The sequence below is a fragment of the Eublepharis macularius genome, chromosome 2, assembly GCF_028583425.1.
Source record: "Eublepharis macularius isolate TG4126 chromosome 2, MPM_Emac_v1.0, whole genome shotgun sequence".
In the NCBI taxonomy this organism is placed as follows: domain Eukaryota; kingdom Metazoa; phylum Chordata; class Lepidosauria; order Squamata; family Eublepharidae; genus Eublepharis; species Eublepharis macularius.
The window spans coordinates 106,303,212-106,879,927 of NC_072791.1; the positions used below are offsets into that span (position 1 = coordinate 106,303,212).

At 43.4% G+C, this 576,716-nt stretch overlaps 5 protein-coding genes and 1 long non-coding RNA gene across 11 annotated transcripts; 1 reads left to right on the forward strand and 5 right to left on the reverse strand.

Annotated features, from left to right (window-relative positions):
* Positions 1 to 21,546: 21,546 nt before the first annotated feature.
* Positions 21,547 to 63,688, reverse strand: CCDC34 (coiled-coil domain containing 34). Of its 4 annotated transcripts, none has more exons than XM_054973004.1 (7): positions 63,428 to 63,688; positions 57,699 to 57,828; positions 52,865 to 52,981; positions 36,849 to 37,007; positions 35,241 to 35,382; positions 24,081 to 24,168; positions 21,547 to 21,629 (listed from the first exon to the last, which is right to left on the reverse strand). In XM_054973004.1, exons 1-7 carry the CDS (start codon positions 63,649 to 63,651, stop codon positions 21,566 to 21,568), a joined length of 924 nt encoding a protein of 307 aa, XP_054828979.1. In that variant the 5' UTR covers positions 63,652 to 63,688; the 3' UTR covers positions 21,547 to 21,565. The 4 variants fall into 4 exon arrangements, with proteins under 4 accessions (XP_054828979.1, XP_054828980.1, XP_054828978.1 ...); XM_054973005.1 differs by lacking the exon at positions 21,547 to 21,629 and adding an exon at positions 23,088 to 23,170; XM_054973003.1 differs by lacking the exon at positions 21,547 to 21,629 and having other exon boundaries at positions 23,362 to 24,168; positions 52,874 to 52,981.
* Positions 63,689 to 68,876: 5,188 nt separating this feature from the next.
* Positions 68,877 to 239,358, reverse strand: LGR4 (leucine rich repeat containing G protein-coupled receptor 4). The gene is made up of 18 exons (XM_054972319.1): positions 237,727 to 239,358; positions 166,181 to 166,252; positions 127,706 to 127,777; positions 121,522 to 121,593; positions 109,998 to 110,213; positions 108,454 to 108,525; positions 107,153 to 107,221; positions 104,128 to 104,199; positions 103,960 to 104,031; positions 102,716 to 102,784; positions 102,241 to 102,312; positions 95,150 to 95,215; positions 92,409 to 92,480; positions 80,521 to 80,592; positions 78,543 to 78,668; positions 76,464 to 76,576; positions 75,791 to 75,871; positions 68,877 to 72,324 (listed from the first exon to the last, which is right to left on the reverse strand). The coding sequence occupies exons 1-18, from the start codon at positions 237,909 to 237,911 to the stop codon at positions 71,048 to 71,050; spliced, it is 2,850 nt and encodes a 949-aa protein (XP_054828294.1). The 5' UTR covers positions 237,912 to 239,358; the 3' UTR covers positions 68,877 to 71,047.
* A 23,605-nt stretch (positions 239,359 to 262,963) lies between these two features.
* Positions 262,964 to 284,999, reverse strand: LIN7C (lin-7 homolog C, crumbs cell polarity complex component). Of its 2 annotated transcripts, none has more exons than XM_054971028.1 (5): positions 284,930 to 284,999; positions 276,402 to 276,520; positions 272,632 to 272,703; positions 271,171 to 271,380; positions 262,964 to 269,126 (listed from the first exon to the last, which is right to left on the reverse strand). In XM_054971028.1, the coding sequence occupies exons 1-5, from the start codon at positions 284,964 to 284,966 to the stop codon at positions 268,971 to 268,973; spliced, it is 594 nt and encodes a 197-aa protein (XP_054827003.1). In that variant the 5' UTR covers positions 284,967 to 284,999; the 3' UTR covers positions 262,964 to 268,970. The 2 variants fall into 2 exon arrangements, with proteins under 2 accessions (XP_054827003.1, XP_054827002.1); XM_054971027.1 differs by having other exon boundaries at positions 284,897 to 284,992.
* A 32,382-nt stretch (positions 285,000 to 317,381) lies between these two features.
* On the forward strand, positions 317,382 to 318,350 carry LOC129325297 (uncharacterized). The gene is made up of 3 exons (XR_008596590.1): positions 317,382 to 317,550; positions 317,886 to 317,937; positions 318,306 to 318,350. It is a non-coding gene; the product is annotated as an uncharacterized LOC129325297 (long non-coding RNA).
* Positions 318,351 to 347,465: 29,115 nt separating this feature from the next.
* Positions 347,466 to 347,858, reverse strand: LOC129323439 (40S ribosomal protein S15a-like). Its single transcript, XM_054969970.1, has one exon. It carries the CDS (start codon positions 347,841 to 347,843, stop codon positions 347,466 to 347,468), a length of 378 nt encoding a protein of 125 aa, XP_054825945.1. The 5' UTR covers positions 347,844 to 347,858.
* A 65,772-nt stretch (positions 347,859 to 413,630) lies between these two features.
* On the reverse strand, positions 413,631 to 459,346 carry BDNF (brain derived neurotrophic factor). Of its 2 annotated transcripts, none has more exons than XM_054969856.1 (2): positions 459,182 to 459,346; positions 413,631 to 415,062 (listed from the first exon to the last, which is right to left on the reverse strand). In XM_054969856.1, exon 2 carries the CDS (start codon positions 415,039 to 415,041, stop codon positions 414,301 to 414,303), a length of 741 nt encoding a protein of 246 aa, XP_054825831.1. In that variant the 5' UTR covers positions 415,042 to 415,062; positions 459,182 to 459,346; the 3' UTR covers positions 413,631 to 414,300. The 2 variants fall into 2 exon arrangements, with proteins under 2 accessions (XP_054825831.1, XP_054825830.1); XM_054969855.1 differs by lacking the exon at positions 459,182 to 459,346 and adding an exon at positions 458,028 to 458,314.
* Positions 459,347 to 576,716: the final 117,370 nt, after the last annotated feature.

Consider the following 576,716-nt stretch of genomic DNA (forward strand, 5'->3'; position numbering starts at 1 on the left):
GACCTGTACCGCTAGTTAGGCCCTTGCCGTAGTTGAAGTTTGCTTGTTGTTAATTAATAAAGCGGCCCTATTTTATTACCCAAGATACTGTCTCTGTCTCTCATTCCCAATAGTGGGGCAAAGAACCACTTGGTTCGTGGTTCGTTCATTTTCACAGACACAGAACACGAACTTAATGAACTCAACTGATTTCTGAACCGGTTTGAGGTTTCAGGGGACCAGGACAGCCCCCTTCATGCTCAGAGAGCCCAAACTCACAGGGAGTTTTCAGTAGGCACTCCTCCAGCCACCCTCCAAGTTTCATGAAGATTGCAATTCGGATATCTGAGTTATAGAGCCCCAAAGCTGCAGTCCCCAGGAAAGTAGCATTCAATAGAATTGGAGCAATCAATGGCAATTGCCTTATGCCTCCATTTGAAGTGATGGCCCCCCAGACGTGGGTCATGTCTGTGGCCACCCCCTCCTTGCAGGTGGGCTTGGGGAGGCATCCAGCCACCTCCCAACTGGCCCTACAGGTGACTGCATGGCTGGCGTGTGGGACATGTTGGCGGCTGCCCCCTCCTTGTGGGCAGGCTCGGGGAGGCAACTGGCCACCTCCTAACTCGGTGGACAGGGGTCTTGCTGCTGCCTAGCGGCACCCACTGTGCCCACATACATGGCCCTATGGGTGACCGCATGACTGGCATGTGTGATATGTTGGCAGCTGCCCCCTCCTCATAGACGGGATTGGGGAGGCATCTGGCCACTTCCCAACTCCGGGGCAGGGGGGTCTTGAGGCTGCCTGGTGGCACCACCCTCTGCCCACCCGCACGGCCCTATGGGCAACCACACTGCTGGCATGTGGGTCATGTCAGTGGCGGCCCCTTCTCCCCATGGTTGGGGAGGTGAAAGTTACTTCCCCAAAAGGCACCCAAGTACCATGGATAGTGTGCAGGGTACCCTCCACGGACAGGAAACAAACTGATACCCATCTCTCGTACCAAGAAGCGGTGAGTGACTGGCTGCTGACAAAATTCACCTCCTGGACATGGTGGCACTGATGGAGACCTCCTCCTCCTTGGGATGAGGCTATTCTAAGTCCTGCTGGTGGGGTTTGGGGGGGTCCTTTTATCATCCTACGGCATGAGGCCCCTCTTCCTTAGAAGACGTGGCTGCTGACCAAACCAAACCAAGTCTGCATCACACATTAATCATAGCATTTCATATCATTTGTTGAATATTCGCACAGTATTTGATATCACATTGCTGCATATTCTCGCCTAATTACACATTAGAACACTTTCTGAGTACAAGAATGAGATTCTAAGACACCTCTGAGACAAGGAGGCAGTCACAGATGCCTTCCCCACCTTGGGAGGAGGCCATTCTAAGTCCCCGGGATAGGATGTGGCAGCCGCAGACTTCACCCACTGGCCAGCTGTGGTGGCAACAAGGGAACCCCTTCCTTCCATCGGGGAGTGAGAGCCGACCGGACACGTGCTCAACACAATTTCCCCAGGCAAGGTCTGCCCAGGAGAGTAGTGTGCAGCTGAACGGCAGTGTGCAAAAGTGGGGGCTGTTGCCAGCACCTGCCGGGTGCAGCGGATCCCTAGCCCTCCTCCAGTGGGAAAGCTGAGCGACACAGCAACATTGCGCGCTCCCCTCCCTTGCATGAAGGGGAAATGTCCCAGCTGTACAGGCAGCACCAAATAAGCGGCTCAGACACGGCCGGCCCAGGAAGAATAGTGAATGGCGTCACGCTGGCGTGGAAGAGTAGGGCAGTGACCGGCAGATCCCACCTGCCAGACATGGCAGAAAGTCCCTGGCCCCCCTGCCAGACGTGGCGAGTCATGGTCAGGGTGTGGGGAGACCTGGCAGCGAAGCAACATCGTGTGCTCCCTTCCTTTGCATGGAGGGAAAACGTCCTGGCTGTACAGGCAGCACAAAATAAGTGGCTCGGACAAGGCCGGCCCAGGAAGAACAGCGTATGGTGTCACGCTTGCATGAAAGAGTTGGGGCAATCACTGGCATGTCCCACCTACTGGACATGGCGGAAAGTCCCTGACCCACCCGCCAGACATAGCAGGTCGTGGTCAGAGAGGGGGACACAGGAACGTCTGGAATGTGTCCCTGCCCTGCATGGAGGCCCAACGGCCCGGCTGTACAGAGGAACTCTGGTGTGGAAGTGGAGGCAGTCACCAGCATGACCCACCCGCTGAATGTGGCGGGTCATGGTCAGGGAAGGGGGAGACATTGTGCGTTCACCTCCCTCACATGAAGGGACAATGACCCGGCTATAGTGGCTGCACAAACTAATCAGCCTGGACGAGGACGGACCCGGAAGAGCAGCGCACAGCATGACGCCTGCCCAAAACAGTGTGGAGGCAGTCACTAGAATGTCCCACTCGCTGGCTATGGCAGCACAGAAGGAACCCCTTCCCCGTGGCATGGAGGAGACAGCCTGTCCCATTGAACAGGATTCCTCCCACCATGCTCTACAACTATATGTGCAAAGCCGTCCTTCGTGCCGAGGAGCGTTGGACAGACATCACTGACCCATCTGCCAGCTGTGGAAAAGGAGACGGATGCCTCCTCCTCCTTGGGGAGAGGCTGTTCAAAGTCCCGCCACCCTTCCTGGTGAGCATCCCAGCATGAACAGGGGTAGCTTACAGGCAGCAGACAAACTGGGCCCTTGATACATGCCTCTTTCCAGGCTTCCAAGGGTAGAGGCCAGAATGCAGAACATGCTTACAAACGGTTCTGCCCCATCCCAGATAGTCAGTACTGTCATGTCCCACCCACTGGATGTGGCGGCACAGAAGGAACCCCTTCCCCCATGCATGGAGGAGACCGCAGGCCCATATGGGAAGCTTCCAAGGATGTAGCCACCGGCAGGTCCCACCTGCCAGCCGGCGGTGGCGGCACAGAAGGAACCCCTTCCCCCTGGCATGGAGGAGACAGCCTGTCCCGTTGAATGGGACTCCTCCCACTATCCTCTACAATGACATGTGCAAAGCCTTCCCCCGTGCCGCGGAGCATTGGACACAGACATCACCGACCCACCTGCCAGCCGTGGAAAAGGAGAAGGATGCCGCCTCCTCCTTGGGGGGAGGCTGTTCAAAGTCCCGCCACCCTTCCTGGTGAGCATCCCAGCATGAACAGGGGTAGCTTACAGGCAGCAGACAAACTGGGCCCTTGATACATGCCTCTATCCAGGCTTCCAAGGGTAAAGGCCAGAACGCAGAACACGCTCAGAAATGGAAGATTTGTATCCACTTACCGTGAATCTTCCTTTCTTGGTGGTCCAGGAGTGGGGCAGTCAGCACTAGTGGGTAGCTCCTCCTCCGTCTCTTGCACAGGGCCAGACAAACTTGCGATCCTTGGGGGAGGGGCTCCCAGGATGACTCAGTTCCTTTCCAAGCCCGTATCAACCCCTTTGAAGTCTCAGTCCAGCTCATTCCTGTTCTGGATCACAACTAACGACAACAGTCAATTAAAACAATCAATCCAACTGGCAAATTACAGGTGAACTCCAGGGACTCTCCACTGTCCATAGACCGTACTGGTTTCTTGTTCCCCAACTAAAACCCTTCAGCATGATTTATATATTTCCAGTCTACCTGTCCTTCCTAGTATGTGTGTGTCTTCTCCCCTGATATCCCTTTTTTTTTTTTGTAAGGGTGGGGTCTGACTGCCCCACTCCTGGACCACCAAGAAAGCAAGATTCACGGTAAGTGGATACAAATCTTCCATTCTCCTGTGGTCCGGAGTGGGGCAGTCAGCACTAGTGGGATATACTCCTAGCAGTGTACCCTTGGGCGGGTATTCTAGGAATCCAGGATGTGCTGTAGCACTCTCCTGCCGAAGGCTGCCTCAGAGGAGGCCATCCTGTCTATCCTATAGTGTTTCGTGAACGTGTGAACTGACCTCCATGTAGCTGCCTTGCATATCCTTTCCAGGGACGGGAAGGACCTGTACGCCGCCGAAGTGGCTGCCCCTCTTAGAGAACGAGCCGTGATCCCATCCAGGGGAGTAACATTCCTAGATTTGTATGCTAGTACAATGCACTCCCTGATCCACCTACTTAGTGTGGGCAGAGAGACTTTCATCCGCAGGGAACTATTCCTGAAGGATACAAACATGCTCTCCACCTTCCGTACCTGACTAGTCCTGTCTATGTAGAAACTTAGTGCTCTACGAACATCTAGCTTGTGCCATTCCCTTTCCTTCTCATGTTTGGGGTTAGCACAGAAGGAGGACAGGATGATATCTTCCCCCCTATGAAAGGACGTGTTGACCTTAGGGATAAAGGCAGGGTCTGTTCGTAGTACTACTTTATCCTGGTGGAAAATGCACAGCTCCTTACTTATGGATAGTGCCCCTAATTCTGAAACCCTCCTAGCCGAGGTCAGGCCCACTAGGAAGATAGTCTTAAGAGTCAGATTTTTGAGGGAACAGGTCGCCATCGGTTCAAACGGCTCTCTAGTAAGGGCCTTCAAGACTAGGTTCAGGTTCCATGTGGGAAAACGGTGCACTTGAGGTGGGTTCAGCAGCGTTGTTCCCCTCAGGAACCTCTTAATATGTGGATGCGAGGTAAACGACGCCCCTGACTGAGATCCCCTGATTGCAGAGATCGCCGCTACCTGCCTTTTAAGCATACTAGTGCTGAGCCCTTTGTCTAGACCATCCTGGAGGAAAACAAGGATCTGCTTCACCGATGCCAACATGGGATCCCGTCCTTTCTCCGCGCACCATTGTGAGAATCGCTGCCACGTCCTGTTGTAGCTCTTGTTGGTCGAGCCTTTCCGCGAGGCTAGCATTGTCTCCACCACCTTCTCAGGATATCCTAGTCCCTTGAGCTGTTCACGCTCAACCGCCAAGCCGTCAGATGCAGGGAGCCCGGGTTCGGATGTCGAATTTCCCCTTGTGTTAATAGGTCCTCCTTGCACGGAAGGGTCCACGGATTCGAGTGAGACAGTCTCTTGAGGTCTTGGAACCACGGCCTCCTGGGCCAAAATGGTGTAATTAGGACCACGTCCGCTTTCTGATCTATGATCCTCTGTATGACTCTGTGGATGATCTTCGTTGGGGGAAACGCATACAGTAGGCGGCGCGGCCACACCAGACTCAACGCATCCACCCCCATTGCCTCCGGTTCCCTGTACCTTGAAAAGAACTTGGGCACCTGCCTGTTCTTCAGAGATGCAAAAAGATCCACCTCCGGAGTGCCAAACCTCATGCACAACTCCCGAAAGGTTTGTCTGTCCAGTGCCCATTCCGAGTGGTCCACTTTGTTCCGACTCAGCCAATCCGCCAGGGTGTTCTGCTGTCCTGCTATATTGCTGGCCCTTATTGATTTCAAGTTCTGTTCCGCCCAGAGAAAGAGTTCCTCTGCTTCCTCGCTCAGTTGCTTGGATCTTGTGCCTCCTTGTCTGTTTATGTAGGCCTTGGCCGTCATGTTGTCTGTGTGTACCATGACGTGATTTCCTTGAAGGGCGTCTCTGAACTCCAAGAGCCCATTCCTGATGGCCTTGAGCTCTAGCAGGTTTATGCTGGCCTCCCGTTCTTCCGGGAGCCATTCCCCTTGTGTTATCCTGTCCTTCATGTGAGCTCCCCATCCGGACAGGCTGCCGTCCGTCGTCACCGCTAGTCGGACTGGCTCCCTGAGGGGAGACCCCTCCCCGAATCTGTTCGGTTTCAGCCACCAGCTCAGTTCCTTGTGCAGCGCCTCGGGAATCTCCACCAGTTTGTGCCACCTGTGTGTTATTACCCGCTGATATGGCCGCAGGAATCTCAGTAGGGGTCGGGTATGGAACCTGGCACATTGAAGGGTATCCTGGCAGGATACCATCATGCCTTGCAGTTTGGCCAGCTGCATGACCTCCACCACCCTTCTTGATTGAATGTTCTGAATGAGCGACCTGATTTTCTGCTGTCTCTCCAGAGACACAAAGGTCCTGTCTAGTGCTGTGTCCACGATCACTCCCAGGTGTACAATCCTCTGCGCTGGGGCCAACATGCTCTTCTGTCTGTTGACAATGAAACCGTGGCTCTCCAGGCATTGTATTGTCAGAGACACTGCTGTTTGTGCTGCCGGCAGGGAAGGTGCCTTTATAAGAATGTCGTCCAGATAGGGCGACAGCGCCACCCCCTGGATCCTGAGGAAAGCCACCAACGTGACCAGGACTTTGGTGAAGACCCTCGGGGCGGACTTCAGGCCGAAGGGGAGGGCTCTGTATTGATAGTGGCGCCCGTTGTAAGCGAAACGCAGGTATTTCCTGTGCGCTGGACGGATGGGGATATGTAAGTAGGCCTCCGATAGATCTATGGAGGCCAGAAAGTCCCCGTGTTGAATGGCTTCTGTGGTCGATTTCATCGTCTCCATCTTGAATTTCCTGGACCTGATGTGGAGATTTAACCATTTGAGGTCCAGAATGGCCCTGATCTCTCCGTTCTTCTTCGGTACAGTGAAGAAGTTTGAGTACACTCCCATCTTGCTGGAGTGATTGGGCACTGGCTCTATAGCCCTGATTTGCAACAGGTGCTTGATTGCCTTCATGAGTTGAAGATGTTTCAGCCGGGAGCAGTTCCGAGCCATCGGAATAAAGCGTCTCTTTGGGATTTTTTTGAACTCCAATGAGTAGCCCCTGGAGACTGTCTCCAGCACCCATTCGTCCGAAACTGTCTTTTTCCATTGGGGCACAAATTCCTGCAGGCGCCCCCCTATATGACGAGGTGTGCTGCAATAGTCATGCTTGGTTGGTCTTCTTCTGAGCCTTGGATTGGGAGGCTGGCTTTCTGTAGGCGAAGGGTCTACTGTTGGATCTGGTCTTGGACTGCCATCTACCCTTGAATGGCCTGTCTGAATTTTGTCTAGCTGATCTCTTGAAGTCACGAAAGGAGTGTTTTCCTTTGTACTTCATCTCTTTTTTCTTTGACAGTAGCACCCTCTTCTTGTCTGAGTTTTCTACGAGATACTTGTCCAGTGCTTCTCCAAAGAGTTTGCCTCCTGAGTATGGAATTGCCGCCACCTTACTGCGGGGGCTGGTTGAGTTTAGGCTTGGCCGGGTTATCCCATTCCACTCTCAGTATATCGTGGAAGATGGCTGGCAAGGGCACCCCTGTGTGCTTCTGGCCCACCTTGGGCAAGGCTCTCTCCAGACCTTGTGGGTAGGCAGATTCCGTCTCAGCTTTACTCGCTGAGGACTGGGAAATTTCCAGGGTTCTCAATACTTTTGCAAGCAACTTAGAGTACATTTCCTGTGGAAAGAGCCTGGACTGTGCCTGATCAGCCTCCATCTCCTCTTCCTCTGACAATTCCCCTTCCTCACTTCCTGAGGACTGCGAGGATGAGTCTGGATCTTCCTTAGACTCCTCAGAGGTGCTGGAGTCCACTTCTATCAACTTATCCAGCTTCCTTTTCTTTGGTTTGGACAGGGTGGAGGACCCAGCCTTCTTTTTTCCTTTGGAGGTACTTGGGGTTTTCCTCTTGGAGCCAGGCTGCTCCTTAAGCTCTTTGACTGCACTATCTATTCCTTTCCTAATTTCTTCCTGCAGCCAGGCCAATATATTGGCTTTAGCCTCTGGGCCTGTGAGATCGGGTTCACCGTTCCCTGAGCTCTTCCCTTGGCTAGAGTGGGAGTGACTTGACCTTTCTGATGCATCCATGCTTTTAGAGGCTTTTTGTTCTGAAGTGCTGGCCTGTGATGTCATTCCCGCCAAAAACGTGTTGCCGTTTTTTGGCGCACTCTCGGAGGCTTCTGCCGTTTGGAGCCTTTTTAAGCTTCCTCTCAGCTCGGCGGCCACCGAAGTTTCCCGCCGCTTTCCACGCCTCCTCTGCAACAGCCGGGTCCTAGACAGCTAGGAACGTCGGCTGTGCACTCGCCTCCACGGCTCCCGTGCCACTCAGAAAACACTCGGTCAGGAGTGAGGGGGGGGGTGGAGGAACACGTCCTTTCTTTCCCCGGCGAGTCAGCGCCTCTAGAAGTCTTTGAAGATCGCCGCTCTCTTAAGAGCTCCGAAATTGCGTCCGCTCTACTGAGTAGGGCCGGAAAAACTGAGTCATCCTGGGAGCCCCTCCCCCGAGGATCACAAGTTTGTCCGGCCCTGCGCAAGAGACGGAGGAGGAGCTACCCACTAGTGCTGACTGCCCCACTCCGGACCACAGGAGAAGGGTTCTGTTCCTGTCCTCAGTTACGGCCCTGCAGTGCCCGAACCCCCACACCCCTCCTCATTCTGGGCAGGCACTGTATGATAGAACATATTCTTTCCAGAAGAAGTAATTGAATGGCGGCGGATGGTCACCTTCCCATTTGAGAAAGGTGCTCAAAGAAAGATGGAAGGAGAAAGAAAAGGAAAACATGCTCCAAAGAGAAGCGGAAAGAAAATCCTAACATGCTCTACATTGAAAGGGAAAGAAAACCCGAAAATGTTTCAGCGAGGCCTCATCAGAAGTGCTCTGGACTGGGATCTTGGATGTGTTGGCTTGGCTTTCTGGGCTGGAGCCTGAGGGTGGGCGGACGGTGAAAGAGTGGCAGAGGCAGACTCAGGGCTCAGAACACTCAAGATCCAAGGAGGGGTAGCCAAGTAGGGGGAGGTTGACCTTGATGACAGCTGGTCCACCAGGTGGATCTAGACGTGAGCGTCGTGGATGGAGGAGGTCTCCCAGGTGTGAGAACACCCTCTTGCTTTGGACACTGGTGGGGGGGGGGTCGGAGAGGATGTTGGTGGCCACCATCGAGATGTCTGGACAAACGGCAGATTTTCTCACCCAATACACAAAGGGGTTGCAGTGGGAGAGCTGGGGGGGCTTGGCTAGGTACTCTCTGACCATGGCCTCCATCAAGTCCTCCAACGCAACGCAAATCCCAACCCCGCTGCTGCCGACTGTCCAGCCCACCACCGAGGACCAGAATGGGGGTGGGTCTTTGTGGGGAGGGCTCTCCTGCCTCCTGGTGGCACTGGGCACCACTACTGCCCTCTCCTCTCTCTTCGTCCCCCCACCCACACACTCTTCCCTCCCCTCTGCTGGCTGGGACTAGAGCTTGCGCACCGCTCAATGCAGGAGCTTCTCCCACTGGTGGAGCTCTCCCTGCCGCATGGCTATGCTGCACTTGATACAAGGGTAGCATATGCAGGCCAGTCTGTATGGGTCCTCCCTGCACAAAGAATGCAAGCGGTTGGCCAAACCTGCCTACAACCTCTCAACCAAGTCCCTGACCCTGTGGAGAAGCTGGTCCTGTTCTTCCATCTCTTAGTTCAGGACCTGGTCCAGGCCATGGATCAGGGGGATGACCTGCCCCAGAGAGGACTGGTAGCCACATAGGAGTTCAGTGGTCTCCTTGAATGACCTCAGGACATGGACCATCTGAGAGAGGGCTAGCCAGTTCATAGAGCTGAGGCTGAGCTCCTCTCTTCCCTGCAAGACTGGCACTGAGGACATTATGTCCTGAACAGGGTTCTTTTGCTCCACCAGGTGGCTCACCATGTCATAGGTGGAGTTCCAGCGGGTGGCCGTGTCCTGGAAAAGGTGGTGCTCAGGATTCCCCCTCCCCTTGCCTCTGGAGCAGCTTGCACGAAGACAATGCTGTGCAAGAAGTGGACTGACAGGCGCCCACAGCTATCCAGCAATGCGCACATGGACGTCGATTGGTCCCAGCTGGCCTTGATGTTGCTCCCTAGCACCAGAGCTTCCATCATGACTAGGTGCAGTTTGTGCACCAGGCAGACCAGGCTGTCTAGGGATGCCTCTCTCAGGGCCGCCAGCATGTTTCTTCCTGAGTCGGTGACCTGCCCCGCAGGAACCCATTCCCTCAGTGCAGCCCTGATCATGGCGGCGATGTTCTTGCCCGTATGAGCCTCGTCCATCCCCCTTGCCTGCAGAAGGAGCACTCTATAGCCCGGCACCAAGAGGACCACCTCCTCCAGGGGATCCAACCTCTCCCTGCGGCAGCAGAGATTCTCCAGTTGCCACCAGTGGGCTGTGATGGCAAGGTAGCCATGATGACGGCCGCTCCAGAGGTCTGCCGTGAAGTGGACAGTCCATCTTTGGGCATCCTTCAGTTCCCTCATGACCCTTGCTTTCACATCCTGGTAGAGGGCAGGCAAGACTCGCTGGCCAATGGTCCTCTGTGAAAGCATTGAGAATCAGGGAGCAAATCCCTGCATCAGTCTCCTAAAGCCCACACCCTTCACGACGGATAACGGGAGTCCGCTCCAGTGCATGCCGCCTGAGCCCTCTCCCTGACTCTTATGCTGAGTATTGTCAGAGACCCGGAGGGGACAACCTCCTGGAGGGTAGCCTGCCTGGCCATACCACTCCCACTCACAGCACCCTCACGGCCAGTCTTCTTGCGGGCCATCGACTCCCATCCCCCTCCCTTCTCTCTGCTCTGGACTCCTCACCTGCCTGCCAGGTGGTTCGCATAGCGGAGGAAGCGAGATGCTCGGGTGGTGCCTCTGCACATGCTTGCAGCGAGCAGAAGATGACAGGTGCTTAGGGTCAGTGCCCCTGCACACCAGCACCTCGCAGTGATGGCACCGCGCTGAGCAAGGGTCATGGGGAAGGACTTGAAAGTGCCTCCAAATTGAGTTGTCGAAATGGGCGCCAGCAGGTGGGGTTTCAGAAGATTGAAGGAATGACTGCCACAGTGTGGAGATAGACTGTGAAGAGGGAGTAGGGGGTGTGCTGCAGACAGGGAGAGTCCCTGGAGTTTCTGATGCAGAGGACTGGGATGATGCTCCAACCCCCGCCCATTCCTCCTCAGATCCCTCCTCCTCCGAAAACAGCTTCATCAGGTCCACTCCCGGCAGCATAGGAGAGACCACTTCTGCCTCCACCACAGGCTCTGTGGATGGATCAGAAGTGACTCTGCTAACAGACAGACAGACTCCCCCCCCCCCCAGAACTGCTGCTGCCAGCCTCCGATGGGCCACATACACTGCCCTTTTCCCCACCACAACCAGTCTTGCCTAGCAAGGAATGCTTCATAGTGGTGCAATAAAACAAAAGCCAAAACAGAGAGGAAGCACTGGGGACAATGGAGGACAAACTCAACAGTGAGGGAGTGAGGCAGCAAGAAGCAGCCCTGACACTGGGGTTGGGTGTGTTGAGCCCCAAAACCACCTCCACCCAGTCACTGTCCCCAGCTGGAAAGGGCTCCATGGGCGCTGATGGTGTGCGCAACGGAGACAGTGGAGCAACACTGTGCAGGTGTGTGAGTCTGTGAGCGGGCAAGAGCCCCTGGCCCCCAAACCCACCTCCACCCAGTCACTAGCCCCGACTACACAGGTGCTCACAAATAAAGCATAGTGTGGGCGCTGATGGTGTGTGCGCAAAGCTAAGGTGAGCTGCAGTAGAGAAGTGTGCAAGTGGGGAGCCTGCAATGCAGACAGTACAGCTACCTGTGTAGTTGTGAGTCAGTAGGCAGCCCCCAAAACCACCTCCACCCCGACACTGTCCCCAGCTGGACATAAGCTCAAAATAAAACAGAAGTGTGTGCACTGACTGTGTGCATGCGCACAGCAAGTGAGCTGCACTAGAGAAGCGTGCAAGTGGGGAGCCTGCAGACAGTAAAGCTACCCGTGCAGATGTGAGTCAGCAGGCAGCCCCCAAAACTACCTCCACCAGACACTGTCCCCAGCTGGAAAGGGGCTCAAAATAAAACAAAACAGTGTGTGCGCTGATGGTGTGCATGTACACAGCAAAAGTTAGCTGCACTAGAGAAGTGTGTAAGTGGGTAGCCTGCAGACAGAAAAGCTACCTGTGCAGTTGTGAGTCAGTGGGCAGCCCCCAAAACCACCTCCACCCAGTCACTGTCCCCAGCTGGACAGGGGCTCAAAATTAAAAAAAAAAAGTGTGGGCACTGATGGTGTGCACAGCGGAGACAGTGGAGCAACCTCGTGCAGGTGTGAGTCAGTGCACCAGAGGCACGAGCCCCCCATAACATCACCTAGTCTCTGGCACTGGCTGCAGAGGCGCACAAAAGAAAACTAAAGGGCACTAAAGGGGTGTGCAAAAAAAGGGCAAACTGCACTACACCACACAAGTGTACACAGAGGGCTAACAGAAAAGTCAAGCTCCCGGGGGGGGGGGGGGGACCACAAAACAAACCATACCCTCCAATAAGCAGAGAGAGAAAAAAGGGCAAATAAAAGTGACACTCCCTGGGGGGCGGGGGGGAGGCCACAAACCCCCAGAAACCGAAGCCTCCAAAAAGCAGAGGAGAAAAATAAAAGCAAATAAAAAACTTGGTCAAGCAAGACCACAATTCTACTCAAAGGCTGGGGGGGGGGGGGTTGAAAAGCTAAGATTAGGATGGATGGGGAGAAAGGAAAAAAGCACCCTTTTCCTAAACACCTCCCCCATCCCATCAGTAAGAAAAAGCAGCAAGCAAGAGAAAAGAGGCTTTTCAGCCCTTTTTCCAGCAGCCAGAAGTGCAGGCCAAAGATCCCTCCCAAGTTCCCAGCACTACAGCCAGCCAACAAGCTCTCCTCCCTCTACCACTCTAGAGAAACTGAAACCAGGAATCACACGGCTTCCATTATGTATGGAAAAAGCCAAGATTGAACAACACAGGAGCACTCTGGTTGGCAGAAAGACCTGCCTAACATGGTTTGGGAGGAAGAGATTGGTGTTACCATGGCTGCTGAAGGCCCATCTCCTCAGTTGCCTTAGAGATTCTAACCCTCCCTCCCCTTTTCCTGGCTGGATGGGCCAGAGTGGGAGCTCTCTAGTTGTCAGAGACAGCTGCCAATCAAGCCCGGAGGCCTCAGATTGGGGGCAACCTAAAGACTGCCACCATTGCCTAGGTGATGGAGTGTTTGGCGCCAAGTGTCCGAACTGGCCACGGGGCGGTAAGAAAAATTCGTTTGGTTCGGAAAAACGCAGTCCCACGGAACGTGTGATTCTTTGAATATGAACGGGCCGTTCCGTCCTGAATTTTGTTCCGTGGTTCATTTTGTGCCCATCTCTACCCAATAGGCTTATAACTTCATCTCTCATCACCTCAATTTGACTGTTTTTCAAACTCCATTCCTGAAAATAGGCTCTGACCTGGGCATATGCCCCAGACTCTCCACAGTAAACACAGTTGCAAAGAATTCATTTAGCTTCTCTACTATCTCCTTTTAGTAATCCTTTTATTCCTTGGTCATCCACCCCAAAACCCAAGTGCCTTGCTGGCCAGTTTCCTGCTTGGGATATATTTAAAGAAATGTTTGCTTTTCTTGATGTTTTTAGCAATCTACTTGTCAAATTCTCTTTTCACTTGCCTAATAGTTAACTTGCACTTCTTTTGCCAGACGCCGTGGTCCCTTTTGTTTACTTCATTGAGGCAGATTTCAATTTTTTAAAAGTATCTTTCCTGCCTTTTATGACTCCCTTGACTTGTCATTAACCTGAGGAATACATTCCATTAATTAGTGTGGTTTTAAATGGCCCCAAAACATCCTCTGGGATTTCGATCTCTTGAGTCTCCCTTTCAGCTTCCTTATAACTAATCTCATGTTTGCAAAGTTCCCTCTTTTGAAATCAAAATGTACTGTTTTGGACTTTAAGGGTAACTTTCAATTGACATGAATACTGGCCTTAATAGCATTGTGGTCACTTTTTCCAAATTCATGCAACATCTACCTGTTGCCCAGGGCTCAAGTCCAACTCAAAACCAAGTCCAAGATGACTACCCCTCTGGTTGGCTCTGACCATCTATTCCAGCTGGACTCCAGCTCCCCCAAAATCTGAAAGAAGTCACTTACTGCACCTGAATATGGAAGTTCCCAATATACTTAGGGGTAACTGTATCACACTGATTTTACCCCATTCCAGCATGTTTCTGAGAAACACCAAGCTCTCCAGCTTCCCTGGACTTTGTAAGAAGTAGCTTACTGTCTGTGAAAATGGAGGTTCCCTTTAGTCACCATAGCTAGTAGCCATTGATGGATCTATACCTCCATTAATCTGTCTAACCTCCTCTAATCTGGAGAACCGGGTTTGAGTCCCCACTCCTCCACTTGAAGCCAGCTGGATGACCTTGGGTCAGTCACAGCTTCTAGCTCTCTCAGTCCCACCCACCTCATCCTGAAGGGTGGTATACAAATTGATTATTATTATTATTATTTAAAGCCATCCACGCTTGTAGTAATCACTACACCCACTGGCAGTGAATTCCATAATTTAATTACTTGCTGAGTAAAGAGGTATTTCCTTTTGTCCATCCAGTATATTGCCCATCAATTTCATTTTTATAAAGTACTAAGTTCTATAAACCTGTATCATACCTCCCCTTTAGTTGTTTTCCTAAACAGATAAGTCCCAGATTTTTTACTCTTACTTCATTGGACAGGTGTCTGGTCCTTTAATCATCTTAGTTGCCCACTTCTGCAGTATTTCCAGCTCTAAAATATTTTTTCTGATATGGTGGCATTCCAAATGACAGCACACCATAGGGGCATATAGGGTTATTAAAATACTGACCATCTGATTTTCAGTCACTTTCTTAATACTCCCTAGCATGGATGTTATCTTTTAAAACTGTTGCTACTCACTAAATAGACTATTTCATTGAGCTATCCACTGTAACTCCAGGATCTCTTTCCCTCTCAGTCCACACCAGCTCCATGGCCCCGTGGTGCAGAGTGGTAAGCTGCAGTACTGCAGCTCAAGCTCTGTTCACAACCTGAGTTCGAGCCTAGCAGAAGCTGAGTTCAGGTAACTGGCTCAAGGTTGACTCAGCCTTCCATCCTTCCGAGGTCAGTAAAATGAGTACCCAGTTTCCTGGGGGTAAAGTGTAGACGACTGGGGAAGGTAATGGCAAACCACCCCGTATCAAAAAGTCTACCAAGGAAATGTGGTGATGTGACGTCCCCCCATGGGTCAGTAATGACTCAGTGCTTCACCTTTACCTTTACCTACCCCCACCCCCACCAGCTCAGACCTCATCAGTATATATTTAAACTTAGTTTTTTCCCCGCATTAAGTCACTATACATGACATCAACCTCCTATGAACTTCATTTGGCTCACTGTTGCCCAATCACCTAATTTAGAGCAGTATTCCTGTTAATTCTTCACAATCCATCTTGGTTTTCACCATCCCAAATAATTTCATACCATCCACAAACCTGGACACTACACTGTTCACCCCAATTCCACATTATTTATGAATTAATTTTAGTCCTGCTCCCAATCCCAATTACTACTTGCACTCTGCTGCTTATTTCCCTCCATTGAGAAAACAGTGTTTCACTCACCTGTAATTGTTGTTTGTGTAGTTTATTCTGTGCAGACACACATTGGGACTGCGCTTGCACAGGCCTGCCTCGGAGAGAGATTTATAGTTTTAAAACTCCAAGAAGTGGGCGTCCCCACCCATGGCGCATGCGCGGCTTTTCACGCTCAAACACGCGTATTAGGGCGGGGCGCCCATCTTGTCCCTCAGTTCTCCTATGCCACCGGAAGCAGCCCAAAAAGCATACCTCCTCACAGCGGGGCAGGAGGGAGGGAATGTGTGTCTGCACAGAATGAACTAGACGAACAACAGTTACAGGTGAGTGAAACACTGTTTTTGTCATCGTTCTTCTGTGCAGCCCCACATTGGGAGTATAACAAGCTACTCTCCAATGGGGGCGAGTGTGAGGAGTTCCATCTCCCTCGGGACCAATTAGTGTTACAAATCACTTCATACCCTGAATCATCTCACCTTTGTATCACTTCCTCTCCTTATACAAATAAAGATTGAAGCACTACGTTTCCCACAGTGGCGTCCGACCTGGAGCCTGCATTCACAGCATAGTGTCTGACGAACGTGTCCGACGATGACCAGGTCGCCGCTTGACAGATATCTTACAACGGCGTTCCCCGCAGGAAAGCTGCCGAGGAGGACTTGTGAACGAGTCGAATGAGCCCTGACTGTGCCTGGGCATGGTGTGTTGGCTGAAGCGTAGCATCTTCTGATTGTCGCCACAATCCACCAAGAGATGGATTGATTAGATGCTGGAGATCCCATACGAGGACCAACATAACAAATAAATAGGGATTTGGACCTTCGAAACGGCCGTCCTATCCAAATAATACAATAAAGCCCTCTTTACATCTAAACTGTGTAAGGCTCTTTCTGCCTCTGAGGTAGGATTGGGGAAGAATACCGAAAGTGAGAGTTTCTGATTCAAATGGAAAGTAGGCACCACCTTAGGCGTAAACCCCAGGCTAGGGTGAAACACCATCTTTAGGGGAAAAAATTGTAGAAATGGAGAATCCACCCATAGTGATGCTAATTCACCTACCCTCTTTAGGGATGTAATCGCAACCAGGAAGGCTACTTTCCAGGATAGAAGGGCAAACGGGCAACGTGCCAGAGGTTCAAAAGGGGAAAGCATCAATTGAGCCAGTACTAGAGACAAACTTCATTGAGGTGTCGGGGCTCTCCTAGGGGGAAACGTACGAAACACTCCCTTAAGGAATTGCTTCGATGCATGATGTGAAAAAGGGTCCTGTCATCCACTCTCTCGTGGAATGCCAATATGGCAGCCAAATGAACCTTAACTGACGTAGCTGCCAGGCCTCTATGTAAAAGGGAAAGTAAATAATCAAATACCCTAGGTAAAGGGCAGGAGAAAGGCAAAAAACTCTGCCGTGTTGCCCATCCTGCAAAAGCATCCCACTTATAGGCATACGATCTTCTGGTGGAGGGTTCTCTAGCATTCAGCAAGATCTTTGTTACCTCAGCAGAACCCCCCCCCCCCCGTTACGGGGATAGCAGCCATGCTGTTAGACTGAGCAAGCTGACATTGTGGTGTCGAATTTGCCCCTGGTAGAGTAGATCCGGGGTGTTTGGGAAGGGGTAGCACCTGCCCTTCACCAGCTGCCATAGGAGGGGAAACCACTCCCTGCGAGGCCAAAAAGGTGCTATACGAATGCAACGGGTCTTGTAGTGCCTGACCCTGCAAAGAACCTGAGGCAACATGGGTATTGGAGGGAACACATAAAACAGTGTGTTGACCCAGGGGATCTGGAACGCATCCCCTAGTGAGCGGTTGTCCCACCCTGCCCTGGAACAGAATAATCTTGCTTTGGCATTTTGGGAAGTTGCAAAGAGGTCCACCTCTGGGTGGCCCCAAAGCTCGAAAATTGGGCGAAGGAAAACGTCGTTGATCGCCCATTCGTGATGTGGTCTGAAGAACCTGCTCAACTTGTCCGCCCTGGAGTTTGAGAGGCCGGCTATGTGGAGTGCCTGCGGGCAGGTATTGTTGTGAATAGCCCAGAGCCACAGGTGTCTCGCTTCTCTGCAGAGGGTAAGGGAAGCTGTTCCGCCTTGTTTGTTGAGATAATAGAGAGCAGTGGTATTGTCTGTCTGCACCTGCACTACCTTGTCTCGTACGAGGTCTGCAAAGGAAGCAAGTGAATAACGTATGGCTCTCATTTCTAGAACATTAATATGCATGTGTGATTCAGACGGGGACCAAATGTCCTGCACCGAACAAGACCCCACATGTCCCCCCCATCCCTGAGGGAGGCATCTGTGGTCAAAACAACATTGGGAGTAGAAGTCCCAAAAGGAACCCCAAGGAGTAAATTGGAAGGGTCCCCCCACCACTTCAAGGATCTAACGATTGAACGTGGGATAGACAAATTTCGTAGTTCAGAATCCGTAACCGGGTTAAAGGCCCTAATGAACCAGTTCTGCAATGGTCTCATAAAGAGGCGTGCAAAAGGAACAACTCCTGTCGAAGAAGCCATAAGGCCCAACAACCTCTGAATGAGCTTTGCCAACTGGAACCGTTTGGACTCCACTCATCTCACTAGGGATTGAATTACCCGTAGCCTTTCCACAGGGAGGAAAGCTCTTCCTACGGTCGCATCCAGGGAGGCCCCTATAAACTGAATGGATTGTAGGGGTTCAAGGTTAGACTTTTTCCAGTTAACTAACAGACCCAACTTGGAAATAGTAGTGACCGTGAGGTGTACATGTTGCAACAGTTTCCCTAGAATGGTCCACCAGGAGCCAATCATCTAGGTATGGATAGATCGTGCAACCCCTCGATCTTAGGATGGCTACCACCACCGCCATGCACTTACTGAACACCCTGGGGGCTGATGATAACCCAAAAGGTAACACTGTATATTGAAACATCTCGTTCCCATAACAGAACCGTAGGTACTTCCTATGGGTATGATGGATCGATATGTGGAAATAAGCGTCCTTAAGGTCCAGGACCGCAAACCAGGATTTTTTCTCTAGATAATGAATGACGCTAGAGAGAGTTAGCATGCGAAACTTTTCAACTTTAAAAAACAAATTCAGTTGTCACAAGTCAAGGATCGGTCTAACTCCACCGTCCTTCTTCTCTACCAAAAAATATTGAGAGTAGAACCTAAACCTAGAGTCACCAATAGGGACCCTCTGTATTGCACCCTTCTGTAGGAGTTCTGCTATAGCGAGTTGCAGTTCTTGTGAGGGCAACGACGAACTCCCAGAAACAGACAACTGAGGTATATGCTCAAAACGTAAACGGTAGCCATTTCGAACGATGGCCAGAACCCAGGAATCAGAGGTAATTCTTTCCCATTCTTGAAGGAAGGGAGACAACCTGTCCAAGAACAGGGACGGCTGTTCCAAGGCTAGGTCGGTCAGTCAAAACCCAGGTTTTTGCGGCTGGGAAAACTTTGGCGATTGTGGTTGGTTCTGCTTGGTTCTATGGCGGGTAGAACGCCGAGAAGAGCCCCTTTGATAAGAAGGATATGACTTATACTGTTGGCAATGATGATAAGGTTGGTAATTGTACCTTGTGTTGCGTTGGTATTGTTGCCGGCCCCGGTATCTGTATTGTTGCTGGTATTGGGGTTGCTGCTGAGTAGAGATAACCCCTAACGAGCGGGTCGTCTGCCGGTTATTCTTCATTTGGTTCAAGGAATCGTCAGTTTTTTCAGAAAACAACGAAGTGCCCTCGAACAGGAAGTCTTCGATTTTACTTCTCTTGTATGGGGTCAATGCCGTCGACCTCAGCCAGGAGTGATGGAGGAGCACCACCGCCGAGGCCATGGTACGCACCGAACAATCAGCCTCGTGCTTGGCTGCGGTCATTTGCTGCTTGGCCAGTCTCGAGGCTTCTCCCTGAAGGATCCGAAATACCAACTTCTTGTCCTCCGGAAGGCCTGCGATGTATGAGGAGAGTCTATTCCAAAGGAACAGGTTGTATGATCCCATAATAGCCTGATAGTTTGAGATGCGGAAGTTTAGGGCCACTGATGAGTATATTTTTCGTCCCAGTTGGTCGAGTTTGCACCCCTCCTTATCATTGGGCGAAGGGTGCGAACCGTACTTGCTCTTTGGTTGTGTTTCCTCCGTTACAAGAGAGGAAGGTTTGGGATGGGTAAAAAGGAAGGCACAGTCTGATTGCTTCAGCTTGTAATAACCTTCCACCCTGTGCGAGGTCACCAGAATCGAGGCCAGTTTCTCCCACACTCCATGAGCAATGTCCAACAAAACTTTGACCGCTGGGAAGGCTACTGTTGAAGAGTCTGAATGGAGTGCCTGAAGCACCTTGCTCTTAGGTTTGGACGAAGAGCTGGAGAAGTCTAATTCAAGAGCTCTGGCCATCCTCAACATTTGTTCCGTGAACAGTCTGTAATCCTCCGAAGGCGAGGATGAAGGGGGCTCGCCCACGGTTTCCTCCGGGGGTGGATCCGAAGCAATGTCGGACACCTTCCCATAGTGAGAAACCGATTCAATGTCCTCCTCTGAGCTCTAAGTGGGTTCCATAATGGCGGTCAACTGGTTCCTGGATGTGTTCGGTTCCACAGACCAATGACTCTGATGTGAGACCGATCTAGGAGGAGGTTGTAAAGCAGATGTGGATTGGAGCCAGGATAAGAAATCCTGCCAGTTTGGCGGTTGTCCCTGGCACGTAGGCTGATATGCCCAGAAGGGTCCCGGAACCGGAGGTGCTGGAGGGGCCGGTGTCTGGGCTGGCCAAGCATAAGGATACTGCACTGGCTGAAACTGTGCATTTGTGGTGGAGCCAGTATGCCTGGGGCTGATGATGTCTGGGTCGCAGGTCTGAGATCCCCATAGTTCGGACTCGGATCCCTAGTGGAAAAGGTCGGTTCCGGCTCCTCTAAACATGTCTCCCCCTTGGTGTCCTGGTGGAAGACAGGAGTAGGAGGGGGGGAAGGTGTCAATGGTTGCTGCAATACCTCTTCCTCGATTATAAGGGAAGGGGTGGAGGCCATTGACCGATGTTTCCTCTTATGAGGAGACGAATGGGAGGACTTCTTAAGGTGCTTAGTCTTTGCCTTAGCCTTTTTTGGTACCGGTTCCACAGAGGTGCAGCTCTCAGCGGTCGGTTCCGGGGGGCGCTTGGCACCCGCTTTATCCTTCGGTTTCGACTCGGAACCGACAGACTCTGGAACGGTAGACGCCGGTTCCGGCTGCATCGCGGTCCGCTCGGCTGAAGAGTCTCCCTGGCCCATCTTGTCAGGCAAGGCTATCACTTTGGGCAATGGGTTCGAATCAACATTGGACGTTTGTACTGATGGTTTATTGGACCCTGAAAGGACCATCTCCCACAGAGCTACCTTAAGCCTGGCCGCCCTATCACTACGCACTTTTGGTGTGAACCGTTGGCAGTGGCGGCAAGCGGGGACGTTATGGGACTCACCCAGACAGAGGAGACACAGGGAATGTTCATCCGTTTGGGGCATCTTTGTGTCGCACATAGAGCACTTCTTAAACAATGCCTTGTGTGACATCTTGAAAAAGAAGAATAGGCTGAAGAACTATATACAACTAACTATCTACAACTATAACAACTGACTATCTAAGAAAAAACAAGTGTGCAATCAAGGAGCGGTAAAGCCAGCGCTCTCTCCCACCGGCGGCGAAAAGAGAACTGAGGGACAAGATGGGCGCCCCGCCCTAATACGTGTGTTTGAGCGCGAAAAGCCGCACATGCGCCATGGGCGGGGACACCCACTTCTCGGAGTTTTAAAGCTATAAATCTCTCTCCGAGGCAGGCCTGCGCAAGCGCAGTCCCAATGTGGGGCTGCACAGAAGAACGACGACCTGTCCATTTATTCCTAATCCATGATTCCTGTTGTTTAATCAATTATTAACCTGTACAAGGACTGTCCTGTTATCCCATGACTACTAAGTACTTGGGAGTCTTTGATAAGGTACCTTATTGAAAGTGTTTTGGAAATCTCCCCTCTACTTCCTGCAACCTCTTGAGTTCTCTTGCTCTATACAAAGGGAAAGAAAATGATGCTCAGATTCACAAGAATCCCATGAACCAAATGCACCAGGGCATGGGAAACTGCTTTGAAGGAACCGAATAAGATCTATTCCTCTGTTCCTTATGGAGCCCCTTGTAACAGTTGAAAGATCTGCCCTTGTACTGTTCATAGAATTCAGACAAGGTTTTACTGATTTCTACATAACAGTAGTATAATTTAAGTAACATTCATCTCTATGAAAAATATCCCATACCTACTTCCTCATCAATGCTACCACTCACAGTAATGCTTTGCTATGCCTTCTGTTTATTTCGTGCAAGTTACGGTATGGAAAGCAGAGGATTAGTAATTAACAGCCTTATGTCCACTTGCTGTTATCTTCATTGTCCCCAAACAGCCGAACTTGGGTTGAGACTGACACTCTGCAAATACAAAGACCAGAAAGTGAGCAAAGTGAACCAGCAGCACAATGATCCCTGCTTAACATATACAATAAAAGTAAGATTTCCAGAATGAATTAATCTCTGAAAAATTACCACACACTATCTACTTAGAAGCCTCTCTGAACCTCTGAAAACTGGGGTTCACATTACTACTTTTGCAGTGGTAATTTCCTCTTGAAGTCATCGGTGTACATATTCACATATTTCAGAAGAGTATTCAGATACTTGTGGAAAATTTGATAGTTTTTGAACTGCAGAACGAATTGTCAAGGAAGTTGAGCAGAGGAAGCAAAAGATAATGCACATAGAGGTAATGTACACACTTCTTTTCTTCTGCACATTGTTTTAAGAAATTACCTTGTTAGAACTATACAGAACAGAGTCTTGTAGAGAAGCCACTGTATTCCTGATAACATTCAAAGAGTAGGAGTGCTAGAAATATGGTTAGGAGCTAAAGATCCACATAGTACTATATTCTATATGGATGTCATCTTTAAGTGACAAAAAGACCCTCACAAAAGATAGCACATAGATAAGATCAGACTAAAGACTTGGTATAAATTGTATAATTGCATTGAACTTCTCTCCTCTTACTCAAAACATCACTAAACAAGGTGTTTTCCTGCTTATGATGACTGTAAAGTATTCAGCTGAGCTGAATATTCAGACATTTGTTGAGTTGTTTCTAGCATCTTAAAGTTAAATATACAAAAAGCACAGAGGGAAATGGCAAGTGTGCTATTGTATTGTTTCAGGTATGTATTATACTGTTGTATTTATTTTTTTTAAAAAAATGTAGTATGTCTTGATTTTCAGTTTGGTGAGAGCCAGTTTGGTGTAGTGGTTAAATGTGCGGGACTCTAATCTGGAGAGCTGGGTTTGATTCTCCACTCCTCCACTTGAAGCCAGCTGGGTGACCACAGAACTAGCCACAGTTCTCTGGAGCTCTCTCAGCCCCACCCACCTCACAGGATGATTACTGTTGCGGAGATAATAATGACATACTTTGTAAACCGCTCTGAGTGGGCATTAAGTTGTCCTGAAGGGCAGTATATAAATCAAATGTTATTATTCAATTAGAAAAACAGACTATAAATGAAGTAAATAAACAAAGAGCATACTGGGTATAACTGGGTATCGCTGGTTTAAATGTAATGTGATGTAATTTGAGACCTGTTTCTTTACTTTCTGGGTGCTACCCTTCCATATCTATTTCATGATCATGATTTCATGATCATGTGGAGTCATTTGAACCCAAAAATATTCTTTTGTATAACGATGGTCAAATCTGGGGTAAAAATACCAAGTTCTTGTATTCTATATATAGAAAGTTACATGTATCTGAATGTTTATCCTGAGAAGGATATAATTATATTTCAAATTGAAACTAATACTTGCTTTCAATTTGCACCAGTAAAGTGTTTTCTTTCTTTATTTTCTCCCTTAATGTTGGTATGAATCACCGGTATACATATACCCTCTTCTAAACCTCTTTCTTTGGAAAAAATGTTCCTAAGAAACTGCAATGCAGAAATGAAAGATTTACTTCTGATATATAATAATTTTAAGGCAGAAACATATTTGTACCCTGAAGTACATATATTTCTAAAACACGAGACAATTAATGTTAAAAGATGCTGTATTCTTGCTGTTTTATTCTATAAAGCATAAAAAACTAAGAAGCATAATATTCATAATTTATTTATGACCGGAAAATGTAATACAGTTAAGTTATAACACTGCTATATTACCTACTGTTTATTCTGCAGCGAGTCAAAGTACAGTAAAGGAAGATTTCACAAAAATTAAAAGAAGTGGTATCAGAAGCTTTCCTATTGTCACTCTGTTCAAATTTGTTAGGCAAGTGCACTTATATTCAAACCTACTGATTTTCACAGATGTTAACAGAACCAAATGGATTTTTTAAAAAAAATTCTCAACAGAATTGTGAAACATAGCTGCTCTAATTTTACTGAAGAAAAGAAACAGCTCTTTCTTTTCTATGACATTGTTTTAACCTTTTGAAGCAAAAGCTTCAAGAAGTTGTAATTAGGAAATTGCATTTACATATATGGTATCTAAAATACAGAGTACTGGGTAAAGATAATCATTTTATTAAGATATGATCACAATATAATACATACAAAACTACACTTGTCACTTATTTTGTCCTATTTTGTCTGATTTAACAATAACAAAATCAAAACATGCTAGTTAACATTAATAATTATGCTTACGAAACCTGGCCTTAAAATACATTTTAAATTACAGTATTGTGCTTAAAGTAAAAGAACTAACAGAACACTGTGCTATCTCTGATTTCTGCACAATGATCCAACATAAAGTTTATTCTTGGATTTATGAAAAAGCACTGGAGATCTATATATATGACTTGACAAAGGCCTCTTATTTTTCTTCATTGAAACATACTTCTCTTCCTTAGAAGGAGGCACGATTGGTTTCCAAGGGATGGGGTTGTAAAAGGCTGGCTCTGGATATGCGTTTCCATCTGGATATCCTGAAATGTTTAGAAAGCATACACAGTTAAGGATTGGAAGTTACCTGTACTAAATTTCTTTTAACTGAAATAGGTTACCTATAAGCATTTATTTGATAAGCTTCTCTTAGACGGTCTAAGTGAAATAATTGAAGCTTTAAAGAACTTTCATCATCATGAAATTTACATGATATACCATATAAATGTCATCAAGATGTCAGATTCTTCCAGCATAGGTCTATAATCTTCATAGCTGCTTTTATGTGTTAAATCAACTAGGATTTACTGGCACTTACCCAAGGCACACACGTGCATACATACTTTAGCAAATGAGGGACAACCTGTGGTCTATGTATTACCTACATCTGACTTCCTTTACCCGAAGGATAAACAACTGAGGGCTCTGTTTCATATTGCATGTGACATAAATGATAAAGCAAAATATAATGTATGCACTGAGAGAAAAAAAATTCTGAACTCATTTCACACAAGGCCAGTTCTCATACATGCAGCAACTTTCATATTTTTTCTACCAGCAGCCTAAATAGGACTTCCTCACTCCATGAATAAATGGATGCTGTGATTTGTATTATTTATAGTCCACCTTTCTCACTGAGACTTAAGGCAGATTATATAGTGTAAGTCTATATATGACCAATTGCTGAGATATTGTCAGTTCCTGGCAGGTAGATCCCTCAGCCCCTCTCCAGTGAACACACATTGGTTGCAGTAGAAAAGCTTTATTTAGGATTTGATAGTTCAGGTCTGCACTCTATCACGGAGCATGGTAGAAGTGATAAGACAAGGCAAGCAATTCTATATTATACTTGATTTTCCCGCGCTCAAATAACTGTTAAGGTTTTGGCGCACAGTATACACGGGTACTGTGAGAACCTTTTTAAAGTTATGGCTAAACATTCAGTATACAATCATACATTCCCAGAAAGAGCTGGGAAGTAGCAAGAGCTGGCATCTGGACGCTCCAAGATCAGTGCTAGCTTAGAGGAGCATATTTCTATAAGATAACAGGAGAGGTTCACTCAGTCTCAAAAGTAGCACTTGTACTAAGGAGAAAATACATCACGTTAATAATGAGCATTGTGGTTACAACATACAATCATGACATGACTGAACACAGACATGACATTCTGCCCCCCCAAAGATCTTTTTCTCCTCTAACAGGGGACCAGGTTTGTCAGGATACAATTCATGGAATTTCTTGATGAGTCTAGGAGCCTTCATGTCAGAGTTTTTAATCCATTCCTGGTAACTAAGGTCACAATATTTCCACCTTACCAGGTAATACAGTTGATTGTGCTTGAGCTTAGAGTCTAGAATAATTTCTATTTCATGATGAACTTGGCCATCCACCAGGATGGGGTGAGGGGCTCCCCATTCAGGGTGCCACTTGTCAGGAGGGGGAGCCTTTTTTAGAAGACTGAAGTGAAAGACTGGATGGGTTTGACGTAAATTCTTTGGTAATTCCACCTCTACTGTCACTTCATTGATAAGTCTATTCACAGGAAAGGGCCCTAAAAATTTCCACCCCAGTTTTTTACTAGGCTGCTCCACCCTGAGGTTTTTTGTGGAAATGTTCACAAAGTCTCCTGGTTGAAACTTCCAGGGGGTGGAGTGTTTTCTGTCAGCAATTTTTTTATAATCCTCTTTGGCTTTGGTTAGTTTTTTGAATAAGTTCCCATTGGGATGTTAGAGCAGTCCAACATTATCCGAGATCTCCTGGTTGTTGAGATTGTGGGGTTTAAGCAAAAGGCATCGCTGTTCCTTCATAGCCTTGTGCTATTTTGAAGGGGGATTCACCTGTGGAACTGTGTATTGAGTTATTATATGCATATTCAGCAAAAGCCAAAAAATTACTTCAATTATCTTGCTGATAATTAATGTAACATATTAAGAATTGTTCCAACAACTGGTTGATTTTTTCTGTTTGTCCATCAGTCTCTGGATGATGGACAGAGCTAAGTCCTTGTTCAATTCCTGTTAATTGAAGTAGCTCCCACCAGAAGTTGGCAACAAATTGTACTCCGTGGTCAGATATGACCTTATTAGGAAATGAGTGCAGCTGGACGACGTGCTGCATAAACAAAGCTGCAAGCTTCTTTGCTGTGGGGATGGTGGTGTAGGGTATGAAATGAGCTTGTTTGGAAAATAAATCCACCACCAATCAGATTACAAAATTCTTCTTTGAGGGGGGTAGGTTGGTGATAAAGTCCATCAACATTACTGACCAGGGTCTAGCAGGGGTTTCTAGTGGTTGCAATAATCCTGGGGGCTTTCCTTTCCTGGATTTCCCCATGATGCAGATTTGACAAGAAGATACATACTGGGAAATATCTTTCCTCATATTTGGCCACCAGAATTGCCTTTGTGCCAGGTGCAATGTTTACAAATATCCAAAATGCCCAGCCAAAGGGGGATTGTAACATTGTTTCAGTACTTCTCTTAGGCTGGCTGGGATGTATAGTTTGTTGTTTTTGTACCAGTTGCCATCTTCCCCTTCTTTCAGATTGGTTTTTGGTACATTCCCCCCCCCCTTCTCTACTTCCGTCTTAACTTCTTCTCCCCACTCAGAGAGGTCAGGCGTTTGAGGGGTATTTCTTTGTGCTTGGCTGTGGGTAGTTACTGCCCCTCCCAACTGAGTGGGTGAAAACATGGTGTCGATCACATCCTCCCCTTTGCTTTCATGTTGGGGCATGCATGAAAGCACGTCTACTAAGAAATCTGTTTTTCTGGGGAGCTGTTTCAACGTAAAGTTGAACTTGGAGAACTCTGCCCACCGCAGTTGCTTAGTACCCAGTCTGCAGGGTTTGCACAAAGCTTCTAAATTTTTATGATCAGTCCACACTTCAAACGGCACTTTCGCTCCTTCTAGCCAGTGCCTCTATGTAGACAGCACTAATTTAATAGCTCCCGCCTCTTTTATTCCAGACCGCCCAATGGCGTTCAGTTTCAGAGAACTTTTTGGATACAAACGCACAAGGGTGGAGTTTTCCTGCGTCATCTGCTTGTAACAAGACTTCTTCCATGTCTGGATCACTAGCGACCACTTGCATAATGAACTTGCGGTTCTCACTGGGGTACTGTAAAGCTGGTTCGGAAGTGAACGCTTTAGCTGGTCGAATATGTCCTGACATTCTTGTGACCAATTCAACGTTGCACTTGGTTTTGTCCCCTGTAGCCCTTTTCCTTTGGTTTTGAGCAAGTCATTAAGTGGCAGGGACATTTGGGCAAAGTTTTGAATAAAGAGGTGGTAGAAGTTTGCAAATCCCAGTAAGGATTGCAACTGTCTCCTGGTTTTGAGGGGTTCCCACCACAGTACTGCTTGAATTTTTTGCACGTCCATTTTCAACCCCTGCCCTGACACTCTGTAGCCTAAGAAGTCCAATTCCTCTTTATGGAATTCACACTTGGACAGCTTTACAGGCAAATGATTGTCTTTTAGGGCTTGTAACACTTTCCTGACCAGTTCGACATGTGATTTTTTTTATCGGGAGAATAGATCAACATGTCATCTAAGTAAACAACCACACCTTTGCACAGGTGTTCATGCAGTACTTCATTCATTACATTCATAAAAACACCAGGAGCCCCTTGAAGTCCGAACGGCATGACCCAGTACTCAAATTGCCCCAAAGGGTGTTGAAAGCAGTTTTCTATTCATCCACCTCCCGAATTCTTACCCAGAAGTAAGCATCTTTCAAGTATATTTTAGAGAAGATTTTCCCTTGGGCGACCATGCTTAGCAAATCTTTGATGAGGGGGAGGAGGTGTGCGTTTGACATGGAAACAGCATTTATTCCTCTGTAGTCCGTACAGAGTCTCAGTCCCCCTTCCTTTTTCTTGCGGATCAAGACTGGAGCAGCATGGGGGGAGCTGGCTGGGTGGATGAATCCTCGTGCCAGGTTTTTGTCAATGAACTCTCTGAGCTCTTTTCGCTCTTCTCTGTTCATTGAGTATAGTTTTCCTTTTGGAAGTTTTTCCTCTGGGATGAGTTCGATAGTGCAATCTGTTGCACGGTGGGAAGGGAGCTCATTGGCCTCTTTCTCCTCGAACACTTGTTTCAGATCCCGGTACTCTGTGGGGATTTATTCCATCTGTTCCTGTGTTAGCAACGCTGGTTATAACGGGGGGGGGGGGAGTGTTTCAGCCCCATTCTGGAGCCCATCCGTGTGCTCGACAGTCCCCTTTTTTGAACATTAACAATCCCATCTTCCAGTTGATTTGGGGATCATGATACCACAGCCATCTGATCCCTAGTACCAAAAGGTAGGTAGTGGCTGGGCCTACTATGAAAGTCCTGGATTCCCAGTGATTTCCCATGCCCATGGGAGTGGTTTCCGTTTGATAGTTAGCGGGCTCCCCTTTCATTTGGGACCCGTCTATTTGTTCAAACATAATAGGTTGCTCTAGTTGTTGTGTTTAGTCCCAGGCCTGTCACCAGAGCAGGAGCTATTAAATTTCGGCCGCAAACCAAGTCTATGAACGCTTGTTCCCCTTTGTAGGTTTACTAAAGTCACTAGCATAAATAGTAGGGCCCCTTCATGTCTCACCTTTGGTGTTAGTGGGGTCGGGATCTGCCGATGGGGCCTCTTTACGGCAGGCCATGGGCGTTTCCCAGTTGTAAGGTGGTTTGCCCTTCTTCCTCCTCGGAGGGTGCCTCGGTGCCCTCCTCTGCAACTTCCAGGCCCAGTTCTGGTTCGGCTTGCTTCTGGGTAGCCTTCTTTGGCGCCGGCTTAGTGGACGGCGTCGTCTTTCGCGGAAGTTGGGGCTTTCCAGGGGGGTGTCTCCTGCTTCAGTATTCCACGTCGAAATTTCCAAACCCCCCACATTGTACACATTGCCCTCTCTGCCAGTGCAGACTCCTTTCTCCAACTGGTGTTTTGGGAATTAGGCAGTGGTTTGTCTCTAACTCCCATGGTCAGGCATGCCAATTTAAGTCCTAATTGTTGTCATGATCTTAAGAGTTTCACTATCTGGTCCCGGTTTTTGACTTCACAGGCCAGTTGACTCTACCCCAGTAGTGTGTCGAGGTCATCTTGCACTAAGGCTTGTGCAACCAATTCGGCGCTTAGTCCATCCCGGAAAAACTCTTATCTTCATTTCTTTGGTCCATCCATGTACTTTGGAAGCGTACCGTCTGAATTCGGCCACATATTTGCTCACTGGCCTATGTCCTTGTCAGATCGTCTTGATTTTGGTTCTGGGCCCTCTCTTCCTCAACGGGGTCTTCAAATTGTGCTCTCAATGCTTGCACAAAGGCATAAAGAGTCTCTAATTTGGGCGCCTCGACTTCATAAAGGGTCACACACTAATCAGCCACGACCCAGTCAATCGTGAGCCCAAGTGACTTAAACAGCTGTATTCATTGGGGAATAGGCTCACACTGAGCAGTGTCAGCCTCATAGGGCCCCAAGGGCCAGCCACCGAGCAACCATGATGGGGCATCTGAGTGAGGGCAAAGCAGGTGGGGCATGGAGGTGTGGCCTCACCTGACCAGGGTGGTGGGTCTCACTTGAGGGTTGGTAATTGGGAAGTGGGGTGGGGCTGGCACTAACAAGGGTGGGGCTATAAGGAGGGCTCCATACCCAGGCTGGGGAGGAGAGGGTAAGGAGGTCCGTCCCTGATGGGGAGCAGCCTCCCCGGTGGAGTGAGGCAGAAAGGGGACAGCTACCCTATGAAGAGCCCACCCTTTCTGAGGCCCATAGGGGGAGGCCTCAGGCCACTGCTCATGGGGACTTGGCCTACCAGGTGGCCCATGGCAGCCGAAGGAGTACAGACCCACCGAGGGCAACCCCGCCAGGCCTCAACCCACCATCAGCCACCGGGGGCGCTGGGGAGCATGATAGGTAGACAATTTCCTTAAACCACATCACACTTCTAGTTTTTTTTCTGCATGGCCTGATTATATCTAACCATTATCTAAGGCCAATGAGCCTCCAAAACATTCAAGGCCTGTTGCTTACATTAATGGCGGATTTCCCTGCAAAATCATGCCTTCCCCCTTTCAAACATATATTTGTGCAGAAGTATACCAACATAAAGAGAGTGACTCAGTCTTAGGATTTGATCTGCTCTTCATGAATACTTATTCTGTCAGATATTTAAACACTTTAAATAAATTCCAATAATTACGACAGATTATAAAAGCTGTAGCTATCATTGCTTAATTATAAAGGAACAAAGTGATAGGTCTTTCAAATTACCTTAAAAATTGACCAAGCAAACCTTGAGCTGCCTGATATAAACTGCTGCTAAGAGATAAAATGTATACCAACACATTGTCTAGAAATGCCATAGTTTGAAATTGAATAGTTAGTGTAAAATTAAAATGTCTTTAAAACCAAGTATTTGTTTGACTTCCGAGGAGACCTGAGATTCTCAGCTACAGGCTAGCAGTTGAAAAAGAACTGGGAAGGAAAAGAGTATTCCTCAGAGTCTTCAAGAAAGGAATAGTCCTCTTCCTTGTCCCTAATTGATGTAGAAGTACTTTCCAATCTGAAGGGACGTTAGAAGGCAATGCTTCCCATATCAATGCACTTGAAAAATTAGATTCTTCCAGCTTTAAAAGAGCTGCTGTTTTAATATTTAGTATTTTATAATCCTTGTTTTGATATGAATTAAAAACTATTATTTATTAATGCTGTCAGATAATGTGCAACATCTGCATTTAAATTAAACACAGAATTCCAAAGAAATTATCCAAACTTAAAAAATCAGCAGTATAATTACAGCATTATGATGTCTACTGCCCAAAATCGCAGTGCTGAAAGCCAGTTTATTTTCATCATTGCATAATCATCACTCTTCCTCAGAGAAGGGGAAGCATTCCTTATGTTAAACTATGACAGCAGGAATGTGCTGCCCTTGTTGTAGCAATCCTCTTTGTCTGGAAAAAGAATCCAACAAATATTTCATCTGGGTGGTCAAAACAAAGTCTGGAATATGTTCCATTGTGTGAACAAAGTGGAAAGAATATTTTTAATAAATCACTTAGACAAGTGATGGCAGCTGTCAGCAAGTAAGAACATCTCAACACAAAGCATTAAAGAAATATGTATCACCATTTATAATCAGACCAAGTCAAAAGAGCAACTGGTTTTCTGTCTGGTGTGCTGTTTAGTGTCCACATGCTAGAAAGAACAACAGTCTCCTCCAACAAAACATTTTAAGTTAACATTTATACAACTGCAGTACATTTCAGAAGGAAAAGCTAAGAAGGAAATGCAGTGAAGATGACAATAAATTTATTATACACCTTTCAAGAAAAGAAATGAAGGCCAAACATCAACAAATCTTTTTTTAATTACACCAAAGCATTTCTGCCAGAAAAGAGACATGGGGGAGGAGAAAACTAAACCTGCATGTACTGAAACCCCACTGATTTCAACATGACTTAAGCATGCATAATTTTATTGCTAAAACCATAGATGACTTTTACATTTCAAAGTTCAGCTTAAATTAACATAAAGACCAATTTAATTTAATGACTGAAAAATTAATAGCCCTGGGCATGCTGGCCAGAACAGGGCATATCTGTCTTGACAGGAGTTAAAATCCAGCAGATTCAAATCCAGCAAAGATTCACATAAGAGGACATCTTTCTCTGTAAGATCTGGTAAAAAAACCCCATAATAATGTGGCCCACAGGTTCCAGTTTTCTTCCTGCTTTATCCATTGGTGTGGAAAGCACTCCATGCTGCTGTTTTGCCTGTATCTCCTCTGCGATCACAGAGGTTGGAGAGGGTTGGTTAGCTAGGAATGGACAGCTATCCTCTGTCAGCTTGTATATCCCTTCTACCTTCCTGGAGGTGGCTGATATGGAGAGAGGCTTCTCACAGAAGGGTGTAATGAGATCCACAAATCCCTCTATCATTTGGAAGGCAACTGTGCTGGATAGATGCTGTAGGAATTTATCTTTAGGATTTGCTTTTGAAGAAGAAACATCAATCTCTAAGGATTTGGCCATTCTCAACATCTGATCCACATAGAGCTTGAAGTTCTCCATCAGGGAAATGGTCTCTTTTTCACCCACAGTATCACCAGGAGATGGATCCAATGGTGTATGCTGATGCTGTACTCAGATCTGGCAATGCCCGGCTCTGAGTTCAACATCAGAACCAACGTGGATGGTGGTGAGCGTAATCAGCTCAGCTTGTCCTGTGCATTTGATCTTCTTGGAGATAAAGTCAGAGGCACGTTAGCTGGGAATGGGTGGTAGACATAATCCCAATTAGGAAAGTATAGTGAAAGCATATAATAAGAATATCATGCCTGTCCAGCTATTTGCTATGCTTCCTACTGGGTCAAATCCCATTGACTCTGTTGGATAGAATCCCTTCTGTGTCTCGGATCTGGTCCATCCTCTGATGGAGACAGGGAAGGTGAGTGGGAGCTGGCCGATCACATTTGGGGGATCTCAATTACCTCAGGTCTATTATTGACAGGTTCTGGTTCCTCCATGGGTCAAATGAACCTGTTTTTCCACGCCTGGTCTTGGGGTTAAGACTTCTTGGCAGAGGTTTGAATCTGCTCCTGTGAGTGGAGACCTGAGGTGGAATCTTCACAAGACACAGGTGATGGTCCAATCTGGAGCTGACAAGTGTTCAAGTCAAAACCAGCACAGTCACCAATTGTTCTGAATGATCTCTTGACTGAGACCAACCATGACTCCAATCTGGGGTCATTATCTGACAACTCCAACTGAGGAATTCGTGTCAGCTACACAGTCGGATCCAGTCACAACTCTGATGGATCCAATGGGGTCTGTTTCAGGTAGTCTGAGCACTCTGCCTAAGCAGATGACTTAGCAGCCAGCTGGTGATGTTGGTAAAGGCTCTCCCCCAGAGCATGGCCTTAAAGTAGGTTTGCTCTCTCACCTTTGGCCTTGGGGGTGAAAACCTGGCTACGTTTGCAGGCACCTACATTATGGCCGTCACCCCCACATAGAAGGCATAAAGAATAACAGTTGGTCTTGGCCATTTTAGTGCTGCATTCCAAGCATTTTTGGAAAGGGGCTTTCTCTGTCATACTGATATGGTGGAAAAGAGTCCATTGAGAACACAGGTGGGCTTGCTTCCCACTTGAAAGATTTTCCTTAGAACTTTGAATGACACTCTCAAAAATGATCTTTTCCTCACAGCAGCAAAGAAGGAAGTGAGGGAAATGGGGGCACCACCTCCTCAGAGCGTGTGAGTGTTTAGGTGTGAAAAGTAGCTGTGTGAGTGCACTCCAAGAGGGAGAAGCGCCCCCTCTAGTCTCTTAAAGCTAAAGAATTCCTTTTCAGATAGCAGGCCTGCACATTTCTAGTCCCAGTGTGGGACTGCACAGAAGACTGAAGATGAACTGTTGCATGTTTAATTTTTCTCAACACCTTACTAGATGTGTGTGGGGAGATCCATGATTTTCTCATTGGACTTTTTTGTTTTGCTTGTTACCATACACATCCCTCTAAAACTCCTTTGAAGGTTGGAAAGGGCAGCTTAATCTTAACTACCACAGTGCAGACCAGGCCAGATCCGACAGATGAGGTGCCTTCACTGGAACCGAGGGGCTCAAAGCTGGGGATGTGTATGGGTAAGTTAGGTATAAATCCCACTTGTGGGGATAGTTAGCCGGCAGGGTACAGAGGACACCCATGATGAACGCTGGTACAAATGATATGCCTGATCAAGACCCAGATAAAGTTCCCAGTGGCGCTCTGTCTCCATTCTGGCTTCACTGGACACTGGAGACACCAAGCTTGACCTCCTAGGAGTTGCGGTTGGTAATACCATCTCCATCATCAAATTTGAAGCACGTATTGGAACTGGGGAACCAACACCGCTCTGAGACTTGCGCTGAGGCTTCTCTGAGTGTTTGGATTTGTCCTCGTGCTTATGAAGAGGTGGATCCATGGGAACTTCCTCAGGTCCAGTTGGTGCCGGAGATCTTTAAGGGCTATTTTCAAGTGGTACCACACTTGCTGCTGAGCAAACCAACGCGGAGGTGAGTGTGGCTGAGGCTGACCTTGGTGGGGGACGACCCTCAGATCCGACAGTACAGCAGCAGACATCGAATCCGAGGCTGATGTTGAGATTCGGATACAGGATCAGATACAGACTGAGGTGAGCACTCTCCCAGGGCAGATAACTTTGCTGCCGGGCTACTGGTGCTGGACATGGCCTTTTCCCAAAGCATGTCTTTTCAGCAAGAGGCCTGATCCCCTCTTGGTTTTGGAGTGAATAACTGGCAGTGCTTGCATCGATCTACTATGTGTCCTTCTCCCAAACACGTCAAGCACAATGAGCGGCCATCAGTTTTCGCCATTTTGGTACCACATTTTCCACACTTTTTGAATAAGGGCTTATCTGCCATTGCATTGCTGTGTAAGAAGTGGACTGTAGGGGGGGGGGAGGCACAAGTCCAAGAAATTGCGACTCACCGCCCCTACACTTCATAGAAACTTCTACGATGAAATAACACTAATTATTAACTAACCAAATACTCTAACTACAAATCAACTAGACAAACTTAACTATTTAACAAACACCAGAACGAAGCGAATTGTCTGTTCATGCGGCAACAAAAAACAAACTGGGAAAAGAAGAGGGCAACTTCTCCATACCATGTGACCATTTTGGTGGGAGAAAAACATCTTGAAGAAGTTTGCAGGGGAGGTCGCCTCCCACTCCCCCCCCCCCCCACAATAGCCTAAAAGCTTTAAAAATCCTGTTCCGGGTGGCTGGCCTGTGCAAATGCAGTCCCAATGTGGGGCTGGCCTGAAGACTGTAGATGAACACACTCATCCATGGAAAATTCTTATCTTAGATCTTCCGCAGTCATGCCCTCAGTGACCTAGTTGAGCCCTCAGTGCAGAAATATATACTGAACTCTGTTGATCAAAATAAATAAATACTTTTGAAGATAAAAGTTCCTCAATGAGATAAAGTCATGGACAAACATAAATACACTCCTTATCACAGAGCACCATGCATCCTTTTCAGTCCATCTCTGTTGACATCTGCAAATACAATCCCTTATCAAACCCATTAACATTTTAAAATCAATATATTGCATCAATCAGTCCAGAAACAAACCGGTAAGTTTCCCATTGGTATAGGCATAGCTAGCTGATGCTGGACGGGGCTTGTTTCTGGTATTTTGCAGCCATTCTTTGAACATCTTCTCTGATTTTTCTTTTTTCTCCTGTAATTCTGCTTCCAGCTGCCTTTCTTTTTCCTTTAAAGAGAAAAGCCAACCATATTAAAATCATTGAAAAGATCTCTCCTCTCCCAGCAGCTTTGTTAACCCATTCCAAGCTTCTATAACACATCACTCTGAGCACAAGACAGTCTGAGTTAGTCTCACCAATCTGAATGGGGCAGATTTAAGTATGTTTAACTTACCCCACCAAAACCAATGGGATTATATAATTAGTATGACTGGATCATTCCACTACCATTTTAAAAGCACTGCATACGTTTTGATGTTCACTATGGTACAGGCCCAATATTGAAGAATGCTCCTTCACCACTGCAACAGAATAAGGTATAACCCTCCCCAGTCTGTTTTTTTATCACTTTGGAACTCTGACTCTGTGGTCACACTATAGGGATCTGATATTGTATGGACCCCAACTTTCTCCCACAACTCACTCACTCTCTGTCCTTCTCCTCTGTCAACAGCTTCTGTCCACATCCCCACCAGCACAACTCCCCCATGTCCCCTTATGGCTTGCTTATTTCCCTTTGCTCACCCAGAGCCCTGCTCTGGCAACTCCTACTTGCTCTCTCCTCTTCCCTTTACCAACAACCTATTTTCCCTCCCTTTTCTCCTTCCTACCTTATTTTTCATTCCATTATCTATGCTCAAAGATCCAATATAGATAAATTTAAAGTTGCTTTCTCTCTTCCTCACATTCATTTTCACCAGAAATACTGTCCCCAAGACTATGCCTGTGTATAAAGAGACTTTAAATCCCATACTAGGGTTGGGAGATGCATGTGTACAGACTACAGCTGTGTATTCCTGCTCCCCATGGTAACAAAGAGTTTGCAAGTGGACTAATTCACCCATCCAACTACATTCTGTTTTTTATATAAGCTATCATTTCACAGGTACTGATGGAAACCCCAGAACAAAATACACAGTAACACCCAGCATAAATGTATTCTGTGTGTGTGTCTTTTAAATGCTTTGGAAGCAGTGTACAACGCACTTGAATGGGTTCTTATATTTCTGTATTTCGATGTCCACTTCAGAATAGAAAATATAATGTGAGAAATTATTCCACATGAAAAGCATTAAACACTGGAAGAGTTGCTAAAACAAACAAAATGATTAATTTTTCCCAGGCTACCTGACTGATGAGAACATAATTGAATTCTCAATGTATTACAGGGTGTATTAAGAATTTAAAACCTTTTTACTTTCTTCTGAGGTAAGCTGGGTTCTGGTTCAATGTTACTATAATGGAGAATAATTATCAATTTATCAATTAAACATTTAAAAAGGAAAATAATTAAGGAAACAAAAATTGTGTAATTGATCGGCAGTCTCAATTTTTACCAATACTCATTTAACAATGGATGTCACTATCAACCCAGACATTGTCCCATCTTTCAATATGGGCCATTTTTCTGGAACACTAGGATATAGATGTTTTCAATTAATACATAAATACATTTGGGAAGAGGATAAAATACCTTCTCTTCCTTTTTCTTCAGAACTTCTTCTGCTTTCTTTTTCTTTAGCCATTCTTCATATACCTCCTTTGCTTTTTCCTTTGACTGTGCTTTTTCAAGTTCCTTAGTTGCCTTTTCTGCCATCTCTTTACTGAGCTTATGCTCTCTTGCTCTCTTTTCCTATATAAAATAGATTAAAAACATTTTAGGCAAAACATCCTTATTTGAGAATGCAGAAAAATCACAGTCACTGTGTTAAACTATTAAGTAAAACCAGAAATGTCTTAAAAACATGCTATTGCTAGAAGCTACATTCAAGGCAACAACAGTAAAAACAGTAACAGAAGAATGCTCCTTCGATTTCCTTATACATCTCTATCTAGACACAGCAGGCTATCAAGCATTTTAGAAGTAATTGCAAGGATTGAACTATAAGAATTCACCAAGTAACTTAAGGATCAAGGGGGAGAGGGAACACAGGAGGAAGTTATCTGTGAACAGGTGCATAAACAGACTACTTAAAAATTAAAGAGAACTAAATTCTGGTACCAGTGGCATTGAAAATCAGCAGACAGATAGCACTACACTTTTCAGCAGTGTAAAAAATTTGTATCTTTTAGTGCTAAGGAAGAGAAAGCCATCATGAAAGGAAGAGAGTCCATCATGCCAGACTGGTAGCATGGTGAGACTATAGAGCAATCCTAGCTTTTATTATTCCTGTCCATTCAGGAATCCTGATGATATAAATTGTCATGTTATAGCCATTAAATCCACAGTAACTCATTCAGAGTTACCTTAGCACAAAACAAAGCTAAAGTGGCAGAGAGCAACAGTCCAGTAGCACCTATAAGACTAACAAAATTTGTGATAGGGTATGAGCTTTTATGAGTCACAGCTCCTTCAGATACGTTCTTCATCTGAAGAAGTAAGCTGTGATTCACAAAAGCTCATACCCTATGACAAATTTTGTTAGTCTTACAGGTGCTTCTGGACTCTTGCTCTTTTCCATTGCTTCAAACAGACTAATATGGCTATACAGCTTGATCTAAAGTGGTAGAGTTTGGCCAAAGTGACACCATACCTAGATAGAGGACTGCTAAAAATCCTAGGCCAAGTTTTCAGCATTATTCAACTTCAGTAATAACAAATTATTCTAATATGATCAATTAAAAAGGGGGAAATTGAAAATCCTGTTTTCATTTTAAACATTTTAAGTGTCAATACATTTCATGACCATACCTGTGATGAATACAGACAACCATTTAAAGAGGTAACTTACCAGGCATGCACACAATGATTTGGTAAGCCAGTCATATTTAATTTTCTTGTCAAATAATGAAGAAAAAAAATCCCATATTTCTGCACAACTTCAGAAATCCAGGGAAACAGAAACTGGGTAGAGAAGCTGGGCAGGAAATATTCTTCATACAACTTGGCAGGACAAATACAGGATTATGAAGCCATCACTTGTGCTGAAATAACTGCCTACATTTTTCCTGCCCCCAACAATACATTGCAGTGGAAACTACTATAACGTTTTAGAAACGTATGGAATCAAGGTGAAGTGGGATGCCACAAACATCTGACAAACAAGTAATAGCTTATTTTCAATACCTCATCTGTAATGACATTTTCCTTGAGACCCATTTAGTTAATGATGTTCAAATAGGATTTTTTACATTCTTGTACCTCCACCCCATGTTTGATGGTCTTAGAAGAGAAATCAAGCATTAGGGTGTAGTAGGTACACATTATGGCTCTATGCTGTAAACCCATTACCATGATAAGATCTATTTATTCAGCTTAGAAATAAAATAGAAAATTATCTTTCATGACTCATGAGCTCGTATGCATGAGACAGTATCGTAGGAAGGAAAGGGTATGAGAATTTAGAACACTGAGTAGCTGCCACACCTGCAGCTGTTGTAATCCTTGGACTTTGTAGTAAATGCACCTAGCAGCAACTACAAATAGCAAATGCCTAGTTGATCATCAATTAGCTTCCTTCTATTACTAATAATTCACTTTGTTAAATCAGCATTTGCCAATAAGTATTGACTGCTTCACGAAAGAGATCACCTAGAATGCTTGGCTTCACACTTTCTTGGAAAGGGGGCTTGTCCTTAAATCAGTCAAGGGAAACCTAGAACTCAGGCTGGAACACAAAAGCAGTGTGTCAAGCCCTAACAAAGCTCTTCCTATCTCTCATGCTCATTTCAGAAGGCTGGTACTAAAACACTGGATCAAAGTTTGCATATGACAGTTATGATTAATCACATATATAACAGTTAAATGTTGTATTTGTTCCAAAAATTATAAAGAGCAAAGAGAAAAAAAGGTTTGCGTTGCATAATTAAAGATAGGCTGTTGGAGTTATGAACAAATAATCTGTGATCACAGTAAATTTCTGACCTATATAGATAGGCTAGGAATCCACATGATTAGTGTTTTCAGTCTGCTTTTCAGAAAATGTACTTTGATCCTTTCTTTGGAAGAGATAAGATCAATTCTTTAAATCACATGCAAGTTTACATACCCTTTGCTAACATTACTGACATCAATACAACCCTGCCATATATTAATTGATTCTAAAAATAGCAGTTACTCTTAAGATGAAAGGTTAGTTCCTTTTGCCACACCCAAGCACATTACAAAGGATAATGCAAGCAAATACAGTCTGCAGGCACCCCAATTCTTGGTTTTAATCCAATCAAAAATTCAGATGGTCAACACCTGACAGCTTCTTTTCTGACAAATATTCATCTCTGCAAACAGTGCCTGTAAACTGTAGCAGTACACATAGTGTTCTGTGGTAGTAAGTTGCAGATACTACATTTATACATGAGTATAGAGAACAGGAGTGATACATGCAGCCTGGTGATCTTATTGGCACAGAAAACTGGTTTACTAGAAAATGGAGCAAGAACTGACAACTACATAACAATTAATCAGGGGCATCTACATTTTGTGTGTGTTTACAGAGATATAACATTTTTGGAAATGTTGAAGCCATGGGAAAAAAATGGGAGCGGGGGCTTGGGAAAATGGAAAGGGGGGGGATGAGATATATTTAATACTTACCTTCTTATCAAACCAACACAGAATAATTTATAGCATACTTAGTATATAAACAATTTACTATCTGGCGTATATCTGGAATTTAAAATGTCTTCATTTTTCTAAAAGAAAAATGTAAGTACTCCCAATAGTCGATAAAGAGCTGCAAACTGCTGCACCCTATGCTACCACAGCATGTCTTTATAAATTTTGCCATATGTGAGGTAGGAAAAAATAAAAGTTGAAATTAGAAAACAAATACTATAGAAAACTAAAGACTCTCAGAATCACAACAGTTAAGATTACTAAGATATTAAGCTGAAAACTAGAGATGGGCACGAATCGCATAACGAGCATCAAAAACCCACGAAAATGGTGATCGCGACCCGGAGGATTGTGATCGTCCACGGCCAACGATCCAGCAGTCGGGAGAGGCCTGGATCGTGTCGTTTGGGCTCAGTTCGGGAATCCAGACACTCAGGCGCCAGCAATCTATTCCCCTGGCAATGGAGCCAGAGGAATGCCTGAGCTCTGTCTGCCCTCCTTCTATCGACCTGGAAACCCAAATGGAAGCCCAGCTTTCCTTGATCAGCAGGGCTTCCTTCCAACCACGGAGCTGCAAAGCAGTTACAAGTTGGGAGAAGACACCCAGGGGAGGGAGGGGGAATGGGGGTGTTCTGTAGCCATGGGCACTCCAATCTCATCCCTGCAAACCCTGATAGGCAGCTCTGACGCCGCCAGTGAGCGGGCAGACCCCCCGCCTCCTCCTCTGCCAGGGCCGCCGGCTTCAGCTACCATTCCTGTATCACTGGGAACAGCGGCGCACCCCGCTGCATTTTCCACGATCCGGGTTTGGGGACAGGAGATGGTCGTTGCTGTTCGGGAATTCGAGATCGTGGTCTGTACTGAACCATGATCCACTGGTTCAATAATTTTTTTTGGTTCGTGCCCATGTCTACTGAAAACACTGAACTCTTTACTAATGTATTTTCATTAAAAAACAATTGTTTAATGATAAATTAATTATTCTGAAACTGTTTGGAATACATGTAACCAGAAATATTCTTGAAAATGTTGGATATATGCCTAGAGTATATAAAGGAATTACCATTCTATAATGCTGTAGATTCTTACATAAAAATTTTCATACAACTCAATTTGAGTAAAACCTTTTATTTCACTTATTCCAGAAAGGAGTACCCCCAGCCCCATATTCCTTCAAATTTCTCTTCTTTATGCTATACATTTGGAATCACTGAAGATAAAATATTTCACAGGTATTTTCAGTGCTCCCCAACATTTTCCAGTTTTTTAACGGAAAAGTCCTCAGGCTTTTCATGTTATACTTTTTAAAAGGTCCAGTAGCACCTTTAAGACTAACCAACTTTATTGTAGCATAAGTGAGAAAACAGGGTTAACATACCTGTAACTTGTGTTCATCGAATTCTTCTGTGCTGACACACATGGGGACTGCGCAGGCGCAGGCCAGCCGCCGGAGAATTTTCTAGAGCTTCCATGGCTCCGAAGGGGCCGTTTGTCGCGCGCCTCAGCGACCGTTTTCCCGCCCAAACGGTCACGTGATCCTCCAGCGACCAACGGCCCCTTCCCTCAGTTCTCCCTTGCCGCCGCTTGACCAACACACTTCAGCCATAACACCTTAAAAACACCAATTTCCGTTACAGCCAACACAGTATTGTGCATTGGAGTTCACAGCGGGGTAGGAGGGAGGGTTGTGTGTCAGCACAGAAGAATTCGATGAACACAAGTTACAGGTATGTTAACCCTGTTTTCATCTTCGTTCTTCTGTGCCTCCACACATGGGAGTGTACCAAGCTTCACACAATAAGGAAGGCGGGGGTGAAGTCCAACACAATTTTATTAAGCAAACAAGATCAACAATAAATAGATATGCATATATACATCTATGTAAAAATACTGTGTAAGGACACATAAATACTCAATATTTACATATATACACACCCCCAGGTACATATATACACACTTTCACTCAAGGGTACCCAACAGGTACGTCAAGAAAGTCATACCAAAACTCCCTCAGGAAAAGAGGGAGTGTAAGACAGCCTTGGCCACAGATACATCCTGCTCCGCATTGACATCAACGGCGTAATGCCTGACAAAGGTGTCTGCAGAGGACCATGTGGCTGCTTTACAAATGTTAACCAGGGGCACCCCCCTGAGGAGTGCCGAAGAGGATGCTTGGGACCGCGTGGAGTGGGCTCTGACATGAAGCGGGCAAGCCACCCCTGCCAGGGAATAGGCCTTGCTAATGGCCGTCACAATCCACCTAGACAGGGTCTGTGAGGAAGCCCTGTTACCCTTGTCCTTGGCCCCAAAACATACAAACAGGTGAGGACTGGAGCGGAATCCCTTCGTCCTATCCAGGTAATAGGCTAGGGCCCTCTTCAAGTCTAGGGTATGGAGGGCCTTTTCCCCCTTAGAGGAGGGTTGAGGAAAGAATGCAGGCAGTGAGATATCCTGCGAGAGGTGGAAGGCGGACACCACCTTGGGCAGGAACTCAAGGCAGGGACGCAGGACCACCTTGTTGGGATGAAACACAAGAAAGGGAGGGTCAGACCGCAGTGCAGACAGCTCACTGACCCTTCTGGCCGACGTGACGGCCACCAAGAATGCTACCTTGTAGGATAGCATATCCAAGGGGCATGTAGCCATAGGTTCAAATGGAGGCAACATGAGATGTGAGAGCACCAAGGACAGTGACCATCGAGGCACTGGCGCAGACACAGGTGGGTAAAGATTGTACATGCCCTTAAGGAACTGGCGGGATTGTGGGTGAGAAAACACCGTAGCACCCTCAATTCGGGTGTGAGCAGCTGATATCGCTGCCAGGTGGACCTTGAGGGAGGAAACCTTCAAGCCCATACCACGCAAGTGGCACAAATACTCGAATACAACCCCCAAGGGACTGCTGTCAGGCACCACCCCTCTGGCAAGTGCCCAGAGCTCAAACCTGCGCCACTTGGCCGCATAAGCGCGCCTAGTGGATGGCCGACGAGCATTCAGGAGGACCCTCTGTACCTCGTCAGTAAAGCCTATCGGGGAGGAACGATCCGCCAAGCCGTTAGGTGCAGCTGCTTGGGATCGTGGTGGACTAGGCTCCCGTTTAGGAGAAGGTCTTGCCGAGGAGGCAGACTCACATACGTCCGTTTGGACATCCGCAGGAGCTTCGGGAACCAAACCTGCCGTGGCCAGAAGGGGGCCACTAGGATGCAGTCCGTCCCGTCCTCCTCTATCTTGCACAGGACCCTGGGAATCAAGGGGAACGGAGGAAACATGTAGTGCAAGCCCTGCGTCCACGTAAACTGGAAGGCATCCCCAATAGAGAGGGGGTCGCTCCCTGCCCTGGAACAGAACGTGTGGGCCTTGGTGGTTGCCGCAGTGGCGAACACATCTATCACTGGATGACCCCACATCTGGAAGATCGGCCCAACGTACTCTACGTTCAGTTCCCACTCGTGTTCCAGTAAAGGGACCCTGCTGAGGGCATCTGCCCGGGCATTGTCTGACCCAGCCACGTGTATAGCACGGAGCGACACGCCGTTCTTGATAGCCCACTGCCAAGTGAGTGTGGCTTCCCGGCACAGGGCCATGGACACTGTGCCCCCCTGCTGATTCACGTAGTACATGGCAGTCGTGTTGTCCGTCTGCACCAAGACATGACGATTTCTCAGCAGTGCTGTAAGAGACACAAGTGCGAAACGAATGGCCCTTAGTTCAAGCACATTGATATGGAGGGTCTTTTCCCTGTCAGACCAGACATCTTGCACAGCCACATCACCACAGTAAGCACCCCATCCCATCAGAGAGGCATCAGTGGTAACCGTGATGTCATGGTGTTGATACCCAAAAGGGGTCCCTCTAAACAAGTTGTCATCAGACAGCCACCAGTCCAAGGAGGAGAGGATGACCCTCGGGATAGAGAATTTGAGGGACGGAGGGTGCAGTAGAGCATCGTACCTCCGCACAAACCAGTTCTGGAGAGGGCGCATACGCAGCCTAGCGAAAGGCACCACAGAGGTGGCCGCTGCCATATGCCCTAGTAAGCACTGGATAGCGCGCACAGACTGGAACCGGTTCCTTTTAAACATGGACACTAGACCCCTTAGGGACCGAGCCCTCTCCAAGGGGAGCAGGGCCTTACCCTCCACAGAGTCCAAAAGTGCACCAATGTAGGACACCTTGCAGTTGGGCACCAGTTTGGATTTCTCCAAGTTCACCAGGAGCCCCAGGCGTTGGCACGTGCTAAGTACCAAGCCAATGTCCTGCACCAGCCTAGACTCTGAGTCAGCCACGATGAGCCAGTCATCGAGGTACGGAAAGATAGTACAACCTTCTTCCCGTAGGAAGGAAACCACAGGGGCCACACATTTAGTGAACACTCGTGGGGCAGTGGACAGGCCAAAGGGGAGCACCTTATACCGGAAAACCCTTTGCCGGTAAACAAAGCTCAGGTATTTCCTGTGCTCCTTCCGTATGCCCACGTGAAAGTATGCGTCTTTTAAGTCAAGAACCGCAAACCAATCCCCCTGTTTCAGCAAGGCGATCACAGCCGCCAACGTTACCATTTTGAATTTGGTCACCTTGAGGAAGGCATTAAGGCCCCTCAGATCTAAGATGGGACGTAAGCCCCCATCCTTCTTAGGGACCAGGAAGAACCTAGAGAAGAAACCCTTTACAGAGTCGTCATAGGGCAATTCTTCCACAGCACCCTTGGCCAAGAGCGACACGATCTCCGCATCCAGCTCGGCCATAGTGTTATTGACAGCTGTCAGGGGTGAACTGCATCTAGGCAGCTCAACAAACTCCAGCCCGTACCCCAGTTCAACAATAGTTAAGACCCATGAGTCAGATGTTATTGACTCCCACTCAAAGAGGAGTGGACTAAGTCTGTCCGAAAAGTTCAGGGATACGGCTGGCGTGACCTGTCAGTACTGCCTCCCGGCGCCCTGCTGTTCTTTCTGCAGGGCCGGTTGCTGTGCCTGACGAGGTTTGAAGGGCCGACGCCTCCTCTGCTGTTGTGCGGGAGGGTAGGGCCGCTGCTGGTAGGCAGGATACTGATGATAGCCCGGCCGCTGCTGTTGGTATCTGCCCTGGTAGTGGTAAGGGCCGGACCGGGGAGCGTACCGTGACCTGGAGGAGGGCTTGTCCGCTGGAGCCAGACCCAAGGACCGCGCTGTCTGCCTGTCCTCTTTTTTCTTTTTCAGGGTCTCGTCGGTCGATTTGGAGAACAGCGAGTCCCCTTCAAAGGGCATGCTCTCCACCCTGGAACGCACCTCCTGGGACAGGGCCGTAGACCGCAACCAGGAGTGGCGCCTGAGGACCACCGCCGACGCCATCCCTCTAGCAGCAGTGTCAGCAGCGTGGCTCCCAGCGTTCATCTGCTGCTTAGACAGCCTCACAGCCTCCGTCTGTAGCAGGGACACCACAGCCTTCTGCTCAGGAGGGAGGTCCCGGGTATAGGATGCCAACTTCTCCCAGAGGTACAGCTGGTACCCTGCCATGATGGTCTGGTAGTTGGCAATCCTCAGACCCAGCGAAGCGACGATGTATTGGCGCCTGCCCATGGCATCAAGCTTCTTGCCCTCTTTATCGGCAGGCACCGAGGAGTGACCCGATCGTCGGGGGTTGAACTCCTCTGTGACCAAGGAGGAAGGTGGAGGGTGTTTCACCAACGCCGGCCAGGTGCCCTGCTTGATCTTGTAAAGCTGCTCGATGCGCTTGGACGTTGGAGGTTGATCACAGGGCACCTGCCACACCTTCTCCACAATCTCCTCAATACCCTCGAGTTGATACCCAAAAGGGGTCCCCATGGGGAAGCCTACGTACGCCGGATTATCTCCATAGATACGTTTGAGGAGCTTGTCCTTGGTCTGGGGAAGTGCCGAAGAGATGTCCATCTCGAGAGCCTTGGCCATCCTTGCCATCTGATCGGCGTAGATGCGGAGGTCCTCGAATGGCGAGTCCGCAGATGGCACTAGCTCCTCAGCCGGCGATGGTTCGGACCAGGACTCCGACTGGTAGCCGCCAAAGCTCTCGACATCCTCCTCATCGGAACCGAGCTGGGATTCCGGAACCTGGAGCGGAGGGGGAGCCCACGCCGACCTCGACGTCGAAGGCCTCGGTTCCGACACGGAGAAGCCCGCAGGTGCCCCCTCCCATTGGCAACGGTATGGCGAGGGGAGGTAGGAAGCTTGCCGATGCCGGGACGCAGTGGACCGGACTGATCGGACACTGTCCCCGGAACCATGCCGCTCACGACCGACCAGAGGTGGAGACGGACGGACAGGCGACGGACGGCTCCGACGAGGAGATGGGCTCGGTTCCAGCCTCGGCGACCGAAGGGCAAGCGATGGTCGGCTCCGACGGTGCGGGCTCGGCTCCGGCCCCGACGAGAATTCCGCGGGCACCGTCTCGAAGGCCATCGGATCCGGCACCTGCACGGAGATGTCCTCTGGCTCCGGGGAGCCCAGATGAGGGGAAGGCGTGTGAGGAAGCACGATGACCTCCTCCTGAGGAGCGGGACGCGGCGACCGATGGTGCTTGGTCTTTTTCTTCTTCTTCGGTGGTTCCGAAGAAGAACTCGGAACCGACGCGCTCCTCGCCTTCGAAGGGGACCTCGGCTTCGACCTCTTAGGCTTCGTCGGAACCGATCCGGCCGTCGGTTCCGACCGGGGACTCGGTACCAGGATCCTCGGTTCCGAAGCTGGTCTCGGATCCGACCTGGTAGATGAAGCGCTACGGGGCGGCCGCACCGGTCCCTGCGCTGGAGAGGCCGCTCTCGACGCCGAGGTACTCGGGGGACGCGGTTTCGACCCCGACCTCGCGGAGGCCACTGAGCCAGCTCTGGAATGCCGTTCGGCAGAGGGGCTTGGGCCGGCCTTGGAGGAGGGCAACGGAGCGCCTCCGGACATGACCTTCTGCCACAGGGAGGAATTCAATCGGGCCTTGCGCTCCTGCCGGGCCTTGCTGGTGAAGCCCTGGCAAATTTTACAGGCCGTCACATTATGGGTCTCTCCCAAACAGAACAGGCACAGTTCATGGCCATCGGTTTTGGCCATTTTCGTGTGGCATTGGAGGCAATGCTTGAAGAGAGCCTTTGAGGCCATCTTCAGGGGCACGCGAAAGGAAGGTCAAAAACAGTCCGAGTCAAATTACCGAGTCCACAACAATGTCCAAAACGAGATCCGAAGAATAGTCGAGGTCACGAAGTCCGAAGTCAAAAGCCAAGCAATCAGTCAGAATAAAGCACGAAGCACAAAAAAGCACAGAGCAACGAAGCTCACGTTCTCTCCAAGCGGCGGCAAGAAGAGAACTGAGGGAAGGGGCCGTTGGTCGCTGGAGGATCACGTGACCGTTTGGGCGGGAAAACGGTCGCTGAGGCGCGCGACAAACGGCCCCTTCGGAGCCATGGAAGCTCTAGAAAATTCTCCGGCGGCTGGCCTGCGCCTGCGCAGTCCCCATGTGTGGAGGCACAGAAGAACGAAGATGAACTGTGATTCTCGAAAGCTTATGATACAATAAAGTTGGTTAGTCTTAAAGGTGCTACTGGACTCTTTTTGATTTTGCTACTACAGACTAACACGGCTAACTCCTCTGCATTTTTAAAAGTATGTCTCTCATTCTAAAAGAGAAAATATTTCATAGGAGGGGCTTTTTTCAGAGCTCCAACAAATATTGCAATTTTTCCATTGGAAATTTTTTTTCAAAAAGGCCTCAGGAAAAAACACATTTTCCCTGATTTTTTTCCCCTAGACTTTCATATCTCTGTGTGTAGGAAAGAGGGGGAGAGTTAAAGATTTTTAAAAATTCCCACAGTCTCACTATTCAATACATATGAAAATGCTGTAGTGTGCCTCAACTCCTTTGACTCAAGGAAATTTCCACATGAACGTTTTGCTCCCCCGTGATTTCCTTTCAGCAGTACTGTTTTTGGAAGCATCCACATGACAGTCATCCACTACTCATCCTGCTTCTGTGTCCTCCACCCCTACCTCCACTTTGCTGCCCAGGTTTGGCAGCATCAGTTTGGAAAGATTGCAATCAAAGCACTTTTCAACGCTGTGTAGACTGAAAACGGGCATTTTTGCTGTTTCTATCTACTTTGGTGCCATTTTCCTTGCCTTTGCCCCATTTACCTTGCCTCTGCTGCCATTTCCACCTCCCACAACCAAGGGGAGTTTTAAAAAGTATCATGAATGTCTAGATCATTATAGCTTTATAATGCACTGCCACAACCTCCCAGTTCTCAGCTTTCATTTTTAAAAACTTTGGGTCAGAATCTGCCAACAGATGGGCTATTGTCCACGAGTCCAGGGGGAGTAGATGTTTAAGAAATGCAGGAATATCCACTGGGACTTAGGAGCTTCTCATCAGTGGCAGAATAATATAAGGTGGTCCAGTGTTTCTATTGCACAGGTCACACAGTCACATAAACAATCTGAATATGAACTTTTGGCAAAACGCCCCTTCAGCTCTGTGGTCGAGGAGGAGTTTAGTCTAGTAAAAAGCATGCCTGTGATTAATGACTGGAAGAGAACTCGCGTACCAAGGAAGAGTCATAGGAGGGATCCCCAGTGCAAAGGTAGACCATATGCTTCTCATACGGGCTAAAGTACTGGCCCGGTGTAGATTGAACATCCTCAGCCTAATCAGTTTCATTGCTTCACTGGAGTTTATATCCTTGAGCATTGGTGGTGAAAGACCAAGCAGTGTAAGTTTATTATCCATTTATCTTCCCCATATGCTTCTATGGCTGTCTTTCTTTAGCAAGTATAAGAGACCTCCCTGAGCATTAGGTACCAAATAGTAGGTCTTCATTCTCAATTTGAAAGTAGCAAGCTAAGTCCAGGCCTTCAAGGAGTACTGTGCAAATTTTGCTCTAAGCACAGGTCCAGCAGCAGAGTTAGGCACTCGTGCCATCCAACGTAAAAACCAATGGAGTATATAGTCTAAGGATTCAGTAACTTCCCTTATCCATATACCAGTCCCAAACAAAATCTGAGGGATTATTTTAGCATTGAAGGCTGTGATAGGCACTGACCACCTTTTGAGTAGCGGAACCTTAGAAGAGCTTCTGAATTGGTTTTAGCAATTTTTGTTGCTATATTAATATGAGGTTTCCAGGACAGATTATGGATAAATACCACTCCCAAGAACTTAAACTGAGTTACCTGCTCTATATGTCCTCTCTTAAAAGTTCATATCCTACAACTTGAAGAGGGTTTTTTTTAAAAAGACCATAATTTTTGATTTACTATCATTTATAAGTCCCTCTTGGAAACAATAGTCGGCAAATACATTTAGTATCTTGCGTAGACCCACTTCAGTCCTGGATAGCAAGCAACACTATCATCTGCGTAGAGAAGGACTGGAATTTCATATCCAGCTAACGTAGGTGCATGGAGTGCTGATTTTTGTATGCAAGGGATCATATTACTGATATATAAATTAAAAAGCAGAAGGGCTAAAAGGCAACCTTGCTTAACACCCTTAGAAAACGGACATTACCAGTAAGTTGCCCGTTGGGGCCACAGCAAATTTGTGCAGTAGAGTTCTCATACAGCTTAAAAATTAGCCAAAGGAACCTTTTATCTGATGTTGTTCTGGCCAATTTAGTCTAGAGGCGGGATCTAGGGACAGGGTCAAAAGCTGCCTTTAGGTCAGTAAAAGCTGCATATATGCGACCTCCTGAGAATGAGAAATACTTTTCCACTAGATGGTACAATATAAGACAGTGATCAAGAACTGAGGCACCTCTCCTAAATCCAGCTTGTTCCAGACATCATATACCTTCAGATCCTATCCAATTCAGCAGTTTAGAATGAAGGAAGGCTGCATATACCTTACCAACTGTTGAAAGGAGACTCATGGGCCGGAAATTTGCAGGGTCAGTTTTAAGACCTTTTTTTATAAATAGGGGCTACTGTTGCATGTTTCCAGAACAATACCTGAAATGTTGATCTGGGTAAAGACCGGCGCCAAAAAATCACTCCATCAAGGCAGATTAGTTTTCAAGAGATCCACTGGTATCAGGTCTGACCCTGGTACTTTGCCTGAGCGCATTTGTTTAATTAAAGAGCTTACTGTCTCTGGGAGTACAGGCGGCCAGAAATCTGGCTGTTGTGGGTTTTCCAGGCTGTATTGCTGTGGTCTTGGCATTGTAGTTCCTGACGTTTCGCCAGCAGCTGTGGCTGGCATCTTCAGAGGTGTAGCACCAAAAGACAGAGATCTCTCAGTGTCACAGTGTGGAAAAGATCTAGATCTACATCTAGACACAAATGACCTACATCTTTTCCACACTGTGACACTGAGAGATCTCTGTCTTTTGGTGCTACACCTCTGAAGATGCCAGCCACAGCTGCTGGCGAAACGTCAGGAACTACAATGCCAAGACCACGGCAATACAGCCCGGAAAACCCACAACAGCCATCGTTCTCCAGCCGTGAAAGCCTTCGACAATACGGCCAGAAATCTGTTTACAGGGGTGGGGTGGGGGTGTTCCACATGTTCCTCTCTGATCTCGGATTCAGTGCAAAAATAGTGACAAAATATCATTCCCATATCTGAGAGGCAATATATAATAGAATGCTAACTACTACAGAGAGGCCTCTATTGACTATAATCCAATAGGTCTGTGACTCGTTATTAATAGCTGAGATGAGAATCTCCCAATTTTTACAAAGCGCAAGCCATTTTTTGATCTTTATCAAAATTCTAAACTCCTTCTTCAAGGATTTAAACTCCAATAGATGATCATGTGAATTAATGTGTTTAAATAAGTGGAGTTTGGTTCTAATTCTTCTGATATATCCTCTACACTCTTCATCGAAGCAAGCATTTTTCCGTTTGTGCTTAGAGGGGAGTAAGGGCTTTGAATAAACTGGCTTGAAAAGATCCAAGATAGTAGATAATAATTCTATTATTCTTACAATATTCCTGTTTCAAAAACTCCACTAAGAAAGATTTGCATTCATTAGAACAAATGATATTCATTACTATAGAAGCTAATTCAGGCGAACATCTAATAGGTCGTAACATTTTCCCACTTTACAAAGAGTCAGCTGAGAATCCAGAAGATATTAAACAGCATGGTGAAGCTAGAACAGTAAGCTGCAGAGAAAGATGGTCGCCTCCCTGATAATCACCCACCTTAAACTCATAAATCTGAGGGAGTAAGCCTGGTGAGACCAGCAAAGACTCAATTACATTAATACCTCTATTTGTCACACACGTAAAGTCACCTATAGGATGCAAGGTTCTGTGTCCATTCAGAATCACCAAACCATGACTTACTACACAGTTAAATAATTGTTTACCAGCAAAATCAATCTTGGGATCTCTAGATGTTCTCTCACACAAATTTGAAAGCTCAGAAATTCCATTTCCCCCTGAGCTACTAGCACATCATCATTTTGACCAATATGGGCATTAAAATCACCTGCCAGTAGCAGAAAAGCTATAGGGTACTGCTCCGTGATTGTATCCAGAAATACTCCCAGATTCCCCCAAAGAGATATAACTTCACATTGTAATGGTAAAGGAGGAAAATAAATCGTAACAATTATTAAAGAGAACACTGGGAGTTGCAGCATCAGTGCTAATACAAACTGCGAAGAAACAACTAGAGATATACTAGAACAGTTTAGTGATGGAGAAACAGCCAAACCTTAGACGCCCCTTCCTACAGCTGCATTGAACATTCACAGCATATACAATACAGCCAGGCAGATCAGTATCTTCCCTGGCCCGAGTTTCTTGCACCAGAATAATACGGAAATCTAATAAATAAGATTTAGTTCCAGGGTCCCATATCTGTATTGCCAGAGTTCAAAGAAGCCTTTGTTTCTGTCAGTAAAAGACAGTGGTAGGCAGGGCCCATTTCGCCGCACTGGGGTGAGGCTCCATAGCATCTACCAGGTAACTTACAACCACTAGACTTGCAAGACTCACCCAGGCCTGATTGCTTGCTAAGTGCTCAACAGCAGCCACTCCACAGACATCAGTGTTGTGTAGTGGTTAGAGTTTCAGACTATGATTTGGGAGACCCAAGTTCAAATCCCCACTCCCCACCAGTTACACATTCTTAGCCTAATTCACCTCATAGAGTTGTCTAGAGAATAAAATGGAACTGCTTTGGATCCCCCATTGCAGAGAAAAACAGAGTATAAATGAAATAATAAATATAGCTGAAGATGGAAGGCAGATAAAATGTTGGTAGATAGGTGGGAAGGAGAGAAGAAATCAAGAATATGAAATATAGGGGCCTTCAGGGAAGCGAAAGAAGAAATAGTGGGGAAGAAATTAGATGCTCCAGAAAGTCCTCCTCCTCCCCACCTGGTAACATTATAATGCTATAATATATACATTGCCATTTCCCCCCCAAAACCCCTCTGGTGCATAGGGGGCAATAATGGCCATGAAGGGCTGCAACAATGAAAGAAAACTGCTGCATGGACAGTGTTGCCACAGAGAATGCCTCTGTATTTACAGCAGCAACAAGAACTACAAAAAAGAATTGTTTCTGTGTGGAAACAGCCTAAGTTATAAACAAAACATTACTGTAAATCAGCAAAATAAAAACAGCACAGCCAGATCTGCCAAAATAGTTTACCACCACAAAATGTCATTTGAAATAAAACAATTTTACATGCCTTCCTGAATGCAGAAAGTGTAGGTGACTTCTGTTCCCATTGGTAAGCTATTCCAAAGGATCAGTTCAACTCCTCGATTGTTTCCGGATGGACAGTCCCAAGAAAGGGTGCCACAAGAAGGCTTACTTAAAGAATACACCATGAGAACACTAGGAGGTGTGGAATACAGGGGGATGCTATATATCAGGCAGTGCGTTTCTTAGCACCTCCACATAAACGGACATCACTGGTCTAGTTAAAAAAGTAGAATAAAATAGAATAAAATTTAAATATAGAAAAGTAATTCTTCACCCTTTTCACCTCTTCGTTTTTTTTCTGAACCCATTCCTTGTGTTTCACTTCAGCAATTATTTTTTTCCTTTCACGTTCTTGTTTTTCCTTTCTTTTCTCCATTTGCATATTTAGTTCCTAATTAAAGGGGAAAAAAACACTAATTGGTTCCAGAACACTTTGCTGAGTCAAAAGCTTAGATAACAGTTGATCAAGACTTCCTGGTAACCATGAACCCTAGTAACTTCCAGGCATTTCTCTATTGCTTTGTAAACGAATGTTTACCCACCCACCCCAAAAGGCATCAACATTAGACTAAGAGATTGTTTAGAAGAAAGGTAAGAGGTAACCAACAGAAAGGGAGTCAATTTGTGAGTTGGAATTCTGATCCCATGATTTATGTCTGGTATAAAGCAAAGAAACATTCATTTCTGAACATCTGTAGCCTATCTACCACCTAAAGAGTATGAGGCACATTCCTAAACATAGGGGCACCAGACCTTACACATTTTATTTTCCATTTTGGTCCTTTGTGTGTTGAATGTTACTCCAAGCAATCCCATGAATAGTTATTTGCACAGCACAGAATATACATGTGACTGATAGAGAAGGGCTTTCAGCATGCCCTCTTCAGCCATAGTAGTTACACATGTAGTCCAAAGCTTCCTTGCTGCTATTGTTCACAAGAGTCATGCCAAATATTAAGGAGCCAATAAATTGTAGCTGGACTTAGAATCCAACTGTATTTTCTACTAGCCACATGTAGTCAAATCTCAACACAAGATTAGCTGTTATATTTTTATTATTTTTTAAAGTTTTTGATTTTATTTATACACAATTGGACATTTGATAATTAACATTTCCTTGAATTGCTGTGGGAAAGGTGGTTTATAGAAATGTGTGCTTGGATATATCTGGTTCAAATATGAACCTGAAAAATCAGTATTTTGGGGTATATTTGGGTATCCAGAGTGGTATTCAGGATTCTCGGGAATACCAGCATCTGGGTCCTGTATATTTCCAGAAATATCCAAGAATAACCAAAGCTAACATTTTAAAGATCCCAGGCCTTCCCCCCTCCCCCCTTCAACAGATTTTCTGGCAACAAGATGGTAGCTCCCAGCTACCACAAGTGTCACTTGCTGCAACCCAGATGCAAGGCCTGGCAGAGCTGCAGGTCTGGCTGGTTCCTTCTTCTTCCCTCCCCAATTTGTGGGGGCAGGGCCCTTTCCCCTCCCAGCCTACACCCCTGCAAGTAGAACAGCTGGCAGCACCTTGTTCAGGAGATTGTAGAACTGAACCCGTTGGTTCAATTTCCTTGAAACTTGGAAAATCTTTAGTGCTAAGTCCCCAGCAATTTTGGTTTCATTTGGATGAAAAACAGGCACTCCAGCTCCACCATCATCCCATGAGAATAATGGAATCTGAATAATTCTGGAATCCCAGAAAACTCCAAGTCCAAACACCACTGAATACCAATATTTGTGCTCTTCCTGAAATCTGAAAAAACCATTGTTTCCAGGTTCACATCCCTAGTGGTTTATACATTTTGAATAAATAAAATAGACATGACTGGCAATGTCAAATCATCCCCTCTCCCTGTTCCCACTGAGTCCCTTTGGCCTACTCACAGGTAAATGGCATCCCCACACCCTTCAGAGCAAACATCATTGTTAGATTCCCCCTCTCCTCTGAAAACAAACTCTAGCAGGTAACTGTTTTAAACTCTTGCAGCAAAAACAAGAATCTTAAGTTACAACAAATTTCAGTATTTGACTCAAACAACATACCAGTTTCTGCTATTTCAATGTTTACTACAACACAAAACACAGTACAAAGCTGATTTTCACAAAAATCTCAGAGTTATCTTGGATCATGCAATGGCAGTCTGTTCCTTTATCTTTGACTTTATTGCTGAAATTTGAGCTGTATGTTAAAAGCTTCTTACAGATGTTCATCTTTTAAACAAAAGAAATAGTTCAATCTCAGGATGCCTCTGGAACGCAGTTTGGTCATAGTTGTATGGATGACTTTCAGCAGAAGCCTGATGTGGACAAGCTGCTCAGAAATGTGCAGACCACTACATCTAGACCTGACCCTTGCCCTTTGTAGCTGTTGGTATCAAGCCGGCCTGGATCCTCCCTGACCAAAATAACTACTGCCCAGTGGCCAACATTTCATTTTTGGGGCAAGGTGCTTAAGTAGCTGGTGACTATGGAGGTACAAGGGGTATAAGAGGGCCAATAACAATTATTGGGAGTAGATCAAACAGAAAAAAGTCTTCACCGGTTGGCAGAAGATAATAATAAAGGGAGACAGATGACTCTCTCGGGGGGGGGGGGCGGGGTGTTCAACATTTTGGTGCCATGACCAAGGTCCTTTCCCAGGTTGTCATCTCTCTAGCCTCAGATGGCCGGGACCTCTGAAGCAGGGCCTCCAAAGATGATCAGAGTGGATAGGTTCAAATGGGAGAAGGTATGCTGCCCCCATGTTGTATGATGCTTTAAATGTCTATACCAGCACCTTGAACTGAGGCCAGAAGCAAATCAGGAACCAGTGTAGATAGAATTAGTCTGGAGTGATATGGTCCCTACAACCTGCTCCAGTCAACAATCCAGGCACAGCATTGTGTATTAACTGTACCATCTGGACAGTCTCCAAGGGCTGTCCCAGGCAGATCACATTGTAGAAGTCTACAGATGTTACCAGGTCTTGCAGCAAAGTGGCAAGATCTTTCCTGCCCGAGAAGAGATGAAGTTGATGAAAGGTGCTCTGGCCACCACTACCTGTTTATTCAACAGGATACCAGCAGCACCCCCAAACTATATACCTGATCCGTTAGGGAGAGTGCAATCCCATCCAAAACAGGAGATATCTAATTTCCAATGTCAAACCTTCCCCGCACCAGTATCATCTTCATTTTGTCACGATCAAGGTTCAGTTTGTGAGCCCACATACATTCTAAAACTGCTTCCAGGCACCTGTTTATTATTTTCACAGTCTCCCTGGGATCTGCTGGAAGAGCAAGATAGAGCTGAGTGTCATCTGTACATTGGTGGCAACTCAGCCCAAATCACTGGATGACCTCTCCCAGTAGCTTTGTACAGATAGCTTATCTTGGAGTTAGGACTGAGCAGAGCAGTGCCTCCCAATCTCCAAACATAGTCCAGAAAGATACCATGATTGATGGTTTCAAAAGCTGCTAAAAGGTCCAGAATTAACAGGGTTACACTTACTCTGTCAATTTTCCAGCACAGGTCATTCACCAGGGTGACCAAAGCTATTTAAGTCCCATAACCAGGCCTAAAGACTGGCATTGATCTCAACAATATGCTTCATTCAGGGCATCTCTGAAGTTGCCTAATCTCCACTGTTCAATCACCTTGCGCAAGAATGCTGTATTTCAGCAATCTTCCAGGATACAGAGTAAGGGTTTTTTAGAAGTGGATATACCACTGCCCTCTTCAAGGCAGGGGTGACCACCACCAATGAGGGAGACATTTACTGTCTCCAAGACCCGTCTGCCAGCCCTCAGAAGATTTAAGCAGTTAGGAGGGGCAAGTGTCATTAAAGCATGTGGTCTCAAACTTTCAAGAATCCTGTCCACATCCTCAGACTGGAAAAGCTGAAAGGCATGCCACGAACTGGAAAAACCAGCACTCTGTGGCCATCCAATCCTGTCACTGCTAATGTAGATTCCAGATCAAATAGATGCAAGAAATTTTATTCACAAAGTGCTTCATGAAATAATTACAGAAGGCAGCAGAGCAGTTCACCTCTTCCTGTAGGCCACAGCCCAATAGGCACCAACCACCTGGAAGAGTTCCACAGGTCTACATTGTACAGATGCAAGGCTGGTGGAGAAATATTCTTTCTTCACCATCACTGCCATGATGTAGGCTTTAAAATGAACTCTAGTCCATGCCTTGTTAGATTCATCGCAAGTTTTTCTCTATTGTCATTCTAGCTATCTCCCTTGTTTTTATATCGTCCACAGCCCCTCAGTAACCAAGAGGCTGCCTGGGCTCTTAGACTTGAGAGAGGGCACCTAAGAGCAACTGTTGTCATTTGCTAGCGTTATTTCCTCATTCCAGAGGTCAATGGGAGAGCTGGTTATTTCTAGAGACACGCCCACGGTTGTAATGGAGACTGAGAAATTCTAAGACACTTTTGACAAGGGAGTCTTGGACATCTCATCCAGAATTAAATCCCAGATGGCCAATGTTTTGCATGTAACTGACCTAGCATTTAAAAGCAAGATACTATAGCCCAACAGGATTTTGATACGGTCACCAGCATCAACCTGCTGGAAGAAGAAAGAGAAGGACAACAACCTGCAAGTTTGCTGCCCCTTCCCCTTCCCTGGCTTATTTTTCCTCCCTCCACCATATCTCTCCCTACCCTACAGGGACGTAACTGTATCCATAAACCAAATGCCATGCAATATACCCAGTTTTCTTATAGCTACCAATATATTACATTCCACCATATCTTGGCTTGTCTATGTGCAGCACATACCCCATCATGTGTGAACATTTAAATATAGGCATATGCAATCATTAATTAAATTATACAAATGTACCCAATCCTTTGAACTTGGATCGTTGCCAGAAAGTTGAATAAGCAAAATGCATATAGTACACTTCCAATTAAGAATAAATTTGATATATATAATTCATATTCAACAAAATGAATGAATCACTTTACTGCAGCTACATAAAAAGTTAAGTACATCTAAAATCACTAAAATGTAAAGAACAACACCATCTGTTTTTTAAACGTATTAAGGAAAACATGTATTTTGATGATCAATAGCCTGCTGTCAAATCTAAAGAAAATAATCTGAAGTATTCACCTCCAAAGCTTGTGCTTGCAAGCGAGCACGTAACTCTTTTTCTTTGGAAAGGAACCATTCTTCCCAAGGTGAAAGACTACCTGCCACAGCTGATTGATTTTGCGGAGTCTTTTTTCTAATGCGTTCAACACTATGGAATAGCAGATAAGTAATTAGACACACAGTTCAGAGATATCGTTTTCAAACAAAACTTAAGAGAAATTACATAGTAATCTGCCTTGAATCTCAATGAGAAATGCAGACTACAACTAACATAAATAAAAAACAGACTTGCAATATGTAATAGAAATGCATTTAAAGCCGATAAGAGAACAATATGTAAAAAATATGCAAATTGGCCCAGTATGCATAATTCAAACAGACCACAGAAAGTAGGTTTTCCTCGCACAATATTTTAACTTTTTGTACAGATTACATAATTTGCTGTGCATAAAATATTTTAGTTGTGTCTTCTTCTCCATAGACGATAAGTTTATTTTACTTTCTAATTTTGTTGCTCACCTGGGTTCTTCTCAACATGCTCTATATTTTAAGTGTAGAACCAGTGTATTCAGAACCAAATGCTATATTTGCACAGAATTCACTTGTATTCTTTTGTACCACAAATTTATATTTGCAAAATCCCTGACTCTGAAAACCATAAAGACCCTAGCTCAGCCCCCTAAACCTATCAATATAGTAGTACATTTTTTTTTTAAAAAAAAAGAAAGGAATCATCTCAATCAAACAAATCGTATGGCTTTCTAGGCAGCATGTTTCGACAATTAAAGTTTTGCCTCATTGATATTAAAAGGCACTTCTTGTTGGTGACCTGAAGTTTGAAATTTGCCAAGATGTTCTCCCCATTTTCTCTCACTGATTAGTCTTAAGCAATTATACCTGTTTAAGACCAATACAGTCAGCAGGCTTTGAACAGTGGAACTTTGTTTAGGATTGCACTTTTGTCTTCATCCTTCTGGAATGTAGTATGTTTTGCAAGCAGCTTTGCAGTAATTACTCAGGGGTCTTTTGCTCATCCCCATCCATTGTTTAGTTTGGATTTCTCCTTCCCCACCTACTGCTACAACATACTTCAATGTTCTCTTAATAGTACCTACACGTCTCTCTTACAAAAACAAAGTGCAAAGGCACAAGAGTAAAGTAACATGAAAAATAATAAACGTTGTATTGCCCTACTCTTATTGATGTTTATTATTAATTTTTGTATTACCCTACTCCTGTGCCTTTGCACTTTGTTTTTGTGTTTGGAGTGGGTACCTCTTTATTTTGGAGTACACGTCTCTCTTAGCATACTGAATCATGTAATGAATAATTGCAATTTCCCTCTTCCTATTCTGATCTAAAGCAGCAGGAAACTTATTAAACATATTTCAGTTTTGCTGGTAAACAGCAAATCCTGTATGGAGGGTGAAAGATAACATGTTTTGTACACTGGAAACAATTAGATGGGACCATCCTAGCTGCCTCATCCTAGCCAGAGAAAAAACAGAAAGTGTAATTTGACACTTGATCATCCAAGGGAAGTGGAAAAGCCAGTCTTTATCATCTTTTGGCTATCCTCTGAACTTGTTTCTAGCTTGTGAATATTCATTTAACAAATTTTGTTTAACATAAAGAAAATTTATTATTTCAGCAAAGTGAAGAAGGGACTATAGCTCTTCTAGTTCTGGAACATTAAGAGATTTTTTTGTGAACCTCTTGATTTTTTCCCCTTTATTTAGCACCTTGGATCAATGTTACAGTCTCCTTACCCAGCATTTCTCCCAAGTTTTACAAAAGCAATGTACTAGAACAATCTTGTGCATTCCAGCAAGGCTTTCCTTTCTATGCTATTATAGGTTTTGGATATAATTCTGTTGGGCCTGGGACAAGCACTGAGCTAAAAATAAATGCAATTTAAAAAAAAAACACACAAAGTATCTATTAGAGGCCCTAAATAACCGACTAAGGTCTTTAAAACTACCACTCACTAGACAAGAATGATAGTGCTGAGAAGACTCCTAAATTGGTAAGATATGCCTCTAGTTTTAGAATCTCTAAAGGAAAAATTCTCCAAAATGTTAAGAATTGTACAGATTTTGTTCTTAGTCTTCAGTCATTAATTTCAGTATTAAAATACTTCTGACTGAAGACACTGTGTGTTCTACTTAGAAGGTTTCTACAATTCAGAAATAGCCAGTGTTGTATAGTGGTTACAGTGGATGAACTAGGATCTGGAAGACCCAGGTGTGAATCTCACTCAGCCATGGGAGCTTGTTGTGTGATCAGAGGTCAGTCACCTACGCTCAGCTTAATCTACCTCACAGGGTTGTGGTGAGGATAAAATGGAAGACAAAATGTTCTACACCACTTCAGGTCCCCATTTGCAAGAAAAGAAGGGTATAAATGAAATAAACAAGCAGAAACACATATTAGGAAAAGAAAATGCCAAAAGAAGGAAATGAAACATCAGCATTTCCAATGAACAAAAGTAGAATAATGGCTACTGATAAGACTACTTGCTATCCAATTGGAGTTACTAAAATCAGTAAATATAAATATGCTCTGGAAATTCCATCACTGCAACTTTGCACATGCAGAGTAATTTCTTCCTAGAACAGACTGGAAAATCCACAGAACTTTGGCTAGCCAATTGTTTAGAATTTAGAAAGTATTTTCTTCAGTTCCATGTAGGTCCACTGTTCAAATGTGGTTAGTGCCTAAGAATCTGAAATATTTTCCCATCTTTTTCAGGAAGTTATTATTTAACTAAAGGGATTAAAATATAACTCAATAATATTAAGATAGTTTTTACTACATAGCCATGGTCCAGATCCTTGTATGCATGTAACCTTTCTCCTTCTTGACAGTAGATTCTAAAAGTTGCTAAACCACTTTCAAACTCCTCAGAGTTTAAGGGCCAAAGCACAATAACAAACAAGTTCCATGACTCTATTAACTTTTGTTTTAAATGAGAAACAGATGCAAGAATGTGGAGTTGAGGTTGCTAGAAGTGGGGTGACGTGTTTAACTCTTTTCCTTCTACCTATGCATGCATCCATAAATGATCCTTCTCAAAATATTAAAATGTGTCTGTTTTGCACAGAGAAACGTGCATACATTTATACACAAGGTGAAAAACAACTGGGGAAGGGAGATTTTTGAGTGGGGAAAATGGCCAGAATGATTAAACAGCTCCTGACCCCACTCTATCCTGCTGAGACACAGTCTACTTTTGGTTTTAAAAAATCATGTTGGAAAAAGATTGTTTACAATTTCACTCCAAGTAGTAATTTTCCTATTTGTTACTTTGACTCAACTGGCTCTGCTAGGAGACAGTGTCAGAGAATTTGCAATCAAGATGATGTACAATTAAGGGCAGAATTTTTAAAATCATGTGCAGTGTGGTATGTTAAACACAATTCTGAAATTCACATATATAAGTATAAAATAAATGGCTTCACATAGAAAACTATGAGCACATAGCACTCAAAACTGCCCAAGTATAACATAATTGAGGGCTTTGTGACATAGCAAGATAGGCTGTGGTTTCATCATGTTGTGTTGCCATGCCTAGTATTAGTTCAACATCAAACAGTAACTGAAAATCACAATTTCTAAGTTTAAGGGGGAAAGTGTTAGCTTGTTTATTAATTAAATTACCACCCCTGCACAGTAACTGATATTGCAAAAGTACCTGAATAATGTGCTCAACACCAAATCTTGTAAGTTTACAAATAACTAACATTCTTGAAGCTATAAATTAACATTCTCAAATGGAACAGTCACTGGTGATCAGTTTAAAATATCAGCAGAATGACAGCCAACAAGTAAAGAATCTACCTTTACAAATTCTGTCAATAAAGCTTACTTCTGAGTAAATATCCTGATGTCATAAATAATATGTGTAGAGTTAGGATACAATTCTCAAATATCTTTCCAATTATAATAAAAGGGTTCTAGTTAAACTTAAAACACTTCAAAATGTTGTTTAGTTACTGACACTTTCTACATGTACATTTGATGGCAAATGGCACTCACTAAGTATTACTGCTTAAAGGCTATGTTGATTATGTGCTAAGCACACTGATTTTGTAGCCCAGGATCTAATATCTTATTTTATATTTATAACCCCACATTTCTCACCAATGGAGACTCAAAGCAGCTTACAACATCATTGTAAAGCAATATGGACTAAGACAGAGTGATGGGACCGAAGTCAATTAGCAACCTTCTCCCACATCCCAGTCTAACACTAGGCACTACACCATGCTGGCACAGTTCTAACCATTTTGCCAGTAATCCATGCGATTTAACAAATGTTGTTACTTACATAACTGATAGCTAAAAGAATAACATTACCCCATTACGTCCCCTGAAGGGTGTTGCGCTCTGCAGACAAGCAACTCCTGGTGGTCCCTGGCCCAAAGGACATCCATCTGGCCTCAACCAGGGCGAGGGCTTTTTCTGCCCTGGCCCCGGCCTGGTGGAACGCTCTCCCGCTGGAGATCCGGGCCCTGCGGAACCTGTTACAGTTTCACAGGGCCTGTAAAACGGAGATGTTCCACCAGGCCTTTGGCTGAGTGCCAGCGGGTGTCCTCCTTCTTCCATCTAAGACCACCACTTCTTCTGGGGCTGCCCTTGGCCATCTGCTATGCCTGTATACAGACTCCCAATATTTGTCTAAATAGCCTGCTCCTGGACTATTTTAATGATTTTTTAAAAAATTATTGTTGATTTTATGTTTTTGTGATTTTAATGTATTTTTTAATGTTGTTAGCTGCCCTGAGACCATTTGTGGGGAGGGCGGGGTATAAATCGAATAAAATAAATAAATAAGACATATAGAGAGAGCCACACAGTAGGCATCAGGATCAAAGCAGATTTTCGCATTACATTTTATATGTAGATACAAATAGGGGACCCATGAGTCATGACAAGGACTCTCCTTGCTGATTCTCTTCTTCATGCTATCCTCACATTTCTTCCCCCTCAAAGACATCACACCTATTTCTTTCCTTCTCACCTAACCTTTCCCAATTCCCCACTCTTTCCCTGCTGTCCTTCCTTCCCTTCACCTTGCAGCCCATGTGACTTTCCCCGTTCTCTTTTCCCACCTCCCACTGATCTTCTATCCTGCCTACTCACTCCCCACCCCGCCCCCTTCGTTTTTAATTTCAAAATGAAACTGGGGTAACAATTTTGGATTACCCAGGCAACTAGTCTACACCCAAATGCCTGCAGTTGCCTAGGCAATCAAAAATGGTCATCAAGGTTTTATGAGATAATCTCAGCACTTTATTTTATCCTCTCATTGTTTTTCTTAAGATTTCTCTTTTACAAATTTGTCCCAGGCTTTCTCGATCTTCACTATTTGTACATGACCTCATTTTCCAGAAAATTTTTATCTACTGAATTCAAGTGTAGAATTAGATGCATTAGATTGTTGACGTGTGAACTGCATGATAGCAGAGCTCAGTAATGAAAGGAAATCAGTAATTTTTCAGTTACCATGCTTGAGCAAACTCTACACTTTATAAGAACATGTAGTTTACTCCTGTCTAAGACAGGACATGCTCTCTTAGCATGGATCCCAACTCAAGCTGTATCGTATGAATTGCTCTCCATCTAGGAATTCAGAGAGGTCCCTTGATTTCAGTTGCTCCCCAACACACCTCCACAGCTAGCCAAGGGTAGCCTAAAAGGTGAAAGGAAGAACTGCGATTGAGGGGGCGGAGACGCCACATTACCTATGGTGTTTACTCCTTTGAGAGATGCTCATTCCCCTGCTAGCTGATGTTGCATCTTCCTCTTGCTCCTTGCGGTGGAATCTTGGGAAACTTTGATGGAAACTCGGGGAGAGCAGGGAGAAAGTGGAAGACTTCCCGGCCCCCTCATCTTCGGAGCTAGCAGGGGAGGATGGAATGGAACAAGCTGCTCCCCGCCTGCTCTTCGGGGGCACGGAAATGGGCATGGTGGCGACAAGGATCTGCGAAGAGTAACCAGAATGAACCGCTTCTCAAGACCCCCTCCCCACGCCTCGCTTTTCAAAGGGCGTCCTGCTGCCTTCGGACCTCCCCCGCCCTTCCAAGCAACAGGATTCTTTCCCTCAAGCGGCTGCCCTCCCCCGTAACGGCTCAAAGGAGGGGGAGCAACCGTTCTCTCTACCTGTGGCCGCCGCTTTAAAAACCGCAGCGCCTGCTCCGTTCCCAGCAGTCCCCGCGGCCCGGACGGATCCACCAATCACCAAGTGCAATAGGTGCCATGGCAACGAGGACGCCTCCGGCCTGGTCACCGAGGCTTGCCTTTGGCGCCTACTGCCTCACCCTGCAGTACGTGAGAGGAAGCCTTCCTCTTCTCCCTTTTGTGTTTTCCAGACCTCCCAGCCTTTTTGGTTTTCCGTTCTCGCTTCTTCCCCTCTGCCCGTATTTTCCTCCCCCCGCCCCCCAATCCCATCATCACGGATCAAATAACCTCACAATGAGGCCGACGCCACCGTCGTTACAGGCATTTTTTTTAAATTCCCCCAGAAAGGCTAGCAAGAAGTCACTTAGAGACAACTGAACTCATAAAGAAACAGTTCTTGCCAGGCCGGTAAGTGCTCTAGACCATATGCAGTGTCACTTTCACCACTCCACACACACACACAAAACGGTGGGGGGGGGGAGCTGAGCCACCCCCACCCCCACTACAGCAATGCTTCTAACAATCCATAGCGCACAGCGCTACTTGATGACATTGCAACTGGAAACCGAATGTCTGGAACAGATCATGGGGTAGGGAATGTGAAGGGACATTTTTTTTATTGGTTTAATAATGCAATTAAGTGCCAATGTCTGACTTGAATATGTATAGTGAAAAACGCCGCTAGGGCAAGAGGGAGAAAATAACCCTGTTTGGGGCGTGGGCTGATTGGTGGTGAGCACAGCTTTATAAGGTTCTTTTTCCACTTGTTGGTAGGTAAGTTGAAACTTGCAGCATAACAGTGAACCGTAGCCTAGCTGGAAAGTCAGTGACCCTAACACTACCTTCTAAGATGCATTACCACTGCACCTTTTGGGTTACTGCCAGGGTCTAGAACCGCCATTGTTTTTTTAAAGGAATATATGAAGTTCATGACTTTGGAAACGGTTTTAAACTTGGTCATAAATAAAAATGTGTTTTCATTACTTCAATATCACCTCTCAGCTACTACATGTACACTGTACATACAAAAATGGCTTGAGTCACAATTCCCTGCTGTAGGAATTATCTACTCAGTGCTGAGCCAATCCAACTTGAACAACAGAATTTTTATTTTATTTAGGTCATCAATGGTCCGCCTTTATCACTGAGACTCAAGGCGGATTACACTGTGTGAGAATAGCAGTCAGCATCAAGGACAATTTCATAAACAATGCTGTAGGGTAAATAAACATACGTTTACAAAGACATAGCATTAGTAAGAATCCAATAGTCGAAGAAATGCTGAAACAACATAAGCAATTCGAGGGCTGACATAGAAGCACATATTTAAAGCAACAGATAGTACATACGGCAAATTAGTGGTGAAGTCTATGGTCCCTAACCCATTAGCAGAGCATCTGAACCTTCCCCCCACCCCACCCCCCGCCATGCACACACAATGCAAAAACCTTTCTGAATAATTCGGTTTTGCATTGTTTATGGAAATCTAAGAGAGTGGGGGCTCTGCTGAGCTCAGGCAGGCTGTTCCCCAGGGGAGGGGCCACCACAGAGAAAGCCCATGTATATGCTGCTGTTGATTTTGCCAATATGCAGGGTGTCACCTGCAGGAGACCGTTCAGATGAGCAAAGTTGCTGTGGAGAAACAGGGAGGCAGTCCCGTAGGTATGTCCGACCAAGGCCATGAAGAGCTTTGTGTGTGATAACCAGTACCTTGAATTGAGCATAGTAACTGATAGGTAATCAATGGAGTAGCTGTACCATGGGGATGATGTACATGCTTCTACTTGCTCCTGGTAACAGATGCGCCACTGCATTTTGCACCAACTGGAATCTTCTACATAACTTAGATGTGGAATGATGCATGGAGAGACTTCTTGTACACCCAGCATACTGTTTGAATTGATCCTTAGCTTACAAAGAACCCCACAGAAGTGGAAAATTAAGCACTATGCAGGGGGGGGGAGTGTTAATACTATTTCAGGGTTTCCCCTGTCCAAAGTTGAAAGAAAAAAATAGCCTGAGCTATTTTGTTCCATACTTCATGTAAGATCTTCTACAGCCATTTCCTTAAGCTGTAAGAAAAGGGTTCAGTTTGCCTAGGCATGCTCAACATGCATTCTTAAGGACATCTAGATCAACTCTAGACAGAAAGTTTCTAGGTGATTACAGCAGTACATGGTAGGGTTGCCAGCCTCCAGGTAGTGGCTGGAGATCTCCCGGAATTACAACTGGTCTCCAGGCCACAGAGATCAGTTCACCTGGAGAAAATTGCTACTTTGGGGGGTAGACGCTATGGAATTATACCATACCAAGGTCTTTTCCCTCCCCAAACCCCACTTTCTCCAGGTTTCTCCAGGTTTCAACCCCCAGATCTCCAGGAATTTCCCAACTTGGAGCTGGCAACCCTAGTACATGGAGGGAAGGATGCAATGGAACTTGTACTTCTGCTCTTGCCCTCGTTCTGTCATAACACTTACGTAATCAGCAATCATTTCAACCTTAAAATCTGTTCAGAAACTAGGATAAAAGTTACAGAAGACTGTAATTAGCTGACCTTAGCTTTACCCTATTGCTCTGCATGTTCCATTTTCTTATTACATGTAGCTCAACTGATTAAAACAGATGTTTTGACTGGATTATGACATTATACACCATCGTATAATGGGAATCCTGAGAGATCTGCATCTTTACTGAATAGAACTTGTAATTCATTACCACACCAAGTACATGCCATGCTTGAGAGAAATATCTTAGCAGACAGTGGAGAGAAAAGACTATTATTAAGGATTTTATTAACAACATAGCTAGCAATCATTTATGCAAGAATGTGACTATGACTCATCAAACAAGTATCTCCATTTCATCAACCAGGCATCTGTTTTCCTCAACCCCAAATGTCACAAATAATTCCCAAGTGATCATTTTAATGGCAATGTGCAGATGTTATTTTATTCTTTTGAGACTATAATACAGTTGTGGAGTTTTGAGGTATGTTGACACAAGAGTCACTGCAGGAGAAGGAAAGATAATGAGCTCCAGCCAGAGAAGAGAGAATAACCTCTTTTTGTTGTTGTTTGGGTTCTATGGGGCTAATTTAGGAACTGAACTTGCAACACAAATGTAAGTTACAAAAACTTTTTAAAACCAAGCCTTTAACAATGAGAATACAACTTTTTTTTAAACCAAACTCATAGGTGCAATGAAGAGCAGAAAATTGCAGCCAGTAATGTCTTTAAGTTCAGCCAAGTGATGGTTGTCTTACTCAGGATAAGCAAGGTTCAACTTTTCAAGTCTTTTGCTACAGTCCTCTTGATTATGGAACAAACTAGAACCCAGGCTTCTGTCTTCAGCTTGGGAATTACAGCCCTTATTCAAGGCGATAAAGAGCATGTAATTTTATCAGGCCACTCAGCTCCAGACACTGACTCCACCCTACTGGGCTAAACCAGCTAGCTCATGGGGGTTAACAAGTAAGGATTAGAATGTTAGCATTGAGATCAAAGTTGTCTAGCAATTAAAAATTATAATTAAACTGAAAGTATAGTATAGATGGAGGTACTACTGAAGAAAGCTTTTATGATTTTGATAAAAAGCAGTAGTCTACAATTTAGGAGACAGCAGTAAAATTATTAACTATTTTCCTTGATTTAAAAGCTGATGGCAAAACAAGAACTCAAATTAAGTCACTGTAGCGACCACAAAATAAATTAGCTTTTTGCTATGTGTGCATATATTGCTTTACTAAGAAAGCCTATACATATTTGTTTAGAAGTAAGCTCCAATATTCCCAAGTGAGTTTAGCATTCCTGTTTGCAATCTTATGGGAGGGAACCATACAAAGTCAAACCATTGGTCCATCTAGCCTGCATTGTCCACTGTGACTGGCAGCACTCTCAAGCAAAAGGACTTTCCCAGCCCTCCTCATATTCTTTTGACTTGAGATACCAGGGGTTGATAATGGGAAAAAGCTTACAAACCATGTCCTCTATAAATGTCGTATGGCTCTTCTCTCAACTCAAAGTCCACTTAAATCAATGAGATTTCTTTTAAAATAGACAAAATTAAACTGTTGATTGTGGAAAAATAACCCTCTTCAGTAGCATGAGACTTCTCAACACATATGAGTTTTGTTTTATAGCCAGAGTCATGATCTAGTCCATGCCCCGCTCTCACAGTAAATTATTCACACAGCCCTCATACAAGCATGTATGTGTGGCAGCACTAGTGGAAAATTATAGCAGTGCCTTTAAACTGTAATTTATTTATTTTTGTGTAATTAAATAGTCGTTTCTCAAACTATACAGCAGTCCTATTGCAATCAAAATACATACAGAATGCAAAATAGTGTGGATAAAGAAACTAATTTTATATAGAAACTGTGCTGATATCAATGAAAGTTCCACAAAAGTCAAAATAGATGGCACAAAACCCTCTTATGGTGCAACTAATCTTTTTTTAAAAACTTATTTTCTTTAAACAAAAATTAAAACTAAAAACATCTCTATCTTTAACTTCAAGTGTCATTTTGTTTAAATTCTTTGTTTCAACCTTATGATCACTTGTATCTATGTAAAGAGGAACAAAAATATTTTGAACAAATCAAACTGAATTACCAATCCTAATTCTGCTGATCTAGCCTCTTTTCCTAAACCACATGTAGCGTAAACTATATTTCATACCATCACCAAGTTCAAAAATTTCTTGAACTTGCTGGAATATACATAAAACATTCGCTATGCAGGCATCACCATTTCCTTTGACTGACAGAGCAGATCCACATGCACAGAAAACAACTCTACAGAACTAAAAGGAAAACCAGAAGCTACATATGTGCACACCTGAATTAGGGTAAATATTTGAGTATTATTGCACTTGCTTATTTTCAGAAGATCTGTGACATTATAAAATCAGCACCATTCATACACAGAATATATTTACTATTCCCCACATACATTTTCATCTCATATATAACTTCAAGTTGAAGAAGCTTAAATATAACAAAAACACAAAATGTAGGATCCATTTCTTTCACTTTTACTACCTTTGACTTTACTATGAATTATTTTGGTTTACAAAAATTACAGTATGCAATATCCCATATTTTGTACAAGCTAAATAATTTTGATATACAAAGCTTCTGGGTTTTCTTACAACAACAATGTACAACCAATGTTTATTTACAATGCAAAAAGTATATAAACCACAATTAAAAACAATCTGCTACTGGCAGCTGCTATGTTTCAGGAGGTAGCTTTAATTAACAAAATGCACTGAAGCCACATTTCCCATCATGTATTCTACCAAATAATTTACAGTATGAAAATTATTTTTATGCACACTATATACAATTTAAATTTTCCTAACTGTAATCTAGCTTAAATCTTTTTTTGTAAAAGAGGTGCTAGAATGACTGGTATGGCAGTGGAACTGCTATTTAAAATACTTTTTTTCAAGAGATATAAGATCTAGCTTGATCATGCATATATAACTTTACGCTGTGAATTTTCACACTAAGGAGAGATGACAAAGATCAATTTAATTATCACACATCAGGGTCTCAAGTATCAAATTCAAATGTTTCCCCCCCTAAATTTTATAAAAGTCAGCTCATTTGCCCAGTCTATAAAATGGCAGGAAAGCAGAAATTCTTATGTTGCAATATAGATTTTCACATTTCTTTTAACATACCAGCCTTTTATTCCAAAGCAACTTTGTACCCAGATCTATTCTATTACAAAATTGTGGGTTGGTTCCAGTGCAAAATTTCCACTTGCAGTAGACCTTTGTGCAAGTAGAAATGCAAGAAAAAGAATGGTAGCTGTTTGCACTGCGTCAAACGTATTATATCCCATCTTGCATTTCTCCTAGTGAAAGATCTTGTGCAAACCGATTTCTGGGCACTATGATATATATAGAGAGGAAAGTACTAGGTGTAACACAAGTTCTTACACAAGTAGAAGTGCATTAAGTCCATTGATGTTTCTGCTTACACATTGCTGGTTCCAAACCACTATATAATGTGGTTTCACTCCAGACTATATTTCCTTTAGGAAGCGTCTTTCTACATCTTTGCAGCTTTCAGCATATTAACTGTATTTCTCAAGGTAGATTTCTATGACTTTTCCACTGACTTTTGCTGTCATCAACAAACCTGCAACTGAACCTACAAAACTCAGTGGCTCTCCAACATGCAAGAGGGGCTCAAGGGTGTGTGTGGGGTGTGGGGAGAAACAGTGAGTGGGAATAACTATTTATCTTTTGTGTTAAAAATGCTCTGTGTGTGCAGAAGAGAATCCCCATTATGTGTTGTGTATATATTCTCCATCTTCTTCATGAGAGCAACTAAGATCCAGTATACTCAAGAGTTCCATATGCACAATACTGCTCTCAGGGTACACAACAGTCACAGAAATGCAGTTGTGGTGAAATCTATATGGATCTAGGGAATGGAGTAATACACATTGGGACTACAGACAAATGTAAGTTTGGTAAACTTGATTTTGATGTTTGCTCACGAAAGCCCAAAGGATTCCAAACAATACTCAGCTTTTCCCCTCTATCTTGTCAACCTACCAGAACTAGATTATGAGAGGTGATACATATTTTACTGAAATAAACATTTTTATCCCAATCAAATTCAGCAACAGCTTGAAAAATGAAAAATATAACATGTTTTGCTAGTATTTGACTCACAGTTGTATATGAAGAGTACTCCCTTCTTTTGGCCCTGCAGTAAAGTGTCCTGAGATTCAGTCAGAAATGCTATACAAAAGTTAGCAACAATTTTTCTTTTAACTATATAAAGTCACATTTTAAAATAATTTCTTAATTATAGCTGTCTCTTGTAATGTGCTTAACTGGAAGAGTGGACTGAATTCATTTCACATCCGAAGCAGTAAATTACAGTCAGATAACAATATGAAAATACAGCCTAAGAACATAGACATTAATATATAATTGCTTGGAAAAAGTACAAAACTGGGTTATAAATTTTAGTTTTCCAATTATTTACAGTAAGAGCAACAGCTCTTGCTTTAAATGTATAGCTATTTACTGCCCACCTCCCTTGTCTACTATAAACATCAAAATATGATTATAAAAGTGCTTCCAGATAAAAGGACAGAACAGGCATAGTGTGTATGAAGTGTCCTCCTTTTTTAGCTCATGGTTTGCAACAAAGCTTTTCAGTCTTTAATCCTTGGGATATTGTAAGCATAACGAACCAAAGGAAAGCCTCTGCTCTGATAGAAACAAGCACGTCCACAGGCCTGTACTTGGTCTGAACTGTCTGATACAAAAGAGTCCTCTTCATCTGCATAATCAGAATGGGCAGATTGGGTACCACAATCAGACCAATAGCCATCTGGCCTTTGGCAAGGCACTACTGTCAGAGCTGGACAACTGTGGGACTTTATTAAGTGCTTACATGGTACAGGCTTGGATATAAGAAGAGATTCACAGCATTCACACATGGTAAGGTTACCCTGCAGATGGGTGTACATGCCACAGTCATAGTAGAAATCCTGTGTCCCACAGCCACCTTGTGTATTAACAGTGGCTGTTCCAGTTCCATTCTTCTTGGTAATATGCCACCTCAGTAATTTCCAGTCTTCCTTGAATTTGGGGTTGAAGAAGACGTACAAGACTGGATTCAGACAAGCAGGCAGTGGGAAAAATATCAGAGTGACAGACTTCATGATTTCAGGACTTACAGAGATTGCAGTGATGAGTGGAGCAAATGAGAAAAATGCAACAGGGCAGAAAAAGATGCAGTTAGTGAAGATTAGCCAAGCAACATGTTTAATCATGCTGGCTTGTGAGTTCTCAGACAAATCTTCCTTCTCCAAGGTGCAGTAAAGTTTAGTATAAATAACAGCCATTAGCAAAAAGGCTAATGAGTTTAGGAGTACTAGTGTAACTGTGAAACCCAAAGAGGGAGTTTCACCAGTAGGAAAGGGCAAGCAGAGAGGTGATGCAGAATATTCTCCTTTATGAAAAAGTGGCAAACATCCTGCTACCAGCGCGCAAAGGACAGCAAAAACGGCAGCAATTCGAAACTTTTTTTGATGATTACTTTTACCCATCTTAATTATTTCCTGGGCAGACAAGCTTCGTTCAATGGCAGCTAACATTAGGAAAAAAATGGCACTTTCCGAAGAGAAGATAGCTAAAAACCCAGCAACTTTGCAGCCACTGCCAGTCTCCCACCAAATGCCAAATTCAGCAAACCGTCCCCATGAGACTGCATCCAGGAAAGTCAATATGCCAGTATAAATCCCCATAAGTAAGTTAGATAGGGAAATCAAGCCTATGAATAGTTTGGAAGAAGGCAGTGAAATGCAAGAAGCAAATATAGTTAACATGACAAGAATGTTGAAGGATAAAGCAACCAAAAAAATAAACCAGACTGTAAGACGAATCATCCAGCTCCCTAGTAAGTATTCACAAGGCTTGAAAGCACCTAATTAAAAAAAAAAGAAAAATGTTTAATGCAGCTAGTAAAACTGTAATTTTGGAATTACTGTAAAATGTACACATTATATCTGGAAACAACACTCAAGAGCCCTACATAAGATATATACGTAACAGATCTGCAGCAGCAGCAATTTGCTAATTATACACAAAGTGATAATTATTCCAATGATGGACCACTTGGGGGCATTTGTATAAACAGAAGTGAAATAAATCAAACTTTAATGACTCTTCTACTAGTCAATTGATTGACATTAGATTGTGGTATATAAGCACAAGAAAATATATGCACATTCATCCTAAAAGCATCTCTTTTTTGATTGTCTCAGTATTATAAAAAGAACTCCTTCTATGTATTTAGTCTTTTCTTTATGACTGTTTTAAAGGTGAACTTCACATACATTCTGTTATATGCTTTGAACCTGTCAATGTGTTTCTTCAATCAACCCCGGATTGGTTACAGCCCAGAGAAGTGGGTCCATAAAGAGCCCTGATGCATGGTTACTGCAGAGGCATATAATGTCATTGTGTCAAAAGACCAGGGCCCTCACAGCTACACACTGAGGTACCAGGAAAAATCTAGTTTATCTGTTCTTTCTGGCAACAGGAGGCTACTTCTTGAAAAGACAATTTATACTGAGGTATGATATTACACCCTGCCATATCAGACCAGTGGTCCATCTAGTCCAGCGTGCTCTTTCACACAGTGGCCAACCAGCTTCCCTGTAGGACTAATGAACAGGGCACATAGAGGCCAGGATTTTTCCCTGATCTTGCTTCCTAGAATTGATATTCAAAGGGTTACTGCTTATACATGTGTAGGTTCCCTTTAGCCATTATGGCTAAGAGCTACTGTCAGACCATAGATCTATCAAGACTAGTACTGTATATTCTTTTTTAAAACATTTATTAAAATTGATTTTAACTTCTTATAAACAACGATAACATTAAAGATAAACAACAGTGACATTAAAGATAACAATAAAATCAGCTGCTGCAAGGTACAACATTGACATTCCTATATTATATGCCTGTTGAGTCAATAACTCAGATAGGTTATCTACGTGGATTCTTTCGATGTTACATGAGATTGAAAGCTTTATTTTGTTGTCGATTGTTCAGGAGGACAAGATAGTACTATATAATCTGACTGGCAAAGGCTCTGCAGGGTATCAGATGGAAGTAAGTCTTCTACATGACCAACTACCTAAGCCTTTTAACTGGCTATATTAGCTATTGAGCCTAGGACCTTCTGCATCAAAAGCAGATGCTATAACACCTAGCCTCCCTACACCCATTTTACAGTGCCACACTAATTCCATCAGTAATTAGAACAAGAGTATTTGAAAATAAGCATCATCAACAAGTCGTTTAAACAAGAGAAAGAATGGTAGGGTTGATTAAAAATAAACAAACTAGCATTTTCGAGATGCCATGGAGAATTAATTGGCTTCATTTCTTCAGAACTTTATCAACACCTCAGTTCCATGGGCTGAGCAACTAAACATGGACAATAAATATGCCGTGAGTCAGCACATAGAGAGGAGGTGGGATGGATCTTCAAGATTAGTTGACAATAAAGGTGAGTGACAAAACAAGGCAAGTGACAAGCTTGAAAAATACTAGTGATTGCATCCTGAGCTAAAGCCTGAACAATATTATTATCTTGAACAACCTCAGCTTCTGCTAAGGTGTATATACAGGAACTGAACCATGAAGAATCGGGAAGATTCTCCCTGACAAAGCTGCATGTGAAACATATAGGGGTTGTACAATTATTAAAGATTCCTATTATTCTGCACCATTTGTCTCTTCATCTTCATTTGGTCTGTAGAGCTGCATTCAGTACAGAGTTTTATAATAATAAAACCAGCTTTGGCTCTATTGCCATGTATGAGTGTTCCTTGACCTACATGGCATTTTATTTAAAAAATCAGGACACTACTTGCTTCTCAAGTTTTTATAACACTAAAGGTTTCACATCTCAGAGATGGAGGAGAGGAGATGACTCACATAACCCTCCATACCACAGGAGTTACCCTGCACTTGCCAGTAGACATGCTGAATGTAGCTCTCAGCTGGAATTCACAGAGACAGTAGGAACTAGGGTGGCCCAAACATGACAATGATGTAAAAAATTAAACACAGGGCTTGAGGCAGGAAACAAGTAAGTGGCTGCTAATATAGTTTAAGGTACAATAGCTGGGTCATACACTTTTTTTTTTTTGCCTGCAGGCAGCTGGGGTGATGCAGAAACTTGCACTCAATGACCAGCCAGCTGCAGGGACAGGAAAACGAAGGAAAACAGCTAACACAATGACGCCAACAGGAAGAAAGCAGGGAAGAGCCATCTAGGACATCTGTAAGCACTCTATAGTTGGAGCGACACCAATGCATCTTTAAACAATACTAATCTTACCACCTGCATTATCACTTTTGAAACAAACATTTTAACATACTCTCCTGTAATACTCTGTAGAAATGTCATGAGGAGTGCAATTCAGCATACCCAGTCTGAAAATAGATCTGAAAAATACTTTACTGGAATTTTTCAGATATATTCAGGAATCCCAATCAAATAAAGGCTTTTTGGTTAGACTTGTATTGACTTCCCAGTTAATTCCAAAAATATTCAGAATTAACTAAGTCCGTTATTCCCTTTTGAGGAATCTTTCTGGGGTGCTAGAGGGACTGTTTTTCAAGCAAACTACACCAATACTGCAGCAAAGTGAGGGCTGGCTAAAGTTCCAAGAAGACTGGGTAAAAGGGCCCAATTCTACAAGACCCTGAACTATGTCCCCCCAGCTACTCTCCACTGTATCCTATTGGGGCGAAGGGAGGAATGAGTCCCATGCTTTCTCCTGGACAAAGCAATGATAGCCAAACACACAAGAGCAACCACTGACCCAAAGCCTCCTAGAAAGAAATAATAAAGTGCAACAGAACCAGAGAATCCCAAAGGACACCTGGGAGCAGAAGACACGCACTCCTGAAGCTTGAAGCTTTGTTTTCCCCTCGGCTTTTGGAGGTTGGGGGGAAAGGAGAAAGGGGAGAGGAGGTCACTCTGAGGCAGCAAGTTAGGGAGAGCTGCAACTCACGACCATTCTCTCATAGACCATGGTCTATGAGAGAATCATCGTGATTGGACAGAGATTTCTCCCTGACTTGCTGCCTGAAAGTTGCCTCCCTTCCCTTCTTTTCCCACAAAAGTAAACTTCCAAAAGCCAAAGGAAAAGAAGCTTTTTCAAACAGCTGCAACTTCAAGACTGCAACTTCAGTACATGCTCGTGCTACCAGACTGGTTCTGCTGGGATTCTCTGGTTCTGTTTCATTAATTACTACATAATTAATGAAAACTGCTCTCTTCAGCAAATTTGTGGATTCTGTCACAATCCAAACAACACATAACACAAAAAAGTTAGCTACTCAGATCACTAATTCATGGGCCCATTTACCTGTTGCAGGGGTACAGTGTATTATTGTCTGACCAAGTTCTTCATTATCATCATTGATGAGGTCATCCGCATCTGCTTCTCCTAGATAAAAATGGCAGATCAGGCCTGGAGAAACACTAAAATATTAATCTAACATGCTTTTGTGTTGGTGGGAGGGTACAATTTTATTGGGATGTGTTCTAATTTGGTATGAGGAAAATGTTAACATTAGAAGCTATAGAGCTTGGCTGGGAAAGAGAGTGTGGCTCTGTGACCAATAGAAAATCAGTTGACAACATGGCAAAGCTTTCCTTTAGCTGGGTGCTGCAGCGCAAGCTGAGAAAAGAGCCAGGAAAAGAGAGAAAGGTTTGAAAGCAGGATTTGTGAAGGCAAACTAAGGTTGAGCAATCACCTGTGAACCAAATACTGGATTCACAAACTAGCCATGGGTAGAATAAGCATAGTTGTGCATTATTTCTGAAAGGAGTCCGTGAGTAAGTAACTTGTGGAAATATTCAAAATATGTTGTATGAAGTCATGTAATAGTATCCCCCCAGAATACAGCAGCTCATCCCTCCTAACAGAACAGTGGCAGCCACATTTCCAGATTCCAAGTTTGCCTGGAGGGAACTTAACATCTGTGTAATGGGCTTTGTGTATACTCAGAACACTTCTTTCTCAATAAAGCACTCACCACGGTCATGTGCAACTTGATCTTGGTGGTTGGACTCTTCAGTATTAAAGTTTAAATAAGAATCGCAACCCCAAAATGCACAGCACTGGTAGGCGTATGGAACAGACAGCGATCTGAAAATTCAAAAAGAAAGCAGGAAGTCATAACTGACAACTTTTTTTTTAAGCAGCAATTTGGAAAGTTAGAAAGTTTCCTTATGAAAGCCCTTCTAATAAAGAAATTAGCTATGAGATTTCCTAAAGAATAGGTTTTAAACTACCAAGAGAAGTTCTGAATTTCTCAACAGCTTCATTGTGAACCTGGTTTTCATGTAAGCTCTCAGATAAGAAAGAGTTCTTTGGTTGCAGTCCAAGTTTGTTAAAGCACTGCCATCTTAAGGCAAAAATGATGTTATGAGCAATCATGTTATTACCTGTGTATACTAAAATGAAAACCCATCAAGTTGCCTGGAGAGTAACACTGTTGCGCAAGTGAATTCCCATGCAAGTACTAAGTACACACCTGTCATTCTCATTGTTTGCTTTGTTTATATGAAATCTCTCATGCTTCAAGGCTGGATTTCCTGCTCTGCACCCTACCCTTAACTCACTTCAGGACATGCCAGAAAGTCTCATTCATCCAGAAGATGTGGCCAAGCATATTTTTATTCTATTTATTCCCCACCACATGGTCATAAAAAAGCCCTCAGGGTAGATTACCACTATAAATGTTTCTCTGCTCTGTGCTGATGTTGTGTGTGTGTGTGTGTGTGTGTGTGTGTGTGTGTGTGTGTGTGTGTGTGTGTGTGTGTTCTGCTCCCCACAGAACATCACTAGAAGGCAAGTTTCTGTTTGGTAAATATAATATTTTAGACATCCTTATTATACCCAGTATTTGTGCTTAAAGCCAAAAGCCTTTGGTGAACATATGTCAGGGCTGAATATTTTACATGCACTTTCCACCTGAAGTAACAAGGAAAAGCAGGAAGGAGAGAGATGCAAACATGAAAAATAATTTTAAATGTGAGGGGGAAAGCTGAAGAATTTTTTTTAAAAGATTACTTTTTAAAGCATTAATGAACAACAGATTTTGACAAAAGTCTGAGAAATCATAAAAGTAGCATTTGTGTCTAACACTGAGATACCCTCTCTCCAATCAACCTGTTTTCTAAATATCTGCCTCTCAAGAAGCATTCTTTCCCATTTCTACAAAATATAAATTAGAAAGTTATATATAGATATATCTAATATTATATTTAAAAGCTGCTGTATTGATGCTGCATAAAAACTATAATATGCTTGTGTCTTGTATAAACCTGTATTATTCTTGGGTTTACGTTTCGTCTCCCAGTGCAAAGAGATACAACTAATTGCTTGTTTGTGAAACCGTGATCCAACTTAATCCATTGAGATGTTTGAATCCTGGTTGAGAATCACAATTTCTCAGAAAGAAACAGGCCACAATTTGGTAAGGTGCCTATATCAAGACATCATAAGAAAGCTAGATTCTATATTATGTGGAATAGGCCATAGCCTAGATGGACCACTTTGGGTGATATTTTAAAGCATAAATATGTATACTTCTAATAGAAAAGTATAACTTCAGCTCAGTTTTAAAGATAAGGACAGGAGTGTTGGCTAGATCAATTGGAAGGTATGTTAGGTATATCAATATATCTAACTATCAATGTGGCCCTAACTGTGGATTCTTAAGTATCTGGATCGGGGCCATGAATGGCAGGAATAGGCTTTTCAGCACATAAATGTGCATTTTAATTTGAACTTATCCTCTCTCCCCTAACAAACCAGAAACCAAAACAAAAGCTGCATTATAGCTTCAGCAGAAAGATATGGCTAGATATGGCAAAGATAGATTTCTCTACTGCATAAGTAAAACCTAGAGGATTGCTTTAGCTGCCAGTTTTCAATATGACAGGTAAATTTTTTTTATTCAAACATTACAGCATGGCGTTACAAGCACTGCTTGGTACTGTAAGAACAAACTAATAGGAATGTGGCTATTTTAATTGAATTGACCTGATTTGGAATAAGTTTATCCACATGAATGCACTGTATATTTAAAGCATAGGCATTGACTTACCGAAGTTTCACAAAATCCTTTGCTGCTAGGGCTTCTCTCAGTTCAGTATTGCCTACAAGTTTAAGCTGGTTTAACCCACTCAGGCCTTCAGTTGGAAATGAAGTCAACGCATTGACACTTAAGTCTCTAAAAAGATTGGTGAAAAAAAACCCAAATGTAATAAATACTTGGGTGAGATTGCAGAATATTAAATACTTGAACATTCATATCTAAAATGAAAGGGATGGTCAGATATTCCACTTGTTGGATCAGTAGAATGCTCTGCTGTTCTAGAGGCAGCATTACACAATCAACTTCTTCACTGATCATACAATCTGGACTCCATCCTTCCTCCTAGCAGGGCCAGATGGAGGGGGGGCAGGGGGGGTAGCCTGCCCCTGGCGCCGCCAAAGAGGGGGTGCCAGGTGCGGCTGCCAGCCACCCAGGAGCGTGTCGCGGCTTGCCACGAGGCTGAGCGCAGGGTTGGGAGACTCTTGCCAGCCCCGCCAATGGGGTGGCTGGATTGTCGTGCACGCAGGACCTCCCAGCCCTGCGCTCAGCCACCAGCGCGGCAAGCCAGGTGCCCCAGCACATGCCCTCACCGCCACCGCCGCTGCCAGCTCCGCAGCTCACCGTGCACTGGGGCAGGTGGGTTGCCGCGTGGACGGCACAGGGCAGCGGGGCACGCAAACCACACGGAGGACCTCCTAGCCCTGCGCTCAGCCGGCCGCGCAGCAAGCCAGCTGCCCCAGCACCCGGTGAGCCACGGAGCTGGTAGCGGCAAGGGCGTCTGCTGGGGCAGCTGGCTTGCCACGCGGGTGGCTGAGTGCAGGGCTGGGAGGTCCTGCACGCGCAGCAAGCCAGCTGGCTGCCCCAGCGCACGCACGTGCCACCGCCAGCTTCACGGCTCACCGGGCTCTGGGGTGGCTGGCTTGCAACGTGGGCGGGCATGACTCCCGCCCTGCGTGATGGCGTCACGGAAGTGATGTCATCACGCAGCGCCAGGCGCATGCACATGCGGAGCGCCCGGACAAGATTTGCACCAGGCGCCCACGCCCCTAGATCCGGCACTGCCTCCTAGGAGACTAGGACAGCACATGATGTCCTTTCTATCCCCAAAACCATCTTGGTATGTAATTTAGATTGAGAGATGGTAAATTAGCAAACCTTTCCGTGAGTCTCATGGTTAAACAAAGACTGAGCTTGGGTAATCTCTGCCCCCAAATTCTGTCCACTACATTCTGCTGTCTTCTAGATGTTCCTACTGCCAGTGGAACTGTGTAACTCAGGGCCAATCACTATCTTTTACAAGAAAATCTGGAAGACAGCTGTTTACCATCTCATGCTTGCAAGCTCCCAGGGACATTGAAACCTAATTGCTAGTGGCAAAGTGTAGCTGCCCAACACAGTCGTTTAACTAATCAAGGCACACATTAAATGGTGGTGGAGGTGGTGGTGGTGAATACTAGAGAAGAACCAGAAGAATCCACTATGTATAGAGGTGACTATGAACATGAAAAGGTAAGATATAGTTTGCAAATTCTTCATCAGTATCCCATATGATGATGGCTTGGAAAGTTTTATGAAAGCAGCTACAAAATAAACAGGATTCAAAACTTCTGTCCTCTCATCTCCTTGTCCCATGCAAAGTTGGGAAATACACAACTTCTTTTGAAAAGTTATGCATTCTCCTAATCCATGGACCGAAACGTTCATCTCACTGTGCAGGGTTACACCCATCTCCTTTATCCTCTGCACATAATCTGGAAAGCAAGGTGTGGGAAAGAATATTTTGATTCACACTGCTTTAATTTTTCTCAACATCAGTTTTCCACTGAAATACAAAAAGCATGTGACAGGACCTGTGTTATTTTTTTCTTTCCCAATATGCAAGCTGGGTATTGCTTTAATAAAAACAGAATTGAAGGAAACAGGAATAGAGATTCTGAGAGGGGAAAATGCTATGATGGAAGAACCTGAAATCTTTTTTCCTACTTACAGATTGGTAATAGCTCCAAGTGAAGTAAATGCAGCTTTGTAGACCCGACGGATCAAATTTCTGCTGAGATCACTGCAATTTTAAGTACCACCATTGTTTTAGTGATTTACATTCACACTTCCAAGTGACCATTGTTTGCAGCTCAGTTATTACATTTCAGGTCACACTAACAGTGCAATCCTAAGCAGAGTTACACCAGTCTAAGCCCATTCATTTCAATGGGCTTAGACTGGTGTAACTCTTCTTAGGATTGCTCTGTAAGTTTCTGACAAACATGTAACTAACTTGCGACTTAACAGTATTTACAATGTCATCATGACAATTTTCTTACACAATTCACATCTATTGGAAAAATCAGAGTGAATGCCATTTGGCATGAGGCTGTTAGGCTCTGCTTGCTTTCTCCAGGACAGCACTTTGCCTGCATTGGACTGGAATTTACTTTTGAGACTTGTGTAGGGTAACAGCTTCCAGTAGAACACAGGAAGCTGCAACTTGACAAGGAAACTACACGAGACACCTGGGCACATGTTTGGTCCTGCAAGGTTCCCTGAGTAGTGAAGTCTTACAAAGACCAGCCACTCGATGGGATGCTCCATCAGGTGAAGAGTGATGGGAGGGATTGTCTCTACCTCTTGCAAAAAGCCCCCACTCAGGCTTTCCTCTGGGAGCTCAGGGGCAGGGAGGGGGTAGACATACCAGGAGGCAGGAAATCCAGGGTGTTTTTTTGCAAGAGAAAGAAGAGCAGTGTGGGGATTATCTCTCTCCCTCTCTCTCTTGCAAAAAGCCATCCTGGATTTCCTGCTTCCTGTTATGTCCACCACCCCCCTCCAAACCCCAAGCTCCCGGAGGAAAACCTGAGCGGAGGCTTTTTGCAAGAGACAGAGACAGAATCCCTCTCATTGCTCTTCCCCCAGCGAAGAATTGCATCAAGTAGCTATTTATTGTATGACTACACTACCAAGGGAACCTTGCGGGGCCCAACATGTGAAGAACATGTGACGGGCATCTTATGTAGTTTGGCTCTAAGAATTTAAAAAGTCCATTACACCTTGGTGCACATGCAGAGCTGGAATCTAAGTGGATTTGCCCCCAACCTTTGTGTTCAGCTACTTCTGCAAGACACATTAAATTAACAAAAGGCTGAGGGGCATGCTACGGCCTGATCTCATCAGCTTTCAAAGGTTAAGCAGGGTCAGTAGTTGGATGGGAGATCACCAAAGAAGACTCTGCAGAGGAAGGCAACGGCAAATCACCTCTGCTTCTCACTTGTCTTGAAAGCCCCTTAGTGGGGTTGCCATAAGTCGGTTGCAGCTTAGTAGCACATACGCATGTAAGGTTCTATTCTTTTCTATGGTATCTCAGGTAAAAACAAAGGTTCTCAAGGCCTATGCTACTGGTTTAGCAGGACTCCAACAGAGTAGCTTTAGCATGTTATGCTTAGTCCCACACAGTCTTATGCTGACAAATATAAGGTGTCTGATTAGTTATGCAAAACTCACTGCCTCAGCTACTATTTTAGAAAATATAGCGCATGTAGAAGCAGAATCAAACATTATGGGGAAATCTGGACTATGACTAGAATTACAAAATAAAGCAAGAGGGTAACTCAAAGGATACTGTGAAGCCAACAAAGAATATTGTGAAGTTAATAATTTGTTCATTGTAAAAACATGTTTCAGGCAACCCAATAGACAACTGCATACATGGCCATCACTGGATGGCCAATACAAGAAACAAATATATTATATAATCAGGGGCAGAAGATGGAAAAGCTCTGTTCTCTCTGCTAAAACAAGACTAAGAGCTGACTGTGACTTAGACCATGAACTGCTAGTATCAAAAATCAGAAAAAAGCTGAAAAGAACTACTAAAAGAATCAGAGTGCCAAAATATAATCTAAATAATATTCCTGAAGAATGTAAAGATCATGTGAAGAGCAGATTTGCATTACTAAGTTTAACTGATTGGGAACCAGAAGAACTGTGGGCTGAAACCAAACACATTATTCACGAAGAAAGCTGAAAGACAATTACTATAGCCCAAAAAAAGGAGAAGCCTAGATGGATGATTTGATGAAACTCTTAAAATTGCTAAAGAGAGACAAGAAGCAAAAGTAGAAGGTGGTAGAAATAGAATCAGAAGAACTGGAAGACCCACAAGGACCTGTAGGGGGTGATCTCATTTTCCCCACCCCCACCATGTCCTTTCCCCCTTCCCTCCCCCCATAGCCTCTCCCCTTTCCCCTGCTTCCATCTCTGCTTCCCACACATCTTGGTCTGCCCACCATTTTCATCTTCCTCCTCCCCCTACCAGCCTTTCCCCTAAGGCCCAGTTGTGTCATGCCAGCTGAGCTGGGCCCAGTTGCATGGTGGAGAGCCTGTGTCCTTCTCTCCTTCAGTCCCCCTATACATTTTATCTGCCACCCATCTTCACCTATATTTCTTAACTTACTTGATTTATATACTGCCTTCCTCCACAATGGGGACCCAAAGCAGCTTACATCATTCTCCTTGCCTTCATATTATCTTAACAACAATCCTCTAGAGTTGCCAGTCTTGTAATGGCACAAGATCTCCTGGAATTACTACTGGTCTCCAGGAGACAAAGAACAGTTCCTCTGGAGAAAATGACTGCTTTGAAAGGTGGACTCCATGGCATTATACCCTAGCAAAGCCCCTCTCCTCCCCTCCTTCTCCAGGCTCCACCCCGAAAATCTCCAGAATTTCACAACCTGGAGCAGGCAACCCTATCTGAGGCTAAGAACGTGTGACTGGATCAAAGTCACCCAGTGAACTTTTACAGCAGAGTGGTGATTTGAAACTGGGTCATCCACATCCTACTCTTAAACTCTAACCACTACACTACTGGCTTTTTGCGGGGAAGGAAGAGAAACTGTTGAACAGTAGCAAGCAGCTGGGCCTAGGTGGGCCATGCAAGTCATGTGGTATCAAGTCATCTGGTTGTTGCTTCTGGGCCTGATCCTCATGAGCCCTCCAAAGTCACAACATCCCTGGAAAGAGCCCTGCCCCCTGTCTTTTACTGACAGAAACCAAGTTTGGAACACTGACCTAGAAAAAGCCACTGACAATATCTGGTTAAAGCTACAGGTGCTCTTTCTATTATTTTGGGTCTTTAAAAAAAGTGTATTTTTCTGCAAACTTAGGGCATTTTTCAGTTGCATAGGAAGCTTTCTCCTGTCCATTCATGGCTTCAATCTGCAGATTTATGTATGCACAGATGAGAGCCTCTTGGCTATTAGTATATAAGATGAAAGTGGAATGAAATTTTTTGGAAGGAACATTAACAGTTTGAGATATGCAAATGATATCATATTACTGGCAAAAAATAGTAAAGATAACTAATGAACATTAAAAGAGAAAGTGTCAAAGCAGGATTTCATCTAAATGTCAAGAAAACAAAAGTAATGACTAGGGGTATGCGCTTCGGGTATCCAATTCAGGTTAAAAACCCGAATCAGGCCCGATTCAGAAATATTCGGTATTTCCGAACTGGGGCCAGCTTTGGAAATACCGATGCGGGTATTTCCAAAGTGATTCAGATCGCTTCAGAAATATTTGGAATAGCCAGTGGCAGCCATTTGCAAACAGCCAGCAAATTTCTGCAGGAAGCTAAAGCTTCCCGCTCTTTCTTGGAAGAGGGGAGGGGGAGAGAAGGAGTGAGTGACTCACTACCTCCTCTTCACCTCTCCCATCTAGCAAAAAAAGGTGGGAATCTTTGCTTTGCTGGCTGTTTGCATCGCATTGCATTGCATTGCACTGCATTGCAATGCAAGCAGCCAGAGATTCCTACCTAATTTTCAGGTTGGGAGGGGTGAGTGCTAGACTAGGAGTACAAGGGTGAGGAGGGAGGGGGATAAGGGAAGGGAGGGGGAGTTAGGAGTGTCCAATCCCACTGCTGCTTTCTCCTTCCAGGCAATGGAATCTCTTGTAGGAGATGCAGCAGGGGATTTAGATTAGAGGCTGGCCTTTGGGCCAGCTTCCCTTGTGTTCCTGCTGGCCTAGAGACAGCCTGTGAGAGACAGCCTGTTTCTCACCGTCTCTGTGTTGGCCTACCCTGCCTGGAGTGGACTTCTGCTGTGCCTGTGAGGATCATCTGACTGACTCAGCGCTGGACTTCAGGAGACTGGTAGGAGAGATTTTCTATTTAGGGGTGAGGTGGGGAGGAAGGGAAGGGAATTTAATTTGAAGCTTTTTTACTTTTAATTACTTTATTTTTTGTGGGGGTGGATCCTTGTGTGTGTGTGTGTGTGTGTGTGTGTGGTGGCCTTTTTTTGCTTTGAGTGGTTGCTGGTTGGGGCATTTGTTTTTTGTTTTGGGTTTATAGTTTAGTTGTAGCTTTTATTTTCCAGTGGGCCTGGGCTTTAAAGGTTTAAAGGGTTAGGGCTTGATTTTTTCCATTTGTTGGGGGAGAGTTAGTATTTGGATTACTAACCTGCTTCCATTCTGTTCATCATCTAGAGAGACTAGAGAGACTCTCGCTGCTGCTGCTGCCTGTAGAGGCTCTCCTTTCCAGTTCCGTTGCAACCTGCCACTGAGGAGGAGAGGACTTTACCCGGGGGATTCCTGCCTGCCTACCTGCCTGACCATCGCTGGACTGGTGAGTCAGTGACTCATTGGGTTTTGTATGGGGGGGGGACTTTTGCTTGTCTGGATGGGGGGAAGGGAAGGGAATTTAAAGTTACAGTTAGGGCTTATTTTTGCCGGGGGAGTTAAAGTTTTTAATTGTTACAGTTAGTGCTGTTAGTTTAGCTGTGTTAGGTTCTACTTTGGGTTTCCCAGAATAGTTTAAATAGTGTTTTTAGAAGGAAGGCTAGTTGTAGGCCACTAGGCCTTCACTGAATATTTGCCCTCTGAACTAAATTGACAGGGAACCAAGGATAGTTTCCCCAGTAAATAGGCTTCAGTAGGAAAGAATTAGTTAGACTTAGGGTTTGTTCAAATTTTATAATAACATTCGATTTATAATAACATTCGATTTATAATACCGCCCTTCAGGACAACTTAATGCCCACTCAGAGCGGTTTACAAAGTGTTATTATTACCCCACAACAATCACCCTGTGAGGTGGGTGGGGCTAAGAGAGCTCAAGAGAACTGTGACTCGCCCAAGGTCACCCAGCTGGCTTTGTGGAGGAGTGGGGAATCAAACCCGGCTCTCCAGATTAGAGTCCCGTGCTCTTAACCACTACACGATATCGTGGAATGAGTATTGGTTATTGACATTGGCAGGAAATTGTTACCGATGACCCCGCTTTCCCTCTGCCCCAGAAGTTGTCAGCTGTCAGTGAGCAACAAGTAACAAAATTTGGCGCATTGAAAAATGGATCCGTTATTGGGGAGCTGTCATCACATGACACAGGACATGTTTCTGCATAGACCTGTAAAAACGTTGCAACATTTTTTATATATATAAAAAAAAATTAAAAAGAGAGAAAAGAGGGAAAGGGAAAGGATAGTGGGTGTGGCTTGGAAAAGGTGATCAACCAATCAAATTTAGTTGGTTCGAAGGGCAGGAGAAAAGGGCAAGGGTGGGGAGAACATCGAAGAAAGTATTTCGCATGATTAAAATCCCTAATCTGCAGCAAATGGACAAATAAGTCGGGGAAAAGCAGGAAGGGAAAAAAACAGACAAAACCTGCAGTGACTTCGAAGTTGCTGCTAGGACCGCCTTCCTTCGTGTAAAAACGCAAAAAAAAAAATCGAGGTCATTTGGAAGCTGAACCACGGAAAACCACTAGTGGGGAATCACCCAACAGGTAGTTAGTGTAGGTTCGAGAAGGGGAGAGAATGGCTGATAGGAAAGCTGAGAGGGGCCCCGGGGGAAAGGCTAGGGGTAAGTTTAGAGGGGTGGAGGGGAGTGCTGTGGCTATCCCCCCATCTGAGCGGAGGAGGCCCTCCCCTGCACTGCTGCCATTCACCAGCCTGGCTTCTGGTGACAGGAAGAAGGTTTACAAGGCCCTCTTTCCTGAGGCAGCTGCTGGAGGGCCACCCCCAACCGAGGTGTCTGAGGCAGAGGCTGGCACTGGGCAGGGGCCTGCTGCTGAGGCTCCCCCTCCTCCAGTGGTTGAGACCCAGCTGCTGGAGGAGGGGCAGGATGTGGTATCTCCTGGGATGGACGTGGGACACATGACTTTTCCTGCGTTCCTACTCACCCCAGAGACCCATCGGTTGTTGGAGGAACTGCAGGAGGAACACCCTGATGGGCGGTCCTCCCGTTTTCTCTGAGGCCAGCAGCAGGTCTCTCACGGTTGTGCAGGAGGAGAGGGTGCTAGAGAAAGATACTGTAGTGGAAGAGCCCACATCTCAGCCCCTTCATCCTCAACCATATCCAACTGCCCAGCCGAGAGTGGGACACAGTGTGCCTGGCATGAGCACCTCACAGGTGGTGTCTGCTGAGGGGCCTGTAAGTGCCTCCCCTGTGCAGCGTGGGGCCCCCATTACCTCCGATATCTGGATTCACTTCCAGAGAACAGAGGACCCCCGGTTTGCCCAGTGGAGGCATTGTACGCAACGGATCAGTCGTCGTAGGGATGTGAACCATTTCTCCACGTCTGGAATGTGGAACCACCTGAAGAGGCAACACCAGAAGGTGCTTCTTCAGGGGGAGAGTTCAAGTGGCACCACACGGCTGCCAGCTAGCCAGAAGGAGGAAGCTCCTCTGGTGCTCTCCCCCCACGGGTTCTCATAGGGCAGGGATGCCAAGCTTGTCTGCCGGAGATGCTTGGTGCACTGGGCTCTAGTGTGCCCAGAGAGGGGATCCAGAAGGCGAGATGGAGAGTCACGCGTCACCTCGTCAATATGATAGCAGTAGATGATCAGCCTTTCTCCATAGGAGATGACTTCGGCTTCAGCAGGCTGCTCTGTGATGCCCTTCCCTGGTACACTATCCCTGCTTGCACGACGCTGAGCAGGGCCATGCTATCCTCGTTTTACAGGGCTGCCAGGGACCACATGAAGGCACAGTTGTCCTGCATTACCAGGCGAAATGTGCACTTCACGTCCGACATCTGGACCTGCCGAAGTGTGCAGCACGTGTACCTCTCGCTTACTGCACACTGATGGCAACCCGAAGACCTTCAGGGTGGGGTGAGGTGTCCAGAGTTAGGCAAGGAAGGATGTAAGACATGTCACATATGGCGGAGAACATCGTGGCCACCTTGAGGAGGGAATTGAATGGCTGAATCGGCGAGGGCATCGTCACCATGGGATGCATGGTGATGAATGGTGGCCAGAACATGGGGGCAGCAGCGTGGCAGGAGAACCACGAGCGCATTTACTGTGTGGCTCACAAACTTCACCTAGTGGTGAAAGCTGCACTTGGGGTGGGCTCCTCCCCAGAACCTCAGGACCCCGCAACTTGTGACTTCCAGTATCTCCTACAGAAATGTTGGAGGCACATGAGTCACTTCTCACGCAGTGTGAAATCCACTCACTAACTGTACCAGAAGCAGGCCAGGGCAGGTGTGCCAGAGCATGTCCTTATCTCTGACATAGTCACTTGCTGGAACTCCACCTGTGCCATGCTGGAGCACTTGGTGGAGCAGCAGGCTGCACTCGAGGTGTGGCTCTCAGAGAGCGACGCTGTGAGTCAGGTGGGTGAGTTCAGCCAGGAGGATTGGCTCACCATATCCCTGACAGTGGAGGTCCTGAAGTCCTTCAAGGACTTCACTGTAGCGGTCTCATCTGACACGGCGATCCTGGGTCTGGTCATTCCTCTGGTGCACACGCTCCAGAGTTCACTGGCCTCCTTTGTGGACCCAGACGCACCACGTGCAGACAGTGTTCCAGCAGTGTACACGCTTGTGAGAAGGCTGCAGCAGGGCATAGCTGTCAGGCTAAAGCCTCTCACACAGAAGGAATCATACATATTGGCGACCATGTGCAACCCGCGCTGCAGGTTGCTGCGGGTCCCTCTCGTGCCTCTTCTGGGCAGGCTCCCCCTGCAGCCACCACCGGAATGTCCATGGAGATGGAGATGCTCTGGTGGGCCCTCGGCCTCTCTGGGATCATGAGTCGTGTGAGAGAGGATTTGCTCTTCCCTACATTCAACTTTTAGAAGTAGAAAAAAGTCCAGCAGAAGGAGGGTGGAACTCAGTGGCAAAGGGAATGCACCCTGCAATTTGGCTCCCCACCACCACCACAACAAGAAAAAAAAATGACACAAAACTGTCACAGACCCCAAGGGCTCAAATTTATTCTGATAATTAATAACATGCCCCAGAAATGTTGATTGCCACTGGCGGGAGAGACAGGTTAGATAGGGACTGGTTAGGTTAGGGACTCCCAGCAAGAAACTCAGATGTGCCAAACTTAGCTATGCTGCCGTGCTGAGGGAGAATGTTCTTTAATGTTGTTTACACCACAGTTGTTTTTGATATAGTTAAAAAATGTTCATGTTGAAGAGGTGGGGGAGGAGTGGGGCAGGTAGGGATGGTGCGGGTGTGGGCCACTGCCAGCTGATGATGAAAGCTATATCCCAACACTAACTCACAGGTGTTTTCCAGTTCAGCCTGAAGCTGGCGGGGGGGGGCACCTCTGCAACCGTGCTCCGCAAATGCCATTCTGTTGTGCCTGTGGCTAGGTACTGTTCTGCTCTGTGGTGTTTCCCCACTGGCTGAACTGAGAGCCCAGCTGCAGGAAATGACAATGGTTCTGCTGGACTAAGTTGCAGGAGTTTCCCCCAGTTCAGTTTGGTTTGGGTGGAATGGATGTGTGACACTGTGGTTTGGCTTCCTTGGAGTCACTATAGTTATGTGGAGGGGGGTTGTAAATGTTGTGCTGGTGTTGTTGTATGCTGTCTCCCTCCCTCAGCCCAGTATCTCCAAGAAATAAAGTGGTTTTACAAGTACTTCTCTCTGTGTGTTTTTTATTTTCTGATGTGAGGACAGTTGTGGTGCTTCTGCCCTAGGAGACTGTTGTGATGGGGAGCATGTTCCCCATTGAAAACAATGGCCAAATCTTTAAGAAGCAAACCTGAATCTTTCCGAATCGGGTATTCCAAAGCGGCTTGCCACTTCAGAATTCCCTTTATTATGGATCTTTTTTCCGGTTCGGGTATTCCAAATCGGGAAATCCGAATCACCCTGGCCCTGCACACCCCTAGTAAAGACTATTATACAATTATTCAATTTTACAATTATACAATTATAAGGCTGACAATGAAGAAATAGAAATTGTTAAATATTTTCTATTCCTTCGCTCAGTCATCAACCAACAGAGAGACTGCAAGAAATCAGGAGACTGCAAATTGGAAGGGCAGCCATGAAGTAATTCCAAAAGATCCTAAAAGATAAGGAACTGTCACTGGGGACCAAGATCAAAATAATTCATACTATGGTATTCCCCAATCCCCACTACTGTGTATTGATGTGAAAGTTGGATAATGATGAAAAGTGCCTGTAAGAAATTTTATTTATTCAAAATGTCATGTTGGAGAAGTTTTACAGTTACTATGGACTGCCAAAAAGACAAATAAGTGGGTTTTAGATTAAATCAAGCCTGAATTCTCCCTAGAAACTAAAATGACGAAACTGAGGCTATTGTACTTTGGTCAAATCATAAGAAGACAAAACTCACAAAAAGACAATAATGGAAAAGCTGAAGGCAGTGGTAAAAGAGGAAGACGCAAAATGAGGTTGCTTGGCTCAATAAAGGACATCATGGCCTTCAGTTTGCAAGATCTGAACAAGGCAGTTAATGATAGGATGTTTTGGAAGCTGTTAATTCACAAGGTCGCCATAAGATAGAAGCGACTGGAGGACATATACTACACACAGTGCATGCAGTTTTTAAATATATTTCAAACCACCACTTGCATGTCCTGATTAAGGGTATAATTGGGTGGGTGTTGGCTCACAACGTGCATGCACTAACAACCTGCACACATGTCAAAGCCTACTGGCCCTTGTCAGCATGAATGCTGATAATCAACAATGTCTTTATTATTTTGACTGATAATTGATTTTTATTTTTAAATTTTGTAAGCTAAACTGAGTGCGCAAGCTGAAGGGTGGCAGCCAACCCTCCCCCCCTTACATAAATAGACATTTGTGCTTGTGTAGATTTTCAGATATGCATATAACACAATTCGGGACTCCTCCCACTGGTCAGTCAATGGTGGCTTTCTCCCATCGTCTGCAAGGCCCATCAATGGCAGAAACATCAGTGGTTTGCTCAGTGCAACTAAAGTTAAAATGTTTTAGGTGTTGCACCTCAATTTTCTTAGGTATTCAATTCAGCTACCTGATCAGATTCCATACTTCACTTTAAACCATTAGCTCCCTGTCTGGGCCAAACCATGGCCCAACAAGGATGCATTTAGAAAAAAATTCATCCATACATATACATGTTATATCAAAATATGGACCTTTTTCTACTGTGTATACCTGTATGAATAAACACTAGGGTTGCCAGGGCAAGTAGCATGGGGTGGGGCATTCACCTCATGCACAAATCTTCTTTGCACTCTGGAGCATCATTTCCAGCGCAATGCAAAAGTGACAGGTCATGCTGGGGGTCAGGAATGATGCCATTCCCAGGGTGGTGGGGAGGCCCTCTGGAACAGGTAGTTATGCGCTTCACCACCTCCCACTCCCACTGCCATGTTCCCGCACCTCTCCGCTCCCCCTCCACCAGCCAGGTGAGAGATAGAAAGGGGCGGAGGTAGGGGCAGGAAATCCCCAGCCCCCAAGACTTGCAAGCCTAATATACGTGCGCATGCACACATGCCTGCGTGTATAAAGTGCTGTCAAGTCACAACCAAATTATGGCAACCTCATATAGGGTTTTCAAGGCAAGAGATGAACAGAACTGTTTGCCATTGCCTGCCTCTGTGTAGAAACCCTGATTTCCTTGGTGGAATCCTATCCAAGTACTAACCAACCAGGGCTGACCCTGTTTCTGAGATCGGGCTAGCCTGGGCCATACACACAAGCTTATAATGGAGATATTTATACAAATAATACAGGTGTTTTCAGTGTATGGTTTCCAGGTAATAAAATGAGTAATATAAAACTGCACACTGAAGGGTGGATCCAGAACAATGACTCATGAAATGTATTAAACGCTGTTCTAAGAGATAGTGGAATCCATGCTGAAACTTGGCATCCTTTGTTCTCAATTAGAGCTCTTGCCAAAAAACTTACAGTACCTTATAAAAAAGTGCAAACTGTTTGAAGATATTACTCTCCTCTTGGTCATTATGCCGCCTCTATTCCTTCATCATCATAAATTATCTTTTTCTTTTCCTGCCTTTCTAGGATGAATTTGTACAAACTTCCCCAGTGTAACAATTCACACAGAAACCCATTTAACTGTAATAATTTACATACTGTTTTTCCAGTAAGTGGTCAGAGCAGCATATAAAAGAGATGAAATTAAAATCAAAATAGTGTATCATAATCATAGCCTCTTTGAAGATTTTTAAAAAAATAAAACAAGGTGGGACATAAGCTAAAAATACTAACTTGTTTTGTCTACCAGTTTTTAAGCAGAAGCAAACTTTGGCTCTTCATGAATTCAAAATCTTACTGCTCCACCCCATTTAGCATAAAATTTCAGTGGTCATCATCTAATTTATTGGTGTTTGAGTACACAATGTATCTACATTCAAGCTGGGAATGCCTATAGTGAGCAGGAAATACCTGAATGGGGTGCTAGAAAAAGGAGGGGGGAAATTAAAGGCAAAAAAGTGAGGTGTGCTGGTCTGGATATAGCCCAAGAAAGATAGTGAGAGCAAGAGAGAGAGGCATTTTATAGATGCCTGCTTTGCTTTGGTTCAGAGAACCTAAGCCATGAATATTGAACACAGCTGTTAGCTTTCAACTTGTCCCTTAAATTAACACATTTATAAGGAGAATATACTTACAGGGTACGCAGAGAAGTTAGACCCTGGAACACATCTTCTTTGATTTCCTCGATTTCATTATGCTGCAAAGATCTGAAATGTGACATGGAGGCTGATTTTCATTCTTATGGCAGAGTATTCTCTGTATGAAAACAAACCCTACATCAACTGTTAGCAACTGAGGGAGTTAGTGCCTTGTCATACTGGGACCCAGGCAAAACCAGCCCGAGAGAAAAAAGTTAAAGAGCAAAAAGTCTGAGCTAAAGTAGAAGTAAACCTGTCTGGTTTCTTCCCGAGCTAAAAAAAATGGCAAGAATAATCATAGAAAGCATGGAAACTTATCACTTATATAACTACTAGCAACAAAGCCCATTGTGGGGGAAAAATACAACGGGCTCTAGAAAGGGGGAGGTGGGCAGGTGAGCATTCCCTCCTCCTCCGTCACTGATAACAGCTGGATAAAGGCAGCGGGGATGGACATGGACACTTCCTCTGTGCCTGATCCTGGCCTAGTGAAGGGGCAGGCACTGCTGCCTGCTCTGCACCTGATCCCAGCTGGGTGAAGGCGGAGGGTGGGCATTGCCACTTGCTACCAGCAGGGTGAAGGCGGGGGTAGACATTGCCAGCTGCTCCGCTCCTGACTTCAGCAGTGTGAAGGCAGGGGTAGGCATTGTCACCTGCTCCGCTCCTGATCCCAAACCAAATAACTCGGTGAAGAAACCACACTGGAGGTTTGAAAACAAAATTATAAGTATTGATTTATGAATATATTAAAGTGAAAAGTGCATTTTATATAAATACTAATAAATATTTAAGAGCAATGCTCATAAATTGATAGCAATAAATATACAAATTTAGGATACAATTCTCAATGGAAGGCCGAAATCAAGGTAAGTAGTAGTCACAAAGAGTAGTCCATGCATAATATTTTCCTCCTTTCTTTGATGCAGATGTTGGTTCCAGAAGAGAATGCTCAGCCGAAGGCAGAAATTCAACAGGTATGTCAACCAATAAATGAGAACAAAGTTTAACTTTTCCTTTTTGTTCTTTTTATAGGTGGAACCAAACAGATGGGCAACCCTGCCCCCCATCTGTTTGGTTCCACCTGTAAAAAGGAAAAGTGAAACTTTGTTCTCATTTATTGATTGACTTACCTGTTGAATTTCTGCCTTCGGCTGAGCATTCTCTTCTGGAACTAACATCTGCATCAAAGAAATGAGGAAAATATTATGCATGGACTACTCTATTTTTTGTGACTACTACTTACTTTGATTTCGGCCTTCCATCAAGAATTGTATCTTAAATGTGTATATTTATTGCTATCTATTTATGAGCATTGCTCTTAAATATTTATTAGTATTTATATAAAATGCACTAGTCACTTTTCACTTTAATATATTCATAAATCAATACTTATAAAAAAATTTTTGACTTCCAGTGTGGTTTCTCCACCGATTTATTTGGTTTGAGGTTCTGGGGGTGCCTCTGTTATAATTGTGTCGCTCCTGATCCCAACTGGGTGAAGGTGGGGGGTGGGCATTGCCACCTGCTCTGCTCCTGATCCCAGCTGGGTGAAGGCAGTGGGTGGGAACTGCCACCTGCTCTGCTCCTGATCTCAGCGGGGTGAAGGCAGGGGGAAGGCATTGCCGCCTGCTCCGCACCTGATCCTGGCTTCAGGTTCCCACCGTGGTGCACTCTCTGGAGGTCTGGCTGCCTTATCTGTGCTTTCCTCCACAGTCGTGCTCTCTGGAGGCGCACGAGGGTAGCAAGTGAGTTGTCTTGAATACACTTAAGCCTTCTATATAATAGGATAACATCACTACTTAAATACTAAAAAGCACACACATTCAAATTACAGATAGCAGTAGAAAGGTTCATAATGAAGGACTAGTGAGTACAGAAATAGAAGACCAAGATCTAGATGTTCCATCAGGGCAGGTACCAAAAGGGGCAAAGATGACATGATGAGAATGAGATAAAAATTAGCAAGTGTATACAATAGGCATGATGATAAGACTGAAAAACAATAAACACACAAGAGGATTTAAAAGCCACCACCATGGAATCACATTTGTATACAAAACCCCAGGGTGGATTTGATTTAAATCGAATCGAATTGTGTAGATCTATTCTAATCCCAACAATCTTCTATTCATTGAATTTTTTGAAACTTAGCACTGAAGAGGTAAGGGGTTGGTTCTGTGTACAAAGATTTGCAAAGGAACAATGGGATTAAGGTCTTTTCCTCAACTGTGTATATTTATTTTATAACCTTTTTGCTGTGAAGAAGAGGCGTGTGATCTCTGCAGACACAAATTCACAGTTTTGAGAACTGTAAAACCAAGCATCTGTGATAATATCTTCTAGACAGAAAAATTGCCCAACCTCTGGAAAAGCATGACATTGTGAATGGATTAATAGCATTCGTTTACCAAAAAATTTAAACATTGAATAAATATACAGCCTCATGCTACATAATTAAAAACTAATTCTTATTTCATGATAACCTTTGGACTATAATGTATCTTAAATAGAAAACTATCTTTTGATAGATTTTTCCTCAAAAAACATTTTATTTAAAAAATCCAATTTAAATTTAAAAATCAGATTTTTTAAAAAAAATCATTGATTTTTATCCACCCTGCAAAATCCTCATTCTGAAATACCTGCTACAAGTTGTATACAAACTGTGATGTTTCTTAGTTTGTGGTGTAAACTTGGGGGTGGGGATCAGATTAATTTCTTGTGTATTTTTAACTTACATTTCTTCCAAGGAACTGCAGCCTTTAAAACTTGGAAGGTGTTTTATGTTGTTATAAGACAAGTCCCTGGAAAGGTAAGAAGAAAAAATATATTAATTTTACTCTTTTTATATGGGGATTATTGGTTCTAATTCATGTTTATAAATACAAGTGCACGCCCCCCCCCCAACTCACATGCATCTATCAGTGTTTTCCAAGAAGCAAAGTCATTTGCAGTGGGGCAAGAGAACATCCACATGGCAGTTTTCCTCACACTTGGCTCAGCCTCCCATGGTTGCCATTTCCCCTATCCCATGCCACTGTACGGCTTTCTGAGGCTTTCAAAAATAAAGAGTAAGAGAGGGGCTGTAGTTCAGTGGTCAAGCGTCTGCTTGTCATGCAGATGGTCCCAGATTTAATCCCCAGCATCTCCAGTTAAAAGGATCATATGATCGGTGATGTGAAAAATCTCTCTTTGAAACTCTGGGAAGCCACCGTCGGTCACAATAGACATTACTGACATTGATGGACCAATCATTGATCATGATGCTGTATTTTAATATTTTATACCCGCCAATTTTAATTGTTTTGATATGTTTTAATGTTTTTATAATGTTTTTACTGTTTTAAACTGTTGTTAAACTGCCCTGAGCCCGTCTGACGGGGAGGGCGGTCTAGAAATATGATTAAATAAATAAATAAATAAATAAATGAGTCTTCATTTTTAATCATATAATTATTTATCTGTTAGTTCTTCTGAATGTCCAGTTCTCAATGTCTAGCCTCTTTCATTGTAGAGATAAAAGGGGGAAAGCATATCTCCACAACAAGAAGGGCTACCTACTTTTTATTAAAAGCTCAAATTGGAAATTTAGGAGAACTAGAAGATAGATCATTATGACTATAATGCTACAGTGATACATAAACTGCCCTTAAAACCACCACCACCACCTTGCACTAGTGGGACACAGCAGCTGCAATATAGCTGAAGAGGGGAAATCGCACCAATGTGGCACAAAATGTGCACCTCCCTAACCACACAACATATAAACTTACTTTGACTGCAATCTTTCAAAAAAACATTGTTCCAAATCAGATTTGGGAAAGACAGCAACAAAGCATAGGAAAACATGGGAAATTAGGGGCTGCTATAATGTTGCTGCTACAAAAAACAGAAATACAAGGGTTGCGTAATTGCTGCAGACTAGGGAAAGAAGAAGGAAACGCTCACTGAAAAAGACATATTCCAGAGGTCATCAGCACATTAAACAGGTGTTTCCATTTCAAGTTTCCTGGCAAAAGGTAACGTCATTAGGATGAAGTTTCCTGCAGCCTAGAGCTATATGGACCAGTCCAAGAACACTCATTGAGAGGAAAAGCTGAAAATGATTGGTCTGTTTATTATTTTAAATTGACTTGACTTTTGAAACTAGGCTAATCAAGTTCAGCCAGCACAGCACAGAATATTGTGCTCTTTTAAAAAAAAAATATTGGATGGGTTTACAAACATACACATAAAAATCATTATCATTTTCCACTCCATTGCATTTTCCCCATCCTTCCCCCCCCCCTTTTCTGGTGACTCCCAGCAGTTTTCCATACCCAACTTAAGCTAAAAAGTATATCGTATAAATTCTTAAAGTCTATAATGTATATCTTTATTATACATACTAATCTAATCTATTTACTTATCTTAACTATCTACACTTAATATACTACTAATCTTAATTAAAAGTATAAAGATTATATAAGTATATAGTAAGTACCTATACTAACTAAAAAAAAGATACATATATATGTGTAATATACTATTCCTTAGGTACCTATTATCTATATTTCACATATACTCCCTATAACCTATTCAACATACTATCTCACTCTTTTTAATACTATGATACTATAACTCTATACTAATCCAATAAGAGACAGTAAAATATACCCCCTTTTGACCTTAAGTAAGTTTCTATCTCCCCTTTAATTATCCAAAGACCACAATTTCCCCTTCATGTCCCACTTTTTCTCCACATATTTCTTAAATTTTTTCCAGCTTGATGTATAGTCCAATTCTTCTTGTTCTTTCAATTTCCTTGTTAACTTGTCCATTTCTGCCATATTCAAAACTTTCAAAATCCAATCTTCCATAGATAGTATCTCCTGAGTCTTCCACAACTGTGCATAACACATTCTGGCCGCCATGATCATATAAAACACCATAACTCTATCCATTTTATCAAAATCTTCTAGGTTCATACATAATAACAGCAATTCCGGGGTTTTATTTATATTCCTTTGTAAAATATCCGAAATAACTTTTACTATATCCCCCCAGAACTGCTTTGCCTTATCACAAGTCCACCACATATGATAGAATGAACCTTCATGCCGTTCACATTTCCAACATTTATCAGACATCTGGCTATTACCATTGGCCAACTTCTTTGGTGTTAAATACCATCTATACATCATTTTATAAACATTTTCACGCACGGTGGTACATGCTGAGATTTTAACTACATTTTTCCATACCTTTTCCCAAGCTTCCATTGAAATTTCCCTATTACAATTTATTGCCCATTTGACCATCTGAACTTTAACGACCTCCTCCTCTGTAAACCATTTCAATAATATCTTATATATTTTAGAAATTATTTTCTTCCCCCCCTGAAGCAAACAGTTCTCAATCTCAGAGTTTTGTAATCTAAAACCATTTTTCCTTTTGTCTTTCTCATACAAGTCTTTTATCTGCATATATTGAAACCATCCATATTGGAATGGCAATTCATCATTGCCTTTAAGCAAATAATTGTTCTGCTTTATCTCAAGAATCTCTTTATATATCAACCAGTCTTCCCCAGCATATTCTGTTCTTGGGTTTACTACTTCCACAGGGATAATCCACATTGGTATAGTCTCTTCCATATATTTCTTGTATTTAGTCTATATAGCAAACAAGCTTCTTCTTATATAATGATGTAGAAACATAGAATCTGCTTTTACTTTGTCATACCATAGATATGCATGCCATCCAAATAGTTTATTATATCCTTCCAATGCTAATAACTTTAAATGCTTCAGTGACAACCATTCCCTTAACCAGTCCAAACATACCGCATCATGGTATAGTTTAAAATTTGGTAATTGTAAATCTCCTCTTTCTTTTGCATCATAAAGTACTTTCATTTAACTCTGGGTTTCTTTCCAGCCCAAACAAAGTTTAAGATCATTCTCTGCCACTTTTCAAATTGTTTACTATCCTTAACAACGGGTATTGTCTGTAGTAGAAACATCATTCTTGGAAGAACATTCATCTTGATTACTGCAATACGACCTAACCATGACAAGTTCATTTTGTTCCATCTAATCATATCTTTATCTATTTGTTGCCATAACTTGTCATAATTATTCTTGTATAAGTCAATATTTTTCGCTGTCACTTCCACTCCCAAGTATTTAACTTTGTTCACTACTTCACATTCCACCTTATCCATCAACTCCTTTTGTTGTTGTTTAGTCATATTTTTGCACAATATTTTGGACTTTACCTTATACCCGCTAAATCTCCAAAGTCTTTCATTTTCTTCATCAATTTTGGCATGCACTCTATTGGATCCTCCACTATCACCATTAAATCATCAGCAAAAGCTCTCACTTTATATTCAAATCCTTTTGTCCTCAGTCCTCTTATTGAATTATCTTCTCTTATTTGCCTAAGTAAAACCTCCACTACCATTACAAACAGAAGTGGGGAAAGCGGACACCCTTGTCTTGTTCCTTTTCTTATTTCCAACTTTTTTTGTCTCATCCGAATTGACGATTATATTTGCAGATTGGTAGCTTGTATTGCTTGTAGCACTTCCATTGTTGTTATCTCAGCACTAAGCTTCTCTTTCAATTTCTCCGGCACCTTAGGTAGATCAATCATGTTAAAATAGTCTCTTATCTTTTCATAGTCCATTTTTTTCTGATACAGTTTGGCATAATATTTATAGAATGCTCTCTCAATCAACCCTTGATCATATAATTCCTTCCCCTCTTCCATAATTCTACTTATTGTTCTTTTTTCTCTCTTTTTCTTTAATTGCCACGCCAAATATCTCCCTGGTTTATTAGCTCCTTCAAATGATTTTTGCTTCATTTTCTTCAACTCCCACTCCACTTCTTTATTTTCCATAACCCTGATTTGTTCTTGCAGTAACTTTATTTCATACAACAATTTCTTTTTACCTGGCCTCTTTTTCAGTTGCTGTTCTACTTGAATAATTTTTTCCTGAATCTCCTTTAACTTCGCTTCTTTTTTCTTCTTATCTCTACCATTTAAGTCCATCAACACACCTCTAATTACTGCTTTATATGTGTCCCAGACCATATGCATTGACACCCCTTAACCAACATTACACTGAATAAAGAACTTCGTTTCTTTTCTAAGCACCTCAACAAATTCTGGGTCACTCAAAAGATCCTCATTAATTCTCCATCTCCGTTTCTTATTTCTCATTCCAAATCTCCACATCACAGGATTATGATCCGAGCTAATTTTCGGTAAAATGTCAGTCTCTTTTGTAAACACTACCAGTTCTTTAGATGCCCAGATCATATCTATTCTGGAAAAAGCTTGATGGCTAGTTGAAAAGAACGTATACTGCTTCGCTTTAGAGTTATATTTTCTCCAGGTATCTTCTAAATTTTCTTGTTCCTGGATTTCAAAAAAAGACTTTGGTAATTTCCCCGTCCTTACTTTGCTTGTTGATGAACTTCTATCCAGTTGCAAATCTACCACTCCATTAAAGTCTCCAGCTAAGATTACCTGATCATAAGTCCATTGCTCCATTTGCTCTCGTAAATCTTTGAAAAATATCTCCTTAGAGCCATTTGGTGCATATAATCCAAGTATCAAGGGTTTTTTTGCATTACATAAAAATTCCACAGCCAGGTATCTTCCACTTTTATCAGACACTATTAATTTGGGTTGCAATTCTTCATTAATATATATAACAATTCCCCTCTTCTTTTGCTTGGTTGCCAAAACAAATTGCTTTCCTAACTTCTTATTAATTAAATATTTAACATCTTGATCTCTAACATGAGTCTCTTGCAAGCAAATCACATTACTTCTTTGTTTGGATAGCCAATGTAACACAGCTTTTCGTTTAGAGGGTGAATTGAGTCTGTTAATATTCCATGAAATTAATTTGTACTCCATAATTATAACCTGGATGAACTAGGAAAGTCTTTTCCATTCTCCATCAGAAATACATCCATTGCATATTTTGATTTAAACACTTGTCTCCCTGATTGAAATTCAAAAGTCACTCCTTCCGGCAGCTCCCATCTATATCTAATTTCAGCTGCCCTCAGCTTTTGTATCAAATCTCTATATTTTTTCCGATCCTGGAGTACTTTTCGTGGTACTTCTTTCATCATTCGAATCCGTGTCCCGGCTATTTCCAGTGGAGTTTCAAAGTGTCTAATTGGACAATAATATCTCTTGGTAAATTCTTTTGTTCTGCATATTTTGAATTGACTCTATACACGATATCCAAGTGAGTTATCATTTCCTCCTCTGTTTGCCCCCCAAATTTTGCCAATATTTCAGCTACTTGTTTCAGAGCGGATCCATCCATTTTTTCCGAGACCGCCCTCATATGAATTTGTCTGTCCATTGCTTTGCATTTCATCATCACAATTCTTTCGCCCATACCCACAGTCTGTCTGTATAGCCTCCGTTTTTTCCTCCCCATCCTGCACCATCTGTTGGGTTTCTTGCACCTTTTGTTGGGTGTTCTGTAAATCTGTTTTTATTGCCTCCATCTCTTTTTTAACTTCCGTTATTTTCGACTTAATCGCTTCTTTCATTTCCGTCATTAAATTTTGCTGTAATTGTTGTATCATCTCCCGAATCTCTTTATTTCCCTCTGTTATTTTCTTATCCAAATTCTCGATGGCAACCTGCCAATCCATTTCTTTTTTGGAGGCCATCGGACTTGCCTTGGGTCCCCACGAATCAGCTCTCTTTCTTAACTCCATCTTCTTTTTAATTCAAGTCTCTATTTTTATATAAAAAAAATTTTAAACGTTTGCCCTCTGTTAAAATGGCGATTGAGGCTTCCCTTACCCTTAAGATGTCGGGCGATGTTTCTCTATGATATAAAATGTCGGGCAATCTTTCTCTATGGTAATGCTGTCACTACGATGATCTTCCCTTACTTTCAATGGTAAGTCCTTTACTTCCATTTCCTTTCCCTTACTTTCGATGGTGGGTGCTTCACTTCCTCTTCCAACGTTGTTTTCCTTCCGGGTCCTCCTGATCTTCCTGACCTCCCTCGTCGCTCTCTCTCTCTCTCCTCTCCATCTATTATCCTCCACTTACTGTCTCGCGCCTCGTCTTCCGATTCCCACGATCCGCCCTCCACGTCGCTATCTCCCCAACTGCAGGTATGCAAAACAATATTCTTTCTTAGCTCTTTTTAACTTTTTCTCACTCTCAAACCTCAAATTAAACTGCTCAGTCCTTTAGTATACTCTTTCAGCTTGGTATCTCAGTCTTTTATTCTTTTAAAAACTCGGTCTTTGTTCAGTAAAACAGTCCATTGGGGGAGATAGTAATCTTAACTTAGCATAAACTTCTTGGGATGTACTCACTGCTTCAAATGTCCAATTCTGTTCAATTCCGTTCCTGAGGCTTGGGGAACAACGAGCCTATGTCAATTTAATGACTCCCAAAGCTGCTGCAGAGATTTTGGCCGCCCTTCTCCAAGGAGGATCTCAAGGCTTGGGAGGAAAGCCCTTTATTCAGAGCCTCCCACCCACCGAGACCCTTCACTCTCAGGGCTACAAGCGTTCCTGCCAGATTTCTAACTGAAATCAGGAGGCTGTGGGCAATCTGGGTGCCCCATCAGCCAGAAAAACAGCACCTCGGATGATCCAGAGCTCCGAATCATGTCGGTCTCGCCATTACCCCAAACCGGAAGTCCCAGAATATTGTGCTCTTTATATCCCAGGGTAAAGTAAAAACAAAGTATTGCCACAAACAGAGTTTTATCATCTATTACAATCATACTGTATGTTGTTGCAGATATTTATAATACAAAAAGAACTTGAAAGTTTCTACTTACAAAGTTCGAAGTATCTTTTGCACTTGGCATAGATCAATGGGGATGCTGTTTATTTTTGTGCCTGTAAAAGTCCTGTTTTATAAAACATAGTCATTCAAGTGAATATTGATAGAACTGCATTCGCAGAATCAGAATTTTATCAGTCCAAAACACTGGAAATCCCTTTCTAGTTTAAGTCTGCCTTTAAACAGATGCCCTAGGACTGCTGACTTGTCAAAATCTAAAACATGTCATAGTGTAATGATTTAAATGAATATTTGAACCAATTTCCCTCCTCAGCTCCAAATTCCTCCTCTTTTTATGGAATTCATTAAATTTTGGGGGACAAATTAAAGATAACTAAATCATATCTTGCAAGCTTGAAACAAACATGTTTTTCAGCTGTAGCAATACTTCTTTTAAAAGTGTCCGAAGAGGAAAGTATTTTTATTAGTTTATTATCTTTCAGTAGAAGAATTCAATACAAGATACTCACAGGCTCTCCAGATTAGTAGTCCCTGTTAAATTAGGAAATGACTGTACCATGCTAGCCCCACGAATGACGCTACAGAAGAAACAAAAAAATGAAACACAAATATGCATTACTGTTGAAAGGATGGACAAGTGTTAAGGAAGGGAGGTTTTCATTATAGGGCTATACTGATCTGATTCTTTTCTCCATTGAGATTTTTGTATGCCAGATTTTAAGGATATTTGGATCACACCTTGAAGTATAAACATTTTTAATAAAAATACTGTAAAATGTGATAGATTGCTCAACGTGTTTGTTATTTGCTCAGGATGTTTGGTATTGGATCCCTGCTAATATGCTGATACTCCACAGATGATAGTGTACTTCAGTTCCAGGACTGCTTTAACCCCCTGCCCATCCAAGTCAAGTCACTGATAGTTTTTGTAAGAAATATGCCAACGTAATATCTTCCAGTATAAACCATATATTTTACTCTTATGCAGGTCCTATTACACCCTTTGTGGGTAACTAATGATGGAATCAGAAAGATAAAATAACCTGTTATTTTTCAATACATGGAGAAGAGAACAACCTATGAAGAGTGCACAGTATTTCTACAGAACGATAATAGAATTTTTATACTGATTGCTTCCAAATAACATACCAAAATCTCTTACTCTAGGATTAAGTGAAACCAGTTTTATTCTAAGTTGGACTCACCCCGAGGTACAGATATCACATTTGTGGATGAAACACATTTCCTCAGTTCAGTTAAGATTTAAAAGAATCTTCAGTTAAGATTCAGAAGCATTTGTTTTATCAAATATCCCAGCCTTATGGTTTTAAAGGGTATGTGCACTTAGAGCAACTTATTAAAACATAGCAAAATATATGACCCATTAACTTCCTCTGGGTACTGCAAGAGAAAAGCCCACAATACGGGAAAGAAGACGTGTTCACAAGGAAACACAGAAGAAACAGGAGAGAGAGCACATAATTCTGCTGATATTTAAAAACAATGCTGTTATTATTCTGAGGCTGCTATGAAATGTACTTTTATCACACTTTAATTTTAACAATGTCTAGCCATAGTTATGGGAACCAGGGAACATAGCAAACCTGCAATCCTAAGCATATTTACTTAGAAAACAAGTATATATGTGTTTAGGATTAGGTGCCAGACCTGACTATACAATTAAAGTTTTATAGTTAATATTTCATGGATAGAGAATAAAAATATGTTAGACATCATTGTTAAAAATACTTACAGGGAATGTAAATCTGATAAGTTCTGAAAAGCTGAGTTCCCAACAAAGGATAAAGGGTTATCATACAGATGTCTGAAAAACAAAAATTAAGGACAAGTTGTTTCAGTCCACAGTATCACTTTTGGATCCATTAATACAAAAGTGTATCCATATTTCATAAAAACTTACATGGTTCTTAGAAGTGGGTTTCCAACAAATGCATTGTCAGGGATCATGGAGATGTAATTACTGTGAAATCCCCTTTAGGAAATGATAGGGAAAAAAATCACTGTTAATTGCAATATTTAATATAGTATCCGGGTCAGAGCGATTTTTGAGCCAGAATGCCCCAGAATGGCGTTCCGGAACCTCTTTAATATACCCACATGACTGGAGTCACGTGGGTATTTTTAAAATGGCCTGTTTGGGCTCCCCCGCCCGGCAGCAGCCCATTCCAGGCCAACTCAGGCCCAACCTGGGCCGTTTCGAGCCCATTTTAGCCATATGCAGCCCATTTAGGGCATGAAGCGGCCTGGATCGAGGCTGAAACTGCCCAGATCGGGGCCAAAACTGCCCAGCTTGGGCCACTGCCGGGTGGGGAAGGGTTCCCATGCCCGGCAGCACCCCATTGCAGGCTGACTTGGGCCTGATCCAGGCCGTTTTGGGTCTGTTTTGACCATTTTGGGCCCATTTAGGACCTGAAATAGCCAGGATCAGGGCCGAAATGGCCAGGATTGGGTTCCCCCACCTGGCAGCGGTCCGTTCCAGGGTGACTAGGACCCAATCCAGGGATTTGGGGGACTGCTTTGGCCATTTGGGGCCGATTTAGGGCCCGAAACGGCCAGGATTAGGGCCGAAACAGCTGGGATTGGGCCGCTGCCAGGCAGAGGAGGGTTCCCCCGCCCAGCAGCGGCCTGTTCCAGGCTAACTCGGGCCCAATCCAGGCCGTTTTGGGCCCATTTGGGGCCCGAAACGGCCTGGATCGGGGCCAAAATGGCCCGGTGGTTTCCCCACCCAGCAGTGGCCCATTCCAGGCTGACTCAGGCCTGATTTGGGACATTTCAGGCCTGTCTTGACCTTTTGGGGCCCATTTAGGTCCCAAAATGGTCAGGAGTGGGGCCGTTGCGAGGCGGGGGAGGTTTCCCTGCCCAGCAGTGGCCCATTCCAGGATGACTCAGGCCCAATCCAGGTCATTTCAGGCCTGTTTTGGCCATTTTGGGCCCATTAAGGCCCCAAACGTCCACGCTTGGGGCCGAAATGGCCAGGATCGGGCTGCTGCCGGGCAGAGGAGGATACCCCTGCCTGGCAGCAGCCCGTTGCAGGCTGACTCAGGCCCGATCTGGGCCATTTCAGGGCCTCTCCCCTTCACAGATCTTGGCTGTGGGCAGATGGAGGTCAGGCATATGTAATTCCTACATCCTCCTGGGAGTCTCTCTTAATCCTGCTTGTTTTTAGTTGCCTCAGGGCAACACAAGTTAGTCGGGTTCTGCGGGCACAGCATCACCCATTGGGCTTGTCACTATACTGTGGAATGCGGATGGGGAAAGGCATCTGGGACTTCAAGATGCAGTCATCGTGAAGTGGATCAGCCTGTGGGGGATGCACTGGGACTCCTTCGGCTCCATAGTGTTTTGTCACTTGTCTGAATCTGGTCCCCCAGATGCTCTGGTGATCCAGCTGGGGGGCAATGACATGGGCTTGCAGCCAGGCCTGGACTTGTCAAGGGCAATTGTGTTGGGCCTGGGGACATTGAGGGAGTTCTTTCCAGGGGGTGGCTTTGCTTTGGTACAACTGGCTGGAGAGACACTCACGGCACAGCGCTACTATGCCTGAGAAGGGGAGGGGAACTGTCGTGAGATTTGTAAAAGCGGCTGGGGGTCATGTGAGCTATCACCAGGACATTTCCTTTTGGCTTGGGACTTTGTATTATCCTGATGAGGTGTACTTGTCCAGCTGGGGACAGGACATTTGATTTACAGGACATTCGGAATGGTCTGGGGTGTTGGTTGCAGCTTTAGGAGCTTTGGCAGGAGCCATTTTTGGCTCTTGTGGTGAATTTGACATTAGGCATGGATCCTTTTGGGGGGAAGCATGGCCTCTGTGCACTGTTTCCCCATATCTGGGGATCCACTTAAGGGATCTTGGGGGCGATGCAGGAGAAGAACAAGCCCAGCTTAGGGGGCCGTTGGACATTCTCACTCCCAGGTGACAGGAGAACCACACAGAGGCATATGCCTAAGTGGAATCCCACTCACTGTCATCCCATTGGGCTCCCTTTCAGGTGGCAGACTGAGAGGGCGAGAGGGTTATCAGCTGGCAGGCAGGACAGCCAATTGAGGGATCTATGCCCCATGCAGTCTGAAGGTTCCTGTAAGCTGTAAGCAATAAACTTGTGGTCTTTTTAACTCTGTTGCCTCTGTGTTTTCTCAATTATGGCTCTGCTCTCTCCCCTTGAGCTAGCCTAGCCCAAGAAGTACAGCATCAAAAGTACTCAGTCTAGGCTAACAAAATCTAATTAGTTTGTTTACCTGTAAAAGACAATGCAATTTTTTCAAAAAGCAACTATGCCCTGTTTAATTAGGATTCTGCTCAAGATATCTGTCAATTTTAGACAAGAAAAAAAAGGCAGTCATGTTAATTCATTACCAAAAAGCCAAAATAGAAAAAGTACCTTCATATCTTTATCAAGACCAGGTAAAAATCATAAATCAAGCAAAATGACTCAAAAAGCTTGCCCATGATGCTATGTTTTAGAATTAGTCTTAATAAAGGATGCCATTCCTTTAAAAAAATTAATTTATTTTAGGTCACCAAATAATGCAGCATAATATTCCTAAATCTAGAGTTAATTTATTTTCACTAAATATAAAAAAGTGATAAAAGCAGGGCTCATTTGGAGGGGGAACGCGCCGGAACGGCGTTCCTGTAGAGCTGAAAAGAGGTCACGTGGGTTTTGGCTCCACCCACGTGATTCCTTTTCCTCCCTCTGCCTCCCCTCCAAAGGAGGGTAAGCTGCTTTGAATTCATTCTGCTTTATTTTCAGGAAATACCTGGAGATTTTGGGGGAAAGGGAACTGAGGGGTGGGTGTTGCCTTCTGACACACTTCCAGCGATGTAAGGGGGTGTGGCAAATGCTAATGAGTTATGCTAATGAGTTCCTGCAGTTCTTTTTCTACGAAATGACCCCTAGATAAAAACATCAAGTAGTACTTACAATTCCTTTAGGCTGGGAAGCGTTTTTATAGCTTTAGGAAACTCTACCATGCTGTTATAGTTTAAATCCCTGAAAATAACATCAATAGAGTTACGCACTGCTCAGTAATCATACTATTTTTCCAAACAAAAATGAGCCAAAATTAAATAAAGAATTTAAAAAATGAAATTACACAGGATTAAAAATAAAATTAGATTAACACCTGAGATTATTCCAGAATAAATAGATAACTATCTACATAAATGTAATCTTAAAAAAGATTTCCAGGCTTGGATACTGTGAACGTGGACAGAAGGTGCTCAGGGAGGCCAATTTTTCCTGCCTTCCTTTCACAGATGATACATCTGTGAGTGCAAAAACCTGCCCTTAAAAGCAGGAAGTTCTTCATGGAAAGCTTTGTTCCACTCAGTCTTCTCACCCCCCTCCCACCCCCAGTGGTCTCTTCCACGGTCATAGGAGGCAACCTGCTGGGAAAAGTGTAGGAAGGGAAGATCAATCACTGTGAGCTCCTTGTACTCACGGGTTGCAGGATCTCACTCACAATATTTAAACTATATTGTGCACCTCATGTTAAATTCCTCTTCTAGATACAAACATATAAGCCTCTTCAAGTATTTAGGTCCCATTCACACTTGCTTCTAAACCTAGGTACCACCATTCCTCCCCCCATCTCTGGATACCAATGCAAGTCTGAATCTCCCATTTCTGTGCTCCCTTTCTGACATACTGCCCAGGTACTTAGCAGGAATCTGTAGGCATAGTCAAGCCACTTCACAAGACTTTCAGTTGTGGGAAACAATGTATTTGTGGGTCAGAATTTCCCCCCTACATTTTATGTTTACATCCAATCTAGTCCCTCAATAGTCATTCTGATCTTACCCCTTACTGCAAAGGGATCCTTAATGTTTTCCCTTTTATATCCCCTCTTCCTGCCTTTTCTTTGTACTGTCACCAAACATCTCACCTTGTCTGTCACTTTTGTGTTAGAAGAAACAGAGAAAGGAACCAAAACCAGCACAGTCTAAGAATTGACAAGGATGGAGCCCTTTGAATCCAGGAATTCCCTCTACAAGTTCTACCCATACTCAATAATTTGGGAAAGGCAAATCATGCTATGACAGAGCATTTTACAGTAAAACAGAGCATTTTGCAATAAAATATATAAAATAATATAGCTAATCTCTATAACTATAAAGCTAAGTAAAACTTTTAAAGTTTTAATCTTAAATCAAATTTAACAGTATCAACTCTTTTGCAATATACTTTATCCAATTAGGTATCCCCAAAGGAAGAATACTTACAAAGTTTCTAGGTTGTTTAAGCCATCAAAACAATGATGTCCCAATGTTTTTATTTTATTGTTATGGAGATGACTGGAAAAAAATAAAAATCTATTTAGAAACAAACATACCCCTTTGCAAATAATAGATTTTACTCTCCAAACCCCTATGGTTTATTATGTACAAATTGAGTTTCCAAAACAAAGTTTTCCTTAGTGGTTAAAATGTATGGTACTCACAAGGCATATGCAGGCTAGTGATTTGCTAGGGCAAACCTCTAATATTACCACTGGACAAAAGAAGCAATTGTTCAGCACAGGAACTGGCAAACTAGTTGCGTTGGGCACCAACCTCCATTTCTTACATATAACAAAAGATCTTCCTAAGAACTGAAGCAGCTTGTCTTCAGATTATAGCCAAAGCAATGCAATTTTTTTTTTGTTTTATAAATGAACCTAACCAGATCCTTGTCCATCCCTCTCCCCTACCCAACCCAAAAAGGCAGAACAAATGTTTTCTTCCTTGGACCCAAGAAAGCCAAGCATCAGGTAACATGAGTGGAATATTATACCACACGTGGCCCATCTCAATAAAGTCTACTTTAACTGACAATGAGTGATTCCGCACATGTTGGATAATGCACTTCCAATCCTCTTTATAGATCATTTGGAACGGATTTTTCGTATGCGGAACAAAAAATCCACCTCAAACGATTGATAAAGTGCATTGAAAGTGCATTATCCAATGTGTGCGGAATCACTCAAAGGCTCTCAGGCAGAGACATTCTTTTCCCAAACCTGTTACTGATTCCAATTTAACTGATAATATTACACACTGAACTTGGAACGTCTGCTTGCAAAGAAGGTGCTGTCACTGAGCCATGGCCCTTCTTTAATCAATCTGAATTTTACATGAATTCATTCAGATCTTCTGTGCTCTGCAGTGCTCTGCTTCCAAGCTTATCATCACACCCCTCTTCCAACCTGACACTACTTGAAACAAAAACCACTAATGAGATTATAGAAAAGGCCCACATTTTACTACCCTGCTTCTGGAGGCCAGGACAAAAAGGCCTTGGTTGCTCTAACCCTTTGAATGCCATACAAACAAAGACCTATAATATGCCACATTGCAAACTTGGGCACCCAGTTTACAGATAGAAACATTATCATCATCTTTCTTGATACAATCTTCCACACACCAAAGTGTGTCAACACAAAGAAAAACAAGCATCCAGCTCCTGGGAGACTGCATGAATTGTTCCCACATCATGTATGTGCCAGCCTAATTGCCAATGCTGCTCAGTGGGAGTGGACGGGGGGAGCATATTTCAAGGCAGTCCTTTCATGCCAACAGGTGTTTGGAGCTGTCAAAGCTGATTTTGGCAGCCTCTGTGTCAGCAATAATATTCTCACATGTAGCAGTGTGAGAGCAATGAAGAGCACAATCTCACATTTTAACATTGCTTTGCAGCATTTTTTATTCTCAGTGAAAATCCTATGCAGACCATCTCTTCTTCAAATATGCTGAACTATCCAGTGAGATGACAAGCAGAAAAGACTTACAGGACAACAAGGCTTGAAAGGTTGGTAAATGCAAAGTCAGGGATGCTGGTAATTTTATTGAGAGCCAAGGTTAAGGCCTGCAGGGACGGAAGGTTGCTGAGTGGAACAACCGGGACTTCAGTTAAGCTGTTATCATCTAGCCACAAGTGGCGCAGTTGAACGAGGCCTTCAAAACTGTCTTCTGGGACAGTAGTAATGTGATTAGCATCTAAGCGCCTGGAAAAAAACCAATATGAAACACATTATTGGGTTTGGGGAGGGGGGGGCGAGGAATCAAACATTGGAAAGAAGTTAGCATTTTAAAGCTAAAGAAGGATCAGCAAGAACTGAGTAAACAAAAAGCTTTGCAACTCAGAAGAAAAACAATGAAATTATGTATACAACACATCAGCTGATACACATCCAGAAAATTCAAATCCAGTAGTGATTCACTTCTTCCCCACAGGAAGCAAAAGTCTAACAAGGGAGGTCAATACAGCCACGATCTCAAAAGCTGGTACAATATAGCAACAATCTCCTCCATTTAATTGTCACAACAACCCTGTGAGGAAACTCAGGCTGAAAATATGTAACTAGCCCAAGCCAATGAACTTCCACAGCATAGTGGTGATCCGAATCTAGGTCTCCCAAATCCTAGTCTGAAAATCTAATCACTACACCACATAGGCTTCCATGGGGTGGATGCTGTTGAACAGTAGCATGCAGCCAGACCTGGGTGAGTCATACACGTCATGTGGTATCAAGTCACTGACAGAAACCAAGAGTTCAAGGCTAGCAATGCTGTTGTGGTTGCCTAGCAACAGCTGGTAAAGACAACAAAAAGGGGAGGGAAAAACTACCCTGAAATGAATGATAACCAAGAAGGAAAGAGCAAAAGAAAAAGAAATAAAATATAACTATGATTGTAAGAGAAAAGATTAAAAACACCTATATAACATTTAATCAAGCAGAAAAAAATGTATAAATTAGATTTAAAATATCTACTATATACACAAACATAATAAAATCACTCATATACAGTTAAATTAGTACATTTCATTTCCATATGTATGAAATAAAAAACCAGACGTGTTTCAGCACAAAGGCCTTCCTCAGTGGTATATATATCTCATAAACAGCATTCTATCAATATAATAAATATATCACAAATGCATGACATAGCACAAAATAGAACAATGAATTCAATGAAATTCTCCCTCAGAACAGCATGAAATATAATGAGGGCAATGCATCAAAATAAGAATTGTTATTCCTTTGCCCATAAGTCTCTTATAGCTAGGTAAAGAGTATAAGGTTCAAGATAGAGTGCTGAATACCAACCAGAAATGAAACATTTCAATCTAGGTGTGTGTACGCCACAAATATTCAGGAAAAACTTATGGAAATAACCAAAACCCAAAGCGGCAAGCTGCTTCGTATTCGGGTATTTGAATAGTTTCGGAATGCTCTGTAATGATTCGGATTCAGGGGGCTGGGCTTTCTCCCAGCACACCCACCCACCCCCATCCCTTCACCCCCCACTTAGCCCACCATCCCCTCCAACCCACTTACCTGGCTGGGCAGGGAAGGCCAGAGCCACCGCCTCCTCCTCCAATGCCTCCTCCTCCGGGCATGCAGGGCTGTGGGGAGGGCTGGAGCCACCACCACTGCCGCGCTGCCTCCTCTGGGTCCGCAGCGGCCTACAGGGCAGCCGGGAAGGCCAGATCCGGCAACGCACACCACCGCAGGGTGGCAGGGAATGCCTTTTCGGCCTCCTCCTCCTCCGCCGCACGGGCTCACAGGGCTGCGGAGAGAGCCAGAGCCACCGCCACCATGCCAATTCCTCCAGGGGCGCAGTGGCCCACAGGGCCGCCATGAAGGCCAAATCTGGTGACACGCAGCCCTGCAGGGCAGTGGGGAAGGCCAGATTCGCCACTGCCACACTGCCCCTCTGCCTCCGCGGCTGCAGCAGCCTGCAGCAAGTGGCGGGCCAAGGTAAGTGGGGGGGGACTGGGGGGGGATGTTTAAAGGGCCCTTCCACTTGCAAGCAGCGGGTAAAGGGCCCTTTAACCTTGGGCCCTGAAGCTTCCCGAGCAACCCGAATGCGTCAGGGAAGCTTTGATTCAAGATTTCCGAATCGGGGCAAGCATGCTAGCCCCAATTTGGGAATGGAAGATTTGAATCTCACTTACCGTGAAGCTTCCTTTCTTGGTGATCCAGGAGTGGGGCAGTCCATACGTTTGGGAAGTAGCTCCTCCTCTTCAGTGCAGGGTCAGTCGACTAGATTGGTCCCGGAAGGGGAGGGGCTCATCCCATCGCACGCCAGTTTGTTTTCAAGCCATGTGTCTCTTTGTGAGCGACCACGTTGGAACAAGAAAATTTTTCCCCTCCCTATCAAAAACTGATCTAAAACACTAGCATAGTAACATTATTAACAGAACCTGGTCACTATATACATCCAAACTCCCAACTCTGTTGTTAATCTCTTGGATCTTTTACAACATGTACTACTAACACACTCTCTTCTGCGACTCAAAACAGGGCAGGTTGGACTGCCCCACTCCTGGACCACCAAGAAAGAAAGCTTCATGGTAAATGAGATTCAAATCTTCCATTCTCCGGTGGTCCAATAGGAGTGGGGCAGTCCATACGTTTGGGACATATACAAGCAGTTTGCCCCTTGGGTGGGTTACTTGTTACTGAGAATCAGAGGGTGTGATGTAGAAACCTTCTGCCAAGAAGCGGCCTTGGCTGACACTAACCTGTTTACCCTTGTAAAGGAGTGTACAGACGTCCATGTTGATGCTTTACCTATTGTATCCGTTGAAGGGAATGCTCTATAAGCCGTTGAAGCGGCTGCCCCCTCCAAGAGAGTGGGCTGTAATACCTTCTGGAACTGGAAGTCCCTTCACCCTGTATCCTACAATGATACATCCCCTGATCCCCCAACAGAGGATGGAGGTAGATACTCTTTGTCCCAATGTAGCTCTTCTAAAGGACATGAACATACTATCTGACTTGCGTATTAGTAACTCAGAGTTCTACATACTTCTAGCCTATGCCACTCTCCTTCTTCCCCATATTCAGGATTTTGACAAAATGAAGGAAAGAAAATTTCCTCACTTCTATGGAAAGTGGAGTTTACCTACAGAATAAATGGTGGGTCAGACCTCAATATCACGTTATCATTGTGGAAGATGCAAAGTTCCTTATGCACAGATAATGCTCCCAATTCTGATACCCTTTTTGAAGATGTTATTCCTACTAGAAAAAAAGTATAAGGGTTAATTCCCTCGGAGGACATGACTGCCTTGGTTTGAAGGGTTCCCTGGTTAGTGCCCTTAAAAACTAAATTGAGATTCCATGTAGGGAAGCTATGAATTGGAGGTGGACTTAATAATGTAGGTCCTCCCAGAAACCTCTTCACAGGAGGAGGATGTATGAAAAATTTTGCTTTGGCAAACTCCCCCTATGGAGGATATTGCTGACACTTGGCATTTGAGGGTGCTAGTACTGATACCCTTATCTAAACCTTCCTGTAAGAACAGGAGTATTTCCTTTACCCTAGCCCAATTAGAGGATTTAGAGGATCAATCCCCCTGTCCTTGCACGATTTATGGGAGATCTGCCTGGTGATGTTATAACTTCTGTCAGTGGAACCCTATCTAGAAGTTGGCATGGAGCAAATTACCCCCTCAACATAACCTGGCTTTTGTCATTGGTTTCACTCAACCTACATGCTGTAAGGTTTAGGAGTGCTGGTTGCTGATATCTTAAGGCCCTTTGTGTCAGTAAATCTTCTCTGAGCAGTAGATGCCCTGGTTGCGTAACTGAGAAAATCATTAGGTCTTGGAACCATGGCCTACTCGATCAAAAAAAGGTGGTTGCTATGATTATCAATTCCGCTTTTTGTTCCATCACCTTCTGTATCATCCTGTGAATTAATTGAATTGGAGGGAATGCATATAACCATTGTTGAGGCTACTCAGTGTTTAGATCATCCATCTCTATGGACTGAGGTTTCTTCCTTCCTGACATGAACTTTAGGACTTGGTGGTTCTGTCCGTTTGCAAACAGATCTACTTCTGCTTTGCCGAACCTCTCACATACCTGTTGGAAGACTTCTCTGTTTAACATCCATTCCGTCTGATCCAGAGTTTTCCTGCTTAGGAAGTTCGCAATTACATTTCCCTGTCCTGCAACATGGACTGCCTTCAAGGACCTTAAGAGTGCTCTTTGTCCAACTGAAGATTGTACTGACTTCCTTGTATAGATTCTTAAACCTGGTTTCCCCTTGCTTTATTACTTAGGCTTTCGCCATCATGTTGTTAGATTTTACCATTACATGCTGTCCTACCAGCACCTCTTAGAACCTTAGTAAGCTCATTTTTAAGGCCCTGAGATCCAGAAAGCTCATGCTGTAGGATCTGTCTTCCTTTTGGACCATGTCCCTTGACCATCCTGTCCTGTATGTGCACTCCAGGCCCTGAAACTGACATCTGTCATCATAATGACTTCCTTTGGTTCCTTGAGTGGTACTGCCTCTTGCAATCTCGCAGGTTCGATCCACCAGATCATCTCTTGTCTTAGGGATGCTGGTATTTGTATTACTTTGTGATATTTTTGTGCAATAATGTCCTGGAATGGCAGAGGAAAACCACTGAAGAGGCCATGTGTGGAACCTCACCCACTGCAAAGTGTCTTAACAGGATACCATCATTCCTAGGAGATGTACTAGGAGCATCACCTCCACCTTGTCTCTTCTCTGTACTTCCGTTACCGTAGAAAACTTTCTTGAGAGATAAACATTTTGTCTTCTGCTTGAGTATTAAGCTGCTCTTCCCTTTCAAATCCAGGAACAGCATCACTCCCTGAATCCTTAATGCAGTTATTAGGGTCACTAACACCTTTGTGAAAAACTCTGAGGGATAACTTTAGGCTGAAAGGGCGAGCTCTGTACCGGAGGTGTTCCCTGGCATATGCAAAGCATAGATACTTCTGATGAGATTCTGATATGAGTATGTATAATAGGCCTCCGATGGCTCTATGGGGGTCAAATAGTATCCTGGGGGGGCATGAATGCTATGAAGTACTTCAGTGTCCTGAAGGATTTGCTCAGTCATGCAGGTACAGAATGGCTCTGACCTCTCTGCTGGGGAGTCCGGGGGGCTTCCTCCAGGCGGGGGGAGGCCTGTCCCTGGACAAAGATAATTAGTTTTGCCTTTACCACAGTAAAGTGGTTGAGCATGGGGGGAGATTGGTGGAAGGGGTCACTTGATTCTTTCACTGCCCAACACTTCTCCTGTACAAGCCCCTCTTTATTTCCCAGATTCGTTGGAAAAAGCCATGATTGTCAGGGTGCTATAGAAACAACGTACCAAAACTTTCATCCATATTACACTAGGAGAGTGTGTGTCATCAGTTTTTGCATCTAGATATGAATTCCTTCAGTTTGAAAGATACAATCTGCTGGTGAGAAAACCAAACACCTGAAAATTGACTCTTTCCTGGCACATTAAGCCCAATAGGATATGATAATGGAAACAGAGCTCCTGTGCATGTGCTGAGCATAGTGCTTGTGCAAAGGAGGCATGAGATATGTCCCTCTGCACACTGGAGGAAATACTAATATAGATGTTAGTACAAATTCATGCATTTCCAATCTAGCACTGACCTCACTTCAAGGACAAAGAGAGAGCTGATTTGCCTCCCCTCAGCATCAGGACAACAGCTCCTGTGAAAGCAGCTTAAGCCTTCTCTTTTCCTAACATTTACAGCATTTTTGAGAGAATTCTATTTTTAAATTCTCTCTACATGAAACATGTATACAGCATGAAGCTGGGTGGAGTCTAGGTTAAATCTTCTTGCAGATTGATTTCAATGGGCTTAGACTGGAGTAACTCTTTTTAGGATTGCACAGTTAATGTATTTAGCATGCTTCGTAGCTTAATTAGTAACCACAACCCAGAGCCAGTAATGGCGTTTTGTGCTTTTATTAAACAAGCTCTGATTAATGGTAAGTTTTCAGTTAGTGGGACTTTGCATTGGCAGAGGTTTGTTCCAAGTGAAGTCAATGGTAGTTACACCCTTGCTTTTAAACAACCTGCTGGAACAGGTTGTTATATGAGTGCCACAAACAATACATTTTGTCTTGGAAAACAGCCAGAAACAGGACTGATAAGTGACTATGGTCAAGATATAGGTGGAGGACCAGGGAGCTTCTCCACAGACCAGCACCTCTCTAGTCCTTGAGATGTGGCAGGATCTGCACTGGCAAAAGATACATGACAGGCAGAAATGAAATATTACAGGTTTTCTTAGCAACTAGCAGCAGCAATGGAAATGCTGCCATTTTGTAGTTCAGCCAGTCAGAGACATGGGAAGCTTGCCAAAAAATGATGCCAACTGTAGTATGAATATTGGCCTAACCACCACCACCACCACAAAAAACTTTTACTGGGTCTCCAATTATGATTCTACCATCCAGTGTTTCCTCATGTACCCCACTTATCGCAGTTTGTCCCAAATTCCCCCGTTTCCTATGGGCTCACAGAATTTTCTTGGCTTTTCTGCTTCTGGTCCTTACTATTAACCCTAACAACACAATTTTAATTCTTCAATGTACAGGATATCTCAGGGTCTAATTAGACAATGTCCTTTGTGGCAATGATGAAGACTCTGCCTCCAGTTGGTTGAACTGATAGTCTGATTATGGTCTGATTAGATGGTACATTAAACACAAGTTGGGTTGGGGAAAACCAACTCGTGTTTAATATGTGACCCAGGACTCAACTCAAAAATAGTGCCCGGGGGGGGGGGGGGTTAAATAATCATCTGTGAGATCTGTGAGCAGTACAGCAACAAGAGGGGTTTCATCACTCCCTCCCTTCCACTTTGTGTTCCTTCGTTAGCAGAAAAGAAATATGGGGGCAGGTTGTTTGTCTCACTTCTAGTTTTGCTCTGCTAGCAAACAGAATTGGGATTTAATGTATCATCTAATTAGATGCTAAAATGTTAACAGGCATTCTATCAGTTCAGCCAACAGGAGGAAAAGACTTCATTACTGCCACCCCACCCCACCCACCCCAAAAAACCCTTGGTGCAATAAAATAGATTCATGTAACTGATAAATGATTTTATTTATTAAAATGGCAATAAAAAGCAGCAAAAAAGCTTATTTGCATAAAGTGAGTTTGCCTTGCACAGCCTTTACTCAAATTGTACATGGTTAGAAACTGGCCTGTGGCCAGTTCAGTAAGGGATAAGTGCATGGTCAAATTACTATCCAAACATTGCCAGCTTAAAAAAAAAAAAAGTAATGACATCTGCATATCTTTTGCCCTGTAGTCAGAGGTGTGTATATTCTCATTTGTTAATATCATTTAGCATATGTTTGTGTTGGAACATTAAGTTAAATTAAATCTTCAGTGATAACAGCCTGTTTGGCCCAAGGAAACCACCCACCTCCTCCTTAACCCACATGTTCATGTTTGCACATCACAGTGAGCAGTGACACAATAATTCTTCAAAGTAGCAAGAAGTTCTTACATAAATGTCATTTCAAAAAATCATAGTAGGCCTTTGCTATTCGCAGAGGATCCCGCTCCTGGGATCACCATAAATGGCAAATCCATGAACACTGGGAGGCAGTCGAACTGCACACAGCAAATAAGTAAAAAGGCCAAATAAGCAACATCTGTAAATGGCAAGGGTCTCCTGAATCTATTTATAACATTTTTGAACTACTCTTCTCTCTCAAACAGGACTCAAAAAGGAATATTTATCAATATGGCCAGACATTTTTGAATACCCTCCTAAACAATTAGAAAATTATTTGAAAATCAAAAAAGATATGTTCAGAAAGGACATTTTATGTTGTGAAAGCTGCTGTTTTTAAAGCCCAAGACCCAGAAATGGCAGTTATGACATCTCTGCAAGAAGGAATGGAAGAGGAGCACTGATGATCAAAGCTGCAGTATGGGTTATATTGGAAGAGACAGTCCATCAAGTATACAGTGAAAAGTTTTCAAGGTAAAAGCCAGCCAGCACCCTGAACTGCACTCAGAAACAAACCTGAACTAATGCAATGATTGGCATAATCTCATTCCAGACAGCAATCAAGCTTCTATATTTGGGTATTAATTAAACAACAGGACTCAATGCAGCTTCAAAGAGTCAGCAAAAGCCAAAAGCATATTAATTTGGTAAAGAAAGGAAAACATTCTAGTAGTGATAAAAGCCAACACTGTTAAATTTGGGGATGGAGGAAGTTTACTAATACCAAAGGCAGTGCTGCACAAATAATATTTTTTTCATAGTTGAGATGATAAATGAATAAATAAGTATCTGCTTTTATTATCCATTAAAGTATGGAGAGCAAGAGATGTTCCTTATGGCACACGTGAACTTGTCATACTTTCATTCTTGCTTTCATCATTCCCCAAGGCAATTGCATTACTTTAAAAAAAGCAACTTAAATTCTAATCTGTACATTCATACTTGCATAGCAAATTGCGATTTTCATTTATTTTCAAGTCCTACTCTCACATCAGGTCAAACACAAAAGTAAAAAAGGTAAAGGCAGCAAGAGTGAAAGCATGCATCACATTTCTTTAAAAAGCAAAAAGTTAATATTAAATCAGAAAGTAAGTAATATGAGTTTGCAAAATTGGTTGACTGATGCCTTAAATAAATACCCCCAAATCCGGGGGGGGGGGGAATCAGACATCATAGTCTGTAAACTGAAGTTTATGCTACCAGTCACAGTATTTTGGATAAAGTGAAGGATATATGAAGAAATTGACACCTTGACAAGGCATGTAGTGATGAACAAGGAAGAAGGGGTGCATGTAGCATTGAGGGGCATGAGAGTGTTCTCAGCTTCAAAGAGTATATTCTGTTCTTTGTTGTAGATTGCAATGAATAGTGCTATTCTATACCAAGGTACTCCACTCTAAAACAATTAATTTCAGTGGGGTTAGACTAGAGAGAATCTGTGCAAGATTGCATTATCAGTCTCTCTTGCTTCACCACTACTGTATTCATACTGTATTCATCTCAGGAAATCCAACAGCATTATTCTAGCAGTGAATTCTGGGTATTGACACAAGCATCATCTCAAAGTGGGCATTTGAGATAAACCACTTTGGGACAACTGAAGTCTGGAATGAATTTTATTCTTTTAAAGAGCTACTTCAGAACCCACCAGGAAATCACTTGAATGGTTGCAAAGTAGCTGTTAGATCTAAGAGGGGAGCACTGATAAGGCTGATAAAATATCAATCATTTTATGAAAATGACAACAAATGCACTCTGAGTTAACAAGCACTTTCCCAACAGTAGTAGTGTACTAATATCTTGGTCCACAGAGAACCAGAGTGGTGTAGGCCAGGACTGGGGAGAACTATGTAAAACTATTTAAAATGTTAAATAATGAAGCTTCCAAGAATTTACTACACCTGGAAGCCAATTGTCAGTTGAAGCAAACACAATGTGTGTGTTCCACTTAAAATACTAATATGAATTAAACCATATTTAAACCATATTAATTTATCCTTCTCCCCAAAATGTCTGAATAATAACTAATCTTGAATACACAGTGACTGTAAACTTTTTTGAAATATTAGAGATGTATATTAAGGCTTCATTTAATTTTCACTGAAATCAGAGATACTACTGGGGAATACAGGGGAAATGCCATCAATTTTTGAAAAAGAAAAGGAATGGAGAAGTGGGGGGTGGGTCCCCTGCAATAAAAGTACAGCGGGGTGAGGTGGTCTGGCAATGTAAATATTTTGAAGTAGGTAAATCTGGTTTATAACATTCCACAGATTATATTACAGATCATTAATGGGGCTTCCCTGTTTGTTAGGAGCTTGTTCTAAAACTAGATATTAAGTGGCTGAAAAAATGTATGCCATTGGTATAATAAAACTTGTTTTAACTAAAGTTTCAGGGGATCTGATTATGTGAATGCATCCTTTCAAGATAACTTGGTGCAGTACTATAAAACAGATTTCTAGACAACTGCACTTTTTCATTTTAGAAAGTTGCACTATTAACAAAACAATGGCTACATTATAGCCCCTTTCAGCAAAGAACCTGAAAATGAAAAGCTACAATTGCACTAGCCATCAACTGTGAAAACATCAAGAATTAAAGAACTTTAAAAAACTACTTATAAAAAGAGCTCGAAAAGGAATGAAAAGAGCCCCAACAATATTTACAATATTAACTAGCTTTCAGGCAAACTGCATCTAAGTCAAAGGCAACAAAAATACACACACAACGGCAGCAAACCCAATGATTATCAAGGTGTTCTGAACAAGAGAAATTTGTTTGGTCGTCAAGAAATAAATCCTCCTAAAACTTCCTTCACGTTAAGTTGGGAACGCTGCCAAACAACCAGCTAGGTAACATTTAAACTTGAAGATTTTGGACTGACATGACAACTACGTAAATTGTTTTTAAGGCAGATGCTATTTTCTAATATTTTACATGTAAGAATTTTCTGTTTTAGATAAAGATCACATATCTCATAGACCTTCAAAGCATTTTTCTCTGGAAGAAATTTATACTCAAAAGGTCAACTGCTATTAATATCATAGTACAGTTACATCAAACAGTTTTATGTTGTTTTTAGGTTGATACTTCAGGCTCTGTATATGATAACCTCTGAATTGTCTCCAAACAAAGTACACAAAATCAGATCGCTAAAACAACATTTGTTGCCAAAGGGACCTTCTTCTGACCAGCATTCATGTGTTGGAAAACACAAGGCTAGACTAATACACTTCGATGAGGCTGCTAAGTATCCTAACCTAGTACAGAATACATTTTCTTTTTACAAAGTGATAAGCTAGGTATATAAACTACTACCCAAACCACTTCAAAAAGTAATCTATGCACGTTAGGAAACATTTCGGAACAATACTGAATTGGCAGAAGGTGTGAATAGGGAACATCAACAGAACCCGCCCCCACCCCCACCCTCCGGCCTTATGCAGGTTCTTCCATGACTTGCATAAAGGGAGTATTTCTACAACTCCCCCTTCTGGCAGTAGCCCCCTATGACTTACTTTCCTGATGGGGCACCCAACTCTTTGGAACACGTTTTTGGAGGACCGGGGGCTAAATTAAGGGGGAGAAGGCAGCAAAATTCAGCTCCATTAACTCATTCCATATGTAGTCATTTAGGATCCAATCTAGGGTCTGTAAATTGGCCAAGCAATTCTGCCCATTTTATATTATGTATCAAAATCAATGGAGGAATTAGACCTGTAACAATTCCATTTTGGATTTCCTATATCTATGCTGTATGCACTGTGAAGTTTTCTGCTATTATGGTATGTGAAAAAAGTATGCACGTGCAAAGAGTAACAGTAATATCCTTCTAGACCTTTTAGAACAAATACATTTTAATTGCATATGCAGTGTTGTATGAATTGTTGTATCTGCAGTAGTTTCCTGAGGCAAACATATATCTGGACAAATAAAATCAGAAAGCAAACAGATGCTGGCACAGACAACTGACAATAGAACTTACAAGGATTGTAGCCCACTTAGTCCCCTGATGGCATCATTAGGAACAGTTTTCAGCTGGTTGTTCTGCAGAGTGCTGTAAAAGAACATCAACAAGCGTAAACAGATTTGGAAGACCCTCTTAACCACACACACTACACACCACCCATTTACTCCTGCACTCTTCAATTCTGAACAAAATGACTTAATTGACCATCCTGGAGAAACTGGGAGAGGACTGTGATGTTGAAGAATCCCCCTTGGAGAAGGGGGGAGGAGAGCGTAAACAGGATGAAGGGAAGGAGACCCCTGACCCCAGTGGCAGCACCGATATGCAGGAGTTATGAGAGGAGATGGAGGAGGTCAAGCATGCACTGATGGAGATCAAGGAGGGGCTGCAGGAGGTACTCCAAAATGCCCCACCTCAAGGAGCCCCGGTGGCTTACCTCCAGGGCCTCCAAACCAGGTCGTGCCCCCCCCCCAGCCTTGGGCCAGAGGCTACCATTGGGCGATAGTGGGTTGCTTGGCCCAGGGGTCCCAAGTCAGCCCCCTCTGGCCTGGCAGAAGTTTGAAGCATGATTCGACGGAGATCCCGACAAGCTGGCCTACTTCTTAGTGCAGGTGGGGGAGTTCCTGCGAGAGTGGGGCTACACTTTTCTGAATGACCTCAGCCACGTAAGCTACATTGGGTCCCAGCTGGGAGGCTCAGCTGCAAAGTGGTACATAACCCTGTATGCTGCCCGAGCTCCCAAACTGAGAAGCGTGGAAGCATTCGTACAAGCGCTCAAAAAGCAGTACAAGGACCCTCTAGAGGAAGACAGGGAGAGAACCCATTTGAAGCACCTGAGGCAAGGTAACCGTCCCATCTGCAACTATGCAGCCAAGCTCCGTGAGTATGCAGCCAAGTTGAGAGATTGGACAGAGGGTGTGAAGACTGAATTCTTCAGAGCCGGCCTGAATCCAGACCTTGTAGCCAAAGCCCTGGTGCAGGATGATCTGCAGGCCCTACTGGGATGGATCCAATTGGCCTGCGAGATCAAGAACCGGGAGCAGGTAATGAAGCTACTCCAGCAGCACCGTCAGACTAGGCAGCGAAGGAGTCCTGGAGACGTACGACCACAAGAGAAGGGAAGAGGATGGAGCAGCCTTCCCCTCCCCAGTGAGAAGGACTGGAGGATGAGACAAGGGCTGTGCCTGAGATGTGAAGAACTGGGTCACTTTGCTGCTGAGTGTTCCCCAATGGAACGAGCCCCCGTCAAGCTGAGGCAGAGGACAAAGAGACCATCGGAGGGGTAGCCGAAGCCTAAAGGCCATCTGAGTCTGAAGGAGGAGGTGGCAGCAGCGGCCACGAAGGCACAGGAGGAGACAGAGGCATCTAGTGGAGGGTTGTTGTAGGCCAGAGAGGGAGAGCTAGGACCACTGGTGGGAAACGACAGAGACCTGCTGTAAAAGGCACCAGCCAGCAGGTCACAGAGGATCGGGTTCCACAGAAGGTGAGACCAAAGGGAGCTTTATTCTTCATTGTCGTCACCCTGCTGAATCCCCAGAGAGGTACCAACATCCGAGTAAGAGCTTTAATTGACTCTGGGTGCAGTAGAGACTTAATTGCCCCTGCGTTAGTAAACGGGCTGGGATTGAGCGTAGCAAAACTACCTGAACCCCTTGTATTTGAACAGATGGATGGAACAGTAATGAAAGGAACTCCTCCCCTGGATACGAGACAGAGTTGACCCCATTGGGGATGGGAGGACATTAAGGAGAAAGGACTTTTGTAGTCAGCCCCATCACAAAGTTTCCCCTGGTCTTGGGCATGAGGTGGTTATATGACCACGATCCGTACATCAAGTGGAAGGCAAGTGAGTTATGCTTCCCCTCAGAAGGTTGCCAGAAGCATGTGTAGGATAGCTGATGGGGCCCCAGTCCCCCTCTCCCAGAGACTGTGTGTCTAACCATGGAAGAGAGGGGTAGGATCCCCCTGGAATATCAGGATCTGAGTCGGGTGTTTGAGGAGGAGGAGGCGGCAGATGAACTGCCCCTCCCCACAGACCCACTGATTGTGCAATTGAACTGATCCCAGGGAAGAAACTGCCTAAGAGGAAACTTACTCAATGAGCCCGGGGGAAAGAGCAGAGCTGCGCAAATTTATTGATAAAAATTTGGCAAGGGGTTTTATCCATCCAGCAAGCTCCCCCCCATGCTGCCCCTGTCCTATTTTGTAAAAAGAAAGATGGGGGGTTGAGACTGTGTACTGAGTATTAAGGGATCAATGCTGTCTCCATGTCTAATGCCTACACACTACCACCTATCAGAGATGTGTTAGGGGTGGCTGCTCAAGGGAAGATCTTCACAAAGCTGGACCTACAGGACACTTACTTCAGAGTATGGATAAGGGAGGGGGATGAATAGAAAACAGTCTTTAATACCCCGTTAGGGCAATTTGAATACAGGGTGATGCCTTTCAGGCTCCAAGGGGCTCCAGCGGTTTTTATTAATCTAATCAATGAAGTTTTACACAAATACCTCTGCAAGGGGGTGGTTGTTTACTTAGATGATGTTCTGGTGTATTCCCAGAACTACGCCTCACATGTAAAACTAATACGGGAAGTGTCGAAAACCTTGTATCGCCACAAGTTATTTGCCAAGCTCTCCAAATGTGAGTATCACAAAAAGGAGTTGGACTTTTTAGGCTATCGAGTGTCTGGCCAGGGCTTGGGAATGGACCCAGCCAAAATCAAGGCGGTACTGGGGTGGGAAGCCCTAAAACTAGGCTGCAACTGCAATCCTTTTGGGGATTTGCAAACTTCTGCTGTCCATTTATTAACAACTTTGCTCAAACTACCCTGCTGCTTACAGACTTATTGAAAACCAAGGGGAAAGACCCTAGTGGAACCAAGTCAAGCACTAAGTTGGCATGGACGGAGGAGCATCAAAAAGTTTTTGAGGAGTTAAAGACTCTGATTACATTTGAACCCATCCTCCACCATCCAGACAAGGGCCACAAATTTGTAATACAGGTGGATGCCAGTGACGTTGCCATGGGGGGAAGGGGTCTTCCTGCAAGAGGGGGAGGACAGGAAAATGCGCCCCTGTGCTTACATGTCAAAAATTTTTTCGGAGACTGGGTAGTCTGGGACAAAGAAGCAGCAACAGTTAAATTAGCCCTCTGCACTTGGAGGCATTGGTTAGAGGGGGCCAAAGTGCCTTTTGAAGTGTGGACTGATCATAGAAACCTGGAAGTGTTGCAAAAGCCTCATAAACTAGGAGCAAGCAGCTATGCTGGGCAGAGTTTTTCTCCTGCTTTAATGTTGTATTCAAACATTTCCCTGGGAAGTCCAATTTCCTGGCTGATGCTCTGTCTTACCTCCCCCAACATGACAGTCAAAGTGAGGAGGTGGTGGATACAATGTTCTCTCCTGCAGCTGGCAGGGGCTGTTGTCACCAGGAGCCAAGCTCAAAGTGCGGATCACCCTCCCTCATCCCCCTCAGAGTGGAAGGAAAGAGTTAAAGCTGAATTGGGGAAGGAAGAGGAAAGGGAGCCGCTGGAGCCACTAGAGAGGGGAGAGAATGGCTGCTAGTATAGGAGCGGAAAAATGTACATCCCGCAAGGGTTGCGAAGTGTTAAAAAACTGTCACGATGCCAAACTGGCCAGGCATTTTGGCTACCTAAAAACGTTGAACTTGGTGCAATGACAGTTTTGGTGGCCAAAAATGAGGAAAGATGTATCACACTATGTAGCTACCTGCCAAGTTTTCTTGATGGGGAAACGGGGGCGGGGGAGGGGGCATGGATTCCTACAACCCTTAGAAGCACACACACACACTCCCACGACCATGGTCAGTGATATCTATGAACTTTATCATGGACATCCCCCCCAGTAAAGGAAAAACGGTGATATGGGTAATGGTGGACCTAGCCCATTTCATCCTGTGCACCAAGTTACCCACAGCTAAGAAACCAGCCATGTTATTCATGCAGCGTGTAGTAAGGCTCCATTCATTTCTTGATAAGATAATTTCAGATCAGGGCCCACAATTTGTTGCCAAATTCTGGAGAGAACGAACGGAGGTGACTGGCATTACCCAGGGATTGTCATCTGTGCACCATCCAGACACAGATGGGCAATCAGAAAGAATTAATCAGATTTTGGAGCAATTTTTAAGATGTTACATCAATTACCAGCAGGATGATTGGACTGAGTATCTTACCTTTGCTGAGTATTGCTATAACAACAGCATCCACAACTCTACAGAAGCCTCCTCCTTTAAAATCACCCAAGGGTTTGAGGGCAAAGCACTGCCCTTCGTTAAAGACATTTCTCCAGAGAAAGAGAAAGGTGGGGGGGACCTTAGTAGCTGGTGGAAGGCAATAATAGAGCAATGGGAGGTGATTAAGAGGACTCTCGAGAAAGCCAAAGAGGATTATAAAAAACAGGCAGACAGAAAATGTTCTCCCCAATGGGATCTAAAACCTGGAAACCAAGTGTGTGTCAACAAAAAACCTAAGAGGAGAACAACTGAGCAAGAGGCTCAGATGGAAATTTGTTGGACCATTTAAAATATTAGAAGTGATTAATGGAGTAGCTATCAAACTAGAACTACCAAAGAATCTAAGGCATGTACATCCTGTTTTCCATTGTAGCCTCTTGAAGAAAGCTCCGGATCCGGACCAGTGGCACCCAGACCAGGGAGTCCCGCCCCCCGATGGTGGACGGACAGCCTCACCATGAAGTTGCAGCAATTTTGGACTCAAAATGGAAAAGGGGACATTTGTTTTACCTCATTCGGTGGAAGCACTCCAACCAGAGTCAACAAGAATGGGCCAAATGGAGGGATGTAAGGACTGATAGACTAGACAAGGCCTTTCATAGGCAGTATCCAGAGAAGCTGAGAAAGAATTGATTTTGGGGGTGGCAGAATGTCAGGCAGGCCTGTGACCTGCCTGCTATACTCAGTGATTTCTTTTACTGTGGGGGATGGGGGAACAGATTGTAGGTCTGCTGTTCTCTTACTATTTTCTCTGCTGTTGCTGTTCTGCACTCAGCTGTCTTATCTCAATGCGCTTGGAAACCAGCCGAATGACCTTGGTGCCTGCCCCTCTTTTCCTTTCAGCTTTCCTGCGAGAAACTGTATGCTAAGACTAATGAGCTTCTGCTTGAAAAAGGAGGAGGAGAAAGGAAGGCATAACTAGCCCACTGGGCCTTCCCCTGGTATTCCTGGCAATTACTTTGTACTGTGCTCTAATGGTGGTAATCTCTTAATAAAGACCTTTAACTCATCCAGACTGGTCTGATGAAGTGAAGCTGTGTAGGAGAATCCCCTAGCAGAACCTGACATTAATTCAATGCAATCTGACCACCACAACTAGTGAGATTTTAAAAAGTTCATATATTCCTTGAACCATACATTACCCTTCTCTCTGTAGTTATCCCATTCCAAGAATCCAAATCAAAAGGATTTTTTTTAAAGGGACAGGAGGTAAGTTCTGTTGTCACTCTAGGGAGTTGCACACTGATCCAAAAGCTATAGTGTGCAATCCAAAGATCTGAGGCACACACAGAAAATTCCTCTGTGTAATAGATGTTGAGACAGAACCATGTTGAGGCTGATCTGTACAGTAAACTCTTTGTGACCAGTGAACTGCCATACGAGTGTGGTAATGTTTAGTTTGCCATGAGAAATGCTGGTGGGACATGATTTTGGAGAGGCATGAGCAGAGGCTGGCTGGGAAATAAAAATGGTCCCGGAGCATTATTTCACCTCAGTGCTGACAGCACTATTGGGGGAGGGGGTGGCTCTGCCTAATCCTGGTGGCCAGTGGTCCACCAGGAACTTTCCCTGTAAGTTAAATAGCCAGTCAGCTCCTGGGCATGGCAAAAAAACAATCACAAGAACTATACGGGCTACTGCACATTGAATGTTTGCACACTGAGCAGCTCTCATTACATTCCAATTCAAATTGATACCACAATGCTTTATGCACAGCCTTTGGATCACGCATCTGAATTTCAACTAAATGCAGCAATAAGCATTTAAACACAACTGCAGCTAAATTCTACCTTTCCTAAAAGAGTAATTATCTATGGAAAGCATTTATAATAATAGTTAATAAAGTTTTTTAATCTTACTAAGAACAGACCAAAACCCCCATTTTTCAATCTGACTGGGCAGGAAAGTACTACCCAATGAAGCTCTGAAATGTGATTACTTACAGAACTTTGAGTTCCTTCAACCCAGACAAGGCCTTTGGATGAATAAACGCAAGGTCATTGCCAGCTAGTCGTCTGGAAAAGATTGTAACAACAGTAATAATGGACTGTAAAAATAAAGCATATTTCCAATTGTCTAATAGATTATATCATCAGTAGATCAAAAAGTTGAAGCAATTGACATGATCCAAATGAAAGTTTATGACATTTATGCTTCATATTTATTAGCGCTCACATGTTGCTAAGAAATGAACCAGGTTATCACAGTCTACATTTGCAAGCAAAGTTTAAACTACAAGCATCAAAACACATACGCATTAGGAGCTGTAACTGCCTAATTCCACACTAGATACACAACCTGAAATTCATGGTGTCCACAACTTTGCTCCCTGATTTCACATCTACTCCTGTATGAAGGCAGCTCACATTATACCTGAAAAGGTGCCTCCTTTTTTAAAATGTCATAACGTCCACGGCAGATTATTCACTTTTCCATTCCAACAACTATTTTAACTACTAGGGGGATTTCTTATCTTTTTCTGCTATGTAACTCCACTGCCTCATTCTTTTTCCAATATACTTGGGAAATTGCTGTGAATATAGGTGGCACTATATTTGAACATTATGCAAGTGACCTCAATTTTTGTAACACTTAGAACTATATCTGCATAACAGCTATTGCTTTCAGTAATACTGAGTATGCCTAAATATGAACTGCAAGGAAACTGGATATAAAATGGATATAAAAGACATTTCCAAGCAGGAAAGGCACACTGTCCTTCCACACCCAACTACCAGGACAGAAACAGCTTTGAAATGGAGTTACCATTTATCTTTTCCATGTACTCTGTTCAAACACTTATTTACTGTAAGTCATTGTTATGTGGCCTAACTTCAGTCAACTGCTAATGCTTTTGACACTTGATATTGTATTAAGCAAGAGATAAGAAAATTCTGAACACCTGGTAATCTGTAACTGCCAACAAGAAGAGCTCCTTTTCGTTAGTTGCCTCTTTGTTTGATTTCATACCTTAGCTATGATATGAAGATGTCAGTATGGATTACAGAATACATTAGAAAAAGATACAATGGGAATGTATATACAAAACAAGTTTTCAAAACAGAAAAAAAATTATGTTACAAGCATGTGAAGTGACAGTAAGGATACAAAAACCTAGGCTTCCAGACTAATCCCAGTGGTTGCAAAATTAGTTACCCTAAACCCCATATGAGGACAGGATGGAACTACGGCTACTTTATTTAATGCTGATCAACAACATAACTTATTTATACAAATCACTGTAAGTTTCCTTAATTTGGTTAGTTTTTGAGGCTCATTGTCTATCAGCATACTGTGTTCAGGCAAACCAACCATGGCTCATGCCTCATGGGCTTTGCTTTTCACTCTGTGTATCTTAAAAATGCTGAGAAAGTTTTGTATCACTATTCTCCCTGTGCCAGTTGAAAGTGGAATTAAATGAGGCTGGCTGGTCTCAAGGGAGTCCCCTCACCAAATACCTCAAGACAGTCATCTACAAGAAATTGTCTTGGGAAACCTCCCTAACACTTAGGAGGTTTAAGGATGCTTGTCAATTTAATCTACAATTTAAACAACAAATCCGTATTTCACTTGCTAAGAGCCCCAACTTGAACCTAAACCCAACCAAATAGCCAGGCTGAACGATTCAATCCCATGCCCACTTTGCAAACGGTGCAAAACAGATGTATTGGTGCAAAACAGGTTAAAAGGCCAGGTTTGTATCAAGATTCCCAAAATGGCTTGGCCAAGAAGCAGCCACCTAATTCTACGCAGTCCTCCTCAAAAGGTAGAAGGCTGAACAGCCTTTGTGGCAAAATCCTTAAAAGAGGAGGGGAGAGGAGGGCATAAGCACTTAAATAGTGTCCCTTGCCATTATTCCTCTGGCTATCTGGCAAAAAGCTACCCTATTACTACCTTCATTTTGATATAGGGGCAGGTAAAAACATTCCCCATACTAGGCTCAGGTGAGAATCACTACTGTACTCGTGAATTCTTTTAAGATTTCCTAGACATTTGTCAAGAATACAGGGGGAGGGAGTACCTTAAACGAAACAATAATGAACATAATAAAATTTTTACATATAGTATTTGTCAGACATAATGCATAACTTTGATATCAGGAAAATAATCATATCACTCTGAAGGAGGTCTAAACTATAAATTTAACATTGTGATTGCTCCTCCCCATCTTCCAACCTAAATTCAAACTATTTTGCAGACACTGTTTTTGTGGTAGAATTACAATGTACCATATCATGGCTATAACTTACTTCGTGGATTTTCCCATTTTTGTTACATTGAGATTTATTAAATGAAAGGTAAAACAGTTTAAGCACAACAAACAAATAGCTGTTTGTGGATGTCTCCAAGTATCTCCTGAGTTATATTATAGTATATGTAAAGCAGAAAAATAAGTTGAGAAATTTTCCATTATTTTATTTTCACTATTGGTAAGCTGCAGAACTGCAGCCCAAGCTCTGCTCACGACCTGAGTTCAATCCTGGCGGAAGCTGGGTTCAGGTAGTCCACTATCAAACAAAAGGAAGCTCCCTTAGCAACAACCTGAGTAATCAAAGTGGAAACCCACAACTAAGGGATACAGTCAGTCACGTTCTGAAATTCTAGTGTATTAAAGTGGTGCAGTGCAATGAATAAATAACAATACTGTTATAGGCATATCAAATCACATAAACAAACAGTGTGCAATAAACAGCTCAACATCGGCCAATTCAGAATCAAGTTCACATTAAAGTTCAAAGCAGAGATGAAACGTGAACAGCAAACCAGAGAAGCTGTGAGGACCCCTCGTTCCTGTTCACGGTAAGTTCTTAGATAGATGTACTCTTCTCATTTTCTTTCAACAGGTGGAACAAGGAGATGGAACACTCTGCAGGACCGAGACCCGACAAGGAACCGGTCATCAACAACGCTTGTTTCCAGACTGCATCAGGGGCCAACAGACCTCCTCACCAAACATCTCTGAGAACTGCAAATGTATAAGAATTTCTAATAAAACAACGTATCAGCTTGCTATGTCACAAAGTTATACATTAAAGGTGTTATACATTGAGAAAAGCTCACCACTACTGCCGCTGTTACAAACTTCAGCGGCAGTCCGTCACACCTCTTCTAGTTGGCCATGCGCAAAGATTAGCCCAACAAACTGACACTTATAAGACGCTCCCTGTGTAAATGTCCCTTATAAGGGACATTTACACAGGGAAAAACCTTAAAGGGCCATACAAGAAGCAGAAGCCCAGAAGCCGGTTGACCAGTTCCTTGTCGGGTATCGGTCCTGCAGAGTGTTCCAACTCCTTGTTCCACCTGTTGAAAGAAAATGAGAAGAGTACATCTATCTAAGAACTTACCTTGAACAGGAACGAGGGGTCCTCATAGCTTCTCTGGTTTGCTGTTCACGTTTCATCTCTGCTTTGAACTTTGATATGAACTTGATTGCACCATTGGATAATTCTGAATTGGCCGATGTTGAGCTGTTTATTGCACACTGTTTGTTTATGTGATTTGATATGCCTGTAACAGTATTGTTATTTATTCATTGCACTGCGCCACTTTAATACACTAGAATTTCAGAACGTGACTGACTGTATCCCTTAGTTGTGGGTTTCCACTTTGATTACTCGGGTTCAGGTAGTCGGCTCAAGGTTGACTGAGCCTTCCATCCTTCTAAGGCCTGTAAAATGAGTACCCAGTTTCCTGGGGGTAAAGTGTAGATGACTGGGGAAAACAATGGCAAACCACCCCGTAAAAAGTCTGCCATGAAATCGTCGTGATTCGACGTCTCCCATGGGTCAGTAATGACTCGATGCTTGCACAGGTGACTACCTTTACCTTTTTACCTATTGACAACATAACAATGTCCACTTACTCTATGTTACTATAATTTCAAGTAATAATATATGCACATCACATGAATCACAAAACCCTGAACAACAGATAGGTAAAAAGCTGATTTGCCTTGACAACAATACTCAGCATGTGCACCCCACACACATTTATAGTTTTTACTAGAAACAAAGCCCGTTGTGGGGAAAAATACAACGGGCTCTAGAAAGGGGAGAGCAGGCAGGCAGGCATTCCCTCCTCCTCGGTCACTGATCCAGGCCAGCGAAGGAGTGGGGTGGGCATTGCCACCTGCTCCACACCTGATCTCAGCAACATGAAGGGGTGGCAGGCTTTGCTACCTGCTGCACGTCTCATACAGGCCAGGTAAAGGGGGAAGGCATTGCCACTTGCTCCACTCCTGTTCCCAGCCAGGTGAAGGGGAAATGGGCATTGCCTTCTGCTCTGTGCCTGATTATGGCTAGGTGAAGGGGGGCAGGATTTGCTGCTTGCTCCGAGCCTGATCCTAGCTGGGTGAAGGGGGGTGGGCATTACCACCTGTTCCTTGCCGGGTGAAGGGAGGAGTGAGCACTACCTTCTGCTCCTTGCCTGATCCCAACGGGTGGGCATTTTCACCTGCTCCACTTCTTGTGGAGCACTACCTAACTGGAGAGCCAGTTTTGTGTAGTGGTTAAGAGTGAAAGACTCTAATCTGGAGAACCGGGTTTGATTCCTCACTCCTCTACTTGAAGCCAGCTGAGTGACCTTGGGCTAGTCATGGCACTCTGGAGCTCTCTCAACCCCACCCACCTCACAGGGTGTTTTGTTGTGGGGATAATAGTAACATACTTTGTAAACTGCTCTGAGTGGGTGTGAAGTCATCCTGAAGGGTGGTATATAATTTGAATGTTGTTGTTGTTGTTGTTGTTGTTGTTGTCCAGGTTGGGTGAATGGAAGAAGGGAATTGCTTCCTACGCTGCGCCTGAACCCCCCCCCCCCCAGGTGAAGGCACTGGGCAGGCATTGGCACCTACTCCACTCCTGATCCCAGCTGGGTGAAGGGGTGGGCATTGCTACCTGCTCTGCTCCTAATACCAGCTGGGTTAAGGCAGAGAGTGGGCATAGCCACCTGCTCCGCTCCTGATCCCAGCTGGGTGGAGGGGGGGCATTGCCACCTGCTCTGCTTCTGATCCCAACGTAAGAGAGTATCACGAGTAGATATAAGCCCAAAGAAATATCGTGAAACCTAACTAACAAAAATGACAATGATATACAAATATATGCCACAATCACTTATAATGTATCAAATATAACAACTTAGTAGCTGTTGTCTGCTAAATAATAACGAACCGCACAGAAACCGTTCAGCAGTGTCACAATTTTGCAGTACATTGATTTGTTGGAAGAGGTCACAGGAAAGTGCTATGTGCAATGCCTATAAATACTAATTCCTAAGACCTATACAATAATCCTCTTAAAGTGCGAAGTGCTAAGGCAAAGAATAATTCATTCAAGCACACTGTGCTTCACAAATAATTAGTCCATTAACAAACTTCTAAGGCGCTGCCGAAGACGCTGGAAAGGGAAGGAGTGATCCAACCATGAACAAGCCATCGACGGATGGACCGGTTCCTGAAAAAGCCGTTTCGGATCTTCTTCAAAGATGACTAGACGGTATCACAAAGGGTGCTGGTATTTTTCTTAATTATTTCTTGATAATATAACAAATCCATATATACATCAGCCCCACTCCTTCACAACAGTCAAATACATGAAGTGCTTCTGATCCCAGCTGGGTGAAGGGGGCGGGAATTGCCACCTGCTCCACTCCTAATACCAGCTGGGTTAAGGTGGAGAGTAGGCATATTTACCTGCTCTGCTCCTGATCCCAGCTGTGTGAAGGGGGGGGCATTGCCACCTTCTCCGCTCCTAATATCAACTGGGTTAAGGTGGGGGGCCAGCACTGCCACCTGCTCCGCTCCTAATAAAAGCTGGGTTAAGGCAGAGAGTGGGCATTGCCACCTGCTCTGCTCCTGATCCCAGCTGGCTGAAGGGGGGTGGGTATTTCCACCTGCTCTGCTCCTAATATCAGCTGGGTTAATGTATGGGACAGGCATTGCTACCTGCTCCACTCCTATCACCAGCTGGTTTAAGGCAGGGGGTGGACATTGCCACCAGCTCTGCTCCTAATACCAGCTGCCTGAAGGGGGTGGGCATTGCCATTTGCTATAGTACTAATACCAGCTGGGTTAAGGTGGTGGTGGATATTACCACCTGTTCCACTCCTAATACAAGCTGGCTGAAGGGGGGGTGGGCATTGCCACCTTCACTCCTAATATTATCTGGGTTAAGGTGGGGGTGGGCATTGCCACCTGCTCCACACCTAATACCAGCCGGGTTAAGGCACGGGGAGGGCATTGCCACTTGCTCTGTTCCTGTTCCCTGCCTGGGCTTTCTACCACAGCATGTTTTCTGGAGTGATATGGTATGTTACCCAGGCTTTCCACTGCAGCAGCACCTTCTGGTGGTGTACCAGGGTATAAAGTGAGTCGTCTGAAACATGCTTACTCAATTATATAGTAAGATAAGCCAAATGATAAACACAAGGCTCCCCTACTATCATACGGTGGAACCAAAATGCCCATGCTTCTCAAACTAAAGTTTTTCCTGGCAGTCAAACCTGATGCATCTACTTGCTACTGGTTCTAACACATCATAAACACTGGTAGATTCCCAGTCTCAGCTAGGGCTTCACATTAGAGATTCATTGGCCATGAAGCCTACTGTTTCTACCTGTGCCCTGCTTCTCTTCCATAGAAGCTGATCAGTATCAGCCAGCAATTTAAGAGTTTATAAGGTTCCCAGAAGTTTTAGGGTTAAGTGAATCATAGAGAGGATCTTGTTATGTTCAGAAGGGCAGGGAGGCAGCTCAGTAGTAGGGTAGTTGTATAAAGAACCAGGGTAAGGAAATGGATTCAAGCACATATGCAAGACAATTGAGAATTCTGTATTGGGGGAAAGGAACTCAAGATTTGAAGTTTTGTTTCCAGTAATGTATCCAAAGAAGAGCTCTCATATTATATATCTAATTCTGAAGTAGCCCTGATGCATGAGGATGATCATATCTGAAGATCAGGGCTACTTGAGATCACATCACAGGCTTCTACAACCTTGCGGGAAAGCTTCCCTCCCCACGTTGCTGAAAATCTTAAAACAGAAAAAAACAAAATGGAGGGAATCCCTCCCCCCCCAAATAATTTACCTGCCCTCTGCATGTGTGCAGTCCTTCAGTTGCCACTGAGCAGCCCCACAGGAACCATGTAACTGCTGGGTGCTCGAAACAACCTAGCCTAAATAAAACCCAGCTGGGTCAAAAGAGATGCACCACCAGATGAGTGGGGCCTGTCCTGTCCTACCCCTGGTGCAGTGGTAATCCACCTTAGACCCAGGTGGCAGCGTGGCCATGTGCTGCCCCAGGCTCTGTTGGCTATATGCCACCCTAGGTCCTGGTTTGTGGGCAGTGCCCCATACCACACCTGGCTACCCACGCCAGGATCACTAAGCAACAGATAAGGAACACAGAGGAAAGGGTCTTTGGGAGGAAAGAGGGAAGGAAGGGACCAAAGATGAAGGGTCCCTTCATCTTCTTCTTTGGCCCTTGTCCCTCCCACAGAACCTTCCCCTTTGCACATCCTCCAAAACACCTTTTCCCCTCCCTCCCAAAAAGCTTTCCCTATTGCATTCCCTCCAACACACCCTTCCCCTTTCCCCCCTCACTCCCTTGGCCCTCAGCAAACACCATTCCTCTTTGGTCCCCCCTCCTTCTGAAAGACTCTTCCCATTTGGAAAGAGTTGCAAGAGGGAAAAAGGTGGCAAAGGGGAAGGCTCTCTGCGAGGAAGAGTGGCCAGAAACAATTTTCACGGGGGGGGGGGGTGAAATTAAGAAGGCAGAGATAGAGTGATACAATGTTAGTTATGAAAACACAGAGAGAGAGAGAGTCTTGAATGCATAGTATAGTGCAGGGTATAATTTAAGAAAATTAAATCCTCACACACATACAAAATCCAGATTATTTTTGTAACTATCATTTTAAATGCTATAAAGCAAATCCCATTACATGATTCAGTGAAAAGGAGCATGTTTTGAACTTAGATTGATCAGGTGTTATCATTTAAGCAAACTTCTAGAAGATTTTGAAGCTGAATTGCTTTTAAAACAAGTTAAGCAGAACAGTTCCAGGCAATATCACTATGCACAGCTTAGTGCATGATGGAAACGAGAACCTATGTAAAAGAAAAGGCTTGTATGACTTTAGACAAGGAACATACAGCCTACCTCAGGGCTACCGCTGTTTATTCAGTTCAGCTCACTAAAACCAACTAACATAAAACTGCCATCCAGTACATTTCCGTTTTGCTTCAAACTGGCACTATTCCAGGAAACAGGATACAACTGGCCAAATGCGCAAAGGCTCTTCTAGTCAATTTGCCAAACATATAATCCTTATAACAGTAGCCTCTGAAAGGAGGCCTCCTCATTAGGGGACTTCACTTAGGCCTTCCAGCAGAATAAAACGCACACATATAACAGCATTCTAAAAGTGATCAATTATGCTACAGCACAATGCAGCAGTTTCCATGTGGTCAAGTTCACTTCTAAACCAGCCACACAATAAAGGCTTCTGAACAAGTCAAATGGCATTTTTTTCATCTTTACTTTTCTGTTATCTTATTTTTCTTCTTATTCAAAATAATTTTATTGTATCAAAGAAAAGCAAACATATGTTGTTTCCTAGAACTTCAGTGAAACGGTAGAGTGGCAATTTTAATTCATTTTAGTTATTGTGGTAGTTCAGACTTGGCCTCCAGGGCTTTAGTCTTCCGTATATCAAAGAAACTGATGTTATAAATATATTTTTTCCTTCACAATAGTAGCTCTTCATTATCCTGGAGCACACAGAGCCATGAACTTTTCTATAAGAGTTTAGAATGAAGGGTTTAAGGGTTTGAATATTTTTTTTTTAGCAAATATCCAAATTTGGGTGTGTGGGGGGGGGGGTACAAATCATAGAAAACCAGAGTGAAGCTGACCTGAGGCCTCTAGAGACAGTGCACAGCTCCTTAAATATTTATAGTCAACACCAGGGGGAATTACAAATTCTCTTGATTTGTTTCTGAATACTTCTAAAGCTGTACACATAGGCAACAACAAATAGGCTCCTTTCCTTTAAAACATTTCAAAGCATTTGTGAAAAGGCCAATTTATATGTTATTCAAGACTATATGGAAGCTGGTTGAGAAAGCTTCCACAACTACTGCATTATACTGAGAGCACAATGTGTAAAGTGAACTGAACGGTTGTCAGGAACCTTCAGGCCACCAATAGTGGCTGTCAGGAATTGCAGGTATCAACCATCCTTGTTAATTAAGCACATTAAACAAAATATTTGAAGCGTCTCTTGGTAACACTACCACCACAAATATATTTAAGTTCCGGTGTGAGTTCTGTTGACTGTCATCCCTTTTGAAGGCACGTTTTTGGTGCAATCTCTTCTCTTTGCCTCTCAGCTGTACTATTGTTCAATATTTCTCTATCACTATCTGCATGTGGCACCTGTCTTATTCCCTCCAGCCAATCTCCCAGCTGGTTGCTGGCATACCTCTTATCAGAGTCTGTGCTCTCATTGGCTGCCTTTGTTGTTCTCCTGAGGTAATTTCAGTTCCTTCTCAATACTCAGCCGCTAACAAATTACACCCAGTATGATCAATGATTTACTGGCTACACTACTGTTGCTTCGTGCCAAATCCTATTGTTATCCAAATAACAACAACAACATTTGATTTATATACTGCCCTTCAGGACAACTTAATGACCACTCAGAGAAGTTAGCAAAGTGTGTTATTATTATCCTCATGACAATCACCCTGTAAGGTGGGTAAAGCTGAGAGAGCTCCAAGAAGCTGTGACTAACCCAAGGTCACTCAGCTGGCTTCAAGCAGAGGAGTGGGGAAGAAAATCTGGTTCTCCAGATTACAGTCCAGTGGCTGGCCATTTCCACATGCTGTTAAAGAGACGGTCTACTTACTGAAGGCTAGTGTTTTTTTTCACAGATTCCAGAAGCCTCCAATTTCAAAGCGGAAGCAGGCCGTTTATCTTGCGTCTGATCAGAGTCCTTGACCCGGCACAGGAAAGAGCGGGAAATCCCCGTCTCAGAAAAGATGCTGATTAGACGCAAGACAAACTGCCTGCTTCCGCTTTGAAAGGCATCTGAGGCATCTGGAATCTGTGAAAAAAAACGCCAGCCTTCAGTAAGTAGACCATCTCTTTAACAGCATGTGGAAACGGCCGCTCTTAACCACTATACCAAATTAGTAGGCTTCTTGTGAATTGGGGGAATTAGCATACAAGGAGAAGCAGCGAGAGAGGATAACTAAGCGAGATTCCTTCACCTGTATATAAGAGGATCGTTCCTCTAGAGAACATTTAACAAAAGAAGCGGATGTTCAAGAAAAAAGCAAGCACAGAAAATCACACACAGCATATACAGAGAGCTAACTAGAAAACAAGCAGGAAAATGGAGAGGAGTACAGGGTCAGGTGATATTTAGCAATCTGGAAGGTAGGAGACGTCCGTGAGATAGTTGCTTTGAGTGACCAGTGCTTCACAGCAGGAAGAAAGATAATCAGACATATGTGCCAAAGGTAAGTGTTGGATCCAAGAACATGCACACACAACTATGGTAGAAGGTAGCCCAATTATACTGTGGAATGTACCCTTGGGCAGGATGGTGTCTTCTGCCCAAAACCAGTAACTTAATGGCTGTCTCCAGAGGTGAGACAATAAAACTCAGGAAGTTTTGATTAAACTTTCCTGGATGTTACTAAAGGTAGAAGGGTGCTTGATGACCCACAATAACTGGACAGGTGGAGCTTATCAGATCCCTGAATAGCCAATGTCTGCTTCTGGTAAATATGCTTGGCTTAGGGTATCAGCCAACCCTACGTCTCTACCTCAGTAGTAATTAATCTGTATACAGATACATCATCATGTGCTGTAGCCATTTTGGTGCACTTACAGGGCAATCCTAAACAGAGTTACTCCAGTCTAAGCACATTAATTTCAATGGGCTTAGACTGGAGTAACTTTTCTTAGGATTGCACCGTTTTATTAAGGGCTTCTATATATTTTCTAGAGGTTTATGGTCTGTGTGTATATCTACCTTGCATGCATACGTATACTGATGAAATTCTCCATTCCAAAAAGAACTGTGAGTAGATCTTTTTCAATTTGAGCATATCCTTCTGTTTCTGACAAGGCCCTGCTTTCAAATGCGACCTGCTTCCCTCTATGTAACACTGAAGTGCCTTGACCTGTCTCTGCTGCATCACACTGCAGCATCAGCGATTCTTCTGCGTTATAATACTTCAAAATAGGGACAATAGTAATATCTCCTTTACCTTTTGGAAACCTCTTTGTGTTGGCTCCCATATTGCTTTGCAATGTGTTAGCTGTTTCAGATTACTCTGAGAGGTGTTTACCTAATATAACTAGGAAGTTTGTAATTCCCAGAAACCTTTGGACTCCCTTGACATCTTGAGGTCTAGGCATATTTCAAGTAGCTCTCACTTTTTCTGGGTCAATTTTCAGCCTTTTAAGATCGATAAATGTCCAATGCATGGGACTTCCATGATCCTTACTTTGAGTTTTTCCCAATTCAATTTTATACTGTTTTCTGTGCACCTCTTAAAAATGCTATTAGTTTGCAGTCATGATCCTGCCTCACCTTCTCCCATTATCAGCACATCATCAGCAATTGTTCTAATTCTTGTCAGCTCTTCCAAAGCCTAAGCCAGTCTGTTCTGAAATACTTCAGGAACAGGACCGATGACCATGGCATCCTCAGCTAGTCGTATCTTTCAAAAGATCTGGCAAATGTCAAATAACTGGATTCTTCATCCAGTTGAAAATGATGGAACCCTTACACTACAAACCAAAAAAAGGTGTGTATTTGACAAATCCAGTAGGATGTTATCAATAGAGGGTAAAGGAAAGTGGCTTCTTTTAAGCACTTTGATCAAGGACTTTGGATCTATGCATATCCTTAATTTATCAGATGGTTGCCTCATCACACCATACACTTATCCACTCCATGCTTTTCTCAACTGGTTGTATGATTCCCCGCTTCTGTAAACTAAGTCATTCCTCCTTCAGTGTGTGTACCAGAGCTACTGTGGTACTTTTCGGTAACTTAACAGGCTTCATGGTGGTGTCAATTTCTATTTTATAAAGACCCTCAAGTTGTCCATCTCCCTTGAACACATCACTAAATTCCCTTCATATCTCTTCTAGACTTCATGTTCCTTGTTCTTCTGAATACTCTATCACTCCACTATCCACTTTCAATATATTGAGACGTTGTACCTTTATCAGATTCATAGGTTGCACAGCTGTACTGCCTAACAATGGGGTTGCTGTATGATCACGTGCAACCACAAACTCCAATCTGTATTTCTGCCCTGTTCTTTGGTTAGTAACTTTAAGTTTACATTTTCTCACTTATAGTGTGATTATACATTGTTAACATCTGGTTGGTTTCTTCTAGGGGAATGCTATGATCCACTAGGTACCTTGGGATAATGTTGCAACTGGTACCACAATCTTATTGGAGATGTATCCTCTTATCCCTCATTACCATGGCTGCATACACATGGTTCTGGTGCCTTGCAGGGTTTCCTGTACTGCATTTATCACTTGATCTGCTACCCAGAAAAGGTCTCCACATTCAGTATCTCTTCATGTTCACTCTATGAACTCTAGATTTGGGCTTGTTCTGTTTAGAGAGAGACACTTGGAAGTCAAGTAGTTACATTCGTCACATTTATGGCATTTTTCCCCATAAGGTGGGCATCTCCCCTTTTTGTTTTGGGTATTTTTACCCCCACAGTATTTACAATGCTCAGCGGCTTTCACTAGTGTTCTTGTGTTTAGTTTCCCTATTTGTGTTTAGTTTCTCCATTTCTCTCTGTTGGACTTTATGTACTAACTCCATCATCTGTCCCTCCAAGACTCTGGTCCTGTCTTTGGAGAACTTGGCAGCTCCAAACTTTAACGTCAAATCAGTTTTCCTCAGTAAACTCTCTCAACCTTGTATGTCGACAATTCCATACACCACCTTGTCTCTTCTCAGTGAGTCTTTAATATCTCCAGAGTTGCAGCTGATAGTAAGTATTTTCAGATTTGTGCAATACTTGTCAATGCCTTCCCCCATTGCTTCATTCTCGGTTAAAAAAATGTGCCTTTCTACTATTTTTACTGTTTCATTTTGTTTCTAGTGTTTCATTCTTTGTGAGGTTGCAGTGGGCATCAAAACAGGCCAATACTGTAATCAGATTACACTATGCATGGCTACTTAAAGGTCAACAACCATAATTGGCAACAATTAAACATGGGTTTTTTTTTATTAAATCACCTCTTCCTACAAAGGAAAAAAATCACTCTACATTCTAATTTCCAGCGGACAGTTTCAATAATCCCAGGGTCCTTCACCTTTTTGAGCCTGCAGGCACCTTTCGAATTCTGACTCAGAGTGGTGAGCACAACCACAAAATGGCTGCCACAGGAGCCAGGGCCAACCACAAAATGGCTACCACCGGGGGCAGAGCCTGCCACAAAATGTCAAGGAATGAAGTGACACATAACTCTAACAGTAATTCTTCTGCATTTCAGACAGAAGCTCTCTTTAAGAGGATGCTTTTCAAAATGAACATATTGTTTAAAAATATTTTCTTTCATACACACACAGTAATGCAGTGAAGATTTTCATGCTGTGGCTTCAACTAATACAGAAACGATTTCTTAAAAATCTGCACAGCCAATCAGATCTCCAATGGCCAATCAGAAGTCCTGGTAGGTAAAAGCTCCTTTTGGGTTCAGCAGCTTTCTAAATCTACTTGATGGGTGCCAGGAAAGGTGCAGGTTGGTGCTGTGGTGCCCATGGGTGATACATTGAGGAACCCTGCAATAATTAACAAGATCTATTTCTGTCCTCCCATTCTTAAATGATTTCTTTTAGTAAGTCTGTTCAATTCAACCATGTCCAGAATCTTGTTAAACCGCTCTTGAGTCGAAGGAACAGTAGTGTTTTTCTAGTATTTTTTATCTAATTTTTTTAGCAACTGTTAGTAGCTTTATTACCAAATGTAAATGGTAAAGTCATTCTTCAAAAACAAAAAATCCTAAATGTTACACTATGAACTGTGTATTAGACATGCTAAATACTAAGTATGGGTTTTATTTTATTTTTAAATGCCTAATTTATTTTCATTTCAAAGTTTGCATTGTTGCAGTCTTTGGAACAGTACACGGACTGGCAGAGGTCAAGGAAGGAGAGGCAACATAAACAGATTGTAGGGAGACAAAAAACTTGCAAGTGAGAGAAAGGGCACATATGCAAGGTTGGCTCCTTGGTGTATAAGTAGATATCTAAACTTTTCCATTCTTTTAAAATCTGAAACTTGCCTTTCTGAAAAGCTAATGTTTACTTCAGCTTTTGTGGAGAATACACACAACCTTGCATTGCCATGACCCTGGAGTGAAACAGCTAATGTACCACATACAGTTTTGACATTCACGCATGCTCTATTGTTACTCAATTTCTGCTGTCTTCTTTAAAAGAAACAGTACTTGTGCAAGTATATTTTCAAGATTATCATGAATAAAGATGAACCTTCTATATATCACAACTGTTTTTGAGAATTCTGGAACACTTGTTCTTAATTAAACATGTTGCACTGAAGTGTAAAAAATCACTTCCTCCTTTTTGTGAAGCGGGTCATTCAATACAGCCATTCACACCAATTTATCAACAGACCTAGAAAATTCAAGTCAGGATTTTATAATACAGAATTTAATGTTATACAGTATCATACAGTGCAACATTAGCTGAGCCACAGTTAGTCTTTTTTTAAAAAAACCTACTAAAAGTGTCAGCATGATGCCTGCAAGGGGGAAGGATCTATGGCTCAGAGGCATAGCGCTTGCTTTGCTTGCAGAAGATCCCAAGATCGATCTCTGGCACCTCTAGTTTAAAAAAGCATCATGTAGTAACTGATGTGGAAGACTGCACCTGACACCATGCAGAATCACTGTCAGTCCCAGCAGACCTGTCCAATGGTCTCATTAAGCAGAAGGCAGTTTCATGAGTTCATGCATTATTCAACTTTCCTCCTGATGACCTTATATTCATTTCTGATTTTTACTCGTAGCCTCCTCCTGATCCTCTGACTTTTCTGCTTGTCTTTGCTCTCTTAGGAGCAGAACTACTCTGAAGGCATCAAAATGTTGGGAAGAGGAAATGTTGGGGAAAGGAACATATTCTCTCACATCCATCTCCTAAAATCTGCAGCTAAAGTTCTCCTGTGTGTGCTAGGGCTGCTAGTCCCCTGATTGGGGGGGGGGGATTCTCCAATCCCAACCTCTGCCCCCTGCAACCATTCACCTGGCTGGTGTAGGGAAGGCCCAGGGGACAGGTCTGGGAGGCAAAAAACCTCTGGGGGCAGCACATAGAAGGTGTGCTCTCACTGGGCACAACGTCACTTCCAGAACAGATGTTATTGCACCTGGTGGCAGGCATGCTTCTGCACTTCACAGGGGCCCAAGTTGGTGTGTATGCTTTGCACATGAGAGAGAAGATCACCTGTCCCAAGTGCCAGATCCTCCCTCCAGGAGGGTAAGGGGACCTGGCAACCTTAGTGTGTGCCTTCTCATGAACAGGTAAGGAAAAGGTAAGGAACAGGTAAGGAAAATCCCAAACTTTTTGCTATTATTTTCTCTCAACTGCCTTGTTTATGCCCTCAGAATGCTTTTATGGTAGATGCAAATAAATAACATCAATTCGCTAAATCGTTTCTATTACGTTTGAGACCAAATTGGTTTTTAAACCAAATTAGTTTTATGCTGCTTTAAATTTTATTCCTTGCTTTAAACTTTTCTGTTAGTATTTTGAGTTTTAATGTCCAATTGTTGAAATGTGCCTTGGAGCGAAAGTTGAGAGGCAAAGTATAAATGTTTTTACACATATCGCTGCCATTGTAATAAAGTCAGCTTCCTGGAGCTAAATTTGCAAGCTCTTTTGTAGCAGAATAGCTGATACCAGAAATGTTCAATGATGCACGCTTCTGGCCCAGTCACTTTGCCAGCTATAATTAGCAGGGATTAATGTTCAATAAACAGTTCATTTATATTGGAACAGTTCATACAGATTTGATCAGGCAAAAAGATGGTCACACATGCACAATCACATCTAACTACTTTCCCTCCTACCCTGTCTCCCCACTTGCTGTTTGCCATGTTCTTTAAGTGCACAAAATGTCAATGGTTTATAGCTGTAAGCTACCTGCTCTGGCTCGTGACTGCTACCTGACTTAGCGAGATTTAATGGCAAAAGCTGGTCTGGATCCAGGGCCGGTACAACCATGGAGGCAGGTCCGGAAGCTGCCTTGAGCGCTGAGGAGCTGGAGGGGGCGCCGGGGCATGCGCCATGGAGCTGGCAGCAGCAGCTCTGGCGGCTGAGTGGGAGGGCTGGGAAGCCACCCGCGTACCACCCCGGCCACCTGCCGTGCCTGGCCTGCAGCTGCTGCGCCCAGCCAGGAGCGCGTGCTGGCGGCGGCAGCACAGGGCAATCTGAGTGGGCAGCCTCCCAGGGCTGTGGTCCAGGCGTGGCAGGTGGCCGGGGCAACGCCTTCCGCTGTGAGCCAACCCTATTGGCGCAGCAGGCAGCTGGGACAGCGTGTGGGTGGCCTCCCAGCCCTCCCACTCAGTTACTCCATGCTGCCGCTGCCTGCACAAAGCTGCGGGCCAGGTGGCCGGGGCAGCATGGGGCAACTGAGTGGGAGGGCTGGGAGGCAACCCGTGCACCGTCCCAGCTGCCTGCTGCGCCAATGGGGCCAGCTCGCAGTGGCATGCTATGTGATAATGTCACATGCAGTGATGTCATCACACAGTCCGGGTGCACGTGCACGCTTTGTGCATGCATGTGCGTGCATGCGTGGGGGCAGCAACAGCCCTGAAGCTGCCCCCGGCCTCAGGCAAAAGTAACTCTGGAACCAGCCCTGTCTGGATCAGGATCAATTAGCACATGAGAGGGGCCAACTTCTGTGTAAATGGATAATCTGATCACAGTGAGTTCCGTTATCAATCATGTTACTTTTGAAGACTGCTGATGTCACAGGGCCAAACTACACATTACAGCAGTCACGAGTTGTTTTGGCACATGAAAAGGCATGGGGGGAACAAGTTTGCATGGTGCCACCATGGCACAGGCATGAACTGGGCCTTTAAAACGATCTTCAGTCAGGACTGGGCCTTCAAAGCGATTTTGAAATGACTAAATTCTCCTCTAAAATGGCATTGACATCCACAGATTTCTGCTGTAACATGTACTTTGGCCCACAAACCCTGTTACTGCCACTAACTCTGGTTAGACAACAGCTTGTAAGCCTACCACCAAAAAGGCAGTTGCTATAGGAAAACCTTTGAAGCAGCTCCTTGGCTGAGGAGTTTCCAAGTGGGAACAAAACAGTCCAGCCAAGCCCTCCCCTTCATGTGCCACTTTTCTGTGTTTTGTTTTTTAAAAAGCACAGGAAGGGCATTTGCACTTGCTACCCAACTTACAATCTGAAGTGATACAACCCAGAAACATATCCTAATCCTAAAATGAGTCATTTGGTTTTCATTTACACCAATCTAGTTACTATCTAGTTCAGTTTCATCCCAATCAAGGATGTTTAACGCCATAAAACAGTTTTGATAGTGCTGTGTTCATCAACTGCCTTGCAGACAACAACGAAACATCTTTAGCCTCATACCCTGCTTTCTTTCGCCTCATTCTGATATGCTGCCAAACCTCCAAGATTCCCTTTGTATGTTCTGAATCACATGGTGACCTCTTACTTCAGCATACAGAGTTTGCGAGCTCTGCAGCTGTATAAATATCTTGTCTATAGGTAAAGGAAAGCTTACAAAAACATTTTTACTACACCCAGTATTTGAGTAGGTTCACCATACCTTATAGGAATGATAACATTAGAATTTTCCTTACTTTTATTTATAAGCCATGTGAAAACTATTTTAGATCGTGGGCAGGGGTGGCTCTGTAAATTTGGAGTACTATACAATACGACTGGTAGCTGCCTCCTGACTAAACCCTCCATGGTATCTACTGATTAAATGTTTTAGTCTGCCATGCTGAGCCTACACATACATAGAAGGAGGTTTGCAATATCTGCAGTATGTGTTCTCCAGTGATCAAGACCAGGAGATGAGAGCTTGAGCTAGACTAGTGGCTTTTATGCAGCAAATTTAAGGTTCTGCTTAAAGCAACAGCAAGGCTCCACATTCATACCTTCTATATTAAAATGGCAGTATCTTTTATGGAGCCGACATCTGTTAATGTAGTAATATGCTAGCAGAATTCTTATTCACATGCCTACATCAAAAAACCTAGTCCAATACCAGCAGTAATGACAGCTACTTTTTATCATTTAATTCTCTTTAGAAAAATACATCAACCATTGCTTGTACAGAACTATAAACACTTTGTAAAGGAGGTTAAGAAACTGTGGCCAAACACTCCCAGGATTTCTAGTTTTCATATCACATTAAAGACTGCTGTTGATTCTAACATTCTATAGAGAACACAACTCATTAAATGCTACGGCAAAGTAGTTGGTGGTCTGTCATTCCTTAAAAACTTTGAACAGTACCATTGCAGCCATTTGTAAATTACTTCCAGATGAAAATCTATCACAGAGGAAGAGAGAAAGAAGCTAAGAAATCTCTCTAGATTAATAAATATTTTAAGATTTCTAGGAAGACATTACAGAAAATCTAAAGTTACTGATTGCAAAATAAGGGTGAGCAATATGCACATTCTGATTTTCAGCCACGTGCAGGCTATATGACTGCTCTTGCAATAATTAGCAATCACTATCAAGTCTCTAAACTCTTATCCAAAACACCATAAAGAAAGGAATAAAATACCTTGTTACAATGAATGTAAAACAAGTAGATTTATATTAACATTATTACGATAAATGATCTACATCAGTGGACTCTGGCCAGACAAGACTTTTATTTAGTACTTTTGAATTCCATTCTTTCTCTAAAGTGCTCAGGACAGTCTCCATGTTTCCCCTCACAACGAACCTATGAGATTGGTTAGACTGTGTCAAAACAGTGTTACACTTACCAGTAACTATTGCTGCAGGCGAGTGCTGAGTGGGGGAGGAGAGCGGGGAGGGGGCACGGCGACAAAAACCACACAAACACAAAGCAGGAGGTAAAGAGGCCACAACTTTATTGAGATTACAGCTCAGGGAGCAAAGGCGTGCATAGGGCACGGATCCGAACATCGGCTGACCCGCCTGCCAAGCCGATGACTCACACACCCCCTCAGACCCCTGCTGAAGGGGGGAACCATGGGATGACAGTCAGTGGGATGCCACGTGGGTGTACACCCCTGCGTGAATCATCCCCTGCCACCTGGAAGTGAGGCGGACTGACAGCCCCTGACTGGGCATGTACCGGCCATTCCTCACTCCCCAGACCCCTTATGAGGATCCCCATAATAGGGAAACTGAGCCTGAGGGCCCTGTTTCCCCCAAACAGATCGGTGCCCAATGCCCCAATCCGCTATTTACTCACTCCAAAGTTGTGACAAAAGGGAGGGCTGGGTGGGATGCCGCCACGAGCCAAGTGCCAAGGGGCGTGGGCCAGCTTCTCAGACCAGGGGCCCGCATCGGATGTGCCTGGGCGTGCTCACCTGGCCCCTGGTCACTCCCCACCCCTCCACAACATGGCAGCCACCGTGCCGTGTCCCTGCTCACCTCTCCCGCATCACCCGCAACTCGAGCTCCCAGATGAGTCTGGAAGCTGTCATTTGCAGGCGAGTGCTGAGTGGGGAAGGAGGGCGGGGAGGGGGCACGGCGACAAAAACTACACGGACATGAAGCTGGAGGTAAAGAGGCCACAACTTTATTGAGATTACAGCTCAGGGAGCAAAGGCGCGCATAGGGCATGGATCCGAACATCGGCTGACCCGCCTGCCAAGCCGATGACCCACACACACCCTCAGACCCCTGCTGAGGGGGGGAACCATGGGATGACAGTCAGTGGGATGCCACATGGATGTACACCCCTGCGTGAATCATCCCCTGCCACCTGGAAGTGAGGCGGACTGACAGCCCCCGACTGGGCATGCACCGGCCGTTCCTCACTCCCCAGACCCCTTATGGGGATCCCCATAATAGGGAAACTGAGCCTGAGGGCCCTGTTTCCCCCAAACGGATTGGTGCCCAATGTCCCAATCCACCACAAGAGCCCCAAAATGGCTCACTGCCAACGCTCCAGAGCTGCAAAACCAACCAAGCAGGCACCTCAGTGTCCTATGACCACAGGCCCAGGCCGCAGCTGGACAGGCCTCACCCGGCGAGAACCATCACCATTCCACGAGAGCGGGGAAGAATCACCCTATGGGAATCCACTGGCCATCCCATATCCTCTGCCCTGCATCCTGTTTGATTGAGGTTGGGCACCGTGACCCAACCCATTGTCCAAGGAGGCACTTCTGCAGCTGGGACCCCGAGGAGCCCCCCGCTGATCCTGAAGGATTGCAGGAGGCCCACATGGCCACTGCTAGGATCCTCCATGCTGGCACATCCCCCCAAGTCCTGGCCACCTTGCCACCACCGGACCTGGCAGCCGCCATACACTCCAGTAAGGCTTCATTGGACCTGCAGCTAAAAGAGAGAATCAGTTGGCAGTTTGGGCTCCATCGATGTAGCTTGGCACCTGCGGCTGTTCAAATCCATCCGTCCCCTGCCGGGAAAATACCACATGCCATCTTGCCAGTGACCACCTTCCCCCGAGAAATGGGGGAAGGGGATGACACCAATAGCAAGGACAAGCCCTCTGAGAAGGGGGGGCTCCTGGGTGACACTCCCCCCCATCCACAGTGACCCCTGCTCTATGCCCAGAGGAAGCCAAAAAACCTCCAAGACCCCAGAGCCAATTGGGCCTGGAGGAAAATTCCTTCCTGACCCCAAATTGGCGATCGGTGTTACCCTGGGCACATGAGAAGGGGCCCCATGAGCTAGAACCTACACACACCCCAGAAAAATCAGCATATGCACAGCTACGGGTACAGACATTGGGTGACTAAGGCCAAATACTAAAGCCCCATCTAAGAGGGCTTTAGGGTGGAAGAAGCAAACAATCCCAGAACTCCTTTGAACCCATGAGTGGTCACAAATTTCTGCAGTTCGCTGGCAACAGGTCCAGCCTATAACTCCATCCAGGGTGCACTTGAAGAAACAGTCCCTTAGGGTTCCGCAGTGCAGCTTCCACATCCTGCAGCATACTGGGCTGAAGAAAAACTTGTTAGCTGACAAAGCAAGGTGAACATGTGTGTAGGGGTGCATGAAAAAGAATTCAGGGCCACCTCCTTAGAATGCTTGATACAGTATTTACACCACTGAATGGCATCAAATTGTTCCAGACCCAAGAACATTTCACAGCAGCAATATCCCATTTCAAAAGTAAATTATTTAATGCATGCTGCAACTGAATATCTATATCTACATGTCTCTATGACTATCTGCCTATCTTCCCATACAAATATATCTGACTGATCCTCAAAGGGGACTTGGAGGTGGGAGAAAAGAAAGCTGGAGAGTATTTACCTGTGCTCAGAGAATGATGAAAACTGGCACTGCAAGGAGGGGAGTGAATATAGCGGCAGAAAACTTCCCACCAATGTGTGATCTCCCATCCTTTATTTATTTATATGTATATTACAAACTATGTACCAAAGCAAGCGCCTTCCAGGAGTCTTGCTGGAACTGCAACCTGGTGTTCATGTTCTGAACATCAGATTAAAGTTTTGTGCCTGTTCTGCTGGGAATACATCCGCAAAACAGAATTAAGGCTTAGACATGAGCTCCCTACTAGTTTTTTATGCGCTCCTATGGAAAGCAGAGCACAGAAGCACCTAGCGACGAATCCCCAAAAAGAGAGGGGGGTATGGGACATACTATTCCATCTTTCCATTTTACACAGAGGCAAGAAAATGTTGCGTCCAATTATGAGGAAGAATCTGCCCTTCCAGCCATGGTCACAAGGATTTCAAACCCTACCAGCAGCCAATGCTGTGCCATTCCATACAGGAGCTTGCCATAATGCTCCTCACCAGTTTGGAGAGCTTCCAATGTGCCATCACTAGCCACCTTCACACACAAAGAAACCCACAATGCAAGCTGAGGATAACTGAGTTAATCAACATGCAGTAACTACACAGCACTGAACGTGTTCCACTTGTTCAGGGTATTATTCAGTGAAGTAAGGAACAGAGAGAGACTGTACCACCGTGAAATTTGTAAAGAAGTGACAGAAATGTGTGTTGGCGAAACTATAATCCCTTCCCGTGTGTGGGAATGTGGTAGTAGGTGCCCTAGAAAGAGATAGGTCCACCTTGCACAATGTCACCAAGCATGGGCTCATGCCTAGCCTAAGACACTGAAATGGTAGTTCTGCAATGAGTCCCCGACACAACAGTACAAGATAATCACTTGTGAACATAGCCACCTGCACCCATCCTGGCCGGCAGTTAGTGTAGCCAGGGAACAAAACAATAGCTCAAGATGCTTTAGGCTGATCCTGCACTGGGCAGGGGGTTGGATTAGATGGTCTGTATGGCCCCTTTCCAACTCTATGATTCTATGAAGATGTCTGTATTGAACATCTTAGGCAGCTATCCAACTTGGCATCTCTTTTCTAGCCAGTGACCTAAATCTGGTATCGAAACCATGCCAGAAATTTTAAGCGAACACCTCATAACAGAGGGACAGAGATACTAATCTGATACTGCAAATTTAAAACCTAAGTTCAGGAGCACCTTGGCCCTAACAAAATCATTCCAGGGTGCTCTGGGGTTTACCTGCTTGTTGTTTAACTTGGAACTCCCTCTACTGTGCAGCCTCTCCAACTCACATGCTGGAAGCTAAAGGTTTAAGTGCCCTGGCCATCTATTTCATCTTATCCGTGCAGTATGCCCACCGTTTATCTCTGCAGTTAAAACTGAAATCCCTGACCAGCAACCTACTTTAACAAAAATATTATGCTTATTTCAATTCCTGGTCAGCATGACTGCAAGTTAATTAATGCTGTATTGCTTGCCACCCAGTAGGTGAGCTTGAGAATTAAACCCCTTCAAAATGCTGGTTACAGTTTTAACTCACATCACTGAATCTGAAGAAGTGAACTGTGGCTTGCCCCAGCTCATACCTTACCACAAATTTTGCCAGTGGGTGCCACTGGACTCCTGCTCTTTCTTCGCTACAGAGACTAACACAGCCACGCATCTTGCCAAAGCAGTCTGAGTGCATCTATCCCCCCCGGGAACCACAGTTTTCCAGTCTCAATACTCTGGGACATAAAGCTCTCTTTCTGCCTGTGCATAAGTGCCTGATATCTCTAATGTGACTAGTGTCATAATTACTGCAACAATGTATATGAAATATGTGCGACACTGAGCTCTACAAGAGCTAGGGCTGGGCAAGGTACCATACCCTACAGCCAAGAAACAATGATTTTCCTAGGGAAGTGACCCTGCCCTCTGGAGATCAGTTGTAATACCAGGAGATCTTCATTTACTAACCAGTAACTGGCTGTACTATCATTAGGAAAGAGCCTTACTGCAATAAAGCCAATGGCTGCTACTCAGCAATGAATGACTCCTAAGTATTCAAATAGCCTTTCCTTTTGTTACTGCCCCCCCCCCACCGATAGGAGGCTGGGAAGAGTAGGAGGTGAAGAGGTGAGGCAGGCATACTAAACCCGTTATTAACCCTGTACTTGCCAGTGGAACCTAGCTCCAGATCAATTCTGAGATTGTTCCCAGCAGCTTATAACCAACTGTGATGTTCTCCTTATGGGACCAACTATTGCCAGGCAAATGGGAAGACACAGAATTGGTCTTCTGAGCTCAAAGCTGTGAATGTCCTCAAATCAGGAACAAAACCATGTCATTTATTTGCTTGTTTTGTTTCTGCAAGCTGATTTCTGACAAACTCACCTTCCCTGGGGCTTGCGCTGGTCTGAAACCAAGCCACCCCCATATGGCCATGCAGCCCAGCCTGTTCTTCCACCCCTACTCCTCATCCAGGGCCTGCACTTGCAGAGGCTCTCAAACTGCTACAGCCTACCTGCACAGCGCAGGCTGCAGTGGCCCATGCCCGAAGGCTACCCTGCCTGGCCTCAGCTTCCACACTCACCGCCAGTGCCCAACGCGAGGGCGAAGCGCCTGGCCCCACCTGAATCCCTCTGCTGATGCTGTAGCCTACACTGCCAACTCGCTGACGCACTGGGCTTCACACACTCTTCTCCCCACAGCAGCCCTGCTTCAGTCACCTCGTGTTGCCCTCTCTCTCTCTTGCCGCCGCCTTGCACATTCTTTCTGCTGCGCCTCAACATGGCCTCATGCAGTGTGCAGCCCTCTTGTTGTTGCCGTTGCCACTGCCGCCGCCTCGCACAGATTCCATGTGGCCACCTCCTGCCCGCGCAGGCTACTTGCCGCTGCCCCGCCATGTAGCCTCGTTCAGCCCTTGGCCCTCGCCGGCTCGCGCAGCCTCCATGTCACCGTCCTGCTTCCAGCGCAGGCCCCCTGCAGCTGCCTCATGACGGAGACTCGTGCTGCTGCGGCCGCTAAAGCCCCGCTCCCTGCTGGCACTACCTTCTGCAGCCCGCTCACCGCGGAGGCCTGCATGGCTCACTCGCCGGCAGCAGCGCTGCCTCGCGAGGTGCACTCACCGCCAAGGCTTGCCTGGCCTGCTCTCTGCTGCCGCAGCTTGCAGACAACTAGCTGTCCCTGTGCAGCTCACGAGTCCCATCTGCTCAGTCCTGGCGTGTCCTCCTTCCATGCCACCACGAGCCAAGTGCCGAGGGGCATGGGCCAGCTTCTCAGACCAGGGGCCTGTCAGGTCCAGTATGTATATAGACTGTACTGACTCCATTTTCTAATGCTTCTAGTGTTTAAGTGCTTTTTCCCCAGGTGCACCAGTTCCCAGGCAGCATTCCCACCAGAGGAGATTGTTGTGTCTAACACCGTTCCACCAAGCATTGGCCTTGAAGGAGAGCAGCTTCCCAGGACTGAAAGATGTTGTTTTGAGAACTGTGGGGGGAGGCTGTTCCAGATGGGTATTGTTACTCTGTATCCTATGCTTGCTCTTCATTGGTAACAATGATCATGTACCATCCTGAGTCTCCTATTCAGGACAGTGGACTATAATGGACCTTTTCTGCAATAAAACTTCCTTTGCCAGACACTGGACTTATTCTTGCTTCTAAAGGGAACCTTGCAGAGAGTGCCTTATCTAGCCACAGTCTGACATTTTGTTACCAATCATGCCTGAGTCGGGCCCAGCGGATTCCAAGGCAGTCCCGGACAGGGATCCTTTGTTTGATCCGTATGCGTCCCCCGACAGTCAAACAGTGCAACCCCAAGAATCGCAGGTGCCAGCCGGGGCTGGTGCTTCGACGCCTACACCGCCTCTCATCGACCTCAGCAGTGAGGGGACAAGGCCGAGGGCTACAGCTCTTCCCTTGCTCTCGCTACCCACCCCGTCGGAGTGGGGAGCCCGACCCCGAGAAACACGGGAGCGCCGGGCCGGAGGGCTACATCCAAGAGTTTCGATGGACGGGCGCCGAAGCCTAGAGACGGTCCCTGAGCTGGACAGCAGCCAACCGTGGCTGTTTTGGAACCGGACGACCGAACGGACGGATGGGAATACATCTCACCGCGGCGCCCTGAGTTGGGATTATTCGGAACTTGCCCCGTGGAAAGAGCCAACGGAAGTTCCTGAGCAAAGTTGGGTGCAAATACAAAGCCGTACCCATGCTGTAGACTCCGGCATCTCGGCCGTGACGGGCCTAGCCAAAGGAATTCTAGCAGCGAGATCGCGAGTCGATCAAGGTGATCCTCCACCCTGGGGGCCGTTTTCCCCGGTGAGTACAACTGAAGGAGGTTCCGTGATGGGGCAACCGGGTCCTAGCCGAATGCAACAGTTGGAAGCTAGGCTGATCGATATGGAGGAAAGTTTGGCTCATGCCATTCACCTAATCTCGTCAATGGGGGCAGGAGAGAGAATCTCGCCTGAAGAAATGGCGATACAAATTGCCACCCTTCAAAGTGTCATGTCCTATCCAGTGGAGGTCGACCTGCAGCAGCCGCTACCTTCGGGGGAGGAGGAATCCTACCCTGAAGAACCGGGAGAAACGCCCGCACACCCTGGACTAAACGAAACTCCGCCGAGCGGGGATACTCCAGCTAAGGTGCCCGGAGAGACTCCAACGGAAACCCCTAAATTGGACGGGGATCCGTCTCCCGAGGAGACTCCAGCGGAGGAGCCAAGAGAAGGAGAGGGACCAACCCGTCCAACCGAGACGACAGTGATACACCCTCCCGCCTCTCCAACAACAGTTCGGCCGGGTCAGACGGAAGAACTCCCGGCCCCTGCTGAGGAGGAATTACCGCAGCGACCGCTAGAAGTGGTTCCTAATCAGCAAACCCCGGGAGAAGATCTACCGGCGCCACAAGACCAGCCTGTGCGTCCCAGAGACACGACACCAAGAGGGGCAAGCCCGCGCGGCCTACTACCCATTAAGCCTTCGCCGCTGCGGCCCCTTCCGCTTCGACCACAACTAACCCCGCCGCTGCAGCCGATACGGTTGCCACTGGAGCAGCCCGTAAGACCACCTCCGAACCAACCGATGGGGCCTACACCACTACGACCCCACCAACCCACCCCTCAGCGGCCGATCATTACTCCGCCGCACCGACCTCAACTGCAAACACCTCAACCGCTACGGCCAGCACCTCCTGCATTGCCACCAGCCAGACCGAGATTGCAGCCGCCTGCTCGACCCCGACTGCCGCCACCAGCCCAGCCGAGAGCACCACCGCCAGCCCAGCCGAGAGCACCACCACCAGCCCAGCCGAGAGCACCACCGCCAGCCCAGCCGAGGCCGCTACCCCCGGCTCAACCGGTGATGCCGCCGCCAGCACAACCAGCACCGATAGCACAACCGGGTCCCCCCATACCTCAAATGCCATTAATGCTTCCGGCGGACTTCTACCCAGCACCGGCTCCGAGGCAAGACCTCCCAATGGGTTGGGTGAAACTGGAAGCCACTTTTGATGGGGACCCCTCCAAACTGGGCTTTTTTCTAGTGCAAGTCGTGCAATTCTTCAACCGGTGGGGACACCTCTTCGGCAGTGAGGCCAGCCAGATTGAACATCTCGGCTCCCGCTTACAAGGGAAAGCAGCGGACTGGTACGTAGGACTATATAATATCGGGGGCCCAGAACTCGATACTCTCCAGGGGTTGGTAGATGCTATTCGAGCACAATACGAAGACCCCTTAGAGGAAACCAGGGCCCGAACAGAATTGCAAGCCATTAAACAGGGCAGCATGTCAGCGAGAGACTATATCACGAAATTCCGACAATTGGCTGCCAAATGCCCTAGGTGTGAGGAGTCCACCAAAATCATCTTGTTCAAGCAAGGGCTAAACCCGAGACTTTTGGACAGAGCTCTCATGCAGGACAATCCCCCTACCTTGTTGGGTTGGATTCAACTTGCATGCGAAGTTGAGAATCGCATTTTGGAAGTCCGTTTGGTTGAACAACAACAACAAACGGGGCAAAGAAGACCCTTGACTTTGCAGAAGGGAGGACGGGGAGCTGGGTACGCCACCCGTGGAGCGAGAGATGCTAGATGGCAACAAGGGCTGTGTTTGCAATGCGGACAAGCCGGTCACTTTGCAGCACAATGCCCCTACCGGCCTGTGCAAAGACCTCCGCTTCAACTAAGGCGGCCAACCCTTGCTCCATTTCCTACTCTCCAACGCCCGATTCCCGCACCTCGAGCGAACAGAGGCCGCGGCGCTTCCCAAAGGCCCGCCTCAGAGAGGGGACTAGAAGCGGAAGAAGTTATGGAATACGACCCCGCTTCCCCAAACGCAGAAGTCAACCCAGAGAGCCCCCAGTCGGGAAACGAGATGGATCTGTCGTAAAAGGGCCCAAACGACAGATCCGCCCCAAGCCCGTTCCTGCACCGAACCGGCCACCTGGGTCCATTTTATTCATGCCCGTGACTCTGATCAACCCAGAGAGAAAAATGCACATTCGGGTGCAAGCTCTAATTGACTCGGGCTGCTCAAGAGACATCATAGCCCCTGCTCTAGTTAATGGACTGGTTTTACCAACCCGGGATTTACAAAATCCAGTAATCTTTGAACAAATGGATGGTACCAACATGAATCCTGTTACAACTGAAACCATCCCGGTGATCACAGGCATGGGACAACATTGGGAGAAGAGGTCCTTTGTCATCAGCTCTACTGCCAAGTACCCGTTGATCCTAGGCAGCAAATGGCTATGTGATCACAACCCCTACATAGACTGGGCACAGGGATGCATTACCTTCAGTCACGCCAACTGTGAAAATCACCGTTGGAATCAAAACTGGGGCGAAGACCCTACTCAGAAAGAAAAGGCCCTCCTTACCCAAGAAGAAGTCAACCAAATACCCGAACCTTACTGGCCTTTTCTAAACGCTTTCTCGGAGGAGGAAGCGGACACTCTACCCCCGCATCGACGAACGGACTGTGCGGTGGAAATCTTACCAGGAGCCTCGCTACCCAAAGGTCGACTCTACCCCATGAGTCTCCATGAACGCGAAGAGCTCCGGAAATTCATCGACACTAACCTTCAACGTGGGTTCATCCGCCCAGCCTCTAGCCCCCACGCCGCTCCGGTCCTCTTCGTAAAAAAGAAGGATGGGGGACTCAGACTCTGCACAGATTTCCGGGGACTGAACGCAGTGTCCACCAACAACGCCTATCCTCTACCGCTCATCCGAGACCTTCTCAACGTCGTGGCCCAAGGTAAGATCTTTACGAAATTAGATCTAAAAGATGCCTACTTCCACGTTCGTATCAAGGCAGGGGATGAGTGGAAAACCGCGTTTAATACGCCCCTCGGACAATATGAATACTTAGTTATGCCTTTTGGATTGACGGGAGCCCCGTCTGTATTCATGTCCATGATAAACGAAGTTCTACACGAATTTCTGTACAAAGGGGTGGTGGTGTACCTTGATGATGTTTTAATTTATTCGGACACCGAGGAAGAACATGTTCAAATGGTACAAAAGGTCCTAGCCACCTTGATGAGGAATAAACTGCCCATCAAATTGTCCAAATGTGAATTCCATAAAACAGAACTCACTTACCTTGGGTATTGTATCTCCCAAGAGGGTCTGAAAATGGATCCAGCCAAAATACAGGCGATACAAGATTGGCAAACGCCCACCACCCGCAAAGAACTGCAATCCTTCCTGGGTTTTGCCAACTTTTATAGAGACTTCATAGCAAATTTCGCCCAAATCACGCTCCCCTTAACAGAACTGCTGAAAACCAAAGATAAAGGGGACCAAGCTAAGAAGCCCTCTTCCAAATTACAATGGACCCCCGATTGCCAAACGGCTTTCGACTGCCTAAAAGAGCAATTTGTAACAGAACCCATCCTCTCCCACCCCAACGAACACTCCCCCTTCATAGTACAGGTCGACGCCAGCGATACGGCGATAGGGGGGGTTTTGCTACAGAAGGGGGAGGATGGAAAATTACGTCCTTGTGCGTTCTTGTCTAGAAAATTTTCTGCCGCGGAAAGGAATTGGAATGTGTGGGAGAAGGAGGCCTTTGCAGTAAAAGCAGCCCTTACTAACTGGAGACATTGGCTGGAGGGGGCGCGATACCCTTTTGAGGTCTGGACAGATCATAAAAATTTGGAGGCCCTCCGGAGCCCACGCAGACTGAATGCCAAGCAATTGCGGTGGGCGGAATTCTTTTCAAAATTCAACTTCACTCTAAATTATCTCCCGGGCAAAACTAACTTTTTGGCGGACGCCCTATCGCGCATGCCCCAACATAGGAGCAAACGGGCGGAGACGGTCGACACGGTCTTCTCGCCTAAGCAACTTGGGGGCGTGGTGACTACTCGCAGCCGCGCCAAGCAGCCCCTCCCAGCCAACCAGGAATGGAAATCGAAACTTAAAGCTGAAATAGAGAAGGAGGGGGATAGAGCTCCGCGGAGCAAACTGACCCAATCCCCACAAGGGGATTGGTTGTACGGGGGCAAGTTGTATGTCCCAGACAGCCTCAAACTGGAAATTTTGCAGCGCTGTCATGATGCTCCCACTGCTGGACATTATGGGTATCTAAAAACTTTGCATCTCGTCCAAAGACAATTCTGGTGGCCGGGCATGCGCAAAGACATTTCCCAATACGTTAGTTCCTGTCCCGTTTGCCTCAGCGCCAAAACCAGGAAAGGGAAGCCTCCGGGTCTCCTACAACCATTGGAAACGCCAAACAGACCCTGGGAAGTAATATCCATGGATTTTATTACTGATCTACCTATCTCAAAAGGACATAATTGTATTTTAGTGGTGGTAGATCTGTTCTCCAAACAAGCACATTTTATCCCCTGTACTGCTATACCCTCCGCGCGAAAGCTAGCGGATCTGTTTTTAAAACACATCGTGAAATTACATTCTTTTCCGTCCAAGGTGATTTCGGATCGCGGCGGACAGTTCGTTGCCAACTTCTGGCGGGAGCTTTTGAAAATGTTGAATATTGAACAAGGCATCAGTTCAAGCCACCACCCACAAACCGACGGACAATCCGAAAAAACTAACCAAATTTTAGAACAATTCCTTCGTTGCTACATTAATTTTCAACAAGATAATTGGGTGGACCTTCTCCCCCTAGCCGAATTCTCCTATAACAACAGTGTACACGCTTCAACGGGAGAGGCTCCATTCAAAATTGTGTACGGGACTCACTTCGATCCCTTCCCGTTAGACGCACCCCCTCTCCGTTCCTCTAAACTGCCAGATGTATCTTCATGGTGGGGGGAGGCGGCGCAGCAGTGGACTCTTATTAAGAAACACCTTGAAAAAGCCAAACTGGATTACAAAAAATACGCAGATCGCCATCGTGTGGCCGAATGGGAATTACAACCTGGAGATCATGTGTACATTTCCACAAAGAACCTAAAGCTAGCTCAAACCAGCCGCAAACTCGCTCTAAAATTCCTAGGACCTTTTCCTGTGCGCAAAATAATAAATAAAGTAACTGTTGCTGTAACTTTGCCCAAAAACCTGCGCCATGTGCATGATACGTTCCACGTCAGCCTTCTAAAGAGAGCTCCCACCGACAACAAATGGCACATCAAAGCTCCACCCATTCCAACTTTGATTGACGACCAAATACACTATGAGGTACAACAAATCTTGGACTCTAAGCTCAAGCGAAACCAGCTTTTTTACCTCATTCGCTGGAAGGACTTTGATTCTGGTTACGATGAATGGGTGAACTCTGCACATGTTCATGCTCCTAGATTAACCAAAGCTTTTCATACTCGCTATCCATATAAGCCAGGGGGGGATCTATTTTAAGGGGGGCAGAATGTCAGGTCCAGTATGTATATAGACTGTACTGACTCCATTTTCTAATGCTTCTAGTGTTTAAGTGCTTTTTCCCCAGGTGCACCAGTTCCCAGGCAGCATTCCCACCAGAGGAGATTGTTGTGTCTAACACCGTTCCACCAAGCATTGGCCTTGAAGGAGAGCAGCTTCCCAGGACTGAAAGATGTTGTTTTGAGAACTGTGGGGGGAGGCTGTTCCAGATGGGTATTGTTACTCTGTATCCTATGCTTGCTCTTCATTGGTAACAATGATCATGTACCATCCTGAGTCTCCTATTCAGGACAGTGGACTATAATGGACCTTTTCTGCAATAAAACTTCCTTTGCCAGACACTGGACTTATTCTTGCTTCTAAAGGGAACCTTGCAGAGAGTGCCTTATCTAGCCACAGTCTGACAGGGCCCACATCGGATGTGCCTGGGCATGCTCGCCTGGCCCCTGGTCACTCCCCGCCCCTCCACAACATGGCAGCCACCGTGCCATGTCCCTGCTCGCATCGCCCGCAACTCGAGCTCCCAGATGAGTCTGGGAGCTGTCATTTCATCTAGGTCTTCTGTGCAGGCACACATGGGACTGCGCACGCGCAGGCCTGCCGATTCCAGAGGTTTTTTATAGCTTAATACCACTAGGGGGCGCTCTCGCCTCTCTGCGCGCATGCACAGCTGTCTTCCCGCCAAAACGGCCCCAAAGAGGCGGAATGTCCCCGACATACCCTCAGTCCTCTTTCGCTGCCATACTGCAAGATAAGTTTCAAGAGTGTTTGCAGGGAAGGAGGGAGGGCATGTGTGCCTGCATGGAAGACCTAGATGAACAACAGTTACCGGTAAGTGTAACACTGTTTTTCATCAGCGGTCTTCCTGTACAGTCCCACATGGGAGATTGTGAAGCTTAAATGCCTAGGTGGAGGCAGAAGAATCATGAAAATATCAACTGCAAAACCGCTGTGCCGACTCCTTTCTGTCTAGGATGTCCAACGCATAGTGCTTGACAAACGTGTCAGCCGAGGCCCACATCGGAGCCCTGCAGATGTCCTGGAGTGGGACTCCTTTCAGAAGAGCTGCTGATGACACCTGGGACCTGGTAGAACTACGAGCGTGAACTCGTAGTGGACAAGGTAGGTTAGCAGTCTCATACATAGCACATCAGAATAGCCTGAACCACCCAACGAGCCAGGGTTTGGGGGGTCGCCCTCCTGCCCTTTTTTGGCCCGAAAAACATAAAAATAGGTGAGAATCTACCCTAAAAGATCTAACACGATCTAAGTAAAAAAGAAGTGCCCTATGCACATCCAATGAGTGCAGAGCCTTCTCAGCATCTGAATTTTGTGTATGAAAAAATACTGGCAAAGATATCTCCTGAGACAGATGAAAACTAGAAACTACCTTAGGTAGAAATTCAATCTTAGTTCGCAGACCTATCTTATCAGCATGGATCTTCAAAAAAGGGGGTTCGCAAGACAAAGCAGCTAATTCCCCCACCCACCCTTTGAAGGCTCTGCAATGTTTACACGTTTGCGTATTGTGGGTCTCGCCCAAACAGTAAAGGCAGCTCAAATGGCCATCCAATCTGGTCATCTTCCTGTCGCAAGACACACACCACTTGAAAAGAACTGTTTCTGACATCGTCGACAAACTTCGAATGAGCAGAAGAGCTATGGACCTCTTTCATTGGCGGCAAAAGAGGAACTGAGGGTATGTTGGGGCGCCCCGCCTCTTTGGGGCCGTTCTGGCGGGAAGACGGCTGCGCATGCTTAATACCCTAGTGGTATTAAGCTATAAAAAACCTCTGGAATCAGCAGGCCTGCATGTGCACAGTCCCATGTGGGACTGCACAGGAAGACAGCCAATGAACTAATAGTTACTGACCATGGCCATTTCCACACGGCTTACCTGAAGCCAGGCCATGGCGCAATGTTGCGGATCATGCCGGAGAAAACGCGAAATATCGTGTTTTCTCACATGAGTTTTGCACGACATCGCGCAAAACTCGCACGAGAAAACGCGATATTTCGCGTTTTCCCCGGCATGATCCGCAATGTTGCGCCATGGCCCGGCTTCAGGTAAGCCGTGTGGAAACGGCCCATATAAATTAAATGGAACTCCCTTAACAAATCTCTGATTTCCTGATCATGGGGACAGGCAACAGGAGATAACTCATCATACCCCAATAGTTTTCCTGTGTAGTTTCTACTGCCAAAAGCAAAGTTTTGAACTAGCAGGGTCTAATCCATCTGGGTAATTCTTATCCGTGAACAATTATTATTTCTAAACAGATTATGAAAGAGAAAACCTGGGAAATGGCATAGGACAAAGAATCCATACTAACAAAGACACCTACAGCAAAAAGGGGGTTGCCAACAAGTACATGAATACAAATGCATCTGAAGAAGAGAACTATGGTTCTCGAAAGCTTATGCTACAGTAAAGTTGGTTAGTCTTAAAGGTGCTACTGGACTCTTTTCTATTTTGCTACTACAGACTAACACGGCTAACTAGATCTATGAATACAAATCTGTTTCTAATTTTGCAGCTGGAAGATAGTCCAATCCAAAAATGGCGTAACTGTCAACAAAAGCAATGAGTGGGAGGGAAACAACCACATGGCAGTACCCATTGTAAATTCAGTTGCAGTAAGAGCTGTACAGTGTTCTAGCCTTTCTATCTGAGAAAGAGAGGCTTGTACCCATGCAAGCCTACACTGCAGTATGGACAGCACCCTGAAGCATCTATTCAACACCAGTTTGCTTCAGTTCTGAGGGCTAGATGTGAATGTTACAATTTACCCGTCTTTTGTGTAGGTGTTCTTACTTTTAATAAAGGCACCTTTCGCCATAATAAGTGGCATAGGATGGTTCAGGTTTGTCAACAAAGCCTTCTCTGTGATCTAACATTATTTCTAAGGTCAGCAAAACATCTTGGAAAATATGCCTACTATTTAGTGCAAATTTCCTTGAGGCTCTTGTCCTTGGGTGGAGCCTTTAAAAAAAAAAAGATACAGCTTGGACTGAGTAGGTTGGTGAGTTCTTAGTTTCTGTGCTTCTGGGGATTTCAGATTCTTCCCTCCCAATTCCCACGCTGGAGAACTACTACATACTAGGAAGAAGACAGCTGTATATTTGGTATGCATTCTCATTTCCTCTCTTGATTTCAATGAGCTGTAGTTTTGGAACTAGAGAAGACACACCTTAAATTCTTTATTTTGCAGCAAAAACTTGATAGAATATTACAGTTTTTTTTAAAAAAAAGAACTGGTGTAACAACTATCAAGCTTAAACAGCTTAAGAAATAAACATAAACAATATTTTTAGAGCCCATAGGCAAGACTAAAATTCTTCATTTTACCTTCCTTCCGCTATACTTTGCAGTAAGTTACTTTGAGTCTTTTGCAATAAAGTACATGATGGTTAAAGGTTCTGTTTATAACACACCCCGAATTTATAAAAGTTGCACAAAGACTACACTCCCACCTACTTTGGCTTTATTACTTCATTACTTATATGGAAAAATATGAATACCAGGTGCTTGAAACATTTTTATTGTAAACCTATAAAGTAACAAGGGAAAGAAGCAGGTATACTAGACAATAAACAGATATACTGAAAAAGCATACACACAATTCTCAGTCCATTTCAAAGCACCTGGATTTAAGCACTGAAACAGTCTTCCTAACCAATTAATATCATTATAAATATAATTATAATTATTAATTGATAATTAAATAATGATAACTTGGATTTAAATTGAGCTTTATACAAGACCTGATTCATTTACTTCATTTATATCCTGCCTCTCTCATTAGTGGGGAATCAAAACCGCTTATATCATTCTCCTCTCTTCCATTTTATCCTCACAAACTATCCTGCGAAGTAGGAGAGACCGAGAATGTGTGACTGACCTAAGGTCACCCAGCAAGCTTCCAAAGCAGAGTGGGGATTTGAACCAGGGTCTCCCAGGTCCTACTCTAACACACCACCCCACACAGGGTCCCTTAGCAATCTTAGTTTTTAAGGGAATGATAAGAGTTCTTAGTAATCCTTACAGCACCCTTGAAAATAGGCTAATACCTCTATATTAGTTGGGTTGAGACTAAGTGATGGTGGCTTGCCTAAGGACAACCTCCTCATCAGTTTATAGCTGAGGCAACATTTGAACCAGGAATGTCACAGCTTATACTCTCAGTTGCTACACTTCAGTAGACTAGGCCGTTGCTTAGTGGTAGAGCTCTCACTTCTAGTGCAAAACTCTAACCACTACTATACACATCAGCTCTCTCTCCACAAGTAGGACTGATTGAGATTTAAAGAAGAAGCTGGGTGGATTCAACCCAATTTATGCAAACAGAAGGTTTTAATAAGGCCATTATCACCTATTATGATATTTCTGTAAGTTCTGTAGTAAAAAAGCTTCTTGCCCCCATAACAGAATGGATTTGTGGGATTCAACCAATGATAAATGGAATATGGGGATTAAAATAATAATAAACACATAAATAAAAATAAGTAAAAAGCAGTTACCTGCCAAAGGGACTCCCAGATCTACTCAGTGAGCATAATGCAAGAAAGTTACACCCCTGGGATATGACTCATGGAGTGGTACTAGAACTGGCTATTGTGGGATGTGGGTACATGCACACATATGCATGCACACTTTTTTAAAAAAATACTTTGTCATGAAAGTTCCTAGTTGTTGCCACTCCTTTTATTAAATGTATGGTGTGTCTGATTTAGTCCTTGAAAGATATTTCTTTGATGTTCTAACAATCAACTGGGAACACTGGCAAAGCACTTCAGACACTGGCCCCAAACAGCTATACTACAGTATATTTTCCATTGTTCTAACATATTTTACTCTTCTTTGCTACAATACAAACCTTCACTATTTGCGTAGGGTTGACCTATTTCAATTTATTTCTAAGCAAATGCCACAGCCTTATTCTTAACCACCTTCAAATTAAGTGTTTCCCAAATATTTAAAACACACACACACTAATATAACTATTAAAGTTGCTGCCTGATCACACACACAAACACCCTCAAAGAAGACACTCCAACAAAATCTTCCTAGCCTTAAAAAAGAAATGCATTAGAGGCAGTGATTGCCGTTTCCTTCCCCATAAATCTTTTAAAGTTGGAGACCACATTTTAACCAGATTCCACCACAGACTTGCTCAAAATGAGTATGTTGTTGACTCAGTTTTCTGATATTTGGTAATATTATGTATGCTTTGTTTAAAAGTTATTGTAATGTTCATATTCTTCAAAACTTGTAAACTATTGTTGTTTAGTTGTGTTACAGCTAATATTCATTGTTGATTTCTATTTGTTGTATGTTATAAAATTTAATTTTTTAAAAAATGAGTATGTTAGATTGTCTTCCTCTACCCTTGAACCCAACATTCTGTTTTTAAGCAACAACTATCAGGTTTGTTTCTTTTTAAATTTCAGGACTGATAACACTGTCACCTTTGAAGGACGTCTGTCGTTAGTTATTTCATTAGATAAACTGGCCCAGAAGCAAGGGTGAAACCCCTGAAAGAAATTTCAATAAAATACATACAGCTGGTTTCGGAGAAATAAAAGTGAAAGCCACAGATGATATGCCGAGAAGGGAAAGGAAGAAGCTTGTCTCTCAAATCTATTATATACATTTAAGATATGGGAAGCCATAATAAATGGAGAACAGGCAAAACACAGCCCAGCATTTTCTGCTCCAAGTTCTCCTCCACTTCTTCTAGAACATAACTCCCTTTCATATAGATGTGTGCCATACACTGAGCAATGAAAACCACTAGTACTGAATATGAGGAAATAAAGATGCAGTTAATGAACAAGAGAGGAACAGGAGGCTGTGGCTTAGGGTTACACCACATGTTTTATTGTGATTTTATTGACTGTTATGTTTTTGTACTGGCTTTAGCTGTTGTGATTGTTGTGTACTGCTTTGAGATCTTGTTTAAAGAGAAGCAGTATAAAAACTGAATAAAAATATAAATATGTTAGCTGTTATATGAGCCAGGCTGGGTTGCACTGACTAAAGCATATGGAGCCCCACAGCAGGGTAAATATGCCTGCTATGTCCATTTAAGCTTAGAAAAATAATGCAGGAAGGAAGGCTGAAGCCCCTTATCTCTCCCACATCACACTCCAGAGCCAAATTGGGCCTCGGCATGCTTCAGAACACAGGTTCTCCAATGTCAGTCTGTTTTGAAAAAAGCATACAGTCAGGATGGGGGAACTCTGACCCAAGTCATAGCACAGGTAACATATAGTTTTGCTCTTGGTGGCAGAGTATCTGCTTTACATGCAGAAGGTCCCAGGTTCAGTCTCCAGCATGTGCTTTTGAAAGGATCAGGTGTTAAGTAATGAGAAAGACCTCCATCTGAGACTCTGATGTGTCATTGCCAGGCAGAAAACACTAATCTTTGATATAATGATCATCTCATTCAGTATAGGTCAGGTTCATGCGTTCATGAGAATATCTGATCCACCAGAAAAGCTTTATACTGATTGCCACGTGAGAGGGGAAACCCCAGCAAACCTTTCCCACAATGCCTCGCAATGCATTATGATCTCTCTGCCCCCTCCCCACACTCCCAATTTTATCTATCCCATCTAGGCAGAGAGAAGCAAAGTAACTAACATATTTATAGAACCTACGCAATCAGCCACTGGGAGCTCCATTCAAAGCAATGATAATTGCAGAGTCCCCATGTTACCTTTGGACAACACTATAATTAGACTATGTCATCGCTGCAATCATAATTAAAGTAATTACTATAAAAAAAGCCCCAAGTATGTGGCATTGTGGCTTAGAGGCACATACAGAATTTTTTTACTATGATTGAGTACAATGCTTTCTTTGTTTGCTATTTATTCTCACACCTATTTTTACATGCACATTTTTACATGCACATTTACATGCATACTAACATATTCATAGAACTTACGCATCTCCACTCATTCTTTGTATCACAAAGGTAGTTTAGATTTAATACTCACAACTCTTCAAGGTAAGGAAAATTCTTAAATGCATCCTCTGGCAATCTTGTGATATTGTTCATACTGATATCCCTAGAAAGAGGGAGAAAAAAAGCACACAGATGTGTAATCAGATATGCTTCTTAAGGTATTTGGCTCTTTATGAATAGAAGAAAACTCCAAACAGTCATAGGAAAAAGATGGTCTCAGTATAAAAGCTCACTCATCATACAAAAGATGTTTGTTGTACTTAAGTTGTCAAAGTATTGGAAAGATATCTACAACAGCACAAGGATGTGACTGAAAATACACCAGGTGTGTAGAATAAATAGAAGTGCACAAGAAACTAAGTGCTATATAAATTAAAGCAACACCTTCTGCCAGGATCAGCTTATGCTCCCCCCATACTGCTCCACCCTTCCAGTACCATCGAGATTACGCCAGCTGTCTGAAGTATCCAGTATGAGTTGTCCAGAGGTGGCACCATCCTGAACAAGGCAGCACAACCTTCAAAAGGTTACAGGGGCTCTTCCAAACAGTTGCTACTGCCTGGACTGCTCAAGCCCAATACATTTATCTAGCCAGGTGAAGTAGAAACACAGTGAGACAATGTGCTGTGATTCCCAATATCATCTGCTTGGGTATGACAATTGAGAGCACAATCAGGGAACAGCCAGTTCCTCAAATTCTGTTTGCATAGACAAAAATAAGTTAGAACCTACACATCCCAGGGTGAGTTCTTTAAACTTCAGTAGCCTTTTCACCATTCCCAGCCTGCCCTGTGGCAAGGACAATGCTATCACATTAACTGCACTTCAATGGTACAATGGATAGTTAAACAATTTCTAAAAATGTGCAATGCTCCATTTTCAGGTGAAACAGCAAACCACTGTACACCAGGATGTCAATGAGCCCTGAAGAAAGCTTCAAGTTTACTCATGGAATTTCCTCTTCCAATTACATAACAAAATCAATTACTTCCTGGTTTTCACTAAACTATCATTTGATACTGCGTCACAACTGTCAGACTGAGTTTGGAATTTTGCTTTGTTGGGTAAGCATAATGGAAAATTTGGATATAGTGGCAAACTATGGCTTGCCAAAAGGCAGGAAGAGTTACCTAAGTATATTCATGTAGCAGCTAACCATGATTTGCTATCACCTCAGCCTAAGGTCCCAAGGCATTTGCCTGTATGGATGCTCTGTCCATTTCCTGGGATGACCATCTTGGCAGACAGGCCTACACTCATACAAGACTTCAATGCATTCTACTAAAGCTGCTTTTGTATTTCTACGTGCTTTTCTTTTTTATGCCCTTCCCCCCCCACCGCCAGCACACTACCAGCTTCCCTCTTACCAAGTATATAAATGCATGCATTGAGACCAGATATTTAAAAGACCAGGCAAGTGAGGCTTCTGGGACAACTGATAAGAACAGTAGAAACATGCCTCAGCTCTACCACAGTAATCTTTTTTTCTTTTTTCTTTTTCTTTTTTGCAAAACCTATGAAAAGTCCTCAAGCTAAGACTTTTAAGAAGTTTCAGTTTTGGTCCACGAACAAATGTAGACAAGTGCTTACATGATAGGTATGTAGATTGATTTGTTTGGTTCCTCACAACTTGCAGCAAGTAACAAGCACAACTAACACAGTATTTTTCCTTATTATTTATCTGACAAAGAGCATCTTTAGAGCAGTTGTGAAGAGGCTTTTGACCCAAAATGTTGTAAACATGTTTGTTTGCTGGGATGAGGGAGAATCTCTTCTATTATGCTAATACCTGTAACTGCTGCAGGGGACTGGCAGCTTGCCGTCATTGCCAGTGAAAAGAATAACTGACTAAATAGTACTTCACAGGAGTCCTGCAAAGCGACTGTGCTGTCCCCAAGTACTTTTTCTTTTTAAAAAGATATAAAGGCTTTGACAGCAGCAAAAGGCAGCTTCCCCCTCTTTGGCAGCAACCATGTGCATTTTATAATGTAACTACACTACTCTGTAGTATCTTACCCCTCCTGCCCTCCCCCAACAGGACAAATCATGAAGGTTTGTAGAGGAGACATACCCACAGATTTCACAGAGGGTCAGAACAGCAGTAGAACACTGTTCTGCTCTAATATTATCTTGCAATTTTTTAAAAAAGATTTATTGGTACCAACAATGCCAGGCTGGTGAGAAGGGGTGATTTCCCAGCAACTACGGGACAATTCATCAACAAAATGTAGCAGTGGCTTGCTGGGGAAACACTGGTTTAAAATAACGCATGTTGTTTTCTGTTTGTTTTTGGAGAAAAGAATGGGCTGTTAATGATTTGCGCGCAAATACAGAAAGAGAGAAACAGGAAGGGAGAATAATACATGTGCACATGTCAGGTGGCTAAACCTTGGAAAACTCTCAGTAGGAAAGCAGCCCAGGATGAAATTTACACACAGTAAATTAGTTTGATTCTGTCTAGTATTTATAATTACCTATTTTCCTAATTGTTATTTTCAAAGAAGCAGTACACTGCTCAGCTTTAATTATTTTTTATTTATATTATTTATAGACCACCTTTCTCACTGAGACTCAAGATGGATTACATAATGTAAATCACTACACTAAGACAGAAGAGATGTTTAAGACCAGGGTATCTAAAGAATCATTTGAATTCCAAATAATTTAACAACCAAAGTGATAGGCTCGGTAGAGGTCTGGGCAGCAGAAAATAATAGCAAGATCATCAGTTTGGGTCATCTTTGTCATACATTGCGAACACTTTTTAAAGAGTGATTTCTGAGACATAATCCCAGAAATCCTTTAATCTTGAGATGAAAAGAAGAAAACACTAGATGAACCTTTCTCAATAGCAGCAAAAGAACTGAGGGAAAGGGGGTGCTCTGCCCCTCTAACCATGTTTTGAGCGGGAAAACCATTGTGCATAAGCAATGGAGACAGTGTGTCCCCAAACGGTTTATTAGCTAGAAAAAATCTCTCCGCAGCTGGCCTGCACGTGCACAGTTATCCAATGTGGGACTGCACAGAAGACCGACGATGAACATTCTAGTTCTAGTTAAAGCGAGGACTCAGAGGGAAAGCAGACACACAGCAGGACAGAGAAAAGAGGTAAGAGAGGTTAACTCAAAGCATCACTACAACCTTTGGGGACTATTTTTTTTGTACCATTCATACTTTCTTTTTTGTATTTGGATACAATTTATCCAAAAAGAAGTGCCAAACGCACAAGAGGTGCCGTCGAATTGTGATTGGTGCAGATGTGGTTTTACCACAGGGAAAACTGATCTTCTACACAGAGGAGGCCTGAGACTTTCCTAATTGTTGCTGTGCCTCACGTAAACCTCACCTTTACTTCCACCATTCTCAAGCTGCTAACATTATATGACTGACCATTCTGCCTCATGTCAGAATGAGCCCCGCCCAACACAAATTATAGCAATGCTGCCATTTTACAAACTCAGGACAGCTCAGGAACATGTGGGCAACAGCCAGACTTAGGCCTAATCTAAAGAACTGAATGCACTGATTAGGTTGTAGTATTAGAATATTTACTGTAAATAAAGCTTAGATACAGCAATTTGCCAATGTCAGGGCGGTCTTCTTGTGTAAATAAGCATAAAATATCAGGCACATGAAATATGAATAGATTGCAAATCTATGTCCTCCACTTTCCACATTTCTAGTGATTTCATTGAAAGAGAAAAGCACATTTTATTCCCATTATTGATTCAAAATGCTGCATTACTCACAGAGATATCCAGATTTGTAGGATAGAAAAGGTAAAAAGATTTTGGAGACCAGGCACAGCAGTGCATAACTGGGAGCTATAATGTATAATTAGAAGTTTATGGTTGGTTAGGTGGCCAGTGGAAGGATTAGTTGTTCATGTAGAAATAGAGACAGAGCTCAAACATGCTTGTTAAGTCATACTTGGTACTGGAAACCCAGACTCACAGTCCAAGATGTGTGTGGACTTATAAAAGATTATTGGTAAGAAAATGTATTTCAGGAATGCTCAGACTAATGTGTCATCCAGCCAGAGTTGAGTTCCAGCGCCCCTCTTCCCCTGCCCTCACTTCTTGCCTCTCAGCAAGCAAGCGCCAGTGGTCAGTGTGGTGTAACAGTTAGTGTCAAAACTGGGACCTGGAAGACGTAGGTTCAATCAAATGTCTGCTCTGTAGTGGAAGTTTACTGGAAGACCTTTAGGGCAGTAACAAACACTCAGCTTAACCTACCTCACATGGTTGTTGTGAAGATACAATGGAGGAGAGGGGAACAATATATGCCGCTCTGGGTCCCCACTGGGGCGAAACAGCGGGGTATAGAAGAAGTAAAATCAAACCTAAGTATTCAGTAATAAATGAAGTATGTCCTGCACATGGTCATCATGCACTTTCTAGGGCTGGTGCCATTTGGCCTGTGTTAGATACCATCATCCTATCAACACAGCATCGCTAGCCTTCAGTAATGATGGGGCAACTCTTGCAATAATATCATCATATATGTATGAGATCGATGACACTGAACATGCTGAGGATGGTATGGTCATCATGCACTTTCTATGGCTGGTGCCATTTGGTCTGTGTCAGATACCCAGTTCTGAGGATGATGTCTTGTACCTGGTATGGCTAACTCAATCATGAAATGAAACAGCGTGGAGTACCTCTGTTGTCATTCTTCATAAGATGGGCCATTAGGTAAAGTTGGCTATAAAGGAAAAAATGCTATCACCTTCTGTTATTTCTACTACTTTGAATATTTCATAGAAAACGCACACACTCAGAAGCTATTTTTATTCAGGCCAAAAAGAACAATTCAAGTTGCAGGATCTTTGATGTTTTCTAGTGAAAAGGATACGGGCATATGGAAAATGCAGATGGAAAATATGCCCCTCCAACTAATTTAAATTAAACAACTCTGTTTTATCATTTATTTATTATTTATTTGATCTGATTTATACCCTGCCCTCCCCACAGATGGGCTCAGGGTGGCTAACAATATTCAAAAAATACATTAAAAGTCACAAAACCATGATTCGGTTTCATTTTCTCGGCCATGTCGGACGCTCCTCTCCGCAGGTCCAGGAGGAAGCGCCCGAGCAGCCTGACCGGGCGGCTGATCTGCGAAGATTAGCCCCCAGGACTCCCAGTGAGGGAGGCAGGGTCCGGGACACGGCGGGAAGAGCCCCCTGAAATCAATGCGGGGGGTAAATTGCCTGTTTGTCCCTATGGAGGCCGGCAGACGTGCGCGGCACCTTGAGTGCTGCCGGGCCATGGAAAACGGCAAAGAGCAGAACTAGGCGGAAGCCTGTAAGCAAGCGAATCCCTTCTGTTATTACAAGCGCACGCGAAGGAGTGGTGGGATATGAAGCTAAGAAGGCTCGTTCTTCCCCCTCGCTGAGTTTCAGAATTTGGTTGGCGGTCCCCCCCCCCCCTAAAATGGCAGCGAAAAAGCAGAGTCCCGCTTTGGGCAAGTCAATTTCGGCTGCCCTGCAGGGGAAAGGAGAGTCGCTCCTTTCCCCTGCAGAGGTCGGTTATCGAAGCCATAAAGCCCTTTGTTGACAAGCTGAATGAAACAGATCAAAGGGTGGGCTTAATTGAGAGCAAAGTGAAAACCATTAAGGAAGCAGCGGGGGGAGCAGAGAAGTCTGCCCGGGAAAATGCGTCACTCGTGAGGGCAACGAATAAAGAGTTAAAGCTGGTGGAGAACCAGCTGATCGGGATACAAGTGGAACGAACACAGACAATTTTGCACCTCCAGAACGTGAAAGAGGAGGAAAATGAGGATTTATGGGGTCTGACCTCGGAACTATTGGCGACACCCGTGAAGGCAACTAAAGAAGAGGTAAAAAGCGCCATTTTGGAAGTCCGTCGGGCTTCTTCAAAATATGCAACGAAGCGTCAGCTGCCTCGCGAGATCATCATCGATTTTTCATCTAAAAGGATTCGAGACACTATCCTAAACAACTCATATAATACGGATCTGGACTTTCTGGGTAATAAAGTCAAGATACTGAAGGACGTCCCATTTTAGTTCGGAAAAGAAGATTTAAGTATAAAAAGCTCGCAGCTCTTCTGAGGGAACGTGGAATAAAGTACAAATGGCTATTTCCGGAAGGTATCTGGTTCAGTTACAAAGATCAAGCTTACAAGATAACATCAGAAGATCAACTAAGGGATTTTGAGGACAAAAATCAAGAATTTCAGCAAGACACCAAGCAAGAAGAAAAGGCGAAGTCTGAAGGGGGGGGAGGGAACGAGCACTGCGGCTGCAGTTGCTCAGAGAGAATTGCGTCCGAGGCCCGGGGTGGGGGGAGGAAGCCTTAATTTGAATTGTAATTTGTATTTTGCAAGGTCAACCACTCCATCAATATCATACAAAGTTTTAATTCTTTAATAATGGCAGTATGAAGGGAAAGCATTATGTGTAGTGTAGTGTTGTTATATGTTGCTGTTTTTTTTCTTTCCTTCCCCTGCCCCCTTTCTTTCCCTCTGTATTGTTAGTCAATGTAGCTAATAAAAAAAATAAAAAATCTTTAAAAAAAAAGTCACAAAACCATAAAATCAATAATAATTTTTAAAAAGTCATTAAAATAGTCCAGGAGCAGGCTATTTAAACAAATATTGGGAGTCTGTATATGGGCATAACAGACGGCCGAGGCAGCCCCAGAAAAGGGGGTGGTCTTAGATGGAAGAAGGAGGACACCCACTGGCACTCAGCCAAAGGCCCGGCGGAACATCTCCATTTTACAGGCCCTGCGGAACTGTAACAGGTCCTGCAGGGCCCAAATCTCCAGCGGGAAAGCGTTCCACCAGTCCGGGGCCAGGGCAGAAAAAGCGCTGGCCCTGGTTGAGGCCAGACGGATGTCCTTCATGCCTGGGACCACCAGGAGTTGCTTGTCTGATGAATGCAACACCCTGCAGGGGATGTAATGGAAGAGGTGGTCCTGCAGGTATGCAGGTCCCAGTCCATGAAGGGCTTTAAACACCAAGGTTAACACCTTGAACCAGATCCGGAACTCCACTGGGAGCCAGTACAGCTGGCACAGCACAGGATGAATATACGTTCGGATTGGCATTCTGGTAAGAACGCATGCCGCTGCATTCTGGACCAGCTGTAACTTCTGGGTCAGGCCTGAGGCAGCCCGGCATAGAGTGAGTTGCTGTAGTCTAGCCTGGAGGTGACTGTTGCATGGATTTCTGTGGCCAGGTCCTGGGGCGAAAGATAGGGCGCCAGTTGCCTGGCCTGTCGAAGATGAAAAAAGGCAGACCTGGCAACGATCATGACCTGGGCCTCCATTGGAAGTGTGACATCCAAGGTCACACCCAGGCTCCTCAACGTTGGTGAAGGTTTCAATTGTACCCCATCGAGGGCTGGGAGCTGGGTCCCCAGCTCGATCACCCCACGACCCAGACACAGAACCTCCATCTTCAGGGCATTCAATTTTAGGCGACTCTGATGTAACCATACCATCGCAGACTCAAGACCCTTGGCCAAGGAATCCAGAGCTGCATACCGGTGACAACCCAGCCCAAAGCTGCGGGCTAACCGGGCGAGGGGGCACATACAGATGTTAAATAGCATTGGGGAAAGAACTGCCCCCTGAGGGGCTCTGCATACCAAAGAATGGCGAGTGGACATCTGTTCCCCAAGTGCCACCCTCTGTCCCCAATTGCGAAGGAAGGAGTTCAGCCATTGCAGGGCTGTTCCATGGTCAGAAGATTATGATCGACCATGTCAAACGCTGCTGTAAGATCTAAAAGTATCAGCAGTGCCGACCCGCCCCGGTCCAGGTGTCGCCGCAGATCATCATATCAACTCAAGCAGCAACAGATTAGTTATATTGCAAGAGGAATGAAAAGAAGTTAGTGAATGCTAATATTCTAATTTTTCCATGAATCCAGTATCACTATTAGGGGTGTGCGCTTTGGGTTTATGATTCGGAAAAAATTCCTGAATCTGACCCAATCTGTAAATATTCGGGTTTTCGGAAAACCTGGATCAAAGCTTCCTGAAGCGATTCGGGTTGCTTCGGTAAGCTTCAGAGCCCTTTAAACTTCAACTGGCCCACCAGCCAGCTGAAGTTTAAAGGGCCTTCTAAGCATGCTGGAGGTGGGGAGTTTAAAGGGAAAAGCATTTGCAAACGGCGCACAGAGCCTTCTACGCGTTAAGCTGTTCCCCCGTCCCTCCAGCCGGCTGGAGAGGGGAAGGGCTTAAAGGGTAGAAGGCTCTCCACACCATTTGCAAATGGCATGCGAAGCCTTCTACCCATTAAGCTCTTCCCCCATCCCTCCAGCTGGCTGGAGAGGGGAAGGGGGAAAACTCGATTTTTTTGGCAGTGCACACTCCTAATCACTATAGATCTAATTTTGTACTATGTTACATTGACTCTTGGTAGAAGCAACTGGCACCATCTCATCTGAAGGAAAGAAAACAATGTTACCAAGTCTTGGTTTTAGCCACCTGACATATGTGATTCTGCCCCCCTACCCCAAATTTAATTTGACTGCAAACCTGGAAATTATTGTATGGTAAGACAGTTTCCCAAGAAATAAAAATATATCATAGAAGAGCTTAACAGTAACTTCTACATAATTGCTTTACTGAATGAGACACACTGGTGGCAAAAAAGAAACTCATCTTATCTTTTTAAGCATTTGTTGCTTTTATTAAACCAAGAACAATTAACTTGATAGCCAACCACCTAGAGCAAAGTGTTAGGGATCAGCCTCAACATTAATTCAGCCGTGCACTTGAGGCTTCCCCAGGGCAACAGTAGACAAGTAACTCATCTTATCCACAGAATAGATTTTTGTGAGAATAAGCCAATAAAACATCCAGAGATTCAAGCCAACTGGAACTACCTGCCCAACAAGTTGCACTTATTAGGAAGTATACCAAAAGCAGTCTCCACATACTCAGAGGCACTGTCATTTTGAGCTAGCTTGAAAGAGCAAAAAAAGTCTTCTGAACACATTACGAAAGACAATCTAATTCTAGTGCCAAGTCAGTACCTACAACAGATTTTTTAATTGATGAAACAGACTAAAGCACGTGAAAAACTAAAAAGAATGAACAATAACTCTCTCAGATTCATTCTGTTCATCCCAGAATTGTTTGGGGGAATAAATCAGGCAAGGATAGGAGGGCTGTATTATAGGGAGGGGGTCTCAGATGCTTCGCTAATAAGTTAGACTTCACCACTATGTTGCCTTACATCTTCACCACTATGTTGCCTTACATATTACCTGTTGTTTTAAATATGTACTCCTATATACTACCTGTGCTTCATGTTGTCTAATGTCAGTCCTAGAATTGGTTATGTTCTGTTTCAGCATTTCTTCAACTCTGTATTGAATCCTTGCTAATGCTATGACTTTGTAAACTTGCATTTATTTACCCAATGGCATTGTTTATGGAAATGTCCCTGATACTGTATGGAAATGTCCTTGATACTGAATGTACTAATCTCACACTGTATGATTCACCTTGAGTCTCAATGAGAAAGATGGACTATAAATGAGATAGACAGACAGACAGACATTTAAGTGTTATGTAAATGATTAAACAACCTAAAGCAAACTCTTCATTTTTTCTAGCAGAAAAGGTACTATAGACACTCTGCTTGAAATCGAGCTAGGTTTACTGTATGTTCTGGAACATCCCTGTAGAACAGGAAAATCTGTATGTTAAGAAAAGCACGAGTAGAGTCTGAAATTATTTTCTCTTTATTAGGATACATCTAGAGAGACATGTTTGCTTAAACTGGAATATTATGTTTTGCTATTCAGACCGGGCTCAAATTGCTTCCATAGGCACCCTAATACATCGCAGTCCTGAGGGTGACCTACTTCCTCTCCACCACTTCATCTTCTGTAAGTAGACAGAGTGTGTAATTGGAGCAGACCCGCAATGTAACTTCTTGTTGGAGGATGCTCCATATTCCCTTCCTTTGATAGCTTCTTTTGGCACTGCTCACCCTGCCTAGCTGTTACAAGCACTAACTGTGCCTTTCTTAAAATAGGAGTTTAAAAAGTTTAAACTATGTTGGGTCTATGAATGGGTAGTGAACATTGTAGCAAATAGCACCTTGAGGCAAGAAATCAGATTTTTGTAAAAGCTTTTTTTTAAAAAAAATGGTAAATTACCATCAAGTGCAACAATCACATTGGCAAGTAACTTATTTCAATAAAGGAAGTAAGTACTATTCGCCATCTGTTATATATCACAGTGCTGGGAATAACGTTCTACCCCCCACCCCCTACTGTTGCTGCCTTTCACCAAGCCATATTTATAGATGTTCACTAAGAACACTACTATGCACAAGATACATGCTTCAATTCAAGTGGGCAAGGATCCAGGTTATTTTCAATGGCATGAGGTGTGGTAGTGCAAGTTGTCCGCAATGCATGCAATCAAATACATCTACCTTGCAGGTTAGGATACAAGTGTAACCAAACAGCAATTAAAAGTAGGGCTGTGCTTCAGCAGATACTCCCTGAAACTATTCAGTAGATTTCTCTTAGAAACTAGAAATAGTAAGTTGTTTCTCACGATGAAGGACATTTCTCTCCTTTTCATCCTACAGCCTTTAAAAGCGCGAGCGCCCGACTTACCGGGCGCTCGGTTTGCTGCCGCGGGGCCGGAGGGCGGAGAAGGCGCGGTGGCTGGCTGCCGGCCGGCCCGGGCTGGGACGGCGGCAGCCAATCAGTTTGAATCCCCGCCGTCCAATCGCGGCCGTTGGGGGAGGGGCCGGGGCGAGGCCGGCTGCCGGACCACGGGGAGGGAGTCTTCCCTCTGGTCCGCCGGCTAGGTATTTAAGCAGGCAACTGCCTGGCCCCTCCTCACTCAGCGTCGGGCGGCGAAGACAGAAGGAGCTCCGAGAGAAGACACCGAGGAGGACGGAAGAGCGAGCGGCGTGGGGCAACGTGTTCGGAGGGAGGCTGCGGTGCAGAGAGGTTTAGCTGAGCCTCTCTTTCGTCACCCAGCTCCTCTGCCAGTTGACTCCCAGCCTGAAGAGGACGACGAGAGCGGCACGAGGAAGGCGGCGGCGGAGAAGCTCGTCAGAGCACAACCTACCCAGCGCCCAGCCCCACGCCAGTCGGCTCCCTGCCCTCGGCAGAGTCCAGGGGCAGGTGGGAGCACCGCGGCCGTTCGTCCCAGGGGCAAGCTGAGCCTGGGGCGCGGCGCGGAGAGGAGGAAGGCAACAGCGGAGCTTCAGCGCAGCAGGGGGAGGGGCAGGCTTTCGTTTTTCGTCTCCCACATTGCTGCGATTTTAGGCCATGGCACCCAACAAGAGGGCGGGGGTGGCCAGGTCGGGGGCAAAAGAGGGGGGGAATAAGAAAACTACCCCCAGAGCCCACGGGAGGGCAGGGCCACCCCAGAAGGGGGACAAGGGTAAGGCCAAAGCCAACGCCACTGATGGGGGAAAGGGGGCGCGGGCGAAAAGGGTCCCCCAGCAGGTAAGCGGGGGAGCTCCCCTCCCTTCACCCAGCCAGCTGCGGGCAGCAGCACAGGGCCATAGGCAGGCTGAGAGGCCTCGTCCCCGCCCCTCTCAGAAAAAGGCTGCAAAGGGAAAGGGGCCCTCGAACAGCAAGGGCACAGCAGGTTCCCTCCAGAGCATCAGCCGGGCATTGGAACTCCTCACGGCCCGTGTGGAGAGCTTGGGGAACTCCGAGCCTGGGGGGGCCGTGCCCCTCCCAGAGCCTGTTGAGGTCCCTGAAAAGAGGGGCAGCCGGAAGAGAGCGGGCAGCCCAGCCAGGGGCCGCCGGGCACAGAGGTCTTCAAGCTCCAGTTCCAGGAGCTCCAGCCACAGCCGGTTGCGGCCTGCCAAAAGGAGGAAGGGCTCCAAGAAGAACAGCAGAGGCCACAGGAGACGCGAGGAGTCAGACAGCGAGGGATCCACAGGTGAGTCCACCTCCTCTGGGGAAGAGACCCTCAGGGAGGATTACTGGGACGCCGCCGCTTCCATCCCAGGTCTCCCAGGGTGGGCCTTGCGTCGCAGGGGCGGGGGAACAGGAAAGGACGACCCCTCCGGGGTCTGGGGCGAGGACCGGACTGACGCCCCCCCCTCTGGTTCCTTTGGGGATGAGGAAGATCCCCCTGGGATCCACCTGTCCCGCAAGGTCCGAGAGCGCATTTTGGACGGGTATTATGTCGACCTCTTCTCCCTCCTCAGGCCGGAGGCAGAGGACGGGTGCTGTGGCCCGCCTTCTAAGCGGGACAAAAAGGGGCCCAAGAGGGATGTGGCAGAGCGCACCTTCAGCAACTGGTTAGAGGGATTCACCGTATATATGGGGGTCGTGCAGATTGCCTACCCGGAGCGGGGATGGCACCTGTCCAACCACTTGAGCAATGTCCTCCGGGCCCGGGCCTTGGCGGGGGAGGCGGCGGCATTGGACTATGATGAGGCCTTCCGTAAGAGGGCCTCTCACAACCCAAGGGCTAGGTGGGATCTCATCAGCCAGAAGCTCTGGCTTTGGCTGGTGGGGCCGCAAATGAGGGCCAAGGGCGAATCGTCGCGGGGTCCCCGTTGGTTCCCCCGGCGGGACAAGCAACGCGGCCTATGTTGGGAGTTCAATCTGGGCAGGTGCCAGCGGCCCAAGTGCCGCTATGAGCACAGCTGTGAGTCTTGCGGGGCCCCGCACGCCCGTCTCTCTTGCCCCCGTGGCACCCTTCCCTTTCGGGGGGGAAGGCCCTCCAGCAGCGGGTCCCATAGGGATGGGGGGTCCACCACCGCCGCAGCCCCACAGCCCAGCAGCAGCAGCAAGTAGGCCTGACCATGTCAAGTTAGGCCGGGCCCACACGCCGGTGCTGGTAGCAGCCCTCCGCTCCCTCCTGGAACGATACCCAAACAAATTGGCGGCCGCCTTCTTGCTCGATGGCTTCTCGGCAGGTTTCCGAATTCCATTCACGGGCGCCCGTGTGGCCACCACCTCAGGCAACCTAAAATCTGCTAGGGAATTGCCGGAGGTGGTCGCTGCCAAGATCGCCAAGGAGGTGGCGGCTGGTCGGGTCGCTGGCCCCTTCCCTTTCCCTCCGTTACCCAACCTTAGGATTTCCCTGCTGGGGGTGGTACCCAAGAAGGCCCCAGGGGAGTACAGGCTCATCCACCACTTATCCTACCCACGGGGCTCATCGGTCAATGACTGCATTCCGCAGGAGCTGTGCTCCGTTAAGTATGCCTCCTTTGATCAGGCGGTCCGCCTGGTGCGATCCTGCGGGCAAGGGGCCCTCATGGCCAAGTGCGATATCGAATCCGCGTTCAGGCTCCTCCCCGTGCACCCTCAGGACTTTTCCCTCCTGGGCTTCAAGTTCAGGGAGCAATGGTATGTAGACAGGTCCATGCCCATGGGGTGCTCAGTGGCCTGCGCGGCTTTTGAGGCATTTAGCACTTTCATCGAGTGGGCGGCCAAGGACCGCATGGGGTCCCCCCATATTACTAATTACCTCGATGACTTCCTCATTATGGCGCCCCCTGGTGGACACACTTGTGCCATCCGCCTCAGGATCTTCCAGGACCTGGCGGAGGAACTCGGAGTCCCGCTAGCCCGGGAGAAAACCGAAGGGCCCTCCCCCCGCCTTACTTACCTGGGGATAGAGCTCGATTCTGAGGCTGGCCTCTCCCGCCTCCCCCAAGAAAAATTGGGCCGCCTGCGGGAGATCATTGCCGCCACTCTCCTGCGGGAGAAGTGCACCCTGAGGGAGCTACAGTCTATCATCGGGCACCTCAATTTTGCTTGCAGGGTGGTTTCCCCGGGCCGGGCCTTCTGTGCCCGTCTCTCCAGTGCCTGCAAAGGGGCCTCGGCACCACACCATCACATACGTCTCTCTAAAGGTTTAAAGGAGGACCTCAGGGTGTGGCTTGATTTCCTGTCCAAATACAACGGGGTGTCCCTGTGGCAGGGGTCCCTCTCCCCGGATTCTGACTTGCAGGTTCAATCCGACGCAGCCGGCAGCTTGGGGTTCGGGGTGTACTTCAGGGGGAGATGGTGTGCGCAGCGCTGGCCCTCCTCCTGGGCTGCCTCTGGGATCCTCCGGGACCTGACCTTCCTCGAGCTCTTCCCCATTCTGGTGGCCGTAACAATTTGGCGGGAGGAGCTCCGGGATAAAAAGGTCCTGTTCTGGTGCGACAACCAGGCCTCCGTGCGGGTCATTAACAAGCAGTCCTCCCGATCCGACCGGGTCATGAGGCTGGTCCGCCGCTTCGTGTTGTGCTGTCTTGCTGCTAACATCTCTTTCTCAGCCCGTCACGTAGCAGGTGTGGATAACAGCATGGCAGATGCGCTGTCTCGCTTCCAGATGGAGAGGTTCTTCACGCTGGCACCCGGGGCCTCCCGCACACCCGAACCATTCCCACCGGACCTGTGGCGAGTTGGCGAGACACCGTGACGCAGGGGATCCTCTGCTCCGTGGCACCCGCCACCCTGCGGGCTTACTCCAAGGCGGTAGCGCGCTTCCTCCAGTTCGCGGCGAAGGATGAAGGGCAGGGCTCTTGGCCGGCGTCCAAAACATCGGTGCTACGATATCTTGCCCACCTGCGAGGAGCCGGTTTTGCCCCAGGAACCATGCAACGGGAGCTGTCCGCCATTTCCTTCTTCAGCAAGGCCGCGGGTCTCCCTGACCCCTGTGACTGCTTTGAGGCCCGGAGGGCCATAGAAGGGTGGGGCAGGGTCTCTCCACGGGTGCATCTGCTGGTCCCCCTACGAAGGGCGGCTCATCCGAGCGGCCTTCACCCTAGCATTTTTTGGAGCTTTCAGGGTCAGCGAGCTGGTGGCGGGGTCTCGCTGGGATTCCTCCGGCAGGGCCCTCGCAGCTGGTGATTTGGTCCTCTCCAGACGCACGGTTGCCATCTCAATACGTCAATCCAAAACCGATCAGTGAGGCCGGGGGGTCTCTGTCCTCCTGCGGGCCTCGCGGGATCGCGCAACCTGTCCCGTCGCGGCTGTCCGATCCTTCGTGGCAGGTCGGCCTCAGTGCTCCGGTCCCTTCCTGGTACACAAGGACGGTACCCCCCCTCACGCGCTACCAGTTCGCTGCCCTGCTGAGGGCATGCCTTCAAGCTGCCGGATTCCCACTGAGGGACTTTGCCTCCCACTCCTTTCGCATCGGTGCAGCCACGTCGGCAGCACAGCTGGGCCTTCCCCCCGACGCCATCCAGCGGGTGGGCCGCTGGCGGTCCGGGGCTTTTCGCACCTACATTCGCCCTTCTCGAGTGCTCTCCCACGGAGTTGTGTCTGTGCTTCAATTTGTTGCAGGTCAGCGGAGGACTGTTTGGATCTGCGGCCATAGCATCGTGTTTTGGGCCGGGAAATATGCTGCATCATCGGGATGGGGAAGACACCTCGGGCTGGACGGCCACATCGCGATTCGCTGGATCGGCACCCGGGGTATGCTATGGGAGATGCTGGCCCCCACCTTGGTCCGACAGGCCCGCCGGGAGGGCCCACCTGACGCGCTGATCATCCAGCTGGGCGAGAACGACCTGGGCAGACGGGAAGGCCCGGACCTGCAGCGGGCGATGTGCGCCAACCTGGACTATCTAAGGGGATTGTTCCCTCGGACCTTCCTTTTGTGGTCAGACTTGCTCCAGAGGCGCTGTTGGCGCTTTGCACGTAACCCAGAAAAAGTGGACGGGATCCGGCAGCGGGTGGCCCGCGCCATGGGGCGCTACATTTCTTCAGCTGGCGGCCTACTCATCCCACACCCGGACATTTCTTTCCGCTTGGAGGCGCTGTTCCGCCCGGACGGGGTGCACCTGTCCAGCTGGGGCCACGACATTTGGCTTCAGGACCTGAGAGATGGCCTGCTCGAGTGGTTGCGGCGGTAGGAGCTTTGGCGGGAGCCCCCCCCTCCTTGGGGGAGAGGGGGGGGCTCTGGTGGCGGTTGGTCATTGGATCGGATCTCATTTTGCGGGAGCCAGGGCCTCCGCCCTGGTTCCTGTTGAGGGGATTCCCATAAGGAATCTTGGGGTGAGTCACGGAGGTGCATGCCCAGCTCGGGGGCTGCCAGGTCGGACTCATCTCCAGGTGGCAGGGGAATCATGCAGGGGTGTACACCCAGGTGATCTCCTCCCTTAATGCCACTCCTCCGGTCCCCCCCTCAGCTGGGGTCTGAGGGGGGAGGGGTTCATCGGCTTGGCAGGCGGGCCCGCCGATGCTTGGGGATCCGATCCAGATGACTGCCTTCGCTCCTTACCTGCTGTGTTAATAAAGTTGTGGCCTGTTTTCTCTCCAGCCGTGTGTTTGGTCTCTGTTTGTCATCGCGCCCGCGGCCTCCGGCCATCAGCACTAGGCTGCAAGCGCGAGCGCCCGACTTACCGGGCGCTCGGTTTGCTGCCGCGGGGCCGGAGGGCGGAGAAGGCGCGGTGGCTGGCTGCCGGCCGGCCCGGGCTGGGACGGCGGCAGCCAATCAGTTTGAATCCCCGCCGTCCAATCGCGGCCGTTGGGGGAGGGGCCGGGGCGAGGCCGGCTGCCGGACCACGGGGAGGGAGTCTTCCCTCTGGTCCGCCGGCTAGGTATTTAAGCAGGCAACTGCCTGGCCCCTCCTCACTCGGCGTCGGGCGGCGAATCCCACCCACCACTCCCATTGTTCAGCGGACCGGGGGGGGGTCAGTGGTCCTTGTAATTTTCCTTGTCACAACTGTTGGCGGTTGGTCATTGGATCGGATCTCATTTTGCGGGAGCCAGGGCCTCCACCCTGGTTCCTGTTGAGGGGATTCCCATAAGGAATCTTGGGGTGAGTCACGGAGGTGCATGCCCAGCTCAGGGGCTGCCAGGTCGGACTCATCTCCAGGTGGCAGGGGAATCATGCAGGGGTGTACACCCAGATGATCTCCTCCCTTAATGCCACTCCTCCGGTCCCCCCCTCAGCTGGGGTCTGAGGGGGGAGGGGTTCATCGGCTTGGCAGGCGGGCCCGCCGATGCTTGGGGATCCGATCCAGATGACTGCCTTCGCTCCTTACCTGCTGTGTTAATAAAGTTGTGGCCTGTTTTCTCTCCAGCTGTGTGTTTGGTCTCTGTTTGTCATCGCGCCCGCGGCCTCCGGCCATCAGCACTAGGCTGCAAATAAGAATGCACTAGATGAGAGTACTCAATAATGTAATATTAGAATGTCGGATAAGGACGAGGGAAATTAAAGCTCAAGCCTTTGTTAAGCCATGAAGCTTACTGGGTGACTTTGGGCCACACTCTCTCTTATCCTAACCTACCTTAAACAATTGTTGTGAGGATAAATGCCAGGGGGAGAAAACATTATTATTCTGTTTTCTTGGAGGAAAGGCAGCATAGATTAAAAATGTGTGAGTGACAGAACTACCCAGCTCAACTCAGAATTTAAGCCTTCTGTCTTTTTAGGGAGTCATGTAGAACCCAAGTATTAATGATGCTTCAATTTTTGCTCAGATGAAGACATTAAATATCAACAAACTGAATCCTGTAATCCATCATGTTACAGCTTTTATTGATGTCATACCTCCTCGTTTCTTTATTCTATTTGTGTCACAATTTCAACTTCCATAGCTACAGTAAACTCTAACCATTTGCTATCCAAGTGAGGAATAAAAGTAGTGCAAAACAAATTAGAAGACAATTAAGAGGTAAAAGTCAGAGCTCTAGGGATAGCCTCATGTTGGTCTTCCTGACTGATGTTGACTGAGAGTTTGGGGTTCTAAAGACCTTTGCATTCAGGATGCTTACCCATCTTGGCTATTAAAATCATGCCAAAAAAAGAGCTAAAACATTTGGAAAGGATTATTAATGTGCTTCTTACAAGACATGTCTTTTTCACAGTTAAAAGATGCTGTGATCAGACCTTAAAAAGTCATCTTTGGATAAGAAGGACGCAGTCAATTACTGTCCTGTGTCTAATCTCCTCTTTGGGGGCATGATGATTTGAGGGGTTGTGGCAGAGCAATTTGCAGCCATTTCTAGAGGAAACACCTGCCCTTGACCTATTTCAATTTGGCTTTAGGCTGGGACTCTGTACTCTCCCTCTGTACTCTCCGCACATATATAATATGTGCACACATATTATATAAAGCATTTTCTAATAATACAAATTTAAAATAAATTATTTTCCACCAGCCCAATCCATCCTGGGGACCCCCTCCTCAAAAAAACACCCCAGCACTATTTTAGTGGTACATGGCATTAAGCATCATTGTATTCATATGTGTATTCACTATGAGAAACATGAAATATCAAAGAGACAGAAGGAAGAGATGTAAATATGGAACTAAACATGGAGAGATCCTTAATTTGTGGTTCAAGATAATTTAGAAATGACGTTCTGCTCCCTCATTCTTCCATGACCAAAGGAGTCCACACTCTGGATTGGGAAATAGTAAGGACAGTGCTTAATGAGTGCGAGTCCATTAAACGACACTAAGGTATCAAACAAACTGGTGTCTACCCTTAATAGCAGTGAGGGCATTACTAAAGGAACAGCTAAGCCTCTAAAAGAAATCCATTGATTCACCACTTCACAGCTTGTCCGGGTTGCTCTTCAAGCAGGCCAGGGTTCTTTGCTGGTGGCCAATAGCAGCCTGAAGTGGAGCTGTTGATCCCAAGATCACCCAGGCAGGACAGACTATTTATGAAGGAGTACATACAACTGTCACCAGGACCAGAATCTTGTAGCATCCTGCATTCAGCATCCTGCAAAATCTCATGACAGATCTCGATCATCACAAGCCTCATCGATCAAGAAGAGGTCCTGAGCAGCAACCAGATGCTCTATTGTCAGGGCTGAGCCTCTTCTCCATCTCCTCTGCTCCAGAGATGTCCCTGGGATCCCTGGTGAAGGGTAGGTTTCACTGATGGGCTCTTCTATGGCCCCCATGCCTGGCTCCTGTTCATAACCCCCTTGTTTTTCTGGTCCCGTGATCTCAGCAGGTGGTCTGAGTCTGAGGGCTGAGGATCGTATCTCCACAGGGTTAGCCATAACAATCCCATTGTCTTGTGAAGATCCATCAAGCTAAATATATCAATTCCATTTTTTTAAAAACAGAATGTTGTGCACAAGAAGACACTCCAGCAACCACCTCTGTAAGGCTGAGTTTGTATGGAGGTGCCATTCACACAGTTGACCCAATATCTGGGCTAGCGTCAGCTGAAAAACAATGGTCCATAGTATGCTGATCAAAATAGCCCATGGCTTCCATTTATACCAACAACTATATCAAAATTACACCACCAGTGAAAACAGTAGCACTCTAGTGCCATTTACAGAGACTTCAGGGAAAAGAGGTATACAATTTGCAGAAATGCTTGCCTGTCCTACAACTCCAAACACAGAGTTTACAAGAGTTCCAAAAGTCTGTAATGCAGGAAGGCAAGAGCAGCACTGTGACCACAGAAGAATTAAAGGGACTGTTCTTAAGGGGATTAAAAACTCTCTACATTAATTTTTTTCCCTTTTCACCATTTTAGTTTCTTTCCTGCTTGGTGAAGGTTAAAGAATTTTTTAAAAGTTTGCTGATAAATATAACATTTGAACAAATACTTTTAAAAGTCTGCACAATGCTTTCTAAGCAAGCTTAACCCAAATAATAAAATGTAATACTGTAGGCTCTATTCAATCATTTTTCCAAGTGCTGGGCACTATGCCATGAAATTATTGAATTATAACCTTTATAAAATGAATTCAGCAGTTGTCTGCATTCGAATGAATTCTTTTAATGGCACAAAAACCAATGGGCAAACACAATCCCCTTGGTGAGGTCACTGAACCTTGATACTTAAGCAGAAGCAACTTAATTGTTCTAATCACTTAGGGCAAGGGGGGGCAGAAAGCTTACCCAAACTGTTGACAACCAATTTGTGTAGCCACAAAGTCTTTCACAGCACAAAACCATCTCAGAACAACTCGGTTTTGAGTGAATTAAAGAAGAGCTGTGCTGAGCTGGGCCAAAACCAAAATTGTGGAAATTGCTGCACAGATTAGTCCATGTCTGTCAACAAATATTTTGGTATCATCTTGAAGAGTTAAAGAATAATTGATTCCTGAACACTGCCTAAGTGGACAGAGAAACCATAATAAGGATAGAGAAGCTATATCTTCTATGCCATGTATTTGGATCTTCTCAGGAACAACCAAAATATTTTTGCACAAGTGGCACACTGAAGCCTAAAGATATGACCAGAGTAACTTCTTATGATACTTTACCATAGCACATTAGAGACCATTTACAGAAAACTCAACACTGCAGTATACTTAAAGCAAGACTTTCAACTTAGTATTGTCTCCTCTCTGTAAGATTAGACATTGTCAGATGCTCGGATTAGATTCTAATACTGACATGGCCCTGTCCCACCAAGTGTATGCTGGGGACAGGTTCTCCATAGCTGTCTCAATTTTATCCTAGTATATGATACCGCTCATCCTACTATACTGCAATTCAAGTTCCAGGACTTTTTACACAACTGTCATATTGGATGCCAATTTTAAAGAAGATCTCCAAACAGTAATTGTTTCCAACATGTCTTGCCAAAGAACAAGAGGTTCTTTAGGATTTAATAGCAATAAGCACACCAGTGTGGAATCAAAACAATTTATTAAACAAAGCAAGTAAAATACAAGAGAGACATAAGTGCGTAATCAAGACAGAGCATACATACAAAGAAATAACAGGGAACACATCAGCACAATAACATAGCAGAACAAAGGAAGGATACATATACCACTTGATGATTTACACTGCCAACTTCAGTTGTTTGGGACCCCAAAAGACAATGGGCAGATTCCTATGGCCAATTTGTTCCCAGCACATTACTAGTCCGTCTGGGCTGAAGTCCAGTTTGAGAGGGACTTCACTAAGACTTATATAGGTTAAACTTACATATGCCTCCTAGTATATCAATCTTCTTCAAAAGAGGGATGATTAAAGAAAAGTTGACTGTCACTAAGGGAAGGTTCAAGACCAAAACATGCTGTGTCTCAGGCCAGCTGGCGCCAGTTCAAGAAATTATTGCCTGTCTATTCTTGGGGCCAGTTTGCTTGACCTCTTTGTGAATCCTTGTACCATTGTACTCGAACCACCAGCAAAGTCAGAGCTTACGTTAGCAGAGAACTGTATGGCTTAGCAAGGCATATTCAAGCAGGAAATCATATTTGGGCCCTTGCATGAGCAATCATATTCAGGCCCTGGTATGAACAGGGCAAGATGGCAGAACCTGTGATATACCAACTATCTCCTCGATATATAATATTCTTGCACAATTTCCATTACACAATATATCCTAGCAAAGTTTTCAACAAGGCAGCTGTAAAAGAATGCAAGCTGTCAATGTTTTGTATTATGCTCTGGATAGTAAGAGGTCAACAATTATCTTTTAAGAGACACATTACTTCATTTCCAAAGCTACTGTTTTATACCATAATTGTCTTGGCTGTGAAGCAACTTATATAGCAAAAACTAAAAGGTGTGCCCTAGCACAATGACGCCAACCCTGGGGGTGAACTCATAAACAGGAATCAAGCACAGATCCTAAAGCAGAAAATTCTTCAGCTTCATTTTTAAATATTGGAATATATATTTTAAATATCTTTACAGGGACAAGTTAAGGGCCCACACCTCATGACACACTTTAAGCCAGTGCTTCTGGGTATTCATGGGATTTTCTTATTCTGTACTGCATGACGCCAAAGCATTTTGGTGTCTGCATACATGTTAAGATGTGTCTGTTTAGAGCCGCCTTTTGTGGGGGCTACAGCTAACATCACTTTTCTTAAAAAATTCAGTGCATGCGTCTTAACGTTGCAATGTTGGAACCCTGTGCCATCCCCCTCCCTCTCCCAGTATTCACTGCTAAAAATAAAGAGGGTGTGTGTGGAGAGCTAGGGAGAGAGGAAGTGGTTTCCACAGCCATTTGAGTAATGATGCCACAGCATTACAACCCTTCCTTCGCTTAAAAAAATTAAAGAGTGCGTGGAAGCTGGGGAGGGAGGGAATGGTTTCCACCGCCTGGCCAATCAATCAGTGCCCAGGGAAAAGAAGAGAAACCATTTGGGACTATGATTTCTGCATAAAGGGCAACCCAACAGCAGCTTTAAAAATGTTGCCTTACGTGTTTACAGAAAAAATTGAGGAAAAGCCAAGGTAAGATCAATTCTGCATCTCATACGTTCTTTCTTTGTGTGGAAAACTTGAGATTAAGAGAAGCAGAATGGAATCTGAATTACCCTAAACTGACTGTGTGGAATGGGCCAAGCAATATTAAGTCTGCTTTGCATTTTGTGCATTTCCAATCTGGAGCAATCTCATACATATTAGTGAAACAACCCAGAATACGGAGTTTTGGAAATTACTAGCCATGTGATTTAGCTTAATAGTTAAGAACACAGTCCTCTTATGCCCTTAACTAGACCATGTGAATTCAGTATCAGAAGCACACAATGTCACCAATAGATGCCTTTTGTGATAAACATACGAGGAAAGCTAATGATTTCATAACTTATAAAGATATGATAAACTCTCAAGGAAAAATAAAAGCATGGCAATCAATTAATGAAGAAAGCTCCCTCTACCTCCCTCCCATTGGATGAAATAGCTGGCTTGGAGTTTTTCAAAGCGGTGAGCAGGGCTTTTCAGCACTGCTCTGAGCTTTGAAAGTATCCAGGCTGGCTATTTCATCCAATGGGAGGGAGGCAGAGGGAGCTCCCTCTTCCTCCTCCCCCTTGGGGGGAAAGCCAAGGGCATTTCCCTCCCCCCTTGGATCAGCTATTTGGTGGGGATTTCTCCACCAAACAGCTGATCCGGGGTTTAAATGCCCTTCCCTGCTGCTTTGCAGGGGCAAGGAAGGGCATTTTAAAACCTTGATCCGAAGCTTCCCGAAGCAATACCAATTGCTTCGGGAAGCTTTCATTCAGGGTTTCCAAATCGAGCCCAGCATGCTGAGCCCAATTCGGAAGTCCCAATCTTTGCAAATCGGGTCCCATTCAGGTATTTTACCCGAATTGGAAACCCGAATTGCACACCCTTGATAAGAAATACAGTGGGTTATGTTGGAAGTGTAAAGAAGTAGAAGGCACCTTTTATCAATGTGGTGGACATACAAAAAAAGACAAAAAACGGGAAAGAAATTCATGCAGAGATTCAGAAGATCTTAAAAACATACATTGCAATGAAACCAGGGACTATGCTGTTGGGAATAATGCCAGATAATATTGAGAAAATACTGTATGAATCTTTGAGCTATATGCTAACCATCATCTTTCTTTATTACAGTCAGCAACCAGAGAGGAATGAGATAAAAGCGACCAGAATATAGCATATATAAAATACAGCAAGAGTATAACACATGGATTATGTAGATACATAATTTCATAACAAATATTAACTTGTAAAATTAAAAGAAGTCCATCAGGACCAATCAAAAACTAAAACATACTAGTGCAATGCTACTAAAAGGCCAGAATATGCCAACTAACATCTAACAATTTAAATCAGGACTTCCTATAAGTGGAGATAAGGATTTGCACAACTCCAGACAAAGTATGGCTAAGATGACGTGTTAGATATTACAATTAATCCTTCATCAACATTGCCAACAATGGCAATCAACAATATAAGCAATATTTCAATAGCCCATGCAATTGTGGTGAGACAGAGACGATGGCCTATACGTTCTTTTGCTGTCCTTTCTATAATGTGACCCACGCTGTGCATATCCTTCCGTTACTGGAGCGTTCTGCAGACATTTCTGAGTTGGTCAACATAAATAGGCTTTTGTCTAATGAAAGTACGGAGACCACTCAGCAGGTAGCCAAGTTTTGCTCCCAACAAGCAATTAAACTTCCATCTTCTCACATCTTGCCTGGCAAAGGTACACCATTCTTTTATTAATTAGCTCCTTTGATGAAAGGTCTTGAGCATAAAACCAATACAATAAGATAAAATAAAACACAACAGAATAAAATATTATAATATTATCATACTCATATGCAATTTTCCTATATAACATCAGTATGCAATGACGTTTGGCTTTATAGGAGATTTAAGAGCCATGTGTGTGAAGCAACAGTAATTTAAGACTTCTTAAAGCAAAAACATAAAAAGTATTCTGAAAACAAAAAACTAGTAGCGGATACACAAACTGTACTAGTTCCTTATGTAAGATGAGACAGAGGATAGGAAATTTAGGTATGCCTCCCTCCCCTATCTCACAAGGGCATGTCTTTTATCCATCTTAACTACACAACTCTAACTATGTAATGCATCTTTTGCTTTCAACATGGCAAGATCTTTAAGAAAATGGTGTTTAATACAGTGCATCTAAACGGTGAGGGGAAGGAATGTGGCATGATATATCCAGTCTTGGAAGCTGAGCAGTGTTGGTACTTGGGTGGGAGATAACCAAAGAAAACTGGGCTTCTCTACAGAGGGACACAATGGCAAACCACCTTGGTTCCTCATTTGTCCTGAAAATCTCCTGCTGGGGTTGCTGTAAGTAAGTAGTGACATGATGGCACACACAGATATGTATAAAAATGGCTCTAGAATTAAATACCTGAAATTTTCCACTGTGAAATTAGACATCCAGTTTATGAGAACCCAGCATGGCAGATGTTAGATTCACACACAAACAAGTCTTCTCTTTTCTTGATCTAATAAATGTAATTGACATTCAATCCACGAATGGTCTGTCCACATTTTTATCCCTATCCCAGGGGAGGAAGGTTGTTTCACTAGATTTTTGGATGTCAATAAATAATCAATTCTAGTGTATACCTAATGCCAGGAAGAGAAGTATGTGTAGTCTCTCTCCTTTGGGTGGTGTTGCCTCCACACATCCACAAGATCAAAATTCTTAAAATTTCCCCCAATTTAGATTGTTTAGTTCTTTTAAGTTTATGGTTTTAGAATAAGTTGTTCAGTCTAGAATTGAGTTTACAATTAAATTCAAATCTCCACCAATTAATAGCTCTTCTTGAAATAATTTTAATTTGGTTAGGCTTTCTTCTATAAATTGTTGTTGGTTATTATTGGGGGCATATAAGGAGGCTAATGTCAGTTTTTTTTTATTCTATAGTCCCCTTGAGAACTTCGGGGTCTGTTTCCATATCTATAAACTGAAATCTTAGATTTTTAGATAATAATGTAGCCACTCCTCTTGATTTTGATGAACCACTTGTGTTGGTGCTCCCACCTGTCAGACTATGGAGGACAGGATATGGCAGGTAGATTCCTGGATCATTTCAGCAATACACAGGTCCTTGGTTAAATGACTTTTATTCAGAAAATCAGCCTTTTCCCACATACACAGGTTCATAGGAGTACATGGAAGTAAAATGCATATGAGCATGGCAACTTCTCTTTGAAAGGAATAAGTTTCAAAGCAGTTACTAAACTATATACTCCGACAACCCCCTCCCTCCTAAACCACAAGTTCAGGAACAGTCTGAGAAACATCACTGGAGTTCATACACTAGTCAGACAAGATACTGAGAACTGCAACATTTCAGACACCCAAGGTCAGTTCAAAGAACATCAAACGGAGATATTGTCTGCAGCCCTGCCAGCTGCAGGGTTATGCTGTGAGAGGGAGAAAACGAAAGTGATTCCAAAAGTTACCTATCAGTTACAACATTAGACCTGTTACAATACTGTGTTAACTCATGACCATAAACCTTTGACTTAACATTGGCATGGATGAATGGGTACAGTCAACCATGACACCACCATTTTGAGTTAAATACCGATTTTGAAGAGGTGGGGAGGTGGGTTTCTTGAAGGATTAATATATCTGGACATTGTTTTATTACCATTCTTTTGCATTTGATTTTATTGAGGTCCCTACAGTTCAAAGATAAAGCCTTAAATGACATAAATTAACATTAATATATTGCTTTGTGAGCTGAACCTTTTATATACATAACTGTATTTTTCTGAACCTGAACTATTCTTTACTGTCACCATAGCTGTGATATTTGTTACCACCTTTAATTTGTGCTGTTTGTCCGGGGTCTGAGTCCCAGCCCCCAGACTTGCCAGGAGGGAACAGTGGGAGGCAACCAGGAGGCAGCAACCCTGCCGCCCCAGCCAGCAACCAGGTCCAGAACCTGCCTACTCCAGGGGGAAGGGGCAAAAGGCCAGAGCCTCAGAGGGCTGGAGGGAGCAGGGAGAGACCAGCTAGTCCCACCCTCCAGGGGTAGGAGAGGGGGCTAAGCAGGCCAGAAGAAAAGGGCCAAGGCAGGGGGAATAGGGGCCCAGCAGCAGCCCAAACAGAGCTCATACCTGGCAGGGAAGAGAAGCAACCACAGCAGCTCAGAGCTATGCCCCAGCCTCCACCTCAGCTTGAAGTCAGCAGCCTGGCTCAGGAGATGCTCACAACCAAGCCCCTCCAGGTGGAGCTGCTGAAGGCATTCTGTGGGAAGAGCTCAGCCAGAGAGGCCTGGCAGCCAGCCAACCTAACGCAGCTGTTGCTGATCCAGGCAGCCCAGCCAGCTACCCCAGCTGCAGCACCTTGAGAGAGCCCAGGCCAATGCTGGGAGGCCAAGGAGGGGCGTGGCCTGGCAGGCAGGACCTGCAAGGAGGGCGGGGTGCTGAGAGAAGGCCCTATAAAAGCTGGCTGGGAAGAGCTCTGGGGTGGTTGGGTGTGAGTAAGGAGTGATGGTGTGGAGTGGAAGCAGAGCAGTGTGAGAGCAAAGGCCAGGAGGAGAGTGGGTGAAGGAGGAGGAGATGACAGAAACCAAAGTGGGTGAGTGGCACAGGTTGAGCAGGTCAGTGAGTGGACTGAGAGGGAGTCTGGGTGAGGTATGCCGCCCCTCCTTCCACAGAGCAGCGCCCTGCAGAATCCCTGGCCCCCCTTTGATGTCAGGAGCAGACTGCCCAGTGCCCTGCCCAGCGGTGGCCACTACTAGCCCTGACACTGTTGTCAACTCCCAAAGAAAGAAAAAAAATTGTAATTTTATCCATCACATCTAGTACCTCAGTTAAGATTTGCCTCTTTTCACATTCTTTCTGTCTCCTCTTAATTACTAGGGGATGACTTTAAGTAGAATTGAAAGGGATATGAGAGAAGAGCAAGAATGAAAGCTAAAGGAATATTAGACTTAACAAAGTCATGATCAAAGATTCTGGATCTAGTTGGTTTACCAGTAATATATTGTATAACAGAGGGCAATTAAAGAAAAAAAAGAGCCCTTTTCCCTGGTGTCCTTTAACAAGTTGGAGGCCTTAAGATCGTCCCGGTTCCCCCTCCCACAGGCCAAAAGAGCTTATTCAAATTAACACATTTTCTTTACAACACTATATTTTTATATAACCAGATCCTGGCTTTTAAACATAGTCTCTCGAGTATATGCAGGAAAAGAATTTTAGGAGTCCTTTTTTTCTAGGAATTCTGCTCCATTTCTTCCTAGGCACTTGATCTTTTAATGAAGGTTGTTTCATGGGGCTGCCTGTTTGAAGATGCAGCTGGAGTTCTTGTAGCGTCTGAGTTCCTGAATCTACATCTGAAATCAGGAAAGTCTTGCCCTGGTGGTGGGTCATGAGTCTTGCTGATGCAATCCATTGATATCTTATATTAGCTTTGTTTAATTTAGCTGTGATTAGTCTCAGTTCTCTTTTTTAGCTTTGGTTTCCCCGAAGAGGTCTTGAAACACCAGGATTTTTTTTGCTTTTGTATAAAAGGTGGCCTCTTAACCAAGCCTCCATTATTTTCTCTTTGGTTCTGGAGTCTTGAAATCTCACCACCATATCTCTTTGTAGCTTGGCATTTGGGGTTTTTGCTGGGCTTACTCTATAAGCTATTTTGATTAAGGGGGCAACTCCTTCTTCCAGATTTAGCTCTTGGGCCAGCCACTCTGCTAGAAAGGCTATTAGATCCATGGTGCCCTCCTTGTCTTCATCAAACCCTCTCAGTTTAATGTTATTATATCTGGTTTTATTTTCCAGATCCATTAGTTTGTTTTTTTATTTCTTTTTCGCTGGATTGAAAAGCACATACCTCTTCCTGGAGTATGACTCCCATCTCCATGGCAGTATCTGCTGCCTGTGCCACTTGCTAGAGGGAATCCTTGATCTCTTTAAGTTGCTCAATCACTGGTTTAAGCAAGATTTCAAGTCTGAACACAATTTTCTCTTCCATCTTCTCTAGGGCTTCTTTTAGCTTGTTCTCCAGGACTTGCAATTCCTCTGCATCATCTGTTGTTTTTGCAGAGGCCATTTTAGGTTGCACTGGCTGCTCAGCATCTTTGCTGTTTAAGGCTTCTGCTGGTGCTAAAAACGGCTTCATGAATGAGTAGGTGGGTTAGGAGTCTTGCTTATACCTCCACCAACTTTCTCCATTCTAGCGTTGGCTTGGCTCACCCCAGGGTGCTTGTTTTTGGCCTTGGAAGGGAATCAGGGTTCAGAGCTCTGATCCTAGGTGTCTGCCATTATCGTGCAATGCCTGGTGTCCCATTTCTGCACACATAATTTGATTTTTTCATTGAGATATCCAATATGAATCCAAGATATTTTCCCCCAGGTTAGTCCCTGCCAGTTCAGATCTCTAGGGCTGCCAGCCTCCATATGGGACCTAGAGTCCTCCCAGAATTACAACTGATCTCCAAACAACAGGGATCAGTTCCTCTGGAGGAAATGGCAGCTTCAGAGGGTACACTGTAGAAACACATCCAGACTGAGCTACCTCCTCTCCTCAAACTCTGCCCCCAAGGTTCCACCCCCCAATCTCCAGATGTTTCCCAAGTTGGAGTATGCAGTCCTAGATCTCAGAGTATATTTAAAATTGTGATTTCCCCCCATTCAATTTGTATAACTGTTTTGCCATGTTGTCACAGTTCAGAGAGATCCTTTTGGATCTCTCCACAATCTACTTTGGTTCTCATGTCCTGAATAATCGGGAGCCAGGTGTCATCTCTCAAGATTTTCACAGCTTCTCTCCTCCCCCTCCTCTTCTGTATTTGACCAGTTTGGATCATGCATCTGATGAAGAGAACTTGATTCTCGAAAGCTTATGCTACAATAAAATTGGTTAGTCTTAAAAGTGCTACTGGACTCTTTTTGATTTTGCTACTACAGACTAACACGGCTAACTCCTCTGGATCTCCTCCCTCAGCAACGCTAATTTTACTTCACCTTAAACTAAACTCCCATATAAGTAATCACAAGTAAACTATACCCTCAGCTTCAGTATAGCCATGTTCAAGTTCATTTTATTGAAAACATATTTCTATTTTTAACTTGATACAGAAAAACAGTTTTTTTAAAAAACCGCACGAACAATCCATTTTTGTGGAAGTTGAAAGTACACTACTTGATTATCAATTCTTGACTATTTTAATTTGTCATTCAAAAGAGGCTGGCTATGACAAAAAGGTCATTTGGACTGACATCAATAAGCAACAAACGTACATAGGAAAAAGAAAGTTATAGCATTAATCATAAGATCAGCATGCATGCACAAAGTTTCTTTTAAGCTAAAACCCTACTTGCCAACAGAGTTAAAATACTGGCTGTGACATCAGCTCCCTGGGACAAGTGTTGAAAACTTAAAACTGTCCCAGCCAAGGCTGAACTGTCAGCTAGCAGGTGTGCTAAGTTATCTGTATTTCCATTTAATTTGCGTGAAGAGTTGAGATTATTTAGAGGAAAGAAAGGTGCCAAAACTAAGTGGAAAATGTCTATCCATTGATTAGGCGTGGAAAAACCTTGAAATTAAGCCAGATCATTAGACAGGGAAAACAACACTTGCATTTATACATTTGAGGTTTGAGGGTTTGTGCCAATATGCCTGAAAAAAATCACTGGCATAGGCAGTCTTTATTCCCATTCTAAATTTGAAACTTGAGGCCTCATTCTTGAAAATACGCATATGCCCACAGGGACTTATGCAGACACCATAAAACAACCAACTAGAAAACAACGCAAGCAACAAACTACCTAAGATAAGGTATACTGTATGAAACTCAGAAAGTGGAATTTTCAGGGATAAGAAAATGTGGTAAAAGCAAGGCAATACCTACAATAATCAGTGCAGAAGACTACAATCTTATTCCATTATAATGTGTTCTTCTGGTAGACTTGTCTCTGGTTATGGCAGGAATTGAAAAATTGCTGGCATGTGAGTCATAGGTAGACATGCACACAAACTCAAAAAACCCTGAACCGCACAGTTTGTGGTTCGTTCATTTTAACAAACCATGAATTTTGCCGAACTTCCACCAATTCACGAACCAGTTCGTGGTTCGCTGCTCCCCAGAATGGACCCCCTTCATGTTTAGAGGGCCCATACTCGCAGGGAGTTTTCAGCAAGCCACCCTCCAAGTTTCAACAAGATTCCAATACGGATCTCCGAGTTATAGACCCCCCCAAAGCCAGTACGCTCAGGAAAGTCCCATTCAATACTATTGGAGACATCCATGCCAATTGACTATGGGACCTCCAAACCTGGGCAATGTCAGGGAGGTAGTTTGTCAGACAGCTACCTCCCTTCTAGGGGGCGGCGGGTTGGCTGCCACCTGGCAGCCCCTCCCCCTACTGGTGGACACCACGGAAGGACGACGAGTTTTCTCAGTAACCACCCTCTCCATGTGAGCTGGCCGCCAACTGGTGGCCCCTCCCACCCATCCACCCACTCCTACTGGCAGCCACTACAGAAGGACTACAGGTTATTTCGGTGACCGCTCACTCTGTGCGGGCTGGCTGCCACCTGGAAGCCCCTGCTTGCTCGCCAGCCCCTATAGGTGGCCACCATGGAAGGACCATGGGTTTTCTCGGTGGACGTCCTCTCCATGCAGGCTGGCCGCCACCTGGCAGTCCCTCTCTGCCCGCCTGCCCCTACGGGCAGCCACCACGGAAGGACCACAGGTTTTCTAGGTAGCCACCCTCTCTGTGAAGGCTGGCCGCCACCTGGCATCTCCTCACCACCCACTTGCCCGCCCACCCCTACGGACTGCCACCATGGAAGGACCATGGGTTTTCTTAGTGGCCTCCCTCTCTGTGTGGGCTGGCCACCACATGGCAGCCCCTCCCTGCCCGCCTGCCCAAGCAGCCACAAACAGAAGGATCATGGGTTTTCTCGGTAGCTGCCCTCTCTGTGGGGGCTGGCCGCCACCTGGCATCTCCTCACCACCCACTTGCCTGCCCACCCCTACAGGCAGCGACCACGGATGGACCACAGGTTTTCTCAGTGGCTGCCCTCTCCGTGCGGACACGAGAAGAGGGGCTGCTGAGGGACCCCTGGCCAGGCAGCACAGGGAAACAAAGGAAGGCCCCTCTCCACTCCCTTGGGGAGAGGGACTGCGGATGCACCCCTGGCCATGTGGCACAGAGTAAATAAGGGAGCCCCCCCCATTACCGAGACCAGCAGGAACCTCCAGAATCCACCCTCTGGCAGCCACAGAGAAAACCCATTGTCCTGCCATGGTGGACAGCAGGAAGCAAGGAAGAAGGCCCCTCTCCACCCCCTTGGGGAGAGGGGCCAAGGATGCACTATTGGCCGGGCAACACAGGGTCACTAAGGGAGGCCCCCCTTTTACCGAGACCACCAGGAGCCTACAAAATCCACCTTCCATGAGTGGTGGCCACAGAGAAAACCCATTGTCCTGCTGTGGTGGACAGCAGGAAGGAAGAAGACCCCTCTCCACCCCCTTGGGGAGAGGGGCTGATGCACCTGGGCACGGTAGGAAGGGTCACAAAAAAAGCCCCCTCGAGCCAATGGAGGACGCAGCCACTGGCAAAACCCACTGTCCTGGCGTGGTGGCTAACAGGAAGTGAGGAAGGAGGCCCGTCTCCACCCCCTTGGAGAGAGGGGCTGCAGATGCACCCCTAGACAAGCAGCACAGCAAAACAGGAAGTCCTTTCTCCTACTCCCTAGGGAGAGGAGCTGCTGATGGTCCCCTGTACAAGCAAAACTGAAGCACAAAATAAGGCCCCTCGGACCCATGGAGGATGCAGCCACTGGCAAAACCCATGGTCCTGCCATGGCGGTAGAGGCGGATGCCCTCCCCAACCATACTGAGAAGAGGCTGCCACTAGCATAACCCATGGGCCCTAGCTCAATGTGTTCCTTGGCTGAAGGCTCACAGCACCGTTGGCAAATCACTGGCAAAACCCATGGTCCTGCCGTGGCCTACCCAACCATTTAGAAGGTACAGGATTCAGCACCAGAAGGGGGGGATCCCTATGTTGCATGCACCAGCAGAACCTATGGGCTGACCATGGTGGAGTGGGAGGGCCATAAGTCCCACAGATACAGGGGCCCTCACACCATACTGTACAGCTTCCTCTGCAAACCCTCCCTCATGCTGAGAAGAGGCTGCCACTAACATAACCCATGGTCCTGCCATGGCAGAGAGCAGGAAGCGAGGAAGAAGGCCCCTCTGCAACCTGGTGGGGAGAGGTGCCATAACTATGAAGAAGGAAAGCTGGACAGGATCGCCCAACAAGTGCCCTCTCCACCCCGGTAGGTAGAAGGGATGGCAACTGCAAAGAAGGAAGGCTGGACAGGATCGCCCAAGGAATCCCCTTTCCACCTTGGTGGGTAGAGGGGCTGATGGACCCTGAGCAAGGCATGACAGGGTCACAAAACAAGGCCCCTCAGGCTCTTGGAGGACACGGTTACAGAGAAAACCCATTGTCCTGCCGTGGGGGACAGCAGGAAATGAGGAAGAAGGCCCCTCTCCACCCCCTTGGGGAGAGGGGCCGAGGATGCACCCCTGACCAGGCGGCACAGGGTCATTAAGGGAGGCCCCTTTTACCGAGACCAGTAGGAACCTACAAAAAGTGGTAGGCAGAGATCCAAAAGAAGGCCCGCCTCCACCCCTTGGGGAGAGTGGCCACGGACGCATCCCTAGCCAGGCAGCCAATTGTTGGACAGCTGCCGGCATGTGGCAGCTGCTGTGCTTCCTGGGTCTATTATATCAAGAACTACCCATCCCAGAGTTCCTTCTGCAATAGCAGGAAAACCTTGTGAGAAGAGAAAAGCAAAGCATCATAAGACAGTGGGAGCAAGGACTGTTTCTTCTGGTAGGATTTAGAGGCCCAAAATAATGTAAATGTCTAATTCATTATTCTGTAGCACCTTGAAGACCAACAAGATTTTCAGGGTATAAGCTTTCGAGAGATGCTTACATCTAATGAAGGGAGATTAGATTCTCAAAAGCTTATAGCCTGAAAATCTTGTTCGTCTCCAGGTGCTACTGGACTTGAATCTTGCTGTCCTACAGCAGACTAACACAGCTATGCATTTGCAACTCTCTCATTTATTCAGTCACAAACGCACACACTCAATTGTGGACAAAGTTAATCACCTTTAAACAACAAGCATATCTATGAAAATAATGTATGAAATATACACAGGAATTATATATCATCAATTTTAATGTTCAAATCTTCATACTACACTCTGAGCAAGTAAAATCTTACCATAAAGTATTTCACTCATTCCAAAATAATCTATTAGGTAGGTTATTTTCTTTTCCTTTCTTTTTCTTTTTTTTTGGGGGGGGGTGCTCTCTCAAACTTCTAATTGTTCTGTTGGAAAAACTGTCAAGTCCTCAAAGAAATGCTCAGATTCTTCCATTACTTTTCATCGTTTACCTCCCTGGGTCAAAACTAGACATGGACATGAACTCAAAAAAAATTAATGACTCTGCAGTTCGCGGTTCGGTGCTGATGACGATTCCAAGGTTGCGAACTGCAACGAACAAACCGGTTCGCGGTTCATGGGGTGCGGAACGCCACCTGTAGCACTTACACAGCCCATATACCCAGGGAGTGTTTTGCAGGCTCTCCTACAGCCATCACCCAAGTTTGGACAAGATTGCAAAAGGGATCTTGGAGTTATACCCAATCCAAGACCCCCAGGAAACTCCCACTCGATACAATTAGAGCCACCGGTTGATGCTGGCCCAGTGTACAGAAGTTGGGTTTTGACGGCAGCTGCCAGGCCTGGCGAGCACGGAGAGGCAGAGATGAGCCGACTCCCCTCAGGGGGCGGGGGTCTAGCCGCTCGCCGGCAGCACCCTCATGTGCCCGCCTGCCAGGAGGTAAGTGGGAAGATCCCCCTGCAACCGCCAGGCCAAAGAGGAGCACAATGGTATTCCCGGCGAGGAGGGTGGGTGATATCCCCTCGCTTTCTATTTCAATCTCTATCTCTACACACAGTTCTCCAACTATATACCATTCTCTGACTGTTAACATACATTATCTAATGTTTGTGCATACATTCTAGTGTCTTTTTCATTATATCTCTCTTCGTCAGATGCATCTGACGAAGAGAACTGTGATTCTCGAAAGCTTATGCTACAATAAAGTTGGTTAGTCTTAAAGGTGCTACTTTTTGATATTGCTACTACAGACTAACACGGCTAACTCCTCTGCATCTATTTTTCATTATACTGATACATTCTGTACTGTAGCACCTTTAAGACTAACCAACTTTATTGTAGCATAAGCTTTCGAGAATCACAGTTCTCTTCGTCAGATGCATGGAGGGCAAGAAGAAACTGGTCAGATATATAGGTGGAGAGGGGAGGGAGGAGTAGATGCAAACAGTACCTTTTGATATGGAGATCAGTTTGCTTCTGTTAAGGAAGTCAGTTACTTCTGATAATGAGATAACCATTCATAGTCTCTATTCAATCCCAGCCTGACTGAGTCAAATTCACATATGAATTCCAATTCAGCAGCTTCCCGTTGCATTTTGTTTTTGAAAGGTTTCTGTTGAACTGCTGAATTGGAATTCATAGTCTTAATGGTGCTACTGGACTCTTTTTGTTTTTGCTACTACAGACTAACACGGCTAACTCCTCTGCATCTATTCTGTACTTTCTCTGTTTTTGATTTGCAGTCCTTTTCTCCATGGATGTGGTGTGTTCTGTTCGATTCTATATCTCCTTGATGCATTTGCATTCTATTTCTACTTCTAGAACGGTTGATATCTGTGTACCCCTTTCTGTTTCTCCCTCTGTCTATTTGCAACTTTCTATCTCTCTCCGTCTCTTCCTATGTGATTCCACCATTATTTATCTGAATCTCTCTCTTTCTACGTATATCTGCCCTTTATTATTTCTTTCCATCTCTAGCTGTCTTTTTTTCTCTTTCTATAACTATATTGTTTTCTACATTCCTTTCTCTATCATCATCCATATGTAGGCTTGTGTGTCCATCTTTTTCCAATGATTTTGGTTTTTGTTTTTCAATACATCTTTCTATCTGTCTCTCTGTCTTGTTTTGTCTGACATGAGGAGGGGGAGGGGGAAGATCCCCCAGCAGCCGCGGATCCTCACCCAAAGGTCCCACTAAGGAACAGTGCGGCGGCAGCCGACAGTACCCACCTTCCTGCCTTGACAGAAAGGACGGGAGTTGCGGGACACATTCCCACCCAGCTGAAAGGGGTCCAGTCAGTCCCATTGACAGGGGAGCCGCCACGCTGTGCAACCAACTGTATCCCTATACAATACAATTGGCTGCGCGATAGCAACCAAGCTGTGTAACCAAGGAGGGAGCAGTAACAGGATAGTCCCTCATGAAGCAGTGGCTGATATGACTCACCGTCCTGCCTTTGCGGAAAGTCGTCTTGACTTTGCGGGGATGGGCAGGACAGGAGACATTGCTTGGACGGGTCAGAGTGGTTTCTGAGAGGGGGAGACAGAAATGGGACAGCAGCAGCAGCTGCCATCAGCCACCTTCCTGCCTTTGCGGGAAGGACATGAGTCGAGCGACCCATTCCCCCCTGCTCAGAGGGCTCAGCGTTTGCGATGGATGGGGGCACCGTGTGGCTAAAGTATATGTGAAACAGTTCCTGAGCTGCTGCACAAGTGCCCAAAGGAGGCTGCCTCCAGCGTCACCCACTTTCCTGCCTTTGCAGAAAGGAGGTGTCATGATGATCTGGCTGTGCCAGGAAGGCCTATCAGGGTCTCAGAAGCCTGTTAGCAGTGGGACTGGACCTGGCTAAACCTGATCCAAACGTGCCAGCCCTCATTCGAGATACCCACAGGACTCGACGGGCAAGGGTGCGTGGCGACAGCATGGAGAACCGAGGGGTGAAATGTTTTAGTAGCCTACAGAAGCCCACATAGTCCACGCTGGATAGGGGCAAGCCATGTAGGGCAATTGTCTCTGCCAAGATGCTAAGGCCTGCCTCCTGAGCCCATCAGCTTTGAGGTTCTAAGCGGCACTGTTCCAGACCCCAAGGGGATAACCTTCGCGAGCGCGGCCTGCCAGAGCGCTCTGCTCCCACCAGTGTCACCCTCAGGGCAAAGTGACCCTCCCACTGACACCCGCTCAGTAGAGCTGGTTGCCACCTTTCTCCCCCCAACGGATGTTTCACTGGGTGAAGAGGGAGACAGGCTTGGGTGGTGCTTCTTCAGGTGCCGAGTTAGGGCCATCGAAGACAGGTGCTTCGGGTTTTTGCCCCTGTGCACCAGGACATCACAGGCACTACACCATACCACACGGGGGTCATCAGGAAGGGGCCGGAAGTGCCTCCATACGGAGGTGTTGAAACGTCGACCGCTAACTATGCCAGGGGAAGGAGGACGAATGGTTACAGGCTGCGCTGTGGGGCTGGACACAGACGACAGGGTGAGGGGTGGACTGCAGGTGGGGACACCACCGAGAGTTTGGAACGGGGATGGGAGGGATCTTTCAAAACACACATACCATTCCTCCAGGGATCCATCACCCACCCACCCCTCCTCAAAATGTTAAGAGATTCTCTCCCTCCTGTGCAAAGACCTCTTTGGCCTCCTCCACAGCCCACACAGGTGAATTGGGGGGAGCTGAGGACTCTGCGGCCCCCGAGCCACAGCCAGTACTGCTTTCCACAACTGAACCAGAAGGACTGCCATCACACTTCACCCCACAACCACCCTTGGCGGCCAATGCAACAGGAAGACTCATTGTGCCACCAAACTAGAATTAAGGAGGCCAGGAAAGGAGATGACTCTGTGTGTCCTCCACCACAGTGCCCACCGAGCTTAGCCCCAGGGCCTGGCAGCAGCCCTGGAACCAGTGGCTGAGGCTAGAGCCCTAGCCCAGCAGCACACCCACAAGCCTGACCACCAGATCAGGCAGTGATGATACTGTGAGCCCTCAGCCGAGGTGCCCACTAAGCTTGGCCCCAGGGCCTGGCAGCAGCCCTGGAACCAGAGGAGATAGATCCCTATCCCCCAAATCCAAGCTGAATTATACTCTCAGTCTCTTTCCCCAAAGGCTAGCAAGTGCCAAGCAAGAGCTCTGTCCCACTCCACTGCTCGCTGAAAGTGAAATCCAGCCTGGGAGCCCATGGCTATTTATAAGCACAGGTCCCATTTAGCAACGCAGGAGGTCTGTGTTTGGCCGTCAGAGCTGCCTATCAGGGTTTACAGGGATGAGATTCGAGTGCCCATGGCTACAGGACACCCCCTTCCCCCTCCCTCGCCTGGGTGTCTTCTCCCAACTTGTAACCGCTTTGCAGCTCCGTGGTTGGAAGGAAACCTGCCGATCAAGGTAAGCTGGGCTTCCATTCGGGTTTCCAGGGCAACAGAAGGAGCGCAGACAGAGTTCAGGCATTCCCCCGGCTCCATTGCCAGGGGAACTGATTGATGGCGCCTGACTGTCTGGCTTCCCGAACCATGGCCAAACACACCAAACCAGGCCTCTTCCGAACACTGGTTCGTTTGCCGCGGACAATCATGAACCGCCGGATCGCGATCGCCAATTTTGTGGGTTTTTGAAGTTCGTAATGCGGTTCATGCCCATCTCTCGTCAAAACACACTAAAGAGAAACCAAATATAACCTCTTTTGTATGGATTCTATAGGGCTAATTAGGAAGCAAACTTCCAACACAAATGTCAATTAAGAAAATTTCTTTGCATCAACCTTTCAATAAATCAGAACAATACAATTATTTTTTTTCTAACCAAACTCTTAGTTGCAACAATAGCAGCAAAAAACAAACTTGCAGCCAACAATGTGTTTTCAGTCAAACAATTGGTTGTCTTTGAAACCACTCATGGTAAGCAACTTCAACTTTTTGGATCCCATCAAGTGCTTAGAGTCCTTTGCCATAATCCTCCTGATACGAAGCAACTGGAACTCAGGCTTCTGTCCTCTTCTTGGGAATTACAACCCTTATTCAAGGTAATAAGAGCACATTAATTGTTATCAAACTCCTCAGCAACCAGGTAATTCTTCAAGTGCTTGGCTCTAGATACTGGACTAAACCAATTAGCTCATGGAGTTTACACAAACAAAACAATGAACTTAAAACCTCTGCACCTTCTATTAGGCATTTGATCATAAGAATCCAAAGATCTTACAGCATCATATTTTTGAGATGTTCTTAACTGTTTTTGCTGACAAAACTAGACACCACTGGTAAGGTTGCATCCATGTATGAAGAAGGGTGCTTACACCCGTCTCTAAACATAGACAATTTGATTTCCACCAAAACCAGAAACTATAATCAACAGAACTAGTGAAGAGGTATGAGATGTAGTTAAGCTGTGTGTTATGTTCATTCAAAAGACCTCTGAAACATCCTAGCATTAATAGCTTTGCTCTGATCTTGCAAATTGGAGGACATGGCTTTCTTCACCAAGTCAAGCTTCTTCTGTGCAGTACTAAGGGGTTAACTGAAGTGTCACTGTCATTGTCTGTGAAAAATCCTCTGCCAGTGTCACCTTCCACTACTGCTGCTGCCAAATAGCTACCATTCAAGGATTCTTCTACCCCATCATTAGTAGAACTGTCAATAATACTTTTCTGATGATGTGACTATTGATTTTTAAAGTGGGTGGCTGCATGTTGGTCTGGTGTCTCACCTCTGACCATTCTACTTTGAGTGACTCTTCTATGAGTTAAGAATCTAAACTGCTGACAGTATTACTCTCAACCTCACTGAGACACTCAAAACCCACCATAAAGCCATAAAAGTGAAATATTCTGTTCTTTTCAAATATATTTTATAGCCTTCATTGTTATAAACTTCTTCTGAACACTAACTTTACATACAAAAAATAAGCCTATACCAAGGAAGGAACATTCTTCAGCAAACACTGAGAATTTATTGACATTCAGAATATGGTACCACAAGTTATATCATGTCTATGTGCTTACAGCCACAGCTCTTTCTACAGCACCTGCAATACAAATTATTGCCAATAATTTCCAGGGGAGAAAAGAAGATTTTACAGACCCACTCCTATTTCAGCTGACTAGTTAAGCAACTCCCAAGTATTTACATTTCCTTCAGTTTCATCCAGTTTATTTTGATTCTCTTCTTGGCCACACCCAATATTTAGAAAGCGATATAAGCCTTACAAGTTGGAGTAAATCTGGCATTTGGAAAACTATTTTTTTAAAAGTCCAACAAAACCCAAACAAAATTGGAATATAAATATAACCTTAAATGTAACTTAGCCAACAAGAAGAATACATTTAAAGCAGTTTAATCCTGGTAAAATAGTTTGGTAAAAAAAAAAATGTATGAGCAGCACCAAAAGTAATTTTTTAAGTTAATAAACATAAAACAAATGCTTCTGCTGAAGCTACAAATTATACGCAATAAAAATTCTAAGCATGCAACATGATAATATCAATACAGATTCTATAATATCAATACAGATTCTCAGCCGCCCTGAGCCCATCTGTGGGGAGGGCAGGGTATAAATAAAATAAAATGAATATTAAAAATAGTAAAAATTCAAGAGAGGAGAATACAACTTTTTAACATTGCTTTTAGCATATGTCAAAAGACTGAATGAGCTAATGAAGAAAATTCACAATGAAGTAGAGAACTGGGGCTGAGAATACATGAAAACTTGTCACCTTGATGATTCAACAGAACAAGCAGTACTCTTGATTCTGTAACTGTAGAGTAGGTGTGATAATTAAAGTTACAGAATTTAAAAACAAGGACACACCAAGCAGCACAAAAAGAAAAGAACCCAATCCATGGTTGCTCATGAGTGGTAGGGACAAAGACTACTGCTGGGATATCAAAGAGTCCTTTAAGAAGTATCAAACAGAGTGCATAGAGTAAACAAAAAAACTAGTATTTCAGCAAGAGAATTCAAAGATCACAGTGTTAGATATCACGAGAGCCATTTATATTTTGTTTTCTGATATAGTTCTACTTCCTAAATAAAATGTTTTAAGATGAGGAACTGGGTTGTGATTCTAGAAAGTTCAAGGGCTGGAGCCATCACACCCTGAGGTGGGACAACTGTCAAGGCCCAGATCTTCTAGTGGGGACTGTTTCCCACGCATTTGCCTCTCCTGCTGCCTATCTGCTTCTTCTAAGCCCTCCTACCTTCCATACTTCCAGCTGCATGCACTCCCCAGCACAGTCAGGGAAGGGTGGATAAGCAAGTGGGCAGGGGGAGATGCACAGGTTGGAAATGAGGTAGAAGAACACAGACAGATGGGCAGGAAGGTGTGAGCATGGGGCACAGAGGCAAGCAGAAGAGGGGAAGGGGCAGGCATTCTCTGCCCAGGGCCATAGCCTCCACTTTAAGAAGGCCAGATTCTAGATCCAAGCTTGTGTTAGAGACACAGCTAGGTAATTGGAATATTGCTCTTAAGAATTTTGACTGTACTTTCTCCAACAGTGCAAAACAAGAGGAAGGTGGACCCAATGTTGTCCCATACAAAAGTTGGGACAGTAATTTTACCTGGAATAACTTGAGGGCAGCCGGTAAGTAATATCCTCCTTTAGTGCGTAAAAATTTTACTATGCCCTGAGCGGATTTTTGACCAATTGTAGCTATATGTTCGCAATGCTCCCTCCTGGATCCAGACAAATGGATAACCATCCCCAAATACTTAAAACTTTGTACTTGCTGAACCCTATGACCATTAATACTCCATGACCTTGTTTTCTGACTCTTGCCAAAGGACATTATTTTAGTTTTTTGATCATTAATGTCTGGTTGATTTTCTTCACAATAGTGGCTAAACACCTTAAGCGCTCTTTTTAAACCCACTGGGGTTCTGAAGAGTATTATCATATCGTCAGCAAATCTTTCTATCAGCTAGCGTGGGGGGATGAGTATGAGGTTTGGGGGAGGGGAGGGTTCTGTGTTTACTTGAAGTAGCTTTCAACTTTATTTTTTATTTGTAGCCCTTCTAATTGGCGATTACACCAATAATCAGAATGAGAAGTTATTCTCACCTGTTTATAGAGGGCTTTAAAGCTGTTAGGTTCTACTCTTCATTCTGGTCATAACATTGCTTTTCTCTCTAAAAATGGTTCATGCTAATCTAGATAGAAAGATCTATAACCTAGGTGATTCCTTAATTAATAACATAATACTGGTATTCCTATAATAAATTATAACTTAAATAATTGTTCTGATAGATAAATATATAGATACAAATAGAGAGAAGGTGAGCTAATTTTAAATTGATTCTATATAAATCTATTTTTTATAATTGTTGTATTTTTAAGGGGGAAATTGGGGGAGAGAAATAAATTCATTATAACTGTATTAATTGATTGAGGGTGGGAAAAGGTGTGTTCTAACTGCTATTTTGATTCAAGAGAGGTGCAATCTGATTTAATAATCTGTGGAAGGGGGGATAAATGTTTGACTCAGCTAATTTGCTTATCTAATTGATTAGTAAATCTTTTTTACTGTTATTGTAAAAATTGACTGATATCTATAATTATTTAGAAGTTAATCATTACTACATATTGATTATTCAATATACATACTTAAACAAACATTTACAATTAACAGTTGGATATTGATAAATTATCCTGTATTAAGTTACTGTTGGTTATTTTTCACTACTGATACTGGATTGCTGTTCAAAACAAGGTTTGTAATATTTTTTTTTTTTGAAAAATTTTTATTGGGTTAGAACATTTTTATTTTTACATTACAGTCAATTTTCCCCTAATTTTTCGTTTCTAACCCCCTCCCTTTCCCCCCCTTTTGTTGACTTCCAACAGCTTTCCCACCCTCTGTCCCTTTTCCCTTACTTCTATTAAATTCCTCTGTCTAAAACAGATATACATTCTCCATTATATTAAGCAGTACATCTTTAACTCCTTTACTTATTATACACCCAAACTATACGTCTTTAGATAAACAATTTATCCCGTTTTCCAGTTTTGAATATTTCTATATAAACCTATATATCATAAACCATAAAAATTTCCCACATTTAAATCAAACAATTTGATTTGTTCTCTATATATTGCTCATTTCAACTTTTTATGGTAATTCTATATAACTCCTCGCATAGTCAATCAATTTAACTCTTCTGTACATTCAGTTTGGTGCATATAATTCTTATCAAAGAAAGAAAATATTATTATTTACTCAATCCTCATGTTTAAACCTTATCATTAATTATTCTCTATCAATGTTCTATCAGTTAACCTATACATATCTATATATATCTCAATCAGTTAATCTAACTGCTTATAAATTCACATTTCTCTTCCACCCCCGGTAAAGTCACCCCTCTCTTTTATACTTTTATTATACTTCAGTAGTTCTCAAACTGCCACAGTTTTCCTCCCACCTCCCATTTCTTCTCCAGATATTGTTTCAGCTTCTCCCAGTCTGTGTTAAACTGCCCTGAGTCCAGATCTCTCAGTTTTCTTGTCATCTTGTCCATTTCAGCCATATACAGCAATTTGTAAATCCAATCTTCAATAGTTGGCACTTCTTGTACTTTCCATTTCTGCGCGTACAAAAGTCTAGCTGCTGCAGTCATATAAAAAATCAACGTCCTATGATGGGCTGGAATTCCCTCCATTCCCAAGTTTAGCAGCAGGAGTTCTGGGTTCTTATTTATTTGAAACTGTAAAATTTCACTCATTTCTCTTATTATTTCCCCCCAGAACTGCCTAGCTACCTCACACGACCACCACATGTGATAGAGGGAGCCCTCATGTTTCTTACATTTCCAGCATTTATTAGAAGTATTCAAGTTCCCTAGCGCAATCTTCTTTGGTGTCATGTACCAACGATAGATCATTTTGAAAATGTTCTCTTTAATATTAATGCATGTCGTTGTCTTCATTGTAGTTTTCCACAAGTATTCCCATGCCTCCATTGTTATTTCTTTATTGAAATTTATAGCCCATTTCACCATCTGTGTTTTAACTATCTCATCCTCAGTATACCATTTCAACAGTACTTGGTATACCTTGGATATTCTTTTCTTGTCTTCTTTAAGAAGGGTCTGCTCTAGTTCCGAGTTCTCTGTTCGTATGCCCCCTTTTGCAAAGTCCGAGTTGTATAAGTCTCTGATCTGTCTATACTGGAACCAATCATAATTAGGTGATAGTTCCTCTTGCGTCTTTATTCTAAGTTTAGATACTTCAATCTTAGTTATTTCTTTGTACGTTAAACATTGTTGTTCATTATCCACAGCTCTCGGATCTATCACCTCATATGGAACCACCCACAAGGGGGTTCCCTCTTGTAGGTAAGTTCTGTACTTCTTCCAGATTGTATATAGACTTCTCCTTACAAAATGATGCAGGAACATCGAGTTGACCTTTACTTTGTCATGCCATAGGTATGCGTGCCATCCAAAAATTTTTTTATATCCCTCTAGGGCTAATAGTTTCTTATTCTTTAATGTCATCCAGTCTTTTAGCCAAACTAGGCAGATTGCATCATGGTAAAGTCTCAGATTGGGCAGTTGCATTCCGCCTCTCTCCTTTGCGTCTTGTAGAACTTTTACTTTCACTCGAGGCTTCTTGCCTGCCCAAACAAAATCTGATATTTTCCTCTGCCATTTTTCAAATTGTTTAGAGTCTCTGATGATTGGTATTGTCTGTAACAAAAACATTACTCTTGGTAACACATTCATCTTAACTGCTGCAATCCTGCCCAACCATGACAAATTCAGTCTATTCCATTTGATCAAATCTCTCTCTATCTGAGTCCATAATTTTTCATAGTTGTTCTTGAACAAATCTATATTTTTTGCAGTCAGCTCAACTCCCAAATATTTCACCTTACTAGTTACTTCACAGTCCGTTGTTTCCATTAACAATTGTTGTTTCTGCTTAGTCATGTTTTTACATAGTATCTTTGACTTCTTTTTATTAATGAAGAAACCTGCCAAGTCACCAAACTCCTTAATCTTATCTATCACTTTTGGCATGTTCTCCAATGGATCTTCTACAATTAACATTATGTCATCTGCAAATGCTCTGACCTTGTATGAATAGTCCTTTATTTTTATTCCTCGTATTTCCTCGTCTTGTCGTATTTGTATCATCAGAATCTCCAATACTAATATGAACAACAATGGAGATAACGGGCAACCTTGTCTTGTTCCTTTACTAATCGTCAATTTCTTGGTCAGTTCATCATTCACTACAATTGCTGCAGTCTGGTCCCTATATATTTCTTTAATTGCTCTGATGAATCTTTCTCCCAATTGTAGCTTTTCCATAGTGGCAAACAAAAAATCCCAGTTTAAATTGTCAAACGCTTTTTCAGCGTCTACAAAGAAGAAACCAACCTCTTTATCGCAACGCTTGTCATAGTATTCAATAGCATTAATCACTGTCCTTAAATTGTCTCTTATTTGTCTGTCCGGCAAAAAACCTGCTTGTTCTTCCTCTATAACTTCCGAGAGCCACCCCTTCAGTCTCTCCGCCAATATCTTTGCAAAAATTTTATAATCATTGTTAAGTAATGATATAGGCCTGTAATTTTTCACGCTAGTCAGATCTTGGCCCTCTTTTGGGATCAATGATATATTCGCTTCGCTCCAAGTGTCTGGAATTCTTTGATCCCTAAAAACTCCGTTCATCACCTCTTTTAGGAATGGTGCCAGTTCATTGGCCATTGTCTTATAAAATTTAGCCGTAAGTCCATCTGGCCCTGGCGCCTTTCCTAGATTTGCGGATTGTATTGCCATATTTATTTCCTCATCAGTTACTTCACTGTTCAGCTTATTTCTCCAAGCTTCCGAGATCTCTGGAAGTTTGGTTTTCTCCAAATATGATGCTATTGATTCTTTGTTTACTTCTTTTTTATTATACAGCTTAGCGTAAAATTTATAAAAGGCTCTGCTAATGGTAGTCTGCTCCAAATACGTTTTGTTTTCTTCACAAATTTTATTTATTATTTTCTTTTCCCTTTTCTTCTTTAATTGCCATGCCAAATATTTCCCAGGTTTATTAGCACCCTCAAAAGCTTTTTGATTCAGTCTTTTAAGGTTCCACTCCAATTCTTTATTACTCATTGCTGTTAACTGTTCTTGAAGAATTTTGATTTCCTGATGTATTTTCTTTTTCCCTGGTCTCTTTTTTAACTGTACTTCTTTGGCCTTTATTTTCTCCTCAATCTCTTGTCTTTTCTCCTCTTTCTTTTTCCTTGCTCTACCATTTAAGTCCATTAGTATGCCCCTTACAACCGCCTTATACGCGTCCCAAACTTTACTGGTTGGTACTTCTTTATTCACGTTGTATTGTATAAAAAACTTAGTCTCTCTTCTCAATGTTTCCATATTCTCACTTTCCTGTAACAAGTCCTCATTTATTCTCCAGGCTTTCCTTTTTCTCCTTTTTCCAAATTTCCACATAATTGGGTTGTGATCTGAGCCTACCATCGGCATTATTTCTACCTCCTTAGTCCATAACGCTAAGTCCTTTGAGGCCCAGATCATATCAATTCTTGATAATGTAAGATGCCTTGCAGAATAAAAAGTAAACTGTCTGGTTTTAGGATATTCTCTCCTCCATACGTCTTCGAGAGTCTCTTGTTGAATCAACTCAAAAAAAAGCTTTGGCAATAGTCCTCTTTTCTTTTGTGCTTTTGTAGTCTTTTTGTCTAGTTCCAAATCTGTCACTCCATTGAAATCTCCAGCAAGAATTATTTGGTCATATACAAGATCATCTAGGTGCTTCCTTAAGTCTTCAAAGAAGCTTTCCTTTGCACCGTTAGGTGCATAAAGTCCGACTACCAACACTCTCTTTAAGTTCCAATTACATTCCACTGCTACAAATCTAGCTTCCACATCTCTCATAACAAATTTTGGCTGCAGCTCCTCTTTTATATACAACACCACTCCTCTTTTTTTCTTGTTGGAAGCCGCTACAAATTCTTTGCCCAATTTTCCAGATTTTAAATATTTTACATCCTGTTTTCTAATATGGGTCTCCTGCAAACAAACAATATCACATTTTTGTTTTAGTAGCCAATGAAAAATATTTTTTCTCTTATTCGGTGAGTTTAGTCCATTTACATTCCAAGATAATACTTTACACTCCATATTCATGGTTTTGTTGGTAAGTCTTTTTCATTGTCCTTAATAAATCTCTCCATCTCCCGCTCAGATCTGATGCGTTTTTTTGCCCCTCCAAACTCAAAGGACACTCCTTCCGGTAACTCCCATCTGTATCTAATATTCATGTCCTTCAAAGTCTGAATTAGCACTCTATATTTTTTCCTGTCCAATAACACTGATCTGGGCAATTCCTTCATTATAATAATCGTCTTGCCATCAATCTCCAATGGATCTTGAAATTGTTTTGTCACAATCCTCTCTTTCATATTTCTAGTTGTAAACTGCACGATCACATCCCTTGGTAGTTTCCTCTGGGTTGCAATTCTCGAGTTCACACGATACGCCACATCTAGGATAGCCACAATTTCCTCCTCCTCCTTCCCCAGGTAATCAGCCAACACCTCAGTCATCTGTTCTTGCGCTGAGTTCCCTTCCACTTCTGGCAGACCACGAAAACGAAGCTGCTTCTCCATGTGTTTAGTTTCTGCAACTGACATCCTCCCCTTCACCAGCCTCATCTCTGTTTGTTGCGTGTCTATTAAATTCTCCATCGCGTCTTCTACTGTTTTAACTCTCTGCTGCGTTCCTTGTAATTCACTGCTAATCGTTTCCACACCTTTTTTCACTTCTGACAGCTCCGACTTTACTGTCTGTGTAACTTCCTTGACCTCTTTAATAAGCTCCAATTTCGTGTCCTTAAGTTCTTTCATCATGTCTATAAGTTTTTTGTCCAAATTTTCTATTGCCGATTGCCACTCTTTTTTCGACATCGTGGGGCTTGCTTTAGCTCGCTCCCACGAATCTGCTCTCTTCCTCAGCTCCGTGGCGTATAATTAAACGTTTTCCTTTTTTTTTTTAAATGTCCCAATCTTTGCCAAAATTAATTTTTTATATCCAAAATGTCGGGCGTCTTTTCTCTATGGTTTCTCTATGTTATTATAATCCAAGATGGCCTACTTCCTCTTCCGCTGAAGCCACGACCCTTCCACTTTCAAAGATGGCGATTCCCCACTTCCTGTCCTTTGGCAAGGGCCGCTTCCCTCCAGCCACTCTATTGTTGTTACGCACTTCCTGTCTCCCGTCTTCCCACAGCAGGTCTCGCGATGGTGTCTTTTTCCCACAGCTCCAAAACCACAGGTATTCAAAACAATAGTCCGATTTTTGTAATAACTTCTTTAAACTTAGTCTCTTTTAAAATACAACTCCTGCCGAGTCTTCACCTCCTTTTCACTAGTCTGTTGCAGTTTAAAAATCTACTTTCTTTCCTCTCTGTTTTTGTCAATCTGTCCCGTTTCAAGAGATAGCGATCTTTACCTTCTCTTCAGCTTTCTCGGGTTGTAATCGCTGTTTCGATCTTAAATTCTCCTCTCGACTTCCCTCCCCGATCGAAGCTTGGGTATGTAGGTCTTATGCCAGCCGAATTGGCCCCAAAATTGCCGCAGAGATTATAGCCGACCCGTCGCAAGGTGGGACCTCAAGGATCGGGGGGGAGACTCTTTGTGTAGAGCCCCCCCTCGTCCGAGATCTAGCTCACCCTAGGGTCTTGAGCGTTCTTTGCCTGCTCCCCGCCTGAGAGCAGTCGGCCGCGGGTTATTTTCACCCCTCCGGCCGGTTAAAACGGCAATCCGGTCAGCTCCACAAATGGAGCTGCGTTAGACCTCCATGAATCCCAAACCGGAAGTCACAAGGTTTGTAATATTAATGGTTGTTATTCTGCATCAAGTTATATAACCAAACAAGTTCTGTAATAATGCATTTGAAACTTAACATAACCTCTCTTAATGTGTGAAGTCTTAATAATCCAATTAGAAGAAAATGAATCTTAACAAATTTGGCTAAGCTAAAGCCAGATGTTACCCTTCTTCAAGAAACTCACTCTCCACAAATAGTGACAAACTGAAAACTAATTGGATTCAGTTTCAATACCATGCCAAAGCAACCTCGACAGCCCATGGTGTATCAATTCTAATCTCAAAACAAGTATGTTTTCAGCACAAAGCAACATTACAAGATCCACAAGGTCGATTTCTGTTCATAAAAGGATCAATAAAAGACCAAATTTTAACGTTTGCTGCAATATGCTCCTAATAACCATCAGCTCAAATTTATAGAGAACTGTGCAAACATTGACAAAATTCCAAGAAGGAAAAGTATTGTAGGAGGTGACTTTAACTTCATACTGAACCATGTTACTGACCGTACGTATTTGAACAAGCTGAAAGGGAAAGGGAAAAATCAATTTACTCGTTTAGCTGAAATAATCAACAACCATCAACTGGTAGACATATGGCATCTGATGCATACCTCCGGAAAAAAAATTCTTTGTGGCTAGATAGAGATGGTAAAGACTTGAGCTATCTAGATCGGAGACAGTTTTATAGGTGTGAAATGCAGAGAAAAGAGCTCTTCTAACTTCCTGGCAGTACTTGTACCATCACTGAAGAGGCCTTGTTTAGGTCTTCGTTTGTGGCCCTGGGTCATGTAATAAGGGCTTCAGTCTCTGAAAGAGGTTTTCATATGGGATCAAGGGATCTCCACCCTCAAGAAACTCCATAATGGAAGCTCGATTCATCAGGGAGTTCTCCTCTGCCAGAGTTTATTTCATCTTGTGCTCAAGTTGGAGCTTCCACTTGGCATGGCAGCTCACTTTTTCCTTCGGCAAAATATGTGCTCCAGATTCGATTTTAAGACAGATTTCTCAAGATGGTGGACTCAAATGCAGAAGGACAGGTAAGATGATCTTCTTCCAGGTCAGGTACAACCAGGAGGTTTTTTACAAATGGAGGCGAATTCCCACAGACTAACATATAGTTGATGGGGGTGTACCTTTTCCCTGCTATGAATGTAAATTCGCCTGGGGAATCCCCTTGTGTGGATCCATTCAAAATATACAAATTAAACCTACTGGTCATACTTGAGAGACAGGAACCAGCAATGATTGTCTCACCATCTTTGGAGGAATGCTGATAATGAGTGCAAATTTGATCCTCATCCAGGGCTACTATAGATACTTTATATTTTTGGTGAAGACAGTGATCATTGGGGCCTATTCTTGCATTAAAATCCCCTCTTATTAACACCTTGACCATTAGGTTGTCTAGTAAGAGGTCGGCAATATAATGTTCCAAATCCATCCAAATTGTTGAGATAATCGTATTTCTTTGTTGAGGGGGGGATATATATGTTGACCACTACCAGATCAAGGCCAATTTGAAGGAGTACAGCCATTGCCAGATGTTTTAAGGGGTGTAAGATTGTAGACCTTACTGTCAGGGAGATAGAGACTAGAATGCCTAAACCGCCCTTTAGCCTCCCTGGACCCTTGCCAGATATAGCCCCTAGTGTGAAGGATTTGTGGCCATCAATTATAAGGTTGTTGGTAGACCAAGTCTCTTGTAACAGAATTATATCGTAATTATGATGGGAAAAGGAAAGGTCCTGACTTCTACAACAATTCCAATCAGCAACATCCCATGTGACGATTTCCAAGGATTTAAGTAACTCCGACATGGGCTGGTCTGTAAACCGTCAATCTGCTTGCTCTCCATTCCGAAGATGTTTCAAGTTACTTTCTCTTTTCTTTGGGGCTTCATTCACTATTGTGAGGAATTCTGGGTCATTTGAAGAGACTACCCATGTGTGAGTTAATAAGTCCTTTGTTAATAATAACTGATGGTTCCAAAGGAGGTCGATTTTTTCCAAAATGGGGAGATTCTCTTTTCTCTGGAACCACTGTCAACGGTTTGGAGGTAACGGAACAAGGGCTTGCTATTGGAACCCTGACAGAGGGGGACTGCTTTAGGCCTTTCAAGGTGGAAACCAAGTGTTCAAGCCGATTTAGCAGGGAGCCTTGTTTGCGTTCAGGTAAACTGCCAAAGGAGAAAAGAAGATTGGTTTCAACCTCTTCTTCAGGCCAGCCTAAATCTGCTTCCTTCTTGTCAGCCATACAATCAGAAATTAGTAGTGGCTGTTATATTAAAGCAGTAGGAGGGTTAAGGGCCTTTGAGCCAGTAGCCATCATAGGCAGCGGTAGATTTAACGGCACTGTTTGGTCCAATAACAATGGGAGGTTTGGGGGGGATCTCTTCTGGCTTCTGGTTTCAGTTCTTAGGACCCTTCTCAAAGAATTTAGCTCTTGTTATCAGGGTAGCTGGGGCTAACTTCAAAATATAGGTGCTTCTAAAATACCTTTGCAGTTTAATCCCAAATTCAAGAAGTTCAGCCACATGGGAAAGCATATAAAACAGGATTCGGCTTGAGCAAAAATGTAGAAGGAGACGTTCATATCATAGTGCTCCTGGTAGTCTTTTTAGCTTGGAGAGGTCGATAGAAGCTGGGGTAGTCTTTAGAAAAGAAGTCAGATGATTTCTGGCCCTCCACTTGGTGGTCCAGTCAATAAACTTCCCACGATAGGGGTAGATGTTCAACACTATGCTTTTGGAGTCATAAATTAGGGATTGAGTTGTCTTCCTAGAGTCACCCATGCCATTTGGATGAGGCGTGGATTTCTCATTGAGGATCCCATCTTTGACAACATCAATTGCCCTGAAAGATCCCGTGGGATACAATAATTTCTTTTTTTGTCAAAGATTCCCCTTCTCTCTCCTGCAATAGATTAATGAGTAAATAAAGCTGAGTGAAGATTTTTTTGAAGTCTCAGCTACTAGTATAGTTTGGTGTGCTAATAAGTCCATCTCCCCCTCCATGTCACTCCCAGTCCTCAAGTGGGGGTGGGCATGCTTCATTTGTTTTATCTTGGGCTACATTTCAAGTATGTCCCAGGGAACAGCCATCTTCATCTGCATCCACATCCAAACATGCATATTCATTTTGTCATTTAAAGGGGGCAAAGAAATTCTCCAATTTAGACTGTTTGCTTGGCGGAAAAATCCTGTCCCCCCTCATATGGATAGTCTCTTTTTTGGCCCATAAACAAAGTATAAAGCAATTGTTTATATTCAGAGGGGTACAGGAAGCAATATGAAACCCTAGCCAAAGTACTGAAGAAATTGAATTCTTTTTCTCTTCTCACCTTAAACTAATATCTTTGCTCAGTTAAGCCATCTTCAGGACTGCTTCAAGGCCACGTCCTCTATGCAGCAGTGCACTAATTAAATTCCTTTTTTATCTCTCGCTTGGCCACTCTCGTATCTAGGCAATTCCAATAAATAACTAAAAACTTAAAAATAGTTTTCATTCACAGAAGCAGCAAGACTCTTGTCTTGAACATGCGTTGCTCTCATTATTAAGCAGTATTAATGATGTGAGTTTCCGGAGGTAGTAGTAAATTATCTCCGGATTTCTTAAATTCCTGGCAGCCCGTCCTCTGCCTGCTGTAGTAAGCAATGGTATCTGCCAAACAGTCTCAGCCCCGAACAGATTAAAAGTTGGTAGATAATAATGATAAAAATAATAAAACCTTGAACTTATCAGAGATCCGCAATAGCATCCGTGCCGGCCACCACCCAACCAGAAGTCATCAGCTCCAGTGGCAAACAGAAGAGGAAAGGGGAGCAGGCACTCTCTGCCCAGGGACCACCAAAAGCTAAAACCAGTTTGGGATAGTTCACTGTACTCTTTTCAAGACAGCCTGCCTTAGTGTGAGCTGATGCACAATGGCAAGACTACCTAACTAGAGCCATGAAAGAAGTCAAGCCAATTTGAAGTTTAAACACTTTTGTTGTTGCTATGTGCCATCAAGTCATCTCCGACCTATGGCGACCCTATGAAGAAAAGACTGCCAAAATGTTCTATCATTAACAGACTTGCTCAGATCCTGCAAACTGGGGGACATAGCTTCTTTTATTGAGTCCAACCATCTCATTTTGGGTCTTCCTTTTTGCCTACTGCCTTCCACTTTTCCAAGCATTATTGATTTTTCCAGAGAATCTTGTCTTCTCATGATGTGACCAAAGTACAATAACCTCAGTTTTGTCATTTTAGCTTCTAGGAAGAATTCAGGCTTGATTTCATCTAGTACCCACTTATTTCTCTTTTTGGTTGTCCATAGTATCCACAAAACTCTTCTCCAGCACCACATTTCAAATGAATCAATTTTCTTCCCGTCAGCTTTCTTCACTGTCCAACTTTCACATTCATACATAGTAATGGGGAATACCATAGTCTGGATTATCTTGATCTTGGTTCCCAAAGAGACATCTTTATCTTTAAGGATCATATCTATCTCCCTCACAGCTGCTCTTTCAAGTCGCAATCTTCTTCTGTTTTCTTCATTGCAGTCTCCTTTTTGGTTGATGATTGAGCCAAGGAATAGAAAATCATGAACAATTTCAATGTCCTCATTGTCAACTTTAAAATTGTGCAATTCCTAGTAGTCATTACTTTTGTCTTCTTGATGTTCAGTTGTAATCCTGCTTTGGCGCTTTCTCCTTTAAACTTCATCAGTAGTCGTTTCAAGTCTTCACTATTTTCTGCTAATAACGTGGTGTCATCTGCATATCTCAGATTGTTAATATTCCTTTCACTTATTTTCACTCCACCTTCTTCTAGATCTAATCCAGCTTTCCTTACGCTATACTCTGCTCAGAAGCTGAACAGATAGGGAGATAATATGCATCCTTGTCTGGCACCCTTGCCAGTTGGAAACCATTCTGTTTCCCCATATTCTGTCCTGACAGTAGCCTCTTGTCCAGAGTACAGGTTGTACATCAAAAGAATCAGATGTTGTGGCATCCTCATTTCTTTTAACACTCTCCATAGCTTTTCATGATCCACACAGCCAAAAGTTTTGCTGTAATCTATAAAACAGGTTGATTTTCTTCTCAAATTCCCTGGTATGTTTTTTAGCCATTGTAAATTAGTAATGTGATCCCTGCTGCCTCTTCCTTTTCTGAATCCAGCTTGAACATCTGGCATTTCTCATTCCATATATGGTAAGAGTCTTTGCTGTAGAATTTTGAGCATTACTTTGCTTGCATGAGAAATTAACGTGATGGTCCGATAGTTGCTGCACTCTTTGGCATCCCCGTTTTTTGGAATTGGAATGTAGACTGTGTTTTCAGTCCGTGGGCCATTGTTTTGTTTTTCATATTTGTTGACAGATTCTTATTAAGATTCTGATGGACTCCATTTCTGTAGCTTGAAATAGCTCTATTGGTATTCCATCTACTCCAGCTTTTACTTCACTTTCTAGAATTTCTGGTTCTTCATCAAAAGATTCGTCAAAAATATCTGTCATCCTTCCATCCTTGTATAGTTCTTCGGTGTATTGTTTCTATCTCTCCTTTATTTGTCCTGAATCCTGATCCTGTGTTGAATTTTCAGCATCCTAAGCCATGGCTTGAATTTCCCTTTGATTTCTCGGATCTTTTGTAACAGATCTCTTGTTCTTCCTTTTTTCTGGATATATAATTGGGAAGACAAATACTGCCCCTTAGTGAATGATGTTTTAAACTGAAATGACTTTAAAAAGTAAGGTGCATTTTGTGAGTGTGTGTGTGCATGCGTGCATGCTTTAATGTTAAACAACTGGGAATAGTAGCCACATATTTATAATTTTCTCATCATGAATACATCAGAATTGTTGTGTGAATCCAACTTGCTGCATGAAGGGAAAGACTGAAAGAGGATGACAGAGGCCTAGAGAAACCCAGGAAACCAGAATTAATATAGGAGGGGAGATTCGAACATAATACTTGATAGGAAGGGGGGGAAGCATATAAACAGAACAACTGTATATTGCTACGGTCAGTGAAATATACAGGAGAGGATTGTGAATCTCCCCTATCCCATAGAAAACCTGCCCCTGCCATTCTATTATCCTTAACAATGGCACACACTATGTCTACAGCAATGTGTACACAGAAGTATATAACCTATTCCTTTATACTACAGTCAAAGGACGGAACACACAAGTCTGCACTGGTCCACAAAATTAGCTGTTTGCAGAAACAAAAAGGGGGGACACATTGAATACTAAAACAATTTCACCCAAAAACGCTACACATAGGTTGATAAAAAATGTCATCCCTCTGGTGCCACCAACACCCCTCCCCACATACATACACACACAGAGCCAAACAAATTTGTGGTAGAAAACCTGCTACTTGCCTTTGGTTAAATCAGTCTGCAGCTATCCAATGGAAAGGACTGCCAATAATTGGCTTCTTTCACCTCTGTTAACCATGAACAAAAGTGTCATTCGGTTTCAAAATGGACAAACTACGCCAATGAATGGTCAGCTAGCTGAGCCAATGGGGTGGAATAACAATAACCCTGCAGCATTCTCCTTTCCCCTTTGTTGAATCTTTCAAAGGCCTTAATTAAGACCTACACAAAACACCCCCCACTGGCTTCATTCAATGAGGCATTACATGCCTGTTTTCTCGTATTCAAAAGGGGAAAAAAGAGCCTAAATTTTTTAAACACATTAACTGATACACGATTTTTGTACATTTGCAACTGGAATACTGTTACATTTTAGCTGTGGAAGTTATCAGAAAGAGTGTAGAGGATGTTCAAGTTTATATAGCTTTTATTTAAAGCTGTGCTTGCCTTCCCTCCCCATACCCATAATTACACAATATGCAAAGAACAGTTAGAATGACTTCTTAACATTTGTAATTATTTCAGTTTATATAAACTGAAATCAAGAGGACATACACTGAAAAAATATATAATGATTAATGTTTATAGTGGGCAGTGGCAATAATATTCAGCAACACAAAAACTAGGTGTGTGCGTATATAACAACACATTCTGGCTTCAAGTTGAGAATTTTAAAGATAAACAAAAGTATGCTGAGAATGTTAATTACAGCATATGAATAGACAGTCATGCAGATTGACTAAGAGTCATGGATCAGCCTGAATTAGCACAGCAGGATGAGCCCTCACTGGAGGAAGAGGACCTGTACCCAAGCCCTGCCCTAGCAGACGCTCGCTGTGAGGTAGATGTCTCAGTGACTCCCTGAAGGAAACCTTTGCCAAGACTACCCCCTGAGCCAGCGGAGTCCTTAAGCCAAGAGGCCCCAGCATGTACCCATCTGCTGCCAGACCTGGCACAATCTCCCCCAGGATCAAAGAAGGCAGGGAGCCAGGGCCACGGCCTGGACCAGGCACAGGAGTACAGACCTGTCAGCATGAAGCCTTCCCTCTGCTAAGGAAGCACCAGAAGAAGCCAATAAGTCACTGCAGGATCTGGGCCCCATTGTCCCTCATAAGTAGAGGAGTCAACTCAGCTTGCGAGATAAGCCTAGCACTGGACCCATCATCACTTGCAGGGAAATTTCTGGCTGAAGCCACAGTGGGATCAATTTGTCTGGAATGGTGGTGACGATTCTACCAATTGCTTGTTTCTTCTGGACATGACTGCCTACCAGGAACTGTTGCTCTGAAATTCTGTGGGCACCCACAGAATTTTGTCTCCAGCCTGGGGAGCATGACTTTGGATTTAGACAATTCACATTTGTTTTAAAGTAACTGAAAAAGTATAGTATTAAATATTTACACAACATTGAAATCCACATATTTAAATACAAGAGGCCTCCTAGAGTTATGACGAAGCAACTATCTTAATTTTGCTAACAAGTATTTATCAGTTGTTTTTAATTGTGCCTTTCTTCCAAGAACCTCAAGGCAATGGACACAGTATTCCTTCCCCCCTTTTCATCCCTACAATCCTCACGAGATAGATTAGGTTGAGAGCTTGTGATCTGCCAGAGGTAATCCAGTAAAGCTTCAAAACAGAGTGGAGATCTGAACCTAGGTCTCCCAGATCCCAATCTGACACTCTAACCACTATACAACACTAGCCTTCTGTTCAAGTAGCTCCAATACAATATATACAATACCAGAATATATTAATATTTGCCTGGCTTCTGCTACTATTTTTTTTAAAAATTAGAATTTTATTTGAAAGGAAAAATACAAATAGCAATAGTAAGTGCATTGAACCTTATTCAAAATACAGAATACTAAATTTAAGCTACAACAGAAAAGAATATTTAGAATATGAGGTAACACAGCTAACTTCTGCCACTATTTTTGAGTAAAAGTATCATCACTTTCTACTTTTGATAAATACATTAATTCTTTCCTACTCTGCCATTGTTCCCAAATATAATTAGACCCAATTTGTAGCCATTTCTCCCTTGTGCTTTCAATGCCATGAAAGGCCATCTCATTCAGTCCTGGAGACAGTATTAAATATAATTTCAACCTCTTTATCTGGTACTTATGTCCACAAAGAACTAAAGCAGCCACTTCTGTGTGGGTCACAGCAATTCTTCATCTTCACATTACCAGCTAAAAAGCCAAATACTACAAACCTGAGTGTGATATGCTACAGAAGAAACATTATAAGGCTAAAAGCTATAAGGCACTCAAATTAATTCAAAGCAAGCTATGCTCAAGTCTCCTAAAGTGCTTGTCTCTCCCCTAATGGATCAAATCAAAAGCAGATTAGAATTCTCACAATATATACAACAGGCCTTTGGAATCTACAGAAATAGCATTAAAAACAAATGGGGTTATTAATGCTTTGGTACATGTCCCTCAGATTTTTTTATCATAGTACCTCTGGAGTTAAATTATGAGTACATCTGCAGAAACTGTTCCTGTTGACATCTTTAATGAGCTTTCTGCCTTAAGCTCAGTTCCAATTTCATTAATGTCATGGTAGTCATAATACTTGGGCTATATTAAGACCTTCTTTTGCTAACATTAAATGCTTGATAGCCGAACTACTTATCCTATTTTCTTTCAATTATTTGTATTAATTACCTTCAGAGAATGGGAATTTGGAGATATTATTTCACACATGCATATTGTTGCACAGCTTGGGATGTGTTGTAACCCCCCCTCCCCTCATGCCTCTTATTTACCTGACCCAACCATCCATGACCCTGGTCTCACATTTACCACAACGAACAAAGATTTTCAATTTTATTCCAGTGATTCTTCACCAGGTCCAGAGCTGTATGCTCCCCACAGGAGGCGATCCTTGAATCCTGGGAGACATTCAGAACTCATGGGGTAGGGGGCAGGAATCCTGGATTTTGGTTTCTAGCAATGGTTTTTTATTGTTTTTTGACAGTCTGCTCACTCACCCTAAGGACCTTAAGGAGCCTAGATATTTCGCCTCTTATGTTAAAAAAAAACAACATGCAGCAAACAGGAGTGCTCCATGCCATTGCCTGCTTGAAGCAAAAGTCAACAAAAAACACTCCATCATTGATGAGAACATGTGTAGGATGAGTTTCTAGAACGGGACACCAGAAGAGAAACAAAGTAAATGGCAAAACTGGTTCTCCAAGAAGTGCCAACAAGGCTCAAATAAAAACTGTCATTTTTGAGAACTTATTCTCCCTTGCCTGTATTTCATAAATATAGCTGCCGTATCTGGACTGCTGTTAATTTTATGGCGATGTGCATATCATTCTATGTACCTTTCTTGTTTATTTAGTGTTCTTCATATTTAAATAAGACATGTGACAAACACTACAGATCTTGATATTTCAAATATAAAAAGAACTTAAACTGAAAGTGCCAGTTTAACAGTTTGATTTGGTTTAGTTACTTTGTGCAATGCCAATTTTGCTACTTCATACATACTAAAGGAAACAAGACAGAAGTTCTCTCTCACACACACAAACCAAATTCTCAGTAACTTCTTTATGGTTGGCTTTTTGAAGCCCAAGACAGGTATTGTTCCTGCATGCATGGGGCAAAAAAGAGAGAGACAAGGACACTACTCCATCTATGACAATACTCACGAGGCTAAGATATTGTTGATCAAGACAGTCTTCACTTCCAAAATGTTCACATTTTAATCTAAAGACAAAAATTAAGCCTGTCTTGGGGGTATTTTTGAAACAGTCACTCTTGGTAGAATACTTCAGAAACTGAAGGCAAGAAAAACTGCAATTGTTCCTTATTTGTTCCATGTAAATAGGCATTACAGAGCAAGTGTGCAGAGTATTAAAATACCAAATTTCACACTACAGGTAACAGGCTTGGCATGAATGTTATTATGTTATTATTATTCAAATAATATCTAATAGTAAAACTAAGAAGTCAACAGCCCAAAAAAATCACTATTTCATATCAGCTTGAACTTGAACCTTCTTTCCTTGTTTTTTTCCCCCATGATCATATATGTTTCTTTTTAAAGAATGAAATAACAGATAAAAGGCAAGACTTGCCTTCAGTCCTATATATATCCAAGAATGAGGAGGAAAGGGTAATTCTTTGGGAACTTGGTCCAAACTGGTTTTAGAAAGAAACAGACCTCTTATTCATCTTGATTTACATTGAAGATTTTATATAAAATGTACCCTATATAAAAGATAACACATGGCTAATGGCACTGTATATGAGAAATCTGTGTCCAAGTAGTTCAGTTCAGCCAGTAACTTCTCTACTTGCTCCTTCCCTCTGTGATAGCAGAGAAGCTCAGACAATTGCTGACAAGAGGATTCATCATCAGATCCTTTATTTCATTTCAATATAGATACTTTGAGATTGTACATATGCAATAGAACCTGGCTACAATACAACCTCTGTTTATATTATTCTCACAGAGTCCAGTAGAGCTAACACATGAGCATAATGATCAAATTGAATCTCCCTTGTACATAACACCCATCTACACACATTCAAAATAAAAACATGTATTTCTCAAATACCTTAATTCTTAAATGCAACTCTGATGGTAATCACAAGAAGCACAAGACATTAAGTGTTGCATACTGCAGTTCATCTAGAATTTCGGCAGCTGAAGTGTACACAACAATATTGCTATTTAGCGGCTTCATTCACATTTATGAAGACAGTTTGATTAAATACTTGAATGTCATAGCAGTGCAGAGATATGCCAACTGTGACTCAACTAAAGACAAACTGTCACTGATGTACAATCCACAGTAGACAGAAACCACCAACACAGATTTCCAAAAATGGATCAAGCTTTTTTTAAAAAAAAAATTAAAAACACAAGTACAGTTTTTATAAATGCCATACCCAGACCATTGGGGAAATATGCAGACACTATCACCTGTTCAAAAGCAGATCCGCTGTTTTGTTTCCTTAAACATATGTCAGAGCAAAGCTATGTGGCTCACAGATGTTTGTCTGTAGTCTAAGCTATATATTGCAGTGTTACCATGACACCACAATATTTTAAAAGATACATGCTTTTTTAAAATTTACATTTTCACTACATTGGAAGTAACTTTACATACTAGAATTCCCTGTGGCTTTCATACTCTTTTAATGACTTCCTTTCAGATGCTTTTTAAATTGCCATTTCACAGACAACTAAGTTAGCACAAGCAGAACAGAATGACTGCCTGTTTTCAGTTGAAAAGAGATTGCTGATAATGATTATCACAAGTCTGTGTACACCAGTGCAGAAGTTCCAGTATGTGTTATGTGCTGCTTCCACAGAGGTTAACATCTGTTGTGTAATCTAGGCGCATGTAAGACATCACATCAGCTGATTTACTATGTACATCACAGGCCATCTAAGCGAGTCTTAATTATTCCAATCAGACATAAATACAGTTAATGAACCATAGCATAGGGCTGATTCAGAAGTTTGGTCAATGACCCAAAAGACATATTAGATTTTCCTAGCAGGCAGTTGCACACATTTTCAAAATGAAAATGTTAGTAAAGGGGCTGTGTCACAAACCATGAACCACTGCCCCTTATTCATAATTAAACTCAGATTGCTGTTTAATCAGATACATAGTTCTGATTGAACAAGCTATAAGCCACCACCAACTTTTGTTCAGTTCATGGCCCTATGCTAACTACATACACACTGACTGAAGTTAATTTGCACTGTCATCCCTCTGGATCTTTTATTCTATGCTAATCAACTATGACTTGATGACACTTTCCATCACCACAACTAGCATGTGAATAAAGAATTACTACCTCCAGCAACATAACAAAATATACACCTCCCCCAGAGCATGCTCCAATTAAATGGGTTCTTCTACATGAATTTCAGCTATAAAATATACAACAGAAGCCATGGTGAGAAGCTGGCAAATTAGTCTGAAAAATCCTACCAACTACAAGGTTCCAAGGACAAATAAACTGGATTATACTACTTCTGTATTGATTACCCCAGAACAACTATCACTTCCTCACTCAAGCATGCACTGAATGAGAACTACTTAGGTTTTTTTTTTCAAATGAAAAACTATGATGATTAAGAGCATGAAGAGGAGAAAGACTGATATGCCCCAGATGTAACAATACAATGGGCAGGATCCAGCCAACCCCCCCCCCCCCGGCCATTTTATGCAGTTGCCCTCCTTACTACAGCCTCCCTACCACATGAGATTTGCCATGCTGGTCCCATGGTTCAGAGCATAAATTTGGAGTAGGGAAGGGGAATGTTAAAGGGATGGTTTCCTTCGTTTTTCACTAACAGAAGAACCGGTTGGATCCAACACAATATAAACCAAGACAAAGTCCAAGCAACCTGCCTTTCATGGCTGCTACTGCTGAGATTTGGATAAGAAGCACTGATAATCAGAGTTACTTGGCTTCACAATCTGCGTCTGAATACAAACATTAAGTGCCTATTCATATATATACACATTCAATCTCCATGCACAGTTATAACTTCATTTTACTTTGCTTTCTACTGTCTATTTTCCATGGGAAAATTTTAGACATGCAACTTGTCTGCAAGTAGCACACTGGTTGTGGATACTGCAATTTGGCTGTATGACTATTATAATCACTTAGCACATCAGCGACAACAGTCCTGCACGCCATACTCATGTCAAGTTCTAGCCAATCTTTAAGGTTAATTTTTCTTTTAATTCTCCATAAGGCTATTCTACCTATATTCATGTATTCATTTTTAGAAACATAGGTAAGGCTACCCTTACTTCTTATAGAAAAAGACTATTGTTTTCTGGAAATTTGCCTTAACACAAGCAGGTTTTTTTTAAAGAACCTACAGTTTCTCTGAAGCTCAGTCCAATCCCCCCTCATTTATGAGGCAAGCTACAAATGACGCCTAACATGAGGTAGACACAAGTCAGGTTCCCAAATGTTTTGATGGGAAGTGTAGGCGTCTTTTCTGACTACCACAGCTCAGCTCCTTCCCAGCCACTAGGGGCTGGAGTTTACCAAAGGAATTCACATAGTTAACAACATAAAACTCATCCAACTTGTAGAGTTGGAGGGGGAGTGCCTGCATACAGATTGCTAGTATTTACAACAAACGTTTGTTACAAGCAAAACCCGCCAGCAGCAGGGTGCAGGAATCTCACCTTCTGCCAGCCCAAGGGAGCCCCTGTCCAACCCCCCTTATGCCGTTTCACCAGCAACTGGCAAAGCTGCTGGCAGCCAGGTCAGTTCAGATTGCTCCCGTCAGTGGCAACGCAGGAAGCTTCCTGTGCCTTGTACACACTTGGCTCTCTCTCTGCCCTTGGCTCTCTTCCTGAGCCTCGCACACAGAGGCCAGAAAGGATGCGCTGCCACCAGCAGGCGAAATAGGTGCGAGGTATGTGAGGCATGGGAAGCTTCCTGAGCCACCCCACCTCCTGCTGGATGTCATACAGCTCTCCGATCCAAGACAGGGCGGGAGGGGAGCCACAGAGGCCAGAAAGGGTGCGCTGCCGCTGGCGCGCAAAGCAGGCATGGGGAAGGCGCGGGAAGCTTCCTGCACTGCCACCGGCGGGAGTGCTTTCAACTGTCCCAGCTGCCAGCAGCTTTGCCAGCCGCCGGAGAAACAGCGTAAGGGGGCTTGGAGCGGCGGCAACTGCCAGGGGCTCCCTTGGGCTGGCAGAAGGTGAGCACCCTGCATCCCACTTCCGGCGGGCTTTGCTTGTAATAAATATTTGCTGTGAATACTAGTAATCTGTATGCAGGCACTCCCCCTCCAACTCTGCAAGTTGGATGGGTTTTATATTGTTAACTATGTAAATTCCTTTGGTAAACTACAGCCCCCAGTGGTTGGGAAGGAGTTGAGCTGCAGTAGTCAGAAAAGACGCCTACACTTCCCATCAAAACTTTCAGGAACCTGACTCATGTCCACCTTGTCAATCAATCAATCAATCAATCAATCAATCAATCAATCAATCAATCAATCAATCACCTTTATTGGCATTAGAAATAATAAGAGTCTACAATCAGAGACAGGGATAGGCAGAAGCAGAAGCATAAACAAGCAATTAGTAGATGTTAATAATAAAATTAATAAACATTCAGCAATCAGGTGCAGCTATATGCTTGGATTTAACTTTATAAACTTCTGCTAGAAATTTTGCAACACTTAAAGTAACACAAGGGTTACGATCTTCTAAAAGGTAAATTAAAATCCCTCCTTTAATAAAATTATTATGCTGAAGGTGTCCAGTTAAAAATTGTTTGCGTAACAGACCAAAAAGAGGGCATTCTAGAATAACGTAGGACAATGAGTCGAGGACTCCTAATTCGCAAGGACATACCTGTTTTGAAGGGGTACTTGCCTAAACCTGCCAGAGAGCACCATTGATGGAAAGGCATTTAAACGTGCTAAGGTAAATATTCGGCACTGAGATGGGATGTCCAGAGCTGAGAGATAGTGTGGCATCATTCCTTGCCTTCGGTATATGCCTAAGTTGGCTGCAGAACAGACAGGGGGGTGCAGGGGGAACATCTCTTGGAGTTCATGTTCCATAAGTCTTAGTTTAATTGTTCTTAAGATATGTAATTCATCACATAGGAGTAGGGAATCCAATGCAATGCCAAGCTTTTGCAGTTTGAGAGTAAACATAGAGAACCATATGGTACTATGCCTATCTCTCATCAAATGAGATAGCAAGCTACCATGTTCAGATCTAAAGTGGATTTTTATCCTGTACATGAAAGCCATGATCCAGGCCTTAGTTTCCAAGAGATGAAGACCCAACTCTGCACATATAGATATATAAGGGACACAATTAGGGACACCCAAAATCTGTCGGAAGAAAGTTGATTGTACACCCTCTACACAGGGCTTGAAGGCTTTGATCTACAGTGGGATTCCATAAAGCAGCTGGGGAAGGATTTTTGCATTATAAATTTTCAGAACTGCTGGGACAAACTGGTTGCCTCCTAAAAAGAACTTTTTGATTTGCGCCAGTGAGCATCGCACTAAGTTTATAGTTCTGTTCCGATGCATCGGCCAACTAAGGTTGTAGTTGAAAGTAATTCCAAGGTATTTAAAGGCCTTCACTTGTTCAATTTCCTTAGCGCCAATGCGCCACCTGAATAGGTGCCAGCTCTTAGAAAAAATTAGAATTTTGGATTTTTCATAGTTGATTATCAGCCGATTCAATTTACAATATCGATAGAAGGCTTCTAGATATCTTATAAGGCCAATTCTAGTGTGGGAAATAAGAGCTGTGTCATCAGCATACAGCAATATAGGTATTGCTAATTGCTCCAGAAAGGGCGGATGGCCATTTACAATAGATATATGTTGCTTCAGATCGTTCAAAAATAAATTAAAAAGGTGTGGGGCAAGGACACAGCCTGTTTAACTCCCTTTGTAATTGGGAAGTTAGATGATAGTTGGCCATCGGGGGATATCTTAACGACACCCGAAGTAGTTTCGTGTAATTTTTTAATTAAATAAAGTAAAACACTGGGGTTCCATCCCCAGTGTTCTGCGTTTCTTCCACAGCAGGTCCCTAGGGATTGAATCAAATGCACCCTTTAAATCAATAAAAGCTGCAACAGTTTCCCTCCTTTAGGCTTCAAATATTTATCTGCCAAAAAGGCAAGGGGGGTGCAATGATCGATTGTGGATCTCCCTTTAAGGAAGCCAATTTGTTCTGGTCCAATTATTTTCCCTTCAGCTATCCAATTTAGAAGGGAATGCTCCAGGTGTTTAGAGTACAGCTTACATATAATAGAGAGCAAGCTGATAGGACGGTAGTTCTCTGGAAGAATTGGGTTACCTTTTTTATATATTGGACATATCAATTATTTTAACCACGACTCGGGGATAACCCCTTTATGGTCAATTAAGGTAAACAAATTGGCCAACGGAACAGCCCACCAGTCCTTATGCTTTTTTAAAAGTTCAGCTGGAATCCCATCTAAGATGTCCACCTTGTGTCAGGCATCATTTGTAGCTTGAATCCAAATCAATATATTTTTATTCACATCTCTTTAAAGAATTTTGAAGCCCTGAGTTAGCTCTTCTAAATCTGATGTTTTACAGCAGGCACTTCTCAGAAGACTGCTAAGAAGTAGAGGTAATGATTTACTATCATGCACATGTTTTAAACCAAGAATACATATCTTGTTCTATACAGTCAACCAATTTCTGCATTTCTTGTTACTGAAGGGGGAGCTCCAAAGAACTGAAGTGTGTCACATTTCGTGTAAATTAATGTTTAAATTAGTTGCTAGCTGTAGAATATGGATTACTACACCCATGTTCTTGTAGTTGCAAACTTGGGGCACAATTTTTCAACAATCAACCATGAAAAAATATCATCTGTTTGAAATGCATTGATATTTGTTAAATAATGAATGCAAAAGTAACCTGTTGCTGAAAACTCCTTAGAAAACCTCAGAGTCAACACTAGTGTTCGTGGTCAAGTAAAAAAGTCAATGTGTAACTTTGAAGGATTTAAATTTTTATTAAAAACCAGGAAAACAAATAAAAACTATAATTATTCTGCTCTTTCAACAAATCTAGAACATACCTGGACACTAACGCTCTCTAGCATATATTGCTCAGTAAAAGACCTTGGCTGATTTCCTCTTCCACATACTTCTGTTCATTTCAGTACGCAGCCATAAAAATGCTGCTTGAAAGATATTCCTACAACAACAGTGTGTCTAGCTTTTCTAGATCCAATCACAGCAGATATCTGGCAGGAACTCAACGATGATCTACAGTGATAGAGGGTTTTTTTCATTCCAATCTAAAACATATCAACATTTATTTCCACTGAAATTGCTTTCATTTGGGGTGACAGTCAATTTGATAGCAAGCTTTCAAATAATCAGGAACCCTGGTTATTGTAACAAATGGCAGACATTTTCAATTGCCATTTAACCCACTTTAACTGAACAGCATAGCACTTTGAGTGGCCTTGCACTGAAAGATAAGCCTCTTGTTCAGTTTTTCTGTCAGAAAATTATGGACTTGAATGCTCAGGAAGCTAAATAGAGATGACTAGTATGAAAGAAGCAAACCAAATGAAACAGTAATTGTGGTTTTACTATACATAGAATGGAAGAGAGAGAGAAGACATAAACCAATGCAAACAAACATGGGCAGGCTATGTACAGCTGCATTAAAAGTATCATACTGTTTGTTTGACAGAACTCTTAAAAACAAAAGAAAACAAGAATAAAGCTAAAGCATAGCAACTGTGCAAGATGTGCACTGGAGTGGGATTATTTTTTTACCAAATTAAATTCCTTAATCATAGTATTCCACGTGAATTGCTACCATTGCAGTAACAGTTACCATAGCTAGATATTCATGGTGAGTAAGTGAACCAGTTTTCACAAGGTGCTAATTCCTTTCACAGAAAATTTTGTTTCTTAAAAATAACTCCATCAAAGAACTCACATACCACATAGGCAGATTTACACTCACTATAGCCTCTGCCATGTCCAATCCCCTCATTTTATGGTCAGATGCCCACTTGTGAGCCAATGGACTTTGATTTAATGGTGTTCAAATCCATTTGAGTGCATTCAGTTAAGCATTTCAGCCAATTGGAAACCTGATTTCTGTATAAATAGGATATCCAAGGTCTTTCCAACCAGCACTGTTGCCCCTCACCTGAACAGAGTGCAAAAATGGCAAATATAACTCAAGCATGTATGGGATAAGTGAAGCTGAAGATCCAACCCAAGAGAAAAAGATGAAAGTTAAGAATTACTCTTCTCCCCTTAGAAAATAGTAACGTATAAGAAATCAATTTAAAAAGCTGTAGCTTCTGCAACCTAACATGTTTGTTTGCATAGTCAACTTCTTAGATATTGACCATGTTACAATAACAAAGTCACAGTCTCTGCATGCTGCTGAAAACAGGTGGCTTGAGAAATCAGTCATTCTACAGACAAGCTCTTACTTTATGCCAAAGTATCTAAACTACATGACTATGGACTCAGAACATTGTTTTGAATGTCTCATCAAGTTGTCTTCTTTGCCATACCAATACTGACACACAATTTGTACATACTTGAAAAGCATCTTTTCCAATCTTTCTTTAGTATCTCACTGCCCCTTTTCATTTAGTTTCCCCTATCAATATTCTTGCCAGACAACTGCACTTAAAAACAAAATTCATAATTTAAAATCAGTTTTAAATAGCCCTTGTCCTAAGGCTAGCAATAATAATTTCTGACCTACCACACAGGAAATGTTTCTGCAAACTGGAAGGAAAGCTTCTTTTTTGTCACTGCAGCTGCAATCTTTAGTATATACATGGCCTTAAATTAATAATGCAGGTATGTATATTCAGATGAGCTAAATGAAATTGTTGTCAACTAGCAATTTTGTGGACTTCAATCATGTCAAACATGTGGTAGAATCTAGTCATTAATTCAATGAACAGTAAATGCACATTTAATCATATAGCTGTTGTGTGTTACTCTCATTATTAAAGTGGATATACAGAAAATGAGCACGCTCTGTGTATTCTAGACATTTACACAGACTGACACACAATTTGAACAGTTCACACATCATAAACCTAATCTTCCAAGCCATGGCTTGGATACTCAGGTCTATGCCATAGGTTTAGGTGCTCCCTCCTTGCTCATGGGCTTCATCCTCCATTCCCTGGGTTTTTTTCAGCTATAGTTTTCCACAACACCCATGATGAGCAGTTCCTTCAAACTATGGTTTCCAAAGCTGCTTTAAGTTATTTGAAGTCACAGTTTACAGATTCAGGACCAAACTATACACTTGTATTTTTTAAAAAAACTTTATTTTCCAAATGCAATAACATGGCAGGTATCTTTCTATACATAGCAGCAAAGTGAGAACCCACTTTAATGCATCTGATGAAATGGGCTCTAGTCCACAATAGCTTACATTAGAACAACCAGTTGTTTTTAACATTCCACAAAACTTTTAAGAGCCAGCATGGTGTGATGGTTAGTGTTGGGCTAGGATGTGGAGGGACAGGGTTCAAACCTCAATTCAGCCATGAAGCTCACTGGGTGATTTTTTTATTATTATTCTACTTCTACACTTCTACTTATACTCCACCCTTCCTGCCAGCGGACTCATGGTGGCTTCCAACAATATTCCAATAAAAACTTAAAACCACTTAATCCAGATAACATAATAAAAAGATTCAGGTGCCAAGGATCAAATCAGGCTACTATAAAATCACTACAAGCCACAGGCACTGCCATGGTTTAACTCTGGGGTGGCTTAAGAGGCAGGGCAAGGCAGTCTGATAGGGGGACACAAAGCTGGCCCCTAATCAAAGGCCCGGTGGAACATCTCTGTCCTGCAGATCCTGTGGAACTGTAATAGGTCCCGCAGGGCCTGGATCTCCATTGGGAGAGCATTCCACCAGGCCGGGATCAAGGCAAAAAAGGCCATGGCTCTAGTCGAGGCAGCCAAATGTCCTTCAGGCTGGGGACCACCAGAAGCTGCTTATCTGCAGAGTGCAAGGCCCTGCGGGGGACATAATGGGAAGTCCCGCAGGTATGCAAGTCCCAGTCTGTGAAGGGATTTAAATACTAGAACCAATACTTTGAACTGGATCCGGAACCCAACTGGGAGCCAGCACACCCAGCATAACATAGGATGGATGTGCACCCTAAATGGTATCCCTGTGAGGACACACGCTGCTGCATTCTGGACCAGTTGTAACTTCCTGTTCAGGTCCACAGGCAGCCCAGCATAGACCAAGTTGCAGTAGTAGGACAATCACACTCTCAAGCTAATCTTACCTTACAAAGTTGTTGTAAAGATATAATGGAGAGGGAAGACTGATGTTGTAACCAGGGGCGGCGCAAGGGTTTACCACGTTCGCGGCCGGCTGGCCGGGCACCCCCGCGCGCACGCGCGCACCGGCCTGCATGATGACGTCACGCGTGACATCATCACGGGAGACCACACGCCATCGCTGGCCCGATTGCTGTGGCAGGCAGCCTCTGAGCTCTCCCGCTCGGTTGCCTGCGCCGCCACAAATGCCTGCCCACGGTGGCTGAGCCTGGCCGGGGGCTTGTGCTGGCGGCGGCGGCGCGGGGTGGGAGGGATAGGAGGCTGGTGCTTTGAGCCACGCGCTCCCACCCGCCGCGCCTCCTCCAGCGCTCCCTCTGGCACCCCGTGCCTGCGGCCACCGCCTACCTGGCCTCAATAGGCCCGCCGGCCCTGGTTGTAACCCACTTTGGGTGCGCGTTGGGAAGAAAAGCATGGTATAAATAAACATTTTTCACTGCAGACTAACACACTGAATTCCCCACAAAAAAACTATAGAAATCTGTTATAGTATCGTACTGACTCTGGGCCAAGTTATTTTCATGTTTACTTTACAGTACCTCCCAATGGGACCTAGAAGGTGACATATGCAAATGTTCCATTGAAACCATTAGTAACTATGAAGGTATAAAACATACAATCCCAATGGGCTGCAGAAGAATAAACTAATTTAGGACTTTGGAAGTGTTGGGAAATAGTCTAGTTTACCTACAGAGCTCACAGCTAATGGTGAGCAGAAACTGCCAATTCTCATATACTGATGAGATATGGAAGAAATCTAAGCAAGCCTACACAGAAGTCAGTCCCATTTTATTCAACAGAGCTGGGAATTGTTGCTAGGATTGCAGCTTGTGACACATGAAAGGATCAAGTCTCTACATAATAATGAACCAGATCTCACTATCCTCAGTGTAAACTTTGTTATGGAGTAGATTTGGTCAATATTTTATGCCAACTCCAATTTTAGTCTCCAAAGGGATTATAAAGCAAATAAACTGCTTTAGTGCTATAGAATCTCAATGAAACTTACTCCATACTATAAATAAACAAAGCACATTTTAAAAGTATGGCATTATGCCAAGTTTATCAGTTAACTGAAATTTCTTACATTTTATCCCACTCTTTCTCTGAGGAGCCTTGGGTGGCCTATATAGTTCTCCCCTGGCCAGGAAAGAATAACTGACCTAAGGTCAAGTAGTGAATTTAACAACAAGCAAGAAACCTGGATCGCCCCAGTCCTTGTCTAATTCTCTCGCCACTAGATCACGCCACTGTTGAGCAATAAAGGGAACAATTCTTAACATGCTGATATTATACAATAATAGTCTTTAAAAAAGCAATGAAGTCTCAGTAATACAAAATGAGTGCAGCTCCTAAACAAGACCTCATTACAGCCTTTTACTATTAAACCTTCCCTGAGAGGTGAGGCACACCCTACATACTATTACGAAACATATTAGGTTTGTGGCGAGACTTGCTTAACATAGCAATTTTCTAAAGTAGAAATTTCAAGACACTACCCCCCTAAACGGGAACTAACACCCTGAGACACATGTTTGGTATATAACTGGAATGCAAATCCAGTTCTCCCATTTCATTTTAAATGCACAAGAGAGAGTCTATACCACTATCTATCATTATTTTCTGCCAGTATTATATTGATTATGTATGTCCAGAATGGCTACATAATGCGAGTGTCTGAGGGTGTGTCTGAGGGTGGGGAATATACTTCAGTGACTGCTGAATGAAAAACCAGAAAATGTAACACACACAGTCACCTGTCCCATCTCTGCATGTTCAACACATGTGGTATTCCAAATTAAAATTCTATAGTCCTGCTTCAACTAGTTCACAGATAACCTAAGCCTGTTAAATATTCTTATTCATTTTGTGCAATTCTACCTAATCCTCTTTGGTTTCACATACCTGGATTTCTATTAATGTTAATCCTTCCACCTTCTCTAGATCTTTAGGCGTAACAACTCTGATGCAGTATCCATTTCAAAATTAATAACCAATTCCTCCTGCCTGTTTCAAGCCTCCTCAGCTGACCTCATAGCCAACCACTCCAGAAACAAAACAGCAGCATTTACTTCAGTGAGCACTCTCCTCCCCCACAATTGCATATCCCTCCATTTTAAATCTCAGGTTCCCGAATCCTTGAGTAACCTTTGGCCAATGGGCTGCAAGTTTGCACAGTTTTGTACTAATGTCAGCAGAAGCAGGATTATTGTAAGAAATTCCTCAGTGTTGTGAAGGCATATGCAGTCAGTCCCAGTTGGGATTAAACACCAAAACCACATACCAGATAATTCCACACCCTTGAAATCCTAGGTGTTGTACACACCTAACATTTTTTTATGGAGTTTCGTCATTATTACAATAGCATTGTTAGAAAGGCTGAGGCTAGTAATATTTGAATATGAATCTGCTTTCAAAACCAAGGATTCCAAAGTAAGCCCCAGTAACTGACATGATCACTGCCGCCGCCCCCCCCCCCCCAACTGATTATACAAGAACCAAACCAGGTCTTTGCTTGTTGACTGGGAGCATGCATGTGCATTCTGCAGCCTGTGGTTTTGTTCATCTGACATGAACAAGGCACTGGAGCTCTTTTAGGTTAGCACCATAGATCTCTGCAGATCCATTGGTGAAGTATATTGACATTCTGACAACACACTGTATAAGCTTTTAAATCATAAAAGCATCAAGGAATATCGCAAGGAACATCTCGCTCTTTCCATTCCTTCGGAGAATGAGACATGAACATATGGAGAAATCAATAGCTAGGCTTAGTTCTGCACAGTTTAAAACTTAGAATTTACAGTTCGATACCCCTGAATGTTTACAGGATTGCTGCCACGAAGACCCGCCCTTATATTTTCTTTCAGGAAGCCAGAATTACCGCGAAACCTTCTAACACCTGGAGTGGAAGGTAACTTGGTATCCGAAGTTCCACATCCCACCCCCTTTCAATACGTGTTCAGTAGGAAAAGAGTGACCCCCTCCCCTCCGGAACTGACTTCCGTGTAAACACCCAGAGGATCGGGTTGTCAGTGAACTAGCGCAGCGATCGGGATGGCTCAAAGGAGGCGGGGGGGGTCACTCTTCTCCCACTGTACACAGTTATATATTATTGTGGAGACTTCCTTTTGAGTAAAGAGCGCGGACCGCACGGATGGTCCCTCGTTGCTCGGGGATGTCCGTCCCCCCCCCCCCCCGGACAGGTAAGCTTTGCGGTCAGGCTGGGCGAGAGGGGGAAAGAGCCACCTTGGCTTCGCCTGCCGCTCAGGCCCGACTCTTAAGGCGCAGACAGCGAGGCAGCGAGCGCCATCCGGATAACCTGTTTGGCAAGGTGATCGCCAGAAGGGAGTCGGGCGGGCGGGCTTGGCCGCGCTCTCTTCCCCTGCCCTTCCCTCCCCTCCCGGGCCCAGCGGGTACTCACAGTGAGTGGGTGAAGGCACTGAGTCCTTGGGGCACGGCCGTGAGCCCTCGCCCGGAACAGTCAACTCCCCCGTCCCCATCGCAACTGCAGGAGGCCGGGCATGGAGGAGGCGAAGCGCCGCCGCTGGGCCCAGCCGAGCTCCGGAAGCCCCAGACGAAGAAGCCGAGCAGAGCCAGGCAGCGCATCGCTAGCAGTCCGGGCTTGCGAAGACGGCCAAAGGCTGGCTCGGGCGCCCCAGGCGGGGCCGGGCCAGCTGCGGTCTCCTCAAGGCGGAGGCTCGAGCCTTCGCCTTCTTTTTCGCCGCTGCCTCGCGAGCCGCTCGGCCGAGCCCAGTCCTTGTGCTGGCGGCTGCCTCCCTTCCCACCTCAGCGCCCGGCGTCAGCAAAGCGAGCCTCTTGCCTTGCCTTCCCCGCCTCCAAATCCCCCCGCACGAGGAGCCGACGCTTCAGCAGCTTCCCTTCCTGCCTGCCTGCTCCATGGAAAGGCGGCCGCTCCTCGCCAATCAGCTCCGCCAGCAGGTAATAACGTGCCCCGCTGGTGCTGCCTCTACCATTGCCGCCGCCAAGCTGCCGGTATGCGCGAAGCTCGCTGCCTCTAGGACGTTAACCCTTCAGCCATTTGGCGCCTCGACCCGGCTTGGCAGGAGGATGCCTCGCAGCCTTCGCCTTCTAGGGCTGCACCAAGACCCACGGACTGCGCTTCCACGAATCCCAGCGCCCGCTGCAGGTCTACGCGAAACAACGAGGTGTTTATGCTAATGAGGCAGCCCGCATTGGTGCAGACGCAACCTCCGCCTGATAAATATGCAAATCCCGCCCCCCCCCACATATTTTTATTTAAAATTGGAATTCGAGTTGGAGCAGCCAACAGGAGAAAAGGAACGGGCTTTCACTGGCAAGGGGGACGCTGGGTGGGCGTGCCAATTGGAGATGAGTGACAAGAGGGATGGTCCAATTCTTCGTCTGTAGAGCTTGGCCGAGGAGGGATGCCTCTTCCAAGGTAGCGCTTGTAGAGATGCATCTCATCTCTCTCAGCGTCTGGGGAGCCTGAGATTGAGAGCAGCCAGGAGACAGTTTGCTGTTAATCAGACACTTCCTGTCTACTGTTGCTTTCAGACAGCAAAGCGGTGCAATATAAACTCCAAATGGATATAATCACCTTTTTGTTTTCCTAATTTAAACTAATCTGGATTAAAAAAAAATAAAAAACTGAGTATACCAATAAAATATACAGAAATATAAATCAGGCACACAAATCTCCCTGAAATTAGTGGGACTGAAACAAGTCACAGCAAACTTCTTTCACTGCATTTTCTTCCAAAGGAATTAGGGGAGCAAAAACGAAACCCTATTTTATTTAATGGGACTTACTCCCAGAAAAGTGATTTTAGGATTACAGTCATAAGCATGCCTAACTTCCACTAAATTGGGGCCACTGTATCTAGTAAAAAAAACAATACAAACAATACTGCTCGTTCATAAATGGTTGCTTGAAAATTTTGATGTAATCAGCTGTGAGACAGTTTGCAGTAAGGGCAGACTAAAAATTGAATAAAATAATAATAAACACAACCAGGATGATTACAAAAATTGCACTACTGAGAGAACGAGGTTCTTTTTGTTATGCTTACTACATTTTTTCATAAAATATACTCCACATCACAACGATGTTTATGTAAGTCTATTATTTTCAAATGTTTGAGCCTCTCTAACTGAAAAGCAGATGGTTTGGAAAACTAGAAGCCTGGATTTTCTTTAAAAATAAAAACATTTTTGCACCTTGTGGTGACTTTTTGGCATTGACATTACATAGCAGATACATGTAGAACATTCTTGTGAACAGATTCAAGCTGTCCAGCAACCAAATACCAACAAAGGACCTTTTTGTAACCTTGCTGGGGTTGGAATGATGAATCAGCCAGATGCTTATTTAACCTCTCAGAAACAAGCTCTAGGAAGATTTTCATCTTAAGGTGCCATATGCAGAGCTTTTCAGAAGGTGACTTAGAGTGGTTATCCCAAAAACAATTTGTAGGTTTCACTCTACAACACTATTTGACAGCAGAAATGTCAGTATAGTGTATTCTGAAGTTCTTACAGTGTTGACCTGAAAAAAGCAGAACACCATACAAAAAATTGGTAGGTGTTTTTGGCCAATAAAACAGAAACATGGTGGCATATATCCCCCTGTATTACATGATCTGAGAAAGGAGACAGCTCATTTGTAATAACTGTGATATACAGGTCTCTCTAGAACTAGGGATGCCATATCTGGGGCATCACACTAGAACACACATCATACATTTACTGATGCTTTTTGGATGACTATTGAATAAGGAGGTAATGGCCGAGTCTGATCTTGTCAGCTCTCAGAAGCTAAGCAGGGTTGGTCTTGGTTGGTAATTGGATGGGAGACCTCCAACGAAGACCAGGGTTGCAGAGGCAGGCAATAGCAAGCCACCTCTGTTAGTTTCTTGCCATGAAAAACCCACCAAGGGTTGCCATAAGTCAGCTATGATCTGAGGGCAATCTCCACCATAAGGAGGTGATGATGAAAGAATGACTACTGAAATCCTAAGCAGAGTTACTCCTGTCTAAGGTCATTGATTTTAGGGATTTTAAATAGGTGTAACTCTGTTTAGGATTTCACTGTATGTTGCATAATCCAAGAGTGATATGCTAAATAGGTACTTGTATACCTTATGATTCGATTCTCTCATGTTATAGTAGCAATTTTATATACAATATTGCTTTATCTATGCTATTGTTTTTTATGTTTCAGGGCAAGCCAACTCTAGAGCATTTTAACTAGGAGTGTTGCTTAGTAATGGACTAAATAAATGAAAATATTCCATATGCATTTTCCTGTTTTATGTTCTAAGAATTGATATACAGAACTGGGAGTTCTTAAAAAATGCTACACATGCAATTGTAGTTGACATATTGAATGTAATCTATTGCGACATGATAATGTTTGGGGTTTACCTTGTGCTTTTATAAACCCCAAATATTATCATATAACAATAAGTTACATTGTTGCCAAAATGCTGCAAGTTGCCAAATGTGTTTTTTCAGATTCAGAAAAACTAACCTGTTTAATTATTCTATTGTAGCCAATGGGATCTGAGAGTATTTGACTTTAGCTAGATCATGGTCGAAGGTTACGCCTGATTAAATAATATCCTTTTACAGCTTGTTGGAGACAGATTAATTTGTTGATGCAATGTTTCTGATAATTACTAAATACAGAAATATACAGGCCTTTATATTTCTGGATTGTCAGTGGTTTGCGTATATGCAACTATCAGAAAGGTTTAAAAATAACCTTAAAATGAATGACATGGAAGAAACAACTAGTGCATTTGAAAAAGAATTATGTATGAAAGAAGATCACTTAATATCTAGAATGTATAAATTTGTGTTAAAAATGGAACTGGAAGAAGAATAAGTGAAGGATTGCAGGATTAAATGGGCCAAAAATTTTGGATATAATATCCATATGGAGCAATGGGAGAAAATGTGGAATTATGGTCTAAAATTTACATTATGTTACAATCTGAAAGAGAATTTTTATAAAATGATGTACAGGTGGTACATGACCCCACAAAAATTAGCTAAGATGTTTAATGGGAGATCAAATAAATGTTGGAAATGCCAAAAAAATTAGCGTTCCTTCTACCATATGTGGTGGACCTGCCCCATTGCTAAAAGGTATTGGAAACAAATATACTTAACAACGCAAACAATATTAAAGAGTAACTTACAATTAAAGCCAGAAATGTGCCTATTGAGCTTAGTGGATAATTCAATAGAAAGTGGATTTGAAATTTTGATTAGATATATGACAACGGCTGCAAGATTAGTCTATGCACAATATTGGAAATCGAATAAACTTCCAAGAGTAGATGACTGGTTAATGAAAATGTTGGAGATTACAGAAATGGCAAAACTAACAGAGTTGCTGAGGGATAAAACGACAGCTAACTTTGTGAAGACCTGGAAACTTTTCATGGACTTTCTGTATGTAAAAGAGAAGTCAGAGTTAATGATTTGCAGATTTGAAGATTAGATTTGTAAGGCAGGCAATAAATAATATGCTGAAATATGGAAAAAATGTGGATATCTTCGCAGTAAAGTCAAAGTTATATACTTAGTAAAGATATGGGTATTACGGAAGAGTTATTGATTATGTAATGAATTTAAAGAAATTTTGTAAAATGTTCAAAATGGTATGTCTCCCTTGATGCTCTTTTTCATTCACTCTTTTTGTTTTTTGTTTTTTTCATCTTTATGTTCTTGTTTCTTTTATATGAATTTTTGCTTATCTGTTGTAATAAAATAAAAAATAGCATATAAATACAGAAATATACACAGAATAGTTTTCTCTTTCTATGCACTTAATAATTGTATTGTTTTTCAGTGATTTAAATTATTAAATCATTTTCTTTCCTATGTCTGCAAAAGTGTATCCCTAGGTTTAGAAATAATTTAAGTATTTTGGGTTGACTTATGCTTCATTTACAGTTCCATCCTAGGCAGTTACACCTTCTACATCTATTGACTTCAGTGGACTTAGAAGACTGTATGTAACTCAGTATAGGATTGCACTGTTAGTGGACTTTGGTGAGAAATGTGCTCTTGTCTTGTTGTTTGACTTGCAGTTTTAATCAATGCATAACCTTTTCTTTCTTCCTTCTCTTTTTCACATCTCCCTTCTTTGAGAACAGTAGGTTGGTTGACAGGCTAGCTGAAATCCAGGGCAATTGAGCCATCACCTCAATCAATAGCAAGAAGGAATGCTCAGGTTTCTGATAGGCTGCATTGTTAATTTAGTGGGGGAGGGGGGAAGATTTCAGTAACTTTAGGTCCAAAAGTCACTAAAACAATGGAAGAAATTGATATGCATGAAGTATGCTGTACTTCTTTAGCAAATTCAAGAGAGGGGTTTTTTTGTCTTTCAGTTTGAGAGATAGTATCTTAACTCTGTGGAGCCTATCTTTGCATGCTTGCAAGCTAGACACCATTCCCTGAAAACTGGACAGACGTGCAGGAAGTGCCATACTTAACCTGAGAAATGCCATCTTCAGCTAAAAAGTATGCTGACCATCAACAAAGTTAACTTTGTAGATGACAAGACACTCATCATCCCAAATATGGGACAAGGAACTAACTGCTAAATCTCTACTTATATAACAAAGCTTTGCAGTGGCTGGTCTCCTTTCTCCATGGTCAGGGACAGAGGGTCACACTAGGGGAGCAGCTGTTGCCTCACCACCCTTTAGTGTGTGGTGTTCCTCAGGGGGATGTTGTTTAAGATCTATATGTGTCCCCTCACCCAATTGGTGCAGAGTTTTGGATTGGATTGTCAAAAATATGCTGAAGACACCCAACTTTATTTTTGATGGATAGATTTTGATGGACAGATTTTGCCCTGGACATTTTGGCCAGTGCCTTGGAGGCTGTGACTGGTTGATTAAAACAGAGCCAACTGAAGTTGAATCCCATGAAGATGGAGGTCCTGCACCTGGGTTGTGGACTAACAGGTCTTGGGATCCATCTCCCAACCCTTGATGGGGTGCTGCTGGTGCCTGTGGCAGTGATGAGGAGTTTGGGTGTGGTCCTGGATGCCTCATGGAGGCCCAGGTCACGTTGCCAGATCTGCATTCTTTTATTTTTGCCAGATCAGGCAACTTGTTCCCTACCTCTTGGCTGACGACCTAGCTGCGGTGATCCATACAATGGTCACCTTCAGATTGGACTACTGCAACTTGCTCTGCATTGCTTTTGAGCCTGCTCCAGAAATTGGAACTGGTTCAGAACGCAGCAGGACATATCTTGACCAGGACTTTGTTCCAGTCACATATAACACCAGTTTTGCGCCAGCTGCACTGGCTCCCAGTGGAATTTCAGATCAGGTTCAAGGTTCTGGTCTTAATCTTTAAGGCCCGTAGCAGATTGGGATCAGCATACCTGCGGGACTGCCTCTCCCCATATGTTCCGTTTGGCAGACAAACGTCTATTGGTGGTCCCTGGCCCCAAGGATGTTCACCTTGCCACAACCAGGGCCAGAGCTTTTTCATTCCTGACACCAACCTCGTGGAACTCTCTGCCTGCATAAACCCAGGCTCATCAGATTTTCTATCTTTCCGCCAAGCCTGAAAGACAGAGATGTTCCACCAGGTATATGGTGGTTAAGCCATCAAACTGGCCTCCTGCCATAGGGGGAGCGTGTGTCCCTCCCTGACACTGTATCCATCTGGTAGCTGGCCACCCAGCCCCAAAGGTTTGTTCCGTGCTGAACGGGCGATGCAATATGTGCATGACTGTTTTAAAGTACTGTTTTGTAGCTTAATGATTTCATATTTTATGCTGCTATGTTTCATTATTTTAGTTATTATATTGTTGTGATTGCTCTGAGCCCACTTGTGAGGAGAGCAGAATATAAATTTAAATAAATAAATAATAATAATAGCCTTTTGATCTCACTGCAGCAAATAATCATCAATCATATAAACGTTTGGTCAAAGTCTTTGTCTGTGTAAATATAAATGTGTAACTCCATTTTGGGTTGTGCCTTTCCTTGGAAAGTCCCTCTGCTGAGACCAAATAAATTCTATTTGTGGATCTATTGAACTGGAGTGTTTTTCAGATGCCCCAACTCTATAGTAAATTCCAACATCAAAAGCTAGTGTTTTTAAAAGATTATATTCATATCCCCATTTGCTTTGACTGCAAAGTAAATGACTTTTTTAATAGTAAATTCCAACATCAAAAGCTAGTGTTTTTAAAAGATTATATTCATATCCCCATTTACTTTGACTGCAAAGTAAATGACTTTTTTTTTCAATGCAGCAAGAAGAAAGTCTGAGAGCCACACATAGAAATTTATCACCTTGGCCTCTTATTCTTAGTGGGCCTGCCTAATAAAATACCTGTAAAAGTTAGTCATTTTTGTATTGGTGAAGTGAGAAAAGTCACACAGATTATATTATGTTTCCTAGTGTCACATCTTTCCCATTATTCTGGGTTATGGGTTAACCTACTGTTTCCTATACTTTAACCCACAGACCATTTTTGGTTTGGGGAACCATAAACTATGATGTATTAAAATGCTTATATAACTTTACTGAGTAGTTTTAAAAATTAAATACTCTGAAGAAAAATGAATAACACAGAAATTTAGAAATCAGGACTAAATATAGAGAAGGGAAACCAAACATGGATACAAAAATAGGTGCAAACTGAAAAACAAAGCCTATCTGAATTTTTTTTAAAATAGTGCGTCTTGACCACACAAGCTATCACCTCTATCAGAGGCTAGCCAGTTGCTAACCCCTTACTTGGTCAGTTGGAAGCAAAAAAGGCAAGCCACTGCAAGGAAACAGGGAGGAAAGGCTACAGCTGGCAACAATATGCAATCTAGAACCAGCCTCAGCAGCCAGGCCATCAGAAACAAGAAAGGTGACTAAGGAAGTAGGGGTGTGGGGTGAAGGGCTCCTAGCTCAATATACATAAAAGGTTGCCACCAATTTCTTGAACAAAAGGAGACAGGGCAGTGAGCAGGCAAGCCTGGATTGCCTGACAGAAGCAGCTGCAATGTCAGTTGGGAAAACTGCAGCCCAGAGTCCAGGGCTGTCAAGTCCCCTGGTAGAGGCAGGGGATCCCCCACTCCTAGCCTCTGCTCCCGGCACCACTCAGCTGGCCAGTGGGGGCAGGGAAGCCCAGGGAAAAGGCCCGGGAGGCAAAAAAAAAAACCCTCCCAGGTCAATGTGCAGCGGGCGCACTCCTTCCGGGTGCAATGACATCACTTTCTTAAGTGACATCATGCCCAACAGGAGCACATGGAAAACATCCCAGGTTAATGCCAATCCCCTCCCCTCCTGCCAGGGGGTAAGAGGACTTGGCAACCCTTCCAGAGGCTCAGAGATGTCAGCAGATAATAGAGCAGATAATAGAGCATGCAGACTTTAGAGCCCCCCATGAAAGGAGGGGGCAGGACAAAAAATCCACTGTGGCTGGGTGGTGGGGGATTTAGAGAGGGCTGCTGGAGCCACAGGGGGAGGAAGTACTGGAGATCAGCCTGAACCAGGGCTTGCATGTGCAGAGACCATGGGAGCAGAGACAGATGATGGCGGAAGCAGCTGTGGAGATGGCAGTCAGGATAAAGAGATGGAGGTCACTGATGAGACAGAAGATGTCAGTGGAGGGCATAGTTGAGAGAGTTGTAGCCCTGAGGAGGCCCCCCCCATATGGAGACACAGAAGAAGGAACCCCCAAGAAACAACAGGGAGTCAAGGTATCTCCAACTCTTAGCAAGGATGTGGGAGAGCTCCCCCCACCCCACCCCGCACTGAAGAACCCACTAGGAGCAGTGGCAGAGAACCAAGGGAGACGGCGTTCAGGCAACAGGCAGCATGAACATGGATGAAGAGCTGGCAGCAGCATCACTTAAGGTGGTGGGGGGGAGGCCAAGGAAGAGACAACAGGCTCTTGCCTCTGGAACGCAGGTAGGATGCCTTGTCTGAGGTGAGGGGACATGTAGCACCCACCTATACCCTTGTTATGTTTCATAAATAATGGTGTATGTCTTGTGGGAGCTGGCCAGGAAATGGCTCAACTGGAGGGGGTACAGGCCCAAGTAATAATGGATAAGGTGTTGAAGCAACTTGTTGGCTGTATTGCCTATAGCCTGCTGAACTTGAGCCCTTTACCAGCAGCCCACCTCCTTGGATGACAGCCCAGTCACTGGATTACTATTGGGCAGTAGAGGCAGTATGCATGACTTGCGGGGGGGTGGGGGGGTGGGTAAAGAGCCACCAAGGGCTGCATAAATGGCTCAGGAGTCCTTGCTACAACCAATGCAGGGGTGGTCTTAGTGAAAAGGGTGAAGCCTGAGTAGGAGCCCATCCTTTGTGCAGTCAGAGAAAGCATAGGTGGATGGGGACCCCGACACCCTGACCTAGCAGTGCAAGCAATGTCAGGGATGAAAAGCAAGACAGACCCATGGAAAGGAATTGAACAGCAAAAGCAGGGGCCTCAATGAGAGAACCACAGGGGCCAGGATCCAGTTGGAGGCTATGCTTCACGAGTGGGCAGATGGGCCATTACCAAAGAGACTGCCTGTACATGGAATGTTACCTGACATTCCCAGTAATCCAGGCCACAAGAACTCCTGCAAAGGCACCCCAATAGTGCAAGCCCAGTTATTTGGAAGAAGAGTTCCATCTCTGTTGTATATGGGAAGCACAGTCTTTAGTTCACCCAGAAATAATACCACTGAAGGTCCCCAGAGGCAAACCCCAATGTAGAGTTGAGTGCACAGGACCCAAGAAAACTGGGTCACAGTACAAGAAGATATCCAGGTGGGCTATTTTGTCACTACAGTGTCCCTAGCTGTGCTGGAAGCATTACCAGTGCCACTCCTGATTGAGTGAATCTACCCACACCGGAAAGTGGTAGTAACAGGAGCAGAATCTCTGAGGGGAATGGAGGACTTCATGGCTGCTGCTGAACCTGATGATGGGGTCCTATCACTGAAAGGGAGTCCAAAGAATGAGGAGGAGGGCTTAAAGCTTGAACCAGAGACCCACAGTTTCACTAGTGGCAGATCAAAGATGACTCTCTGGATGGGGTAAGAGCCCAAATGTCAAGGGAAAGGTTTGAGTGGGACATGGGTTTATTGTGGTGGGTGACCTGCAGCCAATGAGCAGGAGGCAGTGAATTAAGATAGCTCATCCTCCCATAAAGAGTTTGACCCCTAGTATTAGCCCAACCACATGATGAAGCATGAGGGGGCATATTAGGCACAGTAATACCTTGGAAAGGATGCTATAGCATTTCTTTTGGCCAACGGTGACCTCCGATGTAGGGAATATTGTAGTCAGTGTCCCTGCTGTCAGAGGGCTAGTCCAGCACACACACACACACACTGGTACCCTTGGAATTGCTACCACTCATCAAAGAACCTTTTCACAGTATTGTGATGGGCAAACAAGGGCAGTAAGAGGAAACAGATTTATCCTTGTTATGGTGGATTATGCCACTAGATTCCCGACCACCATTGTTTTGTGGACCATGAACACCCCAGCCATGGCTAGAGCTCTGGTAAGCTACTTCTCTTGGATAGGACTCCCTCGAGAAATCCTAACAGATCAGGCCCACAGCTTCATGTTGTGCCTATTCCAGCAGCTCTGCCAATTGCTGGGGGTTAAACATTTCCAAACTTCGATGTACCACCCCAAAACTTCCTGATGGATTGGTATGGAGATTGGACCTTATATGCCTAGACCATATTGTTTGGAACATGGAGGTCTGAGGTGCCAGATACACCAGAATACTCCCTTACAACTCAATAAAGCCAAGAGCTCTGAAAAGGCACTGAAATATATGTTTCACTTTTCCAGGTCAGACAACAGTAGTGGAACACCACATTGAAACTGAGCTGGGGAAGGTAGTAACGTAGCCCTTACAACTGTTATCATGCAAGGCCTGGGAATCCGTGCAACAGGAACTGAATGTCATAATTAGACATGGCCACAAATGGAAAAAAAACCCCGAACACCCTGTTCGACCTTCGGTGCCATCCACGAACAATGAACAACGAACATGGACGCTCATGAACTGTTCCCAAACATGTTCGTTGTTTGTTGTTCGTTGTTCATTGTCCGTGGGGGCCAGAACCACCCCCACCCCCACTCCCACTTAGCCCCCCCTCCCCTCAAACCCACTTACCTGGCCCTTTAAAGATCCCTTTAAACTATCAGCTGGCAGGCGGCAAGGGGGGAATTCCCCTTGCCGACTGCCAGCTGATAGTTTAAAGGGCCGGGAGAGCAGTCCCACAGTCAGGTTGCCTGCTCAGTACGAGATTCTCCCCATCCCTCTCACACTCGGGAGAATCTTCCCCATGTCCAATACCCACCAAATTTGCAAGGAATATAGTCGTCACTGTCGTCTGAAGACCCCCCTCCCCGGTTTCAGAGAGATTGCACCCTGGGAAAAGCATGATCCATGGCTCTCCCTCTTTAGTCCTCACTGTCCTCTGAAGACACCCCCCCCCCCGTTTCAGCGAGATTGGACCCCAAGAAAGGCATGATCCATGGCTCTCCCTCTTTAGTCCTCACTGTCCTCTGAAGACCCCGATTGCAGAGGACCCCTTCTGGACAACTTAATGCCACACTCAGAGCATTTACAAAGTGTGTTATTATTATCCTCGCAGCAATCACCCTGTGAGGTGGACAGGGATGAGAGGGCTCTGAGAGAGCTATGATTGATCCAAGGTCACCCAGCCGGCTTCAAGCAGAGGAGTGGGGAATCAAACTCGATTCTCCAGATTACAGTCCTGTCGCTCTTACCTAGTATACCAAACTGGCTCTCCATTAAATATACTGGGCAGGGGGTTAGACTAGATGGTCTGTATGGCCCCTTCCAACTCTATGATTCTATGATTCTATGATAAACTTTAATGAATTTTAGGGAAAATATCTAGAATTAATTTATAACATTTTTGTATCTTCATTTATTTTCCTCCCCCACAAATATATCTCTGTAGTGAGGTAAATATTCTCCATGTTATCAGGAAGCAGGGATGCCATTTTACCACCAAATGTGGGGAGTTCTTTCTCCCTGGCTCTCATTTCCAGCTTCCTTTCCTACAGCTAGCAGGAGAAAAATATTCTTTAAAAAATTGCCATTAGGGGACAGCATGGTGTCACTTCCAGAAAAAAACCAGCCATGACATCTGTTCACTGTAGGAATTGCCAGAAACTTTATGGTTTTACCATAGAGCAATTTCTAGAGAGGCATGACATCACTCAACAGAATTACCCCATGTTCTCCCAGGATGCGGGGGAATTCTGGTCTCCTGGTTGCTAGACCGTGCCTGGCAACCCTATCAGGAAGGGTCATCAGGTTTTCATGAAGGACTGTATCTCTCCAAAGCATTCCCCCCCCCCCAATATGTTAAATGGGTTTGAGGTAAAAAAGTACCGCAATGACCAAATACAGATCTGAGGTTGTTTTGTATCCTGAGTGCTTTTTGTTTACAGAAAGTAAACTGTAAGTGGAAGGATCAGGGTGGGTCAGTGCTGCTGGTATTGTTAGACCTCTCAGCAGCGTTCAACACATTGACCATGAATTGTTAACCCACTGCCTTGCCGATGTGGGGATTCAAGGGACTGCCTTGTAGTGGCTTGTCTCTTTTTTCCACTGTCTGGGACAGAGAGTGGTGCTGGGGGAGAGGTTATCAGCACGTCAATCCTTGGTGTGCAGTGTCCCCCAGGGGACATTACTCTCCTCATTGTTGTTTAATCTCTACATTCACCCTCTCGCCTAGCTGGCACGGAGTTTCAGACTGGGTTGCCATCAATATGCGGATGACACCCAGTTATATCTGTTGATGGACAGCCGGCCTGGATCTGCTCCCGAGGTCCTAAGTAGAGCATTGGGGGCCGTGTCTGGATGGGTGAAGCAGAGCAGACTGAAGTTGAACCCTGCGAAGATGGAGGTCCTGTACCTGGGCCATGGGGGGCTAGAAATGGGGATTCAGCTCCCACCCTTTGAGGGGGCACCACTTGTGCCTGTTTCATCGGTGAGGAGCCTTGGTGTGACGCTGGACTCGTCAATGGAGGCCCAGGTCAAGGCAGCTGCCAGAACTGCCTTTTTCCATCTTTGGGAGGCCAGGCAGCTTGCCCCCTATCTCTCAACCCATAACCTAACAACAGTGATCCATACAACGGTCACCTCCAGGTTAGATTACTGTAACTCGCTCTACGCAGGGCTTCCCTTGGGCCTGACCCAGAAGCTGCAGCGGGTCCAAAATGCTGCTGCTTGTGTTCTGACAGGAATTTCATTCAGGGCACATGTGACTCCAACTCTGCAGCAGCTGCATTGGCTCCCTGTGGAATTCTGGATCAGGTTCAAGGTTCTGGTTCTGACCTATAAAGCCCTAAATGGACTGGGACCAGCATACCTGAGGGAACGCCTCTCCCCATATGTACCTCGGAGAGCTCTTAGATCTGCAAGTAAACACCTATTGGTGGTCCCTGGCCCCAGGGAGGCTCAGGTGGCCTTGACCAGGGCCAGGACATTTTCGGTCCTGGCCCCAACCTGGTGGAACTCTCTGTTGGAAGACACTCAGGTCTGCCAAGTTCTAGTATCTTTTCAGCGGGCCTGTAAGACGGAGATGTTCCGCCAGGCATATGGTTGAGGCCAGCACTGGATCCATCTAATTAGCCTCCCTGCCAGTCTCCTGCCAGTGGGGGGGGGAGCATATGGTCCATCTGCCTCCCCATGCTTGAGGAGTTAGAGGTTCACCAACCCACACCTCCACCCTTTTCTTCCCTTGTGTATGGTGGGCAGGGAAAGGGGAAAGGGTGCAGCACCTGGAATGTTGAAATCCATGTTGGTACCAAGTTGTATTTTACTGGTTTTATTTGTTGTAATTTATCTATGATTGTAACCCGCCCTGAGTCTGCTTGTGGGGAGGGCAGGCTAAAAATTCAATCAATCAGTCAATCAGTCAATCAATCAATCAATGGGCTATACTTTGGGGACATAGTTTACTACTGTACAGGCAACAATGTCCCAAAGTTGTACTACCACTTCTCTATGCATTCTCCCAAAACAAATACAACAGGGGAAGCAAATTCAAGGGGGGGGCGTGCTTTCCAAAGTTAAAGTACAAGTAAAGTCCTTCTTTAATATTTGTAACTATATTTGGGAGTATAAAATATTATTACATTAAATTACTTTCCTAAAAGAACAAGAACATTTTAGAATAAGAAAATGTTCTTGTTTAAAATCACATTGACATTAATTCCAGCTTGCTGTGGTTCCTATTGTTAGAAAGTCTCCCAAGCAAACTCTCTCTAAGCAAAAAAACATACTATCTTCTACTCATTTTTAAGGAGAAGTATCTCTACATTTCTCCTTTTATGTAATTTTTTAATTATTTCATACTTACTTACACCATACAACACTGGTATCAATGTCTCAGTAAACCAAACAAATTATAAATAAGCATACATAACATACATGATTATGAGCCTCATTGGCTCATCTCTTTACATTTCTTTTTCATCACAGCTCCTCTTTCTGGTGCCAGAAAGAGAAGCTGGCAGATCTGAATGGACTTCCTCACAAAGGTCACTTAACAATCCTGATCCACCATATTTTCTTGTCAACTTTGTCAACAAATTAGGTAAGCAAATGTTAATGTTTAATTATAGCTTTAGCTGAGCATGTAGATCAGTCAAATCTAGCCTACAGCCTTCGTTGGGGAGGGGGGAGGGGGAGAGACACCATGTAGTCACTGACTTCAGTGGAACAGTTAAGCACATGCTTAACTTTCTCTCAGTAAAATCAATGGAACTTAAATATGATTGAGTTGGCCTGGATTGCACCAGCAGTGTCAAAATAACACAAGTAACATGTTCACCTTTGTCTATATTAAAGCAAGCTAAGAAACTATTCTGTTCTTTAAGCAGAAGCTTGAATAAATAAGCTGAAATTATACTCTAATGTAAATTAAGTAATAAGGCACTTAATCACCTTAAATAGCTGGACTGGACCATTGGCAGTAAAAAGAAAGCAACACATGCTAAAATATTCCATGGTGCTGCCTACATCATACAACGAAACAAAGGTAATAAGATGGGTGCATGACAACAATTGCTAAGGTATTATTATTTGTAAGAGAAAAAATGTCAGGGCAAGTTTCAACACTGTTTATGTGACAGTTCCTAACAAGAGTTTACAAATTTGGAAAATAGCCCTAAGATTCTGTCAGGTTTTGAACGTAGCTTTTAAAATATTTCTAAAGGCATTTTCCCAGCGGAAAGCCAAGAAACTATTGCTGAGTTTGGAAGCCATAGAAAGGAAAAAATATCAAGGGAAAAACGACAAAAATCTGCAAATGAAAGTCTTCTTCTTCTACCACAACTTCTACAGCAACAAACCACTTCCTCGACTTCATCAAAACTTAGCTTTAAAATGTAAATTCATTTAGGCTCAATAACGGTGTAAATGTCCCACTGCAAGCAGTTTATAGACTTTTAAAGAAAGGACTACATTCAGTTTTCTGAGAACTTATTAATAAGGGTAGAAGAGACAGATTATATCAAAGATTATGAACAATGAAATCCTATGCAGTTAGCTCTAGTCTAACCCACTGATTTCAGTGGTCTTAGATGGAAGTAAGTCTGCAATTGCGCTATAATTTTCTCAAAGGGCCCTTTAGAGCCTCTTTGTAATTACTTCCCATGCATGCAAAGTATGAAATACTGTATAGTTTCAAAATATTATTTATTATTAAATACCTTTCAAGATTAAAATTACTTTCAAGATTAAAAAAGATTGCATTTATGCCAAGCTTTAGGAAGATTCACGCACTAATATTGCACAGCTAGAGCCTAGTACAGTGCCCCTTGAAGCCCACTTTCCTTGCCCTGATTAGTTGTACTCATTGGATTGAATTTGGATTTTTCAAAGTTAAATACTGTTCTCTCTTTCCATCTTTTTCTTTTCCCAGTACTCCTTTTTCTTGCTTTATCCATCTCATGGTAAGAGGATCCTCACTAGCTAGCACTACCAACCAACCTGTCCCAACTTCATACAGATCAAGACTTCTGGTTGCTGCTGACAATTTGAGGAAGAACATATGAGCTGGTGGAACATTTTGCAAAGTAGCAAGTCAAGTATAACCTCAAGAAAAGATCTGAATGGTGGACAAGGCTAGATGTCAGGGAGTTGACTTTCTGCCTGCTCATTACAGGTACAACACCTGGAACAAGTAGAAGATCAGGGCTAATGCTTACATGATTCGTTAGCCTATATGGATTATAATTAAGAAACCCCTAGAGTCATGCTCAGCGTAGCTTTGACACTGACCAAGGCAAGTGCCCAACTTCTATTAAAAGGCTGTTTCAAGACTGAGAACACAGGATGATATACCTGTGCTGTATGGTTTTGTAGTAAAAATACATGTGACATTACAGAAAGTCTTAATAACCTAGCAAGTAGTGTTAATATTGACTTTAGCCAGCATGGCAAAAAAAAAAGATTTTTAAATTGCAGAGAACTGTAAATGTTACTTTACCGGAAATACAAACTCCACTAAAGTGTAAAGTTCAGAGAGATCAGTCTGAAAGCCTATTAAATTACAGCAGTTTAAAAATAAGGGCCTCAACTGGGTCTGAAGCCAAAGCTGGGGTGAAGCCAAGCAAGTAAACAGGAGATGGGGATCAGCACAGGAGCAATGGGCAGGGTGCACGGTCCATTCCCAAGAGTCACAGTGTATCACAAATCTGGAAAACATCATGCATTAAGTGCCAAAGAACAAAGCCAGGGACTAAGTCAGGAAGTCAGGTGGACAGCCAAAAGGCTTGAGCCCACCTGGAAGGTAATGTCTGGAGCACAAATCAGGAAGTGGGAAGGCCCAGGAACACCTTGCACCATCAAATGGAGATGTTCCTCCTATACCACTGTTAAATTAACCAGACACTACCTGCTTCCTGTCACAGCCACATCACAAAACTATATAATTGGGAAATATGTGTACATGTGCTTGCCGAAAAGTTATCACTTCCATAATCTTGTGACCTGGGCCGTTTCAGTTTATTTCTTTCAGCTCATGTGTATCTTAACTTCCTTTCTGGTATCCATTGAAGCTTTGGTGGGCTTACCCTAGAGCAAATTAAATGCTTTAAACAGCAGAGAACAGTGAGATGAATCTTGGGTTTCACTTTGCTTCCCGCACATGCCTTTCTGGAAGCGACTGCTGGAGTTGCATCGAGTGCAGCATCATTTGTTTTCTCTTCCAATATTTTAACATTATTTTTTAGCAATCTTCTCGCAGATTACAGTACACAGGCATCTATCAAAAATCCATGAAATGCTATATTTAAAACATCATTAATTTGAGTACAGCTTAAGTCAAGGTAAATGTAAGGCTGTTCCATAGATTAACAAGGGAGTTATTCCCCTAAACATTTTCTCCTCTTTTTGGTTCCTTGACTTTTAATCACAATATTTTTAAGATCCTATGATGTGAATAATTTTTTTATTTATCTCTGATCCATATAGTATATATCCAAGATGTCAAACAATGAATTCATTTATCTTATTTATTGCCCACCTTTCATGCTGAGTCTCAAGGCTGATTACAGAGTAAAGGAAGAGAAAGAAGATGTAATTATACAACATTAGACATCCAATGAACAATGCAGTAGGGCTAGTAATACAAAAATAAGAACAGCAAACTGCTTAAGACAAAGATATTGTATGAAAGATACAGAGTGGAATTATTTTGTCTGAACAATGATTTTTCCACTGCTTAGCCATCTCAAATTAATTTGATAATCCTTGAGAAAGAAAGCACAGAAGTCTACATGAATTTTCTTGTCCAGTTCAAACCTTTCCAGTGTGTTCTAGCTCTGCACCGCATTTATTTATTATTTATTGTACCCCACATTATATCTCCAAAAGGGATGGTCACAAAAATTCAGTATGAATAAAAAACACCAAGAAGTAGCTTGAAAAATTTGTTGTAGCACTTTAGCAGCACCTAGTGGTGCATGCACTAAGGATGCATTCCCAGAACGCAACAGAATGGAACACACGTATTGAGCCTCTGTTAGTCCAGTTCCTTCTCTGTTACCATCTGCTCGGCTGCCCTTTTAAATTTTAGGCACCAGGTGATTTTTTTTCCCCAAATTTTTCCCAGGGTTTTGATGAATGATCATTTTGGTTTGTTTGCTCTAATGCCCTGGTTTTACCACTCATATTGTTTTACGTAATGTTCTTTTGCAGTTAGCTTTTACTGCTTTTGGCTTAAAAATTTAATCTATTTTCTGCTGTTTGTAAGCCACCCCACAAACTTTGGCTAGGAGTGTAGGAGAAATGTCTTCAATAAATAATACAACCTAATGTGCATAATTCCCATTGGTTTCATTTAAGCTTATCTTCAGTATTTATACATCGGTTGCATTCTCAGAGTATATTCAATTGTAAGAAGTCACACATAAAATAGCAGGAACTAAGAGGTCTAGAATGTCTTTGTAGTCAGTCCTGTTAGCCAGGTCCCACTATTTCTTTCACTGTGTGAACTGGGGAGCAGGACAGCATAGCTCAGGAGTTGCCAGCTCTGGGTTGTTAAATTCCTGGAGATTTGGGGGATGGAGTCTGGAGAAGGTAGAGTTTGGGGAAGGAAGGAGCCTCAGCTGGGTCTAATACCATAGAGTCTACCTTCCAAAGCAGCCATTTTTTCCAAGGAAACTAATCTCTGTTGGCTAGAAATCAGTTGTAGTTCTGGGAGATCTCCTGCCGCCCCCTGGAGGCTTGCAACCCTAGTTTAGGTTTGTTTTTGTTTTTTTAATTGGTAGTTTAGAAATTATTTTACTTATTTTGGCCCCTGATAAATGATTAGCTGCACCTTTATTCATGATTCAGGAGGCAGAACAAATAAGTGATTTATTACTAGCCCTCAGACATGTCGACTCCAAATCCCAAGGTGAAACTGAACTCTGATTAGATAAGTAAAAGCACCTGCTTCCATCTCGGGGACTTACAAACAGAAGTTCCCAAAAACAATCCTGTAATGCCTCCATGTTCATAACCATTCTGAAAACACTTAGTCTTTACAGCCAAAAGCTTATCGAGTAGGCCAGTCCTGGTTTTGCTCCTTGGCAGTGGTCTAGGTTACAGTCATTTGTGTTTTGTTTGCTTCTATATCAACTTTTGAACGAGCTGCTGTAGCTGTCCCTTAACAGAGCAATTTGGCCTGCAGTAATTAGGAGATGGTGAAAATGACATGAAAAGCTTCACCAGATGCATGTCAAACTTCTCTCAAAACAGTATGGCACTGCAATTTATTTTTTTGGTAAGTTAACTCCTCTATTTTATGTTTCTGCAATATTCTGTACTTTGTCAAGTGAAGAAAGTTACACATACTATGTGTTCCTACTCACTCCATTGTGTTTTTCTGGGATGTTAAAAGTGTGTTTGTGTGTATATATTTTAAAGGAAAGAAAACTGAATCTGGTGGCAGGTGGAGATGAGCGATCCATCATCTGTGTCCTATCTGTCTTGGCTGGTTTAAGTTCCCAAAGGGGGTTCTATACTATACTTGTGACCTTAACACATGCCATTGGCTGATTCTGCACACGTTGGATAATGCACTTTCAATGCACTTTATCAATCGTTTGAGGTGGATTTTTTGTTCCGCACACAAAAAATTCCGTTCCAAATGATCTATAAAGAGGATTGGAAGTGCATTATCCAATGTGTGCAGAATCACTCATTGGCTGCTTCCACACACGTTGGATAATCCATTTTCAATACTCTTTAGTGAACATTTGGAACTGCTTTTCCATGTGTGGAACAAAAAATCCACTTTCAAAGGATTGCTAAAGTGCATTGAAAGTGCATGTGTGGAAATGGCCATGGTTAGATTATTTTAAAAAAACACTGGAGTGATGTGCTTTTGAGAGTGGTAGCAATCCGCTATTTCTGGATTATCTATATACTCCATGACTTTTTAATTTAGCTTTGGGGCTGGGCATAGGCCAGAAATCACCTTAGTCACCACTACCTTTATCTCTCAGGGTGCTGAGTGAGTCCCCATTGGTTCTTTGAGACATTTATTCCTTCATTTTGTTTAGATAGAACCCATCTTCTGTCTTGGGTCAAAGCAATACTTTTAATATCACCATCTGCACTGCTATAGGTCCAGGAGGCATTATTTTGCAGCAGCGATGCTCCTTCCTAGCAGGAAAATCACAAAATAGTAATGGAAGACTACTGCCCCGTTAGTTTATGGGATACTACAGAGCTATGTCTTGCTGTTTTGAACTGCATGAAACTATGGGGAGAAGTCGTATGAAGTCAAATGTCATCAACACGCAGAGAATACTCAACCCTCTCTCCCCCTTGCTTCTCATTCCAGGGATACACTGGCCATCCTATAATCACTGAAGGGTTGGGTATAGGAAAACAAAAACTGAAACCAAATCCAGACCAAACCCAATTGTTGTACAGCTGATTTCGAAGAGATATGCAGGCTGTACTGGAATGGGTTACACTCACTCAGGATGAGTTTTGCAATTTTTCTGTTTTTCAGCATAATTCAAAATACTGGCTTTGAAATCATGACACTTTAGGAACAAAGTACTTGAAAGACCACCTCTGCCAAGATGTAGCTGCCCAAAGCCTGAGACCAGCATATAATACCCTACTTGCTTTATTAGAAATAAGATTGACGAGGGGGGCGTGGCGTCGCTGACTCCGGGATGGACGCGTGCTGAAGACCTCCGCTCCTCCCAACCCCCAATTCTCCAAATAAAGCTACACAACTTTACTTTTGATCGCTATATTATGAAAAATAATAATGCTAAGAAGAGAAAGAACATAGTGAAAGCAGCTAAAAACTTACAGCCGCTTTTTTCGGCACCTAAGGAGAGAACGCAGAGTGAAGGAGCAAAAATGGAGAGATCCAAAATGGCGGACGGACTACCTTCTCATGCGATCGAAAAGGTACACAATTCAGATATCACCCTAGACCCTCAGCTCGATAAACTAAAGAATGAAATCCTAGATCAAATCGCTAAACTGAATGCCCCACTAACTGGCTGAAATAAAAGTGGACTTGCAAGCAACAAATCTAAAAGCAGATAAAGCTTTAGATGCAAGTTCCTCGACACAGAGAGAAGTGGGCTTACTGCATGAGGCTTTTGAAAACCAGCAAGAAAGATTGATCAACCTAGAAGTTAATATGAGAGAGAATCACTTGAAGCTGAGGGGGATTGATGAACTTTTGATACCAAAGGAAGATTTAATGCCTGTAATCACAAGGGGTGAGGTTGACTGTTGTCTTTATAACTTACCTCATGGCAGGAAAGCCTTTCTACTTTACATTTATGAATGCATAAGAAAGAAGATCTGGAAAGAAAGTAAAAAACTGTTTCATCAAGGATTTACCCGGAAGTTATGGACTATTTGGAGAATGCTCATATATGAAATGTTGCCTTGCATGGACTTGTATGGACATTTGTGAATGGATATTTATGAATTTGTTATATTGTGGTAATATTTATGAATTGTTAGCACTTTGCACTTTCAATTGCACTTATAAATTGACTCATTGTATTATAAATGGTATGAAATTGATTCTTTTGTTCCCTGTGGGATTCACCTCCCTCCTTTTTGCATCATGTAATCACAAGATGGCTTGCAAAGCATCTGGAATTAGGAGAAGGGGTAAACACCCTAATTACAAAAGCCTACCGTATTGGAACTCCTAAGCAATACAAGAACAGACCTGTGCCAAGAGACATAATCATAGAGATACCTGATCAAAAAATAAAGATGAAAATAATTGAAACAGCTAAAATATCAGGCTCAATATCGTTCAATGGAACCCCAGTGCAAATATATACTGACTTACCGAGAGAAGCATTATTAATAAGGAAAGAACTGAAACCTATTACAGACGCGCTGAGAAATGCCAATGTCAGATATAAATGGATAAATCATGTCAAGATATTAGTGATTCTGAACGGGAAACATCATGTTGCTACGAACTTAAGGAACGGAACAGAACTCTTGAATAACATCGGCGTGGAGATACCCATGGAGACAAGCAAGCAAAATCAGAAGAGAAAATCGACGGACATGCTTTCTCCACAGAAGGGAAGTAAGATCCCGATAAGAAATCCCTAGCAGACTTTGGAGGACAAGAACTTTCAATTGAATTAATCAGCTATCGTTGTGTCTTATATATTATAATTAAGACAAATGGAGATGGGGGGGGGGAGAGTGAAGGCTTCAACACAGCTCCGTGGTATTAGAACTTTTCATTTGGAAATTTACCTTCCAAAACTGTGGCGTGCAGTTAACGACCCAGTTTGAAAGTTCTAGGAAATAGCTGGTAGCATGTAAATTGATTGTTAAATTGTTATTTAGTTAAGAGTGCTTATAAAGATATTTGATATCTTAGGGGTAAAGGGAGGGGAGGGAGGGGGAGAATTTAAGGGTTTAAGATTATTAATAACACAAGTTTTAAGAACTAGGGGAAGGAAGGGAAGGGTTGTATAGTTTAGTATAGTATAGGAGGTAACAAGTTTATAAGGAAGCATAACAAAGTTCATATATTTACTTAGTTAATTATATTATATATATATATATATTAAAAAAAATTAATTGAAATAAAAAAAATAAATAAGTAAAATATAAGAGAAAACTCCCTCAGGGGGGGAAAAAAACCAAAACAAAAAAACAAAAAACAAACAACAAAACAAAACAAAACAAAAAACCCATAGATAGGATATAGGGATTAGTTATAAGTTTTTGTGAAAGAAGAGAGTGGAACTAAAATAAAGCGCCAAATTGTATGCTTTTTACTGTTTGATATTATTGTAGTAGACTGAAACTTGTGTTATGTAAGAGAAGCAGAACTATATATTTCAAATCATGGCTTCTAAATTTAAAATGACCTCTCTGAATGTAAGAGGTTTGGGAAATCCTATAAAGCGGAGAAGAGTTATTTCATTGTTGGCCAAAACTAAATCTCAGGTAATTTTTCTACAGGAAACTCATGCTAAAAATAATGATACAGATATTTTAAAGGCAAACTGGATTCATTCACAATACTATACAGCAGGTAATTCAAAATCGAGGGGGGTAGCAATACTATTTACAAAGGATCTTCTATTTCAACATAAAAAACCCTCAAAGATCCTAAAGGAAGATTCATCTTTGTTAAAGGTTTAATTCAAGAACAAAACTACACCTTCGCATCCATTTATGCCCCTAATAATCAACAATTAAATTTCATAGAAGAAACACTAGGAAAACTGGAGAAATTTCAGGAAGGTCATCTTATAGTAGGGGGGGACCTAAACTACATAATGGATTACAAATGGGACAGAACACACTTTGAGAAAAGAACCACTCAAAAAAAAAATAGGAAGACAAAGTTGCCACCCATCTTAAAAAGACATAACCTTATTGACATATGGAGACATCTACACGTAGGGGAAAAGGATTAAACTTATTACTCTCAAAGGCACAACTCATATACTAGGATTGACTTTATTTTAGTTTCTGAATCAATGCTTGAGCAAGCGATTGATTCCCAAATTGGATCGTGCTTAATTTCTGATCACTCCTGGGTCAATGTTTTAATAGCATCAGAAACACAAAAACAGAGCTCCAAACAATGGTGTTTGCCGAAACATTTACTCTACAATCATCAAGCAGCTAAAGAAATAGAAAAAATCCTAGAAAGAGCCATAGCCGATAATAACTCTGAAGAAATAAAGGCTAATATACTCTGGGATACGATTAAGACGGTATCAAGAGGACATATTATAGCGCTTTCAGCGAATATAAACAAAGAAAAATTAAAATATAGACAGGACTTAGCAGAGTCCATTAAAAATTTGGAGGAAGAGCACAAATTGACAGGAAGCAAAAAAACGTACCAAATATTAACTGCCCAACGTAAAACTTTAGAAACGCTTGACAGTAACAGCGTACATAGAAGTTTAATTAAGTCTAAGCAAAGATATTGGTTTAATACTCCCAAAGCCCTAAGAACTCTATCGAATAAAATAAAACAGAAGAATTTGAAAAATAACATTCACCTACTTCAAGATGAAAATAAAGTAAATTGCCATGATTCCAAATCAATTTTGCAAGTATTTAGAGAATTTTATACGAATTTGTATTCATCAATAAACCCCAAACAAAGATTATGGATTTTCTACACTCACTTAAAAATGTAAAGAAATTGGAAGAGAACCACAGATTAATCTTAGAGAAATCTATCTCCTTACAGGAAACCCTAGAAGCAATTAAGTTAGCCAAAAATAACAAAGCCACGGGACCTGATGGATTTCCATCGGAGTTCTATAAAAAATATGCTACATTGCTAGCTCAACATCTAACTAATACCTGCAATTTGGTTTTGGATGAATGTAAATTACCCCCTACTTGGAATATGGCCGATATAGTAGTTATACATAAACAAGGAAAAGACCCAACAAAAGCAGATTCATACAGACCAATATCACTTCTCAATCATGATTATAAATTATTTACATCAATTCTGGTTCGACGTTTAAACTCATTTATAAGCAATTATATCCACAACAATCAGGCAGGTTTTATACCCAAAAGAGAAATTGCAGACAATATTTATAAAACGTTAAATTTGATTGAGTTTTGCAATAACAACAGGACTGAAGCATTGTTTCTATCTTTAGATATCCAAAAAGCATTCGATTCGGTTGAGAAAAAATACTTATGTAGCACCCTTCAATTTCTAGGCTTTGGTGAGAAATTCCTAAACCCTATTGGAGCTATATATTTGCAACCTACAGCTAACATTAGACTTAATGGTCTACGTTAAGAAAAAATTGTAATCAATAGAGGCACTAGACAGGGCTGTCCGTTATCTCCCATGCTTTTTGCTATAGCTTTGGAACCCTTCGCAATAGCTTTAAGGGAAAATGAAAATATACTTGGAATCCCTATCAAAGATAGTTCTTTCAAAATCTCACTTTTCGCTGATGACATGCTAATTTACTTAACTAACCCAACAACCTCAATGACACATCTCCACCCCTTGTTATCTGAATTTGGTGCTATATCTGGCCTGGTTGTTAATCAATCAAAATCACAAATTCTTCCTATCAATCTCTCTAAAAATACTGAAAATCTAATTTGTAAACAATACAAATATCAATGGGCCTCAAATCATCTAACTTACCTTGGCATTAATATCACTTCCAAATTAAACGATCTCATCAAATTGAATCACGAAAGAATAGCAAACCAAATTAAAGCTGAAATCATCAATTGGAATAAACTAAAACTTAACTGGTTTGATAGATTTCACTTAATAAAATCATTTATTTTACCTAAGTTTCTTTTCATTTTCAGAGCAATCCCAGTAACAATTCCCATAACGCTAATTACTCAATGGCAAACAATGATCAATAGTTTCTTATGGCAAAATAAGCACCCAAGAATTTCATATTCCACGTTGAGACGAAAATCTAGAGATGGAGGTTTTAATTATCCAGATCTTAACTTATATCAAGCAGCAATCAGACTTCTAAACTTACTCCAACTCATCTCCGTGGAAACTACAGCAGAATGGATCACCCTTTCCAATACTCAATTGGACAAATTCTCCTTCAATGATTTAATATGGAACAAACAAATAAACAGACCCAAAAGCATTAAAAAAATACGTTTTTATTAGCAATTTTGCAGATATGGGACAAATTTAAAGCTAAATTAATTCCAGAAAAATCCAGATTTTCCTCATTTGTTAATCAGTCTTGGTTTCCTCCAGGTCAAGAATCAGATTTCATAAATATATTTCAACAAGCTAAGATGACAAGATTAACTGACATTGCTACAAATTCAGGCCTGATGGAGAAATCAGAAATAGAAGACAAATTAATGCAAAAAATGTTATGGTTTAGATACTTACAGATTAAAAATATGATGGAACAAATAGGCATAAAATCAATAATGAAAACTCCCCTGACGGAATTTGAAATGATATTACGATCTTATACAGTTCAAAAAAAAGGAATGATCTCCATACTTTACACTACATTATTGAACACACTGAACAAAAAGCAAATCCTTTGTCAATCCAGCTGGGCCAAAGATTGCAATGTAGATCAATCTCTTGAGACATGGAATAAGATTTGGACTTCAGCCATATTTAGATCAAATATTACCTTAACTAAGCTGCAAACATTTAAGATTATTCACAGGTGGTATCTTACGCCTAAGAGACTATCCTATATATATCCATCTGCTTCCCCACAATGCTGGAAAAATTGTGGAGAGACGGGTACGTTTGCCCATTGTTGGTGGGGTTGCCCTTTTATAAAAAGTTATTGGGAAAAAGTGATTGAATCAATCAGAATAATTACAGGATATGAAGTCCCTTTGGATCCCAAACTCATTTTTTTAGATCAGTGGGAAGACTTAGCAATACCTATGATTAGAAGAGAATTGATTGCAACTCTCTTTGTAGTCGCAAAAAATGAGATAGCGTTGGTCTGGAAGAAAGATCATGCACCCTCTGTAGATTCATGATTTGAAAAAGTATGGAATCATTTCATAATGGAAAAAACCCATAACGATCTTTATATAGCTGAACAGTTTCCTGCAGATTCCAAGTTCATGGAAAAATGGCTTCCATTTTTTGAATATGTTGATAAAAATAATATCCAGCCTAGATCAAAAATACTCCAAACAATTACTCTCTCTAGAAGCTTTACATTATAGCTTATAAGTTTTGTTGAACTACATAACTTTTAACTGTATGTACTTAACTCCCTCCTGTATCACAATAGTTTTGTACTGGTTAATGTTTCGGTTTATATGTGTATGTTAGTATGTTGTAATGGTTTAACTGCAATAAAAGTATTAAAAAAAAAAGAAATAAGATTGACAGGCACGTAGATTCAAGCACCTTCAGCAATTGCCCAAATTATGGAACTTAATTCCTGGCCTGCTGCTGTTTTTACATCTTTGAGGTTGTTTTTTAAAACTGCAGAGGTATTTATTTTATTAAAATACATAATTTGGGGGCCTGCAAATACTTTAAAGACAGGATATGAATAGCTTCTGGAATTAAACAGGGTATGAAAAATTGTAGCACATTCTCTGTTGTGACCCCCATGTTGTGGAACGACCTGCCTAATAACGTTAGGAAGGTTCCCACTTTCCTGGCTTTCTGAAAAACTGAATTATTCAAGGCAGCTTTTTTTAGGCAGGTAAGAGAGCTATACCGGAGAAGCGGTTCAGAAGGATGATTTGGTAGGGGGATAGGGACTGTGGACTCTAGAACTGTGTATTGTCTATTGCTATAATGTTACTCATACTAGATCTGCATTGTACTGTGTGTTGTTTAAAATGCTTATGCAGTTTCTATATCAATGTTTGTTTTCACATTTCTGTAATCCAGACCCCACTGCATTGTTTGTTGGATGCTTCAGCCATTGATCATAATGACTTACACTGTCTGATCTACCTTGAGCCTCAGTGACAATAAGTAACAAAAAACAAATAGGGCACAAAAAGAAACAAGACGGGGTACAGATGATGTATCTTAAAAGTTCTGGAGAACCCTCTAAAAGAGACAGAAGGGGTAGTATAGAACATCCCTAGAAATCTTCATGAGGCACGTCAAGTAAAATGAGAATGTTATTAAAGTGCCAAAGGTACCTTGTAGGAAGGCACTGTAGCCACACACAAGAAAAATTTTCTGCATGCCAGGTTCAGTCTTAAGTATCTCTAGTAAAGGATCTTAGGTAGCAAAGCCATCACTAGTAAAAGTTGACAACAGCAAATGACAGGAAGTGTCTTGACCTGTATAACTTCTTATACTCAAGCTAGAACTAGCTGAGGAGACACGTAGTATTCATTTTATAACACTGACTTTGTTCACCTGAGTGGAGTGCTAATCTGTCGAAAAGAAGGGTATATAAGCACAGTTATTTTTATTACTATAGATCCACTGGAACATATCTGTGGGCAGATTTTCAGCTGTTGAACACAACTTTCTTGCCTCCTCCCATCCACTTCTGGTACCCACTTCTCCCTCAGGAGCATTTCAAGGTGTGGCAGGAGGGGGAAGTGAGAAAGTCATGCTCTATGGGCAGAAATCCACTAACTGAAAAGTTTTGGCACATCCAAGTCTACTTCCTCTCTCCCTAACCATAAAATGCAGGATGCTCATCAATTAACACTGAACAAGTTTCTATGTTACATTTTGTAAACATACAACATTAATGAGCAGCAGTCTGTGCAGAGGCGAGCCCAAATGTACTAATGACCCAGTTCTTCCTCCTGGCCTTACAACCCACCTGAAAGAAAGCCATGATCCATTTCTAGGTCCCACACTACATTTTGAGAACCACCTGTTGATGTGTTCGTGTGATTTCCAACCATCTAGACTGATGCTACCACAGGATACCACTATACTTTATTCTGGCATGACTTAATGAGGTTGTGAAAAGCAAACCACTTGTGTACTTCCTTGGATAAACTCCAAACTATATTTTGCAGAAGAAGCATCTGCATACAGCTTTAAAATTTTTCTAACAGATATCATAATGTAGAAGTTTGCAAACATTTTGCTATGGGTAGTAAAACAATAAGGAAATATGGAACACACACAAAGAAATATGACATTATTTATTCATATATTCCTTAAAAAAACAAGGAACCCTTGAGCAGCAGTAAGTACATGAAAACTACACACAGTACTGTCTTTCTTTAATCTGTGCTGGTTATTAAATTATTGCATATGTAGACACACCAATACAATGTAATCATTGCACTCATTCAGTAGTATTCATTTATTGGTTTTCTGTATAGTCTAACTTTACTTTAAAAACTGGCTTTCAGCCTTGGTTCTGGATCCCCTTTATAAACCTTCATGGATTTCAGCAACTGAGAAAAAGATTAGATCTATTTTTTTTAAAAAAACCCACTGCTATACCAGTAACATATGGTGAACTAACTTTATAATGTTTACTTCAGTCCGAATCTTTAATATAGAGAGTTCCAACACAAATCTAGTACTCTACAATTAAATTAAAATATCTCATGATTGCCCCAACTACCTATTTTGGTCTCAACTTTAAATACAAATTGCTTCATAAAAATATAGTTTAAAATATGGTTCTAACAGTTGCTTTCTGCAGCAGGCTGCACACTTAAAATATGCAATTCAGTGCTCAGAGTTATCTAAATGACAAAATATTCACATGCCTGTTGGGTTTCAGTCGCTAAAATTCTATTATTACAGTCTCATGATGTCAAAATGTTTTTACAGGACATCTAGATATGCATAATCTTTACACTATCATAAACCCTCCCTACTTTTATGAACTTATACTGGCAATTTATTAGACTACAAGTAGTTCTAGTCAGAGAAGAGAAAGAACATTTGCAGCTACTGATTTGAACACAGATGTAGCTGAACACTGACATCTCGTGGACAGTCAAGCAAACCAGTTTCATCAAAAGCATCTCTTTTAGCTCTTTAAAAGGAGAGGGACAACTAGCAATATAAATCTGAGGCAGGAAGTGAAATGAAAGAGCGAAGGGTCAAAGTCAGAATTGCATTGTCTCTCCGTAACTAAAGCAGTTTAAAAAGGTCTCTGGGGAAAAGCACTGTGTGCCTCCTCACCCCCTGCCCCCCCCCCACAAGCAGGACAGGAAAAGCCCAAAGAGCCAAGGCTCAAGCGGGAAATGCTACCAGTGAGAGACTGATAGAAGGAAACATTTTTGAAGCAGGTCACTGAGACCAAGGCAAACTCACTTACTTGGAAGTAACTCCCTTTCTCCATTTTCAAACAGGTATATTTTATTCTGAGTAATCAGAGATAGGACTAGACGTTGGCAAATTTTTCAGGGCGAGCCCTTGTCATGATAAGTGTAGTCACTCCAATTTAACTTGAAAATTGGAGCCTGGCCCCCTTGAACTAAATTTCTGAACAGCTATAAGCCATTTATAAATTGCCATGATTTTCACCATATTTTTCTCCAAATGAAAGTAACTGTTGTTAAAAAGTAATAAAACTAAGATGCTTACACAGGGACTCTGATATAAGCAGTAGTGAGAACATTTAGCAACACAAGGCAAACAATGACAATAAGACCCTGCCATGCTCCAGAATTCTTTAGACTATTCAGACTATAAAAGCACCAATCTAAGCAGAGAAGCAGAGAAACATGTATCACACACATTTATGAGCAGAAGCAAAAATAGGCTTTTGATAACTGACCTTGTAAAGAAAAAGGGGGGTACACTTCTAAAGTGATAGGACCAGCAGCAGTTGCTGGATCTAGCCACTGTTGTGTTGTACCTTAGCAGATACACCAAAGTAGTGTGGGAAAGAACAAGGAGCTTTCCAGCCTTGCAGTTCTGAGGCAGAGGATTCACTAGCAGGGACATGAAGGAACTATGAAGCTCAAGGTAGTGTAATGCACGGCAGGTTACAAGGATAACTTTTTAGGCTGGCACATGCCAAACACAATCCAAGATAGCTTATTTTGCTAGCTTGCCTGCAAAAGGAACTCCTCATGAGTGAATTTTGGCTCCTTGTCCTCAGGAGATGACACACTACAAGAACTGTTTCAAAGCTCTCTTTGCACACAGTCTGCCTCTGCAATAGCTTTGGAACATTATTTGTACACTCTTTAGCTGGGAAGTTGTAAGAACCATCCAGAGCTTTAAAAACTATAGGCAAGGTATGGTAACAATACTCATTTTGGACTAGAACCACTGAAACGATTAATGCATACTAACACTGCCTATTGTTTTCTTTAAGAGTAGCACTTGTGCTCAGTTAGCACTCTTAAAAGTAACTGGAGTATTTTAACTTTTCCATTTCACTGTGGAAATGGCATACAACTTTTATGTTCTGGGAAGGAACAGACAAACCTGTTTGGTAGAGGTCCCCGTCCAAGCAAACATATTCAAAAGCAGGTAACTTACTGGAGAAATACATACATAATTTTTTTCTCCAATACCTTCATATTTTACCTTACTGAATATAAATACAGGTCTGTTTTCCAATTCCACAAATGCTCTGCAACTAGTATAAAAGTATATAAATTATAGGAATGATTTGCTGCTGAATTTTAGCAAGTCAGTCAAGACATTCAGAATCTGCTTGTTACAAACTATTTACAAGAGGTAACGAAGTGTCCAAGATGTCATTAATCTTACAAAATTATGATCTAGAACATGCATAGAAATTTGTTCATCAAAAGTATAAATCCTGTACTTAACCACACCATTATGAATCACTGTATGTGAATTACATACACACAGTGCTAAAAAGATTAAGACAGGCTGTGAATCTGTATCCAAAATAAAGGTTTTCCGTTTTAAACAATGCCAAATGGAAAGAGACTAGAAAAAAAACAGATGTCACAAATGCTGAAAATAGCTTATTAAAATGTACTTTTAAAAATCTACAAATTTGTTTTGATGGTTACAGGTTTAAATTTTAAAAAGATCTGTAAGACCAGTGAAGTAGAAATGCCAGTGTAAACTTTCCTTCTTAGGAAGCATTAGTGTGCTAGAAATCTGTAAAAGATGGAAGCATTAGCAAAATTTAACATCTTTCTTTAGTACCAGATGAAGTTTCCATGGGTATATCAGACAAGCAAAAGTTATGCTTCTTTGAAGTTATATGCACCATATTAATTCTGTTGCCTGCGTTTTGCTGATCTCATTTTCTCAAAACGTGACTCCATCTCTTCCAGAACTTTTGGTGTGTATCGTACAACCAGCTTAACCTTTCCTTGAGCTGCTTTCAGTAGTTCTACAGCTTTCTCATGATGTTCCCCTTCAACACTCTGGAATGAACAAAAGAATGGCAACCCTATTAGTAAATATCAAAGCCTTCTAATATTCTAGCCTCTCTATTATTCATAAAAATGATCTTAAAACAGCTTTTAAATAGTTATGCTTTAAATGCACCAAATACATTAACAAGCCACTTTTTCTATGTGCCATATCATCACTTCCAAGTATTCAATGGCTTTCATGATTAAAAAGGATAAGATAAAACTGCAATTAAATTATGTTTTGGTCAATACAATGACTTCATAATTAAGAAACATGCCTCCATGGGCAGCTGAAAAGATCACTGAACAACAAACTCACTGTCATGTACAAAGAACTTGGCCTGCAAAGACCTAGCTGAACTCAAAAGCTTGCACTGTTATGTGTCATTGAGTTTGGTCCTAATAAGGATAGTACATGAATTGTAGTCTTAGCTTTTTGGATTTTACTTTTGGATTAACATGGCTGTAAACAACTTGACCTCACACCAGTCACTCACACTCTCAGCCTAACCTACGTGATAGGAATGTTGCAAAGATAAAATGAGAGAATGGGTATGCTGCCTTGAATTTCATGGTAAAAAGGCTGGGCACCAATGAAATGGAGAAATATGAATGACCTTTGATAAGCAGGTTAATTCTCTAATTATATCCCAATTTGGATGGAGGCATGAGGCTCTCATTATTTCCCCCGTCTTCCTCCACAGTATTAATAATTACAGTGAAAAAGCCCCTATATATAATATTATACTGACTTGCTGAAGGATCCTATACAGAAAAGTCTCATTTGTTACAGGCTACTTTTTCCTTACTGCATTTTGCTTCATTTTCTTAGCCTGGGTCACCTGTGTTCCCTTTCTTTGCTTCTTGAACATTTACACCTTTGGAATACTGGAGTCTGTTCTGGGCCTGCCCAAGGCAGCTCATAAAATAGTAACAAAACTATAATGTCATAAAAACAACATAAGAATCACAGCAACCCCATTTTAACACTGTATTTGCACTGTAGTTTTATGGAATTTTTGCTATCCATGAAGAATTTTTTTGAGAGGTAGGATATATGCCTTCAATAAATATCTAATCTCCTGACTCAATCAGGATACAGCCAGCTTGTCTAGCAAACTAATGTCCACAATGCAAGAGAGTAACTAGCACAGGTGGATGAACTTAACAGGAGAGATTTTCCCAGCTCCACTGCTGTGTGGGGAACTGGTTAGCTAGGTCTTATAGGAGAGATGACTTTGGTTAGCCAAAACAGATAATGTGGCAAAGCCTTGAGTTGCTGTGACCGAGCTCTTCCAATTGCCACACAGGTATACCATCTCATATCAACCTAGCAAGGTAGGCTGTGTGTGTGTGTGTGAGAGAGAGAGAGAGAGACAGAGAGAGGGAGGGAGAGAATGTTCTAGAGGGCAGAAATTGGGAAAAAATATGGGGAAATGAACCACAGCAGTGCTTTCATTTAAAGTTGTACAGCATACAAAATAACTTTGCTCCCAAGTTTGCATTTATATACCACAACTCTGCATGTTGATATGCTTCCTCCTTTTCCCACTCATGCATGAAGTGTAACTGAAGGTCTCCTGGTTTTGGAAGCTTCCACTCAAACTCCAATTTGATCAGGCTCCTGTGTTTGGACGCCATAGCAAACTGGAGTTACACAGGAATGGAGAAAACATGCAAGCAGATCATCAAGCAGACTTTGTACCAGTCATGATATACCAGTCAGATGTCTATCTGTTCATAACATCTGAAACAAGCCCTACAGAGGCTCTTTTCTAGCATTAAATCTACAAACCCTTTCTCCTCAGAATATGTACTACCAGCCTAAATAATTCAGAATGTTTCCTCATGAATACAAGTATGCTATTAGCACTAGTGAATTAATTTACTCATGTAAGTCTAAAAATACATTCTAGGATCATCTTTTATTCTCTGTTATCATTTGTAAGGAACTGAACCTTTTTCCTATTGAAAACTACACAAGACCAAGCAAACAATGCCCTCAAGTGGTCAGAAGTAGCAACTACAAGTGGAAGTTAAATTCCATCCCTACCACTCCGTTTACAGAAAGAAGCTGGTCTCCACGCTTCAATCCCCCGTGTCTATCAGCAATACCACCTGGGATAATTCGGGATATATAGATTGGAGAATTTTGCTCTTTGCCTCCCATGATATTGAATCCAAGCCCTTCTTCAGTTTTTGGCAGTTCAACGACTCTGGGATGGGAATGACCTTCACTAGCAGCAAAGGCAGCTACAGTGGCCTGGAAAACAGAAATCCTTAATTTTTTTCAACAGTTAGTATTGTTCATTTTAAATCCAAGCATTTCAAAATATTTTGTTAAGTCTGTTTGCTTTGGCAGAATTTCTTAATCTCAGGGCTGCTTTTTAGGAGATATTTTGTACTCTGACTTGATTAAGCAGATGAAAACCACAATGTACACATGCACACGCACGCACACACATTATAAATGTATTCTCTTTCAAGATGTATGCAGAGGGGGGTGATTGTTCCCACTGGCATGCATTTTAAAAGCAAAGACTACAATTAACACACACATGTGCTCTTCATAAGACACAATACTATATATTTTTAACTTTGGCAAGAGAACCCAAGTACAAAATGTTTTATAAGAAGCAGCCCCAAAGGGGAGTGCTCTGAATGGTGCTGTGGATCACTGTTATAGTAAACAACAGAATGCACAAGGGATTCTTGCATCTTCCATCTAATGAAGGGAGCTCTGACTCACAAAACATATGTTGGAATAAATTTCATTAGTCTACAAGATGCCACTGGAGTTTTTTATTGTGCTGCAGACTAATACAGTTATCCCTCTGGAATAATTATTAAGGACAAGCAGTATACTTCGCTCCATTCAAAATCCTCAGGAACAGTTTAGGGACAGGCACATTTACATGACCCAGCATCTGACAATCCCAAACTTCTCAACACTCTTCTCCATTATTCTACCTCTCAAGGACATCTACTACTAAACAATACACTAAGCTCAGGCTAGAATGCCATGTTAGCATCCCATTCAAACAGAGTAGGGAACTAGCCAAACAGCTGCTGTGGTACATGAATGAAGAGCAATATACATTTGGAGAACTTTGGCTAGCACATCTTCTTCCTCTCTACATCTAGAAGTCTACCATTTTTTCAGTTCCTTGTTCTATATTAATGCCATAACTCTAGAAGCAGCATTCTGATCTGCCCACAATGCTTTTCTAAGTCATAGGTAAGTTCTGATATACCTGTTAAGAAGCACAGCGAACCTGTTAAGCATAACACCATTTGAAGCTACCATGTAGTTCATTCCCCCCCCTTTTCTTTTTCCACCCCCATTTGTCCCTTCCCTCTCCCCTTTCCTTGTGATAGTCTGGTGTAGTGTTTTGTAGTTATGAAAATAAAAAAATTTATTTAAAAAAAAAAAGAAGCTACCATGGGCCAGAATCTTCATAAAGCTACTTTGTCTGTATAAACTTTCCTTTGTTAGTGTGAACAGGGTTCTTACCTTGGCTGTTGCATTAGCTCGTACTTCTGGGCTACTGCTGATGTCTACAGTTTCATACACATGCTCATATACCTTTAAAAAACAAAATGATCAAGATAAATGTCTGCTTTGGATTCAAGGATGTATGTGACTAAAAGTGCAGTCCTCAGCAGAAACACAACCTTCTAAGCCCCTTGACTTCAACAGACTTAGAAGGGAGCAATTCAGCTTGGGATAGCACAACAAAGCTCTTAAAATGGTTCTAATCAAACTGTAGATTGACCGTAACTTTGAGATCAGCCAACCTGGATCCTAACCGAACTAGCTGCTGCTAGAACATTTCTGCAATAGGTCCCTTCCCTCCAGGATGGGTATTAAATATCTATAGCTACATCTCTCTCTAGATAAAGACTAGTATCCTGACTGACTCATCAATGCCCAGCCCAAACCCCTGGACCTAGAAACGTAAAATTTGGGGAGAACATTCCTTTTGTGATGTAGGGGCTCACTAAGAAGGGATTTTAAGAAATTCACCCCCTAAGGGGGTAAAAAGGGGTAAAATGTGTTTTCCCACAGGGATACAGCTTCCCTGTGTGGCTGGCAGGGTTACCCCCACCCCCGCCAACTGCCACTCTTCCCTAAGGTTATTTGCATATGCAGCCTTGATTGGTCATCTCTCCAACGTTCTAAAGAGTATGTACTTGCTACTGGGAGTCACTGAATGTGTCCTGAGGTAAAAATACACCTCCCAGTCTAGGGTTGCCAATCTCCCTGTGGAGCCTGGCTTTCCTGTGTGTTTGGGAGGCTGATGGGTCAGCTGTGGAACTCTGTTCTGAGGTAAAAATCAGGTAAAGGAAATTGCAGACAGTTGAGGAAAGACAGTACAAGACTCCTGAAAAGGGATTTTATATAAAAGTCAGTATGGCAACTGAGTTTTTAAATGTTCATGGGGAGATTGTGCGTGACCTTTCTAGGGGCCATTTCAATGCGAACCTCTCACATGAACCTGCCGAAGTGCCCACCACACCATCCCTCCCTCAGTCCAACTCCACCTCACACCACTTGTAGCCATCATCTCTTACTGCCCCCAAGAAGCCTCCTGGCAGATGTTGTGCAAGATATACCAATGCTAAAAGAAGGAAGCAACAGAGATGCGGCAAAGAAATATGTACATCGTACTCCTGTGGTGCACTGAGAAGCAGTGAGCAAGTACCAGCAAGTCCCGAGTCCAAGGGAAAGGTGACCATCCATGCAGGCTTGGGCACAGTAGTGATGACCCTAGCAGACCTAACAGCCACCATATACCCTGATATCGTCACTATCATGTTCATGGATGGGCTGTGCAAGTGTGCCACTCTGACCCTCAAGAACAAGGCTGCCATCATTAATGAAACACAACTTAACACCCTCGGTGCTAAGTTATGGCATTATGGTTTGGCATTATGGCCAAACCTAGGAGGGGAAAAACTCCAGGACTTTTGCAACCTTTGGAAACTCCAAATCGCCCCTGGGAAGTAATTTCTATGGACTTTATTACAGTTACCCCCTTCAAAAGGCTGCACTTGCATCTTGGTGGTAGTGGACTTATTTTCCAAACAAGCCCATTTTATTCCGTGTACCACCATACCTTCAGCTAAAAAGCTTGCCACTCTATTCATGAAGTACATTGTTAAGCTACACTCTTTTCCCTCCAAGGTGATATCGGATCGGGGCGGACAATTTGTTGTGAACTTCTGGCGGGAGCTATTGCAACTGGCTGGCATCGAACAAGGAATTAGCTCTGCCCACCATCCCAAGAGCGACGGGCAATCCGAAAGAACTAATCAAGTGCTAGAGCAATTTCTCAGATGCTACATTAATTTCCAACAGGATAACTGGACCCAACTGCTCCATTTCGCAGAATACGCTTATAACAATTCGGTCCACAGTTCCACTGGGGAGACGCCATTTAAGGTGGTGCATGGCTATGAAGGAGTAGCATTCCCTTTTGATCTGCAACCTGGAAGCAAAGATCCTGGCGACCTAGGAGAGTGGTGGACCTCCCTCTCCAAACAGTGGACTACAATCCAGAAAACTTTGGATAAAGCAAAAGCTGACTACAAAAAGTATGCCGATCGCCATTGTGTGGAGCAATGGGAATTGCAGCCTGGAGACAAGGTTTATGTCTCCACCAAAAACTTCAGAGTTGAACAGTCTAGTAAGAAACTGGGACTAAAATACCTGGGTCCTTCCCCAGTCAAGAGAGTAATAAATAAAGTCACTGTGGAATTAGCACTCCCAAAGAATCTACGCCAAGTGCACCCCATGTTTCACGTCAGTTTACTCAAAAAAGCACCTCTACCTGATGTTTGGCATCCAAACACCCCAATACCCCCTCCAACGCTAATTGATGACCAGGTGCACTACAAAGTCGAGGAAATCCTGGACTCTAAACGCAGATACAACAAGCTGTATTACTTAATTAGGTGGAAGGACTTTGAGGAGGGGTTTAGGGAGCGGGTGGAGGCTTCCCATATCAGGGCCCCAAGACTCCTTTCCAAATTTCATGCTAAGTATCCCAACAAAGCAGGCCCAGAGGGGTGAGAGGAGGGGGGTCTTAAGGGGAGCAGAATGTCATGGTCTCTTTTAAGGCTCATGTTCTTAACCAGAGTTATGCCATGTTTAAGTTGCAGTTGTTAAGCTTTTTCTCCCTCCAGGTCCAGATGTTGTTTTGACCGCATTTTCCATGGGAGAGAATACTTCTTATCTGTCTCTTCCGCCAAAGACCTTGGCAGCCCGGGCCTTCCCACGTCCAAGTTCTCAGCATACAGAACATTGGGGGGAGGCTGGGAACGAGGGGTTTAATGTATTGCTAGTTTCGTTTTGTATCTCATTCTCAACAATGCCTTGGTTCAGTCAAGTCTTCTTTAGGCCTTGAAATATGGACACTTGTATCAGAGCCTAGTCTTTCAATAAACCTTTTGAAATCAAGAAACGTGTGCTTCTTGCAGAAGGGGGAGACGAACTCTAGATAACTGGGATCCCATAGTCTGACAACACACTCAACCCTCCTGGCTTTCCAGCCCACAAGCTTCTCAAAGTGGGGGCTCCTGTGATGCTGCTCCGGAACCTCAACCCACCCAAACTCTGCAATGGCACCAGACTGTGAGTGAAAGCCCTCCACAGGGGAGAGAGTCGGTGTTCATACCATGCATACCATCAGATAACCTCTTCCAGTTCAAGAGACTGCAGTTCCCCCTCAAGGTCTGCTTTGCTATGATGATCAACAAGTCCCAGGGGCAGATACTGAAGGGGGCAGGAATTGACTTGAGGGAGGACTGCTTCTCACACAGGCAGTTCTATGTGGCCTGCTCCAGGGTGAGCGCACCCAGCAGCCTGGTAATCCTGAAGGGAAAATCACCAATGAGGTCTACAAAGAGGTCCTTCAGTAGAAAAAAAAAGTATGTATTTTTCACTTTATTTCTTGCACTACAATCTTTTCCTTTTAAAAATCTCTTCAATAAATGTTACATTTCGAAATTCACTTCATCAGTTTTAGACATCAACATGCTTCGCTTTATTCAAACACTTTTGTGAAGCTCGGGTACTATGCTATTATACTACAAAACTAACTCAACCCACCCCCCAAACCAAAAATGTTACTTACCCATAAATATTATAACTGGATTTAAGGTAGTTAAATACCACAGCAAAGCACGGGCGTCAAGCTAGTCTAACTATATATATGCTATATTTAAGTCAGAAAATATGTGTTGTGCCATTCACTGTATGTATTCTCAAATAAAACTTACCTCCCTTACGGCATTACAGAACTCACTCTGAAGGACTCTTTGTAAAGCTTGTAATTTTTGTGGTGGTACTTCTCCACTCCTTTGTAGCTTTTCCAGCAACTCAATAGCCCGACAGATGTCTGGAGAAAGATATAAAAAGGGTATAATATGAATGATTATATTTTACTACTCAGTGGGCATTATTAATTTCTAGAGCCAGTTTGGTGTAGTGGTTAAGAGTGCGGGACTCTAATCTGGAGAGCCGGGTTTGATTCCCCACTCCTCCACTTGAAGCCAGCTTAGTGACCTTGGCTCAGTCACAGCTTCTAGGAACTCTCTCAGTCCCACCCACCTCACACAGTGTTTTGTTGTGGGGATAATAATAATGTAATTTGTAAACTGCTCTGAGTGGGTGTTAAGTTGTCCTGAAGGGCGGTATATAAATCAAATGTTGTTTATTGTTGTTATTATGGCATTATTCTTAACACGACAAGTGGAATTGCATCCAGACCTTCCCTTCACAGAGCAGCTCCAATACTTTTTGTCTCTAACAATCTTACTTCACTGAGGACTGAACACATCACCACTGGCTTTTCTAAGCCTCAGGCACAATTTTCCTTGAATTAAGGTGTATTTTCCAGTCAGTTCTTTACCCAGCTCTAATAATTTGCAGTCTGTCCCACATCTGTACTCTTTTTAGTGGGGCAAATCTCATATACACCCATTATTCTGTGCCTTTGATTATTTACATTAGGAGCGTATTTGATACTTGACATGAGTTGTAAGCTTAAAACATAGAAAAGAATGGCTAATGTGACGTTCAATTTTCAAAAATGACTGTCAGTTGGGAAAACTAGCAATCATTATGCAACATTCTTCACAATGTTGAGTTCATCGCCAAGCCAGGCATTTAGTTTTTAAGTTTTCTACAAGACTTTTACTACCATTTTTATTTCCTTTAATTCCAAATTCCCATAGGAAAGTGGAAAAGAAACACATTAATAGCTGCTCTGAAGTTAAAGAGGATGATTTGATCCCCTACGCCTTTTCCCCCCGAAGCCTCCAGACTCATACAGCTATTAGCCCACCCAAGTCCAGTGACCCCAGGAATAAATGTATTTTCCACATGGGGACAGCCTTGCCAATATAGTGCAGCAAAAACAAGGCTTTCACATGATAGGCTTTTCCCATTTTCTCTGCCCCCTCCCCGGCAGCAGCCCCTCATAACACTGGGGACTTTTTATTTTTGAAAATGGCCAATTGAATGTCATTACAGCATTAAAACATTCTATCAGGTCCTCTGAATTCTCAATTTTAATTTTTTTTAAAAAAGTAAGTCTCTGGACCCCTCCACTATTGGAATGACCTCTCTCAGCAACAAAAAGGGCTAGAGATCTTTTAAATAATAAAAGCAGGAGATTCAGAAAACTCAATACACAGAATGCTATAATGTTATAGTGTTGTAAGAACATTCAAATGCAGGTAATATGTCCTCCAGTTGCAGGAGCAAACACGGCTGCGGTGGGGATCTAGAAGATCTGGACTTTCTTATCTATGTGGGTGCCAGCCTGACTTTGCTATGATCCTTCCCAAAACACTGCAGCAAAGGTGGTGTGGGAAAGATCACAGGAAAGACAAGGGAAACTTGTGAGATGTACAGAAGCACCATGACGCTGTGGGAAAGAGAGAAAAAACCTGCTTTCCAATAGCATCCAACTACATATGGGACAAACAACCCATGTGTGAAAGTGACCAAAGTATCCCAGTGTTGGAAAACACTTCTGGGAAGAGAGAAATGTCGGGGAAATTCATAACCATCACTGTCATACGGATCCAATCTAAGTAATAGTTCAAAGGGCAGAGGAGATTATTCAAATCAGAAGTTGCTATAACAGATTTCAAACTCTTTAACAATCCCTTTGGATTGGATACCCTTCAACTCTACAGGCTTTAGAATATCACTGGGTAGCAGATGATGATACCCACTGCAATCTCACAACATTAAAACTGTAACAAGCACCCCATAAATCCTCGGCAGATTTCATAAAATCATCCACTGGCACTCTGATCTGTGTGCTTGCATTAAATGAAATGAGATTAGGTACCATAATATAAGTTGAGCAAGATTTGAGTCCAGTAGCACCTTAAAGACTCATTAGATTTCCAGAGTATAAGCTTTCGAGAGTAAAAGCTCCCTTCTTCAGACAGAGATTTGACTCTCAAAAGCTTATACCCTAGAAATCTTCTTGGTCTTTACAGTGCTACTGGACTAAAGCCTTGATATTCTACTACAGACCAGCATGGCCACCCACTTGAAACTATCATAATGTGAGTTATAAGTTTTTCATTCAAAGAATTACCATCGTGTATGCTGGAATTTGCCACTCCTCTCATTTTCTAGAGCTGGAAATAGGCTTCGGGTTAGAAAAATTGCTTGGTGAGAGGTCTCATACAACAGAACACTGATTTCTTCTGCTACATTCCAGAGTCAGGATCTACCACAAGATCTAGCATCTAGTTAGCAAGCAATTGCCAAAAGCTTTACCACTGGGCATGGAAATCATTAAGTTTTCTGTTGTTGCTTCTGTTATCCATCAAAAGAACTGAGCAAAATATATATATATATATATCCTAATGCTTAGGCTTTGAAGATTAGAAATCAAAACACAGAGGCTTTGCATGACAAGCAGCAGAGCCAGCAGCTGAGTCCAAATGTCAGGCTGTCATATTCTTGGAAATATTGTTTAATTCGCTTTGAGTGACTGAGGAACAAAGAGTAAGATGATGTCCAGAAGTTACTGGAAGTTACTATAATGACTACAAGAAGCTCAGAAAAGAAGTTGCATAATAAAGTTTTTGACTCCATATGGCCTTGGACCAGATATCTGAGATCCAATTATGCCTCTGTGCATAAATTATGGGCAGGTTCATAAGACCAGCCACTGGTGCCCTGCTCTGTGTGCCTGCATTAAAGGGCTGCCTTCTCTCATATGAACCTACCTGCCCACTCCAGCTATCTTTAGAGGCCTTTCTTTGGATGCCCCCACCATTTGAGTTAGATGGGTCAGAACCCAAGAAAGGGCCTTCTTGGTCAGTACAAACTCCTATAAAATTTTTGTTCACAGGTCCAAACAACAACTGAATGTGAACAGAATTATGTAGTTTTTCATATTCTTATTTGTTCTTAAATACCTTAAATAATTAAACTGGCTTACTTTCATAGAGTCTCAAGTACTAAAGATAAAGTTGTTTGGAAGGTTGAATAATTGGTACTCTGAAGTGATGGTGAAATATTACTTTAGATAATATAGAATATTGCATCTTAAGCCTAGTTTGAAATGAAGAAATGGAGGATTTGGTAGACAGGGCTGATGTCTCAAACTCCTGAATAACTCCCTGAACTGAACAAAACAACCACTGAAGTTGCTGTTTTACAGCTACGGCAAAGGCTTAGTAGCAATGTATACTGATCTCTTCATTAGCTGTGGAATGAAATCGAACAGCATCAGCCATACTGCTTCATGGGTCTGTAGCTTTACTACTGCCACTTGAAAAAGTTTGGCCTATACACCCTAGATGGAACGTTTAACTTATTTCACTCACTAATAACATAACATTTGATTTATATACTGCTCTTGAGGACAACTTAATGCCCACTCAGAGCGGTTTACAAAGCATGTTATTATTATCCCCACAACAAAACACCCTGTGAGGTGGGTGGGGCTGAAAGAGCTCCATAGAACTGTGGCTAGCCCAAGGTCACCCAGCTGGCTTCAAGTGGAGGAGTGGGGAATCAAACCCAGCTCTCCAAATTAGAGTCTTGCACTCTTAACCACTATACCAAACTGGATCTAGAAATTAATAATGCCCACTACGTGGCAGACTTCAAAAAGAAAGAGACTAAACACCTACAGCCCCCAGGTCAACCATTCCAATGTATCATCATTGATGTACAGCTAATCCTGGACAAAAGATTAACTGAACCGTTTAGGAAATTACTTTTATAAAGGAATAGAAACGTAGTAATTGCAATGGTTACTGTACGTATCATCTTCTACTCAATTTTCTTCTATGACTGTAACCCATTTTCTGCACTATAGTATGTCATGCCTTAAATGGTATTTTGTTTGCATTGTTTCCCAATTCTGTAATTGTTTATAGGTCTTTGATGTTTGAATTAAGTGAGAAAGGCAGCCAATAAATGGATAAAACATTAAAAATACAATTTCTTTCCTACAGAACTCTTGTTTATAGATAAGCTCTCAATCTATAAGTTACCTACCAGCAAGTTTATCATCTAACACAGACACTAGCCCACATAGCAGATCTGTCTCAAGTCCAGATGCCAATGTTATCCCCATATCAATCAGAAAACACTATTAAAGGCCCTAAGAACCCAGAACATCGACATTAGGGGCTTATTCACCTGTTCATCCTCCAAAGTAACCTATACAATAATCTATCAACATGCCCTTTTGTTTTATACACAAAAGAATGGACTCAAACTGAGATTAGATACAGCAAAATTAGAAACAGAGGCAGAACATTTGTCTACCTAGATATTCTGCTGAAGAGCAGTGACTTTCAGGTCAGCAATAAAGAAACTTCATAGGGAGATTCCAGCATGAAAATGCCAAATTAGAATTTATGAATAAATTTAATTGTATAAACTAGGACTTAAAACAGAGATAATTTTTTCTTAGACAGTACAGGTGTTAAATTAACAAAATTAGGTAGACTGCACTATCACCAGTAACAGACATTGTAAATAAAAGTCATAATAATGCCACACTTTTTTATGCACAATGCCCAGGTAAAAGAATTAGCCAACAACTTTACTTACAATCTCAGCTACACAGAAACACCCTCAAAAACCATTGTGACATCATAATCAGAGGCTGACAAAGGTGGAACACTTGTCATCACAAACAAGTTGACCTACAAATAGGAGCCTGAGAGAGAGCTTCCCAATACCAAAATGTTTAAGACACTAACCTCAGACTTCCAAAGAACACCAGAAGAAACTAAAATGATAAAGGAACTGCCCATTTACGTATAACAAGAAGTCTACAAGGAAACACCCCAAAAACCTTATCCAAAAATCAAAATACTTCTAGTTAGAAATTTCCCCCCCCTAGAGTTCCCCCCCCTGTGTTTTGGGTTAGCACAGTAAAGCTGTCTTTTCCTGTCAAATTAACTTGTTGAGATTTGTTTTCAAGCACATTAGAGTGACAGAATAACGAGATGAAAAAACATACAGGTTGACATGTTGGATCAGGGCACTGATCTATGTAGTCAAACATTCTGTTCCACAGAGGGGCCAACCAGTTGCCTCGGAGGGCCAACAAACAGACAGCTTCTTAGCACTGGTATTCAGTATTTTACTGTCTCTGGATCCCTTTTCACCACAGCAAGTAGCCATTGATGAACCTATTGTTCTCTGACCATGAATCTAATTAATAATTTAAAAAGAAAATAATTTAAAAAGAAAATTCGCTAAATAGAGAATCGTGCTAAAGTAGTGGTTTACTGCTGAATACCACATAATGTAGCTGATGTACTGTGAAAACAGCTTCTGTAATGGGCTGACTTTGGGGGAAGGAGGATGATATACATTTCTACTTAGGCAATGACTTCCTCACTGCAAAGTGTCTTATATTAAATGTACAGCAAACCAAAGCATCCAATCTGAATTACAATCAGGATACCTGAATGTAGGATTGTTTTCCAAACTGTGGCTTGTGACATTCTTTCCAACTGAAACATTAAAAAATGCAAAACTGTAATAACAAAATCCAATACCTCTTCCTAGTTTGTATTCAGCTGTTCACTTCAATACTTGCCTTGAATTGTGCAACTAGATCTAGCTCAAAGTTATGCTAATGGCTTGAATTTATGCCAACTCTATCCCATTAACTTCAGCAGAACTAACAATGCAATCCTACACAGATTACTCCAGTTTAAACACATTGAAAATCTTAAGACTGGAATAGCTTGCACAGAATTGCACTGTAAATACTTTAAATCCAGTATTTTGGCTTAACTGTGTTGCTGGCTAGTTTCTGGAATGCTTACAATTACCATTACTTGTGATTCTGTCCTATCAGAGGAAGACCTGTCTTATTAAGGGGGGGGGAGTAATCAGCAAACACAAGAAAGCCATCAGGATCAGAGCTTACATGCCTATATTTGAATAATGCCTAGATTAACTGTCAGGCTATCAGAGGTTCCCTGTGCACAGGCTCCCGGTCTTACTGAAAGGGTGCTGCAACTTGCACAAAGCAGCTGTGTGCTCTTAATTAGCACACCAACACATCTGCAAAAGCTACAAATTTATGGCATGCAAACTAAGCACACATAGCTGCTTTGTACACATTGCAAAACAGTTTAAATAAGACCCCAATCCTGTGCAAAAGTGCACAAGGAAGGTATTTTGCCTTGCCAGCCTGATATTTAAATCAGGCCTAATTTACTAACTGTACAATCCTGAGCAGAATAACTCCAGTCTATTGCCACTGATTTCAAGGCACTTAAATTAAAGTAACTTATTCAGAATTTTTTGCACCTTACAAGCGTGACCTTGTTTGTGATATATAGGTTAGAGAGTCAGACTAGGATCCAGGAGACCCAGGTTCAAATTCCCACTCTGTTATGGAAGTCCACTGTGTGAGGCTGGGCCAGTCATTCTCTCTCAACCTAAACTACCTCACTCTCAGAATAATATGGAAGAGGGGAAAACAATGTTGTAAACTGCTTTGTGTCCCCATTAGGGAGAAAAGATATAAATCTCTAAGCATTAGTAATAGCAACATAAGGCATGCAAAATTAGTGCTGTTAGGGCTCAACAATTTGAACCTCAGCTTTTTACTCAGCTGTGAAAGGTTAAAGTCTGTAAAAAATGGTACTGAACATGAATACATTGTCTCACTGCTTGAAAGCATGAGAAAAATATATACTTTCATTACTTAAGTGTTAAGATAGGAAAAAGCACTACAGGTCAGTGGTCACATGCTTTCCTATAGGAAAGAGTTCTGCCTGAGATCCTGGAAAGCAGTTGCTAGTTGGAGTACATAGCCCTGGACTGAATGGACCAATCGTCTGACCCAGCATTAGATAGTTCCACAGATTAATACATTTAATTATTATTAATAATATTAATGATTAATATTAATAACTGATAATAATGCCATTTATAATCTGCCTTTCTTACTAAGACTCAAGGTGAATTACACAGTATGAAATTAGTACAGTCAATATCAAGGGCATTGCCATAAACAATGTTATAGTGTAAATAAACACAAGTTTACAAAGAGATAGCATTAGTAAGAATCCAATACAAAGTTGAAAAAATACTAAAACAGAACATAAGTAATTCTAAGGCTGACATTAGACAACATGAAGCACAGGTAGCTCATAGGAGCACATATTTAAAACAACAGATAGTATGTAAGGAAACACAGTGGTGAAGTCTATGATCCATAACTCATTAGTGAAGTATCTGAGACCTCCCCCTTCAATATAAAAGCGTTTTTGAATAATTTGGTTTTGCATCATTTGTGGAAAGCTAGGAGAGTGGGGGCTCGCCTAACCTCTTCAGGAAGGCCATTCCACAGGGTAGGGTCCACCACAGAAAAAGTCCAAAAAATAAAACAGAAAAAAGAAACTTCACAAGATTAGAAAAATTCAGATCTATCTGAATCAAAAATTCAGATGATGTCAATGCTTAAGAATTTAACAACTACAGAGTGCTAGATATATATATATGCACGCACACCACAGCATATTATTTCCCCCTTTCCTCTAACTAAACAAATCTCACTCCAACATCTAGCGTATTTATCACAGAGCCCAAAGAAGTTTGCTCTGAACTTCCTCGTTTTAAATACAAATACAAATTTGAAGTTCCAGGTCCAAGAGATTTAGAAGCATGGTTAATTTGTGAAAGGCTTCATGCTGTTCTTTAGCTTTCTTACCCGCGCCCACTCTCGACAACGGGTATCTCCAACCCGTCAGGGCGCAGAAACGCAACCGAGAGAGGGAGGGAGGGAGAAGGTAGTTTGCAGAGGAATACGGAACAGCGGGGGGGGGGGCGGAGATTCGGAACTGCACACAGGGGAGGCGCGCAGCTTGAGCCGCTTATATTGATAAGAATGCTACCGCTAGCAGGACTCCCTCCTCCAGCCGGAAGGCTTCCCCAGCGGCAGGGGCGGACTGGCCATTAAGGCCACCTCCCCAGGCCGAAAAGAGGGACGGGCGCTCTGGCGAGGGACGAGGCCGCCTGGACCGGCTTTGCTTGCCGAGGCACGGGACGAGACCGTCGCTCCTGGTCTCCCTTCTTGAGAGGGATGGGACGGGCCCGCACTGGCTGCATTAAGAGAAGGGCGCTTCCTGCTCTGGGCTGGCCGGGCAGGCTACAGGTTGGCCCCTTTACGAGACACCCCCCCCCCCATCCCCGGCCCCTTACTATGCACCCCTCACCCCCTGGTCAGCATTCGCTTTTCCGCAGCGTGACTGACTTTTCCGCTGCCCGCCATCCGCCCGGCCTTCACCTCTCTCCAGCCGCACAGGCTCTCCCAGCGCCGCCATCTTCTCCTGTCCCTCCGCTTAGCTGCTCTCGTGGAAGTGACGCCTGGCGGAGGCGGCGCCGCGATAAAAACTGGGAAACGGAGAGGAAGCCAAGAAAGAGCGTCGCCCTCGGCCGGGTCTGTTCGCGCAATCTCTCTTGCGCCTGTTTTCGGGAACCTCCAGTTTTCCCCGTGTCATGCTGCTCCCTTTTCCGAATGGAAGGTTAGGCCTCACTGAGTACATGAGGATTGGCTAACACATAAGGTGTGGGTTGACGGTTGGGCTATACATTTTTGCTTGAATTAAACAAGAGGCCAGTGACACCTTGAAGACTGAGAAAAATTGTTCTGGCATAAAGTTCACTTCATCAGATGCATAAAGTGCGTGTACATTCATTAGGCAGATAGGTTTATATTAAAAATTACAACCAATAGAAAGGCGCGGCTGAGGAGATGTTACATACAGAAGAAAAAATAAAAGAGTATGCAATCTACTTTTCTTGTTAATCCTTGCTTCGTTAAAGAATAGCCTAAAGTCACCCGATGTAGTTCCATTACTGAGATTAAACGCTACTGCTAATGTTACCACAACTGGCTGTTGGTCCCCATGCACAACTGCTCAACCACAGTCTTGTTGCATAGAAGCAAGGGCTTATGGCAGATCACTAGCCAATTGCATACATAGAAAAATAATATGAACACTGCCTCTAAGAAGAGGTGCAGTACCTATAGAAACACTAGGGAAGCCGTTACTCAGTAGGGTGATTTTACACATATAACAACCAGCGTTGATGGAGCAAGATGCATATCACTTTCCAACACAATTATATTCCCAGCTCTCCTTCACCCTCAGGCAGAGTACTATGGAATCTGGTTCCTTGTATTATGATCCCATAAAGGAGAATGGTGTGTATGAATTAAACAACCACAGGAATAAGTCTAATTACATGGGTCTTTCCTACAAAATAGACACTTCCTCTCCATGGGATGCTGATTAGGTGGAAAAGACCAGGATGGTCAGTTCTCTTGGAGGGATGGTAAGAAACAAATGTAACAATAAACCAAGGGTACTTCAGGCTGAAAGTGTTCTGTATTCTGTGGACTTGAGTCCTAAAAGTCCCATGGGGCTTATGTACAATCTGCTTGGATCCTGTAGATGGATGGATGTCAGCAGCATGGAAACCAGTGGAGGGGGGAAGGCAGTGGGAGGGGTCAATTTGTTTTCATAACTTTTGCTGATATAACATTGTGCTGGTTTCTGGAGTAGAACCTGGGCTGAGAATGCTTAGTAGAGATGGGCACGGTCTGCATAACGGACCTAATTTAGTCACGAACTTACCCAGTTCGACCTTCGTGAACATGCGGCCCGTGGGCGCGCGTTTTTCTCACGAAACCACCGAACATTGGAGCTTTCTGTCCGTGTGTCCGTTGGCTCATCATGCCAGGATTCCCGCTCAAACAATTTCCTTGGCAGCGGTGTGGAGCCACCTTCCCCATTTGGAACACACCAATCTTAGCCCAGGAAACCTTGATTGACAGCTCTGTCAGCCAAACAGAGATCACCAGCCTTTCTGCATAAAAGTCAAAGCGCCCGAAGCTCCGCTCCGTTTTGCTGGTGTGGGGATGCGAGTTAGCTTAGCAACTGCTTGCTGTGGGGAAGGGTTTTTTTTTTTTTGGTGAGAGTGCGGCTTGTGCCTTGGGGCTTTGGGGCTTCAGTTGCAAGAGAGCTTACTCTTTTCTCCATTCCTGTTTAATTTTTTTCTCCTTTCTATTCTAGTTTTCTTGAGAGCACTTTTAAAAAAATCTTTTTACCGCACTATCAGGTTACTCTGATTTCTTTCTGTGTTTTGAGTCCTTGGGTTCTTCTCGGGCTTAATCCCCCCTTCCCCCTTCCTTTTTTCTGGGTTGCCAGTGGGTTCTATCTGACGCCACCCCACGCATAGACCCACAGTGGGTGCAAGGCAGCTTTGGGCATTGTCTGCCTGAGTTCTTGCCTTCTTTCCCCCACGTTCTTTCTTGGCTGCTGATGAGATGCAAGCGGAGGGAGAGTGCTATTAGGCTCTGTGAAACACCCACTCTCTGATGACCGGCAGCAGGTTTTGGGGGGCTCTGTCTGCTTCACTTCTTTCTAAGCCTTTTTCACTCCCTAAATAGTGGGTGACTTGGGGGGGATATTTCCAGCCTGGCTTTTGAGGTGCAGGGGGAAGACTGCTACTGGCCTCTGTGAAACACCCACCCTAGAACCACTGGAAGCAGGTTTTGGGGGGGCTCTGTCTGCTTCACTTCTTTCTAAGCCTTTTTCACTCCCTAAATAGTGGATTTGTATTTGTATATTGATGAAACAGTGTAAGGCACATGATGACTGAGCTTTACAAACATATATTATCCTCCTCCCGATGACAAGCCCTTTCCCTGGCACCTTCTAAGTACCTCCTCTTTTTCTTGATATGATTTGTACGCTGACAAAACAGTCTAAGGCACATGATGAGCTTCCTTGATGGACTGCATCACGTTCGGTGAAGTGGGTTTTGTCGGCGACCATCCTGCTCTTGTGAGCGCAAGGGCCCCTCTGAGGGTCAATCCCCAAAGTCCAGTGAGAAGTAGGACAGTGGCCCAGGTCAGCTTGCTTGATAGCAAGCAAGCTGACACACCATGTCACTAAGGTGGGACATGTTGTCCACTGCCCAAAGAGGCTCCCTCTGAACAGGGTAGCATAAGTTTCCTTCCCTCAAGGTGTGAAAGATATCCTTTCCATCCCTCCCATGCCTTCCATTCCAGCAAGGGGCCTTTGAATTGCTACATGATCCTGTTGCGGAGTTGGCTTTCACTCAAGTACATCCATTCATTTCCCATCATGGAGAGTTGGTCTCCCCGCCCCCGGGGAGGGCATCTCTTGTTGATGCAGCCCCATGTAGGTGGGTTTTGTGGGCAGCCACCTCTCCTGGACAGGAGCACAAGTCTCTCTCCTTCCCCCAAGGGTGGGTAAGGGTCAATCAGAATAAGGGAGGGGAAGTTGTTGTTTGTCTCTTTGGAAAAGTGATAATCGAGGAGCGTTACATGAGAACCTTTGGTAGGGAAAGTCGACTGAAGTGAAAATCTGTGGGAAAACCAAGGCCTTTTCTGACTCGAACCGGTTCTCGAACCGGTTCTCGAACCGGGCCTGGTCCATTAAAAGTTCATGGACCATGGTCCGTGGAAACCCATGAACCCTGAACCGGCGGTCCGTAGGCAAATGCCGGTCTGTGCCCATCTCTAATGCTTAGTATCCTTAGTTCTGCTTCTCCCTCAATATGCTTCCAGCCCTACCCAGTATCATTGCGCTGATGCTGCACTGGCATTGAGGTTACATTGGAGTGACTTTGTGGTAGCATTATTATGGTGATAGCATTATTATGGTGATATTATTATTATGGTAGCATTATTGTGGTGATATTATGCTGGCATGTCTTCAAGATAGAGTGGCACGGAAGACTTTGTTGTGATTCGAAGCAGGATTTCACTGTTTTGGGATCAGATGGGGTGGGTAAAGAGGGAGAAACCTGCTTCCATAAAGTCTCTTCTATGAGACTCTTTTATTCAGTTGCCACATAAATATGTAAGAAGCCCAGCTGAATCTATCGTTTGCCACAATGGCCAACCTGATGTCACGGGTATCAGAGACTGCCAGCTTAGATCTCAGATCACTGCATGAATCCAAGGATGCATGTAAAGCTTTAATGATGATCAGTAGTACAACACTGCAGACATTTCTTGACTGGAGAAAAACAATTCCGGGAGTAATACAATCAAAAGGCAATTGTATACTTATTTCACAAATTTATCAATGTGCAAAGTGCAAAAGTGCATAAATCAATGTTATAATTACAATAAATAATGCAATAAATATACAATAAATAGTTACAAAATCCGACAGTCCATATGTGCAGTCATTTTTTACTTGGCAAATTCCACAGTGAAATGTCCAACATTAGAGAACGGAGTTTTAGGAGTACCAACAGTCCATGCAAGCACTGGTGTTAACAGTGGGCATATAGTCGACGGGCTTATGCATGCAAATTTCCAATTTCCAAACTTGGTATTTATACTCACTAAACACAAGCACTCCTGCTCCTCTCACGTTCAGTTGGAAAATAGTAACAGCGGACTGATACACATTGGGGAACAGTCCCCTTTAAATACAGTTAATCGGACTAAGGTAATTAAGGCAATAATCGCCTGCCCATCCCAAGGGAGAGGACCAAACACATATTGTCAGAGTCAAAAACTAAACCTATCCCAAGCCGTTTTTTGGCAATGCCCACTGTTAACACCAGTGCTTGCATGGACTGTTGGTACTCCTAAAACTCCGTTCTCTAATGTTGGACATTTCACTGTGGAATTTGCCAAGTAAAAAAATGACTGCACATATGGACTGTCGGATTTTGTAACTATTTATTGTATATTTATTGCATTATTTATTGTAATTATAACAATGACTTATGCACTTTTGCACTTTGCACATTGATAAATTTGTGAAATAAGTATACAATTGCCTTTTGATTGTATTACTCCCGGAATTGTTTTTCTCCTGTTATCCGGGAGATCTCCCGTTGTTGCTTTGACATTTCTTGACTGGCATAACTCTCCCCTCCCCCTGCTAAGCATTAAACCCTTTAAGCACAACCCATTCTACAACCCCCCCCCCCCAACTAAGCTCTAAACTCTAAGTTCCCATCTATGCAGCAAGAGACAGTGCAATAAATGTAAACAAAGTTGTTGTGACTAGCCTTTCAGCCTTCCTCTGGCCAAGTGGCTGCATCTCCCTAGCAACGCTGATAACTGCATTCTTTCTCACAGCAAAGAGTGATCCAACATGTAACGTCTCTCCGGCAGGTTTCAATGCACAGGGCTCTCTGGCAGTTTTCAATACACAGCATGGCACAAAAGATCAGGTCTACAGCCCAACAGTGAACCCCCAATGCCCCCAAAGTATGGCATGGGCCACCCTGGCATTGGGAACCTAGAAATGGGTAAAAGGGCAATAGACCTCTCCTGAAAGTAGACCTTCCCTTAGCAATAATAAATTCTCCAATAGTTTATCTTTTAAAGTGATGAAAGCTGGTAGCTTTGATGTATCTTGTGCCAACAAAATTCCATAAATGTATTATGTACTTTTGGTCTCTTCTGAATCTACTGCTGACCAATTTCAGTGGGCTTTCTTGTCTTCTTTTATTGTGGGAGAAGGAAAAGTTCTCTTTATCAATACACAAGGTTGTGCTGACACAACAGACACACTATATTGACATTTTGTAGGGGTTCTTCAAGAACAAGTGCCATACTTCTGTAGGTTTGAAGGTTACCAGCATTTCTGTATAACAAACCAGAATGAAATTCAAGAGGAAGATTTTGCTGTTGCTGAAAGAAATGTAAAGGAAGCATTTTCTTCGCTTTCTTCCCATAAAAAGAATGGTGTCTATGTAATCGTGCAAGTATCTCAGAGTTCTCAAAAACCAATGTTTGTATGATGAACAGTTAAGCAATTGTCAAAATCCAGTTTCAACTAGTTTTCTCTGCCTGCAGTTTCTAGCACTAAAACAAACAAACAAATAATAGGAAACCAAGTAGTCAAACCCATTATACTTTTAAAAAGCAATAATTATCTAGGACTGCAATCCTATAAAACTGGTCTGCACTGCTGATATATGTATAAAAATGTCCTGTGCTATAACTGAATCTATCTCGTATAGACGTGCTACATGATGCACACAATACTTGTATCCTTGGCACATATTGCTTTTCCTATGTGCTTGCCGGCTGCTTGCATGATGTGTTGTTTTGTGTGTAGTTCATCTGTCATCAATTTAATCTAAGTGTGGGGTGAGTCCATTTTGTGTTGTTAAAGTGATCAAAGCATTGGGTGCAAGCAGGACAAATCCACTGCATGCCATTGTTTTTTATGGAAATGGGTGTGGTGGAGTAGGGTATGTCTGCAGGGCATGTACTTGTGTGTTGTTAATTTCATACAACATTATGTGAACTCTAGTTTGAAAGCAAATGGTTCAGTTTAATAGATCACATGGCCAAAATATCCCATAACTAGTCCTTTTACACAGAGGGTTTCCCTGCTTCTGGGACTAATTTTAAGGGTCTCATTCTCTCTCTCTTGTGTGATGAAGGATTCATTTACGTGCATTTCAATGAAACATTCAAAAGTTAAGGAATTCATGTCAGTGAACAAAGTAAAATCACAAACACATTTTCATTCAGAAACGGCTGAGGCTGAAAGTGCTGTAACATGTTTCTGTAATATAATCCAGATATTTATTGTTCATAGAATTGCATGAACTAACTACTGGCTTCTTTTGATAATGATAATGTTATTTTCAGGAACCTGCAGCTGATGCTTTAATACATACTCTTACAGTGCAATCCTATGCAGAGTTAACTCCAGTCTAAGTCCTTTGATTTCAATGGGCTTAGACTGGAGTAATTCTGCATAGCATTGCACTGTTAGATCAGCAATATAGTTCCTACAGTGTGAGCCCAGTCCATAAACCTCCAAAGCCTGAATTCTTTGCTGTTGTTTGCATCCACATCTGACTTGCACCTCAGCATTTTGACTTCCACTGAATCAGATCCTGGCAAGGCAGGTGTGCCTTCATCCATGGACTAAGCAGATCTTGTTTTGAAATGCCACTGTAAACATAGTTGATGCATAGCTAGAACTCTCTTGAGATGTAAGAAGCTGATCCACTTGATTGCCTCATTACAGGCTAGCATGGATGATATTTAGCATGTGTTTACATTGTGATTGAGAGATTAGGGTACATATTGGCATTATGAGAATGTATATGAGAGGAGCCATATAAAATTTAGCAAAGGTAAAACACTTTGCCTTGTGCTTAGCTTACAGCTGAACAGCATGGGACAACACACTACTGAGCTATGAACTGACACAATTATTAATTAAAAATGTAGATGCTAAACAAAAATGTGCAGGAGGACATTTTTAAGAAGAAATGTAAGAAGAAGAACTGTAGTAGAATGGAACAGTCCAGGAGGGCACATTTATAATGCCATATGATTGTAGTCTGCTGCAATGATTACTGTAGGGATCACTGTCCGGGGTTGAGCACCCCAAGCACCCCAGACTTGCCACAGCCCCCTTACCTGAAAGCCGATGGAATGTCAGCAGCAGGCACAGGAGGCCCCAGGGAGGGGACACAGCTCTGGACAGCAGCAAGGGAAGGGAAAAGGAGCCAGAGAGAGAGATCAGCCAGGGGCATGTCGCCCAACCCCATCCTAAAGGACAAGAGGTACCCACACCTGCCCAAGATGCCAATGAGGGGATAGAGGTACTGGAATCTGCAGCACAAGCCCTCGGGGGAACCAGCAACCCCAGCCACCTAAGGGAGCCGGCTGAACTCCAGGAGACCAGCACAGTACCTCATAAGCAAAGACAGAAGGCCGCAGTGCATCACCTGGAAGGGCCCTGCCAGCCCTGTCCTGCAGGAAAGAATGAGGAAGAAGGGAAGAGGGAAAGGAGGCACACCTGAGGGAGGCCCCAGCTGGGATACATTCAGCGCCGCCTGGCAAGAGAAGAGAGGAATGCAAGGAGAAGCTAGTGAAAAGGAAGAAACACGTGAGGGCGGACACAGCTGGGCAGCATCAGGAGAGGGAAGGAGCCTGGAAGGAAGGGTGGAGGAAGGTGGAGAAAACCCTATAAAAGCTGGCTTAGGAGCAAGATTGTGGTGGGTTGTGAAGGAGGAGTGATGGAATGGAGTGAGAGTCGTTGGAAGCAAAGTAGGAGTGTGCAAGGAGGAAAAGGAAAGTTGGTGAAGGAGGGAAAAGAGTGATGGCTGGGTCAGGTTGAGCGGGCCAGCGAGTGGACTGAGAGGGAGTCAGGCTGAGGTAGACCACCCCTCCTGCCACAGAGCAAGGTCCTGCAGTATCCCTGACAACCCCCCAGAGGCAGAGGCAGGCACCCCGGCGCCCAATACAGCAGCGCCCTGGATGAGCCCTGACAATTGCCTGCATTTATTGCATTGTCCTATACCTTGTAATCCACTCTGTGTATTGTTTACACTATACCTTGTCTTAGATAGTTTATTATTTGCAATGCTCTTTAATTCTGTAATCCTAAGGGGCCTTACAGACCATCTAGTCCAACTCCCTGCCCAATGCAGGAACAACCTAAAGCATCCCCAACAAGTATTCTTCCAGCTGTTCCTTGAAGACTGCCAGTGAGAGGGAACCCACTATGTTCCTAGGCAGCTGATTCAACTATCAAATTATTCTTAACATGAAGAAATTTTTCCTAATGTCCAGACAGTACCTTACCTACTGTAGTTTAAACCCATTATTGCGAGTTCTATCCCATTGCCAAAAGGAACAGCTCCCTTCAATCCCCTAAGTGACAGCCTTTTAAATACTTAAAGAGAGCAATCATGGCCGTTTCCACACTATTTATCTTCATCCGGAATGCTGCGGAACATCATGAAAAATATGTGGAAGATATCTTCTTGCGTGAGTTTTTCGCGATGTCATGCAAAACTCACATGAGAAGACACTATCTTCCGCGGGTTTTTTGCAATGTTCTGCAGTGTTCCAGATGAAGGTAAGTAGTGTGGAAACAGCCCATGTCTCCCATCAACCTCCTCTTCTCCAAACTGAACATTCCCAAGTTCCTCAGTCTTTCCTCTTAGGGTTTGGTCTCCGGGCCTCTGATCATCCTGGTTGCTATTCTCTGCACCCGTTCCAATTTGTCCACATCCTTTTTAAAATGAGGCCTCCAGAATGGCACACAGTACTCTAGGTGGGGCCTGACCAACCTGGTATATAGTGGAACAATGGTATCTTGTGATTTGAATGTTATGCCTTTGTTGATACACTCCAAGATTGCATTTGCCTTTTTTGCTGCTGCATCACACTGACTGCTCATATTAAGCTTCCCAGCCACTCATATCTCAAAATCTTGTTCACACACACTGCTTCCCAGAAGTGTATCCCTCATCCAGTATGCATGCTTTGCATTTTTGTTACCCGGATGGAGAAGCTAGCATATCCATGTTAAATTGCATCATATTCAAATTTGCCCACTTTTTCAGTGTGTTCTGATCTCGTTGAATTCTATCTCTGTCCAGTGTTTGCTATTCCTCCCAATTTGGTGTCATCTGCAAATTTAATGAGTAATCCCTGCACACCCTCATCCAGATTATTTATAAAAATATTGAAAAGCACTGGGCATAGAACTAAGCCCTATGGCACTCCCCTGAACACCTCCCTCCAATCAGATATGATGCCATTGGCAACTACTCTTTGGGTGCAGTTATTCAGCCAGTTCCCTATCCATATAACCATCCTAGAGTACAGTCCACAATGCTCAAGTTTGCCCATCAAAACTGTAAGCAGTCAGCCCTGGCCTCCGCCCTATATAATAGTTGTTTGATAGCTGCCTGTGATATAAAAATAACAGGGCCTCTGGAATAATGCAGCCTGATCTGCAGCAGGGGGAATTCCAGCCGGTGTTGCTGAGTCCCACCCGGTAGATTAAGGCATGAAAGGAATGTTCATGCTAATGAAGAGGACTGGGGTGATTTAATTTACTGCCTCCCCAGCTGCGGGCGTGAGCTATGATAAGAAAGGGTCTCTTTGTGTCACCCCACTTAGCACATTCTGGTACCCTCCTTCCATGATGAAATTGCCACCCTAAAATCAAGGATCCATCAACCAGCACTGTTTAGTTTAATTTGTCTCTGGGAATATGCATTTTCATATCTACGTTCATCAACCCAGTGCCGAGGAGATTCATTAACAAACTGCCCCTTTGTAATTCCCAGGAGAGACTTTGCATTTCCTTTCACACACCCTGGCAGCAGGTAATCAAGGTAGTCAGTTCCCAGAGACTGACCTTTACAGTCTTTGTTCCAATGGCTGAGGGGGCTCCTCAGCTTCAGGACATGTTTTGCCCTATAAGAACCAGGGCTCTTGCCCCATTAAAACCGTGCACGCTTACTGGATCCAAGTGCTGCTCCCTTGGGGCCACTTCCTTAAGTGTCTAACCGAGAATGCTAGATGTTTGAAGCTGTCTTCCTCCGTGGATTACTCTACTCTCCAAGACTGGTAAATATACTTCCCCCCTCCCTCACTCTGTTCCAATTTCTGGCTAGCTTCCTAGGACTCTGTTTGTGTGTGTACCAACCATTTTTAATTGCCTCTTTAAATAAATATACTCTTTGACCTTAAAAGCACCAAGTCTCATCAGCTACCTTGGGGAAAGGACCCTGTAAATTCTGGTAGAGATATCCCGCAGTTACCCCTCCCACATAGCCTTCCTCCTTGCTGCTAATTCACCCTACTCACAAGGAGGCCTATTTCTAATAACAAAACAGCATGAGGAACCTTGTCAAAAGCTTTACTGAAATCCAGATAAACTACATTGACAGCGTTCCTGTGATCCAGTAAGCTGGTCATAGAAGGTTGGTCTGGCAGGACCTGTTGGGGACAAATTCATACTGACTTCCCATATCACCATGTTGTCTATCAGATGTTTGCAGATTGACGCTTTTAATATCTCCTCCGGTATCTTCCCTGGAGCAGAGGTCAAGCTGACTGGCCTGTAAACTGGGATGACATTTGCCCTTCTTCAGTCTTCGGCACATCACCTGTCCTCTAAGAGGCCTGGAAGATGATTGATGATTGCAAGATCTTTTGAAAGTTTTTAAAGCACTCTCGGGTGCACCCCATCTGGCCCTAGAAATTTATATGCATCCAGTGCAGCAAGGTGCTTCTCCACAACTTCTATGCCAAAGTCAACCAGTCATGCCTTCCCTACTACTCTCTGTAGGAGGACTTGTTCTCTCTTTCAGGCAGAAAATTGTGGCAAAATAGGCATTGAGCCTTTTTGCCTTCTCTCTGTCCTCTGTCAGAGTTTCTCCATTTTCACCCAGCAATGGGAGTATTGCCCATTTTACCTTCCATTTGCTCCTTACGGATTTGAAGAAAGCCTTTTTGTTGTGGCAAGCCTCTCTGGCTAGTCTCAGCTCATTCTGAACTTTGGCGTCTCTGAGCACACAGAGCCTAGCTACCCCTAGATACTCTTTATTAGATGCATTTCCTTCCCTCCATTTCTTGAACATCTTTTTCTTCCTTAGCTCATCACAGAGCTCTCTGTTCATCCATATCAGCTTCTTAGAGGAACAATGGAATTGCATTGCTGGAGACATCTGCTGCTATACAGTATGTCCTTAAAATCGGCTGCTGCATTGTTTTGTTGTGTGTTTTTAAATATTTAAGGCGTTTCATACTACTGTATTATTATACTACTGTATTTTATACTACTGTATTAATTGTAATCCACCCTGAACCTGCTGATGCAGGGAGGGCGGAATATAAATTGAATAAAATAAAAATAAAATAAATCGTTCATTGGTTGTCTTAGGTATCTGATTGCCCTCTGTGATTTGGCTTGAATCCCAGAGAGAAACTTGGTCTATAAAATAAATAAAAATATGCTATGAAATCTTGCCTATGTACAGTTCATCGGTATTATGAAAAAGTGACTATGAGCTACTTGTCAGAAGAAGGTAATTCTCCCCAAAGCTAATGTTAGGCCTCCAAAAATTTTACTTAGGAATTTCATGGATTTTCCACTAGTGTCATGGGGGAATCTCCTGCCTCCAGTATAGCTCCCACTGGGTGGAGGAATGTTGGTAGAACTTTCTATACTGTAGTCAAATTTGTCAGACTGCAACCACCTGCTTGCTCTTACATGGAGGTGAAAATCTGGATAAGATGTTTAGGGCTGATTTGTTTTATAAACATTTTTTGTAGGCTGAAATCAGCACTTTAAAAAGGAGGAGAGAGAACAGTGTACATCACTTTTGGTCCCCAATGGGAAGAAAGGCAGGGTATAAATAAGGTAAATAAACATGACTTTTCAATACACAAGCTCTTGATTCAATATGTTCTCAGTTTGCAATTCAATCGTGTCCTGCTTCAATCCACTTTTTCAAAAATTTTCAGGATGTGTTGTGGTATATATTGAACATCATTCATAAGGCCAGCCCGTCCAATGAGGGAAAATCATGATGGCTAGAGAACATTTAGGAATAGTTTTGAATACATGGTCTTATTTTTATTTTACATCCTTACCTCTTACCAGAGGTTGCAACCAGCATTTATCTTGCTTATACATTGTGAAAGATTGTTGGCACCCTTTGGCAGAGGTCAGAGTTTGCATATGCTTTGAAAAGTGTTCTAGAATTTGTCATGCTTATGTTTATAAAGCGACTTGGCTTCCTGCCACATCGCAAATTTCTATACTGGTATACATTACAACAACAGCCTCATGATTAATCTCATTCAAAGACTGGTTTGCACATAAGGAGAACCCAGCATTTTGTTATATGTCATAGAAATCTTCTCTTGCTTCATTTTGCAGACAGAGATTGACTGGCACAAGCTCATTTAAAAAGTTTTCACATTCACTGCTGGCAAGTGTGGGAGTGCACAGCGGACATATGGAAGGACCTTTTTGTGCTTCAGCTTTTGGAATCTATGTCATTATGATGCTTTTCTCCCTTCTGTGCACATGAAAAATGTGATTGATATGATAAGTGTGACTGGTATGATAATACTGACACAGAAGAGCTTGCGTATTCCTTGGAGAAGGTTCCAAGAGGAGTTTAGATGGTAATGCCAATTAACCTTCACTTTCAACAGTGCACTTTGCTAACTTTTTATTTATTGACTGAGAAATATATAGGTGCTAAATAGATAATTTAAGCTGGTGCCCTGTTAGCAGTCAGACCCCTCCTCCCGCTGAAGGGCAGTTTATAGATATGAAAGAATAAATGCCCCTTCCTCATATAGCATAAGTGCAAGACACTGCCTGGCCTGAAATATGCCAGCCAGGTAAAAGGGCCTGGGAAAAATATTTCAAAAGGAGAGTTAGAGTGCCTGGCTGGCTAAACACCCCCTCCACACCCTGGAGAGATGCATAACTTAGGACAGCGAGGCTGCCAGAGAGCTCCTGACTGATTTCGTCAATACCCGACCTTACTTCCCCTCATCCATTTACCATAATCAAGCAACAACCAAGCTAGTCAACAAACCTGGTAGCTTTTCTTGTTTGGTATTCAAAGGGTCATCAAGCACCATTTTCACCTATAGTCCACCTCAGGTAGACCCATTAAGCCCCTCCCAACTCCCTTGTCTGCCTCCAGAGACAGCCATTAAATCATTGTTTTGGGAGGCAAAAATGTCAGCTTTCCCCAGGGAGCATTTTACTTTATATCTAGCCTCCCTAGCCACCAGTGTGTGTGTGTTCTGGATCTGTCCAAATGCCTCCAGGTCCATTTGGGCCTCTTCTCATGAAACATTGGTCTTTTGCTGCTGCCTCCACAGACCCCTATAACAACAACAACATTCGGTTTATATACCACCCTTCAGGACAACATAACACCCATTCAGAGTGATTTACAAAGTATGTTGTTATTATCCCCACAACAATCACCCTGTGAGGTGGGTGGGGCTGAGAGACCCCTGGAAGAGCTGTGACTGGCCCAAGGTCACCCAGCTGGCTTCAAGTGGAGGAGTGGGGAATCAAACCTAGTTGTCTAGATTAGAGTCCTGCTGCTCCTAACCTCTACATCTAACTGGCTCTCTGTTAAATATAAACTTTAATGCATTTTAAAGAAAAACATCTAAAATTAATGCTTTATAACATTTTTGCTGGGAGTGACATCCTTTGGCAGAGGCCAGAGTTTGCACATGCTTTGAAAAGTGTTGTAGAATTTGCCATGCTTATGTTTATAAGGCAACTTGGCTTTCTGCCACATCACAAATTTCAATACTGGTATACATCACAACAACAGCCTCATGATTAATTCCATTCAAAGTCTGGTTTGCGCGTAAGCAGAACTCCCAGGAATGATGGCACTGCACAGGCTGCAGGAGTGCTCCTGTGCTTCATGCTGGGCTAATTTGGGCCTCAAATGAGCGTGAAGCACTCCCACAGCCTGTGCAGTGCCATCATTCCCAGGAGGGACATCATTGCGTAGGCGCAAGGAGCATGTGTATGCTCCATGAGCGCACGAGAACTCCCTAAAAGTGAGTGATAGGTCACTCCCCTTCCCATTGGGAGTGTAAGGGGACCCGGCAACCCTATCTCCACATCATTTTGGAATTGTGATGCCCGGATTTAAACATAGTTTTGGAAAAGAGGTTCCTCAGCATTGAACAGTGGGCTGCTACTTCCCAGCCTTTCAAAACTATACTTCTGCTAACTGAACTTGAAATGGCATTGGTTGTTTAAATCACAGCTTTGCATTACTGAACTACATGTGCAATTACAGACATTATTACATATGTGCCATTATTACATATGTGCTCTAGCAATGGGTTTTCAAGGCAAGTGAGAAGCAGAGGTGGTTTCCCGTCCGAGTACTGCTTAGCTTCTGAGATGATGAGATTGGGCTGTACCATGCTGCCTTCCCTCCCTCAAGACCTATTACTTGACTTTAAAAAGAAGTCAAGGGCCTGCATGCTGAGGAAGGCAGGGTAGGGTATTGACTCTTCTCCCTGCCACTGTTTTCCTGATTGAAAACTGCATCCTTGGTTGCTTTAACCATTGACATAGAAAAGAAGGTACAAAACACATTCTGCACCCACCAACACAGGGGTTAAACCAGTCTGGGGATAACATTTTTAATCAAGGTAAATGGCATTGGAGGACAATCATCCTCAATGCTGCGGCCCTGATTCAAATCAGGCTTCCTGGAGACTACTTTCTAGGGTCAAGTAATCTTTTTGAAGTTCCAGTCAAGAAGTCCTTAGAACAACAAAATAATAATGTGTTGACCCTTAAAATTGTGTAGGTAGCCTTGTTTCCTACACTTAATATTCTGCATTTTTCTTTCATAGTTTATGTTTTGTGACAGTATGCTGAGCTCTTCAGTTTATGCAGATGGTTTTGAATCTGCATAAACTGGTGTCTAGCTAGTAGCCCATGAGCCATATCAACCCCTGGCCTTTGGCAGCCCAACTAAATTTGGATCAAGGTGTGGGCTTTGCATATAATGTTCCAAAAACATGCTAATGTCTTTACAGTTATTTACTTTGGACAAGTTGACTACCTTAGAGCTTATTTGTAAATTAAATTGCCTAAGATTCAGTAGGAAAACAAGAACAGGCAGTTTCTCTGCTGCAAAAATTTGCAGATTGCTCATTTCTACTGGTGGTATGCCTACAGTCAAGTTCTCCTACGTTGCCCCAGAGCCACATTCTGTTTGAATTCATTCTTTCTGGTTGCTGAAATGGGTTAAGAAGTACAGGGATGAAGTGACCATTGGCTAAATTGAACTTCAGTCCATGACCTGACCTTGCAGAGATTAAAACAAACAAGGGTCTTGCGGCACTTAAAAACTAACAAAACTTTATTTCAGCATACCTTTTTTGTGGATCAGAACACACTTCTTCAGATTAAGAATACCAATCTACTTGCAGAAGTTGTTAAACTTTTGCTCTCTCTGGCATCTCAGGAACTGATGGCAGTCTAGATCAACCTAGCCACTAAATACTAGTCCTGTAGAAGGAAAATAAATGCAGGATGCTATCCTATACCTTATTTCAGTTTCCTGGGGTCATCTCGCCTGTACATCAACTACAATCCACTTCTCTTCATAACAAGAATAAAGTGGCTAGATAATCTACCATTTGCAGGAGGAGGAGAAACTTTTCCTCACATCTTTCAGGGTCCATTTTCTAACCAGTATATTTCTGAATGGCCTGACTAGCCCAGTCTCCTCAGATCTTGAAAGCTAAGCAGAGTTGACCTTAGTTAGTACTTGGATAGGAGACCACCAAGGAAAATCTGGATTGCTCTGCAGAGGCCACTAATGAAAGCCACCTCTGGTTGTTGTGGGTTTTCCAGGCTGTATTGCCGTGGTCCTGGCATTGTAGTTCCTGATGTTGTGAATTGTATGTTCAGGTTTTTAAACCACCTCAACAACATCCACCTGAACATACAATTCACAATGGAGAAAAATCGAGGGTAAACTCCCATTTCTGGATACCTTGGTCATCCACAAAGCAAACTTTCAGTTAGGTCACAAGGTCTACAGGAAACCAACTCACACGGATCGGTACTTACACAAAACTCCAATCACCACCCTCGACAGAAAAGAGGCATAATGAAAACATTAGTAGACCATGCAAGACAGATATGTGAGCCGCACTTTCTCAACGAGGAAATTAATCATCTAAACCATGCACTTCAAGCAAATGGCTACTCCAGAAATGAAATCAGAAGAGCAATTAAACCCAGGATAAATCAAACAACTAAGGAAAAACAGTCTCCCACAGGAAAAGTGTTTTTGCCATATATCAAAGGAATCACGGATCAGATGGGAAAGCTTATGAAAAAGTACAACCTACAAACAGTATTCCATCCCACCAGAAAAATACAACAGATGCTATGATCAGCAAAAGACCCTCTCACCTCTGCAGGAGTATACCGCATACCCTGCAGCTGTGGACGTTTACATTGGGACCACACAGCACAGCATCCAGACAAGAATAAAAGAACATGAAAGACACTGCAGACTTGGCCAACCTGAAAAATCAGCAGTGGCTGAACATAGCCTAACTCAAACAGGACACAGTATCTTATTCCAGGACACCAAAATACTGGATAACACTTCCAACTACTTTGTCAGATTGCACAGGGAAGCGATTGAAATTCACAAGCATAAGCAAAACTTCAACAGGAAAGAAGAGACTTTAAGAATGAATAGAGCATGGTTTCCAGTTCTGAAAAACACCAGGCTAACAAAAGACTCTACAACCCACAATAGCCCTGCAGAGAAGATTAGCATATCAAGCACCAATCCATATACAAAAGAACCTCCTCAGGATACAGTGAAGCATTAGCACTCCATTAGCATTTCACACCCTGGGAAACCCTTACAGGATGACACAACCCAACCCACCTTTCTGAGTAGATATAAATCACCTGCAAACATCTCCTCCACAGTTTGACACTGAGAGATCCCGGTCTTTCAATGCCACACCTCTGAAGATGCCAGTCACAGCTGCTGGCAAAACGTCAGGAACTACAATGGCCGAATCCACACTCACTCACCATCCGCTTATCTTGCGCAGTCGTGGCAATCGGGTTCATTCCGCTACCATGCTGTGCATCATCACATTCACCCTTCCAGTACGTCTTCATGGCGCAATCATTTCTCCACACGCCATTGAGTAAAGCGTTACAGTGGGCGGTTCCATCCTCCGCTGTCAGAATTGAAGGCGCACGTCACTTCCCCTTTTTTTTATATAAAAAAGGTCAATTTTCTGGTATACCGATATTCCGACTTTTAAGAAATGGCAATGTACCCTCCCCCTCATCTTTGATTGGCTCATTTTTTGCTCGTCACAGACCACTTTCTAACAATTGCCTGGTTGGTATGACGGGCAAATTTGAAATTAGATTGTCACATTAAAGGCATTGTCCGGAAATTCTGCTGCTCAGAGTGGTTTTCTGCTTTTAGTAGTTAACAACATGGATGCTCAGAGTGTGATATTTGTGATGATGGCTCAGATTGTGGTTGGCATGCTTCACAGCACAGCCACGTGACACCACTAGATGATGCATTCTGTCTTTCACACATGGTAGAATCTCCCACCTGCGTCCTAAGCTTTCAGGAATATATTTGTTTTCTGCACCTGCCGTTTACTGGAGATGATTGTTGTGGGAAATACAGGATTGCTCGGCTTGGCTCCTCGCGCTCTTAAAAATGGCAGGATATAGTAGGGAAACGGTCCCCGTGTGACATGAGCATGCTCCGGTAACGGTTTCTTTTCCCGCGCAAACCGCTGCTCACTACAGTTGGTTTACCAGTATACCGACCTTTCTGCACTGTGCAAAAAAAAAAAGGCGGGGAGAAAACGGATTTCCGCCACTATCACGTGGTTTGGAAGGAAGGCGCAATTGTGGCGCGGTGATGGCGGGGAACACGTGGAATGGGAAAGTGTGTGAGTATCTGCATGAATGTGAACTGCTTGCAAAAAAGGCACGGAAACAAAAAGGAAGTGTGGATCCGGCCAATGCCAAGACCACGGCAATACAGCCCGGAAAACCCACAACAACCATTGTTCTCCGGCCGTGAAAGCCTTCGACAATAAAACCACCTCTGTTCATCTCTTGCCCTGAAAACCCTATGGGGTTGCCACAAATTGGCTGCAACTTGACAGCACTTTATACACACACTCCCAACAGTGACAATGTTTATAAAGAGGGTAAAGCAAGCTAGACAGAAGTGGGAAAATTTAGATTAAGATGAAGAAAGCGGCTTATGACATTCGCTTCTCCTCTTTCCTTCTTCTTTGTCCTTAAACAATAGAAATGGCACCAAAGGTGTTTTTAAAATTCATATATATATATGGAAAGATTAGGTTAAATTAGGGGTTGAAAATTTCTCAGGTAATTCAACATAGATATCTCTGAGGTAAAATCAATACATGCACAGACTTTAGTTTTGATGCTTTTTAAGGTAAAGGTAGTCCCCTGTGCAAGCACCGAGTCATTACTCACCCATGGGGGGATGTCGTATCACAATGTTTATGGGGTGGTTTGCCATTACCACCCCATACACTTTACCCCCAGGAAACTGAGTACTCATTTTACCGACCTCAGAAGGATGGAAGGCTAGTCAACCTTGAGCCAGCTACCTGAACCCGGCTTCTGCCAGGATCGAACTCAGGTCGTGAGCAGAGCTTGTGCTACAGTACTGCAGCTTACCACTCTGCGCCATGGAGCTTTTACAGGGGAAAGAGCAGGTTAAATTAGGGGTTGAAAATTTCTCAGGTAATTCAGCATAGATATCTCTGATGTAAAATCAATACATGCACAGACTTTAGTTCTTATGCTTTTTACAAAAACTTAAATTCTTTTGTTTAGAGGCTTTTGTTCCCATGCTTTCCCGAAACACTTTGATACACTTTCTTTAAGTATTCTCTTAGGAGTGCTGGTACCCACTTTCTAGTACCCCAATCCCCTTCTCTTTACACACTAGTGCTTTCCTTCAGTCCTTAACTGAATCTGAAGGGATCTCTTCACTCTCCAGAGCTACCTCTCTGTCTGACTTGGTAGGGAAAGTCTCCTCTCCTTAGAAGATCTCTCCCCTTTCTTTGGCCCGAATAGGCGCCTGCACCTACTTCCCAAACTTCCTTGCCAACTTTTCTCCAGTTCTCCTGTTACTCTCAGTTAGGACTCCATCTCCTCACTGTCCACACTGGATTCCTCTCAGCTAAGGCTGAAAAACAAACCATCTTCTTTCCAGTTCTTTCAAGCTCAATCAGATTCCTTGGAGTAGTCTGTCACTCAATGCTCTCTGTGTCTGTGTGGGATTAACTCTTAACAGTCTTTCATCTGCTTGTATAGCACTTCCAGGCTTTTAAAAAAGTGCAGTCCTTCACAGAGCCAAAGAAAGAGGGTCTATAAAGTAGGGATGAGAGTCTCCACATTGTCAAAGCTGGCTGGAAGCAAGGTCACAGTATTTCTTGACAGATGTCTTCATTCCATGCATATTGCAAGTGCTGGTGTTTCTGCATCCTCTCCCTGCCTCAACCCTTCCCCAAGTTCCTAACATGACAAAGTTTTTATCATATAGAAACAAAAATGTATTTAAATGCAGCTATCTCAGAAAAAGTAATCTTCTTTTCTGAAATTTCTAAAAAGATATAATATGAGGTTATCGTCTGGTTCCACAAAGGCAGTCCAGAATCAAAATCCTGTCTTTAGGATTAAAGGTTAAAAACCAAACCAATTTATGACAAGTAACACATTTCAGAATCCATTCAAACCTGATCTCACTCAGTTTCTGGCAACTTCCCCTGCCCATATGCATGAATAACATTTTCTCAAAAATCTACTGTTATAAAATGGACTGAGTGCCAATGTAATATCAAAGTGATCCTTCACTTTTCTTGAAAGAAAATCTCTTCTAGTATTCTTGGTGGAGAGTGGCTCTCCACTTTCCATGACTTTCTAAAGAGAAAAATGTAAGTTGAAGTGAATTTATTGGGTCTTGACTCAGAGTGGCACCGGTCAGATTTCAAAAGAAAGAAGAATGGATTGAACTGAAGCTCTTGCTATTTTATAGAATGAGTCTATGAGGCGAGTTGAGGCAACAGCTTGAAACCCAGCAAAGGCAACTGAATGTTGTTGTTTAAGGACAACTTAAGGACCTTTCACTGGTTCTGTTCTGGTGCTTCCTTCATAAGCTTTGTGAGGGCAGTTATACTGCTTGTTGTGGAGCTAGGTAGAGGGTGGGCATAAATGGGGTCTCCAGCTTCAAGTTCTTCATGTGACCTCTTTTAGTTTGTTTGTTTTTTAAATAAACCAATTTCAGGAGAACCAATGGGGTATAATGCTGTTCTCCGGACAATATTACCTAACGCCAGCCCTAGAGTGCTGTGTCGGTCTATTTCTCATTCTTGGGAACATAAGATTTAGGATGGATGCCACCTATAAATAAAAGGATTGTCTGGTGAATATCCATGTGACAAGACACTTGTATAAAATTAGTCACAATGAGTCTTTTGCAGAGTTTTATCTGATGGAAATCTGTGTTCATATATTTATAGGGTATGATGCAGCTATTTATTCACAAATCTAAAAGCCATTTTAAAAAATGATGGCTTATTTATCTTTCACTCATTCCACCCTAGCATTTTTATGTGTCTATTCTCACATTTATGCTACAGGATACTCAATTTCCATTGCTTAAAATGTTCAGTAATTTGGTATCGGAATCATCACGTGTGTACACACTACATAGCATGATGACCAATATGACATTTTGTTTCTCCTCCTAAATGCCAAAAGTAATTATAGCACATAAGTCTCATTTCTTTCCAAAGTGTATTTGACTAATGAATTCTGAGTTCCTCAATTCAAAACTTTTCATTTATAAAACTTTGTAACAAAAAGGATATAGATTAAACATAAAATGCATTACTTATTGAGATTGAGTGCTTCTCCTCTTAAAAAGGAGGAGAGATGACAGTAAACGTGTCTGTTTAAAATCTTGATTATTTCAGTTTTTAAAAGTTTATAGTCCTCATTGATGAAAGGAAAAGCTAGAAAAAGTCTGTAGGCATTACTGTGTCTTAGTACAGCTTTCAGCAGTGTGCTTTATGGCAGAATGCTTCAGGAAAACATCACAGTACAATACTGTAGATACGTTCTTGACAACCATGTTAAAGATCATTGGATTAATTTAAAATAAAAGGCATAGACACCTTTTATTGTTATGCTTATCTGAGTGAAAAAATTGGCAGTTATCTCATATTTGGCATGGATGAAGAGTGGGCCTGGTAATCTACCAAGCAAGCATATGTTATTTATTTATTTACACCTCTCTCCCAAAACAGCTTGCATTGTTCTTCTGTCTTCCATGTAATCCTCACAGCAACCATGCAAGGTAATTAAACTCAGAGTCAGTGATTGGCCCAAGATCACCCAGCAAGCTTCCATGGCAGAGTGGAGAGCTGAATCTGAGTCTTCCCGATCTCAGTCTAACCCTCTAACCACTACACCAAACTGGCTGTCTAAATTACAGTGGGATGTTATAATACCTATGGTAGAATCTGGTGGGAACCCTGAATGTAGCTGTTTTGAAATGACAAAAATTTAGAAAAATTGAGCTATATTTATTATTGTTTAATAGAAATTATGTGATGAATTAGAGGAAAATATGTATATGATCCAGCATTCTGGAATTACTCATACATCCTATTTCTTTCCAAGCAGTGCAGGAAGAGAACCTTTTACTGAACTCCAGGAGTGCCAATGAATTAAAAAATGACCCTGGGATGTAAATTACAGTCACAAATGTAGAGCTGAAATTTACAGTCTGCTTGAACACTGCCTATTGTTGCACCTTAGGGAAGCTGTTCATATATATTGCACTAGAAAGCTTTCATTCCTCTGAAAGCATTTTCCTGATCATGCTTAATGGGAACTGCAACCCCAAATATATAAGCCCTTGCTTATCTGATTCAGTGTTCAGCCTTGCTTAACACTCTCAAGGGTGTGATGCTGTTTCTTATAGCCCACTCACATGTGTTCTGACTTATGCATTGTGAAACCTGCTCTAATTTGTATTCACTCCAAGATGCAATGAAAATGCATGATCCCATTTTGAATAGAATATTAGAATTATTAACTCACGTCAGAGAGAAGTCTGACCTGACATTTTGGTGGTTTCTAATTTTTATTTTCCTTTTTTTAAATGAAAAGGTTATGTTTCTGTAGCTCCATCTGCTCAATTCCTCTTGATTTCCAAATGATTTGCTGCTTCAAGAATAGGGACTTTGAATGGCTGAAGTATAAGAATATAGATTAATTTGTGTTCGCCATAATATTGCAAAGCACTTGAATAAGTTTCCCAATAAATGATAAGTAATGTAATATAATGTAGTGATTAAAGTAATGTTTGAGAATGATATCAAGTAAATAATGGTGGAAATCAAAGAGAATAATTTTATTATATACCAACTATACTTCCTATTATTTTCTCCATAGCTCAAATGATTTACTGGTACTTATGCAAGACATAAGATTTAATTTTCACCAATCAGAGACCATCATATAGATCACTGATGCAGTGAAATAAAAACCTCTTAATGGAATTGTGTGCAGAATCAACAAGCTGATTCAAATAATGTGCTCAAAAAGTAAGGTAAAAGAAATAACTAATGTGTGTAAATAGTACAACATCATGGGAGGGAGCTGTCATTCAGGAATTTATTAATTAAAATATTCATACCTCACCCTTCTCTCCATACAGGGAGGTTCAAACCGGCTTGAAATCATCATGAACCTAAAACAGGGACAGTGAAAATACAGCAGCCGAGAAGCCATTGGTTCTAATCCTCTAAACATAACCATATAGCAAAACACTTTTCTTGCAGTAGCTCCCCTCAACAGTACTGCTTTGCAGTGCTTCTGAAAAACTGTGGACTCCTAACCTGCCATGGAAGGCTGTTCCACAGGTAGAGTGCCACTATTGATGAAGCCTGTGATTGGGCAGCAGCTGATTTAAAGCTAGAGAGGGAGGAAAGAACTAGAGATGATTACTGGATGGGCTGATGTTTGCACATGTTAATACTATGAGACATAGTCTTTTAAGTGTGTGGGTTTCAGGTCTTTAAAGGTAAGAACTGCTCCTTGAATTGAGCTCAGGAACAAATAAGTAACCAATGAGCTGTTTTAGAATGTAATACAATCACAGCTTCATGGTGCAGTCAGTAGATGAGCCACCAAATTCTGTTGCAATTGAAGTTCTTGGGTTGTCTTCAAGAACAGCCCCATGCAGAGGATATTGCAGTAGTCAGGCATGGCAATTACAGATATATGGATCAATGTGGCAAGATCAGCTAAGTCTAAAGGCTTCTGTATTAAATTACTTCAGAGTAAGCATGCATAAGATTGGCCTACACATATGTTACAGAGAGTTAATTTCTCTTCCTTGGAGGGGAGCATTTAAAAATGCATGGACTCTAATTACAGTCAGAGCACATATGAACACACTTTTAATCTGCGTAAGTCAATTTTTCCATCATGCATAAAGTTTCTTTCCGTTTTGTTTGTCCTGCCCACTCCCATTAACTTCCAACCCATTTTTCAATGACATCAAACCACTCCTCCCCCACCTTCCTTTCTACCCCTCCTGGTTTTATTCTCTATATTTTTAAAAAACATTATTTTCATAGCATTATATTGACCTATCATTGTGACAGTACATGCAGCAGATTCTCTGAATTCCCAGCTTACTTACTTTTTTACAAAATTAAGACTTACTTTTTTACAAAATGAAAGCTAGGAATTAAGAAAATCAGTTGCATGTAATGTCACAATGATAGGTTAATATAATGCTCTGAAAATAATGTCTTAAAAAAAATTACAAAAGCCCTGGGGGCCAAGGAGAGGGTTTGTGTGGCCACTTCTGGCACCAGAAAAAGCAGCGCAGTTTGAAAAGCACATAGCCACTTCTGCTCCAGGCTCCATTCCAACAGAGATTGGTTTGCCCTGCTGGTGCCTGCCTCCACTTCCTAGCTTTGGGTTGGACTGTGCAGGGCTCTTCATTTAGGACATGAAGTGGGGTGGGTGGGGGACTAAGGAAAAGTAGTGGAATGATTCCTCTTTTAGGCTTTCCCCATGTGTTCATTTTCAATCTTTTAGAAAATTCAGTCCTTATACTGATATGACATAGGCATCTGGAAAAAAATTAGAATGGGGGGGGATATGCTGTGACATCACCGATGATGCCACCAATGATGACAGCACCCTCAGTTGAAGATCTGGATTACTTAAGGCATGTGCAGAATAAAATGAACTAACTTCAGAACTGTAAAAATGCAAAAGGAGGGCAGACGTACCCAAACCAGTTCCAGTGCTTGGGAGTTGACTGCTAAGAAAATCAGTAATAATTTGAGTATGCAGAACAACCCATGGAGAGATCAGAAGTGTGGACTTGGATAGATTTGTACATCTCATTAGATAGGAAACTGAACACAATCTGTGTGTACAGGAGGCTTTCGTCCACAGAGAGTTGTTCAAAAATATTGGCACATTTCTTGGAGTCAACAGTTCTCAGACCAGTGGCTATCATGCAGCTGCTAGTTTGTGTGTATTGGTTTTAAGAGTAAGCTGGTGCTAAATTCTGTGTATATGTTTGAAGTACAGGTTAATGTTGCTGGATTTAAATATTACATCTAAAATGAAATGTCAGAAGGACCATCAGCTTTGTCTGTTTTGGAACACAGCCATTCAGCTAGCAGCAGAAGAACTAGAACAGAATTAGAGTCTCCAGCCATGAGATGCCTCAGCACATATTCGTCAAGTGTAGGGAGAAGCACTGTTAGCCAGGAAGCGTAGTTTTAAAAGACAGAGCAGGTGGAGACAGCTCCTCAGAGGGTTTGTTAACCCCTCGTTGGGAGGGGTTGGACGGTTCCAGAGAGGGAGCGGTTGACAGAGGGAACATCCAGGACCTTGACAGGGAGAGGGGGACAAGGGATTGTCGCTGGCTGCATCATGGTGCAGGACTGGGAATACCCCTTTGTTGGAGAGCCATGAGCCGAGAAACCCCCTGCATTGCAGGTTGCGGTGGCAGCTATCATGACCCACCTTCCTGCCTTCGTGGCAAGGGTGGGATGGGCAGGACAGGAGAGATTGGGAGGGGTCAGAATGGTTCCAGAGAGGGAGCGGTTGACAGAGGGAACATCCAGGACCTTGCCGGGGAGAGGAGGACAACAGGTTGCTTGTCACAGCTGCATCACAAAGCGGGACCGGGAAGACCCAAAGACGGCGGAAATGGTGTGGTAGTCCCCCATGCTTGAAGGTGGCAGCAGCTGACATGACCCACCTTCCTGCCTTCACAGAAAGGATGGGGTGGGCAGGACAAGTCATGGGGTGGGGTGGTATTGGTGCCATCCAGAGAGGGAGAGGTTGAAAGAGGGAAGGGGAACTTGTCTGAGAGAGGAGGGCAAAGGTTTCCCCAACAGAGGACTGCAGTTCCACAGAATCTGCTCCAATCAGAGACAGCTTACCTGTCAAGGCAGTTCAGACAGGCTGCTGCCAGCATCACCCACCTTCCTGCATTCACAGAAAGGACGGGTGTTGCGGCCAGGACACATTCCCCTTGTTCAGAGGGGACAGCAGGTGCCCATGGAAAGGAGACACCGAGTAGTACAACCTAATCTGCAACAGCAGCTGAGCTATCCCTTGTGGACAAAACCAGCATCAGTGGACAGCACCCACCTTCCTGCCTTCGTGGAAAGGACATGAGTTGTGGCGGGATATATTCAGCCCTGCTAAGAGGAGACAGCAGGTTTCTATGGATAGGGGGCACAATGCAGTTCAACCGTTTCTGAAACAGCTTCTGAGCTGCCCCTCACGTCAAAAAGTGGCAGCAGCTCACATCACTCACCTTCCTGCCTTTGCGGAAAGGACGGGATGGGCAGGATGGGAGAGGTCATTGGGAGGGGTCCGTGCGGTTGCAACCACAAACAGCTAAGATGAAAGAGGGACCGTCTGGCGAATTGTCAGCTAGAGGAAAGGATGGGCAGGACAGGTTGTGGGGCGGGGTCGTACATTTGCCATCAAAAGAGGGAGAGGTAGAAAGAGGGACTGTCGGGGAACTTGTCTGGGAGATGAGGACCACAGGTTGCCAGTCGTGGAAGCAGCCCCGAGAACCAAGGTGTGCTGAAGCCCGCTGCACAGCAGCTTGGCCGAGAGCCACAGTACACTTGGGGAGGCTCAGAGGGCAGATAGGTCCATGTCCAAGGAGGGATGCCAAAGGAGATTGAGGTTGACCTTCACTAAGGTCAACATGTCCACCAGGTCCGGGTGCAGACGTGCGTGGCGGGATGGAGGAGGTCTCCCAGGTGGGAGAACACCTGCTCGCTCTGCGTGCTGGTGGGAGGGCAGGACAGGATGTTGGTTGCCACGATGGACAGGTCTGGCCAGAGGGAAGATTTTCTTGCCCAATACTTCAAGGGATTAGAGTGGGGGGGCCTCGGGGGGCTCTGCCAGGTACTCTCGCATCATAGGCCCCGTCAAGTCCTCCACTGTGAGTGATGCTCCCACTGTGCTGCGGCCAACCACGCAGCCCACCGATGAGGCCCAGAGATCAAATGGGGCCATTTGGGTGGGTCTCTCCTGGCATGGCTCTCTTCCCAACTCCCCCCACCCCTCCTCCTCCTGTTCTTCTTCCTGCTGCTGTTCCTCCTTCTCATCTGCCCGCCCCTCGTCCCTGCCTGGTTCCCCCTGGCCAACCCTATCTTTCTAGTAATGGAGCACCACTTTGCAGAGCTCCTTTTTCCAGCGCAGCATCTGAACCGCCCGCATGGCAATGTTGCCCTGGATCTGGGGGTCACAGAGGGAGGCCATTTGGTATGCCACCTCGTGGCACAGAGGATGCAAGCGCTCGGCCACGCACATCAGGATCCTCCTAACGAAGTCCTGGACCCTGGGGAGCAGCTCTTTCTCATACGCGAGCTCCTTGGCCAGGAACTGGTTGAGTCTGTGGATCAGGGGGATGAATCAGGCTGGCCTCGTAGGAGCACAGGAGCTTGGTGGCCTCCTTAAAGGGTTTCAGTATCTGGGACATCTGGGCAAGGACTCCCCATTCCATGGAGCTGAGGCTCAGCTCCTCTCCCCTCCTCAGAATGTCCGTGGATGACAGGATGTCCTGCAATGGGCCCCTCTGCTCCACTAGATGACATATCATGTTGTAGGTGGAGTTCCAGCGGGTGGGCAGGTCCTGAAAGAGTTGATGGTCCCCCCTCCCCCTGCCTCTGGAACAGCTCGCGGGAAGAACTGATGCTGCGGGAGAAGTGGGAAGTGATGCGGCAGCAGCCCTCTAGCATTTTGTGCGTCCACAAGTTTCCCTCATCCCAGCTGTCCCCTGGCTTGCTCCCCAGCCCGAGCACGTACCTCATCACCAGGTGCAGCTTATGCGCCATGCACACCAGGGCTGGGAGGGATGCCTCTTTCAGGGCTGCCAACGTGTTGCTTCCTGCATCCATCACCATGAAGCTGCAGACAAACCCTTCCGTCCCCACCATCCAGTTCATCAGAGCCACCTTCACAGTGGTGGATTTTTGAGAATTTCTTCTCCTTCTTGTTCTGTAGTTCAGTAAATAGTGTGCAATAAATAGTTCCTCTGGTTTTGGTGAACATCTGCCAGTTCCTGGTCTGTGCAGAGGGGTTGTTTTTAATGGAAGAGTCTAGTTCAGAGATCTCTTGTTTGATCCATTGTTGCTTGCTGTACATCAGTCCAATGAGGTGAATTAAGAGTTCTGGATAAGGTGTTGCATAGTTTCTCACTGTAGTCTGTGTGGTAAGTGGATTTCAATGGGTTCTTCACACACAGTCCTTTGGGTAGAATGTCCAGTTTTTTGCATTTAGAAAGGAACCTGATGTCTGTTTGACATCACGGCACTGCACCACACAGATCTCTTTGTCAGATGCATCTGGCAAGGAGAGTTGTGGTTATCGAAGGCTCATACTGCATTGGAATTGGATGGTCTAGCTGTTTGGCTGCTACAAACTAACAGGGCAAACTCCTTTGAAGCCAACTGATCCACACACCAAAAGGAGATGTTTACATATACTAGCAAAGGAATGTTTTGGTTGTACCCTCCCCCTCCCCCTCCCCCCCTAATTGCCTCTTCTCTCTCCTCCCCTTCTCCTCCCTCCTCTTCTATATTTGACCAGTCTCTGTATCATGCATCTGACGAAGAGAACTTGATTCTCGAAAGCTTATGCTACAATAAAATTGGTTAGTCTTAAAGGTGCTACTGGACTCTTTTTGATTTTGGGAGACAGACAGGGAAAGTGCATTGGAGATGGGATTTTTCCTGTGTGTGGTGGGTGGGATAGGGATCTATCCCCTCTGGTTCCAGGGCTGCTGCCAGGCCCTGGGGCCAAGTTCAGTGAGCACCTCGGCTGAGGGCTCACATTATTATTAATGCCTGATCTGATCAGGTACCTGGCAGTGCTGGGCTAGGGCTCTACCCCCTCCCTCTGGTTCCAGGGCTGCTGCCTGGCCCTGGGGCCAAGCTCACTGGGCACCTCAGCTGAGGGCTCACCTTTATTATCAGTACCTGATCTGATCAGGTACCTGGGAGTGCTGGGCTAGGGCTCTACCCCCTTCCCCGTGGTTTCAGGGCTGCTGCCAGGCCCTGGGGCCAAGCTCACTGGGCACCTCAGCTGAGGGCTCACCTTTATTATCAGTACCTGATCTGATCAGGTACCTGGGAGTGCTGGGCTAGGGCTCTACCCCCTTCCCCGTGGTTTCAGGGCTGCTGCCAGGCCCTGGGGCCAAGCTCACTGGGCACCTCAGCTGAGGGCTCACCTTTATTATCAGTACCTGATCTGATCAGGTACCTGGGAGTGCTGGGCTAGGGCTCTACCTCCTCCCTCTGGTTCCAGGGCTGCTGCCAGGCCCTGGGGCCATGCTCAGTGGGCACCTCAGCTGAGGGCTCACAGTGTTGTCTCCTTCCCCCCCCCTCCTTCTTGTTTGCTGGAACAATGAGGCTTCAGGCGGGGGCAAAGATTGTCCCAGTTGCCCCGCAGGAAGCAGTACTGGGAAGGGCTCTGAGGTAGCAGAGACTCCCGCTCCCCAAAAATCACCTGTGGAGGCTGTGGAGGAGGCCAAAGAGCTCTTTCCGCCGGGGGAAGAGGAACTCTTTAAAATAAGGAACTCAGAAGGCTGAGGGATCCATGGAGGAATGGTTTGGGTTCAATGAAACATCTATCCCGTCCCCATCCCAAACTCCTGGTGCTGTCCCTACCTGCAGTCCACCCCTCACTCCATCTTCTGTTGCCAGCTCCACAGCGCAGGCAGTAACGCTTCGTCCTCCCTCCCTCGGAAGAGTTAGCAGGCCACGGTTCAAATCAGCTGTATGGAAGCACTTCCAGCCCCTCCTGAGTGACCTCTGTGTGGTGCAGTGCTGTGTCTGTGATGGCCTGGTGTGCAGGGGCAATAACCCGAAGCACCTGTCATTGATGGTCCTGACCAGGCATCTGAAGACGCACCACCTGAGCCTGTGGTCTCCATCCTCAACCAGCGAAGCATCCGGCAGGGCAAGACAGAGGGTGACCAGCTCCTCTGAGCCGAGATCAGGGGGACGGTCACCGGAATCCACCCCAAGCAAGAAGCCTTGCCTCAAGGGTGCTACCGGTGGGAACAGAATGGTCAGGGAGGCCGCCCTTGGGGAGGTTGTTCCATCGGGGTCAGGGATAGTGCCGTTAAAAAGGGTGAGGTCAAGGGCTAAGGTGGGTGTTCATTTGGTGGTGGAGACGATTGCCCTGCAAGGATTCCCCCTATCCATCGTGGAGGGCATGGGCTTCCAAAGGCTGCTTCAGCACTTTGCCCCATGGTTCTCCATGCCGTCACAGCTCACCGTTGGACGTCGAGTCCTGCCTGCCCTCTACCAGTCCATGTGAGACATGGTGCTCAGGGAGCTCTCGGCCACCAAAGGCCATACTGTACACTTCACGGCCGACCTCTGGAGTGGCTGCCATCATGGGTACCTTGCCATCACCGCCCACTGGTGGCAACCAGAGGACCTCCACTGCCCCAGGCCAAGAACTGTTCCCCAGAAAAAGGAGCCATGCTTGACACCAGGCTATAGGGTAGTTCTTCTCCAGGCCCAGGGGATGGATGAGGTCCATACTGGGAAGAACATCACCACCACTGTGAAGGTGGCTCTGATGGACTGGATGGTGGGGACGGAAGGGTTTGTCTGCAGCTTCATGGTGATGGATGCAGGAAGCAACACGTTGGCAGCCCTGAAAGAGGCATCCCTCCCAGCTCTGGTGTGCATGGCGCATAAGCTGCACCTGGTGATGAGGTACGTACTCGGGTTGGGGAGCAAGCCAGGGGACAGCTGGGATGAGGGAAACTTGTGGACGCACAAAACGCTGGAGAGCTGCCGCCGCATCACTTCCCACTTCTCCCGCAGCATCAGTTCTTCCCGTGAGCTGTTCCAGAGGCAGGGGGAGGGGGAACCATCAGCTCTTTCAGGACCTGCCCACCCGCTGGAACTCCACCTACAACATGATATGTCATCTAGTGGAGCAGAGGGGCCCATTGCAGGACATCCTGTCATCCACGGACATTCTGAGGAGGGGAGAGGAGCTGAGCCTCAGCTCCATGGAATGGGGAGTCCTTGCCCAGATGTCCCAGATACTGAAACCCTTTAAGGAGGCCACCAAGCGGCTGTGCTCCTACGAGGCCAGCCTGATTCATCCCCCTGATCCACGGGCTCAACCAGTTCCTGGCCAAGGAGCTCGCGTATGAGAAAGAGCTGCTCCCCAGGGTCCAGGACTTAGTTAGGAGGATCCTGATGTGCGTGGCCGAGCGCTTGCATCCTCTGTGCCGCGAGGCGGCATACCAAATGGCCTCTTTCTGTGACCCCCAGATCAAGGGCAACATCGCCATGCGGGCGGTTCAGATGCTGCGCTGGAAAAAGGAGCTCTGTAAAGTGGTGTCCATTACTAGAAAGATAGGGTTGGCCAGGGGGAACCAGGCAGGGACAAGGGGTGGGCAGATGAGAAGGAGGAACAGCAGCAGGAAGAGGATCAGGAGGAGGAGGAGGAGGGGTGGGGGGAGTTGGGAAGAGAGCCATGCCAGGAGAGACCCACCCAAATGGCCCCATTTGATCTCTGGGCCTCATCGGTGGGTTGCGTGGTTGGCCGCAGCACAGTGGGAGCATCGCTCACGGTGGAGGACTTTTTTTTTTATTTAAAATTTTTTTATTGGATTAGAAATCACTATAATATCCATTACAATCAATTTCCTTTAAATATTCCAGTTCTAACCCCCTCCCTTTCCCCCCCTTTTGTTGACTTCCAACAGTTTTCCAACCCCTTATCCGTTTTTCCCCCTACTCATTTCAAACTTGTTTTATTCTATTAAACATATACTTTCACTCTCTTCTAAGCTTCTCTATTATAACACAATGCTATCTCTCTTCCCTTTCCCACTTAACTTATCAACTAAATATTACCTTCCTGGCATATATTCTTTAATAATAACAATCATTTGTCTAATTTTGGTACTCTATATTCTATCTTATTCATTCTTGTCTCATCAATATGGGACAAACAATTGTCCCTTATTCTACATAACTTTAAGTACTTCTATAAGCATTGCATACATTCACTATAAGTCAATCAATTTAACTTGTGCTCTATATGTTGCTCTTTACTTCCTTCTGTCATATTCATTCTATTTTAGTTATATAATTTCTCCATTATACAATTATCTGCCAAGAATAAAATTAGTTAGTTTCTGTCCTTATAATTCTTATAATAACACCTCTATTACTTAACACTATATATAGTAGTCAAATAAAATATTTGCTTAGAATTTCTCATTTAACTCTCCTCCCCTCGGTAAAGTCACTTCCCTCTTCTTTTGTTGTATTTCAGTAATTTTCAAACTGCCACAGTTCTCCTCCCACCTCCCATTTTTTCACCAAATATTGCTTCAACTTTTCCCAATCCATATTGAACTGTCCTGGATCAAGGTCTCTTTCAGCCCAATCCTAAGAAGGGCGGGGAAAGTGAATAGGAACCGAACTAAGGCTTGCGACCGCGTATCTGGGCTTTACGCCCGCGTAAGTCGCCCTCCGCCCGCGCTGGGACGTGGCGCTGGCCCGCCGGCGGGCTTGCACTGGCGCAAGCCTCAGGCGCCCGGGCAGTGGCGTAGGAGTGGCGTAGAGCCCTGCGCCGGCGTGGGGGGAGGGTGGGGCCGGAGTTAGTCCGCTCCCTAAGCCCCTCCAGAAGCGGGAACGCCCACAGCGGTGCAAAAAAGCTACGCCACGGAAAAAGAAGGCGTAGCCCATAGGCGCCCATGGAATGGCAAAAAAACGACCCTCTCTCTGAGCGCCCCGCCCCGCCCCCATGGCCTGAAGGAGCATAGGATGAGAACTATCCCGGGGACCAATCAGCATGCGCGCCCGGAATGGACGAGCCCCCCTCTCTGCACCCAATCATCTGCGAACGTGCCCTACAAAACATCCGGCCAGCGCCGCCCAAACCCCAGGTAAGTGTGCACTTGGCCGGAGGCTCTGCCCCTCTGTCCGTGTGCTGCGTGGCATTGCCCCTTTCAACACCGAAGGGGGGTGAGGGCATTCACGGTGGCAGGCACAGAATGCACTCGGGGGACTTTGCGAAAAAGTGGAGGAACTTCCCGTAAAAGGGAAGAAGTGCAAATGTCTGCCTAACTCCCTTTCTACCCTGACAGAAAGAATGACTCAACATCTAACTGGACTCATGCAAGCTCGTTGCTTCTAACTAGGCACAAACAAATTAACCCTTCCGAGGCAGAAGGGAATGACGCTTGGCAAATTAACTGCAGCCTCTCCTGTTTCCTTGCAGGTGCCCTGACTCTGGCGCTCCCGCCTGGTGATGACCGACAGAGCGCTGACAGGTGAGGAGGAGGTAGGGGAGGGGGGGCTGTTCCGCAGATTAGTGCAAACCGCCCATTCACCTGAACCCACCCGCTCACTTGCTGCTTTGGGTGAGGCCTAGCAGGGGTGGGGGGCAACCATGGCCGCCCCGGCCGCCTCAGAGGCAGGCGCCCCGAAAACCACATGCGACCAGGTGTTTGTTATGACCAGCTCATTCCCTCCCTTAAAGGTAAAGGCTTGCCAAGGCTGAGCGCATCCTCGCCGGACCGTCATGCATCAGCTGGTCGCTGCTGGCGTCGACTATATGCATCCTCCCGGATGGCGGAGTGTGGGGCTTGCCTCGCCAGTGGAACGAGGCAAAGCCCACACGTGTCTTTTCCCCCCACAGGCACGTCCAGGGCAGGGCTGCTCCCCCGCGTCCCGCCCTCCCCAAACGTCTCTGACGGAGGGTTGGCTGCAGCCCAGGAAGCACTTTCGCGCCGTGGCCTGCATCCCAGCCCCGCCCCGCCAAGCGGGAAGGAGGGCTGTGAAGAATTCCCCAGCTCCCTTGCTAGCCTAAAAACAAGCCCACTTGTTCCAGTGCAATAAAACAAGTTGTCAAACAACTGCCTTCTGTTTCTGCGAGTCTGACTTCGTCCTCTGCTCCTCCCCCAACACTCCTGTCACATATCTCCACCTCCACATCGCCACAAAAGTATCTGACAGACCCCGTTCTGCCTCCCCGCCCCCCCTCCCCTCACAGTAACGTCAGGTAGAGGGTTGGGGCAGGGCATGTCAGCGAGGAGGGGGGAGCCATCGAGGGCGATCAGTCCCTGGTAGGGCGAGCAGCTGGCACCTGATAATAAGCCAGGGAGAGGGTTGCCAGGGGTGCTGCTGCAGGGGGGGCGGGAGATGGCAGGGGAAACGGTCCACTCTCCCAAATCTCCCCATCAGCAAAGAAACTAGGGTAGAGGCAGGCGGATGCCATATTCTGGGCAGGAGGTTCCACGCGCCGGAGGAGGGAGTGGCTAGAGGTGCATGCCGCATGGGAGGAGGCGAACAAGTGCGGGCGGGAGTTCATGGCCGCGGTACTGGAGGTGGGAGAGGGGCTCCGCGCCTCTCAAGCCTGTGCCGAAGCCCTGCTTGGGCAGCTCGTCACCATCCTGGACCCGCCGGCCCCGCCCGCTGCAGCAGCTCCACCTGCCCCAGAGGCGCCCCTCCCTCGGGCCCAGTTGCATGCAAGAGGCTGGGCCCGTGGACGGCCAAGGGGGTCTGGCCACCGGCCTCGCCGGTGAGCCCCGCTGCCACGTTCCGGGGGGTGGGGTGTTCTGCTGGACAGGCGGGGCCGCAGACAAAGGTGTTATACAGCTGCTGGAGACAAGGGGGAAGGGTCCTGGGGGGGGCGGGGACAGCGAAGCGGGGCTTGGCCGCGTGACCTGGTTGCCACAGCCGGGAAGGCTGCTTCTGACCATGCACTCGCACAGGCGCTGGACGGCACAGGGAGCGAGCGGGGAGGGGGCTGGCGAGGCAGCGCCCGGGCCGTCGACGGGCCCCTGGCTGCCTGTCCTTCCAAATGGGCTCTGCCCAGCCCTCGACACCCTGCCTCTCCTACATGCCTCCCCTTCCTCAAGTCTGCTGGGGGAGGTGGGATGGTATAATAATAAAGACTGATTTCTGTGCAACGGGTGTCTGTGGTCTTTGCCTTGGGACGGGGACTGGGGCAGGCCCGCTGTGTCTGCCTCTTGGTGGCGGCCTCAGGCCAACCCTCCCCTTCGGCGTGACTTGGTGGCTGTTCCCTACTCCCGGGACTGGCTGCTGCCCTGGATTCCTCATGGCAGGGCGCCTGGCAGTCCCATGCCAACCTCTCTGGACGCAGCTGCCACGGACTTGGCGCTGCATTGGGCAAACGAGGGAGAGGCTCCTCAGACCATGCCCACCCCTCTCCTTCCTGACTGCGAGCCCCACCCAACGCACGAGCCAGGGTGGTCTGCCGGCATGGGCGTGATTTGCCTGCTGCTCTGGGGCCTGGCCGGGATCGCGTGCTGCCCGTTGGCTGCGCCTATCCTGGCCCCTCCTCCTGCCGCTTGTCAGGAACAGCGCCCTTTGGCTGCGCCCGGCGGCGGCCGTGCATCAGACCTGCCCACAACACTTTCTGGTTCTACCAATTTGCATCTCTGCGCTGCTGCTGGCGCCGCTGTGGCCAGTTTGCTGGCACAGGATCCGGCCCGGCGCCGCCGCCACACCGCATGTGCAGCTGCACCAGCGTTGGGGCCGGCCATAGGATTGCGCACTTAGTTTCCTTGTCATTTTGTCCATTTCCGCCATGTACAGCAATTTATAAATCCAGTCCTCGATAGTTGGCACTTCTTGTACTTTCCACTTTTGCGCATACAAAAGTCTAGCCGCTGCTGTCATGTAAAATAACAATGTCCTGTATTGTGCTGGAATATCCTCCATTCCCAAGTTAAGTAGCAGGAGTTCTGGGTTCTTATTAACTTGAAATTGTAAAATCTCACTTATCACTCTTATTATTTCCCCCCCAGTACTGCCTAGCTACCTCACAGGTCCACCACATGTGGTACAAAGATCCTTCATGCTTTTTACATTTCCAGCATTTATTAGACATGTTTAAGTTCCCTAACGCAATTTTCTTTGGTGTCAAATACCAGCGATAAATCATTTTGTAGACGTTCTCTTTAATATTAGTGCATGGCGTGATCTTCAATGTATTTTTCCACAAGTATTCCCACGCCTCCATTGTTATTTCTTTATTAAAGTTTATAGCCCACTTCACCATTTGCACTTTAACTGTCTCATCTTCTGTGTACCATTTTAACAACACTTTATAAGTCTTAGAGATTTCCTTTTTATCCTCTTGTAGAATTACCTCCTCTAATTCCGAATTCTCCATTCTTACCCCTCCTTTCACACAGTCCGAGTTGTAAAGATCTCTAATCTGTCTATATTGAAACCAATCGTAACTTGGAGACAACTCATCTTGCGTTTTTATTCTTAGTTTTGAAAATTCTATTCGTGTTATCTCCTTGTACGTTAAACACTGTTGTTCATTATCGACAGTTCTCGGATCTATTACTTCATAAGGAACCACCCAGGAAGGAATTCCTTCCTGTAGGTAATCTCTATACTTCTTCCAAATTGTGAAGAGGCTTCTCCGAATGTAATGGTGTAAAAACATAGAGTCTGCTTTTACTTTGTCGTACCACAGATATGCATGCCATCCAAATATTTTTTTATATCCCTCTAAGGCCAGTAATTTGCGGTTTTTCAGCGTCATCCAGTCTTTCAACCACACCAAACAAATTGCATCATAGTAAAGTCTTAGATTGGGCAGTTGCATTCCACCTCTCTCTTTTGCGTCCTGTAATACTTTCATTTTCACTCGGGGCTTCTTGCCTGCCCAAACAAAGTCCGATATTTTCCTCTGCCATTTTTCAAACTGCTTAGAGTCCCGAATAATTGGTATTGTTTGTAGCAAAAACATCACTCTTGCCAGCACATTCATCTTAACTACTGCAATTCTTCCCAACCATGACAAATTCAATCTATTCCATTTAATCAAATCTTGCTCTATCTGAGTCCACAGTTTCTCATAATTATTTTTGAATAGATCTATATTCTTTGCAGTCAGTTCAATTCCCAAATATTTCACCTTACTTGTTACTTCACAATCTGTTATTTCCGTTAGTAACTGTTGTTTTTGTTTGGTCATATTTTTACATAATATCTTTGACTTCTTTTTGTTTACATAGACTCCTGCCAGATCTCCAAATTCCTTAATTTTCTCTATTACCTTTGGCATGTTCTCAATTGGATCTTCCACAATTAACATTATGTCATCTGCAAATGCTCCGACCTTGTAGGAAAAATCTTTTATTTTTATTCCACGGATTGCATTATCTTCTCAAATCTGTATCATCAATATTTCCAAGACCAAAATAAACAACAGTGGAGACAACAGGCAACCTTGTCTTGTACCTTTACCTATAGTCAGTTTCTTAGTCACCTCGTCATTCACCACAATTGCTGCACTCTGGTCTCTGTAAATTTCTTTCACTGCTCTTATAAATCTTTCCCCCATTTGTAGCTGTTCCATAGTGGCAAACATAAAATCCGAGTTCAAATTATCAAATGATTTTTCAGCGTCCACAAAGAAGTAACCAACCTCCTTGTCACAACGCTTATCATAGTATTCAATGGCATTTATAACTGTCCTTAAATTGTCTTTGATTTGTCTGTTTGGTAAAAAACCAGCTTGTTCCTCCTCAATAACTTTGGATAGCCATCCCTTTACTCTTTCCGCCAATATCTTCGCAAAAATTTTATAGTCATTATTGAGTAACGAGATAGGTCTGTAGTTTTTAACATTAGTCAAATCTTGTCCTTCTTTGGGGATCAATGATATGTTAGCTTCACTCCAAGTATCTGGAATCCTTTGATCCCTCAAAACACCATTGATCACTTCTTTTAGGAATGGCACCAGTTCATTGACCATTACCTTATAAAATTTGGCTGTAAGTCCATCAGGTCCTGGCGCCTTTCCCAGGTTTGTTGACTGTATTGCTTTCCTTATCTCTTCCTCCGTTACTTCACTATTCAGTTTCTATCTCCATCCTTCCGAAATTACTGGGAGCTTCATTTTCCCCAAATACGTCGCTATTAAGTCTTTATTCACTTCTTTTTTGTTATACAGTTTAGCATAAAATTTGTAAAAGGGTCTACTAATAGCCGTCTGTTCCAGATATACTTTATTATCCTCACATATTTTATTTATTTTCTTCTTCTCCTTTCTCTTCTTCAATTGCCACGCCAAATATTTTCCAGGTTTATTTGCACCTTCAAACGACTTTTGGTTCATTCTCTTAAGATTCCATTCCAGTTCTTTATTATTCATTGCCGTCAATTGCTCTTGAAGGATTTTAATATCCTGGTATATTTTCTTTTTCCCTGGTCTTTTCTTTAGTTGTATTTCTTTGGCTTTTATTTTCTCCATAGTCTCCTGTCTCTTCTCCTCTCTTTTTTCCCTGTCTCTTCCATTTAAGTCCATTAGTATACCTCTAATTACTGCCTTATAGGTATCCCATACCTTATTGGTTGGTACTTCTCTATTCATGTTGTGTTGTATGAAGAACTTAGTTTCCCTTCTCAACATCTCCATATTTTCTCCCTCTTGTAACAAGTCCTCATTTATTCTCCATCCTTTCCTTTTAGTTCTTTTCCCAAACTTCCACGTAATTGGATTATGATCTGAGCCTACCATGGGCATTATTTCTATATCCTTAGTCCAAAGCGCTAAGTCTTTTGAGGCCCAGATCATATCAATTCGTGATAACATAGAGTGTCTCGCAGAGTAAAACGTACATTGTCTGCCTTTGGGATTCTGTCTTCTCCATACATCTTCCAAAGTTTCCTGTTGCATTAATACAAAAAAAGTCTTTGGTAGTAATCCTCTTTTCTTTTGTGCAGTTACTGATTTTTTGTCCTGTTCCAAATTTGTAACTCCATTGAAGTCTCCTGCAAGAATTATCTGGTCGTAAGAAAGTTCATCTAATTGCTTCCTCAAATCCTCAAAGAAGCTTTCTTCTGCTCCATTAGGTGCATAAATTCCAATCACCAACACTCTCTTTAAATTCCATGTACATTCCACTGCTAAAAATCTGGCTTCCACATCTCTCATCACTAATTTTGGCTGTAGCTCCTTTTATATACAATACCACTCCCCTTTTTTTCTTTTTTGAGGCCGCTACAAAGTCATTGCCCAATTTGTTCAGTTTAAGATATTTTACATCCTGCTTTCTAATATGAGTCTCTTGCAAACACACAATATCACATTTTTGTTTTAATAGCCAGTGGAAAATACTTTTTCTCTTATTCGGTGAATTGAGTTCATTTACATTCCAAGATAAAACTTTACACTCCATATTCATAACCTTGTTGTTGGTAAGTCCTTTTCATTGTCCCTCAAAAACTTTTCCATTTCTAATTCAGATCTGATGCGCTTTTTCACTCCTCCAAATTCAAAGGACATTCCTTCCGGTAATTCCCATCTGTACCTTATTTTCATGTCCTTCAGAATCTGGACTAAGGCTTTATATTTTTTCCGGTCTAGCAACACCTATCTGGGTAACTCCTTCATAATAATAACCGTCTTGCCATCAACCTCCAATGGTTCTTGAAATTGTTTACTCACAATCATTTCTCTTATATTTCTGGTCGTAAATTGCACAATCACGTCCCTTGGTAATTTCCTCTGGGTCGCAATTCTTGAATTTATTCGATACACCATGTCTAGGATAGCCACAGTTTCCTCCTCCTCCTTTCCCAGGTATTCAGCTAACACCTCGGTAATCTGTTCTTGGGCCGTCTTTCCTTCTACCTCCGGCAAGCCGCGAAACCTCAGCTGCTTCTCCATATGCTTGCTCTCCGCAACTGCCATTCTTCCCCTCATCACCCTCATCTCTGTTCGTTGCGTGTCTGCAAGGTTCTCCACCGCATTTTCCACTACGTTAACTCTTTGCTGTGTCGCCTGCAGGTCATTTTGTATTGTTTCCATTCCCTTCTTCACTTCTGCCAGTTCATTCTTTACTGTCTCTTTAACCTCTTTCACCAGCTCCGGTTTCATATCCTTGAGTTCTTTAATCGCTTCTGAAAGTTTTTTATCCAAGTTCTCTATAGCCATTTGCCACTCTTTTTTCGACATCGTGGGGCTTGCTTTACCTCACTCCCACGAGTCCGCTCACTTCCTTAACTCTGTGGCGCTTGGCTTAGTGTCCTTTTATTTTGAATGTCCCGGTCTTTTTGCAAAAAAGTCGTTTAAAGAGTCCAAAATGTCGGGCGTCTTTTCTCTATGGTTCCTCTATGGTTTTTGTAATCCAATATGGCTTACTTCCTCTTCCGCTGAAGCCGCAGCTCTTCCCCTTTCAAAGATGGCGATTCCCTTCTTCCTGTCATCCGGCAAGGGCCGCTCTCTCCAGCAACTCTATCACTGTTACGTACTTCCTGTTTCCCGACTTCCCACAGCTGTTCTCGTGATGGTAAAGCTTTCTCACAGCCTGATATCTCCTTGTGACCACAGGTATGTAAAACGATAGTCCAATTTCTTTAATAACTCCGTTTAACTTAGTCCCTTTTCAAATATAGTTCTTGCCGGATCCTCCCCTCCTTATAATCAATCTGTTGCAGTTTAAAAGTCTACTTTAATGCTTCATTACTTTAAGTAATCTGTCCCGTTTCAAGAGATAGTGATCTTTACCTTCTCCAGCACTTTTCGCGGGTTGTAATCGCTGTTTCAATCTCAAATTCCCATCAGCTCTTCTTACCCCTGTTGAAGCTTGGGCATGTAGGTCCTATGCCAACCGCATTGGCTCCAGGACTGCCGCAGAGATTTTAGCCAACCTGTCTTCGGGTGGGACCTCAAGGGTTGGGAGAGAGTCCGTTGCGCAGGACCCCCCCTCGCCCGAGATCAACGCGCCCTGAGGTTCTTAAGCATTCTATGCCTGTTCTCCGCCTGAGAACAGTTGGCCACGAGCTTATTTTGCCCCGCCGGCCGTTAAAACGGCAGCCCGGTCAGCTCAGCACTTAGAGCTGCGTTAGACCTCCATGGATCCCAAACCGGAAGTCCGCTCACGGTGGAGGACTTGACGGGGCCTATTATGCGAGAGTACCTGGCAGAGCCCCCCGAGGCCCCCCCACTCTAATCCCTTGAAGTATTGGGCAAGAAAATCTTCCCTCTGGCCAGACCTGTCCATCGTGGCAACCAACATCCTGTCCTGCCCTCCCACCACCGCGCAGAGCGAGCAGGTGTTCTCCCACCTGGGAGACCTCCTCCATCCCGCCACGCACGTCTGCACCCAGACCTGGTGGACATGTTGACCTTAGTGAAGGTCAACCTCAATCTCCTTTGGCATCCCTCCTTGGACATGGACCTATCTGCCCTCTGAGCCTCCCCAAGTGTACTTTGGTCTTCGGCCAAGCTGCTGTGCAGCGGGCTCCAGCACACCTTGGTTCTCGGGGCTGCTTCCACAACTGGCAACCTGTGGTCCTCATCTCCCAGACAAGTTCCCCGACAGTCCCTCTTTCTACCTCTCCCTCTTTTGATGGCAAATGTACGACCCCGCCCCACAACCTGTCCTGCCCATCCTGTCCTCTAGCTGACAATTCGCCAGACGGTCCCTCTTTCATCTTAGCTGTTTGTGGTTGCAACCGCACGAACCCCTCCCAAGGACCTCTCCCGTCCTGCCCATCCCGTCCTTTCCGCAAAGGCAGGAAGGTGAGTGATGTGAGCTGCTGCCACTTTTTGACGTGAGGGGCAGCTCAGAAGCTGTTTCAGAAACGGTTGAACTGCATTGTGCCCCCTATCCATAGAAACCTGCTGTCTCCTCTTAGCAGGGCTGAATATGTCCCGCCACAACTCATGTCCTTTCCACGAAGGCAGGAAGGTGGGTGCTGTCCACTGATGCTGGTTTTGTCCACAAGGGATAGCTCAGCTGCTGCTGCAGATTAGGTTGTACTACTCGGTGTCGCCTTTCCATGGGCACCTGCTGTCCCCTCTGAACAAGGGGGAATGTGTCCTGGCCACAACACCCGTCCTTTCTGTGAATGCAGGAAGGTGGGTGATGCTGGCAGCAGTCTGTCTGAACTGCCTTGACAGGTAAGCTGTCTCTGATTGGAGCAGATTCTGTGGAACTGCAGTCCTCTGTTGGGGAAACCTTTGCCCTCCTCTCTCAGACAAGTTCCCCTTCCCTCTTTCAACCTCTCCCTCTCTGGATGGCACCAATACCACCCCACCCCATGACTTGTCCTGCCCACCCCATCCTTTCTGTGAAGGCAGGAAGGTGGGTCATGTCAGCTGTTGCCACCTTCAAGCATGGGGGACTACCACACCACGGCCGCCGTCTTAAAATTCCATTGACCTTCTTTATAAAATGTAGCTTTTGGCCTTCTGTCATGTAGCTAGAAAATAACAATGTGCCTGACTCAAATCTTACCCCTGCTATGAACTTGCCACCTGGTGACCTTAGGTAAACCACCTTCTCTCATCCTTGGCTCCTTTCATCTGCAAAATGGGAGTAAAGATACTAGCCTACATTACAGAGCTATAATAATAAGATCATATATGTGAAAAACTTTGAACAATGAAAGTGCTATACAAATGCTAACTATTATTATATCTGAAACTCATGCATCAAAACAGCTCCAAGGTACAAGTTTGTATTGCAATAACCGTAATAGCTGAGACAGGAATCGAAGTTTCACAGGAAGTGCTGGTTAAATGTTATGCTTTCCAGGTTGAAAAGTCGCAACTGTTAAAAAGAAAGAAAAAGGGAAATAATCTTGTAAATGGTTGCACCATGAGATGATGTCTGTCTAGGGGGTCTTTAATTTTTACAGCTCAGTATTTGAGAGGAAAGCCTGGACTACTTTTAACTGAAAAATGTGTTACTTGTATAATCAAGGATGATGTAATTTTAAATTGCTCCTTCTGTTTCCCTTAACAAAGAATTACTAGAAAAGAAGAGGAGGAACAGCAATCAGGCATTGTTTGGGTGCTTGTCAGTAGGCATTTTGCTTTTAGATTTTTATCCTACATTCCTCCACAAAGGTCAGAGCTGCATGTGCCCCTTTCCTTTTTATCTTCATGAGGTAGGCTAGGAAAAGAGACAATGACTGGCCCAAGGTCTCACTGGTTGTAGTCTGACACTCTTACCACAACGCATACTTGGTCTCTATGGAGTTTTAGCCTAAATTACAAGTAATCTACTGTTAGCTATTAGTTTAGGAGGAAGCATTTACAGAGGGTACAGTGCCATGCACCTACTTTGTGCATTGGAACTAGAGATGGGCACGAACAGAAAAAAAAAAACCCGAACATGATGTTTGTTGTTTATTGCCATCCATGAACAGGGACTCACGAACACTTACGAGCATGACCTGTTCATGAACATGTTCATGGTTGTATGTTCGTGGGGGCCAGCAGGCTCTCCTCCAGCCATCATCTAAGTTTGGTCAAGATTCCTACTACACCACTCCCAGAAACCTGACCTAAGCAGGCACCAGGAAAGGTACCAATAATAAATAATAGCTTGGCCCCAGAGCCTGGCAGCAGCCCTGGAACTTGAAGGGGTAGATCCCTATCCCACCACACACAAAGAAAATTCAAGCTCCAATGCACTCTACCACAATGCCAACAGCAACTGTCTCTTCACTATCTGCAAAGTCAGAACTGGGAGCCATCCTCTCCCCTGTTCTTTGCTCCCTTGTTGTAACAAATTTGGAGCTCCACACTTGAAAGGAAGACCTGCCTATCAAGCTAAATTAGGCTTAGATTGGGGTTTCTAGGGCAACAGCAGGAGTTCAGACAAAGTTCAGACAATCCCTGCCTAAGTTGCCAAGGGAATTGATTGCAGGTGCCAGACTGTCTAGTTTGACGAGGCTTGCAACGACCACCTGTTCGTTTAGAATGAGGCCTCACAAACAGCTTGTTCTCGAACAGCAGATTGGGCTATTCGTGGCTCTTTTTTGTTCATGTTACTGTTCATGCCCATCTCTAATTGGAACTTTAAAGATTAACCTCGTAAATACACTCTATTTACGTTTTTACATTATTCTATTTACATATTTATGTTTTCTTTTTGCTTGATCAAATTTAGACATTTCTCTTCTCTGTGGAGGTGGTATGACACCCACTCTGGGTTACCCATCATATGGAGGATGTTGTGGAGCTGAGCTGTCACTTTCTCCAGGCTGATGTGTAGACTGTAGAGATAGCAACCAACTGAGCAACTCTGTTGCTAGGGTTGCCGTTTAGGCAAGGGCAAAAGTTAGCTTGACCTATTCCTTTTCTGTCAAGAGTAGCTTGATATGTAGGAATCAGAAGATAAAGCTTTCCACAAAATGGAGTTGAACGTTATCACTTGCTGATGTTTGCCCATCAAGCTCTGCTAAAGCCAGGAGCCCGTGAAATAAATTGGCAGTTCTATGACATGTTGTCTTGAAGAGTTCTGTGCTGCTAACATATCTATGGTAGAGGGTTAGAGACAATAATAGATTTATAACTTCAGGAACCAGGTCTGCCTAATTGCAGACCTTCTGCAACTACTGGCAAAGTAAAAATTCCTAGGGGGGGCAGCGATTGATGTTTTAAGTTCCTTTAGTTTCTCATTGGGGAGAAAAGTGGGGTATAACTAACTAAAATTTAAAAAAAAATTTGCTAATCTGTATGTTTATTTCAATATTAAAAGTTTGGGTTCAAGAGAAGTAAAATTAAAAATGTTTATTTACAGGAATGTGAACATCGGTACAAAGAAAAAAAGTAACAGCAGCCAAATTCCTCTTCCTGTTTTTTATCCCTCCAAATAGTCCACCACAATTCAGATCCCACTCAAAGCTTACCTTACAATGCCATCCTAAGCACAGTTACACTGTTCTATGTCCACTCTAGTCAAAAGACTTAGAAGGGTGTAGCTCTGCTGAGGATTGCACTGTTAATTTTTTCGATAGCATTCCATAACAATTGGGCACTTTTAGCCTTTGCTGTCAACAGAGAATTCAATGAAAACAAAAAGGCTTCTTGGTGTTATTGAGTAAAGAAAATAAAATACAGAAGACACCCTGCTCTTCACAAAGCGACAGCTATCATAACCAAAACACACAGTCAAATATAGCTGGGTTAGCATGCATCTATCATACTACAACCTGATTTGGTTCAATGGTTTCATAATTATGTCTTAATGGAAAGCCACGAGAGCTCAAACACAGTAGTAAAGGCATGGATCTGTATTCTGGAATAACTAGTTCTAGTTAATATTTTCAGCGTCCTGTAGCTCTTATTTAAATAAATAAGGCTGTGTGTACTGTTCTTGCTATGCCACAGCTGCAGTGACTTCCTTCATGGTTCTAGAATGGCACTAATCCTGATCCTAATAGCATAATAACTGTATAAACATAATTGAGGAGACAGAAGAAAGTCCTTACAGAAGGAAAAACTGTTACTGCTCCATTTTAAGCTCTAACATAGTATTGTGCAAAGAAATTCTCAAATTGGGATTTTACTGAGCAATGTTATCCTAATTATTTCAAATCAACATATTTAATTCTCAGTGTCGTTGCCTCAGTAGATATTTAAATCTGGAGATTTACCAAAATAATAGAAGCAGTACCTATAGCTTTAACAAATGTCCTCAGTGGTTGTTGCTAGGCAACCACAGTATTGCTAAGCCTTCCAGACTTGGTTTCTGTCAGTAAAGGGTGGGGTTGGGGGGACTTGTTCAGAGCAGTTTTAGTCAGGCCTAGGCCTGGCACCAACCACCAGGAGTTTTGTCACCAAGTGACTTGCATGATTCACTCAAGGCTGTATGTTTGCAACTGTTAAACAACAACCACCCCACAAAAACAGTGTGCTGAAGTAATGGTTAGTTTCAGGATTTGGGAAACCCTAGTTCAAATTATCACTGTTCTGTGGAAACTCACTGGCTGACCTTGGGCTAGTTATACATCCTCAGCCAATGAGGATCCATTGCCCATATGCCTGTCCAGTGCTCCAATCTGGCTGTAATCAATAAAATTGTGGCCATTCCAACCAAAGAGGTGTCTGTAACATTTGCCGGAACCTAGACTGAGCATAGCACATAGGTGACAATTCACTTAGCTGATGGATTACTATATGCCAGGTCTATCCAGGATTTATCATAAGACACAAACCCAAATATATGTTATACACCCTGCAAGTAATTCCATTCTATTCTATCAAAAGCTTGTGCTATATCCAGCCACAAAAGGTAAGGCTGTAGATATTTTTGTTGTCTTCAAAGACCAATGTAACTAACCTAAAATGTGCCTTTCAAAAAAACCCAGTAAATACCTTGCCATTATTCCATTCAGTCATTTTAAAAATTGATGATATTCTTGGATATGATTTATGATGATAAATGTCTTGTATTTGGACGATGGTGTTGATAAAGATCTTTTAATGTAAGCCAGACTTGAAATTATGAGAGAAATTTTGACGAGACTAATTTTTTTACTCAAAATAACATTAAAGTATCCAACTATTATTATATTTCATTCAGTCTATGGATAAACTAGCTCTATTAAAGTCCTAAGAAATGATCTGGATTACACTGGGAGCAACTTAGAGTGAACTTTTAAAGCCTGATTCACCTTAGGAAAAGAAAACTGCCTTTCATGTCTTGTAACATAGCAAATAATTGAACATTTTAAACGCATATAATCATGACCCTTTAAATCTTTGAAACATCAGTTGCATGGCATATCTTTCCCTTAAACACTAAACTCTGAAACCTTTCTTACTTTTGTAGAGTATGAATTACCTGAATAAAGAGTATGTAGAGTATCAATTCCTTTTCATCATCTTGTTTAATCTACATGTCTTAAAATAGCTGGGCGAACCTATCAACATTCACCAATAAAATATTAATTTTATTTATTATCAGATGACATTTAAAGTGAAAGGAGATATACAAATTATATTAAACAAATTATATTAAGAAAGAAAATATTGTTCCTAATTGGTGATCTGAATAAGGTATTCTATGTTTAAAAAGTTGGTACTCTATCTAGTACAGACATTGGTCTCCCAGAGGTTTCCCAAGAGCAGATGGATTTGTGCTCATAAAGTGCAACTTTCTTGACTTTTCCTCTTGAAGCAGGCTGAAATGCCTCTTGAAAATATGTTCTTCGGGGTCCCGTATTAAGCACTTTGGGGGGACACTTCAAGCTGCTGTGGGAGGGGAAGGCAATAAAATTGCACTCTGCAAGCACAAATCCCTCTACCCTTGGAAAACATCTGGGGGCTCTTAGCCATTATTTCCTCCCTGAAATCACACTGCAGTGAAATAACTGGCTTCATTTAATTCGCTTAGAGTTCCCTTTGTATCTCTTTTCCTGAATCTAGTATATTTATATGTTTTCCTACTTCAAAGAGTGAATTAAAAATGTTTTCCCATTGTGTCTTATTATTGGTTCAAAGATAATAGTCTATACCTATGAAATGCAGTCCTTATTCAGTCTCCTAGACAAAAAATCTTGTATGTATATTCTTCTTCGAGTGTTGCGGAAGAAATCCCAACATTGTAACTTTAATTTTCCAAGATTGTCTTACAAATTGACAAGCCAGCACAGCATCTATACCAAATGCTTGCATGGCCAGTTCTTAAAAACATGAACAGAAAATCTGCTTCCCCTCTCACTCATTTTATTGTTGTAACATCCAGCCTGAAGAAGAGTTCTGGTTGCACATTGTTATGTATCATTGGGTTGGCCCTAATAAAAGTACAAATCCTAGAATTTCAGGAAAAATGGAAAGCTTTTTTTGATTACGTAGCTGAAAACTAAGAATAACTAAGATCAACTATTAGTAAAATAGATTAGTTATGAAATTTGTAATTTAAAATGTAGAATATAATTTAATTTAAATTCTAATATAAGTAAGTATAATTGTATCTCATAAAAAGTGTCTCAAAAATTTAATGAAGGGGATGGTGGAGTAAAATACTTTGCATTTATATATATATATATATATATATATATATATATATATATATATATATACACACACACACACACACACAAAGATATATATATCTGAATTACAAAATTATGTTATATAACCCCCTTTTTCTTTCTGTATCCCCTCTTACTATTATTCTGTTTTTCAAAATAAATATATTACAAAAATAATTAAATAAATAAAAACTAATAAATGCACTGAATGAATTCTGTTCTTGGTTTTTTAAAGTCTAAAGTCCTTTAAAATTGTATTTCTTAACCTCATATCTGTATTTTTAAATCATAAAATCATAAGGAGCTCTCATCATAATGTTTATTGATATAAAAATATACCCTATTTTAACTTTTTCAGTAAAAAAAGAAGTAAATTCATTTTTTGGTTGACTTAGTTTCAGTTTTAATGTGTTGTGCCTGCAATCCCTCGTTCAATCCTCTTTTGCTTCTATTCATTACTTCAATGCAATCCATAAGATCATCCACTTTATCCTCAGTTTTCCCAGAATCAAGTTTCTGAAGCGTTATCCAATTTATCCATTTTAGTTATTGATGCTTTTAATTTTACCTCTGTTTATACAACTCTTTAGTTCCCTTTCCCAGCCTCCTGCCTATTCTGATTTTTTTCTTCAGTATCTGTTGTTCTCTTCATCACTTTTGTTTCTTTTTTTTTAATAAAATTTTATTGGTGAGTGGAGAAGCAAAAGAAAATTTTCCAAATTTAACACAAATAATCCCATTTCCCCCCCTTACTCTGTCCCCCACCCTTTTCCTTCCCCCTCCCTATCGACTTCCAACAGCTTTCCAACCCTTAACCCTTCTTATTACTTAAATCTATTTCATTTATATTTTTCTACCAACTTTAAATAATAATATCTCTTATTCTAAGCACATTCTTATTTTTTACATAACCTCTATCAAACCTACTATTAATATAGTATATCTCATATCAATATAACATACCAATATAATATGATATATAGCACATTCTTATTCTTTTACATAACCTCTATCAAACCTACTATCAATATAGTATATCTCATATCAATATAACATACCAATATAATATAATATATAGCAACGATCGCTCTATCTCTTACTTTAAACTTATTCTATTTCTTTTCTTTTAAGCATATACTCCATCAAATACACTATCAATATAGTATATATTATAGTAATATATTATATATATATTGTATGCTATGCCACCAATGTAGCACAGCACACAACACCATATAGCACAACCACATATTATGTTATAATGTAGAATCTGATCCACTAACCCGTTATTTTATGTTATATGTCATATATAGTGTACCTCATTGAGATATCTGTTTACCCCTTCTTGTTATCCCATATATTCAATGTAAAATTCCCTTAAATATTATATTAGCTTAGATTATAATTACATTCCCCCTGAATGGTAAGATCCCTTCTCTCTTCTCATTGCAACATTGTTCTTTAAAATTTTTCAAACTGCCACAGTTCTCCTTTTACATCCCACTTTTTTACCCAAAATTGTTTCAATTTCCCCCAATCAACAATATATTGTCCTAGGTCAAGATCTTTAAGTTTCCTTGTCATTTTGTCCATTTCTGCCATGTACAGCAATTTGTAAATCCAGTCTTCTACAGTTGGTATTTCTTGTGTCTTCCATTTCTGCGCATACAAAAGTCTTGCCGCTGCTGTCATATAAAATAACAATGTTCTATGCTGCATTGGAACTGCCTCCATTCCCAAGTTCAGTAGCAACAATTCTGGGTTCTTATTTATTTGTATTTGTAAAATCTCATTTATTGCTTCAATTATTTCTCCCCATTACTGTTTAGCTACTTCACATGTCCACCACATATGATATAATGATCCTTCATGCTTTTTGCATTTCCAGCATTTGTCTGACATGTTAGTATTTCCTAGCACAATTTTCTTTGGTGTTAAATACCATCTGTAAATCATTTTGTACACATTCTCTTTAATGTTCGTACAAGTTGAAATCTTCACTGTATTTTTCCATAGGTACTCCCATGCCTCCATTGTTATTTCTTTATGAAAATTTATTGCCCACTTCACCATCTGGACTTTTACTGTTTCATCCACTGTAAACCATTTTAAAAGTAATTTGTAAATCTTGGATATTTCTTTCTTGCCTTCTTGTAGTATCACTTCCTCTAACTCCGAATTTTCCAATCTTATTCCTCCTCTCTGGCAGTCCGCATTATAAAGGTCTCTGATCTGTCTGTACTGGAACCATCCATAACAAGGAGACAATTCTTCTTCTGTCTTTATTCTCAGCTTTGAATATTGTATTTGTGTAATCTCCTTGTAAGTTAGACATTGCTGTTCGTTATCGACAGTTCTCGGATCTATTACTTCATATGGAACCACCCATAAAGGAATTCCATCTTCCATATACAACTTATATTTCTTCCAGACCATGAAGAGGCTTCTCCGAATATAGTGATGCAAAAACATAGAGTCCGCTTTTACTTTGTCATACCACATGTATGCATGCCATCCAAATATTTTTTTATGTCCCTACAGGGCCAGCAACTTACGGTTTTTTAAAGTTATCCAGTCTTTCAACCATACAAGACATACTGCCTCATGATACAGTCTTATGTTGGGCTGTTGCAAGCCACCTCTTTCCTTCACATCTTGTAAAACCTTCATTTTCACTCGTGGTTTCTTGCCTGCCCACAGAAAATCTGAGATTTTCCTTTGCCATTTATCAAATTGTTTGGAGTCTCGGATAATTGGTATAGTTTGCAACAAGAACATCACATGTGGTAAGACGTTCATTTTTACTGCTGCTATTCTTCCCAGCCATTATAAATTCAGTTTGTTCCATTTTATTAAGTCTCTCTCTATTTGTATCCACAGTTTCTCATAATTGTTTTTGAACAAATCTATGTTTTTCGCAGTCAGTTCAATGCCAAGATATTTTACTTTATTAGTCACCTCACAGTCTGTTCTCTCCATTAGCTCTTGCTGCTTCGGTTTAGTCATATTCTTACATAAAATCTTTGACTTCTTTTTGTTCACATAAAATCCAGCCAAATCTCCAAACTCTTTTATTTTCTCTATTACTTTTGGCATATTTTCAATTGGATCCTCTACTATTAACATTATGTCATCCGCAAAAGCTCTGACCTTGTAAGAGAACTCTTTTATTTTCATAACTCGGATTGTGTCATCTTCACGTATTTGAATCATCAATATTTCCAAAATCAAAATAAACAACAACGGGCATCCCTGTCTAGTTCCTTTGCTGATTTTCAATTTTTTGTCAAGTCCTCATTCACTATGATTGCTGCACTCTGGTCTCTATAAATTTCCTTGACCGCTTGTATGAACTCTTCTCCCATTTGCAGCTTTTCCATGGTAGCAAACATAAAGTCCCAGTTCAGATTGTCAAATGCTTTTTCCGCGTCTACGAAGAAAAAACCAATTGTTCCTGCAGGATTTTAATATCCTGGTATATCTCCCCCCCCCGGTCTTTTCTTAAGTTGTATCTCTTTGGCTTTTATTTTATCCAAAATTTCAGATCTCTTTTCCTCCTTTTTCCTCCTAGTTCTTGCATTCAGGTCTATTAGTATGCCTCTTATCACCGCTTTATATGTGTCCCATACTTTATTGGTCGGCGCTTCTTTGTTCAGGTTATATTGTATGAAAAATTTGGTCTCCCTTCGCAGCAATGCAATATTTTCTTCTATTTGTAGCAAGTCCTCATTTATTCTCCATCCTTTTCTTTTATTATTTTCCCCAAATCTCCACATAATTGAGTTATGATCTGAGCCTACCTTTGGCATTGGTATTACCCATCTATATCTGATTTTCATCTCCTTTAACATCTGGACCAGTTCTCTATACTTCTTCCGCTCAAACAGCACCGATCTGGGCAACTCTTTCATGATTCTCACCACTTTTCCATCGACTTCTAATGGATCTTGAAACTGTTTACTCACAATTAATTCTCTTGTGCTTCTAGTCGTAAATTGAACAATCATATCCCTTGGTAACTTCCTCTGAGCTGCAAATCTAGAATTGATTCTATACACCACGTCCAAGAAAGCTGCAATTTCTTCCTCTTCTTTCCCCAGGTATTCTGCCAAAATTTCTGTAATCTGCTCTTGGGCTGATTTTCCCTCTACTTCTGGGATCGCACGAAATCTGAGTTGTTTTTCCATCTGTTTACATTCTGCAACGGCCATTCTGTCTCTCATCCCTCTCATTTCAGTCTTTTGCACATCTGTTAAAGTTTCCACCATTTCTTCTACTGCATTGACTCTCTGCTGTGTAACTTGTAGGTCATTTTGTATTTTATCCATACCTTTTGTCAGTTCTGCCATCTCTAATTTAAGCGTCTCTTTAGTCTTTTAATTCTTTCGCCATCTCTAGCATCATGTCCTTAAGCTCTTTATTTCCCTCTGAAACGTTTTAATCCAAATTTTCCATCGTGGTTTGCCACTCTTTTTTCGACATCGTGGGGCTAGCTCTGCTTCGCTCCCATGAGTCTGCCCTTTTCCTTAAATCCGTGACGCTACTTTATTACTTTCTTTTATTTTTAAAAGTCCAATTCCAGTTTCTTTTTCTCAAATGCTATTTTAGACTGTCCAAAATGTCGGGCGTTTTTTCTCTATGGTTTTGTACTGAAGCGCTTGCCCTTACCTTCTTTAAAGATGACCTACTTCCGTTTTCATTGAAGTCGCCAGTTGCCCTATTTCAAAATGGTGTTGCCCTACTTCCAGCATTTAGGAATCAGGCCCTTCTCTCCCGTCTCTTTATGGTTTGACGTACTTCCTGTTCCTCTACGTTGCACAGCAGTTCTCATGATTTTTAAGCTTTCTCACAGTCCGCTATCTCTTCCCCGCACAGGTAAACAATAATCCAATTTCTGCGCTAGCTTCTCCTTGCAAATTTATTTTTTCAAATTTTTTCTTGCTGGAATCTTCCCCCTTATATAACTAGTCTGTTGCAGTTCTTAAATCCACTTTTGCCTCTTATTTCTTTTTAAAATCTGTCCCTTACTGAGAGATAGCGATCTTTACCTCCTTTAGCATTTTTCTTGGGTTGTAGTCACTGCTTCTGTTATCTGATCGAATCCAGCCCCTTTGCTGTTTTGCTGAAGCTTGGGCATGTAGGTCTTATGCCAGAATTTGACTCCAGAGCCACTGCAGAGATCTTGGCAACCTTTCTTCGGGTGGGACCTCAAGGGTGGGTGGGAGTTCGTTGTGTAGAACCCCCCCTCACCCGAGATCAATGCGCCCTCAGGTTCTTGAGCGTTCTCAAGGAGCACTCAAGGAGGGGCACAAATTGCCTGCAGCCACCTGTTCTCAGGCGGAGAACAGGTGGCTGCAGGCAATTTGTGCCCCTCCAGCCTTCCAAACAGTGGCACGGACAGCTCAGCTCTTAGAGCTGCATTAGACCTTCATGGATCCCAAACCGGAACTCTTCATCACCTTTGTTTCAACATCATAAACCATTCAGATTATATTGGGTTGGATCCCATTAAAAAGTTCCTTGTGTATGAGGGGGGTGTTTGCCAGTTTCCCGCCTCGTACAGCAGGCCTTCAACTCTATTCATGCTGCTCCTAGGGGTTCCCTGCCCTCCAGGAACAGCATTTCTGGGGGTATTTCACTTCCATGCATGAAGGTTTTAGATAGGATTCAACTCATCATGTTTGTTTAAATCATAGAATCGTTTTGAAAACAAAATAATCTCTGAATATCATCTAAAGTAAGAAGAGCACTCTTCAGTCGTTGTTTCTTTTTTCTATGTTGATTTTTACTCATCTCAGCTGAAAAGTATTAATAGACTGAAAAGTCCTCTTAATTATGGACTTCAGATGATTATACAGTTGCATGTAGTAAAAGAATCAGTTTTATTATATGAGATTAGTCCTTTCAATGTTGCTTCACTTATAGTGTAATCCTAAAGAGAGTTACAGCCTTCTAAGGCCATTTACTTCAATAGATTTGGAAGGGTATAACTCTGTTTAAAATTGAACTGCAAATTATCAGTTAGGGGATTGCACTCAAATTATGAAGATGTAATTCATTCTTAACAACTCATACTATTAATCCATTAGCCCATCCACACAGTGATACTTCCTTGTAAGTCCATTTAAGTCAATGGGCTTAAAAGGCTTAAGACGGTACTGTAATTCCTTTTTTACATCTTATATAGTTAATCAAATTATTCACCCCAATAAGAAGGTTCCTAAAGTTCTTAGATATTCAAAATAAACAAAGAGTGAAAAAAGAAAAAAACTCATTAACTGTGTTAAAAATCATTATTGAAAGAATGAACAGTAGACACAAATTCATAAGAGAACTGTGACAGACTACACATTTTAAAAAACCTGAAAGTGCTATACACACACAGCTGCAGGACTATTAAGGGTTGATTCCTCACAGAATCAGAGAACTTTGATGATAAGTATGAGTAAGCCCCTCTCGCTCCCTCACTGTGAGGCAGATTTTCCCTCCAAAATGGTCAAGATTGTTTGAAGGGGCTGGGCAGCCTCTGGTAGTGTGTGCCTGGGTATAATTTAAAGTTCATTTTATTCCATGCTTGAAAACATATATATTTATGGTTTATATCACAGCCTAAATATTTGGCAAGGAGATGCAAGATCCCACGTCTTCTTTTAATGAAACAGCACTAGAGGCTGAGTAAAGTTCAAAAGGAAACAACAGGTTTATTAAACAAGCTGGGTTGGTATATAGGTAGGCAGGGAAAGCTGAGGTTAATTTTGATGGTAGAACAGATTACTTCCAAGCATTAGGCACAATAGTCTTCTTAAAGCTTAGTTTCAGTAGTTACAGATCTTAAAAGTGAGAGGTTGGTGGTTTCAGACTTAGGTTACTTTAACAAGATTCCTTCATAGATTGCACTTTACAGTTAAAGTGTTCTGACTTCAATACAGCACTCTTTCCCCTTTACACCAGACCCAGGGTCCTCCTCAGAGCCAACCCCTCATTTTTAGATACTGGGCAGGAATTATTATTCTCCAAAAGACATAACCCTGGTCCATGGCTGAAGGGGAGTCTCCTTTTAATGCCCACTTCCTCTACCAACACCCCCCTCCCAGGTCTAACTTATCTGTGTAAATTAGTGCTGGCTTTCTCGCTTCAGTTCCTTAACTAAAACTTTTCCAGAAACCTAAAGCTTTCCCAGTTGGGGCAAATGTTTCTATTTTTTTCCTCACACAGAAGGTTACTAGACTGACCCTCCATCTCAGACTCCAAATTTCAACTCCTTCAACAATTCTGTCAGCACCAATGTTATCTTTTCATTGGCCAATCACAGCAGGGGGAAAGGAATCCTGGTAATCATTCTCCCTTCAGGCAGTATTTTTTAAAACTATGTAACAGAGCAATGGCTCAAGGAGGTGAAACAAACATGTACCATATGTCAGTGTCAATATATTAATCAAGTTGAAATTCCTACAACGTAACAAACACTGGTCCGTGCACAATGAAAGTCCGTGTATAAACTCTAACACACAATATATTCTTATTCCTTTGCTGATTTGCAGAATGCCTCAATTCCAACAACACTATTATTACCAAGTAAGAGGTGTGGCCATGGGGTGCCCTGTGGCCCCCAGCATTGCCATTCTTTATATGGCGGATTTAGAAAAATGATACTTTTTGAACCATACTATTAATCCTTTCTTTGATCAATTAGTATGCCTAAAATGATTTATTGATGATATATTCGTGGTCCTAGATAACCAAGAATGTGCACAAGGGTTCTCAGAATGGATGAACTCAGTGGATCAAAATATTAGGTTTACATATCATGGCCACCAACAGTGCATTAAATTTCTGGACGTATGATCTGTAAGCAATGGAACACCTGCTGGCCACAAAACAGGCTTCTTAGGCTTGAGGCAAGTCTGGCCATGCCAAGAAGAAAGAGATGGGATTCTTGCCAGAACCTGTGTATTGTTTTCTGCTATAATCGCATTGTGTTCACCCTCACCTTGAAAACATACATAATGTGAGGACTTGAGGCTAAGTCTACCAAATAAAAATATGTCCCAATGACTGTTCAGAAAGAAGAACAATCCCTCTCAGAAACTTCTCCTGAGATCTATAAAGGGAGGATCAGTAATCTGTATTCTTTACTATTCACCCTACCTAATGCTATTTCTTTCATTAGGGCATGACTGAAATCACATTGATGTAGGCAGGAATTTGTCTGCCAGTCAAAAGCTTTGGCTTCTGATCAAAGTACATGCTTACGCTAAGAGAGGAATCCTAATAAAAATGGCTTTTTAACCAAGAGGGACAAAGGACAACTTTAACACCTGCAGCTTTGCCAGGTCAACACCTGCAGCTTTGTGAATTCATCAGAAATCAAAATATTTATGCCTCCCTTAAGTTGGCACCCACAGTATATATGATACCTGAATTCTAATTTTGAGCAGCCATTTTGTCTTAAAATCAAGCCCTTTCTGGAATATAGAATCCTAAATACTTCCTATAAAACATTCTGGGTTTTTAAAATTAAAAAAAGCAGAATGCCTGCAGCAAAAAATGTATTTAAATCTTGTTATGTAAGTAGGAGGCATATTTTTCCTTTATTTGAAGATATAGATGTTATTAAGTTACCAAAGGCAGAAATTAGCATTATTGGTTAAATGACCAATTAATTGACAAGTACACAGGCAAACAGGCTATGGAATGGGAAGGGAAGGATTACAAACAGAACTGAGCTTTACCAAAGAAACAGAGCTGGCTGAGAAGGGGCAAGGCAGACTCAGGGTGAGGGGTAGGGTATTCTTCAGTCTTCCCACACAGAAACAAATTATATTTCACATTAATGGCCTGATCAGAAACATTTTAACTTGGAAACAAGCCCCACTTATTTTAGTTGGTTATACATCTGCTTGCCTGATAGCAAAAATCAGAGGTGAATGCTTTGTATTTATTCACTGGATCTCCATGAATAATCTGCCCATATTTTGTGAAAACAAGGACAGCTTCTCTAGCTTCTGTTTTAAAGAGGAAGAAACCAGGGTTGCCAGCATCTGGTTGGGAAATTCCTGGAGATTTGGGGGTGGAGCCTGGGGCTGGCAGGGTTTGGGGAGAAGAGGGATCTCAGTAAGGTATAATGCCATAGAGTCCACCATTCAAAGCAGCCATTTTCTCCAGGGGAACTGATCTCTTTAGTCAGTGGATGAGTTGAAATTTTGAGAGATCTCCAGGAACCACCCAGAGATTGCTAACCTTAACAGAAACAGATAATTTTTCAAAGGTCAAAGAAAACAGAAAATGGCCCCTCTCAACTAGGACTGTTGTACCACTACGGGACTGTTGTATTGCTAAGGTTGCCAAAATGAAATGGTCGCCTTGGGTGAACTGAACCCCCACCCCAGGTTACTCAGTCCTTCATCAGTCTCGAACGGGAGGTCGGGGGGGCAATCCTTATCCGAGAGGCTTTCTCCTTCAGGCTGCTCCCCATCCCCGAGATCACTGGCATTGATTGTGTGGGACTCGTGTGGAATGCTGAAGGAAGTTTGGCTATCTGTCTGGTGTATCAACTGCCTAGCACACCAGCAGATGTTCTGCCATGCCTGCTGGAGGTGGTAGCGGGGTGGGCCTTGGAGTACCCCAGAATGATAGTGTTGGTGTCAGCCATGGCAACACTGGGACTTTCTCAATTTGTATCGGCTCCCACACAGAAAGCAGGCCACACGCTAGACTTGATCTTCGGGGTGGGGTTGGATGTGGTTCTGGATAAGATAGAGTTTGTGCCATGGTCAGACTACGCAGTCTTGAAGGCTCAGCTGTGGATGCCACGCCCCCTGCAAGGGTGGGGAGCTGATTTATGCTCACCCGCGGAGACTCATGGATCCAACTGGTTTCCAGAATGCTCTGCGGGAACTGAAGCTCCAGGGCAGTTCAAGTCAAGTCAAGTCAAATTAGCCTTTATTGGCATATAGCAGCAATTCAACTGCTCCAGGGCAGTTCGTTGGATGAGCTGGTGGAGGATTGGCGTAGCTGGCTTTCCGAAGCTATCGACAAAATCACACCCCATTGCCTTCTTCGCTCCCGCAGCCGCCGAGCTCCTTGGTATACAGTGGAGCTTCGGCAGAAGAAGCAGGAACTGGGACGGCTTGAACACGTGTGGCGGCAATCTCATGACAAAGAGGCAAGAACATCTTATAGGTTACTTATGAAATCCTATGATGTGGCAGTGAAAACTGCAAAGAAGGAATTCTACGCAGCTTCCATTGTGTCAGCTAACTCACGCCCAGCCAAATTATTTAATGTGGTATGTTCACTGGTCTCCTTATTGGGTGGAGACCATCAAAATTTGAATTCGGCCATTAGCTGTGAGGCTTTTGTGACCTTTTTTGCTGACAAAGTCCTGTCTCTCCACCACAATTCTCCAGCCACAGTTGATACGGTACATGAACTAGAGGTCCCTTGGCCGTCTTTGAGGTTAGTATCCGATCACTTCAGCACTCTCTCAGGGGAAAAGGTGGACAGGATTCTGAAAGTAGTGAGGCCTACCACTTGTCTCCTAGACCTGTGTCCATTGCGGCTGGTGAAAGCCAGTGTTGATGGAATACGGGACTCTTTGGAGGCTATTACTAACAAGTCCTTGGGCTCCAGGGTTTTCCCTGGGGGGCTTAAGGAGGTGGTGGTGAGGGGCCTTTTAAAGAAGCCATCTTTGGATCCCGCTGACTTGCTCAGTTACCACCCAGTCTCGAACCTTCCATTTCTGGGCAAGGTGATTGAGCAGGCGGCACAGAAACAGCTGCAGAGTTTCTTGAAGGAGACCTCAGCCCTGGATTCCTTCCAGTCCAGCTTCCGCCCGGGCCATGAGACTGCTGGTCGTTCTCATGGATGATCTTTGCAGACATCTGGATTGAGGTGGATCGGCACTGCTGATTTTACTAGATCTCTCGGCAGTGTTCGATACGGTCGATTATGATCTTTTGACCCACCACCTCGCTGACACGGGAATATAGGGGATGGCACTTCAGTGGCTTGTCTCCTTTCTCCATGGTCAGATACAGAGGGTGGCGCTCAGGGAGGAGTTGTCATCCCGCCATCCACTAATATGTGGTGTGCCGCAGGGGGCAATACTCTCCCAACTATTGTTCAACATCTATATACGCCCCCTCACCCAGCTGATGCAAAGTTTTGGGCTTGGGTGTCATCAGTATGCTGATGACACCCAGCTATATCTGCTGATGGACGGCCAGCCTGGATCGGCCCTGGATGCCCTGGAGCATGCTTTTGAAGCCATGGCTGGATGGTTGCGGCAGAGTTGGCTGAAGTTAAACCCTTCGAAGATGGAGATCCTGTATTTGAGTCACAGGAACGTGGATTTGGGACTCCGGCTCCCTGTACTTGATGGGGCGGTGCTTACACCGGCCCCAAGAGTTAGGAGCCTGGGGGTGATTCTGGATGCCTCCTTGAAAATGGAGGCCCAGATCATGGTGGTTGCCAGGCCATTGTTTTTCCATCTTCAACAGACCAGACAACTCGCCCCCTATCTCTCGACCCGTGACTTAACTACCGTGGTCCAGGCAATGGTCACCTCTAGGCTAGACTACTGTAACACGCTCTATGCAGGGCTTCCCTTGAACTTGATCCAGCGGTTGCAATTGGTCCAAATTGCAGCAGCGTGTGTCATCACCGGAGTGCCTTGTACTGTACACATAACACCGGTATTGCGCCAGCTGCATTGGTTACCGGTGAAGTACCAGATCAGATTCAAGGTTCTGGTATTACCTATAAAGCCCTATGCGGACTGGGACTGGTGTATCTACAGGACCACCTTTAGCTGTATGTGCCCCGGAGGATGCTTCGATCCAGTGACAAACAGCTGCTGCTGGTCCCTGGCCCCAGGGAGGCCCACCTAGCATCAACCAGAGCCAGGGCCTTCTTGGTCCTGGCTCCAACTTGGTGGAATGCTCTGTCTAAAGAGATCAGGGCCCAGCCGGATTTGCTATCCTTCCACTGGATAGCAAAGGATTTGCTATCCTTCCACCTGTAAGACAGAGCTGTTCTGCCAGGCATATTGACACCCTTGGGTCTGCCTGCTGGCCACCTAGAGATAGCTGTGCCCCTACAAAGGGTATCTACCACCCAGCCTTTGCCAACTATCTCTGGAGGTAGTTGGGTGGTGGTCGCTAGAGAAATTTGCTGCTATAGGTTTTTAAAATCTGCTGCTGTATTGCTTTGTTGTGCATTTTTAAATATGTAAGGAGTTTTATTGGTTTTTAAAAGGTACATGTATTTTATATTATTTTACAAATTGTAATCCGCCCTGAGCCTGCTGATGCAGGGAGGGCGGAATATAAATTGAATTAAATAAATAAATTTCCAGGTAGAGCCTGAATATCTCATTGAATTACAACTGGTCTCCAAATTACCAGAGATCAGTTCCAGTGGAGAAAATGGCTGCTTTGGAGAATGGATTCTGTGGCATTATAACCTGCTGATGTCTCTGCCCTTTTCAGACCCTGTTCTCACCAGATTTCACTCACAAATTTCCAGGAATTTCCCAACCTGAAGTTGCCAGTCTTATGGCACCACTCATCCTACCTGTGATTCAGGTGGTTAGATGGTCTGGCAATTTTGAGAATGGGCACTTGCCACCTTGCTTCCCTCAGTTGCATGGCTTCTGACCTGGTTTCTCTCTTTAAAGCACTGAAATTGTGTAGTGTTGTTGACTCTTCTTATTAGTGCAAAATAGGTGGTAACAAATAGGAGCAGTAGGTCTAGCAATAAAAGCTGTCAACTACTGCTGAGCAAGGCTTAGTTTCACAGCAATCATTTTAGTTATTCTATTGATAGCTTTTTAATCCAAATATTTTGAGCAAGGCCATAACCTTGTTGTGATGTGCAGGCTCCATTTCATTCTCCCACTAATCAACATTTGTTTATGGCTGTCTCTCTAAACTGTATTCCTCCCCTATCCTGATTCCCAAGCCAATTTGTTTCTCATTTGAACTTTAGTTGCTTGCAAGATAATGTCAAAAGCAATCATGGCAGAAACAAGCTTTGCTTTACATTTTGCATAAAAGATAATCTCTGCTGAACATTCTGCATGGGAACCTTGATGCAGCACCAAGAGGGAGGTAAGAAACAAAAGCATTCCAGAATGTAGACCCTTCCCTGAGCCACCATTTGTCTCCTTTGTAATTGGATAGCTGCAACATGTGCAAGAACTAACAGAGGAGCAACAGCCAAATGTCATTTCCCAAATAGAGGACTGTGATTAGCTGAATCTGCTCTTGTATATCATGATATACAGTCTGCATTAAGCCTGTATGGATCAATCTAGCCAAACACAGCCCACCAGACATCTACGGTAGTCCATTAGGGGCTGGATATTCCTTGCTGCTTGCCTGAGGGCTGATTCACACATTACAAAGTCCATGTGGCCGACAAATGGACTATCAGCAGACATGCACCTGGAGTTCTGTACTGGGAACTAATAGATCTGGCATGAGGACTTTGCAATGAATAATTTGGGCCTGAGATGGTAAAAACAAGAGCATTGTTAAGTACTTGACACAAGCCACAATAAAATGACTGAGGACTGACTTTGGTTTATCAGATCTTAAGTTGTGCTGGTCTGCTCTAGGTGCATGATTGCTCTGTTTGAGGGTCCAATGAGACCTAACTTTTTAATGTCATGCAGGACTACTTAAGCACTCATGATAGGCTTTAAAAGACAGCATTTGTTTATGATGGTTTGGTATGATTTGTGGCTGATTTTACTGACCATTTAAAACAATTGCTTGTCAAGTAGAACATTAGGGCTGCAAAGATGGGGAAGTATAAGTCAATCATGCTGTATAAGAATGCACAGAACACCTACTGGACTATACTGCACTGTTAGGAAGTAAAACAGTAAAGCAACCTGAACTGTCTCTAATGGGTTGATGAACTGACAAAAAAATCTATAGAAAAATTGACTGCCTAATTATGACTGACAGACAGCTGGACTGATGGGTGTTCGTGCATATCTAATATATAAACACAGCATCTTCAACCATGCTGAAACATGAAAGGGTACATATGTATGTACAAAAAAGGCCAAAGCATGTATATCTGTGAAACTTCCTTAACATTATAAGCGTTAGTCCTGCCCTAGGAAATATCTAATATTGATTTTGTGAGGTTAGGGGTCTTATAAAATACAAATCATGAAATAAGGCAGTTTCTTATTGTAAACAACAACCAGTAAAAAGTTATATAAAAACTGGAAAAGGAACAGGATGTACCCATGGTCATTATCTTTTCACACAAATAGTAACATAGGTAATATGCAAAATAAACCCCAAACCCATATTAGTCCAATTAACCAATGTTATATTGAGTTCAGTCTTTGAACTAATTTCTAAGCCATGTATCACTTGAAAATGAAGCAGATTTGTACTGTTTAAGACAGACCTGCAGAACCTGTGCTCCATCAAGCTATCACCCCTGTATAGTAGCCCATCAAGGGATTAAAAATTGACAAGGTTTTGCATCTGCATGGGACTACAAAAACAGTCACTTGGTAGGCTATTGGTGACTAATGGACTGTTTTGGGCTTGAAGAGTCATAAATTGTATAGGCCACTCAATAGATATGAATTTTCAATCCAACCTCCAATCAAATATTTATAACTTCTATATTAAACTTTACTAAAATACTATATATGGATTAGTCTTATGTATTTCTTTTGTTATTTATTACAGTAATTAAGAAAATGAGGTTAATTATAATTATAGTAATTAATATGAAAACAAAACCAATTCCCTATCTAAATAGCCTGGAGGGGTGGACCATTATTTTCTTCCATTTTGTTTGAGCAACTTTTGTTTCTCTCAGACCTGATCTGATGTGTCCTATCTTCTCTCTCTGCTGTGTTTTCTTAATGAGGGTGTACAAAGCTGTGTTTCTTAGGGAGAATGGTGGGCAGACAGCCTCTGGGTCTTTTCTCCCCCCCGCCCCCCCCCCCCCCCGCATTTGAACCATTTATTAATCTGCCCTTTTTTTTACAAGTTTAGAAAAAGAAGCCTGCATGTTTTTGATTTGCTTCCTCGTGGTCCATGATGCCAGCTGACGTAGGCAGCACAATATACCCAAACTGGTGTGAAGGAAGCAGGTTATTCTGCGACTTTTCCAAATCCTTCAGTTGGACATCAAATCTTGGACTGATAACAAGACACTTGTTGAATCTGCCTGTGAGGTTCACAATGATTTCCCCAGCTCTGTGATCATTGATGATCTCAAATTCACCTATGTACCCATACTTCATCATCACAGTCAAGAACTGGACAATTACTTTGGAGCACAGTCTGATGAGAACTTGATGTTTCCCATGTTTCTCTGCATTGTTGATGCTTTTAAGAGCATCTGCCAGAACATTCATGCGCACCATGGTGCCTGCACAGCAAGATGGTGGAAAAAGGAAAGTGGGTGCCCGCCTGCAAGGGATTATGGGAATCATGAGCCTCTCAATTGGGAAGGAGAGGAGGCTTCCATCGAGGTGGTTCTTGGCTTACACCATATAGAACTCTGTGGCGGAAGCTCCAGCTTCTGGGTCTTTTTGATTGATTGCAGACTACAGCCACTGAAATTACATATACATGTGACATAGTCCAATCCTGAAGCCTATGAGGTGGGACTTTAAATAAGAAAATAGTTGGATTCACATTCTGGAGAGTGCCTATTTGTAGGGAATCAATTCAGAGAGAGAGAGAGAGAGAGAGAGTTTGCAAGTGCCAAAGAATAGTGTAGGATTTTATAATATATTATTCCTTTTTAACTTCCTTAGTTTTCTGTTTTTATGTGCTGTGTGTGTTGCCTTCTTTCTGAAGCATTTTACTGTATTTACTTGCCCCTCTTCCTTTCTTCCCTTCTTTATTATTTATCTTTACTTCTATCTTGCTTTTTTTCCTGCCACTTCTGGCTCATTTTAAAAAATTAATTCCTCTTCAGTCTTATTTCCTTCATTAGTTCTTTATTTGTGTGTGCATTGCTGTGTTGCCTGAGTGTGTACTGAACTCTTTTGGATTTTAATTGTGCCTCCCCACCCACCACCCATGAAGCTGCTGTTTATTTGGGAATGACAATTAATTAGGGATTCATTTGCTTTGTGTAACTCAATCTATATTGTATGTCTAGTTTTCCAAGTGTAATCCAACCACAAAACTTTTATTTATCACACACTGTTCAGTAATACAACCACACACATTTCATACAAACATTACAGTATCTTATTTGACATCTGTGGACAAAAACAGTACATCACAACTGGCAGGGGATCTTCGGTCTCTGGTGAGAAGAATGTGCAGCATAGTAGGGGCATATCTGGCAAAAGGAGAGGAAGGGGTGACTGAAAAAGTAGCAGTAGTCAGCCGTAATAGCAGTCTACCAAGCGCCAGAAGTCCCCGCTGCAAGCTCAAGCTACTGTTCTTCACGCAAAGTGGCTGTAGTGCCAATTCCTCAAGCTGCTTTTGGTGGACCTGTTTCCTATTAATCTTCCCATTGGCTTTAATGTTAAACATGAGCACATATCATTGCCTCAAAAAGGGGATCACTTTATTTTTTTGGTTTCATATTTTGAAGTGTAGATATTCTAGTAGAATACTGCAACCCCCCTGAACTTTGTCCAGCTCAGACAGAAAACCAGGAAGGTACAGACTCAAGGAAAGTGGTACTTCCATAGAGATCAATGGAAAATAATAATGAAATAGAATTATAAAAATGAAACAATAATAATGAAACAAAAAACATACAAAACAACCCAATAATGAAACAGTCATTTGGGGAATTAATAACAAAATCAAAAGAGACAAAACAAACTCCCATGTACAAGTCTAATAAGAATCTGCCTTGATAACTAGCTCTGTATAAGGGCTCAGCTGTAATAGAAGTGTTATAATTATGTGGTCTTCTCAAGACATATTCTAGAGAGTTCTTTTGGGAAACAACAACAGAAGATAAGGAAAGGATGATAATCCTGATGTCCTAGGGTTTCAACACAAATCTTTTCCACAGCATGGTGGTTGTAGCTAGCCAGCCAATCACCTGTGGAGCCTGTGGAGTCAAGTCTGAGGAGGGGAGGGAACTCAGCAGATATTTGATGCCATAGATTCCACCCCCACCCCCAAAGCTGCCATTTTCTCTGTAGTCTGGAGATCAAGTGTAATTCTAGGAGACCTCCAGGTCCCACCTGGCAGTTGAACCAAAAGCATTTGCCATAAATAGCTAACTAATGTTAGTAACCCTATGTTACACAATGAATAAATATATTAAATCTTTGAATAAAAATAAACTTCTTTATCTTTCTTCCACATTACAAAATTGCAAGATAGATAAAGTGCAACAGTATCCAAAAGTGCAAAGTGACATATCCGACTGATACAATGTCACAATAGCCTCAGTTTTGTCATTTTAGCTTCTAAGGAGAATTCAGGCTTGATTTGAAGTGACCGCGTTGCAATGACAGGGCATTTATAATCTGGATACTGAGTCACAAACATAAAAAGGGGTTGAAGGTAGTCTGTGCAGAGTATACACTGGAAGACTAAGAGGAGCATCTGTCAGTGACAATAGAAGGGCATTGAACTAGATTCTACTGGTCCTCTCCCACTGCTGGGTTGACTTGGTATGGGAATCAGAATTTGTGACGCGGCATTGCTACTTAGCTTGGCACCAACTTGGAAGTGGGCAATTGAGTAAGTACTTCCAGAAAAATACGCAATCTCTTCCTTTTAGCACTGCTGACTTAGCAACTGGGTTTCCCATGTCCTGACTAGAAGACAGTGCCTATTGCCCCCCCCCCCCAGTCAAAATAAAAGGCAGACAAGTTGCTTGGGTATAAAATATGGGCTGCTTTATTAATTAAACATAAACTTTGAATTGGCAAGGGATCTAACTAGCTGTGCAGGTCAAGCTCTGGGGTCTCACCGGACCTCCGCCTTGACCTGCCTGGGCGAGCCCCCACTTCCCCAGGGGTGAGGCTTCCAAAGGATGGTTGGTACCCGGTGGCCAGGCAAGTGGTTCCCCTTTAAAGCTCCGACCCCCACTGCCGTGAGCCCATAGAGGTGGACTTGTCCAGGAGTCCCACTGGGCAGTCTGCCCTCACAACTGGCTGCCATGAAGCTCACCAGCTGCTCCTGACAGACCCCCAATTCCTCTAAGGGAATGTGCCAAGGGGGTCACCATCCTGCTCAAATCCCATCCTATCCTGCCAATGCAGGAGGTCAAGCTTCTGCTCAGACCCCTGCACACCACAGGTGGCTTATGGCCAACCTGAGCCCTTGCCAAATTATCTTCCAAGAATATGTTATTACCTGCCACCAAATGTGGACCCCATCACCTCGGTAGAGGTCAGGGCACTGTGCCCGAATCCCGGGGTGAGGTAAATAAATCCCTAAGCCCCTGGCCATGGCTTTCTCGAGGGCTCTATCAGCCTTCCTGAGAGCCTTCTCTATAGCCCCTGGGTCCAATGCTTCCCACCATACATGCCTTGGGATCATTGCAGATCACACAATAAGAATACCAAGCCAGCGTTCACTTATGAAGTGCAAATCTGCCTGAGCATGCACAGATAATGCCAGATAATGCCCTTCATCAAGCCAAGGTCATTACCACCAAGGTAGATAACTAAAATGTGAGGAGGTGGGTTAGACCTCCCCTCAAAAAGCGGTGGCAGCAGGCCGGACTACCTTACGCCCCAACACCCCTGCCACTCCACTGTTGCCCACTTGCTAAGGCCAAGCTGGGAACCAAATGCAGTCTTCTTGGCTTGATGAGCCACCCAAAATACACAACTGTGCCTGCAGATGAGTATACGTAGTTTCCCGTGGTGAGCCCCAGCATCTAAAAAGAAAACAGATTCAATATACATTCATAAACCGACTGAGGGGCACACATAGGAGTGGTACGCAGAGGACCGCCACCGGCCTATCTTCTGAATCGCGGTCACCGGGTAGCCCATCACTGCCACGGTAGAGGCAGCCCCAATACAAAATGAATGAGTCCCAAATCGGACCCCGTTTAGCCCCAACTCAGCTAGGGCTCACCCAGTGACCACCCAAAACTGGTACCTGGTCAGTGGGGAACCATTTTCATGCCTGAAGAGAGGGCCACCTCCCTCTCCCCGGAGCTCCAGGTAAGTCTGTAACGCCTGCACAGGACACAGACCTGGCTCATCACAAGGGCCAAGCAAAACAGTCGACCCTGCACCCATCTGGTCAGTTTTGGACCAGCGTACCAGGAGCAATAATTTATCCCCAACAAAATGAATGTCCGCCCCCTGCAAGGCTTGGCAGGACATATCTGAGCTGGAACCGGCAACCAGCTCACTGACCCGCAGTGTGCCAAAAAAGACGGTGAGGACAGTGGCATGAAACAGGGTTGCCTCAAAATCTGAACTACAGACCTTACCCCACATAGCCCCCAGGCCCTGCAAAACCATCAGGGAGATGGGCTGCTGGTCATCCTTCCTGGTACCAGCCTCCCGGGCCCAACCTTCCTGCATCTTCTGCAAGCAGAAGTCCTCCATAGCCTCGGTTAATCCCCTGACCTTGCTGGCAAAGGCTAAGGCCGCAAGTTGGCCTCTAATGGACTTCACTGCCAGGCGCTTACCTCTTTGCTCCACACAAAACTGCATCAAGTGTGGCACGGGGATGGGCCATACCCGCTGCATCCCCTTAGACCATCTAAAATCTGCAAACTGGCATACAGTCCAATCATAGGACCTTCTTGTGCTGGGGGTGATCACTAAGCTAATTGCCCTGCTTGCCTCTAGCATCCAAGGCTCCACAGGTCTCGGGGCATCACGGCCAGCTGCAAGTTGGCCTCTGGTGTGAGCTGGCAAAACCGTTCCATCTGAAAGTGAGACAGCACATCTGCCATGCCATTACTAATGCCAGGAACGTGCCTCACCCAGAACAAAATTTTAAGCTGCAAGCAATGTAGCGTAAAAGCCCTAACCAGCCCCATTACCTGAACAGATCTGGAGGAGAGTGAGTTGAGAATGGGCACCACAGCTTGGCTGTCACAACAAAAGTGGACCGTGTGGTTTGCAAGCTCCCTACCCACTAGAATGGGGAATAACTCCAGAAAGGTAAGGTCCAAAGTGAGGCCCCTACTCGCCCACCAGGCTGGCCATTGCTTAGCACATCAATGACCTTGAAAGTAGACCCCAAAGCCAATGGACCCAGAGGCATCGGACATCACCTGTAACTCTCCTTCCAAGAGGAGTTCTTCCCTCCAGAAGGTCACTCCGTTGTAGGAACACAGGAACTCATCCCACACCTTGAGGTCCGCCCTCATCCCAGCTCTGATCCTGACAATATGAGAAATACAGATGGGCACGAACAGGAAAAAATGAACACGATGTTTGTTGTTTGTTGCCATCCACAAACAGGGATTCACGAACATCGATGGACATGACACGTTCATAAACATGTTCATAGCTGGAGGTTTGTGGGAGCCAGAATGGCCCCCTTGGGACTTAGCAGAACTTGAGCCATGGAAAGGAGAGTCCATGGGTCTCCCCTTTTCATGTCATTTTCTCTTCACAGTGGCAAAAACTGGACTGTCTGCAGGAAGCTAATTGAGGAGTTACAAACTGACCTTCCTGATGTCCAATACCCACCAAAGTTGCAGGGGACATAGTCCTCACTGTCCTCTGAAGACCCCCCCCCCAAGATTCATAGAGATTGCACCCAGGGAAAGGCATGATCCATGGGTCTCCCCCTTTCACGTCATTTTCTGTTTACAGAGGCAAAAACTGGACTGTCTGCTGTAACGTACTTTGAGGAGTTACAAGCCAGAAAAAAGCCAGAAAGAGTTCAGACAGAGTTCAGACAGTCCATGCCTATGTTGCCAGGGGAACTGATTAAAAGGCGCCAGACTGTCTGGCTTTACGAATGGCTGACGAACGCCACAAAGAGGGCTTGGAATGAGCACGTTCCCAGGAACAGGGCCTCACGAACAGCTTGCTCACAAACAGCAGATTGGGCTGTTTGTGGCTTTTTTTTGTTCATATTGCTGTTCGTGCCCATCTCTAATTATAAGGCAGCTGCAAACTGCCCATTGGGGCACAGGCGTGCCAAAGGAACGCCCTCCCAGGCATGACCACACGGCAGGCATAATTAAGGTGGCCAACTAACTGCTGCAGCTCACGTAATGAAGGCTTGTGCAGCTTCCGAAAAGCAGCTAGCAGTTCCCTACGGCCACTTAATTTATCGTCTGGCAGCCTAGAAGTCTGCCGCACTGTGTCTAACTCTATACCAAGGAATGTTAAAACTGTGGCCGGACCTTCCATCTTTTTGTGCACCAAAGGCACACCCAGCTCTTTAGCCAGACCCATAAACCCAGCTAGAAGACAAGTGCATTGCCTGGACTAGGCGGGGCCCACGAAATGGAAATCGTCCAGGTAATGGGCTGTGTCCCAACCCTGAAGGTGGGACAGTACCACCCACTCCAAAAAGGTGCTGAAATGCTCAAATGCGATGCAGGACACCGAGCATCCCATGGGAAGGGCAAGGTCCATATAAAATTGGCCTTCAAACGAGAAACCAAGGAGTTCAATATCGGTGCACTGGCAAAAGGCGAAATGGTGACTTAATGTCACATTTGGCCAATTCAGCGCCAACCCCACATCTCCTAACCACCCTGACCGCTTGGTCAAACAAAATGTTCCTCACAGAGCACAAGTGCTCCAGAATCGCATCGTTGACTGAGAAAAAGACAAGTGGTGGACGAGTCTGAACTCACCTGCTGCCTTCTTGGTGCTTAAAAGGAACAGGCTCCCTCATAGCAATTCTCCCACACAAGCAGACGGGGTTGAACCGGCTGCCCCACTCGAGTGTGGGATCCCTGGGCAGGCTGCTGCCTTTGGAGTATATGCTCACTGTCCAAACGCTCACCCAGGTTTGGCTTCACAGGGGCCATCAGCTGCAGCCACAGCTGCTGATGAATTTGGTCCCAAGGGAGGTTTGGGTTCATGGCAGCCCTCATACGGAACTCTTTGTCATATTGAAGCCAAGCCGCTCCGGTGAAGTCTGTATAGCCCTGGTAAATAATGTCAATATACTGAAAAAGTGGGGCAGCGATAATGCCAGAGTAAATCAACGACCCCAGGAGCCAGTTGGTCCATGTCCTATTCACCTTCCTATGTTTCAAGTGCTCCTTCTCTCGGTCATCCAACTCCTCCTCCTCTTTCTTTTCTAACTCTCTGAAGGGGAGTGTGAAAACATCCACATTCCCTTCAGAAACTTTTCCCTGGTGGCCGGGGTGAAATGATCACCCAACGGCATTGCCGTGTCCCCAAATGGAAGAGCATGGAAAGGAACAGACCCATATGCTGCTGGTCCTGGCCATGACGGATACCACAATGCCCCTGGGAAGTAATCCCACCATGGAGACTGGCCCGAGGCAGATTGGGTCAATTCCCCAGCCCATGATGCCTGACCACTAGCCCCCTGAGAGGACTGAGTGCCGCTGGGGTCCATATTCAGGACTGCCCACCCAGGTTGTCCCCATGAGGGAGATGCTGGAGCCATAGCTTGTCCCCCTGTGTAAAAGGATGCTGAAGAGGCTGTCTGCAAGGTTGTGGAAGGCGCTGGGGGCACAGGCCCACCCCATGGCCCCCAAGGCCATGAACCCATGTGCTGAGGCTGGGGGGGGCTTACCATCTCCATCTGCCAGCTCCATGGCCAATGTCATCGGTCCACCCTCCACCATCACTTCTTGCTCTACAGGCTCACTGTGCTGTGTCTCTGCACCGTCTGCTGCCATGGTGGAAACGAGATCCTGGCTGCCAGCACTACCTTCAAGAGCAGATATACAATTTAGCACCTCCCTTAAAAATGTTGCATTGGAAGTACTCCTGACAGCCCCCTGCGCATTTTGCTCTGCCCTGCCCCGAGGATGAACAGCTCTTAGCTTTCTCCAAAGCAGCCAAGCGCTTAAGTATGTCCTGCCTGTCCAGGACATCACCCTCATCTTCTGAGGATGACACAGGCGGTGCAGACCTCTTTGGGGTGGACCTCTTTGCAGGCTGCTTGCCCTTAGAGGACCCACTGGCCCTTCCTTTAGGCATGGTTAACCCACATGGAACCCCCACTAGCAACAAGGCAAATGGCATGCAACCTAAAATGTCCACCCAACCACCAAATTTCTGCCGCAGGAATGCACTGAAGCAAAAAGGGGGAGGGAAGACCCAAGGGGAACCACAAACTACCCCAGAGCCCTAGGGGAGGATACCCAGCCAAAGCCCAGTAATCAAAGCGCTGAGCAATAGCAAGCACAGCCACTCAACCCTACTACCCCACAGTAAGTGCAGGGAAGCAGGCCAAAGCCAATGGGAGGAAGGGGCTGACCCCAGCCAAACCACTTAACCACTATGCCCCAGTACCACAAAGACATACAAGCCAGCAGGGCTGCTACGCCTCAAAGGGGGGGGGAGCAAATTCGCAATTCAAGCTACCTCCCCACAGCAATAGCAACCCAGGAGTGATAAGCACTAAGCCAATTAAACCCGCTCGTTAATAAGGGGGGGGGGTCAGGAGCAACAAATGCACCACTGCCCCCAAGCCACTATGGGCCTGTTAAACTCCCAACAGCCCAGGCCTACCACCACAAAGAACACAAAGCGGGGGGGAGGGGAAAGGCCGAGGCCAGAGCCCCTCAAACCGCCACCCTTCAAGCCCAGCGTGCCACCGCCTGGGGCAACAAGAGCCCTTCTAGCGCTCCCTCGCCACCCCTCTTCCTTGCTGGAGCTAAGCAGGCAGCCACAGCAAGCCCCGCCCCGGCCGACAAACACCCGGCAGCGAAGACACATGCCACCACTGCAGGCACGATGGAGGGACACCGGCGAGACCACTCACACACTGCGGCTTCTTAGCCGCTGCCGCCCCACAAGGCAAACGGGAGCCCCTCCCAGAGCTGCTCTTGCCACCCTTCCTCCATACCAAAGCTGGGCGCATGACCGTGGCAAGCACTGCGGCTGGCAAAAATGCCCGGTGGGGAAACAAGAGTGCCAGGAGTGAAGGAGGAAGCCGCCGATGCTGTCTCCCCGTGCCTCGCTAGACACTGGGACTGCCACCTTTGTCGCCGCCACCACCGCCGTGCTGATGAGGCCCTCCGCAATGTCCCCTTGTGCTCGGCACCAGGAGCAGCTCCTCTCATGCCGAGCAAGGAAGAAAGTTGCGGACCTAAGAGACGGAGCAGGCTTTTATGCCCTTTGCTCCACCTCCCAGGGAAAAATCCCCGGATGCCCGGGAAAGGAGGGTCTGCCTCCCTTCATCCAGTGCTGCAAAGTTGGCCCCCATCCCAAGCAGCTTACACTGCTGGCTGGGAGGGCAACATTATCATTTCAAAAAAAATTATGACTGCCTTTAAACTCCTGAGCACATAAGTAAAGCACTTAGTTGAAGCCTGTACAATGTTAGGACCAATGATTCTGCTGCTCTGGACAGCTGCTATGCCAGTATCAGTACTTTATCAGTCAGTACACAGTCCTAATCTTATACAAAGCAAAACAGCATGCACACACTGTGATGCACAAGCACAGTGATCAGGAGGCTAGCCAGTCAGGAGACTGCCAATCATTCCCTCATGACACATTTGAATTGCTGCTGGTTTGAGGAAAGAAAGGGAGCCATTTAGATATGAAAGAATGCACATGACAACAGGATCTTCAAAGGAAGCAGAGGTATAAATTTGCTATAGCTCAGTGGAAAGAAGTGAGGTAATGGAAAACAGGAGACTGGTGTTTCATTCCCACCCTGGGAGAAAGAAGTACAACCTCTATGAGAAAAGGCCCAACTTTTGGATGTCCAGTCCAGATTGTGGGTTCCTGTTGCTAGTATGAGTATAAAGCTGTTTTCAAGAAAATATGTAACCCAAGCAGTTCTTTTTGTAAGAGGTGGGAGCAACTGTAATATTGTTTAGTTAAAACTTCTAGAAATATGAATTAACATGGAGGAAAAAGAACAAAGATACAGCGCAAAAATATCAAAATATGAATTACTTAGCCGGATGCCTTTCCTAACTGTATGGTTAAACTGGGATGATCAAGCAAGGTGCCAAAACTCACAAGTTTAAAGATTCCACAATGCCACCGACCACATGAACATTTGTCTCCATGCCCCGAAGCCTCCATCCTTTGTCTACACAGCCATCAGTAAAATCCAGTACAGCAAAGGGGAAGAGTTACAAGCTTCTACCATTGTAGTCACTCAGGGACTAATACACCTCACCCATCCAGCCAGCCGGAGTCATTAATCATCTTTTTACATCTTTAGTTCCTCTCAGGAAGGCAAAATCAAGCCCTCTCAGTTCTATTGTCTCCATTCTGGAAACAGCCATCAAGCTATTGTCTTTGGGAGTAAGATGTCAGTTTTGCCTCAGGGTACATTTTACTCTATAATTAGGCTGTCCTGCTATGTGCTCAGTGTGTCCTGGGACCTCCCACCCATGCACCCTTGGACTGCATGTCTGAATCACCTCTCTCCCCTTTCAGGAGACACTAGCCATCTGTGCTGCTCCTCCATGGAATTTACAACGTTCCATGTTGGTCACAAGATCATACCTCTAAGCTCCTGGGCTAATCAGAGGTGGGCATAGTCTCAAATAACCCCATGAGCCTGAGAGCGGGACCACAAGTGACGCCTGACACAGGTTGGACACTTGCCAGCTTCCCTCAAGTTTTGATGGGAAATGTAGGCAGCTTGGCGGAATGTTGGACAAGTGACAGTTGAAAAGTCCATTGGACAGCAGTCAGAGAGTCAAGCTGCAAGACCAGGATGCCTACATTTCCCATCAAAACTTGAGGGAAGCTGACTAGTGTCCAACCTGTGTCAGGTGTCACTATGCCCACCTCCGATTAGCCCAGGAGTAACCACACCTCTAATACCTCTGGTTTAACTATATAACATTTAAAATGACAATCAGAGGGAGAATAAGCAGACTAGACAGAATCCACACACTTACTGTGTGTGACAGTCAGCAAAGATTAAACATAGTAAAGGAAATACACAGCTACCAATAAGGACTGGATTCTTTAATTTCCAAAAGAGAATCTGAGCACTGTAAAATGGCAGTAATGATGTCAAGCAAACTCAGGAGGATTATCACTTCAGTACTTTTTAATGTTCTGCAAAGTTGATAAGAAATTATCCCTCTTGCCTTCTGTCCCACCTTCTGGGACATTTGAGGAAATTAATAGAGGAACACAAGTGGGGACCAGCAAGGACTTGAGGGGGACATCTCATTTTCCCGTCTTCCATCATGTCCTCTTTCCCTTCCTGCCCCCAAAGCTTTCCTGCTTCCTTCTCTCCTGTCTAATCACCTTTGTCAGCACCCTGTCTTCACTTTCCCCCCTCCCCTCATCATTTTCATGGTGCCAGCTAAGCTGGCCCCGACTGCATGGTGGGGAACTTGCAAGGATTTGCAGGGGGTACCTCACTTTCCTCTGTATCCCCTCTCCCACACTTTTTCCTCTTTCCTCCTGGCAGTCTCCACATGTTCACTTTCCCCCACATCCTTCTCTCCTTCAAACCTACTAAACAACTTACCTTTTATCTTCCCCCTAGCCTCACCTATATTTCTTAATTTACTTCATTTATTATATACTGCCTTTCAGCACAATGGGGATCTAAAGCAGTTTAAATTATTCTCTTTGCCTCCATATCATCCTCACAACAGCCCTGAGAGGTACGTTAGGCTGAGAGTGTGTGACTGGGCCAATGAGCTTCCACAGCAGAGTGGTGATTCAACCTGGGTCTCCCAGATGTTACTTTGAAACTCTACGTACACTGGCTTTTGTGGGAGTGATATTGAGCAGCAGCAGGCAGCCAGGCCTGAGTGAGTCATGTAAGTCATGAGGTATCAAGTCTTCTGGCAGTTGCTTCTGGGCCTAGTCCCAATAAGTCCTTCCTTAAAGACCCAAAGGCCCCTGGAATGGGCCCTGCCTCCTCCCCCTGACTTTTCCTGACAGAAACAAAGCCTGGGATACTGGCTAACTGTTATGATTGCCTAGCAACAGCCCCTAAGGACATCTGGTTAAAGCTAGAGGGGCTCCTTTTAGCATTTGGGGGTTTTAAATGAGAGAGAGAGAGAGAGAGAGAGAGAGAGAGAGAGAGAGAGAGAGAGAGAGAGCAGATTATTCAGCAAACTTGGGGCATTTTTCAGGTGTTTAGGAATATCTGTCTTGTCCATTCATAGCTCCAGTCTCCAGGTTTGTGTATCCAAAGATCAGCACTATTTGGCTATTAGATGACAGGAGTTGCAGTTATTCCCTATGCTGTTAAATATGTAACTCTGTTACCACTTGCAAGACATGAGAGGCTGCATATGACATCGGCACAGCTAGAATTGTGTCTAGGGATGTACTAGAGGGACTTAAAATGTAAGTGCTGGAGCTCTGCCAAAAACATCCTTTTGTGTACCTTGGCTACTATCATCCTAAATCCACTGCAAAATGATTTATAAGTCAGAAGAAATGAAGGGACAACAGTTATAGAGGTGAATAGAGGTGCATGCTGTTATAAGCACACTCATGGGTGTTAAGACTCCCTGGGTTAAGATCCAAAGAATGTTGGAATCAATAGGATAATTTAGTCACAGCTAACTTATCTCCAATTGATTTCAATAGGATTAAACCATGTCAATAGGATTAAAGCATGACTTACTTTTTCAGCATCAGGTTTGAGACCTGCCATCTTTCCCTGGCTTACTTCTCTGCCTTTAACAGCAGCATGATGTGCAGAAATGAAGCTTTCCCTGGTATGGAAATAAAGTGGTAAGCACCTTTATTTTTATGAGTGTGTAATATTATTCCCCTTCTTGGAGATACACCTTAAAGTGGTAAGGGGATTTAAGTGTGTCAATGAAGCTGAGAGCAACACTATCAGGAGTGCAGACTCAGTCAAGGGTCTATACTCCTGGAAGAGTCACTCAAAGCAGAATGGTCAAAGCTAAGACACCAGACTAAGAGGCATCCACCCTCTTCAGGAATCAACGGTCACATCAGCAGAAGAGAACTGACAGTTTCAGTGGTGGTGAGAGCAGAAGAATTCTTGAAGGCTAGCTACTGGGCAGCAGCAGTAGTAGAAGGAGGATCTTTCACAGATAACAGTAGTGTCACTTCAGCTAACCCTGATCAGTACTGCGCAGAAGAAGGCAATGGTAAACCACATCTGCTCATCTCTTACCTTGAAAACCCTATGATGAGACAATCCAATATGAAAGAAGATATAGTGCTAGAAGACAGGACCCCCAGGTCAGATGGCACTCAATTGGCTACTAGGAAAGAGCAGAGGACAAGTACAATGGCGTTGTTCTTAATGACAGAACTGGATTAAAGCCAAAAGGATGTTCAGTTGCTGATGTGAATAGATGCAAAAGGAACATCCAAAGCTGTGTGACACACATATTAGGAACATGGAATGTGAGAAGTATGAAGCCAGGTAACCCAGAAATTGTAAAACAAGGAAAGGAACATTTAAACATTGCAATCCTGGGTATGAGTGAACTTATGTGGACCGACACAGGCTGCCTTTCCGCATGGTCAGTTTCTGGCGATTCTGATTCCATTCTGCTTCACTCAATCTCCAGCTTTCCACACGAGAGGGTGACTTTGATTCTGTTCTGCTTCTCTCGATCTCCAGCTTTCCACACGAGGAAAGGAGGCATGAGTTGCAGAACCAACCTTTCCCCGGCTTTCCCCAGACTTTTTCAATGCACACATTCAGCGACCTTTTTTTTGACGCCACTGTTGAATTGCCACTGCTGCATTCTATGTGTGTGTGGAAGTCTAAGTCCCTAACTGCATCTCCCCCCCCCTTTTCCTTTCCATGGGTGCTGATTGGTTGGCCACCCAGTGGAAACCACTCCCTCCCTCCCCAGCTGTGCACTCAGAAAGAGCTGCTGCAAATCAGTCCCTCCCTGACCGTGCACATACTTCCTTTTGGTTCCCCCCGCCCCCTTAAACCAGGGATGGTTTGTAAGGTGCACTCAGAAGCAGCTGCTGCAAATCGATCCCCACCCCTGCTGTGCAAGCACATCTCCAGCCACCACAAAAGGCAGCTTCAAACAAACATCTCAAGAACGCAAACACCAAATCACCTTGCAGCATGGGCTTTAAAGTGTGCCATGTGGAAAGCATTATTCATCTCAAGAAAGCAGACACCAAATTGCCTTGCAGGCAGGAGCCAAACCGATTCAGCACCAATAAACGTGAGTGCACAGCAGTGCCGGCTTTAAAGTGTGCCATGCGGAATCACTCAGGATATTTTCAGTCAGAAAATTACAAAGTTTTTTACTGTGGAAATGACAAACTCAAAAGAAATAGTGTTGCTCTAATAGTGAGGTGATATGTAGCACAAGTAGTCAAGAGCTACAATGCAAAGTCTGACCAATTAATCAGACTTCATGGAAGGAATATTAACATAACCATCATTCAAGCTTATGCCTCAACTACAGATGCTGAGGAGAAAGAAATCAAAAACTTTTACATAAGTGTCCAAGAAGAAATTGATCATACACTTAAACAAGATATGCTGATAATCATAGATGACTGGAACAAAAAAGTAGAAGACAAAGCAGAATCAAACATTGTTTGGAAATTTGGACTAAGATCATGAAATGACGCAGGAAAGTGACTCAGAATTTTGTGAAGCCAACAACCTGTTCATTGCTAGCACATGCTTCAGGCGACCACAAAGACAATCGTATACATGGAAATCACCGGGTGACCAATATAGAAACCAAATAGATTACATAATTGGAAGCAGAAGATCGAGAAGCTCTATTCTCTCTGCTAAAACAAGATCAGGAGCTTATTGTTATACAGATCATGAGTTGCTAATATCAAAATTTAGAATAACACTGAAGAGAATCATTAAAAGAATCATAGTGCCAAAATACAATCTAGATAATATTCCTGAAGAATTTAAAGACTGTGTAAAGCACAGATTTGCAATGCAAAGTTTAATTGATCATGAACCAGAAGAACTATGGCCTGAAACCAGAGATATTATCATGGAAGAATATGCAAAGACTATTCCTGTAGCCAAAAGAAAAGAGAAGCCTAAATGGATGATTGAGGAAACTCTTAAAATTGCTAAAGACAGACAAGAAGCAAAAACAAAAGATGACAGAAATAGAGTCAGAATTCTAAATGCAGTTTTTCATCCAGTTGTACACAGATACAAAGAAATCTGTTATAATAACCAGTGCAAATAAACAGAACAACAAAAAAGGGAGGACAAGAGATTTGTTCCACAAGATCCAAGAAATCAAAGGGAAATTCAAGCGATGGCTCAGCATGCTAAAAGATCAACCCAAAAATACAGTATGTGATCAGAATAAAATAAAGATGGAAATAATACACTGAAGAACTATACAGAAGAGGTGGAAGGATGATAGATACTAGAGGTGGGCATTGACCTCATAATGGACCTATATTCCGCATGGATTTACCTTGTTTGTTGTTTGCAAACATGCAGGCCGTGGGCGTGTGTTCTTTTCATGAAAGCGCCAAACTTTGGGGCGTTCTGTCCGTCTGTCCGTTGGCGCGTTATGCCTGGATTCTCGCCATCGACGCTCAATCAATTTCCTAGGAAATGGTGTGGAGTCACCTTCCCCTTTTGGAACACACCAGTCTCAGCCCAGGAAACCTTGATTGGCAGCTCTGTCAGCCAAACAGAGAGCGCCTACTAGCGTTTCCTATATAAGAGAAAGTGCATGAAGCGTGGCTTCAGTTTGTGGGCAGGAGCAACTGCTTGCTGTGGAAGTTTTTCTTTTGCATTGCACGTTGCGAGAGCGCCTTGTGCCTTAGCAAGGGTCTTTGGGTCTTTGGTTGCAAGAGAGCTAACTCTTCCCTTCATTCCTGTTTATTTTTTTCACCTTTCAATTCTTGCTTGCTTAGTGAGAGCACTTTTTAAAAATTCTTTTACCATGTTATCGGGTTCCTCTTGATTTCTTTCACCTTTCAAATCCTTGGGTTCTTGGGCTTGAATTTTTTTTCAAACTCTTACTTGCTTTTGGGTTCCTGGTGGGTTCTATTGTGCTCTGACCCCACCCACTCGCAGACCCGCAGTGGGTGCAAGGCAGCTTATGGGGCTCTTTGCTTGAGTTCTTTCTTTCTTTCCACTTTCTTCCCACTTTCCTGGCTTTTGAGGTGCCCAGGGGGGCTGCTATTGGGCTCTGTGAAACACCCACTCTCAGACGACCTGCAGTAAGCTTTTGGGGCTGCTTGCTTGAGTTCTTTCAAAGCCTTTCTTTCCGCAAACAGTGTGCCCCTCTTGGGGTGCTTTCTTTCCTGGCTTTTGAGGTCCTGGTGGGAACTATTGGGCTCTCTGAGGCCCAATGGGGAGATTTCTGTTCCCCCTGGCAGACTCTCCTTCCCCCCAGAATCACCTCTATCCTATCCTGTCCTGTCCTGTAGATGGCTGTTCCTGTGTGCCCAACGAAATCCACTCCCTCCCCACCAATTTAAACTCCTCTCCAAGATTGTCTCTGTCCTTGTGTCCTTTCCAAGAGGCTTCCTCTTGCTGTCTCCCCCCAAAAAACGTCTCCTTGACTGTCCCCTCAAAGAATCCTTTCCCTCCCCATTCCAGCCCCAGAGCAGGTTTTCTGCTGCCAGGAAGGGGATGTACTAAAACGAATGACAGGATTGCCCACTGGAAATCACGGGAGGCAGGAATACCAATTTACTTGTATGGGCTCCATTGAAATACATTACAGCAAAAGGGGGGGGGCAAAGAAAATGTGGAATGGATTTTCCAGAAAGGTCTCTAGGCCCAGATAAACTATACAGGGATGGGAAAGACAGGCCCCACAGTGCAATGACAGCCCCTGGAAATAGCAGAAGGGCTCTGGGACTGGAATGACAGGCCCCTGAGTGGAGCGACAGCCCCTGGGTGATGGTCTGTATTCTTGGTGTTGGGGGGGGGCAATCAGGGAGAGTGCTTCTAGTGTCCCTTGCCCACTGGCAGACCTCCTGATGACACCTGGGTTTTTTGGCCACTGTGTGACACAGAGTGTTGGACTGGATGGGTCATTGGCCTGATCCAACATGGCTTCTTTTATTTTCTTATGTTCAAAAACCCTCTGGGACTGGAATGGCATGCCTCTGAGTAAAAAGACGATCCCTGGGAGTATCAAAAGGGCTTTGACACGGGAATGACAGAAGCCTGGGTGGAATGGCAGTCCCTGTAAGTATCAGAAGGGCTCTGGGACTGGAATGACAGTCTCCAGTGGGCAAGGGACAGCACAAACAGCAAATACTGGGGGTGAGGGGGTGGGAATGGACTCCATTATTGCAACATTGCCACACTTGTGAAGCATTATTGGATTTTAGTTAAGGCATGTTAACTAAACAAACTGCGCGCAGAAAGCTCTCATCCAAGTTAGAGAACCAATAACTGTTTATTTATCTAAAGAAATATATTTACATAAGTTTAGAGGAGAGAAAGGACTAGTAACTGATCTAACTAGCTAGGATGGCTTTGTTTGAAAGTAGGACATCTTTCTAAGGCGGAGACACCATGCTGCCTCTCCTGGGAAGAAGAGAGAGAAGAGGGAGAGAGAAGGGAAGGAAGGAAGTTCTCCTGGCAGGAAGGAGACTAATAGCAGCCCATCTATCTAAGTGACTCTATGGTGGTTGCCTTCCTTCTTCTCCTCTGGCAGTCCTAAAGGCCTGAGCAAGAGACATCGCCAGTCCCTTCTTCTAACACCCCCTCTTGATGGATCTTGGCTCAGTGTATCAGTCTCATCTTCATTTGGAGAGCTTCAAAAGGTTCTCTCTGGAGAGGTTTAGTTAAAACATCAGCAATCATTTTGTTGCTTGGACAGTAGACTAATTTAATAGTCCCATCTTTGTACAGATGCTTAACTATGTGGTACTTTAGGTCAATGTGCTTTGAAGATGTACTGATGTCTTCCGTTTGTAATATATTAATGCATGTTTCATTATCCTCATATATGATGACAGGTGTAGGTATGTTTAGGCCTAGATCTTCAGTTATTTTGAGTAGCCACTGAATTTCTCTGCATCTTAATGCTGCTGAAACATATTCAGCTTCTGCAGTAGATCCAGCAGTGATGGTCTGTTTCTTACTTGCCCAGCTGGCTCCACCACCATAAAAGATTATGTTGCCGCTTGTGGACTTCCTGTCAGATTTGTCCCCGGTGTGATCTGCATCCATGTAAAGTGTCAATTTAGGCATGTTGTCTGCTAGTAGCCTGAGTTTAAGGCTTGCAGTTTGCTTTAAATATCTTACTAAAGTCATTAGTAGAGATGGGAACAATCCGCATTACAATCGAAAACCCCCCACAATAATGGCGATTGCGCGATTGTGACCTGGCGGATCGTGACCGTCCATGGCCAATGATCCAGCGATCGGGAGAGGCCTGGATCGGGGCGATCGGGCTCGGTTCGGGGATCCAGACACTCAGGCACCAGCAATCTATTCCCCTGGCAACGGAGCCAGGGGAATGCCTGGGCTCTGTTTGCCCTCCTTCTGTCGCCCTGGAAACCCAAATGGAAGCCCAGCTTTCCTTGATCAGCAGGGCTTCCTTCCAACCACGGAGCAGCAAAGCAGTCACAAGTTGGGAGAAGACACCCAGGGGAGGGAGGGGGAATTGGGTGTTCTGTAGCCATGGGCACTCCAATCTCATTCCTGCAAACCCTGATAGACAGCTCTGATGGCCAAACACAGACCTCCTGTGTTGCTGAATGGGACCCATGTCATGGGCTCCCAGGCTGGGTTTCACTTTCTGCGAGCAGTGGAGTGGGACAGAGCTCTTGCTTGCTACTTGCTATCCTTTGGAGAGAGAGAGAGAGACTGAGAGAGTTGGCCGCTGCCACAACCCACCTTCCCACATAGCTGGGAATACCAGCGTGCCCCGCTTTTGCATCCACGATCATCCATGGCTCAGGAACGGGAAATGATTGGTGTGGATCGTTAATTCGGGATTGTCGCCGGTGCCGATCCACGATCAGCTGGATAGTTAATTTTTTTTGGATCATGCCCATCTCTAGTCATTAGGGCTTTCCAATCTTTCTTTGTGTGTTGGGTAAATTTTCTGCACAATAGTCCTACTGCTGAACTAATGTCTGGTCGTGTCAGGGTTGAAATGTATAAGATCTTACCCAAGATTTCATGATATTTGTTCTCTTTGGGTAGCTTTTCAGACACTTCATTTTGTTTGTTCTAGTTAGGCTCCATTAGAATGTACCTGGGAGCACTGTCTTCCAATTTCAGATCTTTCAATAAATCTCTGATCTTTTGTTCTTGGCTGAGAAGGAAGCTTCCATTAGCTTCTCTCTGTATTTGAATGCCTAAATAGTTAGTCACGTTCCCAAGCTGTTTGATTATTTCCTTACTCAGATGATCTACAACTTCTTTGCTATCATTTGAGTTCTCATAGGCCAAAATTAGATCATCAACATAAACTGGAATCTAAGTCCATTGTTCATTTTTACATCGTGTGTATAGGCATGGGTCAGACTCACTTCTTTGGAAGCCTGCCTTTAGAAGGATGTCATTTAGTTTGTCATTCCAGCATTTTGCACTTTGTTTTAGGCCGTAGATTGGTTTCTGGAGCTTGCATATGAAATCTTCCTTGCCTTTTTCAATGAAACCTGGCAGTTGCTTCATGTAGACTTCTTCTGTTAGGTCACCGTGTAAGAAAGCAGTCTCGATATCTAGGTGCTCTACTTGCATCCTCTTGCATGCTGCAACACTAAGGAGTGTTCTTATTGTAGACTGTTTCACAACAGGTGCAAATGTCTCATTGTAATCCTCACCAAACCTTTGTGTGGAGCCTTAGGCAACACGTCTGGCTTTGTAATGTTGGATTTTATCTTCATTGCCTCGTTTCAGTTTAAAAATCCACTTGCTCCCCAAAGCTTTCTTATTTCTAGGGAGTTCAATGAGTGTCCGTGTGTTGTTCTTGTACATGGCATTTAACTCTGTTCTTGCAGCTTGCTTCCATTCCTGTGCTTGAGTGGGTGGCCAGGATACCTTTGTTGGAGCGTTCTGACCATCTCAGCATCTGCTGTGTGGCTTTTTCAGGTTCCCTCTGCTCTTCAGGTACTGTTTGTACATTTGGTAGAACGTCTTCACTTTCCCCCTCTGGTTCAGGCACTGCTTGTTGGGCAGCTTCATCTGTCAGGATTACATCTGGATTACCTGATTCCTTCTCCTCTCTTGTGTCTTGGACATTGGGAATGGCAGGATATTGGAACTGCGTCTTGGCTTCGTCTGGAGTTACCCCGTCTGAACCGGGAAGTTCTGCGTTCTCTTCTAAATGAACTGATCTGCTTACTATCACTTCCTTGGTCTGAAGATTCAGGATTTTATAACCCTTGCAGCTGGCAGCATAACCCATGAATATGCCAGCCATTGCTCTATCATCCAGCTTGTGCCTATTTTCTTTTGGAACATGTGTATAAGCTCTGCATCCAAAGACTCTTATGTGCTCAACTGATGGCTTGTAGCCAAACCAAAGTTGGTACGGCGTAACACCTGTGGCCTTAATGGGTAGCCTATTTTGTGTGTAATTAGCTGCAAGGGCGGTGTCATGTGTGCACACACCCATGCCATTAGTGTATTCACTGTAGAACTGTACTGATCTCTCTGTTCTAATGTATTAGTCTCATGCCATGAGCATATAGTTGTGCTTTGTAATGTAGCCACATAGTCATGCCATTCTTGCCTGCCTAAAAATGAAACTTTTTCACAGAACAAGTAACCAGCCTGTTATCTCTGAAAGTATGCTGCACTGACCTTGCAGCTGGAACCAGAAGTGTAACCATTTCTCAGGGGCGAGAGAAAGACTTTGATTGCTTTTTAATCTTCTGCCATTTCTATCCAGACTAAGCTATTGTGTTCTCATGCAACTTCTGAAGTTTTCACACCTAAATGCAATCTGCTCTAAGGGGGGGGGATAGTATTCCCTATATCAATAGTGCCTTTGCCTGTATAATCACTCCTGCCAACTGCCCCATCTATGGATGTACCCATGAACTTAATGGAGCTCTAAATAAAAGACTTTCAATCAATGCACTGGAGTGCTTGCTGTGAGGGGTTTGGGGTCTATCTGCCATGGATTGCTGTCCCTAGAACTGACAGGTGGCCTCGCCCCAAAAGGTGTGAACTTCTAATCATGCATCTCATTGCATCCAGTAGATAGCGATTCTTCCTTTCAGTCTTCCTTTCAGCTTCGCCATTTTGTTCTGGACATCTGGGGACGGTCCTTTGGTGAATGATGCCTTGGTCTCTCAGGAACTGTTGGAGCTCATTGGACATGTATTCGCCTCCGTTGTCTGAGCATAGGACCTCTGGCATTCTTCCAAATCTGTTGGACACCATTGCTATGTATTCTTTGAGCCTGCAAAACAATTGAGACTTTTCCTTGAAGAGATAGCAAACATTGTACCTGCTAAAATCATCTATAAAATTCAGAATGTATCTGTTTCCTCCCACTGTGTTGGGAGTGGTCCACATAAGTCTGTGTGAACCAGCTGGATTGGGGCATTTGTCTTCTCTTGGCTTCCCTTTGGGAAAGGCTACCACACTGCCTTGCATTCTAAACAAGAAACACAGCTTGGGTTATTTTTGCAATCATTAATACACATATTTCTGACAAGCCCCCTTTGTATGCATTTCCTTTATAGTTTCTAAGTTCCTGTGACAAAGTCTTAGGTGCCACAGGGTGGTACATTCTTTATGGTCGCAGGTTGTAGTGAAATGTACTTGCTCTTCTCTATTTTTACAATAAGAGGACTCTTGCCGCAACATATCAGTAAAGTCTTTCTCTTCATCATCTTCCTCTATGTCTGATTCTTCTTGATATTTGTCCATGTAAAAATTATTTTGGACAGTCTCTGATATTTTGTCCAGTATATAAAGTCCACTTTTGGTACTGCCTGAGAGATACACATTTCCATTCTTTGCGAATACAATGTTCTCTTTATCAAAGCGTCCCTCCAGGTTATGTTGCTGACAGATTTGCTTTATAGAAAGTACATTGCTTTGTAATTCAGCAGCATACAAAATATGTTGTATTTCTAGCTGTTTTTTGGAAGTGTTTTGTGGAAGAGGAATGCTGATAGTTCCACATCTGATAGCAAGGATTTCATGTGAGTCAGCCTGTTCTAACTTGATGGGTTGTTCTAAGTCCTTTAATTCTTTGAAGAACTCTTTAGAGTGAAAGACATACACTCTACTGTCTAATACTACGGTATTTGTATTTGTAAGGCTGGTGCTGACTGAATTCAGACTAAACTTCTTTTGCTGATCTGTCTTGTGTTTAAAATTACTTGCTTTCATGTTAGAAGAGGGAGGGGGAGCTCTCATTACTCTGGGGAAAGAGTAGTTGATTTGCTTATGGCCTATACCCCCACAATTGTAACATGTTAATTGTTTTGCCTTTGGAGTGGTTGCAAATGTGTTTTGCCCTGTCTCATACTGGGTTGCTGTAGTGCACTTTTGTTTGCTTAAGGAGTCTTTCTTTCTGGCCAACATAGTCCCCTTAGGATGCTTTAGTATACAACAAAGATAAAGGAAGTGTGCCAAAATGTATCTCAGTACAACTATATTGTCTGTACCACACTAAGAGTAATCCAATATATCTACAATAGGTCTACAATATCTACAATGAGTCCAATATATATTCTACAATGCGCCCAATATGCATGCAAGGAGAGAGAATAAAGTCCCAATACAGTAGAGTTCTCTCAAACTTCACTCGTCATGACGCCAGAGGGCAACCGGTGCCAGTTGAATCCAGAGTATAGCTGGTTAGTGGCATCCAAGGTTGCAAGAAAAGGGTGGCAACGAGCTACACCGGTCTCATTCCTTTCAGCTCGTTTCAGAGGAGGTCCTTCGTCAGGCCACCAATATCCTACAATTCATGTTACAAAATATCAATAACAGTCCATCTAAGTTCATCCCGGTAATCCCATTTATCCATCTATACTTACTATTTGTCAGGCGAATTCGTATCAGACATCAATTATCAATCAGTTTCAAATTCTAAAGTCAGCTATCATATGAGGTGATAGGGGCACACATGTCATCAGTTAAATACAAGATCTCATGGTTGATTGCCAATTAACACCTAATTACTTCGTTTAAAGGGACATGACTAATAAATACATTGCACTTTTCCCTATTGCATTTCTATATTCAGTTTACACAATCAATATCAGTATATTGTCGAAGGCTTTCACGGCCGGAGAACGATGGTTGTTGGGGGTTTTCCGGGCTGTATTGCCGTGGTCTTGGCATTGTAGTTCCTGACGTTTCGCCAGCAGCTGTGGCTGGCATCTTCAGAGGTGTAGCACCAAAAGACAGAGATCTCTCAGTGTCACAGTGTGGAAAAGATGTAGGTCATTTGTATCTACTCAGGAGGGGTGGGGTTGAGCTGAGTCATTCTGTAAGAGTTTCCCAGGGTGTGGAATGCTAATGGCGGGAGGCTTCACTGTGTCCTGAGGCGGTTCTTTTGCATATGGATTGGTGCTTGATGTGCTAATCTTCTCTGCAGGGCTATTGTCGGGTGTGGAGTGTTTTGTTGGCCTGGTGTTTTTCAGAACTGGAGCCCATGCTCTGTTCATTCTTAAGGTTTCTTCTTTCCTGTTGAAGTTTTGCTTATGCTTGTGAATTTCAATGGCTTCCCTGTGCAGTCTGACAAAGTAGTTGGAAGTGTTGTCCAGTATTTTGGTGTCCTGGAATAAGATACTGTGCCCTGTTTGAGTTAGGCTATGTTCAGCCACTGCTGATTTTTCAGGCTGTCCAAGTCTGCAGTGTCTTTCATGTTCTTTTATTCTTGTCTGGATGCTACGCTTTGTGGTCCCGATGTAAACTTGTCCACAGCTGCAGGGTATACGGTATACTCCTGCAGAGGTGAGGGGATCTCTGCTGTCTTTTGCTGATCGTAGCATCTGTTGTATTTTTCGGGTGGGTCTGAATACTGCTTGAAGGTTATGCTTTTTCATAAGCTTTCCCATCTGATCAGTAATTCCTTTGATATATGGCAAAAACACTTTTCCTGTGGGAGACTGTTTTTCTTTGGTTGTTTGATTCATCCTGGGTTTGATTGCTCTTCGGATTTCATTTCTGGAGTAGTAACGTCAGGAACTACAATGCCAAGACCACGGCAATACAGCCCGGAAAACCCCCAACAACCATCGTTCTCCGGCCGTGAAAGCCTTCGACAATACATCGAACACCTCTACGGGGAGGAAACATTCCAACAGACCCGAAGATTGGAAACACTTCGGAACAAGAAAGCACATCTACTCTGTTCTTTGACCTTTCTTCTACGCTGCAGGGACACAAGAACCATTCCATCCTTTCTCACAACTAATAGAATCTTCAAAACCACACAGGCGAACCGCATTTATGACCGTCTAGAACAGGCCCTCTTACGTGAGAGAATCCACACTACCCGCAGAGAACTTGCTGCCACAGACAAGGAGCTATTTTGCTTGCATATCAACACCAGCCATAAAATGAGAAGTCAGGATTGGGACAAGGTCGATAATCTCACCTACAGGAAGATGGAACAAGTGTTTACCAACCACACATCCAGACAGAAGCAGAAGTTTAACAAACTACAGGAAAAAAGACAGACAAGCCCAATGCTCGACAATGCACGCATTGTCATCAATCTGACAGACCGTCAACTCTCACCAGAAGAAACCTCCATCTTGGCAAAGGGAGGAAACTTTGCAGTCATCCCCACCAGAATTCCTGTGGAAGACATCATTGCAAATGTAGAAGCTGCCATCCGTCATCTACCTGAAGAGGAAGCTGAGGAAATAAGAGGAGAGACAGCCAGGATTCTACGAAAGGCAAAGCTTCCCACCAGCAATATAACACGCAAGGAGAGAAATGCCATCAAGACCCTCAATGCAGATCCAGACATCATCATTCTACCAGCTGATAAAGGCAATGCTACAGTGATCATGAAAACGGAGGAATACAAAAAGAAGATTAAGGAACTCCTGGACCCCTCCACCTACAAAAAACTAAAACGAGATCCCACTTGCAAAATCACCAGGCTAACAAATGCGCTGATCAAGAATTCCTCACTACATCCCGACACGCACAGCAAACTATGCAAGACAGAAGCACAGCCACCTAGACTATATGGACTCCCCAAAATACATAAAGATTCAGTCCCACTCCGACCCATTGTGAGTGCCATTGGTTCACCGACATATGAATTAGCTAGACATCTGGCAGATCTCCTGCAGGACCACATCGGGAAAACCTCGTCTTACATCAAAGATTCAGCAGATTTCATCAACAAAATCAGTTCTCTGAAACTCAATCCACAAGACATACTTGTCAGTTTTGATGTTGTATCCCTGTTTACCAAGGTTCCAGTAAAAGACACTATTGCACTGATTAATCGGATTTTCCCAGAGGATGTAACAGCCTTATTCCATCATTGTCTGACAACCAGTTACTTCCAATGGGACAACGAATTCTATGAACAGATGGATGGGGTGGCCATGGGAAGCCCACTCAGCCCAGTTATAGCAAACTTCTACATGGAACATTTTGAAAAAACAGCTCTAGAATCAGCACCCCACAAACCCAGTGTATGGTTCCGGTTTGTGGATGATACATTCATCATTTGGAGCCATGGGGAGGAAGAATTGATGGAGTTTTTGAATCATCTCAACAACATCCACCTGAACATACAATTCACAATGGAGAAAGAAAGTGAGGGAAAACTCTCATTCCTGGATACCTTGGTCATCCGCAAAGCAAACTTTCAGTTAGGTCACAAGGTCTACAGGAAACCAACTCACATTGATCGGTACTTACACAAAAACTCCAATCACCACCCCCGACAGAAAAGAGGCATAATGAAAACATTAGTGGATCGTGCAAGACGGATATGTGAGCCGCGCTTTCTCAATGAGGAAATTAATCATCTAAACCACGCACTTCAGGCAAATGGCTACTCCAGAAATGAAATCCGAAGAGCAATCAAACCCAGGATGAATCAAACAACCAAAGAAAAACAGTCTCCCACAGGAAAAGTGTTTTTGCCATATATCAAAGGAATTACTGATCAGATGGGAAAGCTTATGAAAAAGCATAACCTTCAAGCAGTATTCAGACCCACCCGAAAAATACAACAGATGCTACGATCAGCAAAAGACAGCAGAGATCCCCTCACCTCTGCAGGAGTATACCGTATACCCTGCAGCTGTGGACAAGTTTACATCGGGACCACAAAGCGTAGCATCCAGACAAGAATAAAAGAACATGAAAGACACTGCAGACTTGGACAGCCTGAAAAATCAGCAGTGGCTGAACATAGCCTAACTCAAACAGGGCACAGTATCTTATTCCAGGACACCAAAATACTGGACAACACTTCCAACTACTTTGTCAGACTGCACAGGGAAGCCATTGAAATTCACAAGCATAAGCAAAACTTCAACAGGAAAGAAGAAACCTTAAGAATGAACAGAGCATGGGCTCCAGTTCTGAAAAACACCAGGCCAACAAAACACTCCACACCCGACAATAGCCCTGCAGAGAAGATTAGCACATCAAGCACCAATCCATATGCAAAAGAACCGCCTCAGGACACAGTGAAGCCTCCCGCCATTAGCATTCCACACCCTGGGAAACTCTTACAGAATGACTCAGCTCAACCCCACCCCTCCTGAGTAGATACAAATGACCTACATCTTTTCCACACTGTGACACTGAGAGATCTCTGTCTTTTGGTGCTACACCTCTGAAGATGCCAGCCACAGCTGCTGGCGAAACGTCAGGAACTACAATGCCAAGACCACGGCAATACAGCCCGGAAAACCCCCAACAACCAATATCAGTATAATTTATATATCAAAGGGGTTCTGACACCAGTGTAGGGACAGGGGGCAATTAACTTGCCAATTATATTGCCAATTGACACATAATCTCTCCATTTAAAGGGATATGACTAATAAATACATTGCACTTTTCCCTATTATACTCCTATATTCAATTTGCACCATCATAACCAATATAAATTATATGTCAAGAGACTTCTAATACCAGTGGGAGAAGGGGGGGCAGAGCGGGAAAGGGAAGGAGCGGGGGAAAGAAAGGCAGGAACAAAGGGGGTGGAAGGGAAAGAGAGATAGGGAGGAAGGGAGAAAAGGGGTGCGGAGGGGGAGGAAAGATAAAAGCGGGGGGGGAAAGAACGGGGGGGGAAGGAAAAGGGGGAAGGGGAAGAAAGGAAGAAGGGGAAAGAGGGGAGAGAAAAAGAAGTAGAAAGGAGGGGGAGGAGGGGAAAGGGTTCCGGGAACAGGGACGAGGTTGATTCAATCCCAACCAGAGGGAAACAGTCAAGAGGGTATCCTTCAAAAAACCGGATAATGGATTTAAAGGAACGTCGAATAGTCAATGTCATTATTCAGACCCTCTGGCAACATAGTGTGTAGTCTGAAAATCCACCTGATCTCAGCCTGTAGAAGGAGGCATTTATTAAGACCAGGTCTCTTTATCACCTCCAAGACCGAGTATCTAAAGTTTCTATCACTTCCGTGTTTGCTCCAAAGATGTTGATAGAGGGGTGTGTCTTCACTATGATTTTTGACCCTTGATATATGTTCCTGCATGCGTAAGCGCACTGGGCGGGTGGTACACCCCACATATGACAAAGGACAACTGCATTGTAAAAGATACACTACATTGCTAGTATTGCATGTGGAGAAATCCCTAGGTGTTAAAGGGTACCGTAATTTTGGGAACTTCATCTTCCTGAGGTCTGTGCAGAGGGCACATACACTACAGTGGCCGCAAGGAAAATGTCCGAGAGGTAGGTTGGTTTGCTTAGTTGGACTCATGAAATCCGAGTGTACTAGAAGATCTTTTAGGCTTTTGGTTCGTCGGTATCCTATTTGGGGCGGAACCGCGCAACCCGGAATATCTAAAAGGACCCGCCAATATTTTCTAATGATTTTCACTATTGACTCGGCCAAGGGGGATTGATCAATGGCCCAGGAGATACCCGTCCTTTCTACCTCACGTTGTCTATAGGATAGCAGTTGTGAGCGGGAGGAACGATCTGCTCTCTGTTTGGCCCAGGAAATCACCCAAGCTGGGTATCCACGCGCCTTAAAGTCATTTGCCATCCTCCTGGCTTCTTCCTGGTAGTGAAATTGGAGCGATGCGTTCCTTTTAATGCGTAGAAACTGTCCTACCGGGATGTTCTTTTTTAGCACCGTTCGATGGTAGGAGTTGTACTGCAGGTAGGCTGCCCTATCTGTGGGTTTTCTAAAGGGCTTTACGCCCAGGGACGTAGGTGACCTCTTGAAGACCACCACATCCAGAAAGGGGATGCTATCCCTGCTACCCTGGTGTGTAAACCGGATATTTCCATCTAGTTTGTTCAACCACTCCACAAAACTTTCCACTGCTAAAGAAGTGCGCATTATACAAAAAATGTCATCTATGTATCTTCTTATGCAAATTATCTGTTCGAAAAATGGATTAGTTTCAGGGTCATACAGATATTTGTTTTCTAAGAACGCCATAAACAAAATTGCAATGCTCGGGGCCGCGGGACACCCCATCGCGACCCCTTTGATTTGGTAAAAGTATTGGGTCTCAAATCTGAAATAGTTCTTTTCCATGATGAGGTCCAAGAGATCCAAAAGAAAACTGGTCGGGGGAAAAAGGGTGGACCTCATATTCAATGTCCCTTCAATAACCGCCCGGGCCTCACTATGGGGGATCGAGGTATAAAGTGACTGGACATCCAAGGTTAACAGATAAGCCCCTGGGGGAACTTCCATGTCCTCTACTAGTCGTATGAAGTCAGTAGTGTCCTTTATAAAGGACTTGACCGTCATCACAAAGGGTTGTAAAAAACTGTCTAAATAAATCGCTAGCGGTTCCAAGACCGAGTTGCACGCTGAAATAATCGGCCGCCCAGGGGGGGGGTCGCCCTTGTTTATGAATTTTGGGCAGGCAGTAAAAGACGGGCACCCGTGGGTCTTGGTTAAGTAAAGCCTTTGTTGTATAAAGTTAAGTAAAGTCTTTGTTGTATACTAGTGCTCTTGAGGAAGTATATTCTCCCCCCCCCCCTCTGGTTCCCTTAGGATGCTTGCCAATTTGATAGATTGAGAAATGTCTTTCTCCAGGGCTGGAGGTGGCAACTTGCATTTTTGCTCTTAGGGAGACTTTATGAACAAACTGGTCAGGCAATTCTCATAAATTTGAATTTAAAGCTTTACGTCTTGCAACTTCCTTTTCAATTTGTATGACTGCTTCTTGAAAATTTAATTTCCCCTTTATTTCAAGTTGAGAGATTACTGGCAGAAATGTGTGGTCTAGAGATTTAAACAAAGCTACAACCTTGGCAGAATCATCTTTTTCTTCCCCTGTTTGGACATCCTGAAAGAACAGGTCCTGTAGTTTTCTCATGTGACTTTTAAAGCATTGTCTGTCTGAATATCTAAATGCTTGCAATTGATCTTGCAAAAGTGACCTGGTTGCCCAATCATCTGTCACATGATCTTTAAGTATAAAGATCTTCTTAGCTGTTTCACAGTCCCAAATCAATTCTATATAATTGTTAGAGACAGAACTTAGAATGACTGCCTGTGCTACATTGTGTCCCTGGTTCCACTTCACTCTCTTGTTGTCCTCAGGTGGTAGGCCTTCTGTGAGGTATTTCTCCAGGTGCTTTTTCTTGGGATTAAACTTCAGCCTTATTTTCCATTCAGCAAAGTTATCATCCTCAAGAACAAAGATATGTATGTCTTGATCCTTTATAGTAGCAGCCATTATGCCTTATACTTTCTTTTTCTCTCTCCACAGTTTTGAGGTTCTGCTTGGTTAATCAGAACTCAAATAGTATGTTCTGATAATTAACTTGGTGAGGCTGGGCCCATAACCATTATTGGGTTTTCGTTAACTAAACAAACTGCATGCAGAAAGCTCTCATCCAAGTTAGAGAACCAATAACTTTATTTATCTAAAGAAATATATTTACATAAGTTTAGTGGAGAGAAAGGATTAGTAATGGTTGTAACTCATCTAACTAGCTAGGATGGCTTTAGATTGAAAGTAGGCCATCTCTCTCAGGAGGAGACACCATGCTGCCTCTCCTGGTGCATGCAGGGAAGAAGAGAGAGAGGAGGAGAGAAGGGAAGGAAGGAAATTCTCCAGTGGTCTGGAGTGGGGCAGTCAAGACCTCTGGGTAGCTCCTCCTCCGTCTCTTAAGCAGGGTCAGACAAATCCAGGCTGCTCCAGTTTTTTCTGGCCCTCCTCTGCAGGTGGACATGGAACTCTTCGCTCCATGGGAGCAGCGATCCTAAAAAAAAAAAAAAGGAAAGAAGAGAGGCGCGAGCTCGCCGGGGAAAGGAAGGAAACGTTCCTCCAACCCCTTCCTACACCCCTCCATTCTGAGTGCCGAGGTTCAGGCGGCTCAAACGCCGTGGAGGCAAGCAGCAGAGCCAATGATCCTAGTTAGCTAGGACCTGGCTTCTGCAGAGGCACGAGGCTGCAAAGCGGCTCAAGATGCTGCAAAAAGCCACGGGAAAGGAAAGAAGCCCGGTGGGGTTTCTGAGCGGCAGCGACCTCATAGATTGTGTCGCAAACGTGAGTAAATCCAACGGACCCCGTGGAGAGGCCTTGGAACCTCAAGGAAGCGGGGGGGGGGGAAGGGGAATCTTCCCTTAGGTCTTTCAAGGGCTTGGGAACAGATTCGGCCTTAAGATCTTGATGCAGCCACAACAGTCTGAAATTTTCCTTTCCCTGAGTGCCCTCTTCCTTTCCTTAGAGCCAGTTTAAGGGGATATTTGGAGAGCTCTGACTCTAACGATTCTAGCAGCTGATCTGGTCGGATTTTGGAAGCTAAGAAGGGACAATGCTTCCTTATTTAAGACCCCCTAATCCTTGCAGTTCCATGGGGTGTAGGGGTACCTGGGAGCAAACCGTACAGTAATGCCTGCCCATGCTTCTCTTTACTTTAGGCAGGAAGGTTTGGCGGGAATGGTGTCACAGGCCGGTGCAGCAGAACAGAAAGTGGCTGAGTCTGCTCTCAGCAGCATGGAGTCCCCAAAGTTAACAAGACAAATGCTCCCCTCTCAAGGGGAAAGTCTGGGAAACAGTGACCCTGATCTTGCAGGTCCAGAAGCAACAGCAAACATTTTAGCCTGGCTGCAAGCAGAAATTAAAAAAGGAATAGACGATGCAGTCAAGAATTTGAAAGGGCACCAAGCCTCCCATAAGAAAGACAAGCAGCCAAGTACCTCCAAAGGGAAACGGCATGCAGAACCCACTGCCCTAATTAAAACCAAAAAGAGGAAACTGAGGGGGTGGGAGGATGAAGACTCCAGTGACTCAGATGATTCCATAGAAGGTTCAGAAACATCTCATAGGTCATCAGGGAGTGAAGAAGGGGAATTATCTGAGGAGGAAGAGGTGGATACTAGCCAAATGCAATCTAGGCTTTTCCCACCTGAAATGTATTCTAAGTTACTTTCAAAAGTACTGAGAACTCTGGAGATATCACAGTCTGTTGCAGGTAAAGAGGAAAGGGAATCTTCCTATCTCCAAGGTCTTGAGAGAGCTCTACCTAAGATGGGGCCCAAGCACTCAGGCGTGCCCTTGCCAGCCATTTTCCACTATGTCCTAAAAAAGGAATGGGATAATCCAGCAAAGCCTAAGCTGTATCAATCTGTTTTTCACATATTCTATTTTCTGAGCCTGGATGATGCCAGAAAGATCAAGCTACCGATTGTGGATGACCCCATCACTAGCCTGGCAACAACTTCGGTTCTACCCATGGATGCAGAGGGCATGCCTAAGGACCCATCAGACAAAAAGATCGAGCAGGCCTTATGCAGGGACTTTGAGGCATCCACAGCGTCCCTGAGATCCTCAGCAACCGGGTCCTTATTTGCCAGAGCAGCCTATACTTGGGCCTCGGATCTGGCAGGGGCAGGCAGAGAAGTCCCCAAGGAGATCAAAAATGAAGTGAATGTCAGACTGTGGCTAAATAAGGCACTCACTACAGGGTTCCCTTTAGAAGCAAACACAAGTCCATTGTTTGGAAAAGGAAACTTTACTGCAGAAAAGGTCCATTATAGTCCACTGTCCTGAATAGGAGAATCAGGATGGTACATGATCATTGTTACCAATGAAGAGCAAGCATAAGATACAGAGTAACAATACCCATCTGGATCAGCCTCCCCCCACAGTTCTCAAAACAACATCTCTCAGTCCTGGGAAGCTGCTCTCCTTCAAGGCCAATGCTTGGTGGAACGGTGTTAGACAAAACAGTCTCCTCCGGTGGGAATGCTGCCTGGGAACTGGTGCACCTGGGAAGAAAACACTCAAACACTAGAAGCATTAGAAAATGGAGTCAGTACAGTTTAGATATACACTGGACCTGACATTCTGCCCCCCTTAAAACAGATCCCCCCCTGGCTTATATGGGTAGCGAGTATGAAAAGCTTTGGTTAATCTAGGAGCATGAACATGTGCAGAGTTCACCCATTCATCGTAACCAGAATCAAAGTCCTTCCATCTAATGAGGTAAAAAAGCTGATTTCGTTTGAGTTTAGAGTCCAAGATTTGTTGTACCTCATAGTGTATTTGGTCGTCAATCAAAGTTGGAATGGGTGGAGCTTTGACGTGCCATTTGTTGTCGATGGGAGCTCTCTTTAGAAGACTGACATGGAACGTATCATGCACATGGCGCAGGTTCTTGGGCAAAGTTACAGCAACAGTCACTTTATTTATTATCTTGCGCACAGGAAAAGGTCCTAGGAATTTCAGAGCGAGTTTGCGGCTTGTCTGAGCGAGTTTTAGATTTTTTGTGGAAATATACACATGATCTCCGGGTTGTAATTCCCATTCGGCCACACGATGGCGGTCTGCGTATTTTTTGTAATCCAGTTTGTCTTTTTCAAGGTGTTTCTTAATAAGAGTCCATTGCTGCGCCGCCTCCCCCCACCACGAAGATACATCTGGCAATTTAGAGGAATGGAGAGGGGGTGCATCCAACGGGAAGAGATTGAAGTGAGTTCCGTAGACAATTTTGAAGGGGGCCTCCCCCGTTGAAGCGTGTACACTGTTGTTATATGAGAACTCGGCCAGAGGGAGAAGGTCCACCCAATTATCTTGTTGAAAATTGATGTAGCAACGAAGAAACTGTTCTAATATTTGGTTTGTTTTTTCGGATTGCCCGTCGGTTTGTGGGTGGTGGCTTGAACTGATGCCTTGTTCAATATTCAACATTTTCAAAAGCTCCCGCCAGAAGTTGGCAACGAACTGTCCGCCGCGATCCGAAATCACCTTGGACGGAAAAGAATGTAATTTTACGATGTGTTTTAGAAACAAATCTGCTAGTTTTCGAGCGGAGGGTATAGTAGTACAGGGGATAAAATGAGCTTGTTTGGAGAACAGATCTACTACAACTAAAATACAATTATGTCCTTTTGAGATAGGTAGATCAGTGATAAAGTCCATGGATATTACTTCCCAGGGTCTGTTTGGCGTTTCCAATGGTTGCAGGAGACCCGGAGGCTTCCCTTTCCTGGTTTTGGCGCTGAGGCAAACAGGACAGGAACTAACGTATTGGGAAATGTCTTTGCGCATGCCCGGCCACCAGAATTGTCTTTGGATTAGGTGCAAAGTTTTCAGATACCCATAATGTCCAGCAGTGGGAGCATCATGACAGCGCTGCAAAACTTCCAGTCTGAGGCTGTCTGGGACATAAAACTTGCTCCCGGCTAACCAATCCCCTTGTGGGGATTGGGTCAGTTTGCTTCGCGGAGCTCTATCCCCCTCCTTCTCCACTTCAGTTTTAAGTTTCGATTTCCACTCTTGGTTGGCCGGGAGGGGCTGCTTGGCACGGCTGCGAGTAGTCACCACGCCCCCAAGTTGCGTAGGCGAGAAGACAGTGTCGACAGTCTCCTCCCGTTTGCTCTTATGTTGGGGCATGCGCGATAGGGCGTCTGCCAAAAAATTAGTTTTGCCCGGGAGATAATTTAGAGTGAAGTTGAATTTGGAAAAGAATTCCGCCCATCGCAATTGCTTGGCATTCAGTCTGCGTGGGCTTCGGAGGGCCTCCAGATTTTTATGATCCGTCCAGACCTCGAAAGGGTATCGCGCCCCCTCCAGCCAATGTCTCCAGTTAGTAAGGGCCGCTTTTACTGCAAAGGCCTCCTTCTCCCACACATTCCAATTCCTTTCCGCCTCCGAAAATTTCCTAGACAAGAAAGCACAAGGCCGCAGCCTACCATCCTCCCCCTTCTGCAGTAAAACCCCCCCTATCGCCGTATCGCTGGCGTCGACCTGTACTACGAAAGGGGATTGTTCGTTGGGGTGGGAGAGGATGGGTTCTGTTACAAATTGCTTTTTTAGACAATCGAAGGCCGTTTGGCAATCGGGGGTCCATTGCAGTTTGGCAGTGGGTTTTTTAGCTTGGTCCCCTTTATCTTTGGTTTTCAGCAAGTCTGTTAAAGGGAGCGTGATTTGGGCGAAATTTGCTATGAAGTCTCTATAGAAGTTGGCAAAACCCAGGAAGGATTGTAGTTCTTTACGGGTGGTGGGTGTCTGCCAGTCCTGGATCGCCTGTATTTTGGCTGGATCCATTTTCAGACCTTCTTGGGAGATACAATACCCGAGGTAAGTGAGTTCGGTTTTATGGAATTCACATTTGGACAGTTTGATGGGTAGCTTATTCTTCATTAGGGTGGCTAAGACTTTTCGTACCGTTTGAATATGTTCTTCCTCGGTGTCCGAGTAAATTAACACATCATCAAGGTACACCACCACCCCTTTGTACAGAAATTCGTGTAGAACTTCGTTTATCATGGACATGAATACAGACGGGGCTCCCGTCAAACCAAAAGGCATAACTAAGTATTCATATTGTCCGAGGGGTGTATTGAAAGCGGTTTTCCACTCATCCCCTGCCTTGATACGAACGTGGAAGTAAGCATCTTTTAGATCTAATTTCGTAAAGATCTTACCTTGGGCCACGACGTTGAGAAGGTCTCGGATGAGCGGTATAGGATAGGCGTTGTTGGTGGACACTGCATTCAAGCCTCGGAAATCTGTGCACAGTCGAAGTCCCCCATCCTTCTTTTTCACGAAGAGGACTGGAGCGGCGTGGGGGCTAGCGGCTGGGCGGATGAACCCTCGTTGGAGGTTAGTGTCAATGAATTTCCTGAGCTCTTCGCGTTCATGGAGACTCATGGGATAAAGTCGTCCTTTGGGCAGTGAGGCTCCGGGTAAAATTTCTACCGCACAGTCCGTTCGTCGGTGCGGGGGTAGAGTATCTGCTTCCTCTTCAGAGAAAGCATTTAGAAAAGGCCAGTACGGTTCGGGTATTTGGTTGACTTCTTCTTGGGTGAGAAGGGCCTTTTCTTTATGAGTTGGATCTTCGCCCCAGTTTTGATTCCAACGGTGATTTTTGCAGTTGGTATGACTGAAGGTAATACATCCTTGTGCCCAGTCTATGTAGGGATTGTGATCACATAGCCATTTGCTGCCTAGAATTAACGGGTACTTGGCAGTAGAGCTGATGACAAAGGACCTCTTTTCCCAATGTTGTCCCATGCCTGTGATCACTGGGATGGTTTCAGTTGTTACAGGATTCATGTTGGTACCATCCATTTGCTCAAAGATTACTGGATTTTGTAGATCCCGAGTTGGTAGGACTAGTCCATTGACTAGAGCAGGGGCGATGATGTCTCTTGAGCAGCCCGAGTCAATAAGAGCTTGCACCCGAATGTGCATCTTCCTCTCTGGGTTGATTAGAGTCACTGGCATGAATAAGATGGACCCAGGCGGCCGGTTCCGTGCAGGGACGGGCTTAGGGCGGATCTGTCGTTTGGGTCCTTTCACGACAGATCCATTTCGTTTCCCGACTGGGGACTTTCTGGATTGGCTTCTGCGGTTGGGGAAGCGGGATCGTATTCCATGACTTCTTCCGCTTCCAGCCCTCTCTCCGAGGCTGGCCTTTGGGAAGCGCCGCGGCCTCTATTTGCTCGTGGTGCTGGAGTCGGGCGTTGGAGCGTAGGAAACGGAGCAAGGGTTGGACGCCGTAATTGGAGCGGAGGTCTTTGCACAGGCCGGTAAGGGCATTGTGCTGCAAAGTGACCAGCCTGTCCGCATTGCAAACACAGCCCTTGTTGCCATCTAGCATCTCTCGCTCCACGGGTGGCGTAGCTAGCTCCCCGTGTTCCCCTCTGTAAGGTCAATGGTCTTCTTTGTCCCGTTTGTTGTTGTTGTTCAACCAAACGGACTTCCAAAATGCGATTCTCTACTTCGCAAACAAGTTGGATCCACCCTAACAGCGTGGGGGGATTGTCTTGCATGAGGGCTCTGTCCAAAAGTCTCGGGTTAAGGCCTTGTTTGAACAGAATAATCTTGGTGGACTCCTCACACCTAGGGCACTTGGCTGCTAATTGCCGGAATTTTGTGACATAGTCTCTGGCTGACATGCTGCCTTGTTTGATGGCTTGCAATTCTGTACGGGCCCTGGTTTCTTCTAAGGGGTCTTCATATTGCGCTCGGATAGCATCCACTAACCCCTGGAGAGTATCGAGTTCTGGGGCCCCGACATTGTATAGTCCTACATACCAATCTGCTGCTTTGCCCTGTAAACGAGATCCAAGATGTTCGATTTGACTGGCCGCACTGCCGAAAAGGTGCCCCCACCGGTTGAAAAACTGTACCACTTGTACTAAGAAAAATCCCAATTTGGAGGTATCCCCATCGAAGGTGGCTTCCAGCTTCACCCAGCCCATCGGGAGTTCTTGTCTCAGAGCAGGCGCTGGGTAAAAGTCCATCGGCAGTCTTAGTTGCGCCTGAGGCACAGGAGGAGGTAACTGGAGTCTCGGTCGGGGCAACGGTGCCGGCTGTACTGGCGGCGGTTGAACCGGCGGTGCCGGCTGGGGTTGGGCTGGCTGTGCGGGCGGAGGTTGGACCGGCGGTGCTGGCGGAGGTTGCCGTGGTTGCGCTGTCGGGGTTGGTCTTGGTTGGGCCGGAGGCTGCAGTGGCGGGCGAGCAGGAGGCGGCAGTCTCGGTCTGGCTGGTAACACGGGAGGCGTTGGCGGTAGCTGTCGAGGTGGAGGAGGTTGGTGTGGTTGAATGGAGATCGGCCGCTGAGGAGGGGGTTGGAGGTGTCGTAGTGGTGCAGGCCGTCCCGGTTGGTTCGGGGGTGGTAAGACGGGCTGATCCTGGGGCTGCTGCAACGGTATGAGCTGCGGTCGAGGTGAGAGGGGCCGCAGCGGCGAGGGTTGAACAGGTGGAAGGCCGCGCGGGCTTGCCCCTCCGGGCGTTGTTAATCTGGGAAGCAGCGGCTGGCCTCTTGGCGCTGTTAGACCGTCTCCCGTAGGTTGCCCGACGGGGACAGTGTCTCGCGGTTGACGAGGGGCTCCCTCCTCGGATGGAGCCGCGTGTGCTCCCGCTTGGTCCGGCCGGACCGTTATAGGAGAAGTAAGAGGGGGTATCACCGGTGTATCACTTGGCTTTTCTTCCCCTTCCGTAGGCCTCTCAACGGGAGTCTCGTCTGGCGGCGCATCCCCTCCCTGGTTAGGAGGTTCGGTGGGGGTCTCTCCGGGTGGCTCAACCGGGTCATCCCTTCTCGGTGGAATTTCCTGCTGTGCGGGAAGTTCCTTGGGTTGCTCTCCCGATTCGCCAGGATAGGTGCCCCATTCGCCGGTAGGTGACGGCCGCTGCTGGACATCCTCCACCGGATAGGAGATGACACTTTGGAGGGTAGCTATCTGTATCGCCATCTCTTCAGGAGACAGTCTTTCCCCTGCTCCCATTGCCGAAATTAAATGGATGGCATGAGCCAAACTTTCTTCCATATCCATCAGTTTAGCTTCTAACTGTTGCATTCGACTTGGCCCCGGTTGCTCGCTTATGGAACCTTCATTCGTTGCACTCACCGGGGAAAAGGGGCCCCAAGGAGGAGGGTCCCCTTGGACGACTCTCGATCTCGCGGCTAGAATTCCCTTGGCCATACCCGTCACGGCCGAGATGCTGGTATCCACCGCATAGGTGCGACCTTGTATCTGCTCCCAACTTTGTTCAGGGACCTCCGTTGGCTCTTTCCACGGAGCAAGTTCGGAGTAATCCCAACTCAGGGCGCCGCGGCGAGACGTGTCCCCCTCCGTCTGCTCGAACGTCCTGTTCCAATATCGCCATGGTTGGCTGCTGTCTAGCTCCGGGACGGTTCCTAGGCTTCGGCGCCCTTCCATCGAAACTCGTGGATGGAGTCCACCTGCCCGACGCTCTCTGGTTTCTCGGGGTCTGGCTCCCCACTCCGACGGGGTGGGTACCGAAATCAAGGGGAGAGCTGTCGCTTTCGGCCTTGCCCCGAGGTCGGCTTCGGTCTCGTCCCGAGTACTGAGTTCGATGAGAGGCGGGGTGGAAGTGGAGGCTCCGGTTCCGTTCCCGGCTGCTCCCAGCTCCTGGGAGTCTTGGGCTTGCACGGGTTGCACAGGTTGATTGTCGGGAGACGCATACGGATCAAACAAAGGATCCCTGTCCGGGACAACCTTGGATTCCGCTGGGCCCGACTCAGACATGATTGGTAACAAAATGTCAGACTGTGGCTAAATAAGGCACTCACTACAGGGTTCCCTTTAGAAGCAAACACAAGTCCATTGTTTGGAAAAGGAAACTTTACTGCAGAAAAGGTCCATTATAGTCCACTGTCCTGAATAGGAGAATCAGGATGGTACATGATCATTGTTACCAATGAAGAGCAAGCATAAGATACAGAGTAACAATACCCATCTGGATCAGCCTCCCCCCACAGTTCTCAAAACAACATCTCTCAGTCCTGGGAAGCTGCTCTCCTTCAAGGCCAATGCTTGGTGGAACGGTGTTAGACAAAACAGTCTCCTCCGGTGGGAATGCTGCCTGGGAACTGGTGCACCTGGGAAGAAAACACTCAAACACTAGAAGCATTAGAAAATGGAGTCAGTACAGTTTAGATATACACTGGACCTGACAGTGAAGAAAATAGCCCTGGCAGCAGCCTTTGCAGCAGATGCCACTCTGGATTAATTCCAAATGTCTTCCAGGGCCATGGGCTTTAACGTAGCAGCCCAAAGGAACACGTGGTTAAGAAACTGGGATGTGGATCAACAAACCCGTAGCAGGGTGGCAGCGATCCCATTCCTGAGTTCCAAACTCTTCGGAGAGGCTTTAGACAAATATTTGGTAGAAAACACTGAAAAGAAAAAAGTGCTACCATCTAAGAAAAGGGACACGAGGTACAAAGGAAGACACTCCTTTCGAGACTTCAGAAGAACATCTAGACAGAACACTGAAAGACAATTCAAGAGCAGGTGGCAAACCAAATTGAGATCCGATGCCGGACCCTTTGCCTTCAGAAAGTCAGCCGCCCAATCCAAAGGACAGAAGAAGAACAACCAAGCATGACTATCTGTGTCACAGGAAGGCAGGGCAAATTGGGGGTCGCCTTCAGGTTTTTGCGCCCCAGTGGAGATGAACTGTATCGGACAGATGGGTACTGGAAACAGTATCCAAGGGCTACTCCTTGGAATTCGAGAAGGTACCAGCCAGACGTTTCATTCAAGTGTTTCGGAATCAATCGCAGAAGAAAAATCAGAAAATAAAAGAAGCCATCAAGCACTTGCTACAGATCAAGGCGATAGAACCGGTGCCAGCACAATTCAAGAAACGGGTGTATTCAGTTTTCTTCATCGTCCCAAAAAAGAACGGGGAGATCAGAGCCATTTTGGACCTCAAATGGCTGAACCTTCACATAAGATCCAGAAAGTTCAAAATGGAAACGATGAAATCCACCACCGGAGCCATACAACAGGGGGATTTCCTGGCGTCTATTGATCTGTCAGAGGCCTACTTACACATCCCTATACTTCCCTCCCACAGGAGGTACCTGCGTTTCGCCTACAATGGGGAGCACTACCAGTACAGGGGCCTCCCCTTCGGCCTGAAATCCGCGCCAAAGGTGTTTACCAAGGTGCTTGTAACGCTGGTAGCCTTCCTCAGGGTCCAAGGTATAGCCCTGTCCCCTTATCTAGACGACATCCTGATAAAGGCGCCGTCCCTACAATCAGCACAGACAGCGGTATCAAGGACTTTAGCTTGCCTGGAGGATCACGGTTTCATGGTGAACCGGCAAAAGAGCATACTGTCCCCCACTCAGACGATTGTTCACTTGGGGGTGACAGTGGATACAATATTGGACAAAGCCTTCGTATCTACGGAGAGGCAGCAGAAAATTCTTTCTCTGATCAAGTCGGTACAAGCGGACAAACCAGTGGAGATAATGCAACTGGCCAAGCTTCAAGGCATGATGGTGTCCTGCCAGGATACGCTACAGTGGGCCAGATTTCACACCAGGCCATTGCAAAGGTTCCTGCGCCCATACCAGCGGGTCATATGCCACAAATGGCACAGACTAGTGGAGATTCCTCAGTCGTTGTCCAGGGAACTGAACTGGTGGCTGGACGCGAACAGATTTTCAGAGGGATCGCCACTCAGGGAACCGAACAGGATACCTATGACAATGGATGCAAATCTGATAGGCTGGGGAGCCCACATAAAGGGCAGAGTGGCGCAGGGAGAGTGGCTCCCCGAAGAGAGAGAGGAAAGCATAAATCTTCTGGAGCTCAAAGCCATAAGAAACGGGCTGTTAGAGTTTGAAAACGACCTAAGGGGCAGTCATGTGATGGTACACACCGACAACATGACAGCGAAGGCCTACATAAACCAGCAGGGCAGCACCAAGTCCAAGCTTCTGACCATGGAAGCAGAGAAGATTTTCTTCTGGGCGGAAAGGAGCGTGCAATCGATAAAAGCAAGCCATATTGCAGGTCAACAGAACATCATGGCAGACTGGCTAAGTCGGAACAGAATCGACCATTCAGAATGGACTCTGAACAAACAGGTATTTGCGCTAATATGCCAAAGTTTCGGCACCCCAGAGGTGGACCTCTTCACCTCTATGAAGAACAGACAAGTACCACAGTTCTTCTCGAGGTACAGCAAACCAGAGGTGATGGGAGTCGATGCACTGACTCAGGAGTGGCCGAATTGTCTTCTTTACGCCTTTCCCCCAACGAAGATAATACACAGAGTGCTTCAAAAGATCCTCGATCAGAAGGCGGATGTCATCCTGATTACACCCTTCTGGCCATGGAGGCCCTGGTTCCAGGACCTCAAGAGGATGTCCCGGGAGGAACCGTGGACCCTGCCACGCAGGGAAGATCTTCTGACACAAGGGAAGATTCGGCACCCAGACCCAATATCCCTAAAGCTGACGGCTTGGAGGTTGAACATGGCCAGCTGAGGGACTTAGGATAATCAGAAAAGGTGATTTCCATGATGTTGGCTTCCAGGAAAGGGTCTACCAACAAAAGCTATAATAAAACATGGCAAGTTTTCAATGACTGGTGCGACAGGAATGGTTGGAACCCGATGTCGGCGTCCATGAAACAGATTCTCCTGTTCTTGCAAGACAGATTGGACAAAGGGCTCAGTACCAGTACACTGAAGCGACAGGTGGCAGCGATCTCAGCCATCAGGGGAACCAAAACCGGGACATCTCTCACTGCGCACCCCCACGTCAAGAGGTTCTTGAGAGGGACCACGTTGCTGAATCTGCCTCAAGTGCATCATTTTCCTACCTGGAACCTGAATTTAGTGTTGAACGCACTCACTAGGGAACCCTTCGAACCAATGGCAACTTGTTCCCTGAAAAATCTGACACTTAAGACAGTCTTTCTAGTGGGCTTGACCTCTGCTAGGAGGGTGTCAGAATTAGGGGCACTTTCGGTAAATAGGGACCTATGTATTTTCCATCAGGATAAGGTAGTGCTGAGAACAGATCTTGCCTTTGTACCAAAAGTAAATTTGTCCTTCCATAGGGGGGAGGACATCATCTTGCCTTCCTTTTGTACAAACCCCAAACATGATAAAGAAAAGGAGTGGCACAAGCTAGACGTAAAAAGGGCTCTGAGCTTCTATATTGATAGAACAAGACAGATACGTAAAGGGGAGAACATGTTTGTCTCGTTCAGACGGGATACCATGGGAAAGAGAGTAACGGCATCTACGCTGAGCAGATGGATCAGGGAGTGTATCGGGTTAGCATACAAAGTCAGGAACCCTCCACCTCTGGAAGGCATCACTGCCCACTCCCTTAGAGGGACAGCCACTTCGGCGGTGTACAGATCTTTCACATCCTTGGAGAAGATATGTAAAGCTGCAACTTGGAAATCAGTCCACACTTTCACCAAGCATTATAGGATAGATCAGATGGCGTCGGCTGACACGGCCTTTGGCAGGAGGGTGTTACAGCATGTCCTAGATGCATAGGATACCCGCCCAAAGGAACACTGCTGTGCATATATCCCAGAGGTCTTGACTGCCCCACTCCGGACCACTGGAGAATGGAAGATTTTTTTCACTTACCGTGAAGCTTCCTTTCTTGGTGGTCCAGGAGTGGGGCAGTCACAATCCCACCCGCTACATGGATGATTATGTATAGCACTTAGATAAGATACAAGGGCAGAAGAAATTGAGTTGACAACCCTGTTTAGGTTAATTCCTTGTAGCGTAGTTATACTGTTATGTTGTGGAATGGTTCATCTGTTAACGTTATAGTTACCTGAAGCAGGTCTGTAGCAGCCTGGAAACGAACTGTATGGGGAATCGATGAGGACTTGAAAAGGAACTGGAGCAGCCTGGGATCCCCTCCCCCAAGGATGGCATGATTTGTCCGACCCTGCGTAAGAGACGGAGGAGGAGCTACCCAGAGGTCCTGACTGCCCCACTCCTGGACCACCGAGAAAGGAAGCTTCACGGTAAGTGAAAAAAATCTTCCATTCCTCTGGCAGGAAGGAGACTAATAGCAGCCTATCTATCTAAGTGACTCTATGGTGGTTGCCTTCCTTCTCCTCCTCTGGCAGTCTTAAAGGCCTGAGCAAGAGACATCACCAGTGCCTTCTTCTAAGAGCCATTTCCTCCTGTGTCACTGAAGGGATCTTTTCCAATTCTTAAAAAAAAAAAGATAATTTTCTATAGTCCAGTAATGTTACAAAGATATATCAGTATGATCTACTACTTCCCAACTTTTATTTTTAAAAAGTGTCTGGCCTTTTCTTGCAGAATTATAATAGAAAATTTGCCTGTGCTTTCCCTCTCGTATCTCTACAGGAAAAGAGATAAAGAAGTTTCATTTTTAAAATGAAAGCTGGGAACCAGTTGATCAGAACAATAGACCATATAACATTATTAGTATAATGATCTGTGAGTTGCCTTTTTTCTTTTCTTTTTAAAAAGCCCCCTCCCCATCCATTTGAGGGAAATGGCAACAATGGGAGACTAAGGCAAGGAAGAATGGCGGGAATGTGGATGGAACCTACAAAAATGTGACCTTCTCATTTGCACAGCATCTAAAGGCACTTTGAGTTTTCAAAACAAAAATAAAATCAGGTTTGGGAAAGATTGCAACCAAGCAGGGCAGGGTGGGGTGGGGTGAGGGACATGAAAACAAGATGAATTGAGGATAACATTATGAGCATGCTCCCCAAAACAGTGCTGCAGTAAGGAACCCAAGGCACAGTATCCATGCTGAAGCAGTCTCAGTTTCCTAATATGTTCTCCAGTCATTTCCAGTTGGAGTTGGCTACATGGTACATCTTCTCTGGGTAGCTACAGGCAGCTATATGTAGGATTTTGTATACACATGAAGAAAGAACTTACTGTCTTCCAAAAGAGTCCTCTAACCAACTGACTCACTTGAATGACTAACGCTGAATATGTGCCCTAAAATGTGCCAGGGCCTTTTGCAATCATCAGTTAAAAGAAACTCTGTTTTTATTGGGTTTATCTCACCATGGACTGATAAAACTGTCCAGCAATAAAATTAATTCTACAGGTGTTTTACAAACAAATTTATTTCTGGAGGTATGTTACTGTTGATCCTCTTTTGTGAAACACAGTAAGCTTCTAACATATTGGACTGGATGCTACTATGCAAAACTTTTCCTGTGTAATTGGGCTTTGAGAACTGAAATACAATCTTTGCCATTAGTCTCGTGCCAAAACTCTGTCTCCCTTACACCTGATTAGTGACCCAGGCACCAGACATGTCTGCTTTATATGGCTCTTCAATGCGGGGCAAATGGACAAGATCAGACACTTGTCGGTCTGCAGCCCTAACAGCTGAGCAGTGGGATTAGCACATTAGTGTCTTCCGAAATGGAAAGCCTACCAAGTGAGATTAAAGCTTTGGTTAGTGATAGGCACTATATCCTGTAACCTGATGTCCTGTTTTATTGTTAGAAAGAAGAATGCCAGTGAACAACTTTGAGTATTGAAAAGTTACTATAAGGACTTGAGTTTGAAAATGGGTGGAGGAGATACTTTTTAAAAAAAGTGCTTGATATTTCTGTGCAATTAGAAGAAAAGCTATGAGCTCATAGAAGACAGAATGCTTTTAAGGACATAACGTTTAGATTTTGGCTTGAAAAATGATTATTTGATTAGAGTTCTTCAGTCAATCAATCATAAACTTTATTGCATTAACTCATAGCCTTAGCAAACAACACTAGGAGAAAACTGCAATACAAACAATCTCAATACTAATTAAAACCTGTAACATGTCTGTTTAAAATTAAAATAATAATAATTAAAATCATAGCAATAAAATAGAAATTAGAGAAAATAGGCAACTCATTGTTCCTATATTAACACATAGAACCCAGCATAGCACAGTTTATAGATTAACCATGCTAGCAATAGATGGTTTTGACAAAGTCTTTATTACCAAGTGATAAACTTTGCCGTTTGTGATGTTACCTGTTTATTTTTATCAGCAATCAATATAAGTCTGTTCTGGTCCGATCTCCCGGGATATCATGAGAAGATATTCCCGCGATACTGTTCATGTTCTAGTACAAGTCTTGGGCACTGGAAAACCACATGAGTTAGGTTCTCAGTGGATTTCTGGTCACAGGGCAGAGGTGTTCGTCATATGGGGTCTCATTATAACGACTTCTTAATGTTGCCAGTTGTAAAATATCTAAATGTGCTTTAACAAATGCTTTCCTATGCTTGCAATGTAATAGATTGATAAAATAAGATGGAAGAATGCAAGCTGCTTATACGGAGAAGCTGTTCTCAAGATACCCAATAAGTAGCATCCACTTGAATAATTATATCCAACTATCTTTTTTTATTAATTGTTTCACTGCAATAAAGTCAAGCCTCCTTAAATAATCTTCTGAAAATCCAAGTTTGGCTCCTAGATGGGGTATAGGACTTCGCCATGAGTTAGCGTTCACTTCCTCATAAGCCAAAATTAAGAAACCCGAACTTGGAGCACAGAGAATTTTCAACCCAAAATCAATAGCAGCTTTATGGACTGAGGATAATATTGGAAGCAAAGCTAGCTCATATCTAACTATAACTGCTGGTGTTGAGTTAGGAACTGCTAATAACATGCTGCAAGCAAATTTATTTTGAATAACTTCTAATGGTCATAAATTTCAAAGCCCTCCAAGTTGAGGCTCCATATAAAATCTGTGGCAATTCCTTTGTTCTATATATTTCTAGTATTGGAGGCACCAAACAGACTCCCCCTGTTCTGTAAAATCTAAGAATGCCAGACACAACCTTTTCAAAATTCCACTTTCCATGTTCAATATGTGCTGACCAGGAACCAGAATTATGAAAGACTACCCCAAGAGGTCACTTGCTCTAATGAATTCCCATCCATTGTCCACTTATGAGGGTGGGTGCTTTTACTGAAAAATATAAGTTTTGTTTTATCATAGTTAACATTTAGTGAATTATTTTTACAATAAAAACTAAACTGTTTTAAAAGTCTTCTAAGGCCCACTTCTAGGGTGTATGGGATATAGAATATGTATCAGTAGTGAAAAGAAGTATTGAGATCACCTTCTCTCCAAGCCTAACCAAAAAAAATGTGCTCCTGAGAAATATTCAGCCATATCATTTAGAGTTCTTCATCAGCTTGCAGAAGGACCCAACTGCTGATATTGTTGCCCTCAGGCTGCTTGGTACCAAGGGACCATAGGGTTGAGTGGCTTTGTGACATCAGCAGTTCCTGGTGCTTCAAGTAGCCTTCTCTATCACTTGCGATGGAGATCTATTCCAAATGGCCGACAGACGTCCTTCTGGAACCATCATAAGAGTAAGTTCTATAGATAACTTTCTTGATGCACAATTTGTGAAACTAGAACAAAATTTACTCAATCAAATGATGCTTCTTATTCAATCTATAACAATGCAACTCACTGAGGTGATGAGGAGGCGCGGACAGCCTCCTCGTCACCCTCTTCCACGGGGCCCAGCACCGCAACCTTATCGTCCATGGCAAGTACCGCAGGGTCCCCCGCAACCGAGACCGCAGGCCCCCCGCAGCCGAGGCCACAGGGGCCTCCGCCTCCGAGACCACAGATCCCCCTGCAGCCAAGACCTCAACAACCACCTGCTCAACCGATTCCGCGGCAGCCAGTGCCTTTACAGTACTATCCATTACCAACTCCAGCCCCAGTCGCCAGACCTCAAGATTTGCCGATGGGATGGGTAAAGCTGGAAGCTACGTTTGACAGAGATCCTTCGAAACTAGGATTTTTCTTAGTACAAGTGCTTCAGTTTTTCAATCGTTGGGGACATTTGTTCGAGGACGAAGCCAGTCAAATTGAACACCTAGGATCCCGACTGCAAGGAAAAGCGGCAGAATGGTATGTAACTTTGTATGAATTGGGGGCCCCGGAGCTAAACACCTTACAAGGCTTGGTAGCAGCTCTCCGTGCCCAATATGAAGACCCGCTAGAAGAAGATAGAGCCTGAATGGAATTGCAAACCATTAGGCAAGGCAATCTGTCGGCCAGGGACTATGTAACTAAATTCCGACAGCTAGCCGCCAAATGCCAGAGATGTGAGGAGTCTACAAAAATAATCTTGTTTAAACAAGGCATGAATCCTAAATTGTTGGATCGGGCTCTTATGCAAGACAGCCCCCCAACACTATTGGGTTGGATCCAATTGGCGTGTGAAGTAGAAAACTGGATGCAGGAGGTACGGCTCGTAGAGCAACAACAAGCAACAGGGCATCGAAGAACTTCGATAATTGTCAGAGGGGGAAGAGGAGCCGGATACGCGGCTAGAGGAGCGCGAGAAGCTAGATGGCATCAAGGACTGTGCTTACATTGTGGCCAAAGCAGTCATTATGCAGCACAATGTCCACTCAGGCCTGTGCAATGAGCTCCGTTCCAGCCAGCACGTACAACCTTGACCACCCTTCCCCCGCCGTACCGCCCAACGCCAGCTTCTCGGACTACTAGAGGGCGCGGCACCACCCGAAGAAATCCTCCAGAAAAGGATTGGAGCTGGAGGAAGTTATGGAATTCAATTCAACCGCTCTAATTGGAGAAGAAGGACCCGAGAGCCCAAGTTTGGGAAACGAGATGGATCTGTCGTAACAGGACCCAAACAGCAGATCAAAAAACAGTCCGTTCCCATAGTGGAAAGACCACGAGGGTCCATATTATTCATGCCAGTTACGTTAGTTAATCCCAAAAGAAAGACTCATATTCATGTACAAGCACTTATTGATTCTGGATGCTCCCGAGATATTATTGCACCCGCTCTAGTTAATGGATTAGTCCTCCCAATGAAGGAACTAGAAACTCCGGTTATTTTTGAACAAATGGACGGCTCCAATATGAACCCAGTCACCACTGAAACCATACCTGTGATCACAGGAATGGGACAGCATTGGGAAATGAGATCCTTTGTGATTAGCTCTACAGACAAATACTCGCTGATTTTGGGTAGCAGGTGGTTGTGGGACCACAACCCAGACATTGATTGGCCGGCCGGGAGCGTTACTTTTCAGCAAGATGACTGCAGAGATCACTGTTGGAATCAAAATTGGGGTACCAATCCTACCCTAATGGAACAGGCTCTCTTAACACAAGAGGAAATCAACCAAATACCTAAAGAATACCGAGCCTATCTAGAAGCTTTCACAGAAGAAGAAGCTAACACCTTACCTCCTCATAGGAGGACCGATTATGCAGTGGAAATTCTTCCAGGAGCCACCTTACCCAAGGGCAGATTGTATCCAATGAGCCCTATCGAAAGAGAGGAACTATGCAAATTTATTGACACCAATTTAGAAAGGGGATTTATCCGACCAGCTAATAGTCCTCATGCTGCCCCAGTACTATTTGTTAAAAAGAAGGATGGAGGATTAAGACTATGTACCGATTTCAGAGGACTCAATGCAGTCTCCTCCACAAATGCTTATCCAATACCCCTCATCAGAGATCTACTCAAAATCCTGGCCCAAGGTAAGATCTTTACGAAATTGGACTTGAAAGATGCTTACTTCCACGTTCGCATAAGAGAGGGTGATGAATAGAAAACCGCGTTCAATACGCCTTTAGGGCAGTATGAATATTTGGTCATGCCTTTTGGCCTGGCTGGAGCCCCTTCAGTTTTCATGTCCATGATCAATGAAGTACTACATGAATTTTTATATAAAGGGGTGGTCGTTTATCTGGATGATGTCTTAATTTACTCTGAGACAGAAGAAGAACATATACAATTGGTACAATGATTATTAACCTCCCTCATGTGCAATAAATTGCCCATCAAATTATCCAAATGTGAATTTCACAAGTCTGAACTCAGTTATTTAGGATACTGCATTTCAAAAAATGGGCTAAAAATGGATCCAGGCAAAGTTAAAGCAGTACAAGAATGGCAAACCCCCACAACTCGTAAAGAACTACAATCCTTTCTGGGGTTTGCCAACTTCTATCGAGAATTCATGCAGAATTTTGCCCAAATCACTCTCCCCCTCACAGAACTACTTAAGACAAAAAACAAAGGGGAACAAGCCAAAAAGCCATCCTCCAAGCTATTATGGACACCACAATGCCAATTGGCTTTTAATCTTTTAAAACAGCAATTTATATCCGAGCTGGTACTACAACACCCTGATGAAAATCGCCCCTTCATTGTGCGCCAGCGATATGGCGATAGGGGGTGTGCTTCTGCAAAGGGGGGGAGATAATAGCCTTAAAAACCATGTGCTTATCTGTCTCGCAAGTTTTCGGAATCAGAGAGAAATTGGAATGTCTGGGAAAAGGAAGCGTTTGCAGTTAAGGCAGCGCTTTCCTCTTGGAGGCATTGGCTAGAAGGGGCCCGTCATCCTTTTGAAGTTTGGATGGAGCACAAAAACCTGGAGGCCTTACTCAGCCCTAGGAGATTGAATGCAAAACAGTTACGATGGGCAGAATATTTTTCCAAATTTGATTTCACTCTCAAATTTTTGCCTGGCAAAACAAATTTCCTAGCGGACGCTCTATCACGCATGCCCCAACTCAAAAGCAAGAGGGAGGAAACAGTAGACACAGTATTTTCGCCTACGCAATTAGGAGGTGTGGTCACAACACACAGCCGTGCAACCCAACCTCCTCGCCCAGATCGGGGTGGAGACAAACACTGAAAGATGAAGTGGAAAAGGAGGGGGAAAATGTGCCCAAAGAGAAGCTAACTCAATCTGCACAGGGGGAATGGCTTTGGGGCGATCGTTTCTATGTACCTGCTATCTTAAGAAAAGAAATATTGCAACGTTGTCATGATGCCCCAACTGCTGGCCATTATGGATATTTAAAAACCCTTCACCTATTACAGAGACAATTCTGGTGGCCAGGCTTACGCAAAGATGTTTCCCAGTATGTGGCCTCCTGCCCAATTTGTCTCAGCGCCAAAACGCGAAAAGGGAAGCCTCCAGGACTATTACAACCCCTTGAAACCCCAAGCAGACCTTGGGAAATTATTTCTATGGACTTTATCACTGACCTTCCTGCTTCCAAGAACCACACATGTATACTGGTCATAGTGGATCTATTTTCAAAGCAAGCCCACTTCATTCCTTGTACCACTATACCTTCAGCAAAGAAATTAGCGGACATTTTTATGAAACATATCGTAAAACTACATTCTTTTCCATCGAAGGTAATATCTGACCACGGCGGACAGTTCGTTGCCAACTTCTGGCGGGAGCTCCTTCAATTTATGGGTGTGGAATAAGGCTTGGGCTCCGCCCACCATCCACAAACCGGCGGACAATCGGAAAAAACTAATCATATACTAGAACAATTCCTCAGATGTTATATTAATTTTCAACAAGATAATTGGACTGATCTACTACCTTTGGCAGAATTTTCCTATAACAACAGTGTGCATGCCTCTACTGGAGAAACGCCCTTCAAAGTAGTTTATGGCTGTGACTTTAAACCCTATCCTTTTGAAGCTCTTCCCCCTCCAACAGCTCCCAAAGATGTTTCAGAATGGTGGGGGGGAAGCTGCGCAACAATGGACTCAAATTCAGGCACATCTTGACAAAGCCAAACAGGATTATAAAAAATACGCCGATCGCCATCGTGTGGCCGAATGGGAATTACATCCAGGAGATCTTGTTTACCTTTCAACAAAGAACTTAAGAGTGACTCAAAGAAGCTGTAAATTGGCTCTGAAGTTCCTGGGACCTTTTCCTGTTCGCTAGGTGATCAACAAAGTTACTGTAGCACTGGACTTACCAAAAAATTTACGTCAAGTCCATCCTACATTCCACATCAGTTTGCTGAAAAAGGTCCCCCCTGCAAATCAATGGCGTACCACCTCTCCACCAATACCTACTTTGATTGATGATCAAATCCACTATGAAGTGCAAGAAGTTTTGGACTCTAAAATTAGACACAATAAATTGTTTTACCTCATTAGGTGGAAGGATTTTGACTCTGGGCATGATGAGTGGGTGGAATCTATTCATATTCAAGCCCCTAAATTGTTAAAAGCATTTCACACTCTATATCCTCTTAAACCTGGGGGAGGAACTTTTTAGAGGGGGCAGAATGTCAGGTTCTGACTGTGTTTAAACCAAAGAAACTCCGTTTTGATCCTTTCTGTATATTAAGTGTTGTCTTTGCAGGTGGCAAGTCTTCCGCTGGAAGCTCACAGAGAGAAGAGGAATGTTATGTCTACATATATCTGCCTTTCAGACACCCTTGGGAAACTTTCACTTTCTCACCCTCTGGCCGATTGTTTTGAGAACTGAGGGAGAGGATGGGGCCCGCAGGGAACTGCTATTCTGTACCTTTGCTTTTGCCTGTCATTCGTAACAATTTCTAAGCTCAGCCCTGATCCTTGTATCTGGGAGTGTGGACTTATAATGGTTGTTTATCTTCAGTAAAGCCTTTTGAAATCAATGGACTTTTGTCTCATTGCAAGGGGTAGTCTGGATTGCAACTTTTATTCAAGCCTCAGTCTGACAGTGTGCACACGCTTCCAGGACCGTGCAATGATGTCACTTTGGATCAGCTGAAACAAAGGGGAAGTTTTTTAAAGTTTAAATTGCCCTCAGCGAAAATGGTCAGATGGCCGGTGGCCCCTCCCCCCGATCTCCAGACAGAGGGGAGTTTAGATCACCCTCTGTGCCACTGGTGCAGAGGGCAATCTAAACTCTTTGTCTGGAGATCAGGGGGCGGGGCCACCGGCCATCTGACCATTTTCAAAAGGTGCCAGATCTCCGTTCCACCGCGTTCCAGCTGAAAAAAAGCCCTGTTTGTATGTAATAAACAATACCTTGAACTGAGCATGGTAACTGATAAGTAGCCAATGGGAGTGATGTTCAAGCTCCTGCTCACTCCTGATAATAGTCGAGCCCACAGCATTTTGCATCAATCAGAGCCTCCTAGTTAACTTAGATGGGAGACCAATGTATAATGCATTACAATAGTCAAGTTTCGATGTTACCATAGTATGGATCCAGGTGGCCAGGTCAGCTGTGTCGAGAGGCCATTTTGCAGGCTAGAGTAGTAAGTAAGAATTTTTTGCAGCTGCCCTAACTTGTTTTTCTAGTAGTAGCACTGGATTCAGTATAACCCCAAGGCTCTTAACTGAGTCTGCAAGAGACAAACGAACTCAATCGAAAGTGGGAAGTAAAATGTTTTTCAAGATCTCTGACTTCCCAACAAGCATCACTTCAGTCTTGTCTGGGTTCAGTTTTAATTTGTTATTTTTCAGCCATTTCACTACGGCTGTCAGGCAGCGATCTAAGATTTCTACTGCATCCTGTGGGGACCTGGATAGAAAGACATAGAGTTGGGTATCATCTGCATATTGATGATATCCAACTCCATAGCTGTGAATGAGTTCTCCTAAAGTTTTTATGTAGGGGTTGAATAACATGGGAGATAAGATTGTGCCCTGCGGAACCCCACAGGATAGTTCCCATTCAGGAGATAAAATGTAAAATTATACTCTGTTATGTGTGACCAAAAATCCTGAATACAACCATCCCATCCTGCAGGGGCATATTGTGTGGCATGTAGAGATGCTGTAGATTTTGTAGTGAGCATGTTTGATAGCTGAACATATCTTGCTCCGTAGCAGCGATCACATGTGAACCAAATCACTGATCTGTTCACGTCTTCACTGACCATCTTGAATCACTATCAAAGAGCTTTTTGGTAGCAGTGATGGTGAAGCTTTTTTCCTTTCAGAAGTGGAGTTTCACTTCCTTGCCTTGATGCTTTTGTATTTGTGCAGAGTGTGAGATTGATTCTATCCAGTGTCATTATTTAAAAAATTATTTGTTTATAGTGACTATCTGGCTGAGCAGCATGCCTGCTGTCTGTGGGAAGGGGAGAAAGTAGGACTGCATCTGGCTCTGTGAGAATGCAAATGGGTGAAACACAGCCAATTGTGCTGCACTGTGCTGTTTGGATACTTGAAAAGTAACCTGACAAACAGGCTCAAACTGTTCATGAACAGAAGTTGGAGAATTGGTTCCCTGTTTGCAGCCAACCAACAGCTGCTGAGCCCAACTGACAGGTGTTTTGGAGCATCCCTAGTGGCATGCTTTGGGACAATTATTCCTTTCACGAGTACTCACTCAGCACCAGATTGCACATGAACTTGGGAATCTCTCTGAATTACCTTCCCCTTTCTCTAAGCCTGGGAAACATTTGATTTCAATGAAGTCCAAGTCTTGTAACTAAGTCAGAATCTATGCCAAAGTGTGTGCTTTTGCTGGTTTCACCAGCCAGATTGAAGATACAAATTTTCTTTTTTTCTGGACTCATTATATGCCTCCACTTCTTCGTTGCCCTCCTTGGAGTTACTTTTGGGGTTATAGGCTACTAGGACGTTTGGGAGACTGACTGAAGATTTAGATCTCTGTCTTTTAAATTTTTTGGGTAGGTAGTTGTAACTAGAGATGGGCACAAACCGCATTACGAACTTCAAAAACCCACGAAAATGGCTATTGTGCGATCGCGATCCGGCTGTTCGTGATCAGCCATGCCCAATGAACAAGCGGTCGGAAGAAGCCTGGTTCGGTGTGTTTGGCCACGGTTTGGGAAGCCAGACACTCAGGCGCCAGCAATCAATTCCCCTGGCAACGGAGCCGGGGGAATGCCTGAACTCTGTCTGCGCTCCTTCTGTCGCCCTGGAAACTCGAATGTAAGCCCAGCTTACCTTGATCGGCTTACCTTGATCTTCCTTCCAACCATGGAGCTGCAAAGCGGTTACAAGTTGGGAGAAGACACCCAGTGGAGGGAGGGGGAAGGGAGTGTCTTATAGCCACGGGCACTCCAATCTCATCCCTGCAAACCCTGATAGGCAGCTCTGATGGCCAAACACAGACCTCCTGCGTTGCTCAATGGGACCTGTGCTTATAAATAGCCATGGGCTCCCAGGCTGAATTTCACTTTCTGCGAGCAGTGGAGTGGGACAGAGCTCTTGCTTGCCACTTGCTAGCCTTTGGGGAGAGAGACTGAGAGTATAATTGAGCTTGGATTTGGGGGATAGGGATCTATCTCCTCTGGTTCCAGGGCTGCTGCCTGGCTCTGGGGCAAAGCTCAGTGGGCACCTTGGCTGAGGGCTCACCCTGATTATTCATCAGGGCCTGATCTGTTCAGGTCTGTGGGAGTGGTGGGCTAGGGCTCTAGTCCCTCCTTCCCTCTGGTGTCAGGGCTGCTGCCAGGCCCTGGGGCCAAGCTCGGTGGGTACCTCGGCTGAGGGCTCACATTAGTGCCTGATCTGTTCAGGTCTGTGGGAGTGGTGGGCTAGGGCTCTAGTCCCTCCCTCCCTCTGGTGCCAGGGCTGCTGCCAGGCCCTCGGGCCAAGCTTGGTGAGCACCTCAGCTGAGGGTTCACAGTGTAATCTCTGTTCTTCTTCTCAATTGTTGTTTGCTGGCATTATGAGGCTTTGGGTGGGAGACAAGAGTGGTCGTGGGGGGAAGTGCGGAGATTGTCCTGGTTGTAGCATGGGAAGCAGTGCTGTGCAGGACTCTGGAGCAGCAGAGACTCCCACTCCCCCAAAATCACCAGTTGCGGCTGTGGAGGAGGCCAATGAGGTCTTGCCGGCGGCGGAAGAGGAACTCCTGAAAATTTTGGGGGAGGAGGATGCCGAGGGATCCTTGGAGGAATGGTTGGGGTTCAAGGAAACATCCAGCCCGTCCACATCCCAAACTACTGGTGGTGCTGTCCCTGCCTGCAGTCCACCCATCACTCCGTCTTCCATTGCCAGCTCTGTGGCACATCCAGCAGCAACTCTTCGTCCTCCCTCCCCTGGAACCGTTAGTGGGCCATGGTTCAACCTCAATGTTTGGAGCACTTTCGGTCCCTTCCTACTGACCCCCGTGTGGTGCAGTGCGGTGCTGTGTGTGTGAGGGCCTGGTGCGCAGGGGCAATGACCCGAAGCACCTGTCATCAACGGCCCTGACTCAGCACCAGAAGAGGCACCACCCAAGCCTGTGGTCTCCGTCATTGGCCAGCGTAACATCCATCGGGGGGAGACCGAGGGCCAGCAGCTCGTCTGATCCGGGATCAATGGGAGGGTCTCCGGAATGCACCCCAAGCAAGAAGCCTTGCCTCGAGGGTGCAGCTGCTGGGAGCAGAAGGGTCAAGCAAACCGCTCTGGGGGAAGTTGTTCCATCGAGGTTGGGGGTGGCTCCGCTGAAAAGGGTGAGGTCAAGGGCTCAGGAGGCCGGTGTTCATGTGGTGGCTCAGACAATTGCCCTGCAAGGCTTCCCCCTATCAGTTGTGGAGGGTGTGGGCTTCCAACTGCTGCTCCAGCACTTTGCCCCATGGTTCTCCATGCCATCACGGTGCACCGTTGGGCGTTGAGTCGCGCCCACCCTGTACGAGGCAGTGCGAGACATGGTGCGCAGAGACCTGTTGGCCGCCCAAGGCAGAACAGTGCACTTCACGGCCGACCTGTGGAGCTGCTGCCATCACGGGTACCTTGCCATCACCGCCCACTGGTGGCAACCAGAGGACCTCCGCCTCCCCAGGCCAAGATCTGTCAGCCGTAAAAAGGTGCCCAGCTTGACACTGGGCTACAGGGCAGTTCTTCTTCAGGCCTGGGGGATGGATGAGGTCCACACCAGGAAGAACATGGCCGCCACCGTCAAGGCGGCTCTGAGGGAGTGGCCGTCCGAGGTGGAAGGGTGGCTTGATGGTCACGGATGCGGGAGCCAACATGTTGGCAGCCTTGAAAGAGGCTCCTGGCCTGGTGTGCATGGCGCACAAGCTGCACCTCATGATGTGGGACGTGGGACGTGCTTGGGCTGGGGAGCAAGCCGAGGGACAGCTGGAACAAGGGAATTTTGCAGATGCGCAATCTGCTGGACAGCTGCCATCGCATCACTTCCCACTTCTCCCGCAGCAGAAACTCTTCCCGTGAGCTGTTCCAGAGGCAAGGGGAGACAGGGGACCCCGAGCACCAATTCTTCCAGGACCTGGCCACCTGCTGGAACTCCACCTATGACATGATATGTTGTCTGGTGGAGCAGAAGGGCGTGTTGGAAGACAACCTGTCCTCTTCGGATGTGCTGAGGAGGGGAGAGGAGTTGAGCCTCAGCTCCATGGACTGGAGAGTCCTTGCCGAGATGTCCCGGATCCTGAAACCCTTCAAGGATGCCACTGAGCTCTTGTGCTCCTGCCAGGCCAGCCTGGGTCAGGTCTTCCCTCTGATCCATGGCCTCGAGCGGTTTCTGGCCCAGGAGCTCCAGCAAGGGCAAGAGCTGCTCCCCAGGGTCTGGGACTTTGTCCGGAGGATCCAAGCCTGTGTCGCTGAATGCCTGCATCCTCTACGCTGTGAGGCGCCGTACAACTGGCCTCCCTCTGTGACCCCCGCATCAAGGGCAGCATCGCCACGCAGGCGAGTCAGATGCAGCACTGGAGAAAGTAGCTCCACAGAGCGTTGCTCCGTTTCCAGAGACAGGGCAGGGGAGAAGGAACCATGCAGTGGCAAGGGGCAGCCGGTAGAGGAGGGGAGGAGGGTGAGGGGCAGGAGGTGGGAAGAGAGCCACGCAAGGGAAGAGCCACCTCAACGGACACATTCGATCTGTGGGCCTCGTCGGTGGGCTGCGTGGTTGGCCGCTGCACGGAGGGCGCATCCCTCTCAGTGGAGGACTCAGCAGGGGCCATCGTGTGCGAGTGCCTTTCTGAGCCCACCAAGCCCCCCCATGCCAACCCGTTGCAGTATTGGGCGAGGAAATCTGACTGATGGCTAGACCTGTCCATCATTGCCACCAACATCCTGTCCTGCCCTCCCACCAGCGTGCAGAGTGAGTGGGTGTTCTCCCATCTGGGAGACCTCCTCCATCCCTGCCGCGCACGTCTGCACCCGGACCTGGTGGACATGTTGATGTTCATCAAGGTGAACCTCAACCTACTGGGGTACCCTCCCATGGACCTGGACCTACCTGGGCTCTTAGCCACCCTGGGGTGGTAGCCGGCCCAGCTCATCCACAGGGGGCTCAAGCCTCCCTCGGGGCTGCTTCCATGGCTGGTGACCCTTTGCCCTCCTCTCCCAGACATGTTCCCGTTCCCTCTTCACACCTCTCCCTCTCTGGATCTGCTCAGAAGCCTCCCAACCTATCCTGTCTTTCCCATCCTGTCCTTTCCGCGAAGGCAGGAAGATGTAGTGCTGCCAGCTGATGCCGCTCTTGGGCACGAGGAACATCTCTGCTGCTGTTGCCTATGTGAGAGTGGCACCGTATGGTACCCCCCCTTCCAGGGCACCTGGTGTCCCCTCTGAGCAGGGGGGAATGGGCCCCTCCCACCCTTTCCACTAAGGCAGGAAGTTGGGTGCTGTCTGCTGCTGCCGCTTTGGACCCCGAGGAGCAGCTCAGAAGCTTTTGCTGAGCTTGACATGTTTGAGCTGCACCGTGCACCCCTATCCATGTGTACTTGCTGTCCTTTCTGTGCATGGGGGGAATGGAACCCACGACCAGTCACGTGTCCTTTCCGCGAAGGCAGGAAGGTGGTTGAGGTCTGCCGCTGCTGCTTTTGGGCACGAGGGGCAGCTCAGGAGCTGTTGCTGGTGTTAGTGTGGCACTGCACAGTACCCCCCCTTTCCATGGGCACTTGCTGCCCCCTCTGAGCAGGGGGGAATGGGTCCCTCATCCCCACACCCTTTCCGTGAAGGCTGGACGGTGGGTGCTGTATGATGCTTTGGCTTTGGGCCACAAGGGACAGATCAACTACTGTTGCACATAAGATTGTACGTCATGGTGGCCCCTGCCAACAGCAGTGGCTGTCCCCTCTGGGCAGGGGTGAATGGGTAATGCTGCCATGACCAGGCATGTCCTTTCCGCGAAGGCAGGAAGGTGTGGTGCTGTGAACTGATGCCGCTTTCTGCCACAAAGAGCAGCTCTGCTGCTGTTGCTGGTGTTAGTGTGGCACTGCACGGTACCCCCCTTTCCATGGGCACCTGCTGCCCCCTCTGAGCAGGGGGGAATGGGTCCCTTGCCCTCACACCCTTTCCGTGAAGGCTGGACGGTGGGTGCTGTATGATGCTTTGGCTTTGGGCCACGAGGGATAGATCAACTGCTGTTGCGCATAAAACTGCACGTCACTGTGGCCCCTGCCAACAGAAACGGCAGTCTCCTCTGGGCAGGGGTGAATGGGTAATGCTGCCACGACCAGTCACGTCCTTTCCGCAAAAGCAGGAAGGTGAGTGATGCTGGCAACAGCCTCCACTGTGACACAAGGGGAGCGGACAAGCCTCTGCCTCAGCAGTCTGCTCACTCCTTCAGGGTGGATGTGGGATCCCTCTGTCCCGGTCCTGTTGCACAATGCAGGCAGGAAGCCTTGGGCTCAGCCCTCCTCTCCCACACAGGTACACGGTCCCTCTTCTCACCTCGCCCTCTGCGGAACACTGAGTCCCCTCCCAACGACCTCTCCGGTCCTGTCGTATTCCATCCTTTCTGCAAAGGCAAGAAGGTGGTTGATGCTGGCTGCTGCCGCAGAGTTCCTCAGTGGGATCCTCGGAGGAGGCCTTGCGGCTGTTAGGATCTTCTGACTTCACAGACCCTCTTTCAACCTGTCCCTCTCTGGAGCACTCCGACCCCTCTGAATGACATCTCCTCTCCCTCCCGTCCTTTCTGGCAAGGCAGGAAGGTGGGTACTGTCAGCTGCCGCCACAGAGTAGCTCAGTGGGAGCTTCAGAGGAGGCCTCGCGGCTGTTGGTGGATCTTCCCACTTCCCCTCCAAATGACATCTCCTCTCCCTCCCGTCCTTTCCGGCAAGGCAGGGCAGGAAGGTGGGTGCTGTTGGCTGCTGCTGCACTGTTCCTCAGTGGGACCCTCAGGTGAGGACCCTCGCTTGCTGAGGGGTCAGGCCCCCCTCCGAATGACAGGTCCTCTCCCACCCAGGCCAGGAATGCCAGCGCGCTCCTCTTTGGCCTGGCGGGCAGGCACATGGGGGGTGCCGCCGGTGAGCGGCCAGACACCCTGCCCCCTAAAGGGGAGGTGGCTTATCGCTGCCTCCCCATGCCTCCCCACCTTCTGTACACTGGGCCAACGTCAACCGGTAGCTCTAATTGTGTTGAGTGGGAGTTTTCTGGGGGCCTTGGATTGGAGAGGGTATAACTCCAAGATCCCTTTTGCAATCTTGTCCCAACTTGGGTGATGGCTGTAGGGGAGACCCTGCAAAAGACTCCCCAGGAATATGGGCTCTGTAAGTGCCACGGGGGCCGTTCCGCACCCAACGAATCGCAAACCACAAACCACTTCGGTAACGGGAAATGTTCATTGCAGTTCGCGATCTCGGGATAGTCATCGGCACCGAACTGCGAACCACTTGTTCGTTATTTTTTTTTGGTTCGCACCCATGTCTAGTTGTAACCCCTCTTTCTCTACCTGCTTGACCTCTTGCCTTCACTTGCACAATGTGTGTAGTCATTTGGAATATGACATTTTAACTTGTGCGCTCTAATCTCTGGTACTGTTGCTGTATGTTGATTCTATCATGGCCAGTGTGAATTTACTAATTATTCCCGATTTCACCATATCCAGAGTCTTAGTACTATTTCCAAATATATATAATAATCATTTTCTCATAGATCATTTGACACCAGATCATGTGGGTCTTTGCCTAGATGAAGCACATTTCTTTACGACAGGTGTAGAACCTAAGGCAACTGCCCTTTGGAGTACAAGATGGTGGAACTTTTTATGCTCAGGCAATCCTAATGTGAAGTTAAGAGCAAACTCAAAAGTGTAACCATTTATGTGGACATGTGTCTAAGATGCATGTGTTCTAACTACACATGGTAACATACTCCTGTCCATCAAGGATATAAGAGTGTGGGAGTATTTGGCATGAGTATTGCTTTAAGCGTCTGTAAGTAAAAGCAGCTTGGGAATGTCAATTTTCAGCAGGAAAACAATCCAAGGAGTTAAAATTTCTCTTCTCATGCTGGACTTTAAATTGCACTATATAAAATTCTGTAAAAAGATGGATAGAACTGTATGTAATCATGGTATATTTCTGTCCTTGTGCAGCTGAGGATCTGGCTCAGGCTACGTCTCCACAGCCTATCATGCTTTCATTGGGGGACTTAATCACAACTAACTAGACTAAACATGATGACTAGAGCAGGTGGGTTTGGATTGGTGAGAGTCAAGTTGTGTAGACTGGTTTGGATGTTGTGGCCTAAGCACTGCTTTGCATGACACCAGCTACAGCAGTAGTCTAATCTTGGCAAGTGGGTGAAAGAAGTTCAATTCTATCTCAAATGCAGTTAAGTCCCTTAACAGAGAAACAACTAAGCGTCCATCTGGGTACGGCCGTGCAACTCCTGCTTATTTCTGTCAGGCATAATGAGAAAGTCCACAATATGAACATTCAATTAACTGTCTTGCAGTGTTCAAAATGGCTCAGACCACATAGGCAACAGTTCAGTCAAGTGGAGGATAAGAGTATTTTTGTCATCTATTCAGTTTCCTATTTGCTACTTATGTGAGACAGGGCTGGGTTTAGGCTGATTCTAAAGCCATCAAGTAAACCTCTGATTTCCTCTAGTATGATTCTCATTAGGACAAATTACATAGGTACTGTTTCATACAAGCAGCAAAGAAAATTATTTTGCATTGGATCTCAGTATCTAAAATCTACTAGTTAGGCTACAGTCAGAGATCACACCAAGCTAACATTAAACTGGGATGTGCAGAAACCCACCTTGTTGCCAGACTTGCATGTGTTCCTCACTCTCTCTCCCCTCCCCCCTTCTTGTAACGAGAATTCCAGGTAGATTTTAAGTTCAGTTACCTGTATTTTTCTAATGTTTGTCCCTTGAAGTACAATTATAAAATGCACATAAAACTATTGTGAGGTGTATGCTGCTCAATAAAACTATTTGTTTTGCACCTTGAAAGAAAACATATTGGAAGGCTTTGCCACATTGTTTGAAGTTTTTCAAAATTAGTAGGCCAATGTAATAAAATGGACAGGAATGTTTCATTCTAAAACCCTCACAGAATGTCTTTCTCTCATAAAATGTCTTTCTAGGTACAAGTTTAGAAATTACATCTTTCCACATATTACACTGCATACTAGGGCCTTTTAAAAAGTGAAACACAAAATGAAGAATATGCAATGTGAGTTTAATAACTACAATTTCCTGATCTTTTGAGGAGTAATTGCTACTTATCTCTTTGGAGAGAAAATTGTGGTTCAGAATTTATTTAATTTCAGTCGCTTTTATCAGGATTTCCTGATCATATAGGACAGTAATATGAAGGGTACAAAGGCTTGGCAGTTATAGTAGAGGTACATCCTATTTAAGAGAATGTTAGATAAAGTGGAATCCAGTCTCAGATATACATAATCATGTTTTTCACATGATTTTCAATAATGATCTGGTGATAACTGTGTCTGAAATGTTCTACATTGTATTGGATCTCATGGGGATGCACGCTGTTAGCATATCATCATGTCACAAATGGATTGCCTGAATTGCCTACCCATTCAGAAGAACTGCATGATACTATACTGCCTTCCTGGGACTATAGCATTTTGGACCACAGATGAATTGTGTTTCCCTACACAACTCTGTGTACATAGAAAAATAGCACGTATGGGAGAAGGGCAGGCTGGAAACTTATTCCTTTGTCATGGTAGCTTTCTATGTGCATTTTGATGATGTGGGGATATTAAATCATGAGGTGCTCTGCATTCTTAAGTGTCACAGTCTCAGGAGGACTATACTGTTCCATTTCTGTAAGTTTAATTTGACTTTTAGATTTCACAAAAATGGATATGAAGGCAGATCAGTGTTAAATTTCCAAAAATTTCAGTCCATGACCTATCTACAAATACTGATCCTAATTTATGAAGGATGCAGATGAAGAGGACTGTGAAAGCAGAGGCCACTTTAGTCCATGCAAAATAGGCTCCAGTACTGAAACAAATGGTGACCTTCTGATTCCACAGATCAACAGCTATGCTGGACCCCTGCATGTGCTCCGAACCGTAGCATGATGGTTTCTGTACTAAAGTAATTTGGTGATGGTTTGCATGGGATTCAGTAAAATTCAACCTTTGCTTTGTCCTTATTTTGTAGTTAAATACAAATCACCATGCCTCATTAATTTATGGAAGTGTTGCTTGGACTTCACTGGCTGCATTCAGGTAGCAGGAAACAGAAGTCTGGGGGTTTTTTTCCAAGAGGAAAACAAGCCAGGAAATCGCCAGGCTCATATTTCTTACTCCCATCTCTTATTCTCTTGTGTGTAGAGCCAATATTGAAGACTTCCTAGTTTGAACTGTCCCTGCCAACTTTCCAAATATGAAACAGCTGCCTAGCTGCCTTACCAAGAAGATTTTATTGTTAAAATAAAAGTAGAATTTGTTTTGGGAAAAAAAGAACACACATCTTCATTGTAAAACTCATGTTTGGTTTACAATTAGAGAAAAGTCACATGGTCCCAAAAAGCCCCAAGTTTTTTTTTAATATATATCTATATATATATATAGATATATAGATATATAGATATATATATATTTCTTTTTTGAAAATATATTTTAAAAACATAAAAATCTATATTTAAACATATATTATATGTTAATTAGTACACTTAAATATAGCTTAATTATATTTACAATGTGACGTAAGATTTAATGCCAGATTTCATTTTTTCCAAAAATCCCATAAAATTATATAAATATACAATAAATATTTGTTACACATGGTGAATAAGAGAGAACAAGGCCACAGACATTAACTTACAATTTCAAGAGTTCTTAACAAAACAATAGGGCCAACAACATGCATGAAATACCTTTGCCACAAACAGATCACAGCAAAAAGTCTTCAATTGAATGACATTTTTGAAACCTCAGTTCAACTAAAACTGCCAAGCCTGTGATTATGTATTTTATAATAGTAGGTCAGGCATATAACAGCCAGGAGTTTTAAGAATAGTGCTTGTGTTAGCCCACAAAAATGCTAAATAGCGATACGTCAGGGATGTATTCAAGAAGATACATTGATTTGTTGCATAGCAGATTTATTTGCAGTTTGGGACACCAATATGGAATTGTTTTTAACCGTTTGTGTGTTTTCAATGTACAACTATTATTCCAGCTTTAATACTGCTAGATATTAATAGCATCCTCATACACACCTCTTAGCTTTTATCTTCAAAAAAGTTCTTTCGCAGTAATCCCATTAAATTAAATGGTGCTACTTATTGGCAGCATACTGGTTAATATACTCAAGCGTTATGTTGTACTCTTCAAAGGTTGAAGTTATAGGGCTGTATCTGCCATTCATTGAAGATTCCCCCAGTGCAATGGACCAACGTAATGGACTGTCCTGTTATGAGTAGGAGATCTGGCTAAAGCTGGTTTGAATGGCTTCTGAAAAATATTTATGACATATTACGTCCATCAGGGAAATTGTCCTTAAAGCCTTTAAATATCACATATAGAAGGTCACTTCATGTTCTGATTATGGATTATATTTCTGCAAAAATCACTTCCATTGTCAGTCAGAATTAAAATCAAGTAGCAATGTTTTCAATCCAGAAAAAATTACAACCTTGCTCCAGGAATCTTTTATAAAGGTCAAATTAGTTATGTATATTTTATAGAAAATGATTCTTTTATTTTCTCATTTTCCCCCTTCATTTGGACTGCATTCATCATGATTCTAGTCAATGGCCTATTATAGATTTATTAGTGGAAATTAAGGGAGCCGACTTTTCTCATTGCACAAGAACACAACTTTTTCTTTCTTTCTTTCTTTCTTTCTTTCTTTCTTTCTTTCTTTCTTTCTTTCTTTCTTTCTTTCTTTCTTATTTATTTATTTATTTATTTATTTCCCACCTTTCTTTCCCATGGGGACCCAAAGTGGTATACATTATTCTCCTGTCGTCCATTTGTTTCCCTCACAACAAACCCTATGAGGTAGGTTAGACTGAGATTTTTTGTGACTGGCCCATGATCACCCAGTGAGCTTCCATGGCAGAGCAGGGAATTGAACCTGGGTTGCCCAGATCCTAGTCTGTCACTCTAGTCACTCTGTCTCTGAGTGATTAAAATGCTTCTGCCCCGCATTTCCTCTTTCTAATACATGAAAAGGACCTTCTAGCTCGCAACACAATCTTATGACATTTTTCAGTTCAAAATGTGTGGATTAATGTAATCCAGATATTTTTCCTATCTATAAATTGTGCCAATAATAAATGTTTGCTGGGATATTCTGGTGAAGATACCATGGGACACAGGTTAAAGCTAAAATGAAAGAGTTGACATCAGACTGAAAGGGTAGTTCAGCCCCATTTGGGTCTCTCACTAAAAATAGACAATTGGCAGCATCTGTTTTCATTTATGGGAACAACCATTTATTTGCCCAACCTTGGTCAGACATAGTTGATTTATGGAATGGTATCTACTGCATACTGTCATTGATCTATTAAAGTTAGTGCTTTTTAATAATGAACACATGTCTAAGGATAGTGTGAGTACATTTAGTAATAAACGAAAACCAATGTTGTTGTAGAAGCAGGGGGAAAGCTTTGATGCTATTTTTGTCCTTATTTTTTACATTCCAAATTTCAGCTTTCATAACAGTATGAAATGATAGTAGATGTGCTCATTCTCATTGCTAAATTAATTTTTTTTGTATCTATAGAGTGTGAGTGTTTGAAGACTCACATATCTTGGGACCTGAGCCTTTAGAAGTGTGCTGCTGTCACCTAGGAAGTGCTGAATTCATGTTCTAGCCTGGTTAACACAAACTGCCAATGAAATGTTAAGTCTAGAGAATACTCCTTCAGGTAGCAAGTGACAGGCTGATATGACTGAAAGCTTCTCCATGCCATAAATAAATAAATAGAGAACAGGTGTTGAAAAGCAGGTTCTAGGTTAGCTGTCTCCCAGTTTTGGATGTGCAGGAGTTGTTTTTCTTGGCAGGGGTGGGGAGAGCATTGTCTCCACATTCTGGAATGGTACAGTCTAGCCACAGGCCATCCTGTGAGAACTAGGCTTGCATCACACTAAAGCTATTTGTGAAAATTAGGCTTTTAGCAAAGTAAAAACCTGAGTTTAGCCAAGCTCCAGAACCTGTTTAGGAGAGCATGAATCTTTGCTGTGAAATGTGTATGTATATACTCCTAGCTAAAATATATTGTGTGTGCCATAACTGAGAGGTTTAATCACACTTTAGTTAAAAATAAAACAAAATTTCAAGCTAAATTCTTACCATGGAATTTCAAACATAGTGTGATTTGTGTTGCAGGTGCTGGATTTGCAGATATTTATACAAGGCCTAAAGCTTGAATCCTGTGCTCAGTTACTCATATATTTATCCCATTGAAGTTAACTGTATTTAAAGTGCATGCAACTGATGCCAGGATTGCATTTTAGGATTTAATTTTAAAATTGGAGCTGTGGTTATACAGGATTATATTCCAGTAGGAGTTAAGGCTTTTATGTACTACCCCTTACAAAGCAGTAGACCCTTGCAGGTGTATTTAAGATTCAACAGGTAGTTGGGTTTTGAGGTAGAAGGCTCTGCCTACCTGATTCCAGAGCCGCTCCTTCAGGCCTGGACTCTTTCATCCAGTCTCAAGTAGCAGGCATTTGAGAACTGGGCATAATAGACTTTCCTTTTGCATCAAGAGAATCAGGCAGTACTGCATATATTAATTCACAGGGAAAACAATTGCTCTTTCACCATTGAGCCAAGTTTGGTATTGATTGCTAATCCTTCCACTGCTGACTTAAGTCAATTACTTGAGAGGGAGGATCTTTAACAGTTAATATTGTTACACTTGAAATATATTTTCTAAAGTACAGTCCAATATATTTCATTTTTGTCTTGCTGAGATTTGTACTTTAGCAAAACGTTTAATCTAGAAACTAACGTTGTTTGTTCCTGAGCCACCTCTGCTTGCACAACGACTGGCCCTAGATGAGCATGAACTTTCCTATTGTCCTCAACAAATGTGTCCATCAAGCTCAGAGTGCCCAAATAAGTATGATTGATGAATATCAGCTGTGCGTGTGACACTGCCTTGCTAGACAGGGTGACTGACTTTCAGTTTTTGGTCTGAACACCTTAGAAGAGTAGGCAAATATATTGATAATGATTGCAGTTTGTCTCCTTCCCAACAAAAAGGAAGCATGTAGCGGCAGAACCCGTACACAACCAAATGTAATACAAGCAAAATGGTGGTAGTTTCAGCAACAATCGTATATAGCAATAGCGTATACCTAGACCAGTATAGAAGTGCTGCTTGAAGACTAGAAAGGAGCACTGGGAGGACCATCAACATTGTCTTTTTCAGTTGCCTCTTTTTTATTATTTTTTCAGTAGTCTGACTTGATATTGCAAACACCTTCACAACATACAAAAAAAACCCAAATTAGTTTTATCCAGAACATATATGGTGATGACAGGGAGTTCTCGCTCCTTTTAAAATCATGTGGGAATTTTTAAAAAAACCAACAGTAAAACTATGACAACAGCACCTTGACATTGTTTTAATTCCAACGCTACTAGAAGAATTTAAAAGCAGTAAACAGATATAATACTAACAGGAATAAAGATACTTACTGTCTAAAATGTAAACGGAATGTTTTGGTTCAATTTTTTTCTGAAAGAGGACAGTTTATCATCATCAATTCACAATTGAAGCAGCATGCAATTTTATTTTTTTAAACTTTTTTAACGTTTTCAATTCTTGGCAACGGCAATAAACCACAATGTTAGAGGAATGTAATGCAATTTTTTTCTCAAAATTGTGCGCAAATGGATCGCTTTTTCTCTCTGTTGCTCCCTGTTAAGTCATGGATATGTTCAATAAATAGATTGCGGAACCACTGTACTGTATAAACTTCATTTATACATGCAGTCCATAAAATTATTTTCTTCCTTACTGAATAATTTACCCTGTTATGTATATATACAAATAGATAAATTTTGTCTCAATATACTCTATACCACACGAGCCCACTATCTTCCCCTTTTTATGGTCAATGTACAAACACAGGAAGTGTCTATTCTTATAAATCGCCATCCAACTCTCTTTTTATTATCCATAGTGAGAGCTCGGACATAAGATTGGGTAGTTCGGCACTGGGAATTCCAGTACCTCTTGTCTATGCCCCTGCAGCCTTCTTTCGTGTAACCCTTGGAGTTGCATTTGGTCTCATAAAAATATTGCTTCAGTTGGCCTTTGGGTACTGGGACCTTTTCCAGAACTGTAACCGTTGCCCCCGACATGTCCACTGCAGTCTTTTTTTCTGCCGCTGTTACCCACTCACTAGTACTGTCACACACACTCAACTCCCCACGGCGAGCAGGATCAGAGTGACGCCGAACTCTCATGGACATGTTTGCAGCATCCAAGTAGTTTTTATACTCCTCAAGCAGAAAGAGTAGCGGAGGCTCCAAAGGCACTTGACTGCTAAGCATAACCCGAGATGAATACAAATCTGCGTCTTTATTCTCCTTGCCAGGCTGGATGTCCTGCTGCTCATCCAAGAGCTCTTCTATGACATGTTCAAAAGTGTCTGCCAAAGACGTCAGTCCTCTTGAGGCATCATTTGGCCCCCCTAGGTTTTCCAGAGTTCCCTGTGTCCGAAGACCAGGATAAGCAAAGCTGCCTTGTCCTCTGATGCTAACTTCTTTCATTGGGGCAGCTTTCATGCAACTGAAGTATGAAATAACCATAGTAAGGAAAAGGATGGTCATCACTCTTTTCACTTGGTGGAACTGTTAAATACAAAAAAATAACAAAAATTATTCAATCATATAGATTTTTTTAAAAAATATATTTAAGTCTTAAAACAAATAGCCTTTTTATTTGATAGTGATTGAAATGTTTATGCATTAATGATCTAGAATATTTGTCTCATGCAGTTAACATCCACACCACTTCATCCAGTTGCTTGAGTGACCCACACCTGGAAACACATTTCCACATATAGATTAGATTGTTTGTGAAAGGCTGCCACACAGGGGAAAGATGGCATCTAGCAATGGAAGAATCCTTTCTGACTCTGGGCATTCCCTCTCTCCTCTCACACCTAAAAGGAGAGCAGCACTGCTAGCACCTAGCAGAATGGAGTCAAATGGATTATCTTGATTGGTGGCACATTGTGCAGGGACATCTCATATGCACCACCCCCTTTTAAGCTGGCATAAAAATAACCCCATGCTGAATCCCCTTTCTTTGATGTGGATTGCAATCTCTGGATCATGAGGTGCATATATGATTATGCCACTGCATTTCCACTTAAAATTCACACTAAGAATCTCAGTTAATCATAATGACTAATCCTTGCAAGCCTTGGTAGAAAGAGAGTGAGCCAATAAGGACGGAAACATATTTTGCGTACAGATACCAATTTATTCTTATAGAGTGAAACCAATATTGAAGCTTTATCCAAGTGAGTAGTACTTATTGAATACCAATTATCCAATTGAGTAGTTTCTAAATGGCCATTGCTTAGTCTGTTACATGTTGCCTATCATCTCCCAGTTTGTCTCTCACTATTAAATGCATGTTATGGGAAATTTATGGGGAAAGTGATCGATAATGAATCACCATCACTGATGATAACTCTGGACTCTGAAACTATTATGAAGTGATGCCTGCCAATATTCAGGCAATTTCCTATTCTGAACTCATTCACACTTGCTGCACTCACAGAGAGGACTATGAGGTGCACTGGTATAATGTTAAGAGACATGCTTTTCCTTCATTGTTTGCTAGCAACTGTTGTAAGTTTAGAGAATTATATAAAGTTTATCTCTTGATTCAAAAGATGAACAGAATGTACTTGTGTCATTACAGAAATGCTTATGGTTACAGACAATCATTGCAGCCCAGCGCTGATGGGCAGTGGAGGAGGTGAGGACACAGTGACAAAAACCCACTGATACAACTGGCTGGAGTAAAGCTTATAGAGCACTGGCTATACACAGGGGTTGGATCCCCATTGGCTGTATTGCCTTCCAGCCAATGAACCAGCATGTCCCCTCAGACCATTGCTGAGGGAGGGAAACCAAAGAGTGGCAGCCACAGGGATGCCATGTGGGTGTGTACTCTGGTGTTGGTCCCCTATCACCTGGGAGTAAGTGTGCCCCAGCAGCCCCCTAGCTGGGCATGCACCACTATAAATCACTCCCAAGATTTCTTAAGGGTATCCCCTTACTGAGGAGACTAGGCTCGTAGGCACCCCCCTCCATCTCTCCCCAAAAAGGATCCAGTCCCAATGCCCAAACCGCCAGCTAAAAGTTGTGACAAGGGGAAAAAAGCATATAGAGTAATCCCCACAAACACCCTGTGCATGCAAACAGCCCCTGGTCAAATAAGCCAAATTATGGAGGGCAGCGTGGGCTTTGCTGTCTGAGTGCGAAGTGAGGAGGGGCAGGGCCGGCAGCTGTTAAAAACTGCACTGATGGATCTGTGAGGAAGCAATGCCTCTCAAGTTGGGCACATGGCCCCACCCCCTGGATGACTTGCCAGGCTGGACCTGGTTGACCAGCTGGGGAATTTGAATTCCTGGGTGCAGGCCTCTCAGAAAAAACACTTCCTCTGAATGCTGGGAGGCTGAAAACATGGCAGCTGCCATGCCGCATGCCTCTCCACTGCCCCTCAGGTTGCAACTCAGCTGCCCAGGTGAGTCTGGGGGCCATCATTCCATGTGACAGGCATTCAGTAGAAGCATTTTTAATTGCTTCATGTTGCAAGAAAAAAGAATGAATACAATGACCTCTTTACTTTATGGATAGATGTCACCAAGGGGAAAGAGGCTTCTATTAATTGTAGAAAACTCTTGAGCAAGAAAAGAGTTGGTATAAAAGGTTTGGTAAGTGAGGATTGCAGGATTTCTACTTGATTAAAGAAGCTAAGGGAGAACAAGCCCCACCATCTGCTTACACTCCTCCCACAACCATGTTCATGTTTATGGTAGTATGAGCTGTATATTATGGCTATAATTTTTAAAAGAGAGATGATGGGATACAAGTGCTTCTTCACATGCTGCAGGGTTGGATCTGTTTGCCCATAATATAAACTCATAATGGGTTGTGTATGTGAATAAGACAAGCAAATGGATGTGGCCATTCACATGAGACTTTGGATGGAGGTCCACAGTGATGTATGAAAGACTCATTCTGTCCATGGAGTTGCTTTATTCACATAGTGTGGGAGTGTGGGACCATTCCCACGGAGCAGCAGCACTTATCTTATTGTAACTACATTTGTAAGGGACGTGAATCACACCAGAAGTGCAGTCCAAAGTGTCCTGTAAGGGATCAATCCTAAACAGGTTACTCAGAAGTAAGTCTCTGTTTATTCACTAGAGTTTATTCCCAAGAAAAGTTCTTATGGTTGAAACCTTACTGGAGGAAAAGCCTACACTTTTGTGAGACGGATAAAGTAGCTTTGGAAGTATTCCTGCAACAAAACTAGCTGTTGTCCTGACCAAGCTCTGCTTGCTAGAAAGCAGTGACATTATCCACATTTCTGAAGAAGCAGCTAATGTTCATTTCAGTGCTTTTGAAGTTCAGTCGGAAGTACCTCATACTTGGCAGCACATACTGGAGTAAACATTGTTTCTGTTTGCCAACATGGTGCTATGTAAAAAGCCTTACTTCATATCCTACTAATATTCTGTGGGAAACAAGGAATCCTAACACTTGTCAAAGGATAAGCAAAACAAAGTAGCTTTACGTATTAAGACAGGAATTGCCCAGGTTTTAAGGCCCTGACATTTATAAGAGGAAATATTATGCTATGTGGAATTCTGTGTACAAGAATTTGAACTTGTCCCTCAGACAATAGACATTCTTCCTATTCATATATATCATGTTGTCATGAGTGTATAAATATTAGCCGTTTACTCAGCTTCTGCAGGTCACAAATGACTGATGGCTTGTTTCTGCAATTATTCCAAGCTCTCCTATATACTTGCTGTTTAACTCTGAAAGAGTCATTTTAACTTTTAATTAATCTTTATAAGGGTTCAATATGGTGGCATCCAAACCCAGCTTTTTGCATGTGAATTCAATAAACGTATGACAAGATGGCAACTGAGCAAAAAAAGAGGATGATAAAGTTTATGCCATTTTTAAAGAGCTATCTTGACCACCTGCTTACCACCTGGATTATCATACTGCCCTAGGGTTGCCAGTTTCCAGGTGGTGGCTGGAGATCTCCCAGAATTACAACTAATATCCAGGTCACAGAGAACAGTTCCCCTGGAGAAAATGGATGCTTTGGAGGGTATGGCATTATACCCTGCTGAGGTCCCTCCCCTCCCCCAAACCTGTCCTCTTTAGGCTCCACCCTCAAAATCTCCTGAAATTTCTCAACTTGGATCTGGCCAAATTGCTCTTTATTTATTACTAAACTTATATATCAGAGAATTAGCATTGGCAGACTATGGACACAGTCCTCTATATATTTACTTGGGCGTAAATCCCAATGAAGTGAAACTTATTTCTGAGTAGCTATTCATAGAACTGCAGTGTAAATTAAACTGATTCAGCATTGGGATTACTTTCCTTTTTAATACAATTCATATGAGGGACTCAGTGGCAATATGAGCTAGGCCCCAAATCAAAACACAGGTAAGTGTTTTCTTAACATATTCTAAGTTTGCTTGGATGTTTTAGATACTTATTTAATAAAATAAAATATGTTATTGTTCATCAAGAAGAGTGTTTTGCACTATTCTCATGGGAACTCTTTAGTAATCACAGCAAACAAATATTTATAGTAAAAGATAGTGGCAAAAAGCAGTTGAAAGTAACAACAACAAAGCAAGAAATACAGGATCTCATGCTCTTAAGAAGGATCTCAGGAATTTTATTTATTATTTTTGCTAATTTGGATTGCTTGCTAGAGAAGTTTGGTAATTTATAAACCTAGAAATCAAAAGTGCATAAAATATATATTAAAATAAAACATGTCAATATAACACAGGATTTAAAGCCCAGCTCTCAAATTAGCCTTGGGCACAACTAGCCTCTCCAAATGAAATATGTTAAAATGCTTCTGAGTTTTGGTGAATGTCTGGGAAAAAGAGTTCAACAGGTGTCAGGTTTATTTATTTATTTTTTCACATTTATATTCTCCCCGCAAGCGGGCTCAGGGAGGATCACACAACCCATTAAAATACAATAAAATTCATTTCCATAAAACATTTAAAAACATCATTAAAATAAAAACATATTTCTAATTATGCAGTCAGCCTTACAAACTAAAACAGCATAGTGGACAGCCTTCGCAGGGAGGGTTAGATTTTATACACCCCTTGTTGTTTCAGGCCAGTGGAGGCCCAGACCTCAGCCATGTGCCTGGCGGAATAGCTCTGTCTTACAGGCCCAGAGAAAAGATAGCAGGTCTTGCCAGGCCCTGGTCTCAGTAGACAGAGCGTTCCACCAGGTGGGAGCCAAGACCAAGAAGGCCCTGGCTCTGGTCAAGGTTAAGTAGGCCTCCTTGGGGCCAGTGACCACCAACAGCTGTTTATCCCCTGATCAGAGTGTCCTCCAGTGAATATATGGGGAGAGACGATCCTGCAGATACGCTGGTCCCAGTCCGCATAGGGCCTTATAGGTCAGTACCAAAACCTTGAATCTGATCTGGTTCTCCACAGGCAACCAATGCAGCTCTCGTAATATCGGTGTTATATGTGCCCCATTTGGCACTCTCATCATAACACGCACCGCTGAATTTTGTACCAGCTGTAATCTCCAGGTCAGGCTCAAGGGCAGCCCTGCATAGAGTGAGTTGCAGTTATCTAGCCTAGAGATGATCATTGCCTGGATCACTGTAGTTAAGTCACGGGTTTACAGGTATGGGACAAGTTGCCTAGTCTGGCGGAGATGGAAAAAAGATGACCTGACAACTGCTGCAACCTGTGCCTCCATTTTCAGGGAGGCATCCACAATCAACCCCAGGCTCCTAATCCTTGGAACTGGCACCAGTGGTGCCTCATAGAGGGCCCGGAGCCGGAGTCTTGAACTTAACCCCCCATGGCTCAAGTACAGGACCTCCGTCTTTGTCAGGTTCAATTTCAGCCAACTCTGTTTCAACCAGTCAGTCACCGCTGCAAAAGCACGTTCCAGGACATCTGGGGCAGAGTCGGGCCGGCTGTCCATCATCAGATACAACTGAGTGTCATCTGCATATTGATGGCACCCAAGTCCGAAACTTCACACCAACTGGGCAAGGGGGCCCATGTAGACATTAAACAGTAATGGGGAGAGTATTGTTCCCTGCAGGACCCCGCACACCAAAGGGTGGGGGGATGACCATTTCTCCCCAAGCGCTACCCTCTGTCCCCAACCATGAAGAAAAGAGACAAGCTACTGCAAGGCCATCCCTCGTATCCCCACATTGGCAAGGCGGTGAGTCAAAAGATCATAATAGACTGTATCGAATGCTGCCGACAGATCTAGTAATATCAGCAACGTCGATCTGCCTTGGTTCAGATGTCTGCAAAGATTGTCTGTGAGGGCGACAAGCAATGTCTCCATTCCATGTCCTGAGCAGAACCTGGACTGGAAGGGATCTAGGGCTGAGACATCCTTCAGGAAGCCCCACAGCTGTTCTGCCACCACCTGCTCTATCATCTTTCCCAGAAATGGGAGGTTTGAGACTGGGTGGTAATTGACCAGGTCAGTGGGGTCCAGTGATGGTTTCTTTAAAAGAGGCCTCACCATGGTTTCCTTTAATGGCCCAAGAAAACCCCCAGAGGTTAAGGATAGATTAACAATGGCCTCCAATGAGGACTGCAGCCCATCAGCACTGGCTTTCACCAGCCATGATGGGCATGGGTCTAAGGGGCATGTGGTAGGCCTAAATAATCACAGGGTCCTGTCAATCTCCCCAGAGGAGAAGATGGCCAAGGGGTCTCTAGCCCATTTACTGAATCAACCGTGGCTGGCAAGTCACAGTGGAGAGACAAGATTTTATCAGCAAAAAAGCTCCCAAAAGCCTCACAGCTAATGTCTGAGTTCAAAATTTGACGGTCTCCGTCTGGCAGGGAGACCAATGACCAAACCACATTAAACAATTTTGCTGGGCATGAGTTAGGTGACGCGATGGAGGCTGCATAAAAATCTTTCATCACAGCCTTCACCGCCACCTCAGTCTTTCATTAACGTCCTATAGGATGATTTCCCCTCTTTGTCCTGAGATCATTGCCACACTCGCTCAAGCTATCTTAGCGCCTGCTTCTTCCATCAGAGCTCCTCTGTATACCAGGGAGCTTGTCTGGCATGGGGGCAAAGAGGGCAACAGGGAGCGATTTCATCGATGGCTTTGGAGAGCCGGCACTGCCAGTCCTCCACCAGCTCATCTAACGAACCACCGTGGAGCATTGGATCCCACAAAGCATTCTGGAACCCAATAGGGTCCATAAGTCTCTGCAGGCGAGCATAAATCAATTTGCCGCCCTTATGAGAGGGGGTGGTGGTATTCCCAGCTGAGCCTTCAAAACCAAGTGGTCTCACCATGGCACTGATTCTACTGCTTCCAGATCCACATTCAACCCCATCCTGAAAATCAAGTCTAGCATGTGGCCCGCTTGATGTGTAGGGGTTGATACAAATTGGGAGAGTCCCAGTGCTGCTTAGTGCTGCCAGTTTTATGTAGTGGTTAAGAGCGTGGGACTCTAATCTGGAGAGCTGGGTTTGATTCCCCACTTCTCCACTTGAAGCCAGCTGGGTAACCTTGGGTCAGTCACAGCTCTCTGGAGCTCTCTCAGCCCCACCCACCTCACAGAGTGTTTTGTTTTGGTGATAAAAGTAGCATACTTTGTAAACTGCTCTGAGTGGGCATTAAGTTGTCCTGAAGGGCGGTATATAAATTGAATGTTGTTGTTATTATTATTATTATGGAAGACACCAGGTCCACAGCCTGCATGGAGGAGGCATCATTGACATGGACGTTGAAGTCTCCATGCACCATCAATCTGGAGTACTCCAAGGCCCACCCTGCCACCACCTCTAGCAGGCGTGACAGGGTATCTGTTGGTGCGCTAGGCAGTCGGTACACCAGACAGATAGCTAAACTCTCCTTGACACCCCATACCAGGCCTACACATTCAATGCCAGGGAGCTCAGGGGAGGGGAGCAGCCTGAAGGAGAAAGACTCTCGGGCGAGGATAGGTTCTTTTTCCTAGCTCCATCACCAGCATTTCTCAGGATGGGATGCAGGTTAGAAGGGCACCGAGCCACACCATATTTCCACGCCCTTCTCCACCGGTACCGGCTCCCACCGTCATACTTCCCACGTCCTCAGAGGACTGGGATCCATGACTCCATGCTGGCCCCCTCCCCTTATGTCCACTATCATCCATCTTACTCTTTGTTCCCCACAGCATCAGTGAGTGAACTCAGCATTAATCCAAAAAACAGCAATGAACAAGGTCAGTACTGGTCCAATACAGCACAGTAGTGCCCAGCCATATAAACATCCCAGCTGTATAAATATCCTAGCCAAATACAATAATTCGATTTACCCTAGGTCAATTTATTTGCCCATAGTCCTCAGTAGCATAATCCCTGACAATCCGATTAGTTCAATTTAATTCAACCCTCCCCTCCCCGCAGTATCTAATTTATTCTAGTTGATTAATCATCTACTGTCAAAAAATCCAATTGCAGCAACCCGGGAAATTGCAGGAACCCAGGTGGCCATTGAGAATGGCTCTCTAGGTGCATGGGCACTACAAACCTGGTACACAGTTGACATGGTCAGGTGTTCACTCTCAACCAGTATTAGAACAGTGACTAGGCATAGTTAATGTGCTAATCTTTCTGATTCTGGGCTATTAAATATGTGGGGTAATTCTAGTTCCACTTGAGGAGAAATGTTGCACACACAGTTGTTTTTAAGGCCTGGAAATCAGGACTCTACCTTGGACGTAGAATGCTGAGAAATATGTAGCATCTCCCTGCAATGATAGTGTGTTGGAAACAAAAGAGTGGGGAGAGAGAAGGCCAGACACAGATGGACCAGTGGTGCTGCAAACACCTTAGGTGCTTGCCTTGGATCCAGCTGGCAGCTGTGCAGGTTCAGGAGATGTTAACATGAGTAAGCCGTGTCCACATCTTCTCTCATACCACCAGTGCCAGCAGTGATGCCAGTGCAGCAAGGGATGGCCTGAATTGCTTGGATGATCTGGCATTCCACTGTTCTGCATGCAAGCTAGGGGTTTTCAGTCATGGCATGCAAGAACACAGTCTCCATGTCACAAAGATATATGTTGAAAGAAGAAATAGCTTTGAAAATGTTTAACATATGGCTGAGGTAGAAAGATACTGTATTTTCTCTTGGGTTATCTTGGCCACCACACTTTGGAATGATCTGATGGCCAAGAAAAGGAGGAAGAGCAGCACTTTCTGCATGATGGGAACGGCCCTAGGGGGTGGAGCTTCTCCCTGGAGTGCAGGTCAGAGCTCTTTGAAGAGGTTCTGGATGGCTGCCCAGTTGGAAATGTTCCGGGCAGGTGCTGTCTAAGTTCTGGAGGGTGCAGATGTGCTCTTGGTATTGCCTGGCACAGTGCCTTCTCCAGCACTGATACACCACCCAAACATGCAGTGCTGGCACGAGGTGGAGCAGGTGGACCCTCAGGACCGGGGGCAACAGGAATGGGCAGCAGGCGAGGTCTTCCTGCATGGGGAATGTGGGGGAAGAGCAGGGTTAGTAGTGGGAGGAGGCCCACATCCCACCCAGCCCAGAATCCAACACCTACTCCCGTACATCTAGCTTGCAACCAGAGGCCCGTGAGCAGCTTTCAGCTGCTCAGTGTCCATCCTGTGGTTTGGTGACCAGGGATGGGAGTGTGTCTCTCTCAGGGCTTTCCCACAGTGCACGGTCTCACCTCCTTATTCCTTTGTCTGGGAGCAACATGGCCATGGAGTGCTCCAGAGGGAGCAGTGGCCAGTGGCAGCTGAACTGGACTGAGGTCAAGAAGGTGCTCCTGTATGGCCTGGTAGTGGAGCACACCAACGTCAGTCTCTCCACAGCCAGAAATGCCTCAGCCACCTGTCTCTGTTGGGCCTTTTGTTGCATGGTGGCAGAGCAGGTGTTAACCCTGGGGCACACTATGTAGATGGAGCTGTCCACCATGAAGTATTGGATTGACTCCTTTGGGCCAGCTAGGAAACATATGTGTGCCCTCATGGTTGGAGGCACCCTGTACAAGCGAACAGTGTAGGAGGGTTTGCCCAGGGCAGAGATGACCAGGTGCACAGCGATTCCTCCTGTCATAGTGGGCAGCCTTGGCATCAAGATCTTGATCATGAGGTTATGACTGGGGGGAACGGTGTGGGCCAGGTTGGACAGGGGGCCTAGGGATGGGGCCTGCTCCCTCGCAGGCTGTTAGTGCCCTTGCTTCTCTTATGCAGGTGAAACACTCAGCATGGATGCCACTCCAGAGCTGTCAGGTGCTATGGATGAGGTGGTTGTGGGAGAGGGGGCCACCTTGCAGCACATCCTGAACTTACCCCACCCCCCTCGGCCAAGGTGAGAGTCAGAAAGACATGGAGTGGCTAATGCGCCAGACAATACTGGCGCCGGGAGAGTGGACACAGCAGATGACGGGGGTGGGAGGCATCACGGGGCATGGGTGGCATGCCTGGGGCCTGGATGCCTGACGCAACCACCTGGTTTCTCCCCCACAGGGGCCTGAATGCTGGTGATCTCTGGAGAAGTGGTGATGCATCTTTGAGCCATGAACCCCTCGCAACAGGCTGAAGTGGCAGGAACAGCTGTCCTCCAGCTTCTCGGCATCAGTGGATCCCTGGAGCCAGCTACCACACAGGACCCTGTGTGTGGGCAGACTCTACAGCCTCCGAGAGAGGTGACAGTGGTGGGAGGGGGTGCAGAGGGGAACTATGGGCTGTCAGGAGAGGTAGACTTAGGGGGTGGGTGTCATGGGATCTGGGGATGCAGGAGATGCCTGGGGCCCTCACCTGCTCAGTGTACCCTCTACCCTCTCCACCATCCAGGTGGATCAAGAGGGAGATGCTGGAGACATGCCACAAGTGCAGTGAGGCTGTGTCCTAAGGCCATGAATGCACAGCTGGCCTGGCCACATTGGTGGTGTTGGCGATGGACCACCTCAGGATCTGCTGGCTGTTATATGTGAGGGCCAGATATGCACTGAAGGGCTGCTTGGGCAGCTCACAACTGTGGCTCATGTCCCCCTGCCAGCACCCCCATCCCACCACTTGTAGGAGTGGCCTGGGGATATCATGGGGTTGCCCCTGGCAATGCAACCCAGTGGCTGGGAGGCCATCCTGCCAGTGAGTGCAGTTCACCCCCTGGCAGGGCATGGCCACCTCCTTATCTACTGGGGCTTTGCCCTGGCAACTGCCTCCACTACAGAGGGATAGTTGCTGCAGGCTCTCTGTGCTGGGGCTGCACCTGTGAGGGGGGCTGTGCCCTGCCTGCCACTTTCCTGGGCAACTACCCCTGGCCGGGTGACCTTATGTGGGTGTTGTGACTGTGGGGGCATGTGGTCCCTGGCTGCCTCCCTCTAGTGGGGTAGGAATGGAGGTGTCAACGGGCCATGGGATCACAGCCCGAGTATTGGCTGTGCCTTTGCTTGCCACTCGTGTGCCTGTCATAGGGGTGGTGTGACTATTGGAAGATGCTGGCAGGGTTGTCAGGGGAACTTCAGGGGTAGCACTTTCAGTAGTGTCCTCACTGCACCTTTCTGGGCTTGGCCACCTGTGTAGCTCTCCCATGAATGTCCTTAGGGTGTGGACAAGTGGCACTGCAGGTACACGGGCACTGGCAGCACTGTGGGCCTCAGGATTGTGCTGCCCAGATAGTACATCTCCTGGGGCACATACATCTTTTAGAAAACATCCACACATTCGCTATACATCAAATGCCTTTCAGTATTGAACAAATATGATGTTTGTATAAGCTGAAGGTTCAGAGACAAGGGACCACGATATTTATCTATACCAACAAGAAACCACACACACATCTATTGTCTACAACTTTGGCCAAGTTACATATGAGAAGTGTCTATGACTATTGCTTTTAATTTGCCTTTCTATTTGTATTAATAAAATTTTCCCTCTCTTGTATATCAGCTGAAATTAAATGGGAGATTGATCTGTTTCTTAAATGATGTTGTCTCATCGAGAATCCTTCAGGCTAAGATCCGAAATGTCAACTATTTTTATTTTCCAATCTATGATGGACCACATAAGCCAAAAGATTATCCCCTCCCTCAAATGTTGCTCAGCTCAAGTCTAATTGGTTTGTAGACATTTTGTAACACATCTATTCTCTTTGGGACACAATGTAGTCAGGATTGTATCAGGAGGGAGCTGGCTTTTGAATGCTCTGTCTTGTACCATGTCTTGATGGACTTTTTGTCCTATTCAATTTAATGGCTTTACATATCTATGTTTTGTGAGAAGCAACATTCTGAGAAATGCCAGCAGAGAAAATACTCTGCTGTTCCATACTCTTACAAGCAACAATGAGCTCATCATGGAAACTCAGACACACATCACATAATCTTGTGATATGAGGCCATAATGGAATGGTTAAATAAACATCTCTCGGGTTTGCTAGACATATTTTGAGTCACACTCTATCTTTGTTTGCACAGTAAATGAGAATTTGTTTCTTATTTGTAGTATGCTACTCATATATCTTTCCTCAAAGCAGTTCTGGTGTTGCAGGAGGCCCCACCCCCCAGCCAGTATTCAAGCTGCAGTGTTTGTTCCTGGGAAAAATTATTCCTTTGATATTAGAATTAGGGATGTTCAAACACCTGTTGGCTTGTCGCATGCACTGTTTGCTTGTGGTGAACAGAGAGCCAGTTTTTCATAGATTGGTTCAGCTGTTAATATGAACTATTGAGCCTGTTTGTCAGGTTAATATTCATGAATTCAAACAGTACTGTACAGTCAAACACAATGCAATTGGCAATATTTCACACATGCACTGTTTTCACACAGTCTGAAGAGAGTCCCCCTTTCCCCCTTCCCTGAAAAATCTGTTAATGCTGCCCGCCATGTCGCATCCATTCAGAAAAATAAACTGTGAGTAAAGGAATTGATCTGCCTGCAATATTAAATAAAACTGCATGTTTCAAAAAGTCTTACTGTTAGGTATTCATTTAAGTCATTGTTATCACTGAGTTTATTTTGTGCAAGTGCATTTTCATGCAGTCCTCTGCATCATTTAATTACCTGAACAAACCATTCATGTATCTCAGTAGTTACACTCATGGCACAGATACAAAAATTGCTTTGCAAGGCAGAGGGAAGTGAAACCAAAATACCACAGCTACTGCACAGCCAAAAAAACTGTTCAGCTGCCATTCAAGGCTGTTTGCAGCAGACCAACCAGATCAGAGGACTGGCTCATGAGTGATCACAACCATCAAAAAATCCGGAGTTTGCTTTGTTTAATGTATTCACCACAAAATTCATGGTATCCCTAATTGGGATGGCTCTGTGGTATATAATTCTGCTACAGTTATAGGAGGTCATCTACTACTGCTTGGCAATGAGTGGAACTGTGCACGGAAGTACTCCTGCTATGGCTGCTACTTTGAGCTGCTGGGAATCCTGGGAGGCAGAACATGATGAGAGGCAAGCAATGCCTTGCAATTTTGGCAGGGAGTTCTAGCACTTCCCTCTTATCTCACCCACAGGGAACCATACAGTGATCTTCTTCTACGTTAGATTCAAAGTGACAGCAGATAGCAGCAGCATGACTCCTCTTCACAGCCCAGTCTTTCCCATCTGCAGTCACTGCTTGATACTCTGAGGAAGATAGTCTTGCTCTCTGCTTCTGATTAGGTGCATGCTTCGGGGAGTCAGCTGAAGTCACACTCTAGTCCAGAGCAGCACTGTGCCCCTTGTGACTCACCTTCACCACTAGTCTACCCAAGAGGATCTACAGTAGAAAAGCAAACTAAGGATCTGCCTAGTCTCATTTCAACTGTGAGTAATCCAGCAAATCTGAGGAGCAATTCAGCAGACTTAAGAAAAAACGGATCAACTTGCTAGGATCTTGCACTCATAAAGCTGCAGGTATATTAAAGACTAATCTCTTACAATGGTGGTTTTCAAATAATCTAACTTGAATGGACTCTTTCTCCATTGAGTCATTTTCATTGAAGCCTTGAGATCTGTCACCAGAAACATGCTTAGTTCATGCAAGCATTTCTAAGACCTGTTGGGCTTTGCCATGCCACCTAGAACATATCCAACACATCCTTGCATCTGCACAATGCAGAAACATACTGCTAGCCACTGCCGGCGCAAGGGTTTCTGGCGCCTGCGGCACCCCCCCCCGCATGCGCGTGCACCACGGACTGCACGATGACATCATCGTGCAGTGCAAGCCGGGGGCATTCGCCGGCGGGTGGCTGGGGTGGCGGGCGGAGGCTGTTCCGCGCTCTGCATGCTGCCCCCACAGTGGCTTGTGGCTGCTGTGCCCGGCTGGGTCGTGTGGTGGCAGCGGTGGCGGTGGCGGCGGCAGCAGCACGGGGCTGGCTGGCTGTAGCAGCTGCGAGCCAGCCATGCCAGCTCCGCGGCACATGCCTCCGCCCCCGACACCCCCTCTGGCACCTCTCCAGTGCCCTCGCGCCTGAGGCCACCGCCTACCTGGCCTCTATGGGCGCACTGGCCCTGCCACTAGCTATATGTAATCTGTATTTTATGGATTTTTTTCACAATTATTGATGTTATTGAGGAACTTCTGACTAGCATCTAATGACGTCAGTTTCTGAAAGAAATGCCATGCCTGAGAAAGCCAAAAATTGCATTTGTGATCCTAGCTCTATGTTGCATCAACATCTCACTCACTCCCCTCCTCTGCTGCTTCTTGATGATTAATGCCCATGTAATATATATAAATTACTTGTCTCTACTTCAGTTATTTTACACCTTGTTCTCAGTGGTTATACAACTATAGAAAGATGTGGAAAAGGAAGCATGTACTTAAATGTACATTCCACAGCAATGTCCTAAACATTAAGGCAAAGGAAGAATTCCTCCCTCTTCCCACAAAACAACAACTGAGGCAAAATCATTTTAAATATCTGTCGCCCTGAAGGGACTAGCAGGATTTGAGTCCAGTGGCACCTTAGAGACCAACAGGATTTTCAGGGTATGAGCTTTCAGGAGTCAGAGCTCCCTTCTTCAGATAGGGACCCGAAGGGACCAGAGGTTCTCCTCTTTTATTGATACGTACTTAATGATTAATATGTTGAAACTTTTTTCAAAATCAGCCATTTTGAACTTGTGTCCAAGATCATTGATACACATGATCTTTCCACATTATAGAGTAAAAAGCAGGTGCTCTGAGGCTACCCAGTAACCATGCTGTCTCTCCTGCCATATTCTCCATAAACAGGCAAACAACATGCACAGATTGCTTCCTGCTGCTCATTTCTTACAGTGAAAAAACAGGCTAATGGTCATGGCAACAAGGAGTCCGAGTTGCCATTGCATACTCTCTGCTTCTGTGAGATAGTGAAGGAGAGGAGACAATGGAGGCAGTGCTGCCTCCTCCCCAACTGCCATGGAAGTGAGTGAGCAGCAGCAGCTTTTCTTAGTCACCACTGCCACTAATGCATCGTTGGTGAACAGTAGCAGCAATCAACAGCAACTTTTGTCTGGCATCTCCTTAGGAAGCAGAGGATAAGAGGGAGGAGCCATCCTATAGGTACTGAAGGAGAGAGAGAAAGCAGAGGGAATTCAGTCCTTGCTGCCACACACAGAGAGAAGGCTGATGGTCCTGCATGACAGCACGTCATATGTTGGCTCTATGAATAGTGGGACCTCAGCAGCTATCTGTAGGTGCTAGCTTCTGAGGTCAGGCCTGATGAAACAATTTAATTTGAGACAATTGCAGGAATTTAGCTACGGATGCATAAGCTTGCATTTTGATTACTGTGGATCAGCCTATCCTGCGTGACAAAACAATGGTAATGTTTTCTTAATAACTGTAGGTATCTCCTCAATGGACCACAAGATGGCACTGGCTAAGTGCCCCTCAAGACTTGGCATAGGTGAGCCTCCCCCCCACCCCAATAGCTGAAGAGAAGAGGCAGACAGGTGTCTGACAGAAAGAAAGTGCATATTCAGATGCTGGAAGAGCAAAGAGACAAGCAGAGAGGCACATGCGTACATGCGCACCGGACTGTGTGATGACATCACTGTGTGTGATGTCATCATGCAGGGACTGGCATGCACACAGGGGGGCCTTCCAGCCCTCCCATTTAGTTGCTCTGCGGGCCAGGTGCAGTTGGCCGCCCTGGCCACCGGCTGCACCTGGCCTGCAGAACAACTGAATGGGAGGCTGCCTGCTCAGCTGGCCCATGTTGCTGCTGCCAGTATGCGCTCCTGGCCGCCACTGCTGGCAGCTCTGTGGCACGTGTCCCTACCCCTGGGCTGGCGCTCCTCTGGCGCCTTAGCGCCCTGAGGCGGCGGCCTCACCAGCCTCAATGGGCGGCCCAGCCCTGGCTAGGAGTTGGCTGAAGAACCATGGCAGTACAGGATTTATCTCCTTCTGGAGATCTGATGTGGAGTGGCAGATCTGCTGCCCTATAGGAATACCTCTGTGCCTCCAACTGTTCTCTCCTTGTATATTTGTAAAGAAATGCTGCAAAAATGCATAAGATTAACTTAAGTCTCCAGAGCTGACTCATTTAAAGGGAACTGACCCAGGTAAGACCTACCTGTGGAACATCTTACCACTTGAGAAAATTGGGCACACTTCACAATGCTAAAATAAGATGGCTTGACTCAATAAAAGAACCCTCCTCCTTCAGTTTGCAGAATCTGAGCAAGTCTGTTAATGATAGGACTTTTGGAGGTCTTTCATTCATAGGGTCGCCGTAAGTCGGAGGCAACTTGATGGCATATAATACACACACATATTATCCATACAATTATACATAACATTATGGAACCATAAATATTATCCATACATATTATCCATCCATACATACATATTATCTATCCATTATCCATAATACTAGAAGAGCCCCGTGGTGCAGAGTAGTAAGCGGCAGTACTGCAGCCCAAGCTCTGCTCTCAACCTGAGTTTGATCCTGGCAGAAGCCGGGTTCAGGTAGCTGGCTCAAAGTTGGCTCAGCCTTCCATCCTTCTGAGGACGGTAAAATGAGTACCCAGTTTCCTGGTGGTAAAGTGTAGATGACTGGGGAAGGCAATGGCAAACCATCCTGTAATAAAAAGTCTGCCACAAAAACATCATGATGCAACGTCCTCCCATGGATCGGTAATGACTCAGTGCTTGCACAGGGGACTACCTTTTCCTTTTCCTTTATCCATGTGCATAGGATTATCCACACAGGGTATTATTAGTGAAGGGACCTTCATATGTTATTGTGTGTGTGAGCGCATGTGCAGCAAGATCTGCACTCTTTGCTTTCTTAACCTCCACATGATGACTGAAGTCTGAAAAGATCCTACACAAGTACATCCGTAAGAGAGAGAGAGAGAGAGAGAGAGAGAGAGAGTGAGAGAGAGAGAGAGAGAGAGAGAGAGAGAGAGAGAGAGAGAGAGAGAGAGAGAGAGAGAGAGAGAGAGCCTTTCCATAAACAATATTTATCTATGGTTCCTAATTCCATGGAAAATTTCCTGTATGGATGCAACTAGCCTCATATAGAGTTTATTCCAACTTTCAAATTGATGTGTCAAGAGACTTCGCTCAGAGAAAGCATGTGTGATATTTCTCCCCCCACACATTGTGTATTGACAGTGACATAACATCTGAACAGGCCTTTCTGTAAGACACAGGCTAAGATGTATTACTCTTCCATCTTTAGTACAAACATAACAGGATCTAAATGAAGTGATAAAGTAAAGTCTACAGTTTGAACTGCACAGATACAGATATGATCAGGGTGATGCCCTGTAACTATATCAATAGGAGTACACAAACTACTAGGCTGCCTCTTTCAGGAAATGCTACAAAAATGCCACATGAAGTTAATTGCATATCTACATTATCATTTTAGTAAAATAAATATTTACGTTTAATATGGCTTTCAATGAAATGTGGAATGTTGTGCACACCTAGATGGTTTTGGGTGCAATCCAGCTTTGTTAAATACAGTGGGCACTTTGCCACTGACTTCAATGGGAGGTGAAGACAAGAAGAAATTGCATATCTTCTTTACTAAATCAAAAATTAACCCAGCACTAAATTAACACTATAATTTTGAAAGTAAAAGGAAAATAAAGGTCTATAAATGTTTTAAATAAATAAAAATACATTTATCATTAGGTAGTGACACTCCCATTTATGCTTATCCAGGAGTAAGTCCACTTTAACTCAGTGGGAATTACTTTTGAGTAAATATTCATAAGATTAAGCTACAAATCTAACTGAATAAGTGGAATTTACTGCCAAGTAAATGTACATAGGATTTCATCCGAAGAAGAGGTAACAAAATGAGAACACTAGCATTTTCTCTGTTTTCATGGATGTAGGGTAGCCATTTGTTCAGCTTTACTGACTGGTGCTTACAAAGGAGTCTTGTTTTGTGAATTTTTATAGGTGTGTGAACAGATACCTAACCAAAAGGTAATGCATGTCAGTACTTGATCTGCAAAGACTAAAAGTACTGAAAGCAAGTTGGATTAGCAGTCACATGCATGTGTCACTGGCAGTTCAACACATACAAGGCATCCTTCAGGTTATTTATTCATCCATACATTGCAATTATTTTTTTAATTGCTGAAAACAAAAATTCATACGCAAACACACATCACACACTAATGGATCTAAGTACCCTAAACTGCCAGTGGAAGAAACAAACATCTTGTTCTTTCATACATGGGTTTATAGACTCCCTGAAATAATAAAACCAACTAGTCAGCAATCTCGCAACAGATAGTTCAATCAATGTGAAAATAAGCTTTTGGAGATTGCATCATAAAGAAGAATAAGAGAGGAGATGGAAAACAAGCATTAAACTTTAAAAATTAGAGACAGAGTATTCTGTTTGGGAATCCACCATCAAACTATTTAACCATCAGATATCTATTTAGAAGCTCTCATTTTGATAGAGTATAGAAAATCAGTACTCTTCACATGACCAAGACACATACAGTGAATGCAATGAAAAAAGGTGGGTAGTGGCATCAGAACAGCTTGTTCTGACCCCACCTGATGCACAGTCACTAGACTGTTTGAACATTCCCTACGTGTATGTACAAACATTGGTTTATCCATGCAATTGGAAACCCTACTCTCACTTCTTCCCCATCCACATGTACATTTACTAAGATTGCTTCAGTTATACACATAACATTTTATTAATTTTCAGTTCTCAGATGAATAGAATGGAGAAGCCCTTGCCCAAATGTAAATGCAACATTTTTTCTCCTGTGATCCTCTGGGCATTCAGAAAGATACAAATTGTTCCTACACTAGTTATTTGGTCCGGAATTGACACCATTCATTCACTCTTTAAAGAGAATCCATTTGATATAATTACCAATGTGTTGAATTCCAGTATTTTCCCTTGTTGCCCTCTGATCTTCTTTCTGACATGATTTATAGTGATTTTTCCCTACCATTCACTTCCATTAACTTATGGAAGCTGTGGCATTCCTTGATCAACCCTAAGTTATCAGTTCTTTTTCAGAGGAAGGAATGGTTTTAATGACTGTTGTATATAAAAACACATGCATGAATTGGCCAGTTTACCATAATTTTATTTTAACGTATTGCTTAATACCAATGAGGTTGATTAACTGTTTGGAAAGGTTTGCTTATTAGTCTAGTCCAAGAAGAATCATCCATAAACTGCTAGTCACATGAAAATGGAATTAACATTTGCATGACTTTGTATTGGTAGCTACCTGACATGTTTGTAATCAGTTAAATTAATCACACTTCTTTAAATTAATTGGCTTATTGGTACTTTGTGCAGATTAGGGAATGTGGAGTTGATAAGACACTGAACAGGGTAGCACTACTATGGTGTTAACAAAAAATGTTGCTTTTCTTGGCTGCTTGACTGTCTCCCAGTGTTACTGCATAATAATTATATTGCAATAAATATAGGAAATCCCTTCCTAGGCAATAAAGATAGACTATAGCAGAAGTGTTTTATCTAAAAGTCATTATATTAAAATAATGTTAAATGTTTAATTATGAGCAAGGAATAGTCTTTTTAACCTCAGCATTTCAACTAAATAGTTTCAAATGGTAGTCATGTTGATCTGTAGTAGAAGAGCAAGATTCACATGTTAGGAGGGCACAGCAGAATTCCACCTACCACCAATTCCCTCCTCACTCTTCTCACACAGAGCTGTGCCATTACTGGCTAGATGATATTTTGAGAGCTTTCAGATGCTGATTCCTCCCTCCTATGAATGATCAAATTACTTTTGTGAGTGATTAAACTACTTCTGCTGCCAAATGTACACACTCAGGCTGGTCAAATGTATATACATGCAAGTTTGGGACCCATAAAGACTTGTAGAGGGCATCTGATTTAACATTCCCCCACTGGATCCTCTTTCCCTTCCCTGGCAGCTTCCATAGTCTTTCCCCTTTTCCTGCTTTCTTCTCTCATTCCCACCCACCAGCAACCTACCCTTAGCTGCTGCCCTGACTTTAGCTTTCCCCCTTACTTCCCCTTGCAGTCGCTACCCAGAAAAACTATGGCCCAGTGGTGCAATGGTAGCCACTGGACTGATTTGTGTGGTGGGGACTCCACAAGGACCCACACTTCAGTTTCCCCTATATCCCCCTTCCTCCTCCTTGCAACCCCCATGTTCTCATCATACCCCCTTCCTTCTTTCCTTCCTTCCTACCAACTAACCAACCAACCAACCAACCAACCAACCAACCAACCAACCAACCAACCAACCAACTTTTACCTGCCCCCATCTTTGCCTGTATTGATATTTATTTACTTCATTTATACCCTGCCTTGCTCTACAATGAGGACTCAAGGCAGCTTACATCTTCCTCCTTGCCTTTGTTTTATCCCCACAACAACCCTGTGATGTAGGTTTCGTTGAGAACATGTGCCTGGCCCTAAGTCACACATTGAGATTCCACAGCAGAGGATTCAAACCAGGGTCTCCCAGATCCTACTCTGAAACTCTAGCACCGACACCCCACTGGCTTTTGTAGAGTAACTGCTGCTGAACAGTAGCGAGCAGCTGGGCCTGGGTGAGTCATGCAAGCCTTATAGTAGCAAGTTGGCCAGAAGTTGCTGCCAAGCCTTGAAGTCTTCTCTTAAAGGCCAAAACAGCCCTTGAAAGGGCCCTGCCCTCTTCCCCTGCCTTTTATAGGCCTGAAAGCTGTTAATACTGCTGCAATTGACTACTGACAACTACTGAGGGCATTTTTTCTTAAAGCTACAGGCACTGATACCATCATTTGAAGGGGGGGATTTAACTCCCTAATATATTATTTTTAGATTTCAGAATTTTTTTGCAAACTTCAAACTTTTCTCAGGTTTTTAGAAAGATCTGCCTTGTCTGTCCATGGATCCAGTCTTTGGATTTAAGTATCTACAGATGAAGCTAAGGTGTAGAATTAAATATATTGATAAATATGCTGGAAAATAAAAGAGGAGCACTTCCTCTGGCCTACCTTCACTTTTTATCCTTCGCTAGGTGCTGGATCAAAGCCTCCACAAGCTTTACTTCAGCCACCAAAACCAGTGTAAATATCATTACTAAGACCAGAAACTCAGTACCAAATGTTTTATATGGGTCTGAGCTACAATACCTGCAGCCTGCACTGCTAAGGTCTTTCTTTGTCCAACACAGTGTCTGCAGCCAGAGCTATTTCCATAAATCACCACTTCTCCTTTCCTAACATCCACTATTAATTTTCCATCATCATGTTTTCTAGCCTCCCCCTGCCCAGCAATCTTGAGCAACTCTCTACTTGGTTTGTCCATGGTGCCAGTATGTTGCTAGGGTGCGAGATGGAAAAGAGAGAAAGTCAAGATTATTATCCCACTAGAGCACATGCATATTAGGGACCACTGATTTCTATTTCATACTGCTTATGAATTTCATGTGGTACACAAAGCATGTTCTGGTCACCACTACTATATGCTAATTTTGAAACACCTGGCAAGTCCTTTCTAGCCTGCCCAAGAGGCATGCTGAGACTACAAGCGAATGACCCCAAGGACCTTATAGTAAAGATTAGGCATCGTAGGATACCAGTGAAGAGACGTAATTGTAAACAATGAAGCCTGTTCTGGTAAGGAAGAAATCAAGAGGGATTTCTTCCATGTAACTATATGTTCTAAGGGTGAGATGTACCACTGCTGATATCCTAGCTGTATGTAGCATTGGTAAACATGGCAAAGAGTTGCAAAAACCATTCTGCTATTAGCCACAGCCATTCCTTGGAACTCAGAGAATTGAGAGTATGCTGTACTGAACTGGAAATGCCTGTTACCAGAGCTGTGACAGGCATTCATCAAAGGCAAGTTTCTTTTGAGATGCTTGTATTTGTCAGTAATATTGTCAATCATCTTCCAGCTATCCATGAACTATGTGCCAATTTCTTCAGCATGTGCTCTGTATATGCATTGGGAAGCTTTCCTTATATGGGCAGCCTTCCATGGCAAGTGGTCTTAGGAAGAAAGTCAGAAATGGGAACCTGAAATTCCACCGCAACCTAAAAGGACAATATTTATCGACTTGCAATAAGGATCCAATTCGTTAACAGATTCAAGGAAAGCCTCTCCAGTCCACCTTACTAGATCCCAGGGCAGCCAGGAAAACATTTGCAGGGAATTTGTTGCCACGCTAGTATATTGTGTCAGTGCAATAAAAGCAACTAGTCACTGCTTGTTTCATGCTCTGACTAGTCCTTTTGAATCATTTACAGAACTACAGTTGAGCCTCATGTTTTACTGCCATGCTAACAGAATTGCACTGAAAACCCTAGCCCTTCAAATGAAATGATTTATTCTATAATTATGAATATATATGTATGCCATGCTGTTCATGTTAATAACAAATAGCCTGTTACCAAACATTGAAATTAATTAAAGAACTTCACATACTAGGTGTGTATAGTCACTGTACAAGAACCCTGCTAAGGAATTTGCTGCAACCTTTTCATGCCCCCAAATGTATATAAATAAAACCCCTGCAAAAATAATATAAATTGATTTATACATTTATCAGATTTGTAACTGTATACACACACGTGCATTTATATAAATTATTTATACAAAGCTAAATGGGGCTTTAGACAGAATTTGTTTCTCTGCAGATAGGAAAGGGGTTCCCCCCCCCCTTACTGGAAAAACAGTTTGAACCTTTCACTCCTAATTTATGTATTTTCAACTTTCCATTTTAAACCATTCAGCAAAAGGGAAAACCTGGTTTATTTCAGGCTTGTCTTAGACTTAGGACCAGGTTTTTGGTGCCTCATTCTTTCCATCAAAAGTAATGTCTTCTTACTGTGGTAAACCCCAAAAAGGTTGTGTGTGGTAGCAACTCAGCTGATACAGATTAGGGAAAAAAGTGCCGCATTGTTTTTCAACTGACAGATCTTGTGAATGATCCAGAGAAGTAATTTGTCAACATCCTGGGAAAATAAATTTGAAAATAATACGTTTTCAATGACCCATGGCAAAAAGCAGTTGGCCAATTTGGTCAAAGATGCCTTACACAAGACAAACCCTATCTTTGTGTACTGGCCATGTTGCTACAATCTCATGACATAATGGACCAATTTACACATTTCAGAGTACACAGGTTGGGTCCAGGGTTGGGTAACAGTCAGCTGTGCATTGAAATGGTCCATGGGAACTATTTGGTCCATAGGGGAAATCCAGAAATACACCCTAATGGGGTTCCCCAATGAGCCAAAGAGAGCCCCCGGACCATTGTAGGTGAGGAAATGGTGGAGGGGGAAGGCTGATGCTCATTCTCCACATGTATCATAGTTAACATCTGAATCATGCACTGGGTACTATGAGAGCCCACAATTCACATCTAACTGTTTCACAGGACATGGAGTGGGGGCTCTGAGCCCAAACTGTGTACTCTGGAATGAACTAACAGCGAATAAGCTTGGAGTATGCTTGAGAAGGGCTAAACTGCAGATTGGGAGTATTTATTCTGATCCCTGCAGGACATTGATGACCTTCAAGACTACCGAGAGGGCAAATGTGAGAACTGTGCAGTCCACAAAAGAGCAAGAACGACAGGAGTGTACAGCTTCTATGTCATACTGTCTCTCCTTTTTGCAAGAGAAAGTCCCCTGTGCACCTGCCCTTAACCCTTAGCCTCTGCTACTTCCAGGAAATAGTGACCAGTATTTTAACATCCTGATGACTATTATATATAATAAATCTGTAATATACAAATGAAAAATATGAGCCTCATATCCTTACATCCCTTAAAACATACAGCTGCTTGAGAGCAGCTTTTCTGTGAGACATTCCCATGTGTCTGAGAGGAAGTTTTAATGACCCAACCACATGGACAGGTTACACAGTCTTTCTCATAGCAGCATGTGGATTTTACACTCAGGAGCTATGCAACAAGTTGGACCATTTGAAGGCTGCCCTAGATTTGCAGGAGCCAATCACAAAAAAGCAGCTCCCACATGGCAAAGATAAAATTTATAATGCCTAGTAGATTGCATTTTTCTGCTGAATACACTCACAGCTAGAGAAAGGCACCTAAATCAGCCAATTTGCCTTAACCACTCTTTGTTTCCTAATAAAAATACTGTCAAATTTGGATGAATATTCATTATGAAATCATAGAATCATAGGGTTGGAAGGGACCTCCAGGGTCATCTAGTCCCACCCCATGCACAATGCCGGGAATTCACAACTACTCCCCCACCCACACACATGGCCAGTGACCCCTGCTCCATGCCCTGAAGATGTCAAAACACTGTCAGGATCCCTAGCCGAACTGGCCTGGGGAAAACTGCTACCTGACCACAAGGTGGCGATTGGTATTACCCTGGGCATGTAAAAAGGGGCCACAAGAACTAAGCACTGATGTAACCTTTCCTACCCTCCCTCTCATGATCTGCCTAGGTTCACAGATTCCTCCAAAACAAATTACAAACCTTGAAGTTTATATATAAAATATATTTTGTTAACTTTTTGTATTTTTGATTCTTACAAAAGTGCAAGTGCTCAAATGTGATAAATATTCTACAATAAATATACTACAATAAATATACAGCTAATAAACCTTCATAAATAATCATAAATATTCATCAAGCATCCAATCCTTCCAGTCCACTTTGGATTCCAAATGTCAGAGTTATAAACTATATATTCTTGTTCTATTTCAAAGCTGTTAATATCTGTGTGGAGCTTGAAAACTATAAATATCTGTGTGGAGTATCCTCGGATGATAGCATTTCCTAGTAGTTACAGCTGAAAATCTCTAAGATTGGGCTATGAAAACCTGTATGATCTTGTTCTTTGTTCTGTTTCAAAGCTGTTGATATTTGTTTGAAGTTTCAGAACTGTACATATCCGTATGGAATATCTTCACACAACAACATTGCCCAGTGGTTAAATTGAATATGAAGAATATTTATGAAGGTTTATTATCTGTATATTTATTGTAGTATATTTATTGTAGAATATTTATCACATTTGAGCACTTGCACTTTTGTAAGAATCAAAAATATAAAAATTTATAAAATATATTTAATATATAACCTTCGAAGTTTGTAATTTGTTTTGGAGTGTTCTACACTCGGAGGACCCCTCTTATCTGGCTAGGTTCACAGAATCAGCATTGCTGTCAGTTGCCATCCAGCCTCTGCTTAAAAACCTCCAAAGAAGGAGAGCCCACCTCCTCCCAAGGAAGCCTGTTCCACTGAGGGACCGCTTTAACCATCAGGAAGTTCTTCCTAACGTTTAGCTGAAAACTCTTGATTTAATTTCAACCCGTTGGTTCTGGTCTGACCTTCTGGGGCATCAGAAAACAACTCTGCACCATCCTCCATATGACAGCCATTCAAGTACTTGAAGATGGTTATCATATCACCTCTCAGTAATCTCCTCTCCAGGCTAAACATACTGAGCTCCTTCAACTGTTCCTCATAGGACTTGGTCTCCAGACCTCTCACCATCTTTGTTGCCTTCCTTTGGACACATTCCAGCTTGTCTATATCCTTCTAAAATTGTGGTGCCCAAAACTGAACACAGTACTCTAGGTGAGGTCTAACCAGAGCAGAGTAGAGTGATACCATCACTTCACGTGATCTGGATACTATGCTTCTGTTGATACAGCCCAAAATTGCACTTGCTTTTTTAGCTACCACATCACACTGCTGACTCATGTTCAGTGTATGGTCTACTGCCAAGACAAGTCTCTCCCATCCTATAATTATGCATTTGATTTTCCTATCTAAATGCAGAATTATCTTCTACAAAATTCTTCTTAGACAGGCAACTTCAAATATTGCTAAAATTTTCCTTCCAAAGCCACTCTATATTTCTCTAACACCCTCTTCTAAATGGAGAGCCAGTTGGGTGTTGTGGTTAAGAGCACAGGACACTAATCTAGATAACCAGGTTTGATTCCCCACTCCTCCACTTGAAGCCAGGTGGGTGACCTTGGGTCAGTCACAGCTTCTAGGAGCTTTCTCAGCCCCACCCATACCACAGGGTGGTTGTTGTGGGGATAATAACATAATTTGTTAACCACTCTGAGTGGGCATTAAGTTGTCCTGAAGGGCAGTATATAAATTGAATGTTGTTATTATTATCTTCCTTATATGGTTTTCACCCAATATACTCCACCTGAGTCTCATCAACCCATTAAGTCAATTGTGGGCTGTGACTCAGTGGCAGAGCACCTACTTTGCATATACAAGGCCCCAGTTCAAACTCTGGCAACTCCAGGATCAGGTTGTGGTTGAGAAAGGCTTCTACCTGACACCCTGGAGAGCCATTGCCAATCTGAATAGACAGTAGTGAGCTTCATAGACCAATGGCCTGACTCAGTATAAGGCAGCTTCATGTGTTCATTTGACCTCGAAGACATCCTAAAGGACCACCACCCTTCATAAGATACTTGTTGCCATTAAAACTGTCAGATTCAGTTATAGATGGGTATTTTGAGGCTTTAGCAGTGGAACAGAAGGTGGAATTTTGCAAGCTGTGACAACATTCACAGAAGCAGCATTCACAGAAATTCTCCCTTGTGCAGTTCTTAAACCAAGAAGAGTACTGATGCATGATGTGCCAGTCTCATAGCAAGAAACAAGGCCCAAGACTCAACTCGCTCAAACTAACGTTCCTCAGATCACTGACAGTTGAGCAGTGTTTTCATTTCCATGAACATTTCATTCACATTCAGAGGTGCAGGCCAAGAGACAGCTCTCTTTCATAGCCTATTAAGACTCCAAAGGGAGGAAAGCCTTACACATCACTACAGCAATTATCTACAAAAGCAGCTAGAGTGTACATCCCCAAAACGTCTTGAAGAAGAAAGGCATCTTTCAGAAAGCTGAAAGGAAGGAGTTAGCAAAAATGAAAAGTCAAGGGAACACCAGGACTCCCTGTTCAGAATCAAAAGCTGTGCGCACAAAGGAAATGTGGATTACCCAGCATCCAATCACCTATCAGAAACGGGAGGGGGGAGGAATGCCACTGCTTGAAATAATAAATTATGTCATTTCAATCTTGCTGGGCAGGGTCTCCTAAAACTAAAATAACAAGAGGGTGAAGATTCTCTTCATCCATACACTAGTGACCTGTTTGAAACCATTTTTACTGGCATTAAAACATTTGTACCATCCTATATATTTTTCAGACCTCAGCACACCCAGGACTGACCTACAGTAGCATTTGTGTTCTTTATTTTTCTTTAGCAGCTGAAGCAGGTAGGAAGCTTTTAGTGACTTACCTATGGCCCTGCAACACACCAGTGCTACGCGTTAGGCTCCTCCTCTTTCTAACCACTGCAACACACTGCCTTCCCAGAGGTATCATCTATACATTTTGCAGAGTTCTCCATGGTAACACTTGGGCTTCTAACCCAGAAAGAGGCAAGGCTCCTGATTAAAACCTTTGGTGTATTAATTTTTTTCTTAATACATATGCTAGCTCACTCCCATCTGTGTTGTTAATTAGTTCCTGACTGTAGGTTAAATGTAGGGCATGTTGTCACGAGCCTAAGGTGGGGTGGCCAGACCTCCTGCTATTGCCATATGGCTTATTTTTAACTCTTGTGATTCCATCCAAGCTTCTGACTTGTGGGTATGCAAAGAAAATAAAGGGTGTGTGTGTGTTGATACAAGTTCATTTGCAATGCTAAGTGGAAACATGCTCTTTGTGAAAGCAGATTGCTCCCCCCCAGTATGGATTAAGGCACAGCTTCTCTCTCTCTCTCTCTCTCTCTCTCTCTCTCTCTCTGCCTTTCCCTCCTGCTTTCTCATCACACAGAGCAAAATCATTATGAAAGGCAGGAAATAACTATCTGCACAGGGAGAAACTACTGCACAAATAGGTGTTTCCAGGAGTCCTGAAAAATCCTCTCTGGCAGCTGCACTGGCAGCTTGACAAAAACTTGTGGGTCACCCTCAATTAAGTTAAAATGGAGAACAACTGAGCTATTCTCATTGGTAACACAAACATATGGACAAGAAAGGGAATGTATGGTGTTGCATGGGGTGTGTGGGGGGGAGGCAGGGGAAATCCCAGAATGTAAGTTGGTTTTGGTCTTATTCAAAGCCTCAGAACTTTATTAAATATAAGAACAGGTGGGGATTGTGTCAGCCCTGAACTTGGAATCCTGAATTGAAACAAAGGAGTTTTGCCAAGTTCCTGCAATTCCTTATTAACAGCTTATTGTTTGGCAAGACAAACATTTAGAATTTAGCCGTCTAAGCTAATAATGTTTTGTCACAAGATTAATCAGTTCATTACCTTATGATTAACATTTCAATTATTAACCATGACCATCACTGCTCCACCCCATCCACGTATTGTAGACAAGATTTCAATGCTTTCTTAGCTTCATGCAGGTATTAATATTGGATAATGAAATTTGGTACTGGAGAGTTATAAAGTCATCCTCTTACTCTAGAGGGATTCATTTGAGTATGGGTACATGGCCAGAGTTGAAATGGTGTGTTTTCAGTTCCCATTTCTGTTGTGTGTTCATTGTCTTTAAGGAAATCATCAAGGGATGTAGATACATTTGTCTATACACAATTTTTTTTAAAAGCCATATAACTGTTTTGCATTCAACAATATAACACACCCTGTGTGCAAGCTTTCCAACACTCTTCATCAACTGAATGTTCAAAGACAAAATAAATGGGGAAGGAAAAAAGATCTTTTAGGCTATGATCTTTAGGACTCTGTCTGGATCCTGGATAGATGCTCTATTGACTCCAATGAGTACAGGGTGTGACTAGTATTAGGTTGCCCCCGTGATTTTCTGGAAGAAACAAACAAAACCTGGATGCCAGCTATTTGAAAACACAAATACATTGCAATACTATTCTTGCAATCCTCTTTTCTGGAAGGGCTCTTTTGCTTGTTGCAGTTGCCTCATGGGCAGAAATCCAACTGGTGACGTTTTCTTCCATGTTGGGAAAAGCTACATTACCAGGTCTGGGCAGAAGTGAGCAGGTAGTGCAACTAAAGACAGTACTCCAACATCTTCAGTAGTTCATGAGGAGGAGGGAATCTTAACGGGTGCTGCTTTTCTTGTTCCTGCACAATAAGCAAACTATTGGAATGCTTTCTGCTAAACAAGTTGTAGAAGACACAATTCCTTGCTGGAAAATGTGGCAATTAGGATGAAGCTGAAGGAAGAGACATATCAACTGGAGGGGAAAGAATCTGGGAAATCTTACTAGGTAGTATTACCACAATTGGCTTACATTGACTCTTTACTTTGTGCCCCAATTAAAATTATTCTTAATCGTTGTAAGGTCTACTATGTTTCTTGTTCTTTTAAAGGAGCTGTCTCCTTTATGTTGTGTTTATGCCTTATGTTGTTATATTTCAACAACTAGATGGCATCCAGTTTTGCTTCTTCCTAGCATGCCGGGGCACAATATGAAGTCAGATAGCCACATTTAGTGCTCACAGAAGTCAGCAGAACATCTTACAGATCATGGGTGAATTAAGAGGGGGGAGGAATAGTCCTGGAAAAGGGCCCCACCACTATCCCCCCACCCCCCCAGAGGAGGAAGGGAGTACCTTCCCAGCCAGCACAGTAGAAGGTGCCTGGACAAGCTGCATGTCAGATAGGTTGAAGCTGGGTTGGCCCATCTGTTACCAGGCAAGGTGAGGTTGGAGAAACTGTCTCATCCTTTGCTGCTGCAAGGCCAGGCAAGGTAGGCACATCTCACCTTTGCCATGGCCATGGAAAGGGTGAGCTTGGTGAGGATGTATCCCTTGCTGTAGAGAGCCCTCCTTCTTGATTTCAGCTTGCACCAAATCCCCTGTCTGGGCTGGCCCTTGTCATTGGCCCAGCAACTTTTCCCAGTGGCCTTAATGGCCAATTTGTGCCTGCAACAGATGCATACAAAGGAGCTGTAAACCCAAGGCCTGAAAGGCAGGGCCCCCACCCCTTTTAGCATTCAACCTGATGAAGAGTTCTACAAAACTCAAAAGCTTGCACAATGTCGTCAATTTTAATAAAAGGTATACATAGCTTCCTCCCTCTCTTTCTTTTGAAAAACTTCATGCAAAAAATGTGGTGATGCTGTGCTGCCATCATACCCTTGGACACAATTATTCTGTGGGTAATTAAACAGGCCTATCTCCCGGGCAGGTAACATAACTGTATATTAGTGGACAGAAGCCCATGATTCACAGCTTAAAGTTATATGCATATATTAGATGAACTGCTGGTTCGCAGGGAGTGTGTATCAGCTTCAAGAAACCAGCCTGGATTTGGCAGTAAACTCATGCTCTTTGTGTGGCCCCATTTTTCGTGTTGATGTGCTGTCTCCTTTCCTAGGTGTGGCTACCTAGCCCCTTGGTTCCTCTCCAGAGATCACATGTGTGCATTAGTGCTCTTCCCACTCACTTTCCTTTATGTCCTGAAATAGCAGAGGAGTTGGATACAGGGAAGGAAGTGGTAGAGATGGGGAAGAGGAAAGACAAGATCACATGTTGCTGGTTCTAACTTGTAAACATACTGGCTGTTTAAAAAGCATTTATTTTAATCTTGCCCTTGGGTAAAGAAAAAAGTATTATAATGAACTGCATGTACACGTTCCTTAGGAAATCCAATGCTGATTAAATGCCCAGTTGGAGACCTCTGTGCTTGACTGTCTCCTTACACACCATCATTCCTTTTTCCCGGCTCTTCACCCATGCTGGACCAGGGCCAGAGCTCTGATAAGTGATAACCCCTTCCAAGAATACTGTTGTGTAATTTGTTTTGTAACACAATATACATGGGAAAAAATCCTGAAATTCCCAAGTTCAGCTTTAAAACACAAATGTCTCAACATACAGGTGAGCCATGTGTGTTTATAATTAGTCCTACAGGTTAGAAACATTTCATTATATATTATAAGGATTATAATATTTTATTTTTAAAAAATTAAAAACACAGCCAGTTATCTGTGGGATTCTGGTCTAAACAACTGCTCCAACATAACAATGTAATGTCACAGTATATGACTTCAGCAGGAGACTTTTTATGTCACGTTGTAAGTATTTATTTGCTTGTGATGCAAGTCTAAGATTGCCCTAATAGAAAATCTGGGGAAGACGAAAGGGAGGGGAAGAAAGTGTTTGGTTTTACAACTCTATATGTAATAAAACTCTGTGCTGATTAGAAGTGTACCCTCTTGCTTCTCCCCCTTCTCTCTCTCCCCCCTTTTTTTGAAAACCCAGGAACTGTGACCTTTATGTGATTGGATAAATATTTTAGTATGAAACATAGTCAAAATGTTGGGTTTCAAAAACAGATCATCACTCCAGAAAAATTCAAAACTGAGACACTGAACAGACAATCCACACACACACACTTTATTTCAGTGGTGGGGCCATCATTTCTCTTCACTGCGGCAATCTTGTGCACACTTACATGGAAATAAGCCTCTGACAGGTTACAGTTTTGGGATGTAAAGCATTCAAAATCAGAGTAACCGGGAGCCCAATTAATAGCATTTGAATCTTGTAGAACACAAACAGTATACTTTCCACTGGAGACCGTAAAACATTAGGGAGAAGGTGTAGTGCCTAGAAGTAAGGCATACATAACCAACTGTAAACAGAGTGGAAGCAGTCTTCAACATCCAAATAAGCCCTCCTGCTAAACTGTTTTCTTTCCACTAGATTTTTTAAAATTTAAACTGAAAACAAATCCTTTAAGAGGTTTTGCATCCTGCCTAGATGGTGCATGTTTTCAGCATGGAACCAAGCCCTCATGACACCTGTAACAAGACCCAGAAATTTAATTTGCAAATAGTCACTTGGTGAAAACAGAAAGGCAAACAAGCACATTGTTGCAGATCCTGATCCTTGACATTTAACAACTGACTCAATCAAGTACGCAAAGAGGAATCAAAGCTTGCTTTATTGGCTGATTTGAAGGAACATATTAGTAACATCCTGGTGTATGATGTCCTTGCTTGGACACATGATGCAGTACATCCTTGCCTAAGCCACTTCTTTATGACGCAAGTTTAAAGATGTAATCAGGTTCTAGTTTTACATTTATTATTGACAGCAAACATGGAAGTAATTAAAACTGGTGGAGAGAGGAAATGTCAACATTAACTGTGGGGTATGTGCAGATTACGTGCCAGTAATAACAAAACTGACTAACAATGTTTGCATTCAAGAAGAAAGAAGATGGAAAGGAACAAATTAAAAATTTAGTCTCTCTTCATTATTTCATTGGTGGCTATCATGATAAGATCTATTTGGGATATTTGCATTGATTGAGGCTTGGTTCCAAATATGGCATATACTTAAGTAGGAAAGAACTGCATGCAGCCAGAGCTGTGCTGACTGTTTTACCAGAGTAGACCCTTTTTGCTGAAGAGGCAAGTCACTTGTAAATCTGAACAGAGCTCAGTAGTGAGAACAGCTGCAGAAAAAAACAAACAGAAGGCAAAGCTCTGGCAGTGTGCCTGGTGCTCTCTCTTACACACACCTGCATGCCTCCTCCTTTGGGTCCTAGCTTTAGAAGAGGAAATGTAAAACTTGATATATTTTGTGATTTGGAGGGGAACCCTACCCCACTAAAAATGAAGCTAGACATGGAAATATGTACAGCTTTCAAATAAAGAGAGGTAGCCTATTAAGACGTTTTCATCAGAGTCAAAGCAAGAATAAGGATAAGTCCAGATGAGCACATTTGTAGGATTTTATTTTTGTTTTGTCCCTCACTATCCCAATGCTGTGCACACTTCCTCCCAGAATTACGATCTCACAGTTTTCTCTTGTTTAGGAAAAAAACACAATGTACAGCAATGTGATCATGTCTATCATCACAGAAGTATGCTGTTTGCTGAAATTAAGCAGGGGAATTGCGAAATAATCTTGTCCTATGATCATAAAATAGCCAAGTTTACCTTCTGCTAAAAGACATTGAAAGGAGTGGATAGTGTTATATGATAAGTAGGTATACAAGTGCAATGCTACAAATTATTGTGATTCCAAGTGATGGCTGGAGATCTCCCAGAATTACAACTGATCTCCAGCCCACAAAGATCAGTTCCCCTGGGGAAAATGGCTGCTTTGGAGGGCAGACTCTATGGTATTATTATAACTTGCTTAGGACCCCCCCTGCCCCAAACCCCACTCTTTCCAGACTCCCCCCCCAAAAAAAAATCATCAGGAATTTCCCAACCTGGAGCTGGCAACTCTAGAAGGGCAGTCTGAGGAAGATTCTAGAAGAAAGTGCAGCAGATCTGTTCAGCTCTGTCATTGGAGGGAGAGGATGCCATTGCAGCAAGGCAAAGATTAGAGGTAGCTTTGTTGATCAGTTGGAACAATTCCAAACAATGGCAGCAGTGCAATATGTTTTATTAGGACTAACCAAATCGTTACATAGTTATGAGCAAGATTTCAAGTTCCGTAGAATTCATCATCAGGCAGGGCATGATAGGAAACGTAAGGTCTACAGCTTTTTCAAATGAAGTTGAAAAGGTACTGCAAATGGAATTGGATGGCACAGGGACCTGAACAGATTTCAAGATGCATCAGAGAATTAGAGAAGGGGGGAAAAAATGACACTCTCCTTTAATGTTAATGAAATCACTCCCTGATACATTACAATAGCACAGCAGAAAGAATCAGGCTGATCAACTGAATGTATAGAGAGAGACCCATGGACTTCAGTTGGTCTGGTTTAAATACAAGTGGTTCCATTTACCTAGATTCTAATTCAGGCTATTTTTTTTAAAAAAAACTTTAAAACAAACATTTCTAGTAGATTTGGGTTGGAAGCAGCGCCACTGATTATTAATAATGGGCAAACTAGATTGTTACATGCTGTTCCTTCACTCAAACTTGCAGGCTCATAAGGCTGCTTTTCATGCTGGGCCTTCATTACCCATATTTGCTTGTACCATGCAGTTTTCCCTAAGGGTGAAAAGCAAAGGGCATGCTATTTCAGTACCCTTTGTGCCACTGGTATACAAAAGATTTCTTTTTCTTTTTTTTAAAAAAAGGCCAGAGCTGAGTTTCAGTTCATATTCAAAACAAAAATGCTCCAAGATACAGTTCAGATTTTGGTATGCTAACACACAAACTTCTCTGAAAGATGACTGAGGGCTGTTCCATCAAGCCTGATTTTGCAGTGGGGGATGGGACTAAGTGCTTATAACAATTATGTGAAAACAAGTCAATGCAGGTTAGTAATTAACCTATTAAAACAGCTATATCCGCTCACACAGGAGCCTTCGTCATGCTCCACAGTACACACAGCAATATTTTCATTGTAGCTGTAAATCAAAGGCTGGAAACAACATCTGTAGATATTAAAGACGCAGCCACTTAAAACAAGAAGCAATATTACAGCCAGGGTTAAAGATAGCCTTTGCTCACTGTTCCACTAGCATCTTGTTGACCTCTTTTACCAAGAAAATAGCTTGACCTTATTTTTGCCACTTGAGGCACAATTTTCCTCTCTGTCCTAACTTAAGGTCACTTGTGGTTTGAGCTCTTAGTCTGATAAATAGACAATTATGGGGAAATGCATCAACAGATTTAGTCTTTTAATGTCTGAAAGATATAGTGTCATTTTTGTCACAGTTCTCTTATTCAGGAGTGAGTTACTGTGTGTGGGAGGAAGACAATAGGTATTGTGATATTTCTACTGTGAACAGAAAAGGCAGCTTGCTTAATAGGGTTGCCAGCTCCACATTGGGAAATTCCTGGAGATCTGAAGATGGAGTCTAGGGAAGGCAGGATTTGAGAAGGAGAGTGATATCAGGGCATAATGTCCACTCTCCAAAGCAGCCTTTTACTCCAGGGTATCTGATATATGTCATCTGATATCAGTTGTAATACTGAGATCTCCAGGCCCCACTTTGAGATTGGCAACCCTAGCACTTAACCAGAGACTTTGTCCTATTTCAAAATTGAGGAAGCTGATTTGTGTGTTTGTTCTGGGACCAAAAATGTACTCATTGCTTTTAACGCTCCCTCCCCCGGTCCCATTTTTTAATATAAGCAATGTAAGTCAGTTATCACATACACATTTAAATGACTGGAAGATTTTGCTGTCCTATGTGCCCTACCCTTTCTCCTTCAATCCACTAATTTGCCTGCAAATTAACGTTTGAGTCTTTTGGCTTGTGATGCCAAACACAATTTACAGCCTTAGAATGATGACATCCTCCCTGCAACAAGAAAAATGGGGCTCTCACAGAGTACAATTTTTTAAAATGGGTTTTCCAGCTGTGATTCGGTGAAGTTGAACATTAAGTGGCAGTACTACAAAGGGAAATTGTTCTATGTTGTTCAGTCTTAAAGAAAGGCCCTCCTTTTATCTCTTTTCATTAAATAAACAATTGTGAACAGTTCTTTTTCAATTGCCTCATATTAGGAGTTAAGTAGAGGTTTTATCATGAGCACTGAGTAAGACAGACCGGCTTGAACACAGACAGTCATATTTCCCCTGATCCTTCGGCATAGGCCTCTCATCCTTATCAAAGCCAGAAACAACACTAAGCGGAGCTGGGCCTAGGGCAGAGGTGAGCAATGAGTGTGTAGATTACCATGGTCCTGGACTTTCACTATTTTGCTCAGAGAAGGGAATTTCACCAGGAGCAGCTTTCCAAACACTATGTGGGAAGCTGTACATACCAAAATTTACTCTTCCTTGCAAACAAGTTAAATCACAGGAACTATGCCCCCTTTGCATACGGTGGATAAGCAGCCCTTGATATTTTAATTTAAGATCATTGAGAAGCGAAGCGAGCAATATCTCAAAACATACAATGTACAGGTGTTCCTCTTCAAATTAATATGGGTTGTTTCCTGACATGCCAACACCAATGTTCATCAGAGGAAAAGTAAAACAACTTGGGACCTGTTCTGACATCACCCAACTGTGTTGCTACTGAACTTCAACTTACACCATTTAGATATCAGAACAGCAAAGACCAATAACATGACAGCTAACCAAGCCATGGATGCTCTGCTTGGTGGTGTGGGAAACAGCCTCATTGCCAGCCTTCCTACATGATTCCCCTCACTCTATTGGCCTAGAGTGGACTAGCCTAAGTACTTCCTCTTTTGCCCATCACCAATCTCTTACGATACAACACACAAATGTAAAAATATTAAACCAACAAGCTATTTAGCAGAGTATCTATAGACTAGAGGGATGCACATTCAGAAGCTCTCTCATTCCAAGTTAAGTTGTTCCTGCTGAACATTTCCACTGATGGAAGGGGAGTTGTCAGTTTCCTCTCCTATGGCAGACTTCTTCCTTCATTTTGTTCCTGTGGGTTCCCCCTCATGCACAAGCAGCATTTCAGGGGGCATTTTGAGCTGCAGTGAAAAGCAGGTGGTGAAGAAGTATCACTCCACTGATGGAAATTCATCAGTGGTCATTATCAGTGCAATCCAAACCAATGTAGTAGCATCTTTAATACTCTTTCTAAGGTTATAGATGATTTTAAGAGGATTAGAAAAAATTCATGAAGGATAGGTCCATTGTGGCTACTAGCCATGGTGACTGAAGGGAACCTCCATGTTCAGAGGCAGTAAACCTCTGAATACCAGTGCCAGGAGGCAGCAGTAGGGGAGTGCCTCAGCCTCTGCGCCCTGTGGTTTGGTCCTCCAGGGCAACTGGTTGACCACTATGTTAGACAGGTTGCTGAACTAGATAGACCACTAGTCTGATGCAGGAATGCTTTCCTTAGGTTCTTATGCCATGAGGATCCAAATAGTTGTCTTCTGAGAATGCTGGTGGTGGTGGAAAGTGCTATCAAGTTGCAGCCAACTTATGGCAATCCCACAGGGTTTTAAAGGCAAGAGATGTTCAGAGGTAGTTTGTCATTGCCTGTCTGGTCTTCCTTGGTGGTCTCCTATCCAAGTACTAACAAGGGCCAACCCTGCTTAGCGTATGAAATCTGATGAGATTGGGCTAGCCTGAGCAGACAGACATTTCTTATCAAAGCCATGAATAACAGTAATGTGATCTGAAATACAGAACTCTGCCTAGTGGAACTGGTAATGGGTGTTCCTGGTTACCAATATGGCTTAAATTTCCAGTTGCACCAACAAATCTAGGAGCACTCCATGACAGAAAATATGAGCCGTTGATTTCTTTCTTGTCCTCTCCCTTAAGCTATAAAATTTTCAGTACTGATATTAAGGAAATCTCTCTCCAGACCAGTATATGAACTCACCAAGGAACTTATCAGCATGAAGTAGAAAACAAGACAGAAGTCACAGGGCCTCAGTGAGCTGATGATGAGCAATGATCTACCAGTCTCTGAGATCTCATTGCCAAGACTGAAATGAACCCCTCAGGGACTCCATGGAGATCTGCCAGTACATGCTAATGTATCTCAAGATCTACACTATCAAAGATGATCCAAAGGCCTAATGGGATCTACAGGGTACAACTCAGTGTCCAGAAACAAATTATCGACTGCAAGCAGACCTGGGCCGAATCCACATTACCTCCGCGCGTCCCGGTGTTGCGCTAAATGTCCGCGAAACACCCGGAAGTATAGCGTCTTTCAAGCGCGATTTCTGAAATTGCACTTGAAAGACGCTATACTTCCGGGTGTTTCGCGGACATTTAGCGCAACACCGGGACGCGCGGAGGTAATGTGGATTCGGCCCTGGTGCCATACTATTTTCATTTCCAGACAAGTGTCCAGAAGTATGGTTGGAAAATCAACATCAAGACTGCTTGATTAAATGTAGTTTCTACTAAATATGAGCAGAGTTTGGGGCTGGAATAATAGTTTGAACTTTTAGGAGCCCACCTCAATTTTTAGGCTTTCAAAATAAAAATATTAATTTAATATTTTAAATTTCTATCATAATACCCAGGCAAAGCAACTCCTGTGATGTTTACATTTATTAACAATGTGATCGTAATAGAAATTGTTGCTTTGAAAATAGAACAGATGACACATACATAAAATAGTCAAATTGTAAATTTCATTCAAACTGTCAAGAAGTCACAACGAAAGTCACTCAATTAGACAATATATGAGACTCATTGCCTTGTTTTTATGAATACCACACAGCGTTGCCTTGGTGTATATGTACATTTATAAATATCAGATCAGTTTCATTTCCAAGTATTTTTATCAGTCCATGAATTAAAGATAACACAGGTACTTGCTGTATACTATCAGGATAGCTTCTTTGCATACATTAAAACTCAGTTACTAGAAGCATAAATAAGTAATGATTATTGATCTCAAAATGGTAATAACCTCAAAAAATGTACAACAAAATAAAAAATGCACTTTTGAAAAAAATTAATGTTCAAGGCAAGATGCTAATGGCCATTCTGGGAAAAAAGAATGTACATGGTTGTAACACATTGCTCTTTTAATCTTATAAAAAATAGAAGAAAGAGAGCAATCAATAGCACAGAACAAAGCTGCCAAATAGTTCATTCAGAGTTTGGACATCCGGTAATAATTATGAGGTAACATTTCAAAAGCATCATACTTCAGTGACTTGTACCATGATCCAAAACACATTTATTACTTGGAAGTAAGTCCCATTGACTTTACTGTAGCAAAAATAATTGGCATAGTACACAGAAGATTGGCTACAATCCTATGCACACTAACTTGACAGTAACATAGTAAGCATGCATAGGATTATAGCCAATCACTATCTACTATGCCAGCTTTCTTCCAGTTACATGGAAGTCCAAGTACAACGTGTGTTTCATTGAATATCTCCCTTTGAACTCAGATTTATTTCTGAGTAAATATGCTTAGAATTGCAGCCCCCCAAATCATATCTAACCCCAGACAAGAAGTCATTTAGAGCCTTAACTACATATTATATCTATCAGGAGATGACCATAGAGACATGCAGCAGAACACCAGCTGCAAATTCCCTGCAGGAATTCAATTTAAAAGCACCACAGGGGCCCAATTCAGATGGGGACTGTGGGGGGGGGAGGGACCCAAAATGGCCCCGGGGCATTGCTCAGTGGGGAGCTGCATATGTGAACTGGGCCCAGCTGAGCTTCTGAGGTGAGTTCCTATAGGGAACTCCCATAGGGAACTCCCATAGGGAGGTTAGTTCCCATAGGGAAACTCACAGTTGGTGTCCTGCTACAAGTCTTCATGGCAATCACCAGGGAGAATTACAGTGAAATCCCTCCATGGGCTTAGGCTGGAGTAACTCTGTTTAGGATTTACTGTTAATGTGTAGTTTGGAACAAAGGCTACAATCCTAAATGCGCTGTCCTTGGAGTAAGCCCCATTGAATAAACTGGGATTTACTTTTATTTAGGATTGTTCTCCAAATTACCTCAGGCAGGCAAACCCCTCTCTGTCAACCTAAGCCCTAGCATTGGTCAAGTGAGGTTAATCAAATCTAGCAACCTAATTTATATTATTTTACAACAGCACTATAAGTGCTTTAAATCTTGAGTTAGATTAATGTTTAAGGACAGCTTACTTCTAAGACTGTGCATTTGAGATGTCCATTAGCAGCCCAGACCTATACAGCAAAAAGCACCCTTTTTGTCCAGGACACAGGACCAAGCACCTTTAGACTCCAAGCACTTACTGTTGTCATGTATAAAGTTAAGGTGCCACATCCTTCCCTATCTCTTGCTTGTGCCACACTAATGCATTATGGAAGAATAGGAGGGCGCAGATCTTGGCAAGCACAGCAGCCTAATGCTGCTGTTATTCATGTTGGAGATGAAGGTGTGACTTCTACTAGCTGTGGGATCCAAATGGACAGTGGATCCAAGCCTGTCTATTGCTGTGCTAAACAAAGGAGTCAATGCCAAACTGATTTGAATATAAGGTGCCTTTAAAAGAAATTGGCCTTATTTATACATACAAAAGCTAAAAGACATAATTAATAAAACAATTGTGCAAATGGCTTATATACAAGGTTTAACAGATATGTGACTCAGCCTTTAAGCTGCATTTTCAAAACTGGATCTTGAGCAATCAGATTCTCAAACAGCTACAACAGCACAATTTCCACTGAAATGAAAGGCACTTTCATTATGACAACAAACCTGTAGACTTGGACTGTGATGCCTACTATATATATCTGTAGTGACTTCTATTACACTTATATCCCACCCTTCCAAGAAACTTGGAGCAGCACAGATGGTTCCCTGTACCCCAATTTATCCTTACAACGACACTGGAATGGGTTAGGCTGAGAAACAGTTATCTAGTGAGGGTTCTAGTTGAGTCTGACAGTTTAACCACTACATTAAATTGGCTTTATATATAATCAGTTACAGCTAAATGAACAAGATTACTTTCCAAATGACAGGTGGGACTCAAAGACTGCCTGTGTACTATGTAAATGTAAAAAATCCTTGTGCTAACTCAGAATCAGTCTATGCATGTGCATAGAATTCTTTGGATCTTGTTAAGAATTAAGACGCTAGTTGTCTTCCAGTGACACCCCCCAATTAAAAATACATCAACATTAATAAAGCAATGGTAAGACAATGAAAATAAAATCAAGTATTGTATTTTTATCGTTGTAATGAATGGAATAGACAAAGTAAAAATGTTGCTTTTATTTTTTCTTTTCCTCCATAGATTGAACACATATATAAGCAGTTTAATAATTTACTGAAGGTGTTTACATATATATGGTCTAACAAAGTAGACAAAATGGATAAATAACTTTATGGTCCAGGAATTCCAGTTATGGTAACTGGCGTGTTTGAAATTCTAGTAAAGGTTCTGTTTCAACAAGTGTATCTTTCCGTTCACTTACTGAGCTTTGCTGTCTAGCAGAGATGCAAAATCCTGAGCTGCAGCCAAAGACTTGCTTCCCATTTCACTCACTCCGACATTCCATTTATAACCTCTGGCAGCGTGTCATACCTACACTGTTCTGCATGCGGTTACTACACATTCTCATTCTCTCCACAATGAGGACAACCCTGAAATCGCTCAGATCAGAAAATTCTACTATGCTGCAAGGGCAACTTTGTGTTTTGTGGAGCTTAGTAGACACAAACATTTGAATCACAGTGTTAGAAGCAAGTAAAAAGTAATCTAGTCAAAAATGTAGGGTTGTGCAGCCACCAGCCCCAGATGAACCTATGTTGGTGCCTTTTTACATAGTAAACAGTGCAATTCTAAGAAGAGCTACTCCAGTCTAAGCCTACTGAATATGATGGGGTTAGATTGGAGAAATTCTTCTTAGAATTGTTCTGAAAGTACTAAACTCCCATTATACTCAATTCCCATTATTTTAAACACAATTTTTCCTGCTGTGGTCCAAAGTCTGCCTAGCCCATTTTGTTTCCAATAGTGCCCTCCCCCCATGCCTCTGGAAGTTCAGAAGGAACAAAGGTGACAGCATCTGTTGTTTGCCCAATGTGCCACAGTATTTGTTCAGTGCCGTCAAGGATACAGTGCATAGAGGCTCAATTTAGCTTCTATAGCTAATATGCATTAATAGACCACAAAGTCCCATTTTTTAAAACAGGCCATCTCAGTAGTGAACATCTTGTGATAAAGAGTACCTAAGTTAATAGTGTGTTGCCAGATGAAATAACTTCCTGATTATCTCTATTTGGTCATATCCCCATGTATCTTTCTTTTTCAACCCCACCCCCTAGCCATTCTGTAAATAGCACTCTTTGCTTATCTGGACTTTTCAGCATGCAAATATTTTGAAGCCTCACTTTGAAGCAGCAATCATTTAGATAAACAAGGATGAAAAATTACACTGTTCGATAATATTTGAAGAGGCTAATTGTAAGGAAAGGCCGATTTCACTCCTGCTACACCCACTTTGTGCCACAGGAGAATCTGTAACTATAGCCTCAGGTTTTTTGCATTTCTAAATGTGTCTTTGCTGTCAGTGGGGAGATTTTTGCTGGATCCGTGTTAATATTCAACAGGGACGAAATGCCGGTAAACTCGTTGAACTAACTTCAAAACACGGGCAAATTGGACAAGGAATTCACTCTTGAACTGGGGGTCAGTCTAAACGTGCAAGCAAGACTGGTCGGGCCTGAAACGCATAATTACTTGCCCAGTCTCCTGAGAAAGCCCTTCTTAACCATTCGGGAAAGCAAGCAAGCCCTCGAACCCTCCCTCTTCGTTTGGCCTTTAGCCATTGGCACCCGGTTTTGGCCTGTAGAGGGCCCCCTTCCCCTTGACAAAGCCCACGCTTCCCCTTAACTCTCCACGCAATGTAAGAGCAAAGGCTTCTTGTTGTGGTGTGTGTGTGTGGGGGGGGTCGCAGATTGCACACGGCTGCCACTCGGTCCCGTCCCACACACGTCCACCTCCTCTCCTCCCATCTTGTAGTTGCAAGAGCCAAGTGCCCCCCTCCTCGTACTCCGAGGGCAAAGAGGAAGGACCCATCCTAAGGCAGCCACCCAGAAAACAACGAACATGCAACTCGTGCAAACTCTTTGCCTGAACAACGCCCGTCGAACCGACGCGCTGGGGGAAAGCCCTGCTTGCCTGCCCGCATCCTTTGGTGTCTATCTGCGCCTCTGGCAAGCTGTAGCGGCAGCTACAGCCTGCGAGTTTCTGCAGCAGAGGAAGGTCGAGAAGGCTGAACGGGACGGGAAAGGCAGGGAGGGCAACAAGCAAAGCAGAAGACCTGGCCGGAGGCTGACTGGTCAAGCCTTCGCTCCAGCCAGAGAGATCCAAGAGCGGAGCAGGTGTCTGGCGGCTGCTCCGGGTGCAGGGAGAGTCAGAACAAAGGATCGGGACAGAGAACCCCCTGGATATCCTCCTCCTCCTCGGGGCTGCGATCCCAAGCACACTTACCTGGGAATAAGTCCCACTGCATCCCGCAGGGCTTACTTCCGAGTAAAGGGGTCTAACGCCTCGCCTTTTCCCGCTCTCACTCCCAGCACCAACCCTCCAGTCTGCCTTCTGCCTCGGCTCCCACCAGCCCTACCCTACGCCATGTCCTGCTCCCTCGGGCCTCCCGCTTGTCCGGCGGTGCTGCCGGGACTGGGGTCTTGGCTGGCTCCTTCGGGGAACCGCACTTCCCGCGCGCCTGCCACTGGAGTCCACTTTCCGTCAGCCGCGCCACTTCGCTCCTTGCCCCTACCTCGCAGTCCACACAAAGTCCGCTCGGATCCCCTCCGGAGAGTCACATCGTCTCCCGGCCGTCCAGTCCCTCCAGCCGCCTCCTGCAGCTCCAGAAACACAGGAGGAGGCAGGAGGCTCAAATGTCTCATCAAAGCTTTATGAAGGGTGGGAGGGCAACAGAGTTGTTGGGAGTCTCTGAGCCCCCCCGGCTGTCGCAGGAGCCTCTCGCTTGAGCCGGGATCTGTCCCATCGCCTCCCTCCCTGTGTTTGGCTTCGCACTCAGGAATTATTTAGAGCGCCGTTTGGGCTTCCATTGGTCAAGCTGCTTCCAAGCAGGAACACCAGCACTGGGTCACCCAGTTTAAAGGAACCGCCCCCCCCCCCGCTCCACGACCCAACGCTGGACTGAACACCCTCGGCGACTGCCAAATGCTGCTTGTTCTTCCTTTCTCTTCCCACAAACTTTTTGTTCCAACCCCGAACAGGCTTAATCTAGTAAACATCTTTACAGCCTACTCGGGCAACATTCAGGCAAAAGAATATATAGCCCCAGATCACCCTTTCTTTGCCCCCTTCTCTCTCTCAAATGAGCGTGGAGAAATCAGTCAAGCAAAACTGACAAGTCGTTTAAACTGTGACTCACGGGAGCTTTGCCTAAATTCCAGCTCTCCCCCCCCCTTGCATTACAACTGGAGGGAGAGGTAATTCTCACGCAGCTCAGGAGAGAGAAAGGATGTTAGATATGACTACTCCAGAGTAAGCAGTCAGGGATTGCAGCTCCCTGTTTGGCGCACGAGAAAGGATCATTTTCAGAGAAGGGGGTGGGGGGTGGGGAAGCGCACGGCATGAAAGTTTCTTTTGCTCGGGGACGAACGTTGGAGCCTGCCTCTGAAACGCTAGAAATCTCTTAAAAGCTCGAGAATATTGGTTTACTTGTTAGTGCATTAAACAAACCAGATCCATTTAAATATAGCTCCCTCACTGACCTCTTCATAGTCTGCCTATTAAGAATGCAATCAAGATAATAACAACCATTGTTTATTAATGAACGCTCCGGGTAACGTTTCAAGCAGTCACTTTCGAAGAGAACACGCAGCGGGCAAGGCGCACAATCCCGCCAGCCGGCGGACTTCCTCGCAGACGTAACAAACCGGCCCGAGACCCCAAACTCACCGAGAGCCTTGGGAAGCGTCTCCTGGCCACGGTCAGCGCCGAGAGCGTCGCATGAGAGGTCTCGTCGGAACGCCCAGCCCCAAGTCCTTCGGAGTCCTCTTCGTTCTTAGGAAAGGAAATTTCAAACGAAACCCTCCACCTCCTCCCCCTAAACTGCCGTGCAAAATCGTTCTTTCCCCCTCTATTTATGTCGCAAATAGATTAAATTATTGATAGTGGAAATTGCATTGCGGAGATAATAATGGCATCCCCTGATTGAGTAGCTCCATTTGATCTTGGTCGGGATGGAGAGATTTCATGCTGGCTCGCCAGTGTTAGCTGACGCTTGATCAAACTCTCTCCAGAGCCGTGAATGCAGCGTGAATGGGAATCCACACGAGTGCTACGCTCTCCACTCTTGACGTGTCTGTCATATGATACCCCGCCAGCCTCTTGCAGAGACACCACTGCACGGATTACGAGGAATCGCAATCCGTACATACCGACGATGTCTCGCTCTCCCCACTTCTTCCTTAGGAGCTGGCAGCCTGAGGTTGCCGCCCCTTGCACGTGCTTCTGATGTTCTGGCTACAGTTCTTTCGGTTTCTTCCTAAAAACCACGTGAGGGTTTCCCTCTTTTCCCACAGGTATTTAGAAGCTGTAAATCTTGTAATGTTTTCTTGTGTGTGCTTTCCTGTCATCAAGGCCTGGACTTGATTTCTGTGATTTTTCTTGTGAGGCACTTGATGTTGGATGAGCAAACTAGAAATGTGCTTAAGTCAGTGTGGTCTTGCAATCATGTCAAATACCTGCTTGTATTAGGGCAAGGAAAATAATAGATACCATGGCAGAACACAATTGGGGGTATTCTAGGGTTTTCTGGATACTATAAGACAAGTTCCATTCATTCTTTTCCCAAGAACTCATCAAAACAAGACATTTTTTTAGAGTCGAGAACAAAACCAAAAATTTTCACTTCCTCCTCCTCCATAACCAACTCTTTAAAAATCATGTTTACAGCCAAATCAAGAATACATGGATCAAACGCTGTCCCCCTAGCTGCACCAAGGCTTTCTTTGTCACAAGTGTGGGTACTGCTGTTCAAGAAAGGGTGCCAGTTTTAAAAGGCAGGTTATTGAGGATTTTTGTTTGCTTTTATCAGCTGCATGTGGGTAAAAATAGCTGTGTGGCGACTCTAGGTGTTTTGCCATTGCCTGTCTTTGTGTAATGATCCTGGACTTCATCGGTCTTTGGTGGTCTTCCATCTATATACCAACCAGGGCTGACCTTGCTTAGTTTTTTCAGATACGAAGGGATTAGTCTAGCTTGGGTCATCCAGGTCAGGGCACGTGCTGTGTCATTTGCCTTGAGTCTCAATGAGAAAGGTAGACTATAAATAACAAAATAAAATAAAAAATAAAATAAGCTGCATAATAGGAAGAAATTCAACATGTGTGGTCTTATTGGCATAGAGGTGCAATGAGGGGCTACAGTTAATGAAAAAAATAATATGGATGAATTGAGTGTAAAGTAGCACATCTATATTTACAGCAGTTCCTTACAAGACATTATATGGGAGAAGGCTGCTTTAAACATCTCAACAGGCCAATAAAAGCCCAGGTGTAATAAGCCAGGACAATAGAGGTGCTGCAGATTTTGTGGCAAATGCATTCAGCATGTGAACATACGGTGTTCAACTATGTCAATCAGATGTGAGCTGATTACCAGTCTGGTTTTGGCGCAAAATGACTGAAATGCTTGCCAAACAGGCTTGCATTGGAGGTTTTAAAAATTGTGTATGCATGAAAATGATGCTGATCCAAACCGAGAGGCAGCCATTAATATTGCTAAGGGTTACTTGGAAAAACACTGCACTGTAGGATTTTTTAAAAAAATAGCATTTATTTATGGTTGAATTATATGATTTGTGACTGATCTAGCTGTCTGTTAAACAATTGCCTGCCAAGCAAAGTGGTAGCACAGCAGGGATTGGAGTGGAGGGGGAGTGGGCTCCATCAGGCTGTGTGAGAACATACATGCACAAAAAGCTGGTTGAAGTGTTCTGTACTCTTCAAAAGGAAAACATTGAAGCTACCTGCTGAACAGCCATGAACTGGTCAACAAACATGAACAGTCTGTTGAAAAATTGGCTGCCTGACTGCAACTAGTAAAGAAAACATGTCTGAGCACATCCTGAGAAGGTGCTCCCATCTCCATGTATAGGAAGTAACATTAGATCCAAAAAATACATCATTTGCCTATCTTAATCACCTTCTGCTTTTAAGGAGGACAGAAGTAATGGGCAATGAGTACATTTGTATGTGGCTGTGTTTACTCAGATGTTACTACCTGAGTGGTGGGCATGCATGCTCCTAAACCTGGGTCATACACATGCTGCATGAGCCATCAGTATCTGGACTGCTAGGAATACTTTTTTCCAGGTGGGGCCTGGAGATTTCCCAGAATTATATCTGATCCCAGATTACAGAGATCAATTCCCCTGGAGGAAATGGCAGCTTTGGAGGGTGGACAGATTTGGAGGGTGGCATCCTGTCCCCTCTGAGCTCCCTCCCCAAACTTTGCTCTTCCTGGGCAATTTCTGAAGCTCAAGCTAGCAAACCCATGGGACAAGATGCATGGGTGCTGATAAATTACTTATTAAAATCTACAAACCCCAAAGAGAGAAAACATTATTAAAAGATGCTTCCCTTTAATACTGGATCCCATGGAAATTTTTCACTGAGGGAAAGAGATTTTTTGCTGAATCTTGCTCTTGCTGCAAACTTTTAAATCTTCCCCATTACATTCCTTAGGGGTCCTTATTCCCCTAGGAGAAGCACTTAGGGGATTGTTTGGGGCTACAGCAGGAGATGGGCAACAAATTCTTATTCTGCTAATGGAAATCACTTCTTTTAGCAGAGGTTTACTGCAGGATCCAAGTTTACATGATTCACACAAAAGTCTCTTACATGCTGGTAATTGTGTGGACTCCATGCACATGTCATGGTTTGTCTATGTTACCTTATGTCTCGTGCCAATTTGTGACAACCAGTTGTAGTGTATGGCTTCTGTACATGCAGCAAAATAGAGGTGTGAATTGGGGCATATGTGGCAAAAAAGTAGCAGCAGTATTAACACAATATTAGCACAATTACTTATCTTGAAATGTCTGTCTGTGAGGCCCTAAAGGGATGAGAATTTGTGTAATTGACATTGGGGATTAATGACAAGCAGTTGGATTCATATTTGTACATAGGGGTAGGTTGGGATTTTGTAATTAAGAATACATTGAGACATTATGGACTAGTATTTAACACTGATACAATATCTGCCAGAGATGGTTTTAGTACATTGATTTTAAGGAACAACTGAGGAGGTGAACCTCGATTGGCCTTCCTAATCTACAGCTCTGTGCTGAGGGACAAGGTTTGTGCGAAAAAGCCAGGGATAGATTAACTAATGTTTTAAGCACATGCCAGCCAATGGGGGCTCATATCCTGATTTTATGAGATTGAAGTTTTAGTGGTAGCCAATGAGGTGGGGCAGGAGTTATTCACTGGCCACTACTGACCAGCAATGGAAAAGGAGGGCTTTGCACCATTCTCTGGTGGTAGTGAAAGCACAGATCATCAGGGTCTGTACTGTGCAGGTTCTCAATTGCTGACTGATCATCAGGGGGGCATCCTGTATTTTCAAGGGTGTGCAGCATTCCAAACTGTGAAGAGGGGGGACAAGTGCCTTGTGGACTTGCCCAAGAACAAAATTTCACAATCAACACACACAAATGCACATAAGAATGCAGGTGCTTAATCCTTCCGACACCTACTGATTCTTGCAAGCAAATTCAGCCCCTCCAGCCATTCGTGGAACTTGGTGGAAGGAAGAAATGGCTGGGGGAAGAACTTGTAGGGGGGAATTGTCAGGTACAGAGAGAGCCCCTCTTACTTGCTGCTTTTCTCTTCCAAATGCCTGCTAAACTCCACTCTTCAATCCACCTTACCCTTTGTACTAATGGGATCAGCAGTCATTGCTGAAGCACAACCATCAATTCACCACGTTTTATTTATTTATTTATTTAAGCAAATAATCTAAATATCTAAGTGCAGGATAAAGGCAAAGGGCAGAGAGAATGAGGCAAACCTGGATTCTCATCAATCAAAACCATGAAGACTGTTTGCTATTGAACCAGGAGATGGTTTGCAAAAAGGTGCGGAGCTTCCTGGATGAATTACATCTCAGGAAGAACTGCAAGTCTAATAAAAGAATTGATATAAAAAAAGTGGAAGCTGGGATTACCAATTAAAGTAATGGGCATCATCAGACTTTAATAAAGATAGCAAAGAGTGCTTTATAACAAGTAATGCCCAATGGTCAATTCAGTCCAGTGCTGTCTAGTCTAGTGTGACTGGCAGCAGCTCTCCAGGGTGTTAAGATGGGGTCTTTCTCAGCTTGTTAGCTGTGGTTTTGGTACTGGATGTAGGCATGCAGAGGACTGAATGAAGGAGATATCAGGGAGTGAATAAGGAGGCTCATGCATGCACAGCAGGAGCTCTGCTGTTGAGAACTGGGCCTGATCATTATATTATTCAGGAAATCTTTTTAGATTTCTAGCAATTTATGAGAAAGCCAAGACTACATTAGTTTCCCCCTCAAAAGAGCCATACTTAACCTACATATAACAGACTATCAGAATTTCTGTTTCTTTTTCAAATACCCTAATAAACTTTTCCTCACTATCTTTATACCATCTGTTTGGTTAATATTATCTGGTCCCAGGCTGATTTTCTGAGAAGAAAAGATCAAGAGGGAAAAAATGAGCTTGGATTTCTTTCTCTTGTCAGGAAATCTAAATTAATCCTGATTACACGAACAAGAGTGATGTAAATGAACTTAGGTTTTTGACACGAGAGTATTTGTCTATTAATATTTTTAATTGGCTGAGGTCAGTTCTAATATTACTACAAGCATTTTATGTTTAATTATGTTTACGCATGTCTCCTAGTTACCTACATTCGCTTCTTTGGAACAGAAAGTTGCTTGAAATCAGTTAGTTTAAGCCATGTGAAAAAAGCAAAAATGGATATTCAGCACAAAATGGAGTTTGACGGCCTGACACAGGATTTTTGTCATCTCGGCTTCCTTGAATGACAATGTGTGAGTGAGCTATCACCTAGGGCATGCCACAAGTTTGTCATTTTTGTGAGGTAGCACCTGGGCATATGGGCTTTAAAAATAACCATATGGTGGTTGGATAAAACATATCATTCACCTATTTGGTGTCTCTCAGAGGTGTCATTCACAGTACTGGCAGTGCAAATAGCATTGGATCAAATAATACAACAGCTTGAGCATCAACTTCAGTAATGTTACAGGCTGTCTCTGGGATCCAGCTGTTCTGATGCACATGTGAGGTTCTGGTGCAGACACAGGGCTCTGCATGAGCAGGTGCTTCTTAATGTGCTCCTTTGTTAGTGCTCTCTGCATGCACATCTCCATAGTACTTGTTGAACCATTCCAGCCACTGAAGTGAATGAGGAGACCTTTGTTTATGTGGATCTCTGTGTGCAATCTCTATCCAGACATTGCAAAGAACATAGTCTCTTGAAGGCTGCTTCATGTTGGAGCACCTGCTCATGAGTAGATCTACCCTTGTGTGAGCATCTTTGCTTGCTGTATCTATTGGCAAGACGACACATCCACTGAGCAACAAACAAAGGAGTGCTCTGGACAGTGGGACCAAGTCTGGAACCCTCTACTACTAGCAAATCTATCTGAATGCCCCATGTGACCTGGACACAGCAGATTGACATGCTTAATGGAAAACCATTCCTGTTTGTTGTATAGATGGACAACTACTGCACAAAAAAACAGCACTGGCATGTGCTGAGTGTGGCGATCCACCCACCCCACTATCTTGGCCACCAGTGTCCAAAACGTGGTGGAGGATCTGTGTGTGGATTATCCCACTTTGGCTCCTTCCATCCTGTCATATGGGCTATATTCCTGTCTCCACTCAAACTCATCTGCTATTCCCTTGCTATCAGTGGTTTGAGATGCTGCAGCATCATCCTATGTGTGTGCATGCTCATGTCCTTCCCCCACCCTACTAGGCTTCTAGCCCAGGCAGGTGTTTGGCCTGTGGCCGGATACTTGAGTAAGAACTTTTTGGTCACAGTCTGATATCTTTAGAAGGAACAAAGATCTTTATTTCCTACCCTACAAATCTATTTTCTAGAAACATAAGAACCTAAGAACAATAACAGCAATGTTACAGAAGCTAATGGAAAAGAAACAAAATCAAGGACTAACTAAGCTGTACAATTCATGGGATTTCCCTTGACAATAGAGACTGGTCAATGGAAACTCCACTTCATGTCTTCCCTTTCTCCATTCAGTGGCTTGCTCACCTTTCACTGAGCGTGTTAAACCTTTTAACTCCTGACCTATCCTGGAATTGGGTTTGAGTTTTCACATGTGCTGCACTGAACCATTAGCCCATCATGAATCACATCATCTATGTTTATAGTCCTAATTCAGGATATTCGAACAACAATCTCTCCTGCCTCTTCCTGGCAGGTGGGCAATGGTCATATCCATACTGCCTATGCTTCTCCATAAAATGGAGCCATCTCCTCTCAGCCGGAAATCTGAGTTTATTGCTTTGTTCCCAGGAAAGAGGATGACCTAAGTGGGGCCCAGTGTTTCTTGCATGTTACGCAAGGTATCCTGCATTTTCTTAACACTGTGTGTGTGCCATTAAGTCCCAGCTGACATATGGTGGCCCCAAAGGGTTTTCAAGACAAGAGACATTCAGAATTAGTTTGCCATTGCCTGTCTCTGCATAACAGCCCTGGCCGCCTTTGGTAGTCTTTTATCCAAATACTGACCAGGGCCAACCCTGCTTAACTTCTGAGCTCTGATGATGATGGCCTAGGCTATCCAGGTCATAGCATCAAAACACTAGGCAATGCAAATTATCTGATACAGAAATGTGGAATGAAGCATTGGCTTAAGTAGACTTGTTTTCTAGGACCAATTCAACAAAAATTGCCTCTAGCCTAGCAAATGGGCTTGTTCTTGATGACAGTGGCAATATGATTTTATAGTGCAAAAGCCACCTCTTATCCAGATCAGTAACCACAGCAAAACACGCACAACCATCATGCTGCACATTTCCCCTTAAGAATTTTCAAAGGATTTGTTTTCCACTCCCACATTTTCCAACAATCACTGAGAAGAAGACAGAAGCATTATTTGTGGGGTTTCATTTAAACAATGTTTCTCAGTCATCAACATGGGTGTTTTTCTGTTTCTTTCTACTACCAAATTAATTTCCCCCTTATAATATGGAATCACAAGGTGCATTCCTACAGCCAATTCCATTTTGATACCTAAATGCTAGTTTATGCAGACACCAACCACTGCTAACATTATCCTTCTTATGCAGTAAAAGTGTTATTAAAACTATTGCTTTTTGAAGAAGAGAAAAAAATGCCACGTGCACTCTATAGATGGGTATAATCACCTGTTTAATTCCTCCTCTGAAGCCCCTTTTGTGCTATCTTTCTGTACTCTGGCTTCTTATTTTGTTTCCAGGAAGATGTTACCAGGACTTTTTTTCAGCAGCAGGAACGCAGCGGAATGGAGTTCTGGAACCTCTTGAAAATGGTCACATGGCTGGTGGCCCCGCCCCCTGATCTTCAGACAGAGGGGAGTTTAGATTGCCCTTCATGCCACTCCAGCAGCGCAGAGGGCAATCTAAACTCCCCTCTGTCTGGAGATCAGGGGGCGGGGCCACCAGCCATGTGACCATTTCGCCGAGGGCAACCCACTGAGTTCCACCACCTCTTTTCCCAGAAAAAAAGCCCTGGATGTTACCAATTTCATATTTTCATTTTTGCAGAAACTGAATTCTTAACGTGTGTTTCAGAGTGTGCATATCAAATAAGATCAAATGTTTAATGTGATCAGGAAATTGGGAACCATGCTATTAACCTATAACAACAACAACAACAACAACAACAACAACAACAACAACAACAACAACAACAACATTCAATTTGTATACTGCCCTTCAGGACAACTTTAATGCCCACTCAGAGTGGTTTAAAAAGTATGTCATTATTATCCCCACAACAAAACACCCTGTGAGGTGGGTGGGGCTGAAAGAGCTCCAGAGAGCTGTGACTGACCCAAGGGCACCCAGCTGGCATTAAGTGGAGGAGTGGGGAATCAAAACCAGCTCTCCAGATTAGAGTCCCACACTCTTAACCACTACACCAAACTGGCTCTCTGGCCAAAGAGAAGCTAAATACCCAATGCTTGTTCAATATCAAGAAAAGATACTGAAAACATACAACTTGAACCATCTCTTCTCTTTGCAATTACCTCCTTTTTTTAAAAAAAGTGTAAGCCCTGACTCTTAACTCTAGAAATCTTTTTTCTTCCACCCAGCAGGTTTCTGACAGATCAGCAGGCAATGCCCAGACACTATCATGCATATATTTGCAGTCTTATCAGCTAGACACTTGGTTTTAAAATGAAAGCTGTGATGATCAGGAAACTAGATTTTGCACTTGGCCCTGTCTTTGTGCCTTTTCCTGTCTCCATGTGGAATCACTCCATTCTGACTGCACAAGAAGGCAACCATTCAAAGACTCTACCATCATAAAAGTGCAAGATATGGAAGGACATATCCCATTCACCCTAAATATCGAGACCAATGGCCTAAAACGCAACAGAACAGCAGTGTACACAAACTGCCATAAGTAGAAAGCACTGAGAATAAGGCAAGGCAAGGTTTAGCTTGCTGGTGAAATGCTGGCTCCACTGATGCTAGAGATCTTCTCAACTTCTTCAGTAATGGCAGAGTTACACCCTGTGTCTCTGCACTCTTGACTCAGAGCTCAGAGGAACTGGGAATTAATTTCACTGGTGTTACTGGATTACTCTCATGTGCTCTAGCGGGCATTAAAAAGTTAGTGTCTGAGCAGAGAGCAAAGGTATCTGGTGTCCAGTGTCCAGAACACGAGTATATTTCTACTTCTCTCTTCTTGATTTTCTCAGCTAACTCCATGAGAGACCTGATGTGCATATCTTGGTGATGGCGGCAAAGGAGAAGGACCAGCAAAGTAACAGGAGGGAAGATCAAAACACAGCAGGAGATGCAGCCATGGATGCAGAAAGTTTCTTTGCAAACATGAGCCACAACCAGATAGTCTGCCCAGACAGTACGTACTCGTATGATTAATCTTTCCATTGGATCTATGATTGAGTGAGATCAGGAAACCTCCTGCACTGTGAAGCGAAAGGAGCTGGGAATGAGCAGTCTTTGCCATGCACATGTTTAATGAGCTTACAAGTGAATTATACTTGATATTTATTCCTGGCTGCTTGTTATACTTGGGATTGCTTTACACCACATCACACATTCACAGTGACTGCCTCCATCATTTTCCTTACTACCCCTCCCCCTGCATAAACCAGCTTTTCAAGTAAGCTTTATCCTTAGTATCAACTTGAAGTTTTGGGGGTCCTCGGTCAAGATGTCCTCAATGGCCTCCACTCCCTGAAGGGGCCCAACATCTTGCCATACCCACTCATTTGCTCTTTCCCTCTGGGTCCACTCCTTACTGATATCCATTCAGATTCAATGTTACAGGATACCTTTACCTCTAAAGATATGTAGTAGTTTCCTACTTATCATGCCCTATGTGCTCCCAATATTATACATCCCTTCTAACCCCTTCTTTCCTGAACAAGCCCCATTGAAATGAACAGGATAGTAGTTGCATTCTTATGCAGTTCTCTTTAGTTTAACTGGACATAGGTAAGAATATACCTTCATGGAATATTCCCTGAAATTTTAAGTCTGTTCTTCACATGGGAAATATTTCTCATGGAAAAGATCAGTGTTAAATGATCAAACAACATGGATGACCTCAATGGCGGCTGTTTCATTGATGGCAGTAGACAGTGAATTTGCCCATAGAGTCAAATGCACTTGGCAGTTTACAGACAATGGGCTGCAAAGGATTTAGCATGGATTCCAGAGGCTGGGGCTAAGAGAGCTGACATTTGGCAATCTTCTAATGGGTGTAGGGTGACAAGCAGTATCTAGATTGGCAATGAATGTTAGATTCACTGTCTCAAGTATTTAGTGAAATGAATCACAGCACATAAACAAGACATTTTAATAATAAACCCTTTAGCTAGATACATATGTAATTCAATATACGGCTGATCTCTGACCACAAAGCCATATGAAGTGACTGAATAGAGCAGTGTGGTTTGGATTTGTTTCCAGTAGGGTATTTAATTTTTAGCAATGCACTGACACACTCTGAGTACCAAAATAGTTCCGTCATTCTATTCAGGGCTTCTTCAAGTCTTTTATTTATTCAGTGTGTTACAATATCTTTGTCAGGCTATTGCTCAGATAAAGAATACTATGAATTCCAGGCCCCATTAACAGGACTTATATAGGGCACAGTTGATAGAAAGGATAAGCAGTACAACCCATCTCCAAAAAAAAAAAAACCTAATCAAAAAATGATGCAGCCAGTCAACAAACCAAGAATTGTCTGCTAGTTCCGTGTCTGTCAGACAAGAATACTGCCTGTGCCATTTGTACCACTGGCCGGATGAGGCAATTTTTAACAGTCAGTCCAGGACCTTATGATGACAAACCGGTATTTTCCTGGTCCAGATGAACCCAGAGAGCCAGAGCCATTCTTGCTATGTAGCTCCAAGATCTGCTGGATCTATTTACTTTATTTATATCCTACTTCCTCCCCAATGAGGACCCAAAGCAGCTTACATTGTTCTCCTGTTCTCTCTTTTATCCTCACAGTAACCCTGTGAAGTAGGTTAGGCTTTTGACTGAACCAAGGCCATCCAGCAAGCCTCCACAGCAGAGTGGGAATTCAAACCTGGATCCCCTGGATCCTGGTTTGACACTCTAACCAGTATACCGTACTGACAACCTGTCACAGAGTGCGGACCCAGGTTTTCCCTTCGTTCCTCTAGGGTGCTTTCCTGCCTACCACTTGCTTGCCTGTCTGTTACCAGACAGAAGCGTTTTCCATTCCCTTCCATTCCAATTAACTTACTGCCTCACTCGCATAGGGTAAAGCCAGCATTGTCAATGGTCAGAACAGGTTACCTGATACCCACAAAATTGAGAAGCTGAAAGACTGAAGGAGCTTCAACTGGGTACAAAATGTAGACTAATACTTTCCCCAAGAGTTTTTTGAACTTTGATCTCATATTTCCCATAGACAACATCCTCCATGATTCTTTGATGCTTCCATTTAGTAATTTGCACAATAATTTCTGGTACATTCCCAAATCTTCAAGGCACACAAAACTTATTTATCCTCCTTTCGTTTATTAATTTAAGTTAGGTCTCAACTCAATTAGGTGACTAACACCCCAAAAGCACGCTGATGAGGTCTAAAGAAGGCTTCTGTAATGCGAATGAAGATCAAAAGACATACACATTGAAATATTCGCCACCACTACCACCCCTATTTATTCTTTATATAGAAAATCAGGTTTATAATCTCCTTACTATGCATAGGCTATAGAAAGTATAACATGGAAATGTATTAACTAGGGTTGCCAATCTCCAGATGTTGGCTGGAGATCTCCTGGAATTACAACTGATCTCCGGGGCACAGAGATCAGTTATCCTGGAGAAAATGGCTGCTTTGGAGGGTGGACTCTACATCATTATATTCAGTGGAGGTCCCTTCCCTCCCTAAACCTGACCTCCTTCAGGCTCCACCCCCCCCCAATTTCCAGGAATTTCCCAACCTGAAGCTGGCAACCCGAGTATTAACTATGATATTTATCAACAGATAAATCTCCTGGAGTTCAACTTATACTTGTGTAAGTAGCACTTGAACACCCAAAAGGCCAGAAATGTGAGGGTTTTGCTGCTGCTGATTGGGCATCACAGGTAGATAACCCTGATACAATTTGTTTTGTCAAATGTTTGTTAGTTGGCAATTAGTTTTGGGGAAAAAAACTTACTAGAGTAAACATTAATATGTAATGAAGAGTGTAGTTAAATAACAGGCTGAGCACAAACTATAACAGGTGAGACTTTCACATGGGTATGTGGTTAAAATACACACCTTACTGGCAGCATTGTTATCTGAATCCAGCCAATTGTTTGTTGGACAACTGCTGGTATTTATTGACAGCAAGTGAGCAGATCTGATTCATAAAAATGCAGACAGCCACTATTATTGAATCATTTGATATTCAGCAACTCATCGTTCATCAAAGATCAGATTGACAGAAATGCTATCTGTTAAAATTTCCATTTTCCCTTTGCAAATATATGCAGTTATTTTATACAAACTCTGAGTATTGGTCCATTATTGCCTACACTGACTGGTAGCAGCTCCTGTCCACCATTTTCTATAATGCCTACTGTCTGATATCCATTAAGTTGGTGGTTTTAGAGATTTTCTACATATTTATAAAGTACATATTGTACCAATAAACTGTGGTCTCTCCCTGCTAGTAAGCATTTCTATCAAAATCATGTTTGGGGGAGGCCTGGCCCTGCGATTAGGCTAGGTGAATTTTTTGCAGGTGTAGATGGAGGGGGGCAGGATTCCATAAAAGGGCAGCAGATTTTTAATTATTTCGTTGATCATTAGCTTTCTATACTGCCATGGGAGAGGATACCTTTTAGATTCTTGGTTTTAGGCAGAAATATCTTGCATATTCTCTGCTTTGTGGATGACTGGGGGAGTCATGTAACTGAACTGAATATCAAATTATAAGATGATAATTTATATTCTAGGTTGCTTGTATTCAAGATCATCCACTACACAGGATCTGATGGATATTCAAGGTTTCTGTTGCACAATGGAGCCCTCTCTGTTTGTTTGGAGGAGTGGCCATAGCTTAGCGAGAGAATCTACAAATCTCCCACTGATTAAGTCCTTGGTATTTCCATTTTAAAGGATCTCAGTAAACAATGCTGAGAAATCCTGTTGCCTGAGACCTTTTAGTGCTGCTGCCGGTCAGAGTTAACAGCACCAGGCTAAAGATACCAATGATCTGACTCATTATAAGGGAGTTTTTTATGTTCCTTGGAGGCTCAGAAAAAGAGCACCTACTTTGCATGCAGAAGGTTCCAGGTTCAATCCTAGGTATCCCCAGTTCAGAAATAGTGAGTGTTGGGAAAGACCTTTCTGTGCCTGAGTCCCTGGAAAGTCACTGCCAATCAAACTAGTCCATTGCCAAACTAGGTGGACCACTAGTGTGAGGCAACTCCATACATCTTAATGTCAAGAACTGCTTGTGAAAAGGGTTCCTCCTGAAAGATGGGGCTTCTTGTGACTGTGGATAGCCCAATAGGGCTTTTGACTTTGATCATTGTTTACATGTTGCATGTGGCCCATTGTTATGACCTGTTACAGTTCTTTCACATAACCATACAGTTTAAGTGCCTATGAATAAAGCATATCATATTATTGCTGTTACTTTAATGAGATGCATGAAGGAGGTATTCCCTGACCTGGAGGGTCCAGTTTGCCTAATCTCATCTGAGCCCGGAAGCTAAATAGGGTCAGTGCTAGTTAGTAGTTGGATGGGAGACCACCAAGGAAAACTGTGGACCATTATGCAGTGGCAGGCAATGGCAAACCACCTCTGTTAGTCTCTTGTCTTGAAAACCGCAGCAGGGGTCATCATAAATTGGCAGTGATTTGGTGGCACTTTACACACAAACATACATGAATGAGGTATAATCTTGGAATTGTTTTAATGTTTGGGCTTTAATCTGAAAAATATTTGCTCCATGCTGGTTGCAAACCCCCCCCCCCGGTGTATTTAATTAAAGCTCATATTTTTAAAATACCAAAGCTTTTTCTGATGATATGCATGCACTGGGATATAAGCTATTCACATAAAACAACTTGTAAACATTTTACTTCTTTCAGCTTGTTTCAATTCAATTTGAGCAATTCTAATGTATGAGCTTTGGGAACAAAAATCTTCATGGGTAGGTTGGTGGGTATATGGAGTTCTGTTTGGGGGAATAATGAAAATCAGGTTTGTTATATTAATTTGGTTTGACTTCCAAAAAGATCTGAGATTGCCATGTAATGCATTTAGCATTACATTAGATGTGCTCAGGCACCCTCCAGTTCACCATGTTTTGTGTTTGTGTGTTGCAATCACTGAAACTGAATGTTCAATGGGCTGTTCAGCCCATCTTCAAACAGCTTAAACTTGTCCACCATAGAAATGCCAATGCTGCTCATGCACAGAAGGGCCATTAACTTTCCCTCTTGGCAACACTGCGACCTGCCTACTAGTATTCAAATGATAACACATAAAGACTGAAGTGGTGAAAAATAGATTTTCTACTGGCTGATGCTTTCTTGAGTCTGTCAGGCCACTCAGAAGTTAATGGCTGCCAAACTGTCTGGATTAAGAGCAGCTTGTGCATCTGCATTCTTGCACAACCTCATGGGAAGTTGCAGTTTATTCCTTCCTGTGTCTCTGAAATAAATTGCTTTTAACATTTTTAGCTGTAAAAATAATAAAGGAATGCCTTGCCAATAACAGTCAATGTGTTCAAAGCAGATGATTTCAACAATGCATCCTACTGTGCAGGAGCAAACACAAGACAAACTGAGTGATCTTTAATCCCCTGAACCTGTCATGGCCAGGATAGAGGTGGAATTCACTTGCTGCAGAAGTGCAAAAGCAGCCACATGACATACAGACCCAAAAGTTATCTGCCATAAGTACTAGGCAGTTGTAAATCTTCCTGGTTCAATGCTCTAGTTGGGCAACAAACAGCAAGAGCAACACGAACAGATCCAAGATGACTTGCAAGCAGGTCATAGTTGTCAAGCAATGTATGGTCACTTTCTGTACATGTTTGCCACAGAGTTTTCAGCACACACAGCTTCTTTAAAAGATTTCAGAGCCCTGGATTGCCAAGAGGAGGTAAGTGGATTTCATAAGACCTCCTATAGCTACTCCAATCTAGAGGCTCCAGTGTGTGTGCAAGCAGTCTCTCTGATGCATATGGGCTGTCAATCTGCCCAAGGAGCAACTTCCCCATGATAGTGATCACTTCATAGCCAGTTCATCTTACATTACATGGTGACTCATAGTGAGATACTTTTTTCATCTCTTGAGAGCAGAAGAAAGTTCTCATGAGATGGGATGAACTGTTAACAGGTTGCCTGTTAATTATTGCAGCTCATCATTACATCCTGGTTGATCATACATTTTGAATGCTTTCAAGGATAATTATACAGTGTTTTTAAAATAGAATATGCACCAACACACCAAAATGGTTGTGTGAACTAAGCTTAAGGATTTTTCAATATATGGTGCTTACATTGCTTTTTCATTACTTTGGTAGAAAAGGAAAATGTATAGCTTTTATGAGACTCTTCATTCAGTTTCTTTTGTATATCATATTAATAATATGAATGTGCAGCACAAATAGCATATAAGGCAAGTTTTCATGGGGTTGTATGTTTATGTTTCCATGTTCTTGCATCAAGTTCGTGTTTTTTCCTATATCTTCTCATTTTGTCCACGCAACCCTTGTTCTGTATGGTTCTGGAATTTTCATTTGCACCATGTTATTGGTAGTGGGGGGGTTGCTTTTATTCTTTTACTTTCCCCAATATTTGTAAAGAAGCAGTTTTTCACCAAAATGCCCAGATCAATATGCTGCTGTAGTGTTTAAAGGGTAAATGGGGAGAAGGGGGACATACCACAGCTGGAATCTAGAAATGGTTTGCACTTCTTTAACAGATCTTTGCTGCCCTCCCTCTTTCTGTAGCTACCTGCACCCCACAAAAAGTCTTTCATGAAGGTCTTGTAATAATGAGGATAAAGCATAGTGGGGAGGCTGCAGCAGAAGGGAGAATTGCAGGCAGTATTCTTACTTGTGTATGAGTAGGATAGATACTGTGTGACACACAGTAGGGACACACTGCAGACAAATAGCATGAACATTGTTCCTTCTTCCTTCCATCTCTCCCTTTTACAGCAGCCATGTTTACATCAAGCCACCCACTCAGAAGGTTAGCAGACAGAAGCTGTGAGTGGCAGGGCTGGGGACTCAGGAGGAGCCAAGATTCACAACACCTGCTACCTTATGCTATACTACCTTATATACATCTTTAAAGAGTGGCAGCAGATTGCAAGAAATAACCCAGAAATGAAGAAGCAATTGAGATGGGACCCATAATATGGTAGGAACAACACAAGCTAATCACAGCAGCAAAAGCTGTTTGCAGTAGGTTGTTGTATTGTTTTATTTTACTTCAGTTGTCATTGCTGCCCCAATGTTATCTTGGATTTTTAAAAATATTATTTGATTCAATATCTGGAGAAGAAAATGCATTTAAAATCTATACAATGCCATTTATTTTCAACACATGGGGAAAAAAGGAAACAGTAGGAAGCAGATGGGCCTGGGTAAGTCATGCAAGTTAGATTGTAGCAAGTTGCCAGGTGGTTGCTTATGGGCCTGGCCCAATGAGTCCTCCCTCAAAGGCCAAATCAGCCCTGGCAATGGCCCTACCCTTCCCCTGAAAGATCTGTCTGTTCATGGTTCCAGTCTTCGGATTGAATATCCAATGATCAGAGCCACTTGGCTATTAGTATATGTTACACATAGTCTGCAGATTACATATGCCCGCAGCACCAATGTTTAGGAGATACTTCTGAATATTCTTAATTCTGTATGGCATAAGGTACCATTGACACATAATCTTGTAATAATTTTCATTTAGTAATACAAGGTGACTATCTTGTACCAAAGGACCAAATATCTTTGCTTCTCTCAAACCCCAGATCTTTCCCATTTTTTTTTTTGTAATAAATATTTCCTTTTTATTTAATCCACAGTTTAAAAAACCTGGAAATTTTGTTCTGGCAAGGAAACTGAAAAGTCTTTTAGAATCTAGTTCTCACCTCACAGCTACAGTTCCCAGAGTTCCCTGCAAAGGTGGAATGCCTATATAACTTTTTAAACTCTGTGAAGTGGTTATGCTCTTTTGGAATTATTAACAGTCAGAGAAAGAATAACAAGAGACTGTGACTCCCCAGTAGTTTCCTGAGAGCACTTTTTACAGAGGAAGACAAAAGTCTGAACGTAGTTTTTAAATGCTCTGTGTTTGTCACACAGCAGCTGCACTCAGGGAAATGGATGCTTGAGAAGGTTTTCTTGGGAGCCATGTCAGCACGAATCCTTAGCCTTGCAGTATCTGCTGTCAGTCATGCTTGCTTGTTAATTTCTTACTGTCAGCAGCTGGCCTGGCACAACTGCTAGTTTTAAAATCCAAGAAAAAATACCTAATATACTTAAGCTATATCTTCTTCAGCTACCCTCTTTGAAATCTATTCAACATGACACATTTACCACAGGGAATTTTCTGTTTTCATGTGACACATTTGTTGATTCAGAAAGATCATCACATGCATTCTATATGTTGACTTGTTATCTTGTCATTTCAGGAAACTACCTCAAGAATTCCTTGCTTTCATGTAATCTTTTTGCCCATGGCAATTAGAATGTTTGCATTATGCTCTTGGGGAACAGGCTTTTAGTATCTGTTGACCACAGACTTCTGATTCCAAACTATATGAGACAAGCTAGCAGGGTTGCCAGATCCATCAAAATCACAACTGGCAGGCAGGGGATGCAAAGGTTGGGGGACAACAAGTACTTACCTGTGCGCAAGTGCAAAGTGCGCAAACCCACATCCTCCAACAATTACATAATTTCCAGTGCACCCTGATTCTTTAAAAACCTGCCTCCCCAAATAGCATTTTCACTATTAAAAAATTTGCCCTGGCATGACCCATCATTTCCAGGTCATACCAGAAATGATGTAATCACTGGGGGATGTGCAAGCACATTTCATCCCTATGCCTGTTCACCTGTCTCTCCCTTTCCTGATGCCTTTCCCCCTTGCTGGCCAGGTGAGCAATGGGGGAAGATGGCAGCTAGGGGCTATCTAGCTATCTGTGTCCATATAATTCTTCTTCAAAATAACAGTTTCTACAACTTCTTTTAGATAGTTAGCAGTGACTCATGGGATATGAAATATTTGGCGCTCTGAGAGAGGGAAGAGGGAAACACATGGCAATGATTTTTTTTTAAAAAAATCATTTATACCACACAAAGAATATTGCTGTTTATAATGATCAACACTCAAGGCAAGTGCTCTTTCCAAACATCACATCACTAGCCAGAAACAAAGTAAGCTGAAGTGCTTGTAGACCATGCTTGAGTTCCATGTGTTATTTCAGATAAGGAAGCATGTCTATATTGAACTCCACCTTGAACCTCTCCCTCACTATTCATTTCAGTAAGTTTTATAACAATGCAAAACATCTTATGTACCTCTAGGAACAAATAGCAAAATGAATGGTAAAAGCTCCATTCATTATGTTTGTTACAATTACAAAAATGAATGGTGTGAATAAATGCTGTTTTGTTTTCCTGTGTTGTTCCTGAAAAGAAATTTGGCAGGGAGGACTCCAAGGGTGAGGGTTACAATCTCTAAACATTTCTACAAAATTGAATGGAAAACAAAGATACTGTGGCAAAATGAAAACAAATATAATAATGAAAAGAACGTTTGATATCAAATACAATAAAAAAGCAAGAAAAAATAATTAATTGTCACAACCTGCAAGGAAGTATACAGTTGCATGCAATAAAATTTCCTTGGGATGAGTGAATGACTGAAAATCTGTCTAATTGCATTGATGGGGATAGGAAAGGAATTCTCTCCCACATTATATTGGCTAGTCATTCATATGTTTCCTTTCCTTTCTACCTATTGTGTATGGATCAGCTCTTTGGGCCAGTTTGGTGTTGTGGCTAAGAGCAGCAGGGCTCTAATCAGGTGAGCGGGGTTTGATTCCCCACTCCTCTGCTTGAAGCCAACTGGGTGACCATGGGTCATTCACAGCTTCATGGAGCGCTCTCAGCCCCACCCACCTCACAAGGGGATTGTCATGGAGATAATAATAACACACTTTGTAGACCTCTCTGAGTGGGTGTTAAGTTGTCCTGAAGGATGGTATATAAATCGAATGTTATAATTATTATTTGCATGAATCATCCAAAGCTATTGCTCTCTAGACACCTCTTGTAATATGTCTGCATTCTGAACGTTTGATTGTGGTTTGGTCTGAAAGATAGATCTTCTCTCCTTTGGGCAGGGGATTGGATTAAATGATCTTTCTTTCCATTCTGACTCCATTGTAGTCTGGGCAATCAATTCACAGAGATAAGGAGATTTGTAATGCACTGTTTACTACTAGAACAAATTACTGTGAAGTATCCAATCTGGTTGAGTTTGGTAGGCAACTCTAACATTTTCCTCAAACTTGACTACTGATTTATAATTAATTGGAAACTTTTAAAGTAGTTTCCCATGGAGAAGACTGTAACAGTATTGTGCACAAAATGTTTATTTGATTCCAAAAATAGACTGGATGTGGTTCAACTCTGCACATAATTGATCTTGTTTCTCAAGAGTTCCATACTTTGGTAGCAAGGAAGAGGCCTAAACTGCAATAAATTCACAATTCCTTGACACATCATAGAATATATTTTAGTGGCTAAAGACTACCTAAATAGGCTAAGGTTCAGTTCACAAATTCATAAACATGACCTGATTTCTCAACAGTTGATTACTTTACAATTGAGGGTGATTTACGCATGCATGCTCCTCAATTGATTACTGTAATATAATGTAATGATTTGCACAGCTCACTGATCCATCACATTTATGAAACCATGGATAAAACTTCCATATCTTGTTCTATTCTCCTCAGATGCATCGCTTCTCAGTGGAATCAGTTCACATCCAGCGGCCACTCTCTAAATGTATTAAGTGATATATACATGCACGCGTGAACCAAGTCTTGACAACTACCAGTTGAATGTGCAAAAAGTATTGCTCTTGAATGAGCATTGAGTGATATGAATGTTCATCTATGATGATAAACTGTAATTGCTTATTTGCATATGGAAATATCACCTGATGCTAAAGTCAATGAGTGATGAACATGCGTGTGTAAATCATCTATAAGATGAACAAGATAAAGCAAAATTATTTTTTCATCCTGACCTTATTGACAATGTGGTCTATATATTTCATTTAAAAAGTTTTTCATTCCCCATCTAGTACTCTAAAAGTGCCATCCTAAGCAGAGTTACAACCTCCTAAGGCCATTAATGTCAATGGATTTAGAGAGGTATAACTCTGTATAGGATTGCTTAGTAACACTTTCGCTAACTGGCCTTTACCCTGATCCATCCCCACCATTGGAATAAAATAGAAAACAGGAGAAACAGAATGAAAAGAAAATTGAAGACCTGCCTGTCATTGTACATTTTCTAACTCAACAGTACATCTTCAAATAAAACTGAATATATGAGTAATTTGCTATTTGACTCTTCCTGGACACAATGGAATATTAGAACTTCACCAGGCAGGCTGACATTTATTTCAGTGACAGAATCCAAGACAGGACCTTGTCATCCAATGAGCTTAAGACATCATTTTAACTCAGGCATCTTTTATAAAGTCAATAACAGCCGCATCAAAGGGCAATCATGTCCAACGTTGGCGGCTGCCGATTGTGTTTTGAACTGCTTCAAGAAACTAACCAATCTATGGGAATAGTTTGCTAGGCTTTTTGACACCCACATTTCTTCTTAATTATCTTCATGAGGCTGAGGTAGTTAGTGCCAGATCTATAGCACTTCTTAGATGTCAAAATGCCCACACACCTTATGCAATCCTTGAGTTCCCGGCCCTCTTTCACATTCCTCTTAGCTGGTCCATCTAATTATCTGTTATCATGCCTGTATATCATGCATTATTCATGAATTTCAAGGTGTAAATAGCTTCTGATTTAAAAGGCAAGCAACATGTCTAATTACCATTGCACACTCTTCTTTCCTTCCTATTGCAAGCAGAAAGAAAGAAAGAAAGAAAGAAAGAAAGAAAGAAAGAAAGAAAGAAAGAAAGAAAGAAAGAAAGAAAGAAAGAAAGAAAGAGAAAAGAAATCAACTTTTTTGGATGATGATTGAGAAATGATCAATTACTATTTATAATGATGCTTATGTCTCCCCTGGATTCTAGACCAATTTACACACTCCGGTGGTTTATAATCTCCTGTTCTTGTTCTGAGGCAGAGAAAGGGAAAGAAAATTCATTTTTTTCTACATGTGATGTGATGAGGGAAAGATCTGAAAAGGCAAGCTAGCAAAAAAGTTGGGGCTTAATGACCATGTTACTTAATCATTCTGCTTGAATGTCAGAATAAATTGGACACCATAGGATATAGGTTAAGCACCCAGCTGGAGAAACTGTGCCCTAAGTGTAATGCAGAAAGAGGGTCAAACTCTCCAACTGCCCATGACTGCACAAGAAGGAAAGAAATAAAAGGTGCATTTGCTTTTGGACTTTGCATTTTGAACAGGAAATGCTTTAAGTGTTGGGAAGGTCAATAAACTTGCCTACTCTGGTCTGGGAAATTCCTGAAGATTTGGAAGCAAATCCTGTGCAGGGGAGGGAGCTCAGAAAAAATGTGACGCCATTGAGTCTATCATCCAAATCTGCCATTCTCTCCAGAGGAACCAGTCTGTGTAGTCTGAAGATCAGCTAATATTCCAAGAAATCTCCAGGCTTTGCCTGGAGGCTGGCAACCCTATGCTTTGTACGAAACAGGATACTAACTTTTCCTTCACAGGATGTGTCTTCCTATATTTGTATTTTTATACTCTTTCATTATTATTGTTGGCTATTGTCATTGGCTACTTGTATTGTTATTTTGTTAAGGTACAATGAACCATATTTAAACAGTTTATTGATTTCAATTGAAGAGATTTAAACAAGTGCTTATGTCATGAGTAGGCTTGCCTGGCTATGGTGGGAAGCCTTCTGCCAGCAAGCTCAATTGCCTGCCACCTCTCCAAAGAAGGAGAAAAGAAGCCAGCGATGTTGCTGATGAACCTATGTTACTGTTGTGTAAAACTTGAGAGTGACAAAGAGTTGCTCTAGGAATTGCTGGAAACTCTATGATAAAATTCATCCCCTCCCCATGCCCATACCTGCTCCTATCCCCTTTGCTAGTTGCCAAGCTCTGCAATCCTTATCATGAGTCCCATCCTGGTCCTCATAATTTTCCTGTTTCCAAGGACAGTAAATCATAAAACAGCAGAGAGAAGGATAGGGTTTCTCTTTAAAAGGCATCACCTGATATGCTCAGCACTAGCCAGAGAGGGGAAACAGTACCTGTTCATACAAGGGGGTATGTGTCTAACAAGATTAATAAAACTCTGAGGGGAGTTTCTAGGAGCAAGAAAGAAGAGGAGCCCTTTGCAACTCAATTCAGAGACTCGGAAGAAAAGTAAGCTATTGAGAAATGTAAGATAGGGAACCAGTTTAGTCAGGTTGTAGTAACTTACTGTGTTATTTTAACTCAGTTTTTCGTTGTCCTGCGAGTCTGAAAACTCCCACACACTCTTTGTCCATGCAAGTGGTTATATGCAATTTCCCTAGGCTTCCTATTTACCCACCTGGTGCAGAGAATTACTAGCCCCAAGCCCCGATTTACCATCCCAGAGGAATGAAAGAGTAGGAGAAAAAATGCCCATTTTGTAGCAATGCTCTAAGCATTTTCCCTAGGCTTTATAATAAAGACCATGGAGACTAGTGGAGGCTTCCTAGATTGCCAACTAGAAGTAACATCACATCCTTCCCAGTCTCCACCTTCTTCATGCACTGTCCCTTCAAATCTCTTGACATTTTCCAAGGTATTTAGAGGAACGCTAAATTCCCCTCTTTCCTTTGTTTTTCAAATAAAGTTAACCTTTTTTATTTAAAAGAGCTTGTGTTATCGGGAGATCACTCAGATGCAAAGAAACTGGCTTGTGTATATGCCAGCTCTCAGGCCACTTGTTTAGCTGAATATGCAGTATGTGTTAAGAGAAGCAGAGAGACAAAAGTGAGCCTATTAGATTCTGCTTAAGATCTTTAAATGGCAGGCATGGTGACCACCAACTGTTGAGAGTGTAGGGCAAGCAATAGCCAAATGACTTCAGGGATGCAGGCTCCTCCATCTCTGGTTTCCTCTGACACTCTCTCTGAACCACTGTGGCAGCTTAACTCTCCCACTATGGGACTTGATAGTGCTTAATATTGGCATTGTGTTCTCAGTTTGTTGGATTATATTGAAAGCAGCATACAGTTGTTGAAAAAAAATAAGTCTAAAATGAACAAATTAAATCTAGGGCAAAAGCACTCTAACAGTTCATATAGTAGTTCCTGGCACTAGGGCTACCACCTCTGGGCTGAGAAGCCTGGGGATTTGTGGAAAGCCTGGGGATTTGTGGAAAGGTGGGAGCTCAGCAGGTACAATGCCATAGAGTCCACCCTCCTAAGCAACCATTTCTCCAGAACTGCTCTCTGAGAGATGGAAATCAGTTGTAATTCGGAGAGATCTTCAGCCCCACTTGAAGATTGGCAACCCTACCTGACACCCAGGATTTAATTCCACGTGCATGTTGTTGTGCTTGTGCTATGGTGCTACATTCAAAAGCTATACAGTAGCATAGGAAATCACAAGTAGCACAAGTTGTGCTTGTGCTATGGTGCTACATTCAAAAGCTATACAGTAGCATAGGAAATCAGATCCATGCATATGGTAAATGGGCACAAGTCAATGCTCATTAATTTCATTCACATCTCTGTATCTAAAAATGGTTACATAAATTGGTCTAATACTTGAAGGCCCAGAATTTCTACACTAATAGTGCAATCCTAAGAAGAGTTATTTCAGTCTAAGCCTATTGACTTCAATGGGCTTAGACTGCAGTAACTCTTCTTAGGATTGCACCGTTAGAAGGCCAAAATGGCCAATGGATCAGTTAGTTTTGTTTTTGATCAGAAATTCAAGCCTAGAACAACCACATATCAGTCTGCAAAATAATTTGGATTTGCTGTCTAGTTTTCAGTGTGGTTAAGAACAGAAACAGGAAAGAGTCCAGATTATTCTGTTAAGCAGAGAGCTGAAACATGCAGACAACAGACTAGGAAATTACTTAGCCTGGAAACAGTACAAGGCTAGATTTGCCACACATTGTTCATATTTGTCAACATATTCAAGATATACTATATATGATGGCATCTATTTCTGATAGCTACAGCAACTTTTTCACCTGTATCAGTAAATAGGACTTTTATTTGAAAAAGTCCACTATCAATTTGTATGAATAGGCCAAAACCTGGAAGTATAAATTAAAAGGAAGCCCATAATAGAACCGACAAGATTCTTCCATTGTGGTGAGGACTTAAGTGGTATTTTCAAGAACTCTCTGTATTGTTAAATAACAACTTCCAGCCTTTGAGTAGTATCTGAAGGCCCAGACTTTGAGATACTTGCCAAGTTCATCACAGGTACCCAGTTGATTTCATAGATTTGCATAGATTCTTTTACATACCACATTGCCCTGTTAAAGTTCTATGAAGAATTTTGGGGAACTCAATTTTTCTTCTGTTTCTTCATTGAGATGTGCCCTAAGTTGGAAAAGATAGAGGTGGGTCTCATTGTTTTCCACCATATGTGTTTGCAAGATCCAATGTTTCAATTTACCTTATGGCATTGTTTATAGAAATGTTCTTGATATTGACTGTACTAATCTCACAGTGTGTAATCCGCCTTGAGTATCAGTGAGAAAGGTGGACTATAAATGATGTTAAATTAATTAATTAATTAATTAATTAATTAATTAATAACCTGTACCTATTTCTTATATGCATCTATTTATTATAGGTAGGCCACCTTCTCATGCAATATTAGTGTGAGAATATGACAAACGGAACTGAAGACATATATTGGTCAGAGAGCTTGTATAGGCTGCAGTTGTTTATTGAAGGTACAGTTGTTGGGAACTCAGGTTTGTTGTACTATAATAAATGAGATGATGCTTATATGCTACTGTTGCTTAAGGAAGCTCATAGTTTTCCATGGGCTTCCAGTCAATAATCTGACCAGGCACTCACCAGCTTTATAGTATCATGTACCTTCAAGCCCATTCTTAGGATTATTCAAAGGTGCTAATTATGCACTTAGAATTAAAGACAACAGTATATAAAGCATCTGCCACAAAATATCCCACTTACATCTGCCCTGGAATAAATGGGCTGTGGATGACAGTTATATGACGTCAATGGGACTACTCCAGAGTAAGCAGCTAGAAGGATTGCAGCATAAGAATAGAAACAGTCTGTAAGCAGATGGAAATGTTAGCACTGCCAATGATGACAGCTCACGAGCATGCATCACACATTTGTGAAATAATAAAAATGGGTGGGCAGTTGTTATGCTAACTCCATGCTGCCCGGTGTGTTTTTCTGACTCCAGAATTTGCTAGAGAACTGAGGGGGAACATGCTTGTTTTTCTCAGAGATATTTTCAGCTATGCAGAGCAGCCAGAGTAATATGTCTTTCTGGCTTGTGGGTGGAGGACAGACGTTCTTTTATATATAGTTTTATATATCGTTTTTTGTCAGAGCCTGTCCTAAGGAAATATGGAAGATCCAATGGAAACTGTTCAATATCTGGAATACTGTCAAATTAAGAAGGAATTTCTCGTGGGTGATAAGGACAGAGCTGCATGGATTTAAGTATGTTTTCTTAGATTTCAATACTAAGAGTAGCATTAATATCGCTTTTGCATATCAAGGCTATAACCCACAGTGGGAAATAAATCAAAGTCATCCTACATATTTAATCTGAATGGTTTGTGGATTGGGTTGCTAAATACATACCTTTTTCTTTCATTTATCAGATTGCTTCAGGGCTGATTGACACAGGCATATTCATCAATGACAACTGCAACACAGTGTGATAATTTGCATAGGCAACACACAGGCTGCAATGTAATTGCCAAGATTCAGAGAACTGAAAGCTTTAGACTTCAACAGGACTCCTCCATACTACATGGCAAACTGTTTTTGAAATGGAGAGGAATTTCAAACTTTCTGATTTGGCATGAAGTTCAGCAACTCAGAAAGAAAATCTCAGAAGTCTCCATAGCTTTCTATGAGTCCAAACAGCTTTTTTGATCCATGTAAAAGATTTTCAGTAGAATCAGTTTTATTTACTTTTATACTTTGCCTTACTACAATTTATTAAGGGTTAATTCATGCACACATGCTCATAATTTTATTAAAGTACACTTAAGTCCTTTTCAGACAATAAATGTAGAGCCTGACGTTTCGCCAGCAGCTGTGGCTGGCATCTTCAGAGGTGTAGCACCAAAAGACAGAGATCTCTCAGTGTCACAGTGTGGAAAAGATGTTGGCAGGTCATTTGTATCTACTCAGGAGGGGTGGGGTTGAGCTGAGTCATCCTGTAAGAGTTTCCCAGGGTGTGGAATGCTAATGGAGGGAGGCTTCACTGTATCCTGAGGAGGTTCTTTTGCATATGGATTGGGGCTTGATGTGCTAATCTTCTCTGCCGGGCTATTGTCGAGTATAGAGTGTTTTGTTAGCCTGGTGTTTTTCAGAACTGGAAACCATGCTCTGTTCATTCTTAAGGTTTCTTCTTTCCTGTTGAAGTTTTGCTTATGCTTGTGAATTTCAATGGCTTCCCTGTGCAGTCTGACAAAGTAGTTGGAAGTGTTGTCCAGTATTTTGGTGTCCTGGAATAAGATACTGTGCCCTGTTTGAGTTAGGCTATGTTCAGCCACTGCTGATTTTTCAGGTTGTCCAAGTCTGCAGTGTCTTTCATGTTCTTTTATTCTTGTCTGGATGCTACGCTTTGTGGTCTCGATGTACACTTGTCCACAGCTGCAGGGTACACGGTATACTCCTGTAGAGGTGAGGGGGTCTCTACTGTCTTTTGCTGATTGTAGCATCTGTTGTATTTTTCGGGTGGGTCTGAATACTGCTTGAAGGTTATGCTTTTTCATAAGCTTTCCCATCTGATCAGTAATTCCTTTGATATATGGCAAAAACACTTTTCCTGTAGGAGACTGTTTTTCCTTGGTTGTTTGATTCATCCTGGGTTTGATTGCTCTTCAGATTTCATTTCTGGAGTAGCCATTTGCCTGAAGTGCGTGGTTTAGATGATTAATTTCCTCATTGAGAAAGTGCGGCTCACATATCCATCTTGCACGATCCACTAATGTTTTCATTATGCCTCTTTTCTGTCGGGGGTGGTGATTGGAGTTTTTGTGTAAGTACCGATCAGTGTGAGTTGGTTTCCTGTAGACCTTGTGACCTAACTGAAAGTTTGCTTTGCGGATGACCAAGGTATCCAGAAATGGGAGTTTTCTCTTGATTTCTTTCTCCATTGTGAATTGTATGTTCCGGTGGATGTTGTTGAGATGATTAAAAAACCCCATCAATTCTTCCTCCCCATGGCTCCAAATGATAAATGTATCATCCAGAAACCAGAACCATACACTAGGTTTGTGGGGTGCTGATTCTAGAGCTGTTTTTTCAAAATGTTCCATGTAGAAGTTTGCTATAACTGGGCTGAGAGGGCTCCCTATGGCCACCCCATCCATCTGTTCATAGAATTAGTTATCCCATTGGAAGTAACTGGTTGTCAGACAATGATGGAATAAGACTGTTACATCCTCTGGGAAAATCTGATTAATAAGTGCAATAGTGTCTTTTACTGGAACCTTGGTAAACAGGGATACAACATCAAAACTGACAAGTATGTCTTGTGGATTGAGTTTCAGAGAACTGATTTTGTTGATTTTGTGAAGCCTCCCGCCATTAGCATTCCACACCCTGGGAAACTCTTACAGGATGACTCAGCTCAACCCCACCCCTCCTGAGTAGATACAAATGACCTGCCAACATCTTTTCCACACTGTGACACAGAGATCTCTGTCTTTTGGTGCCACACCTCTGAAGATGCCAGCCACAGCTGCTGGCGAAACGTCAGGAACTACAATGCCAAGACCTCGGCAATACAGCCCGGAAAACCCACAACAACCATCGTTCTCCGGCCGTGAAAGCCTTCAACAATACAATAAATGTAGAGTTATAAAACATGGTTATGGAGAGAAAGGCAGGAGGAGTGCAATGGCAATTGTGTTGAATAGACTGTAAACAGACCCTAAGCACATATAAAGTGAAAGCACAGTCAGAGTTTCTGCAAAAATCAGGGTCACCAGTCACGTGCACAGTTTGCATGTATGTACAGTTGCTTACACTAGCCCTGTTCATATGTTAGAACAAACATCCATCTGTTTGCAAGAAAGAGCCAATGCATTTTCACTTTGCAATTGAAACTAGGGACCAGAACCTGGATAAATGTGGGGGTTGTATCACATGTTCAAGCTGTAAGTGCATTGAATGGAACATGAAAATTACTCAACACATGCATTTTATAAAATCACTATACAGTGATTGTACGACGCATTCACTGTAACATGTGAACAGGGCTATAGTTTACTTGCTAAGTGTCAGTCAGGAACAAGACTTGCTACTGTGATTTCACTCCACCCTACTCTGGAATATTTATGTTCAGTGACCATATATTGATTGTCTGAAAGGGCTTTGATGATGGAAAGATAATGTGTGAACTTTGTTGGAAAGCATTGCATTTAAGGTCCTCTAAATTTAGGGTCCATCTGTGATGGCCCATTCACACATTCAAGTCACCCACTGATGTTGCAGTCCTTGTGATGAACATATTTATGTGAATCAGGCTAGAGTGAACAGTAATCAATGGCATATGCAGATGTACATAATTTGGTGAGCTGTGGAAACATACTCAGTTATTTAGCCAGATATACAATCTTCTCATAGAGTAAAACATATTCTCTTTATTTGCTTTTTCAAAATTCAAAACAAATATTTAGGGAGAAAAAACATAAGACACACTTTAAAAATGGTGGACAGCCTGCATGGAAGAGATGAGTGGTGAAAGGAAAGAACAAATCAGCATTAAATTTGTAGCAAGTACATGCATCATTTGATGAGTGAAACTGGAGAGAACCCAAATTCAATTTGCAGCAGTAGGAAAACCACAGTGTCTCTTCTTTATAATATTTTCTGTACACAACTGTCGAGAAATCAAGTGATGTGTGTGCCTCTGTGATCCATTCAGTTTTCATTTTACAGTATGTGAGTGGGCAATACTGAGCAACCTAGGAGCATTTCATTTAGCATGCTGTGTACATAACCACTTAGTAAACTACTCATATATCCAATAAAATGATGAGAATTGCCAGTCTTTGACTTCCTCAGTTTTCAAGTAAGGTGTGAAAGTGTGGTAAAACATCCTAACAGTTGGCAAGATACTGAGAATGGCTGGCTGCCCAAGTGCATACTGTGGTAAGTTACTATTTGGTAAATGGTCCCTATAGTCACCTAATGTCACTGAGGCCCAAACCTAAATGATTGTAACTGCATTGTGGCCTGCACCATTGAAGCAATATTCCTGTGCTCCTCAAACTTAGAACTGCCAACTCTGAGTTGGGAAATTCCTGAAGATTTGGGGGTGGAACCTGAGAAGAGTGGGGCAAAATGCCATAGAGTCCATCCTACAAAATAGCCATTCTCTCCAGGAGAACTGATCTTTGTAGTTTGGAGATAGTTATAATTCTGGGAGATCTCCTTGTCTTACTGGCAACCCCGATCAAACTAGAGACTGAGGGCCAAGCTACAAGTGACAAATGACACTTGAATGGCAAGTGTATTTCTCCCTGTTCACTTGCCCTCCACTCAATCCACTTGCCAGGCAAGTGTCTTTCGTCATGTGTAGCTTGGCCCTCAGATTCAAAGCTCCACTTGAGCTAATCATTCTTTCCCAGCCCAATCAATCTCAATGGGCATTAATGATGTAAAATAGGGCAGAGAGAACCAAACACATACATTTATATCTGACCTTGAGCTCTTGGTAGGAATAAATATGTGATAGATATCTCAACTACTTTAGTTTACGGCCATTACTTCCAAATAATCAGTGAGATATGTTTGCAAGCAACTTTGCTTGGAAATTGAGTATTCAAATGTACTGAAGTCCATAAGTTGATCTGAACATATATTGTTTCAGAGTAACAATCCAAGGCCAAACTCCACAGTTCTTAAAAAAACAAATTCCAAGGAAGGCATAAGTCAAGTGTTGAGAAGACTTATATTTTCCCCTTGGGACATAAAAAGAGAATAAGATGTAGAGCTCTATTAGTATATGGTTGGTTATATTTACTTGTAGAAAGCATATTCCCATACAGAAGACAATGTTAGTTTATTTTGATTAGTGGCATATCTTAAGTGTCTTCTTTTAAGACACAGATGGCCAGTTGAAAGTCCAGATCTGCCCCATGATGCTACTTCATCTGTCCCCTGGCAACACTACTAATTCTTAATCGAGCTATATGGAGAAACATTGCCTGGAGTTTCACATGCAAGGAAATGATTTAATGTTGTATCTCTTTTGGAATTTGTATGCAACATACATATATAATGCTACACCTAAACACATAGCTACAAGCATTTACTACTAGATGGAGGGGACTTTGATTATGGAACCTGCCCACTGTTGAAGGGGTCAGTTTGTGAGTGTTACAAGATCTGCTTCCAGTCCCCAAGCTATTGTCTAAAGAAGAATTTTATGCATGACAATGATAGTATCTAACAGATGAGGGCAACATCCCAGGCAAACTGTATTTGTGCCATAAAGTACACCAAGTCTTCACAATAGGTCCCACAGCAGATACTCAGCAGACAAAGTAGGAAATACAAGGTCAATGGCTCTAAAAAAAGAGTGGTACCCAAGAATGCAGAAGGTGGACATCTCTGTTCAAAGGGAGTACTTGAGACAAGTACATGTCACATACTGTATTGGTTATATGATGTGCCATCTGCATGACTTCAGCCTAGTGCCACCTTCATGACTTCAGTCAAGTCAAACATGGAAAGCCTTGCCTTACTCATTGAGCTGTGGCCAATCCATATATCTTTGTTGTAAATTCAAAATATATACATGAGTTTCTCTTTTGCAAAAGGCACTCAAAGGAACAATGGCAGGAACAAGCTCATTATACAACACTTTGTGCAGATTCTATACCCAACTATGAATGGTACCATTCCACTAAAGGATAACAGACAGAAAGAAAGGAAATAATTTGGAATTCAGAGAGTTTGTACAATTTAAATAAATATATATGAGTTTCACAGAATAAAAGTACCTAACACATGACAAATCTTAATCTTTTTGAGATGAATTGCTCTTAATAATGATGCACAATTTAGATGATAATTTGAAAGGAAAATTCAGATACACTGGAAACTATGAATGATCTTTCTCAGTTAACCTTAATTAATGTAGAGGTACCAATGATCATACCTATGCACCTAATCAAATGCTCTGCCTGAGCCCAGGATACCATAAATGTGTGGATATGCCACTCAGACAAATGGACTTGTACATATTGGTGTTTCAGATTATAGGTACTGAATTTTTCATTCATTCACAGACTGTACCAGTTGAAATAATCACTGAAGCAAATACACCTGGAAATCTCCCACAGACTTCTATTAAGAACATGACAATTGCCAGGATTGACCAAGAACTCAATTAGTCGAGCATATCACTTCTCACTCTGGCCAGACAAATGTCTGCAAAGCTCATGAGCAAGATAACATTTCTCCCTCTTGGTGTATCCCCAAGTTCTGTAGTTTAATCTTCTTTCATGGGGAGAAAGCACATCAGCTTAGTATTATATGGGGACTATACATTAACATTTTCCAGCAAATTAATTGAAGGGGAAGTAAATTGTGGTGAGTCCAGGTGAAAAATAAATCTGCCAAGTGGGAAATATTACCAGCACATCTGGGAGCACTGAAGTAATAACTCAGTGCGTAGGCGTTATACTAGAATATGAGAAGGTACCTATGGGGATGAAAGCCAGTGTGGTGTAGCAGTCAGACCACTGGATCTAGGAGACCTGGGCTCAAATCTCCACAAACCCAAAAAGAGAATTACATCTGCTGAGGAACCTTCCCCCTAACCTTTATCCCTCAAATAATCCAGCATGCCTCTGAATATGGAGGTTTTATTTAACTGTCATGGCTAATAACTGTTGACAGATCTAGTTTCCTTGACTTTATCTAATTCTTTTTAAAACCCACCTAAGGTGGCAGTGAATTATATACAGAAACGAGGTTTTGTATGAATAATTAATGTAATGCAAGCTACAAGGTTGCCTGATTCCTCCCCCCCCCCGCCCCCGCTCCCTTGGCTCTGTGCATATGGGAGGTTGTGGAGAAGGGAGGGAGAGAAGGCAAAAGGAAACCACAGCCTGGTATGTTTGGGGGGGGACATGATCCCCCTTGAAACTAAGCAAATATAGATCGAGTCAGTGTCTTGATGGGAGATCCCCTAGAGCTCTTGGGCGAAGAAAGGTGGATTTAAATGTTATGATAGTAAATACAGGGTAAAAGAATAGATCAGTTTTTGGAAGGGAATTTTATTTGTGGGGTTTGGTGTTTAGATCCCATCTACTTTCTATTCAATCTGTGGTTTTGGGAAAGTCATTCATCTTTATTGAGTCCAGCATTTGGCTTCTAACATCACATGCCTTAAGGAAGCTTACAAACAAGGCTTGAGAGCCTTCCATAGTTGTTTCTTCCCAGCATCTTGTATTCAGGGGTATACTGCCTCTGAAATTGGAGGTTCCATTGTCCACCGAGAGGAGGGATTTTCATTGATGGAACTGAGTGGAGCAGGTAAGGGGCACTTTGAATGGATAAAGCCAAGGGACCGCGTGTGTGAAGAAGTGTTTAGGCAGGGAAAGCAGGTCCTGTAGCATTCTCCTCCCCCACACTTTTTGTCAACACCAGCTGCCAAAGCCAGAATATATCCAAAGAGACAAAAGGGAAGATCATGTGTTAAATTTACTTCTAACTTTTGCCAGTCTCATCCTGAGTAGAACTGGCAGATGATTTTAATGGCATGCAAAATGAGTGCTGAATTTGAATGCTATATGTGTAGAAAATCATTCAGAATACAACATGTGCATGTAAGAGTCGTTACAGACAGCCGATACATTTGTTACTGTGCTGTATATGAGAAGTTAAGGAAAAATGTATCTTCATTTTCAGTGACTGCATTTGACTAGGGAAACTAAAAAAAAAAATCTGTTCTAATCTATGCACAATCATAATCTCAACAAAAGATAAACTTCAGTTTGCAACACAATATTGAGGCTTAACACAATTTAGCCAGGTAACAAATATAGGATAATTTCTACAATGCAAGATGTGAAGCAACAAAAATGTGCCTCTGAAGGTATGCAGAATAATTTTAATCACTACTACCAATTCTGAATCTGTATTAAAGATTTCTATGCAAGACTTCCTGGCAGATTTAATTACCAGTATCCCTCATATTAGAAAATGAGCACTGACTGGGGTTTGGACAAGCCACTTTCTTGTAGCCTCACTTTCCCATCTGTATAATGGGCATGATGAGGACTTCTCTCCGGAAAAACTAATGCAAAGATTAAGGAGCAAAGTAGTTGTTCTGCAGCACCGAATGCCTTCCAGCCATAACTAGCTCCAATTTTCAGCTGGCAATCCTGTTTCTCCACAGGGCTGCTTTCCTGGATAACTTGTTTAAAGTCCATTTATTTTCAGACCAAGAGGATCTGCTGAGCCAGAGCCACTCCACTAGGGACCACCACGCCAGGGCTTTAGCTTTTACAGATGAGATTCCTCCCACCTGAACTTGCCTTTCCTGTTAGGGTAAAAGGGGAAGGGGGGAGAATCCTTCCTCTCGGAGCTACAAAGAGCTATAATTTCCTCTGTTCAGCTGTCAGCTAAATTGGTAACTCCACTGAAAGGATAATATCTCCCTCACTGGTGCATTCAACGGGGAGCGCAGCAACTGAGGCATGTTTTTGCAACGCGCACGCAGAGGCAAACTGAATTCTGCAGCTGAGACTCTACGGCTGATTCCTCTCACTCCCCCGCCCCGCCATCAATCAAGCTAGCAGCTAATGTCACAATATTTACTTTTCCTACAGCCACGAATTAGAAATCGGAGAAGGGCAATGCAGAAGCGCGCGCGGCGCCTTTAATTGCCGGCGCCCCCCCCCCCCCGCGCTCCCTCGGCGCGCCGTGAATCTCCTCTTCGGAGCGTCGAGCCCCGCAGATCCGTATTTAAAGGAACACCATCTGGGCAGGTGGGAGGCGCTGGTGATGCTGCTGCCGCGGAGTTCCTTTGCAGCACGTTTGGGATTGCATCAGACCAAGCAGAAATCCCCCCGCCAGCTTCATCTCCGCCCTCCGCCCGCCCCAGTGCTAGAGAGGCGCCTCCCCGTAGTCACTTCCGAATTCTGCCCCAGCTCCCCGGCCACAGGATGCCGCCCGACGCCCCCTCGGCCCAATGCGTGGGCACTCCTCCGCCCGCCACGCCACGCCCTGCTGCGAAACTCCCCTTCCCCCAGCAGGCCTGCCTGGGATTCTCCCTTCTTCCCTTAGCTACGTGATCGCTATCGCGCCGGAGGAGACGCTCGCGGCCCAGGAAGCTGCGGTGGTGGAGCGGGAGGAGGACGATGGAGAGGCGGAGGGAAGGCAGGCGACAAGCAGCGAGGCGAGCTCGGGCACCAACGCGCAGCCAGAGCTGAGCCGCGAACAAAGGGACAGGCCGGCAAGGTGGCCTCGCCGCCTCTCTCACCGGGCATGGCTGGGAGGGGAGGGGGAGGGGCTGCGAGCCGGCGGAGCCTCCCTCTGCTAATCGCGCCGCCGGCTAATTGCTGATCCCGGCAGCCGCAGCTTGCGGGAAGGAAGCGAAGCAGCTCCAAGGTTCCCTCCAGGCAGGCTCCCCCTTCCCGACCATCGCCCGCCTCCTCGGTTTGTAACACCTCCTGCCTCCCCTGCGCAGCGAGGCTAGCGGTGGGCGAGGAGGGCGCTTCGTCGGGGTTGCTGCCCGCCCGCCCCTTGTAGAGGCTAGATCGCCAGCGCTCCGCTACCCCTCCTTCGCCCACCGCGCCTGCTGGGCGCACATTTGAGGCCCCTGTCCAGTTTTCTGCGGGAGCCCAGCCAGCCTCCAGGATGTGGCACTCGACCCGAGAAGGACTACAGAGGGCTCGGGCTCCGTTCTCTGGATGCGGGCAGCGGCTTGCCGTGGGGATGTGGCGAGGGAAGAGACGGGGAAGAGAACGATTAGCGAGGAGCCGGAGGGGGGACCCCGCGCAAAAAGCATCGCTACCCGTGAGCAGCGGCTCCCGCTGCTCCAAACTGCTGACTTTCAAGAGCTTATTTTTAGCACGGAGACTAAATATTATTAGCTACATTTCTACGTAGGAAGAATCGAAAGAGGAAAGGGGAGGGAGGACGAGACGAGCAGAGGCAGGAAGACTGAAGCGGAAAGAATGGAGTTTCCAATGGGCTTATACATTTGAGGGACTAGAAACACCCTATTATTTAAAAACAAAAAAGATGAACTCTTAAGCCACAGATCATTCGTTTGAACACAGCACAACACGTGAATGCAACCCCAATGTGAGGCATGTAAACACCAAAAGGAGATCATTGATGTTCGGCGTGAACCTACTCTATCTCCATATCAATGACTAGAGGCTGGCCATCTACGTATCACTTCTATCTATCATTTTAAGCTGCATCTGTCTCCAGAAAATTAACTCTTTCTTGTTCACACAACAGACACGCACACAAACCAGCAAACAAATAACATGCACACATTCCGAGAGCACACGCAAACAGGAGGCAATAGGGGAGGTTCCACTCGAGAGTTAAGTCAACTCCTAGGAACGAGATCGCTTCTCTCGCCTACCTTTTCCTCTCTTCCTGAGAGCGCCCAGAGCCGCTACCAAGATAACAAAAAGTCGGCAAAGAGCAGCCAACAGCCCCCTCCTCATTCGAGATGGAAGAGCAAACGCGCGCACGGGCACAGGCACACGCAGCCGGCGAGAAGGGGGCGAGCCGGGCTTTTAGCTTACCTCAGTCACGGCTAACCCACAACCGGTGCCTAGATCTGGCCGAGGAGAACTCGCATTGCCCAAAGTTAATCCGACCCGTCGATGCCAAGACCACGGCGGCGCTTCTGCGGGACTCTCTGGCTGGCTTGCTCCCTGTTCCAGCCCCCGCTGCTCGGAAGCCAAGTCAATTCCAGCCCAGCTCCGCCACAACTGGGACGCAGTTGCAACTGGGAAGGGAGCGCCCGCCCGCTCTCTTCTTGTAGCTCGAGCCTAGCAGTGTGAAGCCAGGTCCGAGCAAGCTGCCTTTTAAGGGCTCCGGGAATTACTCCGGAGGGGAGACAGACACCTGGGGTGCCTCCACCTCGGCCAGACCCATTGCCTCTATCCAAGGTGCTGATCGACACCCCCCCTCCTCCTCCGCCCCGCCAGCCGCCCTCCCCTCCTTGACGCTCCAGTAAAGGTGGGGAGGGGGAGTCAAGAATTTATACTTTAATGAAGTGACACTCGATACGGGTTTAGCCTATTCTTGTCTTTTGCCCAGGCTTTGTCACGTGAGGATGGCTCTGCCAAAAAAGCCCTGTAAATAGATGATCACATGTTGAGTGGACCCTTCCCTTAACCAGGGGATCCCCCCTTTTCTTGCGGAGGACTGACGGACTTTCAGTTCGCTCTTTCCCCTCCTCCCCATAACTCTCATATCCCCTTCTTTCTGCCCCCAACCATCCCCACCCTCCACAATTCCACAACACGAACAACCAGAACTACCATCAATCACGCCACCACCATCAATCATCATCACCATACAGGGTGAAAGTCTCAAGCGACAGCACATCCCTAGAAGCAGCAGCCCCGCTCCAAGTTTCTTATACGCAGCCTTAAATCAAGAGCGTTGCAATTAAAGTTGGAGAATCTCTCTTTCTTTTTTTAACCGCACGCACACAATTCATCTGGCCTCTGAGGCTTGTATTATGCTTGGTGAAATTAAAGTGCTACCGGGAAAGGAGGTGTGTGTGGGGAGGAGGGGGGGGCAGGCTGGAAAAAGGAAAAGCTGAGCTCTGAACTACTGTTGTCAGGCAACAGTCTCCAGCTTCGGTGGTTTTTTTTAAAGGGGGGAAATATATTCTTTTAAAGCACGAGGAGGAAAAGCCCCCCAATACTTGTTCTGGGTACTCACCATTGTTTCTTTGCTGTCCTGGAGACAGAAGTGCCTTAAAATCCAGTCTCTCCAACAGATGCTGGGAGGTAATGTGTCTCGTTTGAAGTCATCATGTGAGAAGTTCTGCTTTGCTCAGTGGATCGCCCACCACTTGGTGTGACTTATGAATCTAATAACAACCCTTTGCAATATCCGCAAGCCTCAACTCTCCACCACCTTGGTGCCTACAGGAAGACAGAAAGCGAGTGGCTGGCAGGGAGTTCTTTAAAGCCCTATCTAGATTTACGCAAACGCCTTAGCTCACAGACACGTTTCCCCTTTGGGTTCTTCTTCTTACGTGATCTTAATGAACGAGAAGGGGTTGGCAACGAGACCCAGCCAGCACAAACCAGGAGAGAAAACGTGCCTCTCTCTCTCCGCGCCTCCCTCCTGGCACGTTGGGAGTGGGCTACAAAGTTCTCTGCGAAAGTCTTTTCAGGACACCTCTCTCCACACACGCTCTCTAGCATGAGAAAAGTCCCACTCACTTTGCCTCTCTAGCCCGCCTGGCGTGCATGCAAGCAAGATCGAGCCGGCTGGAGATTTGCATTTGGTGGTGGCAGGTAAGGAAGCAGCCGACCTTTTTTTTCCATGTCCCTTTCACTCTAGCTGAACACACGGACGGCACTCTAGGGACTTGTTGCATCCTAGCAGAGTGGAGGCAAACAGGCGGAACTATGCAGGTGGCATGGCTAAAGGAGAACGCAAGGGAGGGAGACAGGCAGATGGTGGATGGAGAGAGACAGATGCGCTATGTGCGTGCACACACACACACACACACCCTCGCACATCTACACAATGGGTGGTGTTTAGATATACCTGCACACATATCTAAATGAGTATTAATGAAAGGGTTGCAGAGAAAGACTATCGAACAGCCTTCTTTTATACACTACACATGAGTTTAGGATCCGGGCATAGGGTGGATGGGCATGGACAGGGAGACACACTCTGGGATGCTGGTGATTGGATGAAGGAACAGACACGTGTGTGTCCTGTCTGTGCTCATGCTTCAGTTCTGTACTCATGATCTCAGTGGAGCCTGTTTTCAAGTAGAAGTTCTTAGGATTGGGACCTTGCAAATCGATCCCATACTTTTACTTGGAAACAAGTCTCCCTTTTTTCCCAAGGCACTTTCCCCTTGAGTAAGTTCCCTTACCATTTCAGTCTTTCAACCCAATTCTAGACATATTTACTCAGAAGTAAGTCTTGCACAGTTCAGTGGGACTCCCCAGTAAGCATGCAGATAACTGAATCCATTATCCATCCCTGACAATCTCTGCATTATGTATTATTCTACCTTATCCATTTTTGATCCGTGCATCCATTAACTGTTTATATTTATCTACCTGTTTTGACAATCCATTGGTCCTCCCATCATCTTTATGAGTTCATTTTCCACCTGAGTGTGGATACTGCTGGATCTGGTTATGGAAGTCCTGGATTCTAGTCCTTCCCTTGCCTTGGATTCAGTGGGTGCAAAATTCATTAGAATAAGCTGCCCATCTTGAAAATGGATATTTCAATGACTTACCAGATAGGTCACTGCAAAGCAGTGTACACCTTGGGAAGTTATGGCCATTCAAGCAATTATCCTTCCTTTGTTTGCCTAGTAATTGAGGCAGCCAACTATCCATTCACCTTTATCCAGCCCTGATTATGTTTTCCTTCCATTCTTGCATTACACAAGGAAATTTCTAGAAAGGAACTGGTTGCAATTTCCCAGTCACTTGGGGTAAGCTGCTTCTGGATGAAGACTGGCAGCCCCTTAAGGCAAAGAGTGGGAGATGGGGAAGGGTCCCCCACGACCAAAGAGACAAGTTCCTTTGGCATTCCTCTTAATCCAAAGAGACACTCCACTTCAACTCTGGGTGTAATGCAATTAAAACAGGAAATCCACTTGGAGGCTCAGTCTAAAGTTTTCATGGAGTTGCCTCCAGGATTCTTTAATGGCTTCTCTGCCTCTTAGCCTGTGAGTAACGACACTTGGTGTAGCCAGCTTGGCGTCTGGGGCTGTAGGAGAGAGAGTCTGTGCTAGCTCCGTTGAATTACCCAGAGAAATATTTTTCCATCACTTCCAGTCTCTTCTCTTCCAGTAAATTGATTAGCAGCAATTGAGTTAATCCAATTATGGAATACAATTATGAAGATGGTTTGAATTTGAAGATTACAGAACCCCAGTGACTTGCTCAGCACACAATCCCCCGAGGGCTTCTTTCTTATGGGGGGGGGTCTTTACAACCAAGCTGTGGAAGCCACATCTGTGACAAGGGACCAAAGACTGTAACCACAATCCAGTATATCATAATTAAACACTTTAAAGTCGTATTGAAAGCAATGATATTTTAGTCCATTCTGGAATGCTCCAGGTTGCAGCCTCTGAGTTCATGTTAAGTAGGATGGGAAGGGGAGAACAGCAGGGATTTGGGAGGAACACCCTCAGATTCACATTTGGATTCAAGGTGACATAAATGCCTGTAAAATAACTGCAGAATTCTTATCTCTGGAGCAAATGATATGATGGGTAGGCACATTTCAATGAAGGGAGGGATCTCATTAATGCTTTCCTATTTGCTTTGCATCATGCTATTCAATAGGTACATCTACAATAGGCTAACAGGCAAAGTTGCCATGTAGTATCGTGTCAAAATATGAAGTATGGCTTGAGAGGTTGGGGAGGTTAACTTCTGGATTATTCTCATTTAATGTGACCAGACAGTGCTAGAGTAACAGGGAACTTGAAAGACCACTGAAAACAACCCATGCCTCAAAGGGAGTTTCACAGATCCACCTCTACTCATCTACTATTTTTTCTGGTTGTTTGGTAGTAGCGTTGGTTTTGGCTCCTACAAAAACATCTGTCTTGTTGCTTTTGGTCATTTTGATTCTTACAGATGTTGTTTCTATTGAGAAGGACTGGGTGTTTGCTATGCTATCAGTGCCCACTGCACATGCCAATTGTCATCTTTCCAATTTGGTGAAAAAACAATCCAATTATTCTTTACTTGGCCATACATTCAAATCAGAGGATGCAGAGGCACAAACAGAATATTAAACCTGTTGCATACATCCCTTTCAATGAAGATAGCACAAATATTTATTTATATTAGAAACAGAAACCTTGTTACGTATTTGATCATAACAAAATATCAAGCTATGAATCATTCTCTAGCAGCTTGATCAAACTGCAGTTTTCTCACCAAGAGGCTGAGACTGAGAGAGAGAGAGAGAGAGAGTGAATTGCCAATCCCAAACTATCATTTATAGGAAAGACTCACTAGTTTTAAAGTTTAATTTTAATAACAGCTCATTTCCTTATTCAGTATTTTCATCTTACATCTCAAAAAACTTGTTGAGGAAAAGGAAACTTGACCAAAAATGGATTTATTTTTAAAACATTTATTAATATTAGAAAAAAAGACCAAGATTGTAGGAATAAATTCACTAAGGTCAAACTGAAATTTACTAATCAAAAGACAAGATCTATCCAGCCCTGCAGTCTGATAGCATTGCTTTTGAAAATCCCAGGATAAATATATTTATATTTAGGGACCAATCACACACTTTTAGGGCTAATCCCATGCACTTAAAAACATGCATGGGTCCCTCTGGATTAAAAACTCATCCATGCATTTGGTATACAAGAATGACGATGCAATCCAAGGAGAGTTTCTCCAGCCCATTGAAGTCAATTGATTTAGACTTGTGTAGCTCTGCATAGGACTGGATTGTGAGCATGTGGATCTCACACCAATCTCTGGAGCAATTGATACAAGAAAGGTCTTTATATGAAGAAAAAAGAAACATGATACATTTCCAAGACAAATGCTTGTATAAAGCCATGGAGAAACCACCAGTAGATGCTGCCCTAAGACTGGTGCCTTGTGAATGGTACTGTCTTCTAGCACTGGAAAGAACTGTGCAAAAATCCTCCCTCAGAAACAAACTGATAACTCGCCAGTAAAGCTGCTCATTCCTTAGTTCCCTGAATCCCTTGATTAAATGGCAAGTTTGCATTGAACAAGAAGGTGCTATTCTTCAAAGATCCAGGAGGAGAAACTAAACAACTGGCAATCTTTTACAAATAGGCTTGGAAATTTTCCCAAATGCTCATTTTACAGAAAAATACAAACTAAAATTCAGAAATCAATAGTGCTAGTAAGTGTCAAAATTTTGTATTTCAAAACTAGAAAGACTAATCCATGACTTCAAGTAATGGCTTTAACTAATGGATTGTGACCCATAATGATAGGTTGTTCCAGTAGTGCAACCAACCTGTCTTCATCTTGCTGAAGGCTCACTTACTTTTGGAAAGTCTCTTGGACACAATGGGCATCTTGTTTAGGTGCTCTTTCTTCTGTCAAAAGAAGCATGTACATTGGAAATTTTGCCTCCATTGTTGATCTCAGCCCTTCTACTTTCTCCCATAAAATCCAGACGCTTTTTACAGTCACGTCACTTAACTGGTAACTACAGAAGAAGAATGGCCAAGATTTTCTCCCAAACATTTGTTTGCTTATTTCTTTTGTTATATATGTATCCTTCCAGACCCATGAAGGCCAAATGTTAACAACACTGTGCAATGTTGTGGCTTCAGCTGCCACAGGCTACATTTTTCAGCCACTATTTATTTACATTTCTCTCTTCATCAAAGGAACTCAAAGACAACTTTATCCTCCTGATGCTGTATTGCTAGGGTAAGATATAGAAACTTACCAAAGAACAAGACTACCCAAGGAACTAATAGTCCAGTGAATATTCAAACTTCAGTTTCCTACATCAGAACCTGCTCTGATATGTAGCCATTGCAACATCCTGGCTCTTCAATAAGTTGTAGCATATATATTTCATTTCACTGTGCATATTACACATTGAGCAGACTTTTATATCCTTAATCAAGTTTTTTGATTAATTATAGCAGCACACTGTGTAGTTCATGGAGGATGGAAGACTGAGGTAAGTTACATTATTCATTCCTGGAGGAAGTCATTCATTTTTCAATATTCTGATGCATCTCAAAGGGTTCTGAAGCCACTGAATGCCTGAGAGGAGCTTTCTTGCAGTTGCCCAGAGTGCCAAGTAGGGAAAGATCTCTGACAGATGCCTTGGAGAACCATTGCTGGTCGGAGTAGAAAATACAGGAACAGGAGCAGTGGTCTAACCCAGTCTGATGCAGATGAAAACTGAACATCATGTCCTCAAGAGTGGTCAGGCTGGAAAGATGTTGTTTTGTTTGCCAGAGTTTCACTGTGGATGCCCACCAGCAAAATGTCTTCTAAAGAGCCCAGAACGAACATAATTATTTATTGTATTGCTTGAGACAAAGATTAGAGAATCTGCCTGTACAAGGGGAAATTTTCCTCTAAGTTACTCCAGTTTTGAAATTAACACAATACCCTACACAAAGATCAGGTCACAGGCAGCAGTGATACTGGTGGGGAACATTGAAACTAAGAGACAGTTATTTAAAATCATTTTTATCTGTGTCAGCATTCTTCTTATGACTTTATTACATAGAATCAGTGGCAGTGCAGCCAGGGGTGCAGGGGAGAGGGAAAGAACTGAATTTTTTTCTTTAGCAATAGGGAGAAGTCCTTGAAGGGGTAGGAGTTTCCTGGAAATTAGGATGGAGCAGAAGACTGGGCTTATCCTGAGAGATATGTTCATATGTTCACCCTAGTCAGCACTGGGTAATGATGATTCCTTGCAGCTCCTGAGGCAAGAGCTTTCAGAGATCTACTAGTAAATCATGATCAGTCTTTTTTCCTTCTCCATAGCACTTTTGGTGTCATTTACAAAATCAGTTGAAGATGTAGATCAATAGAATAAGAACAGATACGAGGAAACTCCATTCTTCTTGTTTCAGTTGTCAGAGGGAGACCATGAGAGCATAGTGTGCTGACATTACTCACCCTTGCTTGTATGTTGCTATAATGATTGGGAAATCCCATTATGTTAAGGATGAACAGAGGGTTATTTCATTCAAAGTCTTATATCACTGGACTGTTTTGGGAAAGCAAGGCCCTGCCGACTTCTGCCAAGCCAACTGAAAAAGTATTCTTCAGGAGATGCCTGACATCCTTGTTGTGTGGGCTGAAGTCTTGTCACGGAAGTGATATGCTAACTAAATATAGTGTAGGCCCCTGCTTCTTTGGTTCTTGCAGAAATCACTGAATACATGAAACTGCCATATGGTGAGTCAGACAATTAGTCTATCAAGGTCAGTGTTATCTCCTCTGACTGGCAACAGGACTCTGGAGTCTTTCATATCACCTACTACTGGAGATGCTGGGAATTGAACCTGGGGCATTCTGCATGCCAAGCAAATGCTTTACCATTGGGCAATTACTCAATAGGAACAATCTGTATGTCTCTAACTTACTTTTCTGTGCTCTTAAGGCATTGCTCTCACTGCACTGAAAGGAGGCATTGAGCATTTTGTGCTGATTAACCTCCACAAAGTGAAGAAATCAAAGAAACATAATTCTGCCTGAATTCCTGTGGGGAGGGGTCTTTTGATCTGCTGAACTAGCACCTAACAGAAATGGTAACACATTTGCTTTAATGTTATTGATCAGATTTGCATGGGCCAACTGGAAATATTTGCCCAAGTGTACAAATTTGTCCCCCAAATTCTCTAGTTGGGGCCTCAAGCCAGTGCTGTGTGTTTGAAAGTGGACTTGCCCTTGTTTGGCAGAAAGGATACAACACCATATTTATTAGCTGTGTTCTGATAGAACTTCTTTTGATAGTTTCTCTGTTGAGGAGAATTGAATGAAATGTGCTTTGGCTCATGAAAGATCATGCCACAATAAATCAATTAATCTTTAAAGTGTCTGTTATTTTTACATTCACCAGTAGTTCGTCATCATTTAATCCAACTGTTTCTGGTTGTGACCACCCAAATTATTGCTGTCCATTTTTTCCACAATTGCCATTTATAGTTCACTGCTGATTTTTAGAAGGCAGGTGAAGATGTTTTTATTTAGAACTGCACTGGATTAATTTAGTCTTTCTATTTACTGGCAGCTTTAACCTGTGGTTTTAAATTCTATTTTAATGTATTTTTATTATTGTTGTGTTTACATTGTAAACCACTTTGACCACCTAAAGTAGAAAGGTGGCTAATAAAGTTTTAAAATGAAGATATGATATGATAAGTTGTTTTACAATATTAAAAGCAATTCTTGTGAGTTGAATATAGGCATTTATTTGTTTGTTTGTTTGTTTATTTATAGTGCATGTTTCTCAGAGACAAGGCTTATTACATGGTATAAAGAATGCAACCAAATAGCAAAATAGCAAAAGTTATCTAATAAACAATGCAATAGGGATAGGATTACAAAATTTAGGAAGTTTCAGGTAAGTAGCTGTGCTGGTCTGCAGTTGAACATCAGGATTTTAGTCCAGGGTGCCAACAAGAGGGACCAACAAGATTTTCAGGGTATACATTTGTATAAGCATGTTTGTTTCTGAAGAAGGGAGCTTTGACTCTCAAAAGCTGAAAACCTTGTTAGTATCTAAGGTGCCACTGGACTCAAACTCTGCCAAAAATTAGAAACCATGCAAAAAGTATCAGCCCTGATATGTCAAACAATGCAGGCAGTGGAATAGCAGAATTAAAACACAACACAGCAATAGCAGCATAATACATACAATAAAAAGATAATGCATTCCACAAAGTGTCATAGCCTTCAGACCCGTTCCCTTTATAAAAGCACTTTTTGGACGCATTCTGTTATACTATAGCCCTATTCCTTTTGTAAAAATGATCTCCTGAACAATTCAGTTTTACATAGTGAAATAATAGAAGAGTCATGGTAGTTAATCCCCTAGCCACCACCACACTAGTTTAACAAGTGATATGAAGTGCATTCTGCAACTGACAAACCTCTTCATAAAGTTCAAACAATACTGACTTACTCTGAATCTCAGTAAGAAAGGCAGACTATAAATAACAATTTTTTTTAAATGCCTTTGAAATGGAACTCCTCCATACAAAGAAAAAATATCAGGAAACCAGGTTGGGAAAAGGCTGATAATTGCAACTAATCCTACTTATTATTTTGGAAGGTCTCGAAGTGTACTCTAGGATTTATATGCAACCATTTTTTTCCATAACAGATTATATTACTAGTAACGCACCATCACTGTTGTTCTCCAAATGGAACATACATCATCATCACTCACCACCATAACAGATGTCAATCTGATGAAATACTGGAGAGTCAGGTTCCATTGGTGGTAATGGCATTACGTGGGTAATGGAACAGCTTCTCATATTGTGTTTATGACCAGTGACTCTCATTAGTGATACCTCTATCCTATTGGTGATAACTAATCTTCCAGCTGTGCATCACACTGGGCTTTAACTCTAAAGACAGATTCACAATCAATGAAGAGAAAAATAAATCAATGTTCCATCAATGCTATTCTCTCCTCACTTGATCTGTTCAAAAGCCGACTGAAGGGGTGGAGACCTGAAGGACAATGAGGGGCAGATTTTCCCACGGATAAGTAGATACTAGAAAAAAGGTCATGAAATAGGAAGTGTAAAAATAAAAAGGAGACAGAGACAAATCTGATGAGGGTATAAGAGATAAAGAAGGGTAACAGGTTAAAGTGAAGGGAAAAATGTGGCTGGGGCAGAGTAGAGGAGAGTGCTGGGGATAAAAGCACTCATTTAAAAAACAAACAGGAGAAGACAGAAAAGAAACTTAAGAGGAGCGGAAAGGAAACATGATCAAAGGGACAGGAGAACATTGTTTGTAACTGAGGGAATGCAAATTGATAGATTAGGGAATAGTGCAGATTTCCTTAAAATGATGAATTAGTAGAAGTAATAATTCGTAATTAAATAAACAGACCCATATTCAACTTTTCCTCATAAATTTACCACATTACTTTAAATAATAAAAATATTATTGACAGGAGTAACTAATAAATACTACATTGTACATAAGTTTGGCTTCAATAATTTTCTGCTACATCTTATTATAATATAGTATGTAAGATTACTGTTCTTCAAACCGCACCACACCTTTTTGCAAATAGATGGAAATTTTCTGATCCAGATTTCCCCAATTTTTCAGCCTCAACCAAAAAATTAACTTTAATTCTTGCATGGATTTCGTTTTTGTAAATTGTTCTGATGTTCTCTTTTTCCTTTCCCACCAACATTAAATATTTGACAGAGAAGATGGATCTCTTTGGGCATGAATTTACAGTTTTACTAATCCTACAGTGCCATTGTAAACAGAGTTAGATCTTTTTAAACCCATGAAATTAAATAGAAAGGTATAACTCTGTTTCACTGTTATGGCGCAATCCTAAGGCAAGTCTGCTCAGAATCCTATTGAAGTCTATTCAATAGGGCTTATGTCCAGGAAAGACTTCTTAGGATTGCTCTAGTGTAGATCCTATAACATTAATTCATTATCTCACTTTTAATTTTGCTTTTATTAGGTTTGCAATTGGCCAGTGTTTGATGTTATTCTGTGGAATGCTGAGTCCTGGAATATCTTTTAATGTGCATTATTTTATAGTTTAACATTATTCTTTAAATATTGTTTAGAAGCTGCCTGGTGAATTATACTGAGTGGCAGAACATAAACAATCGAAATAAATAAATAAATAATGTAGTATTTCTATTCTACAGAGTCTGAAAGATATGGGTTTGTTTTGGGTCTTACCATGATAAACAAACTAGCACTGACTAAATATTCAGAATGTCTGAATTTGAAAATTTGGTTCATTACCTGATTCTAACATCAAATCCCCCAGACTGTGCAGCAGAATTTCTTCTTTTATGTAGTATTCCCAACATTAGTAGATCTAGGATTTCTTTCAGATATCACAGGTTTTCTCAGGTGACATAGGTGGCAAACGATGAGATGGTCTTCTCAGACATGGCACCCAACTATGTAACTCCCTTCTTAGGGAGATTTGTCTGTCCCCCTTTATCATTGTCTTCTGCTGGTGGGTGAAGACTGTTCTGTTTTGCATTCCCTTACTTACCCTTCTTGCTGTTTATGTCTTTATATGCTTTTGTTTCATTGTTTTATATGTTTGATTTTAATGTTTTTATTGTTCACCACCTTGGTAGCCTTAAGTTGGGTGGAAGGACAGCATACAAATATTTTAAATAAATAATTAGTTGTTAGAGCACAAATTGTTGCACAAACCCTGGTTAGTTTACCAGACATACATAACAGACCAAGGTTTGTTCATAATTTTTTGTCTTCTGCTAGCTTCTTTTCCATCACTAAGTAGAATTTCAAACTCCCTTGCATTGTTTCTAAGCTTACTCTGACTGCCAGATGTCAAACAGCTGCAGTTAGGAGGGGCTTTGGATTCTGTGCCCCTTCTGGGCTCCTGGCTGGCTGCTGAGGGAAATAGGATGCCAAGCTAGACGGACCGTGTGACTGTTCAAGCAGGGCTGTTATGGGCTTATGTTCATTATTCATGCACACTACTTGCTGTTGCACTTCCTTTCTCTCTTGCTGTTAAATTTCCCCTCCAGAGAAAGGGTGAATCTCTGAAGCACATTCCTACTTGCTAATTCATCACAAGCAGAGAAGATGGACTGGAAACATGGGAAGGGGAAAGATGGTGTCTGGTTCTGCCATGGCAGCTCTGGGTGCGAGTATCCGCAGGAGGGGCCTTGGGCACGAGCAGGCTTGGGATTGTCCCCTGGATAGTGGAAGGAGGGGGGTATACATCACCCCCGCACCCTCTCAGCCACCTACAGACCTGTCCTTCGGTAGCCTCTGCTCTTCCCTCCACTCCTGCACCATCCTATGTCAAGTGAATTTCTTCTCCTCCTCCTCCATTCACTCTCTCTCTCTCTCTCTCCAACCACTTCTACACAACTCACCACGACCTCTCTACTGAGCCTGCTTTATAGGGCTTCTTCCAACTCCCCCCTCCCTCCCTCCCAGGCTCCCTCCTATCCTTTCTTGCAGGGTGGGGCTCGATGCCATCCAGTTGGGGATGCTCTCTGGTGTTCCTCCTCTTGTTCCAGTTCTTTCCTGCTCTCCTATCCTTTCTTGCAGGATGGGGCTAGCGGGGCCTTTCCAGGTGACGTGGCTTGGCCGCCTCCATCTCTGTTTGCGAGGTGCTGGACTGGCCTCCTGGGTTCTGGCCAGTCCCCTGGGGTGGACGTTGGGCCCACCAGCTCCACCTGGGGTGGGTGCAGGAGCTTCTAGCCTGTCTGACCAGGTATCGGCGTCTCAGGCGTGCATGTGTGCTTCTTGCCCTTCGGGGCTTGGTTGGGCAGCGCGCGCTTGGCCGGCCGCTCAGGCTAGCTCCGTTTCCCCATCATTCCCTGCCAGCTGGGGCTGAGTCATCTCCCCCAGGCTCTCTGTGCCTGTGGCTGAGGTGCCATCGGTCCTCAGACAGGGGATCTGTGGCAAGTCAGGGTGTTCGTCCCTGGACAGATGAAGTGGAAAGAGGGAAGTTTAGAGGGAATGGCCTTAGAAAACACCAGCGACAGCTGAATGTAACCAAAGCTGCTAGGTTTTTTGTCGGCCTGTGCTTCTCTCTATGTGTGCAGGAGGCTAGGGACTCAACTACACATGATTATGAGAATTCTGTGAACAGATCTCCTGGCACTTTTTCTTTAAAATGCATTTATGTGTATGGGTCTGATCCTGATTGGGATCATAGGGCCAAGCTACACATGACGAATGACACTTGAACAGCAAGTGTATTTCTCCCTGTTCACTTGCCCTCCACTCAATCCACTTGCCGTTCAAGTGTCATTCGTAATGTGTAGCTTGGGCCATAGTGTGAGGAGGTTTTTCTAGCCTTCTGAAATGGGCCCAGGGAGCCACTCTCTGTCCCATTGGGGCAAATATACAGGTACATTTGCTCCAGTGGGGCAAACAGAAATTCCTTGAGATTGTATCAGATCATATATTGTTTGAGTTCTGCATGTGTTCACATATATACTTTTCTTGCAATGTTTCCACAAAGAAGGACTGAAGGAATCCTTGAGATAGTCACATGGAACATTTCTTTTAAAAAGGAGAGACATTTAGATACCCTCCCCACCAATGATTAGGCTCACCTAGAATATCATTGAAATTGATTTAGGGGGCATCAACATTAAAACTAGCTATTAGTTTAGCAGTTCTTTTTTTCTTCTTGAGAACAGAATTCTCATCACTCTCATCAATGATAGTCCCCAAAATGCCTTTCCAGAAGCCATGACAGCTATAACAGGATCATTTGTAATACATTTATATCTTTAAACATATGGAGTATAATTAGTTTAAATCCAATGGAAACATTTGGATCCAAGATGATCTATAAAAGCAGCCTTTTGCTCCCTACACAGTCTCTCCCAGGTTTGGGTTTGCATAGAAAAATCACAATGTGAACTAGCTGAAAGCAGAAACACCTTCCAGCTATTTTGGCAGCCATCATGATCAGAATCAGATGGCTGCAGGCTTTTGTATACGGTGTGGTTCACAGTGAAGTTTGCTATGCACTCAGGAAGGGGCATACGGAAAAAGAAAATCCCCTAGTTTTCAATGAATGGTCTTTAGTGTTATTGGCTCCATTTGGAATAAACCAGCCTAAATATAACAACTTTAGTTAAAATGGGATTTAGGTTGAATTTTTATTTATTTATATCATATTTGTATTCCGCCCTCCTCGAGAGCAGGCTCAGGGCGGATAACAACATTAAGAACATTTAAAACATTTTAAAACATCATACAAAATACCGTACAAAAGTAGCAGCACTCTTTTTCCTGATGGCGGCAATACAATTAATAACAAATAATACAACCGTACAACTGAATATAGCAACAGCTTAAGAACAGCAGTGGGCAGCTTTCACAGGGAGGGGGGTAGATGTATCCTCCAGCCAGTGGAGGCCCAGCCTCAGCCATAAGCCTGGCGGAACAACTCTGTCTTACAGGCCCGGCGGAAAGATAGTAGATCCTGCCGGGCCCTGGTCTCAGTAGACAGAATGATTTATGTGTGGAATAGATAACCTACCTCTGTTTTATTCACAAACTATTTGCTAAAGGACTGTAAAATTATAGTGACTTAGAAAATCCTAGAACCAATTCAGGCCTAATTCTCACATGCTTTGTAAAGAACTTGTCAATATGTGAGCCAATAAAATCTCATCTGAATGTGCACGCTGTCCAGGCTTTGCCATATGTGTTTTGTGGTGGTTGTTCCATTCATGCAATCTTTCATTACATCTTACAATCTCCAAGTGACAAACATGCAAGTGTGAACTACATGGAGAGGCTTAACTTGCTTCACCAGCAGCAATGAAGAGCTTCTACCTGGATGTAGTCCTATTACCCTGCCCATCCAAAAGTACAGACCATTCCATGATCTCTGCACTGAAAGAGCACCAGCATTGCAGGCAAATGTTTGGGGTGGGTGTGCTTGCCGAGTGCTTCTGTTTAATCTTCCTTTGAACTGATGATGGCTTTACTGCCCTGACTCAAGCTATTACTTTGATTACAAATGTTACATTGCCCCAAAGGTTTTCAGGCTGCATTTAATTGTTTGTGGTTTGAATTTTTGTAAACCGCCTTGGGAATTTTTTAAAACTGAGAGTGGGAGAAAAATATTGTAAATAAATGAAATAAAGCTACCACTGTTTCAGAAATGAGTTTGTGAATGGAAAGGGCGCTCAGTGGGTGATGTTAGAAGCATGATCGGAAAATAGCTGGCTGTTGTTTGCTACTTTGCAGTAAGAATGGTTTGGGGCCCCTTATATGAGAGCACTGTATCCATTGCTGTCCTTAGCCAACCAATCTGAGACTAAACCACCCTTTGAGCAAGCACTTCTGACTTGCCTAAGTTATTAATTGAGCTGGCTACATCTTCTCCACATAATCTCCCTGCCACACAATGTTAATCTTTTTCCTATCTAGCATATAAATAGTTTGCAATCTGAGCTGGGTTTTTCCCCCTCTGATGCCATTTCTCTTTCTGGATCAGTTTTCTGTGCCTAAAAGCCATTCCCAATTATGTATATTCCTTCCATTCTGTAGCATAAAGATGAAAACCACTGAGTCACAATGCCACTCAGATAATAAACACCCCTCCCACCACTGCCTCGTACATCTGCACAGCATCAGAATCATTTTTTCCTTTTCTTTCAGCCTTCTTCTTGAGATATCAGGAAATATTCTGATTTCAACAAGCCTCAGGCATTGCACTTGTTACATTGACACCTTGGGGGCACATGGGGAACAACTTTCTACAGAATCACATTTAAATGAGAATTGGAAGAAAAGGTGGGCTCTCTCATATTACTTGTTATCACTCAAAGACACAATTCACTTATACAGTTACTAGACAGACATTATAAATGCTAGACTTTGGTGCTTGTTCTTGTACTTCTTCAGATGAACCTCCCAGAGAAACCCTTTTCAAATCAATGGGAGTTATTATTGTAATATAAGCAATGCAAGAAGAGAACCTGAGCGGATGCCATTTTTAGTTGGCTTGGCACAACAAGGAGCATAGTAGTTGACTGGAAGTTCTACCACACATGTTTGTGGTGTGTTTTATACAATCATGTATTCATGGTTTGACTCTTTATCAATGCCAAAATAATGTTAGTACATGGCAAAAGCAGAAATAGAGAGTGAAGTAACAGGAAGGAAATCCATGAGTCAGTGAGAAATGTGGACTATAAATGACATAAATATACAAACAAATGAATGAATAAAGATAATTTTAAGATAATTCTCCACCTTACTCTGTTCTCACTGTGGACACAGGCAGAACAGTCTATATGTCAAGTTAGAGTAGCATGAGGGCTGTTCTAAGTGTGAGAGGATGATGTGTTTTCTAAAGGACTGCTCTGCTGGCCCAAGGATCTTGTACTCTAGATCCACTTTCTATACCTCCCACGTGCTAAGCTAGAGGCAGGAAGAAGAACTTTTTCTATCCTACTGTCTATGTTGGATTTTCACTAGAAAACAATTTCCCATTCCTCAGTTCCCTGTGTAGGGCTATTATCCTGATTGTTCAGCATTGCTTTTGTGAATGCCTGAATTAATTATTAAACTATGACTATTATTGTCATCCTCCAGGTGGGGCCTGGAGATCCTTTGAAATTGCAACTGATCTCTAGACTACAGGGATCAGTTCCATGGAGGAAATCACTAATTTGGAGGGTAGACTCTATGGCAATCATTTTGCCAACTCTAATTTAGGAAACTCCTGGAAATTCGTGGGTGCAACTAAGGAAGGCAAAGTTTGGGAAGGGGTGGGAGTTCAGTGGTTATGTGATTCCATACAATCTACCCTTCAAAGATTCCTTTTCCTCCAGGGGAATTGATATCTGAAGTCTGGAGATCAAATGTAATTCTAGGAGATCTGCAGACCCTACCAGGAGATTGGCAACCCTTGGTGAAATTCAAGACCCATTTTGGAATTCCATGTTTTATTTGCTCATTTGTTTATAGTCTGCCTTTCTCACTGAGACTCAAGGCAGATTACATGGTATACGTCAATATGAACTATGCTTGGAAAATCTGATAAACAATGCAATAGATTACAACAAGAATCAGTATACAGCAGTACAGTCTGCAGTGAGCATAATCAGATCAATATGTTAACCATTTCTTTCAATCCTAAGTAAGGTAGGTGCTCCAATAAGTAATCACCTTCTCCTCCATTTCTTTTTGCAAACATTTCAAAGGCATGTGCATGCAAAACTTCCTTATCCGTGGGAGTGAACAGGAATGTCCTTCCAGGTGGGCAAAGTTTGAGCATCAAAGGTATGCTTTCAAAGCAAATTTCTGAAATCAGTTGACTAACTTGTTTCTCACTTATTGTAATCTAGGCTGTATGTATCAAAAAACAAAAGAATGTGTATGTAGGATAAGTCCAAGTCCAAAAGTAGTAGTAACGCTTTATATGGGACTCTTAGCAAATAGAGCTTCCATCTTCAGGAAACTAACTGAGCAGAAACCTCCCCCCCACCCCCCCACACTTTTTTTTTAAAATTTTATTGAAAGGTTTTTAAAAAGCAGATAAAGGTTTTAAAAAGATTTAAAAAGAAGAACCTAAAAGAAAGAATGAATAAAGAAGTAAGAAACAAAAGAAATATATCCAAAAAAACCTTTCAATTTTCTCTATGACAAATATCGGCATAATTACAGAATTCACACTTGTATTGTTGTTATCAGAATAAAGCTTCTCATTTTTCTATAATCCTTCTCCCGCCCTTCAAAGTTACAAATCATCAGTTCATTTTTTTCAGTTGCATGCACAAAGGCCATTTCCACACGTCTTACCTTCTGCCGGAACATCGTGGAAGACAGCGTCTTCGTGTGCGAAATTGCGCCAGGAAGATGCTGTCATCTGGGATTTTTGCACAAAATTGCATCTTCCTGACACAATTTCGCGCTGTCTTCCACGATGACAGCATCTTCCTGGTGCGATTTCATGCACGAAAACACTGTCTTCCGCGATATTCCGGCAGAAGGTAAGATGTGTGGAAACGGCAAAAGTCAATATGGGGTTTCCAATTTGTTAAAAACATATATAGTGCCTTCTCTCTAATTAAAGCAGTAAGTTTAGCCATCTCAGATAATTCCATCATCTTCAAAGTCCACTCCTCTATTGTGACCAATATCAGACTTTTCCATTTTTGAGCGTATAGTAGCCTTACTGCCATTGTCATATATAGAAATAAAATACTATGTCTGTTTTCTAGTTGTCTGTCCATAATCCCAACAAAAAAACCTTCTAGTTTGAATTGTATATCAGTCTTAAAGATTTTCTCTATTATCATATGGATTTGTAGCTTAGGTGCTTAGTAAAGAGGCTCTGTCAAAGTCTTTCCTTGCTCTTCAGGGAAAGGGTTAATGAGCTGTTCGTCTGTGTCTCAGCTTGGGAGAAAATGTCTGTGGCATATAGTAGTATATTCTGAGTAGAGGAGGAGGTCCTTGGCCTGAGGTTATGCTGGGAGCCAGATGAAACAGCTCTGGAAGGCTGGATTTACCCACCAAGCCTCCAGTTGGATATCCCTTTCTTAGATGGAGCTATCTATATTTTTTCTTTGATCGCATACAGAATATTATTTGAACTGTGAGTTTTTAGAATAAACCAATCTGAGTCTGAAAACTCACAATCCAACTTCAGAATGAATCAATCTGAATCTGAAGTGACTTCCCAGACACCAGCCCAAATTTGCCATGGACTAACAAGCCATGTGACTATTTGCAAATAGTACTTCCTTTAATTGAGAGAAGATGTGAGAAATGTAATGGAAACTATTGGTCCATGAAAGTTCTCCCAGATGACCCCAGCAAAGTGAGCACTCAGGTATCTCTTACTAGAACAAAACCAGAGATAGGGAGAGAAATCAGAACCTGAGGAAAACGGAAACATGACTGCAGTAATTTGTTACTATTTGCAACTTGACTACTGGTTTCTTTGAACAGTAGCATGGCCTTTCTTTGTGTAAATAGAACATTTCTAATAGACTACAGTGATAGAAATCTCAACAAAAATTATCCATATTTTTGTTCAGATTATTTATTTTTAAATTTAAAATTGGGTCTTTTTCTGCCTTTGTACTGACTCCAAGGAGAAACAGTCTGACTTGCTTCTCCACTGAGGAGTCCCTGATATGGCACATGGGGCTGCAGCAAATTTGAGTTTGGGGAGGCAAGCATTCAGAAGACTTATGAGGTTCTGTTAGAAGAAGGACTCATTGACTGTGGGCTCTCCTTAATTTGGCCCATGCTCAGTTGGGAAGATAGCCCCTTTGTTCACTTCTTAGTCTAGGACTACTGGGAACCAGTAAAGAAGGAGGATGAAGGGGCCATGATTAGTGGTTACAGAGGGAAAAGGCAGATTCCAGTGGTTCCTGTGAAGCAAGGATGGGATGGGTAACTGACATAGTCCTTGCCCAAAGGAAGGTGGAGAGAATCTGAAGGAGAAACAGTGACAAGTGAAAGAAAGAGGAAGATGGGAGTGAGAACACTACTGGTGGGAGAGGATGGGGATAGCTACCCTGTAGAGAATCTTGGTCTGGGGTATGAAACAGAAAAAAACTTGGAGGTGTAAGGGGAAACCCACTGTTGAGGATGGAGTGGAGTTGCTGTAAAGGTCAGTCAGAATAAAACAGTTAAGTGGGTCTCAGGACCAGGATGGACTCCTCCATTAACAATGTGCCTCTACCACCTGAAGGGTTTACACTAACTAAATATTTATTTTTTATTTATACTCCACCCTTCTACCCAATGGGGACCCAAAGTAGCTCACATAACTCTACTCTTCTCCACTTTATTCTCATAACAACCCTGTGATGTACATTAGGCTGAGAGGGTATGACTGACCCAAGATCAAGAAACAAGCTTCCATGGCAGAGTGGGGATTCAAACTTGGCCTCCTGGATTCTAGTCCAGGAGGCCCAGCACTCCTAGTCCAACACTCTAACCACTATATCACTCTCAAGGAACCTTAAAACCCAAATTTTAAATATACAAAGGACAGTATACCCCCAATGCCTGCTTCCTACATCCCATTAAAAGCTCTAGCAAATAAAATGATGTTGCAGCACCTCCTAAAAATGTCTGTTCCCAACTGCTAGCTCCTGGCTGCTTTGAAAGGTGGATTCTATTACATTATACTCCACTGAGGTCCCCTCAAACCCCATCCTCCCAGACTACTTCCCAAATCTCCAGGAATTTCCTAACCCAAAGTTGGCAAGTTTAGCTCCTGATAATAATTCGGCTGCTGCATTCTGAAACAGTTGCAATTTCTGGGTTGTCTTCAAGGGCTGCCCAATGTAGAAGACATGATGGTAATCTAGGGAGATAGTGAACCAAATGCAAGTGGCAGAGCATACTCTTTGCCAGTACATCATCCTGCTTTTCAAACAGTAAGACTAGATCCATGAGCACCACCAAGATCTCAACTGACTCTGCAAAGTCCACTCCATCCACCACAAGTAGATTTAGTCTCTTTAAAGCATTGGCCGTCTCAATCTTATTTGGATTCAGCCTCAGCTTGTTCTGCTTTAGCCACTTGATCATGCCTTAAAGAAATGGTTCAGAGCCAAACCAAAACATTTAGCTGGAAGTCCATATGTCTCCCCTCTGTAGTCTCCTTTCAGTGATAACTAAAAGCCCATCTTATCTAGTCAAGCATTTGATTGAGTATTCTGATTCTCCTTTAAATTTTTATGGTATTGACTGTTTTATGCCAAAGACTGTTGTTTTCATTAATGCCATTTTATTGTTTGATTTTATTGTAAGTGGCCTCAAGCACATTGTAGAGAGATAGGATATGTGTATGTGTGTTAAACAAACAAATAAAATATTTGGATACACTGAGCAACATTCATTTCAGAATTGATTTTTTTTAAGGCAATGTTTATTTTCAGGAAAACCAGTAAACCTCATCAACAAAAGATTCACTTTTTATAATATTATATTATATGTGGGTGAGGTCAATAGGGATTTCTATGCAGATAATGTTTGAAATGTTAGAGTTCTTTGCAGAAGCAGTTTCCTACTTATTTTTAAGAAGAGATCTTAATGTTATAATTTAATATTTTATTGCTCTTCAATGTTTATCCTTAGAAATTATAACAGTCATGGAATGTTCATGAAAAAGGCTAAAATCCTGTGATGTACCTAGGTGTAAAATTTGTTTATGGGTTTGTACATCAAGTAAGAACTTGGGCCTCAATATGAGAAACTGCAGAGCTGCAGGTAAAATTTATAACATACAAGCCACATTCATTTAAACATTTTTTTTAAAAAAATTAACAAATAATGGCTAATTCAGATGTCACACAAAATCATATTTGAATTAAACTAGTTATGGTTAGTGGGATTAACTAAACATGGGCCACTCCATTAATAGTGGCTAGTTAGGTATGTCATCAGGATCTGGACCTTGTGATTGATTAAATACAGTTATTTAAATATCATTTAATGTAATGTAGGAGGCAGATATCCTGACCTAATTGTGACTTATTCCCCAGCACATGGGTCCAAACAGGGGTGGACTGGAAAGAAAAAAACAGCCCTGGACAAGGAGGAAGGGAGAAAGGGCCAACCAGCCCCATACCTAATGTGGTTTGGCTTTGTGTTTCCGGTTGGGTGCTTTGACATATGGTTCACTGGGACCAAGAGCTGACTTCACTGGGCTGGGTACAGCATGTACGGGTCAGAAGCTGCCTTCCCTGAGCCAGATACAGCTCACACGGGCTGGAAGCTGCCTTTCTGGAGTCAAGCATGGCTTTCATGGATTGGGGACTACTTATGCTGGCTGAGTGCTGCTGTCCCTGGGCAGCATATGGACCTTCTGCTCTGTATTATACCTGCCCAAGTGTGTGTGTGGGGAGGCAATCAGCCCACTGGGAAATTCACTGGGGGCTAAAATGCCTGCTCTGCCCCGGCTCCAAAGAAGTCAGATCAGACTGGTCCAAAACAGAAATCTTTCAACATTTTCTGCATATCACAGTCTCCTTGACCAATGAAACCAGCATTTGTCTAAGGCAAACTAGAATTTGATTGAAATAAGTTTCTGTTTTCACAAACTAACCATACTTAAAATAAACAAGGCTACAGATGACAGGCTATGGTAGATAGATCCCTGTACCATTGCAGCAAGAATCCAGGCTCTTGATTAAATGGTTTTATTCAGAAATCAAATCATTTCCACAGATATGTCCATATGGTTACCCAGAAGTAAGGTAAGCTACTAAGCAGTAAGGATCAATTTGACAGGAATGGCAACATGTGGGAAAACCAGGGCTTTTTTTCAGGGGGAACGTGGGGGAACGGAGTTCCGGCACCTCTTGAAAATACTTGGCAATAGTGATTGAAAATAATATGATTTCAAAGAATCCCATGTGTTTCTTCCTCATTTCCCTCTTGAGAGTTCTGCCACCTCTTTTCCCAGAAAAAAAACCCTGGGGGAAACCCTTCCTCTTAACTCACACATTTACTCCTTCCCCCTCCCATCAGCCAAACAGGACTTTTGGCGCAAACGCATCCTGAGAACGTCTCACATATTTGTACTATAAAGTCTAGACACTGAGAAAACAGGAGATCAAAGTTGTAACATAGCAGTGCACGGGAGTGAGTGGGGTACAAGGTCAGCAGCACTGAGAGTTTCTACAGTCCGTTAGATAAGACGCCTGCAGCTTCTATAAGCCTGTGAATGCAAAACAGTTATGGCATTGGTAATATGACATCAAGTTACAGCATGAAACATTCGTTCAGCATGAAAGTAATGGCATGGATGGGGCACAGACATGACATTTCATATCTTTCATTTTAGCTTCTAGGGAGAATCCAGGCTTGATTTGATCTAGTACCCACTTATTTGTCTTTTTGGCTGTCCATGGTATCCACAAAACTCTCCTCCAGTACCACATTTCAAATGAATCAATTTTCTTTCTGTCAGCTTTCTTCATTGTCCAGATTTCATATCCATACATAGCAATGGGGAATACCATAGTTTGGATTATCTTGATCTTGGTTCCCAGAGAGACATCTTTATCTTTAAGGATCTTATCTAGCTCCCTCACAGCTGCTCTTCCAAGTCTCAATCTCCTTCTGATTTCTCCATTGCAGTCTCCCTTTTGGTTGATGATTGAGCCAAGGAATAGAATCTTGAATTGAAATCTTGAACAATTTCAATTTCCTCATTGTCAATTTTAAAATTGTGTAATTCCTCAGTAGTTATCACTTTTGTCTTCATGATATTCAGCTGTAATCCTGCTTTGGTGCTTTCTTCTTTAACTTTCCTCAGTAGTCGTTTCAAGTCTTTACTATTTTCTGCTAGTAACGTGGTGTCATCTGCATATCTCAAATTGTTAATGTTTCTTCCACCTATTTTCACTCTACCTTCTTCTAGATCTAATCTGGGTTTCCATATGATATACTATGCATAGAGGCTGAACTGGTAGGAAAATAATATGCATCCTTGTCTGACACCTTTGCCAGTTGGAAACCATTATGTTTCCCCATATTCTGTCCTGACAATTGCCTCTTGCCCAGAGTACAGGTTGCACATCAAAACAATCAGATGTTGTAGCACCTCCATTTCTTTTAACACTATCCATAGTTTTTCATGATCCACACAGTCAAAAGCTTTGCTGTAATCTATAAAACCCAGGCTGATTTTCTTTTGAAATTCCCTGGCATGTTCCATTAGCCATCATAAATCTGCAATGAGATCTCTGATCCCTCTTCCTTTTCTGAATCCAGCTTGAACATCTGGCATTTCTCATTCCATATATGGTAAGAGTCTTTGCTGTAAAATTTTGAGCATCACTTTGCTTGCATGGGAAATTAATGCAATAGTCTGATAGTTGCTGCATTCTTTGGCATCCCCCCCTTTCGGAATTGGAATGTAAACTGAGCATTTCCAGTCTGTGGGAGAGCCAGTTTGGTGTAGTGGTTAAGAGTGCTGGACTCTAATTTGGAGAGCCTGGCTTGATTCCCCACTCCTCCACTTGAAGCCAGCTGGGTGACCTTGGGCTAGTCATAGCTCTCTGGAGCTCTCTTAGCCCCACCCACCTCACAGGGTGTTTTGTTGTGAGGATAATAATGGCATACTTTGTAAACCAGAGTGGGCATTTAGTTGTCCTGAAGGGTGGTATATAAATCGAATGTTGTTATTATTGTTGTTGTTGTTTTGTTTTGTTTTCCATATTTGCTGACAGATTCTTGTTAAGATTCTGATGGACTCCATTTGTGTTACATGAAATAGCTCTATTGGTATTCCATCTACAACGAATGTGAATTTTTAATTGTATTTTAATTGTATTTTTAATGAGATGGTATCCGCCCTGAACCCGCTTGCGGGGAGGGCGGAATACAAATTTTAAATAAACAAACAAACAAACAAACAAACAAACAAACAAACAAACAAACAAACAAACAAACAAACAAACAAACAAACAAACAAACAAACAAACAAACAAACAAACAAACAAACAAACAAACAAACAAATAAATAAATAAATAAATAAATATTTCAGGTGCTTTGTTTCTCCCAATTGCTGTGAGTGCACCTTTTACTTCACTTTCTAAGATTTCTGGTTCTTCATCAAAAGATTCTTCATCAAAAGTATCTGTCATCCTTCCATCTCTTTTGTATAGTTCTTCGGTGTATTGTTTCCATCTTTCCTTTATTTTGTCAACATGGAAATACAGCATCTGATCAGAACAAAATAAAGGAAGGATGGAAACAATACACCAAAGAACTATTAAAGGATATATTATATATTAATTAAAAACATGAACAACACTGATAAAAATGCAATCCCTGTATAAACTACTGTATAAATGGAGTTTATGCTAGGAAAGTGCTTTGAAATCTTGTTGCTCTGCCAATTTCTAGCTATGCTCCCTTCCAATAAAATTTCACTAAAAGATAAAAGCCTAGGCACATTATTAATTACTGTTTTTTGAACTCTTCATGCTCTGGTCTGACCTAAAAGGAAGTTTTGTCTGAGTAACATTTGCTGTAGTTTAGAGAAGTCATTTTGTAAACAAAGTAATCTATCCAAGAACCAGGTTATCCATCTTTACAAGTCAAGACCACACAAGTAGTGTAAGAGAGCTGATGTATAAATGTGCCTGTCAGGACTTGGAACAGAAATAGGAAGTCCCAGAATCTAGATACAGGAAGTGATAAAAATGTGTTATAATGTTTATGACAAAACTCTTCAGAACAGGTCTGCCAATTGCAAGTTTTAACCCATTTTCATTTCATTTCTTATACATGTTTTAAGATGGAAATCAGGAAATGTTTTATCAAAATCTGGCCCAATAATGAATGTGGACAGCATACTTTTCTAAAATGTCCATGATGTCTTAACATGTGATGATGGAATGGCATGTTACAAGGAATGCAGGGAGGCTGCTGAAAAATAACATGACCACATCAAGTTCTTCCTTTCTTCCTATGCCCCTTGTTTGTTTATTATTTAGAAAATGTGTGTGTCACCTCTCTAGAACTGCAAAAGACAGCTCATAAAATAAAACGAAACCAAGCACAGTAAAAACCATACAACTAATTTCAATAAAAACACAAATAAAACAATCTAAACCTATAAAATGATGGCAATAAACAGCCACTATTTGGCACTCCTGGCTGCAGTAACGCTGCATAAGCCGGGGGCCATGTTTTGCTGGCTTGCCTGGGGAGAGACAGACTCCCTTTCCGGGCATATGGGTCTCAGGCTGGGGGCAGAGCCAGTGCCTTAGAAGGCGGCTCTGCTCTCCCAGCCTCCAGTTGCCGCCTTTTGCTCGGAGAGGGAAGGTGCTTCCAGTTCTCCAAGCAGATTGAGCGGCCTACGCGGTGGTAGCGGTGGTGAACGGAGCGGTGCAGCATAGGGCTGGACAGGCCAGCAAGGGTCCTTGCTAGCCGAGAGAGAGCAGTGGCGGCAGCGGCTTGCCTGGGGGACGAGGCTGCTGTGGTGGCAGCGGCAGCACGACGGCGCACTTCGGGCCACAGCTTTTCGTCGCGTGGGAGGCGGCTGGTTCTCCGCGTGCCTTTTTGCCCAGCAGGGCATTGGAGGCGATGCCGCAGCTTCAGGCGGCTGGGGAGCACTTGCAGTGTTCCTCTCCCTTGCCCCTGCAGAGCTCAGCGTGCTTTGCCTCATGGCTATTGGGGGGGGGGGGATTTTCCATTCCCACCCTTTATTCCCCCTATTCGGTCAAGGGCTTTGCTGTGTTCCCAGCCCCAGTTAAAGGTTTTAGAGGGTTGCTGCGCACTGTTGGTGTTGCGGGTGGCTCTCCTCAACTTGGGGTGTGGGTGCACGACTATTGGGCCTGATTCAGCCTACCAGGCTTGGCTTTTCCCCTTCCTTTCCTGGAGGGAGTTGAGGTGTGTTAGCTGGGGACCCACGTGGCTGGGCGGCCATCTTAGGTGCCTCACTGTCTGCCATTTGGGATTGGTCAGGTGGTCATCTTAGTGTCTCAGTCATTCTGGGGCTAGGCAGGGGTGCAGGTTCCTGCCTAATTTTGTATTAGTAATAGAATAGCATTAAGTATGCCTCCAAAAAAAGGGGGTGGCCCATCGAAGGGCAAGCAGGCAGCGAAGAGGATGGCCGCTAAAAGGCCTCACCCTCCTGCACTGTCCTTTTCTGATGAGGAGGATGGGGGATCCAGTATGAGGGAGATTTTGGAACGCTTGGCTGCTTTGGAGCAGGCATGGGGAGGGACCCAGCCTGAGGCTACTGGGGCTAAGGTTCGTCGGCCTACTAAAAAAGTTGCTCCTGTTGTGTTGCAGAAAGATATCCTGAAACGCCTTTCTGTTTTGGAGGCGGCTTCAGCCCCGGAGCGTGGTGAACCCAGCTTGTTCCAAGGCCAAGCCAGGTGGCGGGGGTAAGCGATTTGGGGGCAGTGGGAATCAGCAAGGGCATGGAAAAGGGGCCCAGCCCAGTAAATCTGAGGGTACTTGAGGGCCTATTGTCCCTTTATCCTCACCATGTTGATGCTGATTATTTGGTTTCTGGGTTTAAGTTTGGTTTTCGTATTCCTTTTCAGGGCCAACACATGCCTTTCATGGCAGCCAACCTATGGTCTGTGGTTGGCATGGAAGACGTGGTGCGGGTTAAGATTGCAAAGGAGTGTGCTGAGGGCCATGTTCTCGGCCCATTTGATGCCCCTCCTGTTCCCTGTTTGCGGGTTTCCCCGCTGGCCGTGGTGCCTAAGAAGGCGGCTGGTGAGTTCTACCTCATTCACCACTTATCTTTCCCCAGGGGTGGGTCCGTGAATAATGCTATTCTTGAGCATCTTTGTTTGGTGCATTATACATCCTTTGACCAAGCGGTCAAGGTTGTGCGCCGTTGTGGAGTGGGTGCTGAGATGTCAAAGTGTGACATCAAGTCAGCGTTTTGCCTCTTCCCAGTCCACCCTGAGGACTTCAAGCTCCTCGGATTTGCGTTTGAAGGCAAATTCTACATGGACAGGGCCCTCCCCATGGGGTGCTCCATTTCATGCGCGGCTTTTGAGCGCCTCGGTTCCTTTTTGGAATGGGAGCTACGTTGCCGCACAGCCTGCCCTGATACGTGTCATTATTTGGATGATTTTTTGTTCGTTGGGCCTGCTGGCACTGGGCAGTGTGCTAAGTTGTTGGCCGGCTTTATTTCCCTTGCGGAAGAGGTTGGGGTTCCCTTGGCTCATGAGAAGACGGAGGGCCCCTCCACGGTGTTGACCTTCTTAGGTATTGAGTTGGGCACCATTCAGCAGTCCTTCAGGCTCCCTGCGGACAAGGTCCAGGACCTTCGCAGGCAGCTTGTGGAATTTAAGGGGCGGAATAGAGTTTCCCTTCTTGAATTGCAGCAGCTTGTGGGGCATCTGAATTTTGCCTGCAAGGCAGTGGCCCCCGGGGAGGGCCTTCTTGAGGTGTTTATGTGACGCCATGGGGGCCTTGAAATTGCCCCATCATCGGTTGCACCTCAGTAGAGGCATGCGGGAGGACCTCCAAGTTTGGGGGGATTTTTTGGGGTCATTTAATGGGGTAACGTTCTGGAGGGAGGATTTGTTGTTGAGCTTCAGGTCACTTCCGATGCATCGGGCGCTCTGGGCTTCGGAGTGTATTTTAGAGGGCACCAGTGTTCAGCCCACTGGCTGGCTGACTGGATTGAGCAGGGGTTGTCCAGGGACTTGACATTTTTTGGAATTTTTCCCCTTGCTCATGGCAGTTTGGCTTTGGGGGGAGGAATTGTCAAATCATACAGTACACTTCTGGTGTGATAACCAGTGGTGCATGTAGTCAATTCCTTGACTTCCTTGACAGTGGTGCATGTAGTCAATTCCTTGACTTCAAAATCGCCCAGAGTTATGCTGCTGGTGTGGGCTTTTACCCTCAAATGCTTACGGCTGAATATTTTGTTTAGAGCCAGACACGTTCCAGGTATTAGTAACGGTGTGGCAGACGCTTTGTCTCGCCCCAGCGAGCTTTGGCAGCTTGGAAGGTGGAAGCAAACCAGGCGATCCAGTCAGCCTTAGCTCCTAGTACACGGAGGGCATATAATTGTGTGGTAGGGCTGTTCACTGAGTTTAGGGGGATGGTGGGTCTACAGGATGTTTGGCCTATTCCACCGGAGCATCTGATGCATTTCTGTGTGGTGCAGCGTGGTTGCAGCCTGTCGGTCAGGTCTATTAAGGGCCAGTTGGCTGCCCTGGCTTTTGTCAGCAAGGCTAGGGGCCTGCTGGAAGCCAAGGGGGATTTTAGGATGCACAAAATGCTCGAGGGATGGTCCAGGGAAGTGGGGGCTCCCAAAGACAAGCGGCAGCCTATTTCCCCTTCTGTTTTGATGTGTTTGGGGGCTCCTTGGTCTGAAGTTTGTTCCTTGTATTATGGGCAAAGGCTATTTCATGCTGCTTCCTTAGTGGCCTTTGGGGGGGCATTTTGTGTGAGCAAGCTGATAGTCCAGTCTCGTACGGATACATCTGGCAGGGCCTTGTTGGCCATGGACATTAAGTTTGTGGGGGACAAGGTGTCGGTTAAGATCCGGCGCTCCAAAACGGATCAGAGGCAGCTGGGAGCCGCTCTGGTTTTGGGTCCCTGTTCTGACCGGGAGCTCTGTCAGGTGCAGGCTCTGGAGGATTATGTTGAGCTGCAGGGTGATGCCCTAGGGGCCTTCTTTCAGCACGCTGATGGGGCTCCATTGACACGTTATCAGTTCTGGGCAGTTACGGAAAAGGCCCTTGGCAGGCTTGGGTTATCGGGGTTCAAATTTGGCACCCATTCCTTTCAGATTGGGGCGGCTTCTACGGCTGCTGCTATGGGTTACCCCCAGCGGGCTATACAGCGGGTAGGCAGGTGGCAGTCGGGTGCATTTCGATCCTATATACGCCCTTTGTCCCATAGGTGACGGCTCATGCTAACTGCTCTTTCTTAGGTGCAGCGCCAGGCCCTGTGAAGTGCAGGATCGTGATCTGTGGACACAGCATGGTGTTCTGGGCTGCCCACCAAGCCAGATGGACTCCGATCGGATCCCAGTTAGGGTTAAGTGCTGTGGCCACAGTCGAGTGGCTGGGCTGGCATGGCCTTCATTGGCCAGCTTTGTTACCACTCTTGTTTGGGGGGGGGTGTAAGGGTCCACCCCTGCACATCTTGGTCATACACCTGGGTGGAAATGACCTTGGCTTGGTACAGGGAAAGGCCCTGTCCCTGCAGGCGACTGTGGACCTCCGTGAAATAGGCCACCAGTGGCCTGGCGTGCTTATTTTTTGGTCCGAAATGTTGCAGCGCTGGGTGTGGCATGAAGCCTCTGACCCACGGGCTATAGAAGGGGCTCGTCGCAAGGCTAACTGGGCCATGAAGAAGCCTTTGGGGGATGGCCTGGGGATATATTTGCCGCACCCTAGGATCAAGGCCGAATTTGCCCATCTCTACCGGGATGACGGCGTACATCTATCGCCTGAGGGCAATGAGATTTTCCTGGACGACCTGCGGCAAGGGCTGAGGTTGGCAAGCCACCTGTGGGGCATCGGGGCCTAAGCAGAGGCTTGGCCCTGTCGGTGGCAGGAGATTCTCGGGGAATAGGGAGCGGGCCTGTGAGCACCCACTGGCATTTCCCCCATATGTGGGGGAACAGGGTCTGCCATCAGTGCAGTATGCTTGTGACGGCTACCACAGCACAGGCAGATGCCTGCGGGGATCCCCAGGAACAAGTCCTTCCCTCATGCTGAACAGCTGGGGTGTTAGGAGCTTGATGGGGGGATCCGTTAGGCTGGCAGGCCGGGTTGCAGCCATTCCATGGATGGCCTACACCCGGGGCTTTGGGGCTCACCCAGACAGGTCAAGGCGGCAGTCAGGTGTGACCCCGTGGCTTGACCTGTACCGCATAGTTGGCCCTTGTTATAGTCTTGTTTGGTTACTGTTATATTAATAAATGGCCATTTATCTCCAAGCCCATGTCTGTCTCTTATTCTGGCTAAGGCAGCAAAAAGCAATTCAGAGAATAATAATAAATAAAACAGAGAAGTCAAAATGATAGTGATAAAACAGTCAGGCTAGGAGCATACCATAAAACATCTAAACAACAGAACTCCTTAGTTAAAAGCTTCAGTAAAGAGAAAGGTTTTGGCCTTCTGGATCAACTGGAGTTTCTGAACTGTAGTCAAAGGCAGCTCCATGTAGAGTGCATTACAGTAATCTAATGTGGATGTGATCAGAGCATGGATCACTGCGGCCAAATCATGAATTTCAAGGAAAGGCTTTTGCTGGTGTATTAGCCAAAGATGAAAAATTATACTGCATGCCATGGAAACCAGATCTGAGCCTCCAACCACAGGTCAAGATCCAGTACCACCTGCAAGCTATGAACCTGCTTCCATGGGGGAGTGCTACCTCCTCTAGAACAGGACAGGCTGACTCCTCAATCCTCAAGCAGTTTTGTTATTGACCAACAGCACGTCAATCTTGTCTGAATTAAGCTCAACTTACTGTCCTCACTCCATTCCATTATCTTCTCTAGGCATGTGTTCAGGACTTGAACAGGCCCACCTGGCTAAGCTGTTAAGGAGAATTAGAGCTGGGTTTCATATACATATTGAGGGCATCTCACTCTAAATCCCCAGACAATTTCTCCCATTGGTTTCATGTAGATGTTAAATCACATGGGGGATAAGAAATATACCTATGGGACTCCATAGCATACGTACCATGGGCCAAGCAGCAGTCCTCATCATCATCTGCTGGAATCAGTCAGCCAAAAAGAGAGGAAGCATGATACACTGTATTCACACCAGAGTCAACCTCTCCAAAAGGAGTCCATGCTCAATGGTATTGAAAGCCACTGATGCCCAGGAGAATAAACAGGGGTGCGCTCCCCTGTTACTTTCACAGTGAAGATCATGGTCAGGGTGACTAAACTATTTCTGTCCCAAACCCAGGTATGAATCTGGTTTGAAGTGGGTCTAGAAAATCCATTTCCTCCCAGACTGCCTGAAGTGGTGTAGCTGCCACTCGCTCAAGAACATTGCTCCAAAGAAGGAATATTTGCCACTGGACAGTAGTTGTTTAGGTCACTGAGATTCAAGGATGCCTTTTTTAACAGAGATCTCACAACCACCTTTTTCAGAGCTGTCAGAACTACACCCTCTAGAAGAGATCTGTTTATTACCTCCCAGACCCACTCAACCAAACCAGCTCAGCTTGATACCAACAGCTATGAAGGGCAACAGCCCAGTCTAAATGTGCTGGATTGCAGACTTCTAAGCACCTTGTCCACTTCATCAAGCCTCACCAACTGAAATCCTTCATGCACTCCAATAGCATTGCACTCCAATAGCATCCTGAGATTTAACTGAATCAGTTGTGGAATCCAAATTGTAGTGGATGCAAGCAATTTTATCTGCAAAATGCATTACAAAAGAATCATAGCAGGCCTGCATGTTTTCCAGATCAACCTCCTCAGAAGCCTCTTCTAACAACCCTTTTACAGCCCAGAACAACTCAGTAGGATGGTGATGCATGGGCAGAATGGTTGTGGAGAAGTGAGCTTGCTTTGCTGACATCACTGCCATTTAGTAGGCATGATAATGCTCTCTCACTTGGGTTCAGTCACATTTACCTTGAGTTTCCCTCCACTTGTGTGCTAGCCATCAGCCCAACCACTTCATTGTCCAAAGATCCTCAGTAAAGCAAGAGGAATATCACTGATCCCATGTCATCATATTGTGCTCCAGAGAAATGAACAGTGCACTGACAGCACAACACCAGGTAAGGAATACTATGTATGATGGGGATTGGGAAGAATTTGAAATGGGACAGGAACGCAATTTTCAGCAGCATATTTATATCCAGTTGAGAATGTAGTTCTGCTATAAGGTTAATGATGAATGCGGATAAAAAGTTCTACCAGAATGTTATAGTGTTTTCCCCTCATTGTACTGTATATGTTCCTTCACTTGGTCATCACTGCTTAGGCTTATGCTGCTAAGAAGAAGGAAGCAACATTTAGCCCATCCTCCCAAGTTTTCCTTTGATCCATTTGGTAAGTAAAAGTACAATCCTAATGGAACAATCCATCTACCCAAAGTTACCTGCATGACTCAGTGCATAGTAGGCCTGAGTGGCACATTTTCAGTTGATTAGTCCTTTGCCTCTTAATCAATTAATTAATTGAATGTTGGTAATACTATCAAGGCTTCAACAGAGACCTTTTTGATGTATTGAAGGAAGTATGCTGTAACATATAATTCAATTTTAAAAAGCTAGCAATACTGTTAGAATGAAACACCATCTTTAGTATTTCCTTTTTCATTTCCTATTATAGCAGCACAACAAAACAAAAATAGCCTCAAAAAATAAGTGTGCCCTTAACTGTCAGTATTGCTGATTAAAACTGGGCCCCACCAATTAATCAGCTAAAGCCTTAGTTGATTAATCTACCTATTAAGCTCATTAAAGCTTGCAGCCCTTAGTGCTTATATCTGCCAGATAATTTGGATCATCCATCTCTATGACTACAGTCCGAAGAGGTACAGATTACAGGCACACTGGAACTGTTTCCCTCTGCAACCCCCACCCCCCAAGTTTTAAGAGCAGTTGGTAGGAAATAGTTGGTATTAGAGCTATTTAAATGGAAACTGATTTTCTGTGATATTTCTTTTCTGCTGCCCTTAAAGCAACCTTCTAACTGCTTTTTAAACCTAGAAATTTAATTTTTTTAAAAAAAAATTGGAAATTTTAACCAGAGCAGCTGCTGTGAAGGGAATGCTGTAAAGGCGTCTGATGCTGCATGAATGCTGCACACCCAGCTCTCCAGATTGTAGCTCATATGTGTTAACATGGAATAAGTTGCTAGCTCACCAAGGGAGCAACCCTAAGCAGGTGTCCATGGAAGTAAGTCCCATTTTATTGAATAGAGATTACTCCCTGGAAAATGTTCTTAACCCAAACCAGTTATTTCTGTCAGGCTGTACTGGTGTGGCTGAATTCACCCCTAGTGCAGACTATGCTCAGTTGAGCTTTGATGCCACATGTTGGTTATTCACCAATCCCTGGGATCCAATCAGCAGATCAGAATGATCCCTGGTGCAATATTTGTATCTAGACTTGCCCTAGGCAGTTAGTACTAGGTTGTCTTATGCCAGAGAAGTTCTGCTTTGTTTGACTGAAGTATTTTTTTATCTGTACTGTCATTAAGTATACAAGGACATGAGTAGCAGAGAGAGATCAAAGTCTGTGTGTGTGTACGTGTGCATGCATGCACATGCACACATGTGTGTTACCAAGTGTGTTTGGGAAATATCTAGAAAACTGAGGGCAAAGAGCAAACAAACAGGCAGGTTTCAGGTTTAATGGACTCTGGGGAAAGAAACAGGCCAGAGTAAGGCTCAACAAATGTATACTATCCTTTTACCCACTTAACTTTCATGGCTCGGTTTTAGTTTGGTGACAGTACTGAGACTTTGGAGATCTCTAGGCTTTCACAGAACTACACTTCCCTGGGAAGACAGACTTTTATGCTAATTTAATTTTGTAACGTTGAAACAACTTAAGACAAAGGGAGTGGAGGAGCAAGTAGACAGGCTTCATGAACACCCAGGAGGTAAGACACATCAACTGAACTCTGTCCACCAACTGTTGTCCAGCCAGTCACCAGCCTTTCCCTACTGCTACTGAAAAAGCTGCTGGAAGGCTGGAGCCAGACGCACACTTCCAATTTTCACATTTGTTGATATTGTGGATTTTGCTTCAGGTGCATCTACAATTTCTTTGATTGTATTTGCATGAACTGCTAAATATAAGTCAATTGGTACAAACGTCAGTGCCAACTCTGTACCTTCCATTTTCATCTTGCTTTTAAGGCTGTTTTTGTTCTGATTCCTCCCACATGCTCTTCTAGCATCCCTTTCTTTGTGTTCCCAGATAGACTGTAAATATTAGGTCAGAAAAGTACATATTAGCAAAATCCACCATTGAGAAGCAATCAGTGAATCAGCGATTCCTTCACTTCAATTTAAAAAAAAAAAAGATTATAAAACTGGGCTTTTGTTTTTCCAAGGTTAAATACTAGGATGGCACAGAAGCATGGATGTTTTTTCCGCTCATTTCCATCTTATGCATCTTTATCTCAAACACGATTGCATTCTTCAGCATATGACTCAGTTTCTCTTACACGTGTAATGGCAAATGTGATTTTTTTTAAAGGAAGATGATCATTCAGAATAAAATTATGCCTTTTGTGGGCAATGTCTGTAGAGGATTTAAAATAATCTTGAATCATTAATCTTTCCATTAATTTTCAGAACTGCTTGTTGTTCAGAACTATTGTTTCCTAGTAATCAGGTTTGTTCATACTCTGAACCCAAATAATCCAAATTATGCAATAAATCAATAAGTAGGAGTTCTGCAAATGTTTGGTTTTGGGGGGGGGGGGTTGCAAAAAGCACTAGCGTAGCCAGGGTGAGAAACAAAGGTGAATAAGGAGGGACTGCGGAAAATGAACTATTTATTCTATTTACTTCATTTGTACCCCAACTTTCTCCCCAATGGGGGACCCAAAGCACTTTATGTCATTTTCCTTTCCTTTGTTTTATCTTCCCAACAACCTTATAGGTTCCAACCATATAATTAGCTGGTTAGCTGTAATATACATGGTTACTTTTGGTGCTTGTTGTCTCAGGATTGCTGGGTTACGATGCTGGACAATGAAAGCCATAAATGGCAGAAGTTTCCTATCTGGGCTAGACTCTTGATCAAGCAACCTGTCCCTGTTTTCTGACTAGTCTCTGTCTGCTTTTCACCCTCTACCTCATAAAGCTCCTTCTGGGTATGTACTCTGAAGTCCCCTTCTTGACTTTCTTCTCCAGCCATCTACCTTGTTTCAGGTTTCTGTTTTTCAGACCATTTGCTACTCTGTTCCCCTCCTTCAGCCTGAGTTCTATGTCTTCTTCCATCCCTAGTCCTCTTCTCAGTCCATTCTTCACTGTGTGAGCTTTGAATTCTAACCAAATCATCACATTTCCCTGCCCACATACAAGCTGGACTGTAAATTGGTAAATTCTCAGAACAGCAATCAAGTCTGTGCCACCACAGCAGTTGATCCAATCAGTTTGAACTATACCATCACAGGCACAATATAGTATAGATGAGGTTGGCACAATTTACAAATCAACTTTATTTACTCCCTTGGAAGACTGGACAAAGAGTTCTTGTCTCCCCCTCAGATATTTTCCATACAGAAATAGTGCTGGGGAAAATTATTTATCTATTTCTGCTGCTCTGTGTGCACATAATACTCCACATGGAGCAGCAAAACCAGGGAAATACCAGCCCCACCCTCAAGTTGTTTCAGTGCAGAAAAATGGGTGTGGGGAGAAAGGATCCCTTCCTTCCCCTGCAGTGGTGTTTTGTGCCCAAATCAATGCTGCTTTCTTTTTAAATAGCCATGCCCCACAGCTGTGGTGTGGATTCAGGGAACCCAAGTTGGGTCTGGGAAACCTGGTCCCAACTCATTAAAAAACAATCTAGCTTCATCCCTTCTCTTTAGGCGATACACATTCCCCAGGTCCCTACTCCCTAGTAAGGACTTTTAGTGAATTTTTAACAGACACCTTGTTTGATCATTCAATATTTTTTCACAAACATACCCTTTCCCATCTAGTTCCTCCAAATTGCCATGGTCCCAATTGGCTGTTGCCTGTTACTTCAGCAAGGTATAAAAAGTGTTGTATATAGGAAAGGGGCAGGATCTTTGCCCATCTGTCACAGACACTACATCATCCGAAAGATCAGATTCTCAGTTTGGGGAGTGCTCCTAGATCTAGCTTTGTTTTTTGATACTCAACTGTCATCCGTCACATGTAATGCTTCTTGCCAAGGTTGGCTGATATGCCAGTAATGCCCTTTCCTGTACAGAAATTATGTGACTACAGTTATCCATGCTTTGGACAACTTACACTGAGGTTAGATTACTGTATTCCTCTAGATGAAACTGCTCTTGAAGACCTCTTGGAAACTCCATTTGGTTCAAATGCTGCAGATAGGATGTTGATAGGCACATACATATTATGCCTGTATTGACATTTCTCTACTGTTGCCAATATGTTTATGAGCATAATTCAAGATGCTAGCTTTGATTTAAAAGTCAGAACAGTTTGTTATTTAAATGACTGCCTGCTCCTCTGTTATCCTGGGACCTTCCTGATCAGATTCCATATTCAGGCTTTTGTTTGGATGCCCCTACTAGCAAAATGGACACTTTGTTCTAGTTAGTGTTGAGTAAATATTATCAATTCTCTGTTGTTGTCAGTTTTAAGCTTATGACGGTGGAATTTGATGTCCTTTTTCTTTTGTTTATACTTTAGTCTGAATTATTCATGGAGGTCTGTTGGCTGTAGTGTTTTTTAAATTTGTGATTACTATTTTGGGAATGATTTTTACTGTCATGATAAAAGTTGTGGGGTTTGCTGTTATTTATTTTTTGCTACAATTCACTTCTATCTGCTGCTTCTCTCTCTCTCTCTCTCTCTCTCTCTCTGTCTTTGCTATTTTGTAATTTCAGTATTGTACTTTATGCTATGTGATGTTTTAATGCTGAAGAGATTCCTGGAATGGAGCAAAGAGCATCAGTGGTTTGTGTGATACATTATAGCTCATAACAAAGCAGAGGAAATGGCTGCCATGTGATTGGGACTAGGAAAATCTGAAATTTTCAACCCACATGGCAGCCATGCAGGCTTTGCTACAATCTTTCCCCAAAATTCACAGCAAAGCAGGTTTGGAAAAGATTGGAGAAAAGCTTGGGGAAACCTGGGAGATGCATGAATGCACCATCATGCTATGGGGAAGCAGGAAGAAAATACTTCCCATCTTGCAATTTATTAGTATTAAATGCTATTGGTGACCAAGATTTTGTTCACTAACATCCATTGTATTTTGTGGATTATATCAGGCAAGGCATGTGCAATCAAGATCTTGGAAATTCTTATAACACATCTTTTTTGCATCAGAAAAGTCAAAGACAAAACTATGTGTAATGATTTTGTTTTGTTTTAAACCTTGCTTGGATTGTCTTTACAGCTTCTCCTTACATTACTTTAAACTTTTACCTCAGGAGGGCCCTAGTCACAACCAACACTCTTTTTTTTATACACACAGAGAGAGCATCTGGTCTTCTCTACTTTACCCAGGCTTATACCTCAAACACACCTTCCTTTTGGGATTTGAACTCCACTGCTAACACTACCTGTAGTGTTTCACCCTGTTTATGAGACCTATCTATTGTTGCTTCCAAAAGATTTTTGCTGTCACCAAAGGCTTTCACCTTAAACCTCCTCTGTTTAACTGGTATTATAGGAAGGCTTTGTTATGGATAGTAATATAATAGAACAGTTAGAATTTGGGGGTGACTGTGAGGTGAAAAAGGAATTCTATATTCCAAACGGAACAGGCATTTTGCTTAACCAGAAGTCTAATTTATAAGTACATAAGCGTGATAGTGAGTACGCATAAGCATATTGGTTTCAAAATAGATTTATAAGTTTGGTGGTTTCAAAAAAATTATATCTTATTAAAGGTCATAGACACCCTGAACTGGATAGTCCAGGCAGGACCAATATCCTCAGATCTCAGAAGCTAAGCAGTGTCAGCCTCAGTTAGTAATTAGATGAGAGACCTCCAGCGAAGATCAGGGTTGCAGAGACAGGCAATGACAATCCACTTGTTAGTCCCTTGCCATCAAAACCCTACCAGGGTTTTGAATACATTCTCATCTCATCCACAAAGACACAGATTCACTCAGGCTTGTCCATACAACTTGCTTGACCAAGACAGAATAACCTCTCTCTGAGAAACCTTTCTCTGAGATATGCACAGACTGACCTAGTCTCACATAGTTTGCCTAACTTAGACAGAATTTCTCAGAACTCCACACAGATTGACTGAACATGACAGAATGGACACTTTGTCCAGTTGTCTGCACTCTCACTAAAATATTCAGTTCACTCCACTGCCTAGGGTGTAGCTACAGTCGAATCACAGCAAACTCTATTCACCCATCCAGCCCCGCCCCGTCAGAGGTCTACATTTAAGCCCACAGTAATCAATATTCAACCCTCACACAGAAATAAAACACACAGTCATGAAATGCAAAACATTGGACTTCCGGTTTGGATTCATGGCGGTCTGAAGCAGCCTAAGACTTGGGCTGTCGGAGACACTGTTTTTCTTGGAAAGCGAGGCGCTCCAATGCTCGTTTCCACCCCAACTTCAGGGAGAAGTTGGGCTCAAATGCTATGCACCCCCAAGAGCGTGTGATCTCAGTGAGGGAGGGGGTTCTGAATCAAGGACTCCCACCATCACCTTGAGGTCCCCCCGGAGAAGGGTGAGCTTCTATCTCTGCAGTGCCTGAGAAGTCATTAAACTGGCATAAGATCGTCAGAACCAAGCTTCAGCAACAGCTTTTACCAAAGAATAAGCAAAGGAAACAACACAGACAACCCACAGAATCGGCAAAGGTAAAGATCGTTATCGGACTTTTAAAAATGGAATGGCAGTAAAAAGACCAAGGGAAAACAAAGTAATGGACAGAATATAAAAGAAGAGACATTTAGTAATAGAAGCAGAGTAAAATTGAAGATGCTGGGGAAGTAAATAAGGACTAAAAATTTGAAAAGAAATATTGTTTATACTTACTGCGGTTAGAACTGAGATAACCAGTGTGAAAAAGCGGAGGGGGGACTGGAGAAACATCACGAGATGGGAAGTTAACAGCAGAGCAGACAACTGGATTCCTCCATGTAAAATATGGAGTACAAATTAATATCATGGAATGTGAATGGACTAAACTCACCTCAAAAGAGAAAGACAATTTTTCATTGGCTAAAGAAGCAAAATTGTAATATAGTATGTCTACAAGAGACCCATATTAATGATAAAGATATAAAATATTTAAAAAACAAACAATTGGGGAAAGAATATATATCAGCGTCTAAACAAAAGAAGAAAGGAGTCGTGATTTATGTAAAGGAGGCTGCAGAATCAAAATTAATTTTTCAGGATCAAGATGGAAGATATGTGGCCATGGAAATAAATATAAATGCGAAGAAAATATTGGTAATAGCTCTCTATGCACCAAATGGAGCAAAAGACCAATTTTTTAAAGATTTATTGAATAAACTAGATCAGGATGTATTTGATCAGATGATATTGGTTGGAGATTTCAATGGGTGTGGTGGACTTGCAATTAGACAAGAAATCAAAAACAACTGTTAAAAAATCAGGGAAGCTACCAAAAACTTTTTTTGAACTAGTTCAACAAGAACATTTGGAAGATGTATGGAGAAAAGAAAATCCAAAAAGTACTGAGTTTACATACTACTCCGCAAGGCACTTATCATTTTCACGTATTGATATGATTTGGGCAACAAAAGATTTGACTCTATTGACAAAAAAGTGGAAATCTTACCAAAGGTGAGAGCAGACCACAATCCAATGTTATGGAAATGGACAATGGGTCGAAGAAAATTTAGATGGAGAATAAATGAGGATTTATTACAAAATCAGGAAAATTTGAAGTATTTGAAAGAAGAAACTAAGCAATTTTTTGTAACAAATAACAACAATGAAGTCTCAACACAGATGGTATGGGATACCTACAAAGCTGTAATGAGAGGAAATTTAACTTTACTTAACAGTAAGGATAAGAAAAGAAAGCAGGAGAAATGGCAAGAAATTCAAGAAAATATATATAAAAAAGAACAACAATTGAAGAAAAGACCAGGAAAAAAGTTGATTATACAGGAAATTAAAATATTGCAGGATCAAATAACAGCCATTAGTAATAAAGAGCTAGAATGGAAGTTAAAGAAATTAAAGCAGAAGTCATTTGAAGGAGCAAATAAACCAGGAAAGTATTTAGCCTGGCAACTGAAAAAAAGGAAGGAAATGAAAATTATTAATACAATAATGGAGGAAGGTAAAGAATTGAAAGATCATCAACTAATTAAGCGTGTGTCCTTTAAATACTATGCTAAATTATTTCAAAAGAAATCTGTGAATGTACAAGAAATCGATAGGTATTTAAGGAATGCCCACTTACCAAAGGTACCAGAAGAGATGAAACAGAGACTGAATGCTCCAATAACAGAAGAAGAAGTCATACAGGCAATTGAAGCGGCTAAGATTGGGAAAGCACCAGGACCTGATGGGATCACAGCTAAATTTTATTAAGTAATGAAGGAGGACCTAGTACCGATTTTAAAAAATGTAATGAACAATATGCTTCAAGGAAAGGGTCTCCCAGATACATGGAATGAAGTTAGTATTGCACTGATCCCAAAAGAAAGCCAAGATTTGACAGAGTTGAAAAATTCAAGAGAAGAAACAAGAATTAAGTGAATTAACAAACTTCGAAGTGGTACACAGAACTAAATATTTGGGGATAGAGCTGACAGCTAAGAATATAGACTTGTTTAAGAATAACTATGAAAAGCTCTGGACTCAAATTGAAAGAGACATGATAAAATGGAATAAATTAAATTTGTCATGGTTAGGTCGAATTGCCACAATTAAAATGAATGTACTGCCCAGAGTGATGTTTTTAATGCAAACAATTCCAATTGTGAAAGAAGAAACAATTTGAAAAATGGCAGAGGAAGATATCAGAATTTGTCTGGGCAGGAAAGAAACCAAGAGTCAAGATGAAAGTTCTTTGTGACGCTAAGGAAAGAGGAGGAATGCAGTTACCTGATCTAAGACTTTACCATGAAGCGGTATGTTTGGTGTGGCTAAAAGAATGGGTGTCTTTGACCAATCATAAGTTATTAACATTGGAAGGACATAATAAACTATTTGGATGGCACGCATATATGTGGTACGGGAAGCATAATATGGATGCAATGTTTCAGCACCACTATCTGAGAAGAAATCTACTGTCAACCTGTTCCAGCTGAAGTAATCAACCCAAATATGGAATATCAGGGAAAAGAATGGCTTACCCTCAAAGAATTAACAGTATTAGAAAATGATGGGTTGAAACTTAAGCGAAATGAGGAATTGCCATTTAAATATGGTTGTTTACAATATAGACAAATTAAAGATTTATTTGATTCAGAACATAGAAAGAATGGTTTTAGAATTAAAAATTCAGAACTAGAGGAACTATTATTGAGGGATAACAGTAAAGCAATATCTAAAATGTATAAGTTGTTATTGAAGTATGGTTGTTGTGGGTTTTCCGGGCTGTATTGCCGTGGTCTTGGCATTGTAGTTCCTGACGTTTCGCCAGCAGCTGTGGCTGGCATTTTCAGAGGTGTAGCACCAAAAGAGGTGCTTCAGAGGTGCTACACCTCTGAAGATGGAGGTGCTTCAGAGGTGCTACACCTCTGAAGATGCCAGCCACAGCTGCTGGCGAAACGTCAGGAACTACAATGCCAAGACCACGGCAATACAGCCCGGAAAACCCACAACAACCATCGTTCTCCGGCCGTGAAAGCCTTCGACAATACATTGTTATTGAAGTAGTTTACAGAAGATGAAACAGTCAAGGTGCAAATGGTAAAGTGGGCCATAAATTGTAATAAGGAAATAGCGATGGAAGCATGGGAACAACTATGGGAAAATACCTTTAAAATATCAACTTGTACCAGTATTAAAGAGAACGGTTATAAAATGCTGTATAGATGGTACTTAACACCGAAAAAATTAGCCATAGCTAACAAACAGTTATTGAACAAATGTTGGAAATGTAAGGAGCATGAAGGTTCTCTATTTCATATGTAGTGGACTTGCCAAAAGGCTAGAGACTTCTGGTCTAGAATATGTGCTGAAATGTCTTTGATATTGCAATACAATGTTGCTAAAAATCCAGAAATGTTATTACTATCTTTACATTTAGAAGATGTTAATAGAAATGATAAGATATTGTTGTATTATATGATAGTAGCAGCAAGAATTTTATATGCTCAATATTGGAAAAAAGAAGAAGTACCGAATATTGAAGAATGGAAAAGGAAGCTGTTGTACATGGCCGAAATGGACAAATTAACTAGAATTTTTTTTTAATTTTTATTGGTGAGTTTTAATTTCCAAATTTGATACATACGTTCCCTTCATATCTAATTAGCTCTGCTCCCCACCCTTTTCCTCCCCCCTCCCTATTGACTTCCAACAGTTTTCCAACCCTTACCCCCTTTTATTACTTAATTCTATTTCACTTATATTTCCCTGCAACACATAGATCATAATATCTCTTGTTCTAAGCATATTCTAATTCTTTTATGCATATACTCTATCAAATATACTATCAATATAGTATTTGTTATATACTATACCATCCAATATAGCATAGCATGCATTGTAATATAACATAACATATATTTATCTGCAACACATAGATCATAATATCTCTTACTCTAAACATGTTCTAGTTCTTTTATGCATATTCTCTATCCAATATACTATCAATATAGTATTTGTTATATACTCTTCCATACAATATGGCATAGCATGCATTATAATATAACATATCATAACATCCCAATATAGTATGCAGTGTGATATATATATTGTATATAGTATATAGTATAAATTTTCTAATGTATCAATTTTACTTTTCCTTTGTTAAACTATATATTCTAAATCAAATTTTCTTAATCATAAAATTAGCTTAGATTGTTATAGTTAAATTTCCCCCTTAATGGTAAAGTCACTTCTCTCCTCCATTTACAACACCGCCCTTTAGAAATTCTCAAACTGCCACAGTTCTCCTTTCACATCCCATTTTTTGTCTAAATATTGTTTCAATTTCCCCCAATTAGCAATATATTGTCCTAGGTCAAGATCTTTAAGCTTCCTTGTCATTTTGTCCATTTCTGCCATGTACAGCAATTTATAAATCCAGTCTTCTATAGTTGGTATTTCTTGTACTTTCCACTTCTGCGCGTACAAAAGTCTTGCCGCTGTAGTCATGTAAAATAGCCATGTTCTATACTGCATTGGAACAACTTCCATCCCCAAGTTCAGTCGCAACAATTCTGGGTTCTTATTTATTTGAATTTGTAAAATCTCATTAATTACTTCAGTTATATCTCCCCAATATTGCTTGGCTACTTCACAAGTCCACCACATATGGTACAATGACCCTTCATGCTTTTTGCATTTCCAGCATTTGTCTGACATATTCATATTCCCTAGCGCAATTTTCTTTGGTGTTAAGTACCATCTGTAAATCATTTTGTATACATTCTCTTTAATATTCGTACAAGTTGAAATCTTCAATGTATTTTTCCACAGGTGTTCCCACGCCTCCATTGTTATTTCTTTATGAAAATTTATTGCCCACTTCACCATCTGGATTTTAACTGTTTCATCCTCCGTATGCCATTTCAGAAGTAGTTTATAAATCTTAAATATTTCTTTCTTGCCTTCTTGTAGCATCACTTCTTCTAGTTCAGAATTTTCCATTCTTATACCTCCTTTTAAGCAGTCCGAGTTATAAAGATCTCTGATCTGTCTATATTGAAACCATCCATAACAAGGAGACAACTCTTCTTCTGTTTTTATTCTTAGCATTGAATGTTGTACTTGTTTTATCTCCTTGTAGGTTAGACGTTGCTGCTCATTGTCGACAGTTCTCGGATCTATTACTTCATATGGAACCACCCATGAAGGAATTCCATCTTCCATGTAAACCTTATATTTTTTCCAGACTGTGAAGAGGCTTCTCTGAATATAATGGTGCAAAAACATCGAGTCCGCTTTTACTTTATCATACCACATGTATGCATGCCATCCAAATATTTTTTATGTCCCTCCAAGGCCAGCAATTTACGATTTTTTAACATTATCCAATCTTTTAACCATACCAGACATATTGCTTCATAATATAGTCTTATATTGGGCAGTTGCAAGCCACCTCTTTCCTTCGCATCCTGTAATACTTTCATTTTCACGCGTGGTTTCTTGCCTGCCCACACAAAGTCTCAAATTTTCCTTTGCCATTTATCAAACTGTTTTGAGTCTCGAATAATTGGAATTGTTTGCAGCATGAACATCACTCATGGTAAAACATTCATATTTACTGCTGCTATTCTTCCAGCCATGATAAATTCAATTTATTCCATTTTATCAAGTCTCTCTCTATTTGTATCCACAATTTCTCATAGCTGTTTTTGAATAAATCTATATTTTTCGCAGTCAGTTCAATACTCAGATATTTTACTTTGTTAGTTACCTCACAGTCCGTTATCACCGTTAGTTCTTGTTGCTTCTGTTTAGTCATATTCTTGCATAGTATTTTCGACTTCTTTTTGTTCACATAAAATCCAGCTAGGTCCCCAAACTGCTTTATTTTCTCTATTACCTTTGGCATGTTTTCAATTGGATCTTCTACTATTAACATTATGTCATCCGCAAATGCTCTGACCTTGTAGGAGAATTCCTTTATTTTTATACCTCGGATTGTATCCTCCTCTCGTATTTGAACCATCAATATTTCCAAAACCGGAATAAACAACAATGGAGACAGAGGGCAACCCTGACTTGTTCCTTTGCTTATTTTCAATTTTTTAGTTAAGTCCTCATTCACTACAATCGCTGCACTTTGGTCTCTGTAAATTTCTCTGACCGCTTGTATGAACCTTTCTCCCATTTGCAGCTTTTCCATAGTGGCAAACATAAAGTCCCAGTTCAAATTGTCAAATGCTTTTTCTGCGTCCACGAAGAAGAAACCAACCTCCCTATCACAACGCTTGTCATAATATTCAATAGCGTTTATTACTGTCCTTAAATTGTCTTTGATTTGTCTGTTAGGTAAAAATCCTGCCTGTTCTTCTGCAATGAATTCCACCAGCCATCCTTTTATTCTCTCTGCCAAAACTTTTGCAAATATTTTATAGTCATTGTTCAATAACGAAATTGGCCTATAATTTTTAACATTAGTCAAGTCCAGTCCATCTTTCAGAATCAGTGATATGTTAGCTTCGTTCCATGAATCAGGAATTTTTTGGCCTTGCATAGCTTCATTCATTACCTCTCTCAGAAAAGGTGCCAATTCGTTAGCCATCACTTTATAGAACTTTGCTGTTAGTCCATCCGGTCCCGATGCTTTCCCCAATTTCGTTGATTGGATGGCCTCTTTTATTTCTTCCTCTGTCACTTCTCTGTTTAATTTTTCTTTCCATTCCTCCGACATCGTTGGTAGTTTCATTTTCTCCAGGTACTCCTCTATTGAACCCCTATTCACGTCTTTTTTCTGGTACAGTTTTGCATAAAATTTATAGAAGGCTTTACTGATGGCTGTTTGGTCCAATAATATTCTATCTTCCTCTCAGATTTTAATTATAGTTTTCTTCTCTTTTTTCTTTTTCAGTTGCCAAGCTAAGTATTTGCCAGGTTTATTTGCACCTTCAAATGTTTTTTGGTTCATTTTTTTCAAGTTCCACTCCAATTCTTTGTTGTTCATTGCCGTCAATTGCTCCTGTAATATTTTTATATCCTGATATATTCGCTTCTTCCCTGGTCTTTTCTTAAGTTGCATCTCTTTGGCTTTAATTTTTTCCATTATTTCCTTTCTTTTTTCTTCCTTTCTCCTTCTATCTCTTCCGTTTAAGTCTATCAGTATTCCTCTAATTACCGCTTTGTAGGTGTCCCATACCTTATAAGTTGACACATCCTTATTGATGTTGCATTGTATAAAGAACTTGGTCTCCTTTCGCAGCAACACCATATTGTCTTCTATCTGCAGCAAGTCTTCATTTATCCTCCATCCTCTTTTTTTGATATTTTTTCCGAATCTCCACTTAATTGGATTATGATCTGAGCTTACTTTAGGCATAATCTCCACATCTCTAGTCCACAACGTCAATTCTTTGGAAGCCCAGATCATATCAATTCTTGATAGTGTAAAATGTCTTGCAGAGTAAAAAGTATATTGTCTATTTTTAGGATTTTGTCTCCTCCATACATCCTCCAGACTTTCTTGCTCTTTGATCGCAAAGAATGACTTTGGCAAAAGTCCTCTTTTTTCTGTGCAATTTTAGATTTCTAGTCTTCTTCCAAGCTTGTAACTCCATTAAAGTCGCCCTCCATAATTATTTGGTCATAAGTCAACTCTTCTAGTTCTCCTTGCAAGTCCTTAAAAAAGTTTTCTTTTGCGCCGTTCGGTGCATAAATTCCAATCACCAAAATCTTTTTTGAGTTCCAAATTATTTCCACCGCTAAATATCTGGCTTCCACATCGCTTAAAACTAGTTTAGGCTGCAGCTCCTCCTTTATGTACAGTGCAACTCCTCTCTTCTTTTTGGAGGCAGCTGCAAATTCATTTCCCAGTTTTGCCAATTTTAAATACTTTAAGTCCTGTTTTCTAATATGTGTCTCTTGCTGGCATACTATATTACATTTTTGTTTTAGAAGCCAACGGAAAATAGCCTTACATTTACAGGGTGAATTTAGTCCATTTACATTCCAAGATATAATTTTACACTCCATGGTTACATTCTTGTACTTTTTGGTAAGTCCTTTTCATTGTCCCTAATAAAAACTTCCATCTCATGGCCAGATCTAATGTTCTTCCTTGTTCCACCAAATTCAAATGCCAGTCCTTCCGGTATTTCCCATCTATATCTAATTTTCAAGTCCTTTAACATTTGGACCAGCTCTCTGTATTTTTTCCGCTCCACCAACACCGATCTGGGCAATTCTCTCATGATTCTCACCACCTTCCCATCGACTTCCAATGGTTCTTGGAATTGTTTGCTTACAATTGTCTCTCTTATACTTCTGGTCGTAAATTGCACAATCATATCTCTTGGTAACTTCTTCTGTGCTGCAAATTTTGAATTAATTCTGTATGCCACGTCCAGGAGAGCTGCAATCTCTTCTTCCTCTCTTCCCAGGTAACCTGCCAAAATTTCTGAAATCTGTTCTTGGGCTGATTTTTCTGTAATCTCCGGAATTCCGCGCATTCTAAGTTGTTTTTCCATTTGTTTACATTCAGCTACGGCCATTCTTCCCTTCATACCTCTCATCTCTGTTCTCTGCACGTCTGCTAAGGTGTCAACTGTATTCTCTACAACATTTACTCTCTGCTGTGTAGCTTGCAGTTCATTCTGTACTTGATCAATTTTCTTTGTAAGTTCTGCCATCTCCGATTTGAGTGCCTCTTTAAAATCTTTAAAGTTCTCTTGCATCATCTCTTTAAGCTCTTTATTTCCTTCTGAAACTTTTTTGTCCAAGTTTTCCAGCACGGTTTGCCAGTCCTTCTTTCACATTGTGGGGCTAGATCTACCTCGCTCCCACGAGTCCACTCTTTTCCTCAACTCCGTGGTGCTACTTTACTCCTTTCTATTAATTTTAAACGTCCCAATTCAGCTTATTTTTAAAAAGTTAATGCTTGCACGGTCCAAAATGTCGGGCGTCTTTTCTCTATGGTTTTATGTTGAAGTAATCACCCTTACCCTCATCCAAGATGGCCTACTTCCATTTTCTTTGAAGCCACAGCTTTGCCCTTCTTCAAAATGGCGGCTTTCTACTTCTGCTTTTAGCAAACCACTTCTCACTGGTCTCTCTATGATTTTGACACACTTCCTGTTCCTCCTTTCTTCACAGCAGTTCTCGCGATGTTAAAACTTTCTCACAGTTCGTTATCTCCTCTTAGCCACAGGTATGTAAAAAATAATCAGTTTTCCGCATTTATTTCCCTTTATAATGTCACTTTTTAAAAATTTAACTTGCCGGAGTTCTCTCATATATATAACAAGTCCCTTGCAGTTTTTAAATCATCTTTATCTCTTTACTCCTTTTTATAATCTGTCCCGTACTGAGAGATAGCAATCTTTACCTTCTTAGATGTTTCTCTTGGGTTGTAATTGCTGCTTCAATTATCCGATCAATTCCAATTCCCTTCCTGGTTTACTGAAGCTTAGGCATGTAGGTCTTATGCCGGAAACTGACTCCAGAGCCGTTGCAGAGATTTTGGCAAACCTTTCTTCGGGTGGGACCTCCAGGGTGGAAGGGGGCTCGTTGGGTAGAACCCCCCTCACACCCGAGATCAACGCGCCCTCAGGTTCTCGAGCGTACTTGCCTGTTCCCCGCCTGGGAACAGGGGGCTGTGGGCAGTTTGCACCCCTCCAGCCTCCACAAACAACGGCACGGACAGCCCAGCTCTTTGAGCTGCGTTAGACCTCCATGAATCCCAAACCGGAAGTCCAAATTAGCTAGAAATTTGAAAGAGCAAGATCCAGAAATTTTTCTGGAAGACTGGAAGAAGTTTAAGAAATATTTGGAAAAGAAATGCGATGTTAAAGGACAATTGTGGTCTTTGGAGGGATTTTAAATTTTATTAAGTAAGATTTTAACAAAGGGAATATATATAAGATCTCTACCATGGGTAACATAATATAATTGTATTATAGTGAAATAATAATCTCTATGAATAAATGGGGGGTTCGAGTGTTGTTGGAAGTCAATAGAGAAAAGGGGGAGGGGAGGGGGTGGGGTTATATATTTAGAAAGGTTTAATTTGGATAAGTTGTATGTATTAACCAACTATTTTATATCACCTCATCTAATAAAATCTATTTAACAAATGAAATGCAAAACATTACACTATGCTTTCAAAATCTTCAAATGTATGCAGTTCACTCCACTGCCTAGGGTGCAGCTACAGTTGAATCACAGCAAACTCTATTCACCCATCCAGCCCCACCCCGTCAGAGGTCTACATTTAAGCCCACAGTATTCAATATTCAACCCTCACACACAGAAATAAAACACACGGTCATGAAATGCAAAACATTACACTATACTTTCAGAATCTTCAAATGTATATAAACCTTCAAATTTATATGGCATTTCTGTGCAGTTACAAGTCCCATTGTCTCAGTGTTAAATTACACATTACATGCAGCTCTTAATCCTAACCCTTTCCCTGATTCTCTTCCTAAACCATCTCTTTCCCTTGTTATTTTTTGCCCTGTAGCATAATTTATGTTATTGCATGTCACCTCAAATCAGCAACATACAAACAATTTAAAGCCCTTACAAGATATCTACCTTTAACACAGAATGTACCAAGTATCTTAATGTTTTCCATGGAGCATCTTTCAAAGGCACAACCAATATAATATTGAGATTACATCTTATTCTTTTTTCCCCCTGCTTTAAATAAACTTTATTAAAACAGAGGAAAATTGTACAATAACAGCTTAAAAACAATGTTTGTCAGAAGTTAGAAATAGAAACTGAAAGATGTTAAATATTAAAGTATACACAAGAATTACTAAGTAATTAAAGAACAATGGGTCAACTAAATTTACAGTCATGGATAGAACTACAGCTAATGATATATCTACATCATAAAAGTAGGAACTGTTTGGGGCAGGTGAAGTGGAATGTCATTTCTTGCTATAAAGTCGATTATAGGTTGCCAATAGAGGTGGGCACAGTTTGGAAAATGGACCAAAATTTTGCACAGTCTGACCCAGTTCGTGGTTCACGAACACACAGTTTGTGAGACTCACCTTTTTCACAAATTTTGGTCCATTTGGGCCGGTCATTGGTCTATGGTCCATGAGTCCAGGTATCCTGGCACCAATCTATCAGTTCCCCAGGCAATGGAGAGGACATCTGCAGACCTTTTCCAGCCCTTAAAAACTTAATAGGCAGCTCTGCCCACCGAGCAGAGAGCTCTCATTCTGCTCTATGGAGCAAGGAGCAAGAATGAATTCTTTAGGCAATGGAAGGGTGGACATTCTGCAGCCAATCTTATCCCTCAAAACCTTAATAGACAGCTCTGCCTGCCAACCAGAGAGTTCCCATTCTGCTCTATGCAAGCAAGAAGGAAGAATAAATTCCCCAGGCAACAGAAGGGTGGACGTTCTGCAGCCATGGCAACACCAATCTTAGCCCTCAAAACATAGATAAGCAGCTCTGCCTGCCAACCAAAGAGTTTCCATTCTGCTCTATATGAGCAAGAAGGAAGAATAAATTCCCTAGGCAACAGAATGGTGGACATTCTGCAGCCAAGGAAACACCAATCTTAGACCTCAAAATGTAGATAGAGAGCTCTGCCTGCCAACCAGAACCTGTTGGTTCTGAACCTGCCAACCTCTTCCAGTTGGCTGGAAGAGAGGCTGCTGAAGATTCTCTGTGAGTTTGGACTCTCTGGGTGTGAATGGGGCAGAGCCAGGGCTGCCAGAAGTGACGGACCATGGACTGACAAACTGATCTGTGAATGGGGCTGGTCCGTGGAAAGTTCATGATCTGTGAAAATCGATGGACCCCATGGCCAGTGGTCCATGGGGTTTTCCCGGTCCATGGTCACCTCTAGTTGCCAAGTTTAAGCAAAATCAGAGCTATATTGGCCTGACACGATCTGCTTTTGTTGATCTAGTATTTTCTCCGTTACAAATATGTCCCATATCTTCTTGTATGAATCAGATAAAAAAGAGAATTTACTGCTCTTCCAAGCTGCCGCAATGACTAAGCGGTCTGCAGCATGTAAAAATACTATTAGGTTAAGTCTTAATTGGGGTATACCTGTATTTTTAAAGAAATTCAACAACATTATTTCCAGCTTAAAAGGAATTACACATGTTATAATAGTAAATATTTGAGTTTGAATTAGACACCAGAATAATTGGATATGTTTACAAGTCCACCAAGTATGAAAATAGGAATCTCAGTCTCCCCATTTTTTCCAGCAGGTTGATTGCTTGTTGCAGTTCATATGATGAATTTTAACTGGCGTAAGATACCATCTCAATAATAATTTAAACATCTGGGTTTTAATATTGATTGATCTGGAAGTAGCCAATTTAGATTACCAGATCTGTTGCCATTGAACTTTAAAGAGTTTAAAACCAAGGTCTCTGAGCCAAGCCTGCACATATGATGGTTTATTATTGGAGGTCATAATAAGACTGTGTAGATGCTTCAGATAATTCTTTTGTCACTTGCTGAAGGTACTTTTAACAATTTTTCAAAGTCAGTCAAAGGTTTTGACAAATGATCTTTAAACATATTAACTAAGTTTCTTATTTGAAAGTATTGATACCAATGACTCTGGGGATCTAATTTGGCCTCTGAAACAGAATTATCTAAAACTTTAGTTTTCTTGGTTAAATCAATTAACCTTGTACAGTGAGTTTTCCTCCAAAACCTGTAAGCTTGTGTTTGCAACCCTGGTTCATACCATGACTGACCTATGAAAATAGAAAGCGGTGATATTGGGGGTGCAAGCCTGGTATGTCAACTATCCCATATTTGAAGTGAATTTAAAATGAGAGTGTTATCAACAACAGAGTTTGGTCTTTCCTTTGGATTATTACAAAATAATTCCTTTGGATTATTTGTTTTTGGATAAACAAAACACTGCTCTATGTGTATCCAATCTAAAGTTGGAATTGGATTTAGGGATTTTAATAGACTTGCTAGAAGCGATGCATCCCAATATAAATTTAGATCTGGGTAACCTAGTCTTCCCTGATTCTTAGGCTTACTCAGTGTGTTAAAACTAATTCTAGGTTTTTTGTTGTTCCCTACAAAGTCATTAAAAGATTGTTGAACTTTCTTAAGAAAAGAGAGGAATTGGTAAAGTTTTAAAGAAAAAAATAAATTTCAATAGAATAAATGATTTAACCAAATTTCTTTTTTCTTGCTAGGAAAATTGTAGATTGTTCCAGTGCTTAAAGAGGGACAAGGTTGAATGGCACAAATCCAGGAAATTATGTTTAAACAAATCATTTAAATCAATGGGGATCTTGATCCCCAAATGACACCAGAATGTAGAGATCCATTTGCAATTGTGGGCCTTCTTGATTTGGAAAAGATGGAAAAGATGTATAGGAAATATTTCTGTTTTAGTTTGGTTAACTTGAAGACCCAAAATTACCAAGAATTGGGTAAGTTCTGTGTTAATAGCCAAAATGGTTTGTAATGGGTTAGACAAGTATAATACTACATCATCTGCAAACATCTGCAAACAGGCTGAGTTTCGTCTCCTTATCTTTTACTTTGATACCAAGGATTTGGGGGTTCTTGTGGATAACTATGGCTAGGGGTTCAATAGAAAAGGCAAAAAGCAATGGCGAGAGCAGACAGCCTTGTCTGGTACCCCATGACAGCAGGAAGTCATTCAAAGATAGGTTGTTTGAATTTGGGCTACTGGAGACAAATAGAGGGCTTGCATGGTGCACAAAAAAAGTTCCCCAAATTCCATGTGACTCAGGAGTGAGATTAGATATTTAGGCCCTGGTTTGTCAAAGGCCTTTTCTTTATCAAGTGTAAGGGATCCAATTTTCTCTTTCCTGTTATAATTTATATTATCAAGTGATTTGCAGATATTATCTGCTATATTTCATTTTGGCATGAACCCTGTTTGGTCACGGTGAACATAATGTGTGATGAATGAGTTTAACCTATTAGCGATGGTGGCTGTAAATATTTTTGCATCTTGATTTATTAATGAAATTGGTCTGTAAGAACTGGGTTAGTTAGGTCCTTATCCTGTTTTGGTATGACTACTATTCTGGAAAGCAGCCATGATTGAGGAACCCTGCCAGAGAATAAGACATCATTACAAACCTTGGCTAGGGGTCTATAAGGATATCTGTGTATTTCTTGTAAAACTCACTTGGGAATCCATCTCTGCCTGTAGATTTATTGTTTTTCAAGGATTTGATAGTGGTTTTAAGTTCTTGAGCTGTGATAAGGTCTTCCATTAGGTCTCTGTGTTCTTTTATAAGTTTTGGAACAGCTGATTTGGAGATCAAATATTCCCCAATCTGATGCTAGTTTGGATTGGAAGATGCGCATAGATCCTTATAGTAATTAACCAATATGTTCAAACTTTGAGATGATTTTGTTACAAAGGCCAATAATGTGGTTGATAAAACTTGAGGATTTCTTTTGCCTGACTTTCCAAGCTAAAAGGCGCAAAGACATGGGATGAGAATGCCAATACTTCTGTTTTAGGAATAAAAGGTCTTTTTGAATCTTAGAAGTTTCCAAGGTCTCCAAGATTTTCCTCTCAGTTTGCAACTTTGTATAGATTATTTTTTAACTTCCTGTCAGTGTATGCTTTTGTTCCAAATAGGTTATTTTGGAGATGATTTTCCCTCTTGCTCTTTCCTTCTCCCTTTTATAGGAAGAGGCCAAAGATACGATTTTCCCCCCTAGTCATAGTCTTCATTGCCTCCCATATTATTGTAGAACTGACTCCACAGTCAGCATTATCTTTAAAATATGTCTGTATAGAGGAGGAAATTTCTGAACTTACAGTGTTGTTACATAAGAGTGAAGTATTGAATCTCCATCCTGCAGTATTAGTATCTTCCTCACCCATTTTTAGTACACAATCTAAGCAGGAATGGTCAGACCAAATTTGAACCAGTTCAACTAGATTTCTAGAAATTAAGATGTAATCTGTTCTGGTACGAATATCATAGCATGCAGAATAGTAGGTATAGTCCCATCCCTTAGGATGTTGAACTCGCCATATGTCTTCCAATCCAAAGTTGTCAAACAAAGATTTAAGTTCAGATGGGCCTTTAGCAGTATTTGTTAAACATGCTCTTGGCCTGGACCTCTCTATTGTGTTTTCAGCTATGAGATTAAAGTCATTGCCTATTAAGAAATCACCCATACCGAAAGAGATCAATTTAGAGAAGCTCTCATTCAAAAAGGAAATTTGATTACAGTTTGGGGCATAAATTGATGCAAAAGCAATCTGTCTTTCCTCCAAATAACCTGTAAGAAAGAGATAATGATTTGAGGGTCTAATTCAGTTTCTTTAAGAGAGAATCTACAATTTTTGGAAATTAGGATTGCCACCCCACATGATTTAGTGTACCTCGCCACATGAAATTGCGGAATGAATCATGAAGTCTTAAAAATCTGGCACTAGGCTTAAATTGTGATTCTTGGAGGAATACAATGTCTGGCCTTAATTTAGTGAGATTGGTTTGAATGTTTTAAAGTTTAATTTTATTGTTTGTTCCTCTACAATTCATAGATAAAAGTTTAACTTTATTAGCCATTGGCAAATTCATTAATGAGAACAGGAATCAAATATTTTATCCATGTTAGTAATGATCCATATTGATAAATTAATTGGCTGTAGGAATCTTTGGGAAAATCACTAAAATTACTCATAATTTGTAAGGGAGGACTGTTTGGATGAACCACTCCAGCTACATTACTTGAAGGAGGTTGTGAATTCCTTTGGGAATATTTGATAGCAAGAACACTGTTCCAAGAAATTAATTGGCAAATAGGATTGACAATAATCACCAGTAAAAGCATATTAATAAACTCATAGCTGGTTAGTAGTGAATTAAATCTGAGAAGGAAAACATTAAATCATTTGTTAAAATAGAATACTTCCCAATTCTATCAATGGTCAAAATTGATACATTTACCCTTTGTGTTAGGAATAAGTTGTGGGAGGAAGACAGTAAAATAACTACCTTTAGATAAAAAGGGTCACTTATCTTGCCAAGCCGATATGGTTTGTTGATTCATGGGGCAACCCCCTTTTTTAGATCTAGAATTGTGGCAAGCCATGATGCTAGGAAAATAGACAAGTATATTGAGATTACATCTTATTCTTGATATTTCATCAAAAAAAATTTCAAACATTCCTAAGACTAAGCACTGTATAACCCCCCCCCCCTCCAAAACCTAGACACAAATTGAACCTTGCTGGGCTTTCATGCCATTAAGAACAACCCGGTTTGTGTGTAGAGTAAGGGAACTACTTTACTTATTAACCATGTCTTATGATCCACTAGATTTTCCATACAAACCAAACATCACATACAGTCTCCTGGAAGGTGCTAGGGTGGGGGCACATGGGTGGATGGGGGCTACTACCCTCCTGGCTTTCCTGAAAGGTTATAAAACAGAATTATTTTTCAGAGCATTTGGAGAGATTTGAATCTAATCTACTGGAAATAGATGCACAGGGGTTTTGTTTGTTTGTTTTAAGTAGTAGGGGTAAATGCTCTTTTGAAAGCATTTTACTTATTTCATGTTTTAATGTGTTTAAATATGTGGTTTTATATTGGTTTTTTGTATGTTGTTGTATTGTTATCCACCTTGGGTATTGACTTGTTCAAGAATTATGCTTTTAAATTTTTTAAAGAAAGGAGATCTTCAAAACTAGGTTGTGCATAATGAGTTTAGGGGAGAAGGTGGAGGAAAGGTCTGGGGGGAAATGGACAGGATAAGCTGCTGCTGGCTAACCTCTCATTTTTTGTAGAGCTCTTAAAAGTATATACTATGTATATATTCAGAAGGTTTTGAAGTTGCTTTTCCACTTCAAAAAAGTCCCCAAAGAGATGCACTTTAAAACAAAATAAGAAAAAAAAATTCAAAATCAACTAAGTTACATATAAAAACCACATTTCCCAGAGTTCACCTGGCACCTCAAAAATGTCTGAGGGCCAAGCTACAAGTGATGAAGGACACTTGAACAGCAAGTGTATTTCTCCCTGTTCACTTGTCCTCCACTCAATCCACTTGCTGTTCAAGTGTCATTTGTCACTCAGTACTGAAGTTGTCACAGCCAAGTAACTGTGGTTGGAATAGGGTGGGGTTGCCAATGGGATTTGGGATGGATTTGAGTTTTAAAAGTCAAGTACAGCATCCTTGAATTATGCCTGGAAACAAATTGGCAATCCATGCAAATCTTTTAAATTCTAGCCTAATGATCAAACGGGCACCTTCTAGTTAATAAGCTAGCTGTGGCATCCTGAGACAAATGTAGGCCCCCAGATTCACCTGGGTTACCAAATTGCAGCCCATGAGGTGGAGGAGGAGTGTGGAGGCATGGCAGCCACCATGTTGTCTCCCTCAGCAGCCCCTGTGCACTGGCTCTGAGCCTAGGAACTTCAAATCCCAGGCAGCCAATTGGGGCTCGCTGGGTTGGCTGGGCCAGGGCCAGACACCAAACCTGGGAAGAACAGGTTCCTCTCAGGTCCTGCAGTGTGGTTTAAAAGGGCCGCCAGCTCCACCTCGCCTCACTCTGCATTTGTTTTGCAACTCATCTGTCCTCCCTATTTTTTGTAGATTGAGCTGTGTAGTTGGTTTGCCTGGGTGTTTGTGGAATTTGCTGTATTCTTTTCTTGTTACAACTTTTGCTGGTGGTTTGGTCATGGGGATCAGATCCTTTTGGGGGAAGATGAGGTCCTGCATGCGCAGTCACCCCAGTAAAAGAGGTTCCCTTAAGGAATCTTGGGAATGAGATATGGTGATGCATGCCCAGTGGAGGCTGCTGAGGCAGGCTCACTTCCAGGTGGCAGGGGATCCACACAGAGGTATAGGTCCACATGGTATTCCACTGTCTGCCACTCCTGGCAGCAATGATTTGAGGGGGTGTGGCGGTTCATTGGATGGCAGGCAGGTCAGTCGATGCTCTGGATCTGACCCCCATGCATCGCCAATGCTCCATACACTGTTAGTCAATAAAGTTGTGGCCTCCGTTTCTCCATTCAGCTGTGTCAGTGGTTCTTTGTCTCCATGCTTCCCTCCCCTCCTTTGCTCCTTGATGCTGGGCTGCAATTGCAGTTTCTGACCAGTTTTCCAGAAGGTTGTTGTAATAATATGGCCTGGATGTTGTAAGAGCATGGATTACTGTGGCATGACTATTTCTACATAACATGAGTCCAAATTATAATATTAGAGGCATACAAGATCCAAAAGGCAAAAGCATAACTGGATCTTCCCTTTCAAAAGTTCCTTTTGGTAAAATGTATATTGATAAACTGGGAAGCTGCCTAACTTTGCTGGACCATGGATCTCATGACTGCTGAAGCTCTGTGTAGTTTAAGCAATTTTGTATGTTTGGAGTTCATTCAACATAATGCAGGCACCAAAACGGAACCCTCAGTTCTTGAGTATTTGCAGATAACAAAAATAAATATTAAATAATGGCAGAAAATTTTTGGAGGGGATGGGGGAATTCACTGACATTTGTTCCACATTCTATTGTCATGGGACAGTGAAGTGTAACTAGGTTTATGTTTAACTTGCTATTCAATTTATTTGATTGTCACCTTGAAATATCTAGTTTCAGAGAAGAGTCAGTATCTGACATTCTCACATTTCTCTTACTCTCACCTTTCTCCAAACCTTCCATGACCTTTTGTGACAGTTACAACACACAGGAGCAGCCGTACTGAGTCAGATAAACAGTTAATCAGCCCATTAGCTCTGTGTGGCACATAGTGAGGAGGAGAGGTATTTCCAACAGCAAAAACTGGACCACCTGACACCTAGTGACCAGATACTTCCAAGAAAAGGCAGACAAAGGCCTCATGGTTGCCTGAGCCTCCCATGTTCACAACTTGCTTTTACCATAGAGACTGAAGCTGTGAGTGATGGAAACTGCTAGGAATCTATGATCATTGCCCACCCTTCATGGGTAGACAGGGGAGAAATGAAGGCTATGGGTTTGGAAAAGTGTGATCAACTGTAATGGAAATCTTGCCAGCATCTAATTTTCTATATGCAGAATGTATTATATTTTGGGGAGCATTCAACCATATGTTCTCCCACCTGCAATCAGAAACCAAGAACTGTTGTATCACTTCATCTGCTGTTTGTGGGTCAGCGCCAGGGCTTGTTTTGTAGGCCTTGGGCAGCGAGTGCCCATGCCCCCACCTCTGCCTGCCACTCTGCTCCTAACTCACCTGCCCCCTTCAATTGCCAAAACACGAATCCTTCCCCCACCCATTTGCTCAATTGCCAGCCCTCTCAGTGCTTGCATACCCTTTCCCGATGGTGCAAGGCAGTGGTGCTACTGCTGTTACTTCACTTCTTACCTACAATCTGCAAGATATTTACAGAAAAAGTGGGTCTTTGAGTAGCCTGCTGATGCTGTTCATCTGGGATACCCTCTGCCTCAGTTTTGCAGAGATGTACATTAAGTAAAAACTGTTTTGGCCTTATTACTTTCCTCTCAACTCAGCAAATTACCTCTAAAAATATAAAACTCCTGTGTTGCCCACTTCTAATATGAATTGATAAAGAAACCAGTTTAAAGGAGGACAAAGAACAATTTTTGCCTTGGGATCATTTTTATCAGCCCAAAGTATTTAACCTAGCTGCCTTCATAAATGGTTAAGTAAAAACTTGCATGAACTTGGCTCGTGGTTGGGCTTGCGTGCATCCCTCTCTCCTCCCCTTCCTTTCTCATATAACAGGTCATGGTTACAAATTAACTCTGGTTACCTATGACATACACATGTTGGAGCATGGGCTAAGATGAGTTTGTTTCCCCCACTAAACAAGATCCTAAACCTGACTCTAGTTTAAAATCCAAGTTATGCTGGGGTCAGGGGAAAGGACTAACTCCTGTTAATCTGTATCCCTGCATTAGTGCATCATGCATTCCTGTAATTAGTTTTGAATATGATTTTCATGCAGAAGGGGGACATGTAAGGCACAAAGCCTCTGCTTCGAAATTTATCTTGTTTTGTTCACTTTGTTCATGTTACAAAAGAAGGCATCTGATTTCCTAATCTATCACGTATGCAGATGTGATCAAGTACTGGCATGTCACCTGAAGAATTTTTAAGGGACAGAGGAGTCTATTCAATATCATAAAATACCACTCCTCCATCTTTGTTAAAAGATTCCTGACATCTCATTTAACTGTCTTTTGTTTTTAGGCTATTATAACTATGGCCGTTTTCACACTACATACCTGCTTCCAGAACATCACGAAACGTAGTGCAAAAAATGCAGAAGATAGCGTCTTCTTGCAAGAGTTTTGCGTGATGTTGCGCAAAACTCTCGCGAGAAGACGCTATCTTCCGCATTTTTTGCGCTACGTTTTGCGATATTCCGGAAGCAGGTATGTAGTGTGAAAATGGCCTATGTTTATAACCCTTTGCTAGAAAATCTGAGACACTGAAAGTTTCTCCCTTACTTAAAAAGCAGCAGTTGCGAAGGAAGTCACTGTATAGTCAGCAGCTGGTAGATAAAGTTTTTTGTTAAACCTGCATGTGTAAGACCGTCATTGTGAAATTATTCTCACAAGAACCTTGAGAGTTCTTCTGCAGATTATTAAGGATTTGTCAATGAGAATATCCAGAAGTGTGAGAATGAGAACACAGCAGGTGCATCTCTCCCAGTCTTCCCCTGCAATGTGCTGTGGGGACTGCTGACTGTGCTCTACAGTATACTTTATATTGGTGAGTAAAATTAGCATTAACCTTAGAACAGTCCTAATGATACCACTCAACTCACTGCAATGAAAGCTTAAGGGACGAAAGGTGGAAAAATCACAAAATACTCCTGCTAAGTCAATCCTACAACACACTTCTTTCTTTCCATCTACTTAGAACTTCTCCAGTATGTCAATTTCCCTTCTACACCATCATTTTTCCTAGCCTTCATCTCATCTTCCTGCCATCAGGTTAAAGAGATTGGAGTCTTGAAAACAGAAAGGACACTGCTGTCCAAGCAGGTCTGGGGAGCCAGCATGCTTTTTCAACCACTCCTGTCAGGCTCTGGCAGTTAGATCCCCAGTTACTTCACTGCAAACACTTCAAGAGTCCAGTTAAAGTTTCTTTATTAGAGATCCATCAGTAGCAGCGCACTAAAACAGCAGAAGTGATGTAGAGGAGGAAAGCAATGTTAATTATAGGGCAAAATTCCCGCCCTGGGATAAGGACCATTAAAGTTTAGGCACGTAGGGCCTAGGAGGGGGATGGGGGGATGGATAGGAGAGGGAAGGATGAGCTGATTACTTGTCTCTGGGAGTTATGGCTCAGGCCGGCACCTCAAGGACACTTTCCCATGCCAGTCCAGAAAGTGAAAGCAACCACCTGCGAGATAAGCAACTCACAACTACACAGTTACACAGATAGATCTTTACACATTCTCAGAGGCTCAGACTACAATACAGAGAATACATGGCAGATAAGCGGGGTGCATCTGACATACTTCCCTCCCCAAGATGCTCCTCCGGTTAAAATGGACCCGGTTTATCCAGGTAAGCTTTGCAAAAATTGCATACTAATTTAGGAGTATTTACATCAGTAGCTTTTACCCATTCCACGTGACTTTTATTAAAGTGTACCCATTGAATTAAGTAAAATAGATCTCCTCGTTTCATCTTAGAGTCCAAAACGTCTTCCACTTCATAGTGTGGTTGTCCCTTCACCATCAAAGGGGGGAGAACTCCCCATTCTGGATGCCATTTATCTTGGGGGGTGCTTTTTTCAGGAGGCTGAAATGGAAAACAGGGTGGATATTTTTCAAGTTCTTTGGTAATTTCACTTCTACAGTTACCTCATTTATTACCCTTGTCACTGGGAATGGTCCTAGAAATTTCCATCTGAGTTTTTTACTGGGTTGCTCCCCCCGCAAGTTCTTTGTTGATATATACACATAGTCCCCCACTTGTAGCTTCCATGTATCAGAACTCTTTTTGTAATTCTCTTTTGCTTTGTCCAAGTGTTGTTTGATTACTTCCCATTGATTTTGACCATCAGTCTTTCAATTCTCCCGGGGGAGCTTTGGATGGACTTTGAGCAAATGGCATGGCCTTCCCCTAATATCCATGAGCCACCATGAAGGGAGAGGCTCCTGTAGAAGTGTGTACTGAATTGTTTTAACAAGTATGAACTTAGGCGGATTGTGAGAGGGAGGGCAGGAAGTAATAAACCAGAGCCCTCATCGCCATTTCTTATATTGCCAGGGTAATGCTGATTGCCTCTCTGGGGTCAGAAATGAATTTTCCTCCAGGCCAGATTGCCTGGAAATCCTGGAGATTTTTTGCCTTCCTCTGGGCGTAGAGCAGCAGTCACTGGGGGAGTGAGGGAGGGGAGGTAGCTTTGAATGTTCTGCATTGTGCAGAGGGTTGGAATTGATGACACTTGGGGTCCCTTCCAGCTCTCTGTTTCCATGTTTCTAACTAATTTTGTATTGACTCCATTTTTTGAAGGTCTCCCAGTAAGGACACGTGGAACTTGGCAAGGATTCCTTGCATGGATATTCAACATTATCTGTGAAACCTGGCAACAATTCTCTGCATACCTATTCATGGTTATGAGGAAACATGCAGATTCCACCTGTTCTTAAAACCAGGTCAAATTGCTAGATTGTTACTTTTTTTGTATTTTGGCTTTCCCTGTTGTTCCAAAGTGCATGGATTTCAGCCCTTAAGAGAATCCTGAATCAAACATACCATGCCATGTCTAAAGTAGTTGCTGGCAAGAGCTATCTCCTCATACCCACAGCTGATTTTCTTTTGGCACTCAATGCTTAATTCCTGTTAAAATTGGCCCTTTGTCTCAGCTGTTTTCAATTGTTCTTTGTTTGCTGATTTCTGGACAGTTCAGGACCCCAGGCTCTTTGCCCAAGCCTCTGGGCAAACATTCTGCATTCTGCTGTCTTTGTCCAGTTGTATATGACATGTCATTGTCGGTCTGGTGCAGAGAAAGGGTTGGAAATGCCATGAATTAAGATAGTATTGAAAGGCCTGTTATTTTACATGAATGATTTTTCCATAGTCTTAACACTGGTGCAGGTTCCATTTTAGTGATAGTAGGACTCCTTGCACTTTTCCAAAAGGAGGTAACATGCTATCAGTGTCATTCTAAACAGAATCACAATCTTCTAGGGCATTGACATCAATGGATTTAGAAGGGTACAACACTGCTTAAGGCAACACTGTATGAAAAATGAATAATGAGCTCGTAGGTACTTTGTAATATACATCCAGCGGCTCCTTGTTCAATGAGGCCTGATATAGATATATAGTAATAGTAGGATGAGGTGGCAACAAGGTAGAAGAGTGTTGAGGTGGTAGACTGTACCACTTCAGACTGCTGGGTTAAGTTTACATAGGGGTTTCAGAGTTTCCTGACTTTAACCATTTCCTATAAGTCATATATTAGCCCAGAATATGAAGAGGTAGGTTAGAATCTTTCTTCCTGATATGCTCAATTTTTATGTTCAGAACATTATTACATGAGGGAACATTAAAATAAGAAGTCCCATCTGCAGTCTGAAATGGTACAGCCCATTCTACTACCTCAGAATTCTACTGCTTCATTCTACTCCATGTGTAGACGAGGGTGCAGTCAGTGTAGAAAGAGGACTGACTATGCAGAGCCTGACTAAAATGTGGATACCAAGGTTGGAATATAATATGATCTGTGTTTTTTATAAGAATAAAGGGTTGTAACAAAATCAAGTGTATATGAGGATGAACCTTCTTGTGAGGGCATTAGACTATGCCAAGCTGGAAGGCAAGAAATAAAAAGCAGGAAAAATGTGGAAGGAGATTGTCAGAAAACAAGAGCTGACCAAACACTTTTCTTCTCTTGGGTACCTAGCAGATCTCTAGCTACCACCAGATAAGCTCCCATAGTTATGTATCTTCATGGATTTAGTACTGGGAAAGAAAACCTTTTAGATTTTGATTTCCTCTATTTATCTCATTTTCTTTACCTGAGGAAGTGGTCTTAGAAATTCTACTTCTTGGTTTTGCATATTCTTTTTTATTGATTAGCATGTATAGGGGGTTCAATTTGGTGTAGTGGTTAAGAGCACAGGACTGTAATCTGGAGAGCCGGGTTTGATTCCCCACTCCTACATTTGAAACCAGCTGGGTGACCTTGGGTCAGTCACATCTCTCTGGAGCTCTCTCAGGCCCACTCACCTCACAGGGTGATTACTGTTGTGGGGATAATAATGACATACTTTGTAAACCACTCTGAATGGGTGTTAAGTCATCCTGAAGGGCAGTATATAAATCAAATGTTATTATTATTATGTTTGTATGGTCAGTACCATTTTTACTCATCCTGCTATCAAGGGGAAGCTGCAGTTACCATATAAACTTGTGATCTTGTATGAAGTAGAAACAGATTAACCATCAGTGAAGTTTAATGAATAATTTTATGAATCAAAGTTAATAAATAACTTTCAGAGTAACGAAGTAACTGTTAAAACATGTCATGCTGAGAGACTAGAGCAATTCAACAAGACCTATGATGTTATATAATGTCTGAAATCATCATAACATTGACTCATCAGTCATATAAAGGATGCTCGTTGCAGGATTCTTACACCTTATAATAGGCTAGAGCAAGCATTGTGAAATCTACCATCAGAGAGTCAGTGGTATGAAAAATCCTACCTTACCTTGTATATGTCAGAACATTTGCATAAAGCAGGGGAGGAAGAGGCTATGTTACATGTATCTCCCCCAGATAAGTAATATTTTGCCAATGGTTGATACAAATTTTGTGACTATAGGGGCTAAAGCACATGGGCAGTATTTTACCATTACATAATGCAGACCAAGAATGCTTTAATGTCAGCATAATAATAGTGAAATCAAAGGTAGTGTTTTGGTGAGATGTTAGGGCATTTGCCATGGTCACAGATATACAAATGTAGTATCAAATGAAAGCACAGAACATACAGCTTTGCAGAAAAATAATGATTTTACCAATTTGCAAAACAAAGTAAAATAACAGATTAATGAAAAAACAGAACAAAAACACAGTGTGTAGTTTTTCAACTTCCATAGTTACTGACAGCATCACTTAGAAATGCCCATGCTTCTCCAGCAAATCTTTTCTGTGGAACAGATGCTAGGAATGCAGGTTCATCTCCCTGAAGTAAACCCCTTCTCTTCCCCTCTTCTCCTTTCTACCTTCTCAGTATAGAGGGATATAGGGAAATGGATGAACTCCCATCTTACTCAAGGCCAGAGCGGAGTTAAAAAGAGATACCCACTCTCGCAAATGTTTTGTGCCTCTCCAAAAACACAGCATCAAAGTTTTAGATGGGAACAATGCTCAAACAGGAGCCAAAGTGTTCATGCCACTACTGGCATGGTCATATGGTGAACCCCTTCCTGTTTTGCTGAGTTGCAGTGCAACAGGAATATTTGCTCATATGCATATTGGAGTGTGAATTGGGATGTACATTATCCAAATGTGTATCCAAATGCTGATGTGATCTAGCCATGCTATATTGTTTAACAGCATACATGCTTGACTGTGCATTACAGTTTTCTTATAAATGAACAGCCCAATGCATCTTCTGGTGCACTCAGATCTGGCTCTGCACTCGTGACTGAAGGTGACATAGCTTCATGGGTGTCACCACACTGCCAAATTCAATTGCCTTAACTCTGGTGTATTACATCTTTAAATTTTGTTTGCCTCTAGTTCCTATTTCCTGTTTCTTGTTCTTGGCATTTCAGTAAGAAGAGATGTTTGGTTGTTGTAAGATGCTCTGGCTGCATGGTTGCTGAGAGTTCTTATCAAAATAACTTCTCCACTAATCAGGGACACTTATATAACATATGGAATGTTGAAATAAGGAATCATATAAAACTAAAAAATGGCAACAGTGCAACAATGAATTGAGAAAACAATGGCCACAGGCAAGAAAAAAGCACAAAAATTTAGAATTAAGTATCCCTTGAAACAATACTTTTCACCATGAAACTGTTTTAAGGGAAAACACAGCACAGTCTATTCATAATTGCTTTTCCATGTCTCCTTGCTGAGTTTTCATCCTGTAGATGTGAAACCCTATGTTCACTTGTTTACAAATAATTTCAAAGCTTACCTGTGTACTGACCAGATGTTTGACCCTATAGACTCTAAAGCCAATTATGAAGGTATACAGCAATAAAATGAATGAATAAGAAATTTAAATGTCTCAGTTAAAGATATGGGATTGCAAGGTTTAGGCTAATCCAAAGTTTTAAAACTAGAGTGTTGATAGGATTATTGTTGACATTTTAATGAGCATTGTTTAAAATTCCAAGTATTTCAGTTGTTTTATTTAAATTGAATTCTGCGCAAAGCTGGTTGGTTAAGCAAGTCATGAAAGGAAAGAAGCACATAGCAGGCTGGAATCTTGTCCAAGCAAATGTCAGTTTGTTTGTGACTTTTATGTTGGACAAATCATTCTAACCTAGTTTGTAAATTTAATCATATCATAGCACTTGGATTTAAAACCATTTTTCTGCTAAATAAATAATTTTCATCTACATACTTCACAAAATTATTTTAATACCCAAGTTAGTAGTTACAGTGAGAACTGCTCATGTTTTTCTGTATTTAACTTAGACAACAATACAGTCTATTCAGATATTTCTGATGTGGTTATATATTGTTTATATAACCAAACCAAGGACTTGGGGAGAGAGAAAAATATCGGAAGCCAATTTTGTTGCCTGACTGTGCATGTTGTGATGTTGATAATATTTGTGTGGAGATGAAACAAAAAGGATGCAAATGATTTAGAAATTCTGATGTACTGTTAGATTAAGTTCAACTTCTAACCCAGTTTTGACACACTCATCTCTTCCCGAAAGAGCTCATAGTTCTTCATCTTGACTATTACACAGACAATCTTGTTGTTGGTATGGCGTTAAGTTCAGGGAGGAAACTGGATTTTGAGTCTATAAGTAGAAGTGCAAATGAATGATGAATGAAGATACAATCAAAGCAGAGATATAAGGAAGATATTGATGAATTAAATGGGGCACTCTGGAAAAATACAGAATGCTTATACTGATTTGCAAATGGTTTTATATGTACTGGTCACAGACTGTAATAATAAACTTGACTTGATTTGAAAACTTGAATGCTATACTAGTAATGCACTAATAATTGGCCTTCTTTTAAAAAATGCTGATCATATTAAAAAAAACTTCTCAAACAATGCAATCCAAAGAAGAGTTACTCCAGTCTAAGCCAATTGAAGTCAATGGAGTAACTCTGCTTAGGTTTGCACTGAAAAAGTCCTAATTCCAAGGTTGTACACTATAGGAAAACAAATCTCTCAAAAAATGGTTGAATGAAGAATGATGAACCCTGATAAATTATTGTACAGAAGACATCCAGCTTCCATCTCTATTAGAATGGTGAAGAAAATAGGTTAGTTAACTATTCTCAAGTGTTCTAGTGAAGAATCTTCTTCAACTCTATGTGCTTTCATTAATAAATGATGATATGGCTTGGCAATGGTCAAAGCATCAAGCAACAAGCCTGCTTTATGAAATGGACAACTTTGGGAAGTGAAATTTTGGACCAAAAATGCTCAGGACCTGATTCTTTTAGCTTCCTCTGTAAAACAGGGGTCTGAGCTCAGTGGCTTAGATTTCCCAAGCTGTGTTATTTCATCACTAGCTTTCCACTCCAGCTGTCCTGCATACCCAGCAGTGAGTTAGTTTGAGCCATGGGTCATTTGCAGTGGGAAGCTTGAGGATCACAGAATAAAACCTATAGCTGCTAGGATTTCCAAAATGTTTTAGTCAGAAGCCCTAAGTGAGTCCTAAAACATTCAAAGCATTGTATACAAAATTGTATTGCACTTTGCATCATGTTGCTTCTTGACAATTGAGGGGACAAACAGCTGCTTAGAAAGTTTTGAGTGTATTTGTCTGATGAGCCCTAAGAGATGTCAAGTTCAGTCCCTGACATGTGCACTTATATGTTCTCATGTAGGAAGGGGAGGGGAGGGATGGTAACTTCTATACAGTGAGGGACAAACAAGAAATGGTTTTGAAGAATGATAAGCTAGCATCACAGTATGTGGCAAACTGGGGGAAGCTGTGTCTTGTCAGTACCTGGATGGGATACATCCTGAGAACCCCCATGTACACTGCCTTGAGCTCCATGATGGAAGAAAGACAAGGTATATGTGGAAGATAGGGGATGGGGGCTTTTAAACATGAAACAAACACAGCTGTGAATAAGCTTAAACCATTGGAGTTATCCAAGGCTTTTTTCTTCTAGTTCATGTAAGTTCTACAACTGAGTTTTTCTTCAAGAAAGGGGGGGTGGGGTGGGGGTTGCAAGTAAGGCAGTGCAGCAGTCATTTTCTGTAAACAATAGAACTCCCTCCCCACCAACCTGCACTTTACACATGGATGGGTGGAGATATGATATGATTACATACTAATGTATAATTTGGTCCCAAGTTTTCAGTCCCACTGGGAGAACTGAACTAGATGAAAGAGTGACTATCACGATCTACTAGAAAGTGGCTTATTATATAAGTGCAGGTCCTCTCTGTGAGGTGCCTTCTGTTCTGACAGTCCATTATTTTGATGCAGGTAATGTGTAAGATGCTTCTCCATGTTGAATCATTTTTCATACTGTCTAATGACGTTTATTTCTGGTTATTTAATTGATTTCAAATAGAGGTGGGCACGGTCCGCATAACGGACCTAATTTCGTCATGAACTTACCCAGTTCGTCCTTCACGAACACACGGGCCATGGGCTTGTGTTTTTCTCACAAACACGCCGAACATTGGGGCTTTCTGTCCGTGTGTCCATTGGCCCGTCATGCCAGGATTCCCGCTCAAACAATTTCCTAGGCAACGGTGGAGCCACCTTCCCCAATTGGAACACACTAATCTTAGCCCAGGAAACTTTGACTGGCAGCTCTGTCAGCCAAACAGAGATCACCAGCCTTTCTGCATAAAAGACAAAGTGCGCGAAGCCCCGCTGCATTTTGCTGGCGCGGGGACGCGAGTTAGCTTCTAAGCTTAGCAACTGCTTGCTGTGGGGAAGGTTTTTTTTTTTTTGTGAGAGCGCAGCTTGTGCCTTAGGACTTTGGGGCTTCTGGTGCAAGAGAGCTTTCTCTTTTCTCCATTCCTGTTTAATTTTTTCCTCCTCCTTTCTATTCTAGTTTTCTTGAGAGCACTTTTTAAAAAATCCTTTTACCGCACTATCGGGTTACTCTGATTTCTTTCTGTGTTTTGAGTCCTTGGGTTCTTCTTGGGCTTATTCCCCCCCCCCCAAAATCTCTTCCTTTTTTCTGGGTTGCTGGTGGGTTCTATTGTGCTCTGACCCCACCCACTCACAGACCCACAGTGGGTGCAAGGCAGCTTTGGGTGTTGTCTGCTTGAGTTTTTGCCTTCTTTCCCCCACGTTCTTTCTTGGCTGCTGATGAGATGCAAGGGGAGGGAGAGTGCTATTAGGCTCTGTGAAACACCCACTCTCTGACGACCGGCAGCACGCTTTGGGGTGCTCTCTGCTTCACTTCTTTCTAAGCCTTTTTCACTCCCTAAATAGTGGGTGACTTGGGGGGATATTTCCAGCCTGGCTTTTGAGGTGCAAGGGGGAGACTGCTACTGGCCTCTGTGAAACACCCACCCTAGGACCACTGGCAGCACATTTTGGGGGGCTCTCTCTGCATCACTTCTTTCTAAGCCTTTCACTCCCTAAATAGTGGGTGACTTGGGGGGACATTTCCAGCCTGGCTTTTGAGGTGCAGGGGGGCTGCTGCTGGCCTCTGTGAAACACCCACCCTAGGACCACTGGCAGCACGTTTTGGGGGGCTCTCTCTGCTTCACTTCTTTCTAAGCCTCTCTAGAGTGTCTTTTGTGGTGCATTCTTCCCTCAACTGGGGTCCAGCTGGGTGCCACTTGGCTCTGCCCTACCCTGCTCCAAGCTTTTGGGGCTCTGTGGTTCATTTAAAATTCTCACTTGTTTGTAGAGATCTTTTCTCATAGCACCATAAGGGTTGGAAAGAGGAACAAGAGTGGTCGTGGTGGGAAGAATTGCAAAGGTTGTCCTGGGTGCCCATCGGTGCCCAGTACAAGTGGCACCAGGGACAGGGAGACCTCAGAGGCAGCACCTCGTTCTACAGATTTGCTTTTGGAGATCAAGGAGCAGGCAGAAGAGCTCTTAGCATTGCCCACTGAGGATCAGCTGCCAACACTCTCCGTGGATCGATCTCAGGTGGCACCGGAGTGTCCGGCAGAAACATCCAGCTCCTTCCCATCCCAACCTCCTGTGGCTTCCCCTGTCTGCACTCCACCCCCGCCGGCCCAGCTGCACACTTCAACCATTAAGGCTTTGTCCTCCTCCCGAGCCACAGATTCCTGGTGTCCGTTTTAACCCCACGCTTTGGCAGCACTTCCGAACCATCCCAAACGACCCCTGTTTGGTGCGTTGCCAGGTCTGCAATGCCAAGTTGCATAGGGGTGTGGACCCCAAACACCTGTCATCCAGTGTCCTCTGCAGGCATCTTCAGAGACATCACCCAAGCCTGCTGGCTCAAGAAAAGCCATCAAGCAGTGGGGTGAAGAGGGCTGCTGAGCAGGGAGAAGGGCAAGTGGAATGGGAGTCCACCCCTAGTAAGGCTCACACCCCTGAGAGCGCTGTTGGTGGGAGTGGAACTTCTAGGCAGGCTACCCTTCAGGAACTTGTTCCCTCTGGTTCGTCCCTGCCAAGCAAAAGATTCAGGAGGAAAGCTCAGGAGGCGGGAATTCGTGTACTGGCTGAGATGATAGCTTTGGATGGACTCCCTTTGTATGTGTTGGAGGGTGTGGGCTTTCGCAGGGCAATGCATCATTTTGTACCCTGGTTCACAATGCCCTTGCAGTGGACTGTTGGCCGGCGAGTCTTGCCCGCCATCTACAACTGTGTGGCAGAGATGGTCAGGAACCAGCTGGCAAGAGCAAGCGGGCGGACTGTGCACTTCACAGCAGACCGTCCTGCTCTTGCGAGTGCAAGGGCCCCTCTGAGGGTCAATCCCCAAAGTCCAGTGACAAGTAGGACAGTGGCCCAGGTCAGAGCCCAGCCCCTAACCCAAGCAAGCAGACACACAAGCCCTGTCCCTGGTGTCCTCCTCCTGATGACAAGCCCTGTCCCTGGTATCCTCCTCCTGACGACAAGCCCTGTCCCTGGTATCCTCTCCTGATGACAAGCCCTGTCCCTGGCACCTTCTAAGTACCTCCTCTTATTCTTTATAAACTCTACTACTTCCATTATAATTTGTATGTTGACAAAACAGTCTAAGGCATGACTGTTATCCCTTTCTGGCAAGGCAGGAAGGTGGGTGAGGTCGGCTGCCTCCAAGTTTACGCTAAGATGGAACTTCAGGTGCGGTCACCTGGTTGGTGTGGGATCAGGCTTCGCCCGGGTGAATGTGGCCTCGGTGAGAATACCAGCGCACTCTATTTTGGCCTGTCGGGAACGGGGGGAACCTCCCCCTCCTCCTGACGACACGCCTTGTCCCTGGTATCCTCCTCCTGATGACAAGCCCTGTCCTGGTATCCTCCTTGTGACGACAAGCCCTGTCCCTGGTATCCTCTCCTGATGACAAGCCCTGTCCCTGGCACCTTCTAAGTACCTCCTCTTATTCTTTATAAACTCTACTACTTCCATTATGATTTGTATGTTGACAAAACAGTAAGGCACATGATGAGCTTCCTTGATTGAATGCAACACGTTCGGTGAAGTGGGTTCTGTCGGCGACCGTCCTGCTCTCGCAAGCGCAAGGGCCCCTCTGAGGGTCAACCCCCAAAGTCCAGTGACAATTAGGACAGTGGCCCAAGTCAGCTTGCTCAATAGCAAGCAAGCTGACACACCACATCACTGAGGTGGGACTCGTTGTCCACTGCCCAAAGAGGCTCCCTCTGAACAAGGGTGTGGAAGACCCTCAAGGTGTGGAAGACATCCTTTCCCTCCCTCCTGTGCCTTCCATTGCGGCAAGGGGCCTTTGAATTGCTACATGATCTCCTGTTGCGGAGTTGGCTTTCACTCAAGTACATCCATCCATTTCCCATCATGGAGAGTTGGTCTCCCCGCCCCCGGGGAGGGCATCTATTGTTGATGCAGCCCCACGTAGGTGGGTTTTGTGGGCAGCCACCTCTCCTGGACAGGAGCACAAGTCTCCCTCCTTCCCCCAAGGGCGGGTAAGGGTCAGTCAGAATAGGGGAGGGGAAGTTGTTGTTTGTCTCTTTGGAAAAGTGATAATCAAGGAGTGTTACATGAGAACCTTTGGTGGGGAAAGTCGACTCAAGTGAAAATCTGTGGGAAAACCAAGGCTTTTCTGAATCGAACTGGTTCTCGAACTGGTTCTTGAACTGGGCCGGTCCATTAAAAAGTCCATGGTCCGTGCGAGCCCACGTACCCCGAACCGGCGGTCCATAGGCGAATGCCGGTCCGTGCCCATCTCTAATTTCAAACATTAGACCTCAAAGTAGTACATGATACATAATAAGAATACACAGAGAAGCATAAAACAAAATAAACGTACAATAAAAAGCAGAAACAACAAGTACAGTAATAGCCATTATTCTTTCCAGAACTCCCTGAAAAAGAACAGTTTTTACTTATCTCTGAAAGGAGTGGAGGAAAGAAGTCAATGAAAACATTCTTGGGAGGGAGCACCATAACTGAAGAGCAATCAACAAAAAAGCCCTACTTCTTATTAATGCATGCTAACCCCTGTGGCTGTAGAACATAATGCCTGATGTAATAATTCAAAACTCTGTTACGTTCATGGGCATGTCCTGGTGCTGCTCAGTCTATAATCATATTACCTATGGAGTAAACTAGATAGATCTACAGTAGTAAAGAAATGAACCCAGTTACGATCTTTCCTACTTCTTTCTTGAACTATTTGTTTTTTATTATTTATGATTGCCCTGACCTGGATAGCCCAGACAAGCCTGTTTCATTAGATCTTGGAAGCTAAGCAGGGTTGGCTTTGGTTAGTAATTGGATGGGAGAGACCTCCAATTGGTTGGCAGACTTTAAAAAAGACCAGTTCTGCTATGCAGAGGCAGGCAATGGCAAAATCGCCTCTGTTAGTCTCTTGCCTTGAAAACCCCAGTGGGTGCTGCCAGAAGTCAACTATGACTTGACAGCACTCTCCACCACCGCTATCTTTATCTTGTCAGTAATTAGTTGTCTTTGTGAACATTACAATGATGTCCCTGAAAATACTTGAGTAATCCTTAAAACACTGGTTTCAAGCTTGCAAAGTATGTGCGACAAAGCCCCTCTTGGATACAGTGTAGAAATCAAGATCTTCTCTTGCTTGCCTGTCCAGACCCTTCCCTGAATAGTTTCATGTAGTACAGGAAAAGCCTTCAGGGACATGAGTGGACTGTACTATGTGGAGAGATGCTCATAGCAGGGAGATTCCTCATTTCCACAGTTTTCTTAAAATATGGTGAGATTTTCCTACTTTTGTTTTCACCTTCAGTCATCCATTAATTAATGGAAATGCCTTCCCATAAGGTCATACCAGCCTGATGGAAAATATCTTGCACAACAGAATAGTCTGAAAAAAAATGTAGCTTTATGGAATCCATGGCACAATAAATGCTTTCTATCCAGGTCCTAACACCATATGATTGGAATCCTGGACATTTGGGTTAAGAAAGACCCCTTGAAAAATATGGAAAGCAGGATTGGCAACACCAAGCTAAGAATGTGGACTACCTGATTGATTGACAGTTTCCTATTTTTAATACTGAGGAGCCATTCCAGTTTTCTGTGTGCTATTGAAAAAAAAAATCTCCTTTCTGGTTGCCCCTTTGTGAAATGGGAACAATGCTACCTGCCTCACTAGAGTTCTTGCAGTGGAGTTTCAAGAGCCTTAAGATCTTCATTTGAGATGCTGCAGCAGGGCAATGTATTAATAACAACAGCTGCAGTTCAGTGACTCATGCCTAAGCTGAGGAAGAAAGAAAGACAGGCTTTACAACATGCCTTCATACCTTGCCATTACATCTTGATATATAATAATTATTGGTATATAATGATCATTCACGCCTCTGTAGCCTCAGGATGGATGGAACTACTGCAATGATTTCCTTGAGAGAGAATTCACCTACAAGATTTTTGGAGACGTTTGGCCTGTAAGCAATAGTGGTCTGCTTCTCTTTAGAGTGGTTTACTGAGAGCAGCAGTTCAGTATACTTGTTAAGAGTCTGATCAGGAAAGGTCATCATTCAGATCACATCTTGCAGGGTTGTCAACCTCTTGGTGGGGGATGAAGATCTTCCTGAATTACAACTGATCTCCAGGCAACAGAGCTCAGTTCCCCTAGAGAAAATGGCTGCTTTGGAGGGTGGACATTCGGGCATTATGCCTCACGGAAGTCCCTCTGCTTTCCAAATCCCATCCTTCCCAGGCTGCACTTCCAAACCTCCAGGAATTTCCCAACACAGAGTTAGCAACCCTACAGCTCAGCCATGAAATTACTAAGTAGCCCAAGCATAGTCACTATGCTCTCAGTCTCTTATCTGCAGCACTTCTCCAATGGAAGAGCCACTTAAGTTGCCAGAAGGCTCCTTAAGCTAAAGGAAAGCTTCAAACTTTGTTGGATGGAATAGTAAGACAAAGTGAAGGGTCCACCACAAATAATCAATTACAGTTCCAAGTGGGAGCCCCTCAACACAACTTCTCCTGGCAGGCCTCACCATCACTAACTGGGCCCTCCTGCATCCCAATATACAGAATGGCCACTTCTGCTCATTAACTGTTCTTGAGGCCCAGTCCCTTTGATTGGTGAATTCTGCTCCAGATCAGCCAGCCAGCAAGTGAGTGAGGATGAGGAAGATGTGAGTGAGTGGTCAGCAGTAGAGGGGAATGGAAGATGATATAGATCCTGTTTGAAACAGAAGGCTTACAAGTGGTTAGCAATAGAGATGGGCAGGCAAGAAACTGATGGTCATGGGATTCACTAATGCTGGCCCTCAGCCATACAGTAATGCTGACCAACACTGTGGTCAATAGCCATTCATTCACTTCCCCCCAAATCTCCAGGAATTTCCCAATCCAGAGGTGGCAACTCTTACCAGATAGCAGACCGACAGATAAGCAGCTAATGGCAGTAAGGTGTGGCACCATAGCTGATGTCAAACAAAATTATATCTTGGAATATTAGAATTAGATAACATCCTGCATGTGAAAGTAAAAGAACTGACTCAGAAAGAATATATCAAGAGAGTATGAAAAATTCTGGAGTCAAAATTAAATGGCGGAAGTACAATCAAGGCCATAAATACATGGGCAATTCCAGTGATCAGATATCCAGCTGGAATAATAGATTGGACACAAAGCAATTTAGAAAAATTGGATCAAAAAACACGAAAACTAATGATCACTCACACTCAAAAAGTGATGTTGACAGGCTATATCTACCATGAAAAATTGGTGGAAGAGGACTGTTACATCAGGTAGTGAAAGAAGAAAAGAGTGGCCTGAATGATTACATCAGTAGAAGTACAGAAAAATTACTTCAGGCTGTGAAAACAGAGAACATATTAAAAACAACCGAAACAAAGTCTGAATACAAGAAGAAACAGTTTGAGAATAGATTAAAAGGCTGGAAGAACAAACTCTTACATGGGCAACATCTAAAAAATATTGAAGGAAAAAGTGACAACAGCCTAACTTGGGCATGGTTGAAGATGGGTACAATCAAGAAAGAAACTGAAGGTCTGATCTTCGCAGCACAAGAACAAGCATTGCAAACAAATGTTATGAAAGCCAAAATTCAAAAAAACAGTGAAAATCCAAAATGTCGACTTTGCCAGGAAAAAAATGAAACCGTGTCCCACCTTATTTCTGAATGCAGCAAAATTGCACAGGTGGACTATAAAGCTAGACATGACAGGGTCACAAAGCTGATTCATTGGTCATTGTTTAAAAAGTATAACTTGCCAGTATCAAAGAATTCATAGGAACATCAGGTGGAAAGGGTGCTAGAAAATGAACAAGTGGGATTTCAGAATTCAAACTGATCGGCACCTTGAACATAATACACCAGACATAACAGTTGTAGAAAATAGAAAAGTCTGGATAATCGACATTGCAATTCCTGGGGATGGTGGAGTTGAAGAAAAAAAACAAGAAAAAACGATTAAATATAGAGATCTGGCAATAGAAACCACCCAACTATGGAAGAAGAATGCAACAGTAGTCCCTCCTGTCATCGGGGCACTTGGAACCATCTTGAAAAACTTTGCAGTTCATATGGAAAAACTGCAGCTTTCTGACATTACACCTACAGAACTGCAAAGGACGGCACTACTTGGAACTGCGTACATATTATGCTGATATCTGGTTGATACTTAGGTCTCTGATGGAAACTTGTATCAGCTTAGCAACGCCAATCAATAATAAAATGTGACCTCTGCTTATTGTTGATTGTGTTTCGGATAATTTGAACAACAACAACAACAAAACTGCACTTATATACTGCTCTTCTAGACAGATTAGTGCCTCACCCAGAGCAGTGAACAAGTTAGTGTTAGTACTATCCCCACAGTATTATTATTATCCACAGCTGAGGAGCTGGGGCTGAGAGGAGTGGCTTACCCAAGGCCACCTACTGAGTTTTTTTTTCAAAATTTTTTTATTGGATTAGATTATAATATTATTCAAAACATACATTACCCCCTTATAAGTCTTTTTCTAACCCCCTCCCTTTCCTCCCCCTTTTTGTTGACTTCCAACAGTTTTCCAAACCTAAGTCTATCTTATTATTTAATTACGTAATATCTCATATATCCTATTATACACACATTTAATACTCTTTTCTCTAAGCTTATTTAATCTCTACTAAAAATACTCTATAATATAAATTTCCCTTTGGATGCCTCAATTAAAACACATATCCTACATAAAATACTACTGGCATAATAATATATATTAGCAATCAAGATATTAAAAGATATAACATTGTATTCATTTTACTTTCCAATCACCTATGTTCTTTGCTTTCCACCATCATCCTAACTCTAATATTAGCTTAGACTCTAATACTCTATTACTCATCCATCTTTTACTATTTTTGTTCTAGGCTTCTTTTAAATCTATAAGGTAATTGTTATATTCAAATATCTCTTACATACACTTTACTTAAACTATATATTGTAAATAATATCTAACTATCTTAATCTTATATATCCATAGTGAAACATCCATTATTTAGTACTCTACAGTTTTTGATTTTATCATAACTCCATTAATAGCTTAGATTTTTATAATTAAATTCCCCCCTCGGTAAAGTCACTTCTCTCTTCTTCTGTTACATTTCAATAATTCTCGAACTGCCACAGTTCTCCTTTCACGTCCCATTTTTTTTCTAAATATTGTTTCAATTTCTCCCAGTCTGCATTATACTGTCCTGGATCAAGATCTTTAAGTTTTCTGGTCATTTTATCCATCTCAGCCATGTACAACAATTTATACATCCAATCTTCTATAGTTGGTATTTCTTGTACTTTCCACTTCTGCGCATACAAGAGTCTCGCTGCTGTAATCATGTAAAACAACAATGTTCTATACTGTGTTGGAATACCTTCCATTCTCAAGTTCAGTAGCAACAATTCTGGGTTCTTATTTATTTGGGTTTGCAAAACCTCATTAATTACTTTAATTATATCTCCCCAGTATTGCTTCGCTACCTCACAAGTCCACCACATATGATATAGTGATCCTTCATGTTTTTTATATTTCCAGCATTTATTTGACATGTTAATATTTCTTAATGCAATTTTCTTTGGTGTCAAATACCAACGTTAAAACATTTTGTAAACATTCTCTTTAATACTTGTACAAGCCGTAGTCTTCAGAGTCGTTTTCCACAAATATTCCCACGCCTCCATTGTTATTTCTTTATTAAAGTTTATAGCCCACTTCACCATCTGTACTTTTACTGTCTCATCTTCTGTAAACCATTTTAAAAGTACTTTATAAATCCTTGAGATTTCCTTTTTACCTTCTTGAAAAATTACCTCTTCTAGTTCTGAGTTCTCCGTTCTTATTCCTCCTTTCAAACAATCCGAATTGTAAAGATCTCTGATCTGTCTATATTGAAACCAACTATAACATGAAGACAACTCCTCCTCTGTTTTAATTCTCAATTTTAAAGATTCTACTCGAGTTATCTCCTTATAGGTTAAGCATTGCTGCTCATTATCGACAGTCCTCGGATCTATTACTTCATATGGAACCACCCAAGAAGGAATTCCGTCCTGTAGGTAATTTTTATACTTCTTCCAAATTGTGAAGAGGCTTCTTCGAATATAATGATGTAGAAACATAGAGTCTGCTTTTACTTTGTCATACCACAAGTACGCATGCCATCCAAATATTTTTTTATGTCCCTCCAAAGCCAGCAATTTGCGATTCTTCAGTGTCATCCATTCTTTTATCCATGCCAAACATATTGCTTCATAATATAGTCTTAGATTGGGCAGTTGCAATCCACCTCTCTCTTTGGCATCCTGTAATACTTTCATTTTCACACGAGGTTTCTTGCCTGCCCACACAAAGTCCGATATTTTCCTTTGCCATTTTTCAAATTGTTTGGAGTCTCGGATAATTGGAATTGTTTGTAGCAAGAACATCACTCTTGGCAATACATTCATTTTTATTGCTGCAATTCTTCCCAACCATGACAAATTTAACCTATTCCATTTTATCAAATCTCGCTCTATCTGTGTCCACAATTTCTCATAGTTATTCTTGAATAGGTCTATATTTTTGGCAGTCAGTTCAATACCCAGATATTTTACCTTATTTGTTACTTCGCAATCCGTTATTTCCATTAGTTCTTGTTGTTTCTGTTTGGACATATTCTTACATAATATCTTTGATTTTCTCTTATTTACAAAAAATCCAGCCAAGTCTCCAAATTCCTTTATTTTCTCCATCACCTTTGGCATATTCTCGATTGGATCATCCACAATTAACATTATATCATCCGCAAACGCTCTGACCTTGTAGGAAAACTCTTTTATTTTTATTCCTTGGATTGCATCGTCTTCCCGTATTTGAATCATCAATATTTCCAAAACCAAGATGAACAACAATGGTGACAAAGGGCAACCCTGTCTTGTACCTTTACTTATTGTCAGTTTTTTAGTCACCTCATCATTCACCACAATTGCTGCACTCTGGTCTCTCTATATTTCTTTTACTGCTCGTATGAACTTTTCACCCATTTGCAGCTTTTCCATAGTGGCAAACATAAAGTCCCAGTTCAAGTTGTCAAATGCTTTCTCAGCGCCCACGAAGAAGAAACCAACTTCTCTATCACAACGCTTGTCATAATATTCAATAGCATTTATAACTGTCCTCAAATTGTCTTTAATTTGTCTATTTGGCAAAAATGCAGCTTGCTCCTCTGCAATAAATTCAGACATCCATCCTTTTATTCTTTCCGCCAAAATCTTCGCAAAAATTTTATAGTCATTGTTCAACAACGAAATTGGTCTGTAATTTTTAACATTGGTCAAGTCTTGTCCCTCCTTAGGAATCAATGTTATGTTAGCTTCTCTCCAAGTATCGGGGACTTCCTGATCTTGCATAACTCCATTAATCACTTCTTTCAGGAAAGGCACGAGTTCATTAGCCATTACCTTATAAAATTTAGCTGTTAGTCCATCCGGACCTGGTGCCTTTCCTAATTTTGTTAGCTGAATTGCCTCTTTTATTTCCTCTTCCGTCACTTCCCTATTCAATTTTTCTCTCCAACCTTCAGAAATTGCAGGGAGCTTCATCTTTTCCAAATAGCTCATTATAAAGTCTTTGTTCACTTCCTTTTTTTTGATACAGCTTTGCATAAAATTTGAAAAATGCTCTACTAATGGCTGCTTGTTCCAAATGTGTCTTATTTTCCTCACAAATTTTATTTATGGTTCTCTTCTCTTTTCTTTTCTTTAATTGCCACGCCAAATATTTCCCAGGTTTATTTGCACCCTCAAACGACCTCTGATTCATTCTCTTGAGGTTCCATTCCAATTCTTTATTATTCATTGCCGTCAATTGTTCTTGTAGGATTTTAATATCCTGATATATCTTCTTTTTCCCTGGTCTCTTCTTAAGTTGTATCTCTTTGGCTTTTATTTTCTCCATAATCTCTAACTTCTTCTTCTCTTTTTCTTTTCTAGCTCTTGCATTTAAGTCCATTAGTATGCCTCTAGTCACTGCTTTATAAGTGTCCCATACCTTATTAGTCGAAACTTCCCTGTTCATATTATGTTGTATAAAGAATTTGGTCTCCCTTCGCAACAACTCAATGTTGTTTTCTTCTTGCAAAAGATCTTCATTTATTCTCCATCCTTTTCTTTTATTTCTTTTCCCAAATCTCCACATGATTGGGTTGTGATCTGAGCCTACCATGGGCATTATTTCCACCTCTTTAGTCCATAACGCTAAGTCTTTGGAGGCCCAGATCATGTCAATTCTAGATAAAGTAGAATGTCCTGCAGAATAAAATGTATATTGTCTAGATTTGGGATTCCGTCTCCTCCACACGTCTTCTAAAGTCTCTTGTTCCTTTATTGCAAAAAAGGATTTTGGTAGTAATCCTCTTTTCTTTTGTGCAGTTCCAGATTTCTTATCTTCCTCCAAATTAGTAACTCCATTGAAGTCTCCGGCTAAAATTATCTGGTCATAAGATAGTCCATCAAATTGTTTACTCAAGTCCTCAAAAAAATTTTCTTTTGCTCCATTAGGTGCATATATTCCAATCACCAACAGCTTTTTTAAATTCCACATAATTTCCACTGCTAAATATCTAGCTTCCACATCGCTCACTACTAATTTAGGCTGTAATTCTTCTTTTATATACAGCACCACGCCTTTTTTCTTTTTTTTTGAAGCAGCCACAAATTCACTTCCCAATTTTGCGCACTTTAAATATTTTGTATCTTGCTTTTTAATATGGGTTTCTTGCAAACACACAATGTCACATTTTTGTTTTAATAGCCAGTGGAAAATATTTTTTCTCTTGTTAGGAGAATTAAGTCCATTTACATTCCAAGATATTGTTTTGCACTCCATACTCATAATCTTGTTGTTGGTAAGTCCTTTACATTGTCCCTAATAAACTTTTCCATCTCCAATTCAGATCTGATGCACTTTTTAACTCCTCCAAATTTGAAGGACAGCCCTTCTGGTATTTCCCATCTGTATCTTATCTTCATGTCCTTCAAGATCTGGACCAAGTCTTTATATTTTTTCCGATCCAACAGCACCGATCTGTGCAATTCCTTCATAATAATCACCACCTTGCCGTCAACCTCCAATGGATCCTGAAATTGTTTACTCACAATCATTTCTCTTATATTTCTAGTCGTGAATTGCACAATCATATCTCTTGGTAATTTCCTCTGGGTCGTGAATCTTGAGTTTATTCTGTATACCACATCTAGGAAAGCCGCAATTTCATCTTCCTCTTTCCCCAGGTATCCAGCCAAAACTTCTATAATCTGTTCTTGGGCAGATTTTCCCTCAATTTCCGGCAAAGCACGAAATCTCAGTTGTTTCTCTATATGTTTACTTTCTGCTACAACCATTCTGCCTCTCATCTCCCTCATCTCAGTTCGTTGCGTGTCTGCTAAAGTGTCCATTGCATTTTCTACTACATTAACCCTTTGCTGTGTGGCTTGCAGTTCATTTTGTATTTTTTCCATACCTTTCGTCAGTTCCGCCAATTCCTTCTTGAGTGTCTCTTTAAACTCCTTCGCCATCACCTGTATCATATCTTTAACTTCTTTATTTCCTTCTGAAACTTTTTTATCTAGACTTTCAATTGCTGCTTGCCACTCCTTTTTCGACATCGGGGGGCTGGCTTTACCTCGCTCCCACGAGTCCGCTCTTTTCCTTAACTCTGTGGCGTTTAACTTTGTGTCCTTTTACTTTTAAAAGTCCCACATTTAATTTATTTCTTAAAAAACAACTTTACACAGTCCAAAATGTCGGGCATCTTTTCTCTATGGTTATTTCAACTCTACTTTCAATCCAAGATGGCCTACTTCCTCTTCCACTGAAGCCACAACCTTTCCCTTCTTCAAAATGGCGTTCTTCTGCTTCCTGTCTCATAGAAAGGGCTGCTTCTCTCCAGCTTCTCTATCGTTCTGACGTACTTCCTGTTCCTCTGCCCCACACAGCAGTTCTCGCGATGATGAGGCTTTCCCACAGTCCACTATCTCTTTCTTCCCACAGGTATGTAAACAATTATCAACTTTCTCTGCTAACTTCGTTATACATAGTCCTTTTTTAAAAAAAAATTCTTGCCGGAGTTTCCCCTCGTTACAGTCAACCTGCAGCAGTTTTTAAAATCACTTTAATACTTTGCTTCTTAAAGTACTCAGTCCCGTTTCAAGAGATAGGAATCTTTACCTTCTTAGTCATTTTCTTGGGTTGTAATCACTGTTTCAATATTCAATTCACTTCAAATCCCCTTGTCTCTGTATGAAGCTTGGATATGAGGGTCTTATGCCAACCGAATTGGCTCCAAGACTGCTGCAGAGATCTTGGCAAAACCTCTCTTCGGGTGGGACCTCAAGGGACAAGAGGGAGTCCATTGCGTAGGACCCCCCCTCGCCCGAGATCAATGCGCCCTCAGGTTCTTGAGCGTTCTACGCCTGTTCTCCGCCTGAGAACAGTTGGCTACGGGCAAATCCTCGCCCCTCTAGCCTCCAAAACAGCAGCCTGGACAGCTCAGCTCTTAGAGCTGCGTTAGACCTTCATGGATTCCAAGCCAGAAGTCCCAAGGCCACCTACTGAGTTCATGGCAGTAGTGGGTTTCAAACCAATAGAGTGCTGTTTCATAGTCGAACCACTTAACCATTATGCTACAGCAGCTCTCACACAT

Excerpts from the sequence above, each read along its gene's own strand:
- LOC129323439 (XM_054969970.1), bottom strand. The coding sequence starts at position 347,843 with ATGGTGCGCATGAATGTTCTGGCAGATGCTCTTAAAAGCATCAACAAT.
- CCDC34 (XM_054973002.1), bottom strand. The coding sequence starts at position 63,651 with ATGCCCATTTCCGTGCCCCCGAAGAGCAGGCGGGGAGCAGCTTGTTCC. Across the intron at positions 37,008-52,864 it reads AAAACGAAGAGGTGAAAAGG|GAAAAGAGAGCAAGAGAGCA; the intron begins GTGAAGAATTAC and ends TATTTTATATAG. Across the intron at positions 24,169-35,240 it reads TACCAATGGGAAACTTACCG|GATATCCAGATGGAAACGCA; the intron begins GTTTGTTTCTGG and ends TAAACATTTCAG.
- BDNF (XM_054969856.1), bottom strand. The coding sequence starts at position 415,041 with ATGACCATCCTTTTCCTTACTATGGTTATTTCATACTTCAGTTGCATG.
- LGR4 (XM_054972319.1), bottom strand. The coding sequence starts at position 237,911 with ATGCGCTGCCTGGCTCTGCTCGGCTTCTTCGTCTGGGGCTTCCGGAGC. Across the intron at positions 121,594-127,705 it reads TTGAAGGAACTCAAAGTTCT|CACTCTGCAGAACAACCAGC; the intron begins GTAAGTAATCAC and ends GTTCTTTTACAG. Across the intron at positions 107,222-108,453 it reads TTAAACAACCTAGAAACTTT|GGATTTAAACTATAACAGCA; the intron begins GTAAGTATTCTT and ends TGTTATTTTCAG.
- LIN7C (XM_054971027.1), bottom strand. The coding sequence starts at position 284,966 with ATGGCGGCGCTGGGAGAGCCTGTGCGGCTGGAGAGAGGTGAAGGCCGG. Across the intron at positions 272,704-276,401 it reads TCTGTAATGCCGTAAGGGAG|GTATATGAGCATGTGTATGA; the intron begins GTAAGTTTTATT and ends TGTTTTTTAAAG. Across the intron at positions 269,127-271,170 it reads TTCTTTCTGTAAACGGAGTG|AGTGTTGAAGGGGAACATCA; the intron begins GTAGGGATGGAA and ends TGTTCATTCCAG.